The sequence below is a fragment of the Nylanderia fulva genome, unplaced genomic scaffold (genome assembly GCF_048542155.1).
Source record: "Nylanderia fulva isolate GAGA-0341 unplaced genomic scaffold, ASM4854215v1 Scaffold16, whole genome shotgun sequence".
Lineage (NCBI taxonomy): Eukaryota > Metazoa > Arthropoda > Insecta > Hymenoptera > Formicidae > Nylanderia > Nylanderia fulva.
In genome coordinates, this window is record NW_028189835.1 from 3,539,151 (window position 1) to 4,060,613 (window position 521,463).

General features: G+C 36.4%; 25 protein-coding genes and 1 non-coding gene across 52 annotated transcripts; 12 read left to right on the top strand and 14 right to left on the bottom strand.

The window, feature by feature from the left end:
- The first annotated feature begins 7,316 nt into the window (after positions 1-7,316).
- Positions 7,317-63,217, top strand: LOC114940271 (retinal guanylyl cyclase 2). Its single transcript, XM_029314853.2, is given in 24 exon segments — positions 7,317-7,525; positions 21,384-22,966; positions 29,270-29,627; positions 31,294-31,457; positions 36,039-36,165; positions 37,033-37,185; positions 40,050-40,348; positions 40,350-40,432; positions 42,028-42,323; positions 43,586-43,688; positions 44,236-44,338; positions 45,336-45,524; positions 46,971-47,051; positions 47,132-47,308; positions 47,730-47,889; positions 48,504-48,653; positions 49,106-49,277; positions 49,731-49,871; positions 50,070-50,262; positions 51,106-51,277; positions 52,619-52,889; positions 54,011-54,022; positions 54,909-55,510; positions 56,138-63,217. Coding segments are annotated over 22 exon segments (4,161 nt in total). The 5' UTR covers positions 7,317-7,525; positions 21,384-22,966; positions 29,270-29,368; the 3' UTR covers positions 56,392-63,217.
- A 476-nt stretch (positions 63,218-63,693) lies between these two features.
- LOC146723938 (uncharacterized) lies at positions 63,694-65,297 on the bottom strand. The gene is made up of 4 exons (XM_085480934.1): positions 65,168-65,297; positions 64,594-64,820; positions 64,051-64,230; positions 63,694-63,897 (listed from the first exon to the last, which is right to left on the bottom strand). Exons 2-4 carry the CDS (start codon positions 64,818-64,820, stop codon positions 63,888-63,890), a joined length of 417 nt encoding a protein of 138 aa, XP_085337060.1. The 5' UTR covers positions 65,168-65,297; the 3' UTR covers positions 63,694-63,887.
- A 3,303-nt stretch (positions 65,298-68,600) lies between these two features.
- LOC114940376 (uncharacterized) lies at positions 68,601-75,720 on the bottom strand. The gene is made up of 10 exons (XM_029315037.2): positions 75,438-75,720; positions 74,681-74,839; positions 74,281-74,445; positions 73,706-73,876; positions 72,820-72,928; positions 72,426-72,579; positions 72,059-72,185; positions 71,525-71,704; positions 71,025-71,348; positions 68,601-70,351 (listed from the first exon to the last, which is right to left on the bottom strand). Exons 1-10 carry the CDS (start codon positions 75,658-75,660, stop codon positions 70,089-70,091), a joined length of 1,875 nt encoding a protein of 624 aa, XP_029170870.2. The 5' UTR covers positions 75,661-75,720; the 3' UTR covers positions 68,601-70,088.
- A 696-nt stretch (positions 75,721-76,416) lies between these two features.
- TRNAT-CGU (transfer RNA threonine (anticodon CGU)) lies at positions 76,417-76,488 on the bottom strand. The gene has a single exon. It is a non-coding gene; the product is annotated as a tRNA-Thr (tRNA).
- A 400-nt stretch (positions 76,489-76,888) lies between these two features.
- Positions 76,889-81,136, top strand: Parp1 (Poly-(ADP-ribose) polymerase). Its single transcript, XM_085480840.1, has 5 exons — positions 76,889-77,141; positions 77,621-77,762; positions 77,854-78,383; positions 78,512-78,717; positions 78,831-81,136. Exons 1-5 carry the CDS (start codon positions 77,028-77,030, stop codon positions 80,773-80,775), a joined length of 2,937 nt encoding a protein of 978 aa, XP_085336966.1. The 5' UTR covers positions 76,889-77,027; the 3' UTR covers positions 80,776-81,136.
- A 225-nt stretch (positions 81,137-81,361) lies between these two features.
- On the top strand, positions 81,362-84,020 carry LOC114940414 (uncharacterized). The gene is made up of 4 exons (XM_029315096.2): positions 81,362-81,663; positions 81,759-81,857; positions 83,204-83,492; positions 83,726-84,020. The coding sequence occupies exons 1-4, from the start codon at positions 81,556-81,558 to the stop codon at positions 83,920-83,922; spliced, it is 693 nt and encodes a 230-aa protein (XP_029170929.1). The 5' UTR covers positions 81,362-81,555; the 3' UTR covers positions 83,923-84,020.
- Positions 82,807-116,619, bottom strand: zip (myosin heavy chain 10). Of its 6 annotated transcripts, none has more exons than XM_029315090.2 (11): positions 115,545-116,619; positions 99,973-100,129; positions 99,668-99,679; positions 99,235-99,353; positions 93,234-93,257; positions 92,274-92,303; positions 90,943-91,035; positions 90,593-90,755; positions 89,165-90,501; positions 85,551-89,086; positions 82,807-84,590 (listed from the first exon to the last, which is right to left on the bottom strand). In XM_029315090.2, the coding sequence occupies exons 1-11, from the start codon at positions 115,899-115,901 to the stop codon at positions 84,461-84,463; spliced, it is 5,958 nt and encodes a 1,985-aa protein (XP_029170923.1). In that variant the 5' UTR covers positions 115,902-116,619; the 3' UTR covers positions 82,807-84,460. The 6 variants fall into 6 exon arrangements, with proteins under 6 accessions (XP_029170923.1, XP_029170924.1, XP_029170925.1 ...); XM_029315095.2 differs by lacking the exon at positions 82,807-84,590 and adding an exon at positions 84,925-85,373; XM_029315091.2 differs by lacking the exon at positions 99,668-99,679 and having other exon boundaries at positions 115,545-116,618.
- A 1,022-nt stretch (positions 116,620-117,641) lies between these two features.
- On the top strand, positions 117,642-120,150 carry LOC114940189 (uncharacterized). The gene is made up of 4 exons (XM_029314712.2): positions 117,642-117,818; positions 118,358-118,475; positions 118,729-118,812; positions 119,175-120,150. Exons 1-4 carry the CDS (start codon positions 117,765-117,767, stop codon positions 120,059-120,061), a joined length of 1,143 nt encoding a protein of 380 aa, XP_029170545.1. The 5' UTR covers positions 117,642-117,764; the 3' UTR covers positions 120,062-120,150.
- Positions 120,151-120,699: 549 nt separating this feature from the next.
- eIF3d1 (eukaryotic translation initiation factor 3 subunit d1) lies at positions 120,700-123,422 on the bottom strand. The gene is made up of 3 exons (XM_029314711.2): positions 123,112-123,422; positions 122,982-123,027; positions 120,700-122,294 (listed from the first exon to the last, which is right to left on the bottom strand). Exons 1-3 carry the CDS (start codon positions 123,286-123,288, stop codon positions 120,829-120,831), a joined length of 1,689 nt encoding a protein of 562 aa, XP_029170544.1. The 5' UTR covers positions 123,289-123,422; the 3' UTR covers positions 120,700-120,828.
- A 104-nt stretch (positions 123,423-123,526) lies between these two features.
- LOC114940190 (ATP synthase-coupling factor 6, mitochondrial) lies at positions 123,527-124,852 on the top strand. Of its 4 annotated transcripts, none has more exons than XM_029314713.2 (4): positions 123,527-123,609; positions 124,003-124,148; positions 124,426-124,556; positions 124,719-124,852. In XM_029314713.2, the coding sequence occupies exons 2-4, from the start codon at positions 124,009-124,011 to the stop codon at positions 124,751-124,753; spliced, it is 306 nt and encodes a 101-aa protein (XP_029170546.2). In that variant the 5' UTR covers positions 123,527-123,609; positions 124,003-124,008; the 3' UTR covers positions 124,754-124,852. The 4 variants fall into 4 exon arrangements, with proteins under 4 accessions (XP_029170546.2, XP_085336968.1, XP_085336967.1 ...); XM_085480842.1 differs by having other exon boundaries at positions 123,540-123,592; XM_085480841.1 differs by lacking the exon at positions 123,527-123,609 and adding an exon at positions 123,635-123,704.
- Positions 124,578-133,792, bottom strand: DNApol-epsilon255 (DNA polymerase epsilon catalytic subunit 1). The gene is made up of 18 exons (XM_029314710.2): positions 133,286-133,792; positions 133,094-133,214; positions 132,792-133,010; positions 132,457-132,686; positions 132,068-132,308; positions 131,619-131,935; positions 131,295-131,541; positions 130,661-131,213; positions 130,102-130,543; positions 129,740-129,977; positions 127,069-129,669; positions 126,791-126,954; positions 126,416-126,704; positions 126,194-126,277; positions 125,830-126,095; positions 125,609-125,741; positions 125,315-125,526; positions 124,578-125,250 (listed from the first exon to the last, which is right to left on the bottom strand). Exons 1-18 carry the CDS (start codon positions 133,363-133,365, stop codon positions 124,947-124,949), a joined length of 6,741 nt encoding a protein of 2,246 aa, XP_029170543.2. The 5' UTR covers positions 133,366-133,792; the 3' UTR covers positions 124,578-124,946.
- Positions 133,793-133,880: 88 nt separating this feature from the next.
- Positions 133,881-248,133, top strand: pnt (ETS transcription factor pointed). 6 transcript variants are annotated; one of them, XM_029315084.2, is made up of 11 exons: positions 133,881-134,230; positions 140,284-140,396; positions 149,025-149,226; positions 214,731-214,847; positions 218,106-218,312; positions 223,630-223,893; positions 243,449-243,649; positions 244,129-244,431; positions 244,729-245,007; positions 245,277-245,571; positions 245,881-248,133. In XM_029315084.2, the coding sequence occupies exons 2-11, from the start codon at positions 140,289-140,291 to the stop codon at positions 245,942-245,944; spliced, it is 2,040 nt and encodes a 679-aa protein (XP_029170917.1). In that variant the 5' UTR covers positions 133,881-134,230; positions 140,284-140,288; the 3' UTR covers positions 245,945-248,133. The 6 variants fall into 6 exon arrangements, with proteins under 6 accessions (XP_029170917.1, XP_029170916.1, XP_029170919.1 ...); XM_029315083.2 differs by lacking the exon at positions 133,881-134,230 and adding an exon at positions 134,363-134,492; XM_029315086.2 differs by lacking the exons at positions 133,881-134,230; positions 223,630-223,893 and adding an exon at positions 134,366-134,492.
- A 343-nt stretch (positions 248,134-248,476) lies between these two features.
- LOC114940311 (uncharacterized) lies at positions 248,477-252,237 on the top strand. Its single transcript, XM_085480850.1, has 8 exons — positions 248,477-248,728; positions 249,058-249,330; positions 249,521-249,685; positions 249,759-250,887; positions 250,967-251,070; positions 251,149-251,272; positions 251,489-251,824; positions 251,976-252,237. Exons 1-8 carry the CDS (start codon positions 248,648-248,650, stop codon positions 252,161-252,163), a joined length of 2,400 nt encoding a protein of 799 aa, XP_085336976.1. The 5' UTR covers positions 248,477-248,647; the 3' UTR covers positions 252,164-252,237.
- On the bottom strand, positions 252,164-261,778 carry LOC114940412 (uncharacterized). The gene is made up of 6 exons (XM_029315089.2): positions 261,401-261,778; positions 255,257-255,388; positions 254,585-254,761; positions 253,312-254,164; positions 252,795-253,224; positions 252,164-252,722 (listed from the first exon to the last, which is right to left on the bottom strand). The coding sequence occupies exons 1-6, from the start codon at positions 261,462-261,464 to the stop codon at positions 252,483-252,485; spliced, it is 1,896 nt and encodes a 631-aa protein (XP_029170922.1). The 5' UTR covers positions 261,465-261,778; the 3' UTR covers positions 252,164-252,482.
- Positions 261,779-262,141: 363 nt separating this feature from the next.
- LOC114940195 (uncharacterized) lies at positions 262,142-266,437 on the bottom strand. The gene is made up of 8 exons (XM_029314722.2): positions 266,326-266,437; positions 265,766-266,026; positions 265,614-265,688; positions 265,461-265,517; positions 265,102-265,275; positions 263,699-264,821; positions 263,183-263,597; positions 262,142-262,972 (listed from the first exon to the last, which is right to left on the bottom strand). Exons 1-8 carry the CDS (start codon positions 266,375-266,377, stop codon positions 262,739-262,741), a joined length of 2,391 nt encoding a protein of 796 aa, XP_029170555.1. The 5' UTR covers positions 266,378-266,437; the 3' UTR covers positions 262,142-262,738.
- LOC146723939 (uncharacterized) lies at positions 266,385-270,673 on the bottom strand. Of its 4 annotated transcripts, none has more exons than XM_085480846.1 (11): positions 270,291-270,673; positions 269,780-269,929; positions 269,618-269,683; positions 269,456-269,521; positions 269,294-269,359; positions 269,129-269,197; positions 268,967-269,032; positions 267,994-268,870; positions 267,442-267,856; positions 267,153-267,222; positions 266,385-266,504 (listed from the first exon to the last, which is right to left on the bottom strand). In XM_085480846.1, exons 1-11 carry the CDS (start codon positions 270,340-270,342, stop codon positions 266,446-266,448), a joined length of 1,956 nt encoding a protein of 651 aa, XP_085336972.1. In that variant the 5' UTR covers positions 270,343-270,673; the 3' UTR covers positions 266,385-266,445. The 4 variants fall into 4 exon arrangements, with proteins under 4 accessions (XP_085336972.1, XP_085336973.1, XP_029170557.2 ...); XM_085480847.1 differs by lacking the exon at positions 266,385-266,504 and adding an exon at positions 266,514-266,783; XM_029314724.2 differs by lacking the exon at positions 266,385-266,504 and having other exon boundaries at positions 266,895-267,222.
- Positions 270,674-270,743: 70 nt separating this feature from the next.
- On the bottom strand, positions 270,744-272,782 carry LOC114940197 (glyoxalase domain-containing protein 4). The gene is made up of 6 exons (XM_029314725.2): positions 272,423-272,782; positions 272,292-272,341; positions 271,950-272,215; positions 271,554-271,709; positions 271,260-271,435; positions 270,744-271,180 (listed from the first exon to the last, which is right to left on the bottom strand). The coding sequence occupies exons 1-6, from the start codon at positions 272,510-272,512 to the stop codon at positions 271,061-271,063; spliced, it is 858 nt and encodes a 285-aa protein (XP_029170558.1). The 5' UTR covers positions 272,513-272,782; the 3' UTR covers positions 270,744-271,060.
- An 81-nt stretch (positions 272,783-272,863) lies between these two features.
- pigeon (gamma-secretase activating protein pigeon) lies at positions 272,864-278,184 on the top strand. 2 transcript variants are annotated; one of them, XM_029314721.2, is made up of 10 exons: positions 272,866-273,080; positions 273,320-273,456; positions 273,533-273,854; positions 274,059-274,315; positions 274,528-275,693; positions 275,944-276,276; positions 276,602-276,816; positions 276,932-277,141; positions 277,216-277,287; positions 277,377-278,184. In XM_029314721.2, exons 1-10 carry the CDS (start codon positions 273,023-273,025, stop codon positions 277,445-277,447), a joined length of 2,841 nt encoding a protein of 946 aa, XP_029170554.2. In that variant the 5' UTR covers positions 272,866-273,022; the 3' UTR covers positions 277,448-278,184. The 2 variants fall into 2 exon arrangements, with proteins under 2 accessions (XP_085336970.1, XP_029170554.2); XM_085480844.1 differs by lacking the exons at positions 277,216-277,287; positions 277,377-278,184 and having other exon boundaries at positions 272,864-273,080; positions 276,993-277,079.
- A 284-nt stretch (positions 278,185-278,468) lies between these two features.
- On the top strand, positions 278,469-279,243 carry LOC114940390 (uncharacterized). The gene is made up of 2 exons (XM_029315057.2): positions 278,469-278,626; positions 278,734-279,243. Exon 2 carries the CDS (start codon positions 278,754-278,756, stop codon positions 279,057-279,059), a length of 306 nt encoding a protein of 101 aa, XP_029170890.1. The 5' UTR covers positions 278,469-278,626; positions 278,734-278,753; the 3' UTR covers positions 279,060-279,243.
- A 377-nt stretch (positions 279,244-279,620) lies between these two features.
- Positions 279,621-282,335, bottom strand: LOC114940259 (uncharacterized). Its single transcript, XM_029314829.2, has 3 exons — positions 282,192-282,335; positions 281,833-281,999; positions 279,621-281,443 (listed from the first exon to the last, which is right to left on the bottom strand). The coding sequence occupies exon 3, from the start codon at positions 281,267-281,269 to the stop codon at positions 280,301-280,303; it is 969 nt and encodes a 322-aa protein (XP_029170662.1). The 5' UTR covers positions 281,270-281,443; positions 281,833-281,999; positions 282,192-282,335; the 3' UTR covers positions 279,621-280,300.
- A 428-nt stretch (positions 282,336-282,763) lies between these two features.
- Positions 282,764-284,390, top strand: LOC114940202 (calcium load-activated calcium channel). Its single transcript, XM_029314730.2, has 4 exons — positions 282,764-282,988; positions 283,074-283,151; positions 283,316-283,635; positions 283,723-284,390. Exons 1-4 carry the CDS (start codon positions 282,928-282,930, stop codon positions 283,813-283,815), a joined length of 552 nt encoding a protein of 183 aa, XP_029170563.1. The 5' UTR covers positions 282,764-282,927; the 3' UTR covers positions 283,816-284,390.
- PNUTS (Phosphatase 1 nuclear targeting subunit) lies at positions 284,265-302,492 on the bottom strand. 6 transcript variants are annotated; one of them, XM_029314735.2, is made up of 11 exons: positions 302,415-302,492; positions 302,109-302,296; positions 300,985-301,050; positions 299,384-299,568; positions 296,510-298,338; positions 288,675-288,898; positions 288,227-288,374; positions 287,820-287,848; positions 287,525-287,693; positions 286,987-287,146; positions 284,265-286,650 (listed from the first exon to the last, which is right to left on the bottom strand). In XM_029314735.2, the coding sequence occupies exons 3-11, from the start codon at positions 300,985-300,987 to the stop codon at positions 285,822-285,824; spliced, it is 3,576 nt and encodes a 1,191-aa protein (XP_029170568.1). In that variant the 5' UTR covers positions 300,988-301,050; positions 302,109-302,296; positions 302,415-302,492; the 3' UTR covers positions 284,265-285,821. The 6 variants fall into 6 exon arrangements, with proteins under 6 accessions (XP_029170568.1, XP_029170564.1, XP_085336978.1 ...); XM_029314731.2 differs by having other exon boundaries at positions 287,525-287,848; XM_085480852.1 differs by lacking the exons at positions 302,109-302,296; positions 302,415-302,492 and adding an exon at positions 301,849-302,102 and having other exon boundaries at positions 287,525-287,848.
- A 1,008-nt stretch (positions 302,493-303,500) lies between these two features.
- Positions 303,501-313,037, top strand: LOC114940365 (uncharacterized). 4 transcript variants are annotated; one of them, XM_029315012.2, is made up of 12 exons: positions 303,501-303,834; positions 304,546-304,654; positions 304,758-304,882; positions 305,150-305,488; positions 305,575-305,657; positions 305,864-306,052; positions 306,787-306,849; positions 307,964-308,485; positions 309,178-309,289; positions 309,418-309,508; positions 309,689-309,946; positions 310,763-313,037. In XM_029315012.2, exons 1-11 carry the CDS (start codon positions 303,730-303,732, stop codon positions 309,925-309,927), a joined length of 1,977 nt encoding a protein of 658 aa, XP_029170845.2. In that variant the 5' UTR covers positions 303,501-303,729; the 3' UTR covers positions 309,928-309,946; positions 310,763-313,037. The 4 variants fall into 4 exon arrangements, with proteins under 4 accessions (XP_029170845.2, XP_085336980.1, XP_085336981.1 ...); XM_085480854.1 differs by having other exon boundaries at positions 303,508-303,834; positions 309,178-309,283; positions 309,683-309,946; XM_085480853.1 differs by having other exon boundaries at positions 303,509-303,834; positions 309,683-309,946.
- Positions 312,680-314,654, bottom strand: LOC114940254 (uncharacterized). Its single transcript, XM_029314823.2, has 2 exons — positions 314,383-314,654; positions 312,680-314,031 (listed from the first exon to the last, which is right to left on the bottom strand). Exons 1-2 carry the CDS (start codon positions 314,582-314,584, stop codon positions 313,862-313,864), a joined length of 372 nt encoding a protein of 123 aa, XP_029170656.2. The 5' UTR covers positions 314,585-314,654; the 3' UTR covers positions 312,680-313,861.
- Positions 314,655-315,057: 403 nt separating this feature from the next.
- Positions 315,058-402,739, top strand: LOC114940415 (uncharacterized). Of its 2 annotated transcripts, none has more exons than XM_029315097.2 (7): positions 315,058-315,303; positions 316,918-317,097; positions 345,130-345,404; positions 345,558-345,607; positions 375,811-375,847; positions 402,326-402,611; positions 402,701-402,739. In XM_029315097.2, exons 1-5 carry the CDS (start codon positions 315,214-315,216, stop codon positions 375,813-375,815), a joined length of 600 nt encoding a protein of 199 aa, XP_029170930.2. In that variant the 5' UTR covers positions 315,058-315,213; the 3' UTR covers positions 375,816-375,847; positions 402,326-402,611; positions 402,701-402,739. The 2 variants fall into 2 exon arrangements, with proteins under 2 accessions (XP_029170930.2, XP_085336983.1); XM_085480857.1 differs by lacking the exon at positions 315,058-315,303 and adding an exon at positions 315,771-315,917.
- Positions 402,740-478,709: 75,970 nt separating this feature from the next.
- LOC114940322 (toll-like receptor Tollo) lies at positions 478,710-484,337 on the bottom strand. Its single transcript, XM_029314925.2, has one exon. It carries the CDS (start codon positions 483,864-483,866, stop codon positions 479,898-479,900), a length of 3,969 nt encoding a protein of 1,322 aa, XP_029170758.1. The 5' UTR covers positions 483,867-484,337; the 3' UTR covers positions 478,710-479,897.
- Positions 484,338-521,463: the final 37,126 nt, after the last annotated feature.

Genomic DNA, 521,463 nt, shown 5'->3' on the forward strand with positions numbered 1-521,463 from the left:
CGTTGCTGGAGAACAACCTATATATGCTTTTATAAATATAATATTATCCATCTTATAAAAAAGGCATGAAAATCGATTCTCGAATCGCAGTGCACTCGCATGTATCGAAGGCCTCTCGAAAGTCTCAAAGTATATATTGTTGCCTATCTTTTCTGCGATGTCGATTGGTTCTGTCGTTGCGCTTGTTTTCAGCTGCAATCATTGCATATTTTGACAGCTTCTCAGTCAGAAAGGAAAGAAGAAACTTGCAAGGACTATATTTTGTAAAAGAAAACAGTTCTCGTTTAGTTTTAGATATGTATAATTTTCTTTCAAATAGTTCTAATAATTAAAATAATTAGAAAAATTTTAAACAAATATTTTATTTGATAAATTCGCATATTTAAATATAAATGTGACCTTCCGTTTGTATTACGACAGTTCTGCTAATCTCAATACTCGAAAATGCGAGTTTTTTTCGATAAAATATTTATTTATGCCGAAAACTAGACGATAACTTTGATAAAAAGCAGAATTGTCATAATACAACCAGAAAAGCTCACATTTATATTCAAAAATATAATTCTTCGGATGTAATAATTGTTTAAAAATTATTTAATTAAAAAATATGGGAATACGTCTATGAAATAATACTCAGTTTGATAATAAAAAATTTTGAAAAATATATGAGACGGTCAAAATCTAACATAATGATAGATAAATTGGGCCACAAATTTGGAAAAATTAATTATCGCTCTAATTTAATTTATAAGATAATTTATAAGATTTACGTATTAGATGATTATTTATCGGGCTATAATGATTCTTCTACCGGTGTTTGATTTTGTCAGTCTCAAATTTTTCATTTAATCTTATCGATTTGTGATAGTATACTACTTTTGTAAGTTTATGTTAATAACGAGCAGAAACTAATCAAGAGTTTCTTCTTTTTTTTTTGCAGGAACTTTTACGAATATCTCGTTTTCACAGGTATTTCACCGGAACTATTTTATCAGAATTTTGTTACGAAGCCTGGAACGCTTTATCACACGTCTCGTTGCTTCAAAAAATAACTTCCCTCGTGAATAAAACGTTTCTAACCCATTTTACGTCCTAACGGGAAATAAAAAGTCAAATAATCTAAAATTAAATTTAATCCTTGAAGTATAATAAAGGTTAAACGAAAAAGGAGAAGTATAAGCTTGGTATTTGGTTCGTAAAAAGATAAGATTTATAATATAAGGGATTATATCGGTATTGTTACAAGTAGCAACTTTCAAGTAGATTTTCAATGCCATTCTACAAAGAGCCTTCTTTTGTCCGCGTTATCCATTCGGCCCTGATAATGCGCTCGTTTATGAGATAAAAGCAAAAATGAAGGAGCACGATGACGGGGCAGGAAAGCAAAGACATCTATAGTTTTCTGGAGTAAACCGGATGTCTCTGATATATCGATTACGAAGAATAAAATTCTGTTCTGGCTAGATGAAATAGGATTTCTGAAATGTTTCCGAGAATTTCTTGTGCTTTTATATTACACGCAAATATTTAACTTTTAAAATATACATATTAAAATATATTAAAAGCAAAAATAATTCAAAGTATTAATTGTTTATCTATCGAAAAATTTATGTTATATTAAATTGTTTATTTATATTGTTTGTTTAGTTTAGTTAATTTTGTATTATGTATATTTTGAATGTAAATTTAATTTTTAATCCGCAAAAAAGTGATAAAGATTTTTACATAACTTCCAAGCCTTCCTTTTAAAACTCCTTTAAATTGAATCGATAATACAACCATTCGGAGAAATGGTGAGCAATTTCTTATCCCTCGTATTGCCATAAAATCCTTTATCAGCTCAAAGCGGACACGCAGATAAAAGGACTTACACATTGAGGGAGGATTTTTTCATCCTGGAGCTTCAAAAAACATGTATATATGTCAGTGGTCCAATTAATGTTTAAAGAATCTTCCATCGAGAAGCTTGAAAGTTTCTTCCTCTATCTTTTTTCCTTTCCATTTTGCAACTTTCTTTCGTTTACCCTTCACTTAAAACAACGTCGATCTCAATTATTTCACGCTTTATATCTTCCATCTCCCTCCTAAGCTTAAAAGTAATGCAACACGACATTTGCATATCATAAAAAATTTAACGTAGCGTAAAACCATTTCCGACGATTTGTCACCGCAAATAATACGGATAACGAGTTTTATATTATTCTTTCTCTACATTTCTGCCATTTTTTTCGTCTTTTTTCCTTCTTTTATAGTTCTTTCATTCTTAGAGATTCTACTTTCCTTTTCTTTCTTCCTTTCTTACTTTTTCTTTTTTTTTTCTTTTCTCTACATACCTCTTGACATGAAAAACTTTAGTTTGTTTTACTGGCGTATGATTTTGAAAATTCCACTCCATAGATTATAGTACATACACACACGAATGTTTACGTAAACAAATTTACTCAATCTATATGCGGAAGATACACATCAATTCCGTAGATATAATAATTCACTCGCACGTATAGAGTCAAGAAATTAGCGAAATGTCTTGTGTGGAGTATGATTACTTTGTAACTGTGACATATTTCGCGAGCTTAATTCGCCCGACAAGTTTCTACGTGGAAACATAAACTTTCATATACAGGCTATAGTTAACGTATTCCTTGCGCTTTTAATCGCTCTTGTCTTGACAGATCTTAATCTAAATTCTGACATGAAATTGGAATAAAAATTTACCGGCAAGATGAATAACGATTATTCTTCCGCGTACAATAAACAGTCATAAATGTCGTTTATCTTGACGTCTAAACAACGCGCAATTATATGTAAAAGTTTCTAATATACCCGTTCATCCCTCTTTAGAGCTCTGAGATATACGTATGCAAATTCTTGCGCGGACATCCTCGCAAGGGAAATTGCATTACGCGTATACAACCATAATCTACCATGCGCATATGCATGTTCACGACTGAGCATGACGCACCGTTATTGGATATTACGCTTTTGCCCGTGGTAATCGTAGATAAAAGGAGGTAAAACGCGTGCACTATAATGATTAGTTGTAAATCCGATATATAGACTGCGCATAAATGCGTATTCTGTGTGAAAAGTGTGAAAGTCAGATGTAAAATCGATCCTTTGAAAATAAAATTCTCCCTCTCAAAATTGATATCGTTAAAATGCGAATAGATCGTTTTGCTTTTGCGATCGAAAAAGAATTAAGATGTCGACTTTATCGATATTCGAATGTAAATCGCGCTGGAGAGGAGTTAAATATTAAGATGGCCGGTGGCAAAAAATACACAAAGTCATGCTAAAATATATTCTCCGGGATAAAACGACTAGTCGACGACGCAATTCGAGATCTCGCACAATAGACACAGATATAGAACGCATAGTAACGACCTTGACCCGGGTCATGACCGAAATTTCGTACATGGTGAACGCGTAAAAAACTCTCGTTGAAGTATATGTATACAGCAAACAGGCAACTATGGCAATCGTTCGTGGGGAAAATGTATATGCCCCACCGAAGTATCGATGTATTTCAAAAACCGATGAAACTTCAAAATCGCATGTTTACTCTCGCGAGAAGATGGAAATGAGAGCAGCGGAATCATTCGCGCGACACCAGATTGATAAAAAGGAAAAAACGAAATTGCCCATTTCGCCTTTACGTCGACGGTATATCAAATTTTGTGAATTGTTTTATCGGATTAAGGAAATATTGCTCTTTCCTTCAATATTTTCTCTTACCTAATAACGATATTAATTGAGAAAACAATGTATAAATTATTATCGAATTTTTAAATTACATTTTATTGAAGAAATATTTATATGCTGTAAATGTTTTTATATTTTACATCGTTGGCGAGTTTATAATTTCACGGAGACGATAATCAGTTGAAAGTTTGATAATTTGTTTGAAAAACTAAATCTCGTAAAAGTTTTACTCTGTTCTCTTTTCCTGGACACGTTCTAATTCGCACGTTCGACTTGGACTCAATCCGATCGTCAGATTCAATTTCAATTCGCGAAATGCTTCGGTATAGATGAGAGAAATCCAGAGTGAGGGGAGAGAACGGATGAGAGAGATAAGAAGAGGAGAAAAGCCGTATTAAATCCATCTTTGTACATACCATGCTCGTGGACCCGAAAAATTTGTCACGCTAAACTAAGATAAATCGTCCGAGGTCCGAGACTCTTTTCACTCGGGAAAATGTCACATTCTTACCCAGTCATGCCACTTAAGCTTTGAACTTGCCATTTATACTTCAACGGGTTTATATTGCAGAACGATGATTTAATAAGGCGTACTTTCATTTGTTCAGCGAGAGCAATCAACATTTTATTTTACAGCGACGTCGATAAAATCGCGTTTAACGAGAGCGAGTTTGTATTACACTAGCGTTTCAAAAGAGTAATAATAAATTAAGTTAGCTATTTTAACGTAAATAGCGCTTGTCGCAGAGTTGACACCTTAAAATATATGATCACGTTTATAACCACATTACGCGCGGTTCATATAATGCGGTTTGCGCGAATCACGATTTATTAATACCAAGATTCGATATAAAACGAACGAATAAAATAAATAGAAAAATGAGATATTCGAGACAAAAGAAATCTCGCAGAGATGTAAAAATTATTCCGTTAGAATGAAAAAATGTATTTTTTTAATTTTTTCATAAATTATTTTTTTAAAATCATGTTATTTTATTATAAATTATTTTATATTATATTATATTTTTTAAACTAATCAAAAGTATTATTTTATACATAGTAAGATTTTGTTAATATTTTTATACAAAGTGGAAATTTATATCGCACAGTTTTTAGCTGAATAAAAAATATTAAAATACTGCCATGACCGAGCAATAGTACAGACAAGAATTTATGGAAATTAATTAAAAAATACTGAAAAAAAATAATGTACCGACAAAGGTGCAACTGATAGAGTTGTCGACTAAAATTTGATATCGTGATAAAAAAATTAAACTCATATAAAAATTTTATTAAAAATATACCAAGACAAAGCATTCATAAAGAGTAAAAACATGCATATAAAAGTATTGATTTATTATTGATTTATGAAAAAAAATTATTTTAAATAAACAAATTATCAATTATAATCTATAATAATTTTATATTTCTGTATATCCAAATCTTTAAATCTAAAAATCGTAGAGAGCTATCAAAAAATGTTTTAATTCTTAAAATAAATAATTTTCTTTATATATATTATTGCGCAAAATCAAAAATATAGCAAACATACAAAACAAAAAAAATTAATTTTAACTTTCGAAATAACAGAATATGATTGACAGTTGTATATTAAATTTTGGATATAAGCTAGAACGAAGAATTCTTTATAAAAGAGCGAGGCACGCATTTTTCAAATCTTGGAAACCGCTTTCAACGCGATTTATTTAAATGTTATCACTCGCAGAGGTTTTAAAGCCCGCTTCTTGAGATATATTATACGCATCATCGGGATCCGTACATATTTTGTTTCATACGGTCGATGGCACCTAATCAGATTGTTATATTCAATTCCAATTCGCCGGATACTTCTCATAAAAAATGAAGGAACCGCAAACGGAGGATAAAGAGAGAAAAGTAGATACGTGGAGAAGCTTAATTCAATTTCCGGCTGTCTTTGACGAAAAAAACAGTCGCCCTCTTTAAGACATTTATGTAAGTCAAACGAAAGATTAATACATAGTAATTTTATTTTAATATTATTTAGATCAATAATAATTTCTATGTCGATTAAAAATTAATAATTTACAAGCGCTTGGCAGAGAAGATGAAGTTTACGATAGAGTTATAACAAATACTAGAACACTAAAGTATAGCTCAAAAATGTGCTGCCCCTTTTAATTTGCGGACATTAACTAGTTTTGAGTTAGTGCAGCTTAGCGAAGGTACTCCATACTTTCGGCCAAGATTGTTCATAACTTTACTTTGATAAACTCTACCACAAAATCCACAATCTCTCTTCCCTCGCCAAATTTACTCTCATCGTATAATCTAGGTTACTGAGACTATGAAAAGAGTAACCACCTCAATTCTTTCAACATTTTTCATGCTTACGTTAACAGCTGGACTTTCCAACATGTATTGATTTTATATGTTCGAGGACCGATTTATTGGATTTGAAACTTTCGTTTCAATCTACAGCAAATTCGGAAAGTTATATATTGCGGATAAAAATGTAAATAAAAAAATGTCTCTCCCTTTTTCCCCTATTTTTCTCGGTTCTTATATATCTTATACATAAAATCAATAAAATTACATCAGTATATTCAATTTTCGCACGTGCAATAAAATATCCTCGACATATGTCTTTTCATTAAAATTCTAGATCTAAAGTCATTTATCACTTTAATAATTAATTAGTGGAATTTTCTACCATTACAAACTTTAATAATACAAACTTTTTACTTAAAATTTTTTCCGACTAAAAGACAGATTAAATCTATATATTGAGCATCCAAAATTTTTATTACATTTCTTAAAGAAAATTATTAAAGGAAACAAATTTATATTAATATAATGTTATATTATACAATAAAACTAACAATAATATTTTTTATAACAGTCTTTTATTATTTTATTATTTTATTAAAACAAAACACGCGAAAGATAGCATAGAAATATTCGAGATAATAAGATGCGACTTTAAGCATTTATGGGAATATACAAAGCTTGTAGTACGGTCGCGTGATGGTCCATATAATGCGAGTTTATATCACTGGAATGAACGCAAAAGGATCGCGAGATAAACGGGTGCAAACCGTAAAGTGTCTAATTTTATAGGTCAGAAACACGCATACAAATATATTTGACGTTCCTATACAACTCCTCCGTATCGAATCGAATAATCTGCGTATCCCCAAACCTCATAGAAAATTGTTATCCGTCTCCCAGGATACAATTGAACCCGCATAAGGGTCCACTCGACGACAGTCTCGTCTCGAAGAGGCACACGCTGACGGCAGCCAATCAAACCGCAGTCGGGTTTCAATTCCGATCCGCGAAATGTTCTAGTGAATGAGGAGAACTCGAACGAGCGAGAGGGAGAGAAAGAAAGAGAGAGAGAGAGAGAATTCGGATGTAGGACGACGAAGCCAGGGGAAAAGTCTGCGGCGATGAGGAGCCTCTCTCTCTCTCTTGAAACGCAAGGGGTAGGTAGGTAGGTAGGTAGGGATGATCTGGCCTACCCTCTGGTGCTGCTGACGCGCGCGCTGGTGCTTTCGGCTTCCCCGGGACGGACCCGCTCTCTTCTCTTCGCGGCGGCGTCGCGCGTCTCGCCTAGAGTAGGAGTGAGCTGGCCAGAGCTTTGCCGCTGCTCGGAGAGAGCTTTCGCAGTCAGTTCGATACCGAGCGCCGAAGCGTTCGGTACGCTCCGACACGCGCGCGTATCCCTTTCTCTCCGTTTCATCGTCGGCGTGTGCCAGCTTCGCGCGCGCCAACGGGAGAAACCCCCAGAGGGTGGACCGGCGAGGACGACGTCGTCAGGGACAATCGCCTGAGACACGCGGTAAAAAGCATTCAGACATGTGCGCTACGAGGGGTTGGAAAAGCCGCTCGTTAGTTTAGCCGCGACTCTCTTCGCGATCGAGAGAAAGATAATCGAAAGCTTGCGAGGAATTGCGATCGAGAGCTTTTTTTTTTTTTTGACGTTTCCTCCCTTTCGCGAGATTAATCGCTTTGTTATTGTCGGACCGGTGTCGGGACGAGATACCTCGAGCCATGTGTACCATTTGAGAGGCCTCGTCTCTGTCAGCTGGTGAACGAGCCTTTGAACTCCCGAGGTCTTCTCTTTGAGATCGGTTCTCTCTCGTATCCCGAGGGTACGATGGCTTCGAGAGAGGACGTGACTTAAATGTCATTGTCGCCAATCGTGTCCCGTGAGTATACTCAACCACGCACGTTTACATCGCGTGTATACGGCTACTGAAAGCTGCTTTCCTCTCCTCGTGGTTGGACCCTGGTCTGCGCTACTCTATATAAGTACCGGAACATTTTACGGGATCACAACTTTAAGTCAAATTCCCCCGTCAGAATATGACTTACTCCCTCATATATATACAAGTGGAAATTTATTATGAAGCATTACTATAGCGATAAATAATGTTTCTGGCAGCAGCCAAAAAATGGTACCGACGAATATTCCCACCCTCGACATAAATCCCGAGATTGCCTCGACGAAAACATGATTTCTCGGCTAGGAAAAGTCGAATTTCTTAATCGAAACGCGCGCGATGATAAAAGAGCGATTTATTTAATCGCTCGGATGAGAAACGCGCTCGCGGGGGAACGAACAATTTCGGGAGGGAACGGGGTGGAATGCGTTATATAGCGGATAATATGCCACACACGCCGCGCGTAGAATATGCGCGGTCTCTCCTCCGGTTACGTTGTACGGTAAATGGCGGGACGGTTCATAGCGAGCGGGCATATCCCACGCACTTCGCATATCGACCCTCTTCGCGGCTCTCGACCTATTAATTAAGCGGCTAAGCGATGTGATTTCGGATGCCAAAACAGCAGCGTCTCGGAACAGGAAGCGCGATCGAAAATGTTTGCGAGCAAATAGCGGAGGAGATATAGCGACTCCCTGGCCGCTTGTTTACAATATTAGCAGTCTTAAAAGGTCAGTCTACTTTATAGAGGATCCGACCAATTTTTCTCTTGCGCTTTCTGAAAATGGTTTTTGCTTTCTTAAACTATTTTTCAAAAATAAAGTGTGCTTCTTGAATTTTTTTCGAGCAAATTTTAGCGAAAAGTCAACAACTTTGGCAAAATTAAGACATCTTAGTTTAAAATAATAATATTTTCATTCGAAACGTGGGTATGAAAGGGCTTAATAAGAGCGAGACGTAACAATATTATCTTTCAATTCTTTTTTAATTATTTTGAATCGTTCTGTCATTTCTTTTTGTATTAGCCCTTTAATAGTCTTTTCAATTTAATATTTTAATTATTTTCAATTTTTTTTAAAATAAAAATGAAATTTATTGTTTTATTAATAATCTACAGAGTAAAACTAGACCAATAATTTTTACATTTCAAACAATTACACGAAAAGCAGTATCACGTCGTAAAACTTTAAAATACGCGTTACACGTAACAAAAACATATTCAAAATTAATAAATATTGATGTACTGTTAAAATAAAACATTAATATTAAAAACACGTGTAAAATAGCCGAAAAGATTGAGTAACAAAAATTTGTAATCTTTAAAAAGAATTCCTTATAAATTATTAACTTTTTCTGTCTACAAAATTTGAAATAGACTAACTCCTTAAATTAAAAAGACAATAAATGTGCTCGAAAATGTGTTGATGGATTAATATAAAGAAACCGAGAATCTTTTCACTTCTGTCTTCACTTTTAACAACTTTTCGAAAATGAGACAGAATAAGTACTACAGATGAATAATATTTTCAGTCACTTTTGCGTGTCTTATTTTAAAATATAAATATTTAAATATTATATAATGTATAAAATTCTACTAATATAATATCAACCATGCCACATCAAGCAACTTTATATCTAGGCTACGTAGGGATCTCTCTCTCTCTCTCTCTCTCGAGTATTTTCCATTTTTCTCCTTCTTTCAAGTAAATTAAGTCTTTAATCTGTCTTTTATAATTCGCCATCTCAAAGGAACAAAATTCACAATTCAATTTCCATTATTTAAATGCGCAGATTAGTAATTCGCGATAAAAGAGAGAAAATTCTCGCAATTACTACCGCTTTAACTCCGTTTTCTTTCCTCACTCCTACTGACTCTGATATAACGTAATTTAATTTCTTCGTAAATTACTGCAGAATTGCGCGAATCGCCATACAAAGGAATTTCTCGTACATAAACGCACACAGACGACACTCGTACAGGAGACGGCTTACGAGGTATTTGTTAATCGCAGTCCGCTAGGATAACTCCGTCCGCTCTTGTTTCAAACACGTTGAATCGTTGTCAACCGCCGGGTGCGCTGATGGCGAAACTGCAGCATTCTGCTGGCGCGAAACAAAATAATACACATTTGCGAGAGAGAGAATCGCGCTCTTAAAAAACGCGCCGTATAATGCAAGGGAAAAAATTAAATTCTCGGCGTGCGAAAGGGCTGCAGGTTTTATAAAGCGAGATGAATAGCATCGAATTACGGTTCGTATCTCGTTGTCCGAGATTACCGGAAGAAGCGTCGCAAACGAGAGACGGAGTGAGAGAGTCGCGAAAAGAGAAGGAGAGAACATTTATTATGTCGTGAAAATATTTCTCTCCTCATTTCCCTTCGCTCAAAAGATATAATAAGCGACATAATGACAGCGGCAATGTACGTAAACGCATTTTTGCGCTTTGTACGTGAAGAGATTGCTGAATATTTTTGTTCACGCAATACTATCGTCCTCGCGCCAGACGATGAAAATTCACGCGAACGTTTGCCTGGAAAAGTGAGTCCCTTTATGCTTCTGAAAGTTTCAGTAGATAAAGTCCAGGATACAACCCGCAGCCAAAATCGCACGTGGCATCTCTACTAGAGTTCGTGAAAGCGTAAAGAGAGAGAGAAAGGATCTGCAAAAGGGAATCTCGTCAAACTTTTGTCATTAATAAGGGTAGAGTGACCAGATATTTGGCTTCAATTTGTAAAGGATCCGTTTAATACCGTCTAAAACTGACGATTTGACTATCTGGAGGAAAGTGAGACCGGAATAATAAGGCAAGAAAATGCGAAAGAAAAATCGCGCCATATAGACTCTAGGATAGACAGAACTTTTTCCCCTTTTTTTTCTTTTCCGTTCGGTGATTATTGAATATAACGTTCGTCCAAGGTCGGTCTCAGTTTCGATCGCATCCTTTATCAGGATACGTCGTCTGGGGTGTCACGTTGATCCGACATTATCATCCTTCCTGAACGGAATACGAAATGAAAGAAAGTAGCCGGCGGCGATGGAAAATTTGTGCTCCCGCACTTACTTGTAACTCCATTACTAAAAGCGACGATCTAGATTTTCACGACGGACGAAGAATCGCCCGACAATGTGAGGAAAGAAGGAAAGGGAGGGATATTTCGAGAACATAGATTTATGCGATGCGACTTGTGCGAGTGCGCAATTTGATGATTAAGTTGGCAACTTTATTTTCAGCTCGCGCGCGCGCCCTTTTGTTGCGAACTATCGATATTAAAATCTCTCTTCCTCGACAAGTGAATTTTATGTATATATATATATATATAACTTGCGAATGTTTTAATCAGCGTTTTCAAATAAGCGACTACTGCTTTAACGCGGACATTTCTCGCAAGCGAGATGTTTAATAGAATTACATTTTTAAAGCTCGCGTATATTCGCAATAATATACGCAAACGTGATTTTAAGTCCGCAAAATATTCTGAAACACGAAAAAGGTCATATGTGAAAAATTTCGCATATATAGCACTCTCTTTCCGTCCGATGTAAATTTATATACGGATTTTTAACTAAAGTCTGCGGCGCGAAATACTCAAAGTTCACCATGCATATTTCTCTCCCACTTGCATTAAATTCTCTATTATAACACAGAGAAAATATACGGTTTCAACAATTTGATGAAAATAAATTTATATGTCACGGTAGTAGTATAGCACGCGACCGGATCAAAGTCCGGATTATTCATCCTGTAAAATGTGCAATTAAGCCATGTATAAGCATGTATATGCGCGAGCAATACGAGAATATTTAATACACGAAACACGCGTGTTTCATTTCAATCCTTTGATTGAAAAATAACATTTCGTTACGCATTTCCATTATCATCATTTCAACAAACGGGATAACACGCGTTCCCGCTCTCGTACACGAGTAACTTAATCGGTGGATCCTATGTGCGGCCTCCGATATCCCATCAAAGAGAAAGAGAGAGAGAGAGAGAGAGAGAGTTAATTTCTGCGTTTAAAGGCACTTTGTATCGATTAATAAAATCTCTAAATAAAGCACGCCTCTTTCGTCCTCATTGTCGTTTCGTCGGATGATGCAGACCATGACGAGAGGGTAGAAGGAAAGAAGAGAGGGATGTACTTGCACAAGTAACACGCGCCTATAATATTTTTGTTACGACTATCGGAAAATATATTGTGGCGGCGTTTTATATAATGAGCCGGCAATTATCCACGACGAGGAGAGATATTGGAAGAGCCTCGATTGCCGGCGCTATTTTTAGCAGCTCGGGGAGGTACATCCCGACGTGTCGGCAAATATTTACAGTGCAGCATGATGACTAGCAAGAAGAGAGAACTTTGGTTCTCGTTTTTTTTTTTTTTTTTTTTTTTTTTTTTTGTGAACTCCAGACATGCGCGACTCGAAGTAAAAGATTCACATTTTTTAAGGGCTGGTGGTTTACAGCCCCTCGAAACGAACGCGCGTCGACGCGGAATAAAATGCGAAGAGCTTTGTAAGAGAAGGGAGAGGAGAATTTGAACTTTTTCGTTCGATGCCTCTGTATAGAGAATTTAAAAGTTTTTTTCTCTGTATGTGCGATGGTATATATGTATATCGCTCGTGCAGGCCATTTAATTTTATCGATATTGAGATTCTATCTGATATAATAAAGCTGTTATTTTATTGATATTAAACTTTCGCGAATTTATACGCGGCTAATATTTTATCGCTATTAGATTTCGATTAATTCGTGGGAAGTATACGATAGTAAGTACACGTAGTGGAGTTAGAAAAAGCGTGATGTCGAATTTTAATATTGATAGTGTTTGATTAATAACGCGAATCCGTATTTTTTGTCGAAATATATATGGTGAATAAAATCTCGTTTTCTCCTCTGCGTGTATCATTTTGTATCGATTCCAACCAGTCGAATATCACCCGGATTACTTTCTACATCACAGGCTGTCCCTCCAACTTGAAATGGGTCCAAAACTCTATGTTCCAGGCGGTGTCGAAAAGTTGATCCCTAAGCCGGTCCAGATTGAACCTAGGCTGGATTTGTATAGATTCGCTGTCAGAACTTGCGGTCAGTTATTTTCGGTGTGACTAAACATGTTCGTGCGAAATGTTACATGCGACGTTGGATCGAAAACTAATAATTTCCGAGAGAGCACGCGATTATTGCGGCAGCAAAGTCGATTTCGCGGATCTAAATATATACGTACAGCTGACATGTGTGTGTCGCGAAACGAGGAAACAATATCTGCCGAAATGGAAAACCTCGCTGTCGATCGACATTACCCATCTTTATCGCTCTTTAGCTCATCCAACTAGGCCACGATGTCAGAAGAGAGAGAGAGAGAGAGGCATTACAGTTGCTAACTGCAACTGTTACGACCCAACTTTCGTCGCCACGTTTTAAGTTAAGCAGTCTGGTTTGTGCCTGCCAAATATTTGGCCAAAGTCGTTCCCACATTTCGCAGAGCAATCTCGTGAGCCGGAGACAAGGGGGACTCGATGGTGATGAGGCCATTGCATGACTGGGAATGTGGGCGGATGTCTATATATCGCGACCTGAAACTGCTGGATATGTTTCTTTCAACCGCAGAACAAAGACTGAGGAGAGTCGAGCGAAAGAGCCATTTATTTAGTGATGAAAATTAAATAATTCGACGTACAAAGTCATTCGAAAATGTAGGTGTATTATTTAGTTCACTCTATTTGATTTAATCGAAATTTAAAGTTTGTTGTAAATTGAAAACTTGCGACAAGCGATTATAGAAAAAGTTAAATATTATTTTATTGAAAAATATTACGTCAATTAATATTCGGTAGATGTAATTATATTTTATAATCGGTTTCAATATCAATTTCGAGATGATTTTGTCCGTAAAGCTAACAAAATAAATTACAGACATTTGATATAATTTAATGCAATACAATTCATTGAATTTCTAATCTAAATAAATTACAGTTAATCTATGTTTAATTTTGCGTCAGAGAGGAAAGTAGAATCATATTTTAATAGCAATGTGAAATAATAATGTAATATTACTCATTATCTTGATACACAATCAAAGAGATTTGATTGTAATACTAGGGATAGGGAAAGAGGGAATATACAGGTTTTATAATTTAATTTCAGCTAATTGGTTTTTCTGTACACACAATGTAATGATTATCAGGTTCCATTATCAGAAGAAATTGCTTAACAAATACAGCTAAATACAGCTCTTTCGATCGTTAAAAGACGAAGCTTTTAATTAAAAGCAAATGCCAGCACAATTTCATGCTTCCTACGGTAGTGAAATTACAAAGCAGGTAATATGTAGTGTTCCCCCATCAGAATGTCTGGATTAATGAAAAATTCATCCTCGTTCGTGAAAAAAAAAACTAGAAATGGAAATCTTCTACCCCCACGCAATATGCCGAATTAATAATATCAGGTGTTAGAGAGCAATCATTAATCTTGAGAGAGAGAATTCTATATCCTTTTTTCTCCTCCATAAATTGGGAAACACCTTACATTTTACAGTTAAACAATCGCATGGCAGGTATTTTTTGTATCAATAAATCGTAAAATATTTAACTGACATTTTTATTTATGACAAATCGCTGCCATGCGATTGTTTAACTGTAAAATGTTAAGTGTTATCAAACTTGTGAAGGTTACTGTATGCAATAAATAACAAATGTCCATTTATAAGACTGTTTTTTGTTATCACGATTAATAATATTTCAAATAATTTACTGATAAAAAATCCCATTAAGTTATTTTTGCATGTCACGAATATCTAATTAAAGAAGATTTCTTTAGAGAATTCTTCTCTTCAATTAAGAGGATTCTTTTGACAGATCTGTGCAGATTTTTTGTACAAATAAATCATAAAATAAACGTAAAATATTTAAATGACATTTTTATTTATAACAGATCGCTGCCATGCGATTCTTTAACTGCAAAATGGAAGGTGTTTCCAAAATTATGAAGGGTACTGTAAGTAAATAATCTTAACAGATAACGTTAACAAGAAATATTATTTTTTTATTTTTTTTTTTTCACGAGAAAAATGTAACGTAGCATCTGGTTTTGTTTCGAAGCCTCTATTATCCGATTTTATCCTATCTCGACATTTTCTATTTCTAAAGGTATACGCAGGATCTTCAATTTTTCAGAGTGTATTTCATTTATTAGTCGCGATCATATATAAAGCACGATGCAATACGATAATGAAAATAATTTCCTCTCGAATGCATTATCTTCTGAAATTTGCACGTCCAAACGAGTTGCTTCTCGTTGGATTCGCGTCTGCTTAAATAAATAATTTACGAGCTGCGCTATAGGAGATTATATTCGCAATTGCGGTTCTCGCAATGATTTTTCCGCTGCGCGAGAGCGTTCCTCTCCTTAGGGCATGCTCCACTCAATAAGAAATACAATGTCCAGCCGTTCTTATTGCAGATCGTTGCAGTTCCTCCCTCGGGGAACCAATATTTTCCTAGCAGTCGACTACAACGCGGGATTCTCTCTCCTTTCTCTCTCTTTCGCGCGGTGGCTTTGACGCTCGAGTCTTTCGTGAGTGAGGCAAATGATACCACTAATAGGTTGTTACGTTCCGCAAATTGAAATAAATGGTGCTGTTTTTACTCTTCGACACGCAAGTCACTTTCAAGTTACGAACGACTGGATATTAGCGTGGCACATTAGACGAACGAAATTGTTACTCTTGATAAATTCCTGCAAAAAAGGTAGCTCTCATCTAATCGAGTAGATTATCTCGTTCTTATGAGGTGTACAAGCATAGAGAAAGAGCTATTAAGATATTTAAAAAATTGAAATTATTTTTCAAGAATGACCATCGATTAAAATTAATACCTAAAAGTCGACTTCAATTTGAGAAAAAGCGCAATTTCTGATATTGCTATATGATAACAGAAATGTTGAAAATTTACAGGGAAATATCGAGATTAATTAATATCGAATAGCTTTGTTAATTTTATAAATTTCGATTGCAGTTGACAAGATTGAAAATATATTAAACCCCATTGCACAGCCGCCAGGTCCGATTTATTTGATCGCTCGCGAATTTCAATTATTTTGTCTCGAGTATAATAGACATTTTTTTATTCAATCTTTTTTTTCTTAGTGCGTATTTCGATTTCGCGAAACTTATTCACCGCACCGGCTGCTGTTGCTTTGTACAACTGGAACGCTCTCTGTCGTTGGTTATATAAAATGATTGACTTGCACCGGTTGAATAACTGGTCACAATAACGCGGCGAAATCAATAATCATTCATACACGCTCCGTGTTGTCGATAATTTTAAAGCGCTATCCTTTGTATCGGTTATTTGCGCGCGTGTGTCGCAACTGTTACATTACATTTTGGAAATTTAATATCTCGGGAAATAACAAATGTTATGCACAAGAATCTTTCATGTTATTGTGTTCTCGCGTTTCAGATTTTGTGTACAGATATCAAAAAGTTCATTTAACCATACTCATGTGTATGTGTGTTTTTCATTACCTTTATCAAATAAAATTATTTTTCCATTAATAAAAGAGATCGATATATTTTAATAAAAACAAGTAATTATTTTTCGCGATAATAATTGAGATATTTAGGATTGCTTTTTGCCACAAATAAAATCTAACTAAAGGAAGCATTTTCGTCTGAAAGCGCTCTTTTCACTTGCTCGCATCGCATATATATCTATTGTACATCAAGCATTATATTGTCTTTCAAAGATGCTGCAAGTGGTCTTACACAATATCGAACATCAATGAACAAGCGCTAAGACTCTAAAACTCCCATAACATTGCCTTAGAAACTCGCCATCACCCACACGCGAAGCCCACCTGTGCCACCTGACATTTCCACATAGTTACGTCAAAGTTACGCTCCGTGACACGTAAATCACTATTGATCCCGAAGGTACGAACGATCAGGCGGAATAGTTGTACACTGTCACGGGATATAGACGGCAATTAAGCGAGGATTACGCCAAAGCAAAGGGGAGAAATTCGCGTCCTTGGCCCAAACCGCCTTCCAAGACATTGGCTCTCGCTTTCTTAACAAGAAAGTTCCGCTAAATTTCGCCATTTCGAGACATCGAGAAAGAGGGATCGATACTATTTCCCTTGACCGATGCACAAAGTTTCCCGTCGACGACGCGGAGCGGAGGAAAAAAACATTCAGGGAAAACGAATGACATTTCTCGGACACGCGGGATACAAGGAGAGGGATGTAGACTCGCGATGCTCTGCGAAATAATATACAGGATGTATCTAAAGACGTACGTAAAAACAGAAGTAAGGCAAAATTTTACGAGATAATTCTTTGTCAAAAATTTAAATTTCTTATATGTATAATAGAGGTAAACATTAAGTTGCTATTAATATTCTTTTTGTCAGTGGAAAATATCCACCAAGTTTTATTTTTTAATTTGTCTGAAATTTGAGAAAAAAAAATAAAAACTTAATTTTTACTTCCCTCTTGAGGAAAATGTAACTCTTCAGAGGGGAATATAAGAATATATGTTTATATAAGAAACCCCTCCTAAAATTGTTCGCATTTATTTAGATACAAGGCAAAATTCTATATCTTGGATATTAATTAATTAATTAATTTTTCTTGTAATTGAATTTTCTTTTGACTAGCAAACTACTTTTTTATATTATACAAACAACGGCACAAACAATAATTTATTTCACATTCCTACAAACTGTAGACGTAACATTACATTAATACTTTTCACGAAATAAAATTAATTATAAGATAATTAAAAGAGAGAGATAATGAGAGTATATTCGTTAACTGTTATCAGATCCTGAGATCCCAGGCGTGACTAATTAAGAGACACGCTGTAGACAAAGAGAGAGAAGGAGAAACATGATTATAATTATTATTATTATAATCATCTCATTAATTTAACGACGATATTACTGTTAACTTTTAATTATAATAAAAATAAATGTGAAAGACACGAGCGCGCAAACTTTTCACGTGGAACGACTACCAACTCTGTCGCAGTAGTACGTTCAGGCTCTGATAAACGAGCATGAATTTTTTTTCAACGCCTTCGTTAAATGATTACGCCATCGGGGACGTCGCAATGTTCGTAAAGTATGTCCCGCGGTGTTCCGCGGACGATAGACGATATTTTTCTGTCGACGGCGACAGATACAAATGTACTGAATGCGCGACGGCAAGAGAGAGAAAAGAGAGAGCGTTCTGAGATAAACAGACTCCCTTTATTTCCGCCGACTGGAGCTTTACAGTCGCAATGTCTTCGCGCGAAAAAACGCTCCATTCGCTAACGAATTACTGCGACGCAATGTTGGAAATTGGGCGGGAAACCTCGACGGGGCCGAATTTGCCTCGTATGTACTGAGAGATTGAGGGATTATTCCCTGTACAAGCACACGTGATTGACTAATTTTCATTATCTCGATCGATACGAGCGCCGCCGTAATTTCGACGATCCTCGGAGTTGTTTTCGTACAGCAAAAGAAAAACTTTTCTTATTTATTTTGACATAACAAATTTCCGAGTGTTATAAAATTAATTATCGCTTGTAATTAAACTACAATATCGTTGTTGAAACAAATGGTTTCTAGAAGAAAGATATATTTCAATCATTAAAGAGATCATTAATTTTATATAGTGTTCCACAAAATGTAGAAATATTCTTTTAACAGCATCTTTCGATAATTAGAAGTCGATTTTTCTTTAGTGAAAATATCGGATCTATTATTTTGCTCTAATTTTTTTTCATCATATATATATATATACTAAATATATATATATATATATATATATATATATATATATATATATATATAACATAGTTTCAAATTAAAATTCTCTTAAAAGTAAGTCCTACCTGAAATATTAACAGAAAAATATAGTTTTCGTTATACTTTTGTTTTAACCTTTTAACTTTGCAAAGTTCAATTTGCGAAAAGTTCTCCTTTAATCGCTTACAAGTTGGAAATCCTACATAACATAACTCTGTCATTTCTCTTAATTATTACGTAGAATATAATTCAATTCTCTGTAATAACAAAGTTGCGCAATAATATGTACAATATTATTCCATCAAATGATTTAATCCCTAAATCTAATAGAATAATGTTATACAGGTTTCTTATCGAAGGACAAAACTAGAAGATTAAGCGATCTATTTAATCCCTTAGAGAGCTAACTGACTATCGAGTTAAGGGATGGCTTAAGCGTAGACTACGCATAGTTTCTACCCTCTAATCTAATTTATGTTAAGAGACTGATTTAAATGGACTATCGACGTATAGTCCTTTTTTTATAGCGCAATTTATATTCCACGCTCTCTGGTGAGAGAATAAATCGAGAAAAATTTTTTTTTAAAAAGATATCTATTTTTAAAGACTCTCCTTCGCGTATAAAAATACAAATTATACGGATCTTTTGCATTCTCTTACGTCATTCCTCTAAACTTGCATCTGTTTTCGAAGTTTAATAACGGTGTAGTCATTTCGCATTAGAAGAGATAAGTTTACGCGAAAAAATACGCATATTATACGTTTATTAACGATACATTATGCATATGTACATATGCATATATTCATTTTTCATGATGGGAAAAAAGGAGTCGATTATATATTATTACGCTGCGCGATTCTGTGATGGGTGCACACGTCAGATATAATCGAAAAACTTTACTTATTATCACAAACACATTGCGAGATTATCGCATAATCGCATCATTTTATTTGCAAATTTTTCATCCCCTATATTTTTCCGCGGCGGCTCGTTTCATTGAATATAAATCAGCTTATGCATATGAGTTTGTTGGAATAAAACAAATACATTATATCATTCGATAATGTTCTTTAGCGAATTTATATATTTATCTGCGCGATGATTATACAGCTTTTCTTTCTTTAATTTCAACTCTTGAAATATGCATTCCAAAGACAAATACATACAATCGTTTTATTATATTAATGAACGTTAACATTTATGGACATTAAATCTTCCTCTTTCTGCTTAACCGAGAGCAACGTTAAATTAGACGACCTTTTTTTAATATTTATACGATGGATAATTACAATATTTTTGCACAGAACTCGGTCGTGGTACAACTAACTACGTTAAAAAATTAATAGCATTTCGGAGAATCTAGCTGTATGATGTTTAATTTTATTGCAGAGCGCGATATATTACGGATGTGCATCTTTTATAAATTTCATAATTTTATAATTATTCTTCTTTTTAATTTCCTCACAAAATGCCCCAATTATCAGATAATATACTGAAAAAAAATTTGTTTACTTGACTAAACCTTTCAACTAAATATTATTTTGTTAATTAAACGTATAAAAATATTTAAATAAAATGTAACATTAAATCTAACAAAACGTATTTAAACACTGATATAATATGTTCAATTAACAAAATAGTAATTTAGTTGAAAGGTTTAGTCAAGTTAGCAATTTTTTCAATGTATTGTACTTGATTCACTCTCAATTTAGTACTTAATGAAATACTTTGTCCTTGGGGGCTAATTAACTTACCCTCAGTTCATCACACGTAACGAAAACAGAACACAGATAGGATCGAGTCAGGAATTAATCGGAGCTTTCATTAGCTGCTACAGCGGCATGACGCTTTTACATGGCACGTATCGTATCAATCTTTATTCATAGCTCTCACAAAATAGCTACCAACTTTTGTAATAAATTTAACAAGATACATTTTCAGCAGTTTCCGGATAACAGTCAGTTCGATATACGGTATTAAATGAGAAATATCCCATTTTCGATGAACGAATTTTATCCATAACGTAATGTCTCTTGAACTCGCAGGACGCGATATTAATCCTCCGATATATACGATTTGCAACTTTTAAGTATCGGCTATCATCCGCTTTTGCATATATTATTATGATGCTTCCTATTCAAATACCGCAGCACCAATCCTGTTCGTTTCGTTTTCTATATACAGGGTGTATCTAAATAAGGACGAAAAATGTTTAATGATTCTTTATCGAAAATTAAAGGGGCTTTCTTATATAAACAAATCTCTCCCTGAATTTTTTAAAGAGGAAGATCAAATAAAACTTGGTGGATATTTTCCACTAATAAAAAGAATATTTATTAATATTTTAAAAAAATTAGAAACTCTTAATTTATATCTCATAAGAATATATATGTTTATAAGAAACCCTCCTTAATTTTTTTTACCAAACAAATCATCTTCTAAAATGTTTCGCGCTTATTTAGATACACCCCGTATACGTAACTTTCGTGAAATTTCTGACACATTTGATAAATGCTCCCTCAATAAGCATCCAAACAATATTCCATTCGGTCGATGAATATAGGGTTTATTGTTTCCGCGCGTATAACGTAATACCACGGAAAGCCCGGGGGTTCGGGATTAACCCAAAATCATATCGGCAGCTCGCATTACCGGCTTTCATTATCTGTTACAGATGCTGTTACGAGCGTGCACGAGCCCTGCGCCAGTCATCGCTGCCAGTCATCATCGCTGCCGTGCGTCACGTAATCGGTGTTAATTCCCGTCGGTGATTTTCGGTGCTTCCTGCCCCAGATATACACTCTCGAGCGAAAGCGAGTGCTCTTTATCGCGACGTGATGTGAGAACCGGTCCGGATCAGATGTCGCCTCGCGGTGCCGATCTAGCCGGGATGTGGCCGGCATCGGAGCTGGTCCTCGCGACGAGGAATTGGGACGAATAAGTCGCGTCGTGGGAGGGATCGAACCCAACCTCCTTTCTCACCCCCAAAAGCAGCCCCGAAAAACAACGACCTCGATCCTCCGCGACGTTCTCTCTAGCGCCGCCATCGTCGTCTCTCTCTCTCTCTCTGGTCGATACATCCCTCGCGAATAGACGCTTCCGGGAACGGACCCTTATGCATATGTATGGCCGATCGGAGTCAAGGTCGAACCGGCCATCCCGATATTATGGACGGAACATCGTGGCACGGAAATAGCACGCTCGATATCGTCTCGTGGTTGAAACGAGCGTATGTTGCTGATTGGCAGTGATCGGAGCTAAGTGATCTTCTGCCCTAGCCGTCTTGTCTGTTCTGGAAACTTGAAACGGATATATATATATGTATATATCCCGGCGATAACGTATATGGACATTTGGATAACGATATGTTCGTAGAAGAACAGAGCTGTCGGAAATGGGAGAATCCGTACGTGAAGGAACGCAATCGAGGGACGGAATGCTTAATGGTAACCGACTACTCGAAACTGGAACGAAGTGTGAACAGAAGTATGTGTGTGTGTGTTTCTATAAGGATGGAAATATCGGAGACAGAGGCGAATTAATGACTGCAATTTGCGCAGACGGATATAGCTGCAAAACTCGAGATTAGCCCTCCTGCAATGTTCGAGCAAGTTTAACGAACTAGAAGATTGCTGTTCGGCCACAAAGACATTTCTAATCCCCGTTGGATTCGAAAAACTGTAGATTAATGGTCCAAATAGCATGAATAGAACTTGTTTCGAATTTTGAATAGCTGTGACCGATATAGTTTTGTGACCGTATCGTCTGTGAAAGATTAAATTGCGGATATCTAATAAAATCGTCAACGAGACCAGCGGACCTGAAAACAAAAAATACGATAGAAGAATTTGGAAATTATTCGATAAAACCTTGAATAAAAATCGCGAGCATCGCGATGGGAATAATGGCGCAACTGTTGCTGCCATAAATTAGGTCAATGTTTCGCGTTTCCCCTGTCGAATCTGCCCGTGTGCGCTAACGGGACTTTAAATTTTGACCAAACGAAAAACTAGGCATGACGCAGTGTTTTTCCGGCGGCGGCGACGCGGCAAAATGTAGCAAAAACGAAGGCGCGAAGGTGGATCGCGCGATATCCATTTTAAGAGAAGCTGTTTTCATCACTTTGCGCGAAGAAGCGTTTAATTGAGGAAGAGAACGCAACGCACAAACGTGCTCGTCATCATGTAGAAGTGGAAATTCGCGAGATGTCGATCTACAGAAACGAGTTCCCCGTCGTCAACGTGTAGGATTTTTCAGGTATGTGACTTCTCTTTTGATAAAAAACATTCGTCCACCAAAATTCGACTGTTTATCAAAACATGAATTTTTAAAACTAATTATATATGATATAAAAATTACAAAAAAATTGTATATGACAAAATATTTAATATTATAATGTGACATATCAAAGGATTAAAGATTAGTTTTATCTAATGACAATTGTGAGATCTAATGATCATTAAACGAGATTAATTCTTTAACACAAGTATAGGTTTTTCTTATTTTTTCTTTAAATTCTTCGATTTTTTTATATTACACATTCTGGGGAAAAATATATATTTTAAATTTAAGATGTAGTATAACTTCTTAAATATAATATTGACACTGTAGCTGTATGTTCCTATTGTTGTTTTAACAATATATCAATACTGTAATTCTAAAGTTACGTAGAAGCATGTAACAATTGACCTGATTTTTCAACTTGCAATTCATGACCATTAAAAATAATTGGTAAATCTTGTTTCTATTTATCTTATTTGACTACATTTAGTATAATATTATATTAATATTTTAAAAGATTAAAACGATTCTCTTTTCTTTTCTGATGAAACAACTGAACGACGATGTCAGAAAGACAAATAAATAAAATTTGCCTTTTGGAAGAATTACCTTGGCGAAACAAAGAATTAAATATACACGAATTAAATAATGATAATAATTAAAGTGAAAAATATCATAAAATATGTGATAATGAAGAATGTAAAAAAGTAGATTAAATGTTGCAAATATTAAATTTTCTATTTCTTTTTTGCATTTCATTTTTTTATTTGACCTTTTATAATTTATACAAATTGTTTTCAAAAAATTAAAAATGTTAAAAATATTCTTATAATTCATCAAATATAATAACTAATTATCTTACAAAAATTTATAAATTATCCATAAATTTATATAGAAACTATTTGATTTATGCAACTATTTAGTAATTTATGTAATAATGAGAAATTGATATTTAAATAAAAAATTAGATATCATAAAAATACATTAAAATATCTTTTTTAAATAATAATATTTAAAATAATTTGTCTACATTTAAATTTATTATTTAATTCTTTTTAAATCAAAAATTACTCTAATTAAAATTTTATATTTAATAAGTTTTGGTACAAAGAGTACAATGAAATAAATTTCTTTAATTAAATTTTTCCGCAAATGAATTACACGTACAAAATTTTATTTGGAACAGGCAAAATTACGCGTCCAAAGTAAATGAACCGTGCGCTCGCGATGCAGCGATTTATTTCTGAATCACTGGAAAGTCGAGCAACAGCTTTGTCGATGTGAAATTTCTCAAGCCCGCTAATTTATCTTGCTCTATGCCAGGATGAATTCGTCACCTGTTGATCTCATTCTTTCCGCAGTTGACGGGAATTGGACCAGATTCAATGTGCCAACAATGTGTCGTCGGCCTCCGGAATTTACAGTTCTATAGGAATTAAGTGATCGAGTAGTTGCTTTAGGCAGACGCCGCTCGTATAGTTTTCATTAAAAATATAGAAAGTTTTTGATCGTTTGAAGAGAGTTAGCTTGAAAAGAACAAAAATAGTAATAATAAGTAATATATAAATATTATTTGGAAAAATATAATTTTATAATATTTAAATACTTCACATTTTTTGATAAATAATATATTATAAAATATGTATAAAAATATAAAATAAGTTTTGCTTATTTAAAGAGATACAGTTAAAGATATAAAATATAAAATATAAAATTATGCATAATTCTTTTGGTACCAAAATTCCTAAAGATCGAAAAAATGCATTATTCAAATGTATAATTTTCTAGATGCATTATTCAAATGTATAATTTTCTAGAAATTCTAGATAAAGCTTAAACTTACTTGTTGAATTGGATCAAATAATAAGTTAATTGCGCTAAATTTTAGATAAAGCATAATTCAATGTTAGATCAGAATAATAAATTTTAATGATAAGCGAACGACATATTGATCCGAATAAATGGATATAACAAAGATGTAGAAAGAAATAATGGAATTGTGTCTGTGATCTCGCGAAAGTGGCTTATGTAATATTAAGAATCTTCCACTGAGACTTAACAATGAAGAGTCGGACTTAACTCTATAATTGGAGAATCGATTCGCGTATGAATATAATACGATTTCAATGCAGCATCATTACGGAATAATGAGTAACATATTGGATTACGTAAAGTACTGATGCATATCTGATATTATATATTCAGAAAAATTAAAATTGAGAATAATATATACATTTCTAATGTTCTTCGTTATCATTATTTTATTTCGTAGAATTTAATTCTTTAATTTAAGAACATAATTCTTATAAAAAGAATTTGATTCTTTAATCCGCTGAGATCTAATCATTTTAATAAAACATGTTTGACTTGGAAACACATTGCATAAAGATAAAAATAAATCCGGCATTGAAGATTTACCGGGATAAAAATAATCATTTCAGTAGAGTTCTTTTTGCGAATACTCGGGGAAATGTTCTGAAAAACTTGGAATTCTTATCATCATCTATAAAATAGCGGCGAATGTTGACGAGCGCGCGACCACTAAAAAATTCAAGAGAATCACATCATCTTTATTCAACAACGCTCGGGATACCTTCCATATTTTTCCATTATATATCTTTCCACTTCGACGTCACGCGTACACATTTTCAATTTACAATGTCGATTCGCGCAATGATAATCTCGCGCTTTTCGGAAATGCCGGGAAACTTTCTCCCGCCCACCGGAAATTGTACGAATATACATATATATATTCATCAGAAACCGCGATGCGTCTCATCGCGGCGCCAGTTTCTCGAAAATTTGTCTCGGAGCTTTCGTCCCGGAAATCACGGAACACATCGCGAGGGCGTCGAAACGTATTTCTCTGATTAATTTGTCATTACCGATACCGACATTCATACCCCCGCTAACGAGAAGAGAGAGAAAAGCCCAAGTATCGGTCCAGCGATCGTCTTCAATCAGGTGCTGTGTAGGCGATAATAACTCCGGGTTACACGTTCCGTAATTACATCACGGCAATTTTCCCGGCGTAACAAGCTCCTAGTCGATCGTAAATGTCGGCGTAAATTGAGACTAACGCGCCCGGATGCTGTCTGCAACAATTGTGTATATGTGGAGAGTTGGGGCTCGGCCCGGAATATCTCGATCGCGAGAGAGATGAAAAGCTTTCGGACGTGTTTTGCGTGTTCACGCAAGTCTACGAGAGGATTACGTTGAAAATAAATTATTCTCTGCATCCGCGCAAGAGTGACACGTACTTAGGGGAATTCTTAAACAAGCTGAGAGCAGATTTACCGTCTATATACCAATCTTACGCAGCCGGAGATAGAAGCTCCTTGATTTAGACGCGGTTCACAACACAAATGGGCCTCGTGTACGTGAGGCTCAATTTCTTTTTAGAAACAGAAGTTTCGAGAGAAAATAATGTTCCTTCCATTGAAAAAATTTATCTGTCTATTTCCGTCATCGCACGTTCCATCTCCGTGAATTCTCCATCGATATCCGGCCCGAGGACCAATTTAATATTCCGTCACGATGGGATAAAGTGCACTTTACTTTTCTCGAAATGGTATAATGATAGTAATAATCATTGCCGATAGGTATTAATACAACAAACAAATTTTGCGCAAAAAGTTATTATAGATATCGATCAAATCTCTTCTTCAAGAATTTATCAAGAACTTTTTGTTGTCCTTATTTAGAGGAGAATATTACAATAATTATATAGGTTTATAGAGAACATGTAATAGCATAGCGTTTAATATTGTTTACGATTCAAAATTAATTTCGAAAAATGGATCAACGCACTTTAATTTTATTTTAATAATAATATTACCCAATAAACCAGTTAATTAAATAAAAAGTGTCAAATAAAAAATATCAAATTTTGTAATATATTTTATAAAATTGTATTTTAAATTACTATTATTATTTATTGAGTTGAACGTATCGATACTTTCAAACATAATCTGCTACAAGTTATTTGGATATCAATGCATCGTCAATCTTCAATAAGACTCCTTTTTTCAAATTCACGTTCTCTTTTTCTAAAAAAGTACAAAGAAGACAAGTCACGAGCGATATTCAACTATACAACAATAGCTTTAATCCTTCTGTCAACTCTTCCTGTCGCTTTTTAAACTAACATCCCGGATATCCAAAACTCTTTAAAAATGTCACAGCGTTTCTCCGAAACAAAATACAAAGGGCCTTTGTATATTCGAAAACCTAAAATATAATAGAAAAAAATATTCGATGCCCAGCAGCTACTGTAAAAAATATCAAAGTGCAAAAACACGCAGTTGGTACCCAAGTACCCATATATTGATAAAAGGTGAAAAATATGTGCATTAACAGAAAGGTTAATCGGCAAAGTGAGAAATGCGAAACGTCGAATCGCACTTTAGCGAAGCACAACGGGGACCTGGCATTATTCAAGGGACGATAGGTCGCGCATATTGATATATAATCCGATGCGGAATCAAACCAAGTAATGATGCTCGATATAATCACGCGATTAAATGGAAGTGATCCAATAAATATCAGAAGTTCACGTGCGGCCTTTGTAGCGGACAGCACAATTAGCCTTTATCTAGTTATAACCTGTTCTGAAAAGAGTGGCTTTGCAAACAGAATTTGTTTCGATTACAACAACGGTGCAAAAACATATGTATCGTGTACTTTTTGATCGCTCAGTAACGTTGGGGAAAAAATGTATACGCAGTTAGCGCATAGTTTTTTACGACGCGAAAACCAATGTGTTTTTGATGAAAAAAACTAGGATGCAGTTCTCTGTTGTTTTTATCCTTGCGCGCGTTTCACCGAAAAGGTTTTAAAGCTGATGGATTGACCGGGGGCCACGGGAAATCATGACGACGACGACGACGGAAAAACGCCCTTTTTCGGTGATTTTTCGCTTTGGGAGTTTCCACAACATTTTTCGCTGCTTTTCCTCAGTCGCTCTATAAATTTCGTTGCGGCGACAACGTTAACGATATTGCACGTCAATATGAGGGCGCAATGGTTAACGCACCAGCATAAAATAATTATTTTAACATTTATCAAACGACATTTAACCTTCGTAATTGATTATATAATAAATAAAACGTAATTAGAGAGAAATTTTGCATTTTATTGTCACATTTTTATCTGCGACGTCCGTAATCAATCTGAAACTGTCTTCAAAAGTTCTAATATTGTGAATTTATGAAATCAATTGTCTATAACTGCAGACAATTAATTGTAAAAAAAAATACAAAATAATTTGTTTAAGCTAATTGAAGTGGATGAGAGAAGAAAATTAAAACATGTTCATTTTCTTCCCCATTACTCCTTTTACTTTGATAAAAATCCTTCAAAAGATTTACATAGTAGAAAATAATATTTCGTCCATTAATAAATATGAGATGCCCCGATTGCCTGTTGCTCGTCGGAGTTGCGGAAGTTCATATAACTTTGTTCGCAATTTTTCACGTTAGAACATCCGTACATCATCCCCGGACAACAACACATGCTCCCGTAGAAAGCGAGTAGAAAGGGAAAGCAGCCTCTGTAGAGATTCGCGTGAAAAAGCTCACGACTCGTTAGAGAAATTTCACCCCGTGTTGATGGATTCAGCGTGACAAAGAGCTAATTACGCTGTGGGGCTGCATGTTTTTCGCTGCATTACAAGAAAGGAAAACATGCTTGCGTTTTATCACGTATTTTGCAGCAAACAAAGAATTCCTCGCGTTCCCTGGCTCGCAATAATAATATCAACTCGGCACACTTTCTCGCGTACAACAGGAAGTCTTATATATACGTATTTAAACCTGATCTTGATTACGAGAATGAGGGGGAGTAACACGAGATTAATGCATCGGATATTATATTGCAAATTCACTGCTGATTATCCCATTACAAAATAGTAATTATTATTATTGTTCTATAATTGTTATTTACTTTTATCACATTTATTAACATAATTAAGGATCACTGTTATCGTGTGTGTATTATGTTTATTAACAAAAATACATGGAAAAGGAACGTCATAATCTTTATGAAGAAAATTTAATTTAATTAATTAAAATTAATTGTTTGATCTGAATTTTATATATACAATATACGTCAGTCTTAACTGTCACATAAAATAAGCTTACTTGAGCAAACTTATTCCTACAAAAATCGCAAACGCAAAAAGTGAATCTTCTTCTTGTGATTTATTTAGAACATTCTGTCATCTGTCATCGAATCGAGAACCAAACAGTTAAATCGATAAGTCGCTTACGTATTTCGCAGAGAGACAGTCGAAGGTGAAAGGGAGCGAATCGACAGGGCAGGGTGGTCTTTCCCGTCCGTGGTGGCAGTGACGTCGTGATCGGCAGGGTCCAAGGGCCCATGGCCGGGAATTGTTTTCGCCAGTTCCGGTGGTGGCTCCCGATCGCGATCCTATCCGGGTGCTTTCCCCCTTCATCGGCCGACGCCGCTCGTATTTCGTGCACGTCCACCTATTCCACAGAGGTGGCTCGCGGCGGCGACGTGGTGGTCCTCCTGGGCGAGAGATGCGACCGGGAGATCAACGTCACCGAGATACAGGATCACTTAGCCGCGCCGGACGTGGTCGGCGAGCTCTCGATCAGCGTGATGCCGAGATCCCGTGAGTATATACATATTGTTGCTACTTACTCGAGTGAATTTCCCGATACGATTTGCTGTTCGAAAAATATCAAAGAAAATATCAGAGAGAACACGGCCAATTGCTCGGATACAAAACTTTTATGGATGAAAGTTTCATCATGCTTTTATCGTGCGCGATATATAATTTGGAAAATTATATATTGAAGATTACTTTAACAAATTTTATTCATAATATACATTATATATATAAAGATTTCTTTTAGACGATCTATAATTCATAATAAAATTTATTAAGGTATATATATGTATTCTTTTATATGTATAAATGTATTAAGATGTCGAAGCACCTTTCACGTTATAATTTTCTAATATTTAAACGTATTTAATATAAATAATACTTGAAAAGTTATAAGTAATTAATAAATATTATTTTGACATTTAATGATATAAAGAAGGCTTTACAAACGGAAATTAATAATAAGAGCAACATTGTGCAGATTATAATCTCAAATACGTCAATTAATCAAACCAGTAACGCAGCAGTTATTTTTCGCGCAATTAATTAATTATAGTCACTCGCTTGTGTATGTTCACTGCATGTGATAGATACTATATTAGTATTTAATGTAGCATTCGCTTTGTACACACTCAGAATATATATGATGTTACATATATTCATCACATATATATACAGTATATATATATATATATATATATATATATATATATACCATATATATATATATATATACATATATATACAATCTACATACATACATATATACACACACACACACATAATACATACATATAGACGACCATAATATAATCATTCGTGCGTTTCCGTAACACGGTATCAAGCGGCTCTAAATTTACCATGCGCATGAATCATACGGTACCCAATAATCTAATTACGTATTCAAATCTAGACCTGGCCTGCTATGCGTTTGACTGTCAAGTGCCGGGCTTGACAGCGAAGAGGACTCGAACAACTGATACATGTTTCGCGGAAATAACGAAACTTTGCTCAAATAGCGGACGCAAGATGGTTGATCGTCGGCAATGCGCACATCCGGCATATAATACGATCCGAGTGACATAAAACTGATACTCGAGGATGGTCCTTGCCGCGAACCCGAGCTTCCTTCGCGAGAGCACGCGATCACGAAAGTAGATCGGGTTTGCTCCAACCTCAGGTATCAGTACGAGAGATTCATATCCAGGGCGCTTTAATAGCTCTCTCTCTCCGTGTTGTCTACACCATTATATTTTACACAATTGCCGACGATCGCGCAAACATAAACGACATGCATTTATATACAAAGATACATGCGTATGTTTGAATAGAATTTCCCTTCAATACGACGAGAATAGAAAGCAAATTCGATGTTGTTAAGTGTCCATAGCAACGAGTAAAATGCGATAGAAAAGATAGAATTGCCTCGTTATATTATTTGAAATGGAGGAAGATAGCGAGCTTATCAAAATCGAGAAGCAATCCGCGGATCCCCATTGAAAATTGTGTCATACAACCAATATTACGTCACACCCGTTTGCTATACTTTTTTCTTTTTTTCTTTTCTTCTCTTGCGGCGCATTGCGATAACAAGTTCTCAAAGTACGAGAGCGAATTCTCCGATCGTAGGTTTGCGAAGAACTAATAGTTGGGATTAATTAATTTCCAGTGACGTGCGAGACGGAAACTGGGGGCCTTGGTGCACTGATCCACGCTATTGGTGAGAGCAACACGAAGGCGGTAATAGCCGCGCTCGACAGCTCGATCTGCGAAGTGGCCGCTAAACTCGCGCATCTCGGGAATAAACCGTTGCTCACGTGGACCTGTCCGTTGGTGAGTGTTATCACGTTTACTGGCGGTGGTCGTGACAGCGGTGCTTCGTACAATTATCGAAGGCGTCGAACCGACGATAGTTTGCGATTGAGGTACACTTCCGGTAATTTAGAGAAACAAAAAATTCTGCGAAACTTGACATTTCACTAAGGCTATTTCTGTATTGCAATTTCTGTGTTTGAAAAAGCAAAATTGTTAATAATAAAAGTTTCTAAAATTTTATTTTGGAGTATTAAAAAATTCCTTAAAGGCGCGTCTGACTATTATTAATTTGGATCACTAATTTATTCAAATAGTCATTTCTAGATATTTCAATGATTATTATTCGTGATGAAATTTGTTAATAATTTATAAAATAGAGAGAATTCCGAATGGCGAATCGATGTCCGAATGGCATTTATTGATTCATGTTCTATTTTTCTTTTTTATTTATTTCAGAGAGATTAAATTGATGCAAATTGCAGAGAGATTAATTCGTATGCAAAATTCTGTTAAACTCGGCACTTGAATAAGACTATTTCATTGCAATTTCTGTGTTTAAAACAGCGAAATTGTAATAAAAAAGATTTATAAAATATTATGACGAAGTAATGAAAAATTCTCTAAAGGCGCGTCTGATAATTATTGACTTGGATCACTAGTTTATCCAAATAGTTATTTCTAGATATTTCAATAATGATCAATCGTGATGAAATTTGTTAATAATTTAGACAATAGAAAAAATCGCGATGTCCGAATGGCACTTATTTATTTAGTTTTTACTTTCTTATTTTCTTATTTATTTCAGAGATATTAAATCGATGCAAATTGCTTCGCATGCAAAATTCTGTTAAACTCGACACTGGAATAAGACTATTTCATTGCAATTTCTGTGTTTAAAAGAGCGAAATTGTAATAAAAAAGATTTATAAAATATTATGACGGAATAATAAAAAATTCTCTAAAGGCGCGTCTGACATTTATTGACTTGGATCACTAGTTTCTTACGAATAGTAATTTTTACATGTTTCAACGATAATTATTTAGGATGAAACTTGTCAATAATTTAGAAAATAGAGAGAATCAATGCCCGAATGACACTTATTAATATATTTTTTTTACTTCAGAGATATTATATTCATGCAAATTGTTTTGTACGCAGAATTCTATAGAACTTGACACTTAAATACAATTATTTTATTGCAATTTCTATATTAAAAGAGACGAAATTGTAATAAAAATATTTCCAAAATTTTATGTCGGTATAATAAAAAATTTTCTAAAGGCGCGTCTGACAATTATTGACTTAAATCACTAATTTTTAGAAAAAGTCATTTCTAGACATTTCAATAATCGTTATTCGTGATGAAACTATTAATAATGTAGAAAATAAAAAGTATCGATGTCCCAATGACATTTATTAATGTATGTACATTCTGTTTTTTCCTTTTTTTTACTTCAGAAATGCTAAATCGATCAAATTGTTTCGTATGTACAATTCTGTTAAATTTGACATTTAAATAGACTATTTTATTGCAATTTCTGTATTTGAAAAAAACAAAATTGTGATAATAAAAATTTATAATTTTTTTTTATTTTGGAGTAATGAAAAATCCTCTAAAAATGCGTCTGACCATTATTGACTTGGATCACTAGTTTATTCAAAAAAAGCTATTTCTAGACATTTCAACGATCATAATACGTGATGAAACTGTTAATAATTTAGAAAATAGAAAGAATTAATGTTCGAATGGCATTTATTGATTCATGTTCTATTGCATTTTTTTTTAAATTTATTTCGGAGAGATTAAATCGATGCAAATTGCTTTATATGCCAAATTCTGTTAAACTTGACATTTAAATGAAACTATATTATTACAATTTCTGTTTTTAAAAAGGTAAAATTATAATAAAAATATTTACAAAATTTTATGTCTAAAGGCGCGTCTGACAATTATTGACTTGAATTACTAGATTTTCCAAATAATCGTTTCAAGACATTTTGACGATAGTTATTCGTGATGAAATTGTTAAAAATTTAGAAAATAGAGAGAATCGATGTCCAAATGACATTTATTAGTGTATGAATATTCTGTTCTATTTTTTGTTATTTCAGAGTTATTAAATCGATCAAATTGTTTCATATGCAGAATTCTGTTAAATTTGACATTTAAACAGACTATTTTATTATAATTTCTGTGTTTGAAAAAACATAATTGTAATAATAAAGATATCCAAATTTTTTTATTTTGGCGTAATGAAAAATTGTCTAAAGACGCGTCTATTATTGACTTGGATCACTAGTTTCTTCCAAAGCCGTTTCTACATATTTCAACGATTGTTATTCATGATGAAACTGTTAAATCATAGAAAATAGAGACTAATTAATGCTCGAATGACGTTTATTAATATTTTTTTTTTATTTCAGAGATATCCATGCAAATTGTTTTATATGTAGAATTCTATAAAACTTGAATAGGTACTATTATTTTATTGCAATTTTTATATTAAAAAAGGCAAAATTGTAATAAAAATATTTACAAAATTTTATATCGGAGTAATGAAAAATTTTCTAAAGGCGCGTCTGACAATTATTGACTTGAATCACTAGTTTTTCCAAATAATCCGTTTCTAGATATTTTAATGATCGTTATTTGTGATGAAACTCTTAATAATATAGAAAATAGAAAGAATTGATGTTCCAATGAAATTTATTAGTATACGTACATTCTGTTTTTTTTTCTTTTTTTTTTATTTCAGAGATATTAAATCGATCAAATTGTTTTGTATGCACAATTCTGATAAATTTGACATTTGAATAGACTATTTAATTGCAATTTCTGTATTTGAAAAAGCAAAATTGTAATAATAAAGATTTCTAAATTTTTTTATTTGACCATAATGAAAAATTCTCTAAAGGTACGTCTGACCATTATTGACTTGGATCACTAGTTTATTAAAATAGCCGTTTCTAGATATTTCAACGATCATTATTTGTGATAAAACTGTTAATAATTTAGAAGATAGAGAGAATCAATGTCCGAATGACATTTATATTGATATATGTATATATATTCTGTTTTATTTTACTTCAGAGATATTAAATTAATGCAAACTGTTTCGTATACAGAATTTTGTTAAAAAATAAGACTATTTTATTGCAATTTCTGTGTTTAAAAGAGCAAAATTGTAATAATAAAGAATTACAAAATTTTATGTCGGACATTCTGTAAAGGTGTGTCTGACAATTATTGACTTGAATCCCTCATTTTTTCAAATAGTCGTTTCTAGACATCTCGATGATCATTATTCGTGATAAAACTGTTAATAACCTAGAAAATAGAGAAAATTGATGTCGGAATAATAATTATTTATACATTTTGTTATTTTTTATTTTCTAAAGGAATTAAATTAAATTAATTTAAATCAATGCAAATTGTTTTGTCTGTAGAATCCGAATGGATATTTTTCCCAGATTATCGGTGTCGTACTTTGATCCGGTGGCGCTAAATTTATTATTTGCATCGTTGAATAAATATCTCACGCTCCGGTGTCGAATAGAAATGGCGAATGTGGACGGGAAAAAATCAAATGTGCAAATTTCGCAACGCGTTTATTGCGGCCACGTAGCAAGCCGTAAAGTATAGTGTGACGTTATTCGGCAGCCCCTGCTGCACTTTTTTTCGCTGGGAGGGGGCGGAAGTACAAATAATGAAAATTTGTGTGCACGTAAATAATTACGCGAAACGTAATATCCGGGTCGAGATTGGGAAAGCCAGTAAATTTCGCCTCGGTCTCTGCGCGTGCAATTGGTTCTACTGAAAGAGCCAATTTTACTGTCGACTCTTGAGCAGCGAATTTGAGTTGGATTCGTTGAATGTTAATTTTCCGTTATATTCAGTTTTCTAATTGGTATAAGTTACGCAATTATCGAGCGTTTTCAATTCAAACAGCAAACTGACGCGTTATATTCTATCGCGTTTTTATCGGGGGATATCTCTCTCAATATATATATATACAATACTTGGAAAAATTTCCTCTCCGAAATCGGCCGTGAACTTCATTATCAATAAAGTACCTTCTGGCGAAATTGTCACTCTACGAAAAGCTTGCCTTGATCTGCTCATAGATCTTTCACGCGTTTGCTACAGCGACAGTTACGTCCTCGTATCACTGTATCTGACGTATATTTTCAGATATTCGTTGATTCGACTTGGTTGAAAACGGAATTAAATTCCGTAGCGTCCATTCCTATCCGTTACATTTAACCTTTTCAGGAGCAGTTTTTTTAATTAAAAGATAAAAGCAGAGTAAATTTTCCTATCTTTTAGTAAATTAACAATATCTGTTAGTAAATAAAAAAATAATATTGAAGAAAGAAAATATTTCAAATTTTATTTCATCAAGAAGCATGATTTAAAAAAATAAAAGAAAAAAGATAGAGAAAAATTAAAATAAAATCCGATAATTTTTACAAATAGTATTTCTTTGCAAAGAAGACTTTTATTTCTTCAGGTGGCATTGATTTCGAGTAGATTCGCTATAGACTAAAAATAAAGCGTCTCATTAAAGAATCATGAATATTGATAACTTATGTTCCAGAGAGATTTAAAGGAGAAGAATCTATCGTCAATCATTAGGCTTTCTCCGTCATTACCGTCAATGGCTAATGCCGTGGCGGAAATATTTCGGCACTTGCAGTGGAAGACAGCGATCATTATTGGCATAGGTAAATTTTCAAATCATAATTAGCATAAATGTATTATTAAACGGATAGCGAATAAAACGTAGACTTAAATATAAGTAATATAAAGTGACTTATGTGTAATATAAAGTGCTTTTTCATATTACTTTTAATATTTGTATTAATAATGAAATAGAGATTTTTTTCACCAATTTTAATTGCTTTAAAGTTAAAATTTAAAAAAAAATTAAAGTTTTATGAAAAATAATAAAAAGTAATCTGTACGTTATTTTCTAGAAGAAAAATTACCTTTTGAATTATTATTCTTGAGAATATAATTTATGGAAATTGAAGAACTAAGATAAGAAATTCTTGATTTGTAGTATATACGTATCGTTCGCTCTGAAACGTGAAACGTGTCGACAATTCTTTTCTTGCTTTCTTCTTTTCTCCCTCGTTCTTGAAAAAAGAAATTCTCATTAAAAAATTCGCAAATTTAATCTATACTTCCAATAAAAAGTTGGAACTTTATGTCAGTTGATTAAAATTTTCCAGCATTTAATTAACTGGCTATTTAAAAAGAAAATTATGTATTTTACCGTTCGACTCTCCGTCAAACGTACGTACGTGCCGAGAGAAAAAGCTTGTTTATCTCAACGTCTATATTACGGGACAAAATAACGTATATGGTCTCTGAGGTCGCAATTGTATCCGACTGCGGTAAATCGAGGTGAATGAAAAAGTCTGTTAAACGAGCGAACGATACGCAAGCATAAAGGGTCAGGACGATAATAAACCGCGAAAGCGCAACTCGATTTCCCCGCTCTATTAAAATACAACGCGCGCGTATATTGAATATTAATGTCGTGCGATGACGCGTCGAATTAACGAGATTGAATCTTCCTGCCACAGATCGCGAGCCGTGGTCCAGTCTGGACCGCGCTGTAATTAACGCATTTCGAAGGATCGGCGTGATCCTGCGGTATCACTTAATTCTACCCCATCGTGCCACCCTCGAGCAGATCCGCAAGATACTCAGGTCCATGCACAGCGTCTCCCGACGAGGTAAGGCATGCACCGTGCATTTAATCCCATTACGCGAAAACTCGCAAGCATTAGCCGGCACTTGCGTTCGCCGAATGTATCTATCCGAAAGCCAAACTGCCGAAACTAGCAAATTGAATTAAAATTAAATGGCTTTCGTGTCCTGGGAGAGTCTCTTTTGTTCTTTTGCCAGCAATTCGTGATTGAGAACAATTATGTGCGGTTCTAATGCTTCATGATGCGACGCAGTATTTGATGACGATCTGCTTTTCAAGAGTGTATCAAAGGGGATTCAATTCTTTAATTACGTTTCTTTCGTTTCGAATTGCAATCTCACATGGGATGTTATCTGACTTTAATTCAATCAATCTCCGAAAAGCGATTCTTTTCTCCGCTAATATAGATTAAAGTATCAATGGTTTTTCAATTTTTAAATAAAAGAGCAGTCAGTTTAGATTGCAAAGAAATTATTATTCGAAATTATCGATTTCTCATCAAAGAAATCCGTCATTAAAATAATCCCGTGTGCGGGATAATTCTCTGTTCTCTTTCTCTTTTTCTCTCTCTCTCTCTCGATCAAAAACAGGAAAAAGAGTAAATTAATCAGCTTGAAAATTAATATTTATACCCGGGAACAAATAAAGAAGATGTCGAGCGTAACATCGCAATACAGAAGAGCTTATTGCTGTTTACACGCTTTGAGAATTGGATTTCAACGGAAATCTATTTACTGCGCTGTTTATAAATCTTTTATTCTTCCCACGAATATGAGAATTGAGAGAGCGAGCAAAATTCTCGGCAAAAGTACGAGCAATCCGAGAGATTGCGCTTACGCACGGGGTACGTGTTTATAGAGGGTTTAAATTAACGACGTCTTCCTAAATCTTTTCGTACGTGTAAAGACTCCCTGGCTCTCGCTCTCATATAAACCCCCGGATTTAACAGCCACATTTAAAACCTGCCTGCAACCATCTTTGCAATATGTACGTAGGAACAAGGCGGGGAAAACGCTTATACAGGGTGTCCGGTAACTAACGGACCAATGATTAAGGGCGGATTCTCTGGCCAATTTGGAGACGATTTTTCCTTAGCAAAAATGTTGAGAAGTTAATAATTTTCGAGTTATAAGCGATTGAAAAAAATGGGTTTTTTGAAAACTAAACGTTTTGGAGTTAAAAGTCTAACATAATTACATTCTTCAGTTAATTTCAGGTAGAGTTTACTATAATAAAATTTTAATTTGAGGCTTAGTTATAAAGATACATAATGACAAATATTAGACAGTTGTAAAAAATGATGACCTTTTTCGACATTTTCGCTGAGGAAAAATCGTTCCCAAATTGACCAAAGAATCCACTTGTAATCGTTGGTCCGTTAGTTACCGGACACCCTGTATACGAATCACTTAGGGGTTTGCGAATTGAGACTTATTGGTATATTAATTAAAATTTTAAATCGTTAAATCTTCTTGCTCCCGCAGAAAAAAGCGAGGGCGCAACTTGGTTTGCCACAATTTACAGCGTCCAGTATAGTGAATGCTCTTGTGAATGCAAATGAGTCGAGTAATAGAGCGACCTGGCTCCTTGCAGGCACTCGAGCGAATGTGTACCTCGCTCTCTCGGCATGAGAAGCGATGTAATCAGAGAGAACTCGCTTTAATTAATTTCAATCTGATGAATAAACCTCGAGCGACCGTATTGCGCTCGAGTAGGGTAAGTAAGAACCGCGACCTGTCAGAAGGCAATTATTTATCAATCACACCGGATCGCTTATGTAAATATGTGAGGTATTAAAGCCTCAAGGATAATGACTGTCTGCGAAGATCCGACTTAATTGTTGCGCCAGAAATTCGCGTTTCGTTTTAGAACTGCTACGATAACGCAGCATAAAAGAGGAAGTGCCTGTATCTTCGGTTAATCAATATTAATTATCTCGTAACAGTGTGTGCTCTACATCTCCGGTATATTCCGTATAACATTTTAATTAAATTCCCCTGCGGCTTTAATGTTCCTGCGAAAGAGCTTATAAGATTGTATAAGGGTTATATAAGTTTAATGGTCACTTGACTGTGGTCACTCGGTAATTGTTAGCTAATATATATCATTTTCCGTAATTTACCCCTTTTTACTCTTTCTCTACTCCTTATTTCCTTCCTTTTCTCTTCGTTCAAGCACACATACAATACAGCAAGGAATATCGTGCGTTATAGGGATGAAAATACATGATTCCTCGTAAAACTAAAAATGAAATTCTATATTTAGCTAGAATTTTTCCATCGATATTTGTTTCTTGGACATGATTCAATTTCTTTTTTTAACATTAGATGAAAGTCGAGTAATATACACAAAGCACTTCTCAAAATTTAATTTTAGATCAATTAAAGAGATGAATAATAAACTCGTTATTCTCATGATTATAATATCTGCAATAACGTAGTTTATAGGCCAATTTAATCCCTTAATGTCGAGATTTTCGACTAGGCACGGAGAACAAACTTGCGTTAATAAATTAAATTTTATTCATTAACAAGAGCTAACTGCCGTAAAGCTCACTTACTTTGATATAATTTCTAAATAATGTACCTTTAAATAGGTAAAGAACCTTCTCAAAAGAAGACTTAGCTGCGAAGAAATTTAAAGTAATAACAAATAATTAATAATATCATCACATAATGAAAATTTTATATATCCATGTAATATATGTTATTATTTATAATGATTTACTGTTTCGAAAACCTTTAACTTGATTAATTAATTGTCAATAATTGTATCCATATATATAAGTGCGTCCAGAAATTCTGTATGCATCTAATCGTTTATTCATTCTCACATTTTCTACGTCGTCAGCTATCCAAGGAGGCAAATGAAATTCTTTCTTCTCTCCAGCTACGGTACTTTGCCTGCCGCTGCTCGACGAGATGACAAGCCGCGTTCTGATCGAGCTTAACGTCGCGTGGCAAACCCACATCCAGAACTCCGTGATCCTGATGATCCACACGGAGGATATCGACCTCTTTCTTCCGAGAGACGAGAGCCCGCCGTCCGCTTCGCTCCCCATCGATCCGACGACCTTGGCCCAGTCCGCGATTACTCAGTCTTCCAATTTTTCTACCTCGAATGTAACTCGCGCCGGCCCGAACGCGACTGTGGAGAACGACGAGAGAAGAATGCGGAGGCTACAGGAAGGCCCCGAGGAGGTTCTTCCCTCCGACGAATTTCAGCAGCAACACGATGGAGAATCTACTCGCGGTCGCACCGCTCGATCAGAGGTATAATTCATTATTAACGATCGAAAGACAATGGTCGATGTTGCGAGTAAAGACATTTAGGGCCGGTTGTTCCAACTCTTGATAAGTTTTACCCGACAAGTATAGCATATCTTTGTCTCTTTTTTTAGAACTTATCTGAAAAGAGACGAAAATATGCTTCCTATCAGGTAAAACTTGGCGAGAAGTTGGAAAAATCGGCTCTTAACCCTCAATTACCTCTCTGGGTTACGTTAACCCATATCAAAAATGATTTTTTCGAAATTTTAGAAAATCACTTTTCATTTTTTCTCAAATATCTCGTAGAAATCTGATGACATTTGTACCAATATATGCTTTTTTTTAATGTCTGGCGTATCGATTGAAAAAAAATTACTTCAAAATAGCTTCATTAGATCCAGAAATATAAACAAAAGAAGACTCTGGGTTACTCTAACCGATGAGTGGTAAAATAAGGTGGCCAAAAATAAGTGGTAACTGAGGGTTAATAATATATATGTATTCGGACTTGACATAGAATTTCATCGACAAAGACTCGAGACTAAAAAATGTTTTTGTTTGAATTATTGAAACTGTCTCTATTTATTTAAATGTACTTTAAATAGATGCAATTGTTTGCGATGTGAGATGATATAGTTAAATCGCGAGAAACGTTTGCCTATAATTATCTATCACAATTTCTGTGATGTATTCTGATAATATTCATGAATGTATCGTGAAGATTCTGTAGTGTCATCAACAAATTAACGTCAACAATTTAACGCATCTTAAATCGTAATTAATAATGGCAATAAGCGATTAAGTCGTTAAGAAAATTCCTAAATGCAAACAGATTATAACGGATCATGAATAATTTACAGTCGATTTAACGAATTAATTAACGTTCGAAATTACGCAATTAATCACCCGCTGCTTCAGAGTTCAGAATATTTTTGCAGCTTATTTTCTTCGTGGTACTCGATGAGGAAGGATATAAATACTAGAAAATTTATAATAGCAAGAACTTGATGCTGCGTAGAAAATCCTTTTAAGAGAGATTTCTAAAGATCCTTGGAATATTCGCAAAAAAATGTTAGCATGCCGGTAGCCAGTAAACACCGACTTTCATCTTTAAGAATAAATGTCTATAATAAGATTAGACGCGTAGCTTTGAAGTATATATAATCCTGGTATTTATAACCATGGTGTAAAACACGTGTATTGCTAATATCAAACATCTGTGCATTATCTGGAAAAATAACATCACAAGACATTAATTTGATCTAGTCTTGTAAATGATTGAACACAAGCGTTCAATGAACAATTTGGGTGGAATGTCACGTATTATCAGGGAATCTACTAAGCAAAGTCGACCTTAATCGGGTGACTTTCTCCCTCGTTTAATCGAGGCAACAACGCCACGTAATTACGAAGTTCCACCTTCGACGTTCTCGAAATTATAATACAAATCATGCTCGTCGGGTCGGATTAATTGCGGGCGGCGATCCGTATAATTCGCCCCGTGATTAACTCACGGGAAAACGTCTTCGGGGCGACACAGAGGCGTCGCCTCGGGGGAAAAGTCTTTGCACAGGCAAACCGAGAGTTTCTTCACGCAGGTACGACGTGAAGAAGGTCTTCAACGGTACGCAGGATTACGCGGCCCCGTCGTTGCTCGATCGATTGAACGAATCGCTGATCGTGTTGACGCGCGACAACAGCAGCCTCGACGCCCACAACAGCAAAATGTACACATACGCCCTGCTGGACTGGCGTATCGACGCCGGCTGGCAGCCGATTCTCGCGGTGGTCGACGGTCAGCGGCCACCGGTCCAACAGCTGACGCCGATGACGTTTCTCAACATCATCGAGGCGCCAGACTTGCTGTCCTGCGATGACGACGCCGATTGCCCGGGTGAGCCCGCGAGAAATTTATCGACGACAAACAACATTGTACTCTTGTCAGTTCTACAACAACTTTAGCGCGCAATTAACAGCATGAGTCGGCACGGGTATTGGAAAATTGTGCGAATGTTTCTCTTGAAATTGCGATTAGATGTTCAGAGATATGCGCGCTACTAATTAACGTTATTCCGCTATCATTTTTTAGAAGAAATAAATTTCAAAAATGTAAAGGAGATGAGATTTGATTTAAAAAAATCATATTTTATAACAAGTCAATTATTAATTATACTAACGTAAAGATAAGAATTCTGGATTAATTATTTCAGTGTCTTACAGATTAAAACAGAAATATATTTTTGTTTTATTTTGTATATGCAAAAAAATTTGGATCATAAAATAAACTTTGAAAAATAAATTAGCTTAATAATTATGAAAGTAAAGTTACATGGATGGAAATTTGAATATTAATGAAAGAAATTGGAACATCTTATTTATGTTATGCTATAGCAATTTGCTTTTATAAAAGTAAAATTATATTTTTTGAAAATACAATCTTTAAATGAAATAAAAATATTGTTGCACGAATAAATAAATCTACACAATTTTTTTATGAAATACAATTTAAAATGCAATTTTTTTGTATTTGTTACATTTTTCATCACACTTTTCACCACTTTTGATTCACCACAATTTATTCTATTCAATTTTATTTATTCACATTGTCACAATAAAAATAGTTCACACAATAGTTATTAACGTTCTTACATACAGAATATTTTTAAAAACTGTTAAAAATTTGAAACAGATTCCCAAGATTAGAACCAAAAAAATTTGCATACATATATGTTTAGAAATAGTCTATTTCTAAAATATAGCTCTTGAAAAATGTGTTTGAAAAAATACGTAAATTATAAAAGCGTTGAAATTTTTGTCGTCCATATTAAGATATTCCTATAAGTAACTACATATAATTAATAACGTAATAATTAATATGGTATATATATTATGTATGTACAGCTCGTGGAAACAGCTAAAGAACTTACTTACTAATTAATAAATTCCATCTAACACACACAAGGCGATACGGCCATAGAAGGTACTGTCAAAAATAAAACGGGATAAATGCGGAAAGGGAAAAAGGTACGAAGGAGACAAGCTCTCTCCCTTCGTACCTTTCACCGCCGATCGGAATCGATAAACGGCTCCCTCGAGTCCGAAAATATCGTCCGATAATGCCGTAAAGATTAATGCAGTGCATTAATTATTTAACAGATGGCTTGGCCGACATGTCTTTCCGTACCACACATATCGTAGCTATTATTCTGGGGTCGCTGCTGTTCACCTTTGTCGCCATCGCCGTCGGGATTATAGTTCGGTAAGCACAATCACTTTATATACGTTATGCATCATATTATTTATCCACAGTTAAACCGCAGAAAGTAATCATATATTAACCTTTTTACTTCCATTGTCGCAATTGTTGCATATATACATGTAGACATTTTTCTCTTATTTCTGTGTGCGATACAAATATATACATACAACGCTTTCTGATATTAATTGATATTTTAATTATAATTTAAAATTATTTAGCACTATTTGTAACACTCAATAGGGATGATATAAAGGAGAAAAGGCAAATTATATATAAGATATTTTCTTATTTTTTAATAAAAAGTGCGGTATTAATATTTTTAAATATTGAAAATATCTTTAACATGCTAAATAAAGTTTAATGCATACTTCAATTAATTATAATGTAGCTATAAATTTTAGCATTAAAATACAGGAATTTTAAATTAAACTTTAATTCATTTTAAAGCGTTCAGAATTACATACAAGTAATATTCATAAAATATCCAAATTTTTATGTAAATAAAAATTAAAAACTATGTATTAGATATGTTAATACCTTTGTTTAGGAAACGGTTGCTTAAGAAAAGAATGTCCAAGGGCCCATATAAAATCATCCTAACGACGTCGGACTTTGTTTTTCCTCAAGTGCCTCCAGTAGATTCGAGAACGGTGAGTGGAATTTCTTTCGACACGGGAGTTTTTAATCCTTTTAACATCGCTAAAAAGATTAAAGTCGCTAAATCTATACACATGTAAAATTACTAGTAAATTTACTTGACTTTCTCGCCTTTTCATGATTTTCTCTCATTCGATGCCTTTAATCGTTCTTCCGTGAAATATCTCGAGAGAGATGTGGAAAGACTTAAGATCTGTCGCTAAACTGTCAGATAACTTGTGCTGATGCGACAGCAAGTTTACGTTATAAAAGGTCCGTAGTGTTTATTTCTTATTTATTACAAACACCAAAACCTTAATCCAAAACGAAAGCAATTTTTCACAGTTGTTATCAGGTCGGGATCGTGAAATCGTATTAGCACGAACTACGAACGAACTTTTCCTCTTGCGGGAAAAATTCTTCTTAATATGGCGCAGTTTCATGCGAGAAGGGTTGCTGCGATCCTGATATGGACCGTATATTTCACGCGAGACCGGTCGCTACGTGTAAGCTCCTAAATTATCGGTTTACATAGCAAAAAATATCCGATAAAAGCGCTAAATGTCACCGTGACACCAGTTCATTGCACTTAATTGAGCCAGCAAACGAACTTTAATCATTACTCTATACCAGTTAAACGTCAACAATTTTTTATACGTTTATCGTAATTTTCATATTTCAAGAGTAATATGAATCTTCTCTTTAAATATGAATCTCTCATGATTGAAATGCGCCGCATTTTCACAGCAAATTTTTTTCTCTCATTAAGAAAAAACTTCCTTGCGTATATATTTTACGATTAAAATTGCTACAAAAAATATAAAACAAATATAGATAAACTTTATAAAATGTATAAAAATATTCTTTCTTATTCCATCTTCATCATTTCGAGCGTAATCATTTTCACGTTGACTTTTGTATCGATGATCAAATTCGGTGGCTTGATCCTTTCCGGTGTGAAAACATTGGATACAAATCGATCAATCACATTCGACTTGCGCGTGCTCTCAGGTAGACGAGGGCATCGAAGCGATGCTGTGCTGCTGGCTGCAGCAGCTGCAGGAATTCGGTGGACCGGAGGTCGAAAAGCCGGATCTGCTCCAGCTAGGCAGCGTCAATTCCCTGAGACCTTACTTGCAGGCCGGCGGCGGAAATATACCGCGTCACACCTTCTTCAAAGATCCACGTGCTAGGTATAACGTGAGTATACCTAGTCCAGTCAATAATTGCACTCTGGATATACGCGTTTTTTTTTTTTTTTGTTTTTTTGCGTCACCTCGTCAGTAGCTGTCCTTGTGTCTCTCTATTTGTTACCTTCGCTCCACATTTCAATCTGCATTGATCGAGTTTTCATGTTAATGAGTTACAGAGGGAATCCACTTTGGCGGCGAAAAAGATTGATGATTTTTTTTTGAAATTTTTTTAAGGATATTAGAAATCGATTTTTTTGACGTTTTACGTATATTTTTATTGACGTTTTAATAGTACGTCAATATTTTTTACTATTTGATTTCTTTATTATATATGTATATACCTATATGATGAAAAAATCAATCAAATATTAATAAATATTGACGTATTATTAAAACGTCAATAAAATGTAAAACGTCAAAAAGATCAGTTTCTAATATAAATGCACATACCCCCTAAAATTATATAATATCTCTTCAATAGCAAATTTTCTGGTCAATTTGAAAACGTTTTGTTTAACAAACTATCGAGGAATGTCAAAATTTTTTACATCATTTTTTTTACTTTTCCACTATATACATATCTTTGTATAACTAAGCTTTAAATTAAAATTTTATTAAAGTCATTTAAAGGTAACTAAAGAGTGTAGTTTAACCTTTTTTTCAATCGCTTATAATTCGGAAATTACAATAATACTTGATATTAATACTTCAACACTTTTTGTTAAGAAAAAAATTGCTTTATTGGCTCTACATATCAGAGAATTCGTTTTAAGAGGATATTAAATTGTTTTGAAACATTTTACAAAAAATAACAATTTCTCACATTCAATAACAATAACTAATAATTAAAATAATAAAAAAGTGAAATATACATGAATAGATCCGCACGTAAGTAGCGCATGTTTATAAAGAAAAAAGTAAAACGAAAATCGTGCATTGCTTTAGGAAAGCTTATATGAGAATATCCCATATACGTGCTTTCAGGGCATTATCGACGTCCTACATCATATACCTTCGCCCTTGCAAACAATTTCACCCTTGATCACTTCCGAGAATCTTCCGCTTGACATGACGCGCGGTATTATGACACGACGGAACTAAGAATATATATATATATTCCCAGGCACACATCGATATTCATTTTCGCGCATCGCAGACATCCGCGTCTCTTATAGGCGACGCTGATTAATGTCGCAAGTTCCGCAATATGACGGCGACCGATAAGAACCTTACCCGCATAATGAAGATTGATAAGACAGCGTTAAAATGCATTACAATATTAGCCCTAAGTGAATTAATTTCTCGCGGATCTCTCAATCATACTACATATAGTTCCGTGTATCAAAGTCTCTGATCATATACACAAGTCTTGATAAATTACAAGATCTAATAACGGATATGTAATATCGGATACAATGCTCGAGTTAATGATCCGTCCTATGATTTCTGATAGGGTGACTTGGTTCAATTGAAGGAGCTACCCTTTCAAGGTACGTTCGAACTGAAGGGCAAGGCCATGGACGTGCTGGTCACGGTAAAGGCGCACATCCTTTTATTCATACCTTTGAGTTAGATCTGTGATCGAGTTTCTCTCCACTTTCTACTTTTGGGCAGATCCACGGGCTGCGACACGAGAATCTCAATCCCCTGATTGGATGCCTTAACGAACCTACGAGGCCCTGCCTAGTGTCGGAGTACTGCTCTAGGGGCTCCCTGGAGGACGTACTCGTTCAGGATGAGATTAAACTCGACTGGTCCTTTAGATTATCCTTGCTCACCGATCTTGTGCGGGTAAGTAAGATCACGTTATGCGTTACACGAGATGCACAAGGGTTATCGGAAAGATTTTTTTCATTCTAGCAACATTTTTTTTAATATTTTTAATATAGGAATATATTGTATATATATATATATATATATATATATATATATATATATATACATGCATTATTTAATATATTAATACTATATACATTTTATATTATTTTACTTTTAATTAATGTGTCAAAATTGTATAAAGCAAAATAAAACGCTGGATTTTAGTGTTCAAGATTTGAGATGTCAAAATTATTATAAGGTGTCTAAGAATTCTTGCTTCAAATCTTTCAACGAATTTATTAAATATTAAATAATTTATTGGTTAAAATTGAGTTTTTTAAGGATACTTTACAACTATTAATAATTCTACGATAGCTCAATTATTTCTGTTCAGGGTATGAGATACATTCATGGCACACCGATACGCGTTCACGGCTATCTCACGTCGCGAAATTGCGTGATCGACGCAAGATGGGTCTTAAAAGTCACCGATTACGGTCTACCTGCTTTTTACGAGGCGCAGAATATAGTGCCGCCGGTAAAAACGGCTAGAGGTAGGTCTCCTTTGCTTCAATCTCCTACCATTGTCTCATTATAGTTTTTTTTTTCTTTGATGTATTTGATGCGATCTTTTCTGCAACATGAAATTTTTTAATTAAAACTTGAATAAATAAGAACGATATCGCAGAATCATTCTTACATTTTTCTGAAAAATATTGTATGATATTGTAAGAAAATAATGAATTCTTGGTATCACTCTTCAGATTGCACACAAAGTTTCATATTTGTCGAACTTCAATATTCATATCTTGCTCAGAAAAATGTATTTATTTATTTACAAAAAAAGAATCAATGAAACCAAGAGAAATAATGAGATAAGATTATAGGAAAAAGAATCACTTTGGTACCAAATAAAAGTTATGTAATCGCATCGGAAATTCTGTAATACATTTATTAACAAAGTCTTATTGATTACAAAGTTGGACTGTGTGTGTGTCTCGCTAATTAAACATGTTTAAAATGAAACTCGTGGATTTCGCGTGCTTATTATTCTAGAAAACAGGATTATAATGGAGATGAGAATGGGATTAAAATAAGCGAGCGCTCAAGCATTTAATTTCGCTCAGCCATTAATTTCGTTAATAATTGTTGACTTATTGTTGGGTAGATCTATTATGGACCGCGCCGGAACTACTTAGATATCCGAATCTGCGGAAAAAGGGCACCCAGACCGGGGATGTTTACAGTTTCGGAATTATCATGCAGGAAGTCGTTGTTCGCGGTGAACCATTTTGTATGCTCGCCCTGTCTCCGGAAGGTAATGTGTATATGCGATATCCATCTTTCGCCTTTCCTCTAATTTTAATCGCAGATCCGAAATAATTAAATCTATCAAGAAAAGATGAATATTTATCTTTGTGCGTTTACATTTTAATCACTTCTAATCACAAAAATCACGAATGACAATTTAAATATAAATAAACAAGAATCGTAATAAGAAATAAAAACAAAATAATCAGCTGTTTCTTCGTATATCGTATTTTCTTAATAAAATTGTTAGCACAGAATAAAATCGCTATACAGAAATAGGGAGGCAGATTTTATAATTGCAACTTAAATTTCGTATGTATTTGTAAATTTGCATCTGCGTCGATCTATTGGCATCTGCATATATTTATTCAATTATTATTAAAATCCGATATTAAAATCCCAGTTCTAGTATTATATTCGAGAATTAAACGTCAGGTATGTCTCTCGCATATCTCGCAGATATAATTGAGAAAGTAATGAAGCCACCACCCCTCATCAGACCGTCGGTCAGCAAGGGTGCTGCGCCACCGGAAGCTATAAACATCATGCGCCAGTGCTGGGCGGAAACTGCCGAAATGAGGCCCGACTTTGACGACGTGCACGACCTCTTCAAGAAGCTGAATCACGGGAGGTAAAATCATCTGTACCCTTTAATTTTCGAGACACATTGAGCCCTTAGAAAGTTAAATAATACGCTGTTGGATATCTATTTTTCATAGATTTAATTAGAATTGACAAGTTACTTTTTAATATATATATATATATATATATATATATATTAATAAATTAAATAAGTAAAATATATCTTTGAAATTAATAAACTTTTTGCTCCTTTTCTCTCTTGAATATGTAATCAAATGAATTTAATAATTACTTTTTATTTAAACAAATAATGTATTTTTGAAAAATGAAATTTACATAATTAATTTATATAACTATCAATCTAATACAAATACTTTTTGCTTATTTAACTTATCAATATTAATCTTAATCTAATGCGATTTCTCTTTATCTTATCCAACTTGACAATATCTCTTGACGACAATCGAAAGTGCCGCCGCCAGACACCGCGTTTTATTTCCAGAAAGGTAAACTTTGTGGACACAATGTTCCAAATGCTTGAGAAGTACTCAAACAATCTGGAGGAACTCATTCGCGAGCGTACGGAACAGCTTGATATGGAGAAGAAGAAAACCGAGCAATTGTTGAATAGAATGTTACCTAGGTAAAGTTTACAATAGACATAAGATCGCGTTATTTCGCGAGAAGGTAATGCGATCAAAGTTTGCTCGATTAAAAGTTGATATTGCTTGATTGCGATTTTGATCCTTCGCCTCTTCGTTCTATTTAAAAATTTAAAAAAACCTATCAATATACGAAGAAACTTTAAAATAAATCGGCAAACTTGGCTGGATACTTTCAGCACTGTCGCCGAGAAGCTGAAGCTTGGCATGCCCGTCGACCCCGAAGAGTTTAGCGAGGTCACCATTTATTTCTCAGATATTGTCGGTTTCACAACGATATCCGCATGTTCAACGCCTTTTCAGGTGGTTGATCTTCTCAACGATCTCTACACCTGCTTCGACGACACGATTAACGCGTACACGGTCTACAAGGTAATAACTGCAATTTATATTTGCGAGATAAAAATTACAAATCATATGATATTCTATCCTGGGTGTCCGCAGGGATTTTAAAAAAATGAAGCATTTGCTCTTCTTGCGAATAACCACTGGAGTTTATTTGCATATTTAATATTAAAAAAATGAAACTAACCAAATAATAGAAAAATTAAATTTTAAAAATTAATAAAGACCAATAATAAGAAACCACAAAAATTTAATCATGCCTCTCCCTGGAAATTAATTTAATTACTTTTTATTTAAAGGAATAATATATTTAAAAAAATTAAATTTATATAATTAATTTACATAACTATATCAATCTAAAATAAATATTCTTTGCTTATTTAATTGGAAAAATTCTGCGAACGTCCATTCTATATTAATTAACTCGACGTTCTTGGAAAAATACGTGATTTTAAATAAGAAATCAAATGTCAGGAATATTTACAGAAATGAAATATTTCCAAGTATTGAGAGAGAAATGTTATGTTGTTGTAAATTTTACAAAAAAGCGTTAACCTTTCTCTTATTTATCAGATATTTTTGCGTAATAAATTCAATCTTTTTCGAGATAAAATCATTGATTATTCTTTCTACATCTCACGTCTCATTGCGCAATATATCTCTCGAAATATAAATAATTTCTTGATCTTACTAGAAACATTTCTCAACTATATAGCTAGTATTTATAAATGTGAGTTTATGCGATATTAATAGAAAGCATCCGAGCGATATATGCGCTGGATAATGCGTCAAGGACTCTGTTTCTTGTCAGAGAAAGAAAATATGTATTCCCGAGTCTGATATTACAGAATGCATATTCGAATGACATAGGTGGAAACTATCGGAGACGCCTACATGGTCGTAGGCGGTTGTCCTGTGAGAATACCCGATCATGCAACCCAAGTAGCTACCATGGCGCTTGACCTGTTACATCAAAGTGGGAAATTCAAGTTGAAACATCTTCCGGACACGGCACTCAGGCTACGCATCGGCCTTCATACGGGTTAGCTCTTTTCACACATTTTTTAAATCATTTCCACACGATCGAAGCTAAAAAGCTTGAAGCTGTTTCTCGCAAAAAAATACGATAATCCAGAAGAAATTATTTTAAATATTTTTTTTCTTCTGAAAAATGGAGCACAAAATGTATGTAGGTATTTATTATGAAAGCAATCATTAAAAAAACATCGCGTTTTTAATATTTATTTATAATCTACATAAAATATTTAATATAATAAAAATCTATATATAATATATTTAATGTAGCATGTGTATATTTATATTTTGTCTGAAAAAAATCAAAATTGTGCTAAATTGCGCGATCCATTACTTTTTCATAAATCGCGATCTTTAATAATGTTATCGGGTCTTTAACAATACACTATATCTAGTAATCTCGTTTATTTCTTTTATTCTGAGCGCGTCCAATATTCTGTCACGGATGTTTCTATATCGCAACACAAATTTTTAACAACATTACGATTTCCACCATCTTGTTTATTTTCAGAGCGTGTTATCGTCAAGAGACTCCAGAGTATTCTAGAGAGAATTTGCACCACAAGTGTATATATATATATATATATATATTTATTATGGTACAAACTGTCTCTCTAGAATACTCTGAATATTTTGTATAAAATAGTCTCTGGATATTATATATATGTATATAATATACATAATAACTTTAGGAGGGAGATAAATTACCAATTACATGACTTTCTATGTACATGCATATTCTGCATCCTCATATCAATTAATCCCTTAATTACGCAAATGCTGTGTTTACATGTGCGGCTGGGTTTGAAAATCTCGCAACGAAAACAAGCGATAAAATAATTGAGCTTTTCGCTGTTAATTTTTCATCGTACATTGTATATGTACACATATACAGAACGTATCTAATTAAGTGCGAAAAATTGTAGATTTTTTATCGAAAATTAAGGGAGGGTTCTTATATAAACATAAACTCTTATATCTCTCTCTCTCTCTGAGTTATTCTTTTCTAAAGAGGGAGATAAAAATTAAGTTTGAATTTTTTCTCTCAAATGTCAAACAAATTAATTGAATGAAACTTGATAAATATTTTCGTTTCATTTTCTCCCTATTAAGAAAAGTACAACTTCTTAGAAAGAAATATAAGAAAACCCCTTCCGCCTTAATTATCGACAAGGACTTACATCTCCTAAAATTTATCGCATTTTTCAAATACATCCCGTTTAAAGAGATGAAATTCAAATCTAGAATACGCTGTAATTGTACATGTTTCCTTATCGTGAATTCGGGATGAGAACACACTTCTCACGCGTCTGATTCGAAAGGAATTCACGTCTCGCTCATTCCACAGGCCCGTGCTGTGCCGGCGTGGTAGGTTTAACGATGCCGCGTTACTGCTTGTTCGGCGACACGGTGAACACCGCCTCGAGGATGGAGTCGACCGGTGCGCCGTGGCGTATCCATCTGAGCCAGGCGACGATGGATCGATTGACGCAGGTCGGCGGATACCACATCGAATACCGCGGACCCACCGACGTCAAGGGCAAAGGCAAGATGCCGACCTACTGGCTGCTCGGCAAGCAGGGCTTCGACAAGGAACTACCGAAACCGCCGCCCCTCGGGTAAGCTGCCGGTTCGAGCACATTTTCCAAATTCTCTCTTTCCACCTCCTTTCCCCAGCGACGTTCCATTCGCGAGCTTCGGTGATTTAATGTTCGCGCGCATCCAGGCGACATTATTAAGTTCAATTTATGCGACGAGGGTCTTCCAACCCCCTTTTTTCTTTTTTTTTTTTTCTCAATTGATCGCGCTCCGGTATATTCCTTTTCGCTTGGAATGTCACACGACGCGTCAGCTAGCAGCTCCCAAGCGCCCTTTAGCCTAGGAATGGTCGTAGAGAAGAGGGTCCGGATTTTAATCAAGGAAGTTGTATCGCGTTTGATTAAGTGTCAGAAACGAGCCGAGGAACGAGCTCGGGAGTTTTTAATTATGTAACGATTGCACGGCCTCCAACTTGTTTGCGTTAAGTTTATTCCAACAATCTCTCCCGTCTTTTATCCAACCCCTTTCTCTCTCCCTTCCCTTGTCGCCCCTGTACGTATAATTGTACGACGTACTCGAGAAAGTGATATAACGTCCAAGTTTTCTCTCGCACGAGCTATTCTCTTATAATACCCCCGGGCAAAAAGTGACCTACTTGATGGCGTGCGTATATAGGCAGGAAAAAGTATGATAATCTTAAAGTTTGCGTCTTTATATTATGCAGGCTATTTCCGATCTGACGCGCAACCACCCTTCGGCCGCAGATGGCGGAGTCAAATCTAAGAAAAATAGCTACCTCGAAGTCAGTTACGGGAAATTGAACAGTTCACGCGGACAGCGAATGCTGTAACTTTGTTCCGTGTAATTAATTCCGAATAGACTTTAATAGGGAAATTCAATTAGAGTCAAATTACTAAGAAAGATATATGCGTTGTACCTATATCTCAAGTTCTGCTACAAATATATATATATGTATAGATTTATAGCAACATTTCAGATGCAATATATATATAATTAATTATTAGTTCGTACTGTAATAAAAGATATTACGACAATTTGTTAGAATGTATACGTGATACAGAATTTTTTGCAAGAGAAAAAGGCAGTTCAGTTATTTTCGATCTCTACGATTTTTATCCGCACCATTTGCTTTCCAGATATTTAATGCTTTTATCTGTTGCTATTCTGCCGCTGCGCTCAGGGAGAACCATGGGTAAGTAGACTCGCATGTAAATGACTCGATGTTTGAATCGATCATATTACATTTGATAAATCTTCCGTAGATGTCAGATTTATTTCGACAAAAACTTGAATACATTATCTGTCATATCAATATTCCATAATTTCATCTAACATATCTCTATAATACGTCTCGTCTAATATAATTTGAAATTTTTTTTTCTCAAAACGTGTTAGTGACTTTAAAAAATTGTTATGAAAAGAAATTTATTACACAAAGTTGTGTTTCATCAGTCAGCTGCGGAAACGCAACGTAAACTAAAATGAGAATGCAAATACAACGCGTGAATAAACATTCCGGAAACCATCAACATCCAGAACGACGTTTATTGTTAAAATGCCAATTATTCTAAAGTTGCTCTTTCTTCACGTTTTCACTCGAATTTATTTTTCTTCCTCTCGAATAAAATTATTCCCTTTTCCGGTATCAACGTAATAATATCGTTCTTTCGCGTTATGACTATAATCACTTGAAGAACTTTCCTACATCTGCCAGTTTTACAAAGGTCACGAGCCTCATGAATAAACACGCATTAGAACATCTGGCTGGTTCGCCGGCATCGAAATGCCGTTTGCATCGAAACGTCATGCTTATCCCAAAAATTTTCACATTAATGTTCGAACCGGGGCGGAAAATAGTAATATAAGTAAAATAAAACTTCGATATACATCGGTTTTTATGTCTAACAATAAGTTCTTTCGGGGATGATACGGATCCTTAAGAGAATCCGTACAATAAAAATAGAATTTTAAATTTATAGATCTTACATTTTGCGACATACGATTATTTTTCTCCCTCAAAACGCCTACTACTTCAGGCAACAAAAAAATGCATATATGCTTCTCCGAATTTTCCGAAGACTGGACGAAAGTCTACTCGGGGATCTCTCTCAGAGCGGAGTGTCATGCGAGTCGCCGGGTTCTCCACTACCGGTGATACCATCGCAGGACGAAACGCAGGAGGAGTCGATCGAGCCCGCGGAAGTGGTCCAGCTCGATCATCAGGACTCCTTGGACAGCAACGGAGTTGCCAATGGCAGCGTCAGCAGAACCACCTCCTTCGAGGAGGCCACCGGCGTGAGGAAGGTCGCCGTGTCCGTGCACAACGAGCGCACATTGCTGCCGAGCTACTCCCTCAGGACCAGCAACGACTTCATCGAGGTGCTGCAGGGCAAACAGGATACGGCGAAGACGACCGAGGCCGTTCACAGCGGGGTCGTGAGCAAGAGCACGTCCGGCGACACTCAGGCCTCCCTCGGAGTGTCCTCCACGGTTTCGGGCCCCGAGCCGGCGTCGACCGCGGCGACTCTCGGCGCGTCCACCAGCTCGCTCACGTCAATCGCCGGCCCGGTGAGCTATCGACAACCGCCGCCGAGGCATCGCCGCTTCGGCTGCATCGAGGAGAACGATCTCAGCACGCCGTACAATCATTACAGGTGTCTGTCGCCTAACGAACATCACGGTACGTGCCTAGAAACTTGAACGTGGTTAGTGTCCAATTTATGGAGAACCGGAGTTTATTGCTCCGAAATTCAATTCCAGAGTCAGATTAACGAACGTTGTGTGGATTGTCTTCGACATTTATACATAAATTGAGAACTTACAATTAAATTAAGAGCTCCATCCATAATATTTATTTAAATATTCCTTTATACGAAAGGACTTTGAATTTTAAATTTTTTTTAGAAAGAGCAAGGAATTAAAAATTAAATTATAAAAAATTACTTTGACAGATATAAACGTATTAAATTTTAAATTTATAAATGAAAAATATATACGTTTCTAATTATATAAATAATAATTATAATAACAATATTTATTATGATATGTATAAAATTAAATATTTTAAGATTAATCATTTTGTAGGGATTACTTTTTACATATGTATGTACATGGGTGAATAATTTCTACGTGTTTCGAAAGTTCATAAATAAATGTTTTTAAATTGTTAAATATTTTATTAGAAAGATAAAGAAAGAGGAATTTTTATTATTTATTTATTTTTCTAAAATTTAATTCCTCTACTTCTATTAATTTTATATACGTCTACTAAATTACACTATTGGTTTTTTTTTTCTTTCAATTCCAGGGAAAAGCCTCGCCTGCCGAATGCTCCGGAGGCAATTCAGCCTGGACCGCCCGGAGGAATCGGTGTCAATAATCTCGGAACAATCGCAAGCACCGAGATCGACTCCTCGTCTCTATAAACAAAATAGCGCGGGCGCGGCCAACGACTTGGAGCGAATCGAGGAAGTGCCACCGGCAACTCCCAAACCCGCCCTTCAGAATTACCGTCACGCCGCTTCTGTTTCCCTCTCCGTCGAATCTCTGACGTTGCGCTGAGAATCACCGAATTTAATACCGGGACAAAAATACTCCGCATTTATTACGAGCACAAAATCGAACACGGCGCACGCGTGTCGCGTTTGGAGCAGCGAATGATTCAGCAGCAAAAACGCGTATGCATTAATTAAGAAAGATGGTCGTAATTAACGAAACGCGTCTATGAGCCTTTATTAACCGATCACGTCAACGTAAATTAACTTTTATCCTAACTCAACACTTTCGTCTGTTCTTAAGACACTTTCTTCAGAATTGCAATTCTAGTTTTTGTTATAATCATGGATTTATTTCTAGAAAAAAACGCAGTATTGTGTAAGCCAAGATTGAAAGTTAATCCATCGTTGATGAAACTGATTCCTACATTCAGAAAAAATCGGCTCGAAAATCCGATTGCAATAAACGTAAAAATCGGTAGCTTTAAAAACGCGTAAACGTAATAATTACACGCGAATAATTGCTGATATCGTGACTCGTTGCTGCTCCGTTTATATTCTTATCTGAATGTACATTATATTGATGTTTGATAATACCCGCGGGCAGGGAAATGTAATCCGTGATTAGAGATTCAATGGTTCTAGGCGTGTTGTAAATCGTTTATAAATAATCGTTGGGGCAAAAGTTTACATAGGGCGATATCCGCTCTTCGAATTCCCTCCAATGTGTCTGTACCTGTCAATATTTAAACATCTCACGAGCAAATCACTTTTAATGAATGATTATCATTTCATATAACATTATCTACGATTTCCGTGTTAAAATTATCAGTATTCGAAAGAAAAAGAGAGAGACAGTTAAAACGAATAATTTCAGATATATATCGAATATATATTTAATAAATGGCGTGAAATATATAAAAATTTAGATATCGAAAAGAGGATCCATTGAATTTCCAGGCTATAAAGTTTATGCTGTGAAATTCAACTCAATTTCTTTAGTAACATTAAAATGTTGAAAGTTTAAAAAGATATTTCTCATTCTTCAGATTTTTTCACTTTATATATATATATATATATATATATATATATTCCTCATTTTGTTTAATCTAACTATAATTACGCACGCGAAGCAAAGTTATATTATTCTTCGATAATAAAATCTCAAAAATTGCAATGCATGCATAAAAATATTAATCAATTATGTAATGCATAAAAATTCAATATTAAAATCTTTAACAAATAATGAGAACAAGAAAATAGAATTTTCTATAAAAATCTTTCAATCAAAATATCTGCATTAAATTCGCACTCCTTCATACGTTCATCGCGTTGCGCGTTCGCGCGAGACTGATGTCCATCAGTCCACCACTGACAGCAACATTTCGTAGCTGTGTCGCCATCTGACGGCGAAACCCAACATCATGACCAAGAACCGAGCGCGACAAAGCACCTCACTTATATATCTCTGTCTTTCTATCCTTTCCACTAGACACGTGCGTCCCACACGTCCATCACGCTGCTCGTCTCGTGAGAGACTGATCCCCACCACCGACCGCAGACTCTGCACAGTGGTGTCCCCCGCCAACTGACGGAATACATCACCCAGTCCGTCACGCTGCGCGTCTCGCACGAGACTACTGGCTCTTGTTCGAGACATTGCGATTACGAGACTGACGGTCATTGACTAATCGCGCACGAGCCGTGTAGCGTAGCGGACGCGTGGAAACGCGCGAATCTAATGGAGGTGTACAGGTATTTTAATTAAGATTCTTGTAGAAAATTCTATTTCCTTGCTCACATTTTTGTTGAAGCTTTAAACATTTAATTTTTTATGCATAATTAATATTTTTATGCATGCATTGCAAAAATAATTTTTATACATGCGTTGCAATTTTTAAGATTTTATTATCAAAGTGTAATATAACTTTACTTTGCGCGCATAATTATATTCGATTAGATTAAACAAAATGAGAAAAAAATATATGTATAGAATATAATATCGCGCGTAAAATCGTTTTTTATCTTGCTAAGAATTAAAAAAGTTGTTCTCATAATTATCTACTATCTATAATCGTAAACTCTTTCACTAGATGTACGTATCTATATGAAGCGAAAATCTGAAGTCGATATTAATGAATGGAATTTTAATATAATAAAATTGTCTTTAAACACTTGTATCTCTTGAAAGAATTATAGACTTAACAGGGACTTTCACAAAGACGAGATAGAGCAAGATGATACAAAACGAAGAATACTTAAATTAATCTATCACTTGCTATATAATTTCCTGGTGAAAATATGTCCCGAGAAAAATATTATTGCCTGTCCGATGTAAAAAGAAACGCATTAGACGTTGTTCATATATATTTATTGTCTATATATAAAATAAGATTTCGGTTATAAAATCCACGATTAAATCATTTTCTCTCTTTTTCCGATTAATCTATCAATGAAATCAATCGGAAAAAGTTACATATAGAGAATAATTAGCTATCATTTTGCGATTAGAGCAACCGAGAAGTACTTCATCAACAGGTACGTAAATATAAATATGACTATATTGTTGTTATTTTTGGCCTAATGATTTCGTGATGGCCGAAAAGATATTCGATCTTCTATTGCATGCAGGTCTTGTGATAGAAAATAGATCGACATAAAGCTGCTTCTTCTTAAAACATGTGGGCGCTCTGCGCGCGAAAAGTGGATAAACACCTTTAGCCACACACAAATGTAGTAAAGACTTTATCTATCCACCAGTGAATAAGATAGACACAAGCAGATAAAGCGCGATTATATTTTCACAGAGCATATATATATTTTTTTATTTTATTTCAGGAAGATAGCATTTTTTAGAAACTAAAATATATTTTTTTAAATCTATAAAATTGTTGCTATATATTTATTCGATTAAATGTTCTGGAACAAAAATTTGATTCTATTTTTTTATCGTCAAATTGAATTAAATGGAAATTGTATGAGTAATTTTGCTTTTTGACATTTGACATCGGTTATTCTTGTAATCAAATCTCATATCAAAATTCTGTTAAAATAAAGTTAGTTTAAAATTTCGTAAAACACAATATGAGGTTTTTCATTTCTATCGTTTATTTATAATTTAAAAACGATTAATGCATTAAGAATTGAAACAAATTACTATTCATGGTTTGTGATAATGATGTTGGTTTTAAAATATTCTGTAAAAAAGAAAGAGAGAAAAAGCAAGAGAAAGAAAAAGAAATATTGAGCTTACGGTTCAGGCAATCAATTTAATTAAAGTATCTCTAGTGAACTGAATCGAAAGGATTGCGATAAGAGACAAAGTTATTCGACTGGTTTTTTTAATTCGTCGCTTTAGCAAATTTCTTATGGTCGATGAACGAAAATCAATCTTCTGCCGTGTCACGAATGACACAAGAAATGATGGACCGGTTTTGAAAAGAATTCTCTTATATAATACATCTCGAGCGAGAGTGACTCGAGTTCCCGCTTTATGACAGTAAAATCATGTTTGTAACGTCACGTCGAATACACAGATGACAGAGTACGACATAAACATCTGGAGATCGCCAAGTGACCATGATAGATGATGCTTTGATCGGCTTTTCCAAAGTATCGTGGCTGAGGGACGTATTTGATCGTCGAGATGGGAGCGATAACTATTCGATAAAACTTAGTGATCGTTTAGTGAGACTCGAATTGAAAGCGAGATCGCTCTTTTGCTATCGCGCGAAACACATTCAAAATAAAGTTATTTTTATAAAGTGATAGAGAGATCGTGAGATAAATTACATTTGTGTTCGAGAAAAATCTATTATCTATTTACGCGAACGCGTTCGATCTCTTTTTTTAATATAAAAGTTTAATTGTAGAAAAAAATTAATTCGACATTGAACTGTTCGACTTATATGTATAAAACGAGATATTTATTATTGCTTCTTATTTTTAATACTTATCGAGACATGTTGTGTCGATTTTCGCGTGTAATGTAAAACTAGTTTTTTAATATTATTATAGATATTTACGAGTATATAAATCAGAACAAAATTCTCACTTTTTATACTATGAAAGATACATCTTAATAAAAATTTAATTAAAATGTAAATAAAAATTTATGCATAAAATTAAATTAAAATACATTAACGATACGTTAAATCCTCGCTTCTCTTCTACAATATTTGACAATACGTAATTATAGCGGATATTCCTATTCTGTACAATCATTCTATTTAAATATATTCTAAATTTTTTTAATCTTCTGCAGAGTATTTATACTACACTTCATTACGGTAAATTTAACACCGTTAAAAGTGTAAAAATCATCGTGCTAGATTAAACAAAAATAAACGAATAAGAAAATTAACGAGTCCGACGACGATGAATACGATCCTCAGCCAACTGACAACAATGATAGGAGAGACACCCTCTTATCGCGGACGACAATCTCTATTGCGCTAATCTCTCATCTATTTGTGGTATCATTTTCAACAATCGCACTAAAACGCGGATTAGCCTGCTAACTAGTTTCTAAAAAGAGAATTGTAAAAAAAATACTGTATTCAAATTCTCTCGAATAAATCCGAATATTCGAATGATCGATCTGATTCAAATAGAATTCGAAAATCAGGCGAAACGGAATAATACATTGAATTATATTTCGAATGTTCTGCTTTAAATATGCCGTGTCACTCATTTTATCCGTCTTTTTTCAATTTCTTTCCCGAAGTCGATACATTTATTTTTTGTCAGTTTTATTTATACTTTGTTTTAACTTTAGTAATCTTAATTAAATCTTTTAATATTACAGTTTAGTAGTCTCATCTTAAATTTTCACAATAAATTTTTCGAGATTGTCAGTTTGCTTGCTTTCCTAACTTAAGATTCACCTATAACATTATATCAACATCATTATGTCAACATCTTGTTTGACACGGCAATTTTAATTAATTCTGCACTCACGACGATCCAATACGTATACGATGTGCCATCTTGTTAATGATAATGAATACTTTTGGCTGTATCCAATGTACAATAAGCATGTGCGAGGAAAAAAAACGAAAACAGACGTTGTATATTCCTCAGAAATGTTCACGAATGCGTATTATTATTTATCGAGGCGATAAATAAGTAATTATAAAGTGTGTTGTCGATAATAACAAACCACATTCCCGAATCAAAAACGAACTCCTTTAGCGGGAAAGAATTCCCCCTTCGTTTTTATTCACAATTACATGAGTCTCGAATCAAACGTGCTCGTCGAAAACTCTGATTAGTTTTTCTCTCTCGAGCTCTCCTATTGAAACGCGTAGTAGATGAATTATTCGACCTTTCCTAAGTCACAGCCTCTCGACGCGGTCGGTGCTAATCCGGACGACAATCGTTAAGGGATATAATCGCATTTTTTAACTGTAACAATAATTGTAACGATAAATTTCGATGGCTGTCACTCGCGAGAGAACGACGAACTCTGTACGACGTTCTCGCGAGTAAAGAGAAAATCCGTGTGAAAAGTATATTTAAAAAAAACAATAATATATATACGCGGCGAGATCGGGCCAACGTACTCGACGGATATACGTACCTCAATGTAATTCCTGTAGCCACGTAGCCACGCTAATGTTAGCGATATAAAATATAAGTAGCCTTCTCTAAGCGATTCCACGTGACAGGCATCCTGGAATCACGAGCGAGCGACTGTACGAAAACTTTTCGGAAATATTTGATTGACTTTTTTTTTGCAAGTCTGCAAGTTTCGTTCATATTTTCCCCGATGTCCTTTTCCGCAATTTTTTCTTCTTTTACGCTTTTTAAATGGTATTAAAAATGCAATAACGTATCATGGTTTATAATAATATATATATAAGTAATATATACGTTTGTAATATATATTATATATAAGTCCAAATCACACGAAACGTGATAAGAAAGTTAAACAGAGATGTCAAATGAATGAAAGATTAAAAGAGAAATGAATAAGATCTTAATTTAAAGACTCACTTCCATCCACTTCGATTAATTTCACTAACGAATCTAATTAGCAAAGAGCAGGTGCTCTAGCTCGATTATCATATCTCGTTCGAGGCTGAGTTTTTATAACATTACCTGATACATATTTCATTCAATTAAAATTATTCATTTACAATTTAATAAGTTATAATAAAGTAAAATAAAAATGGCAATTATCGAAAAAGAAAACAAACGAAGCAAGAGCTTAAAATGGAAAAGCGCAAAGGGTTAATACGTTTCTCACAAGGGTGCCTGTTAATCAATCTATTGCGAGAAGTCATTTTTATTATCAGTAGCGTAGCGAATATCCATTATGAGAATCCTTTTTGTAGATAATTAAATGAAGATTTAAATGAACACTCGATTTGTCTGCACATTTTTTTATATACTATAAGTACAGCTTATAATATCAGCAATTGATTGTTTAATTAATTGATAGAGCCCTTTATTAAATTGCAGTTCTTACAAATGATTGAAATTGTCAACAGACAAATGGTGCGTTCTCGCATGTTCTGAGATACGTTTCAATATACAATACATAGATTTTCAAACAATCAAGTATCATTCATGGTCCTCTTGAGTATAGCGTTTACTCAAAGTGGCAATATATTCGCAACACTACTGATTATTGTTTCTACTGATTACTGTATCTATATCTGACTGTGAATAGAAGAGAATTTAATTGTACGTATGAGTGTGTTACATGTTAAAAGATGTTATCGAAAGAGGATATCTAAATACATATACGCATAGCATATATAGCGAAATTGATGGCGAGGGTTGGATATTTGTATATTTCAGACGCATCGTGCGATTATATACTCGTTATTAATATTTCAATGTTACTCGGTAACATCTTTGGCAATAAAGATAATCATACGGCCATACGATTGTTCAGTGAAAGTCTTGTCTTTTTACGTAAACCTTCTTGGTAATTTATTATTCTGAAATGATAGCAATCTCTCGGTAGTAATTTTATAACTTATATAAAATAAAATAATAAAAAATCTGCATTGAATTTTCATGAAACAGAGAATATTAAATAGGAATTAATTTAAATATGATCAATATATAATAGATAATATTTAAATATTTTATAAATTATTTATATAAATTAATATTTTAATAGTAATAATTTTTTTTAATTAATATTATTATTAATCAGTATTTGTAATTTTTTTTTTAATTATAAATTAGTCTACAAACAAATTCTGTAAACTAAAAAGTACAATTTATATATATATGTCAAAGGAAAAATTCTAAATTAAAAATAAAAATTTCTCTCTTAAAATACATTTCACGAAATTTTTCAACGGAAATAAGAGAAATAAAGTTTAATGATAAATACGCTTTTGAATATTTACAAACCATGATTTATTAGTTTATAACATTGGTAACAAAAATAACTGTTTCTTTAATTACTATTGCTAAATAACATGCTTATACTTAAAATTAAATGACCGGACTGAGACTCAACACGATGCACGTGCAATTTTTGGCTGTTCCTAAAATCTCGAGGTAAAACAAAGAGATGAGATCGTTAACTGTACTCCAGATTTACCAACCACTGTAAAGAAAATTGAAAAAAATGTTGAGAAATTAACAAACAATAATTCTTCGCGAGAAGACAATACATACCAGCTTCTCAGTAAAATATATATAAAACAATTAATTGCCTTCTTAATTAAGGCAAAACATAAGACAAGCTGGTTTCTCTTACCCGTAGGAAGGATCTGGTTGCGACCAGGCTGGTGCATTATATTCAATATGTGGTTTATAAATAGGTTTTGGAACAAATCTCTCGATGTAAACGGGTTTTTCAACATATTCCACATATTTTACTGGAGGCGAAACGTAAACGTGATGTACTTCTGGTGCGCTATAGTAACCGGCTTTATAACTAAAAAAATGAAATTTAAACAATTAAAAATATATCCGATTATAGAACCCTATATAGACAAGATTTATTTAATTAATTTATCATTGAAATAATTTTAATAATTAAAAAATAAAATAATTAAAACATTTCTATACACAAATAAATTTTAGCGTTCGAAAAATAATAGGATATATATGTATTTTTTTCACATGACTAGAACAATATAAATGATAATTCTATTGACATGTCGCGCCACTCCTTTTGCTAATTTTGAAATCTCTATTAATTATACTTGGTCATATAAAAGCAAGTAATAAAAATAAAAAATAGATAAAAAAAGTGAATTACAATATATCGATTCAAAAGAATGAAAAAAGATATTACCCTTTCGCAACGCCAAGACCAAAACCAACAAGACCAGCCCCGAGCAGCTTCTTCTTTAAAAACAACGTTCTTTTTTCTCTGGGATGTATCATACCGTCATCGATCTGATCTTCGACAGCGACATTTTGGAGGTCCAGCGATTGTTGATTCTGTTGAACGATCTCTTCTGCCGCTGCTCTAAATACAAGAAAACAGCCAACAGCGACGATGGCAATAGTGCAATGCATCTGAAAATACATCATGCAAAATAAATATATACTTTCTATTACTATTACATCTACATGTATCTCCAATTTTTCCATGCAAAACAAATACCTAGAAAAAAATTGCAACAATATAAAAATTTTTTTATTCACTGAACAGCGTTGCAAGTGACGCAAAAGTCCAAGAGACGTTTAGAAAATAGAAGTTGAGTTAATTTGAAGGATGCCTTTTTAACAATTTATAACACGTTCTTCTTCAAATATAATTTCACGAAAAAATCACACAAAACTTAATAACAAACAATGTTAAACATTTCGCCGGGAAGCTGTTTAAGAACGAGAGAGAAATTATAATAATTTCCGACACTTACCTTGCGCCTCAATGCGGTAATCCACGGTAGCGATTATGGTGATGATACACCGCGAAGAGACCAGAATACTATGACTTTTGATCGAGGGATCGTTCGATTTTATACCGACTTGCCTACTGCGCGCCGCTATTTGCGGTTGCTACAAACGCAATTCCGAAGTCGACCCTCTCCCTCCCTTGTCTCCCTTCTACTAAGGCATTATACGAGAATGAACGGCTTAACATCGAGTTTAGGACGATTAAACCTATTGTGACACCCGGGAAGCGTCGTTGCATGCATCACGATAAGAAAGCAGGCTCTCTGCCAAAATTACAGTTCGATCTTGCACGACGTCCACGACGAGACGTCGAATGTGGAAATTTCGTGGGAATCCCGCGAATCTTTTCAAGCGAATTCTCTAAACCAGGAGAAATGAGTTAATATCAATTTACGTATTTTTCCAAGAAAAAAAAAGTTCTCCTTTAAATACAATCGAAGCGTGCAAAAACAATCCTATGCTAATTTTATAATTTTTATTCTGTCGAAGAATGAATTGCAATCAGGAAATGAAAGAACAGGTACACGATTACGAAATTGTGATACCATAAGTCGACCATCAATGTACCTGACTTTGCATGCTAAATGGTTGATTATAATACATTAACATAACATACACACATTATATATTTTTATTACAACATTAAGATCTTCCAGTTTATAGGTCTTAGTATTTTCAAAATTATAAATATTTCTTTCCTCCAAACACATTTGATGTGTTTGCGATTTTTTTGAAAATTTCTTCGATTGAGATTCAGGATTGAAAGGGGATGCAATGGAAAAGTAAGTTCATTACTGTAATGATTATCTTATCTCTATATTATAATAACACACATATTTTTATTGCAACATTAACAAGATCTTCCAGTTCATAGGTCTCAATATTTTCAAATTAATAAATATTTCTCGCCTCAAAACACATTTGATGTGTTTGCGATTTTTTTGAAAATTTCTTCGATTGAGATTCAGGATTGAAAGGGGATGCAATGGAAAAGTAAGTTCATTACTGTAATAATTATCTTATCTCTATATTATAATAACACACACACACACACACACACACACATGCATTATATTTTTATTGCAACATTAACAAGATCTTCCAGTTCAAGTCTCAATATTTTCAAAATTATAAATATTTCTCTCCTCAAAAGCATCACATCTGATATGTATTTGCAATTTTGTTGAAAATTTCTTGAACGAAGATTCAGGGATTATAAAAGGGGACGCAATGGAAAAGTAAGTTCATTACTGTGATAACTATCTTATCTCTGCACCTAATTTAAATAGACAGAACTTGGCAGAGCCATACGAAGTGCGAATACAAGGAAGCGAAAGAAAGCAAGGAGGTAATAGGAACATGACGTTGACGTCGCTTCGATTTATCAACCCCGCGACGTGACAGAGGCGGATAATGCAGGCCATTGTCGGTTGCAACAAGTGGAGCGACGAAGTCGGAGGAAAGAAGAGAGAAGGATACGCGGGAGAAAGTGCGAGATACTGCGCAAGCAAGAGTTCTTTCTTCACTCTTTCTCCGCGCGAGGTGCACGCCACGTGACCCGCCTTTCATAGAGACTTCATATACACGTGCTCCGACCGCACGCAATCGCATCGCGAGCTCATTACGTGCCCGATCAGACATTGTACACGTAATCGTCGATGGCACGCACGCGGCGACGTATGCGCACGCAAAATGCGATCGACGACCAGCGAATGACAATGGGACATTCTGTCAATCCGTGCATACACCGCTACGATTATTATCTGATGATGCACGACGGATGCATCCGGATCATCCGCACAGGTGCATTTGATCTCAAGGAGCTTGTAGAGCAAATCCTGTGCGAATATCATTTTGTAAATACGATAATAAATAATAAAGAATCGTTAATGACTTATCTAAAATAAATGTCAACCATATGTAATATAAGGGTGTAAAAGTTCTTATACTAAAAATAAAAAAGAATAAATTTCTTAATTTTTTTGTAAAAAATATTCTAAAAAATTATATTATTTTATTAAGACTTTAATAATATGATTATGAAATATAATATACACATAACATAATATAATATAATAATATTAACCTTAAATTATAATATATATTATAGTATATAATAATAATAATAGTAAAATAAAAATATTAAATTACAATTAATATTTATAAAATATCATATTATAAATCATTTATATTATATTTTACACAATAAGATTTTATTAATATTTTCATCAGAAATAAAAATGTGCGTCACAGTTTCTAGCTGAAGAAGATATTGAACACCCTGTCATAACCGAGGTAATAACCCAGATGTGAAGCTAATTGAGAAAAAGTATAATTAGAATTATCTATTTACCAAAAAAATATAAATTCTAATTTTAGAAAAGCAATTCTTTGCCTAGAATTCTAAAGCCTAAATTAACTGCTGAACAGATCAGACGACACGCGACAATAATTCGGTAATCGATGTGGAAAGTGTTTGGAGCTTTCGCAAGCAAATGTGAAGCAGGCGCGAAATTTCACCAAGACACGAAGGTCGTCGAAGTGCGACCGACGTATTTCCAATATTTTTTCAACGCCCATAACACAAGGGAGACACCGCGATTCGCCATAGAAGACGTTCTTTCACGTACGAGTCTCTCTCTCTCTTTGAAAACTGACAGGCCATTTGTGCGAGGAGATTAGCATGGAAATGGAAGTTCGGCCCGACTTCTTAATAAGAGACGCTTCCAAGGCTATAGACAGCTTGTCGCGACAGAGTTCAACCCTTTTGTCATCTTTAAAATTGCGTTTCGCGAGACAAATGTTGTTTACTACACAGATGTAATTTCGTTTGCGTCAGTAGGTCAGATGTACAGTCTTAATTTAACATCGATACAAAAAAAAGAGATTAATTGCAGAAGCTAGAAAACGTTTCCTAATAACGTATGTTGGAGAACAAAATTTCTTTGATTAATTTCATTTCTATTTCAATAAAAAAAAAATATTCAATCATTTTTGAAATCAAATATTAATAGGAAAAATTAGCAACTATTATCTGTATTTTATAAATACAAATTTAAAAAAAATTTTACAAATGAACTTCACTTGGAGAAATTTTAATAAAACTTTAAATGTCGAGATATGTAAAATCAGATATATTAATTCGAGCCACGAAATGCTAAAGATACGTAGGATGACAGATGTACAGTCTTAATTCAACATTGATACGAAAAAAGGAGATTAATTGCAAAAGCTAGAAAATATTTTCTGATAACGTATATTGGAGAACAAAATTTCTTTGATTAATTTGATTTCCATTTCAATAAGAAAAATATTCAATAATTTTTGGAATCAAATATATAATAGGAAAAATAAGCAACCATTATCTGTACTTAATAAATATACAAATTAAAAAAATATTTTACAAATGAATTTTACTGAGAAGAAATCTTAATAATTAAGACTCTAGATGTCGAGATTTTTTAAATCACATAGTAATTAGAGACACGAAATGCTATAAAAAGTGATAAAAAATGCGCGGAGACTTGAAAGTAGAGACACGAACATCTACATGTCTTGAATAACTTATCGCCTAATATACTGGCATAAGTCGGTTTATAAAATAAATCATATTTTTCCGAATCACACAAAACTTACACAACACAGACTCGCGCGCATACACAATGTATAATACATCAGTGAAACGCCGCCGAAACTGCGACGTGCAGTAAATCGACCACGCACGTACTAAATTCGATATACACTTCGGCTTTGTATTCTTTTTCAGTACTCTCTCCGGAGAGGAAAGCGGCGTTTCACGACATCCGCAAACTTGTAAGGTTCACCACAAAAATGCCGCGACTACAAAGTGGCTTCATGAATATTTCATTAGATCGATATTAGCGAGACCTTTTATGGCAGGGATATTGTTTAATGAGGCGAACTTTTCAAAGATTTGTCAACTGAGGTCCCCGTAGATGCATGTATGTGTGTCTGTACAAATGCACTTTGGTCCGTACATGGGATACCTATAATACGTAATACTTATCTAAGGTCTAGACAGCTTTGACGTTTGGCCGATCGAGCAACCGGTTGTCTGGCCGAACTATTGAAACTACGTGCCTCGGCATACATATTTCGGCAATGACGTATTTCCAGAGTGAAATCAATCGGCATGCTCGACAATCCCAGCTATACGTGTTGATCTTTCAATAGTATAGAGTTGTGTAATGTCGGTGCCAGTTAATCTCTCGTGTGTGCTACTTTCATCACCAAAATATTAGGTCACGCTGCGTTTCCTCAAAATTATGCCTACGCTTGCAACATTAAAAGCCAGTTTTTTTACAAGTATAGTAATAGTAACACAAAACGAATTAATTAGAGAGAGAAAATTTATATATAAATAATGACAATATTTTTAATTATAGTCCTAATATTGACGATATAGGATAAAAATGAAATTAAAGTACAATTTTTCTCGTGCCAAAGTGTAGAATATTGTAAAATAATTTATTATTCGTATCGAATATCAATTTTTTACTAAACAATACTTATTAAAACGTTAATTCTATTTTCTATATTTAAACAAGTTAAAATTGTAAATGTATAATATTGTACCATAAGTTTTTCTGGAGAATCTTCTTTAATAATGTAATGAGATTTGTAAGACAATATTTATTAATATTTATTAAAGTAAAAGATTTTGTCATAAGTTTCGTTTCTTCAAAGAGCGAAGATTGCCCAAAATAATAAAAAGAATTAGACAATCAATGAAGATTTAAAATGCAGACTACGATTACTTTTACTCACAAAATTCTTTTCGTTCACTCGATTAGAAACTTAATCGGAGAGAATCAATTTAATTTCAATCCAGCCACTTAAAGAAGAAATTTTGATAATGTGAAGCTATATTTCGTCGTTATCCGTGGGTCGGGCTACATTAAAATCGAGAATTTCGTCTGACGTTAAGAAACGAACATCGCTGTCCTCCGAAAGTGCCGAACTGCTCGTTCCCCTTTTGTATGTTTTTCTTCTCCTAATAATGATGATTACCGTAATAGAGAGAACTATGGAAAGGACGATCACAATCGCACCGCTTGTGATGATCAACTCTTTTTCGATGCTTCCACTGTGTTTTTTCTTTTCTGGATTTTCCTCTACGTGCAGATCTGCGAATTTTTCATGTTGTCAGTAATAATATTTTATCCAGCATAATTTCTTGTAACGAAAATTCATTATTTAATTTCAAATGCTTAACATCGACAGTGAATTACTCAGTATTACTCAGATTTAATTATAGTAGTTTAACACGCATATTTAGTAATTAAAAAGATTTTCTCGGAATAATTAATTTATGAAAGAATTGCTTATCGCGTGTTAAAAAATTTGCATTTTCTTTTTTAATGCTTTCTTATATACAATCAGGAGTTATCACTTAATAATATTATATTGGTTTTTTTCAAGAAAAGAAGAATTGAATTTTAAAGAAGAGAGCTAATAAGAGTCTATATATTTCTCAACATTTTGTCTTATTTTAAGTTCTTTTTTAAGATAGTAAATTGAACAATTAAATTGAACTCCAGTACATCTTGTTTAATTAATTAATTTAATATTTGAAAAAATATTTGTCTTGTTTAATTGATTTAATAATAAAAAAAATATTTATCTTGTTTAATTGATTTAATTGATTCGAAAAAAATATTTGTCTTGTTTAATTGATTTAATATTAGAAAAAAATATTTGTCTTGTTTAATTAATTTAATATTAGAAAAAAATATTTGTCTTGTTTAATTGATTTAATATTAGAAAGAATATTTGTTATTTTATATATACAACGTTTACCAAATCGATCCTGAGGCTCTATGTATTTCGTTGTGAGAGTTGTCTTGGGTTCGAAAGGCGTCTCCTTCGTTTCTGTCTGTCCCATTGGCTTAACAGGTGTTGTCGCCCGTGGCAAATTCTTAGTTTGAGCCTTGACCGTAGTTTTCGCGGTCACGAGGGGTCTTCGCGTAATCGTCGACGTCGACGAATTAGATGTACCTGGATCGATATTATCCTTCGGATTCAAAGAGAATCCTGTCAAAGTGGAATTTCTCACTGGTGAAATCGTAGGGTTACTATTCAACGATCTGGTATCATCAGATACTGTCATAGCTGTGCTATATCCTGTAATTGTACAATCGAGAACCATATATACATAGAAATTTTACGCGTCTTAAAATAAATATGATATTAATTATTTTATAAAATTAAAGCGATAATAACAGAATTTTTAATTACGCCAAGTAACTCAGAGATCAACTCCGAAATCACGTCTATTAAGAATAAGATGTGTTAGTTACCTAGGATGCAATATTCAACGTAATCCGGACAACATATAGAACGTTCCGCACAATCGACCGTACAGAGGCAATTTTCCGGCCCGAATGAGCTATTAAGTGATACGGAAGAAACTGGGGTTGTCAAGGAGAAAACGCATCTGTCTCGACAAGTTTGTTGCGCATTGACTATTTCAATTTGATCTGAAACAAATACGGATCTTTTGGAGACGTGCGATACGTATTTTCCTTTATTTAACATACCTATAATTAATATATTCCTTTCTCTTGCTGCAAAATAATTGAAATTTACTCCAGAAGCATTTAAGTAATTGTTGATATAATCTCCAAATATTATATATGAAAATTCTCATTTTAAAAAAGATTAAAGAGAGTATTCAAAATTTAATTTACAGATTATCTTCTACTTCTTTCTAAAATATATATTTTTTAAATTTTCCTATTATAAGTTTTACGATTTTTATTATTATCTTATCACAAGATACATCGATGTATCTTGTTAATTTTAAAATTAATCGATTTAAAATATAAATTTACCGTCATTGCCTACAGTTACGCTGGTAGACTCATTTTTAACGATGCATTCATCTCCCTGTAAAATAGCGATATCGTCTATCGCGATATCGCTCACGTAACTGCTACCTCGCACTCCTTCTATAATAATCTGTAAACAACATTCAAAATAAAAATTTTTGCAAGACCTTAGTTTCTCATAATTTTTCATATTTTATATTTAACTTCTCGTATTTTACTTCTTATATTTTAATATAATAATACTGCATTACTATATGAATAAAAATGTTTTGATTAGAAGTCTAATTTTTATTTTTAATAAAAATTTTTAATAAAAAATTTAAATAAATAATAAAAAGTTATTTAAAAAAAAGATATCGATGACGCATACTTGAAAGCTGATATTAGTTTTCGGTAAGTCGAAGATACCATGAAACCATTGATTCCCTTGATTTCTGCTTATGGTGAACATCAATTGACGCGCAGAATCCTCTTGTTTGAAATAAATATTCAATGAACCAATTGTCGCACCGTACATATGATACCTGTCGAACACAAAAATATATACCAAAAATCCTTAATAAAATACTACAAGAGAAAAATGTAGTCTTTAGAATATTTTATGAGCTGTTTAAAATTCTTTTCTGCTTTATTTTCGTAAATTTACCAATTTAAAAATTTAACTTATATTTAAAATAACATTTAGAATGAAATAGCAAACTCTGGAAAAATTTATACGAGAATTGTGGACAGCGATATTTTGTTGTACATTTCATTATATTTACCAGAACGAGAAACAGCCTGATTCAGTCAATGAAGAATTGTAAAGAGGAGATATAATTCTTGCCGTATCGTTCACCAATCGTCCGGATGCCTCAATATAAAGATAGTGGCCTGAAATCATATCAGATATATATATATATATTAGGGTGGTCGTTAAATTGAACATCATGTTGGATGGTCATAAATCAGCTCCAAATGTAGAAAAAATAATTCTCTAATTTTTTCAGATTTTTATTTTCAGCCTTGAGTCTCCCTGTTTACACGTGTTATGTTATATTCTTATATCAGTTCATTTATTTATTCATTTATATGTTATTTAAATATTATTTATATTATTATATTTTTTATAATTTGAAAAAATACTTAATTTACTTTAGTTCTAGATGGAGTCAGCTGCAAAAGTAGTGAACAAAATTATTTAATTTTTCATAAAAGATAGTCACATAAATATTATATGGGCTATTCCGCTATTTATATTATTTAACTATTTTATATTATTTTATACTATATTTTCGGTATTTTCAAATAGTTTCAACTTTTTTTCACTAAAATTTCAAACTATTTACAACAAAAATTGATGACAGAAGCAGCTGCAGAACTGTGGTATTAATAAAATTATTAATAAAATTACATGCCAACAGGGAGACTCAGGACTCAAAATAAAAATCTGAAAAAATTAGAGATTTTTTTTTCTACATTTAGAGCTGATTTACGACCATCTAACATTAAAATTTTGAAAAAACCTATATAACGACCACCCTAATATATATATTTATATATATATATATATATATTTATTATATATATTTTTTTCTATTTATTTATGCAATTTAACGTTTCTGTGAAACGCCAAAGTCATACAAAGATACATGTACGTATAATACGCACCAGCATTTCCGGCTCCCAGCGTATGATCGTGCGTAGGACCGGTACCGATGTGCAAACTTGGTGTTTCGAAATTGTGACGTTTCCAATCAAAATCGTGCTGCGGGTCCTGTTCCCACCAACAGAGATCTGTGCTCTCGAAATCGCATTTCGTGGGTGCGAGCGCTTTCGTGTCTTATCATGAATGAAACATCAAGATATTGCGTTAACGCGAACAACTGATTTCAAGTGTGACTAACATTAAAAATAACTTTGAAAGAAAAATAATACTCATCGTATTTTAAATCGAATTAAAAAAAGAAAAAACACTAATAAAGATATACTTAATTATAAAAAAAATAAATTAACTATCTATTGTACAAATTGTGAGAGATTACATTGATTAAAGTTTTCAGTAATTTTTAACAAGTTTTCAATAAGTTTTAAAAATTATATTAAGCATCATATAAAAATAATTACTGCCGAAATATTCGCACGTTGTGTTGCAACTTTCTTGGTGACAGAATATTCTATGCAAATTATTGAATAAGAGAAATATAGTTTAAGCAAGGAAAAAACGATAGCAATTATTATAGTACCTCGACAATAAGGAATAGTTCCGTTCCATTTGGCTCCATCACAATATATCTCGGCACTGCCGATCAGGGTATAACCAGGTTCGCAGAAGAACATCAATATCGCGCCGTCCAATTTTTCCATCATAAGTGAATGAGGCGATGGTTGCGGTCGTTGGCATGCCGCATCTGTCAGGTGTAAAGAAATAAATCAAATCTATCGATCTCATACCGTTTCGTATATTCATTCCTTTCACTTCAAGCTATAATATCAATTGCCAGATTTCTTGTCACACGAATCAGTTATTCCTGCATTTTTCCTAATTAAATTAATTTTAAAAAAAATATAACGATAGGAAAAATGAACATCTTGACGAACAATTTCATCTATTTCACACAAACACACACACGTGACTTTACTTACTCACGCACACGGGAGTAGGTGTGTCCCACTGGCCTCGCACGCACGTGGAATACTTGTTACCTACGAGAGTGAATCCGTCGAGACAATTAAATCTTACAATCCGACCTCGAGCTCGAACGCGAATTTTTCCATTATTCAGTCGCATCACGGAACATCGAACTGAAAGGATAATGACACTGTTAATTTATTGATTGATTATGATTAATGATGTGATTCATCTGATTTGATTTATACAACACACTTTATCAAAATAACACTAAATTAATTAAACAATATTAATTATATTCATGTAAAATCATGTAAAACGTAGTAAGATAAACTGGTTTAATTATATACTAGAATAATTATATTGAACTCTGCAAATGTATCGAGTAATTATGTAATGATATTACAATTAAATATTAAATTAGCATAATTAGTATAATTGTTTATCAATCACATTAATTATTTAATTTTTAAATTAATTATTCTCCTTTCATTCTGCACCGCAAGTTTAAATACGCAATAATGCACTCCAACACGATAATCAACTCCGCAGTTGCGGTATTTTGCTGTGATAAAATTAATCATTTTTTTAGATTTATTTGTGTATCTATTTTAAAATGACATTTTATTGTTAATTTTATTATAGCAGAAGATCACGTTATAGAAGAATAGCACGTTACACTCACTGTCGCTCTATCATTTCAAATTATTTTACTCCCGTTTAATCTCATTTTATGCATAATATTATTTTATTTGCATTATTTTTGCTTACTCTGCACCTGCCAAGAGCAAACGATGCATTGGCCAAAAAAAACGAACAGCAATAAGATCATCGAAGGACACTTCATCTTGACGTGAGACTCACATGCACATGTATAAAATGACGTAAGATCTCTTTGTAATTCTACAACCGATTGTGATAGTTGATATGATCGAAAAAAATTAAAATTTCCACGAAAATCGAATTTATACACCATTAAGCGCGATGAGTACATGAATGGAGCTAAAACTCATCCTTTTATTCGGGGCTATAGTTTTTGTAGCCGAGGGCGGGAACACAGTTTCCGCTGGTACGCGAGCGATAGCTGGCTTTTATCATTCTTTCCGGTGCTTTATCTTTGTCAAGCGTCGCCAGGCCTTGAGGAAAATCCCTGGAGATTGCATTTGTCATGCGAAATATGTCAGGCGCCAACTCGATGATCCTGATTCAGGAATTTCCATTCCGATGTCTGAAGTCCGTATGACAATTTATCATCTGGTTCACAATCCAGATTTTAAAAGTTAAAATTCTAAAGAAGTCAAAAATTTGGACAAACATATTGACATATTGGAGATTTTTATTAGAAAAAAAATACCTTCAATTCGATCCAAAAACTCATTTCCAATAAATCTCGATTTTCAAATTTTGATTGCCTCAAAAGATGTAGAGTCTTTCATTTTTATTCTTAAGTCAGGTATTCATATACAAACCTTATGTTAGCTAAAAATTTCAATTATTAATTTTCTTTTACATCTATACAGAATGTTATAAAAGTACCGGAACAGCAGAATAACTCGAAAAATATGAGTCCTAGAAAAAATGTTAAGTACTGGGCTTTTATAATTTTTTCCTGGCTATCTGACGTTCAGATTCAGACGATCATTTATTATTAATATAATTCATATTAATGATTCTCGATTTTTGTATTATTAATAAATTTTTTAAATAAAAAAAAATTATGAGAATATATGAGAACGCAAAAATTCTTAGCTGCCTCCTGTGAGGTTTGAACTCACGACCCCTGGTTTACGAGACCAGTGCTCTACCACTGAGCTAAAGAGGCTTTAGAGTCCTTAATTCTTAGAAAGGTATAAAAGATGTGTCAAAGATTATTTGATAAAATTACATATAAAATTTCAGAAAAATAATTATACATAAATATATTTAATTAATTACATTTTAACAATCTTATTTTATCAATGATTCGTGAATAAAACAATTGCGACCTTTTTTTTAAATATACAAAATAAAAAAATTATTGCGAGAATTTTGTTGCAGAAGTGAAGATTGCATTGTACTCATTTTTTTTACTAATTTATTGGCACATCCTTGTTGTCGATTTCTGTTTACGATATTATTCGAGCTGTCAGATTCAAGAACAAAGGCCAATTGAATTTCACGTGGTTCGAACTAGTTTAATTTATTCGCAAAGGTTGGTAGACGCGGGAAGAGAGAGAAGTGTGAACCATTTTGGCGCCACTATACGACCGCCAAATACACCGGCTATTGTGTAAAACCTGATCTAATGTGACCGCGTTGCGTTGCGTATTATCCGGTCATTGTTTCACAGCATCGTTTCGAAGGCGAAGGATAACCGGCAAGATGAGCGACGACTTGCCGTATCAGGCGGAATACGCGAAAAGCGACCGCTCCAAGTGTCAAGCGTGCCACCAACCTATTACGAAACAGAGCCTGAGACTCGCGGCTATTGTTCAGGTATCGAAACTTCTCGTCCAAGAGATGCCCGTAAATTGCGGAAGAACAGGCACGCGGCATCTAACGTGTCACCTCGCTGTTGTCCCGCGAGAATTTTTATGCCTTCAACTATTACGTGGCGACACGTACAAAGGCGCAATATGTGTATAGATTTAGATTTCATTGGGTGGTCTTGTATATTGTATAATGATAACACGTCTATGATGTCATTCTGATAACATCGTCTACATGATGATAGCAGCGACAATTCATTTGTTTACTTTTATAAAAATATTTCACCCACACATTATGATGAAAATTATTTCTCTATATAAAATACATTTTCTTTTTAACATGTTTAACGATTATCTTTTTCTCTACAATAATGTGCAATTAATATTTCAATCATTAATTGCTGCAAGTTGGTTTTAAACAATAAACTTGAATTTTTTATATCTAAAACGAATCTAATATTGTGGAAATATTGTTTACATTTTTAGAGTCCTGTTCATGATGGAACCATACCCAGGTGGTATCATTTCAAGTGTTTCTTTTTAAAACAAAGACCAAAATCTACCGCTGACATAGGTTGCTTTGATGAAATTCGCAATGATGATCAGGAAAAAATTAAACAAAAAATTGGTATATATTTTGAGCAAAATCTGTAACATTATATTTTATGAGAATCGTTATCTTAACTTTCTTGTATTTTTTTTTTTTTTTATATATATAGAAGAATCTCTTAAGGCACCTCCAGTGTCTGGAAAAGGAAGAAAAAGAACAAAAGCTGCTGGTGGATCTGGTGATTTCCGAGTAGAATATGCCAAGTCTAATAAATCTACCTGTAAAGGATGCGAAGAAAAGATTATAAAAGGTGAAACAAGAATATCAAAGAAGGATTATGACAGCGCGGAAGCTAGAAGGTTTGGTGGCTTAGACAGATGGCATCATGTGGAATGTTTTGTAAAACTGAGAGCAGACTTGGGATATTATGGGGGTGGAGATGAGCTTCCAGGTGCTACTGAACTCTCAAAAGAAGATAGAAACAATCTTAAGACTGCGCTGCCAAAAATGACACAAGGTGAAATGCCACCACCTAAAAAGATGAAAGAGGAACCAGAAGATATAGAAGATGCTAAATTGATAAAAAAGCAAAATGATGAGCTGTATGCTATAAGAGATCAAATAGCATGTCTTGATAAAAATAAATTGGTTGCATTATTGGAAAAAAATCATCAGGAAATTCCAACAGGCACCTCAGGTGTAAGTACTTTGTGATATGTATTCGAGAAATATTGTACAAATTTGAATTATATATTGTAAAAGATTTAGTGTCAAGACTTAGTATCACAGCTTTATTCGTTTTACATAAAATCAAATTTTATTTACAGATAATAAATCTTTTATCTGATATACTGTACTTTGGAGCTCTAGAACCTTGCCCAAAATGTAAAGGACAGCTTTTATATAATTCTGGTATGGGTTATAAATGTACCGGTAATATAACAGAATGGACCAAATGCGAATATGTTACGCAAGATCCAAAGAGAAAGAAATGCGAAATACCTAGTGATATAAAGAAAGGATTTCCAATCAAGTATGTCTTTGTTTTATTAGATTTTAGATAAAAAATATTTAGTATTTTAAACTTTTTTCCATTGAAATATTAATAAATGCAAATATGATTTACAATACTTCTAATCTGCTTAGGTCGTACAAGTCCAAGGTGAAGAAACGAGTGTTTAAGATAACAGCCCCATCATCATCAAGCTCTGTTAAAGATGAAGTAGATGGACCGAAAATACAAGGTAAACCTCGTCCTTTGAAGAACATGCAGTTTGTTATATTAGGTCGTACACAGAAGGATAAAGAAGAATTGAAGAAAGAAATTTTATTATTGGGTGGTACTGTTACTACAAAAATTCATGAAGATTTGGCTGCTGTAATTTCAAATCAGAACGAACTAGATAAAATGAATAAAAGAATGGATGATGTTGAAGCATGCAATATTCAAGTAATAACAGAAGATTTCATAGAAGAAGCGAAAGAATATTCAGATGCTCCTATTATGCTTTTAAAGAAGAAAACCATTTCTAGTTGGGGTGGTGATATAAATGCTAGACTTTCTAATGTCATTGCAAAATCGAATGCCTCTAAAAGTAAAAGTAAATTTGAGAAATCGAGCTCTGGCAAAGTGAAGGTAAAGGTAAAAGGCGGCGGAGCTGTTGATCCTGATAGTGGCTTGGAAAACTGTGCGCACATCTATGAAAAAGGAAAGAATAAATACACTGCAACATTAGGCCTGACAGATATACAGTCAAAGAAGAACAGTTATTACAAGTTGCAAATTTTAAAACATGACAAACACGAAAGGTATCATTTGTTTAGAAGTTGGGGTCGAATCGGTACCACGATTGGCGGTACCAAATTGGAAGAAATGTCTGTGGAAGAATGTGTAGAGCAATTTGAGTCGTTGTACATGGAAAAAACTGGTAATGAGTGGAGGAACAGACAGCACTTTGTTAAGAAACCAAAGTTGATGTATCCAATTGATATAGATCATGGAGATGAGAAGGTTGCTTCTTTAGATTCGGACATTAAGAGTAATTTGCCAGAACAAATTCAGGATCTTATGCGCCTGATTTTTGACGTAGCTGAAATGAAAAAAGTTATGTTAGAGTTTGAAATAGACATGGATAAAATGCCGCTTGGGAAGCTATCTAAAAAACAGATTGAGAAAGCTTACGCAGTTTTAACGGAACTGCAAGAGATATTGAAAAAGAGTAATATAGACCATACCACCCTGATTGATGCTTCCAACAGATTCTATACCTTGATACCTCATAATTTTGGCATTTCCGGTCCGAAAATTCTTGATACACCGGAGGAGATTAAAAACAAATGTGACATGCTGGATGCATTACTCGAAATGGAGATCGCATACAATCTTTTGCATGATAAGATCGACGAGAAACAGAATCCACTCGATAGTCATTACAAACAATTGAAGACAAGTATCGATGTACTGGATAAGAAGAGCGAAGAATTCAAGATGATCGACAAATATGTCCAAAACACTCATGCAGCCACTCATACACAATACAAGCTCGAGATCGAGGAAGTGTTTGTCGTCAAAAGACAAGGAGAGGAACAGAGATTCAAACCCTTCAAGAAATTGCCCAATCGAAAATTGCTCTGGCACGGATCCAGGACTACAAATTTTGCAGGAATATTATCGCAAGGTTTGCGTATCGCGCCACCGGAAGCACCAGTCACTGGTTACATGTTTGGCAAAGGTATCTACTTCGCCGATATGGTGTCGAAATCTGCAAATTATTGTTGCACGCATAGCCAAAGTCCAACTGGTTTATTGCTGCTGTGCGAGGTCGCTCTGGGCAACATGTACGAGAGATACAAAGCGGATTACATCGAGAAGTTACCGAAAGGTAAGCATTCCACGGTAGGTCGTGGTCAAACGCACCCTGATCCTCAAGATGTCTTTAAATTCGACGGCGTTGAAGTGCCATATGGAATGGGAGTATCTGCAACTCACAATAAAAAGTCAGATTTATTATACAACGAGTACATCGTATATGACGTTGCTCAAGTGAAAGTGCGATATTTGCTAAAAATGAATTTCAAATACAAATATTAAAATATGTAACACTGAAATGTGATATATATATATATATATTCATGATACGTTTTCAATTTAATGATATTTTGAAGTCCCTTAATTTTGGGATTATACTTTGATTAATAATGATATGATTACTTGATATTTTTTTAATCGTAAGTATTTTCATTCTCTGATTTTTGTGGAAAAAAATTCCATTGATTTGTGTTACGAGTGTTGAACTTCATAACATTATTTTATTTCAAATAATAATTTTTTTAATTTAAAGGTGTTCTGTTCTGTGTATTTAAATACTACTTGTTCGTTTGCATTTTATATAGTCCGTGCTACCTCGAATATTAACTGTAAGATTATTTACAATAAATATTTCACAGATACATATTTTTTTTTCTTGTTATCCTCGCCAAAGTCTTTCCTTATATGTAAATTACATAAAATAATATAATAAGATTCTTAAATAAAATTGTATACAATTTTCAGATACATATTTATATAATTAAAAAAAAATATTTGCAATATATATTTTTTTTATGCATTTATATATATTCTCTTTTTTAATTTTTTTCACTATTCATCTTATTTCAAATGCAACAAGAGAAAGGGAGAGTGCATCTATAATCTCAGGGCTGCCAACCATCTATTGTCATTTGTCATATGCAAATACAAACAGTGCGACGAAGAACGAGGAAGAAGCATGACAAGTGAATATAAGTGAAATGACATAAACTCTGGACACCTTTTCTATCTGAAACATTCAAAACGCGTTTGTCGTTCGAGGTTGTCAGTCATAATCCGAAGATGATGCAGCAAGAACCCACAGCCTACGATCTGGCGTATCGTGGCAAAACCGCAGCCGTAAAGATCCTGTTGAACGAGAACGAGAAGCTGAAGACACAAACTGACAGCGTACGTACTGTCAAGCTCCTATTGTCGGGTCATCGAGCTGGTTGTCCAGGTGACACGTGACGTATTTAAGGTTATATTTATGTTTCCTTGTATAGAATTGTCGCATGTTAATTCACTGGGCAGCTCTGGGCGGCCACGATGACCTGGTCAGGCATCTGCTGTCTCTCGACGTACCTGTGGATCCTCAGGACGATGTAAGACATCATATAAGTGTGTTTCATTCTCGGAAATATCTAGTTTAAATGGAGCAAAACAATATCATGATTCAAGAGTATTTAAAAAATCCTGATGCTCCATTCCATAATTGCATATCTTTTCTACTTTCCTTTAATTTTTTTTTTTCAAATATATTTCCTTTTTAGTCTGGAAGATGTACAAAAAAAAATATATACATACAAACATTTTATAAATGTTAAATTATTAACATGGTTTTAATTTGCATGCAATTTGTGTGAGAAAATGCAAATGTGAATGTTTTGACGTATTTCATCCAAATTGGCACATGATTTTTCCAATGATTAAATATGAATGGAAAGAAAACCAATGATTAAAATGAGATGTTTAAATATATTGACATGCAAGTGCACTATCTTTATAATACTTTATAAAGATTGCTACAAATAATTCAATGCAATAATTCCACTTTAAAAGTTGTACAAAAATTTCCAGGCACATTAAAGAGACACATTACATAAAAATAATATAAAATATTTAGAATGATAATTCATGGCACGTATCTATTTAAATCAAATTTATTTTCATATTTCAAGACTTCCAAGTACTTTTCAAAAAAAATCATACTGTGCAACTGTTCATACTCTTGTAACTTTAAAAGAATATTACAAGATCATATATACAAACAGATAATATATAATCGTGTACATTTTCTAAAAAAAAATATTTTAAGATATTTTTTACAATCTTAAACAGCCTATAAATGATCCTTAAATTGTTACAAATGTAAAAAAGTTTGAATGCTTCGAATACTTTGATCGAATTAAGACTTAACGCGATTTTTTACAATCTCATCTTGCAGATCTACGGAGGAAAAGGATAGGGGATTAATCTACATAAAACATATTTCCGACAAACTTATATATAATGTATAAAGAAAAGATGGAGCTCTTAATAATATATACACACTTCATGGCATATAATTATATTATAATTTGTTTCCATAGATCATTTATAAGAAAAAAAAAGAACTTATAAGAAAATAAGTATAAAGCGAAAAAATGCGTCTCTTCAAAATGCATCGCGCATTTGCACATTTTTGTTCTCTCTCATTCTAGCGACAGACTATTCGAGAATCGTTTATAATTCGTGAACAGTATAGACGGAAGATCTGTCAAATCGGATTTATATATATGTATATATATACTATTCACGAATCACGCATCGCGAATCGCGAATAGTTTAACGCCAGCCTCATCACGCAATGTCGCATAATCTTTCATTCCGGCTAATATCTCTCCTCGTACGAAATCGAACAGCGGTTTTTTTAAATGACATTTGATCGCACGGTCGAAATGTTTCGCAGACGAACATGACCCCGCTGATCCTGGCGTCATCCGCCGGTCGCGAGAAGGTCGTCAACACGCTGCTGACCGAGGGGGCGAACGTGAACGCGGTGACGGTCGATGGCCATTCGGCGTTGCAGTACGCGGCGTCGAAGAACTGGAAATCCATCTGCATGGAGTTGCTCGAGAGGGACGCCGACGTGAACATCGCGGACAAACGAGGCGCCACGCCGCTGCACAGATCCGCCTCTAAGGGCAACACCGCCATCGTCCAACTCCTTATAGAGTACGGGAAGAAATTGAATATAGGTAGCGGAAGAGTGTCTTACTGAAATAGTTTCTCTCTAACTATCTATCTTTCTTTCGGTTTTACAGTATAATAATATATAAAATATCAAATATAATCTATATATATAATATATATATCTATATATATTTATATATAAATATTTTCGATTAACTTAGAGAAGTACAAAGGTTCGCTCGCTCTCCCTCGAAATATCGATGAGATAATTTTACATGCATTTTTTTTCCTTTTTCAGATCAAAGGGACGCATACGGTAACACGCCATTGCATCTCGCTTGCGAGGAGAACCGCGTAGAAGAGGCAAAGCTGCTGACGGCGCGCGGAGCAGACCTGACGATCACCAACAAGGAGCGGAAGACTCCGTTGGATCTCGCGAGTCCCGGACTGGTCCGACAGCTCGAGGAAATTAAGCGAGTGACTGCGTCAAAATAAAAACGACCTCCCGTTTTTTTCTTTTCGATTTAATTTAATTTATATATGATTCATAAGTTTAAATAAATTCATACCCCAATAAATTCAATCACGATCAAGTTTCCTTCTCCAAAAATTTATTTTACCCCTCACTTCTCTCTATCACACACTATCTTTTTTTTTCTTATATATACGTAAAATGCGGTCAACGTTTTGCGTTCGTATATAAAATGTATCAAAAGTCCTTCGATTATTCTCTTGTTACTTTTCGCATCCTCTTGGCTCTTTCCCTTCAAATTATCGGCACTGTAAATCGGTTAACTAAATGTTCCCCCTAAGGAGAGGGAGATAATCGTTATTTCATCGTGATTAATGTTAAGGCCGGAAAACGCCGCGGTGTACACGTCGAAACGACTTTTGATTTTAATCTCGTGGAGTTAGTCTCATACTCGCGACGCGCCGAATCGAACAAAAAAGCCAACACCCTTTCTCGACGCACGTATATATATATACATAATTCACAGAAGTTCGAGAGCACATTGGATCGACTCCGATATTCTCAATTGGCTGTCTCCTCGCCGTCGATGCTCTCGTCCTGCGTCGTTGAGTCGTCGCCCGAGCCGCCGGTTTGCACGGAACCGCGTTTCAGCCTCGTGGAGCTCAGACTTATCGGAGGACCACCGCCGCGCCTTCAAACAGATTACATTACATTAATTAGACAATGTGTCTAGTCATTATAGGAAAGACCTGTGGAATTAAAAAAAAACATACGCCATCGGTCAATAGCTTAAATGTATACATTGATTTTTTTAATCAGAATCCCCCAAAAAGCTTAATTTTCTACGTAAAAGAACTTATTTTTAACATTAAATAAATAAAAATAATATGATAAAATGTATCTATTCAAGATATTCATAAATGCACTGTAATACTTTAAGGAATAAATATATAGACTAAAATCATTAAAAAATATTTGAATACAGATCATACATAGTTTCAGAGTAATAGAAAATATAGTCAAATTGTATCTGAATAAATTCACATTTAAAGTCCTGTGTGAAAATGCCTGATAATAAATATTAGAAAATACATTTTTTTTCAAACTATTGACCGATAGCATGTACTGCGAAACCAAATAAAAAAGAAAAAACACATTCACAAACAACAGCATTCAAAAATATGTCGGAGATATAGTATGTCGTTATCACACAAGGTAGAGCAGTCCAAGTCGGCGTTATTACTTTCAGGGTTAGCAGTTTCAAATTAACCAAAAGAGCTCGTTTAACTCACTGTAGCACACTGGGGAGACTAATGGGATTGTTTCCTAGCAAAAAACTCTCTCAGGTAGGATACCAATCGTTTTTTCTCTCTTGACACCTACACATGTCAGAAGTTGATCACTTCCTTCAAAGATAAAACACTACTTTAATACTGCCTCATTACGTTCGCCTAAGGTTACAGATACGTATGGCCTAAAAAGCGTAACATAAGAATATATGTATATATAAACATGATAAATCATCCAAAAGAATAATATCCTCTCGCTATTTAATATCCTATAAATATCCTATAAATTCTTTATCTTTCTTTAGCTATTTAAGAAAAATTATCTCTCTTCCATTGTTTAAGAAAAATAGAAATAAAATCACCTTAATTTATTCCTCAGCTGCGTCACTTCTCGAGTGAGCTCCTCATTAGATTCTATCATGTCGTCCATCTCTCTTTGCGTTTTCCGCTTCTGGGTCTTATGCCTACTAATCTCCTCCTCCGCTTCGTCCAATTGTCTTTTCAATGCTTTCATCCTGGCATTGACCTTCTCCGCCTGTTCTTTATACTGATCAGAATTTCGTCTCTCATCCTCCAGTTGCAGACTCAATTCTTTCAACTTCTTCTCCAATTTGCGATTGATCTTTTGCTGGGCGAATCTCTCCTTGGCTTCGGTCTCGAGCTGTTCATCGAGGTTGTTAATTTTCGATTCTAACTGTTGTATCGTAGCCTTGGTCTTGGCACGTTGCGCAGTTTCCAATTCGGTCAACTTGACTTTGAGTTCCTTGTTTTGTCTCTCCAGCAGCATCTTATGCGACTCCAACTTTTGCGTGGTGGATCGCTCGGTCGCCAAATCCGTTGTCAACTGTTCGATCATAATCTGACCCTTTCTGGCACGATCCATCACAATCTCAGCATTCGATTGTTCTTCCTCCAGTTCTTCTTCCAACGTGGCAATTCTCGCCTCCAGCCTACGTTTCTCATCCAACATCAGAGTACCTTTATTGGCGTTGTTATTGACCTCTTCCTGCAACTCGTCCCTCTCGTTCTCGGCGGTTCTTCTAGCGCGTTCGCTGCCGGCAAAGTCCTCGGTCAGTTGCAACAAGTCAGCTTCTAAGCTCTTAACCTTTCTTTCCGTTTCCTTGGAAGCAGCCGCTAGTTCGTCTCTGGCAGCCCTAGCTTCTTCTGTCTCTCTGGTGCAATCCTTGATTTGAGCCTGAAGTTTCTTCAGTTGCTTGAGAGCGTCCTCCTTCACCTTATTATGCATCTCCAATTGTTGTTCGATATCCTTGTAATCCGCTTCCATTTTCTTACGCGCTGCGATAGCCGCAGCACGCTGTTTTCTCTCGTCCTCAAGCTCCGCCTCGAGATCACGCAACTGCTTCACCAGTCCTCGACGTTTCTCTTCCGCTTGCTCTTCCTTGGTCTGAAGATCGCGTTCAAACTGTGCTCGTAATGCCTGCATGTTCACTTCTAACCGCAGTTTAGCGTCTTCAGTGAACTGCAGTTCATCCTCCAATTCTTCTACCTGCGACTTTTGTTCTTGCAACTGCGACTCCAATGAGCGCTTCGCTTTCTCTAATTCGTGAACATTTTTATCAGCCGTACCTTGGTTATTTACCAACTCGTCTAATTCCGATTGCAGACCTCGACGACCCCGTTCTAATTCCTCAACCTTCTCGTTAAGTTCATCCAATTCACGAGTCAATGATAACACTCTTGTCTCCTTCTCACGTGCTTCTCTCTCCGCAGCGTCTCGTTGTTCCGCGTACTGTTCAGACACAGCCTTCTCTTCAGCCAGAACCTTGTCGAAGTTCTTCTGCTTCTTCTCCAATTCAAGTACTTTTGCTCGCTGCGCCTCCAGCTCGATGATACTATCTTCCAGTTCCGCTTGAATCTTCTTCTTCGATTTGTCCAACTTATCATTAGCCGCCTGTAATTCCTCAACTTGCCGCTGAAGAGCTTCGATGTCTTTCATGCAACGTTTTCTGGCCTCTTCGAGAGCAGTGGCCGCTTCCGCTTCCTCCTCGGCGCGTTTCTTGGCCTCTGCCAATTGTATATTTAAACTTAGCACTTGCTTGTCCAAGGCACGTTTCGCTTCTTCTTCCTCTTCAAGTTGATCGTGCAGGCTCTCCTTCTCACTTTCTAACGCGCGCAACTTCGAACTAAGAGCCAATTTCTGCCGGGTTTCTTCTTCCAACTGTTGTTGAAGTTCGGTAAATTGTGACTCGCAAGTGGCCGACGCTTTTAACGCTGCAGATGCTTTCAGTTCGGCAGTTTCTAGTTGCTGCATCACGCTCTCTGCCTCTTGTTGCAGTTTCGTCACTTTCTCGACCAGTTCCTGCTTGTTTCTCTCTACTTCGGCTAGTTTTGCGCTTATTTCCGCCAACTGTTGTTCCGCCTGTTTGCGACGTCGATCGGACTCTTGTCTGCTTGCGCTGACCGATCTTAATTCTGTCGCTAGATCGGCGTTCTCGGCTTCCAAGGAGCCCTTCGCTTTCTCCAAGGCTGCCTTCGTCTTTTTCAACGCGTCCATTTGTTCGTTCAAAGCAGTCAATTCTTGCGTATGCTTGTGACGCATATCAGCGAGTGTAGCTTCATGCGACGAAGTCTCCTCCTCTAAATTCTTTTTCAATGTTGCAAGTTCTTGCTCGCGTTTGCTTCTTAATTCCTGCTGAGCCGCGGTAGTATCCAAAGAATCGAGCAATTCGTTCTTCAGCGCTTCAAGTTCTTCATTCAGATCGCGCTTCTGTTTCTCCGCTTTACCTCTAGCCGCTTTCTCGGCTTCTAAATCTTCCTGAAGCTCGGCTAATTGCGATTCTAATTCTCTGAGCGCTTTCTGGGCTTGAGCTTTAGCAGCTCCTTCTTCGTCCATTTTCGCCATGACTTGATTGAGTTCTTCCTCGCGTTTACCAAGCTGAAGCTGGTATTCCTCAACTTGCGTTTTCCTCTCAGCTAATTGTTCCTTTAAATCCGAAACCTCAGTTTCGACCTTTCTTTTAGATCTATCCACCTCTTGACGTTGCTGATGATCCTTGAGAAGCCTTTCTTCAAGATCGGCGATCGTCGCTTCGTGTTTAGCTTTCAGTTTCGACAAGTGCTTCGCTTTCTCCTCTTCTTCTGCCAAAGTCTGTGAGAGATCATTGGCGCGCTCCTCAAGAATTTTCTTCTCCTTCAACAACTTTTGATTGGTGTCATCCGACAAAGCAAGATCTTCCTCTAATTTCTTGATCTTTGCATCACATTGGACCTTCTCCAATTGCAATTTCTGTCTAGCAGCTTCCTCTTCCTCCAATTGCTCTTCCAGATCACTGATATTCAACTGTAGCTTTTTCTTCTCCTGAGTCAACGCGGCGCTTCTCTCTTCTTCTTCCTCGATACGCGCTTCCAAATCGTGCAAAATTTCCTCGAGCTCCTGCTTTCTTGCGGCCAGTCGAGCTCTCATCTCTTCAGCTTCCGCGCAGAGCTCGACTTCCGCCTGTAGTTGCTCGGCCAGCATAGTTTTCTCTTCAATCGCCTGCTGATATTTACGCTCATACTCCTGAGCAGAGTGTAACTGTAACTCCAGCTTATCGCGAACCTGCTTCAGCTCATCCTCTTTCTGCGTAAGCTTCTCCTCCTGCTTAGTGACTTCCAATAGTGGTTTCACCTTGGTATACAGCCGCCACCATTGCCAATTACGCAGCTTCAAATAGGCCGCACAGTTTCTCTGAATAATACGGATCGCGTTAAGCTGCTGCAGACGCTTCTGATAATTACGCCTAGCCAAGAAACCGCGACAGAAAGCTTGGAAATTGACGATTATGTCCGTGATCTTGTAGTCTCTTTCCTCTTCCAGATGTGCCAACACTCCGGCGCGGAAGAAAATTTTTGATTGTCCAACGCGATAAAGATTTGGATCCAACTCCAGTGCTTGAATCTATAATAAAAAAAAAGAAAAAAGTTTAGTGACGATTCTCCTTATCATGAATCGATACGTGAATATAAAGATACGTACCATCTTTTCGCACGCTTTTTTCCCATCCATAAATCCCTTGGGAATAGCATTCGGAGTAAGTAGTTCATAGCGTTGCCTAAATTCTTGAAACGGAATTCTGTTGGGAAAACCTTGCCGACAGATGCGGATACCCTCCAATACTCCATTGCACCGAAGTTGATCTAGTACGAGTGGCGCGTCTATCTTACCGGCTCTCTTCTCGTGATTTGGAATTATACACCTGACAAAGTTCGGATTCGTATTGCGCAGTGTCACCATCAGCTTGGCCAGCTGTTCTTTGTACAATTGCGAGACCGTTCTGAACATGCCTTTCCTTGTTCTCGCGCCAAACTGCGTGTCCGTGAGTGCCTGCTGCGCCATACCGACGATCTCGGCGTCTTTCCAGATGTGACACACGAATGGATCCTGCGAGGCTTGCAGAAGACTGACAACGTTCTCGTTCAACGGGTCCATGTTCTTCATCAGCCATTTGGCGGCCGAATAGTCCACCTTACCAGCGTAGTGGATGATCGCGAAGTCGGCCACACCGCGGAAATCGGTTTTCATGAACTTCGGATGGACGCTATGAGCGCCAACCAGCTTTTCCACAAACGTCTTATCCGTGGCTTTGGGGAACCAACACTCTTCGTCCAAGAGCGCCATAATACCCATCGGTTTGTCGATCAGATCGATCGTTGGCTGCAAATCTAATCCGAAGTCAATAAACTTCCATTCGATTCCTTCACGTTGGTACTCCTCCTGCTCCAGAATGAACATCGTATGATTGAACAACTGTTGTAACTTCTCGTTCGTGTAATTGATACACAGTTGTTCGAAGGAGTTCAACTCGAATATCTCGAAACCAGCCATATCCAGTATACCGATGAAGCTGGCACCTTGTCGCTTCGTTCTGTCCAGAGACCTGTTGATTCTGTTCACCAGCCAACGGAACATCCTCTCGTAGCAGGCCTTCGAGATCGCTTCCACGGCGAACTCCACTTGCTCCTTTGTCTGCGCCTTCGTCACGAAATCACGGCCAACCTTGATGCGCGGCTTCAAGAAAGCCTTCGTCATCTCGGTAACGCTCAGACCCAACAGATGCGAGATTTTCTGCGCCACAGTGTTGTCGGGCAACGTCGCCTGATCGGAATTTCGTTCTTGACGGAATTGCATCGAGCCAAACAACATCACGGCGGAAACGATACGGAAGATGGAGGAAAAGTCCTCGTTGGTCATGCCCATGATGTGCATCGACTTTACTGTGGAGAAGAACTCAGCGGAATCGTCGACCCCTGGCACTGGTAGAGCTCCGTTCGACAGGAAGGGATAATGTTTCGGGTCTTCCAATATAAATTCCTCTGAAAAAAAAGTCGAACCATAAGTTATTGAACGTAATTAACGATAAAAAATAATATGTATTAAAGTGTTCTCGTTTTTCTTGTGACTTACTCTTCTGTTCCGGCGAGGCACCTGCCAATAGTTGATAAAATATGTGGAAAGTTCTTTCATCTTTCGCTTGTCGAATGGCCCTCGATTTTTCCAAAAGATATGTCTCGATATTTGCACCGGCTATATAACCGGACGCGTCAAAGTTTATTCTTATAAATTTACCCTGCAACAACATGTGCATTGCATACGACGTCACAATTACAGTAATTACATGGAAAGATGAATGAAAAAGATAGTAACATGCTGACGATAAAACATGTAATTGAAATAAAATTATATACGCATTTTGATATGCAACTACTTTAATTTCATTGGTAAAGCTAAAGCAAAAAATTATTTATACAACTTACAAAACGAGACGAGTTATCGTTTTTCACGGTCTTCGCATTGCCAAACGCCTCCAAAATTGGATTTGCTTGAAGAAGCTGTTGCTCGAGCTCGCCCTATGATAAAAAAAATTCAACAATCAATAAAGAACATTGCTAGGAATATATTCATTTCTCGAGACTGATAAAAAGAACACAAAGAAATAACGTAAATGGCTTATCGTGTACACTGAAAAATAATGCAATAAAATTACTTGCCGTTCTTTTCTATGTAAAGCAAATAAAAATTACTTTCATTTTAATGAATTTTCTAAAATTTATCATATAAAAATACTTGGAAAAAAATTATTATGAAAAACAGCAAAAATTGTGCATAGAAAACAAATAGGTATTCAGAAAATCATTTATGCAGTAATTTCAACTTATTTAAAAATATTGAAAGCATTATATCTTTAATTTATAAATATATGCATTACCAGCGATATTAAATAAATATAGAGAGTATATATTTTAAATTATTATATACTACTATACTATTAATATATATTTAAAAAATTAAATTCTATAATACTAATTAATTAACAAAAAGTATCAAATAAAATAGAATACGCGCATAAAATTGTGATCCCAAATATTTTGCCAAAAATATAAAATAGCACATATTCGTAACATCAAATATATATATATATATACAATGGCATTAAATATGTATATGTACAAACTAATTAGAAAATAGCGAGATACGTAACGATTATAATTGCTATTTCAAAGCGGAGACATAAAGGAGTAAAAGGACATCGAAACTAAACCGGTTGTTTCGAAACATCAATCATTTACATATGAAAAGTAGAGTCGGTCCACTTATCTTAAATAAACATAATTGGCGTGAAAATTTTCGTCTAAAAGAATTTCGGTGTTAAATTATTGTGAGCCTTATTATAGAAAATAAGCAATTTTATAATGTTAAAGAGAAAGTTCTATGTACAAATATAAAATTATATTTATTATTTAATTTTCAAGCGGCAGAATATTATTTTTAAAAACATAACATTTTTTTAACGAAATCATAGATATAATTTTAAGCGAAAGTTTAACGAAATTTTTCACGTGTGTCTTCTTGCTTGATAACATATCATGATCACAAAAGCATATTACACTATCAAGCATCGAAGATTGATTTTTAATTCTGGCGACTTGTTAAACTGTAGTGCATTGAAAGGGTAAAAATAAAATTAGTTTAAATGGCGATAACCGACGACAAAGCAAGCTATTAGGACAAAACACTTATCACGACACCACACCAGTGTTAATATTGTTTCCTCCCACATTTTCTCTCCCTGTCTCACGTTAATTACCGCAAACTTTTCCGTGACACTCCCAGATCCCTGGATCCGCAAGCAGCAGAAAAAAAGAAGTATGGGAAATCTTTGTTAGCCACGAGAGCTGTGACAATATCGCGACAATTAGTTTCTCAAGAGGGTAATGAGCGAAATGGTACAATTACACATATTTAGACGCGAGAATTGTGCAGGTACCGAGAGAAGTTATCCTATTATATCATTATCATATTAGGTTCATTGAAATGTGTTTCATCTTAATCCACATTCCTTCTCCAAAAGAACTATGCGAGACGCATTTCCATTATTTTTAATTAAAGCCAGACAAATATTGAAAGAGTACACAATTAGAATAAAAATAATGTATACAAATATATATAAAATCCAATCAAACAAAATATTAATTTTATTCTTCTCGGAAATAATATAAATTTGTTGCAAATACATTTCGCAATTATCTAACAAATTTTTATTCTTTATTATTATATATTTTTTTGCATTAATTTGTTTTGTTGTAATTTTCTACAGAATAGCCATTAAAATTTTTCCTGCACCGAGAGAAAAGTGTGTTTGATATTTGTCACTATAATAAAATAATTATAATTGAGTCTCTTATTTTTATAATTATTACTACTGTTCGTAGCAATAATTCCTTATACTCCTTATATAGAGTTGGCATTAAAAACAACTATTTTTTCTCTCAGTGTAATATAAATATATCCACGCATCTCCTACACGTTTTATTTATAAATCTATGTAATTCGCATCATGTTTTTTTAGGATACACTCTCGAGAAAGAGTGCGTGACGGTTTTGCGGCAATATATCCTGATCTCTCTCTCTCTCTCTCTCTCTCGGTACATGCGTCACTGGAGATGAATCGAAAATCAAAAGCGTCTGTTAGTAGAGGGATGGATAAGCGGGAAAATAATACGAAGCCGCCTGAGCTGGGGCCTCTCTGTTTCTTTCGTTGACTTACTATGATTAATGCCGGGCTCGGAGTCTAGGTGGACGGCCGCCAAAAGTCAGCACCGAAAATAAAAGAATTTTCAGCATTAGATCACAGAATCGACTGTGGCGTGTCTTTCGAGTCGCGCGCGATCGTCTCTCTTGTCCTTGATCCGTGAGATTTTTTTTACGCTCCTATACCGAACGGCAGGTAAACGCGAAAAGCCGATCGAAGGATGCGTAAAAAATGAAATCGGATTTACAGTGGAAAAAATCGATATATTGTTCAGATTTGTTTTATAATTTTAAATTTAATTTTGAGAGACCAGGTGGAATTGTAGATCAAATTTTTTTAACGCGCCAAATTTGCATAATGTGCCTTTAATATTAATATTAGATGTGTAATATAGTCGCGTTTATTAACTATTTTTTTTAATTACAATTATTGATAAATTGATAGAAAAATCGATCTTGTATTAATTATATCGAAAATTAAGAAATTTTAGCAGGGAATTAAATTCCATTTTCTTAGCAGTTAGTTTCATCATATAAATTTTGTGCTGAGATCGAGAAATTTAATCTGAGGAGCTTAATTCTGATTCTACTTAACATCGGAAAAAAAGAAATTGTGCAATGTACGTGAGACTTTTATGAAATTTTCGCCAAGAAATAATTGAGTTTTACCAACTCATCAAAGTATTAAAAATGTTGAAAAAAAATAATAACAGCTGCGGAACATTCTATACATTCGGGAAGCAACGTCCCGATCGGAATGGTTTGAAATGTCCATAGTGGCGAGTCGGCGAAACAAGCGAGCTTATTTTCTCTTGTGCATGCGAAACGATCAGGAATGTGCTGGCTGTGAACAAAAGTAAGACGATAATGCAGTCGATGCGATAGCATGCAGTCGTACCGTAGGCGAGTGTTCTCGTTTTATAGATATTTTTTTGATACTTATAAACGTCAAGAAATCTGATACTTCGAAAAAGATCAGATCTCGAGATTCATGCATGCACCGAGCCGACTGTTTCTCGACCGATCGTTACATAATTTTTTAAAAGACTTGTTTAACATTAAACTACCAATTATTTAATTTTAATTTTAAATTGACATTAGCGACCGATTTTATGAATTAATTAAATTTTTTAACCGCACTCTTTATTTTTCTAGAAAAGACTCTGATAAATCAAGATTCTTAAAATAAAATAGCTCGTCTTTATACATATTTATTAATTTATTCAAAAGCTAAGAGCCTACGCCTCATTCAATATTAAATTATTCTCTAGAGTCAGGTTTCTATTTACATTTTCTCTCTATAAAGAAAACCACCCTCAATTCATCAAAGAATACATCCCCTATCACCATTTCATTGACCATCTTCCATGTTATTTACGCACTACAATTGTAATTCGATCCAAATTTACTGTACAAAGTATTAGATACGTGCCTTATATGCGTATACTTATTACATATATCTACAAGCTATGTACAAGTAAATGTGTAACAACTCGATCTAATAGATCTAATAGACCGTTGAAAAATCAAACAGATAACACGAGAACTCAATTGCGTCGATTGCGAAGTTCTCTATTCGATCTGCAAGAATTAGTTTGTAGCAATTGCGACCGCGACAAAACGCGATAATGACCGTTGATCACAAAGTGCCGCGATGAGATTGATTCAATTCTTCGAAATGTTTTAGGATTATACGATATCTTTATGCAGAATGTAGCGTCGAAATCTCATCTTTCTGGGTTAGGTCTATGATTACCATCCGACCTTTATTTTAGAGGACAGTCCTTTGTTTCAGGTAACTGTCCTTAAGATTTTCCTTTCATTTTTTTCAAAACTCAGTTTTGTCCTTTATTTAAAAAATGTTGTCCTTTATATTACAATTTTGTCCGAAAATTTTCACATTAAGCATTTTAAATATTTAATGTCGTAATATTAAATAATCAAGCATTTGTTTTAACATATACAGAGAGAATTTTCTCTTAGAATTTACCCTGAAAATCATGGTAATCATGATAAGACAATATGATATTGAAAGAATTTTATAAGAGTTTTTCTAATTAATATTTACCACAATAAAAATATTAATATCTATCACAATAAAATCAAAAATATGTTCGATTAATTTTATTATGTACATAGTAAAATTTGCTATATTTTTTATTGTGGTAAATATTAATCAGAGAAACTCAAAATTCTTCCAATATATATATTGTCCCACGAGTACTATGATTTTTATAAATTCTAAGAGAAAATTCTCTCTGTGTAGTTAAATCAGTTTCAAACTACAAGAGTATGTAGACTTCTAATAATCGCAGAATTATTTTTTTTTTGCTCATCGATCTCCACGTTGGTTGCAAACTGAGTTGGAAACAAGTTGAAACAAGGCCTTAAAATTTTCAGATTTGTCTTTTATTATGTTTCAGAAAATATGATCATCGCGCTGGAAAAAAAATGTGTTGCATTAACAAAAATTCTGTTCGAAAATGAACGAAATATAGAATTACTGGTTGAATCTACCAGAATTCCTTTTAATGCAACAAGTATCTTGTTTGCACAATAAAAGGAATTCCGGTAAATTCAACCAGTTTCTGTTTCGTCCATTTTCGAACAGAATTTTTGTTAATGCAACAAGATTTCTTTTCCAGTGCGTATCCAGGATCAAATTGTCACTAAACAAGGTGTCGCTCCAAAACTTGAAGATTTTCAGCTGGAGAAAAGACGTGACAGCTTCGCAAAGACAGGAAGAGAGGGAGCGAGGAGGAAGATATCTAATAAAAAATCTGATGTTTTTTTGATTCAGGGTACGTGCTTAGATTCTGCGCTCGTGGGATGAGTCACGCGCGGGCAAGTCGGCTCGCGTGACTCAAGAGAATCAGAAAGGAGACTCGGTCCGATAAGTGGATCGTTTGTCTGGAAAAGGAGAGGTCCTCTTCGTGCGCGCGTGTCTCTCCGATTCTGTCCTCCTCCTTCTACATCCCGGAGCTGTCGCGAGAGCAACGTGTACGGTATGAACGACGCAATACGGATCGATTAGGCTTAATCGACGTATAAACAAGCGTCCGTCTTCTCTCTCTCTTTCGAGAAAGAGTGAAACATAAGAGCGACTTATGGCAATCGAAAATGTATTAAGGTTCTCCCGCGACCGACCTTCGATTGAGATGGAAAGAGGTAGCTTCGATTCATGTGTGAATCTTCGAAAGAAGTGAGAAGGTTTCGCTCGATTTGTCTCTGTCCTCCTTTCCTTGCAGCAATTCTTTTTACGTGTTTTCGAGTCTATAAATCGGAGTAACATATCCCATTTAAAGTTCCTCTTTTCTTTATTTTTGTCAAAATTATGACTTTTTCTATTTATTGTCTAATTATAATATAAAACAGTTAAATTTCTAAAAATTATTATTTTTTACTTATTTCTCGAGTGACGAATTCAACATTAACAGCATAAAATATGTAACTTTTTTTTAAGCGCGAGACTGCTTGTATATATCCTGTACATAGGTACTATTTTTTGCTAATCCCCGACAATCTGTCTCAAATACTTGCGGGAGACTGAATTACTGTTTACGTTCAACATATGGTCTCTCACGGTTATTTCTTCTGAAATTTTGATCCGTTTCGCGAGCCATATGACTTACAAAAATTTACAAAAACGAGACTCGCGGAGCAGTAAAGATGTGAGGTAAACATGCAGGAATGAGAAATGGATGTTATCAAATGGAGCTTATAGAGCTACATTCTTTTTACATATTTGCCTTCTATCCAAACCACGGCATAATTTGCGACTCATAAAAAAACAGCTCGCTCCTTGCATCTTTTTTCCATTTATTAATAACGTTGCGCTTCGCGCGATGGTTTGGATTATATTTCTTCAAGTATCCCGGCGAGAACAAAGGAGCCACTGTACACGAACCTGTATGGCAGAGGCTCTCAACAATCTTATATATATATATGTATACGTGTATATACGCGAGCTCGATCCTTAATAAATATTTAAAAAATTCTCAAGCATTCCTTGCGTCTCTAAACGATGTTAATTCATCGCTTAAATGAGAATTAGATGTTTAGAATTAATTAATTTTTTTTTAAATACAACACTTGCATCTTTCTTAAAAAAATAATTACAATCCACACGACGGATGACATTTGACGAGTGTCGTCTTAAAGTCCAAAATTAATGGTATTAATGACAGAAGATAAAACATCGTGTTGAACATCGACAGCGCAAAGAATCTTAATGAACTCGCACAAATCGCTCATTTTTCACCGCAGGTCGAGAGGAAATTCGTCCATAACGAATATGGAATTTGCGATATCGCGTGGTAAGGACGTCACAACTCGGATATTGAGGTTACACTTCCGGCGTCAACGACAGCGAGATTTTTCCGAGCCTCGGAAAGGCTGACGCGATGCACGGTGAGCGAACAGCGATGACTCGATCACGTGAAATTTCGATGCTTTCAAGCGCTGATGATTTGTATTCTAATCGCGCATGACGAGCGAATGTGATCATCCGGTTATAAAGTCTATATAACATATAAACACTTTACGCTCTTATCGAAGTTGACTCAACGATCTATGACAGTCCGCCTCCAAGTTGCATATTACAAACTTTTTCTTTAAAACAACTGCGTTTTCTTTACAATTGATTCATCTCATTATTTTGCGAATAAAAGTATTGAGTAAAATCATCGAAAATGAAATATTTTACGAGATACGTATTTCTATAGTTTGTGTAAAAAATTGGGTCAATTTATAAAGTACAAAATATCTCGTAACTATTTATTTTTTATCACTCTACTCTTTTATGTCGAATATTGTGAGGAATCGATTAATATAAAAAAAAATTAGTGGTTCGATTTAAAAAAAAATTTAAAAGATTTTAAATACAAATTATGCATGTCTTTCTCGAAATTCTACAACTTCTATCTAGTATATTTTTATCTAAAACCTTACTTTCCAGATATCTGTCTGTTAAGATTAAAATAAATCACTCTGAATTAAGAAAGCCATATCTTTGAGATATTCTCGGTAAGAAAAATAAAGATTGCTATGTGTTAAATAAATGTTAAAAATATTAAGGTTAAAATGTCGAGCTTGTTTACCCACATTTCTTGGGTTAAAAATATGCATTTGTACATTGATCGTATTAGCCATATATAAGCTGAGCTTTCACTTCAAATAAGGAAATAAATGTTTCATGAGACGTATCGATTAAAAAAAATGAATAAAGAACGCACCAAATAATTGGCTAAACACGTTCATGGTCGAGCATTGTAATCGTACATAATCACGATCGTTCCGGTAACACGCCCCTGTGATTAAATCTATTCACCGTATAGTAGCGGGTCATTTGTGGTGGTTTCTTGTTGATATTGTCTGCTATTGGTCATTAACCTTGACAACTGTTGCAAGCAGATGTTTATATGTAAACATAATTGCGTAGAATAACTGCAATCTTTCACGATTATTATCATTTTAAGATGAAAAAAATGGAAAAAGACGCGATATTGTGAAACAGGACGGTATTTATTAAAGAAATTAAGTTAATAAATATCATATTGCTCCAACTACACCTGTTTTAAATTATAGTCATCGCATTACATCCTGTACTGCCTTTCCATAAAAACAACGTCCTGTTAGTCCATACGTGTCAAATATTTTCACCGATTTAAATATTAAAAAAATATATCGTCGAAAAGAATCAGCAGAAGCTTCAAAAGCTCGACATCGCTATATTTTATTAATAAAATACTTCGCTTTTAATCACATTCTAAAATAGGAGTGTTTCCGAGAATGAAGAGCGTCTGCGTCTCTTCGCAAAATTCAAGATGAACGTTCTTCACGCAAGTTTGAGTTCTCTATAGTCTATCTCGAGGAGCTAATGTGATTTTCCTCTCGTGCGTAAACCGCGATGCGGCTCAATTCATCTCGTGCGCGTATCTCTTCGGCGAGTTAACGCGGGTGTGTGAAATACAATGAATTCGCGAGCGTCAAACGACGAGCATGCAATTGTGACTTACCGCGTTAGACTTGGGTTTCGACGCGGCCACATAGGCCAAGTACTGAATCACTTTCTTCGTGTTCTCGGTCTTGCCGGCGCCAGACTCGCCGGTGCACAAAATCGACTGGTCCTCGCGATCTGTAACAAATACGAAATAACAATTTAATTGCATATATGTACTCTCTCTCTCTCTCTCTGTTTTCTATTCATAATATTTAACTATGATATTTAAATATAACAGAAAATATTATACATATATAACAGAAAATATTTAAATGCACTAGATTATATAGATTCACTTTATAGTGTAATGCATATATATTGCACATGAAACAATATATCAAGCTGAAAAATAATAATTATGTATATGACAAAGCAAGACTATGTCAAAATATCGTTGATGAGATGGTTTGGAAAAGATCAGGCAGAAAGCAACTATTTGACGATTATACCTTTTGTTCCTTCTTGTTATGCAACAAGATTAAAATAATCGAGAATTAAACTTCGTGTAAATAAGTTAAGCGAGAGAAAACATATTTAGATATTTTATTTATATATTTAAAATAATTAATTTTTAAAAATATATTTAATTACATATTATATATTGACGCAATTTATACTCAAATACAAGCTGCATTTTGTCGGCTTCAAATTATTTTCTCGAATTTTAAATATGTATTTTAATATACCGACTATATAAAACAATATAACACACGTTACGGCTTTTGATAAGCAGTTCATAGAAAGTTCTAATTACCTTGTAACATAGAGCGATAAGCCGTATCTGTAATGGCAAAGACGTGAGGCGGCACTTCGTGTCTCTTGATGCCTTTGTACCTTTCCATGATTTTCTCTGTGTATATCGGCAGTCTCTTGTAAGGGTTTACTACGACACAAAAGAGGCCAGAGTATGTCTGTAAAAAAAAAAATTACAATTTAGATCGATATCAGAACACATTTCATATCGCTAATGTTTATAAAATCTATAAATTGGTACAAGTTTTTAGCTTTTATAGATTCTTCATCCTTTTATCGAAGCAAATTTTTTCCTGGGATAAATTTAAGCAAAAACTCCGGCTCTTTCATTTCATTAATTAATGAACTAAATTCGATCTCTACCTTCGATTCATATCTTTCGAAGCGCGAACGAATAGAAACAAAAGTATATTTCAGGTTCATCTTCTTCGACAATTATCGAGCAGCAGTTTGAATCGCTCTTTTATTCATATCTCTCGAATCTAAATAAAAGCGAAAGCATTCACTTTCCGTTCTATTCATGCGACCTAATTGTTTCGGAGAGCATTGTTTCCGCTGACACGGAGGAGCATTCCACGAATTCTTTCGCGATAGCGCGAGAAGGAGTACGAACGGCACGTGAAGCTCGATGGAATGTCCGATCGATGACGTCACGTTCTCTATGCCGTGCCGATGCGCGAGCAAAACGGAGAAACGAGAAGAGTAAGAGAAAGAGATCGATATATGTATACATGTAGATAGACACACAAACACAACGCACAATTTTCTGCTGTTCGCCGTTCACTGGCGTCTTCTACCTTCACGCTCTCCCTTTCTCGCTCGGCCTCTTGACGTTTCTCTCCGCACGCATGCGGGCTGGCTAACGTTATTGCGACGGTGGTCCTGAAACCGAGAGCCTTGACTCTCGCTCGCAAAACGAGCCGTTGCCGTTTCCGAGAAATCGAATCGACAAAAATATTTTCGGGACCCCAAGGATAAATCCTGCGCGTAAAAATTCTGCGCATGTGTGTGTGTCTCCGACTATTAGATAATTCCAGGATCATCGAGGATGCGTGAATTGAATTGTGAAGGATTGCCGAGGCGAGAAAATGCAACGATCGCGCGTTACATTTTTTTTAATTCTCGATTTCGAGATAAAGAATTGCTTGCGAGATAAACACGTGTTACTTCGATACATTCTCTATTATGTTTGTGCGATTTTATCCTTTTAGAGAGACATTCTTAATCTTAATCTAATCTAAAAATCCAGGAATTTAAGAGCAATAAAGTACAATCGGTTGACAGACATTACTTAAACGCGAATTATTGCATGACACTGATCGGACTTCGTTCATTTAATATTTGTTTTAATCCCCGGCAGTATAAATCTTTAATTAAGATATTATAAATGATATATATTATATATTATGACTATCTGATTAGATTTAATAAGATTTTTAATGCATCAGAATGTTACGTGGAATAATAATTATTGTTATCTTATTGTGAATTTTTCTTCTTTGAGATAATTCACTTATAAAATACAAACTATTGTTTTAAGATGCTTCCTGTAATTTTGCGATAAGATAGAATCTTATCTATCGGTTGTACATTATTCTGATAAAAAATTACACTTAATTTAAATTATGAAATTAAATCGAGATCGAATCAATCATATTATGTATTTAGTCCTATTATGTAAAAGCTAAAATAAATTTAAATAATATGCTTTATGCATTATATATATTGTGTATATGTAACCAATTTTTTATTTTTAATTTTAACAATTTTTTTTAATTAAAAAAATTAAAAATAAATAATTAAATTTTTTTTTAAACAGTCTATTAAATTAAAACAATATTACGACACGAAGAATGTTTTACGTCACTGCTATAAGAATATATTAACGAGCAAATATATGATGTCTCAGCGACAGACAGACCGCCCCTATATGTCGAGACTAACGAAGGGACGCGTAATCTGTCGAGCGCGCGCTATCAAAACGGAGCAAAGTTATTTAACCTTTTATCAATATGAACGCAAGTGCATGCAAATGGCACCATCCACAATTGTCTCGTAAGCTGTAAAATGATGTTTACATATTTCTCCTCCCTGGGTACGATATAGCAGCATTGTTCCTTCTCATCGTGACGTGAACTTTCTCTCGCATAAATTGCAAACTATGTAAGCCGTGGATAGAAAGAAACTTACTCTTTATTACAGAATTTTATATTATACATAAAAAATAAATTATCGTATTTTTTTTAAATTATGAGAAAAATTTAACAACTTTGTCTCTGTTAATATAATTGGGCATTTCTGCCCGCAATAGAGTAAAGCAATTTCTTTATACAGAGTGTATCTAATTGTAAGTGCGAAAAATTTTAAGAGATGATTTTTGGTCGAAAATTAAGGGGATCTCTTATATACATATAAACACATTCTCTTATATCCCTCTCTGAGGAGTTGAGAAAAAAATTGAGTTTCTTTTTCTCAAATTTCAGACAAATTAAAAAAATAAAACTTGGTGGATATATTTTCTGTTTCATTTTTTTAATTTGTCTGAAATTTGAGACAAAAATAAAAACTTAATGTTTACCTCCCTCTTTAGACAAATGTGACTGTTTATATTCGAAACTCCCCTTAATTTTCAACAAAGAATCATCTCCTAAAATTGTTCACACTTATTTACGTACACCCTAAGAAATGAACTCGATAATATTAATTTGCATTATTTATATATACATCTTACGTACATACACTTTATGCAGTACAAGACACCGCCTACGTCTAAACGTGAATTATCTCTGTTTACGCGCAAAAACGTTCAACATCGATTATATTCGTCGCAACAGTTGTAAGCGATACTCATCGATCCAGCGAAGCGAGTAGGTGTTGATATAAACGCGACACTCTCCGCTTTTATCCGCCTTCCATCAAACGCTGGCGCTTAATTGCGCGACTCTACTCAAATTGTTCGCATCATCATTAAGGACAACCGGACAATTACTCAGAGAGATCGTTAGCCGTGCCTATACATTGCATATATACATATATATATATAAATATGGTATCGGAGATATGGCAGGCTATATATATATATCCGGATCTGTATGGCATTTCTGGCCTACCATATCTCCGATACCACATTTTTTGTTCGATCCATCTCGTCACTCTCGATATTCCCACAGCGTGTACACGTATAAACCGACTTTCAAAGGTCGTGACGAATCATCATCATCACCGATCGCCATCAGAACTGCCTACGGAACCGTGATTCACGCACACGTTTCGCTTTCCCCCGGTCCGGATTCTCGCGCTACTCGCGTCATCCTTCGTGGAAGAAGCCACCCGGAACCGGCGTACAACACGCACCGGGTTTATTTATTCTCTACGGTGTGATTTCCACGTTAATTTACTGCTTTCGTACTTTCGTAACTTTTCCCATTATGGACTGGTAAACGGTGGTCGTCGCAGTTAATCGAGAAACCATCTCATTCCTCCGTCTAATTCCATATGCGGGATGAGATGGAAGAACGAGAGAGCTCTAAGTTAACTTCAATTTAATGTTTATGGAAATACGAAGAGCCGTTCGTTTTAAAACGTAGCGCGCTGTTTTCTCATATGATCTGTCAGCAACGGACATTGTTGCTCCAACCTTCTACGCAACACGTGATCCATCGATAAAATGAATCAAATAAAATGGATCAAATAATAGTTTGAACTGTTCATATTGCCATCTAATGATTCTGTCTTACTTCCTGTCGATATGACATTTCATAAGTTCCTCAATGCACTTTTAGCAGCGTATCATTTAATTGAGTTTAAAGATAAATCACACATGAGTTTTTACAAATATTTTAATATTTATTATATTATATATTATATATAATATTATATGTTATATACAGAGAGAATTTTCTCTTAAAATTTACCCTGAAAATCATGGTAATCGTGGGACAATATTATTGTGGTAAATATTAATCAGAGAAACTCATAAAATTCTTCCAATACCATATTAAAAGGTCTTATGATTATCATAATTTTCAGGAGAAATAAAAGAAAATTCTCTCTGTATATATACATTTAAAATCTTTCTATTTTATATACATCTACGCTGCAAAAGAAGTGAAGTTTTTCGTTGATTCAATATTTCTTTACAGCTATTCGAGAAATAAATGCTTTGAGGAATCTCGACTAGAAACGACGATTGGCCTCCCGCATATATATGTCCTAGAAAAATTCATAAGCTTCATCCTCCTTGACATCATTACGAAGAAGCGTCGAAGAAGTGCTCGCCCGCGTTAACGGAACTGATTAAGCAATATATTACACGATTCGCGGCTAAAATCGCGCATCGATCGCGGGTTTTCGAAGCGGGCGCGAGGGTTTTCACGAAATTTCATCGCGAATCGCGAACACACGAAATGGAAACGCCTTTGTCCCCCTTTTTCCGAGGCAGGACTGCGCTCGGAGGTCCTCGAAAACCGGTCTCGGGTACTCTCGGGTGTCATCGACCCTGCCCAACATTCCTGTTTATGCCTCGCCGACGCGCGACGTGACGGGAGCCTCTTCTAAGCAAATCGGCAGCCAGATCGCGACATGCGTTACATCTCACGAAACTGACATCTTTCGTTTGCAAGGAGGCTGTAGCAGTAATCCCCAAATGTACGCAGAAGCGTACTGTCAATACAATTTACAAGGTCCAGAGGAGCGAAGAGAGATAAGTGGATGGTGTCGGAACTGGCGAAAAGTGGATGTGCACAAAACGTCATTCTTTCAAATATATATTTAGAGAAAGACTCATTTATTTCTTGTAAATTATAATACCCGAAAGAAAATATTATAAATCATATATAATATCTTTGATACATTATCAATTATAATATTATTAATTAACGACATAAAGCACAGTAATGTCAATATAAATACTAAATTAGTCGGTGTAAATAATAAATCAATATCTTCACAGAAACATATTCAACATACATTTTAAAAAAGATACTCGATTATTTTGATACGAAAAATCAATTCTACGCGAAGAGAATTTTCTCTTAAAATTCACCCTGAAAATAATGATAATCGTGGGATAATACTGGAAGAATTTTATAAAGATTTTGTTTTCTCCGATTAATATTTTCTCAATCATAGTAAAATTAATCGAGCATATTTTATCTCCTATTATGATAAATATTAATATTTTTTTATCATTGTAAAAATATTAATCAGAAAGAAACTCATAAAAATATTATCCTACGATTTACCACGATTTTCAGGGTAAATTCTGAAGACAATTCGCTCTCTGTGTATCTATCTCGGTCACATGAATTTTCAATTTATAGTTATAAATTCTTTTGATGATAACTCAGGGATTTATATGCAATGACCCTCGAATATGTGCGTACTATATCAAAATCGTGCCTTATCTTGTGTGAATCACCTTCCATGGCAATCAAACCTAACGATGCGTCACACGCACTTATGCGGCGTTTAGTTAGTTGTTGCCTCGCCTCGTATTTTCTATTATAGGACATCGCTGAGATTTTTTTTTAAACGACATCCCTCCCGGGTGTTTCGACAGAATTTTCTTTCGGGTCCCGTCGTAACGAACACACGACGACCGTAAAAGGCATTGGACTCGATACGTTACGATCGTACCGAGATGGTTTCGCGTCTTTAAGGCACCGGCGCGCGAGAGTAAGCGGGTTAAGGACGCTCGTCCTTATAAGGACTCGTCTTTGCCTTTTTTTTCCTTTTTGTTGCGCGCGTCTTCTCCCTCTCGCTCGCGCCTCTTTTTTCGCCCGCGGCGCGATCGTCCTCGATCGAGACAAGATCGAAAGTCTCGATCCCAACGAGCTCGCTCGCTCGCGCGTGATCAAGTGCAATTTGTAACGAACGGTAAAAGCGTGATTGGAAGCGGTATGCTCTTTATTATTGCGGGTCAGAGTTGCGGCCTCGCGGAACAAGATCGTAAACCTCACGACAGAACCGCGAACGCTCCCAAAGCTATTTGCGAAATTAGCGTAAGTTCGTTATTATAGCGTATTATAATATATATGTCTCGTCCGATTTATCGAAATTTCTCCGTCATTAAGTGACGGATATCCTTTTCACGAATTTTATTTAATATTTATTTTAGTTAGTTTAATTTTATTATTATCAATTAATTTTTAAACCCGCAACGATCTCTTATCATTTTACGAATTAATTGTTTATATGTACGTGTTTGTTAATTTCTGTTCTGAAGAACCGTGAACCCATTTCTCTTTCTCTCGTTATCATAAGTCAAAATTATCGTCCGCGATATAAGTTCATAAATCTCACGGCAAAAGAGTCACATTTAAAGTCATTTACTAAATTTAGCATCGAGCATGTAAACGCAGCACGTTCCTCGATTATGATTAAGCGATCCTTATCACATACTATTGACAAGATATCAAAGAGTTTAATGTCGTTCTTCTTTTAGAAATAGCCCGTTGACCAAAACTTATAGATGAAAAAATTACCATATGAAAATAAGACTGATGCCTCGTTATGCAATTTAAAGAACGCATATACAACCGGCTTTAAAAGGACGAAATTTTTCGCCTCCCGAGTCGCGACTTTCTAAAAATGGTACCGTCGCGTGCTGCAATAATTCTCCGGAACACAGAAACGTTCGTTTAAGCCGGGGCTCTAAGGTAATGCATTAACGTGTCAAATATTCGCGTGCAGCTGTAACGCAAGAAAGATGAGCGCATACAATTTCGACATATTATCGCGTCGTCGTCGTATTATCTCACATCGTTCCGAAATGACAATTTTATACTTTGGCGAATACTTATTTATTTAGAGGATGCCTTCGGTCTCAGAACGCACTCGCCAAATTTCCAACACCTTTCGAAATGCATTTGCGCGACGAATTTTTAACGATGATATACCATATAACGCGCGATGCGTTCACTCGGCAAATATTTATATCAATGCAATACAGATATATGTCCGCCGCATGCGGATGAGGTAACGCTCACGTCAATATGACAGCATTGCAATTTTACGCATACACGATATTGCTGCAATTTTATGTACGCCGATAATTCGGTACGATAATATTCTATCGCGTAAATGCACATTTTATTTCGTCGTCGAATTCCATAAAAGTTAACATACTGCACTGACTATCGGCATTACGTCATGACATGTCGATGATGCGATATTTATCTTTGGTTCGGCAAATAATTGGCCAGTGAACGGTCTACTTGAACGTTGTTTGAAACCCGCTTAAAAGCCGTGTCGTATTACATATTGGAGATTGTGATTGCACGACGATTGCGTATCGGAGATCGATAGTCGCCAATGAAGACAAGAATGAAGACGAAGCGAACGATGATTGAGTTTAAAGATTCATATTTTTTTTTCTTTTTATTCAGAGGCCTATTTGTGTCCAATCTTCAATTGTCACACACGATCGTAACATCCATGAAATTCCAATTAATAAAATCCGAAGCGGAAAACTTGAATACTATCATGTTCTACATATTTTTTTTTTTTGAACAGAGGATCCAATATATAATTTTTTTTATAAAAATATATAAATTTTAAAATTAAATCTTTATATATATGTTGATAGATTTTATTTATTTTCTTATATATACCCAATATTTGTTTATATCTTTATACAAAAAACTTTTATATATGAAACATATAATGTAAAATTTACGGTTTCATATAAAATTAATTTTATGTGCAGGAAAAATATACAAGATACGAGATATATGTATATACATATATACATGTATATCTCAAAAACACAGAAAAAGAATTAAGGCACAATGGATTTTCACGCGGATGTTTACGATGCGCGTGATAGATAATTGAGTTTGCGTGAACATAATGAGAAGCGCATAGGAGATGAGTAAGACATAAGTACGTAAGAGTAAAGTAAACCACGGTAGTTGTCGAACCGTTATAGTCCAGATGCGGTCCATATACGGTATGCGCGGATAAAATCAATCGGATTCGCACCATATACGGGACGGGTGTAACGATAATGTAATGTGTGCGCGAGCATTACGCAAGAGTGACGTTCTTTACGGCGTTACCGCCTGGCAACGAAATTACAAAAAAGAAAAAAAACTGCTGACAAGAACGCGCGAATTGTGCATCTTGACCTCACGAAAAATCGCGCCCATCATCATTCGCGTCCGAGCTTGCAATGATGTTCCCAGAGAGGCGTCGCTAAATTGTTGACGTGAATAAAGAAGATGATAAGTGCGGATAAAAAATAGGAAAAAATAGCAAAATTAAATATTGCACGATTGTTTGCATTTTGAACTTGAATGCTCAGATTTAGCACACGATGTTTAACTGAAATAGCGAATATAAAATAAACGTTTGTACGTTTAAATACAAAATATACATAGCGCACAATTATCTCCCCACAATGACTGAATTTTTTTTATCGAATTAAAGTTGATCTAGTTTAAGAAAATATTAAAAAATTTAATATTAAAACAATATAAGTGTTATAATGAATAAAATTCACAAATCATTCTTAATTTTGAAAAAATCCTCACCTTTTTATTTCACAATCTTCTATATGTGATCATTGTACTCATTATAAATGCTCTCATAATAATGAGATGTCACTTTTCTATTAATATGTTCTATCTATTAATATGCCATATATTTATAGACATGACAAATATAGCACTATGTTAATCAAATTTAAATACACAGAGAGAATTTCCTCTTAGAATTTACTCTGCGAAAATCATGGTAATGGTGGGACAATATATAATTGGAAGAATTTTATAAGAGTTTCTCTGATTAATATTTCTTATCATGATAAATATTAATTTTTCAGGCTAAATTCTAAAAGAAAATTCTCTCCGTGCATTAAGATATGCAAGTGCAATTTAATATTTTCTGCAATATTCAAGTACCATTTAACATTTTCTGCAAATCGTATGGGGATAACGCGGTAAGATGCATTTTAGCAATATGTTACTATGCATGGTATTTCTATTGATTAAATTTTCAAATTCCTTCACTTATTCTCTCACATATACGGTTGCATGTATCTCGAAAGCGAATGTTGTAATGATCGCATGTCGATCACTGCTAGTCGAACGGCGGCCCTGAGACGGCCGAGGCGAGAATTCCGCGTAAATTCCGAAATGTTTCTGCTTTTTCTCGCGCGCGGTATATCCGCAAAAGAAATTCCGCGTGCGGCCGCTACATGTAATCGCGCCGCGAATACTAATCGCGCATACTAATCGGGCTAAAGCCGGAGGCATAGCACGGTCGTGCTACCTTCTTGTGGCACTGCGAATTCTAATTCCGACGAGAGCAGTCGGCTAAAGGAAAAAAATTACCGTACAGTATCCGATCTGCCGCCAGTTTCAAATCAAAGACAGATAAAATATGACAATGGAAGATTGTTTTAAAAGACTAAGTACCTGCATTTATTTTTTTACTTGGCCGATTGAATTTATTTAATCCAAAGTCGATATCTCTTCTCACCGTCAGTGAAAATATCAAAGAATTCACGATTTTCAGCTAATTAACGCATAATTATAGCGATTTCTGTCAAAGTTTCCATCGAATTTACGGGAGAGAAAGTATATAATAAAATTATATTCTTTATTCAATTTCAAGTAGGTGCTGCTTTAATATAACTTTGACTTGAGATTTTGCACCAGAGATATATAGATATAAAAGTTGAAATATAATTTTTCTTAGAGATATTTGGGATGATTAACAGAAAACATTTTAAAGAATAAGAAGCATAAATGATGCTAAAAAATGTTGAATATCTAATCATTCAGTGATTTAGTAAATCATAAAAATTATCATTCTTGTAATATTTTAAAAAGCATCTTTTAAATATTTTAAAAAGCATCTTTTTAAAATATCTATATACATATATATCTTTCTATATCTCTATACTGATATTCTTTCGAGATATTAATATAATAAAAATATAATAAAAATATTTATTTTCGACCATATTATTGGTTGAATTTGGCGGACAGGAAACTCTCAGATTTGCAACGGTAAGCCACATTTCGCCAAGGTGACTCTGTCAAACCACCAAGATGGCGTCTCAAGATCGGCCTCCGTTCAGTTCTCCGGTACGACCTCCCAACGAATATCCCAACCTTCCTCCGTTACTCTCCCTTTCCCCGTACTCTCTGTCACTTTACCTCTCCCGCGTGCTGACGCTTTCTCACCTTCTCCAGAGACGGAGATCGTCATCGGACTCTATCTGCCTTCAAGAGTCCGCGTTTACCGAATCAGTCACGCGTGAGTCACGACGACGAGCATCGGCTCTCATTCCTCGAGACTAGGTGAAAAAAAAAAAGGAACGAAAAAAAGAGAGGGAGAGTCTAAAATATTGTCGGGGATAACCTGTTTTGCATTATTCGAGATTGTATCACGTTCAGAGTAATTAATTAAAAATATATTCGATATATAAGAGTGAATCTATATAGAAAGAATCTCGTTTTTATAAATATCACGTAATTCGCGATTTTGTTTAATATAGTCTATGTCAACATTTTAATTTCAAATATCGACAATTTCTCGCAGATATAGCACATCGCGATTTAATACGGTCTGGTACACCGAAATAGAAGGCGCGATCGGCATTTAAAATCTTAATCACACGAGTTTACTCCGAGCAAACAATTAGGCCGCAGCATTTTCTTCTTTTTCTGTATCGTGCAATTTTCCTTCGACGCGATAACTCGAGTAACATCGGCAGAGAATGTCGGCGCGAATACTCGCTTTGAAATTCCAAGTATCTCTTCTCCAAACAATGTATATACATATACGTACGCGCTCGCGCAATTAAACCGACCGGGAGTTATGACGAAGCTCGTATGGAATTTCTGACGCAAATTTCAGTCAAATTCCTAACACGCATCCGTCCGGTTACGGCACGACAAATTCATTAAGAAAGACCTTAATAGTGCAAACGACGACGTAAACAGGCGCTTCTCAATCGACGCGATGAAAAGAAGAAATTTTTTCCTCGCACAATCATATTTTAATCCAGTCTTCTGGCATTCGACAATGCCATATGGCAACGTAAAATTATACGTATACAGGATCATCCGATTGTATTTTCTCAAACAAAGATATTGAACTGTCATCGAAAAATGTGTAAATATTGATTAATTGATGTAGACAATGTAAAATGATTAATTAATCGAGATAATAATTTGAACAATAGCCTAGCTTGGTTTTATAAGCTGTATTAATGAAACGCAATCGACTTTTCACTTTGGAAACAAAGACATTCGCATCTATCATTTCGCTAAGCAAAGATGCCTGTTTTTTAAAGATGCGAGATATAAAGTACATTTCTCATTCAGCTATGTGTGAGAACAGCTGCGCGATTTGCTATCTTATCGAACATGACTATCATCGAATACATTCTTGACAACGGGGAGGAACCACGAAAATTGTCACAAAAAATGTACGGCAAGAAAACATAGAGACTCGTGTTTCTTTTTTTAATGCACCGATAATCGATGTGTTCGAAATATTTATTTCGCGTACAGTTATGACTTTACGATGATAATGAGTATAATTGATAAACATCGCTTAATACTTGAGACATGAGCTTTAATTTCTTATGACGCTTTGAAGGAAGCACAAGCAAAAAATTCCATTATGATAAGTCATTCTTCAATTTTATAATTTAAAATTTAAAGAATGCACAAATATATAATTTCTTCATGTATACATAGCTTCGAGACAAGACCATCTGTATATATTTACTTGTGATCAATGAAAGATTTTTGTTTAATCGTTCCTCCCATACACTTTTTGCCTCGGCTAAAAATAACGTTGGAATTTTATACACCCCTCTCTTTAAGAATCTCTTAATTGACTACATTGCGACAAATACATCAGCGTAGATAATGAAATCTAATGCGAACGTAAATACGACGATCTACATCTAGAAATCTACATGCTTATCAATTCACAACGATTAAATAAAATTATGACAGCTGATTATTTTATTCTCTATCTCACTCTGCAATACCTTCAATATAATAGCATATAAAATATAAAATATAATAGCAATTAGACTTCGAGGAATGAGCAAAAAGGCAAACATTTCTGAGCAAAAAACCAACATCTGTGTCTCCAAGTGATAAAATCCAAGTCAAGTGATCGACAAACCCATTCAAAATTTCATATGTGGTCAAAATTAGCGTGGGTGAGTCATGCATATTCACCGGAGCAAGGCGGGACGAGGCTCTTATCACCCAACGATAAGCGGAAACGTCAAGGAAACGCGGTACATGTACATATATACATATACATATATACTTATATATACGTATAGTCGTCTCTCGACGACTCGGTTCGTAGAACTCGACGACCATCGGATGTCGTCCATTTTTTTTTGTCGTCACACCCTCAAATACCTGAAAACCTACGCAAGATGATCCGTCCTTGACCCTACGAGACGAGCAAAAAATAATCTTTTTTTAATTGGAATTTACCATCGTTCCCCCGAGGTTACTACAAAAGGACACCGACTCGTGGAAAAATTTGAGAGATTTATCTCCAATTATATATCCCCCTAAATTGATATTCAATAATATCGCGCGTACGTGACAGTATTTAATATTGAGAGCTTATATTAATTAACCCTGCACCGGTACTCGGACCTGTGGCGCGAGATTATACGCGAGAATTTTTGCATCCAACACTGCAATTATCCCTTGCAAAACAACTTTCTTTACGGTATTTTCATATGATAGTTCGTTACCTTATCTGCACTTTGCATCACAACCACGTGTATATTTTTATATACGCGTTTTTTTCTCCTAATAATAAAAAATCGGATATCTCGTAATACATAATAAGTACATTCCAAAGACGTGTTTACGATACAGAAGAAATAGTATTTTTTCGTGAAACCTATATATACACTTTATATGGTATATATGAAATACATATAATATATATATTAAAAATGATAGAAAAAATATAATTTCTATTCATTTACTTTCTATTCATATTAAAATAACATAAATAATAAAATATATAAAAATATATATGACACTTGGCTTTTTATGCATAATCGCGAAATTTCAAAAGACAAGGAGCACAAATAAGGCTCAGAAAAAAATTACAAGAATAAAAAGGTGCTTGAAAAATGACGAATTCGGTTAATTGGCTTCGTTATTGGGAGAGATGCAAATATTCGACGTATATTTAAATCGTCGCCACCGACCGGTCGTCTTTTCTCGATCATATCTCGTATACACACCTTTCTCTCTCATTCTCTCTTTCCTCCCGCACCTTCGCCCCTTCCCTCTCGCACTCTCACTCTTTCTCTCTCTCTCTCTCTCTTTCTCGCCGTCTCTCTTTCGGTCTCCCGACATTTCCGATATATCTCGCGCGCGGATTAATTCCAGACGAGGACGAGCAAGAGCCGTAGTGAACCGAGAGCTATCTTTAGTCCGCCTTGCGAGCAAAAGAGAGTCGTACGGTCTCTCTCACTTCGGTCGGAATAAGACAGCGAATTTCTCGATTTCTCGACGAGGCCGGGATCCTCTTTTTCAAAACGTGAATGGCCAGCCTCCCCACGAGAGTCGATAATCGAGAAAAAAAATGTAACACTCGAGAAATATATAGATATATATGTGTGCGACTCCGGATCTCTCGATATTAATAGATTCTTATAGCGGCCGTAAGGCAAAACTGTCATCATCAATTTCTGGTTTCGACACATGCAGTTGCACACAATAACACACACATTTCTGTAATTGCCCGATATTATCCGGAATACAAATGCTTCTAGAAAATTTCAAACGCATTTAAGTGTCTGAGATATAGGTCGATATTGAAATTAAAGTACAATCATTAAGAATAAATATGTCTTCATTCAGCTAATCTTATCTCGATGCAAGGAGATTATAAAAATCACTTGCATAGCTGATTCTTAATTTTTTTCCCAATATAACTTTTAGGATTATTACAATTAATATCATATACAATTAATATCCTCGATATAATGAATATAAAATTGAAGACCGAATGAGAAACGAGAAGAATGTTGTTTACTACAGAAAAATGTCTCCTCTCTCTCCCAAGCTATAAACGCAAGTAATACTATTGATTTATAATATCCTCCGCATCCCTCTTCGTCTTCGGTTGATAAAAACAGAGAAAGAAAAAGAGAAAGGAAAACGAATGCTTCCAAATAACCCAGCATTCAATACGCGTGACAAACCGATTTAGCAGCTGACAAGGAAAAAAAATAAACCATTTTTTTGCATCTCGCGTTCGTATCGCAGCTTCGTAAATATTTTGAAGCCGGCGTCGCCATAATAACCACGCTAAATTCCACGTAATTTTGCCAGATCCGGATGGTTAATTTACACGCCGTGCCGTCGAATTAATAAACTAGCCGACTCGAATTCGAAGTCAAGCTCGCGAAGACGCGTTTGATGACTCACCGACATCACGACAAACATTTAATCCCGCAACGTCTAGCCCTGGGGAAAAGAAACGTTTTCCGCTACGTCATCTCGAATATCAACTGAAAAATTTCCGAGTCAAAATATAGAGCTTAATAGTGAATTAGCGTTAATTGCGTTTCATTTTTTCCTATCCTATTCTCTCTTCTCTTTCCAAATTTTTTTTATTTATTTGCATCCTTAATCTCAGATTATTGGATGAATACGAAAATTTTAATTTAATTTCTCGTCCGGAAATTCCAATATAAAGAATATTTAAAGATTTTTTTCATTATAATTAGTTTCTCACATTGCGACCGATAATTTAGCTTACTGTTAGATGAATGTCTTCCTTGAGGTTTCCCTAATTTATTTTTTTGAAAAAGATACGAAGGCACGCAGTTTGAATCGAGGTTAACCGACGTTAGAGAAACCGGCCCTAGGGGATTCTTTCGCACGAAAGGGCCGGTACGCATCTGGCACTTGCACCTGCATTACACCGGTCATTAATTCTTATTACCATTAAACAATAATGTTAAATGCACGATGGATTATTCTACTTAGAGATGTACAAAAATGTTCAATCTTTCCACGCTTCCCTCATTTTCTCCAAAATGGGAAGCCAATCAATAATAATAATTATCAAATTGTCTACAATGAGTCTCTCTTCATCCTTGATTCTCACAAATATCTAAAGTAATAAAATCTACCTAAAATATCTTGAAATATTGATTACTTTAGATACATAAGATATGAAAGTTTTCTATTTCAATTTACGAGTTTTTGCGTCTCAAACGTAGACTATAAATTACCTAGAATATACATGTATAATACACTGTAAAAAAATATGTAATATATTACACAAAAATATGTAAAATTACATAAATAATAAGTGTAAAATTACACGATAAATAATAGAAATGATTACCTTTTCATTATTTATCATGTAATTTTACATTTATTATTTATGTAATTTTACATATTTTTAATGTAATTTTACAAAATTTTTTTACAGTGTAGAGAGGGAAAATGAAAAATAAAAGAGCCGGGAGCAGGTTGAAACAAGCCGCAGAGATGCTCGCGAATCCTGAATGCTAAAGGCGCACGAGAGCGTAAAATAACTCACGTAAATCAGTCCGGAGTAGTATCGGTCCTTGAGGTTATGCAGGACGGAGGCCTCGTTGAGACAGGTAAGCTCCGCCATGTCCTCGACCTTGTCGAACTTGGGCGGATTCATCTTCTGTATGTCGTCCTTCGCGACGAGCACGCGCTTGCCGGTCTCCGCGATCTCCACCTCGACCTCGTCGCCGCGCTCGCCCTTGATGCCGGCGGCGACGAAGCCCTGGGTCTCGTGCGGCACCCACACCAGCTTCTTCTGCGTCCATTCCGCCTGGGTGGCCGGGTCGTTGAAGTTGTTCCTGTCCACCGACAGGAAACGCAGCTCCGGATCGGACCGGTCTACCCTCGAGTCCACGTCCGCCATCTTTGTTTAGCGAGCGCGCACAAGACGCGGCAAGGCTGTCTCCTTGTTCTCTCTTTCTCTACCTCCTCGTCTCTCGGCCACTGCTATTCACCGATACTCGCGTCCTCGGGGATCAGCGTGACTCGCATACGCGGACACGGTCGACTCGGGGGGCCAGGATTCTAACCGAGTCGAAACGACGATGACGGCGGCTGCCGTTACTTGCTAGCTGTCGCCACGATGCGCAACCGACAACGAGTGTGCGGCGACGGCGGCACCGCACCGAATACCACCCCACCACTGCTGCCACACTACCGCACTACTACCACTACCACTACTACCACCACTACTACCACCACCACCGCTACCACCACCGCGACGTTAACGGACGGGACTCGCCCTCCTCGAGCGAGCGTCTCGAGCCTCTTCCGAGAAGATCGGTATCGCGCCGGCGATATGCGAGAGACGATCGCGCATGTACGAGAATTTCGCGGCCGAAATACGTAGTACGCGCGGAATCACGAGGGAAGGGCAAAGCTTCGATCGCCCCGCTTTCTCGCCTTCTCTCGTTCCTTCCTTTTTAACGCACGGCTCGAACGCGCCGATCACAACTCGCAACTGTCGCCGACCGTCATCGAGCACCTGCGAAAGATTCTCCGATTCTCCCTTCCCTCTACGCGACTGTCACTGTCCCGCTCGCACGCGCAGCTGATCCGCGCGGTTCCTCTCGCTCGCCTCGACTGTCGCCGGATACTAGGGACATGCGAGTCGAGTCGAGTCGAGCGCCACTCGAGATATATCGACGTTCGACCTATCGATATATCTCGAGGTTCGACTTATCGATATGGTTAGAGAAACTCGATTATTTGAAATCCTTTTTTTCTTCGACGTCAATATTTTGATATTATTTTCGAAATTCATTTAGGCTACTGAAAATAAAAATACGTAAACAAATTTTGATTGTTAAGGAAGGATAAATTGGCTATTGCAATTGGTCGATTTGCTTACAAAGTTTCACGTCTTTCGTTTCCGGCATTTCTGAATCGAACACATCATCTCTACATATGTACGTGCTTTATGATGTTTAGTTCGTTGCATCTGAGTTTATCATCTCGAAGTATTTGCTGTGTGTGATAGATTTTTTAATATATATATATAAAGATTATATAATATTATCTTATCTAAAAATATGTAGTTTTTTTATCAATAATCATGCGTGATTCTCTCACGAATGTTTCATCTATAGCATTTTGTTTCATACAGTTTATGTTATCTTTTCAACATTTTCAGTGATCATAATATACACGCTTTTTTATATCAAGAATAACAATATAACAAAGAGATAACTTATCATATTTGTTTTAATTATCTGGAATAATTGATAATAATATCCAGTGATGTATTAATAACCTGAAATACACCTTAAATCTTCCAAAATATATTGTATCATATATATGAATTATAATTTCATATAACGAATAAAAAATTATATTTTCCAAGACATCTATTAATAGAATTAATGTAAAAAATATTAATGTGCGTATCTTTTATTTTTTTTGTTATTTTCTCAAAAATTTGCAAAGAAAATTTCTGTATTTTACAGTATCTACAGTTAATATAACTTTATGCACGTTGCATTTGATAATTTTCTTGTTATCTTTCCATCAATATTTAAAAAGTGTTATATAACGCGCAAACAATTTTATTTGAATTTTTTTTCCATCTTTGCGATAACACTTCGTCATATATATACATGTATTTTGTCCGTATGAAGCTGCGGGATTATATAAACTGTTTTCAAACCAATCACTGTCAGTCAGTCAAGTAAGCTTGAAGCTTGAAGTACATTGTACGTATAAATATATATATATATATATCAGCGACATGTCCTACGGTGCAGTAAATAAGAGCATTTATAATTATGCAAAGGAAAAAAATGTAAGTAAAAGATTTGATAATCAAGATTTTTGTAAAGTTTGATATTAATCTTATTTTATATAAATTTTCTGTCTCAAATATTTCAATGCATGTGTTGTCTCATAATTTAATATTTTCAAATAATGCAAAATTATACTAAAAATATTTATACCCCGAACTGCCTTCTAAGAATATATTATTGGATATTATTACGTAATATAATACAATTTTTCTACTTAATTAGTTCATTATTTCACGATGTTTAATTCAATCGTCATCAATCATAATAAAATCAAACACAACAGTGTTAATAATTATTATTGTATCTCCTATAATCTAATATCATAGGCGTAAAGCGCACGCAATTAATAAATTAACTTGCCATCTTCATTTTGTTTTTAATGTTTTACTAATAGAAGTGAAAATATATAATAAAAATATTATGTAGTTCCTTCCTTTTCTAAAAAATTTCTCTACGGACAGAGAAGCAGTTAAATTTCAATGAAATTTAAGTATCATTTTGTGAGAACCTCTTAAATGAATTAATATGATAACACTAGGCTATTATCGTTGATTTACGGAGCGACACGCTCACGAAGCCAACCGCGGCAATGAGGAGGGCTATGTTTGAAGCGGAAGTGGGGGATGACGTTTTCGAAGAAGATCCTACGGTAATAGGTAATAAAAAATGCATATTGCTTGAAACATGACATAAAAAACTATACACGGTCCGATTCAAATTTTTTCAGAGATATCTGTATTCTTCGAAATAATTATAAAAAAGTTAATAAATTATTATATTTTAATAATTATCAAAATCATTCTTCTCTCTGTTCAGTGAACGAATGTAATTTTAAGTGCATATTGAATTTAAAGCGCGATATTTTAACAATATATAATTCATTAATTGAATATTTATATAATTTTCTAGAATTACAGAAAAAAGCAGCATCATTGCTGGGAAAAGAAGATGCACTCTTTGTTAGTTCTGGTACAATGGGAAATTTGATTGCTGGTAAGAACCGATAAAAGACTTTTGTACATCTCTTCACGCTTTTCTTATAAATCAATGTTTAAAGATTAATAAAAATTATTTTTATATATTTAATATTAAGTATATAATAGTTTAATATATCAAGAGAAGCACAAATTAGAGAAACATTTTGTTTTACAAATCGATAATGATTTGCCCTAAAAAAATTAAATTCTTAATTTCTACTCATATTGGTCTCTCATTAAAATTATATGTATATGAGTTAATTGAAATCTTAACTTTTTAAATGAATCTTGCATTCCCATCATTTTCATGTATTTTTTCTCCTTTTTTTCAAGCATTTCATTTAAAGAAAAATATACTCACCTCTTCTCTTCTTTCAGTTATAAATCATTGCAATGTACGCGGTAGCGAAGCTTACTGCGGAAACGAATCGCACGTGTTTCTTCATGAACAGGGTGCTGCGGCGCAAATAGCCGGTGTAAGCCTTTCTACGCTGCAGAACAACGACGACGGTACGTTCGATGTGAAGAAACTCGAGAGCATGATCCGCACGGATCGCATACACGAACCGATCTCGAAGTTGGTCCTCGTCGAGAACACGATCAATGGTAAAATTATACCCCAATCGTGGGTCGAGGAACTGATGGTAGTGGTAAAGAAGCATGATCTCAGGACGCATTTGGATGGAGCGCGACTGTGGAATGCCTCGGTCGCGTCGGGAATCTCGGCGAAGGAACTAGCCGCTCCGTTCGACTCTGTTACCTTTTGCCTGAGTAAAGGATTAGGTGCTCCTGTGGGATCCGTACTTTGTGGTAGCAGGAGTTTCATCGCTGATGCGAGGAGGAGGCGGAAGGTGCTGGGTGGCGCGATGAGACAGGTCGGCGTAATCGCCGCAGCCGGGCTCGTCGCTCTGGAAGAAACGGTACCGAGATTAGTAGAGGATCACAGAAGAGCATTAGCGGTCGCACAGGCAATCAATCAATTGAATTCTAAAATATTTAGCGTAAACATGAAAACCATGCACACTAATATGATATTTATAAATGTAAATTTTGAGAGAGGTGTATCCGCCGTGACTTTCATGGAAAGACTTCATCAAGTTAAGGATTTCGATGAAGATGACAGGATCATAGTTAGATGCATGGCTTTAACGAAAACTTTGGTCAGAGTGGTACTTCATTATGACATCGATGATTCGATGATGGATGCTGCCATACGTAAAATAAGATATGTCATCAAGCAATTGGATCCTCAAGTAGAGATTTGAATTTCTTCACAATGTCTTCCTTAAAAAATGCCAATAAATACTCTAAACATGTGTAATAATTAATAAATAAAAGTATGTATATATTTAAATATGCATAAATATTTGAATAATAAACTATTTGTGCATCATAATCTAATGACTATAAAAATTAATGAAAATACATGAAAAAATAGATAACTTCGTTTAATTTTATAAAAACCTATGCTATTTAAAGACTTATGTTACTTAAATATTTTGATTATTGCCAAATAGAAATAATTATATTTCAATAATATTATTCCAAATTTTTTATCAAATTTCTTTCAATAAAAGTTTGTCATTACGTCATTAGAATTATATATTTTTTCTTGGCATCAGTAGCACGCACATTTTTTAAAAAAATTCGACAAATGCAAAATTAATACAAAATTTTCTTTAAGAATTTTAAAGCCTTTTTGTATAGCAGTATTACATATATAAACTTACATGTCGAATAAATATCAATCAATTGAATTTTTAAATATACATTCCTGAAAATTCTATGAATTCTCTTGATGTATATCTGTTGAACAAATATCCTGCATTAAGAAGTTTTCTGTTAATTAATTAGAATTTGAATAATAAAGCAAGCTCCGCAACATCAAACATATATATTAGTATATGTTTAAATTTCATTTATTTTCTTTGTAAGAATACTCTTCCCGTGTCTTTACAAAGATTCAGATAAAATCGTCGATCAATCGCACGATTATCAATTAACGATGAGTGTGTAATTAGCGTTGTTGCTGTTAACTCTGAAACGCGTCATTAACAGGCTCATCGTCGTCCTCATCCTCTTCACCCTCGCTCTCGAAAGTATTATCAGGAATATCGTATAAACGAATCATAGGCTTATTCGGATCCTTCATTATCAAATACTTGCCGTCCTTCTGCTTCATGCAAATATCAATGATACATCTCAAGATACCCCACGCGTTGTCCATGTTAAGATTGATCTGCGTCGCAAACTCGTTCGGTTTGTACTGCTGCGTGCCGAGAATCACATGCTTGCTAGAATCTCGTACAATAGCACGTGAGACGTATCCGAATTTCAGTTGATCTGAGCCAGCGAGCAACGCCTGAACCGTCCACTTGGCGAGTTTGCAGGCGTTATTACGTAATTCGTTAGCCAAAACTGCGCCACGTTGCGTGTCCAGCTTCTGACGCCACTCGACTCCATTAGCCAGCTTCGAGTCCCACTCGTTCAACGCCTTGATAGTGAGAAATTGATTCTCGTTGTTTGGGCCTTGCATCACGGCATCGTGCTCGCATCGAGCGACGAGTACGATGCCGTTATTGAGGTCCCATTTGCGATAACGATAAGCCACGCTGGCCACATCGCTCTCCTCTTCCTCCGAGATAAAGGGGTTGCCCTCCTCGAACTTGTAGCGCGGCTCGTTCGACTTGAGCACTTGCTGTGAGAAATTGTGATTGATGAAAGTCGCCTCGAGGGCGAGGTTTCTCGGTGAGTTCAGCGAGTTACCGTCATCCTGCGGCGGCTCGACACTCGTCTCGTTCACGGTCAACAGGTCAAACTCGGTGTTGTCGCGCTTGTCGAAGAACAGTTTGTCGCCGATCTTCTCGATGACGATGTCCCACGAATAGTTGCTGCGCGTGCAACACATGATGGTGGCCAAGATCGCGTCGGTGGCATAAACGTTGCCCTCGGTCTTCGACAGCTTACGGACAATCGGATCGTCGGTGGTCGTCACCGTGTGGAAGATACGATCGATTCTCTGCAGCGGCTTCTCGCTCTTGACATTCACGCGGTCATACGTCTTGTCATAATACTCGAGCGAGCCGCAGCATAGTATATCCTCGCCATCTTTCACGCCCGGCAACGAGAGTTTAGCCAATCGCGGGAAGTCCATCTCCTCGATGGTGAGCCAGTCAGGTCGTACCGTTACGGAAGCATCTCGAATCTTAATGGGCGGTTGATTCTTGTGATTACGCAGACCTTGTTGTCTACCCCAGCGCTTTGCTTGTCCCTTACGCTCTCGTTCTCGCAACTTGAGCTTCCCTAGCTGCTGCATTTGACTCAACCCACCGCGTTGTCCGCCACGACCGCGTAAGTTGCGTTGATTGTGACGGAAACGGCCACGTTGATACGGCGGTTTCTGTACGCGGGTTGTGTCCACCAGGTGGAAAGTGGTCTCGTCTTCATCGTGATAATAAGCATACTGACTGCCAGAACCAAATTGTGATGTATATTTGTCTGGAAAGATGTCATTTATACATACGTGCAATCATAATACATCATCATATATTAATTCTTTGTATGGTATAAAGCAATACTTTGATTGTTACATACAACTTTTGTGAATAAACCATATTAAATTACATTATATTAAGTCGCTATACATTTTGCTCAAGAAAAGATCATTACATATTCTTTTATCATTTTTCAATGCAATAGAATACCAATAAAATAGAAAATTACAAAAATACTTATCTTCAAGTAAAACAAAAATGGACTCAGTGCAGCCATTAAAAATGTATGACTACTGCGACAACATATTCTATTGATATCTTGAATATAATTTAAAAGATTAAATTATAATATTCTAATACATTTATCAAATTGTTACACTATACATCACTATCCAATCATATACATATCTCACATACTTTATAAAATTCAATATTTAACTAAGACGTAAAAAAATTGTAACAATTTAGAATCTGACATACATCAAGTATGTACATCAAGTATGATGCACATCTGTCAAACCTTTCGAAAACCAGAATTCACAATCTTGTTCAAATTTAATCACACAAGAACTTTTGATCGTCAATCAAATACAACATATGCAATGCAAAAATGCCAATAAAACTGCTTCCCAAATCCTTGAGAGCGCCAGATCTTTAAGGTTAAACCGAGTCAGAGTGACGCGATACGTACTTGGAAACTTTTTATCCTGGAAGGCCGGTGTCGTCCAGTCGGAGATCTACGACAACGGGAGTATAATGATATATTAACATTTTACACTGAAAGAGAGAAAGACGTAAACACGCCTCGAAAACATGCTTACCTTGCCCAACCTGTCGCCTTTCGAAAATGGCTGGTAAGGAATGTCCTTAAATTGATCCGGCAGCTCGCACGGGCCCCAGCCGTCCGGATTGTGCTGGATAGCCGGCGCCAGGAAGTGCGCCACCTCCTCCTTCGGGACGACGGGATCGTCCAACACCACTACGTCCACTTCCGTCATACCGATATTCGATGGAATTTGTCGCGCATCGACTCAATTCTCCTCAGTCACCCAACACGATATTCCGTATCGACAAATCTTCCGCTACCGGAAATCCTGTCAGCGACATCTTGCCGGACCGACACAGTGCTGCCAATTCTTCCTTTAAAAAGATCCCAGCAAATATCGAGATTTTTATTGGACAATTCGCTCGCGAATTGACCAGTCAGCTGATCAGCTGACTAGTTGTTCTGCTAATAGGGCCTTTACGTTTTCTAGTTTCCTTTGCAATAATTTTGCAGTCGAATAGAAAATTCGGAGAATTGTAGGTGCTAAAAAAAAGTAATTATTTATTGACACATACTGTTGATATATATACAGTATGAAATTTTTATATTATATTATTGCATAATATTGATTTATTTGCGAGTTTATTGGTTTGTATTTAATTGATGTATTTAAATGAAATCCATTCTAAATGAATCTAACCTTAACAAATGTCATTGCATTTATTACGTAAGATTCAATAAACGATTGATTTTTTTATCAGTATTTTAATTAAATTCGGTTTATAGTAGAATACACGATTTAAAAACGCTTTTCTTGATATACATGAAACATTATTTCAATAATTTGTACTTGTGTAAGGAACAAAAATTACTTGTTGACAATTGAAAAAAAATATCTATATATAAATTCTATATTAAAAAGAATCGTGATTTTTTTTTTTTTTAGGCAACCATGCTGAGATCACGACTTGTTAGTTTGCCAAAAACTGTAAAACGTAGTATTAGTACTAATATTCCTGCGCTGCAAAAAGCAAGTGATCCTATACAACAACTCTTCCTTGACAAACTCAGAGAGTACAAGTCGAAAAGCGGGTAAGTACATTCTTTAAATTATAACTATTATATAACTTTAAACTTATAACTATTATATATGGTAATTTTTTCAATAAAATTAAAAATTAAATATATAAGAAACATTTTGTACAGCTAAAAATTAATAAATTAGACATATTAATTCAAATAATATAAATGAAGCTTTTTTTGTATATTACCTATTGTTACATATTACATTATATCTATTGGAAAGAATTGATTAAAATAAAAAATTATACATATGTTTCATATCGTAAAAAAATCTTTTTAATTTAAGAAATGGAAAATTAGTTGATCCCAGTCCAGAAATAGTAAATGAACGAAAGTCTGAACTAGATAAACTGAATTTACAATACGGTGGTGATAAAGGAGTGGACATGACACAATTTCCTCAGTTCAAATTTGATGGTATGCAATTTTGACTCATAGTTTAAGTTTATCAAACAGATATCTGTTACTTTTATATTCAAGAATTACTACAAAAATTGTATTTTTATGTAACTATTATAAAAACATATTTACATATAGTTAAAATGATGTAAAAATGATGCATTACACTTTGTGTTTTAGAGCCAGCTGTGGATACTGGGCTTGATAAAAAGTAAAAATATATTAATATGTATTATAGAACATTCATGTACTGATGGGCAAACCATTAAATATTAAATAATTTATCGTTAAAAATAAACACTACTATAGTTGAATTATTCTTTTTTTTTACCTGAATAATCCACAACAAATAAAAAATTAATTTAGTCGTGTAAAAACATAAAAACTTGTATTTTTTATTTTATTTTTTTACCCAGTAAATAATTTTGTGTTATCTACTATCTCTGCTAAAATATTCATTTTACATTTGCTGGCTACAGATTTGCATATATTTACAAGCATTTTAACTTCATCACGTGGAATTAAATTATCGTATTCACCTGAACAAGAGCACAGCATGTTCATATTTTCTCTCTTGATTTCCTTACATTTTCGACATTGTAGATCTTGCAATACGTAACCCATACTTTTACGGTTTAATTTATCAATTAGTAAAAATTCGATTTCTGTATTATCGTAAGAAGTATCACAGATAGGACATTTCCACATGTGTCTGTAATAATAATTCAAAGTTATCTTCATCTTAATAATTATATCATTTATATTATCTGACATACCTATTATTTTCAGTTGTAAAATGTTCATCTCTACAAAGATCAATATCTCTCGTATGATTACATGCTTTGCATATAATTTCTGGTAGAATAAGAGAAATACATGGTTCTTTCCATTCAACATTATCGCTGTAACTGCCGACTCCGATCAATCGTAATAGATTAGCCCTCAAGTTATAAACTTCGTGTTCCATTTCTTTGTCCAAAGATAAAACCTGAAGTAGATAAAGAGTTTTAGTTTTTTGAATAATTATTAATTATCTTAATTGATCGAAAAAGTTTAATAACTATATTTACCTTGCATACTGCTTTGATTAATTCGAGGGCAGGATTAATCTTTATACTTTCTTTTCCATTCATGTCCAGATTAGGATATTCTTTGAAAGTTAAACTTTTCTCAGGCAAATTACGATGTATCTTTTGCGTTATTCTGAAAATAGTAAATTAAAATAATTAAAACTTTTAGTCTACTTTCAATTTTATGAGAAATATTGTGTAAAATATATAAATATACATACTTGAATAATCTTTGAGATATTTCGCCTGATATCAATTTTTTCGCGAATTCGGCTGTATTTTCCAATGCACCTAAACCAAGTGGTGTTATAAAGGACTGACTTTGACTGAATCTTCTTCTAGGTCTTCCAGTATTATTGCTTTCATTTTCAATCATATATCGATATATCATGTTTATATATCCTGCTATTACAGCATTGAAACTTGCTTGACAGCCTGATTCCTTAGGCAAGCATTCCACTAAGCTCCAACTCATGGCTATTTCAGGCTAATAAACAATAATTCAATTACAAATTAATAGTTTGATAATAGAATTTCACTATAAAATAAAAAATATATAAAGGTGTAATTTATAAAGATATTTACCATATCATCATTATCATTTTCAGAACTCTCATTGTCTCTCGAATCATCTTTTGATAGTTGTCCTTTAATACCAGCATGATTGTGCTATTTAATTAATTAGATATGCTTTATTATTATGAATTACGATAAGTAATTAATATGGTTGAAAAAAATAGACAGAAACGTAATTTAAATAAATTTTAAAATAATATTAATATTAATTTTATGCAAGTAGCAGCATACCAAGTCAAGCCATATCAGATATTCCCAGCATTGATCGTATGTAATTTCTATACCATGGAATAACTCCTTGTTTCTTATGGTTTGAACAACAAATTCCATATAGCCTAAAGCATCGGCCACGGATCTCTTCTTCGTGCACACGATAATTTTGTTAAAGTTTGCAAATACTATAATACATCCCAATGTCTTGAATTGTGCTATTAATTGTATGTATAATTTTTTCATATAGGTGTGTAAAGTACGCCGTAAAGCAGGATCATAAAGTAAAGCACTTGAAGATCTTAGCCATCTGAAATCGCATAAATGTGTTTATATATATTATACAGAAAATAGTTACACACATAATTAATAAAATATCAAATAGCGCAAACGTACCGATAAAAGTGAATCAGCTGATAGTCTGCAAATACATTCTTATAAACAGAGACTTCGATCAACCATGCGTTTACCATGCTTCGCAACGTCTTGAACGCCGGATTGCAAAGAGTGATTTCATCGTAACTGGGAATAATCGCAGCAGCATCACCTGTTGCCATATCCTGTGAAATGTCCAAATATAGTTACAACATTGTGAATGAGAGAGAAGAAAGTATTGCATTTCTCGAAAAATTGTATCATTATTTAATTGAAAAACATAACGAGTTGTCGCTAACCTGAACGGACGGACGTTGCTGATTGTGGAACGCCACAAACGTACTGGTTCCGTCTATGTCATGAATATGATGGTACTGCAGCAACGCGTTGACCGCCAGACTTTCCACATCCAGTTGGACGCAAACGCTGGAGTAGGTGCCCGGATTGTTCGCGGCGCAACTCGAGCTTTCCTCGAAATCCGTCAGTAATCTGTTGTCGTCGTTCTCGCTGCCGCCTAAATCAGGTTTCTCTGTGGGTGAGCACCATAAGACAAAATTGTTTCTGTGCAAATGTCTGGCGTAGAATAGATCCGCGCCGAAAAGAGTAGGATCCGCGGATATGTTGCCGATAGGTGCGTGAAAGAAACGACATTGTTCCGCCATTAATTCAACGATCTGCTGGCTCTTCAAGTAATGCCTGACCATCATCTTCGCGCCTATCTTCTGCCATTCTAAAGTACCGTAAAGATTCTCTACGTCACGCACGTGCGTGCTGACGAGAGGAAAGTCATTGAGCAGCGGCATCTCGGTAGTTAACGTCGTTCTGTCGAGGGCGGTTTGACTGATGATGATCGTCGCGCCGTGACCTTCGTTTTTATACGTCGTCAGAGCCGCTTGCAATGTACGGCACACTTGTTGAAAGTTTGTCTCAACCTGGATCACGAATTGCATAGTTTTAGGGAGTCTGTTTACGTTGGCCTCGCCAATCTTTTCCAACGTTGCTTTGCGTTCCTGCGTGTACAATGTATTCATGTTCGGTAGCTGATTAGGAGCAGCAACCGAATCTAAGACGAATATGTGACCTCGCTTGCTGGCGCTTAAAAACAAACCCCACAATGCTCTCTGATGGTTCGAGCTCCAATGATGATACAGAAATACATAGTTAATTAATTCGGTTTGCTTGAGGTAAGGCTGCAAAGCGATGCTCTTGAATTCTAAATGATCCAGTGTGAAAGTGTCGGCTCCGTCTGCCATTTTACGGGCGGCACGTGGATCGACCATGCACACGCATCCCAACTGCAATATAGCCCGAAACTCTAACGACATTTGTGTCTCGTAAATCCCTTCAATTTCTGGTTTACTCAAGTCCTCCAGGAGCTCCCGACTGTGCTCCTGAAACAGAGATTCCGGCAGGGAATATCGATACAAGTTGTACACCGGACGAGAACGTGGCAACGATTTGAAGCTCTTCTTCCAGAGTTCGTTTGGTCCTGGATCCGGTCTTGCTTTGCGGGTGTTTACGTAAAATACGCGGGGTACCACAAGACGCACTTGATGCAGTTGCTTGTCGACCAGTATCCACAATCGAAACATGCCAGGTTCGCCTGTCTCCGATAACTGAATGATTTGCCAAGGAGTTTCCAACAATTTTCTTTGAGCGCGTCTTAAGAAGCCGGTCATAGTAGATGTATTCGTATTTCGTATAACTCCCCAGGTGATTCTGTCGTTCTCATCAGTCTTGCTTTTCTTGTGCTGATGCTGATGCCTCTGTTTAGCCTGATAGGCCCATTTTTTCTTGTGGAATTCCAACCATTTGATCCTCTCTTCTTTTGTTTGTCCCCTAGGAGGAGGTGAACCCAAAGCTTCTTTCCAACTTCTGGCCCTGATCACTTCATCCTCCTCTACATGCGGTCGTTTCCTTTTATTAACAACCGAGATTGACAAATTTTTGGAGCTAGTTGACGGTCTTGCGAGATCTTCGATATCACGAGGTTCTTCGATACTATCGGCAGTCTGTTGAGAAGTTGCAGGCTTAGCTGCTACAGTAAATATGTCCGTAATCTTTTTCTGACGATGAGACATACTCTTCTCCGATACTTTCTTGTGTAACCAAGGTGGATGTTGAACTCGCGGGACTGGATTAGATAAACCTTGCATTGCCGCTGGTATAGTGATTATTTTTTGAATAGCGCTCCCGAGTCGTTCGATGTAATAATTCCAGTCTAAAATGTCTCTTATATCGTCGCTATACAAAGTGGGATCTTTCAACCATTTTTTCAGATAATGTCTACGAACAGCTGGTTCCGATTGAAAGATAGCCAACGGTATCGCGCGCTCGGTAACCGGTGCGCTTTGCGGTTTATTTGCTATGATATATCGACAAGCTAAACCTGCATCTTTAACCATCTCGTCTCCCAAGAATTCGGCTAGTCTTTTCGCTGTAGAAATTGACGTGGACTTTTGCGCACCGTATTCTTCCAGTTTACGCGACATAGACTTATTCTCGGATATAAGTTCAAATAATTCAGAATCGGGCATATTCGCACATTTACTATAAAGTAAATCGAGCCAATAATCCGCGTCCTTCGCAACCGAGGCGTAACATTCTTCCAAGGTATTACCCTTTAAAAAAGACTCGAAAACGGAAGCTTGAAAAATTTTAATCAGTTGCAATTCGCCTCTCCTCTTCACCTCAAATCCTTTCAGTTCGGCCAACGAACCATCGAAATTAAAAACTGCGTATCGTTTCTTCAATTTTTTTCCTTCTTCCTTGGCAGCGGGCAATACCATGGCTAGATATGGACCATCGACTTCAAAAAATATCGAATTCTCATTTCTGATTTCGTATGTTAAATTATCTTTATCCACAAGGTCGTGGTATACTTCATTGGTAAATTGATCCTGTATAAAAAATCAACACATTAATTAAATTGGAAAAAATATCATAACTTCTATATTCAGTTATACCTACTTTCACCATGAAATTGAGAACTGCATTCGGATAAGAGATTGTCAATTTCGACTTCTTTTCGTGTGTAGTGTGGACTACAATGGAGTCAGGGAAAGATGCAGGTAATATGCACCATATACCATCAGTATCTAGTTCCAATGGACGACCAATCTGTTCTATAATTTCTCTAGCTTTCCTGATAATATGGGCTCCTGTGTAACATACAATGCCACCCATTTCCATGCTATGCCATCGTGCCCTGTAATATAATTTTAAAGTAATTAAAGTGTTAGCTTGATTAAAAAAAAAATAAATTTGACAAGAATATAATAAAATTGATAAAAAACATAACATTAGTATATATTTTTTCTCTTCATTCTTACCCCTTTCGCATAACGTAGCCATAGAAGGAATTTAGGATACATTTATGAGCGAGTTGAAGAGAATCGTATAAAACTTCTCTATTTTTGGCAGATTTTATATCAGCTGCATCTCCTTTCGCTATTGCTGTTGCTACTTGTCGCTTAGCAACTTTAGTTAGCGCTTTATATTCATATCTTCTATCTCTGAATGCTCTCACAGTGTCTACATAAAACGAATTCTCTTTCTGACAAATTGTCTGCGTTCTCTCTTCCATTCTGGTAATTTTTACTTTTTTATAAGCCTTCTTGCAATATTCAGTAAGCCTATTTTTTTGAAACGTGGCTTGTTCTTTCATGGTTAATTCGTGAAAAGCTCTTTTAGCACCACCAGGAAATTGTGGTGGAAATCTTTCAGTCTCTAGCTGTTGTTTTATTCTTTGATATTCACCCAAGCTTGCAGCCACTAAAATTTGTTAATTACAAATAGTAATCGAAGTACATGTTTCTCAAGTTTTTACAAAAGAAAAATAATTTTGAAAATAATAACATATATAGAACAATGTTTTATACTTAAACTTACAATATTCGCCTCTCCACATCCATTTCATCTTTCTTTGACAAAGAGCGTCAGGTTTGTTGTAGTCGCACACTGCGCAATCCATTTCGTTTACTATTGCAGAGGGTTGCAATCTGTTAGTCAAAATAATATTCGGATACATAGCGCCTACATCTAAGTGATAAATTACAGGATTTTCTAATCTCAAAGGTTGATCTCGAAGTTCTCCCAATTTTCCCTTAACTTCCTCTACTATTTCATCAAAATTCGTAACCATTTCAATAGGTACTTTCTCTTCTTCTTGTATCGTATGTTTCAAAGCATTTTCTACTCCATTGATTAATTCATTTACAGCACTTGGAATAATTTTGAACCGGCAAGGAATATCAGCTCTAAAGACACCAGACTCCAAAGCTTCCACGTGTCCACCCACATAAGTTTCTTGATCCAATAAATGACCATCCTTTGTCAGTTTATTTAGTTCGGTTTCTTGTTTATTAGGAAATATAATGTTAGCATGAAAAGCCTGTACCATGAGAAGTGATTCGCACAATGTACCAGATCCTTTTCTAAGCACCTAGAGATAAATCGAAATATCGAGATTATTTTTTTCGTAAAAACATATGCACATAAATTGCAATATATTAATGTATTTTACTTCATCAGGTTCCATAGGAATAATAGTACATAATGCAAATATGAATGGATGAATGTATTTTTGATAAAGATAAAATGTTGCCACAGCATCAGAAACAGAATAATTTGCAAGTATTTCTGGTTCTTCTGATGCTAATCTGCACATATCTTCTGGGTCAAGTTCTACTGGATCGTATCTTAACTTAGCTTTAGCAACAGCTTTTAAATTCTGAGAACCCACTGGCAGATAAGAATCACGTCTTACCCAACTATAGACAGAAAATTATTCACTAAAATATTTCCAATAATACATTGTATATAATCGTACATGTTTTAGAATATTTACCACAAGCAATCCATATGCATAGCAGCTCTATTGACGTAAACTCCATCTCGATTTTGAGAGAAACCAATTCTCTCTTTCATATCCATATTATGTATAGCTGCTCGTGCTTCAACAAATGGCCAGTCAAAGAAATCACCATTGTATGTTACAAATATATGCGGTCTTATTTCATTAATATGATCGAAAAATCTTGTTATTGTTGCTTTCTCATTAGGTTCATTGAATACTGTAAAAGGACCTTCAAATTCTGGCTTTGGTGTATACTCGAAATTTCTTATATCTGTTGACACTAATTCTCTATTTGTTATCAAGTATCCCTAAAATAAACATATTTCATACAAACTACTTTTAAAAGTGATAGAATAATAATTTATGCAATTTCTTTTTGATTAAAAAAAAAGATTGAATAATTGATAAGCATTATTTATTTTGTTTACATAATATATTACCTGTCCGTCAATCATATAAGATATCATCATAATCTGATCAAAACTGGCATCTGGAAACTTTAGTGGTAATTTTGTAGTTTCAATATCATATGCCAACACAATTGGTTCAGGTGGTTCAATCATATCCTCTTTTTGCACAATTATAGGTGGATCACTTCCTCTGGTTTTTACAGAGTACCAAGTTCCACAAAAAATGTTACAATCTATAGATACTCGAACGTGATGAGGTACATCATATTCTCTATAGAAAGAATCAAATTTACATTATTAACATAATAGTAAGAATTTTTCAAAATAATTTAGAAATTCAAAAAATATCAAGAGACTAAAAAATAAATAAGAATAATTGAAAAAGAAAAAAGAATAGAAAAAATATATATTGTAGCTACCTAATATCAAGAATATTGTCCATATGATCTAAAGTTTGCTTATTATTATCCTCTTTATCACTTGGCTGCAATGTAGTTGCTAGCATGTCTGTATAGTAAGTATTACTTTTTTCTCTCTCTTTATTAACTTTAACAACACGCATAATATCCCGCTTAACTTTTGTTAAATCAACAGTATTTGCAAAAGAAAGCTTTAAGTATTTTTGTTTCAAACCAATCAAATGATTAGCCTAAAATTAAAAAAAGAGAAACAAATAAAAACACAAATTAATTTTTCCAAATAAAAAGAAATAGTATCCCTCTAAAATTATATATTGATTAAATATGCATCTTACTAAATCAAGATCTTCTTTGTAAGTTGATTCAATTTTTGTTAAAAGACCCATGTACTTTTTAGACAGAAAGGTTGACACTTCTTCGAATGTATCCTTACGACATAAGATGTAAAAATATGGAGAATATGGCAATGACACTTTAAATCTGGTAGCATCTTCTTCTATAAAATAGTAATCTACGCCACTCAGCAAACGCTTATCATCTTCTACAATTTCAGTCTGTACAGAAAAATACCAAAATAAATATCATATCCTAATTAGATACAAGAATTATATATCATATTTTTTTCAAATTTCTTTACTGCGTGCATATTAAGAAGAAATCCTATTCTCTCTTTAGAATCAGTAACTCTACGAAATCCATATGCAGCATCAATTTTAATGTCCTCTTTGATCTCAAGCAATCTTCCCAATGCATTTTCCCTGAAACATCAGAGTTTAAACATCAGAGGAAAATGTTAATTAAATAGATACAATTTAAATATTTATCATACCCCGAATTGGCTTCCTGATTTGGATTTTTATTATTTGCTTTAGGAGGTCTAAAAGCTCCTGTGTTTTGCAAAGGTTCCATTGCAAAGATACACAATAGAAGCGATATTTATTTAACGATACCCTGAATAAATAGCAATAATCAAATACAATAACATCGAGAAAATCTCAGGAACTATAAACAGCGTGTTTGTACAAATAATTATTATTGCAGTCTGACATTGTTGTTCGCAGCCCGCCTTTTTCTACATGATCCGATATACATCGACAGTCCTCAATAAAAAACTTCTCTTCTGATTGGTGGATTCTAATAGATAGCTGTCAATGAAAACAATTCCTAACAAGCTCGCATTTCTCGATCCAAATAGAATTCTAGATAAAAATAAAAATAAGACAAAAATTAGTGTATGCCTCAAAAATATTTGCACAATTTTATATATATATATTTTACTCGACGAGAAATAAATAAATAAATATCAGTTCGCGACGCAGATAGCCGATTGAGTGGGGCGTCTATGTCGCACCGTAGTTCATGACAGTCCGCCTAGCAGCCACCTATCGGAATCACCGAGGGACTCGTCGACGAATCACACGACGCCAGCCAAGTTCATGGCGCTCACGTATACGTGATCATTCGCGAGCCATTGGCCGCGGGGGCCGAAATTACGACGCGAGGTTAGTAGCGCGCTCAGTTTCATTCATGAAACGTCGACCGCGGAACGCGGCCATAATACTTTTGTAATCTGTATTGTGTATACGAGTCTCTGTACGCCGCGGACGCGTTGCGTTAGTGCTGCTGCCGATGTGCGTGCGCCTCGTACCTGTACACGTGATTCCCGCTTTGTGTCGCGTTTTTGCATGGTGTTTCCTGACGAGCGCGATCGGACCGGCTGGAAATTATCGCCGATAAACCTCTGGGACGTCGGTTGGCGACGGGACCGCAGCAGGTGAGTGGAAAAGAGCGCGAGAAAATTCGACCTTCGGGTCGCCCACTGTTTTTTTTTTCTCTTCTTTTGCGTACCCTATCGTACCGCTGCGATCAGCCGAGCTCCCGCAGCTAACGTCAGACTGGTCGGACGATCAGTATGGTCAGTGCTGTCACTCGCTTGACGTTTGCTCGCTATTTCTTAACGTTTATTTGAATTCGGAACTTGGCTTATGAATGGATTATGAAGAGTGGAATTTTTCCTACGATTATCCGAAGAGGCGGTGAGTTTTAATTCCACTCCGGCTAAAGCTCTGCAGCTTATTTCTTCACGCTGCTTCGCGCGTTATTGCGCTTCGCATAAAGAGAAAAAAAGGCAATTCGTTCCGTGAATATATCGCGCGATGGAAAAGAAGTTTATACGGGAATATATAGATCGCGCATGACAGTATTTTAACGAAGCTCTCCTCAAATATAGAACTTTCTTTTTCAAATAACCGCCGTATTTTATATGTATGTGTGTGCGCGCGCGCGCGATTATACATATGAAGAAATTGTGAGTAAATTGGGAAGATAAGGATTCATATTATTTGTCATCAACGAACATATCTTCTGAATTTTAACTAGATAGAAAGATGTGTTTACACTCTCGTGCACTTCGTAAAATAAAAAGAAAAGTAATTGAAACGAATAATTTTAGTTTTGACAAGTTGTTTTGCTATAGATATCTATATAAAATTATTGAGAAATAATTACGCTCGAAACAACTGTCATTGAAATAATTTTGTTTCAATTTTTTTACATGCCACATAACAAAGCAATTGAAATAATACATTTAACTCTTGTCTGACATCACTTCTTAGAAAAACGTACATATTTTATTTCTCGATCGACATGTGTAATGTTTATTAACCCGCGTAAAGGTTATTATTTTATTTGTTTCTCGCGACTGCTAAATGAGAAAAAATGCTGAAATAACCTTATCACAAAATAACAATGTAACCGATTTTGATAACAGAAAAACAATATGATGTTACTTCGCCCTGCGAAGTTATTAATTTATGTGCAAAGGGTCAATTTATAAAATAGATAAGAATAATAGGAAAAATATTTTTATTATTTTTTATTTTTATTATTATTTGGAGGGAATCACGTCAAATAAATCATAATAAATTAAATTTTACAAATTAAATTTTACAAAATCATAAATTTTACAAAAATATCTCCAAACCTTTAATGAAAGACTTGCTCCAATATTCTTAATTTTTTTCCACGAAATGAATTTATGTTGTCAATACAAATTCTATTAGTTAAATTTAATTGAGATTTCGACCAATTTCATGATCTTCCCAGACTATTCCTACTTTTAAAAACTTTAGTTTACTGTAATCATTATAATTAATGCCTATTACATGTAGAAGTGAACTTGTACCACCGTTTAAAAGCACCAACTTTTTATTGCGGGCGAAAAAATGATTTAAAATAAACCGAAACCTTGGAAATGAGAAAAAGAAAAGAAAGAGAAGTGGAATGGTCTGCATGAGAGAGTTGGTCGAAGGTTTTTTGCACAATTTCTTGGGGCTCTCAGACCGCAACTCGGCAACGTTGCGACCTGTATATAATCTGTCTCCTTTTATCTCATCATTTCTCTCTTTCTTCCCCATTTGCCTCCTTTTCTTTTCCCCTTTCCATGTTTCTGTCCTTTTTCTTACCGTTTGCCAAAGATGACGAACGGTGACAAAGGGGAGACCGCGCTCCGCAAGAAATGACACGATGCTTGACTGGCCCGAAAGAACAAGAGCGACGATCAGTGGTTGCTCGATGAAAGATCCGAGAGTTCAGGCTTTTCTTAAAAAAATTTATACAAACAAATGTTTGAACGTTTTGCAATATTTTGCAAATTTATATGAAAATGTCGGTATAATGATAATTCAACACATTGTTCTCCAAATATTTAAAGCGAATAATTTATAGTTGACAAAAATTAAATTTTCGTTAAATACCTACACAGAGAGAATTTTCTCTTAGAATTTACCCTAAAAATCATGGATAATATAGTATATTGGAAAAATTTTATAAGAATTCTCTGATTAATATTTATCACATAATAAAAATATTAATATCTACCACAATAAGATATAAAATATGTTCGATTAATTTTATTATATACATAGTAAAATTTACTATGTACATATTAATATTTTTTATTGTGGCAAATAATCAGAGAAATTTTTATAAAATACTTCTAGTATAATATTGTTCCATGATTATCATGATTTTCAGGGTAAATTCTAAGAGAAAATTGTCTTCGTGTATATATTTCAAATAACAAAAATTATTTCAAAGGGACATGTGATTTAAATAATTAGTATTAAAATTGAAACAGAATTCTTTTAATATACATAGTTCATCAGTTCTTTAAATTCTTAATGCTCTGGGACCTATATATTAATGCTTAGACCTATTTGCCGAAATTAATTTTGGACCGCAGAAGGTTAATTTGCGAGTGAGTGATATAGAGCTTATTTGCGATTCGTCCAAAGTCAACGATGATTCACGATTTTTTTCTTCCCGAGCCATCAGCAATGTTGAGTTTGGCATACGGGTTCGTACGCACCCAGATACGACTTGGAAAGTTTGTAGCCTGCCCGCATCTGGAAACCCAATAACAGCCCCCTCAAGAGAGATATTACGTTGCTTTCATTAAGCTTAAGACAATAGACACTCCACTTTTGCGATAGACAGACTACACGTTGAACGATATTAATATAATTTGTTATCTTGTTATTTGAACTTTTTTTTTCTTCAAAAATATTTAGCGTCATTAGCAGAATCTATAATTTTACAAAATAATTAATGTATATTATATATATAATAATTTATTATACATAATGTATAATGTCAATGTATAATTTGTTATACATCATGTATAATAAATTATATAATACAATATATAACGTATTGTATAATACTATATAGCATTTTAATAATTAAAAATAGAGTACACAGGCGATAATTCGACTTGTGTCAGTAAATCAATCCAAGATCAAGTACTGTGAAAAGACTTTTTTAGATATTACACGAGATATACATATTTTTTCGTGAACAAAGGTTTTTACTTGGGTTTTTAGAATTCAGCGTGAATGATGAACCACTTAGCACCCTGGGTTATGCTTTATCGAAAACTCACAAAGTTTGAAAAAATGTCAGGTCACGTTTCTTCATCCTTTTTGGAAACGATAATCGTCCTTTTCAAATACAGGTAGACGGTATACTGCAGTCATAGGATAACAGACATTCCTAAGCATCTCACTATAATGGATACTTAGAGAACAATGACGAATTTCAGATTTACAACATTCTTCATTATATCTATAATATCGTTCAATTTTTACTTGTATAATTTTCAGTTAAAAAAAGACCCGATAAAAAATATGTTATTCAACGAACCGGTACATTCACGTAATTACTGGTTTTGAATGTGCTTTTGAGCTCTGATTATCTATCTCAACACTTAAGTTTTTGGATAACAAGCAAATAAAATCAATAGATTGTCAATAACGTGCGCAAGTGGAGAAAGCACTGATAAATAATAAATAAATAAGTTTATCATGCAGAAGCTAAAATTAAATGTGTCCTATACATAAAATTATAAAATTTATATGTGATAAAATATATAATTATTCTATAATATAATCATATATAATACATTTTTTATTATAAAGGTATATATAATATTATGATAAATATATAATATTTATTATTAAAATAAACACGCAATAATAAATTTATCTGATTATTCAGATATGACCGTTCAAACCATTTCAATATTGATAATTTAAATATCCTCTTTTGCAGTATATTATTATACATAATAAAATAATTGATAGTTAATTATTGACAGTTAATGAAATACTTTCGCTTCATTTGCATGCGATTTCAGCTCGTTTGAATTTATTCGCATAATCCTTTTTACTTACGATTAAAAGTAACAAGAATTATCGATGATCCATATCGTGTTTTTAATTTATGCAACTTAATGAATTTTCACTGGAAATTTATATGAAATCAATTTTTTTACGCGGCGCAGATAAGCATCTGAATGATTAATAAAAAATACCCAACAAATTGTAAGCTTCATCAAATAGTAGTTGATATCAAATGTGAAACGTGATTATAGGCGCAATCGAGAAATCATCGATGCTATCTTAACTTTTTGATGCTTTTCCGGTAACATTCGCGGAATTGTCAGGATTCTAAAACATTGATGATTTATTATTCTTTTTTTATTTAGCACGATAGGTGATTACATTATTTTCGAAATTATGATTTCGTCAAAAGACGTTATCTTTCATGAAAATATCAATCATTGTCGCGCGTTGTCAAAGATAATCATGAAAGATCTTTCACTTTATGTACACAAAATTGAGTTACTCTGCTTTAATTAACTTTCGTTATCGTTCGTCAAATATCGCGGCAGGGGTGCTGATAATTTGCGAGATAAACTTCATCGGTTCGTTAAGTTTATTTTATGTTTAGTTGAGTGCGTATCATTGCATAGTGTATGAGCTGTCGAGTGTCACGCATAAATCACACCTACTTATTCACATAAATTTACATATAAATTTATATAGTCGATTTTATATATATAATCTTTTGTTATATATATATATATATATATATAATCTTTTGATTTTATATATATAATTAATATTTTTTCTAAAATTCTAAATTTTCTACGTAAATTTACTACAAATTTTAACTATCAAATATTATTAGCAAAATAAAGCTTATAAGCTATGATATAATATAAGGTATAAAAAGACATTAAGTGCTAATTATATCGAACAATTTCTTACATACATTGTACTTGCAAATAACATCATTTCTCAGAATGATAAACGAGGCAGTTTTTAGACGATAAATAAATTCTGAACAATTTAATATATTCGATATCGCGGCAAGTGCTCGCGCTTCGAAGAAGCTTCGTTTTCTACCGTTCCGAAACTTGTTTGTAGACTATCTCAGAATTTCTGAGAGAGAACCGCGTGTAAAGGGTCGTGAGAGTAACCGAACAGTTTTCCACCTACCATCTGGCGACTGAGGTTCCAGCCGGAGTAACCTGATCCCTCGTCACGATAGAGATTCAAATAACCTCCTGCGCTCCATCCAGCGTAAAACAATGGGTTCCCCTTCCCCAATTAATACAAAATTTAATTTGCATCTATGATATTAAACAGTGACAAATAAAAATTTAATTAATAATTAGCGAGGATCTGTTTGAATAATAAATTCAACTAATTAGTAATAATATATCGGTTTTTTAAAATATTTCGGAATATAAAAGCAATTGACAAAAATAATAAAAAGAAAAATTTACGCACAGGTTTCAGTATTTAAAAAGTAATTAAAATTGTAGCTATACCTATATATTGAAAATTATTGCACCATGCAACTTCACATTATTCGTTAAATTATGACGTAAATATAATAAAAATACAATGAAATTACAAATGATGACAATGAAATTAAATATAACATTAAATATTGAAAAAATGAAATGAGTAATAATTGTTGACAAAATCAGATCCTAAATCAGATTTTAGAATCGTCTAAAAATCAGTTTGTTAAAGTTAAGTTTAGAGAACCCGTAACATTCCACACGCACTGCATCATCGAAACAATTGTACGAGTTATATAACCATTCAGTGTGTTATAGGACGCTTGCTTCGCTTATATTATTACGCACCGTCCTTTGCCGAAACGATATCGATCGCGTATCTAAAAGCGGACTATTTAACGGTTGATAAATAAATGTATCCCCCACGAACCAGAATATCGTGCCAAGCCGGTGAAGCTGGTATAAAATTATAATTGGGACATCGTGTCAAGTGATCTCTCTAAGCGCGAAGAAAATCATATAATTACCAAAATCCTTACCCCATGTTTCCCCTCTTTCATTTTACGTATATTTATCCATCCGATAACTTTAACATTTTTACTTGCGTAAACTCTGGCATTTACTATTTTTTAATATTTTGCGATTAAATTATTAATAAATAATTTTTTATACAGACAAAATGGACATGGAATCCCTATATGACTACGGTGAGGATGATCAAGATTTTTACGAAGAAACTCCTGCAACCAGAAAGGGCGGCTATCCCATCGATCACAGATCCATAAAAGTAAGTGGATACATAATAATAAGTAGAAAAAAATTTAAAGTTTCGTTGCATACTTTTTTTTGAAAACGAATGGACGATTTTTTAAAAATGAACGAAGCGACAAGTGCTATTAAAAATCGATACAATAAAAAAATATTACGTTTCATTAAAATCGATTTTATGTCACATATTTTTTTTCTGACATTTACAATAATAATCTACTAGGTATAATTTTGTAATATAAATTAAATTAAAATTATTATAAAAAGTATACAAGTAAAATTATATAATTAAAGTTAATCGAAAATTATATTAAGTTATTATTATATCTTGCGGAAGTATAATATCAGAGGTTTTAATCAGAAATATTTGTTTTTAACATATTAATGGAAACTTTTACTTCGATTTTTTCTACTGCTATAATATGTTATTATTCTGAAAACAATCTTCAGCAAATAATTTAGAACACATTTTGGTATATTTTAATATACCTTTGAAAAGAGAATTCGCGAGTGTGTGTTGTGCGATTTTTAATTATCATTTTCATTACTGCCATAATTTTATTTATGAAACAGTTTAATATAATTTAGAACATTTTCAAAATATTAATAAATACATAGTACTTAAATTTTATTATGTACATAGTGAAATTAATCGAACATATTTTATATCTTGTAATCAGAGAAACTTATAAAATTCTTCCAAAACCATATATTGTCCCTCGATTATCATAATTTTTAGGATAAATTCTAAGAGAAAATTCTGTCTGCGTATACCTATATTTTCAATATATTTTTACTTGTAAAAGTCAAGAGAGAAGTCGCTATATAGGGTACATGTTTACAATTAGCTATTTTTATTAACCCTATATAAGAGAGGAAGAATCAAGTTTTGTCGAGTAGGGTAATATCGTGTTCAAGTAAAGGCGAGTCTGTGAATGAGAAGCGCTACAGATATTCTTCGCTCTCGACGACGCGAGCGCGTTGGCCGAGCCGGTGATTGTGCGAGTGCCACTAACAATTCGTTCCTTGTCGCTCTCCGCCTTCGTTTTATGAATGAACGTAGAACCGGCACTCGGCCACCCTCCTTCCCCTTTGCTCTCATCCGCTTCCCTGCCGCAGCCTTCCACGCGCCTTCAACCTCTAGCCTCTCTGTCACCGACTGACCCTCGTCCGTCTCGCTTCTACTCCTCGTCACCGTCATCTCTTTCGCTCTCTTTCTCTCGTCTCGTCTCTCCCGCTCTGTCTATCGCTCAGCGAAGCCGAACGCGTTTGGTCATCGTTGATTCTCTGTAAAACATCGAACAACAATTCCGTCGACTTTTGGTTCCTTTGGTCGATCAAGCCTCTTCAAAAGGCTCGCGATGCTGTGAAACACGTAGTAGCGTCTCTGTATATTCCGCTGTGATTATTTAATTAAATTCTTACTTGCATTCGGATAAATTAATTTGAAAATGTTTTAGAGAAATATATTTTATTTTTTTTTTCAAAAAAATATTTTATGTATACTTATATAGAGAGAGTGTTGTGTGTTATAACACTTTATAAATATGTATATGAAATCTATATAAAAGATCTACATATAAGATTATAAAGAGTCGAGCCTTTTTATCGATATACGAGTAATCAGATAAGGAATATATTTGCGATTTTATTTAATTCACACCAAGATAAAGCAAATGTGTGAAACTTATGAAATCTTATTTTATCAAATCAGTTTGAAAAATAATACTAGTTCTCTTTGATATCATTTTATATAATAAATGTCTTGTAAATTAAAACACGTGCTATTTATAGATTGCACTTTTTGATACTTTTTCACATTTTGATTTGAAACGCATGTTTATCATTATGTTATATAATGAAATATTTTCACTAATAACATTCAATCTAGCTTGTGACATTTAGCAAATGTTAAATACAAGTATAAAATTATCATCACTTTTTTGTCTCTTTTTTTTTTCAGTCGCGACTCATTCAATTACACTAAATTTAATTGTAAATTTTTAGTTGTAACATTTTTTTCGTACGTTCCGATTGTAATTGTTTTCGACACAAAAGTGTCGACTAATAAATATTCTATCGAATTTAATTACGTAAAAATCAATACCAAATTTTTAACAAAATCTGACGCAGCAAAAATTGAAAATAAAAAGTATAGTCTCGTATTTCATTAAAAAATGAAATCGTAACATTGGAATATTTTTTACAAATCTTTTCTAGAATTTATACAAACACTAACCGTTTGCAAGATAAACATTAAATTGGTTATAGTATTTTTTTTATTAATTTACGCTCGAGCAGTTAAAAAACTTGTTTAAATTAAATCAACTTAACAAACGTTTATTAAAACGTACATGGATGAAGTGGAAGATATAAAATTAAAGGGAAAAAAGGGCAAATATAGCACGATATATTCGTGAAATTTGAATGAACCACAACGGCCTGACTCAATCGTAGAAATCCATGTGTGCCAGTTAAGAGTGAAACAAGACATGGAAAAGGCACGGGAGTAAATGTGACGCGAATATACAAGGGAGGAGAGAGAGAGAGAAAGGGAAACCTAAGCCGCCAGAAATAACATCCCTTCCCGCATCATATGCGGCCAGACCTTCTTGCATGCGTCTCTCTGATCGTTCTAGTCGTATGCACCGTTGACTGCGTTGCCTACGTCATACATTTGCCTGTTGCAGCGACGTCGACGACGACGACGACGACGACGGTGCAGCAACACTTCGTCGTCCTACACGCCATTCTCGTTCTTTGATTTTTTTTTCTTCCACATATTTTCCCCATGTGATGGCAAAAGCAATACAGCTTCTATCGCGTCGTCCACTCTTGTTTGTGTACATATATTTTTGAGTATATTATATTTTTATTAGCATAAAAAAACAAAAAGCATGACTAGACACACGCAGATCCAGCTCTATATATGTATATACATTCTATATCGCAATATCTTGCGCGAATTCCATTTTTTCCTCGTTATTAAACATTGAGCGCTATTATTACATCGCCTTTCATCGTTCGTTATAATATTTTTGTTACCGACTACCCACGTAATGCACATGCGCTTCGCAGCTAGTGCACTCACATCCCACGCCTTCCATTCTTGGCCTTCTATCCGTTCTTTGCTTTCTGTGTGCACGGCAGCAAAGACATATAAAAGGACAATGTAATTTTAGTTTCATTTAATACATTATTTATTCAAAATGCTGCAATATCATATACCTTCTTAAATCACGTTCTTAAGTCTTTTTATTGCTTTTTCGACATACTTGATCGCAGTATTCGTTGCACACTTGACTTCATCTGTGCAGTGTCCTTTTATAACTTTTTCAACATCACCGTTTTCATTCATCGCCGAACAGGCGATATTAAAAGACGTGTCAAACTGTATGTTTCAATAATAATGATATGTACATTTGTAATTATATCATTAGGTATTGCTTTTTTATTTATATCGGGGAATTTTCAGAGAATTTTTCACAACACTTATTTGATTGTGGAATACATATTACGAGATTCGTGATTTATATAAAATTTATTTGTCTTATTACAGTTCATGAAATTATCAATTATCGGATTATCGACAAGAACCATCAATAATTTTTTAATATTTAATATATTTTAGTACGTAACTTTATATTTTGTAATTAAAATTTTTTCAATAAAATTGAATTTTATAATACATTCAATAACACATATGCACAATCAGAGCTTGATTATAATCATTTTTATCTTTCGCCACTAATAGTAGGTTGTCCAGTTGATTTAATGACTGAAAACTTGGCTATCGATCTCAAATTAAGCGTTATGGGCGCGGTCTATCCGCTTCCTTCGTTATAAGCACGATATATTTCCGCCAATATTATTATACATTCTCTTATATCATTCAATTCTATATGTGTGTCGATACGTATCTCAAACTTACGCAAAACGCGTCCAATCATAAAATACACATATCATTTATTTGATTGTATGGAGTGTATATTACGAGAGATTCGGGATTTTTGTAAAGTTTATTTTCCTTATCACTGCCCGTGGCATTATCAGTTTATTGACAAGAACCATGAATGAATGCGCTAGTAATGTATGGAAAAATATGCTAAAGTAGAAATAATGATTATTTATCCCACAATGGAAACATACAATGTATTATTCCATCGTTGATGGAAATTTTATAAGCAAATTAATTACCCAGAACGAAAATATTTATCAGGGTTTTATAAACAATGCAGTTATTATTTTTTCATGAAATAAAATAAGCTTATAGCGCCGATTCGTTTATAAACGAAGGAAATGTTCCGCGGCATTGATTTTTGTGATAAGTTATTAATGCGAATCGCGTGAATGGACTGCTCGCTAAATTAATTTCGTCCGCATTTGAAGTGGATATAATCGTAGCCACGTCTGACCGATTAATTAATCAGCGTAATCGATAAGATATCGAGGTCGGCAAATGCAATGCAAGAATAAAGTTGGTTTCATATGATTTCATAATGTTGTGGCAATTATCTGTATGTATATGTATGATTTATTTGACTGTTATTTTTTTTTAATTAATATAGTATATTGCACAACAGAGGGCTTATGTCTTCTCGTCCAAGTAATTTGACAATATTCATATCTGTCACGTTAATGGAATTAACATGCAATATATTGTGTAATGTTTTTCTTCTCTGTTATGTATTATCAGAATTTTCATTATAAAACACATCCTATCAATTGTACAGAAATATTCTATAAAATAATTAAAATTAATTACGCGAATATATATATATATATCTTTGTGATCCTATGCGTAGGTATATAAAAGAAGGACGAAGAATCGCTCAGGCTCCGATTGACTTTAATTAATATTAATATTAATATTCACAGATCAAAGATAATTTCGTAGGAAAATATACGTGCATGTGCAATAAAGAGAAAGAGAGATAGCGCGCTTATACGCAATTAAACATCTGTCAACTTAATTATTGGATTCCAAACATCAAACATTTAATTATTGGATTGGATGCGCGATAGACTAAAAGTTTAGTAATTTATACAGTCGTATAACAGTTATAGAACAGTAGAAGAACTGTCATGCTAATTATTAGTGAGTTTGATATACTCGGGCAATTGATCGAAAAATCTACCAGTATGCGCGTCGTCATTTTCTCGAATATATACATATCACTTGGGCGCGTATCGATAAGCTATATCTTATTTTTAAATGTGCACACATACATATGCACGTAGTATCCCGAAATAATAAAAAAAACATCAATATTCCGCTTCGTCCAGTTTTCCGCTTCGCGTGAAGTTTTTTCCATCTGTCAGGTGATCAGCTGATCGACTATGCTCGCGTTTTGCACATTGATTCATTCCAAATCGTCCATGCCGATTTAATTTCCATACAGTTAACAACTATATGATTTTTCGACGCTTGTTGGAACGGCTTTGACAAAACAAGTCTCGTTAGTTAATTATATTTATCACATGATCGGAGATAACATGTCGCGTAAGCCTGTTTCGCGATATTGTTGTCGTTGCATTTGTAAATGTTATGTAACGCGAATGAGTTTTGACGGCGAGATACAGTCAATTGGAATGTCAAATTATACCTTGTTCGTGCTTTTTACACGAGTACACACATACGTAATTAACACGTTTTTGACGCAGACATTAACATAAATTATACTCGGCGTAGCATTATTTCGATCGTGACAACAAATCGAGTATTATCGAATATCGATGGAGCAAATTGAGACAGACGATTTTATCTCGAAATAAATTGTAAAAGATAAACTGTAATCTCGCAAAAAAAAGACCCGAAAAAAATCCACACTTTCTATACATAACTCGATTTTCATCGATTCACGTCTATTGATTTATATTTTCCCTATCGCTTTTCTTAGTCAATTTTTTTATTTTATCGGGCAACGTATATTTAAAAAAAAAACGAGAGATGAGCGACAAACAACTTGCTCGATATTTCGCATCTGTGATGTCGACGCAAAATTTATCTTATCGCTTAATGGCTCGAATGTCGTGCACGATCGAACGGATCGACATTCGCGCTAAAGTGATCCGATCTATTACCACACTCATCGATAGAATTGGCTGTTGAAATATTATGCACGCGTGTGGTCTCCTTACTTAGAAGATCCCTTACAGAGAATTCACTGTCGTCCATAAATGAAAATGCTTTTGAAAGAAATGTGTTTATGAAATGTTCGCAAACACGCGATAATTCTCCTTCCATATGTATATCGCTTTATCGATAATTTTGTAAAGAAAAAAAATTAGATGTTGATAAAGTGCACGATCTTGGTGACGAAATGAAAATCTTATCCATTTATCATAAACATAAGACTTTTGAGCGCTCATCTTTTTATTTCTAACTTTTTTTACAACTAAACGGCGAGCAATATTTAGACTCGCTTGAAAAGAACATGATGTTTTTTACGACGATAATGCAAATCCCGCTTCGGTATCTTGATAAAAATATATTCCCACGATAACTTCGGCCACTTCATGACTTTCCGTCAATCAATGTCTGTTTTTTTTTTTTTACTCATTTTGTCATATAAGCGAAGTATATAAGTTTTTAAATACAAGTCTTTAAATACATGTTATCATGTTGAAAATATTCGGGAAGAGTTCACATCCGTTAGGTCATGTATGTGCGGTGTCCGACATGAATTGAAGATCCTCCAAACACATTCACACGCGCGCGCGCGTATACGCCGAGGGTCAAAATAAAATTACGCAAAGTTCACGCGCTCGAAATGCGACTAAACGATAACGCTTATTCATGAATGAATCGATCCAGTCTCTCAATCGTGTTCGACGAACGACGTAACTTATCTCGGGATATATTCTCGGATTCGCCGTGGCGTCGCGCTCGTTGATTCGCTCTTCCTCCTCGTCGCCGACGTCGTTGTGTATATCGCTGCGCGAATAGATTTACATGTCTGAAAAGACTATTACCGAGAACGAAACGCGCGCCTGAAAGTCTGCTTCTGCCATCGGCGAAAAACAATTGCGATTCCGCGAGATGTCCAAAGTCACTAAAGTAACGTGACAAATATTCGATTGCGTTAAATATGATACAGAGAGAGAGACATGTCTTTTTTTCTCAATTCTTGCTTCTGACTTGAGAATAGTCACTCGAAAGAATTTCATTCAATCTCGACTCCCTCTTACAGACTCGTGTGCGCGACGCGTGTGTTTGTGGGAGGCTTTTGTACTCGAGATAACCGATATTTATCGCTTCCCCAAGTATCAAGAACTTATATACCGTCTGAGATAAAAATTTGCGTAAAATTTGCGAGCAAGGTCACGGTCAATGTTGATGAACAAACAGTGCGACTACAAATTCTATAAACATCAGCATTCGGCCATCTTATCGTGCATAACCACCGGAATTTTACTCGCTCTGGCAGATAACGTCGTTGTATGCGATGTCTCGGTTGCATATTATATTGATGAATGCGTCAATTGGATAGATCTTCGGTCAGCATTGTATATCGATGACGAAAGAGGAAGAGATGGAGAAATAAATTGAAGTATATATAGAAAAAGATCATATGAGGAAAGATGCAGAGGAATAGAATATATGTGTCAGAATTTGATTGCTTTTCTATTTATCTGTAGATATGTTATATATATTCTCACATCGGTGAGGATAAACAAAAATTATCAGTATCGTAGATTGTAGTATCGGCAGAAAGTGTTAACGAATTCGATCATTCACTATTAACGTGACACATTTTTCCCTTTCTCTTCTATCAATTGATTTAAATAAATGGTACACTATTGATAAAAGAATTTTTATAAAATATTTGAATAAATTTATTTAAATCTTATATTATTTTATTTAAATCTAATACGAAAAATTATTTTTCAGTGTTTTTTTGTGTGTATATATAAGAAAATTATATAATAAATCTTATAAAATTTTGAATCATGATTATAGCGAGATAATATATTTCGAAATTTTGAAGTTTTATTTAATGACATTATCAAACTGGATAACATCATTTATATCTTTTCATTAGATCGAAAGAATTGTTTCAAGTCGAGCAGACAGACATGTTTACGCATGTCGAGATTCGAAATCTAAATTTCTTCCGTACGAGTCACGTTCATTGATTCCTCGTAGTACTAGATCACGACACGCGCGCGTTACATGTCGTTACGTCACTCGCAACGTTTCATTCAACTCGAAGTCTTTCATATATGAAGGTCAAGCGAGTCGTGACTATCGCCGGCACGAGCACACACTCTCCATTCTTTTTCCACTTCGAGTTGTCCCCCTCTTTTCTTTATTCCCTTCTTCCTCGACAAGCAACGTACACTGCTTCCTCCTTGTCGAGAGCAATCAATCGTTATCCCTTAATCTGCCTCTCTCATTGTTCAACGTATTACTTTATTCTGTAAAATTTGTCAACTTGTTCTTTTTACATCAACAAATATTTAAACATACTCGGAACAATTTTGAATAAGGATGTTGAACGATATCCACGATAAAAATCATCCTGTTGATGCGTATTACCGTAAAAAGAATACGCAGTATTTATCGTAGCAGTTTTTTTTAAATAAATAAAAAATGAGCGGTGTATATCAACTCGAGTTAATAACATGTATTTTTATTTATTAGCGCGACGTTCGAAACATGGGCAGCTTTCTGATCAACGGTACTGATGGTAACGATAGGCTGACGATCATGACGAAGTTGTTTAAACAAGAGCTGTCCTCCGATGCTGAAGAAGAGAGTCTGGTGTCGACCCTCCTCGGCAGAGACACCTCCATGCAAAAGGTACCTTCTGTCTCGGACCTCTCCGACCCGGAAAGCTCCTTAGGTGAGTCTTTACACTCAGCGTCTCAGTATTTCAAATGTCCTTTCAGTCAAAACATAACTTTTCAAAAGCACAGTTTTACACGTAACTAATTAAGAATGTATTATAATAGCTTCTGTAATAATATCCAGTTTATTATTAAATTTACATAAATATATGTATATATTATTTAAATTAATAAAAAAAAATTGAATTATTAAATACTTTAATTGTTTATTTATGGAAATTTTTATTTAAAATTTACTTGAAATATTTAATAAACAGTTTTCTAAAACACGTGGCTCTGTAATATTTTTGCATTGTTAATGCAAATATTCCTACTTTTTCAAAAAGTTATGTTTTGTGGATCAATCTTGAAGTATTTAGCAGCTTTTAATAGGACATTTTCCTTGATTGCATAATGTGATAATTTCTTAGGCTTTTAATTCTCGTTGCATATTTTATCACGTTGCTAATAGCACGTGCCAATGGCGTGAGAAAATTTTACGAGACTATTTGTCCAGACAGTGTAATAATCGTCCGCGGTTTAATATTCCCATTGAGCGGTCGCTCACGGACATAAAATGATTTTTTGCCAAGTTAAAAGCTATTTTTCACCTAAAAGCGCAAACTATATATCATGTACGTAGATACTTTTATTTTTAATAAAAAATTTATTTTAAATGTCAATTTGCGCGCAAAAACTGCAAATGTACCAGTGAAAAGTATCTTTATATTTCTTCTATATAAAGATATATATATAAACGCAGTTTCTCGGAATGATAAAGGGACAAAATGATAATGCGAAGAAAAGTGAATTCAGCTCTTTCGAAGTCGCCTCTTGAAATACGAGAGCGACTATGATTCCGATATAGTGTTATGTTAACGTCGGATCCCGACACTAAAGGTACACTTACATCCGATGACGCTTGCATAATGCGAGCTGCACTTACACATATATACGATTTGTTCAATTAGATCGCGCGAGTTGTATCGTGCGCTAAATGAAACGAGATATATGTATGTGATCATCGATATTTATTGTACTTTTAATATAAAAAATGAATTTTTGTAAACTATTTTGTAATATATATTTTAATAATTTTTCAAAAATATTCTTACATGTTGACCTCAACTTGCGAATAAAAATGTCATTTTTCTCCTCGATAATTAAAAGATTGTGTTACTCATATTGGAAGTTATATAATATCGAATATTGCATGTACGAGTATGTGTACATATTTACGTCACTATAACATCCAAGATAGGTTTCTGTTTTTAGTTTATATCATTTTTCTATATAAATATTTTTATTAAATATAAATATACATTTTATACACCTACATATTATATATAGGAAATTGAGAAGAAAAAAAATATATAATATTTCAATATTATGTATGTTTTTTGAAGAACGAATGCATTTTTCTCTTCAAAATAATATCGACCAAGTATTTTACACGCATTTCATATACAATTTATAAATATTAAGATAGAAGAAGCGCTACCATAAAATTAATATCTTTTTAATTACCGAGAAGAAAAACACTGCAAATATTCGCAAATGAGAGACGCGTGACAAAAATGTCAATATTATTTTTCGCAAGACTGTAATAGACTATTCTACTTATCCATTATTTCGAGAAGGTCTTTAAATAACACGCGACACGCGTTTAACCTTCAATAAAACAGAGAGAAGTGAATTTTATCACGTTGGAAATCGGAATTTTCTAGGACGATTGTATCGTGTCGAGTGGCAGTGCGAGTCATCCTTGTTACTCGCGGCTCGTCGTGCACGATCAAAATGTAGCGAGAATTTACGAATTGGATAATCAGCAGCATCCTCATTAAAGCCCCCCCACTAAACGCCCCCGCCTTCCATTCTCTTTCGGATACGTGTATATATATATATATATATATATATAAGGCTGCACGTACGCGTCGGACGCGTCGCCCCCACCCACTTATCCGCTCTTATTCGACTTCGAGGGGGTATGGGAATTTTTATGAGAATTTTTCACTAATTCTGCACTTTTTTCCTAACAACTCACGCAACCGAACCGAGTTGTATGTATGAATAATTTTCATAAATTTTATATCTACAAACACGCAGATGCAGATGATAAACTTCGTTCTCTAAATAGTTGCGCGATAAGGAGACGTCAACAACATTTGTTGATAATTAATTTTGTATGTATCAGCGTTATTAAACGATAAACTTGAACATTTTATAGAGAAATAAGCGTGAAAGAGACATTAAGCAGATATTTATAGAAAAGAGTACGTGGCATATTTGAATAATCTAAAAACATTCTGCACTGCCATTGATATTTTTTTTAACATTTTTACGTTTTTCAAGAGGATGATGTTAGTTTTGTAAATATAAAAGGAATGTTGAGAAAATTTTTTCTTGAGGTATACACTTAAATTATATATACCTATCTGAGTTTTTTTTATCAGTTTCTCTTGCGCGTCTGATTGAAAACTATTACGAGAAGGATGTTTTAATCTTCTCAAATAATTTTTTTATTATACGTCAAAATAATCTTCAGTCATCGTGTTCACATAATCATAATTTTAACATTTTGCAATACAATGAAATACATTGTATTTTCGCGCTCGTATGTTAAATAAATATATATATATATATCTTCGACAGATCTTGAAAACATTTTCTGGATTTTTAGCATATTTATGCAATCACCATTTGTGCTGTACGCAACGTTTGAAATTGAAAAATCTTTTTGCTTGAATCTTTTCCACTGTTACTTTAAATGGAAAAGTACCGATGTCGCTCAAGAATATTACAGGCGTTTAAAGAAAAAAATCTATAAGTTGGAAACGTATCCCACACACTTAGGCAATTAGAACGTAAGCAACGCTGTGTAAATACGAGCGTGGGGTTTCAATTGGATAGTACAGAGAGATTATACCGTAATAACGACCATGTAATAACGCAACTTAAGCGGATAAATCGCGTATAATTAACCGGACCGATTTATTACACGTGTTATTTAACTTTCGGCGCTCCGTGAATCCATATATCGCCTGTCATGTCGTTTATCGGCGAGAGACCCGTTTATATACGCAGCCAATAATTGCCCGAAATGGATTCAATGTCACTCACATGCCAATATCTTCATCTGTATCGTATCTGTATCTCACGCACGTCAAATCATCTAATTTCAGAGCAGTGAGCTATTTATTGGCACAAAAGTCTTCGTCACACTCGTTAAGCTACGAATATTAATTTTGATACAGGAATAATACATGACGTAATTTGGTTCGCAAAGCACATAATTAAAAAAACAAAACAGGCGGTTCTTAATTGACAATACTTATGTATTGGAATATTCATTTATCGATATTTGATGTTGAAAATTCTTTTGTAAATTTACCAATCCCAAGTTTTTTTTAAAGCTGCTTTTTTTTCAATATAAATATTACTAAACTGATATATATAGGTTTTTTATGTAATATTAGGCATGCACACAAGAGCATGTACACAGAGAGAATTTTCTCTTAGAATTTACAAAATCATGGTAATTGTAAGACAATATGATATTGGAAGAATTATACAAGAGTTTCTCTGATTAATATTTACCAAAAATATTAATATGTACCTAGTAAAATTAAATCGAACATATTTTTTACCTCTTATTGTGATAGGTGTTAATATTTTAATCAGAGAAACCCTTGTAAAATTCTCCCAATATATTGTTCCACTATTACCAGGATTTTCAGGATAAATTCTGAGAAAATTCTCTCTGTGTACTCTCATCTCTACATCCCGTATATTTATATCTCAAATATATCAACTATTGCCGCGATCGTTCTATGAATATCCCATTATTTACGCGGCTATAATCTATACTTTCTACTCACTTTTTTCATAATAATTCCCAACACTATTGTCCGACAATCGAACGTTCGATCCTTGCTTACAACACGCTGCCATAGATGACAGACGGTAGGTAGGTAATGTTTTATGCAAATAGCCATTGTCTATCTTGACATTGACGCGATGGTAAGATTTGTTTTGCGCTTCTTATGTGGCCGTTCGTCGTTGCACACCCGTAACGCATCCGTGTCACGAATGCAACACTGATAAATTCCGGCTCTCGCGCGCGTGCTCGTAAAGATATGTCGTCTCATAAATATGAATTCGAATTCCGTGGCAAACGCCGTATGTTGAGTATGTGTTGGGCCAAGAGGAACTTCGAGGAAAGTTTTGTCACACCACGGGATATGTCCTTAACAATACTCAAATAACAAGAGACGTCGCCTATTTAAAGATATTGCTCAATGTACTAAAATATACAAATCTTTCTGCACACGCACATATCATTCAAACGCTAGCGTTCATTTTATTTGCATTGATATTTTACATTAAGTATGTAAATTGCTTTGTATCTTAATTGCGTTTTAATTGGCGTCTTAATGTCTCGTATATATGTTATTTTTCTCTCTTCGTATTATTTAAAACATAATCTTGTCATTAACGTATTTCTTAAGACAAAAATATTATTATTAGATATAAAATAGCTAATTGGGGATAAATTAAATTGATAAAAATATTAAGATTTATTTCAAGATTCTCGTTAATACTGATGTCTCTCGTTACGAAAACTTTACGATATTAAAATTTATCTCTCATATATATATTGTTTTTTTTATCTATTTTTTACGTATTACATGTATTTATTGTGTAACATTGTTATAAGCTTTAATGCTTCTTTAAAAAAATCTGTCGTCGGTCCCGAGAGTACGCGAGTCAACGTGTCTTTCCTATTTATTCCACAATCGACACCGGATGATCGAAGCTCGTTAAATTACGTGCTCCGACTTTCTGAAAGGTCCCGCCCTGCGTACGTCCTTATCTTTTTGTCTCGTGCCTCTGTGCATTAATCGACATCACCACATATACAATATCTCCAAGTCAAACAGAGAAAATTTACATAAATTTTTATGCGAGGCATTTGAGAGAATAAACAAATAAAACCTCTCTCTCTCTCTCTCTCTCTCTCTCTCTCTGAATTTTTTTCCTATAATATTCAATCTTTTATAAATATTCTCTCTTTACACGTATATTAATTTAAACAAATACATGTGAAAAATTCATCTCGAAATTACGTGATTTGAAATCTCTCGCACAAATTTTTTCTTCCGTTATAATGACTCCCACGCCGACTTTATGATTGTTGTCATCCTAGCCAGTTCGTCAAATTCAATCAATAAATACTCCGAGAGATCTTCGAAGAGGGGTGGGACGGTGAGAAGGGATTGAAAAAATAAAGTTGTGACGTGCGAGTTCAATGTTCAAATCTGAATTCGTTTGGCGTTGTCAGGGAAAAAGAGAGTCGAATGAGGCAGAGGGATGTAGAAAGGAGAGATACTTTGCCAGCGTGAAACCTTGCACCTGTATTGGAAATATACGTAAGATGGTGAATGGGAGACTTCTTTCGATAAAAGAGCGAAGGAAGAACGAGAAAAGTCACCGGCTAGTCGATATACATTAGGCGCCACAAATGATTTATTTCGTGTATCTTTCTCCGAACGCGTATATCTTTATAAATAGACCGCCCGAGGTAAAATTCCACTTGCGAAAGACAGCATTTAATATCTTTATCTCTCTTCTCGTTAATCTATTATAAATGTATTGTATATAAAATATATAATAAACATGTATATACACAGAGAGAATTTTCTCTTAAAATTCACTCTGAAAATCATGGTAACCACAATAAGATATAAAATATGTTTGATTAATTTTATTACGTACGTATTAATATTTTTAAATATTCAGAGAAATTCTTATTAAATTATTTTATAAAATTCTTCCAATACCATATACTGTTCTATAATTATCTTGATTTTCAGGGTAAATTCTAAGAGAAAATTCTCTGCGCACGTGTATAATATGAAATAATTTTTTTTTTTTTCAATCGATTATTCAATTCAATTTTAAACAATGCAACGCAGTTTCTCTCTCTCATATACAAAAGAAATCGCTAGCTGTCAAATGATTTCTTCGCGCGCGTGTTAACTCCATCATTTTTTCTTACTTTTTTTATATAAATATTTAAATAGAAGAGAAGCATTTATGACACTTTTATGGTATACATAGTAAAATTTATTACGTACGTATTAATATTTTTTATTGTGGTAAATATTCCGAGAAATTCTTATTAAACTACTTTATAAAATTCTTCCAATACCATATATTGTTCTGCGATTACTATGATTTTCAAGATAAATTCTAATTGTAAGAATTCTAATAATAAGAGAAAATTCTCTCCGTGTATAATATGAAATAATTCATATTTTCAATTAAATTTTAAACAATGCATCGCAGGTTTCTTTTCATATATATATAAAAGAAATTGGTAGCTGTCAAATGAGTTCTCCGCGCGCGTGTTAACTCCATCATTTTTTATGACTTTTTTATATAAATATCTAAATAGAAATGTCCAATTTTCGCCGCGGAGAAGCATTTATGACACTTTTGTACATAGTAAAATTTATTACGTACGTATTAATATTTTTTATTGTGGTAAATACTCCGAGAAATTCTTATATTGAATTATTTTATAAAATTCTTCCAATACCATATATTGTCCTGCGATTACCATGATTTTCAAGATAAATTCTAATTGTAAGAGAAAATTCTCTCCGTGTATAATATGAAATAATTCATATTTTCAATTAAATTTTAAACAATGCATCGCAGGTTTCTCTTCGTATATATATATATAAAAGAAATTATCAGCTGTCAAATGAGTTCTCCGCGCGCGTGTTAACTCCATCATTTTTTATGACTTTTTTATATAAATATCTAAATAGAAATGTCCAATTTTCGCCGCGGAGAAGCATTTATGACACTTAGTGTACATCGCGCGAAATGCGTAACCGCAGCTGTGCGTGCGGTCGAGCTTCTCTCCTTCTCTCGCTACGTCTTCGTGCCATCGGCTTCTTCCCTCTTTCTCTCTTCGCTTTGGTTATACCTACCTACCAACCGAGAGACCAGACGCAGATACGGTTCTCACGTCCTCGATCGTCGGCGATGGCGATTTTCAGTTTGAAACAAACCCTCCCTTTCTGGATGGACCGACCGAACGTCGACTGCCTGGCCTTTCTTTTGTAACAGATGCTGCGGTCCTCAAAGGCAATCTTGAGAACGACCGGTCGGTCCTTTCGACGAAAATGTCTCGAGAGATTTCCACCGCGTTTTTCCCCGAATATAAATTCCTGTCAAATGCTTCGGTATTCAACGAACACACAGAAAAATATATACTACCTGCAAATAAATATTATTCTATATATATATTTATAGATCTTAGCAAGTTTAGTACTTCAAACAAGAGTATTCAATTGATACAAAAATTCGGTATTCTTATCATATAGAATCTATGGAAGCTTTGCTTTAATGAAGTTTTATAATGTTCTTGAAAAAAGAATAGATTCTTCTTTTGAATACAAGATGCTGAGCTTTTTTAATACTTATGGCAAGAATATTTTAAAACTATTATTGAGAAAATATTCTTTGTCAAAGAAAACTATTCCTTAAACAAAGTAAAATAAAATAAGTAATTTGTTTTCTTGGATGTAGAATGATATTTTTCTGTGTGAAAAGACGGAATTTATATATAGAATTATTTATTCATTTTATGTTATATTTGCTGCAAAATGTATTTGTATATTCTTTATCATTTTTCACGCATGAATGCATGTTTCCTATCATCTCAAAAATGTCTCGAGAGGTTTTCACCGCGTTTTTCCCCGAATATAAATTTCTGTCGAATGCTTTGTATGCTGCGAGGAAACGGAATTTATTTATTTAAAATTATTTATTCATTTCATATTATATTTGCTGCGAAATATATTTGTAAATTCTTTATCATTTTTCACACCTGAGTGGATGTTTCTATACCATCGTACACTGTTTTTTTTTTATTTACGAGAAAAGAACCTATTTATACGATAAATCATGAAGAGTCTCAAGAAAAGACTCGATTATAAACTTTATTATGCCTTCTCTCTCTTATCTTTCTATTTTTACGTGAATTTAAACGGTTAAATACCAATTGAACCAATAAACGCGCTGTCTTGAGCGCGAAGAGCGAATGATAAAAATATAATAACGATTTAAACGAGATTCTCGTCTGTTTCTCTCGTTCGATATTGTCCGTTGTTTGTACGAATCGATGTTGACCTCACGATTGAAATGGCTTTCGTTTTATCTTTTCTCCGACAACAACCGATACAACGTGTATATTGATCTTGTTGTTGTCGAGAGAAAATCCGATAGCTTCTCGCAAAATAATGTCATTAATTGAGAACGTCAATGGCACTTAACGCGATTCAATTGCATAAAAAAAAGACAGCGCATAGACATAATTCAGACTATCCCCTAAATATTCTCCGTGAACTTTTGATTGCAAAATTAGAAAAGTTATCTGATTATCAGGTTCTATTTCTATATATATTTCTGTCATATATTGAGTCGGATTAATTGGATCGGAAAAAGTTTTATTTACTCTTTATTTTTTTTATCTCTCTTCAAAGAATTACTCGAGATCGCGCAAATTTAATTATAATATTAATATAATATGGATTATTATTATTTAATATAACATGAATTATTATATTTAATATAATATGAATTATTATATTTACTATAATATAGATTATTTTTTTCTACATTGATAAATATCTGTTTTATGAATTTAATATAAAAAAGACGTCTCTCGCTTTACGTCGCACTGTCTCGAAACGGCGCTTAGTTTATAATTGAACTGGTGGGACTCGCGAGATGGTTGTGTATCGAGCGAGATTAAAGATAATATCGTGAAAAAATAAAAAGCGCTGCCATTGATGCGTCGCATGAATAAGAGTGAATGAGGACCGACTCGAGTACGGGTGTCTACCTCTATCGGCCTGCGTTTACCGGATGACGTCATCTCGACTTCGATGAATTACCGATAGGTAGAGCCACGTGGGATACAATTCGCGCGATTTAACTGCCGTGGATAAAGTAGGATACTTCTCGGGTGCGACGAAAGTTTTGGGTCGATTATTCCTCAGAGTGTCGTAAACAAGTTATCGTTTTTGTAGCAATAATTTTAATATTTTAATATTTTTCGCCAAACAGACGATTATAAAAGTCAATTTCACGAAGTGCAGTTAAACGAACCGCCATGCGCCAGTTAAACTTTTAGCAGGGTGACCAATGACGTGAAAATTCACGGCACGAATGCTTTGTTTTGGCTACTCTGTCTTTAACCGCCGGTTCATCTGGAAGACTTGTTGAATTTGGCTCCGAAGTTTTATCGGGTTTACGATATAAATTAAGCAGTGAACAGTGTTTTTGGTGTCGTTTTTCGATACGTTATCGCGATATTCGCGGGAACGCTGACAAAACTGACGAATCGAAGCTCTCTTGTGTCGTTCTCGCGATTGTGTCGGAAAGATGATTTTGATTTATGAACGCAAGTGCCATCTTCCGTGCGTGACTCGGGAGAAGCAACATCCGCGCGCGTCCACGGAAAGGTTAAAGGAGGGAGAGCGATAGCAGAGAAGGACAGTGGATGGCAACAGGTTGTGACGTCACGAGGCGCCACGCGACTCCCGGCTTCATTCACGAGAAGCCGGGAGAGCGAAAGAGGGTGGACCAGGAACTCGTAATCGAGGCGAGATGCCTCCTTGCCTTTCCTGTTTTCTCACGTGATTCGACAAGCTGGTTTATCTCGATCGACTCTCGACGGCAACGATCTGGTATCGGCAATTATTGGCTCGTAACGGTTCCGAGTCGAAGCAGCGAGGTTACCGAAATGGCTTCCCGAATTGATAAATCGGCGTTAGATTCAAGGTAAAGGTTATATTAGATATTTGACTCGATGTCAGACTCGTATTTTGTCTGATGGATAATCGAAACTCTCGTAGAGTTGAAGTTGCAACCATGACTACTTTGAAACTCGAAACGGGAAATTTATATTTGTCGTGGATGGAAAGTATTTCATTTGAATACTTTATATTATTTCCTATGTGAAATGTTGCGAATTTAAAAGCATATTATATATGTATATTGACGATACTGATGAGTCAATTTCTCTCTCATACATTTGATTGACTCTGTATTTATCTTTTGACACTATTATTTGTATTCTCTTTAAATGAGAATATAAGACATAATTTTGTTTATATATAATGTGTATATAAAATTAATGTTTATGCATATATTTTTCTCTTAGGATTTACTCTGAAAATCATAGTAATCGGGACAATATGATATTGAAAGAATTTTATAAAACTTTCTGATAAAAACATTTATACCACAATAAAAATATTAATATCTACCACAATAAGATATAAAATATATTCGATTAATTTTGTACGTATTAATATTTTTACTGTGGTAAATATTAATCAGAGAAACTCATAAAATTCTTACAATACCATACTGTCTCACGATTACCATGATTTTCAGGGTAAATTCTAAGAGCAAATTCTGTGTGTATAAATATTTGATTTTTAAAATGCTGATCATTTGTGTTAATATACATATTTCTATGAACGCAATTTTTCTCTTAAAATTTACCCTCAAAATCATAGTAATCGTGGGACAATGTGATATTGGAAGAATTTTATTAGAGTTTTTCTAATTAATATTTACCACAATAAAATATTATCTACCATAATAAAATATAAAATATGTTCGATTAATTTTATTAAGTACATATTAATATTTTTATTGTGGTAAATATTAATCAGAAAAACTCATAAAATTCTTCCAGTATTATATTGTCCCACGATTATTATGATTTTCAGAGTAAATTCTAAGAGAAAATTCTTTTCGTGTAGAAATATTTGATTTTTAAAATGCTGACCATTTGTGTTAATATACATGTTTCTATGAACGCAATTTTTCTCTTAAAATTTGCCCTCAAAATCATAGTAATCGTGGGACAATGTGATATTGGAAGAATTTTATTAGAGTTTCTCTAATTAATATTTACCACAATAAAATATTATCTACCATAATAAAATATAATATATGTTCGATTAATTTTATTAAGTACATATTAATATTTTTATTGTGGTAAATATTAATCAGAAAAACTCTTATAAAATTCTTCCAGTATTATATTGTCCCACGATTATTATGATTTTCAGAGTAAATTCTAAGAGAAAATTCTTTTCGTGTAGAAATATTTGATTTTTAAAATGCTGACCATTTGTGTTAATATACATGTTTCTATGAACGCAATTTTTCTCTTAAAATTTACCTTCAAAATCAGTAATCGTGAAATAATGTGGTATTGAAAGAATTTTATAAGTTTCTCTGGTTAATATTTATACCTCACAATAAAATATAAAATACGTTGGATTAATTTTCCTATCTGCATATTAATATTTTTATTATGCTATAAATATTCATCAAAGAAACTTATAAAATTCCTCCAATACCATATTGTCTCACGATTATCATAATTTTCGGAGTAAATTCTAAGGGAAAATTTCCTCCGTGTACAAAAATATTTTACAAAAAACTGCCCATATGTATCAATACATCTCTCTTGACGTAATTATGAATATGTCTTTTGTAAATTCATACAATTCGATATTTATTAAAAATCGAATTTTTAAACACGTTCCATTTTTTTTTCTTGTTCAACCGACATCGATTCTCGTTCGATTCGGGGTTCTTCACCCCGCGACATTGCAACGTTCGAAATTCAGTTCTCATTGGCTCTGTTCTCTCGTCGTCCACATCGCCCTCGTCTCTTTCGCTGCAGCAAGACGGCGAGCAGAAGGATGAAAGACGACGGCGAGGCAAGGTGAGCGCGTACCCCACCACGGAGGCGAGTAGCCACGCGAGTTCATTCATGAGATCGTGGGAACGTGCCTCACGGTGGGTCCGTTCTACCCCACCGTTCTTTCCCCATCCCCTCCCCCTCGCACCCCTCGCCGTTCTCCTGGCACATGTTAGCCGGTCGGTTTATCTTTTCTTGTCCGGTCTCTCTCGGTCTCTCTCGTGTACGCGACGTCTCTCTCTCTCTCTCTCTCGCTCCTTCGGGTCTCTCTAGCACCTGTTTCTACCTCCTCTTCTTCCGCTCCCGCAATTCCTCACTCTAGGCCTCAGCTCTCTCTCTCTCTCTCTCTTCTTTTACTCTCTTTTCCCTAATCGTTCCTCCTTCTTGTTGTACCGCATGCACTCATTTCTCTGTACTTAACTTCCCTCTCGCTTCTCCTTCCGCTCTTCCCCATCTCGCCCTCTTACACACTTCTCTCTCTCTCTCTTTTTTTCTTCATCAGGGTCCTCTCGTTCCCTCTCTCCCTGTAATTCCACCGTATACTTGTTTATCCGTCTATCTTCATGATCCTATTCCATCCCGTAATTTCTCCGTCCGGCGATTCTCTGTTTTGTTGTCAAAATTCCACGTAGCTTTCTCTCACTTCGTGATCAACATCATGTGCGCCAACCTCCGTGTCTCTCTCGCTTATTTTTTTTTTTTTATTCCGGTTCAATGTATTTTTTTTCCGCGATCGGGTACTCTCCTCCTTCTTTCTCTCTCGTACCATCTTTACGTAGCAGTTCTTCCCTTTCTTCGCCATCTGCTCGTCTCCCTGCAGGTCTGTTCCTCACGTTGCTTCGTTTTACCTGCTCGCGGCCACTCTCTCTCTCTCTCTCTTTTCTCTTTCCCCGACCCTTTCCCGGGATCTACGTTCGGTACAGTGGCTGCTACAAGCTCTGCTGTCATTTTATCGGTGAAAAATACCGAAAGAGCGATGTTTGTCCGGAGATGGAGGAACATTGGTCAACGCGAACCTCCGAAAATGTTTTTGTAGATGTAAATCTCCCGATAACACCACATGTTTTGCCCGAGATCTCTTGGATTATACAGGGTGTCCGGTAACTGACGGACGGTAACGATTACAAATGGATTCTTTGGTCAATTTGGGAACGATTTTTCCTCAGCGAAAAAGGTCATCATTTTTTACAACTTTTCCAATATTTGTCATTATGTATATCTTTATAACTAAGCCTCAAATTAAAATTTTATTATAGTAAACTCAACTTGAAATTAACTGAAGAATGTAATTATGTTAGACTTTTAACTCGAAAATTATTGACTTCTCAACATTTTTGCTAAGGAAAAATCGTCTCCAAATTGGCCAGAGAATCCGTCCTTAATCATTGGTCCGTTAGTTACCGGACACCCTGTATATATAAGGAAATGAAATATGAAGAAAATTTATAAACCCTCGTAACATGTAACGTTAATGTTTTTCACGTTTAAAACGATCGTGTTTATTTTGTCAGAAAACTGTAAATCAAATGCATAGAAACATAGGCGGGTAAATCGAATCAGATTGTGGGAAAGAAACTTCCGTCTCCCAGGGTATCGTGATTAAGCATAAGATCAACTACTTCCTGTCGACTAGACGGGAGGAATTAATAGCGTAAGATGAAGTGAGAGGAAGTGTGAATCATACAGTGCGCGACTTTTTAACATCCTCTCTCTTTCTCTCTTGCGCACTCTTCTCAAACTCTTAAAATTTCATAAGCATTGTATAATAAGAACAAGTCCAATACACATATATGTATTTAACAGATTTTTTCTGTCTATATTCTAAAATACTGTAATGTTTTTACATTCTTGAAAAAGAGACGCGAGGAAACCTTCCTTCATCATCGTGAAAAATATTTTAATTGTTGAAAAATAGATGCCTCTTAATTAATTCTAACGCAGAGAGAATTTTCTCTTATGTAGAATTTACCCTGAAAATCGTGATAAATCATGAAAAGAATTTTATAAGAGTTTCTCTGATTAAATATTTACCACAATTAAGATAGAAAATATATTGGATTAATTTTACTATGTATTAATTTTGTTATTGTGGCAAATATTAATCAGAGAGACATCATCATGAAAAATATTTAAATTGTTGAAAAATAGATGCCTCTTAATTAATTCTAACGCAGAGAGAATTTTCTCTTATGTAGAATTTACCCTGAAAATCATGATAAATCATGAAAAGAATTTTATAAGAGTTTCTCTGATTAAATATTTATCACAATAGGATATAAATTATATTGGATTAATTTTACTATGTATTAATTTTGTTATTGTGGCAAATATTAATCAGAGAGACTTATAAAATTCTTCCAGTACCATATTGTCTCACGAATACTATGATTTTCGGGGTAAGTTCGAGGAAACCTTCCTTCATCATCGTGAAAAATATTTAAATTGTTGAAAAATAGATGCCTCTTAATTAATTCTAACGCAGAGAGAATTTTCTCTTATATGTAGAATTTACTCTGAAAAGAATTTTATAAGAGTTTCTCTGATTAAATATTTACCACAATAGGATATAAAATATATTGGATTAATTTTACTACGTATTAATTTTGTTATTGTGGCAAATATTAATCAGAGAGACTTATAAAATTCTTCCAGTACCATATTGTCTCGCGAATACTATGATTTTCGGGGTAAGTTCCAAGAGAAAATTCTCTCTGTGTAATGTAGACAAAAAAATGAGCAAATGATTTTGGAGATCGTCCAAGAAACTTTCGTGATCTACTGTACCCGACGACCTCTACGTGGCCGGCAGCCGGCGGAGACATAATTGCGGCTCGTAATCATGCTGCCGAGCCCGAGGGTATTCCTCGTCCCTTCCCCTTTCTCCTCCTGCTCTTCTCTTTAGCCCTCGTAGCTCGTTTCTACTTCGTCTTCGTTTCGTTCTATCGTACCATCTCCTCTTACGTCTCTCACATGCGTCTGTTCCCCTTTATCTTTGCTCTTTGCGTTTCTCTAATTTGAAACGAATAAAATATGATAATGTTGCATCCGTTGAAGGTCCGAGTATAGGAAGTTCGTAAGAGACGAAATTGTGAATAGACATTGAGTAGAAACATGTAAGAAATTTAAGGACTCTTTTAGTCGAATGAAACGCGAATGCAAAAAAAAATGAACGATGCGTAGAAATATATAAAAATGTAAATAAGTAAAATAAAATAATTAATTTTCTCTAATTTGAAACGAACAAAATATGATAATGTTGCATCCGTTGAAGGTCCGTAGTATAGGAAGTTCGTATAAGAGACGAAATTGTGAATAGACATTGAGTAGAAACATGTAAGAAATTTAAGGACTCTTTTAGTCGAATGAAACGCGAATGCAGAAAAAAATGAACGATGCGTAGAAATATATAAAAATGTAAAGAAAGTAAAATAAAATAATTAATTTTCTCTAATTTGAAACGAACAAAATATGATAATGTTGCATCCGTTGAAGGTCCGAGTATAGGAAGTTCGTAAGAGACGAAATTGTGAATAGACATTGAGTAGAAACATGTAAGAAATTTAAGGACTCTTTTAGTCGAATGAAACGCGAATGCAGAAAAAAAATGAACGATGCGTAGAAATATATAAAAATGTAAAGAAAGTAAAATAATTAATTTTCTCTAATTTGAAACGAATAAAATATGATAATGTTGCATCCGTTGAAGGTCCGTAGTATAGGAAGTTCGTAAGAGACGAAATTGTGAATAGACATTGAGTAGAAACATGTAAGAAATTTAAGGACTCTTTTAGTCGAATGAAACGCGAATGCAAAAAAAAATGAACGATGCGTAGAAATATATAAAAATGTAAAGAAAGTAAAATAAAATAATTAATTTTCTCTAATTTGAAACGAATAAATATGATAATGTTGCATCCGTTGAAGGTCCGAGTATAGGAAGTTCGTATAAGAGACGAAATTGTGAATAGACATTGAGTAGAAACATGTAAGAAATTTAAGGACTCTTTTAGTCGAATGAAACGCGAATGCAGAAAAAAATGAACGATGCGTAGAAATATATAAAAATGTAAAGAAAGTAAAATAAAATAATTAATTTTCTCTAATTTGAAACGAACAAAATATGATAATGTTGCATCCGTTGAAGGTCCGAGTATAGGAAGTTCGTAAGAGACGAAATTGTGAATAGACATTGAGTAGAAACATGTAAGAAATTTAAGGACTCTTTTAGTCGAATGAAACGCGAATGCAGAAAAAAAATGAACGATGCGTAGAAATATATAAAAATGTAAAGAAAGTAAAATAAAATAATTAATTTTCTCTAATTTGAAACGAACAAAATATGATAATGTTGCATCCGTTGAAGGTCCGAGTATAGGAAGTTCGTAAGAGACGAAATTGTGAATAGACATTGAGTAGACGGTAAAAACATGTAAGAAATTTAAGGACTCTTTTAATAAAATAATTAACGCCACAATTAAAATCGACGACTACCGCAAAACTATAAGAAATAACAATCGTACGTCTGTTTTCGATATATTTTTGTTGCTGTATGAAAAAATAATGAAATAGAATCTATTGTCTGTTACTGCTCACATAGTTAGATCTAATTTTATTATCGCGGGAAAAAAAGCAGAGAGACTCCGACGCGGACAAAAGAGTTTAGCGCTCGATTATATAGCGCGGCGCGTTTTCCATTCCGTATAATAACAGCATATATTTCGCAGCTGTACTCGGTAGCTCCGCTACATCGCTCGGATACACGGCTATATTATCGCGAGAAACGCGAGACCGGGAAAGAGAGGCTGCAGGTAGGGAAGGTAGACAGAGGAACGGTCAAGACTACACGCGCGTTCGTTGCGTATCACACGCGCTATTACCCCTTAGAAGATACGGCTCACCGCGCCGGTCGTTTTACGATCGAACATTTATTCGCCATTTCGAGCCTCTTAACGTCCGCCGCGGAATATCCAGCTTAATATATCGGGACGTGAACTCTCGTTTCTCCGTCCTTTTTCTTTTACACCCTCCTTGTTCCTCGTATTATTATGTTTGCCGATGTACTATCGAAAGAGAGAGGGAATTGAGAAAGTTGCAATGGGATGCGAGAAATCTTGAAAATCCTTCCTCCGTGATTTGGGATACAACAAAATGTGCGCTGATCGAATCGCGTTCTTTTATATACGATTAAAGTAGGTATACATTCTCTGCATCGAGATTCAATCTTTACGATCGTACAATTTTTTAATGAGATCATAATCAGATAAGTATGTTTAATAATTGTATTCTGTGTCGCTTGATTTTTTTTCCCTTCGCTTAAATAGAGCGATATTTTACCTTGAGTCTTTAATTTATACAGAATAGTGACAGGTATACGATATTTTTAGACATGTAAGACATGCGATTAAGAACACTATACAATTTGCAGAAACAATTTAATTTACAGCGAGAATTTTATACGTACGGTGGCGATTATCCTTAAATAAGTAATCCGGGATGCTACAGCATCCCAAGCGTTACTTGATGTTTCAATTTAAAATTCCCACCATCAATTTAATAAAATACTGTTCCATTTCCCTGGACATTTTCCTTAAACATTTGGAATGATCTTGAAGGACAAAAAATCCTGAATACCATATCGAAGCGCGGAAAAATGAGATCGAGATCGTTCGAATGTATCTCGTTCTTCGGAAAAAGCACAAGAGGGCGGAGATCTCTTCCTTACGATCGGGCGTAGCCGATTAGGGGGATGCTATTAAATATACGCGCGCGCGGTTGCAACAGGTACACGACCTGAAACGGGCAACAGCCGGCCGATGTTATTGCTCTCGGGAAGACGGTAGCCGGGGTAATTGATTATCTTGCGCCCTTTATACGTTACGAGCTTGCCCTACCTCTTAAATCCAGCCTGCGCGCGATCTCTAAGAGAGCCTGCGCTCGCTCTCTCCTTCGCATTTTCTATACCCGCAAATTATACGGCAGAATCGACGTTTAGTTTCAGGAGGAAAAAGAGGGAAAAAAAAAAAGAGTTAAACCGAACGAAAGTGGAGCCTACTCTGCCGTATGATGAGGGATCGCGGCATATGTAAAAGAAAAACAGTGTAAAAGTCGACGAACATATCCATAAAAAATTTATTACACACTAAAAAAGCAATATATAATTGATATTAAATAATGAGTATATTTTAATAATTTATTAGGCTTCGCGAATTTTGAAACGGAGTAAAATGTAAATGAAATCAAAACGATTACATGAAAATGGAGAATTCTATTTTTTTCTCTTACACGGAGACAATTTTCTCTTAGAATTTAGCCTGAAAATTATGGTAATCGTGGGACAAAATGGTATTTTGGAAGAATTTATAAGAACAAATATATTTAGATTAGGCAATTTTGTAAGAGTTTCTCTTAATATTTACCACAATAAAAAATATTACAATTAATTGAACATATTTTATATATCTCATTGTGGATATTAATATTTTTTATTGTGGTGTAAATATTAATTAGAGAAATTCTAATAAAATTTTTCCAATACCATATTGTCTCATGATTATCATGATTTTCAGGGTAAATTCTAAGAGAAAATTCTCTCTACGTACATGCACTTAATTATTCATCTATTTTGATATTATATCAATATATGTTTAAATGTCAAAAATACAATCAAAAATATATCAAGTATAAGATATATCGTACACAGATGTGTTGGATATATTTGCTAGGCAGATAAAAATATATTTCTGTAGAACACTCGAGTCTTTACTCAATCTTAACTCAACGAGTTGTGGCGTACTTTTAATAATATACATGAATCATGCATCGATAGCACGTTGCAATTGTATACTTATATTATTACTAACATCAATATGCATAATAATTCAAACAGTTACCTTTTTATTAACATTCAAATTTAAACTCACTTATTAAACTCATATGTTAAAGATTAAAATTTCCAAGAGAGACTTCATTTATCATAGAAAAAAGTACTATTATTAAAAAAATCTTTCGCAGCATACACACACATTTTATTGTGCGTAATTGCGCGTGAGTGACGAGCCTCGGATGAAAGGGTAATTAAATAAATCGGCTAAATCGTTAATCCAGCAGTAGTATCGCGCGTTACCGTGGTAGATACCAAAGTCCGGGGTAATAAATTACGAATTAATTGCAGAGCGCGATCCTCTCTCTCTTATAATACGTCTTCCAAAGTGGCGAACGCAACTCTGTCGGGACTCTCGGTAGAGAGAGAAGAGGAAGCGCGCGATGCACGCGCGTGCACTTCCGAGGCGTGCGTTTCTTCCCGGGTTTTATTACGTGCCGTATCTTGCATTATAGAATCCTCTTCTTTCTATGCCGCATTATGGTCGAAGAGCTCCGAAGCCCGGAGGCTGCTGCTCGCCTTCCATTCGACCGCAACTTCTGGTCTCTCGGCAAGAAAGAGAGAGAGAGAAAGAGAAAGATTGCGGAGATAATGGAGACTGAGTAGCAGCAGCGCGTTTCTCGGTCCTCGCGCTCCTAACAAATTGCTGGGTTCATTCATCCTCTCTCCGACGATACACTCCGGGAAAAACTAGCCGCGCTAGCTCGGCTACTATATACTCGCGGCTACTAGATACATGCGTGTGACTCGCCCTTTCTCGCGTGGCCATCCTTTACGAGGGGATATCACTGATGTAAACCGATGTTTCTTCTCTCTTCCTCTCGAGGAGCGTCGATTTTCTCAACGGCGCGGATACTGGAAACGCGCACTTCCCCGACCCATGTCATTCACACGCTTGTAAATTAATAATCGGGAATTTCCCCATAAAGGCCTCGAAATGAAACCTCTTAATCGAACGTAACGACTTAATCCCGGAAGGAGCAAATGTCTCGCTTCCCGCGTATCGTGCGACTTTTGCGAGAGTTCTGTCGCGTTAATTATAGATATTCCATGGTCTTGTCATTCATCATCATTGTTAATATACAAACGCCTCATTCGTGTTAGATAAATAATTCGAAACGAAGTCGTGGAAGTCGCGAATCTTTATTTATGATTATTTAAATATTAGTTTCCTATTTCGTTTATTCCGTATTAAACATTATTACGGTTTGTGTTGACATGTTAAACACTGGCATATTTATGTGTACACACATACATATTTATGTCTTGTGCTATATATGTGTTCGTTATCTCATTGACAAACGTAATTCACGTTCTACTGATTGCGATAATTACCATATTATTCAGTGATTAATGTGTGTTTAGAACAGCAAACGAGATTTTCCTTTCTTAAAAACCCGTTCTATTCCCGGTGATTCTGATCTATCGATTGTATCTCTACTTTTACGTTGCAGAATTCATTTTCCTTGCAATCCGCTCTATTTATTCTCAATAATGACTGTATTTCCTTTTACCACTTTTTCACAATTATGTGTTAATTCTTGAATGTTTTGTGGGAAGATATCTTAATCTCTCTTATTCTTTATCTATAAGATTTTGAAGAAATATTCAAATAAAAATCTAATATTGGCTTAAATTTTTCCTAACTTTCCAGCTGTTAGATATTTATATTCTCGCAGTATTATTTTCCCAGTCGATTCTCTTTTCCACAGAAATTTGTACTATACGAGATAAATGCCTCGAGATATGTAAATCACCGCGATATTCTTACGCGTCATTTATCGCGAGAGACAATCAATTGTTCAGAGTGGTAATCGTTAATAGTAACAGTTGTAGGGAATAATAATCGTCTTTTTCCCCTTTGTACCGTTATAGCTTACCTTCTATCAAAACGATCGCTTCTCTAGGAATAACGCGACGACGACGCGAGAAGCATCGCTCGAATCTCACCGCGTGAATGACAACGAGGCAACCGCGTATATATGATGACACAATAGCCCGTAAAATTCAATGTTTGTTTTTTGCGGCGTCTAGCGCGCCCGTTGTTTACACGCGGTCGTCTTGTTGTCATTCGCGCGAGTTCGAGCGTTCACACCATGTGTCATCGCGTTGCTCTCTTCAAAAAACTCGCTTATTAAACACTGTGTTTTCTGCCTCGACTCGATTAAATCTCTCTCGGTATGTAACATATTTTTTTCTCATTTCACTAATCTTCCTCTAAATATACGTATAGTTAATGCTTGGAATATTCGTGTCACACGTAACATACACTCGCACACATTTAATAAAATATTGATCTTTCAAGTGAATTTCGTACGATCGTAGTTTTTTTACGACGAGATTATGAACGATGCAGATTATCCTCGCACGACATTTGCTGAATAAATTATCCACTTTTAGCAGCTAAATCTAAACTCGCGTTGCTCGATAATTTTTTTTTCTCCCAACCGGTTTAACCAACGTAAGCCCTTTTTTGCTCCGATTGACTCGAACAACCGTGTCGTGCGACGAGTCTTCGATAAGAGCAGCGCGTGGGCACTAGACCTGATACGCCAGCTCTTGGGGAGAGAAGCGCCGATAAGACGAGTAGATATACACGTTGACATGTTCGCACTGATCCCATAAATCGATAATGAAGTCGATATTCGATTTGCATAAATTAATATATACGAGTTGTGCGGCAGGCTGAGTGCACGCTGCGCTGGCGCACAGTTAAATACTTATACAAAGTATCCGCAATGAGAAATCTACGAGAAAAACATTTTAACAGGATCTAAAAGATCCTGTAACGCATTTGCATTTTTTAAAAATCAATTATCATCTTAAACATTCATGCACATTTTCTGAATTATTTCGATTTGGAATTCTAGATTTTATCAAACATTTATATAGCACTTGGGCTTTGTTATTTTAAATTTTAAAACGCCTGGAAAAATGTGCTATTTATTTTGTTTCTATCTACATAATTTGTATGATATAAAAAGACGATCTTTTAATTGAAATGAACATTTTCTTAAAACTTAAAAAAAAACCATTTTCTTTATAATTAATTCAGTTATTACGTATTTAAAAGCTTCGATAATATCTTCTGCTTGGATTGGCAAAATCATCGATTTTTGAGATGGTTATCTTTATATCATTTCTATTTATCTACCTAAAAATCGGACGAGTTTTATGTGCACATTTTTAATTGCAGCATTAAAATTGTTCTCAAAATTATTTGATATTTTAAGCATTTTACTGTTTTTAACTATCATGCTTAATTATCATGTGGCATATTTCTCAAGTAGTTTTACAATATATATGGTCCTCTCTTTTAATCTCGGTTTTGTTATCATATCCGTCTAAAATATGACGCATTTTTATGCACACCATTTTTCGCGATTGTAAGGATTAAGGATTTAACCGCTAGTTTTAGTTGGTAGATCGGTAAAAAAAGATTCGTGCATCGGTGTAAAACGTCTGTTATTTCAAGAGTTTGCGCAAATTAAAAAAATTTACTTACGTGTTTGCTCATTACGTACTTATTATGTGACTTGAGAAATATGTTCTCTGTATGTTAACATAGTATGTATAATTAAAATTATATGTGTGCAAATTATAAAATATGTGTGAGAATAACCTTTAGAGTTGACGGAAACGTAAATAAAGATCGTTCGAATCTTTTCTTTTATTGTAGGTAGATAATTAAAAACATAAATACAAGGTGAGTACCGCTTTAAAAATTGTTGAAGAAAATAAAATAATAGAGATTTCTTTATATATGTTTTTTTTATTAATATGATGACATTTGCTCATAGTAATTTTGCAAATGGCATCTGTTGGAGAACAGATTTCGAGAAGGCGCAATCAAATATATTTTTAGATAGATGTAATTTTCTAAAATTTTATCGTGTATGGATAATATTTTTATATCGAAATATTACAAAGATTTTCATATCGACCGTGATGATTTCCGCGCAAATCCTGCGTGTCGTCGAACAATTGATTCGCGGATTTGCATGTGCCGATACCGATGTTCGTGTTCGAACGGACATGCAGCATCTTACGTAAGAGATGCGGTTTCGCGGTGATCGTCCCAACAGCTGATGCGTAGGAGTGGCCGAGTGAACCAGTTGACAGCGCTTTGACTACCATCCGTCCGTTTTCCCGTCTCTCTCTCTTCCTTCCCTCCTCGCATCTTTTTCCTCTTATCCCTCCTCTTTCGTACGACTTGTTCGCCACACGACCGGCACGCACCAGTCAGCCATCTCTTACACTTGCAACTGAAATGCATGAGCTAGCACAGCTATATCTTCGTCTTTTTCTCCTGCATTCTCGATCCTGCATCGATGCATCTATCTTTTCTGAATCGTTTTTAAATTTTTCACTCGTAGGTTTTTAAATTTGTTTTTTTTTCTGATACTGTATTTTTTACAATCAAATGCTAAAATTTTTAATCACAATGATTAGATATTCATGAAATGATATCTTTGTGTTTCGACTTAAAACAGTTAAAAGAACAAGTTGATACATAGAGAATTTTCTCTTAGAATTTACCTTGAAAATCATGGTAATCGTAGGACAATATTGGAAGAATTTTATAAGAATTTCTCTGATTAATATAATATTTGCCACAATAAGATAAAAAATATATTCGATTCATTTTACTATGTATATATTAATATTTCCTCTTCGTGTATCGATGACTTTAATCTAACAATTTTTCTTTAAACTTTATTGCTAAACGCTACGTGTAACAATAATTACAGAATGCAATTTATTCATTTGCTCACATTGATTTGAATTTCTGTTCTCTATCTTTTTACTGAATGCCATCTTCGTTCATTCATCCGAACGTAACAGCTGGTACTCAAAGAATATCTGGCACTTATAGGTTCTTCCGCGATGAAAGCTATGCTTCTTTCACCATTTGCTCGCTCGACTCTACCTCTTACATTTGCCATCCTTAGACCAGTTCCTACTCCGTTTTTTTCCTCCTCTTCATCTTCATCCTCTGTTTCTTCGCTGCTCTCTCTCTCTCTCTCTCTTTCTTTCTCCGGTTTCCTTTTTCTCGGCGGATCTCGAGTGGCGTCTCATCTAACGCGAGAGAGTTTTCGTTCACATTTCGTACGTCGCGTAAGATCGTTAAGACATCCTAGATTAAAGTTTTTCTTAGCATTATATCTGTCCGTTAGACGTCTCTTTGGTACCTATAACTGTTGTTTATAATAGATCGTGTGAAACGTCGCGCGTTATAAGCGACCGCTTTGCATTACCGTTACATAAATAATAAGTATATATATATCATTATCGTTGATAAAGTATATGAATTCGTAATGCGAACATTTATCTCGAGCGGGTATAGTTTTGACACGCGCGCCGCGTATATGCAAATTAAAGAATAAATGAATTACAAACCGTGGACATTTCTCACGCAGGGACTGGTCCTTCGAACGGACATTAATCGCGACTAATTTGAATCGTCCTGCAACATGGTTTCTCAATTAGAGACGAATTTGTTACAAAACCGTGTCGGCGCTTACAACGATCGATATACTTTGTCCTGCGCTCCGGTTTTCAAGTTCTAGATATATATATCGATGATCCACGGACACGTCGGCGCCTTGATATCGGATAAACAAATAAAATAACGAAATGTATAATTGATTCCGTCTTGAGAGAGAAGGAGAGAGAAATCGCCTCGGATGGAAAAGCGCGAAGAGGGAAGCCGAACAGGTTTCTGCCGGAGTTGGAACGGACTGGTGTAAAAGATGATCGTGGAACGAAGAGGGACGCTCCTAGAAAACGCTCTTGATGCAAACCTTCGTGAGGAAGAGGGTTACACTTACCGCGGCAAACGAGTTTTCCCGGCGATCCGTTTGCAATCGAAAATAATGATGATGATTGTACTTACCGAGCATTCATCCGTTCTTAATATCGAGTCTCTCAAGTCGTTTCAGAATTCATTATCGGTTATGAAGATCTTATGGCTTTCAATTTATTTATTCCGTAGCTCTCCGCGAAAGTTCCTTCACGTGCATATCCATTTATTACCGTCGCAGATACCTAATCTCTGTATTTTGACTATTTCAGAAAATTCACTCGACTCAAAGCGCGATAGATAAATATATACTCTCTTAAATTGAATCGATAAAAATATTTTATGTAAAATGGTGACATACAATTTTATCGAAGAGTGTTTTTTTGATTTTTAGTGAAAACACTCACACTCTACTCTCTTTCTCTTATATATTTCACTGATTAATGACAGTAAGAGTTTGCTTAAAAATCAGTAATAATAACTATACATATCTATATGTGAGAAAAATCTCCACATGTACCTAGACTGAAAACACATATAATTAGTAATCAAATTCAAGTAATTCTTTAACAGAATATCCTGCTATAAATATATCTCGTACATAATATAAGACACTTAAAAATATTACTGATTGAAACTGCCACCACTTGTAATTAATTTCTTCAATTAGATATGATTCATTTGCAGCGACTGGCTTGATAATGCATTTTCATTTAATTCAAGAGATTAATTAATAACATCGACGCATTATACTTATTTAATCGCGAAGCTCGCAGATCGTTTATGCAAGTACTATATAATGTCGAGAGTATCCGCAGCAAATTCGATCAGAGATATCCGGGACATCTTCGTCAAGTCTATCGCAATTCGCTGATCCGAAGGAAACATTAGATCGGCAATAATAGTCGTATATCGTGTAGCTAATAGGTTCGTTAATTACACGTTAATTGACGAGACAGGAAAGCGTTATCGAGACGATTCGCTCGTATATATGTACATACATACATACATACATGCGCTCGGTAGCAGGCGAGTTTTCAGGTGAAATCGAGCGAGGTGGAAGCGCGGAAGAAGTTGTTGTGGCAGGAGAACCGGGATGCTGCGCGCGAGCTAGGTGGGGAGAAGAGCCACGCGATCGAGATTTATTTATAAGTCAGCGAGAGCGCGCGGAGTTTGCTCTCGCGCGCATCCCCCTTTCCCTCCCCTCTCTCTTCCACCCCTTCTTCATCCGGGCTCCACCTGCTCTCTCGCGCGAGAGATCTCTTCCTACGTTTCTCTCTTTCTCCACGCGACTTCTTGCCGCCGAACCCCATCGCATGTTGCCGGTGTAAGATCGAGAATTTCTTCCGCAGTTGTTCCTCTCGGATTTCTATAATACGTATATTGATTAATTATTTTTCTCATCGCCAGACTAAGATAAAAAAATCGTAAATTATATTAATTTCAGTTTTTTTTTTTATATACGCGTGGGATGCTGTATGTCGCGAATATTTAAAAGTAGTATTTTGCGCTAACTTGGAATACGTTGATTCGAAAAATTACGCTTACGTATCAGTTGCGTCAAGATACTGAGATAATTGCGAAAGTGAGAAGTTGTAAGGTGGGAAAAGAGGCAAAGCGGGTTCCGAGCGGCTGTCGAGAATGTTGTCGATTTTTTTTTTTTTCTACTTAACTCATTTACAACTATGTGACTCAGCATTCGGTAATTGCATACCCTTGAACAAGAGGAATGCAACTTGCATTCGAAACTGTAATACAGTGTGTCAAGATTTAATAGCACGAGTGTGATAGCTTTCTGTAGAAAAAAGTGCACACATGTAAACGTTATAATCTTTTAAAAATTTAATGAATTCAGAATCAAATAGATTTTCTTTTTAATGATAAATCTTCGTTATATTTTTATTCAGTTTAATAATTAATACGTTTGTATGAAATTGCACTTTATATAGCCATCTAAATACTGCTGCAACCTGTTCTGATAATATAACTCAAGACATAAACACTTTGAAATAATTATCGTCTCAAGAGCGTTGTAAATACAATTATTTACTATTAATATATATTTCATTTTACTGCATTTTCTCGATATATTTTATATATAACATTTACGCGACTGAAAGGGAGAGAGAGAAATAACTTTTATCGCGAAATATCGAGATATCCGGGCATCAATCGCGCGCGCGCGCACACAACAACAAGTTTTTCTCCTCTTTTACATTTAATTTCGCCGATCGTTAACGAGAATGTGAGTGGAAGGTAATGGGCGGTTAATTAAACACGAAATAAATGTTAAAGACAGCGTCCGTTTACGACGTGCCCCGGAGCCAGGGCAAATGCGTGCGTAAGGTGCGTTCGCGTGTCTATCTGCGTTTGGCCACGACTCGCTTTCGCGAGAAGCTAATTAAAAGTCGAGGATTGGTGAACAGAGTACTTTCGGTACTTCGGCTCTCATCAACGATTCGTCACTCCGCTCGAATGGTTACTCGCGTTCCCTTTGCTGGGTAATTAGGGTGGAGCCAGGAAAGAGATACCGGGGTCTCTCTTTCTCTCAAAATCGGCCGATTTTTTTTTCGAGATTATCGGTTCAATCAACTTCTAATGATCAAGAAATTAGTGCGGACTTTATCATTTTAGATGCAAATTTTAAATAGCGTAATGGTACAAAAACAATTTTATTTCTTTTGAAATTTGATATAGATATATTAATATATATCAGATCTCGTGTGGTACATGTTAAGATTTCCTTCTCTCGTTAGTTTTACTTTATAATATTAAAATTATTCTATATTGAGAGAAATAAAAGTATGACTAAAATAAAGGTAAAATAAAAAAAAAAATAAAAATCTGATGGGAGGGGAGGATAATTATGGAGTCTTAATACGCATGAAAATTACGTAAGTCGAGGGAACTCGTGCGTGTAACAAGGGTTTTCGCGCTGTGCATCCGCGAGCGATGCTACGAGAAGTCTCGACGCGTATCTAGATACCGAGAGCGCGCAACAGGTAGAAGCACACACACTCATGGAACAGGTTCGAAGTTACTCGGGAACTGGTCAAGCGGCGAATAGGAACAACAAGAGATACTACCGATTGTACGGCCGATTGCCGGCGGGCATGTATAACGGTACCGATCGTGTCACCGACACGAGCTTTTAAAGTTCGACATCTGCACTCGCTCTAAGCTCGCGTAGAGATTTTCTTACGCGATTTCAATAAACATCTCGTCCAGCGATCTTTTATTTTTCTATTTTTTATTAAACAAGGTGTCTAGCGGTCAGGGAAAATCGGACATTGTCAGGGAATTTTATAAATCTGGAGTTGTCAGTGAAAAAAGTCAGGAAATTTTACTATTTATCTGGATTTTTTCACATTATTCTATATTTGTCTCAATAATTTGAAACTTTTTATTAAATAAATATAAACTTTTCCTTGACTCCCAGCACGCTAATTTTCTGTGTTAAAAATCGATTCATCTACTGCGTGTTCGTTAATTTATATTTTCATCGTCGTGTTATTTTATTTCGATATGTTTGATAGAGACAAAACTAAAAAACTTTGATATAATATAAATAAAAAGGTGATTATTTAAATAGTTTATATATGTTTTGTTTCGATTATCGTACATAATGCAGATTGTATAATTGATTTAAATTTTTGGTTTAACTTCGGAACCTTTTCTCATTGTTGAAAAATATCTCAAGGATTTTATGATTTAACATTTAATTGATTTATTATATAGATATATGCAAATTATATATTTGGAAAAAATAATACAAAGTCAGGGAAAAAAATTAATTTCTGGTCTTGAAAAATCTGAAAAAGTCTGGGAATTTTTTTCATTGAGTCTGCTGGGCCTTATTGAAAATAGATAATTCAGGCGTGAATTATATTAAACAGGAATATCTGAACAGAGACCAGTCAAGTTTCTTGAAATAAATGAAAAATAGAAGTGCATTAAAGACTGAGAGATCTGTAAAAACTATAATCGATTTTCTTTACATCTCTTTCGAAGCAGAAATCTTCCCGCCACGATCGCTTATTTTTTATTCGCCCTTTCAATCGTTCCGAGTAATAGAAATGTTTTGTTAGCGATATTACCGTAATATCTTAATCAACCACCGTACGATACATCAGAAGCTGTAATATCAGAATTGAACGATCACGATCGGCAGAGATTCAAATCACATAATTGGACTTTGCGGCATGTACCATTTAAAACGCGCGCGATAAGTGCAATTCAATGCGATGCAATGCAAAATGCGATTGCGCATCATCGTCCACCCCACTAACGTCGTCGGTTTGTGCAACTCTCCGTCAGAGACGGGTTGGCCGGGATGAGGTCATGGTTGCCGTCGCTCGGAGATGGATGATGTGACGGAGAAGTGTATGTATATATGTGGAGAACTCCGCATCTCGCTTCCTCTCCCTTTGCAACGACCGCGTTTTCGTTCTTGCTGGCTCTTGCATAACCCGCGACGAGCGATGTTGGTGAATCAATGCGTGGGTGCAGGTTGGGACGCAGATAACGCGGGAGGAGTCTCATTTGTCCAATCCTCGATGATCCTCCTCTCGTTCTGTCTGTGGAGGACTTACCGATCGGGAGGGATGTCATGCGTTGAATCGGAGGTCAACTCTGCGCGCTCTCATATATATCTTACCTGAACAACGTGCAAAGAACGTTTACTTAAAGATGTTAATTGTTTTTTACGTTGCCTGAGAAAAGTTTTAAATTTTTGTCTTTGTGTTTGAACATAAATTCAAGTCAATATTTTATAAAAAAATCCAAAGTCTAATTGCACTTAAATGACATCACGAAATTCCAACAATAAAATATCTAAGAGACTCATTGCAAAGATCAATAATTTTTTTATATATTTTTTGTCAAAGCTTATTTGATTGGATGAGGGTATCCGAGTGATTTAGAGTAGGAGTGGATTCTATAATTTATAGAACCAACTTTGTTCCATTCAACTTACTTTGCTTTTCACGTGAACTCATTTCGGACATCCTGTCGGCTCGTGCTGCCACCTAACGAAAATGATCCAAGAAATTATAGCTTCCTCAAGGTTCCTTATAACCAGTATTTTCGAATATTTTCGCAAATAATCGCGCATTTGAAAGTAAACTCATCTACGACGTTTGGTCCCGCGCGATCTTTCAATTTTAGAATCTGTAATTTTTTGTACACGAATCTATTGAATAGCCCAAGTCATTTTATTCGTATTTTTAAACTCTTGCCTGTTCTTTCCGTAATTTTTCAATAAAAACACGTTGAATTATCTTTAAAGATACATTGAACGCAGCATATAGTCGACGATAAATCTTGCCGTTATCGCGAGCTGCGCCGATTAATAAATTAAATATTCAATGCTGGCGTATAATCACGAGACTGTTGCGAGAATCTATTTTTCTTCAATGATCGCAGTGGCGAACAACGTGCGACGTTGTGGTACCAGGGGACCAATGACGTCACCGTGTCACGCCTCGGCGGGCACCTGTTCCGTCATTAACATTAACCTGGGTGTTATCTACGAGTAGTATAGACCCGAAGGGAACACACTTTCAACCAAACATGAGAAGGCAATTGTCTTCAGCCGCTGGACACGATAGTCCTAGAAAGAGAAGGAAAGGGAGAGAGAAAGACATTTCGGCATATGCTGCTGGGCACGGTCTGCCTTCGTCATGCTTTGTTGAATCCTGGCTTACCTTTGTTCCTCCTGTGTCAGGACAAACGCCAATTATTTTTCGGTCCCGGCCTTATCCAGTCTCCTTAATTTTGGTATTCCTGATGATGTAGTTTCTAAATTGACTTTTCTTTCCATCTCTTTTATACACGGAGAGAATTTTCTCTTAGAATTTACCCTGATAAATCAAAATATTAACAAAAATATTAATATGTACATAGCGAAAATTAATCGAACATATTTTATACTTTATGGTGGTAGATATTAATATTGATTAGAGGAACTCTAATAAAATTCTTCCACTATTATATTGTCTCACGATTATTATGATGTTTAGGGTAAATTGTAAGAGAAAAATTGCGTCAATAAAAATGAACACAAATGAACAGCATTTTTAAATAAAATATTTGTACACCGAGAGAATTTTCTTTTAAAAATTACCTTGAAAATCATGGTAATCGTATAAGGACAATATGAAATTTTATAAGAGTTTCTCTGATTAATATTTACCATAATAAAAAATATTAATATATACATAGCAAAAATTAATCGAACATATTTTATATTTTTTTACGGTGGTAGATATTAATATTTTTATTGCGGTAAATATTAATCAGAGAAACTCTTATAAAATTCTTCCAATACCATATTGTTTCACGATTATCATAATTAAATTTTAAGAGAAAATCATGTTGAGAAGAAATTAGCTGACCTATTGCGAGAGCTATATATTTTTCTAATGTCTAAAATTGCTTAGCGATAAAAGATATTTTAATCGATAAAGTGGTAAACGAAAACATATCGCACGAGAACGCGGGTATTTCGATCCCGAGAACTTGTTTCAATAACAATGCGACCGGTATGTTAATTGTCGCGGCCGTATAATTAGCGTCCGAGTGTAGCACCCCTCTTTTTGGAATTCATCGGAGCGCGATCCGTTATTGAACGGGCACGGCCTGTGTGGGAAATTGGAAACGTCGAGGCGGTCGCGAAAGGGACAGGACACGGGGTTACAGGTGTTCGAGTGATGCACACGCGCGGGAATGTGTCACAGGTGCTGCTCGTTCACCCGACTTCTCTTTATTATCGCTTCGCGTCGTAAATGCCTATTATCGGTAAAAGGGGATATAGTTTCGAGAATCGAGGGTGAGCGGGCTCTTTCCTTTCGTATATGTAATTCTGTCTTGTTGCCGACTGTGTGTATTTCTACATATCGAGACAGGTTCACACATCAATAGATATGTCAAAAACGTGACACGGGAATTAATTATATACGCTCACAGAACAAGATAGCGCAGTCGAGTGACTTTTTATCTCTTTTTTTTTTCCTCCAAGTTCTGCTTTTTTAATAAGAGACGGAAAATCGATTAAATCTCAGCGAGCTGACATTTATGGAAACAGTTCACGTAATTGCAAAATACTTTCGATTTTTTTTAAATTTAGAAATAAACTGGAGCTTTTATTAAAGAAATGAAACGTTTCTTATACATGTATATAAAAGATACAATTTATTCGTGTAAGTGACGTATGGCGAGCATATAAACCTGCATGGCAACGAAGATCGTTGTTCGGCGAAGCAATCGCCAGAGGAGAAACCGTCATTGCGGCAGAACTGCCACTAATAAAAGCGAATTCGCAACGCAATATTCGTTTCTTATTCCGTGGAAATTAATTATCCTACCGGTTTACCAGCTCGCCGTACCAGTGGAATTTCGCACGCGAAAGAAGCAGACGCCGCGTTAATAATATTACATGTATATCACGGATTAAATTAATTTCATTCACCCATATTCTTTCACATCGAGCGTGTCCGATTTTTAAACACGTTTAATAAATTATTCGACCGTTCAGCCGCTACGATAGAAATACATCTTGAAACCAAAAATGTCGAGTCTCAACTTATTTATCAAATAATATCTATACTTTAACAACAAATCTCTTCGCAATTTCTCTTTCGCGAACTCGTAGTTTCATAACACTCTATATCTAAAAAAAATCTAAAAATTTCTTTCTTAACACAATAATTCACCTCTATACTAATTACAAGATAAAATATAATAAAAACGATGAGGTAAAAAATGGATAAATATACGGAGAAAATTTCTCCGAAGGTAGGTCGTCGTTCGTCGATGGGCACTCGCAAAATTACACGTCGCAGAGTTCTACCGATGTTACGATGAGAACCCTTGTAGCAGTTTTAGCGGCGGGCCGGTCTACCGAGCGTTCGGACAAAAACCGGCGTGGGAGCGAGCGCACGCAGGCTCCCACGAGCGTGCATTGTGCGTGATACACATCTATATACGTCATTTACCTACCCACCTATACCTGCCTTACCCTACCTACCCGCCTAACCGACTACCTTCATTTTTCAGCGCGCGGTGAAACCGTCTGCGCGAATATTCGCTCGGGACAGCATTCTAATTGACCACCATCCGTGAAAAATCAAACGAGTCAAAACACTCGAGCTCCCGGTACCGTAAACTTGAAACTATATTCGCACGTTTATCCATGCTTATTCTTGTATATATTTGCAAGTATGAAATTATTTCTTTGTTGTATACATTGTAATTATATATATTTTGTTTAAATATGGAGCGGAAGCTTTTTACTCTCGTTTTCGCAAAACAGCTCTCGTCAATTTTCCAAAGGCAGAGAGCGAAAAATTAAAGAAACTTTCTCTCCGAAATAACTTGCAACAAAATTTGTTTCTATAGAAAAAAAATATTAGCTACTATGCCTAAATTTGAATTACAGCTATCTAATATATCTTAGTAGAAAATTCTCCGTGAAATTATAATTAAAAATATTACGTTCCACAGAGCTAAAATTTAGACGTGTGGTAACTAAAGTCTCGAGGTGTAATATAGGGATACTTAAAAGTTAGCTATGACAGCTAACTTTTTTTCCGCGCAACTATTGGCAAATGAAATCACGTTCTTAGACACATAGTCGTATCTTTTTCGTTCGGCGCGCCTAGAATGCGTCCACACATGCGTGTGATGTCGGTAGAGCGTGATCGAGCATCGAAGGGATGAAAGCAAGGACTAATGATGGCTCCGGGCTACGGTTATCGCCTCTTTGCCGATCTCGAAGTACGCGACGCTCTCGATGCCTCGTGGCGACGAGTCGTCTGAAGGCTTATTTGCCGCGATTTAATTAATTGCCCTTCGGCTTAATCTCCCTTCGCTCCTATATAGTGTCGCAGAGAAACTAATCTCTTACGCGTTTAACGTTTCGGGGATCCCGGCTTCTCTCGTAATCCGCGCGTCAAACATTCTAGAGGCAAGGGAAAAAAAATCATGTAGCGCAGCGAAATATCGAAACGGTATATCACAAACACCGGGATGTAAATTGAAATATATGAACGTGACCTGAAGGGTCAAATAAAAATATTTTACGTAAATGTCAAACTTAGAAAGTCTAATTTTCTTCATTATGTGAAATATGAAATATTCATGGATACAATTTATATCACATCATCAATAAGCCTGTGGTGAATTTGATTGCTACTATATATACACACGCGGAATACATTACACGATAGATTCTTAAATTATCTGCCTATATATAGCATCGGCACATTAATACATTGCCTTATGCCATTATTCACTTGTGTCATCGCGTTCGGTCAACACATCGAGAATCTTTCTTCGCGGATCTAACATTAGGATTTTACATTAATCCAACGGAAACGTACAACGTTCACTGTAGCTAAAAAGTGCTAATACGTTTGTACACGGCGAATTGAATCTTTTTCTGGGGAAAAGAAGCAAACGGCGGCGGTGAATGAAATCACGTATGCGATTACGCAAGGTATGTTCGCGCATAAAACCGGAATTCTCAGATAAGATTGAGATATTTAAGAGTGTAAGAAATTAATGGGGCAATTTATATATGTGTGCGAGCGTTTTTATTCCCTTTTTTTCTTTTTCTTTCTATTGAGCATTGCCAAGCAATGACGGCAACAAGGTTCGATTTCATCGTTCACGTTCAACGAACTGTATTTAAATTGACGATTCAAAGTTTAAAGAAAGGAGGATATAAAGTAATTATATCGTTGACATTTCCTCGTCTCGAAATTAAAATATTTATTTATTAACGAATGCAAAACTGCGATAGTTGTATAATTGCATTGAAAAGCGATTAGAATTTCTTAAATGTATTTTATGTATTGTACAATTATGTCAGCCTCAGAAGAAATATTCGAATATGCTTATTTCGAGAAACGTAAAAACGTGCGACGGTATTCATGCAACTCTATACAAAGGCACGTTATTACCATTTCGTTCTATTATAGTCTCAACCAATGACTGGGATAGAGTCTTTTCTATTGTCTGTAAAAGTGTCAACTATAATAGAACGGCGTGAAAACGGTGCGTTTTCGATTTTTTTTTTTTTTTTTTTTAAAGTAAAATTCGTAAAAATGAATGGATACACACATTCACACACAATTGCAAATGCGAAGCCGTGCATTCATTTATTATTTCGTGGAAATATCAAGCGGGAGAGGAAGCGAAACGATACATTAACATTTGAAACGATTACGGGCATAAAAAAGTTGGTTCTCGTATCTCAAAAAATTCTGCGCACAACGCGCAACCGAGGGGAAAAGAGGCGCAATCGCGCGAGATAACGGGCGAGTAGATGGAAATGATTTCTACGTCGTTGGAATATCCAATGATCGTTAATTAAACCGCACAAGGAGGAGTTTCTCTCACGAGGTGGGCGAGCAGAATGGCGCCTGCAACGTGCAGAGGGGGAAGAAGACAATGCCAGATAAACGTGGCGTGGGTACGTTTGTGTCGCGCGCGTGTTCTCTACGTGGGGCGTCCTCACGAAGAGATTACGCGTTAAGCATCCCTTCTCTCGTGTTTTCTGCCCCGCTTTTGCCAACGATTCTCTTCATTCCTCTCAATTTTTCCAATTTTAGTGCCAATAAAAATTCCCTCACTGGCTGACCTTATTCAGAAAATTAATAAAGAAAAAATTATTTATATAATTTTCACGAGATTGTCAAATATATATGTGTGCAAAATTTCTTTCTAAAATATCTAGCAAGAGTTATATTAAAAAATATACACAAAGAGAATTGTCTCTTACTGAAAATCAAAAACTAATAAAAATTCTTCTCTCCATACCATATTTTCCAACTTTTACCACTGGTTCATCTAAATTTTTCCAATTTTAGTGCCAATAAAAATTCCCTCACTGGCTGACCTTATTCAGGAAATTAATAAAGAAAAAATTCATATTTATATAATTTTCACGAGATTGTCAAATATACATGTGTGCAAAATTTCTTTCTAAAATATCTAGCAAGAGTTATATTAAAAAATATACACAAAGAGAATTGTCTCTTACTGAAAATCAAAGAAACTAATAAAATTCTTCTCTCTATACCATATTTTCCAACTTTTATCACTGGTTCATCTAAATTTTTCCAATTTTAGTGTCAATAAAAATTCCCTCACTGGCTGACCTTATTCAGGAAATTAATAAAGAAAAAATTCATATTTATATCATTTTCACGAGATTGTCAAATATATATGTGTGCAAAATTTCTTTCTAAAATATCTAGCAAGAGTTATATTAAAAAATATACACAAAGAGAATTGTCTCTTACTGAAAATCAAAAACTAATAAAATTCTTCTCTCCATACCATATTTCCCAACTTTTACCACTGGTTCATCTAAATTTTTCCAATTTTAGTGCCAATAAAAATTCCCTCACTGGCTGACCTTATTGCCAATTCAAAAAATTAATAAAGAAAAAATTCATATTTATATCATTTTCATACGAGATTGTCAAATATACATGTATGCAAAATTTCTTTCTAAAATATCGAACAAAAGTTATATTAAAAAATATACACAAAGAGAATTGTCTCTTACTGAAAATCAAAAACTATTATAATAAAATTCTTCTCTCTATACCATATTTTCCAACTTTTATCACTGGTTCATCTAAATTTTTCCAATTTTAGTGTCAATAAAAATTCCCTCACTGGGACTGACCTTATTCAGAAAATTAATAAAGAAAAAATTCATATTTATATAATTTTCACGAGATTGTCAAATATACATGTGTGCAAAATTTCTTTCTAAAATATCTAGCAAGAGTTATATTAAAAAATATACACAAAGAGAATTGTCTCTTACTGAAAATCAAAAACTAATAAAATTCTTCTCTCCATACCATATTTCCCAACTTTTACCACTGGTTCATCTAAATTTTTCCAATTTTAGTGCAAATAAAAATTCCTTTACTAGGCTGATCTTATTGACAATTAAAAAATTAATAAAGAAAAAATTCATATTTATATAATTTTCACGAGATTGTCAAATATACATGTGTGCAAAATTTCTTTCTAAAATATCTAGCAAGAGTTATATTAAAAAATATACACAAAGAGAATTGTCTCTTACTGAAAATCAAAAACTAATAAAATTCTTCTCTCCATACCATATTTCCCAACTTTTACCACTGGTTCATCTAAATTTTTCCAATTTTAGTGCAAATAAAAATTCTTTTACTAGTTGATCTTATTGACAATTAAAAAATTTAATAAATAAAAAATTCATATTTATATAACTTTCACCAGATTGTCAAATATATATATATATATATGTATGTAAAATTTCTCTCTTCGATATTAAGCAAGAGTTATATTAAAAAAAATATATAAAATATTAACATGTACATAGTAAAATTACTCGAACACATTTTATATCTTATTGTGGTAAATATTAATCAGAGGAACTCTTATAAAATTTATCCAATACCATATTGTCCTACGATCGCCATGATTTTCAGCATAAATTCTAAGAGACAATTTTCTCCGTGTATTTTGTATATATAATATAAAACTCAAATTTGTATTAAAATAAAAGTATCGCCTAAAACTGGGTGGAAATAATGAAAAAAATGTTCAAGTTCCCGAAGAGACTTGATTTTCCGAGCGCCGAGAGCATTTTAGCGAAGGAGTCCCATTTCCAATTCCAAGGCTGCGGCCGTTTCGAGCCCGATAATATACTCTCGCGAGCGGCTACTCGCTCGGCTCGGCCTCTGTCGAGAGTTACGATCCGACTCGTCGCACTCCGTCAGGTGCACCGAAGCGTAGTTCCACCTCTCGCTGCCTCCTCCGCCGCCGCCTGCCCTCTTCGTGCTCGTCGCCGCTGACCTCTGTGCTTCGAAAACGATCCAACGCGCCGCGCGCAACTTGTTCCACATCGCTCTCCGCGCTGCGAGATACATACGTATAGTATACCTACGTCGTTAACGTAACCGGGCGGCGATGACGAAACGCCTCGATCTCGAGGAACGCTCGCCGAAATTAGATGTCGGTGCGCGGCTAACTGCCAGCCAGCCACCGCGATTTACTCTCTCACGGCTTTTACTGCTGTTGCTACCGTTGCTGCTGCTAGTTTCGCGCATTCCCATTTATTAACAGCCTTTTCGATCTCGAGCCACGCTCGAGCGCCCCGAATCTTGTATGAAATTCCGATAAGTAGTGTCACGGACGATATAGGCACATTTCGGCATTCGCACCCACACTCACGCACTCATGAGACTCTGAATTCTGAAGGAATTTGTCTAGTTAAGACAAATTTAGGACATTAAATATACAGCGTCTAGACGACTGATTATACGTATTATATTACATATATAGGATTAAATATTCTAAATTCTATATCTTATAGGCTATATAAAATATAAAATATAGCATATAAGATACTGTATATATATGACATAAATTACATTTAAAATTTATACATAAAAATATAAAAATGTGAGATATCTTCAAGCATCACATCGGCTAAACTAGATATACGTCAAAATAATGAATTATGCTAATAATTCTGAGCCAAGCTAATGTATTTTGACGACGAGATTCCCGCATATTCCGGTTTTAAATGTTTTCATACAGTAATTATGTACAAGATACATCAAATATTATCTTTTCTACATTCTAAAGCCACTGAAACCGAGATCATAATACAATTTCTTGCTACATCTTCAGAAACAAAAAAAGAAGCTCAGATTCTTATATATTTATTTTATACTGACATTTTTATCAAATATAAATAAAATAATAAGAGAGCAGGATCTGTAAGTCGCGTTAAACGATCATTGATTATTTATCAATAGAATTATTACACTCAAACTAGATTCTGCGATACAGATGCACAGCAAAAATAGACCACAGATCGAGTCGCAGAATTAAATTGCCGTGAAAATTAATCTCCTCTCCGCTTTGCCAATTCACTTTGGCAGCAAACTCATACATACCGGTAATGATTCTATTTCAAATGTTACACACGTATACGTGAAAGAACAGTGCGTTCTCTTTAAACGATTTGTTTCTCCTTCAACACCAGTTGGATCAATTATACATAGTTGTCCAGCAGAAAGAGATGAATGATATCGGAATGAAACGCTCATTTATTTATTAATATATATCGCCGTAATTATCCCGGCAAATATTTTCAACAATATTTCTACACATCTCGTATATAAAATTATCGCAATAATTATAATAATATGTCTTTTCTTTGTGTGTTCCAGGTAAGACATGCTACATATCACAGACTGTATCGCGCTTCGGTATCGCAGATACGGTAAGTCCTAGAATTATAATAGAATCGAAACGAAGCATCTCGGCCGCTCAAAATACGATATGGCGGCGTGAATTTTTTTCCTAGCAAGAAAAAAAAAAGGGAGGGATGGAAAAGAATGAGACGCGTTTTATAAACACGGCCGTACAATGCCGGCCGACTCTCTCTCTCTCTCTCGCTACATGCGACGAGGTTTGGTTAGGTACGTTTGAGGTGTGCTCATGTAGATAAGCTCCGATAATGACCGGACGTGTGCTCACCCAGCCAGAACTCTGCGAACTCCCTCTGCGAGTGTCCTGCTCCTCTTCCCCTCGTTTCTCTCCTCGTATGTAGTCGTACCCTTTCCTCGCCGTCTGTGTTTCTCCTCTTTCCTCGAAGAGGAGTCCTTCGGTACACCTATCCGTGACTCTCGTGTGACGCGTACGCGTCAGATTCGCACAGCAATGTTTTTCTCTCTCTCTCGAGTTTTTTTCTCTCTTTTTTTTTTTTTTTTTTTTTAAGGGAGATCCAAAGACGAGAACAAAGGTATCGCGCCACGATAGAGTCGGTACACTTTCAAAGTGCATATATATACAGATACAGATACATAGACGTATATATTCTCTAGGCGGCTAGGTAAAGAGAAGAACTTACTCTAGTGAAGCTACGAACGATCGCACGAGGGTGCGACAACTTTGAAAGTGTCGTAGATGACTTGCACAGAGTCGATTTTCTGTATAACATAATGTAGAAAATAATATGATCCTCGAGAAAAATTGAAAGGGGTGCAATCTCGCTTCTCCGTTCTCAGTAAAAAGAGTATTCTTTGAAATTAAAATGAAAAATGATTTTTATCTTTACCAGGTACCAAGATATTTAAATAAAAATTCATAGGTATGAAAAGGGCTAGTTTCCTTTATAATATTTTGAATTTATTTGGATAAATGGAGGAATTGAAAAATAATTTTGTTGCACCAATTTCATATACCCAAGTTTGTAATGTTATAAAAGCCTTTTCGTTTTATTATTCGAGATCTATTCAAGTAAGAATTTGGGGTAAAAGTTTGTCGACTATAGCAACTAATATTGTTTAGCTATAGTTTAAGGGAGAATGCTATAGCTAAAAAATTGTATCTATTATAATAGTTAATTTTGTCCGTATTCGTGTCGAAAAAAAAAAAAATCTTGAAGGGACGAGAAAAATTTGTAGAATCAAACGACTTCGATTCTAACAAAGCGACCGATATATAAAGCGATCTATTGAAACCGACTCGCCGTTGAATAATTCTTCCGCTGCTGCGAGAGAATATACGCGTAAACTCGGCAGCCTCGGCGGAAGCGATCTGTTAAAAGTACACGAGACACGAAAGGCAAAACGCTCTCCTCGCATCAGGTGCGAGGCCGTGTAACTTGCACTGTGTAATGCCTCGAGTTTCGTTAGTCGTGCGAAAAGCAGCTTTTACATAAGCGCGATTGGCTTCTATAAACCGGGTATATATTTTCAAAGTCGTTGTTCTTCGAATATGCCCTTCGTATACAGGGTGTCCGGTAACTAACGATTACAAATGGATTCTTTGGTCAATTTGGGAACGATTTTTCCTCAGCGAAAATGTCATCATTTTTTTTACAACTTTTCAATATTTGTCATTATGTATATCTTTATAACTAAGCCTCAAATTAAAATTTTATTATAGTAAACTCAACCTGAAATTAACTGAAGAATGTAATTATGTTAGACTTTTAACTCGAAAATTATTGACTTCTCAACATTTTTGCTAAGGAAAAATCGTCTCCAAATTGGCCAGAGAATCCGCCCTTAATCATTGGTCCGTTAATTACGTGGACACCCTGTATAACATCTTGCAAGAATTTCTCGCGAGAATGCATTTCGACTTTATTAGAGAGCTCCCAGCTACGATTTCATCTTACACTTGACGGCTTCGCGCGCCGTCCGTACTTTCTTTGTGTTCTCTCCGGGCGACTTCTGGTGCGCAAATGTCGTTTGCATAATACGAGTGCAACACGACCGCTTGCACAACACGGCCCCGGGAATCGACGATCGCCCTTTTATAAGAAACGATTTTGCGATTTTATTCAATGTACCGTACGATGCACATGCGGAAGTATCGGGATATCCATATAACATCTCAATAGACTCTCCTTACATTGAACGTGTCCTCTCAGTGCATATACTCTCGTAAATCGTGGATATTTAAATCTAATTTCAGATATAACAAGAAAATATCATATATTTTTTTTAATACAAAGATTACACCAAATTTTTCAAACTTTGCTTTATTCTCGTAAGAAATTATCTCTGATGCTGCACAATCTGATTTTCTCTTTTCATTCTAACTACAATATATATATATATATATATAAAATGTATTTTAATTAATTATTGATACCGTGCATTTTTAAATATTAGATCCTTAACGAAATATTAAATATATTTTTAAAATAATCTTCACGATTAAGCATTAACAATAAGTTTTTCGTCGCAAAATGTTCAAGCGATTCATTCATCCTGGAACTTTGAACATCGCCGCGAATATTATTTCGAAATAATTCTTTCAGAAAAGTACTAATACTCATTGAGAAACTTACAAGTTCATTAGTAAGACTTAGTCGCGCGGTCTTGAGATTTTTCAGACTTTTAAAAACGGCTGATTTGAATATCGCCTTCGCAAGTGATGGGGAGCTATCGTTAATAGTGATTCCAGGCGCTTGTTAGAAACCGTCAGCGCTCATAAAGCAACGCAGCTACAACGCACCGGCGGACGAGTGTGCGTTGTTGCATTCTGATTTCGATACACGTACCAAAATAACTCTTCTCCCGTGTCCTCCCTTTCCTCCTCTCTCTTTCTCTCTCTCTCTCAGCAGATGTGCTTCTAACCGTATCCTATGCATACGTGCGCGCTACTGCTTCAGCTTCGACTCTTCGGCCTCTCTCTCTCTCTCTCACTCTAATTCTACCTCTTTCTCTCTGCATTTTCCATCTCGTACTCTCCTCTATCTCTCTTCTTGTCGCGCTCACCTTCATTCACCAGTTCCCTCTCGACCATCGTCGTCTCGCTCCCACCCACCTCTATCTGTTTCTTTTGCAGTCATTCATTACTAACCCTCTCCATCTCTTTCTCTCGACGTCCTTTTCCGTTCGATGGGTTCCGCGTCACTTTGTCGTTTCCAAGCCCGCTTCCATAGATAGTCCTCGACGGCTTATCTTCTCTCGCTTGTTCGGACAACGGTTTTTTTTCGGTTGACATTGTTTGGTTGTCGTGGTACACGTAATGCAGATTACGCGTGTGGCTCTCCCCGTCAATGGAATAATACTCTCTTTTGTATTACGATGTCAGTCTATAAATTCTATATTGGAAAGATTTTTCTTTGAAATAATGTATATATATGAAACATTTGATTTTGTTAATAATATACATTTATTATTGATATATTTTCTTATGTCATATCTATATTAATTTTTTCTATCATTTATCTACACGGAGAGAATTTTATAGTAATCGTAGGACAATATGATATTCGAAGAATTTTATAAGTTTGTCCGATTAATATTTATCACAATAAAAAATATTAATATGTACGTGTTGAAATTAATTCAATATATTTTACATCTTATAATACCATATATTATTCCACGATTACCAAGATTTTCAGGATAAATTCTAAGAGAAATTTTATACATATTTTAATACTTTTATACAGGGTGTCTGACATAAAGTGTCACGCCGAAAATATACAAGTAGATCTCGTTATTTGGAGATGATTTTTCCTCAGCAAAAATGTCGAGGAAGCCATCATTTTTGGGATGTTCCCAATTTTTACCATCAAGTATCTATAACTGAACCTTAAATTAAAATTTTATTAAAATAAACTCTACTTGAATTAATTGGAGAATATGGTTTTGTTAATATTTTATTTCGACAAAGTTTAGTTTGCGAAAAATCCTTTATTTTCAATCGCTTATAACTCGAAAATTATATTAATGCCTCTATATTTTTGCTGAGGAAAAATTGTCTCCAAATAACAAGATTTACTTGTATATTTTCGGTGTAACACCTTATGTCAGACATCCTGTTATAATTTGATACAAAAAATATATATTAATAATTAAATATCGTTTAGAAAAATTTTAAAAAGGAGCAAAAGATCGATGTTTGGAATATTTATTCATAAAAAAATTAAGTGCAATTCTATATCTGAGGTCTTTAAAACTGAAAGAAAACAGGAATGTGCATATGTAAAAGATTAAATAGTCCGCGATGTAATGTTCGAAAATTAGAATGATTCTTCATAAAAGAGGAAAAAGTAGAGAGAAGTAATTTTAAATGAATTTAGAATAAAAGGGTCATCTCTTGTGATAGTCGACTTCCGGCCGTATCTGACTACATTTACTATACGCGATGCCGTCTCTTATTCCACCTTTTCGACCTCTTCCCGCTTTTGTCCCCGCTTATTTTCACAATCCTTTGTCCGTCTGAATAGTCGACTTGCTAAAAGAAAGGCGGAAACTCGTACATCGTTAATTTTACTAATTAATCAACTAAATCTATTCGTTTCATTATTTACTTTTCTTTGTGTACGCCAATGATTAATTATTATTTTACAATATAAATTAGCCGATGATTGCGCGACACGTCTCGTGTTTCTGCAACAATTTCCGGAAATTTAGCAGACGATGCCGTCCGATAAACGTATTAAAAACGGTATTTAGCAAACGTGCATTGTCGATCGCCGAAAGATCGCAGATTTTGATAGATAAGAGCAAACCTTCCGTAAATTAGTGTACGTTGTAAACACAAGGACCGCATTAATCGCGCGTCATAGACAGCGCTGATAAAGTCGATCAATCATGCCAGTTTGTGTCAATCCGATTAGATCGTAATTAATCGATAGACCGAGAGAGTTAATTGGATGTGGCATTTGCATCATCTTTCGCTATTCTTTTCCTCTCGCGAATGTCTGGTTTGTCCTAAATTTCTAACTTGCGACGATTCACGTGTCTGAAACGCGCGACTCGCATAGGTATGCAGAATGTTACATAAGTATAGAGAATCGTCCTGTCAATGATGTAACGCTGTAAATTGATAAAAAATATACATTTTAAGCCTCCGCGAGTACTTGCACGGGTTACTTAACATTTATTGCGTGACTGGATGGATTATAATATCAACGCGATAAGTACAAATATAAGAGACGGAGTAAGAAAAAAGTAAAGAGAGACATCGATGATGTTTTGGTAGCGATTCGCAGAGATCGTCGACATGCCCGGTATACATAATAAGCTGTAAATCGAGCTCTCCAGCGTATACTTATCGTTATCCAAGTGCTTCTTATGCCGCACCTGCCTCAAGGTAATTGCATGCGTGGGAGTTAAACCCGAGAACTTGTTTCGAGGATAATCCGCTTCCATACGTATATCTTCTATTTGCAGACTACGTGTCTTGCATGGTGTTAGATTCTTCGTCGTTCCACTCATCGCAGACAATCGTTTTACCGCGCATCGCGTGTTAATAGCACGGAATAATGAAGAAGAAAACAGATTCGATCTTCGCAATTTTCCTCCTTCGAGAAATGGAAGATTATATCGAAATCAAATATAAAATATATTAATCCTTTATTAGTACCATAAATGCGATTTTTATGGACGCGCTGAAATCATTTTACATATGTTAACAAATTTATCAAATATATCGTTTGCTTAACGAAAGCATTTTTCACTTTAATTTTGCTTATCGCTGTCATATTTTTTATTCGATATCATCTTATATCTGATCGCATATTAATTCGAATGTCGACGGAGATAGATCCGTTATCTCGAGAACCGACTACTAATTAGTATACATCGATTCATCGAACCTTATGGGTGATATATATCGCGTTCTTTATGCAGATTTTTCTAAAGCATCTCGAATATGCTGGGATATATGCCGAAGATAAAAATAGGCGACATCGTTGGGTTCGACGTGGTGTTCAAAGAGAGAAAGAGAGAGACCGGAAATTGTCGCCTCTTCCCTCTCTGCTTCCTCCCTTCCCTTCCTCTCTTCTGCCACGGCAACCGGCGGACTTTCACGCGACAACGATCCGCGGCGCGTTCCGATGTGCCGCAATAATCATGTATTGCGAGAGAAAACTGTCGTTGTGGGACAATCGCCTTTCGAATGGCCGTCGGCCGCACAACAAACGCAAAGTTTGGCGGGAAAGTAGCGACGGTTATTTAACGCGAGTAGCGTGGTAAATCACGATGCGTCTCGCGCCGAAGTTACGCAACCTTCGAGAGATTCGTCTCGTCGTGTTCTGTCAGTCTTGTCGTCTGTCAAATATTTTTCAGAACAACCTCGAGCGTCGTCCAGCTTTTGCGCAACACACGATTCCGCAGTTTAATCACTCGAACGATTAATGCGGCGATCTCTCATTATTTATTTTTTTTTTTCTTCTTTTTTAGCTGACAATTTAGCTGAGATAAGTTCGAGATGCAATTCTATTCAGAGATGTAAAAGTGCGCAATTAACTGCATTTGCTCGCGGAAAAAATATTAGTCGCCCTAGCTCAATTTCAACTATAATAACTAACATTTTTTAATCTATATAATTCCACTAAATTATGATTACAAATATTAATTAATCTTTTTTTCCTCCGTTGTAATCATCGTCGGAAGGTATATCGCGGCGTGTTTAATTAATTAATATTTCGGCCGTTCACCAAATTGCGATCCGAAATAAAGGTATATCGAGGAGGATTGCACTTGAAAGTTTGCAAAATCAGGCAGAAAAGGGGAGCGGAAACGTCAACGAGAGAGAGAGAGAGAGAGAAAGAAAGAGAGAAGTCACAGTTACGTGGCCGCGGGCCATACGTGCGCGCTCGTCCGGGTTACCGGAAGTCGAGTGACCGTAGCGCGGCCCAGGTGAGCTGAATCACTCGATTGGTTAGAGATGAAGGGGATGGAGGTAGCAGCGGCTCTTCTTGCTGCCGTGCACGCGAGGGCTACGAGGTGAAGTAAAGACTCTCTTTGTCGTACGCGCTTCCTGCGTAAACGCGAGTTCCCGGGAGGAAATGGAGTATTAAAGCATCTCCCTATCTCTCGCGAGTATGTATATATATGCATTTTATATATGCGTTTTATCAGGGAAACTCTTTTGCATATAATATTATAAACTAACGTGTTTTTAATAGGAAATTAGGACGATGATCCCTCCTTCATCTCGTGCACTTGTGAATGAAACGATACCAATTGCATTTTATATATATGCGTTTTATCAGGGAAAAACTCTCTTGCATCTAATATAGGAAATTAGGGCGATGATCCCTCTTCGTGCACTTGTGAATGAAACGATATACCAATTGCATTTTACATATGCGTTTTTTATATAAGCGTTTATCAGGGAAACTCTCTTGCATATAATATTATAAATTAACGTGTTTTTAATAGGAAATTAGGACGATGATCCCTCCTTCATCTCGTGCACTTGTGAATGAAACGATACCAATTGCATTTTATATATATGCGTTTTATCAGGGAAAAACTCTCTTGCATCTAATATAGGAAATTAGGGCGATGATCCCTCTTCGTGCACTTGTGAATGAAACGATATACCAATTGCATTTTACATATGCGTTTTTTATATAAGCGTTTATCAGGGAAACTCTCTTGCATCTAATATTAAACTAACGTGTTTTTAATAGGAAATTAGGACGATGATCCCTCCTTCATCTCGTGCACTTGTGAATGAAACGATACCAATTGCATTTTATATATGTGCGTTTTATCAGAGAAAAACTCTCTTGCATCTAATATAGGAAATTAGGGCGATGATCCCTCTTCGTGCATTTGTGAATGAAACGATATACCAATTGCATTTTACATATGCGTTTTTTATATAAGCGTTTATCAGGGAAACTCTCTTGCATATAATATTATAAATTAACGTGTTTTTAATAGGAAATTAGGACGATGATCCCTCCTTCATCTCGTGCACTTGTGAATGAAACGATACCAATTGCATTTTATATATGCGTTTTATCAGGGAAAAACTCTCTTGCACCTAATATTAAACTAACGCGTTTTAATATAGGAAATTAGGGCGATGATCTCTCTTCGTGCACTTGTGAATGAAACGATATACCAATTGCATTTTACATATGCGTTTTTTATATAAGCGTTTATCAGGGAAACTCTCTTGCATCTAATATTAAACTAACGTGTTTTTAATAGGAAATTAGGACGATGATCCCTCCTTCTCTCCTATACTTGTGAATGAAACCACATCAATGTTTAAAAAAAAAGTTGAATATTCGATGCGTTGCGAAATTCCTTTTTAAAAGTTGCATCATAGATAAGTACATAGAGAGAATTTTCTCTTAGAATTTACCCAGAAAATCATGATAAATCATGAAAAGAATTTTGTAAGAGTTTCTCTGATTAAATATTTACCCGCAATGAGATATAAAATACATTAGAGTAATTTTACTATGTACATATTAATATTTTTTATTGCGGTAAATATTAATCAGACAAACTCTTGTAAAATTCTTCCAATACCATAACGTTCCACGATTACTATGATTTTCAGGGTAAGTTCTAACAACGAGAGAAAACTCTCTCCGTGTATCGAAAGAATTCTATAAAAATTTCTCTCTGATCAATATATTTACCGCAATAAAAGTACTAATATCTCCCACAATAAGATGTTAATATTTTTATTACGGTAAATATATTTATCAGATCAACTCTTATATAAAATTCTTTCAATACCATATTATTGTCCCACGATTGCCATGATTTTCAGGATAAATTCAAAGAGAAACTTTTCTCTGTGTGTATATCTATTGCCGCGTATGCAAAAACTGTTAATGCATTATAGGCCAGAAGAAACGTTAATAGCGTCATATATCATGTAAAATCGCAGCTTTGTATAATAGAAGGTTCTGTTCTTTGCTCATTCGCTCTCTTTGCTAACGAGTGTCAAATGAAATAAATTCGCGACTACCGGCGAGAGCCCGACTTTGCAGCGCATTATTTTCTCCTCGAGTATGTTCAAGGCGACATGAGAAAAGGGATACGCGAGAGAAGAGAGCAAGAGAAAGAGAAAGAACTTATTGCCTCGCGGAGGAAGTGACGTTGACGCGCGTGTGTCTTTCTGACGTACATAAGAATCCGTCAGTACCACCATCGCCAGCACAACCATCATCACCTTTTCCAACACCGTGGAAAAGAGCGTAGCGATATATCTCCCTCCCTTTCGTACCTTACAACTTTACGCGTTCTCACGCTCTCCATCCCACTTCTCTCCATCTCTCTCTCTCTCTCTTTCTCTCTCCGCTACATCTTGCCTCTTTCAACGGTGAGCGTACGTCCCGATAAATGTTCCACACACGCACGCCTCATGCATATGTATGTGTGTGTGTCTATACGCGCGCAAGCGAACATACTCCGATCGAGATTACGAGGTAGGGCTTCGGGGAGAGAAGCACATCAGCTTCCTAGTTATAATAAACGTCGCAAAAAATGTGGCAAAAACCTGCTCAGCCTTCGGCAAGTGTATACCGCGTCCAACGCCAGGTCCGGCTTCTGCTCTCTCACTCTCTCACTCTCTCTCTATCGCTATCTGCTATTCGCGTTCCTTTTGTCTTCCTGCATCCTCCTCTTCCTCCCTCGGCCACCGTCGTGCATCTTTTTTCCCTTCTCGTCCTGTTGAACGCTCTTCTCTTCCTCCTCCTTCTCTCTCTCTTCTTTGATCACCGTAGGTGTTGCCAGACAACAACCTGTACACCGGGGCCAGGCCAACTTCCTTCCTGCGGTCATCCTTTTCCGTCCATCCCTCTCTCTCTCTCACTCCGGGTTAAGTCGCCCCCTTCAGCGCGTAACCTTCCCTCGCTCTCCTTATCCTCGTGCCGTTATCTATCTTTTCTTCGCGTCTTTCCCTTTTCTTCTTTTCTTCTCGACACCCGGCGGCGCATCCTCCAGCTCCTCACGGCTGTCCGTCACGTTCCTCTACAACGGTTCCCACAATGTTGCATTGTTATTATTTCCACGGCTATATCGTAGCCAACCCCTTCCTGCCTACCGATCATACGAACGCGCTTTATCAATTTCCGCAACGCTAATCGACGATAATGATTCTCTCGCGCCGCGACTTCCGCGGACTTTCTTATGCCGCTTCTCATCTCCCGATCTCGCGAATCTTCACGTTCGTCGAACTTGTGAATGAAGATCGATAACGCGACTCGCGTGTAATCATTAATTATACGATTAATGTCACATAGTCGACTAATTTATGCATCGCGTCACGCCGCAGCTGATTCATTCAACTTTGATTGTGTGTGCTTTATGATAGCTGAACATTTATCATCATTATTTATTAATTTTAATGACGTTTGAAAAAAGCATTTTATATAAATTGCCAGAAAGCAAATCGAATTTTTTCCAAGTAATGTAATAATGTATGTAATGTCGTTGATAGAGATAACGATTCAAACATTTTTGAACAATTTTTTTTTTTGAAATATTTAATACCATTAAGATAATTTTTTTCCAACTAATACGATAATATTGTGAAATGTCGCTGATAAAGAGATGATGACTCAAAAACTTAAAAAAACATATTTTTAGGAATATTTGATAAGATTATTATATTAAAGCGCGCACTCATTATATATCAGTAGCTGAAAAACATTTCTATATATAACATATTTTTCGAAAATAGATATATAATTTTCAAGATATCTGTCACATTAGTTCTAGATTAAGTAATTCAATTGTATCTCTAGTTTCCATCGGTTTAATGTTTATATCGAAGTCAATTTGCATTCGATAACATCCGTCAGTCAGATTAGAAGCAAAAGCTCATTCTAGAATACCCGCTAAAGAATCGGGGCGATTCATTTCCCAGTTTAATTTATCGAAACAAATGCAGCGTAACCGGTTGCGAAAGAAAGAGAGATACATCCGCGGAGAGAAGAGGAGGAAAAAAAGGAAGATGAGTATAGGATTCCGGATATCGCGTTCGTATACAGTTATATACGTGAATGTATACGAGGGAAACGGCGTAAAATATAGCTCGCAGAATCGCGAAGATCCCTCGAGAGAAAGAGAGAGAAAGAGAAAACGTATCCTCTCATTGCGTTTGAGCTTATGAATGGTCCTCCGGACTTACCGGAAGTCGCCGGTGTTGGAGGAAATTTTTAGCCTCCTGCCCGCGAGCGACGAGTTTTTCATCAATCAGACGCACGACATCCTCGTCCGACGAGACACCGTGCGACCGAGGAAAATTGCTAAAAAAGCATGCGTTAGATAACGTGTAATTACACCACGTTGTATGCTTATTTCTTATTTTCTTTTTATCGTCGATTACTCCGAAGGGGCTGTAAAGTGCGCGCGATGCATCCGCCGTTTTCTCTCTCTCTCTACGTCGCTAAAAACCTCAACTGGTCGTCGCATTTGTTTATGCATTGGCGCTATTAAAACACTCGTTATCGCGTATAATCAAACGCAGATCGAAGGGCTATCCTCGTTACGTTTATTTGCATAGATGCTCTAATTGAATGAGTCATCTTTTTCTAGAGAGGCTCCACGCAAATCCTGCGTGATTTGCAAACTAAATCCCAACTGCTATTCATTATTCTTGAATTAACACACGACTTCCATTAATGTTAATGCATGTATAGACATTTTATTAGCATTTTATTAGCATTTTATTTTATTAATAATACTTTAATAGAATAATAAACTAATGACTGCAATAGAATGTTCTTTTACAAATGCAAACATATATTTGTATTAAAAGAGAATATATGTATACCTTCATTTATTTTTCAGTTTTAACAAATTATAGCATAGAAACTATGATTTATTATTTATGATACAAATATCGCCGCGATCAGATGAATTAATAATTCAAATCCATATATACTCACACGCATTAAGGGTATATAATTACATACAATTTAAATAATTATACATAATTGATGCAATTAGTTTAAAGATTATTGCGCAGAAAGTATCGATGATTCTATATTTCACATCATAGAGAATCGTATTTTGTTATTTAAAATTATCTTGGTATAACACACAAAGCTTGAGAAACAACAATTTACTTTCTCAAAAGCTGCATCGTAATTTTCGTACGCTCTTTATATACGCTGGCGCGAAGGTCATCATAATTCCACCCTTACTATATCCGGTCGTCGATGAAAGAAGGTCACGCGAGGGACTGCAGAGAACTCATTCTCGGCAAATGTCGACTCGTTTCTTCATCTAGCGTGACGTCAACGTCCCGACGACGACGACGTCGAACGGATGGACGGACAGAAAAAGAGATCTGATCTAAACGCGACGCGGCGAAGAAGGAGGTGGAAGTCTCTCCTATTTCTCTCTCTCTCTCTCTCTCTCTCTCTTTCTCGAAACGGTCGAGGTGAGCTACCAGTTAAAGCGTGCGGCTCGGGCATGAATGAACGAACCGGCAAAACCGAATGAAGGAAGGAACGGACGGCGGGATCTGCGCGCCCGTGTATTAGCCAACTCTCGGTATTTATTCCGCGTGCGCACGTGTGCGCGCGTACACACGCACACGTCCGACGCACACCAGCGCTCGGCTTCGACTGCGCGCGCGCGCGCGCGCAGTTGACAGATAGAGGGAGGGTGGGGAGGGGGAGAGATCGCGCGCGCGGTGTGCGCCGACGCGTCAGTGTTAGTCCGCCGCGTGACGGGAGAGCATTCATTCATAAAACTCGGCGAGAGGGTCTGCGCTGTCGCAGTCGCGCTGGTGGGGGTCGAGTGTTTTTCGTCTCCCTCTCGCTCGCGCGTACATTCAGAGTTCTCTCCTTTTATTAATTTCACCTGGGTATCCTCTCTTGCCTCCGCGAATGATCCGCGCTTTACGTAGGTATCTCTTGGATTTTCCCGCTTTTTATCTCCTCTCGAGGCAATTCGGTCGAATCGTATTTTCGGAGTCTACATTCCTATTCGCGTCGCTCCAACGCGCTCTGTCTCTCTTCCCTTCTCTCCTTCTCGGTTTCATTCAGCTGAAAATATCGTCGCTCTTTTACGCGTCTCTTCTCTCTAGTCTACGTACATTAAAAACCTGCGCGTCTTTTCTCCAAGTCGCTATATATGTATAGTAAACCGATGTATCTTGTTGCTCGTCTCTTTCTATCCTTCATCCATATATAAACCTGCGATCTAGCCATCCGTGACACGACTTCGTCTTTTTAATTCCTCGCGCGTAGCGTGCAAGAGGACCCTTCTCGCAGCGCTTTATCCATCTCACCGCATCGCACTTTTGCGGCTCCTTTATACAAATACATATACGGTTCCCCGCAAAATCGCGGATAATATTCGTCCGGGCCGTGTGAAACATCTCGGATAGGGAGTCCCTCGCGAGATCAAGCCGCCCGTGAAAACCCTGAATCGCGAGAACATATATATACATACACACGCGTCTCTTGCTTTCCCTCTCCGAGAGACTTCGCGATCCCCTTCTTCTCGCGGCCACCTCCATCCATCCCGACGTCTTCCTCTACTTTTCCTCCCGTTCCACCTTTGCTCTCCTCTTCTGGGTCTCTCTTTCTCGATCCACCTATCTATCCATCTCTACTTATCTCTCGCCATCTATTTATCTAGCCATCTCTCTTTCGCGGTATACGCACTTACCTGCGAAACGCGGTCGTACGACGGTGGCGCTTCGACTTAACGAACTCCGGTGGCGCCGAAGGAAAGATCGTTTCGTGGTCGGGGATCTCTACCTCGATCCAACCAGCGCGATACACAACACACCGTCCGGAGAACGAGGAGCGTCCGCTCGCTCTCCTCTCTCGTTCAGTGTCTCGCGGGTGTGTGCGTGTGCGTGTGTGTGCGCGGGTGTAGACACGTATGTACGCGCGAGAAGAAGTGCGCGTCCGAACATTGTGGCGAAATAGGGGCGAATCCCTCGAATAGGAGACAGAAGGAGAGAGGGAGAGAAGCAGGGCATATCTGACGCGGCCGGTTCATATTTTCGGATATACCCACCACTCCGATTTTCGGTTCCTCCTTTAACTTCTCTCCCCTTCATCGTCTCGGCGAGCTCTTCTCGGAGCAGCGGGCGATTGCGCAAGCAGGTATTCGGAAATAACCCGTGTGGCTCGCAGTTATGAATTGATAGCAAACACATGGTGGACACGCCGCGTGTGTTCCGTTCAGCCGGGGCTCCTCCTCGAGATCTCGACTTCCTCGTAACGTGACTGGCCTCCTCGACTCGCTGACAGGTCGTGACTTTGTGCGTAAACTCGCGACTCTCCGATGGCACGGGACGATTATTCGTCGCTTGGTCGAGTGACGCGTCATCATCCTCGGGTCGTCGAAAGTGTAGTTTTTACCTCGACGTGATTTTTCTTCGTTTTTTCCTTCTCCTTTTCGGCGATTCGCCCGCGAATCGAGACGAATCGAGACGACTCGTTCGCATTATGGGATAAACGGAGTAAGACCGAAATCGGTGAACCTCTCTTAATGACGGATCGACATGTGATTATCTCGATATCGTGCGTGATCAAGTTTAAATACGCGAGTTAAATTGCGACGAGACGTCGTCCTTGACGGGTGCATCTTTAATTTGAATGCGTTCGCCGCGGACTCTCGCTCGTGTTCTGAAGAGAAGGAAGAAGAGAGACGAGAATCTCTCTCGGAACAGCGAAATTACGCGAGGCGGAGTAATCGGACGAATGAAGCTGATGATCCTGGGCTACGTACATGTGCAGTGATTACACAAGATCGGCACTCATGTACGTTGATTACGGCGGCGACACTTATGCCGGAATGGGAATCAAGGCTATGAAGTCCTTTGGCAGGCCCAGAGGTAGGAATTTCAAGGATACAGTTGGAGCTGCATGTATAGTTATTTGCACTTCGTCTCGTAGCGATGTGCAATGAGGCGTAAAACATTTAACGTAATCATTTTATAAGGATTGGAGCTGATATTTATTATAAAGCCGTAAAAAAAGTTGTCATAAAATATTGCGCGATTCCAAGTCATTATATATAAATGATACTTTCTTTTTTTTTTTTTTAATCGGACTGCGATATGAGATTGACGTGACGTGATTTGTATAATAATGCAAATGTGGAAATGACAACGATTGGTGATATCGTTATAAATAACTCACGTCATTTGTGCCGAAATGAAAACCGCAATATTTATTGTATGATCTAAGAATTTTGCGGTTTTTAGACGTATTAATTTGAACTTGCTGTTTTATTAGTTTGAATTGATTGTATCATTTGGTTTCTTCACGATTCGTGCACTGAAAACAAATGTATTGAATTCGAATAAATATATTTAGTTCAATACTGCCTAATAAGTAATTTATTTGAAACTAATAATATTGATTTGATGTGAAAAATATATTTACCTTTTATTTATCAAATAATATTATATCTAATAATAATATATAATTGCAAAATTCCTGAATTATACAATAAACATTGCCGTTTGCAATCCCGTTTATTTTGACACAAATGACACGATGAATTATTTATGCAATATCGTCAATCATTATCATTAATAATTATATAATATTAATATTATTAACTTAACTATTATAATTATAAATGGCGCATTGTATCGCTGTGAATTGAATCCTTAAGAAATGAATATTATAAATTAAAATTAATAGCATATTCTAAACACGTAGGAAAATACAAGAATCATCTGCAGAGAATCTGTAAAAGAAAAAAATTTGAGATACAAATTTCACGTCGCGTCTTGTACCGTCTGCGATCGTAATTAGGGGATAATACATAAATTCGAGCCGAACGCGCGCGTGCGCGCGTCTCACTTCCGGAGATGAAAACTAACCCTGACTTTGACATTGGAGACACACCGTAATCGTGCCAACGTGATTAACGCACAAACGTGACTTAGTTTCCGACAGATTGTAACAGATGTCATCGACGTCGCTCGTGCGTGAGCTTAATCCACGTTCCGGCGTATATATTACTCGTGTGCACTTCCTGCAGTTGCAGGAAAACTTACTGCTGCAACCAGTTCGTCTCTCGATTTACCGCAACTACGAGCAAACATTTGGGGATGAGAACGGAAAGCTTGGTTAAATAATTTAAAAGTCATATAATATTTAAAATTAATTTAACTCATTAATATATTGATCGTACCGTCCTCATGTATGATCAAGTATATATAATAATTAACATCCTGACGCAGCATCTTTTAGCTGCAAGGATCGAGATACTTGCAATAAAAGCAAATATACTTTTATGTAAGGATCCAATGGGATGATTTTTTCGCAGTTAATAATTTATTGTTATTTTATGCTGATTATACATGCACACGATATATATTATTATATATTTTTATTTTCTAATTGGCATAAAATAGCGATAAATTATTATATACACAATATACATAAATATATGCACGACTGTTACATTTCTGTCCTAATTATGAAAAGATTTCTCTCACAATCAGCTATAGTTGCAGTTTCTTCGTATACTGCAACTAGACTCAATAAAGAATGTAATAATTATATGAAATATGAAATACAATAATAGATATAACAATTATATCGCGTAAAAATAATGTTTTATTGATATACGAAACATGAATATAGGGAAGGGTTAATATTTGGGAAGAATCGGCTCATTAGGTTTCTAAAATATGGACAAATCTCGGAGAATTCTACTCGCGCGGTGAGGTTCATCTACAAGTCCGCAGTCGTACAGTTCCCTCCCGTGTGCGATCCTTAAGTAGGGGATCTGTCGAGCGAGTAGCCGCTGCTATTCGACGATACTTCCTGGCAACCGGTTTCGAGGCGACTGCTTGATCCGTTTTCTTCGTTGCAGATATCGTTGCAAGTAGAGGTCTTACTATTCAGAGTATTTCTGGTATTCGTATACATTGAATTAATATTGACGATGTACTCGGAAAACGATCGCGACCGCGCGCGGATAATTCATAACGTTGGAAAACGCGCGATTCGATCGAGTTAACCAGGAAGATGTACAACATTGTAATAAATATATGCGTGTAAGAGGGAATTAAATCGCGCGATCGCAAAAAAAAAACGAGATCACACTCCTTTTATTTGACGGAGGGCAACAACTTTGCTAGAGAACAAGATAGGATCGTCCGGAGCAAATCGGATTTTTTTTCTCTCAATGACTTACGTAATCTTCGAGTTGCAAGAGCGCGGAAGAAAAAACTGTAACATTTAAAGTTTGAAATGTTAATGTTTCCCTTATTAATGATCGCGTCCTTTCACTTCCATTCGATATGTCTTAACTCGAGGTCCACGTTTTCTTCCAATCGACTCGACATTTGGTTTGCGCGTGAACAATTCGGGGATACATTTTACTCGTACTTTTTAAAAGGGATCCGTAATTGACTGTCATTTTCTGCATCGATCGACATTTACGCGTTGCTTTTTATTGCGCTCGATCCATAAACTTTGCGGCATTAAATAGTTGTGAGTAGAACTGCTACTGATATTTTCCTGTTGCAGAATATATCGCGGCAATATCCGCGGTAACACTTTTTCTATGCTGGCGAACACGACTTTAACGAAAGTCGTTTCTATAATGTTTAAATTTAATGACGAAGGGAAGACTCGTCCGTTAAAGCGATCTTGAAACGATATTCCGAGAACTCAATTGCTATTAAGTCAAATACGTTTCCGCGTTTTAATTTCAAAGAGCTTCGAAGAATTTGGCAAGCTTTTCGTTGCAAAGTGCCAGATATTTTTTGCTTCAAGATTTACATTTGTAAATTAGATTAAATATTCCAAGAAAATCGCTTGAAGATTTACATTTGTGAATCAGATTAGATATTCCAAGAAAATCGCAAGCACGTGCACATTTTAAATTCCTTTCCTATTTCGATAGCGGAATAAATTGATATAAAATATGAACTTATTTTGAGAACGATATCGAATATTAGATAACAGATGTTACTTCGCGATTTACTTAAATAGAGAGATAGAAATTTAAAATTATAATTATCCGTAATATCGTGCCTATTTTTACACAGAGAGAGATGAGCATAAAAATCAAGCAAATAATATGATAATTTTGAATGCCGTAAAGTTTGTGATTAAGCAGCAAGAACACTACCGCCATACGCTAAATGAGTTTACTAATAATTGCGCGAAATGAGAAAGCAGGGGACATTTGATGGCACGTCATAGTGCGACGCACCGAGGCATAATGGCGTCGCAACGTAGTATTTCAATAATTCATTTCGTGGAAGAGTATAGTAGGAGATTACACGAACGCCATAGGCGGTGATTCTAACTTTCATTGTCAGTGCAATGACATAAGCATTGCATCGCGATGCGCCGTCACTACTTTCGACTGATACGCATTCGAGACTGCACATTAGACATTAGAAAACAAATCATTTGACGTTTCGATATTACATCACGTGTATATATGTCAATAGAAAAATGGAAAAAAATTGCGATATTTCTCGTTAAAAATTAAGGGAATTATTTCGAAGCGTTTCTTCAAAGATTAACGTGAAATTACTCGTATATCTTTATCGATTCTCTCTGCTTGCAAAATCATATTGTTCAGATTTTTAATGCTCATTTTTGAATAGGGAGCAAACGAGCGACATTTAATCACGCTCTTCCTGTACATTCTGAGAGAACACGCGAATAATAATCAGACTAATTTATTTCTTTTCATTGATTCTGCCTGATTTATCCGAATTATGCAACCACGCAACGAAAAACCATCGCAATAGCACCTCGAAACAAAACGCATTTGCGGTGTATGTCGAGCTAAAAACGCGAAACCATAAAACGACATATTACACATCCCAACACGTTCTTCTATTAATATCTGCACGTATTTCAAAGTCAGTCAATCATATCCGAACTGATTACCTCGAGCAATTTCGTATCGATCCAATTGCGCGATTGTTGTTGACGCTATTCGTGGCGTTTCCAATTTTGCGATTCGTACGAGAATTGCTTTTGCCGAGGTAGACTGAAACACGTGAAGTAAGTAGTCCAACTGATTATATTCCAGTTCTTTTTTTATATGAGCCTCTGTCCCCTTTAATATATAAAATACACGTTCTTGTTTTACATCTTTAAAGTGTATACAGAATTTGTCACGATTTTCGCCATTTAAATGTGACTTTGTCATACAACAGGCATTTCCTACGATAAAGTAATTTTTATGAAAAAATTATCAATTAATTTTATCTTTTTTTTTTTACTGAAAGAATAACTTTTATATATTAACGAAATATTTTTATTAAAAAATATTTTCGAAAAAATTAAAATATGGCGCGAACATTATTCTGACCCAATTGTATAGCTATATATATATATATATATACATATATATATATATATATGTATGTATGTATGTATGTATGTATGTATATATGTATGTATATTTAAAAGACTGCATCTGGGGAAGATGTGCTGTGTACAACTGCGGAGCGTTATCTCGGTTCCGGTTTCAAAATGACAGCTGTTTAGCTCCCTCAAACACTCATAAAATCCGATATGCATAGAGTGCATGCAAAGTGGCGCACTTTCTCTCGCTCGCGGACAACTAATAGATAGTAGACAAGACTATATAAGAAGAATGTATTTGTTTCAATATCGAGATGCATCTGATTTAATGAATTTTTATGAGATTTAAGTGATTCTCTCTCTCTCTCTCTCTCTCTCTCTCTCTTGAAAGCCGGAAACGATAGCGATCTACAATTGTTCGCAAGCAACTGGATTCTGATTTTTTTACACGTTACAAACTGACTAGATCGCTAAACAGCACACATACGCATACGCGCACACGCACATGCACTTGCACGCATCTACATCTGAGACGGAATGTGAATATAACAAATTCAGGCCAACTCAAATGCCGTAGAGCAACTTCCGCACAATATTAGTTTTATGTTGCTTTTATATTAGTTACACAACGTAAAATCATATGGTCTTTATGTCGGTTTTATATTGATTTCACAGTGCAATTGATTTTCTATTGCTTTTGTACGACTTTCACACATAATCGGAATCACATACTCGGGTAGTTATTATGTCGACTACGTCGATCACGTCTTTGACGACGATGCGAGTGCAAATAGCAGCGGTGTAGTAACAACAGCCTGGTATTAAGGGCGGGTCGGTTCGGTTTTTCCTGAGAAAAAGGCCACGGCAAAACAAAATAGCCGGTGCTTACGGAACCGCGGTAGCTGAAGCGCGCGTTATCTGATAGCGCGAGAGTGGTTAATCAACCGCTACACGATAATTGGTTCACGACTCTGATTTGCGCGCGCGCTCGCAGACTATTAACTTTTTGTAATCATCGTACGTCCGTGTGTATATGTTAATCAATCTGTCGCCAGCGTATTGGTCGCGTCCCAGGAAGTCGGCAAGGCGTGCGTCGCCATTATCGCGGACCATTATCACTCCCGTATCCTATCTCGGCGAAACACGCGGCTCTGCGATAATTGGAGTCCAACAATGGTGATGGTGCTACCGTAGACAACGGTCTCTCTTTCTCTCTCTCTCTCGTTTGATCAAAAAAGAGAGAGAGGATAAATGAGAAATCTCTGTTGTCAAAATAACACGAAAGTCTCAAAGGCAATCTTTGACATGTGAAAAATTAGCCTGTCTTTCAAGTCTTTAACGACGTACTTTGAACTTCGTTTATATTCGTCCGACGTTTATATTCGCTTCTAGCCTCTGTCTCGTTTTTTTTCCACACAACAACTTTATTTCAACTTGTGAATTCCTATAGAACATTATTATAGATAATCATAGTAATAGAGAATAATTTTTTTCGCAAATTAAATTTATCAAATTTCTTAAATTAATGAGATGTAGAATATTATTAACATTATTGCAGATAATCAAAATAATAGAGAATACATTTTTTTGCAATTTAAATGTATCAAATGTCTTAAATTAATGAGATATGGAACATTACAAGAAGTAATAGAGAATAATTTTTTTTGCGAATTAAATTTATCAAATTCCTCAAATCAATGAGATTAAAATTTCACAGAATTTGTTGTACGAATATATGTGCAGGCGAAACAAAAATTTCCGAGTAAACGATACGCGTTCCTTGCGTTAAATCGTTTCGCGAGAAACGACGGAGAACGAGGCGTTGAGAAGCTGAATTAATTGGCACGGACAGCGATGGCAAATTGCGCGGAGATTACTTATGGCTAATTATGGAATGTGCTCCTGTTATCTCGGCGAAACATACGCGGTTTCGCGATAATCGTCGGTTAACAATGACGCTACCGCTCGTTAACATCGCTCGGCTATCAAACCGCTGCGCGCAACAAAAGGACTCCTTCCCTCTCTCTCTCTCCTGATTCTAACTCGCGGCGATTTATCAGCGACCAAGCGTTTCGCGATTGCGATATCCCCCGTCGGGGGATTACCATCGCGGTGAGCTCTCTACTACCAAACTTCTTTTAATTTTTCAGAGTCCCAATGAGCTGATAATCTCTCTCTGTCTCTTCGCCACCGCGCGTGTGATAATTCGTGGTTATGATAACGCACCCTGAATCATTAACGCGACTATCAAACCGAGATACAAAGCATTCCGTTTTTCAACGCGTTTGCCAGCTACACGTTGTAAAACCTAACACAAATAATTAATTGTTCATACGCATCGACGGTAGTCAAATTTTGGTATACATATAGTTTGAGCTTTATTTAATGTATTTATGTTTCAAAGAGAAATTTTAGAGATCTCCTATTTTACATACACGATAAATGTTGCAAAATTATAAAAATATATTAAGATCTTATTTTTAATCACGAAATCAAATAGAGATTATGCAAATATTTCTAAACTTTCACTCATTCGTTCGACGATGCCTAGAACTAATTTTTTATAGGATGGTCAGCTCTCGGACAGACTTCCTATTAAAATACTTAATTTTTTTTTATGTAGTAGTGAATGTAATTTAGTCACCACGTGTCGAGTAACATGCCTGTTCGATTCGCTCGTATTACATTTATACGCTTTAAGGAGAATAGTTCTCTTCTTACTTTCCCGAGGGCTTCTTATACATATACGGGATGAATGGCCTTATAGCCTAGTCGATGCGATGCGATGCGATGGATGAAACCAAACGGGAGAGCCACCGACCGAAGCAACAGGTGTACACCACATAAAGGCGAGCCGGTGGCACTCTCTAGTACACGTACTTGTAGTTATACACCGGTGCATAATTCGGTTTCGTGAAATGCACAACGGAAAAAACGCGTCATCCTTTTCGACCAACGAATTCGTCCCGCGCGATCATTTCTGTTAATTTCATTCTTATTTCTATCAATTGCAGTCGATACAAATTGAAACAAAATTCTCGTCAAATGTGAAGGACTATCTTGATAAAGGTTCGATTCTATTTATTTCAAAACATTAAGAAAGTATTAAGAAAATGTATATACCTATATATACATATATTTCTTTTTTTATTAATGTTGATGGTAACGAGCAAATTAAAAATGATGCAACTACATATAATTGATACTTAATGAACAGGCATTTTATTTTACTGACAATTTTATTATACGGACATATGGGTAAATAATAATTTTCTGCTGTTACAGTCGATATTGAAAATAGATAAAAGTTATATATATTTGTGCTATTCTGAAGTAGAGAAAGTTTAATAGCGCGATAAAAAATTACGACGAAGACGAATTTGGAGACGCGTTTCTCTTGGTCGCAGTTTGCTCAGAACAGCTGCCGCAGTTGTTTGGTTGCCGAGTATTCTCGAGGTGTCGAGGAAAGAGGGATAAGTCCAAAGACGTTGGTAGCACGTGCCGGTTATGCTCGTGAAGGTTACACACTCACCCCGTCGTATTCCAGATGGACGAGAGAAAAAAATCTCCTTATAAACAACTGCGGAGAACTTGGTTTCGTAGTGCTTTCCACGTGCCATAGCTTACTCATTCGTCTCGATTATGTTTCCTCGGAAACCGTCGACCTCTCATAATAATTATTATTTTATCGATTATTAAATATTTTTTTCTATATTATATATTTCGATATAAAATAGTAAATAAAATATTTACTAGAATTAATATATAAATTATTATTTATATATTTTTGGTATGCATGTTGTTTTTATAAATAAATAATCCATTATTATACATTGAAATCTAATGAAAAATATTATATTACACGCTTAATGATTTTACTGATAAGAAAGGATGATTAATGAGGAATAATTAAGAACAACCGAGTGAAAAGATTTAAAAACGTCGATAAAGAAGATATACTGCCAATAAAGTAAAAGAACTTTAATTGAAGAATACCAAATATTCCAAGCAATTATCGCGTTTCGTAAGTAGAAAAATTAGTAGTCGTGAAAACAGAAAAATTAACTGCGTATTTTTACAAATTTAGTACATTTTGTAACTTGCAGAATCGTGAATATTAATTTATATGAATTTATATTTATATTACATCAAATATTCTATTGAAAAAATAATTACCCATCTCGTGATAATAAATCGATCTTATTATATTTTTAATAGAAGAGAATGTTTGCATATTTTAAAACCAACAGAGAGAGAGAGTAAGAGAAAATCACCGTTTTATTAGGATTTGAAGAAATCCGTATTAAAATTTTGTAATCTTGACAAATAATATACATACATTTTAAAAACCCTGTATTGTTAAAATTATGAACAAATTCGACTGAAAAAGAAACGTATTATTTCTTGATACAGTCAAGATTCTTTTTTTTTTTTTTTTTTTTTGTATACATTGTATCGTAGTGTCGCAGAGGTGTGCCTAATTATTCTCGATTTTAAATGCGTATTTCAGCTCCCCTATCTCTAAGATTATCGGATAAAGAAAATATTTTTTACCGGCCAACATTAATTGATCGAAAAGTATATACCTGGTTATCACGCCAATCGCTCGCAAATAACGCAAGTTATGCAAATTTATGTTGAACATGTCAGGTCAAATGCCATCTGAGTCGAGGGCCTCGGGTGTTTTGAATTTCCATTCGATTAAGTAACGATCGCGCTCCGTCTAGCTTCGATCGATTTGATCGTTTAACCGAATGCTTTTATTTTGTAGAAAAAAAGAGAAAAAGGAAAACTCGTTAATCCGCGATGCAACACCTGCCAGCGGAGGTATCTCGAGGCGATATCTCGATCTCTCCGTTATATTCAGAGTACAAATGATACATTACGGATACGAGCGAGTTCTGATTTATAACGCAATATAACCAAATAAAGCTCGCTGTACAGATTGTACCTCAGCGATAATAGACGATACCTAGAGATTCGATAAATGTACATAGGTTTCACATTTATTTTTTTCAATTTTTAAAATTATTTTACGATTATTTTAATTATTAAGTAAGATAACCACAGAAAAAGTGACAATATTGCTCCGATTTGAGATTTTACTGTAGGATTAATTCTATAGAGCCAGCTTCATGATTTAATAATTCTTAATTAGATTTATAAGCATCTTCATGTTTGTTACATCACTCTCATATATATATTTTATTATTTTATGTAATATAATTATATTTAATATTATAATATTTTCTTTGAGAATTATCCTTATATTTTTAAAGCAAGACAAATTTTATTTTAATAATTATTAAGTAAAAAAAATCAAACCTCCCTCTCTTTTTGTATGTTTTTTTCTGATGACCGAAGAAATCTTTTTTGTTTGCGATGGGTCGGGTTAAAATGGAAAAATTCTAAGCGTGCTGCGTATAACGTCGTCATGAATCGCAAGGTCGATTATACGTGGCATCCGTACGAGCGCGTAAGAACCACCACAGACGTCATTCCTGCGAAACTGTGTCTCTTTGAAATTCCAATCGCGTAGCGCATTGGCACGTGAATTTTCAATAGATCGTTTCGCGCCGCTCGTTCGTCTCGCAACGATAAAGCGGGGGGATATTTTTCTTTGGACTATCGAGATACGCGGCCGAGTGTAATTTCGAAGCATCTTGCGTTCTGCGATATTCAAAAAAATATATGTTCCTTCTATAAGAATTTCATACAAAACGTGATACATTGGACGTCTCAAAAGTCCGATGAAATAACGTGAATTTCAAATTACTGTCGTAGCGATGTGAGAAATATTGATAATTCATATTGGAAGGTAACAAAAGACATTTTTTTGCAAAATTTTTATGTACATAATTTTGTCAGAATATATTATTTACATGCTCTTTATCGATTTTCATTAATTCTTTTCATTAATTCTTATTCATACATTCTGTTAAGATTATTTTCATTTTTGGTTTGTTATCTTCCAAATAATTCTTACGTCGTTATGAAAATAATTTGAAACTGCTCTCTTATTTTTTATCATTCATATTTTTTAACTTACTCGAAATCATCGTTATTTAAATCTACTTGCAAAATTGTATAAGACGAATCATTACCTAATAGACGTAAACAGCATTTTTATTATCCAAAAATTCTGTATTATGCTGACGCGGACCAAATATCTCTGTGCTATTGCAAAATTGACGAATTTGCGTAGGAAAAAGTGGACGATAGCGATGGCAGCGAAAGCATAGCGGCAGTAAAGTAACGTCCCTTGTTCGCCACAGCATAAACACCATAGAATAAGCGAAGTGACGACGACGATGCACCTGCCTGCTCTCCGCCGGCAGTTGCACCCCTCTTTATGACGATGCTATCTAAGATAGCTATGCGTGCCCCTCGGTCGCTTCGCTTTTGCTCGCTTCGTGCTGGTAGCCGCGCGACACCTGACGCACGCTCGTGCACACGTGCAGCGTGCACGCGCGAGCGCGCACCTCTTCGCCTGCGCTTGTGAGAAGCAACATTAATCTGCCTTCTCACACATGGACAGGCTCGAACCTCTTCTCTGGTCTATCTTTTCTCGTTACTGCTCTTACTCTCGTTCCGCCGCGAATCGCGGTTTGATTTCGACGTCTCTATTTTAGAAGTCGAAATTCTCGTTGAGAATAGGCGAGGGTGTAGCTTTCCTGTTGCGAAATCATAACGCAGAATACTTGCAGAAAATTCAGTTTATTATTTTTTATTTTATTTTTTCAGTTTATTCTTTGCGCGTTATATATGAGATTTTGTAGAATTTTATATGTCGCACACACGTTAATTATGATGTTAATTTTGACATGTCTTGTCGAGGTAATGATTCAGTGCAATTTTAGCTGTCGCTCATTTATTATTTATTCAACTATTTTTAACAAATAAAATCGATGCAAACGAGTAATAGATGTGATAATTTGAGTTTCACATGAATTCTATATTAGTTGGATATTTGCATATTTAAATAAATTTGTGAAGGGGATTCGATCCCTCTCTCTGCACTTCCACCCCGAAAAAAGTCTAATCTAACTCAAACCTAATTTTAATTTTAAATAAGAAGTAGATTAAGGAATTAAGTTAATCTTTTCTCACATGAGTGCAGGGTGAGAAATTTAGCCTCCTTGTCACTTATGCATTTACCTTGCCCCAAACAATATTAATATGCAAACAGTATATATAAATATCTTATTTAGGAATGAAGTCTCTAACAATAAGCATATATTATGATAAAAGTTATTAGAAAATGATTAGGCGTCGTGAAAGTTATTATAAAGAATTATAATATATTACTTACACAATCGAAAATGCATACGCCTTTCTAAGTTTTTTAATAATTCTTTAAAAAATACCATTAATCTTCAAGTCTATTATTAAATAGAATCTGCGGATGTAATCTGCGCTATTAAAATGTATTTACGCTTTTTCTAGATATACCGGCGCAAGTGCCGCCGTTAACACCTGGGACCAACAAGAAGATGACCGAGGCTTTGGAGGCCATTTTCGCGAATTGGGAAAAGGAACGACTCCGCCTGAATATAACTAAAGGTCAGATATTTATACTTAATTTATCTTCCCATCGTAAAATTGCGTAACGTCACGTAATGCACGTCTTTAGATCCATTGAATGCGTTGAACGCAGACATTGCGAGATATAAATTACACGCCTTCACCATAAAATTATACACATATACCTGTACAATCTTTAGACTTTCGCAAAGTTAATCGAAAATTCACTTGGTGGTTTTTTTTCTATTCATAAATAAATCAATTCTCGATATATTTGTTTGAAATTTTCACAAGAAATTTTAGCGCGAATTTAATTAATTTTTCTCGTCCAACTTTATGACTGCGATTAATACAAGATTCGGAATTTACGAAACTCGTGCCGCGCAAGTTGTTAAAAAATCGCTGCACAGAAAATGAGAGAATGCGCGCGCACGTGCACCAACACACGTTCATGCCTCATGCATGCGTGCGTGCGTCTCTTGCCCACGCACGCACGCACGCACGCAAGAGACGCGCGTAGATATACGGAGACGCGGGTGCGCGCGATGTGACGCGATGTGCGACGAGCCGGCCGGCGATGTGCAGGAATTGTGAATGTGATGTTGATGGTTCTGATGGGGAGCCGATGCCACACATCCGGTATGCGCATTCAGAGCCACGCGGGTGTGACGTTGCTTCCGGTCTACATGCCCCGGGTTCGTACCCTCCAGGCCAGATCACCTACAGTCTGACCTCCGTGAACCTAACGAACAAACCTCCTCCACCTCTTGCCATTTCACTTCGAGCCCGGCCTGAGACCGCTGTCCTTTTTTTTATTTGTCTACGTTTTTATTCTCATTCTTCTCTTAATTCCCTGAATCCCAATTTTCGGAAACATCGATCAACATTAATCTAGTCACCCGAATATTAATATATATTTTTAATTATTTCAAAATCTCTATATCTGAAGACATGATAGTATACATATGTTATAATTAATAAAACATTTAGAAAATTAAAATTAAAATGATATAAAAATTTTCTTTTATTCATAATTAATTTAAAAATCAATCTGGCTCTGCAAATTTATATAAATATTATTAAAATTACACATATTGAAGATCTTCAGTATGTATTGTTACGTTTCGTCGAAGGGTGTACATATGAAAATGTATACGCTTACTATATGGAAGACGTATCGTGCATTCACAATTACGTTTCGACGAGACAGTCATATCGCAGTTGCTATTATGACTTATTCAGAATCTATCTCTTTTGAATAATAAATACAAGTATGAGATCCTTCGGCGTATGAAGATGAGAGAATGCTTCTGCGAATTCGCGTGAGTTTCGTTACGGTCTCGTCTATTTTAAGAGGCACCTGTTATAATAGAGTTATATTTAAATTCACCAATCGTTATCTCTCGATCGTGACCGTAACTTTGGATTTTAAGGGATTTTAAGGTGGCACCTGTTCATTATCTATGTTTGAGAATCAATGACGAACTTGATTACTTGATATTTTTATCATTTAACACTCTTCAAACACCTTTATCATTATGGTAAATATTAGACGTCCTCTTGACAGATGTCGAAATATGTAAATTATCTCTCTTTTGACAGCAATTTTATCTGGACGATAGAAAAAGAAAGAATAAGAAGTAAATACAAAATTAATATAATGAAGAGATCATGAAGAGCGATCGAGACTAGCAAGAGGAGTGTATACACGTGCGCACGCGTGAGCGTGGATTTGTGTTCAAATGCGAAGCGAGAAAGAGAGTGTAAAGTCTGCTAACAACGCTGACAAGAAATAAGTTGGGCAAATATCGGTACGATCCTCAAACAGAGGCGGTCGCTTTGAACGTGCCGTGCCGTTAGACACTCTCGTTGCTTCGCTCACCTCTTTCTTTTCCCTTTTTTTTTATATTTATATCCTATTCTGGACGTGCAAGAAAAAATCAATTTAATTTGTATACTCTATCGATTCTGAGAATTACGTAACCCATCGTGCTATTTACCGAATTTGCATTTTTTTTTGCCGCATATTAAAATCGTTTAATATGTAGATATGGATATCAGAAACGACTATTATTGAATTTATTATCTGTGCAATTTGAATTGTATAGCTGGAAAATTTTTTCCATTCGAAAGAGAGAAAATTAATTTTCACCAAAACAGAAAAATTATTTCTATAAAAGAATTGATCGATTATACATATATCGATTTTCGAATACGCCATGCGAAATTATTTTCGCGCCTGTCATTCTCTAAATTCGAATGCAACTTTTAATTGATAAATGTATTTCTCTGGCATTAAGATTTGTAAAAGTGTTAATTTAATTTATTAATTTTTTTTATTTTCGCGTGTTCTCATTTAATAGCGTAGAGTAATAGTGTATGCTTTTATGGAACATCAAGGTTCTTTCTCTTTTTTTTTTAATAATGATTTTCCCGATGACAATCACGTAAAAATACGTATACAGCATCTCGAGAAAAGTATAAGGAAAATATTTATATCACAATTTTGCGAATAATAATGTGTTATCGAGGCACTCTATATTTCGATCTTTTGTGAAGATCTTTACGAGAATAGATTTCGAATCGTTCGACCATCCTGTTCACGTCGTCAGTGTTAAAGGACGGTTACGAGATTGTGAGAGCAAAGCTGTATACATTAGCAAGTCGCTACGTTGGTAACTTCTGTTTGCATTATGAGCCGAACTGTACTTTTACGCAGCGAGATACCACGAAACAATGCAAGACACGCGTGCAAATATGGGCGCGCACCTCAAATGGGACATTCCGATGTTTCTCGGTATTGCTTCGACCAAAGATGGCCGGCTGGGCCTGACTAATGTCGTTACGACTATGTCGTATAATGTTCGTCTCTTCGATGACTCTCGGTTGGTCTTAACGAGCCGCTCTCAGATGACCGCCATCTGCGAGAATCCAAATTAGAGAGAAACTTTAAACCTATCGTCCTAATCGTCCGTCTCGAAAGTATAAATGTAGCAAGTAATCTCCAAAACTCGACTGCGTCTTACGAATTCGAAAAGTATCAAAATTTACGTTATCGCTAAGTATTTTCTCAAACGCCCACATACGATAAGCCTCGTCTTTTGTTCGAGATAAACATAAAGATCGAAATCGTTCGGATCTTTCGGTATCCTTCGATCGATAGAGAGACGAGAAAAGGTCCTTCCTTATCGTCGGGATCGCAAAACCCCCGGCGATAAGGGGTCGGGAAACGAAGATAGAATTCATCTAGGAGGTGTAGCTACTAAAAAACAATCCGGCTCTTGTTTTCTTTTACAGACCCGAGGCAATGGTCGGAAGCAGCTGTTGCCCACTGGTTGCAGTGGGCTATCGGAGAATTCTCCCTGGAGGGTACGGCGATGCAGCCGTGGCAGCACATGACTGGGAAACAGATTTGTGCCATGGGGAAGGAATCCTTTCTAGCACGTGCCCCCACCACCTTCATGGGCGACATCCTATGGGAGCATCTCGAGATCCTGCAGAAAGGTGCGTGTCTCCTGCTTACATCTCGTACAGTCGAGTTTGTCAAGATACCTCGAAATCAATGCAAGTCTGAACGATGAATCCTTGAATCCTTAAATATATTGTTTTGTTTAGATTTTGACATATAATAAGGTTAAAAAACGCAATTTTTAGAGGTAGCTTGATAAAATCAATCAATCGCAAAATTCACGATCTTACCCTTCGACTGAACTCGATGCATCTTAAGATACACGTAATTATAATTGATGTTTTTTACTAACTATTAGTAACATAAAATATTAGTAATATTACATATTACTACTTGTCTCTTATGCCCGTGAGACAATCCCTGTAAATTATCTACGAAAGGCGCAAATATTTTTAGCTATCTGAAGCTCTGGATTATCACGATAAAATTTAAATATAAAGTGAAAACCGAAATGAAATTGATATCTGCGTATTTGCAGTAATATAAAACAAAGAATCCTTAAATCCTTAAATATATTGTTTCGTTTAGATTTTTACATATAGTAAGGTCGAGAAACGCAATTTTTAGAGGTAGCTTGATGAAATCAATCAATCGCAAAATTCATGATCTTACCCTTCGACTGAACTCGATGCATCTTAAGATACACGTAATTATAATTGATGTTTTTTACTAACTATTAGTAACATAAAATATTAGTAATATTACATATTACTACTTGTCTCTTATGCCCGTGAGACAATCCCTGTAAATTATCTACGAAAGGCGCAAATATTTTTAGCTATCTTAAGCTCTGGATTATCACGATAAAATTTAAATATAAAGTGAAAACCGAAATGAAATTGATATCTGCGCATTTGCAGTAATATAAAACAAAGAATCCTTAAATCCTTAAATATATTGTTTCGTTTAGATTTTGACATATAATAAGGTTAAAAAACGCAATTTTTAGAGGTAGCTTGATAAAATCAATCAATCGCAAAATTCACGATCTCACCCTTCGACTGAACTCGATGCATCTTAAGATACACGTAATTATAATTGATGTTTTTTACTAACTATTAGTAACATAAAATATTAGTAATATTACATATTACTACTTGTCTCTTATGCCCGTGAGACAATCCCTGTAAATTATCTACGAAAAGCGCAAATATTTTTAGCTACCTTAAGCTCTGGATTATCACGGTAAAATTTAAATATAAAGTGAAAACCGAAATGAAATTGATATCTGCGTATTTGCAGTAATATAAAACAAAGAATCCTTAAATCCTTAAATATATTGTTTCGTTTAGATTTTGACATATAATAAGGTTAAAAAACGCAATTTTTAGAGGTAGCTTGATAAAATCAATCAATCGCAAAATTCATGATCTTACCCTTCGACTGAACTCGATGCATCTTAAGATACACGTAATTATAATTGATGTTTTTTACTAACTATTAGTAACATAAAATATTAGTAATATTACATATTACTACTTGTCTCTTATGCCCGTGAGACAATCCCTGTAAATTATCTACGAAAGGCGCAAATATTTTTAGCTATCTTAAGCTCTGGATTATCACGATAAAATTTAAATATAAAGTGAAAACCGAAATGAAATTGATATCTGCGCATTTGCAGTAATATAAAACAAAGAATCCTTAAATCCTTAAATATATTGTTTCGTTTAGATTTTGACATATAATAAGGTTAAAAAACGCAATTTTTAGAGGTAGCTTGATAAAATCAATCAATCGCAAAATTCATGATCTTACCCTTCGACTGAACTCGATGCATCTTAAGATACACGTAATTATAATTGATGTTTTTTACTAACTATTAGTAACATAAAATATTAGTAATATTACATATTACTACTTGTCTCTTATGCCCGTGAGACAATCCCTGTAAATTATCTACGAAAGGCGCAAATATTTTTAGCTACCTTAAGCTCTGGATTATCACGGTAAAATTTAAATATAAAATGAAAACCGAAATGAAATTGATATCTGCGTATTTGCAGTAATATAAAACAAAGAATTCTTTGCATATTTGCCGGTGATCCTGCGTTACTAACGCGAGGCTAATCGTAAAAGCACGCACTGCGCGCGCTACGCTCTTTTTGCGGGACACCTTCCGTCATCGTCGACAAAACCGATCGAATTTCCGTAAAATCGCGATGTTACGTCTTGACGTACAAGCAAAAAGACTCCGGCGGACAATAACAATAGCGACAGGGGGTGGCTCTCATCCCCCTCTTTCTCCCAGATATATCTCGCGTTTCGTACAGCGTTGAATCAGGGCCCTCCTCGTTTTTACCTTCGTACGGAGAATGAGAGGCGTAGGAGAAGAAAGACGGAGCACCATAGAAAGCTTCCATCCCGGATATCCGCCGAGATGGTGCAGCAGCGTTATTGCCAGCGCGGCCACTTAGACGCTTTTCGGAGATGGTGCTCGCGTGCACCAAAGAATTCACTCGAATTTCGATCTCGCGACCGTGTACCGTCAATGGTCGAGATTCAGAGCTTCGCTCGGTCCCTTTTATTTAAATCCCCTCCCTCTCGCCCCCCTCGTGTCCCCTTTTTGTGGTACGTGCGCGCTCAAAACAGCAAGTCAAGTTCACCGTAAACGCACGTTCGAGATTTAACAAAGCAGAGAAAATTCAAAGGGAAAATATCCTCCCACATGGAGGATGGATCTCGGATGAGGAAAACGACGCAAGTGCAAAAAGAAAAGTCGTATCAATTTTACAACAATCGTCTTTCTTTATATTCGTGTTGCTCGATTTAGCGTCTATATTTGAATTAATCGAAACATATTTTTGGAAGATCAAATAATATTAATAAATATTTTCTATAGCTTAAAAATGGACCTTATAGCAACGTTTTTGTTTATATCAGCTTTTATGCAAATATATATTGAATTTGATCATACATTGTGATATCTTATCGTAAATATAAATATAAAAATGTATCTCTTGCATATTTTTATTCGTATTATTAAATTTGCGACGATGCTATTGATGTACGATCAAAATCAATGCCTTGTGAATTACTTTGATATATAATAAAATCATACTATGCAACAACAATAAATATACAAAAGAAAAAATTGGTATTATAAAGAACAAGAAAAAACAGGATTTATAAGAGGAGCAGGGATATGAGGAAGAAAGAAGGGAGAGTTGAGAAGAGAGAGGAATACTGATGGAGGAAGATGGAAAGCTAAAGAGATAGAGATGCAGATCATACGAAATGACGAGGCAGGAAGCGAAGATATTCGCCCGTGATTTAACTCCCGTTAAGTAAAACCCCATACTTCCTTATCGATTATTCACGTCGCCTCATCATCGGCGCTGAAACCTCGGCTTAATCGTCTAGCGCGATCTAAGGACGACTACTAACGGTATCTCTCCACAAAACTCAAGATTCGTCTCGAATACATAATCTGTCCCGTGCCAAAAGGGAGCGTATAAGATAAGTGCGAGCGAGGAATAGAATATTTGACTTTTGAAGATTAAGTCGTGTACGTCATTCATCCACATAATTGACTTACTTTTTTTTTAATAAAATACAAATCAAATAAATAAGCACTATATGCGTAATGCAATGATTTGAACGTTCTCAAAAGTTGTAAAAATCTCCAGAGAGTTAAAAATAAATGTTAATTTCCACGAACTTTTAATCATCGTTTACAGCCTGCGTATACGATTGATCGAAATTGACGGAAAGTCTCAATGAGTTTTCTGAACGGAGGCTGGAACGGGGCTGAATAAAAACATGAATTTTCGCTTTCCACGTTCCAGCCGTGCAATTTGAAATTGATTATTGTGTTAGGATTGTGAACAAGGTAGAATCGGCCGTGCCACGTGATTCCCTCCGACCGAGAGGCGATGGTAATTTAACTGAAGCCTAGCGTGCACCCATCTGCGAGCGCGCAGCCGCGACACGACGTGGGTAATCGCTTTGATTCCGCGAATGAGAACGGATGTTAGGAAACGCTCTTGCGTTGTATAAAAAAGTAGAAACTAAAAAGTTGTATCTTCCGGCGATACCGATCGGATTCACGGTGAAATTCATTAAAGCGACGCGTTTCGCCACCGCCGAAACGAATGATTGATCTCTTTTTTTCTCGGTTTTACATGCGTTATCGAAAACGGAAACTTTAAAATCGAATTTTTCTCTTTTAATCTTGTCTCGTGATAATCGCGTTGTATAAGATATCATTTTAGTAAATGTGCGTCATTTTTTGACATTATCTTGTCAAAACATGTAATCTTTCTTTGCTTCTTAGATTATTAATTGGTGCAGATCTAAGACTTAAAAAAATAAACTATACGAGAAATTATATGAATCATGAACTATACATCTTAAATAATTTTCTCTAATATATAAATTAATTCTGATGATAATTCGATCGAAATTATTTGAAGAAAATCTCGTCCGACGTAGGTTTATTTCCATTACCAACTTTGCTGCAAATTAATAGTCGAGAGTATATCGATTCAAGAATGAGGAAAAAACTGTGCTTTTGGGAGGAGTACAGAAAATATGATTTGCATCATTAAAGGCAGAAAAATGTACCAAAGTGTGAAACACGTTCTCGGCACGTGCTTCGCGTGCGCACGTTTTGCATTTCTAGTCTACAATTGTTGGCAGAAGAATTCCTAGAAACGTAGAAACGCCGACGATGAATCACACACGGCAACAGCAGCAGCGTCTCCTTCGCAATACACGATGATGACAGTGCTACTCGAGATCGTTAATCACGATATTGCGCTCGCGATGCGCGCAACGATCGCACACAATCACCGTAGGGGAATAACTTAATGACAACGGTGCAACATTTTATTCCTGTCGTAATCGACAGCGCGCGCTGAAAAACTGTACGATGATGATTCGAGTACCGCACGTGCCGCATGCGATAACTCTATTATCGTATTGCACGCAGATAAGATTCAATTATTACGATTAATGTATATACGCGCTATCAACGAGGCACATATATAACCGTTTACATGTATACATTTAATTGACTTGTAAACATGTTAATTTACTTTTTTTAATCTCGTTAACATTCTTGTATCGATTCGACAGATCAATTAAAATTATAGGAATAATTTATAGAATGATTGATTATTGATTAAAAATAAAAACCATAAAATATTGTTATAAATTAAATATTTGCGATCGAGAAAATAATTATGTAAAACGATGGCAGCGCGTCCGCAATTATTAGACGCGGATTAAATAAATCCGGTATATAGGAGCAGAGACGGCGCGACTTAATTACACACGCGAAGATATAAGAAAAAAAAACAGAACAGAGGTTGCAACTCGGTTGAGGATTTATCTCCGTTTTACATTCAGATGTCGACGCAGCGAAGGCCTCTCTGGAGAACGTGCCGGCGAACTTGTATGAAAGCGTATGCGTGCCAGATTTAGGTGATTTTGTGGGATACCAGGGTGGCGGCCATCAGGTGGCAACACCAGAACATAAAAATCCGCCGACGCCCGCCAATTCGGCCACCTCCAACTCCTCCGGTCCTCCTCAGAGCGGTACGCAACAACAACCCTCGATACAACCCTCTTCGGCCGCGGTGTCCCTGCCATCGAGACAGTATCATAACGATGGTAAGTCCACTTTTTCTATTCCTCCGTCTTCCTCCGTCGTGAAGGATCGCTCTCGACTGCTGTAGAAATTCTCTGCAGCGATATTTTTCTCGCGCCACTAGATCGAACCGTGAATTTTTCTCCGACAGTCGGAAATTTTCGCAGGCTTTTTTTATACAATACTCTCACAAGCGTCCCTCTAAAAGATATTTAATAATCAAATAAATGAGAAATTTATTGAATTTTTCTCTACTCTGAAGATATAAAAAATTGTCATGGACGAAAGGAATTAGAAATTATTTTGTTCAACAGTCGGAAATTTTCGGGGTCTTTTTATACAGTACTCTTACAAGCATCCCAGCGACTGTTCCTCTAAAAAATATTTAATAATAAAATAAATGAGAAATTGTGTAATTTTTCTCTACTCTGAAGATATAAAAAATTGTCAAGGACGAAAGGAATTTTAAATTACCTCTCTCCAACTATAAAGTTGAATAAACGTGCGCGTAAAAAATAGGAAAAAAACCGTAAACGAGGATGACGAATAATTGCAACGACACCCACATTCCCTGTACACAATCCTCCTTTTTTTCGATACCGATAATCCGGTCGCGTGCATACGACGCACGCAAAGAGCCGCTAAATTACGCGACAAGCGGTTTTTTTTTTTTTTTTATTTATTTATTTCCCCCGATTGCAAGTGCAAACGAAAGCGTGGAGGAGTTTCTCATTGTTACGTCAGGGTGGCTGATAACATCTCTCGGGTTGGCGCGTTTGCACGTGTTGCAAACGCAAACCTCTCATTATCGTCACTGTTCGTTTCTCATTTAACGTTTCTTCGTCATCATCGTATAGCCAGCGACAGGTCGCGATTTCACCGACGCGACGTCTAGAAATCGACCGTCAAATATCTAGTCTCTCTCTCTCTCTCTCAAAGTGGATTACAACATATGTCTCGTTATTAGCTTACGACAGGCAAGGTAGGGCGAATTGTTTCGCAGTGAAATCCAATCGAGAAGATTTAATCTTCAAGATACCGTGAGTTGGATCATTTTCAATTTTTGTACTTTGCTTCGTTCGTCGTCGAAAATTATAAACGAATCTGAAGAATTTACGCCGTATCGCGATTCGCACTCTTGAAATCTTGGAGAATACAGTGCTACATAATATCTGAATAACAAATGAATGAGCTATCCCACATGATAGTTTAGAGATAAGATCGGTGATGACGTAAGCTATTCGCGCGCGGCACATTCAAACTCATTTTTTCCACTTTTTGTGGAATAGCTCGTGGAATAATTCTCTCACTAAGCTATTCTATTCATTCACAGAAGTTTTCAGAACGGTATCTCTTGAATCGCGGCTTCTCTATTGCGATTCACGAAAGACGAGAAGATTGCCAAAGATTTCGCGTCAAGTTTTGTAAAACCGAGCTTCGATTGAATCAAGCACCCAGCGAAAAAAAATTGGTTACATAATTAAATTTTGTTACGACGTAAACAATTGAAATTTCGCATTCCAAAGAATAACATTGTTCGAATGACGAATCTGATTTTAATTTCATTATAAAGCGCGGAGAATGAGTTACCAAGTGAAAATATCAACGCTAACGCTGGCGTAACCCACGTGTAAAATTTCCCTCTTGCGTTTTCTTGCTACGTGAAAATTTTTGCACAAAGTGCACGATACGCGCTATATAACTGACCCAATTTCATTTGACCATTCGATCATCTATCTGGCTTTGACCGAGTTACTTTCGTCATATATGCTTATCCGTTGTAAGATCGCATTTATCATTATATGATGAATCAGCTTTCCCCGAGTTTTTTTCTTTTTACACAATATATCAATGCCCTGCTGTCGAAAGAGATCGAAATCTGCCAGTGCATTTATGGATTATAATACCTCGATATTTGATATATCGCAGAATTCAAGAGCTACAAGAATTGAAGAAATATTTTTTTATAGGATGAGCTGATCAATTTTTTGAGACGATTTTTTTTCTCGAAAATTGTTTCTCATATCAGTAATTTTTTAAGCAATAAACGATTGAGAAAAAAGGACTTTTCATAAACTAAATAGAGTCAAATATCATTATAATTAAACTTCAAGTTTTAATGGACTATTTCAATCGTTTATTACTTGAAAATTATTGATTAGAAATTACACGGAGAGAATTTTCTCTTAGAATTAACCCTGAAAATCATGGTAATGTAAAAAATATTAATATGCACATAGCAAAATTAATCGAATATATTTCATATCTTATTATTGTGGTAGATATGAATATTTTTTATTTTGTGGTAAATATTTAATTAAAGAAACTTGTAAAATTCTTAATTCCAATACTATAGTGCCCTACGATTACCGTGATTTTGAGGATAAATTCCGAGACAATTCTTTCTATATGTAGACGTGCGACTACAGAGTATAATTGAAACCATATGATTTCGCGAAAGCAGGCCTTTATCAATGGCTGATAATCCATTCCGTAATCCGTACTACACGCGTGCAATTGAGTGCGTTGATGGCATCGGAGGCACGCGCAATAGAACGACGATGGACGAAATAGAATAGAATGAAACCGAGCCGAGCCGAGCGGATCGGAGCGGAGGAGAGCATTATAGCGAGGGGCCTTACGTCATTGCAGCAGTGACCGTGGGTGAACGAGGGAAAGTCGGGCTCTCTACACGCTCCGCCGCGGACAATGGAGACGATTCGCTCGCTCACGCCCGCTCCGTATGTCCGTCTCGATCTGTGTACACACACGTGTATACGCACGTTAATGAATGCGCTCGCGTTAGATCCCTCGTCTCTATTCTGATTTCAATCGCGTTCCGTCTACGTGGAAAATAGAATGAAATCAGCATTAAAACTCTAATTGAAATCTAGCTTCTTCTGGAGATTCTCTCGCGTAAGTATTATTTACGAGAGAAATATTATTCGATAGAGCAATCTCTCAACTCGAGCCAAAAATTGACAGAAAAGGAATCAATTGAATGAGCGAGGAATTCAATCTTCAATTGACGAGCTAAATTAAATTTGGCTTACATACCAACGAGGTGTCCTGAGAGACACAAGTTTTAATATATAGTGATTGAAATGTTTTTTTTTTTTTTTTTTAATTAATACCACTTTAATTATATTGACATCTTAAAAGAATTAATCATTTGATAAAGACCTAAACCACAGGTCGAAACGTCATGAATTAAATAAATGAAGAAAAATTTTTGTAGTCCAGTATTGGTCGTTTTTTTTCACGAATTTAATTTAATTCTTACTGGCGACTAATGAATTAACAAAGACATCAAAGTATTTAAATTAAATATCGCTGGGACTTTCGCTGAGATTTTAGGCGTGAATAAAAAAAAAATATCAAAAGAGACGGCAAAGTCGTCAACATTCGTAGATGTCAAAGACAGGTTTCGGGCTAGGAAAGTTTGACAACCGCTGACTGATATTCGCTCATGCAATTCACCGAAGTTCCTCGAAGACCCAGCTGGTACCGTATATACGGACGCGTCGTTACAAAGCGACCAACACAGACATCCGTATAATAGACTCATTATTTCTGCTTGCTAAAGCACTGTTACGTTATGTATCACAGCTCTTCGAGGTCTCTAGTTCGACTCTCGCTTATCCTCGCTTTCGACCTCCTCGTGTCGGAACCGACGTGTCGCGTTATTTGGGAATCATATAGTCGAATTCCAATTTTTTGCTTTCAAATATCCCATGCAACATTAAATTCAAATAACCATTGCTTGGAAATTGCCCCTCAAATTATTTTTCACATATAAATACCCGTATAATAATAAATTGATTGAGTGATACTGTAGCGTAGATTAATATTTCGTAAGGGTGGGATATCAATTTTTTTTATCGAACACTTATATTAGGGGATCTTTTTCGGTGCGCGTTGTTCACGAAGGCAACTCACCGCTTCGCGTCACGTATATCGCGTCTCTGTGTGCGCGTGCATAAATTAACGACATCGAGACGAGCGCGAAGACGAAAACGAGCGACGCGAGAGAGCGCAAAAGCCGTTCCGTTCTTCTCTGTCTGCGCGGTTTACTGACCACACGCGACCAAAAAAGGAGCGCTATCTGCGTGACGTCCATTTAATATGGACGTTTATGGAAGAGGAGAGGTCGGCTAATTCGCGCCGCGGCGAATACAATGATTATTTGTTAAGCAACCCTCGCGTTATAACTAACGGCGACGAATATGCGGCATTCTGATCGGCTTCTGTCTCTGTCTCTCCCCGGCTCTAACGTCCAGCTCTTTGATGCGTCGATTCGATAAGCGACTTTGAATTTATTCGAAATTCTCTACACGTAGAAAATTTTAATAAAAAAGTAATGGGAGGAAGGGGCGCAATCTGCGCTCTTGGCTTTGTTTGTCTAATGAAGACAGATGCTTTCGTTTATTAAAAAATTTCTTTTAAATATATATATATGTAATAAATTAGTAAAAAATTATAACGCTCTTATATATTAAAATAAAATTGTAAAATTAATGTAAGAACAGGCCAACTCAATATATATATATTCTTCGTATTCAACATCCGCGCGTAACTCATTTTTCATTCGTTATCACGTAACAAATCACCTCAATTTCACGCTACGCTTTTTCCACGAGCGCTGGAAAGCACACCGGAGCATTCTGCAAATTGTAACTAATTTTTCAAATCAGTATACTTAATACATATATAACTATAGTTACGCGAGGCTTAATATTCGCGCGATAATAAAACCGCAATAACACGTTTTCTCGGATAGAACTTGAAGGCGCGAACGAGGCGAAGCCACGCAATTTCCTGCGTCGCGAGTCGCGAAGAGATATGCAATACCACGATGTCGTGTACGAATATACACATATACATACACGTGCATCGGCGTCGATCATATTGTGCTGCCGCAGATCGCGATATATAAAGATATATATAAAGAACGATCGGTATAGGGCTAGAAGTGCTGAGAGACTCGCTTGTAGGGATGAAGCGAACAGAAAAAGAAGAAAGGGGCGCGTCGGAGAGACGAAAGGGAGGGAGGGGTGGTTGGCACAGGTTGTATTCATTCACTCGTTCATTCATAGTTCGTACACCGCCTCGAGGGTCTACAAAGCCTCTTGCTCATTCAGAACTCGCGACACGACCGTGTGGCGTACGTATGCGCGCGCGCGCGCGCTTGTGTGCGTTTATATATATATACGTGTATATGTGCTTTTTTTTTCGTCCTTTCTTTCCTGTTCGTGCGTATCGTCCTCCTTCTCGTCATCGTCATCGTCGTGGTTATCGTCAAGGTTTTCGTACGCATACGCCATCATGAACGGCGTAAGGTAAATATACGAACGGCCGGAAATAGAAAAGTATACTTCTTCCACAAATGGTATATAACTGTTTCGAAGCACGAAAAATATTCCAGGATCTGCTGGACGTGTTTATACGACTACCGAAAATGATATTAGCATGCAAATTTATATTAATGTTTGTGCGCGCGTATGTGTGAGAACGGTTGAAATTAGTGTCTCAACGCCTTATTATTAACACTTTTAATTGCGCGAATGAAAATGGAGGAAATTAAATGAATGAATTTTTCACATGGAAGAATGAAAAGAATTAATTCTCAGTTAATTATCCCTGAAGATATAACTCGCTTTGCAATTTATCGCGTTAACACGTTTCCGCGAAAATTTTCACAGCCAAGATAAAGATATCTAATGGATCTCCGAAATTAAATAAAATACACGAACGTAAAAAAAAAATGTCCTCTTTTCTGTATATAATATTGATTCAAATTGCAATCACAAAACAGCTATTTCGAAGCTTCTACATTAATACTCGTATACATTGAGAAAATATTTTTCTTCGACGAGTGATTGCGAAATACATCCGATATTGGTACGTTTAACCATAATTATGGAGGTAAAAAAATGGTGAACAAGGAACGACTCGAGGAACGAGGGTAACAGCCCGAGTCGAGGAGGGAAGAGAGAAAAAAAAAAGCAGAAGCGATATTCGGAGCTCACGTTACAACCGGAAGTCGCTGGGCAGGGCTGGCTGGTAGTAAAAGGAAAGGGGAGGGAGACCTACCCCAATACGGGACGGCAAGATAGTTTTATAATGTCCTCGAGTACTCCTCCCTTAATGCACTCGTAAATGCACCCTCCTTGGAAACCGCTTCGCCGCGGCATTGTTGCTCACTTCGAGAGTGTGTTTCGATTGAGAGGAAGAATCGCACAGATGTGGAGGAGAGAACCAGATCGTCTTGCGTGACTAGTTTCGTTCGAATATACGTTATAATAAGCGATTCCCCTTCCAGCGGATTTCTACTAGATTTTATATGAACAAAAAATATGTACGCGTTTTTTCTACAAAATATCTCCAAGGGTTAATTAAAATATGCATTTGTGCTCTCTTCGATCATTGATCAATTCGACATATAAAATTTCGATATCTCTTAATCATTTTTATATTATTGGTTTATTTCAATGCATTGGAAATGTATATAATAAAAAATGTAAATTAGTTCAATTAAAAATATAACTCGATAAGATTCAATTGCACTGATAATTCGATAATAGAAAATTGAGTGTTAATGGTAAATACATAGAGTTGACGTTTCTATTGATAAATAATTCATTTATTATATATATTCATTTATTGAAAATAAGTACACACTACGTTTCGACCCACATTGTGGTCCTTTTCAAGTGCTAGAATACAAAAATACATAATTTGGCAAGCGAAATTAACATTACATTAATACTTATTTTCAATAAATGAATAGCCAGTTTTTGGTCGAATTTTAAATTGCGTCTTATTATTTGTGAAAATTTCATCAACAATTAATTGTGAAGAGTTTCCATTCACATTTTTGCCGATAAAATCCAATATAAAAGTCTGCTATTATTTCAAAATACGAAAACGATATTTAATATTGATTATCTTCCAAGAAAATCTGGCCTGTTTTCAATCCCCTTCCACACCAACCGCAGGAAGGGGTATACTAAATTGCGATCAATTAGACGCACAAATAGAAAATAGAAAACAGCGGATCACGCGCCTCTCTATGTTCGGATATAGGCCCGGAACGGTAAAAGCCCGCGCGTTCTTATTGTGCCGGCCCTCGTAAGTCCCATTGCTATTGCCGGTCGGACTATACGAACCAAGAGAGAGAGAGAGGCACGAGGCGTAGGGGAGTGAGCACTTCCGGTCCCCTCTGCATCACGTGCGAGCCCGCCGCCGAACAGAGAAACCCTCGCCTCAACATCCGGTCCGCCTCCTTCATCTCCCTCCCTCCCCTTTGCAAGCAGCCCCCTCTCGAAAAATAGGCTAGGTCCTTCTCTCGACGAACGTGCGCGCGTTTACTATACACGAGGAGACGATCTAAATGATCTAGCGTGACGAAACACGTACGATCGAGGGGTCGAGACAGTTTTTGTCTCTTCTAAGTATGTAAGCGACACAGGCGTGTCAGAAAAAAAATTAAATTGTATTTAATATTAAATCAATTTTTTAATTTCTTTTATTTCTTTCTATATAAAAATGCCGGTGAAAAAATGTATGGGAGGGATATTATTTAATTTCTAATAATAATTAAATTTACTTTTGTTAATCCATCATACTCTTAATTGATCGATTATTAATTCGTATTATTCGCTGTTTTCTTAAATCACGCACTTCTAATGTATACAATTAAATTTATAAGATATATATATATAGAACTCAAATAAAATTTATTAGCACTATTCCGAGCGAATAAAATTTAATTTCATATCGCTCTTTATGGAAGGTATTCCATTTTATACGAAATAATAGACAAACCATTATAAGAAGATCAAATCATATGATAATTTTATAATTTATAATAATTTTTTAATAAGATTTACATATATATATATTTATCGTGGGAAAAAACAAAATATCCTAAGAACTAATTTTTAAATAATTATCCACCCACCCACGATTCTATCCATCGAAAATTAGCGTTCCAATCAACAAGTTACACTTATCAGAAGACGAAGAGGTAGCTTGAAAAAAATCCGAAAGAGAAGCAAATATCAGGTATACAAATTGATATATTCCATATACACCTATTTATACATAGAGCACTCAACGACGCAACGAGACGAGAGAGAGAAAGAGAGAGAGACGGCACCGGTGGCAGCAGGTGGTTGAGAAGCTTCGAGGGGGCGTTTTGCGATCTCCCTTCCTCTCCCTGCCATCGTTCCCCTCGCTCCCTCTTCGGCGAAACTGGCGGCTAGCGAGTAAAGTGAGTTCCCTATCTCGTTCCCCTCCACGCGGCGGATCAAAGCCCCACTTCGCCGGTCTCGTGAACTCCCATCTTCCACCTCCATCGCGCGGCACCAATGCGACAAGGGGATAGTCTCGTACGAGATGTTGTGCCCCCCTGGCGGAGGGGCAGGGAAATGCGATGGAGGATGAAAGGGAGTTCTCGAGTGCGCGCGCGCGCGCGGCAGAGACACGGAGGACCGGAGAGCGGAAACGGTACGGCGCTTCGTCACAGTGACACGCGCGCTCGCGTCAAGTGGAGGAGAGTGTGAGGAGCGCACGCGAGAGCACTCTCCCGTTCTTCTGTGTGTACAGTAGCCGCGCGCGTCTGTTCTCTTCTCTTCTCGACGCGTTACTCTTCTCTATTGAGTGCGCCCGCGAACGTTTCTTCAAAGTGACAGTATCATTCGCGGTGATATCCGTCGTTCGAAGTTGCATGTCTCGTGACGTGGATTAAGGATACTCTATTGTCAGAGCGAATCAATTTCACTCCCGGGAAATTCAATCCCGATTATATACGGAACTGAGAGTGCGCGGGAGGAATTTTATTCGATTGTGTGGGACCCGCGAACGTAGTGAGTAATTAGTGGATTTAATTGAATTATGGATATATATATAATATGAGACTGAAATGGAAAGTGAATAATCAAGGAGTATGTATACCTGGGAAATTAATTTTAATTCTAATTGAGATATAGAACTCCGAGTGTGTACAGTAAAAATAATTAAGAAGGGATATCTTGAAAATTATAAATTCGACTTTGATTTACGAGGGGGACCGAGCGACTCCAAACTGGAGTGTTTAATTTTCCTTCGGGATGGAATTGAGCAAGGACAGGATACCTGAGAACTGCTGAGAACAGCGTGCAGCTGAGTCAACGAAAATCGAAGAGGATTGACGCGGCCAGCCGAGGAGACACCTGTTGCTCTCTCTCGCAGCTGAGTGCAAAATTTCCCGATCGCGGAGACTCGAGTTTTTCCTCTATCGGAGAATACAAGGCGATCAAATCGGTTTACAAAAAAAATTAGTTTCGAAAGAAATCCATGCCTTCCGCGGAACTCGCGAGAGAGGGACCGAACTCGCATCGTGATCGCAGCTGGTCGAGCCATGCACAACACGTTGACAGCGTCCGAATAATTCGGATGGCTCGCGGACTCGCGCTGTCGCTCGAGGAGTGAACCAACAACATCGTCGTCGTCGCGTAGGACAATCGAAGACGTCACGGCGGGCGTCGTGAGCGTCGAGACGTCGCGGCCTTCGGGGCAGGCGCCGGTGATAATAATTGACGCGTACGCGGCGAATATCGGGACGTTAACGAGCGGCGGTGGCAGCAACAGCAACAGCAACAGCAGCAGCAGCAGTAGCGGCGTTAACGCGGTCGCGTCTTCGGAAATGGTGCTCCAGATGCTGGACACGCTGATGACAGGCCACGAACCGTTCTTCGCCGATTATCCCGCGTACCAGGAGGCGGAGCCTCTCACCAGCCATCATCCGCATCATCAGCATTCGCATCAGCACACGATCACGCGCAGCAACACCAGCGTGGTGCCGCCGGTCTCGCTGGACGCGACCACCCACACGCCAGGTACCTTACGATTTTCATGCCCGAGTCGCGTATCGCGACGACAAAATTCGGACATTGTTAGGTTCAAGAGAATACACCCCCCGAAACGAAAACAGAAATCTAAATATATACGTACTCCTGAAAAAAATCTTCAATTTCTGAGAGTCTGCGAGATCATCGCGTAAAAGGAGCAGGATGTCACACGCTGAAAACAATTTATTGACTTCGAAGAAATATTTATTTTCAGTACTGCCTGATCATTTATGCGAAACTAATAATATTGATTTGATGTGAAAAATATTGGTCTTTTCGAATAAATGATTTGTTAGGCAGCATTGAAATCAATATTTATTAATTTAATAATTTTTTTTCAGTGCAGGTTTCAATTTCGAATCGATATATTGGGTGCTTTCCATTTAGCAACACGCAAGCGTTTCTATATCCTTGTTCTACATTCTAAGAATAAAAATAGAATAATTGTGTCGACTTGTGTTGCTAAATGAAAAGCATTTTCAATAGAATATTACAGAGAGGAAATCGAGAAAATTATTATTGACGATCTCTCAAAAATAGGACTGATTACAAGGGATTAAGAGGAAGATGATTTCTTAATAAGAGGTTCGCTTTCTTTTTGTAGGCATTAATTTTGAGACATGATTATTTTTATATCATACATTTTCACGATGTATGTATCTTTGACGATTCTTATTTAAATTCTCTCCTGGATCTTCCGAATCCAAGTAAAATTCAACGTTTAATGACAAAATATCAACATCCTGTACAAAAATGATCACGCTTTACATTTGTACATCATAACGCAATCCAGCCGAATTAATATTTATTGTTCAAGCGACATTATAATTTCTAATTCTAGTCTGCTGATATCGAACGATTGTCTTTATCGTGTGAGAAGTCAAGTGTCAGAGATCCCGTATATAAGGCACAGAATTATTTACTGCAATTACGTGATAATCCAGAGAATAGGGAATTTTTTTAATTCAAATCTTTTTAATAACAAAATATATTGAATTTTTATTTTTAAGGGATTGAATAATAAAGTATTACAAGGGTAGAATAAATTTTTATATCTTTTATATACCTAATTTTTACTGCTATTTTCCAATCTATTTATTAATGCTATAATTACTTGTAATACCAAGACATTTTTAATATCTTTTTATGTTTAATTTTAAATTTTTAATACAATTAGAAATCTGTGAAAATGTAAATCTATAAAAATATTTTCTTGATATTCTCTTGATAGGAAACAATAAATATTGTTTTTACTATCGTTATGTGACAATTATAAAATTGAGAAACTGATCGGATAGCAATAAGCATAACATTTCTAGGCCACTTCAATATAATTTTTGATGATAACATATTCATAAATTATAAGCATGAAGAGGGCAATCTAATTTGAATTAAATCAAGGTTGCGCGCGGTCGTATATGCTAGTTTGAAATTTATTACTGACATATATAACAAGAGAGAATACATTTTTCTATCTAACTTATTATTTATATAAAATATTAATCAAAGTTAATTATGAGAATTGTAATTCAAACAATTCTTTATTTTTAAAAACAAAACTATATAATCTTAATTCATGTATCTCTAAGAGAGAGAAAGAGAGTTTCTGTTTAACAAACCAACAATAAGCTCTTCGAGTATTTCGACAGAAACGATTTCGTAAAATTGATCTCATTTTCGTCGCGCGATTGGACGACTCGTTCCATGAAGGGCAGATACATCACAATTATAACATTCGACTATCTGCATAATGGCCCGTAACTATAGTATTATTTTTAACGTCAGCATCTTTTGTTCGCGATACGTCCCTCGTTCCTCTCGGTTAAGGTGTGGCCCTTGTTAAGCCGGCAATAAAGCGTATCGCGCAAGGTCTCAGTTGTTGTACACACTTGGGAGTTAGGGTTACACGGTTCGGATGCTTCGGAATTGCAGCTGGTTTAGAGATAAAAATTCTATCAATGTTGTAATACGTCGTAAATGAAGATATCTCGATATCTTTAATCAGAACATTCCTTAATAAAAATATCTCTCAATATTGTGATTATGTAAAGCGGTTTAATCAAAATTCAAAACTCGAAACATAAGAGATTATAATCAATCATATTCGATTTTATTCTTCTCATATTTAACTGTGATTGTTTGTAATTTCTTATATCTTACGTGTTGAATGCTTATGTTAGATACTGCTTAATATTACTCAAATCTTCCTATATCGTTTATTTCTTAAATTCGTAGATTTTGAAATATTTATCTTATCAGCATAAAGTATATATTATCCATATATCGATTTAATCGTGGGAAAGAATAATATAAAAATCGATTGAATCATATTCAAGGGATGTTAAAATCCAAGTACACATCCATGCAGAAATTAATACGTCTAATTTGTTATTATTCATCAGTATGTTCGCACATCCACATCATTATATATGTATATATATATATAATTTCTTAGATCATTAAATACTGACAATGTTGATGAGGAAGAATAATTCTTTTCTTTTACATAAATTTTTTCCTAAATAAAATTCCCTCGTAAGAAATTAATAATTAATACTTGTTAAAATGTATACAAGTCATTTATTTATTTAACTCTTTTTTAGTTATTTTACGCAGATGATTAATAACTGATTTTCTTTATAGACAACTCGCGCGAATTTTTATGCAGAAAGACGTTTCATCTGGCGTCGAGGGCGTGCAATGCGCGTTTCACGTGTATACCCAGACATATTCATGGGATAGGTAGAGTGTGGGAGAGTTCGCAGGTCACCGGTCTAACGAACAATGCGTGATTTCGTTGTGCCGCCGTCGTCGTCGTCGTCGTGGACGACTTTTTTACGAGCCGCGCTCATCGCGCGTCTCTCCCGTGTATTCTACGTGCTTGTATGACACTTCGCGCACATCTATATGTGTGTGTGTTGTATATGCGTGTGCTTGAGTAAAAGGAGCGATTCACGACCGCGGCAGGTATAAAATCCGGAATGGCGAAGGAAAGAGTAACGTCGTTTCGTCCCCCTCTTTCATAATCTTTTTATTGTATATTCCTAGGCGATAGATAGTAGGCGAACAGAGTCGTTACTTTCGTCCTGATGCGCGATTGTGCGGATTTATTAATGTTTGAATTTATTAGCTTTTATCTGACACAATATTATACATTTTTATTTTTTATTACTTTATATTTTTATTAAAAAAAAGTATTTAGAAAAAGAATTAATAATATTAATTGGATGAATAGTAAAGTGATATAAATGGGATTAATTAAGTTTCTTCATATTAGACTACATACATGAAGAGACTTGAAACGCTTAAAGAAAAATTGCAATCTACGCTTCTTTTTTCCCTCGGAAATTTATTCTGCGATTTTGCTTTTTTGCTAACTTTAATATAATACATTATCCAAGTTTATATATGCATGCCGTTTGTTAAGTGGGATACATGTCTGTTGAATTTTGCGTGTGTCATTGTTTAACTCGTCATCTCATACATTATTACTCGCGCAAATCGGAATAATGAATAAAATTCACCTTTATTTACAGTTCTGTTACGACTTAATGTCAACAAATGCATTTCTTTATATGCGCGTTTAAGAGAGTATGCATTTTTTCTTTTTAATCGAAAAGACATTTTTTATTCGATACCTACATTCGTAAAACGCGCATTATCTCGTAGTTCATCGAAAAATATTCCTATTGTCGAGTATACTAAATTTGTCATCCAAAGAAAAATCCATGGAGGGCTGGAAAAATATCTCAAAAGATTAACGACTTGCTCAAGAGAAGTTAGACGAGTCTTTCAATTATCTAAGAACTGTATCGGCAATTTCGAAAACAAGAGCCAAAGTGCAAGGTTTAAAGTAACGAATGTCGATTTCTAAAGGGAGGATCGTGTTGGATCCTGATGTGGGCCGCAGCCGTAGATTCTTCGGTCAAAGATATAATGACCTTCCGGCGCGGCGAGTCGGGAACATTCGTGAGGCAGGTTTTAATTTTCAAGAGGCCCGACTGCATCGGTTGTTTTCTCTCTTTCTCGGCAGACAGCAGCTGTGCAGGCCGACCGGGCCGTTTCATTCGATTTGGCACGTGCCACGACGAGGCTGCCCCATCGCTGCTCCTGTTACTGGCCGCCGCCGCCTTCATTGCTCACCGTTACTGCCGCCTAAACGGCGGTTCTCCGACAGTCCTCGGCACCTGTTTCACAGCTGATATGCGGCTGTTACTTGTGCCCGCCCGATATACCGCGCGTTCCCTTCTTTGCGCGCGGCGCAACTTTCCCCCGACTTTCCGAGATGCACTCGAAGAGAGCTTCGTGGCTACTGAAAAATCCCTCATCTGCTTGGACGATTTAATTAACGAACGTTCGGCATGTCCCGTTCGAAAAAGGACTAGAAGATATATGGGAGAAAAAGATTTCCAAATTGTTCCTTTGAAATTCTTCCGCTCGTTTATTCATATACATTTATACACATGTTGAAGAAAATATATTTGTGAAGATTTTCTATAGCTATTAATTTTTTTTTTATCTGCAAGATATATTTTAATCAGTAGGAAAGGTTTCGAAAATTTATAAGAGCTAGAATTTTCTGGAAAGAATATCTTTTTATCGGCTTTATCTAGTCTAGAATAGATAATGAGTATAGATAATGAATAGAATTTTCAAAATCAGACATAAATGTACGACTGTACATTTATAGTTGCAAGTTAGATTAAAAAAAAATGAGGTGAGCGAACTGGGATTTCTTTAGCGATGCGCCAAGTCGTACGGAAAAGAAGTCGCATTTTTAGGCGACCGCGAAGCGCCAGAAAACCTAAAACGATGACTGGCTTCGGTGAAGGAAAGAAAGAGAGCCACGCGTCTGTGTGTGCAGCGTGAGGGCCGGCTCCAAGCTGCACTCCCACGCTCATCGTCCATGAAACACGGGGTGCGAGGTGCAGCTACTACACGCGAGTCTCGCAGGTGTACTTGGAATATGCAGGGTCTCTGTCCCTACAGCCCTATTAACGACGCCACGGTCGCCACATGGACACGGGAGTATGGGAAAGCGCGCAAGAGAGGCCCTCGCGAAATAATTATTCCTGCGGGAAAGAAGCTCGCTTTGATGTAATGATGCCCATCGGGCGATATCTTCGTATCTTTTAGGCGGCGCGAGATTCAATGCTGATGAAACTGTTCAGCATAGGTATAATTTCAGGACATCTTTAATCGCCTGGCGTGAAAATAGTAGCTAATATATGAACTTTGAAATATAAGAGATATAGTATCATTTCCTTGTCGATTCTCTTAATTTTCATTTTCTTAGGATTTTAATAGTTTAACAAAATATATATTTTTTGAAAATTTTAAGATAGATTGGCAATTGGTTCATTATTATTTATTGTTAATTCAGTTGAACTTATTTATACAATTTTTTTTCTCAAGGAACTACGTACTAAAACCTGATCTTCGAAGCTGATTTCGCATTTCATAATTATGTCTAATTAAAAATAACTGAAATTGAAGCTATCTGACCGCTAGGATATTTTTGTGCGGCGAGACCACCTGTTTTTTTCCTTCGTTAATAAAATATAAGTGTGGGAATGTGGGGTAGTGGCACGTCACATGCGTGATAATGCTGTCGTTTCGCCGTAAAGATCGGTGAATTATGGTAATTCCTCAAAGTCACCCGCATTTCATCGCGCTACGTATTATTAAAGAAAAAACTAACTCTGGCAACTATGCTAATCGTCCGACTAACTAAGCTGTTTAGAGTAGCTGTAAAAGAAAGAAAGAACAAATGAGAGAGAAAGAGTGTGTGTGAGAAAGAGTGAGAGAGATAATGATCCTGGCAAGCCACCTGGTTTTGCCTTAACAGATACAACGTACTCGATATCACCTGCTTCTCGTTGACCCTCTACAAACTCTAGCTAGCCTCGAATTAATGATTCGCGTTCTCCCCTTTTAAACCGCAGTGCTGCTTATAATAAGGAATTTTAGCAACGTCATAAATTTAATATACTGGCGGCGGATGAATGAGATCGCAGTATAGATTTTAAATTAAAAACCGATTTCAATTGATTCACAGTTTTTCTTTTCACTCGTCTCGGATTTATTCCTCTCGTGCATATCGATGAATCGTTCTTCAAGTGCAATTTTTATATATTCTGATTGGAAAGAGATAAGCTCTTAATTGTAATGGAATTTATTTGCTCGTAATTATTATGTTGATCAAATATATTATAAAAATTATGTAACAAATATTTATCTTAAGAATATTTCGGACAAAGTGACAGCGAATTTAATTAGCATCTACTATTATTTCTAATTTTATGTAAATATAAATCTAAATCAAGTCTTGGTGTACCCCACCAAGCTTTTAAAAATTGAAATAATCTCTTACTTGAGATTTAATTTCAAAAACCCCTTGCGGAAATAATTAAATAAATGCAAGAGAAAAATATAGATCCGAAAGTCGCTGAATCGGGAATCGAACCCCTGAATAATTTTATGTATTTTTGTGTTTTTATTACAACTTACTGCGCGCTTAGCAAAAGCGTCAGTGATTAATATAACATTTCACATTTTAAGCTGAAACATAATCTTTGAGATAAGATTAGATGTACCACGGAATTGTGTATATGACGATCGAAAAAAATAATATATTAATACCAAGTTTTTCTTATCTTATTTTGATTTGATAAAAACATATCAACGCAAAAGAAACACACATAATAAGGCCAAAAAACGAGCACCAAATTAATTATAAATACATAAATTGTATAGATTTTAGGTATGTAATTATAATTAATTTGGTGCTCGTTTTCTGGCCTTATTATGTGTGTTTCTTTTACGTTTTGTATTACATAAGAAAATATCTGAAAGCTCAAGTGTCAAACTATGCAGTAAGCTGTAATAATTTAATACGTGCCAAAGCTATAATGCACATCTCAATTCATCGATTCTTCGATTTTCTTAAGTTCAGTATATTGTATTCTTAAATTCAGTATATCACTGCATAGCAATAGTTTCTCTCACTTGTAAAGAGTAAATAATCGTTGCTTTCCATCTACATCAAAGCTCAGATAAATCACTTTTGTTTTTCTTTAACATGGATGTTGAAGAAAGACAAAAATGAAATTTATCTGAGTTTTGATGTAAATGGAGAGCAACTAATATTATATTACAAACAGTGAAATCTCATTGAAAAGAGAATCGGTGATGACTGATTTTTTAATGAAATTAAAAATTCTCGTTGTAACAATTAACGAAACAAGATATTAAAGAAGCAAGTTTTGGCCATTAATTTTCCGTGAAATATCGCTGTTTTTATAAGTGATATTTTCATTAATATACTGTTTAAGAGAGGATAGTATTGTTTTCCCATTAAGTATGTGTTATAAAAAAAAACAAATCAAACTGATAAGAACTCGAATAAGGAAGAAAGAACATGATAATGTGCTGCATCTGTCTCTTCGTCTAGACCCCCGCCCAGTGATTCAAACGCTGCTCGTTTATCGAACTGACAACAATGAAGCGCCGCGCAGCTTCGGCGCGATGGATCTCTCCGCGCGGCTTGGGTCCTCTCTCGCGATCGTAGAACGTAGAACGGAAGTCGAGGATAGGCGGAGTTGGTTTGGACCAATCGAGATACGCGCCTCCCACAGCATATATCAGCTGTTCTTCCCCGCGGAGTGTCGCGCGTCGGCGTAGAGACCGGTGCAACATCGTCCTTTCATCCTCACCCGCCAGTCCGATTTAACATAATGACGTCTGTAAACGTCGTTGCTACTCTCCTATCACAGCACTCAATCGCCAACTTTTTCATTTTCTAGTACTTTTGACGCTGATAATAATAATAATAACGTCAACAATGTATACGTTCCGCTCTTTCTTATTTGGAATTTAAATCAGTTTAAAACAAAATGTAAATTTCTCATTTATATAATTTGTTTACGACGTTTCAATATAATTATGATTTTTTTTCATGAATACAGATTGGAGAGAAATCATGTAGAATAAATAAAAAGAAAATATTTAATTCAAATATAATGAAATAACAAGAAATATTTATTGTTAATTGTATATGTATAAATATTTTTATTTTTATTATTTCGTTTTTAACCGAATATAATTACGCGCGCGAAACGAAATTCATCATTCTTTGATAATAAAATCTCAAAAATTGCAACGCGTAAAAATTATTGCAATGCATGCATAAAAATATATATTTATTAATTATGCAATGCATAAATATTAAAATCTTTAACAAAGAATTCATACAAAAAATAGCATTTTGTACAAGAATCTTTCAAATATATCTATGCTTCCACATACGAGTATACGTATCATCCGCACAAACATATTCACAGAGAATTTTCTCTTCGAATTTATCTTGAAAATTATGGCAATTGTGAGACAATATGGTAATAAGGTTTATAAGAGTTTCTCTGATTAATATTTACCACAATAAAATTAATACCACAAAAGATATAAAATATGTTCGATTAATTTTACTATGTACATAGTAAAATTTACTATGTACATATTAATATTTTTATTGTAAATATTAATCAGATAAGCTCATAAAATATTCTTCCAATATCATATTGTCCCACGATTACCATGATTTTCAGGATAAATTCTAAGAAAAAATTCCGTGTATACATATCATAAGAAAATTCATTGATCCATAAACGTATGCATAATAATAAAATAAACCAATCAAATTTCTTATGCATACCAATCAAATTTCTTATGCGCGACCACAAGACCACTGATCTTTACAGTCAAGAGAGAAGTGGACTTACTGGATTCGACGAAAGCATCTCACCTTCCATCCTTTTCCTTAGACGTGTGCGTCCCATACGTCCACCACGTTGCACGTCTGGCGAGAAACTGATCCCCACCACTGATCCCCAGACTGGGCACAGTGGTGTCGCTAACTGACGGCTAATTCGACAGCAAAGATGAACCGGGCACGACGAGAACATATGTCTCTTTCTATCTTTCCCATTCAACGCATCTCACTCCACACATCCGTCAAGCTGCGCAGCTGATTCTCGTTTGAGACGTTACAATTGTGTGTGTGAATGGAATCTAATGAAAATATTTTAATCGAAAGATTCTTATAGACAAATCTATGTTTTGTTCTCTGTTAAAAATTTATATATTAAATTTTTATGCATGCATCGCAACAATAATTTTTATGCATGCGTTGCATTTTTGAGATTTTTATTATCAAAGAATAATATCACTTCACTTCGCGCGTAATTATATTTAAATTAAACGAAATGAGAAAATAAAAATATTTATTACAGTGTATTTCAGAAGAAAAGATTAGTGCAGTTTTAGAATATTAACCATTATTCCTAAAACATCCTGTTTATCTCATACATATGTATACATGATTTATCTATCTTATCCTTATTATATTTATCTATGTTATATACATATGTATTTATCTCTACTTTATAAATATACATTCTGATATGTATTATATTATATACGCACAATTTTTTATTCATATAATATTATCTATTTTTATTATTTAAATATAATATGAAAAATAAATAGAAAACGTTCTTTACAATGCAAATAAATTCAATTTTTTGACTCTTACAAAAACCAGAATAATATTTTCTGATTTTCTTTTTTCCTTTTTATGTGCAGCAAAGCGTACAATAAATAAACTGATGTCCTTTTTAATTTGCAGGTGGCTACAATCATCTTCGCAGTCCTGTGTGCCAAGACGAAAGTCAAAAAGACGAAACGTCGCCACCACCTCACAGCCATAGCACCCAACCGCCAACCTCTCACTCTAGCACTCCTAACAGTAATAACAACAATAACAACAATAACAATGCCAACAATGCGTACATTCATCTACGGAATTTAAATCAGCTCAAAACGGAATGTAAGTCTCCCACTTATATACAAAGTAATCAAAAATTCTATAGATTTTATTTATCCATATACATCTTATATCGATATTATTTTTACAATAATATGCGTTTTCGTTAGTTCTCTTTTATATGGTCCTAAAAAATTACATGTTGCCTTATTAGGGCATTTAATATTTTAAACATTGTTGGTTCATTTTTAAGCTATAAAATTATGTTACTTTTTAAGGTCGATTTTGCGGTTTTTAAAAAAGTTTGTAATTTATTGTGGTTTTAAGAACAGAGCACTTGATAAGGACCGAAACCCACGGCCGAAACGTTGTGAAATTTAATAGAATTACTTTTTTGCCAGAGTTGGTCGATTAAATCATTACCATTTTTTGCCTAATATTCTTATCTAAATATTTATAAAATGTTAATTGTACGGCTAAAAAAATTATTGAATGTGTAATCTTTTTATGAAAGAAATATAATTCGAAAAAAAATTTTATAGCGAACTACAGTAATCACCACATAACGGAGCATCTCCAGAGTGGCGGCCTGGGCAGCGGGGGCGACCTCGGGGGTACAGGAAGCAACGAGAACGACTTGAGAGTCGGCGCGAACGCCACGGAGAGTTACATGACGCCGGCACATTATTCCGGATACGACGAGACTTCCGAGTATCACAGCTTACCGCCGGATCACCAGGCACCGCATCCATACAATTTGGATAGTTCGCCGGACTTTTACGGCACCAGCGCGATTCACATCGAACCCAAATATCAGCCGTCATCGTTCAAAAACTATCCTCGAGGTTCGTGACTGTGACTGAAATCAGACATGAATTAAAAAGCAAAAGATGTAATCTCTTTCGAACAATTAACATATTAATTTATTTTTTCATATTTTGTATATCTAATTAAAACTTCTTTGTATCTAAATAGAGATATAAAAATTATAATTTTATATTTAGATATAATAAAATGTAGGTATATAATAGATATATAAAATTTAATTTTTATCTAATTAAAACTCTTTAATTAATAAATTCATAAGATTCATATAGATTTATATTATATATACAGTGTTAATAATCACTTACTCCTTACAGGAGGACGCTTCCATGAGGGTTACAGCGAGAGCGGTGGATACGGACAGTACGATGCAACGCCGTTCCAAACGGTTCCCGGAAGCGGGAGCGGTGCTGGAGGCGGCGGCGTCGGTGGTGACCAATGGGGTGTCGGACTTGGAGATCACTTGTCTCATCACCCCGCGTTTCTTGCGGGACTCGGACCACGGGACTCCTCCAATCCCCATCATCCCACATCTATAACTAATAATGCGGACCAAAAACCCTTACTGCAAAATCCGATGCTCGCCAGTTACGCAGGTAGCTTTCCCTATTCAATTGTATTACACACAATTTCGTAATTCTTTTCAAACAAATTGTCGAATAATCTTTTCAATCTCTAATTAACGCAAATTGGTTCTTTCCCTTTTTATGAATATTTAAAAAAATTATTTAATTATTTATGATTAGCATAGAGAAATTAAAAATACAATAATATTGCGAATTTTCTATCTAAATATTTTAATAATTGTTTCATAACTTAACATTTTAATATTAAATACTAATCAAATGTATAAAATGTCATGTAGGCGGACCATGTTTTACCGGATCAGGTCCAATTCAGCTCTGGCAATTTCTGTTGGAGCTGTTAACTGATAAATCGTGTCAGGGTTTCATCTCGTGGACCGGCGATGGCTGGGAATTCAAACTAACCGATCCGGACGAAGTTGCGCGCCGTTGGGGTGTCCGCAAAAATAAACCCAAGATGAATTACGAGAAGCTGAGCCGAGGCTTACGCTACTATTATGACAAAAACATTATACACAAAACTGCTGGCAAACGATACGTATATCGCTTTGTTTGCGACTTACAAAGTCTACTAGGGTAAGTTTAGTATACATAATGTAATTATTTAAATGTTATATGTATAAATTACACATGTACAAATACACACATATCATATACATGTACAAATTTACAGATATTACAATATATACATATACAAATACACATATTACATAATATATTGACAAGTTGATTAGTTACAATTTTTTTACTGAGATACTTCCATATAACAAGAAATTTACATATTTTATATACATTTTTACCATTTGGAAATTTCATATAAATATTATAAATAAAATTGGAATAAAATATAAATCATTGTGTTATTTTCCTTTTCGATATTTACAGATACAGTCCTGAAGAGTTACATGCAATGGTAGACTTGAAACCTGAGAAAAAGGAAGAAGACTGAGTTTTTGTTAATGAGAGCATGCTTTAGAGGATTGTGTCACACTTATAAATGAAATGTAATAATACAAATTCTCTTTCTATCTCTCTCTTTCTCTCTCTTTCTTTTTTTGCATTAGCATGCAAAAATAAGAAAAATGAGAGGACAAAAAAGTATCTATACAATGAAATCACTATGAAATAACTATATTCAAATACAGAAGACTGTGATAGTACGTCTTCTTTGTTCAGATATAAACAAAATCGAATCGGGGTCGTATGTACTAAAGACAGGGTCTGCATACCATTGGTGCCTAAAGTTGAAGAAATCGCGAATTTGTTTCTAAGTGATTGATTTGTCAGCAGGTTTTAGAGAATATTTATAGGAATAACTCGTCAATTTATACATATATATATATATATAGATATATTTTTAATGTTATATGATTTTCAACGCTACTAGCGTCAAGATACTTGATGATGCCGCTAAATTATTTATGTCTCATCATTTTAACATGTGTGTTATATCTCGTTGATAGATGACGATATGTGATTGTTATTACCATAATTTTACAATAAACTCATTATATAATGTACTATGTAGCGAGCTTTTCAATTCGATATTTTCACATATGCTTTTTTTTCTATGTATAGATTAATTTAGATTATAATTCTAAACTGTACTTTTCTTTCAAGAGCTCGCTTCTCCAAAAGAAAATAGACATATATATATATATATTTTATATTATTTCTTAATTATTAAATATATATTCTGATATGTACGCTCGCGATATATTAAATATATTTAATATTTTTAATCGCGCAATAAAAAAAACTGTTATACATGTAATCCGAAAAAAACGTTGCTAATGAAAAGAGTATGCTGTTAATTTAATGTTAATATTTTTCATAAAAATAACATTTGCTGAATTTGACTTGTTTGTAAAATATTCTCATCGAGAAATTGTACATCCATGACTTTGAAGACGTTGCAAATGAACATTTATAGAAAGGAAGAAAAGAAGGGCCATGTGCAACCAGTGTTCCATGTATTTATTACAAACATAAAGAAAGCACTTCACGCATTCCGCATTTCTTTTGAAATTAGTTATATACATTATATATAAGAAAAAGGTGACGATTAAATCTTACATTTGTAACATTCTAATAAATTTAATACAAAATTTATATTTTTTATATTCACATTTATTATTTTAGACATATTTAACAAATATATTGGATTTAGAGAGATCTCATCTTAATTTTTTCTTCTTTTTTCGATTCATGGAACACTGGCTAATGCAATTGTATCAAATATGTATACATATATATGTGTAACTATTTTATAATTTACTATGTATAAATTATATTAATGTTTTTCTATCAGAGAGAAAATATTACATTGAATAAATAATACGCAAGATATATTAATGGCATAAAACTTGACAAATTAAAGTACGAGCAACGTATTTTGTATTTTCCACGTGTCTTATATCTAGAGCTGCATCTCAAAATGTCACCCAAATGCATTCCTTCTCTTTCTATATTACTCAGTCTGAGTGAGTATAGAGAATGAGGGAATGCACATCTGGATGACGTTTTGAAACGCAACCTAGAAATATATATGCATACGTATATAAATATATTTTTATATTTATATATATGTACGTATATGATTTAAACTATTTTTGTATTCGCTGTGTTTGTTAAGTTTCCACATACCAAAATAATTTAACGCTACAAATGAAAGAGAAACAGCGTAGTACACATTATCTATATACGTAATTAACAGTATACTAATTTCAAATAATCGTTTGGAAATTTATTACGTTGACGAGGGTTGTTAAGGAGAAATGTAAAATCGGTGGCGATTTTTACTAAGGTCTCTTGTTAAAAAAACTACCAAGATTATCCTTTTAGCGCGATAATCGTTATAATTAAAATTTCTTCTAGTTGTGTCGACCGGATGTTATAAATAAATTATATTAAATACTCTTAGAGAGAATCCCTGAAAATATGGGACGAAAGAATACGATGTATAAAGCTACTCGAATGTTAATATTAAGTTATACACGGTCTTGGCACTTGTTATATTAAAAGAGAGAGCCATACTTCTTTCCCAGGATTATATATAGCATTTTGAAAGAGATGTGAATGCAGAAACTTTTTAGTAGATGCAATAAAAAAAAAAGAATAAAGAGATTTTTATAAATATTTTCGATTGATCGTTATTTATTTACTCGGTTCTGTTACATACACCACTATACTTTGATGAAAATCATAATAATAGATACGTTTGTCCTAATTGCATTTTTTACTTTGTTTTTCATTTGCCATCTAATGTTTAAATGGATATTTTTCTTTTGAATGCAATTGTAAAATACGTGCAGATCTGATCTGTGCATAGATATATTTGTGATCAAATAGATCCTGATTTTGTATGCTATTTGCACTTTTATATTTCGGATTTTTTGTTTTCTCTCTCTTTCTAAAACTCTGGTTCCATTTTAATGCAAAAATTTTGGGGAATTTTAATTTTATGTTGCATATCCTTTCTACACTCTCACATATATATTTGTACTATCTTTTTATATATTATCTCTCATGTATGTTATTTACAGATGTGTCTACATATGTGTTTTTATCATACATTTTTAAAAAGAAAGACCGAATAGTGCGAATTTATTGTGTTCAGTTGTTTTAATTTCGTTACAAAATTTATGCAACAATGCAAAACAATGTGGGATTAAATGCAGAAACATTAACGGGATCAAATGTTACATCTTTTGTACAATGTGTCACAGAATTGGTACGTCATTAATATATAAATACAATCTTCATAATTTTATGAGAAATTTGCATGTCGTTATAGTTAACAATAAATGTCTCATTTTCATATCGTATTATATACGATAATAAAAATCAGAAACGCAATTATTGAGATTCCAACACGATCGCGCAATTTAATAGTTCTAATTAATTAATTATCATGTCAATCAATTAATTAATCTCTCATATGTATTACAACTTTATATTTTAATACACATTTAATACACATGTTATAAAATATGTCAAGTATAGATTCGTCAGTTTGCTATATATATATAACATTTAATCGAGCAAAGACTGCACTTACAGATAGTAAATTCTTTGATTGCACACGCTAAAGCGATCGCAATAAGAATTCACGCGGGGAAACGCGAAATTCAAGTCATCGATAATGGCATTGGAATATCAAAAAATATGCTGCAACATGTTGCGGAATATGATGACATAAAAACTGTAAGCAATCAGCAACGAATGTACAAACTGATTCAATCGAACGATCGTACGCTGACGAATATTCGTTATCTATCTGATGGTCTCGCCATTGCTTCAAGGCATCAATATTCAATGGATACATATATGAAGGTATATATACATATCGTAATCATTAATTTATTATATAATGCATTTAATAATAAAATACAAATTAATTAAAAAATTAATTCTATAAAAAAATATGCATTTCTCTATTTTTTTGAAATGTGTACATTTTTTAATATTTTAAAACAGATATATCGACACAATATTTTATATATATGTATATTTTTTATCAAAGATATTCAAAAATGGTTCAGCACCTAATTTAGCGCAAATAGAACAGAGACCTTCGCGTGGCACAACTGTATCTGTATATGGTTTCCATGAAGCATCATTGGATGAAAAATGGGATATATCCACTGTTTGCCTTTTTATTGCAGCTATAGCTGTTAAAAAATTAGAAGTATGACTTGATTTATTTTAATCAATAAAATTATTTCTTCGTAGATATAGTAATTTTTTATTAATGTAATTAGGTATCGTTCTCGATTAGAGACGATGAACGAAAGAAGATCGTCTTGAGAATTGCAAAATCGCATAGTCCAATTGAAGTGTTAAGAACATTTTTCGGAAAAAATTTATCATTAAATAATTTATGGCTAATACAATACAGATCGGAATTAAATAGCGCGAATTATCAAGGTTACATAGGATTATCTGATAGAAACATGACACAATGGATATTTTTAAATCACAAACCAATCCATTGTTCTCTCATCTTGAAGCTAATTAAAATTGCCTTCGAAGAAAGGTGCGGCTTATCTTCTAACTGGGGATTCAATATGCAAGATTTACGCAACAAAGATATGTTTATCATACTCTTTTTTAAATTGTCGCCGACAGAATTTGCATTTGTTAATGAAAATGGAAAAAGACACGTTATATTTTACGATATGCAGAAGATATTAAACGACATTAGCAATTGTGTCTTTAAATGTCTCACAGAAGAAACTAAAATCTGTGCTGCTGCTATCTCTAATTTACACGTAACACAGCCATCGAAACATTTAAAATTCGAAGAATCCATTTTCAACAAGATGAATGGATATAATAAAAATTTGAAAGGAAATAAAGTTATTACGATTGGTCTTAAAAGAAAAAAGATTACATCAACAATTGCAACTAATAATAAACGGCCAAATAAAGAAAATGATAATATGAAAATCACTGATTGTGCAGCAGAAGGAAACATAAATAATCAAATAGATATTGCTTCTACAAATTTGTGCGAAGGTAAAATTACAAAGAAAATACACAATAATGTTAATAGAACGCCAGCAAGTTTCATTAATTTTGCGGCAACAAATGATTGCATCGAATCTCGTAAAACTTGCAATTATCATGATAATGACAATGATTCTGAAAACATGATTTCTCCTCTTTCCGAATGGTCCAACTGGAGTTATTACACAAATAATAGACAACGCGATTCTGCGAGAAATATATCCGATAAAATTTTTCAAAAGGATATACATTTTCCACGATTTCTTAATTACATTGATCAATTTGATTTTCTACCACGAAAATTGCACGGTCTTTTACGCCATCGTCATGTTAAATTAACAAATGTGAAAAGCTTTGACAGTCCTAATAATACGATTTCGCGTAAGTAATTCTTTACATATAATAATTAGTTATATATAATTAATTTAGGAATAATTTTACATTAATGAATGTTCTACAGCTGCAGAGAACTGGCAGCACCAGCAAATAGCGGTGCATCCTTGTAATTTGAAACGAAAACTATGTGAATTTAGATTGTCACGTGTCTCATTAAAGCGCATAAAGGTACGTATGTAAGTTCTCGACGCAATAAATCATTCCAAATGATGGAGAGCTATTTTAGCAAATATGTTTCCCTTGTAGATCATTAATCAAGTTAATGACGAATTTATCGCTGCGTGGATGATGTACGATGAAATGAAAATTCTATTAATGATGGATCAACACGCCGTCCACGAAAGAATACGTTACGAAAATTTACTTCTTAGTGAGTAATTATAATAATTTTCTAATAAAAACATATTTATTTTTAAAGTGATTGAATAAACTTTGCGATATTATAAATTACTGAATTATATATAAATAAATTATTGCTTTAAAAATTAACTATAATAAATACGAAAATATATGCGAACTCTTTTTTAGTCTTATTCTCTCTATTAGATATTTTTAATTATAATAATAAATTATTATATATTTTTAGAATACAAAATAGAGAACGAGGATGAATTGCTCTCCATTAATTTGCGTGATCCTCTGGTCGTGGAATTTTCTACAAAGACACGCAATTTGCTTTTATGCCATAAAATGTTACTGAAAAAATACGGAATAAATTTAGGATCGTTAAAGGAAAATACAAAATTACTAATACGCACGATACCGCAGTGTTTGATTACGAATAATGATCATCGCAATAGCGAAAAAATATTGCCGAAAATTTATAGTTTATTAAATGACATATTAAAAAATCATAGCACAAGTCGTCCAAATACATTGCCATTAACTATTCATAATGCTATAGCATCGGAAGCTTGTCATGGTACGTATTAGGCAGATAATAAAACTTGCATAATTACTGATGTTAATTGCCATTATCAATATTATTGCCAGTATTATATTTCGAAGCACTGTAAAGAATTTATTTGCAATTAATTTAAAGACTCTGCCATCATTTTTCGAACTTTCTTCAGGTGCCATAAAATTTGGTGATAAACTAACTCTGGAACAGTGTAAGGATCTTATAAAATTGCTGAAATTTACAAAGTTTCCTAATCGATGCGCACATGGACGACCAACTATAATACCTGTGATGGAACTTTCGGAATTAGAAAAAAGGGGCGTCAGGATGTCCGAGGTATGTATAATATTTTATATGTGATTGCACTTTTTTCCAATTTTTATTACAAAGATAGGTGATTCGAGATTACGTCGCCTTTTTAGAATTTTAATTCGTACATAGATAAAAACATGTGAAAGGCGCTTTCTATAATATATCATGACAGATACATGTATAGATGCAATTAAATTAAACTAAAAGCAGTATATAGGTATCTCTACGATATAAATATTTCAATCTATGAGTTGTTTCGCGATAAAAATGAAAATCATCCGAATGCTTCGATCTTTAGCGTGTCTACTTAAATTTTGGATCTTATGCAAACTTATCTAAAATAACAGCAATTTCTAAATTCTGAGTTTTATCCCGCAATAAAGCCGGCGATCAAAATATCTTTGCCGAAGTAATTGAATCTCGTAGAAACTAAATTAATGTCCTTACCACTTAACGAGATCGGACAGACGTCGTTCGGACGAACGTAGAAGCATACTGTATAAAGAGCCATCTCCAACTCGGGTGAGAGACCCACGAGAAGAGTCGAGATTGCATGTTTCGTGTCCGGTATATTAAACGCCGAACGTATCTTGATGGCCTCCCCCTTCTGCGAATCGAAAAACGAATCAGCACATACGTAACAAATTAAATCGAATAAGCGAACTCCGCGTTTACTTACGTCTCCTAGTTTCACATCCTTTATGTAGCCGCGATAATCGAGCTTCTTCTGCGCCTCTTGTTTGGCGAAGTAGATCCAATTCTGCGGCCCGATCATAAAGGAATCGAGTTTTTCCGCCAAAAATACGGCCTCGAAGCCGGAACTGGACGGTTCTCCCTCGACACGCTGGAACTGCGAGAACCAGATGCGTCTCAGGGTGTCCCTGAACTCATACTCGTCATTTGGAATAAATTCCTTGTCGACCAGGAACTTCATCGCCGTTTTAAACACGTCAGTTTCCAAGAACTTGTCGAGCAGCTCGGACTCCTCCTTTCGTTCCTCGGGCGTGACGGTCTCCTTCGTCTTCACATCCATCTCGTAATTATCGTGCAACGCCAGCACGCTTTTAATCGTCGGAATTTCATACGCTTCGGGTTTCACGTCCAGTAGGCTGAAATGATATTTTAACAATAAAATCTGAGAAATATTTCATTCAAAGATATAAGGACGAACCCAGGAGTCACTGAAGCCTACTCACGGCAAAGAAGCGTCATCCGTGGTACCATCTTCCTTCGTCTCACCCTGCAGATTCACCGTAATGTACTGGTACGCGTTGTTCTTGTCCATCGAGAGGAGATTCTCCGTCAGCTTCTTCACCTCGTCGTTGGAAATCGGATAATTCGGCTGGCTCGGACCATTGTTCTGAGAATTAATAGGTGGTGCGGCATTGCTGGACGCGGTCTCTTTCTTCTCAGCCTCCGCGGTCGGCGCCGATTGAGCCGGTGCCGATTGAGCCGGTGCCGTCTGAGCCGGTGCCGTTTGACCCGGCGCCGACAAGGCAGGTGCACTAGGAGGCGCGCCGTTATTATTGGCAGGTGCTTCCCCGTTGGCCGGCGCCGACTGATTGTAATAGTAATTGTTGTACGTGACCTCGGTGTGACTACCGCCGCCACTGCTTCCCGGACTTCTGCCGTAGATTCCTCCCGGCAACAGCCTATTCACGGCCGCGCTCACCCCGGCGCTCACACTAGAGTAGACCAGGGCTTCCTTGGCCAATTGACCGATTCCGGGTCGACTCGGTTGTAGGACGGTGAGGGCTGGCGCTTGCGAGATGGCCGGTTGAACGAACGATGGTTGAGCGTAGGACGGTTGACCGTAGGAGGGTTGACCGTAGGAAGGTTGACCGTAGGAGGGTTGACCGAAACCACCGCCATGCCCGCCATAAGGAGTGTAGGCTGGCGGCGCGTTATGGTGCATAGACGGATTGTAAGCTTGACCATAGGGCGAATGACCTCCCGGATACGACGGATTTATATTGGGAGACGGATATCCTTGGTTGTAACCACTCGAGCCGCTGTAAGGGTTGTTGGCTGGCTGTCGAGGATATCCACCTGGAAACGATTTTACAAAGGGGTGATTAACAGCGTGAATTTCAATCTCCTCATAGCTCTTACACTGCATGTATATTCAAAAGACATTCTGATAATATCTTATTACCTAAAGATATCTTCGGGATACCTTTGAACATCTTTCATTTTGTATGCTGTGTGGGCTATTATCGTGAAATTAGGAAAGAAGATTGAGCCTTCTAGATTTCTAAGTTACATTTCGAGAGCTTGGAATTGGTATATAATTTCTGGCTAATTCGATGTTACAAATGCAGAGAAATTGATCCTCAAGCGTTGCGGTTCCATCGTCATGAACAAAGGTAGAAATCTCGCTTTCGCGTTCCAACATCGAAATCTCTTGCAGTTTCAATGCCCTTCTTTCTCTACTTCACGTAACATGAGAAAAATTAATTTATTAAATACCCGATGGACTGTACGCTGGCGGGCTTCCTGACGGATATCCTGATTGTACATTCGTCGCGCTGGTCTTGGAAGCTTGCTCAGACACCGGAGCCGATGGTTTGGCATTGCTCGATGTACCGGTTGCTTTATTATTAGTGTTCGGGGGTACATTCCATCCTACTTTACTCTGGGGTGCACCTGCAAGTATAACGAGATTTTATAGTATTATTAGAGGCAAATGAAATCCGACTGTGTGAAACGTGTGAAGCCATAGATGGTCATTATCTGTATATAGAGGAGTGTGACTCATTGAATTCACCAGAGATCTGACGCGTAGATACATAAATATTTGCAAACTACGGCGCAATTCACATTTAATGTAGGATGATCATGAAAACGTTTGATCTGATGCATCACACACGTGGGATTTTCCTTCCACTTCATTACAACATATATGAATAATATAAAATATGATGCAATAATAAAATATATAGTGGAAAAAGAATATATATATATATATATATATATATATATATATATATATATATGATGATAATTATATCTAAAGACACGTGTGGCTATAACAAAATAAGAGTAACAGGATATAAATAAAAATATATGAATATGATAAATATACATATATGTAAAAATATAAAAATGAACACACATAAACGAATATAATATTTTACATGCCTGTCTGTGTCCGAGGTCGTTGTGTTGTTACTCTTTGACCGCCACCACCTCGCCGAGAACTGCTACCATATCCTGCTGATCCTGATGAGCTACCGCTTCTTCGTCCGCTTGTTTTACGACCATCTGTATCTGCTGCATAAATTATATAAGCAAACCGTTATGTATAATATATAGCTTCACAGATGCATAATCTGAGGCAGAATAAATGTGTCTTTTTGAATTTGTGAACATATATCTCAGTTAATAGAACTTTTTATCACTATATATAAATTATCTAATTATCATTTCATGAAAAAAGCTCTTGTAAATATTATATTGAGAAGAGACGAGCTACTTATAATTTTAAAGATAAAAAATGATCAAATTTAATCCAAAATTTATATAGATGCACAGAAAATTCTTTTTAAGCATTGTTGCAAGAAAAATTAAAAATATTTTGATTTTTTGTTGAAATTAGAATTGTATTATGTTAAAATGAATGGAGGTGTCGCAATTTGTCATCCTGATGATGCTTTATATCAATTATCTCGATTAAATAACTCTCAAGCTATTTATTTAAACCAGGGTCTTCTTTTATTTCTCGCGATTCGACAAGGGTACAGATTATCATGCTTATTGTTCTTCAACAGATTATTATATAATTTAGTGACAATTGTCTATTCACGTGATACTATGATATCGCGCTGAATATGTAACATATTATTGTTGCATCCCACGGAAGATGCAGATATATTCAAAGTCGATTTTACGTATATTTTAAATCGTCATTCTAAAATATATATTATTTACAATATGCTATATATATATATATATATATGATTTTATAATAAAAATAAAAACACATACTAAAGCTTCCTAACGTGCTAAGTAAAATATAAAAAAATAACGATACAGTATAATATTACAATCCATGCGTGATGAGCCGTGTAGAGGCTTTACGTAATTACGTTCGAGACCAATAATACACATAATATCAACAATTGAAATAGTGATTTTGGTTATAATTTTTTAATTTTTCTGAGGATTTATACTGCGTTTGTGTATCTTTTACTTAAAAATAAATTTCTTAATCGTTATCAGAATTTGATAATTCGTTCTAATTAGTATTCTTAATATGTAATTTCTTCGATAAAATTAGTTACAAACTAACTATAACGTTAAAAAACAATTATATAATGTGTGAATAATCGTGACGGAATCAATGTCGGAATATGTTGGAGTAACAAGACATTTGCTCCATATTCACGTTAAGACTCTAAGATGATTAGTCGTTACAGTTGCCATAAGTGTTGGGAATTTTTCATTTAAAATCTTATCTTAAAATTTTCAATTGCTCGATTTATGTTATGACGTTTTTATAGTGTAATTATTGTTTGTAGCAAATATTCTCTATCCTGTCGTGTTATTTTTTCGTTAAAATCTGTTACATCGATTCTTTGTATTTAACATTGAAAACGAAAGACTTAATACTCTGTGAATACGTGAATCAATAGTCTGTAAACTGTTTATGATTAGACATTTTATTATTTCAATAAATTACATTATGTTAAACAAATACAGACATACATAAGCAAAGGAATTTTAGGGATAAACGACTTTAAAAATCAATTTCTGGATACAGTTTTTTATAATTAGTATCGGAAAAAATTATCTCGATATTGAAAACCCTATAAATTACATCAGTTTTGATACATGATGAAATGAATCCAGAAACAAGCTTCCACGATGATGACTAGTTTAAATTTCACTAATTGTTACATAAGTTGCTAAACAAATTTTAATTAAAAAAGCAGTTTCATATTGTCGATTTGGATATGATGAAAACATTATGAAACAAAAAAATCGTCTTAAATCAAATTCAAAATTTTGTAGGTTTATCTGAATCATTGGCAGATGGCACGGCAATTCACAATCAGTTTACATGTCTTTAATTAAAATATATAATTATACATATCCCAACTTTAAAATGATAAATTACCGAAAATAATTATAGGTCATTCACCGGTAGTCCTGTTCTGATTCTATTCTAGTCGTAATTCGCTTGTTCACGAATGACGGTGTCACTTAAAATCAACAACCAGATCTGGGCACTTGTCCACAAATCAGTGAACTCGACTAAACGTACACGCGTAAACGTCCGAACGAATGATTTCGTAGGCTTTCTCTACCCATGTTTAAAATTTAGCTGATATAAAAATTTATTTAATCAATTAGTTTTTTGACGTCTATCACGTAAAATCAATGTTTAAAAAAGTAATTATAAATGAAAATATTTAAGTTTTAACCAAGATTCGGGAAAGTTTAATAACATTTTCACTGACTTTTAATAAATTTCTCTTGTCTAAATTACAATACTTTTTAATACAATTAAGGGATACCATTAAATTCATTGATATTATTGGTTGTATTCGAAGAAGGTTTTGAAATATTCATTGAAAACAAAAGTTGTTTCTACATTTTTTATCTGTACAATATTTCCATGGTGAATTGTTCCAATTGGAACTTTGATCTGAAGAACCTTGAGTAAAGCCAAACTGTTTAATTAAGATTTACTGTTCTAAATGCACAATGATATACATAATACGTATCTTTCTCAATGGTTTCATATGAGTTGAAATCGTTCGACTTGCCTAAAATATGTTAGATTCTACAAGATAATTGATCATATGTGAGATTCTTTAAAATAATTAAATTTCTTTTTCAGAGTTTGAAGATAAAGCCCATCATTTTAATAATAGATGAACACGATTCGACAGCTGCAGTAAATTTATCATGTGTAAATTTGGAGATGTAAGATAATTTTCTGTACGACTTCCACCTGATTGTATTTGTTCTTCCCATCGCCTTAACTGACGTTCAGATGAAACTCTTCTAAATTTATTTTGTACTACTCTTAGAGGACGATTCCTTTTTCTGTCATTACTGTTTTCATCAGTGTCCCGAAATCGCCAATACTCAACAGCTCGTCTTTTATAAGAACTATCAAAATTTGTATCATCATTTGAACAATGAGGATGAGAATTTAAACTATCTTCATGCCATGCTTCTTCGTCATCTTCAATTATTTCAAAACTATGTAATTTATAAGGTTCTTCATAATCGAGATATATTTCTTCCGTTACTTCCACCCCATTATAATGAAAAACGCTATCCAGTAATATTTTTTTAATGTTTTCCTTTAATTCCACTTCTGCTTCAGTTACTGGCGTTTCTGTTAAATATATTGAATTTATTGACACCAATAAAAGTCTAACAACGTTAAGCGGATTGATAATCATATTCAAAGATGTTATATTTTGCTTTCTATTGCAATAAAAGAACAGTTTACACAGATATTATTACAACGAAAAGACTACACCGACTGTGAGAATTATGCTGCTACATGAACAATTTATATTAACTTATCAGAAATACGTCATCACATAATCTTATTTTATTATTTATTTTAACGTATTAAAGATTTTATTGTAAAAATTATAACTTATCTGGAACACGTACACATAATCTTATCTTATGATTCATTTAACGTAAGATATAAAATTTGTTTATGCCAAATATTGCGACATTGGTATTCGCAAGATTCAATTAAAAAATAATTTTATTATAAAATATAATTGTTTTTAATTTTTATAGAAGAAATTAAATATTAAAGAAATAATAAGAAAGCAGGGGGTATATTTAAAAAATTCTTATTAATTATATTTAAAAATTTTTTTTTAAATCTAAATATACACAATACGCAGTTATAAATACATAGAAAACATAAATAAGAATTATACAAAACATTTTTTATATATTTTATTGTTCGACGGTAATTACTTACGCACATAGCACGGATGAGCGTATATACGGGAGCGTTTATAATTAATTTTCGAAAATGATATTTCGTAACATAACTTTATTACACATGGTTGAATTTGGAAAAAAATAAGCTTTAAATTAGGTAAAACAAAATTTTTAATTTTGAAAAAAAAAATTAGGTGGTGAGGGTTTTTAAAAAAAAAAAAAAAAAAAAAAAATTTTTGTTCATATAACTTTAAAGTACTCTTCAAGCCATTAAAATTTGTTGTACGTTTTTTCTTTATATCTCTTATAGTTTAGCAGATATTTGATCCTAAAGAAAAATACCGTTATTCTTTAAAGGGGTGTTTCACCCCTTAAAACTCAAATTGCGCACGTATAAAAAAATACGTGTCTTTTAGATTTGTGTATTTAACAACATATTTCAAGGAGAATCAAATCGGTTCCGGACAGTTGTGACATGTCCCTTGTTAGATATATATACATCATAATTTTCTATAAATATATTAAAGTGAACCATATGTGTGTGAACACTTTTAAGCTAATTATAACTTTCATTACATCAATTTACATCAATTTTTATTAGATCCAGCTTTTTAAAAATAATTACGAATAATGTTAAGTACATTCTATTAATCGAGTAATCTACGAGTAGTTTTAATCATGTTATTAAGTACACTCTATTAATCGTATAATCTACAAAATTAGAAGACTTAGAGAATTAGTTTAATTTTACTACAAAAGGATACTTTATATATATAATATATATAATATAAATGTATCCATACCCTGTCCAAAGAACCATATAGAATTTTAAATTTTCAAATAACAAAAATGGACTACATAATAGACTAAATAAATTTTAAAATCCCACTTAAGTCCCTCATCTTTTTATAAAAGCGCTATCGAGATAAGTTAATGTCAGATTCAATTTCTTTTGATGCATTTATAATGTAAAGTGATTACTGTGCGTGATGATGCCGTGATGAGAGAGCAATTTTCGTTAATAACTTCCGAGACGCACATATATATATACACATAAAGTATCATCGATACAACTTTGTAACTATACGTGATTTTTAGTGAATTATAATTTTTTAATTTTTTTCGAGAGAATGTATATTTATTTACTTTTACGATATCTTTTTCTCTTAAAATCAATATTCTCTTAATCGTTATCGAAACTTTGACTAATTCATTCTAAATTAAAGTAATTCTTATATATGTAATTTTCTCTCGATGAGAAACTTCAGTTTATCAAGTGTACTTAACATGATAAACGTAATAACACAATTATAATAAATGCTGACAAGTGAATAATATCGTACAGAGAATATATGTTCGTGATATGACGTCTGAGTAACGTGGAAGAGCAATTTGCTCCAGTGATTTCACTTATTACGCGCTCTATATTTGTTAGTCGATTTATCAGTACTGACCATAAGTGTGTGGGAATTTTTGTCATTTTAAAATTTATTTAAAATTTTCCCAATTTGCTCGCTATTTTATTGCTTTATTAAGAACATTTTTATATCGTTGTAATTTCTTTTTAGAAAATACTTCTCTATTTTCCTGTCGTGTTATTTTTATTCATTAAAAATCTGCATTCCATCATTCGATTCTTATGTATTTTAACATGTCGAAAATTTCGAAAGATCTTTAAATAGCTTGAGAATAACGTGAATAAATTATGAATCTGAATAAACTTTGATTTAAAAATATATATATATATACATATATATATATATATATATATATATATATATATATATATACATGTATGTTAAAACTTTTTTAAATATGTTACAGACATATCTATTTATTAATAAAAAGCATCTTTAGTGCGAGTGCAAACGACTTCTCTAAAAATTCACATTTGTTCTTTATACAGTAAAATTTTATAATTAGTATGCGAAACAAATTATTTTCTTCAATAAAATTACCACAATAATACTCGAGCTATAAATTAACATCAGTAATTCTAGAGTTACATGATCGAAAGTGAATGGGTTCCTAGAAAACTAAGCTTCCACGTATGTGCTACTAATATGTAACACATTTTCACTAAATTTTACATAAGTTTTGCTTAAACAAAATTTTAATTAAAAAACGCAGTTATCAAAATTATTTTCATAATTTATGTATATATAAGAAAACAACATTTATCAAAATCTTTACAAAAATATAGATCTTAAATTCAAATTCAAGAATTTTTTGTGTTTATCTGATATTGTGCAGATGCACGTGCATATTTCACTAATCAATTTATTACATGTCTTTTAATTTTATAATCTATATAATTATACAATATCGAACTTTTAAAGAATGTATGAATAAAATTACCGAAAATAAATAAGAGCACAATCACGACGAGCAGGCTCGTTCTGATTCTCATATCTGTCGTCATTCGCTTCGTTTCTATCGAATTGACGCGTTGGTCACTTAAAACTTCAAACAACCGTCTGACACGCACTGTTTGCTCACACAGAGTCGACGTGGTACTACTGGTCGACCTTTAGCTCTACACGCCGGTGACCATCGTCCGTAACATTGAATGATTCATCGTAGGCTTTCTCTTCCCGCTGTTCCTCAGCGCGCAATCTCAGCTGAATCCCATCAACGGCACAATTTTCGATTTGACATAACAATATTGACAGCATTGCGTTTTGAGTCTTCACGTACACCTTCATGTTCTAAACAAACATCAAACCTTATAATATCTAAATATTTAAGTATTTAAACTCAGAGAACATTCGTGAAAGTTTATATCAGATTTCACAGATTTCTTATACTTTCTCATTGAATCTAAATCTACAAATACTTTAGTTAATTACGATTAGGAGCTATATCTCATTTTAAATTCATTTATAATTTTTTTTGTAATTAACAAGCAATTTTGAAATTATTTTCATTAAAAAAACAAAAGTTTGTTTTCTACAATTTTTCATATCTGACGAATATTTTAATGGCTATAATTCTGTTTCAGAAAAAATTGAACTTTGCATCCTTGAAGAGACCTGTGAAGTAAAGGGCGCAATTATACTGATCAATGTAAAATTATACATCATTCTTAAATGCGACAAATGATATCACTATTAATACTGTATTTAATTCTCAAATGGTACATATGAGTCTCCGGAAATCCGTTTCGATCTGCGCTAAATAATATGTTAGATTCTACAAAAGATAAAATTGACATATTGAGTTCTTCTAGAAATATTAAATTTTTTTTCAGAAGTAGAAAAGGATATATAGCCACACAAATTTTAGATAATAGAGGAGAACAGAAATATTTGTGGACATTAATGATTGCAAATTTAATATTTGGCAATTAAATTAAAAATTAATATATTGTATTATTTTCATTTACGCAGAAGAAGTATTATTTTGTTTATACGTATATAGGGCGCTGCAAAAATTATTAATTAAGATTAATTAAGATAAATTCTAATATTATTATAATAAAACATTTCTATATTATCACATTATAAAAAATAAGTATTATTAAAAATTTACATTCTTATTTATATATATTACAACAATTCTTTCATTAATATATCTTCTATTATAAAATTATCTACATATACCCATATATAAGAACCCCTATATATACATATAATAATATGTATATAGTTCGATGATAATTTATATTATTACGATGGCACATATATTTATAAAGAATTAGAAAATTGGAAGCGCTAAATCTATGAGGTCTTTTCCGTAATATCTAAACGAATGAGTAAAAATATTAAACTTAGCTCCGCCAAGAGAAACGGGACATAAATTATTTGTTCTGGCGTAAAAGCATATAGTGTATAAAGACATTTCGAGCTCCGGAAGCGTACCCACAAATATTGTCGCGTTTGGTCTAATAACATCATCCATTTTAAAGTTCAACTTCAATAACGAGGCTCTCTGAAAAGAGTAAATGCAATGTAATGTAACATATTATAATAAACACATAACTAATTACAACAAACATTACGCATTTTTTCATTCTTGCTGTATATGCCATTAAAACTCATCACCCAATATATTGCATTTAAGTTTATATAAATTATACGTGTATAGTTTTTTTTATGTATTATGTCATCTACTTATTATATATTATATGATAAAACTTACATCGCCGAGTTTCAAAGTGTCAACGTATCCCAAATAATCAATACGTCTCTTCGATTCTTGATAATCAAAATAGATCCAGTCTTGTACACCAAGAAGATCCGCGCCATATCTTTCAGATGTAAACACTCGTTCGAAACCTGAAGTAGCGCCGTCGAATTGAGTAAACCAAATGTGCCGCAGAATATCCTTTTTCTCGAAGTCATCTGGATCGATGAAACCTCGATCTGATAGCCATTGCATAGCTCTGGTCATTACATTTGTATTCAAAAACACGTCCAACAGAAGATCCTCTTTCTTCCGCTTTTCAAGCGTTCGATTCTCCTTCACGGTGGAATTGTGTTCATAATTGTCATAGAGCGCGCGAATAACTTGAATCGTCGGATAATCGTAGACCTCTTGTTGCGTGTAAAGTAATCTAAAAATGAAAAAAAATGCGTAGCAAAGGTTTGAAAACGTATAATATAATAGTACAATAAAGTGAATAATCATTTAATCTGATTTAAGAGTAAAACTTACGGTCCTTTAGCTTCATCGGTAATATTCTCGGATTTACTCTGAACATGTATTGTCAAATATTTGGATATATTGACTTCTTGTTTCGCGAACAATTCTTCAGTCAACATCATTAATTCATTGTCCGATATCATATGTTGAGGAGAATAAACAATTGTTCCCTCATCAGGTGAGTTTTTATTATTTACTGTGTTGCCAGTGGAAATTTCGGCAGAAGGTGCAACTGGAGGACCTCCCATATTGTTGGTCATACGCACTGCATTCATGGAAGCGTCATTACTAACTGGATATGTTACGCTACTGTTGTTTCCGACTGTGATAGGACTTGATACACCCGGAGTAATAGCTGGATTGTTTACCGAACTTGGATAATTAACTGGATACGTGAGTGGAACATTTCCCTGACCCTGAGATACATTCGGCAAAGCCGGTATCGAAGGAGCATTGTTCGGAGCAGTGTTAAAATAATAATTATTATGAGTTTCATGCGTTTCGCTTGTAGAACTCACTGGCCTGCCATAATCAGATGCATAATGATGATGCGGATTTATTAGCCTATTCACGCCAGCATTGATAGTGGAAAACACGAGGGCTTCTTTCACCATCTGACCAAAGCCTCTACCGCTATCTTGTTGACCAGCCATTATGATTGTTTGTCCAGGTATATATGGCTGCGCCGCTGGTTGTGCCAAGACGTGTTGTTGAGGATAACTATGTCCGGCTGGACTGTATGTTCCGCCAACCGGATGCGTAGAATAAGGATTTCCGAACGTACCTGGTACAGGTGGTGGAATATGCGCCGGGTAATTGGAGGAATGTCCGAATGTTTGACTGGGATTATATGTAGAATGGGGTTGATTCATGGAATGACCGAAAGCTTGATTTGAATATGGAGGAGGATATGGATTAGAACCGGAGACAGGATAAGATGTTCGTGGAGGCTGGACGGGGTACGAAGGAACTGGCATTGCAGTTGGGCGTAGATGTTCTTTGAATCCGATATTAGTAGACGTTGGATAAGGCGGCGGTTGGTTCGGATTGAAGTGTGGATTGCTCCACGAAGGATTATTATTTACAGTGTGGGACGGATTGTAGGGCGTGTTTGGTTGGCCAAAAGAAGTCGGTGCTGCAACAAAAATTATAATATCATATTCATATTAATTTTATTTATTGTTATATATTTCATTACTATAATTTATTATTTTAATTTATACTAATTTTATATTATGTTTACTCTATATTTATTATTATAATATAGTTAATAATTAGATTACTTATAAAATTTTTATATAAATTCATTACATTCATTACAAGTTCTCAAAGGTTATTATTTAGTTTAATTTTTATCTTCTCTTTGAAAATCAAATTCTCATGCTAACGGTAAAGAAAATAAAAGATATAAATACCATGACTTTGTGAAGGTACAGTAACTTTTGATAAATGATCAGCCGACGGAGCTGATGGATTATATGGTGCAGATGGATTATGTGGCGCAAAATGTGGCGCCGATGGATATGGTGCAGAATTTTGTTTATTCTCTGGAACACTTGGTTTTCCTACTTGACTCCCAGGATAAGTTCCTGATAAAATATAGTACAAACAAATATATTATCTTTTATACATAACAGAAAAAAGGAAACATAAAAACTCGTATGAAAACAAACATAAAATAAAAATTAATTTTTTTAGCATATATACTTATAAATAATAAACATATATATATATATATATATATATATATGTATATGTATATATACACACACACCTGCATGGCCATATGGTGTCGATGATTGACTAGATGGTTGTGCGGAATTGGTTTGAGCTTTGTACAAATAAAAAATGTTTATATCACACATTATTCAACGAAAAATAAACATTTTACAATTGCTACATATATTTTTGCTGTCACTGCACTTACAGGGTCTACCAGCGCCTCGTTCAGAGTGTAAGATAGATGCTGACATGTCTTTATTCTGCTGATGCGAAGTGTGGCCTGCAATTTTTAATATCACATATATAACGCATCATCATTCTATCTCTTATTTTGTTATATATTCATTATATACTCACTCGATAAAGTTCCAGTCGAACTTGTTCCTGTCGTTTGTCCGCTCGATGAACTTCCATATCTAGTGGAAGAGCTAGATGGACTTCCATATCTAGTGGAAGAGCTTGATGGAGTTCCATATCTAGTAGAGCTTGAACTAGATCCAAATGAAGTTGGAACATGCCTACTCGAAGAATGCGATGACGAACCTCGCGACGAGGAATACGAACCCCCTCGTGATGACGAGATTCGAGAGGATCCAAATTTCCCTGCGTTTACATCATCTGAAAATAAAATATGTTCAGGTCTACAATAAATTTATGTATACATGATTACTATTGACAATAAAAAGCTAAGATATATTAAAAAGAAGCTAAGATATACTGAATTATAAAAAAATATAAAAATTTATTTAAGATAATGTGTACTGACAATGAGATTATCATTGATATAATAAACTATTATTTGTAAAAGTTTAATCTATTAGAAGGAGAGTCCTTAATGAATAAAAATACTTATTTGCTTTGACTCATATATAATAATACATGAAATTATTTATAAAAATATATACTTTTGTACTCACTTTTGATAAGAAGAGTGAAAAGAAAGATAAACAGTAAAATTCGAATTTCCATTGCTATATATGGGAGCGACGATACTTTGATGAACGGTCTGATGAAACTGTTGTGCTTAGTATAAAATGTTAAATATATACGTTGTTCTGGCGTTTATCAATCCTTCTTCTTGGAATGTGTATTGCGTCTGTTTCAGAACGATATAACACGTTACGCTGTTGACCTTTTGACCATCCATCAATACAACTAAACACTCTCAGTATAATCAAAGCTGATAAACGCTGATATCGTATACAAACTGGTTTCATATTAAATATCAACACTATTTCTACAAAAGTTTTTAAAAAAAAACATCTTCTAATCATAGGACTTTCCATTCCTATTAAATTGAACTCCAATAGTAGATTTTTGCTTTATTTTCGTTTAAACAAAAGAAGTATTATTTTATTTATACGTATATAGAGCGCTGCAAAAATTATTAATTAAGATTAATTAAGATAAATTCTAATAATATTATAATAAAATATTTCTATATTATCACATTATAAAAAATAAGTATTAATAAAAATTTACACTCTTATATATATATATATATATATTTCAACAATTCTTTCATATATGTATATAGTTCAATGATAATTTGTATTAATACGGCGCATATTTATATAGAGTTAGAAAATTGGAAGTGCTAAATCTATGAGGTCTTTTCCGTAATATCTAAACGAATGCGTAAAAATATTAAACTTAGCTCCGCCAAGAGAAACGGGACATAAATTATTCGTTCTGGCGTAAAAGCATATAGTGTATAAGGACATTTCGAGTTCGGGAAGCGTACCTACGAATATTGTCGCGTTTGGTCTAATAACATCATCCATTTTAAAGTTCAACTTCAATAACGAACCTCTCTGAAAAGAATAAATGCAGTTATAACATATTATAATAAACATATAACAAATTACAATAAATATTACACATTTTTTCATTCTTGCTATATATGGCATTAACACTCATCACCTAATATATCGCATTTAAGTTTATATATAAATTATACAATGTGTATGGTTTCTATATTATGTCATCTATTTATTATATATATATATATATATATATATGATAAAACTTACATTGCCGAGTTTCAAGATGTCGACATATCCCAAGTACTCAATACGTCTCTTCGATTCTTGATAATCAAAATAGATCCAGTCTTGCACACCAAGAAGATCCGCGCCATATCTTTCAGATGTAAACACTCGTTCAAAACCTGAAGTAGCGCCGTCGAATTGATTAAACCAAATGTGCCGCAGAGTATCCTTTTTCTCGAAGTCATCTGGATCGATAAAATCTCGATCTGATAGCCATTGCATAGCTCTGGTCATTACATTTGTGTTCAAAAACATGGCCAACAGAAGATCCTCTTTTTTTCGCTTTTCATACGTTCGAGTCTCCTTCACGGTGGAATTGTGTTCGTAATTATCATAGAGCGCGCGAATAACTTGAATCGTCGGATAATCGTAGACCTCTTGTTGCGCGTAAATTAATCTAAAATAAAAAAAAAATTTGTGAAAAAGATTTGGAAACGCGCGCGCGCGCGCGCGCGTATAATAGTATATAATACAATTAATAAATTGAATAATCAATCTGATTGAATAATATCTAATTTAAAGCGTAAAACTTACGGTCGTTTAGCTTCATCAGTTACATTCTCGGATTTATTCTGAATATCTAATGTCAAATATTTGGATATATTGACTTCTTGTTTCGCGAACAATTCTTCAGTCAACATCATTAATTCATTGTCCGATATCATATGTTGAGGAGAATAAACAATTGTTCCCTCATCAGGTGAGTTTTTATTATTTACTGTGTTGCCAGTGGAAATTTCGGCAGAAGGTGCAACTGGAGGACCTCCCATATTGTTGGTCATACGCACTGCATTCATGGAAGCGTCATTACTAACTGGATATGTTACGCTACTATTATTTCCGACAATCATAAGGCTTGATACACTCGGAGTAATAGCTGAATTGTTCAGACTTGAATAATTAGCCGCATATGTGAGTGGGACATTTCCCTGACCCTGAGGTACATTCGCCGAAACCGGTACCGAAGAAGTATTGCCCGAAGTAGTGTTAAAATAATAATTATTATAAGTTGTATGCGTTTCGCTCGTAGAGCTCACTGGCCTGCCATAATCAGATGTATAATGATCATGATGCGAATTTATTAGCCTATTCACGCCAGCATTGATAGTGGAAAACACGAGGGCCTCTTTCACCATCTGACCAAAACCTCTACCGTTATCTTGCTGATCAGGAACCATTATGACTGTTTGTCCAGGTATATATGGCTGCGACGCTGGCTGTGCCAGGACGTGTTGTTGAGGATAGTAACTATGTCCAGCTGGACTGTATGTTCCGCCAACCGGATGCGTAGAATAACGATTTCCGAACGTACTTGGTACAGGTGATGGAATATGCGCCGGGTGACTGGGATGTCCGATTGTTTGACTGGGATTGTATGTAGAATGAGGTTGATTCGCGGAATTAGTTGGAGCTTTGTACAAATAAAAGATGTTCATATCACACATTGGTCAATGAAAAATAAATATTTTACAATTGCTACACATATTTTTGCTGTCAGTACACTTACGGGGTCTACCAGCGCCTGATCCTTCATGGCCATATGATGTCGATGGTGCGGAATTGATTGAATCAACTTTGCACAAATAAAAAATGTTTATATCACACTATGTTCAATGAAAAATAAACATTTTACAATTGCTACACATATTTTTGCTGTCACTACACTTACGGGGTGGTCTACCAGCGCCTGATTGTTTATAGCCATATGGTGTTGATGGTGCGGAATTGATTGAAGCAGCTTTGTACAAATAAAAGGTGTTCATATCACACATTGGTCAATAAAAAATAAATATTTTACAATTGCTACACATATTTTTGCTGTCAGTACACTTACGAGATCTAACAGCACCTGATCCTTCATGGCCATTTGATGTCGATGGTGCGGAATTGATTGAATCAGCTTTGCACAAATAAAAAATGTTTATATCACACTATGTTCAATGAAAAATAAACATTTTACAATTGCTACACATATTTTTGCTGTCAGTACACTTACGGGGTCTACCAGCGCCTGATTGTTTATAGCCATATGGTGTTGATGGTGCGGAATTGATTGAAGCAGCTTTGTACAAATAAAAGATGTTCATATCACACATTGGTCAATGAAAAATAAATAGTTTACAATTGCTACACATATTTTTGCTGTCAGTACACTTACAGGGTCTACCAGCGCCTGATCCTTCATGGCCATATGATGTTGATGGTGCGGAATTGATTGAAGCAGCTTTGTACAAATAAAAGATGTTCATATCACATTGTGTTCAATGAAAAATATATATTTTACAATTGCTACACATATTTTTGCTGTCACTACACTTACGGGATCTACCAGCGCCTGATAGTGCAGGATTTCTATATCTAGTGGAGATTGAACTAGATCCAAATGAAGTTGGAGCACGCCCAAATGAAGTTGGAGCACGCCCAATCGACGAGCTTCCAGAGAATCCAAATTTCCCTGCGTTTACATCATCTGAAAATAAAATATGTTCAGCTCTACAATAAATTCATGTATACATTATTACTAATGACAATAAAAAGTTAAGATATATTAAAAAGAAGCTAAGATATACTGAATTATAAAAAAATATAAAAATTTATTTAAGATAATGTGTACTGACAATGAGATTATCATTGATATGATAGGCTATTATTTGGAAAAGTTTAATCTATTAGGAAGAGTCTTTTTTTTTAATGAATAAAAATACTTATAGGTTTGTACTTTGACTTATATATAAAAAAATACATGGAATTATTTAAATAAAATAATTCCATATTATTTTATTTAAATAATTCCATATATTATATATAAAAATATATGCTTTTGTACTCACTTTTGATAAGAAAAGTTAAAAGAAAGATGAACAGCAAAATTTGAATTTCCATCTCTATATATGGGAGCGACGATACTTTGATAAACGATCTGATGAAACTGTCGTGCTTAGCACAAAATGATAAATATATACGTTTTTCTCGCGTTTTTCAGCTCTTCTTCTTGAAATGTGTATTACGTCTGTTTCAGAACTACAGCACATTATGCTGTTGATCTTTGACTCAATACAACTATTCAGTAAATATAGTTTGTAGCAGTTATATAACATTTTCATGTTCCAAGTAACAATTAACATGATAAATACTCTCAGTATAATCAAAGCTAATAAATCTGATATTGTGGGAACTGGTTTTATATAAAATATCAACACAAATATTTCTGTGAAAGTTTTTTATGAAAACATTTTCTAGTCATAGGATTTTCCAGTCTTATTAAATTGAACTCCAATAGTAGATTTTTGTGTAGTTAAATTTAATTTAACATGATAATATAAGTATAAATATATACATGTAAGCACTTAATATTTCACATTTTATATAATCTTATAAAAAATAAAATTTGCACAACAAAATAAATGTCTTATTTGCATATTTAAATTTTTTTATAAATATTCTGCATCAAAATGCTTGAATATAAATCGCTTAGTTTTATAAACATCCCACCACCACTAATGTTTCAGATCTTTGTGATTCATATTTTAATGTTTCAATATCTGTTTAATCTTCATGCTAACAGTACTATAATATGGAAAAGTAAATAATTATTTGTATCTTATCTTGTAGCAGATGCTTCTTTCTGGATATATCTATCTAAAATTTCTTCACTAGGATAATCTGGCACTGATAGTTGTCTAAATCCTTCATCATCTACAAAGCAGATCTCATGTCCATCCTGAAAATATAGTTATCAGATAAAATACAGATAGATTCATAAAATACATTATAATCAACAATACATTATAAGTACTTACAGGATCAGCAAGAATAATAACTCTTACTGAAGCTTTTCCCGGTGTATCTAAAGTTATTAGATCAGTCAAGATTTTGTTTTCACTTTCTTTGATGATTTTTTGAATTATTGGTTGTTCCGACAATGGTACAGAGAAAGCAATACGTCCATACGCTTTTGCATGGTTAACTTCAGTACCTAATAATACAAAATTGATTGCATGTAATAACAATAATAATAATACTAATTGTAAGCTCCATAAAAAGTTAAAATAAATGAATTACATATCATTGTATAATAACCAATTTATACTTACCAATATCTTCAAATTCGAGCTTGGTTTGGTCCTCGCTATAGCCCAACAATACACTTTTATCTTTTTTATCAAATATCTTTAATCCTAAAATATCTTTCCAATAGGCAATGGTATGTTCAAGATTGGAACTGGATAAAGTAACTTTCTCTACTGGATCTATTCAAGATGAGAGCATAGATTAAAACAAAATATATATAATTATGAAAAAAATATATATATAATAATTATGTTGATAATATAATGTAAAATTATAATTATATATTCTTTGATCACAATAATTTTATATAACTTTGTAGATCTTAAATACTCTATTGTTAGTTATTTATATGTATACTAACAAGGAAAATCATTTTACATTGTATTTTTGAGAAAAAATATGAAGAATACATATTTTACCACTATTAGTAAAAGATTGCTCATCAATTATATGATATTTATATCCACCAGGTGCTTGCATCACAAATTTTCCATTTTCTTCGTGCATTGGCCAATTATTGGCACGTGCTCTTTCGATTACATCTTTTGAACGAATAGTGATAGCTTTAAAATCATTTCCAGTTTCATATTCCTTGATTCCATAATTATATGTCAATTCAATGACAAAATGTGTATCCTCTGGACCATATCCTATCATTGTTTTACTCCAACGATTTGCATATGGTCTACACAAAAAGAAAGATAAATGTAGAAATTACTATCTGTCATATGGCTAATGACATATTACATTACATTACTCACCCATTACAGGCAGCTTCACATCCGTCTGAAAATTCCTCGTGTCTCAGTACCTATGAAACAATCCGATAAATTTGTAATCAATCAAATTGAATTATTCTAAAAAGAAAGGAAAGTGAAACAAGAAATCTCACCTTCATCCCAAGAATTTCGCGATAAAATTTCGCTGTTAATCTACGATCGGGTATTTTAAATACAAAATGTAACGCTCGTCCAGTAACCATTTTTCCTATTCCTCTTTTTTTTTCCTTAATGTATTTATTCTTATTCAAGATATCACGATTTTCAATAAATTTCGTAATTCTAATTTGATCTTGGCATTTGGTTAGAAGCTGGAATTTTCTTGAAGTTTTATCTGTATCAAGATATGAATAAACACGCGATAATTAGCAACTCATTAGAAATCTTTGAAGGCGCCTTTTCATAAATTCCGACAATCACGTCACAAAATAATCACTTAAATAATATCACATGACTAAAACAAAGATGCCAATTCGTTGATTTTAGTCACATGACGCCTTTAACGCTAAAAATGAAAAGGCGCTTTGACGAATCGCGTGAATTGAAAACGTCATAGCTATAGCTATACAAACCTGACAGCAGCAGACGACAAGAAACACAGAGGAGGCAGAATTGTCCAAAGTACCATACATACTTGATGATAGTGAACTGTCAATCAAAAGAAAGCAGTTTTGGAATATAAATATTATTTACAAATAATTTCTTTAATAGATATGATAGAGAATCTCGCAGCAAAATTATGTTTACTTCTGTCGGAAAGTGCCAATGCAGGTGATTACATGAATTATGATTTTATTAAAAACAGAAAGTGAAAGAATGTATAAATTTTTGGAAAATATTGATATATATTGCAGTTTATTCTTATATATATTTATAAAACATATATATATAGAATATTGAGTAGAACATCTAAAATAAGAAAGTATTTACAATCCAAAATGATGAATCATATAATAAAGAGACTGAAAACTATTTATTAGGAAAAGAGATAATGTTCTTTGTCTTTTCAGCCGAACAATGGAAGCTACTGGGACAGGAAAAGGATGGTTCGATACTCATTGGTTGGGTAGAAGAATCGGAAAAGAACACTGTACATACATTGTGTACTGTACTCGGTCGTTACGACCAGATTAACAATAAATTACAGGTAAGAGAATTATCAAGAAATGTTTATTTATATTACATAGAGGATATTTTTAATATCACTTTGATTATATATTTAGATATTACACCGTTTTCCGGAGGTATTGAATATTGTTCAAGCTACAGTCAACCAAAGTCATAGTTTATTAGGATATGTTACAAAACAAAAGGATTACTCGGAGACAGCACATTCCTGTGAAAATCACTGTTCAGACAACATAAATGCAACTGATGAACATTACAGAGAATTATACAGAGTGTTTATTGTTGAATTGATGACTGATAATGCCAAAATACATAATCTAGAGATAGAGAGGTCTAAACAAGTGAGGATACAATTTCTGTATAGAGAGAAAGAACAACCTGATGTAGACAAGTTTTTAGTGCTAATACATCACGAATGTAAGTAAATTTTATTTAAAAGTATGTATCTTAAATAGATGCTATAATATTGCACTTATATACATTTATATAGCTTGATCAAGCACTGCAATTATAAAAATAGAAAACTAGAATTTGAAATATATAAGTCAATAATCTGCTTCATTTATTATATTAATTATCTGATGTTTTTATAATTTACATCATATATATATCTCTTCAAAGGTGTCATGATATATACTGTTCAATTCGATACATCTGTAAGTGAATTAAAACCAATAAAAGAATTAAAATCTGAAATTCTTGTAAAAACATTCATATGGGCGCAATGGGACATGATTAATCAAGTTCTTTATCATATACATCATCGACGAATACCTGCGAGTGTAGTTACCGAGAATGACGATGAAAATAATTCTAAATCTTCGAAACCTACACTTAGTGGTCTTCAATTTCATGATGATTTGCCCCATGAGACAGTGGTGAGTACTTTCCGATAACAAGAATTTCAATTATAAATTTATCACTGTTGCAATACTAGCATATATAATTGCTAATATAAAAGAATTAATATAATATGCTTATTAATAATGCTAATAAATTTAGTATCTAACACGTATGGTTGCTAAATTAAACTTTGAAATCTGCATGATGTATATCATCTATTAGTATAACATTTGTTGTATCTTTTTAGCTGAATATCCCATTAAATTTACCACTACTGTCACCGTCCTCTAATTGCGGCACTTATGAGGACGACGTAATACCTCTACGAGTTCACGATTGTTCCCTAGATCTCATAGTAGTGTCGGACACCAAGGGGATGGTCTGCGTTTGTCATTACTACCTCTATCGGCCTGTCCAGCCGCCGCAGCATGTACTTAACTCCTTGAACGAATCCAACACGGTGCACTTCGCATACTCGGTGACGCTGCTGCATCACAGCTGCGTGATCCATTGCGTTATACCGGGTATAACGTGGTCGCGCGCCAAGCTGATGAGACCAACGTTCGCAATTTATGAGAGTCATCATATGATAGTGTTCGTACCGGGACTGTTTACCCATCTTCTTGAGATCGGTGTAAATCACGAGCCATGCTGCCACATACTATGCGGCCCACCGCCGTCGATTCCGTCTCGCGTTTCCTACCTGGTACCATTATTGGATTTGGAAAATATCAACAAAGGAACGAGAAAGAATTCCTATAGTTCAGACAGCAAAACCATCGGTTGTTCGGATGGGAACAGTTCGCTTACGAATTTCAGCAGTATACTGACGATAGACTTGCCTACTTTGGATCTCGTGCCGTTGACGATTCCTCCGGACTTTCTCGTTGAAGTCTTTCGCAAAGAGATCTCGGTCGAAATTCGCTTGGGAATACTCCATTATTTTCTCTGTCATAAGAATGACATGGAAGTCATCGCGGAATTAATGTCTATCGTGGCGGAAAAACCACGCTCACTGGACATCACGCGCTTCATGCAAGAGATTCTTATAGGTGGTTCTTACGCATTAGTGCAAAAGAATCTCCTCGCGGATACCATTCCGTTGCTTTCTCTATTACCCGTCACCACGATCGGAGATTACATGACGGTCGACATTAAAATGAATGATTTGGATATCACGCTGAGCCACGAGAAACTCTGGAATACATCGGTGATGTTGCTCTCGCCGCAGCAAAGACTTGTTCCCTATCGTAGCGATCTATGGACTAGACTGTGGGATCAATTGAGTAAAAATGGTGGCGATAAATTAAGATTCAAACCTAGCCATATCGCGGAGAAGTTATTAGTCTCCTTAGCTTGTTATCAACCAGAAGCATTATCCAGATGCAGCACTCCAATGTCCCCAAGCGGAGGGTAACACAATTGCCTTGTACTTTAATTCTATGCACAACTAATTGCATGCATGTTATGTAGTGCAAATTCTTAACTGTGCTATCTGCTTGTTGCTATTTTTCTACAATTAGATTATTATATATCAGAATATATATATATATATTTTTTTTATTTGCATAATTAAAAAATGTTTATATAAATAAAAATAAAATGTCTTATTTGTTTGAGAAATGCGTTTTTTGCAATATGTAATAAACGATGATGTAAATAGATTTGTTGCAGTACCGCTTGGAGACTTTATGGGTAATCGGAACATCAAATTGGATTCAGGTTTACCATTTAATGAGACTGAAAGTTGCACCGCTTCGAAGCAGGAACATATCGTCTCCGTAAACTTACGTGAACTCTCCATGTATCTTCTGAAAAATGGGACGCGCACATCAACTATGCACCCGCGAGGCTCTTGCACCCCGTTACACGTTCATGCCATGGCTACGAGATACGTGGCTGCGCAATTGGAAGCTTCGCGTATATTATGTCAAATACTTTGCAAGGCGGCCGGCGTTGATCCTAGAATCGAACAAGAACGTGGCTTTAATCTTGTGTAAGATGCACAATTTCTATTTTAGATATATTACTCTATTTTAAAAATAGATAATAAAATAATGATAATAAAATATCATCTTTATTTTAGATATATTATTTTAAAAATATATCTTTAAATATATCTTAAAAACATATCTAAAAATATTTTTAAAATACATGTAATTTTAAATTAATTCTTCAATTTCGATTTGATGTAAAAATAATGTAAATTTTTTATGGGATTTATATTTAAAAATTTTCTTTTATCAAGTAAAAATTGTTGAGCGTTTATATAGTTCATTATTATATTGAATGTTCTTATTTCATGTTACTTTTTATTACAGAGATCAATTGGATGAGGCAAGACGATGGTTACTGTTTATGCTCTTGCAACGATACAGACATGCAGTAGAGAACATCGCATTCCCAGTGCCACAAGGATTCGCATCGTTTTTTACTTATCTTGGCTACCGCACTCTCAAGTACTCGATGTTTCTGCAATATGTCGAACGTTCGGTGTTTGAACTCCAAGTTGATGTTACCAAGATTATTTTAGCTGGTATATATATAAGCAAAAATTGCTATATTTATAACTAACATTTCTCCAAACATAATTCAAGTAAAAGATTATACTCACAGAAACATTTGTCATAAATTGATGATCTTCTGTTTAGATATCAGTGATACAAAAGAGAATGTTATTCAGAAATTGAAGTTGTTATCCTTTTTGCCAAGATCTCGTGCAAAGAGGCTCTTGAATCAATGGCTGCATCCAGTTAGCTTAATGCTCCGAGCCAGAGAACACGCCGCTAATATTTTGTGCGGTGAAGTATCTCAGAGTCGAACTGGAAGTCGAACTTTACAACATCGTAATCATCATAACAGTAAGTTACAGAGTTTAGAAAGAAATGATATTTCAATAAATACAATCTAACTGATATTTGTAAATTGTTGTCAGGTTTGGCAGCATTTCCTTCTGCAGATCGTTTATCACCATTGGATACCTTTTTGGATTTACTTACTGCAAAAGGTACAAATTAATTCACAACGATATTTTTATTTAATATACTTTCTTGTTCCAAAAATATATCAACATACTATTTTTATTTTATTTTGCAGCTAGTCTTACGGAATTGGATTTTGGATTATTGATAGAAGCAACAGTAACATCTACGGAGGACTTTCTCTAATGGAAATCAAGTTTAGTTATAATTAAAAAATATTAAGTGCAACAATTAATTTAACGATCACTAAATGATCAATTAAATAATACTTTAAACTTTTGAGATTCAGAAATCTTCTATATTCATTAAAATAATTATTAAATTATTTATTAAATTAAATAATTAAATTTTTTATTAAAATAATTATTTAATTAAAGCAATAAAATATAAAAAAGAAACAATTAGAGATATATTTACAGTCACAAATAATAATTATTTTAATAATTTCCAAAGTTTTATTATTAATGATATACAAGATTTAATGTCGATAAGTAATAGTAATAATACAAATTTAATTATTTAACAAGTATTTTTTATAAGTTTATTAAGTATTTAATTAAGTATTACATATTGCAATTATGCATAATTATATTTTGAATGTTGTTGCTCATGAAAATAATTCTCAGTCATCAGTAATTGAAATGAGAAATGACAACAGATCAATTTGTAAACATTACATTATTAAAAAGCATCTGTACTATATTAATGTTTCATGTTTTTCAGGTTTTTATCGATATTTATGTGTATGCATATTGCATAGATATATTAATATATCTATGGCATATTATGTATATTTTAGAATGTAAAGCAAAGACGAATATATAAGAAAGTCATAATATTAAGTAACATCAATATCTCTTTATATCAATATGCACAACTTATATAATTTGTGACATGTAGTGAATGTTAAAAACTTGTGATATAATAAATTGAAATTTACAATTAATAATGTCTTCCATGATATACGTACATATTTATTAAATATATATGTTTAATAATATAATTCGTTTTCGTTGCTATGCTTGTAAATTGTACAGTTTCTTTTTCTCTACTTTGAGTTATTAATTATTCATAAAAATCGAGAATTTCAGAACAGTTAATTTATCCCGCCCTTTTTTATATCAGCCTCTTGCTAAAGTGATCCCCGATTAACCAATCAGAACAAAACAAGCAAAGATTCCTTTATTCTGATTGGTTAACGCAATGCTCCGAAACATCTGTGCGATCTCTGAAGAATATAACCTGCATTTCGTTTCATGTAAGAAATATTTACAAATATTTACACACAATGAAGAGATAGAACATTAGAAAATATAATAAAAGAAATTTAGACCATGCAAATGTGGAATTAATGTTCATCTAACTGTAAGTTCTTTTATGACAATTTTCTGGCGCATGTATGCGTTATTTACATCTTTATTATTAATTATTTTTCTACTATAAAATTAATTTTCTACTATAATTAATTACAGGTTCTTGATAAAATCAAATTATGGCAGATATAGCTTTGACGAGCGAGCAAACGAAATTTTTGGAAGAGTGTGAAGAAGAATTTGAAAATCGTTTCACAGAAGAGGACAGTGAATTTATAAAGATGAAAATGCAAGAGCCAAAGAAACCGCCTATTGTCGATCCTTGGTATAATAAACCGCGTAGACACGACTGGTCGCGTCAGCATCAACAACAAAATCATGGTAGACGTAATCATAATTGGGATCGTCGTAATAATGAGAGAAATGAAAAGTGGGAACGTCATGCTGGTAAACACTTCATGCAGCATCGACAGAAGATGTATTAAAATATAGTGAGACAGATGCAAGCATGAGGACTTGATTGACACATGAAAATTGAACCTCTAATTATTATTGTTTCTACATATTTTTTTTTATCGATGAGTGATAAAGCATTTTTATTTCTTTTTGAAGTTTGTATAAGAAGAAATAAATTTTATATCAATGCATTTTTTTATTGATAACAAGTAATTTTATATTTTATTTTTATTATTTGTTGTCCAAAGTAACTATTAATTCTACTAACATTATTATAGGCATTTAAAATTTGCTTAAGAATACATTTTTTCAAAGTAGAAAATATTTTGCGATATTTATATCAAGTAAATAAAAAAAACTTGATATTACATAGTGGACTTTATTACAGTAAAAAAATACGAATATTTATATATGTAATATTTATGTTCAATGTTTTAAAAAATGTAATTTCAAAAAATCTCAATTATAAGTTATAAATAAATAGAAGACAAATATAAGAAAACTAACACTGAGTCAAATGTTACATGTATGTTTTAGAATATGAATGTGAAGACAGGTGTTTTCTAATATAATATTTTCTTTAGATAATCTAAGATTATACATTGCGTTTTTACTTTTATTGTATTTTTTTTCTACAAAATTAATATACGTTCAAGCATTTTAGAAAAAGAAGAGAATTCAAACATAGTAAATTTTAAGACTATTGAAAACAAACACTTTTAAATATATTTTAATATTTTAATTTTCATTCTTCTAATGATAGATACAAAATGTTCGACTGTCTTTTATTTGCCTTTTCACTGCAATGTGATCTCGATGTGTGGCAAATAAAAGTAAATAATTAGAAAATAATACAAAGGAAAAATCCTATTGTAAAAAAGAACAGCTGGTTTAGAATAAAAAAATTTTTTTTTTAAATTGACTAGAATATTATAATAATATAATCTCTAATATATACATATATATATATATATATATACTCTATAATATATAATTTCACGACAAAATAATCGCCTAATAATCAGATTTGAATTTGATCCTAATAAAATTTTATGTCTTTGATTAGATGGAATTACGTATCAGATAAAGTTTACAAATTTAGAAAGCAAAAAATAAAACAAAAAAGACATATTTAAAAGAATAAAAATGTAAAAATTAGATTGTGCCAAATAATACGGTGCTCTAGTCCTTTCAAAAAAAGAACTATCGTTTTTTTTTTCATTTAGTTACATCTTTTTACAATTCCTACATAACAAAATGAAAGATATTCTCAGTCTTTGGAAGGAGGAGGAGCAGAAGAAAAGGAAGAAGGTACAATTGGATTCTTTTTAATAATAGTGACTTTCTTCTTTAAAGCGTGGTTTGTAATGAATCCAAATCCTCTTCGACCATGTTGGGTAATTGCTTCCACTGGTTCTGTACGACCTTGATCATTTTTTCCAAGACCTTTTCCTGGCTTATATCCCATTTTCTTCATCATATTTTGAATCTTCCGTGTATGTAATTCATTGTTTTTGTTTTCATCAATATTTATATTGTTTGCGCTCTCAATTTCTTGTGTGCATTCTTCTTCCTTTATATTTTCAATTGTGTCTGCATTATTCAACTTTTTTCTCTTACAATTAGTCTTGTGTGTGTAATGTCCAAATCCTCTTCTGCCATGCTGAATAATAGTTTCCACTGGTTCTACACGACCTTGGTCATTTTTTCCAAGACCTTTCCCTGGCTTGTATCCCATTTTCTTCATCATATTTTGAATTTTTGATGCATGTAATACATTATTTTTATTTTCATCAATATGTGCATTGTTTGTCTTCTCAACTTCTTGTCTGTATTCTTCTTTCTTCATATTTTCAATTGCGTCTCCATTATTCAACATTTTTCTCTTAGTCTTGTGAATATAATGTCCAAGTCCTCTTCGACCATGCTGAATAATAGTTTCCACCGGTTCTATACGACCTTGATTATTTTTTCCAAGACCTTTTCCTGGCTTGTATCCCATTTTCTTCATCATATTTTGAATTTTTGATGCATGTAATACATTGTTCTTGTTTTCATCAATACATGTATTGTCATTGCCTGCTATCTCAATTTCTTGAGTATACGTTTTCTCAGTGTCAATTGTATCTCCAATATTTAGTTTATTTTCCTTAATATTTTTGCATTTACTTATATTTTCATCACGAGTCTTATTGCTCATTTCGCTGTATTTTAATGAATTATTTTTTATCAATATCATTTTCAAAACAGCTGAACCATTCAGATGTCTTCCTTTAATGATTTGAATAACTGTACAACAATCATTGTTATCATAAGCTGAAACATGTTATCTTGAAGTAATGGGCATTTTTTAAATAATTATTAAATAAATCTCTCAGTTTAATATCCTCGCTACTAGAAACATCATCTGTACCTAGAAGAAAAATTAATTAATTTAAAAGAAAATTATAAAAATTATAAAGAAAAATAGATAAGAGTAATTTCTAGTCCATATCTAGTCCATATCTTTTGTATTGTCAATTCTTTATTAATGTAAGTAAATTATCTAATCTATGAAAATAGAGTTGATAATAGAATTTTGTTGAAAAAATTCAAAGATAATTTATAAGAAAAGATTAATAGAAAAATATTTAATTTCAGCAAAATTTAATGGAATAAAATAAAATTTGTAAAATATTTTTTTTGAGATATATTATATATATAGATATAGATAAAAAACAATTATAAATTTTTAGAGCTTATAATATTCATTTAAATTAGAGTCTTAATAAATACAGATTTCTTAAGATTATTAATGCTTACTGAGGAATTATAATAGAGATGAGGTCTATCACAATCGCAGTGTGCTATTTAGCACTACTTTACTGACTCAAAGTGTATCCTTTTTATAAACATTTTTCTGTTTTAAAACATTTGTAATCCACGCAGTGTCCTGACAAACAACATCTTGCAAAGAATCAAAGTAAAAGCTGAAAAATAGCAATAACAGTAATTGCCTTTATTCAAGAGTGTTCGTAAAAAATTTTACGGATCTAATAAATAAAGAGTAAATGTGTGTTAAGAGATGCAGTATCTCTCTTCCACATTTATAATACAGCTAAAATTGCGAGACAAAAAAGGGAGAAATGTAACACACAGAGTCACAATACTGTAATACATACGCAACAGTATGCAACAAAATCCCTCTATTTTGAATCTCGGTGTTCTGAATAGAGAAGCTCTTCTGTAAACTAGAATCTCCTTTTGCATTATTTTTCTACTATATATATTTGTCATATAATCATGTAACTCTAAAGAGAGCGAATAAAAGCAAGATTATTACTATTTTGTATATTAATTGCCGTGTAAATAAAATAGAAATTAAAGATTAAAGAATATGATATATTCCAAAATAATGGAAAAGCTTGGTTTTGATTTCAGAATAGAGGAATTCGACGCCAGCTGTCAAATCAGATGGATCATGTAATTAATGTAATAAGAAAATAATTAAAGAGAAAAATAAAATCTAAATTTAAATTCAAGGGAGAATGTCCTCAATGAAAGAAAATATCATCTAAGGTGCGTTCAAAAATCCTACTCGTGGGATGAAGTAACTCCTAATTGACCAATCAGAACAAAAATTTCTCTTTGTCCTGATTGGCCAATTTTACATCATTTTACCTTATGAGCAGAATTTTCGAACGAACGAAAAGGAGTGAAAAGCTGGCTTTGAAATAAGAGAAAAATTTAGAATAGAGATTTTTAGAATAAAGAAAAGGAAATCGAAAGTACTTCTAATGACGTGAAATTTGATAGTGAACATGTTTAATTCTTGATCAGGATAATTTTTTATTAAAAAGATTGACTATTGAATTATATGAGCTATAATAACAAATAAAAATATTTATTTTTGCTAGAATGTGGGCTGACACTATTCTAATTGTATTTATCAGCATATGTACGGCGTTATTAGGCGAAGGTAAAACGATACAAATTTCTTTATATATAAAAAAACGTGTAAAATTTTGTTTTAATACATTTATTTTGATGCACATTGTTTTTAGGATTGACATGGTTAATGGTGTATAGAACTGAAAAATATCAAAAATTAAAGGCTGAAGTTGAAAAGCAGAGTAAAAAACGTGAGTTTATAAGATATTTTTGCTATACACTCAAGAATATATACCAATTTATATATAACATATTTAATTACATATTTAAATACATATTTAATTATATAATAATTACGTCTATATATATATATGCCTAACAAAAATTGTCTATATAATTTTGTTTCATTTATTAGTGGAAAAACGAAAAGAAGCACATGGCGATTCTTTAGACAAACAGCAGAAAAAAAAGATTGAACGAGAAGAGGAAAGACTAAAGAATAACAATCGTGATTTATCTCTTGTAAAGATGAAATCTATGTTTGCAATTGGATTTGCATTTACAGCGCTTTTAAGTATGTTTAACAATATATTTGATGGACGAGTTGTTGCCAGATTACCATTTGTTCCAATTAGTTGGATACAGGGTTTATCACACAGAAATCTTCCGGGTGATGATTATACAGAATGCTCTTTTATATTTTTGTACATATTATGTACGATGAGTATCAGACAGGTAAATTTTATTTTAAATATATATATATATATATATACATGCATACTAATTTATATGTAACATTTTTTTATACATCTTTATTTTTAGAACATCCAGAAGATGCTTGGTTTTGCACCATCCAGGACTGCAAGTAAGCAGAGCGGCAGTATCTTTGGACCTCCACCTCAACAATTCAAATAAATTCATATTTGTAGCAGAAAGTGTTATTGATGATTATAGAGATTTTTGTACATTCTATTGCTCAATTCTAGACATTTACTCTTATGTCCAACTAATCTTTATAACATCAATTTTTTGTTTTATATATCACAAAAATTATATTTAAATGTTTTCAAAAACTGTTCTTGCTTTTTCTTAACACTTTAAAATATAAATAAAGAATAATTATTGTATTATTGGTACATAGATGTTATTAATTAAAAAATAAATTTAACATATTAAAGTTAAATTTAATTATATTTAAATTTAATACTTAAGCAAGAAGAGATAAAAGGATAAATTGGATGAAATATGAACTACAGTTTAGTACTTATTAGTATAAGATATTGAGAGAGATTTATATGAGAAATACGTGATTAAGGATTTTGTAATGCATTCATAAAATTATTGGGTCATTTTTTAAAAAATAATTGTGATGGGTATATTTTCATTAAGCGACGCTTTTATACAACACGTTATATACAAACATAATGATCAATCATATACAAAAAGATGTAATCAATATTATCTTACATAATAAAAAATTTGCAATGTAATATTACAGTAACAGGTTGAATTATAAAGAATCGTGTTATCTGATTCTATACATATCTTGGAAAAATTGATTCGAATAATATCAGATCGATTATAATTTTTTCTATTCTTAAAGGACATGTACGATTTCTATTAAATACTATTGTTCTCATTTTTATCATCATATATCAACTAAATCTAACAGTCTGTCATTATTAGAATTATTGTTTTTTTATACATATATATATTGCAAACATATTTACAAGTATAATTCACACATAGAAATTATTGTAATAAATTTAATAAAAAGTACGAGTTTATCTTATTGAAACTTTTGGTGTTCCATTATATATAGCATTATATCGAATATTAATCATTATCAATATTATTTTTTTATATTTCAGAAAGCTATTGTTTTAAGCGCAAAGAGCAGTGATGATACTGCAGATAATGTAATTTTAAAATCATATGTGATGCTTAATACAGTCACACAGATATAATTCATTTTTTCTGTGATTATCTTCCAGTAGCATGACTCTTAAAAAAATATATAGAACCGTAATCTCGGCAGTGGCCACGTATGGAAAATACAAACAAAGACACGCTAGACAAACAAAAAGAAAGTCTTGTATACAGTAATACAAGTGTGGAGGTCATTATAATTAATTTGAAAACCAAAAATAAAATTATATTAGAAAAATCTATATTTTCGAGATGTTACCTAGAGATTGTTCTTGTGCTGTCCAGCAGCCGAACCTAGCATGGTCATATCCGATTTTACAACGCATTTATATTTGACGATGTCGCATAGTGCTGTCAATACAAACCATACATGAATGTTCATTATCTAAAATCATGGATTTTAGAATATCTGCAATTATTTAATACATAATATTAATAATGTGTGTATGTGCTTTTTTCAGATAATAAAAGTAATCATTTTAATGTGAAAACATTTAATACTAAATTTGATGTCAAATTACAAATTATTATTAATTATTAATAATTTTATTAATTATTTAATTAATAATATTGACAGCACTCGCAATATTACGACAAGTCTCTATAAAATACTTATATTGAGAAATGCCATTTATATTTACAAAACTTTTAAGCGCATCAAGTATTAAATAGAGAAATTCTATCCATATATTCATGCAATGGATTTTTACAAAACAAAAAAAGGAAAAAGAAAATTGCACATTATCACTTTTCTTATATTATGCGCAGTAGTTGCACGTATGTTTTTGTATCTGCTTTCCAAGCAAATCGTCATCGAATATCCTGGAGAAAGATCATTAGATAAATCAGTCTATCAATGTAACGCTGACAGTTGATCCCATTCTTTCTCTCTATCTTTTTTTCTCGCGGATATCTATCCTAATCGAAGACACTCTTCTAATCGCATATCAATGATCAGTTTAATTATATAAATATCACTCTCAATTTCACTTTTAAAATGGCGGACAGTTCACACCAGGATGAAGATACTGACATTTATCACCGACTCGACAAAAGCCATTTTTCGAAAATTGTCTGCATACTGGTGGCTGTTTACCGTTTCCTCGCCAGCCACCACCACCACCTCGCCAACCACCCCTTGGGGGTCCAGCTCCGCGATATCCCCAACCAGGGCCTCCCCTACCTCTGGTGTGCATAGGGGCGCCTCTAGGTCCTGGAAAATTAGGTCCTGGACCGTACATTGGTCCGGGCGGTCCCTGAAAATTAGGATTCATATTGTTGAATCCCATATCTTCCGGACACATCATGCCGTAGCCTTCTTGCTGTTGATTGTACATAGGTGGTGGTCCCATCATTCCTGGCGGAACCATAGGGGCCCCTTCCATTCCCTGATTGAAATTACCCGGCATATTCGCCATCGGATTCATTCCAACATCAGGTACAAGAACTTTTCCATCACCCGTTCTCCAACCACCACCCCCACTGCCTGGCATCGTTGGTGCCGGCATCTCCTGGGTCATCGGAGCTATATGAGACGGGGGCATCATTTGCTGAGGCATCTGTGGCATCGGACCCATCGTCGTTTGAGGACCCATAGGCGTCATCATAGTTTGTTGATTATGAGAGAATGTCGTGGGATAATGAAACGTTGTCACGGTTGGTGGTTGCGGCGTCAACTGTGGTTTAGGTTCTGGCCACGGTACTGATGTGAAATCCTTTTCGCTTTCCTTATTGCCCGTAAGATCATCCAACGGTATTATTTTAGGATCGGTCATCACATGATGCCGTTCTTCGTCGGGTTCAGCCGCGGAGTCTGGAATCCTGCGATTCAAACAAACGATCAGAATTAAAAATTGTTGATTAATTTGAAGATTTACACACAACAATGCATTCTATAATATGATAGCAGATTTTTTACTTTGCTTTTATCTCTAATATTTAAAATTAATTTTTAAAAACTCACATAACACAAATATATTTTATATTACATTTTTATATATAGTATTCTTATATTTGTTTGAACATAATATACAGAATAAAAGTTTCATTTTATTATAGTAAAATATAAGTAGTTTAGGTTTAAACGAGCACGTTCATCGATAAAGTTGATAATTCGATATACTATTATATTGACTATAAAACTTGACGTATACTTACATGCTTCGATTAAAGTAAAGCGCTTGAAGGATGCCTTTTTCACGAGCATATTGAATATCTTTCTCTTTACTATCCTTGCCAGGCTCTACTAATGGAGGCGGTTGATCAATAGGAATCAGAGGCTTCCACCTTGTTCTCTCTTCCATTAAATCTTCGTTATCTATAATAAACAATAATTGTTATATATATTATATATATATATATATATATATATATATATATTTTTATTTGATAAAATTTAAAAAAGTTCACATTGATCCATAAACATTTTCAATCCTTCATAACCATTTTTCTAAGGAACTATGAAGATATAATTATTTTTTAATTCTCTTTTATTAATTTTTTCGAATTAAGAATTCTTTCATAATAAAATTATTCGATAAAATAAAAAAATTATATCATTTTTTAAATCTTTAATAGTTCCTTAGAATATTTGAAACAAATATAATTTGCAAGTATATATATTGATAGATATATTTTCATAATACAATTATCAGTATAAAATAAATTATAATTATATAATTTCATATATACGTACTTAATTTTCTGGCCATTTGGAATGCTTCTCTTTCGTTTTGCTTTTCCATCTGTTTCATATCAGTGAATGTTTTTGTTACATTAACTCTTTCTGTTTCATCCAATTCAAAGTAACGTATGGATTCTAAATCTGTTTTCCACCTTAAAACTTTCTTCGGTCCTTTACGTTTCTGAAGTAATAAAACACTTTTAAGTCCATCTACATATCGTATTTCGGGATAAGGACTAATGTTATCCTTCTTCAATGAATTTGAAATCACGGAACATGCATCTTCTGGTGAGTCTGAATCTTTTACCTCTTCCACATCTTCCTCAGGTGTGGGTGCTTTGAAAAAGATAAATAAATAAAAATATTTAAATATATTATTACAAATTATTATAATTAATCATTTAATAACTTATTGAATATCTTATTATAAATATACTATGTAGAAAAAATTAATTTTACTTCAACATGATAATATAAAATTAATTTTACTTTAACATGATAATATAAAATTAATTTTACTTCAACATGATATATATGCATAAAAATTTATAATATAAAATTGTATTAATAATAATATTAAAACATTATATAAATAAAATAAACAAATAAAAAATATTTGAGAATTTATAATTATTTATATGCTCTGTATAATTTTTTTTAGAGTCCATTTTAAAAAGCAAATTAGTTTATCTCTCTTGTTTCCTTGATACTTACTGTTACTTCTGCTATCATCATCATCTCTATTATCTTTTTCATCATCAAACATCTTCAAATCATCTTTATCTTTTTTCAAGTCTTCTTCACTATTTTCTTTTTCTCTTTGATCTTTGTCTTCTTCAATTTCGAGCGTATCTTGATAGAACTATAAAAAATAAATTTTACAATATTAATTAATTATTAATTATATTTTACATATGAGAAATATATTTTTAATTAAAATAAAATTAAGTCGATTCTCTCTGCTTTAGTTTATTTTTAAATTAAAGCTTAGAGTTTAAAATAATATAAAAATTCTCTCATCAATCACTCATCAAAATTTAATGCGATTAGAATATTTTGTCTTCTAAAATACGCTAAAATAGATTTTAAATTAGAATAACACTGATCAATTTGATTTTTTTTCAGTGACATCCTAAGCATATATTGTACTTGATATATTTACCTTGAAATTAGGTTTAAGGGCTACTGAAGATTTCTCTTCGACATTCGTGGGCGAAGGTGGTGGTGTACTTTCGCGATTATCAGTGTTAGCAATTTCTTGTTTCTTCGCTTCCGAAGATCCATCCTTCGTGATAGAAGTCCTACGCTTACGCTTCCTCGGTTCTTTACTCTTGGTAGACGCAGTAAGGGCGTCCATGAACATGTCACTTTCTTGTAGCATCATTGCTAAGAACAAAAATTTCGAGCATTATTCACGGATAATTCAATAGTAATAATCGAGTTAAAAATACATTAAAACAATTTTCACAAATAATATTTCAAGATATGCTGCATTATATATAGACACATTTTATATTATTTAAAAAAGAAATATATGTATGTTAGTAAGATTGCTTAAATGTATTTTTATAACATTAAAATTGAATAAATTAAAATTGTAGAAAAATCTAAATAAAGATAGCAGATTTGATAGAAATCCTCAAAAAAGATTCCGGAGAAAATGATGAATTTCTGGAAAACAATATGTTTTATCACATCCTAGATATTTATAAATAAAATATTTTTTTCAATATAGACATAACTTTACAAATGAATTCAGCGCACGAAAATAATAAAAATTGACATACATATGTCATTAAATAATAAGTCAATTACGTGATTGACTTTTTGTTTAATTTCTAAATTACACTCATTCTTGTCATTAAGTAATAAATAATAATAAATAATAAATTCTTATACTTTTTGATGAAATTTTAACAATAATTTTTCAATAATATATTCCTATAAACTATTTTTACATTATATTTGTGCGCTGAATTTATTCCTAAAATGTATGCTCAGGAATTAGAAAACATGCTCTATATGTATAATTGTTAAATATTTATGTAAGGTTTATGTTATATTTATAAATAATAATCTCGTTTCGCACTTTCGATCCGTTCTGTAAATAAACAAATAAACAATACAAATGACTTAAATAGATATTGTCACATAAAGATTATTAATAATAGCAATCATAAGATATCGTTGATTATTGGTAATTAGTATATATCTGAAAAACATCTGAAAAATGTCTTTTATTTTCCAGTAGCTGCAAGTAAAAATGTTATATATAAAAAAGCTTCTTACAGCAGTAAAGGACATCTTCCATAATAATTCGATAATTCATCTGCCAATATTAACTCAGCGTTAATTTTATGTTCAATGTATCCTGTAATAAAAAAATTTAAGCTAATAAATTTTAAAAAAGTTTACTATATTGTTTTACCCTGTAAACTATAGCATATAAATTTAAAAATAATTAAGGACTAATACAATAATACAAACTAAAATATTTGTTTATAATGATGCTAATGTTATTTCAATATTTTAATAATAGTTCACATAAGCTGCGAGAAAGATAATATATAAGTGTGACATAAATGTAAATAAATATGTATATAATAGTTTAGAAATGAAAGTAATTGTACATAAATTCATTAATTGATATAATATATACAATTAATTATTAATACTATGCATTAAGTTTATATCTTTTTAGAAGCAATAAATTATTGATTAAAAAAGTATTCTTCTTTAATATTTAATACTTATTTGTAAAAAAAGTGAATGTGTTTTTCTGGAGACAGCAAATTTTAATTTTATTATACTTTGAATAATGTATTCAAAATTACTTTTATGTTATATATAATAATAAAATAATAGAATAAAGAAGCAAATAATATTAATTATATAGGAACGAATATTTTCAATATATCAAATAAATGAGCAATGTACTAAAATGTCATAAATACGTAAGTTTAAATTATAAATTTCTGTAAGCTAATTTAACATATTACGATATACATATAAAACATTTAAAAATTAAGATTATATTGTATTTTTTGCATACAAATATATTTCTATAATTAATATCGAGATGTATATAAAATAAATATTATAGGTATTATTTTAAATATTTAAAAAAAAATATATATATATATGAGTGTGTATGTGTATATAATCTTTAGATTTAGTTTATTATTATATAAAAATTATATGAAATAGATAACAAAATTGTAATTGTTGTATATTTTTTTAAAGAAAAAATATATATGAGTGTGTATGTGTATATAATCTTTAGATTTAGTTTATTATTATATGAAAATTATATGAAATAGATAACAAAATTATAATTGTTGTATAAAATTTTTTTGTATAAAATAATTACAGGGCCAAAAAATAAAAATAATTATAGCCTAAAAAATAGAAATCATTTATAATTATATATAAATGTATACAAATTGTGTTGTAAGACAAATGTATATAAACTATACATTTATTATTTGTTATGCAAACAAAAAATAGATTCAAATTATTTTAATGACAAATGAAATTTTGATGATCTTTATTGTATTAGTGAGTACTTTTATATGAGAATGCAGTGCGCGCGAGAAAAAATAGAAAGAGAGAAAAATATATAATTTAAATATAACAACTCAAAAAATATCGCCATTCCTTAAAATGCGCGACTTAACACAATGAATGGTTAAAAAAATTTACAAATTCTATTTAATAATCAAATAGAAAATTTATCGTCCATCGTGTCCCTTATCATATAGAACTGCAGTCCCACCCTAAAATAATACGGAAATATTTTAATTCATAACAGACTATAAACAAAATATAATTCGTACTACAAATAGTTATTTTTCAAGCTTAAAGAATATTATATAAAAAAGAATATTGTCAATATTTGAATACAAAGTATCCGACTTACATCTATAAATCCGAATAATAATATTCTAATATTAAAAACTGTTTAAGTTATATTCCGACAACGTTGACGTAATAAATTTGATAGAAATTAAATAAATTTTTAAAAGTTGAGGAAGAATATATGGGTTCCATTATTCATTGTTTTATTTCTACAGAGAAATAATCTACGATAAGAAAAAAATGACGTCTATTCTCAGAATAAATAATTTTTTGCGACTTTTAATAATATAGCGCATCAAATTGTCCTTGATGTGTTCTTCATTCTTAATTTTTAATGCATATTTATATCCGAAATTATTTAACGATACAACATTGATTTCATAAGAATTTGAATTTAGCAAGTAAATTTATATGCAATTTCGTGTTAATGACAAATTTACAAAACTACTGTGACTTGCTGACAAAATTATTGACTTATATGTACACATGTATACATATGTATACAATATAATATGTAACGAGTATAAACTATTATCTTCTGAAAAAAATTGGCGAGATTTTCATGTATATATAATAATACATATACATATTATAAATAAGTTACTATTCTTTTAAGTTACTACTACTTAACTATTACTCTTTTTCTCATATATAAATATATATATATATATATATATATATATATATATATACATATATATGAGAAAAAATGTTATATATATACATATACACACACATTATATAATTAACTTAATAATAAAATGTACAAACACTTAACATCTTATTCATTCAATAATTACAATTCATAAAAATGTATATGTATATAGATACACATAACAATACAAAATAAATTTATTTTAATAAGTTACGATTAACATATTCTAAAAATAATCTGTTTACCAATTATATCAGATTGCAATCGCACACGCGATGAAAGTTTGTAGCATTTAAAAATAAATTCGAAAGTATACTCGAAACAATATTATTTGTATGGATGCACGAAAGAGAAGAATAAATAATATATTTTATTAAATAACAGCGCAAATAATATTATAAAAATAGTTTATCATGAAAGTTTTTGATTGATAGAATTATATTTCAAAAATAAATTTAAATGTGCATTTCGAATGGTAACTTTAGATTTTCTATGAATGTATGAAATCTTGAATATATTATCAATTGATATATGTTAAATAAGACAACCGTTTTGAAATATATTTATTATTAGATAATTTATTATTCATGTGTCATTGTTTGTTCATTAATGCTAAATCACATTATAATTCACAATACGAAATGTATTCAAATGTAAAAAGATAACAATATTCTACCTGATTATATACAAATATTTTGTGTTTTAGAATTGTTTAAGTAGATTAATTTGAAATTTGTCAGGATATTTAATTAGAAAAATAAAATATAAATAATTTCGAGCATGTACTTTAACACAAAAATATTTTTTGTATTAAATAATTTTACTGTTCTGATAAATTATGTGAATAAATTTTATTAATATAATTTTAATCATAAATTTAATAATTTTATACAATTTAAAAACATTCAACATTTTAATTCAACGTATATTAGAATAATTTTTAAAATTTTTAATACACTTGCTTCTTATAATTATTTAAAACAATTTATGCACTCCAAGCTTTCAAATGTAAAAAAGAAAATCAATATTAAATTAATCTATCCGAGAATTATCCAAGTTTCTTTTGTATTATAAATTTAATTAATTATATTATAAAATATATCTGTGTATATGTAAGAAGTTTGCATATATGTATCTTTCAGTTATGTTCTTTTGGTGCACGGCTTGGAGTCATATAAAAACCGTGATAATCGTGAAATCAATGTAATTAAATATGACGCGTATATATTTGCATTCATTCAGATAGTATATTTTTCATTTTCGTAAAAATATTGGGTATAAATTTCGCGACATGAATGCCGCGTAAAATAGACATAAAGTGTGTGTGTTGTGTCGCGGGTTGATGTGCGTTGAACGGTTAATAGTGTCGGTAGAAGCGCGCTACGCTGACTGCGACAATCATATGGGCAACGGAACACGTGCGCAGACGTAAAACAGTCGCAAAAACATCGGCCCCTGCATGTGTCGCGCGACTTGCAATTCTCTCCTGTTGCACGTGTCGGATTCGGACACATCGAAAATTAATTCGATTTACAGATTTTCTTCCTATTCTTTTTTTTCTTTTTTATCTAAATTTCTGTTGTGCAAATCTTATGTAATTTTCGAAGATTTTCTTTAAATACACGAGATTATTCGTATTGAGACTCTGTTGCACCAAAATTTCTCTAGCAAGAGCACAGAAATTACGAATGTAATTTGTTCCCGATTCACTTGGGATCAATCAAATTTTGAATTTTGATATTATTCGAGTATTAATTATATACATATGTATATAAAATACATATATATACATACATATAAATACACACATGCAAAATATTTTTTCTTCTTCCAATACCATTATTGTTAATAACGTTACGCTAATTTTATTGCTATTTAAAATTTTTCAATAATTAATATTTTGACAATTTTACATATTGTAATACATTTTACATTTGTAATAAAATTGAAAAAAAAATATTTAATTGCGCTCAAGCTTCAAAAAGTTTGGCACAACTAGTCTCTTCTTTCCTATTCTTTTTTTCTATCCTAGCCAGCAATTTTCTAGTTCCTAGCTTTTTCTTTATCTGTCTCACGTTTCAATTATCTAACATATTTGGCAAGGAAGAAGGGTCTCTTCACCAAGCCGACGAAACTCGTTGTAAAGGGGGCCTGCTGTGGTCCTAAAGGCCTTCTTGCTCGAAGATGTCGGATATGCAGCTTCAGAATTCGTGCACTTTCAGTGCTACTTTCGATCCGTAGAATCTCCACGCATCGTTCAGAATATACGTATTCTCACAATATTTTCTCTAATTTGTTTGGTTGATCTTTTCTTTTTTTTAACTATTCCTTTCACCCTCTCTCTTTCTCTCCCTCTCGTTCGCTCTCTCCCTTTCTCTCTCTTTTTTTCTATTAAAGGTGATGGAATAATTTGCCCCACACAAATTTCAATTCTCTCTGATAAATATGCAAACATTTCATGTACGTACGAAAAGTCATGTAATGAATGAAAAATCCATTTTATCTATAGGCCTTGAATGTGTATTCGTATTTTATTGGCAACAAATTTTTGAGTCGATGTCATATTAGTGCGATTGTTTTAATGTAAATAAAAAAATATTACACACAAGTTTTCTATCCTCATTTAAACTCAACTTTGAAGAGTGAAGCGAATTTCAGAATTACTGAAATTAATTAATCAATTTGCACATTGTACATGTTTCAATATCAAAAATCGTCGAGAGGATGGAAATCTGGATGGGCTCACGATATATATACGATATTATTTTGTCTTAAAAGCATTTAACAGCGAGCAAGATATGTAGTATAGCAGAAACCCAAGAGTTAAGTATTCCAGATTTCTGATAAATTTATTTAAATGTTTAAATAGGATATATACATGTACAAGGGAAAAAGAGTATGAATAGACAAGACTTTGTTGCCTTACCTAGTTAGAGATTAGAACTATTCCTGTATGATGGCTTCATAATCGTTGTATCACTAATATCGAAGATTAAGAACACGTGCCCGCTATTATAGAAATATCGATAGAAACACTTTTTGACACGTTTCGACTATGTTCGTTCAATAAAAAACTATGCGTTTTTTTACTTTGAAATAATTAACTATATATATGTATATATATAATTTTGTCGAATATCGAAAAAATCACGATCTACTCGTTGTAATGAATACTTTATCGAAGATTACCTGCTATCGAAGATTCTTAATATACGAAAAAGTTCGTGGTTGATTGCAGATCCTAATGACTTCGTTCTTCTAACGAGAGATGTTAATTTTCATAGAAGGATGATCCGTATACATGAGCTGCTAATTCTCCATGCAGCACGATGAATAAATCGTTACACGGCTTATTATATCTTCTATAAGACGCTAATAATAATTTTTTGGGGGAAATAGGGAGGATGTACTATTAAGAGGTATTATACTACGGGATATTGCCTGGAAGAAGCAATAAGTTTAAAGTACATAGACAAAAATAAATGTTTGATGTGACAATACCAAAAAGTCATTGAGACTATCGATAATATTCGCGATACATAAAGATATCGCATTAAATATTGGATCAGCTTGTACATCCTCCGGTAACATCCATCTGCAAACTCAATATTACAGAGTTAGTAATATGCCATATACATATAATGCAGCATGCCAATGTACAAAGTTTAAGCAGTCATTTGTTTAGTCATTATTCCACCAAAAAATAAGATTTAGAGTTTGTATAGAAAAATAATATAGAACAGAAAAACCATATTGCATATTATAAAAAATAGAAAATAGATAATATATAATATAAAATATATAAATAATAATAATAATAACAACAAGAATAATAATGCACGATAATAATAATAATGCATCTATGTATACTAAAGACAAAATAAAGAAAAAATGAAAGTATTACAAAACATGTTCATGTTTCATTTAAATATTAATAGTTATTTAAATTTAAGTGAGAATATATTTTACAAATAAAAACAATTATATATGTATATGTATGTGTTTGTTCTATTAACTGGAAGAAAATACAAATGTATACACGTGTTTAAAATATATATATATATATATATATATATATATATATATTCTAAGTTTCAAAATGTATTAATTTATTAATTATAAATTTAAAGTATTTCTTTTTGTTAGAATATTTATATTCTCTTTTTATAAACTTAACTTTATGTTAATTTAATGTTCTTTGCATTTACATTAATATAAAGATATAATATAAAGATGTGTCCAAAATTTTAATTTTTCTCAATATTATGTTTAAAATTTTATCATGTAAATAATTTGATTAACTTAGTCTTAATACACATAGCATAATTTTTTATTGAAATTATAGACTGCTTTAATCTAAGGACATTAGCGTAAAGTTTATATCTAGATTAAAAAAGTATTAGCAAAAGAAAATTAAATATAAGAGAGATCATGTATTAATAATAAAGAAATTTTGTATATAATTTGTAATAAAATATACTTACGTTTTGGTTTTGGTGGTATCAGTTTAATCCCTCCCTTCTTTTCATCGCTTGGTGGTGTTGTTGGCGAGTCTAGTGATAGTTTCACCCGTTTTTCCACTATCGGAATGGTTTCTCTTATTGGCGATGGCCTCTTCAAGGGAAATTTCGGAGGTAGAACCTTCTTATCAACGGCAGGATTTGGTTTCTTCGATCTCGGTGGTGGTGGTTTTACTTCTTCCTCTAGTCCCGTGGATCTAAACTTTGAATTATATGTCTTCACCGTTTTCGGCCGTGTCGTAGAGTCTTGACTATTTTTCCTATTCTCAATAGAAATGGATATATTTTTCTTCTCGGTAGTTAGCTTTGTAACAGTATCTTTTTTACTACTATCTACTTTCTCTTTATTTTCCTTCGTGCCATCTCGCGACTCAGTTGAAGACTTTCTTCCGTTTGTATCGTCCTCCGTTCGTTTCTTCGGTATTTTGCCCAACTTGGAACTCAACGCTTGACCTTGCACTTTTTCCAAAGTCGCTTTATCCTTCTCCGCTTGATCTTTCTTCTGCTTTTCTTTGTCTCGTTCCTTGTCACGTTCAGATTTATTCTTACTTGAACTGTGCTTACTGGATGAGCTAGAGTGATGTTTATCTTTTTCCTTGGAAGACTTATCTTTGCTAGAGTTGGAGCTTTTACTACTGGAACTAGAACGATGACTACTCGATTTGTGGGATGTTGAGCTGCTACGATGTGTACTGGAACTCGTGCTGTGCTTAGAAGAACTTTTAGACGATGAAGACGAACTGTGATGATGAGTACTGCTTTTCTTGTCAGAACTAGATTTCTTATCATCTTTTTTATGAGAGTCTCTATTTTCCTTGTCACTAGATTTACCGCTATCACTATTAATAATAATAATATCCTTAGAGTCTTTATTATCTTTACTTTTAGCACCTTCAATATCTTGAATGTCTTTAGAACTAACTATAGTCTGTTTCACATCACTAGAAACATGTCCTGAATTGTCTGATAGTCCAATGTCTACTGTTTCATCTTGACCACTAGTCACACTACCACTTTGTCCTGTCTCCTCTACCTCCTCTGTTTCTTGCCTTGCTTCTTGTGAAGCAGGAAGCGCAGCATCCACAGTGTTTATAACTACTTCTGCATTTGTACCAGATTTGCTTAAAACACTATTTATATTCGTGACATCCGTCTCCACCTTAGCGAGAACTTGATTACCATCGCGAATGGTAATCTTGTACACAGGAACTGATTGTGAAGACGTTGTTACAACAACAAAAGATTGTTTTTTAGTTTGTTGTTGCGTCGCTTGCTGGCCTTTACCAACTTGTATCGTTTGTGACTGTAATCTTTCTTGTTGCTGCTTCTCTTGATCTTGCTGAATCTGATTTACTGTAGTACTAGTGGTAGATGATTGCACAAGCTTGAAGTCTTGAACATGAACAGTTTCAGCAATGTCAAGAGTTTGTTGAGAATTTAATAAATAATGTTGCTGCGACGAAGGAATAACTGCAATTTGTCCTGCAGTAGTATTAGATTGCACTGGAACCGTCATGATTTGGGCTGGTACTGAATTCGGCGCCGCTTCTCCTTTGACAATTTTTAGCCACTGCTCCACAAGTCGAGTGGCTAATGTTCGTACACCCTGATGACTGCCTTCTTTTGACAAGCCTTTAATCAGCTTTGGACAATTGTTACTCTTTAATCTTTCAATATCTACTGGACAGAGTAGGAGAAGTTCTAGGAGTTCTTGAATAAGAGCCCAATTCTTGGCAAGAATGCCATCAGTAAGCCATGTGTGAATAAGATTCCATCCTCCAGCACTCATAAATCTACAAAAATAGGAATTATAAAATGTAAAATTTTTTTATTATTATAAGGAATAATAAAAGATAAGATAGCATAATTATATTATTGTGAATAATAAAATAATTATACTATCTTTTATTATTCTATTTTTAATTTCAATTTCTATCATAAAATGCTATATAATGTATGTATTTTAAAGCGAATAATCTGTAATAATCAAGCATTAAAATTATTTCTATATAGATAAATATTTGACAGATATTAAATATTGTAATAATTAATATAAATATTAATTAAATAATAAAGTATTTGTATATATTTTTAAATATATATATATATATATATATATATATATATATATATATTGCATATAAATTTCAAGTATTTTGCTTTATAAAATTATATATAAAATTATTCTTAATATTATATATAATATATAAATATAATATAATATATAATATAATATATAATATATAATATTATATATAAAATTATTAAAAAAATTTAACAATTATGAAGAAAATCTAAATAACAAAATTGTACAACTCTTGACTGTCTCTATAACTATGATCTGTTTCGTATCATTAAAAACATGAATTGTCAAAAGTTCTTCCATCTTGTTTTAGTCGTATTTAGTTTGTTCAGTTTCCTCTATCTCTTTTATTTTTTGCTTTATTTTCTAATTTACTACAGAAAGCATAACTTTTATATCATATATAACTACTTTCATACTTGTACAAGTTTTAGAAAAAAAAAATAAAGATGTAAGGTTCGTATCAGTAAAAATGGCACATTAAAATATACCATCTAATGGTTCTGAACCTTTTATTATTTACTCTTGCATGTTATTTGTGTTCTTTACATACAAATGTACAAATTACTATATACATGTATGTCTCAACATGCGAAATGACAAATTTCTTTTATAAAACTGCTTTTATAAAAATGTATTAATATCATAAAGAGCAATTGAATAAAATGTTTGTGAAAAGAATAAATACTCTATTTAATAACTATAAAGAGTAAAATAATCATTTTAATATTATTTGAATAAACTGAAGTACTTACTGGCTAAGCAAATCCGTATTAGTAGTTTTCAATATTTGTATATAAATGCATTTTGAGACAAGTTTTTTAGAAAACTTTGTCATTAAATTAGCTAAGCGATGAACTTCTTCTTTACTCTTAATGCCTCCTGTTGGACCCAACAACACGCTGAGGCATTTAAGTAAGGATAATGGGTCTATACGTGGCTGAAAATATAATTTAAGAATAAAAGCATTATAACGCAAAATCATCACATAAAACATAAATTATGCTCATAAATACGAAATTTAATAACACGAAAATTAAACAATTAAACAAAATACAAAAATATATGTTTAAATTTTCTTGAAAAAAATTTCTTATGTATTTTCTGATTTTTTGGGGCTTTTTTATTAAAATTTTCAAGAAACTTTTTTTATATTTAGATAAATATAAAAATTAAATTTAAAAAAAAATTTAATAAATTATTTTATTGAAATTTCATAAATTTTTTAACAATTAAGTTCTTTGACTTGTCACTTTGTGAGATTTTTAGTTATTTGTTCATAGATTACAAAGAAAAAATTAAAACAAGTTTTAAAGTTTGTTTGAACAAAAAATATTAAAAAGAACTGAAGAATTTTTTAGAGAAAAAATATTTTAAATATATAATTTTTTCCCTCCTATTTTTCAAAAATATAAAATATAAAACAAAGATTGCATAGCATATTTATTCAAACATTATTGATATTTAATATAAAAAGAGATATGTAGTAAATATATTTTAAGTATAAAATTCAGCCTTTATCACTCAATTTTTTTCTCACCAAGTACAATTCTGAACAAAAATTCTTGAAGTTCTTCAGATGGAAACAATTTTATGAGGAATTTGTTTTCAAATAAAAAGTATTATATATACTATTGCTCATCATATAATTGATTATATTAATAATTTAAATTATTGATATACTAGATATACATAAAAATTATAAGTAAATATTAGTAAATAAAAAATGCCAAGATTAGAATATTTAGAATATATCTGAGTAACTAGATACTCGACTATTAATCATCACTAATAATAGTAAAGTATATGAATTCTTTGAATATTATACAGACAACCAGACAAGATCATATAAATAAATTTGAATATCTCTACATATAGAAATTATTAAAAGAACATTAACAAGATATTAATGTTTCAACATTTAATTAACATTAAAAGAATTAATTAAATTCTATATTTTTTTAAAATTATCTTCTACATATTAATTATTAAATATATAAATTTTTTTACATACACAAAATTCATAACTTTTCTTTTGTTATCTGCTTTTATCTATAATTTTTTTTTTTTTTTTTTTTTTTATTTATATTTACCAATCATATTTAATTACGAAAATTCATAGAACAATATGTACATGCAATAACGGTGAACTGAATAATCTCATACATTGTAATTATACGGATACGTGACAACGAAAATAGAATACGAGGTCACACACACACAAAAGGAGCAAAGGTTATTGATCTCTCGTAATCGCCAAATCGACCAGGTGGCGCCATCGTAACTCATAATATTCGCTTGTAATTTATATATACATATATATATAAAATTATATTTAAAAAAATATATTACTCACCATTTTGCTGGGATTTTAGACGTTTCAGAGCATCTTCGGGACCAGACATACGTTCATCGTGCCTATCTGCAATGAGATATAAAATACTTGATGACTATACGAACGATTCGGATAACCGACGCACTCTTCACGCCATATTGTCAGATTCTCACAGACTCGCACGAATTTACAGGACAGACGATGGCAAATCGGAAACAAAACGGCTGATCTATTTTCTGATCGAATATCGAGAATTAATGCGTGCAATTGATCAGTTCTCCATAATTAAACCCTCCCAAATTCCTCGCTTACGACATATGGTACGCAACTCTTATTGAGCCGTTTAATGTAATCTGAGAGGAGCCGAAGTGAGCGATTACGCGAAAGAATTTCCGCGCTTATATAGCGTCCTACGTGAATTATGACTGCGTAATTACAATTATCTCGTAATGTTTCGCTAGAAATGCTGTTGCTCGAGGCGAAAATCGTTCGCTCAAAAAGTGTTCAAAAAATGTAGGCGCAGATACGAGTCCTTGTACGGGACGAACGGTTCTTCTCGGACTAGCCCCGAATATCCGCCGCGCAGCCGCGGTGCGCATGCCCCTCCCAAGCAACCGTCCAATCCGAGCCGCGAAAGTCGCTCCCACCCTGTTGCGCGGCCAATAACGGCTCTCGTCCGTCCTCGCCCTATGACGTAGCTCCGTTCTATTTATGTAACACGATAGGAAATCCTGAAACGTATTTTTTTTTTTTTTTTTTTTTTCCGCAGACTCGTATCCGTGCCTACGAGAACTGACACTTTTTTTCTGCACTTTTGTAATACGAACTTTTTCTCATATTAGCCCTCTATTTCTTCGGGTTAGATCGACACTTATACGCGCTTACTTTTCCGAGATTTTTGTAGCGCGAGATATATCTTCAAGTCCACGTACATATATAATATATGATTACGTCATCACTACTCTCGACATGATTCACCTCGAAGTCGGACTTAACGATTAATTACGCAACGAAACCGTGAAATAAAGATAATTTTTCAGGACTTTTCGACGAAAGTTATGCTACTTTCAATCTTTTATCGCGTTTTTCTCTCTGATTGCTGTAAACTCTTTTTTTGTTTATTGGAAAATAGGAAGGCCACTCACATTTGAGAAAAATTAAATCCGTTTTATGGTAAATAAATGTTCACGTTGTATGTGATGCATAAGAAATGGAACATTTCCTATGATAATGAGTATGATTCTCGCTCGTTCTATGAAATCTTGCTGTGCATCGAGGAATGCTACGAGACCCTCAATCGCAATCCGTATATATTTCGCCGTCTATTTGCCATCTGCAATCAAATATCATTTAGAATCTATTGTTATTACCACTAAATCTGTTCTGATTCAATATTTCGCGTCTTGTTGCCGTATAAATATTTCTATCAACTTATATCAAACGATCCTCACCTGACTGCGTAAAATGTCTGTCCTTCTCGACAAACCGGAAGTGCCTTATATACAGCTATAACCTATCTCCACTACGTTAGTCAAGTATAATACATACTAAATTCATATAAATTTGCAAGTGACATTAATATATTTCTCGGTGAAAATATATAATCTGACTTGATAAATAATATTAAAGTTAAATAAATTGCGCTTACTATGTTATACTTAAGATGCAGTGTCATATAAATGCACAATGTTCTATTTAAAGCTTCTATTGATTTGCTTCTGGTATTTAAGGTGTGTTCTCAATTCAATCTCTCGCTTTTATGGACGAGCTCCAAACTGATTGGCTCTCACGTTGTGTCCTGTTTTTATGTGCGAGTCCATAGCCTAAAGCCCCTTGCACAATGCCAGGAAACAGGCAATAGGAATAAAAAATAGATATCCATCAAGAGGAGCAGAGAATAATAATAATAATCTGTCTTTTTCCGATTGGTTAATATTTTTTATTTCTTATTCCTATTGCCTGTCGCCTAGCATTGTGCAAAAGGCTTTAATCTTTGATCATATAGATACAGATAGTAACACAATAAATCATAGAACTTATATATAGAAATACTTTCTGTACTGATAATATATAGAAATACTCCTATATCTTTTTTGTTTTTTTTGTGTGACAGAAATAGAAGGATAAAGCGGGGAGCACTCTTGCATAATTTTTTTTATGTATACGTTTATAGACCAATCAAGATTCTTATGCTTACGCTTATGCGCTTATGCAAAAGTGTGTGCTCCTCGCTTAATTGTTTTCTTTGTAATAAAAATAATAATGATAAGAGTAATAACAATAATAATAATAATAATAATAATAATAATAATAATAAGAGAAGGATAATTATTTTCTCTATAGCTTTCTTTTTATGACAATTATTTAAATGTAGAAAAGTGTAGAATAGTGTAAAATAATGTGGAATAGTGTAGAAAACAGGAAATAGAAAATCTCCACCAATAGGAATAGAAAAATAGATATTATCCTTATTTAACAATTCCTTATTTAACAATTTCATATTGCGTCATATTGCGATGCAGTAAATGGCAAGATTTGGACATCCGGTTGAACGGCAACCAATAGGAAGGTCGCAAATTTCATCAGTATGCGCTCGTCCTCCGCACTTCACTTCACTTGCGTATGCGTATGCTTGTCAGCAGAATAATATCGTCAGCGGTCGGCCATTGTCGTCAGCGGAGATGCGAGATATTTTGATGTAATTTCTCATCGGCAAAAACTGTAGGACACCACTCGCGTGTAATCGAGTTTCATACCTCGTCTAGGATGCACACGGTCGCGGAATTGGGTGCCGGTGTACCGGCTTTCCTTGCCAAGTTGTGGAGGCTCGTCGAGGATCCAGAGACCGACAACCTAATTTGCTGGTCACCTGTAAGTACACCTTTATTTATTTACCTGTTCACACGCGAGTTGCTCGACGAGCGACCGCTTGTCTCGCGCTGTCAAGCGGAGCGAGTAACGCGATCACGAAATAATGTCACTCGAAATAATGTCAGTCGTTGCACTACTGTCTAGAGCTCGACTCTTCGTCGCGAATAATTGCAACCACATGCGCGATGCATATAAGGCTTGACAACGATTTTCGATTTTCAATGATGCATATTTTTCTGCGTTTTACATAACATTTTGTATCACGTGCATAAATTACTGCGATTATTTATCAATTGTGTCTTGTGATCGCTTCGTTGCATCGTTTTTCTTTCGCATGCTAACTTTGTGAATTATTTATTTTTGGAATAAATGTTTATGATGCTATGTGAAACATATATAATTAAATTATTAACAGTTAAATATAAATTATAATATTATTGACTTATTTTCGTGTTGATGTTACATAAATCGGATTGATTTAATAAGCTTTCAATATAAACTGATGTAATTTATGTAGATGTATATAATAATTATTACATATTGTATATAATACATATATAATATGTAATAATTATACATACATACATTTATATGTGTATATTTAATATATTAATTAGAGATAGATATAATATTTTAAAATTATGGTAAATAATATATATTTTATTACAGTTTACAAAAACAAATAATCTTATATATTTAATATTTTTTTAGAGTGGAAAAAGTTTTTTTATCAAAAATCAAGCAAAGTTTGCAAGAGAATTATTGCCACATTATTATAAACATAACAATATGGCTAGTTTTGTACGGCAGCTAAATATGTGTAAGTTGTTATGCATCATATTAATTATCTTGAAAATATAGATAAAAAAATAGAAATTAAGAAAAAAGAATAAAAATATTGATTAAAATTTTTTATATTTAAGATGGATTTCACAAGAAGGTTTCGGTCGAACTGGGTGGCCTAAAGTGCGATAAAGATGAAATGGAATTTGCACATCAGTTTTTCCATAAAGGACAACCATATTTAGTTGAACATATTAAAAGAAAAGTGAGTACATTTAGACATGCTGCAATAGTACAATAATTTGAATTTAAAGAATAATTACAAGAATAAAGCTTGAAGTCAATTCTGAGATTTTTGAAATAAATACACTGATTTAGTTCTTTTACATATTTTGAAAGATGCAATAATATTTTTTAAGAAATCTTAAGACTGCATAAAAGATGCAGTTCTAAATAAGAATCTAAATTGTTAAACACATAAATATTACATTAATATTTTATTATAATAAATAAAATATTATCTTTCTATTAGATTGCATCTAGCAAGAGTCAAGATGTAGCTCATTCTTCTATGAAACCAGAAATAATGACTAAAGTATTAGCAGAAGTAAGAAATATGAGGGGTCGTCAAGAGAGTTTGGATAATAAATTAGGTGCAATGAAACATGAAAATGAGGCATTGTGGAGAGAAATAGCAATGCTAAGACAAAAACACTTGAAACAACAACAAATTGTTAACAAGCTTATTCAGTTTCTTGTTACTCTTGTACAACCATCATCAAGAGGAGGTGGATTATCTGTCAAGAGGCGATATCCATTAATGATAGATGATTCAAATCGTACACGTAAACAAAGTGCAAAGTTGTCAAAGGTAATATTATTGTTATTACAATGTTTTTTATGTTTTCTTTTCTTTTATATACATTTATGCTATATTAATAAATATTTATTTTATAGTCACAAGCATCTCCTACAGGACCAATAATTCATGAACTTGATGCATCGGAACCTGAGTTGGATTCAGACTATATTGTTGCTGAGTAAGTGAATAGATTTATACACACACACATGCATATATAAATAAATAAAAATATATATATATATATTTTTATTTATTTATATATGCATGTGTGTGTGTATAAATCTATTCACTTATATACATATAATGCATATGCTTATATGTTATGTATTGTGTGTAAAAATATGTTAAGATATTAATATATATCTTAATAATATCTTAATTTAGGATGTTAGAGACGGCAGCTCCAGTTATCCATAGCCCAGGAGAGCATAGTGAAGCATCAATAGATGATGAAAATATGGAAAATGTTCATTCATCTGAGAATCCTGTGACGATTTTGCTAGAAAATGATACCGAAGTTAGTTCATACGAACCTGATACGAAAAGAAAACGTCTTTGCAAGGGCAAAAAAAAGTATGTACAATTTATATTTTCTGCTTTATATATAATATATACACATGCATGCATATTAATATGTGGAAAGTTAACACAGCTATATTACATTATTTTTAACAAAATTTGGAGTTGATTTATTAAAAAAAGATATTAAGATAATAATAATTTTTATTTCTTGAGACATTAATTTTTATTTTGTGAGAGAGAAAGAGAAGAAGAAATGAATGTGTTTGCTTTCTATCAATTCAGTAAGATATATCATAAAGATATAAAAAGAAATAGAATATTTATTCTATCAAATTTTAGGAATACATATTCTATTAAATTTTATAGATTCTAATTAACATACAACAGATTTCATATATAATGACTGATATTAAATACTCTATATAAAAAGATACTATCTATAGACATGATATGTGTGTTTAATAATAAATAATAAGGAAATTAATGATTAGTTCGACCATACTGGCTCTTATTAATATTATTCGTCTTTATTAGATACGAAGTACACTACGTTTCGACCTTAAATTTAGGTCCTTTTCAAGTGCTAAAATTATAAAATATCAATAGTTAGCGAAACTAAAACTAAATACAAGTCAATTCATGCAAGGAGAGACAACAATTTACTTACTTAAAACAATTCTAATAAGCCACATTATTTGTTAATAAGCCACAATATTCATTATTTGAAAATGTCAAATTTTTTTACATATATTATACTTATTCAAATGACATTTAAATATTACCAGGAGGAAAAACAAGATGCCTGTCAAAATTTTGATCTCCTCATTGGAAAATGGAGGAAAACCAAGGTTAACATTTTTTTCACTTGGTGTTGGTATTCTGAGATATATTTGTAGCTATTTGTTATGTTGAAGACTATGAACATAAGCTATTATTTTGCATGAAACATCAGATTTAAATGATTATAAAAAACATTAAGATTTTGAAACTATTTCTTATCAGTTTCTAAATGATCATATAAAACATATATGAAGAGAAAAATTATGTAATAGTCAAAGCAATTCCTAAAATTAAATATTATAAATATAAATAGTTCAGAGAATATATTTGATAATCTAAGAAGTAAATTCTCATAATTTTTATTATTTTTTAGAGACCATGTTAATTTTTCAGGATTTTTAATAAGCCTTAGTTCTTTCATATAATACAATTTTATACATTCATGCAATTTTACTATCTTATATATCTATATATTACTAATTCATATTGTTTTATCATTTTTATATATTATATAATCAATTATATTTTTTATCATATTTATATGTTTATATTGTTTTATTTGTTTATTAAAACATTTTTTTATTTTATTATAATAATTTTATTAGATCTTTTAGTTTTTGTCAGAAATTATTTGATTTACACATACAATATTTTTTCTCTAAATGAAATAAATTATTTTAAAACATCTATATTACAAATGTATATAATAGTTGATTTTGAACATTAATATATATAATTTTAGCATCTCGATTTATATAATTAAAAAGGAACTAAATTTAAATTATAAATTTATCAATTAATAATTTATAAATTTGTTATATATGTATTAGTAAAAATGTTCTTTATACATTATTGAAAATTTATATATAATATTTTGCTTGGACATTATTTTGCTGTTACAAAAGAATTTATTTTGTATATATCTGCATAATGTATTAGTGATAGCTTTTTTGTATTGCGATATTCTATCACTCATTGATATAATATGTTGAAAATAATTGCATGTATGTGAGTTCTCTCTTATGTTGCTTTAAAACAGTACTAAGTTTTTCCATGTTTCCATTATATTATTGAGATAAATATAGCATACAGTAGTTGAATATAGATAAGAGAAAAAATCTGATTGTGAGCAGCATTATAAAATGAAAATGAAGATTAATAATATCTTATCTTTGTTTATAGGGAAGAATTGCATATGCTTCAAATGCCCAATGAGGAAACTTTCGCTTTACTCAATAAAGAATCTGTCGGATCTAAACCTATACCTGCGGCTACTGTGCGAAGTTCTAAACTGAAAGCGATGGTGGCAAATATTAATGAATCTCAAGATGTTGAGCAAGATATTGAAAATTCAGCTGATGTGGAAGATGATATTGAAGCCTCGGACAACGATGCCTCCATGATCAAGCTAGAAGATATCCTAATTGTTCCAGAAATAATCAACAACAGTAACATTCAAAATATTATTGAGAATAAGGAAAGTGATATCAAAGGACCTAATCAAGCAAATGAGGGATTTGATCAACAGAATGATTACACAGTTGCTTTAACAAGTGATGCCGAACAGCATAACAAAAATGGAACATCAATATTTTTGCAGAAGGAAAATAATAATTCCAACACAGCAAGCACGAGTTCATCAAAAGATGAATTATCTTTGAGTTGCGTCAATTCTTCTGAAGCTAATTACAGGTTAAAACCGACGTAAGTTCAGTACAGACCATGAGTCACAAGGTTGCATTCAGTAACAATAATGTTCATTCGTGTGGAAATTATTAATAAGAGATGAAAACGTATTATTTTTTATATTTTATTTTGAATATTTATTATTGAAATAATTTTACTGAATAAAACTACATTTGTTTTCTATATTTTTTTTCTTGAAACATATAGTTCTCTTATCAATTTCCACAATGATTTTTAAAATAATTTATTTGTAGTATATATAACGATATTTATTGATTCTAACTACTTAAAAAATAGTGAGCTTATTTAATGCTTAATGACAAAATATAAAAAATATACTTCTCTTTATACATTATTGTATAGTATTATTGTATTATATTATTGGATTAGATTAACTTTGATTTTGCGAAATTTTAATTTTGATTTTTTTATGGATTTGTGTATAATATTTAGTTTTATTAGTATTGATATTAATATAATATTTTGATTGCTTTATATTTTTATGATTGATTATACTCGTTGGAATACAATGTTAGAATGTTTATTGTAAAGGAAAAAGGTATTTCTCATGAAAATTGTTATTGCATTTTATCATATTAATGATTATTTTTCAGACTTTATTTAAAGTTAAAAACTATATATCATCTTGACATTTTGTATACAATATTTGTTATTTATATAATACTAAAACTTTCTAATATTATATATAGGGAAGAAATGGATAATCATCTGGAAACAATACAAACAGATTTGGACAATCTGCGTGAAATTCTGCGTGGTGAAAGTTATAGTATTGATGCTAACACTCTTCTAGGGGTAAATGTAATATTAAAATTTTTGTTTTAAATTTTAAAAAATTACAATAAGAAGGACAATCTTTCTATTGTAAAAGAAAGTATATACATTTATGAGGAAATTTTATATTAATATTTTTTTCTTTTTTTTACCAGCTGTTTGGTGCAGATGATCCAATGACATTCGGATTACCAATTAACCCAGAATTAAACCCAAATTGTGGAAAAGATGATGATAATACTACAAGTAAGTTTTTGCAATTTTTAATGGTCAAATACCTTTATTTCTCAATGTAAAAAGCACATAAAGAATTTTTTTTTTTTTTACATTTCTAAAAATTTCTTCATTGTTGAATAAAATACAAATAATAAAAGTAATGAAATTAAATCAAAACAATTAAAAATGTTTAATTATATACAGTTGCAGATTCTATGAATGGATCTGTTGGTGGAGAACTTATGACATATAATCGTACGCCCAATCTACTAGATTTTGACGATGATATGTTATTGGAAAATGACACATCTTTACCAACAGCATCATCAGATTTACTTACAAACAATCTATATACTTCAGATCTTTTAGATCCCTCAGATTCTTTAGACGATAAAGCTTTGCTTTACGATTCACTAGTAAAACTCTCTAGTAAGAATCTAAAATCGTAAATACTATTATTTATATGTGGTAAGTTTCTCTTTTTTATTTCTGATAGATTTTTAAGATTCCATCTTTTTTTCTCTTTTCCTATTTAAAAAAATGTACAGATTTAATATGTATCAATTTAGCTTGTTTTGTCATAATGAATATTATCAAAATTTTGATTTTCAGTAAATTTTATTCTAAATGAATCTCATGCAATACTTTTAATAATAAGAAAAAATATTAAAAATAAATAAAATAAAAAATTCAGAGTATTTAGCAATCATAGAGATTCTATTAATTTTTAAAGCATACTATAATTAGTCTATACATATCTATATCATATAAAGTCCATTGAATTTGCTATCATATAACATAATATTTAATTATAATCAGATAAATACTTTCTGCTTAACAAAAATTATATTCTCTTATTAATTACAAAAAATTATAAATATGTTTATTACAACATTACTTATTTTCTTATAGTTTAGTTAAAATTTATTGATAACAATCACTAAACTTTCTATTTTATATTGATAATTTATAATTTGTAAATGCATGTATAACATTCAAATTTTTACATTTTTATATATTATGTACCATATTCTAAATGTTTATATAATGAATTGAGATTGTAATTATTATTTAATTTAAATACTATATTTTGGATTAATTATTAATTAAAACCATAATTAATAAAAATAATTAAAATCATAATTAACCTAAAATAATTAATTAAAATTAATTATTTTAGATTAATTATGATTTTTGCAATTACACACACAAGCATACACATACATATTTACTTTTTTCTTTATTATATACAGTATAACTTATTTTAGTCTATTTTTCTTTTAGCTTTTTACTGGAAACTCTACTTCAGGATTATTAATTATCTAGAAAAAATGGTAATGTAAAAAATAGGATAAAGTAATCTATTACAAATATTGCAGCATTTACTATCATATAAAATAAGGATAGTACTTGCGGCAACCGAATACCTTGCTTTCGATTACGAAATGGCACGATAAAACAAACATAATGAAAAGTATAAAGGAGCAATTTTAAATATATCACGAAAGAGAAAAAATTAAATATCGAAATGATTAGTTTTCCGCGATCTTACAAATGAACAAATAGGAGAATTATATTAATAAAACTTTTGTTCTTATACTTGTATATAATTGCAAACGGTTTTTTTTGCAAAATATCTTGCAACTAACTTTATAAAGAGAAGTAAACATAAAATAATAACAGTTTTTTATGTAATGTATGAAGTATTAGATTATAAAAAAGTTTAGATTGTGATAAATCTGTGCATACATGTGTTAAAAAGAAACTGTTTTTGCTTATAAACATATTTTTTTTATTTCTTCACAGTTGTTAATTATCTCAAATAGATAATATTAATTGTAAGGTAATGAAATGTAAAAAGTGATAGTGCAAATCAAGATTTCAGTGTTTTATATGTAATAGAAACATTCTTGAATCTGTAAAGTAACATGGATAATTTTATGTATCTTGTGAATCTTTTGCAACTTTGGATATGCACCCCTTTGAATTAGAGTAACTTTTATTCTGCATAGAACTTTCTTATTTCTCATATACACAATTTAGAATCCTAATATTCTGATATTATGTCTATAATGTGCGGTTTAATAGATGTGTACATGTATAACAATAATGAGATTGTATTATACTGTACTTATGTGTGTATAACTAATGCTGATATAACTGATGTGAGAAAATTGCATCAATTTTTTCAACAAAGATTATTATCCTAGTCAGTAGACTAGTTTTTATCGAACATGTCTAAGTTTATCAAAAAACTCTGAATTGTTTAAAACACTGAAATCTTAATCTTGAACCTCTACTAAAATAAGTTTACGTGTTGCGTTATTGTAAGAGTGTGTTTATCCATCCAATATGCAGATGCACGAAATTATTTGATTTGATTTTTATGCATCTGCAATAAATGAATTATAAATCACTCGAATTGTATAGTAGAAATATAATTATATATATCTATAATTATAGATAATTGCATATAATTATATTTTATTATATATATATATATATATATATATATATATATTTATTATAATTAAATATTACTATAATTATTGCTTTATCATGTTAATATTCTATCTGATTTAGAGATAATTAGCTTTTTATATTTGCTACAAAAGCAAAATTAGGCATTATTATTATTTTCAGATTAGTCTGTAAAATTTGTTATGTAATTTTTATGTACAGTGAAGTGTCAGCCATATACATATACATTTTCCATTCATAAAGATTTAAACGTTAGTATTTGCAATTAAATTTCATTTAAAGAGTTAAGTTTTTTTTGAGTGTATAGATTTATTTCAAAAGAATCATTAATATGTGTGACAAGTATTTATTAATTACACTAAAATAATTAGTCATTGTATTGTTTGTGTATTTGTGTACCTGTGAGATGTGAGTATCTACTAATACCAAGTTATATTAATGTTAAATTTGTTAAAAAATATTAAATATTTTCACTTGACAACTAAAAATATGTACGTATTTAAGGTATGTCATATGTCAATGTGTGTTGATACTGCACTGTTTAAAATATCAAATTCTAACATTTAAAAGATTGGTAGAAAATGTAAATTGAGAAGATTATCAAAGATATTGAATTTTATCCAATGTCGCCTTTTATGGTGTAAATTATTTTCTTAAACTTAATATATAATAAAAAAAACAATTGTTTTGAGATATAAGTAGGGGCCAACAGCAGATAAGTTAGCTTGTCAAGTTGACACTTTTATTCTTTTATCAGCCTATAAATAGGATATACTATGTTTTGTTACATAGAGTATCAAGACATACATCCAAACTACTTAATTAATTAAGAATGCTATTCACACAGGATCTTACTTTGCAGATCTAAAATATATAAAGCTCTCATATCAGTTTTTTGATTTGTACATCTATTAGTAACAATTTATTGTTACTAATAACAATTACTACTTAACAATTTATTGTTAGGTCTGTTATATAAGTGTAATTAAAAAATTAGCATAATAAAAATACTTTTACTACCACCGACAATTATGTTAAATCTGTTTGTTTACACTTAAATAAAACTTACATAACTGTTCATGTGCATTTATTTTTTTTTTGGGGGGGGGTATTCTTTTCTATTTACCTTATATAGAATACTATATCCATAATCGAGATGCTACAAGTCTTAAGTTAATTATGAAAATACTAATAATTATAAGATCTCATTAATTTCTTATTGTTAAAAAAATATTTCTAAGAATAGATTCAAGATATACATATATTAAGACTTCACTTTTAAGAATATATTTTTGTATTTTATTCTTAATCAAAATATATATCAATGGGTATAACGTGTGTGTAAATTACATATGGAAAAAATATACAATATTCTCCAAATAAAAGATTTACTAGAGTTTAATAAATAATAATATATATATATATATATATATATATATATATATATATATATTTCTTAGGATGTGATATATCATTTCGATAAAAATTTAATCTAATTGATATCATTATATATAAAATAAAAGATTTATTAATATTTTCTCAAATATATACATGTATGTCTACTACATGTTAATTTGCATAACTATTTGTTATAATTACTAAATACTAAGTAACAATAATATAACATCAATGTTATATTACTGGTACTTATTGTTAGTGTTTAGTAATTAGTGAGAATTGAATTTTTCTTATCACCAGAAATGCTATCAAAGTTTGTATATTCAAATACTGATAAACACAATTTGTTTTTTGCTTAGAGAGTAGATTAAATCTCTCAATTCTAACAGATATATGAAATATTTTAATTTGCAATATTATATGCAACATAATAGAATGATAGTCCTAGATATTAAATTAACAAAGTACATATGGATTTTCTAATATATATATACATAATAATTATCACTGTGATTGTTGATTTTCAATTTGCAGTGATTCTTGAAATTGTTTCCTAGCTTCACGATTAGAATGCAACAATTCAATCAATTCTGCATGTATATCATCATTTTTCTTTTCCAAATGATCCAGAGCAGTTTCCAAATGGTTCAACTCATCTTCTAATGCTTTGATACCTGTAGGAAAGTACAAATAATTTTTCCAATCATGCGTGTGCAATATTACAAAAATATTAATTTTAATATTGAGATTTTTTCTTCTTATTTGCAATGTCATTCTATAAATGTACTTCATATTAGTATATCTTTAATCACTAATAAAGATTATTCATCAAACAATTTAAATGCTCGTTTCCAAAATTATTTTTATGCATTTAAATATGCATTAGATATGTCATACTTTTAATTTCCTGTGTATTTATAAATTTTACAGCATTGTGTCTTAAGCATAGACACATTCTTTAAACTGTTGCAAATAGACTTACACTTTTGCGAATAAAAATAAAGATCTGTTTAATATATATTTACCGATATCAGAATATACATCTTCCTCCAGACATCTATTAATATCATTGGCATGTTCTTCCTCTTCGGTACATTCCATTTCCTCGTTGACATTATCCAGGTTATTTTCTTCCGGTTGTATCATTTCCTCTATATCTTCCTCTTTTTTTTCCTCCTCCGGAACTGGATATTCCTCTCTGACCATTTCTTTTTCTGCCACTTGCATTTGAGAATCAGGATCAGCTAGAATCAGCTGACTTTACATGATTAAAGGTGTGTGTATGTACATATATATATAAGTCACATGGTATAATATCTTGTGACGTGTTCTGACCAACAATCGATAAAATTTCAAAAATTTACTCGCTTATATATATAATAATTCGTATACATTATTTATTATACTTATAATGCTATCATAAATTCGTATATATATATGTGTATACATATAAACGAGTGCATATATATATCCAACCAAATTTATTTTAATACTGTTAAATATATTAGAGATTATGCAAGAAAAAGAAAATTCATTGTTTATGCTATATTTGCGAAATATACGAGTGAGTGAATTATAAAAAATTATTTATTAAATATTTCAAAAATATATTTCCTCGAGAATTGACCACGGCGTTAGTTCACCGTTCGACATGTTGGTGTCGCTCTCGTAGATTTCGGTTCGCGCGCGAGCAGGAGCAGGCACAGAAAGTATCGGCTCGTGGAATTTTACTCGAATCTCTCCGTATTTTGCCATTATTACCGTACAAAAGTGAATCTCGTGCGTGCACAAGTATCTTTTGAGTGTCATAACGTAAAAACGTATGGTATCGCGCACAATTCGTCTTTATATTCGCGATGCCGCAATTTCGCTTCATCCGCGAGACGAAATCCTGCTCGCGCATTCCAGGCGCCATTTTCCCGCCAAATATCACGGTCCGTAATCAGGTATATATCTTCACGAAAATTATTTTTCTATATAATTTTACTTTTTTTTCTGTATCAATATTATATTTTATATCTAATAAACAATACAAACATGAGCAGATATATTTTTTTATATCTCTGTGTCTCGAATTAATTTCTTGTCTTCGTATCCCGGAGATAATATATATGCATGAAAAGCGTACTTTAGCTGTATCCTGAAAGTTACTGCTAGTACTGGAAATTTACGTATATTAATAGATTTCCAATACTTGCAGTGAAATTCGAAACATAGCCTTTATGTATCTAAATCCGATATTTCGTATTTATGTGATTATTTTGAGTGAATGCATATATTATATATACTTTCTACATTACCGACCATCATCTTGTTTGTATTACCATATTATTATACCGACGCCACCACCAGATGGCGATAGCATGTTTGAATGTAAGGTGCTTTAACGGTTGGATGAGATTATGATTATAATTTCGTAAAGTAGTAATGCGGGCGATTATAATTTCAATGTATCGAGTGATATATTTATTATACGACAGCTTCGTTATAACGAGAAATATGGAACGTGAAGAAAAATACAGGGAATATGAATGATACCATGTAGTGAGAAATAATAATGGTTTGATATTCTTTTTTTACGCACTTCTTATCGCAAAACTTGATTTTTACACATAACCTGAGATTTTTTTGTAATGTTACGCTTGTATTTTCTATATATTCTGTATATATATGCATGTTTGTGTGTACCACACACAGATACACACATTCAAACACCACACACACATCCATACACATGTACATAACATACACATATATGTACATATACATACAATGTTACACTTATATTCTGTATGCATACTATGTGTATGTACTCTCTAAATTTCTTGGAGTGAAAACCGAACAATCTCATTCCAAAAGAGTGGAATTTTACTCCAAAAAAGTGAGATTCCACTCTTTTGGAGTAAAATTCCACTCTTTTGGAATGAGATTGTTCAGTTTTCACTCCAAGAAATTTAGAGAGTACATATGTGTACAACACAGTATACACACACACTATACACATATACATATACATATCATACACACAATGTTACACTATATTTTGTAGATAGCATGTGTGTGTCTACCACACAGCACACTACATACATATACAATATTTATTCTTACAAAATAATGCGTAAACATTGCTTACATTTGAAGATGTATTGTACTTTATTATTATTAAATATATATTGTTATCTTACACGTTTTCTACATTTTTTTAAAGAAAGATGTAAGATATAATATAAAAGAATATACTGTACGTTTTTTTATATCTATGAAAAAACATACATTTACATTTATGAACTGAGAACTTGAAATTGACTTTATTTTTTAACACAATTTTTTGTTGTTGAAATTTATATGTTCAAACATATATAAAGTTTATACGATAATAATATTTTATATAATATAATATAATTTTATATAATATAATAGCATATATAGCATGTTTTATTGTAATTTCTTATTATTATTTGTTCCTTTGTGTACTGTATGTGTGTATATTGATATTTTCTTTGATATTTGTGTTTTTTCATGCATTACACAAGTATTAATAGAATGAAATCTGATTCTAGGAACGAAGAGGTCGCTTAGGCTTCGAACATGAACATCGTCCCCGGATTTCTCTCTCCAATACTCGCCTAGTGTTCTTAATTAGGGGGATCTGCGTTAAGAGAACGGGAGCTTTTCGAGACGTCCGTTATTGCCTCGTTAAAGAGAATTGGACGGAATGCAAACTTCTACGCCCTTCATATGTAAGTCACGTTATACCACATAATTCAGTACAAGTAGTATGAATAGAAACTGTTTAATTAAATCGACCCGATATTCCTTTTATTTTTATTCGTTACCTTGATCAAAGTTGTTGTTTATCTTCTTTCATATGACAATGTATATTATTATATTGTCATAAATGAATAACGTTATCAATTGCTTTGATAATAAATATTATTATTCTCAATTTCGTAATAATGACTTGGCGCAGAGATGGCTTAATTTCTATTCTGAGAATTTATATAAAACGAGAACGTCATACATATCTTTTTATAACAAGTTACGTTATGTTAAATATCAATTTTCAATTTTTATGCGCCAAAAATGTCTTCGATCTATTAATATTTAATGGAAAATGATAATATATAGAATTAATCCATTTTATATAATTTGTTGAACTTATTACTCTATTTTAAAAGATTATTTTATCATATTTATTATATTGGTAAATTGACAAAGATTATTCTTTTAAAGTTTGAATAAATTACTTAATAAATTGATATATTAAATTTATTATTGTAAAATAAATAAAAAAAAATTTATTATTTTGATATGAGAATACATCACGAAAAGTACAAATTAATTAAAGCTAAAATTAGTTCTAGAAAATAGAATAGTTCTAGATTCAGTATTCATTAGAATTTCATTTCAATTAGTAATACTTTCATTATAGTACGTCTATAAAATATATGAAATAAATTCAAAGAACGGTCGAAAAATTTTTTATATTTATTCGCATCATTTTCTTACCAACCGAAGCTGTATATTATTTATACAAATTTTTTATATTACATCTTGCTATTTTAAGTATCACAGCTTAAACGATCGATGATTCAGATCTCGAAATATTAAGCTTGCGATGCGCTATGAATCAATAATTTAATATATATGATATCAATTATATAATTATCAATAAATATAATGCGATATAATTTAAAACAATGCGCTGTTCTAGATTATGATATATATAGTTTCTGTTACACATTAAGAAAAAAATTGTTAACTTGATTAAATCGTTCAACTAAATTACTATTTTGTTAATGAAACATATATATTAGCATTTCAGTCAAATATATATGTTTTGTGTTAGATTTAATATATTATATTTAATATAAATAATTCTATATATATATGTTCAATTAACAAAATAGTATTTAATTAAACGATTTAGTCAAGTTAACTTTTTTTTCAGTACACAAAGAAAAATACTGACTGAGATAATATCTGAAATTGTTGTCTTGATCTGTGGCATTTTGTCGCAATGATTCTCTCATGTTCCGAAAAAGAGGCTCGTGTGTGCAATACTCTGTATGTATATATCATTCAGAAAGACCGACCACTGCGTGCGCGCGGTATTTTGTCAGACTTGATTACAAGCATGCAATATGCATCTTTCGACTCGTGGCGGCTCCCCTGCGAAGGGTCACTCTCCCTTCTCATCCCTCTTATAAAACGCCGTTAATTCCGAGCTGCGGGGGTTTCGAGTTCTCCCCATTTCGTTCGCGTTCTAGTGGCGGGAGTCAATAAATTAGGGCGCGTTAATCCTATCCGGGGCGTAGTACGTTTTTAACGTAAGCTAAGTTGTTGTGGTTGATTCCTTCGAGGGTGCAAAAAGGAGGAAGTCCGCAGATTAGCCATATTTGGAGAGCACGTTTAATGAAAGTAAAGAGGGAGAAGGAGATTAAATGCTAGGAATGTAAAACTAGCATGATAAAGAATAAACGACATTGAGCAAGAATGGTGCAATATATTTTGAAAATGAATTATTGATGAGAAAAAAATTATATATTAATTAAATGTGTATAAATTAAATGTCTTTTATATAATGTATGAATAAGTCAGGAATTACTTAATCGCGACGTGCGCGTAATTAAATATATTTTAATTATTATCTTTTTTATATACATCTCTTTTAAATTTAAGTCGCACATTGATCTCTATAGATTTCCTTTATGATGCTTCTCATTATCGTGTCGACGATAAATCTTTTCTGAATTTATGCGATCGACTTTCGAACTAGGTCAATCGGAGAATGTTGCATGCGCGTTTCTGTCATTGCTATCAAGGTGCTTAACTGAATCAGATTATGCACTGATACGGGTCGCCTGAGGAGAATACCGCGAATTCAGAGCAAGCTAATCGATTGTTTTCCATCACGGGATTCTCCTTCACGGAACCACTCAAACCTTATGCAATTGCATTATAATATCTTTCATAAATAGATTATTGAATTGCATTTGATTGGATTTTTTTAGATTATTAAAGTAGATTTTTTAAAATATATTTTCACGTAGATGAAACGAGAACTTATCAACTATTTTTTTCTCATTTTTAAAACTTGATTACTATATTGCTATATTTAGCAATATTTTGCTGTTGATAAATTGAAAAATAACCTTAGAAAAAGAAAATTATATGTTATATAACTAGGAATGTCGGATAAAATTTGTATAAGCACGACTTAATATATCATTTCCACATTCTTCACATGTATACTCTTTCCAAGTATAGTTCAAATATATCAAAGATGACAGTTGCATTTTGCGCTTGGTTGGTACAAAGATGTATCAGCGTAGATTCAACCATGGAGAGATGCAAACCAATCAGTCTAATAGAATCTCCCCAGTTGCCTATCGAATGATTCATAGTACGTCGCTTGGGAAGCAAATTTATTAATAAGACCAACCAGACAAAGCTCGGCACCGAACTGATTCGTCATTATGACGTATATCCTGTCTCATAGATATTTAATGTTTAAACCTTATTATCTTTTCTTCCAATATCTATATATAAATAGATAGGAATGTTAAGAATTTATAAGAATACAAATTTATCGATGCAAAATATTACTACAAAATGTTGATAATCGGGAGATAAATCTATATGTCACAAATTTAATTAAAGACTTTTATAATAATCTTAAAATTATATATAATTCATTATTAGCTTTTAATATTAACAGCAGGGTATGGAAAAGGAGGATGGTAAGTTTGAATTTTATTGATCCTGCCAAAATTGAGGGAGCGAACATGTTTTATTTAAACAAGAAGAGATAACTTGTCTCTCTATTTTGTTAGTACACAAACGCGCTTCTGCGCTTTTTAATATTACACCGGACGCAAATATAAGGCCATGAAGGGCGCACGTTACTCCGCACATTATATTCCCCGCAACCATTACTATAAAAAAATAAAGCCATCCCACATTTCACGTGTAAAAAGAAGAGTCGCGTGACACATCCCTCTCTCTCGTTCCCTTGCTTTTAGCTTTTTCTCTCGTTCTCTCTCTCTTTGGCAAAATTTTATTCGTTATGCTTAAATCGCTCTACATATGGGACGTTTCTTTCTCATATTCGACATCGTTTGGCGGCGCGATGAAATAAATTCGCCATCATTCTTCGTTTCTTTTTCTCCCTCTCTCTTTCTTCCCCTCGAAAGGGATCGGTTCGGAATTCCTTCGTCGACGAAGAAGCTTCGTGTTCACGTCCGGGCATCGGCTTACGTCAGGTTTGCATAACCGCGCGAGATACGCAGAAACATATCGCGAATTAAAGCGGCTTCGTGTAACCCGTACCTCGTCTCTGCGAAAGAAGAGAACCTTATACCGAGCGCATTGGAAGTGCGACTTCTTGCGCAAGAGAGAAACTGCTCCGCAGTGATTCATCATTGTTACGGGGAATATTGGGATATATATCGGCGACGCGGTCCCTCGCGGGCTGAAAGCACACACAAATGGAGAGTAGACAGGGGTCTATACTCTCCATCTACTTAAATGCCCCTACATCCTAGGCAATAGAGGGTAGTTGGATACTTGTCCCCCGCGAGTTTTCCCTGCAGTTTTCTGATTAAACTACGCCGAGATAGAAGAGGGTCGCACTTTTACGCCACGCTCCGCAATCGCTTTTATGATTCGTTCCCGCGCGCAAGCCTTTCGCGATGCAATTTGTTGTGATGACAGTTTACGTCACGATGTATTATTACACTAGGTTATCGAAAAGAGTGGTTATATAATTCACATTGTCGCCGTAATAAATATACTTGCGTTGTCTTTCTTTCCAATGATAGAGTTATAAAAGAGAATATAATAATTATATACGAAGAGAATTTGTTCTTAGAGTTTTTTTTATCCTGAAAATCATGGTAATTATGAGACAATATGGTATTGGAAAATCATTTTATATAACAGTTTCTCTGAGTAATATATTGGGCACAACTAAAAATATACATAAGAAATTTTACTATTTTACTGTGGTAAATATCAGATAGAGAAACTCTTATAAAATTCTTCCAATACCACATTATCTTACGATTACCATGATTTTCAGGACAAATTCTGAAAGAAAATTCTCTCTGTGTATATGCAATAAAAATAATAAATGCAATTTGCCTATTATAAAAAAATATGATATTTTTGTAATGCCTCGACCATTTTTTCATATTACGATCGTATATGATCAGGTTACAGTATTATAAATTATTGCACGCGCGTATGTGCCAGATATTCAAGTCTGGTCTGAGAAGAAAAAATCTGTTAGCTCGTTGAAAATTTCAACATTCACTTTGGCTCGATCGGGTGCAGGTGCATCTCGCGAGTCAACCGGCAATCTGTCCGGGTGCACATTCCTCCCGGGTGCTCCTTCCTCCAGTTACCGAATTTCATCTATCACGAGGTGTATAAAAATAAACGGTATATACAAAGCGTATATATATACGCGAGTAGGGAAATAGTACCATGTGCGAAGCGCCATGTGGCAGAGGGTCAACAATGTCACCGACCGGGAGGAGCATCTTCCCCTCGTATCTCGAGACGAGAAGCACACATCGTGTGGAAAAGAGGTGCTATACGTCGGGTAGACGAGCACCTGCCTCGCCTCGAGGTGAAAGCTCTCCGCGTACTCACCGTGCTCGCACAAAAGGGATTATCCGTTTCTTCGTATATATCGGCGGTTGGCCACACAGTGTAACGCGGCGCGATGTAAAGCAGTGTAAAGCGCGCATCTTCCGCGACTCCGCTCGTTTCGATCGCGCGAGAAAGAAGCGATTCTTTCTCGCCCGAGGCATTTTTTAGAAAAAAAAGAGAAAGAGAGAAAACTCTGACAAAAGTGTTATACACACAATGAGCGGCTGTGCGCGTTAGTAGGTACCAAGGGTTGGCCTGGTTCCCGAGGCGATTTTACATTCGGCGCTGAAAATATCTTTTTCGATCAAAGAAAGAATGTATCCTACATCATTTTTGCGTTACAGATACCCGCTAATGAAATGCGCGCCTCGCGTTATATATGGTAGGTCGAATCACAATTTTCTCGCGGCTTAAAATAATTTTTTCTTTTCAAGAACATTAAATAAATGAAAATTGTGTCACGGAAAAAATTAGTTATTATAACTAAATTTTAGCTGTTACTATATATTATAAATGAAATTTAGTTATCATGCCTTAACTAATATTTTTTGGCTATATAATTAAACTATAACTAAAAAATATTAGTTGTTATAGCTAATTTAGGCATGATAACTAAATTTTAGGTTTTAATATATAGGACAGCTAAAATTTAATTATATGTTGGCTCTTTTTCCGTGTACAGAATACAAATAGCGCATATAAGCTATAGTTATACATTTGTTACGTCGATAAACTTAGATTTTCCAAACACATATACTTTATTAAATTCATGGATTATTAAATTTAGATATTTTGGAATCGAAACAATATATCGTTGAAACGTATTTCAAAATCGAAATTCGCGAATATTGTTATATAAAGACCATAGCGTTATAATTTGAAATATTCTCTCGTAATCTAAGGCAAGAAAGAACGAATCTTCGAGAGGAACAACGTGTAAGAGAGTACTCTTCTCCGTACTCGAAAAGAGATTATCCGGTCTCGATTCTCTATCGATGATTCTTGGCGTAACGCGACGATCAAAGTTCGCTCTGTGCGTCGTCTCGACCTACATAAGGTCTCTTTCGTGCGCGGAATCATGAGGATATTGCTGCCTCTATGCGACGCACACGAATTAACTAACCGGGACTGAATCTTGTTATTAGTTATCGCATTAATATCCGGCGATGATGACGACGCACGTGTATGTGCATATAGATGTATACGCGGATGTTATGCATCGTGCACGCTGTAACAAGTCTATTACATCGACTCTCTCAGACATGCGCAATCGTATTTTCATAATTCTTGGGATCGATTAAGATGAAATTTGCATATATGCGTTTCAAAAGTTATACCATAACGAAATCTCGTTCTTAATATCATAATTATTTCCGAATATGTCGTTTTTTTGTCGAACCTCGCGAAGGAATCCTTCAATCAAATTTTATCGTTCTGCGCGAAAAAAAAGATTATGAAATTTTTGGAAAATTTCACTGTAAAACTTTCGACTTTTCTCGTTTCCATCTCCGTTGGAGAAAATTACACGATCAACTTTCCGATGAAGTACTCCGGCTGCAGAGAAAATCAATTACTTTTCCAAACATCTTTTTTTTTAATGAATTGAATGAGAAACGTAATCACGAATGACTTTGATAGATTTTATCGATCTTCCTGTGGAAAGTTAACATCGTTTCAAACGTAGTAAATCAATGACTTCTTCTTAAATTCTAATGGAAGTAAAATATACACAGTAATAGCTTCAATATTCGGGAGGGAAAAAAAGAGAGATTCAAGATTGACTTAAGACAATAAAGAGAAATGTGACTGCAAATAATAATTACAGCAGCGACTCGCCAAAATTTTATAAAGTTACCGCGTAACAAATTATTAAATTTGTATTTCGAGTTTAATATATCATCGTTCGAGGATTTTAGGACGAGTGTATATCCGGTAATATTCTTTTCCAGTAGCGAGATATTATTTGCTAAGGCCAATATTTTCGATCTGGTTCAAACTGATTGTGAGCCATTAGTAAAACAGGATCGGTCCGATGTAGAGGCGTCCTGTGCAAACACTCTGGTCGGTAGGAATTTGATCCTTTAACGGCGGAGGAGGATCTCTTCTCTTGCCGCATCTTGGGAAGTCGGAGTCGACGAGTCGGGCTCGTCACGGCGAGAAACCTTGATATATACTTCGTAGATATTCTCCGCAGAAGTATAGAGCGATAAACTTCCTGGGACGTGTCGTAAAGCGGGTCCGAGAAGAGGAAAGTGCTTTTTCTCACGGATCACGCGATTCCGAGACGTTGGATCGTTGATTACACCGTCTTTCGCGATCGTCGTGTCGCGTCGGTTCTGGAATTTATTTCACGAATCTCATAAGGTTAGCGGCCGATAATATAAGTCAATCATGCGATCATAATTAAATTAACTCGTTCGATTAAATTAACTCGACCGAAATTGTAATTCGGTAGCGATTAACAATTAGTGCAATTAATGATTTTGTTGCAAGAATAAACTATGAGAGAGCAACTTTTGCGATGATTTTCATGATTATTACGTTTCATTGCGTGTAATTTCCAGGGAAATAACTTTTTAAGCGAGATTTTCTTTGATTATTAATTTTCAAAATTATTATAATAGATATTCGTCCAATTCATTGCAGTAAAATTTGCGACAATATTAGGTACGTTAAAATATTGTGCCATGAGATATGATTTTATAAGGGAGCAATCTTGTCAAAGGTTATTTGAGACTATTAAGAAATTACATTTTTCAAGAAAATGAAAATTAAAGCACTTATTAAGAATTATCTAAAATTATGCCAAATTATACATTTGCGATTATATAAGTACTTCGAGTAAATTGATCCTTTGCGTCCTCTTTCTTTCTCTTTTTCTCTCTCCCTTGAACAGTATTATAATTCATGTATCGTAATACCATAATTAATATACATATACAAATATATGTATATATATCTAACATAATCTCTATTCTTTTTTAGCTTTCTTCGCCAATCATTAATCAATAGAAAGATTTTTGTAATCGTTTAAACCTCATAAATTATTGGTATTCTCGTTAAACAAAAAATTTTATTATAATTTTTGACAACTTATCGAGCAAACGTCGCGTCGACGATTCAATAGAAGGGATAATATAAGAAAAGTGTCGAGAATCGATGTTGAACTATTGAAAGTCGTCGACACTTCGTCGAAGGATTCATTCTATAAATCGTGACAAAGTATCGCGAGCTGGCAAGTGTCAAAATGTCGTCGCGATGCATGTCTCATCGCTGCGAAAAAATATTGATGACGGTGTAAGAGTCCGACGAGAGTTTTTCGAGAAGTTACAGCTGCCTTCGCGCCTCTGCGCTCCTTTTATTGACCGGAAACATCGTGCGCAACGCAGTATGTTCAATGTCAAGGACAGCTGTTCCGCTGTCTGCGCCGGCCGTTTTGGGGGATATGATCCCGATTTTTTTTCTTAAACGCGGTCCTTAAGCCGAAGCGGATGAAGCACGTTACAGTCGTAATCGTTTCTCAGGAAGTCATAATCTATCCTGGAGGACTTGGGAAATTTTAGGGGAGACTCGCAGTTAAACAAGAGAAAAAGCTTCTCGATAATTTTATAGATTGATTTAAATATAAATTTTATATTATTTTTTTACGTATAATTATGCACATTATTAAATACTCTACATAATTTTCACATTATGATTAAGAATAATATCGAAGAATAGTAATTTGCTTATACACTGATTTTCATTTATATATGTAGGTGTATTGTATGTGCCTTTCATTATATAAAATTATAAAATATTATTTCTCTTTTATCCTTATAAAAATACATGTTCTAAAAATACGTTTATTTAATTAAGAATTGCAAACATTATTATTCGTATTTTTCATATAACCTGTATAAATCCATTAACTCGTAAAATTTTTCCATTTGAATTATTTTAAGTATGTAGAATTTATATTGCACATTTTTGCAATGTTATATTTTATTCATATTTTATAAAAGAAGAGCAAATACTAAAGTAGCAGTTACGCAATATAGAATTACATTGTGTTTTAATTAAACAATTAAATTTTCAAAAACGGATTGACTAATTTTAAGAGAGAAAGAGAGGAAAGGGAGACATATGATGCAAGAATATAATTGATTAATAATATATAGGTATATCACAGAGAGATAAGACAGATTATTCATCAGAATAATTACTTTTCAACTATAATTAATTGCGGAGATGTAATATCTATCCATATTGCGTGCGGTTCTTCTCTCTTCTCTTGACATTCCGACAAAGCTTGTGAGATTTGCAAAATTAGTGAACGCTAATAATTAGCATTTCCCTTTGTACGAATGCTTCATAAAGCGTCTTTTGTGAAGAGTCTCCATAGAGATCGTACACGATCCATTGTCCTTTGCAGCGAGTATCCTTTGATCCGATGCTCGCGAATGGTTAATGTTCGCCAACGTTGTCGATAAGTCGACAACGAGAAATTATCGTTTATTGATATTTCATAAACAAATTTATTTAGTTGCGTGGAAACTTATAAAGGCTTGAAGATACCAAATACAACGCGTCAAACAGCATTTTATCGATAAATACATCGCTCGCGGTAATGTGCCAAATGTAAATATTTTCCTGACCTATTTTAACCTTTTACGCGACTTCATGCATTTCGTTTAATTTACTGTTTAGTTTAATATTATTTATCGTTTGTGCATACATTAACAAATGACACGAAATGTTTCAGTATGAAGCGACGATTTTTTAAAATCTTTTAATATTTACTCCCCCTTGTTGTCAATTCCGCGTAATAATGCAGAGTGCAAAAAATCGCGAGGTAAAATATAATAATAGCCAGAAAGAGAGAGTTTATGAAAAAAGCAATACAATATTTGAGATTTTTATTCTATGCAATAGTTTTTCAGATATAAGGACTTAAAGCTCCAATCACAAGATATGCATAGAAATTGTGATTAACCAGCTGTAAATCCTTAGATTTCAAAAATTATTGCTTTAAATAAAAAATCGCAAATACTTTTGTTATTTAATTGTTGTCGAAAACTTTTTTGCTACAATAATTTTTAAATTTTGGGCATCGTACATACAAACATATATATATATATATAATAATTCTCGTAAGTCTATTACATTTAAATTATTAAATAAAAAATTATTTAATTTTTATTTAATTAAAATTTTTACTATAAAAACATTAATTTAATGTGAAGTTGATCAGCATTATTATTTGTAAAATACAAATATATCCAAATTATATATCGTATATATCAAACATATGAAAAATAATGAATATTTTTGGAATTTATTATTACACATTATTTAAATTTTTATCAAGTCTGTAAATAGATATTTAATAAAAAAATTATTGCACAAGTTAGGAAAAAACATTATTTTTAAATATATTTTTTAAAATAATATACTTAAAAAAAAAAGATATTAATAAAATCTTTTTTATAAACATAATTTATACGATATCTTAAACACAATGTTTTAAATATTTTACATATATTTATAATAAATTAATTAATTGATATAAATATTTTATTTATAAATTAAATTTAAATATTTTGAAATAAAATGTAGTAATTTCCTATATTATACTACAATGTAATTTAAAATGAACTGTTACCGCAAAGACAAACGAGCAATTAATTTCACAAGTAATAATAATGAATTAAATAAATTATAAATTACTCACTTCGCGGTGGTTGCCCGATGTTTCCTCGGGTTTCCTCTTTCTCTCTCGTTCATCCTTCACTTTGCTTCGTGGCATTCACTGAAAACGTAGTTAATTACGATTGCACACGGACTATAATCTGCGGAATGTGGCGTTTGCGCGGCATTTTGCACAACACTTCTGTTATTCATTGTACTGTTGTGACTTTACCATATTTTAAAAGAACAAATGTGTATAAAAACTGTGATTCGCTTGTCGCTCGAAAATTACACGGTCAAATTCATCTATCACTTGTCGTAGTAATGCTACGTCTATTGTTAATAAAATAGTGTACACTCGCATTTTTGGATATTTTTATTATTTCGCGTAATTTCAGTGAACCGAAATATACAAGTTAACATTAAAGATAAATATCAGCAGCTTATATTTGAAAATATAATTAGATTTGTTGACTGTTCGCATGACAGATTTCGATTGAATAAATTTTGTGAAATACACGTTTCGATGAATGTAACAACATACAAATATCGAATTTATGATATGCAGTTGATAAATTTTAAAAGAAATTAATAACAATCATACTTATTAATTTTATAAATTGTTCGATGCGAAGTCGATTCTTTTTATACTTGCGACATTTTGTTAATAATCAAAATGACATATTTACTTCGACATTGCAATTACTACATTAATCATTAGTTTAAAACACGATTGAAAGAATGAATTGAAACAAATATAGTCTGTTGGCTGCAATTGGCACATCATTTTTAAATATTGGATCGCATTTGTTTTTTCATCGCAATATAATAGTGCGCGTCACGTGTGATTAATGTCAGAAGTGCCGTCTGATCGTAATTAATAATGTTTTCGCAAATGAGTATCGTGAAAAAACAATGGAAACAAAAAAGGGAGAAGAGACTCCGAGCAAAATTACTATGTAATAAACAATTTATTCAATTAGTTATTCTTTACTTGTAAAATTGATTGTTTATTTATCTTCGCGATTCATTTTAAACTGCTGTATAATACAGATGCAGGTATAAAAAGTATAGATTTTATTTTGAAATATTTATATAATAAAATATTTCTATTAATCAATTTTACAAGTAAAGACTATTTCTTTTTATATGGATATAAAATATTTAAAACATGTCTAATTGTAAGATTTAAAGTTTAAATAAATGTATTATTTATACACATATATACGATTTTGATATGTTTTGAAAAACAACGTCCATCGATTTCGCTGTTGCGCTTCGTAGCAGTGAACATTAAATTATTTTTAAATTTATAATCTAGAAATAACTAAATGTACGATATTTGCGTTACATTTATATACAGAGTGTACTAGAATTCGCGAAAAACAAAATTAGGTTTAATAAAATATTTGTGATTTTGTTTTATTTCAAACAATGGCATTATTTGAGACATAAATGTTTAAAATTGCAATCGTAGATTTACGTTTAAATACTTGTCTAATTTTAAACTCTTAAGAATTGATTTTTGAAATAAAAAATTGTAAATACTTTCATGATTTTACTTTCATGATATTACATTTTTTTCAATTATTTTTATAATATCATTAATATATGTATAATATTTTGTTTCGCAAATTGTTTTAGAACACTCTGTACATCATTTACATGCTATCAAAATTCATCTATACAGTCGACAAGTCTCTTACGATTAAATATCAAAGCGAAACGAATTCACCGATCCATCTATTTTTATTCGTTAGCTTGAAATCGCTTCGATGAAATTGAAAGCTTCAGTGCTTTTTGCGATGGGAACGATATGAGATTTATCCGATTTCCAAACGATGTTCGTTCGTCGTACCGTTTGTTACAACCGCAGTGAAATAGTTGCTTTTACGCATTGCTTTTAGTCGGCAGGTGATCTCGTGCATGCTAAAAGTATCATGTGAGTATATCCTAAAATATTTTATATTGCAAAGAATTACAAGTATAACGAGATAAAGAAAATCTGTGAATGAATTAATGCGATTAAAAAATATTTTTAAATTAGCTCAATGTTTTTGCTTACTGACAAAAATCTCGATGTAACGTCAATTACTCATACGCGATTGATGTCTGTGTTTATTAGCGACGATTGGTATATATGTCTCCATTCATTTTTCGATTCATCGAGAAACGTACGAAAATTGGAGCGGTTTCAAGTTTCAAACTCTGATTATCGGACAACCTGTCATCCTCATCGTTCTAATTAAATCATAATTCTATGCGATAATATCACCGCGAAAAAGCGTACCGGTCACCGATTCGTCGCGAGGGCTATAAGCGTCGCAAATAAAGGGATGGAAGGGGGCGTAATGTCCGTATAAACCTATTACCCAGCGGATCCAACCCTCGAAGTTCGTGACATTCTGGAAATTAGCGCGCAATAACAATTATCGTCCGAACGGTTCGCTGGGCTGACAAACGGTGGCTCACAAAGCGATATTTCGCGACGCCGCCGGGATATGGTCCATGAAAATCGTCCCACGTGGACCCGCGGGAGGTAAAAGAGAGAGAGAGAGAGAGAGAGAAAGAGAAAAAGTAAAAGAAAGGCAGACACAGACAGAGAAAGAACAGGACATTGTCCTGGTGGGCCGCACAAGCCGGCGGGTGGGCGCGAACGTTGTCGGAGCGTACGGTCCACCGCTTTTGTGCTCAGTTAAATGAAAAGTCATCTCGAATCTATTACTGTTGAGTTTTGCCACCGGCCAGTGTAAATATTTGGGGTGCTGCACGGAGAAAGGAAAGGGAGACGACGTAGGCAGATATAAACGCCTTCTCTCTCTCTCTTTCTCTTTCTCTATTGTTGTTCATCTCGATAATTTATGATCCTCGTACACCCTCGCCTTGTTACTATAGGATACCACATATCCTTTCCGCCTTCGTCTTCTTTCCATGGCTTTTTGTTATACCTCCGCCTTTCAACACGATATTCCTATATCCAGCTGATGTTTCGTCCTGTGCATGCCGCACGATACTCCCCTGCCGCGATAATTGCAATTGAACAACATTCGAGAATCTGAGTTTTTCGCACTTTTCGCAACGATCTTGCCGCGCTACGGTGGAATAGCAGCAACGACTTTGCTGATTGTGTCGATTGTTCGACATCCGATTCGGTTCCCCTCTGCTAACTCTGGCTATTATTCGTGACAGTATTAACCATATATTCCGGTTTACACGGCGGCTGCTGTCGTTAAATCCGTTAAACGTTGGCGAATAGGACTCTAATGAGAGATAAATAATATAGAATACGTGACTTTTTTTTCTATCACGCGTAACACGGTTTTTCACGGATTGTTTCGCGTCGCATCGGTTGTTTACCGAGGAATATATATATTTTTTTTTGAAGGAGTGCTTTTCAAACGATGACGGAAGAGTGATCGGTGCATATACGACTTGTTGTTTTAGATTCATTTGTTGTTTTAGATTGTATACTACCACTATCGTATATGGCGTCAACCATATATGCTTTTTGTACAAATGTCATTATCTTGTTTTACACCATTCTCGGATTTCTCTTCTCTTTCGACCGTATTTTGGCTTTGAAACATTACTAGTTATTACTATACAATACATACATATGTTACTTTTATTTTTTATATTGTTTAAATAAAATTAATTAGAAATTATTACTGTTAACTTATTCTCGCGATTTCATTACTTTTGCATACATTTAAAATTATTTCACATATGGCATTTAAAGACTCAATTTATTAACTCAACGCAATGTTATTTGTAAATAAAGATTTATTTGTTTAAGCTTGATTTTAATATAATCTAATGCTTTTCATTAAACGTGTAAAATATTTCAGATCAATATCACAAGATATATAAATGATCCTTTAATATTATCAATTTCAATAAATAAATTTTAATTATTGAGTAAAGTTTTAGGAAAAAGTGTATCAATTTCCATCAATTTTAAAATTATTTTTTCATATTCTAATCCGCTACATTGTTAATTCTATAGGGGATTTAAAGTTTGTATCGCGCGGTGCAAATGTCGTCTGATTTAAATGTTAAAATATAGCTTGTACGCGACATCCGGACAGCACATATCGTGGCCATATGGTGTTAATAATTATTCCGCTTAAGCAGGTCTCTCTTCCTGCAAGCTTTATATATGAGCATCGGCGTAACGACGACGCGTACATACGACAGAGATTAGTAAAATCTATCTGCATAAACAAGTAAGACAGATTGCGCGATAACCCAGGGGACCACCGGCGCGTCAACGAGGTCAACGAAAGTTACGTTCGAGAGTATCGGTCTGTGGATCCGGCGGACCCCCAAAATTCTCGTCGTATGGAAATGCGTACCTTAAATTAACGATACCGCGGGGAAGGAGAAGACAGAGAGAGAGAGAGCAGAAACAGCTCATAGACAAACAATAGAAACAATGGACGAAGGTCCGTCCGTCCGATGCCAGGTCGTTCGTAGACCATACCTGAGTACACAATAGGGACTACAAGGTTTTTCAAATAAAAAAGTCTTGGTCGCAACGCGCGCGCGCGCGCCTGCGCGTGTGTGTCTCGAGATGTTAAAATCGCTTCGCGGCCCGCGGCAAATATTTGATCAGAAAAGTAAATCCTCTCGACGCCGCGACGAGAGCTCTTCAAACAATCATTCCATGTATCGACGTGCGTACATAATTCCGAAAGACACGCACGGTTACACTGTCCCTGCTCGCTCTCTCTCTCGTTGTCTTAATCGTTATTACGTATATCTCACTTCGTTGTGTAGAATTACCATATTTCTGAGGCCGCTGCTTGATTTTATTTGCATGCTTATTCCTCGTACTTATTCAAGTATCCTCCGACAAGCGCTTGGAATCTTTACTATGGCATCTCGTGTGGAGAGGGAATCTCTGCGTTAATTATCTTGTTCAAAATCTGAGAGAATATATATGAATGTTATATATATTTAGATCAATAATTTTTCGATATTATTATTGAGTTTTTTTTATATTGCAATTCTGTTAATAAGTACGAAATTTAATTATTTTGTTTGGAATTTTTTTCTGCAAACAATTCCTATAGAAAATTCAAAAACAGAGTTTCATGTTATATAGATATTTTTATTTAAACTGATATATACGACGCGTGAAAAGATTGTTTCCAACTATATGTGAAGAGAAATGCTTAAAAAAATATATGGTCGTTTCTGGAAATCTATTGCTTGAATGAAAGCTTCACTGAAATAATAATAAATATAATTGCTCATATATAACTCTATATATAATTTTTACCCTGTTCTTTTCAATAATCTTACGATTTATTCAACCGCGTTCTGTTAACATAATATTATAAATATAATTTATTCTTTTTTGGGGTTCCTATATCGACTGACATGTGTAGCAAAGGGCGCCAGCGCGCTTATTTTTCTCTCTCATATCCGCTCTAATATTTCTTTCCAAGTCGCAACGACGAAAGTAAACTTTTCCCGGCTTTCTTTCGCGAAGATCGTAAGCTTATAACAATAAAAAATAGCGCGACGCGCATTTCGTTCCTATATAGATTCTATATTTGTAGCTGTTATTGTACGCGCGCCGCTTCTCTCCCCGAACTTTTCGACTCGGTTTATGCAGGTAAAGTTACAGTGAAAGAGTAGGCACAGAGAGAGAAGGAGAGGTGTACAGTGAGAGGACCAGCCACTGCACCGCGCTGTTGTTGCAGCTGTTAGACGGAATTTTGGTGAGAAAACAAAGTTCTCCGGAAAGTAAAGCGCCTTCGGGCCATATTCGAGGCGCCTTGGGCGTGATTCTATACCTACCTGCCTACCTTCGAACTTACTATTTCGTCGGAGAATTTATCCTATATTCGCCAAACTGTCGGGGGTAGCGATGGTACATAACGTTGACTTTAAAATTAACAAACTGCATTATTATGCAATTACCTTTACAACTCGTGCCGTGATACGAAGGTGAACAATTGCCAACGGAAAGTAAGACCGGAAGGTATAGGGATGGAGAAAGGAAAAACGAGAGAGAGAGAGATCTTCGTCTTGCTCGATCTGTAATCGAGTAATTAGCGTGAACGCGTTAATGCCACGAGACGACCTAGCGAATAAAGTTGCGTTTATACAAGACGTGATCGGAAACGAGGAAGGGATAATCGTCGTGGCCGAGGCTCTTCCGGCTCGTTACGGCTTGTCCGACCTGCGGCACGCCGCGATTTAGTACGTAATCGATGCGTAACGCACCTCGTTGACTCTCCCTGTCGAGTAAGACGAGACGAGTGGTAGTGTAGTATAGAGTATAGGTATATATATGTATATATAAGACTAGGCCCCTGGACGCGTAAACGAAAAACGAGCACGCAGGCAGCTGCGGCAATTCGCCGCAGACACAAAAGTTCCAGAAGTGACTCCTATACATATTTGTTAGTCATTTGTTCGTGCGGCGGCGGTATATCCTTTCCTGGACAAGGAATTCCTCAAATATTATTTCAGGAGGGCTCCTTTATTCCCTACGGGGCGCGTTTTGTTCCGTGAAAAGTGTCAGCCTTCTTCTTGCTCCTTTCCTCTTATTTTCATCTCCGTCTTCCCTTTCTCGTTTTTCTCGGATAGGGATCAGCCTTCTTCGAGATCAAGAACTGTTCCAAGATTCTTTTCCCTCGCGAGTTATTAATAATTGCTATTACAAACGTTGCGGAAATTCGGGGCGAGTCCTCCTTCTCCGGAAATTGTTATTATGGATGATCGTTCGTAGCGACGACTCCGATCGCAGCGTTCTGGTTCCCTAAGCGAGGGTGCGCCTACGCCACGCAAAAAAAAAAAGGGAAAAAATTTTTAGACGCGCGCAGCGAGAAAAGACCGGCCTTAAATTACTTGACTCTTCGAAAGGGTCGTCGTCTTTCGCTTAAGTGAAACCCAAGATGTCCTCAAGCTGCGCTCTTTATTCAGAGCAGATGGCTTCGATCGCTGCAGAAATTTATTTATGTCGACGGCCAGCTTGCTTATTAATTTTTGCGCCGCGCTTCTTTTTTCTCTCTCGCTACTTTGTAAGGTAGACGTCGTACATACGTATGTGTATGTACGTACGCGATTGCCACATGACGTTGTCGTGAGTGTGCAACGAATAAACCCGTATGCCCAGCCACGTGCCTTCAAATTTCGTCGTTCACGCGCCGGTGCACCCTGTACGATAGTTAACGACAATTTTGCCCGATTCCTCGACGAGTCCTTTATCTTATCCCTTACCTGAAACCTTCCACGACCCGAGCTACAACTCCATCCAAACTGTTCCTAAATGTAACAGGATGTTTTACCTGTAGTACCTTTTCCTAGATTAGAGATAACTAAACTAAACTGAGAAAAGTACAGCATTTATTTGAAAGTCGAAACAAATGACGTTGGATTATAACGTTGGAAATTATGCAGTCTTGACGACGGGTAAAATTAAATTTTATTATTTATTTGCATGTAAAATTAAGTTTAATGTTGCAATGTATTTGAATTGTTTAGTCTAAATTTTTAATATCAGAAATTATAAATTTATAAAAGAGAGAAGTTTCTTTTTGTAAAATATGTATAGTGTTTGACCAAATTTTTGTTAAAAAATATATATTATATGTTTCGATAAACATTAAATATATATTTTATATATGAAATACATCAAACAAATATATTAAATACATATATACAATATATTAAAAATGTATAATTAGCTTTTAATTCATAATTAGCTCTTTTATAATTAGCTCAGATAAGCGATAGAATATCTCATACGATAATTATCATATATTTATCAAGAGATAACTAGGAGAATGAAACATATGAGATACCTAATGACATACTTGAAGTATAAATGCAGCTGTCATTTTTCATTCGAGAATATTACGCATATTCTCTTCCAGTTAACTTAATTCTTTATGCTCTCAGATTTATCTTGGTCATCGCAATCGATACAATTCCGGTAGAAGAAATCTCGATCTCTTATAGACTCGAATATCCGTTTACTCTCTCTTTTTCTCTCCCTTGTTACGTCGGAATATAATCCCGCGGGATACGTACTTGCTGTACATACCTTCATACAGAATAACTTTCTAGTTTGTATAGTAGCGGGGCTCTACTTCCTGTGCACCCTATTGATCCCCCTTTATACAGAAGCTTCTAGTCACGACGTCGCCAAGAGGCACAGCCTCGTAGTCAAGAGGGCGATGTTTAATTCAAGTTCAAGCACAATGCTTCTCAAGAAGAGACTCTTCTCCCCTTCCACTCTCTCTCTTTCTCTCTCTTGCACATATACACGTTACTATATAAATTATTCCGCGGTCTCGCATTCAAAGCCACCGCCCACCTCGCCACCGCATCGCGCGGAGGAATGTGACGCCGAAACGAGCCCGCGAAAAAAATCTGCGCCTCTCGTGAATAGGGCTCGTGGTCCCTTCGGAATTCCTGTAAGCGATGAAAAATTGAAGAAGCAGTCTCCACGCGCATCTCGCACTTTACTCGACGAAGATTCGGAGAGCGTTTCCGTGCGGCGCGAATGGTTAGGTATATTAAGCTAGCTAAGCCAAATCATCAAAACGCAATGAATTATATATCGAATTTTTTTGCTATTTTTTGCTGTAAAAAACAATTTTTTTGCTCAAACAATTAAAAAGTTACGAAAGGTTAGATAGCTTAATATTTTCTCTCAACATATTCAAGTCCTGAATTTTTTGCACGCAAAATAAATTTGAAAATTTGTTTTATTCATTATACAATAAGTTAAATGTTAATTTCTTTAACTTATTTCGCCAGCAAAAAATTCGGAACCTAGATATCTTGAGAGCAAATAATTCAAAAAACATTCTAATGCTATATAATAATGTGAGCAACTAATTTTTTTAATGCACTTTCCTTTTGAGCACCGCGATTTATTATTGGTATTGTCTTAAAAACTGGAGCAAAAAAATATTTTGGGCAATAAATAAATAGCAAATAAATAGCAAAAAAATTTTAGTATTATTAATTTTTTTTCTCTGATTTATGCATCTGCTATTTTTACAATGGCTAGATAGCTTAAGCTATCTAACCCTTCGTAACTTTTTAATTGTTTGGATGATTTAATTTCTTTTGGATGAATCGCGGGTCCTGAATCGCGTCGCGAGAGACAAACAGCTGTGCGGACAGTTATGCTTAACCGTAAGCGGCGAAGTTGCGGCACAAAGTGATTGCCGGTAGTCGAGACGCCGATTAAAGTTTCACGCTACATCAAAAGTTGTAGAGAATATTTATAATCGTCTAGGATTAAAAAAAAAGATATTAAAATACTTTGTAGCGATTTTATTTCGCTCGCAAGCGCGGCAAATATTTTTCCAACAGCGTCCATCGATCTCCGGTTTATCGAGAGCATTTAAAAGCCTCCCTATATACGATAAACAACTGCGCGAATGCTCTTCGATAAATGGATGTCGTCCAGATGTCGACGGTTCGCGTCGCTGATCGCGCTTATACCGGAAATTCGTTTTACACGTCACTAACGGTTGTACACGAGAGTTCGTTTGCCGAGCTATCGCCCAGCTAGTTTCTTCAACTGTCGAGGCTTCGACCGCACGAATCTCTCTCTCACTCTCTCTCTCTCTTGGGGGAACCTTATTTACTTATACCCAATTCGATAAGTGCGTCCACGGTTAACGGAATTTCAAGCGTCTCCCCTTTTCCTTTCCCTTCTCGGAGGAAACGAGACGAGGAACGCGAGGCTTTCCGTCGAATTCTCCACGAGGAGGATCGCCCCTTTTTATCCGGACGCCGATCAATCTCTCTCGAAAATACGGACAGTTATCCCGTTCTCTCGAGCGCACGAAATCCTCTCTCGAGCGACTGGACATTAGTCGCGAGGCATGTCGTATCGCGCGTCCCGAGATAAGATGTCCGATTTAAGTTTGCGAAAAGGGAAGCGCGAGATGCGGATTAAAGGTCAGAGGAAAAGGAGCGATGGAAGCTTTTGGGACTGTCGACCGATTTAATTGGCTTTCTCGTAGCGGACTGGTGAGCACAACAACGAGTCTTGATTCTTCTCTGAGACAAGTCCAATAAATCCTATGGGCTCACCCGCTTCTCACTCCCTCTCATCCGCGGTTAAGCGATGGTGACAAACTAAACCGAGGTTCCTTCTACCACCGACTCTTCCCACTCCGTCTTTTTATCTGATCGTGCGGCGAAGGATACACAAGAAACACAAACCAGCGCACGGGGTTGGAAAGAGGGACGAGGTGTAGTAGATGCTACGTAGCGATACCAGTTGGATTGGTTGGAGAGAAACAGCGAGAGCCAGGAACGCGCGAGTCGTGGATCGGAAAAAGGGTTGGTGCGACACTGGCGGACGATCCCGTCCGAGGTGTAGGAGAGAACGGTGATGGTAATGGTGGTGAGAGAGGCGTAAAGGATACGACGACGAGGACGAGGAGTCCTGGTAGCGGCGATGTCCTCACATTAAGAACTCGTTCTCTTATCGCCGATGATTTATAGCGGCATTCAATTTTTAGACCCTCGTCGAAAGGGAATCGCCGAAATAAATATGGCCACCGCTACGTTTTACCGATCCCTCGGACACGGTTCACGCGAGGAGGAAAGAGGCAAGGGGGAGAGGAAGGGGACAGATGTTTTCACCGATCGCGCGCGTTCATGGTAGCCCAGGCTCGGCTCCAGATGTCGTAGAGCGATTTCTGGCGCCTACTTGAGTTTCCACGACTCGGCCGTTTTTCTGTCGACGTCTCGGAGAGGTACTTTACAATTTATCGCGACCTCCTGTTTCTCGTTTATGGGTGTGATTAAACGCCCGGGTATGAGATATACACTGACGGGAGGCCTCCGTTTAAATCCCGCAGTTTAAATCCCGCGTAGATCACCATCGTGTGCGTCATAGTTTCGTGTAGTTGAAGGAAGACGCGGCTCGTTTTACGAGAATTATTTTCGTGAGAAACGTGTGTCGAAAGATGTGAGAGCGAGAAAGAGAGGACCGTAAAGTACACCCCTTTTTCAAGATTAAGCTTAAATCGGATTTTTTTATCGAACGTCAACTGAGAATCACTGGATCGCTCAGTCACATCAAGTGGAATGTATTCATCCATCGAGTTAACTCACGCTCAATTTGTCCGAGACTTGTCAAGCGAAAAAGGATACCTTAATAAATTGTTGCCATGTTGCCCGCGTCCGAGTATTTCGTCTTTTTTAGGGGAGACACGTTCGAGACACCCTGTTTCGACTTTTTGCGAGATGTCATTGTCTCACACTTGCGCCGTTACTTCTTTTCGAAACTTTGTAAAACTTTGTACCTTTATTCGTCCTTTTTTTATTTCAGAGATGGAAAAGTATAGGTTGCTTACGGAAATGATATAAATTCCAATTTGTCAACTTTTAACTTGATTTTCTTCGGAATTATCTTATTCATTTTTAATATTATGTGAATCTAATCTCTCTTACTAACAATAAGTAATGATTAATAAAAATTTTAAAAAGCAATCCGTGCTAAACAATTTTATAAATAATCGATATACAAGAGATCGATTTAAAAAAATTATTATTCAATCTTAATCGATGTGCCAGAGTATTTATTTTGTGCAAAAGTATTGGCAAATGAATTTTCCATAAACGTTCAAATTGATAATCAAATTGGAGCAATCGCATTACGATATTTCTTCGAGACGGACGTATAAGTGTCAAATTAATTGCATTCTATTCTCGTCTGCCTTTATATGTGCATAATCATTCTGCCCTCTTTTTTCCACGAGAAAAATATACTTATATATTTCATAAGAGTTTATGTATAGAAAGAGTCGTCGCGAAAAGCCGCGCCGCAGAATCAATTTCATTTTTCAATTTCATCCGGTCGTAGAAGGAAAAACTATTTCGACGAAGGAAACGTACCATTTTGCGTCTTACGTGTATACGCGCTGGTAGGAGGATCAGGAGCTTTGCTCTCTATGATTACCGTGTGCGCTAGTTTTGAGCCGGACAGACAATAACGCAGCCCGACTTCTGACCTAACCCAAATAACTTCATCTTGCCCAATAATACCTGCCTCCGTGTGTATATAATACATATGTGCATACGTGTGTGTGTGTGTGTATGTCTGATATTTTTACCGCCCTGAGGTCGCAATCTTCCGAGATCTATATACCGGTAGCGAGATGTACGTCGCGTCGAAAATGAGATTTTCATCTGGATCACGCGTAACGTCGTCGTTTTCTCTTCGAAAAGAAAGACGAGTCTCGGCAAAAACACCGGCGCCAACGAGCAGCCACTTTCCGCCGTTCGCATATAATTGTTTCTTCAATTATTTACGGAGGTTAACGACGCTCGGCCCGAAGACGAAGTCGCAGTTGCTGCACGCGCCAGTTTTTCTAGGGCACGCGTAAATTTCGTTTTAATTATCCCGGGCAATTCACGACGGGGCGCGTAAGACACTCTGGTCTTTTTTTTCGCCCCTTCTCTCTCTCTCTCTCTATTTCTTGCTTCCGGAAAATCATAATTTCCAAGGGACTATAAACGGAATAAATATAAAGCGGCAATCTTTTTATCGTATATTCCATATTACGTCTCGCGATCGCGCACCGTAAAAGCGGTCATAATTTCTCCTTTCCGTTTTACGTAATCAACGTTCCCGCGCTCGCTGAATTATAAAACTAGGCCTGTTGTTAGTGTAATAAACGAGAGTTAATTGCGTCGTCGCGACACAGCGCGACGGAACACAGCCGGCGCGCGATATCGTCGTGAAGATGCCGTTCGATTTTTCGGTCTGAGAACGGGACGACGACCGTGTCTGAGAAGAAGGGGGCCAGAATCTCGTGAAACAGCGAGTATACTGGTCGTAAAAATTTACGACCCCGAACGAGAACCAGGCAGGCCTTATCTTTTCTTTCACACCCTAAATGACCGACACATCAGCCTCTCTCTCTATCCTATACTATATATGTATGTCGGAGGACTTCAGACAATTTTTGTCGGCGATCCTCTTCCTCCTCCGCCATCCCGTTCGTCCTTATGCGCCGGTTCCTCGCTTCATTGCCGCACATCCTGCGTCGTCTTCGTATTCTTCCCCTTAATCGTCGTTGTTTGTCGTCTCATTTTTTTCGCCGCGTCTAGAACCGTTACGATCTCCACCGAGGAGAGGAAAGACCAGCGGATTCGACCTCGACGTCTGGAATGTCGACAACATACGACGGGAGACGAATCCAACGTTTATTAGGCATGACCGAAACGCATATCCACCACGATCTCCCAGACGACGACTTTGCGTGTCGCGAGAAAAATTCGTGCGCGTGCGCCAGTGCTTGTCATCTCGCGGACGATGGAAACTCGATGTCCTTCAACACACACACACACACACACGCGATATGTGCATCTCGGGAAAATTTGACGGCGCGTTTACACGCACGAGCGAGATTCCTACGGTCCGTGCGACGATAGGGCGAGCCGGTCATATTATAAATTTCATCTATTCTGTATTTCGCGCGCGAGCGATATTTTCCGGAGAAATAATTCTACCGCGCATTTATCGTTAATTCTAAACTCGACAAAACTACAAGTGTCAATTTTACCGAAATTAACTTTGTTCCTGTTGACAGTTCATATGTTTTACACGGATAAGTAAAACATTCAAAACTTTTAGAATACATATTGACAATACTTTTTATAAAAAAAAATTATAATATTTAATTATAATCTACAAAATTATTATTGAGTTAGTACGTCAATATTTTAACCCCAGTAATTATTTTATGATTTGGCATTGATGACTTTAATAAAAGCGATAATATGTGAAAGAAACATGTAATCTATTAAAGTTTGATGCATCCAGCAAAATCATTAAAAGTGAATTGCTACTTGCATGATGATTGTTTTCGTGCTCTTCCGATTAATAAAGTGTCTCTCTTTGCATTTTTCGGGATGCATGACTAATTAACACCCTAACTAGCAACTCGTTCTATAATCGTGCCGGATTGAAGAAACCTGTTAAAGATCAATTTATGAACTTCTCCATGAGACAGAGTTAAAAAAAATAATTGATATTCTCAGATAACCATATCATTATGAAATACACGTTTCTCTGAAGTGATATATCGAGACTTCTCATATTTCCGTGAAGTTGAATGCATTCATCTTGCTTTCACTTTTTTATCAATGACAAAATTTGGCTTGTCTCAAATAATTTTTAAAACTGTTATTGCATAAAAATATTATTTTATATTGCCATAATTTGTTGAAATAAAGTACCGTGCTATATATTATCTTCTTTCAATTACAATGTTAGACAAATATTGCAGTTAGTATATGCTGCTATTTGAAATTTACGATTAACTCGTACTTTATCAAAAAATGGTGAACGAAAACGGAAACATTGAAAGTTTCCTGGTTTTATGAAAAAGAGTGTTTTTATGTTTTATTTTATATTTATTTGATGAATATTTTTGGCAACAGATTGCCAAAAACATATTCATGATTGCGAACGTACATACATGCAATAATTTCTTGTAAGCGTCTGTGTGCGTTTTTCCTTTTTTTCATACTCTCTATATTAAATATTCGTATAAAATGATATATATAATGTACTAGAGATTAACCACACGTCACCGGATCATTTTACATTTAACTGCTTTTCTTGACATAGAATTAAATCTTTCATTGCTCTGACGAATTTTCCAACAGTAAGTAAAATCTAAATATTTTTATAATTTTATTTATAAATTTTTTATTTCTTTGTTGAACATTTTTAGACCGACCTGTTTCTTTTACATCTTATCTTGTTATATTACAATCCTCTTATCTGAAATCGGTAGTTATTAATTATCGAAAGATTAAAAGGGAGTGAGAGAAAGAGAGACCTTTTTTATAATAAACTTAATTTTACAGTGCAATATGTAAATTGTTTAACTGCAAACGCAAAATTAATTTTGTATGTGAAATATGGAAACGTGATTTGTCAGTGGATTTCCCTTCATCGATTCTGCTATATGTGCCATGAATTTCGAGTATCAAACTCATCGACTCCATTCCAATCGATGCGTATTTATTCGTGTATTTTTAAATGCTAAGTCAAACGAAAATTTACGCGGTTGTGAGCCATTCCTCTTTGATGGGTACTCTTTCGAATGTTCACAGCAGCGATTTATGCGTACGGGCGACGCGGTAAAAGCGATGTTGCGTTCTGGATGGACAGCTATCCACCAGTGGGCACGATATTTCGATATTTATGAACAACTGCCGTTTTGTCGAGCTTTATCGCGGTAATAATGGAGATAAATATATGCTCAATCATAAAAGAATAGATTCATCCGTACCCAATTATTAACACAAGGGGTTGATTCATTTCTCTCTGTCTCTAATTCATTACTTTTTTAAAATATGCAATCAATGTGAAAAAAAATTTATTATTTAAAAAATATATTGTTATTTCAGTAAATAAAACTGTCATCTTTTCAATCTCTGTTTTCTAGGAGAATGAATTTTGATCGAAAAGTTAAACAATTGTATGTATTATTCTCTATGTCTATATTATAAAAATTGTACTATAATTGTGCTGTAACTCATTATATACTTCTGAAAAATTTGAATAAGAATATACATATATGTTAATAAAAAAATTATTAAAAATAAAATTATAAGATAACTGCGCAAAGAGAAATAAAGAGAAGCGCAGTACAATTTAATAAAAAGTTTAATACTTTTTTACAAAGTTTCCGCGAATAAAACGAAACAATTTTCAGAATTTTTTTCTGTTTAAGAGTAACATTATTACAAAAAAAAGTGTGCAAACTCATTATCGCACATTCAACAACGCACACGCGCGAGAATGCAGAGTCTCATTTCCTAACTGCTGGTTGTGTCCCATGTTTACGTCGTTTCTCAACAAAATTAGTTAACAAAGAATTTTGCTTTAAACCGAATTCAGAATTCTGTCGAGCAATAAAGTTGGTCAACACTTGTTAGCTGTTGAGAACTCGTTTACATTACCGATATTTGTTGCGTAACACGATTAGCCAACAAAGTTAGATAAGAAAATTGTCAATGTAAACGTTCTTTTGCAGTAAATAATGTTATTGCCTCGTAAAAAGGATATATAAATTCTTTATTACGGTCGAAATTAAGGAAGCGAGAGATCTCTCGTCCTGTTTCCATCGACTTCCGTATTACGGAGACCCGATTTTTTAAACGTATAAAAGATTAACAGCATCGCGAGCATTCTTCGTCAGAGTATTAGACTTACTACAAGCACTTGGCTTTATTTTATTAATGACGCGTATCCAATTAGCGGCTTCATGCCTTGCGGCCACGTCACTGTTTTCCATTTGTCATCCGTTGGATCTAAGCGCCGATGAAAGCCATATATTCCGTCTGAACTTTCTTCATTCACGGCTGTCCTCGATCACGATGACACGCGGCGAACGTGCACGGTCATCGCGACGGAATAGATCATCATTTAGTGATGCCTCATGGCACGAACCACCCCTCAAAAGACTTGACGTCTTCGTAAGAACGACTCTTCTCACTCTTCTCTCTTCTTTCTTCTCCTCCGTCTCTTTAAAATGATTCATATGGTGTTATCAAAACACTCGAGGACGTGAACAGTGAAAAATCGAATTATGAACACGTTGTTGTTTTATCTACGGAATACGAAAGAGAAGAGATTGTTCAGTTAAAACAATAAAGTTCACGATGATGTGTGTCTGGCGTCTCATTTCATGGAAACTCATAAATAATTAAGAATTCTGGTTTTATTTTCAATAGTTTTAGAATTCTTCGGCATTTTACTCATCAGTAATTATCAGGATTAAAAAGATTTATAATTCTACATAACTTTCAAAAAGACTTCTGCTTTTTAAAGGCAAAAAATATTAATTAAGTTATTATAAATATTAAAAAGACAACTGAATTTCTATAAATATCCAGATGAAACGCCAGTCGATTTTCGAAAATTATACTAATAAAGTTATATCTTTTCAAATCTTCCTCGGATTTTAACTAGTTAAATATTAAATCATGTATAGTAATCGCGCGCGCTATTAGAATGAAGTTGCCGCTGTTTGTAGAATAGCGAATAGCTTCGGTCATTACCGAAACGCCGCGCGACCCAGATAGTTCGAGCTGCATCTCGCTGTGATTAATTAGTAAGCATAATCGTTTCCAATCTTTGTATTCTATTATTTATCAATCGCATATTATAATTTCAACGTTCATATATAATGAGAGTTGTTGGAAACGCATATTTCGCGAGAAATTCGATGCAAAATCTCTCGCCAACGATCAACGCATAACCTAATCTATTTTCGGGAATATGTTGCGACTCGTAGATACATCTATTTTTAATTCTAACTTACATATTTCTCTATTTTTAATTCTAACTTACATATTTCTCTCATGTATGCTATAGCGCGAAATAATTAAATTGCTCTAATATATATAATGTATTTTATTTGTTACAGGTAAGCATTGCTGATAAGCTGTGCGCGAGATTTCGAGATATCGAACGGGTAATCGTTGCTTCGCGCGATTATAGTTTTCGCATCATGCTACGTACGCGAAATACGCGTGTGATTCACGCGTCGCGTCGGGAGTGCCGTGTAAAGTTTCGCGCGTCGGGAGTGCCGTGCAAAGTGTCGGGCGATCGTAATTATTCGTGTTTTCGCGAGTGTCGCGAGTGCTACCAAGAGAGGAGGAGGCCCGGGGAGGCATCGGGCGACGTCAGGGCAGCTGTAAGGTATGCAAAATAAATATATATAATTTATAACATACTCAATTTATCAAAAAAATTTGCGCACATTAATTACTTTGAAATAATCATTATTGTACATTAATAAGCATTTCCCTATAGTATATACATGTATACATAATTTGAATATTTTGTTTTCAGATCGCAACGTGTTGTGTACATATACTACAACTCCGCTATTGCAGGTATCGGTAAGTGAGAAATTGTTTATTTTACATCATTTCTATATAGCGGTAATAGGGAGCAATGTGTGTGAAGCTGCAATAATTGAGAGTTCTTGTTTTATTTTTCATTCTAGAGTTCTTGATAGTTTGAACAAATAGTTCCGAACCACGAACTTAAAGCAACGAAAATGGCACGGCATTTTTCTTATTAGTAATTATTTATCAGAATTGAAAAAATTTATAGTTTTATATGAGTTCCAACTTGACACACATTATACGATGACTTATATAAAAAAATGTTTAGTTTAAACTTGAGGAACGTTTTGCAAGAGTTTATGTATAGTATTAATGTTAGAGTTAATATTTTCTCTCGAAAGCTTAAATCGATAATCACAAAACTTTTTAACGTTGAAGATTTCAAATTGTTCGCCAATTAAGTACGAGAAGTGTAAACAGATAATAGAATTCAACTCATTAATTAACTTTGATACTCATTAATTAACTTAGCATAGATATTTTTTAAATGGACCAACTTGATAATTTTAAATTTACCGCATTGCCGGAGTCTAAATATTAAAAAATAAAAAACTACATTTTATCGAATATAAATGTGTGTCGAAAAAATGTTTTCTCTTGTATGTACGATTAATTTCCAATTTACGTAGAAATGAGAAATAATATAAGCGAAAAATCTTCTCTTAACGTATAAAAAAAATGAGAACATATATCACACGATGTCGAGTGTGGGGATTTCTCGCGAGGACACCTGTTGGTTATTACACGTGCTTTGTTACCGCCAGCAAACTTGTTTAACTGCAGTTTTGATTGCCTTGACAAGAAAGGGCACGGCTTACCCCGTTTGTACAATCGCTACAAAACGCCCCCACGTGCTCCCTCTTCCTGTCACCATTAGACACTCCCCGAGACGCATTACGGCCGAGGAATGTACAAAAATAACCGTCATCCTCTCGCTCTCGTTCTCACGGCTGAAGAAGCGCCGACAAATCGAGCGCGACGCGCTGTTAATCGCGCAAGAGCGAGGAGGGTCCGGGAAAATTTAGGAGCCGCCTAAAAATACGTCCGCGCGCCCGTCTTTCTTCTTCATCGTGGCAGGAAATCGACTTAATTGTTCGTCGTGGCGAGGAATGCGCCGTAATTAAGAAAAGGTGTCGCGTCGCGACACGATCCGATGCAGAGTCGCGGAGTTGGCCTGGAAAATTGCCGGGAAACGACCAACGGGGACGGCGTCTTACGACGAAGATGGCTGATTCTATTATTAAGAGGCGGCCTTCCGCGAAGACCCGGAGGGGATTTTCGAGGGACGCGCACACATGCGTCACTTCCCTTACGGCTTTTTAATTAGCCCTTTCCTCGAAGGCTAACGAGCGCGTTACCCGGTAAGCTAGCTAGCTGGCCTCTTCGCAGGATCTTCGGGATATCATCACGGGTAGAATGACGGAAGGTAGCGCGAGCGAGAGAAACACAGAGGCTCATCGTCGAGAACTATTTTTGAGGGAGCTTTGCTTCGCGCGCGAGAGATACGGCCTATTTATTCTGCCTCTAAAAGTAGTCACCGTCAAGAAGTCACGTCCGCCGTATCCTGGCCCTCTCTCATCTCTCTCTCTCTCTAAGTTCAAGGTAATCGAGTACGAGAGTATTTACACTCCTCTGCGGCACCAAGAGTAATTTATCGGTCCGTACTTTTCGAGATGGAGAAACACGCTCCTCTTCTACGTCGATTCTCGAGAACTCGCGCGTGGCGTCGTCTTAATAACGACGAGAGAGAGACGAGACCCTTTGATGTTCAAATATATATTGCGGGTCGATTCGGCTGCGACTGGCACGCGAATCGAAACGCGGTGTACATATTCCGGGGAATGTATATTTATTCTTTGTTTATAATTTGAAATCTATTTATCTTTGCATCTCTTCTCGTAATTACGCGCTCTATTGGCGATTCCTTTACTACGGGAGTGCGTGAGAAAGGAGAGTCGAATGAACTAGGTTAAATGGAAGAATTTAATTAGAAAATGAAAAATACCACGTTAATGTTAATTTCATTCTTGTTTGTGCCGTTGTTATTAAAATTGGAATTTATTGATTATTCCCGAGTTTCCTCTCATCGTAAATATCATATTCTTGAAATTAGAAAAACACATAGTTGCAATTTTTTTACGAGTTAAAAATAAGATTTCTTTTTAAAATTGATGAAGGATTTCCAGCAAGGACATCAAGCCTTCTTTATACAATACATTTTTCGATATTTGTTATTGTCGGAATATATTTTGTAGCAACATGTCATTATAAAAACGCTTCGCGGTGATCCTTGGGGCGGGTAAAAAAAAAAAAAAAGATCAAAATCATTATACTGTGAATCTTTGCCTTCGCACATTCTTATAAAATATATTGTTTGCTATTTCTTTCTCTCTGTCTCCCTTTCCCATGTCGAAGTTTTTTGACATTACTTTAAAAACCGTTGATGGATAATGATTATCGCGAGAAGGATCCTCGATCGTTCCCCTCGAAATTCCGATTCGGTTGGATAAATCCCGGAAAAAGAAGTGGCGAAAGACGCGAGCGGCTCGCGAGCAGAGAGACAGAGAAGGAGGAGAGGGACAAGAAAGTAGCGGGGTATAAGAAATTCAATTGCTTCGTATAATATCTCGCGAGAGAGGGTCAGAGAAGCAATCAGAAAAAGCCCGGGGCGATGGCTAAACGGTCTGTGCAACGAGTTTATCCATTTGAGACACGGCTCTTCTCTCACTTGGGCTCCGTTAACTTCCTTCGTGCTCTTGTTTCCCGTAATATTCGCGCCGTCTCTCCTTGCTCCCGCCCTCGTCGTCGTCGCGTTTTTGCATTATTACACTCGGCTACTTCGACTCTGGAGCACTCTCTCTCTCTCTTTCTCTCTCACCACGCGATCTCCCGTCGTATATGTAAATTATTACACGAGCCCCTAGCGTAAATTTCCATTCGCGATATCACGCGGCCTATTTACGCGTTGTTTCAAACGGTTCCCGGACTTGATCATTACGGCATTGATGGGGTCCAATAAAACTCTCCGAGAGTCTCATGACAGTAACTTAATAATAATCATCAACCTGCGTTTCGAATGCCGCGAGAATCGAGATGGGCGCTCATCAGGAACGTTGACCGGATCTCGTTTAGGTGGCACCGATGCAGGTTTCGTGCACACGATTGCCGAAAACGAAATTTCGACGTAAACCAGGATCAAAGTGGGCGTGATTTTGCTTTAGCGAAAAAATTAATGATGAGAAATTACAATTTTTTAAAAATCTCTTCGACATAATTTAACAGCACAGTCCCTAATTGATATATAATATTTATTGCAATTATTACTCTCGAAAAATATCACGGATACCTAAAACATTTTTTTACACAACAAGTTTTAAATCTCTATAATTTTGAATTTAATTGTATACCAAACCTTAAATTTTTGTATATAATCCTTGTATATAATAAAAATTCATTTATATATAGGTCCCAGATATTAATAGGACTAAAAATCGACTTGGATCGAAATCTGACTTGAAAGTCGTTCAACGCAACAAAAAAAGGGACGCGAAGGCAATCTCGCGAGAGTCGTCGTTTCTTTTCGCCGTGTCGATAGAACTATACATATATATACCCATTTAACAAAATCGTGCAAAAAAGGAAGCCGAACGGGCGAGGCCAGTCTTCGCAGTATCGCATTAGCTCGATCGTATCTTCGTCTCGAGTATCTCGAGTTGTCAGCGAGGTCTATCCCCGATGAATGTTTAATGCGAATTTAAGGCTCCGTCGCGCGTTGTTTCCTCCCTCCTTCGGCCTCTTCTTCGAGAGATACCCTCTCGAGAAGTCGTCAGCGTCCGCGTAGGTCGTTGTCACGTTTTCGTAGCCGCGATATAAATTCGACTGCCCGGACTGCTGCGGTCATAGTCACGCGAACAGTGGCGTGGACGACGTTTTGTGCAGAAGTACACCCTCAGCCTCACCCGCGGGGAGCTCGGGGGTGTACTTCTAAATTTACATTCAGCATGGGAAAATTATGCGGCTGCAAAAAGCACCGCATCGTCCGGTTGCCTCCTTTCGGCCTGTCGCGAACCGGCCGGTTGTAAAAAGCGGCGGTGTTTGCTTTTCGAAGAAAAGAGTCGCGTTACTTCCAGGCGGCTTAAAATATTTGCATTTCGACCCGTTTCGCCGGAGAACTTCGCCCGGGTGACACTTAGCCCTCGCGACGACGTTTCGGCGCCGCGCGTGTTTGGGATATATCTCAGTCAGTCAGCTGATTACGAGCACGTGAAATAATATCAGCGTCGTGCGCGGATAAGAAAATGATGACACGCTTCGCCCAGGCGAGCGAACGAGGGAGAGGACACATGTGCGTGAGCGACGACATAAATTATCCATGCAATATGGATCAAACCGGCGGGGATAAGCGGCTGTTGAGCGACGACAATTAATCATTTATCGCATTTAATCGGCCGAGAATTCCACGCGCGCCCGCGGATCTCGGACTGAATTATACACCGGGGGTCTCTCGTGGCGACGCGACGGCTCGGTTAATCGATCGCTGATTAAACCCGATCGCCTATCGATGCTATCGCGCAGCCTCGATACCTTCCGACACGTGATTCACAGCTTCCGCACAATCGCGATGTATATAAATAGGGACGCTCCAAGATTATTCTCTCTCTCGGCTTCTTCGTTATCTGTTTCATTATAGTAATATCTCGCGGACGCCAATCAATCTGCCATTTCTTTCATTTATATATACTTAGATAAGTTAATTACGTTTAAATGACATTTATTTTTGTATCCATTACTTTCAAATTTGTCGAAATCTAAATTGAATCGAACGGTTTATTGCTAAGTAATTGTGTGATGATTAAATTGCACCAATTAACTATGGATTTAAGTATCTTATCGTTAATTTAATGAACACGTTAGTCATTCTTATAGAGGGGACATATATTGGGGATAACATTAGCCAGACTCTGTCTTGTGTCACTAGATATAATTAATGAGCATCCATTCAGAAATAACGGCAAAATAATTAGAATTCTCATAAACAATAACTTTAACTGTTCTTTCATTATCACAAGTATATAAAATTTATAAGTACCGTATATATATATATATCTTTGGTTATATAAAATTAAAAGCACGCGTCTGCAAGCAAACAATTACGCAACAATTATAACGTTTCAGTATAAATTAATGCTAGAAATAAATAATAATTTTTTTAACATAAAAGCCAGTCGCGGCGAGATTTTACAGACCGTGGCATTGATCGGGTTTGAATATAATATATTCGTGCATGTCGGGCGTTGCTTTTAACGACGTTTAGCGTTGAAAGGCAAGCGGTGAAAGAGATAAGCATCGTCCCGACACCTATCCCTCGAACGCAATTGGCGCAAGTCGCGATATTAATTTTGCGCCGTGTAAGTCGCGCCGGCGGGCAATAACTCAGCCGGTCGTTCATCATCGGACAATAACGCGCGCTATTTGTGTAAGAGATGTCGATTGTATATACGTACACTAGACGAAGGTATAGCGCGCGCACAGATGCAGCGTCTCTCGTAAATATACGTACGCGGAAACAATTCGTACGCGTGTGTCTGTGTGCCGCGTGTAAAGAGCGGTATAAATTATCCGCGTAATGCGGACAGGGGGAGCGTAATAATAACATTGTCGGGCAGCACACGAGTGAGAATACACCGCCGGATTCCTCTCTCCGTCAGCCCCTCGCGTTTCCATTCCGCGCCGCGACTCCTAGTTGTCTCGAGGGATTAACTCGCCTCCTTTCGCGATGCTATACGTCTCGAGTTTCCGCGCCGCTGGTGTCTCAAGAAGTCAACCTCGAAAGGTTCCGCTCGGAGACGGCTCTCGGGTGTGGTACGGGTGAACGTATCGGGCACCCGCACACGAGTTAGCATTATCCGTGCGGCTCACTGTCTGCTTCCTAGCCGAAAGATGCATTTACCGCGCAGAAACTTTGCCTTTTTTTTTTTGTAGTAACTTTTATTATTACAATTGTCGAGGATTACACTTGTTGCGCGCTCTTCGGGAAATTTAATTTCCCTCTTGTTCGTTCACTTAAAATCCGGATTTGGCAATTTTTGTTGTGATCAGGATATCGTATATAAGGAAATTTTAAATTAATTATTTGCGGATATTTTTTAATCGACAATAATTGACGAATCATCGGATGCGATGCAAAAGTTCACGAATGCACAAAAGAGAATTTTTTTTCCCACGATTTTCTCAAATATCTTTGATTAAATAGAGGAATCTCGAGACTGGTTTTGAAATGATTAGAACCAGTTGTCTGTTAGTTAGATTTTTGCAAGCTTGTTAAAATATCTGTACCTTTTATAAATGATTATACACGGGGTTGAAAATCCGTCCATTTAAATAATCTTTGCGTTCGAAGTCGCTCCCGTGCTCTTTTCGAATCTCGCATTTGATCGTCGGTGCGGTCGATTTTATATGCGACACGGCATCTAATCGCCATCAGTTGCCTTTCACGAATTCCTTTCCTCCTTTTAGCGCGTCCGATCGAATAGACTTTATGCATCGATTGACAGGAATGTAACTGTTCTCTATAGGCGACGATATTATGTCGAAGGCCAGGAACGCGCTTGTACGCGTATACGCTTTTGCGTGTGACAGCGTTATTTGCATGCAGCGGGCTCTGGCCACGCAGGGCTAAGTAATTCGTTGTAATTTCCGCCGACCCAATTTTACAGACGCGTAACGCGTTTCTGATAGCGCAACAATTATTACACGCATGTTCAGCTCGACCGCGCTGATTTATCGGCAGCTGCAGCGTATATAAGCGGCTTGCGCAATCACTTACACGCCGCTATTTCGTGCGCCCGATCAAAGTAATTAAAATTCCGTTTATTCGATATGCCCGGCTGTGTTGTGTATATGTCCGAAACAAATGACGCATTTGGCTAATGGCGTCGCTTCGAATTCTCCTTTCGATCCGACGATTTATACCCAGCTGTTTGGTGCTTGTCGAATGTGTGCGCTTAATTAAAGCGCGATAATACATATTTCTAAATTATATATCATTCTCTATCTCGCAGATACGCGGGAAATTATAGTTTAAATTAATCGACATCGCGCGTCGTATCGTTGTTTGCTTCGCGTTTTATTGTACGACGGATCGATTTCACGAAGCGTTTAACCAATTTGTCGCGATTTGCCTGTCAGATACGGCCGCGCTTCTTATAGCGTGGATTACAAAAGATGATACGACGGGCTCTGTTGACATGTCAAATATGTTTATTTTTCGCGGCTTACTCTCTCTCGCGCGCGACGAGAACGACAAGGACGATCCCTTTCACGATCGACGAAGAGGCTTCATTGACGAACGGAGCTATTCAACGTATAACGGCGGCGCGGCATGATTTCGTTTGAGTAAACATTTTGGTCGAGAAAATACCCCGGCGTTTCTCGTCTGACGTCGATTTAGAAAGAGGACGATCAAAGAGAATCATCGAGAGAATGGTTCATAATCGCGTTGAATTTTCTATTAATAAACGATTTCGTATTAGAAATATGAGACGGCGTCCTCTCCTTGGCGGCTCTCCGAGTTTAGAATCTTTCCAGAGTCGACTCGAGCAGAGCAACGATATCCTCGTCAGCTGAGGTTTAATATTCTTTTTATCACTATGTTTAAATGCCGTAAAAATTCCAGTGCCGTAAAATTCTCTCTCAAAAGTGTAATTGAGACTTGCGAGACGAGTATCGAGCCACGACACGTACATAGGTGATGGGACGCAAATAAAAGATTCCGGGCCCTCATTTTTCATTTACATTAACGGAAATTACTGGCCGACGATATATTTCTTAAATTCTCCGGTTAATTTACTGTATTCCCTTTTACTCCGACCCACCGCGCGAGGAAATAAATTTTATTAGGCGTCGCACCTCCGTTCGAGAATGCGCCCGTCCGTTCTTTATTATTCAGTCCGAAATATATGATATTATACATTCTGTAGGAGATTGTTTGATGGCAGCGACTCGAGGGGAGCGACTTGGGAGCGCGCGTAATAGTATTTCAAGTTGCGCGTCGCGTGGTCACCGCAGCCACGTGGCATTACTGCTTAATGTCACGTACCGATTCCCTTACCAACGTGTGACTAGAAACGAGTCGTCGAGTGTTCTAAAAATCCTTCGACGGCCACGGCATACGAATCGCCATTATTCCCTGTGAGCTGTATCATGTGCGCGCGCGTCGCGTGCTGAGATCTTTTTCAAAGGTATACCGGAAACATTTTATGCTCCGTGTGTGCAATGTGCACTCACTGCGCTCGGGGAATGGCCGACCTGCGATTTCTGCTACATACACAGAAATATAATTCTAATGGCAGATATTTTCGCGTCGTAGACGCAGTTTGCGACGATTTAACTGCTAATCATAGTACAGAAGGTAGTGGTTGTCATTAACCGAATTATTGTTGGAATAATTGAAGCGTTCTGTTTTTCGTTTTCTAGAACAAAATTAAACGTTGAATATTAGAAGACACTCGCTAAATTTTTTATCTCGTATCATTTTAGCAGATGCTATATGCTACATTTGAATTAATCAGTGTTGGATTAGCATTAAATAAATTTTATATTAACTTGGAGTTTGCGTTTCTAGAATCCTCGAAAAGTTTTATTTATTATGCTTTCCGTTTTGCTCAGTTTTAACCCTATAATAATGCACGAATAAAATTTATTAGTAATGTATTAATTTATGTACTAATTTTAATTTATGAACAAATTATATACATATTTGTCCACAAACAGTGAAAATAGAAATCGACTTTATAATTTGTACATATACGATTCTTGTTGAGACATCTAACGACAGAATTTTTTAAATGTCACATCATAGCAGGTTGAGGGGGAGCAGGTACTATTAAAAACTCATTTGTTATATATAGCAAGTGAGTTTTTAATATCGTGATTTCTTATATATAGTTCATAAAAATTGTCCTATTTTCATTATTTTATTTTCAGCGATTCCGAAATCTATAAGAGGTTGACAGCTCTAATTATATATGTATATTAACATCTGAATCGAATCATATTTATATAACTACACAGAATATAGAATGCTCGAAATATTCAATGTGCTCGATCAGGATTATTTATATATAATAAAACGACAAAATGTAAATTGAAATTTAAAATTGTACTTTTATTCTGAAATAGTATATTAGTATATTAGCATATACGACCCATTCTCTAGCGACCTCAATCATATCTATAATCACGGAAGACTCGAACCAAGTGTTCGATGCAATGTCGAAAGATCAGGCAAGGATACAGAGTATAACTGCGAGGGTCAGATGAAATGACATTGCGGCCTCGTAAAAGATCGCGTCACGAAGAAGATTCGCGCAGAGTGCGTGTCGGGACGTTCGACGGGTGACGGAGGGCAGGAAGAAAGAGATTGGGAAGACGGCAGAAAAGAAGGAGAGGATATATGATTACGGGGAGACTGTGTGTATTCAGTTCGGGCGGTTGTCGTTTCAGACACGAGACACGTAGCGTATTATCATCGTTATGCGGCTCGAGGAGACCGTTCGTTGATACAACTTCGCTACACGGCCATCATCATAGCTCTACATCCCCGTCTTCCATCAGTTATACCAGCCGGCGTCCCATGGCAACTCATGAATAAGGCAAACTCCGGTGTTATGTCTCCATTTCGAAACGCCCTCTCCAAACTTTTCGATGGTCTCTCTCTTCCTCTTTGCACCCCTCTGTCTCTTCGCGAGTTACTAAACCGCGTCGTGCTCTAACAATGGGCTATCAAAATGCATTGCCGTTCGGGATGAGCTCGATGGTTGAGAAATTTGTGAATTTACGAGCCGTATACTTTTTACGCACCGCGATATCCGATTTCGTCGATACTACATGGTGATTATAGATACGTCGAGATTTTAAACGAATTGAATTTTTGTCTGTGCCATTTTGCGCAGATTAATTTCAAATAGATATTTTATTTATACCGTAAGAAATTGCATATCTTGAGAAAACAAAGAGTGAGAAAGAGATAATTTTTTGTAACGATATAAAACTACAGTCATTAGATATTAAAACTAACGCAAATTAAAATCATTCTATAAACGTTTCGACCGCACGCGGTCTTCTTCAGTATAATTCTTGAAATATAAATTCATACAACTTTACATAATATCGGAATTTAATTATAATTATTCAGAATCGAGAGTCTTTGAGCAATTAACACGTGTTCTAATTCGTCATGTCCAACAATGTTCGCCTCGATATGATCTCTGATTTTTCTTAGATTTCGGATAGTTTCTCGGAGGTTTTTTTGTTATGTGTCATCCTTAATAACTGTTAATAAGTAGCAAAATTGTCAAGAAGGACGATGATAGCGCCTACGGAACGGGTTAATTTCTCGCATATTAACGATGAAACTATCCGAGATCTAAGAAAAATCAGAGATCATATCGAGGCGAACATTGTTGGACATGACGAATTAGAACACGTGTTAATTGCTCAAAGACTCTCGATTCTGAATAATTATAATTAAATTCCGATATTATGTGATATTAAATTAATAGGTACAAATGTATTCTTTCTATTTTTTTTGTATACATCCAAGAGTAAGATTTTCTGTGATGCGCCCTTTCCATCCATTTCTCCCTATTGGAATCAAATTTATCGCAAAGGAGATCAAATATACCGGCGAGAAAATTGAGTTCAGTGATGTCGCGCGTAAAAATATTTAAATTAATACAGTTAATATCCCCTCCTATTTTGTTTTTGTCCAACAGTCTCGATCACCCCAAAGCGAATACTGTCTGCGAGTCGCGGGCGGATCCCCTTGTTTACGCGGCCAACTTCCGCCTTTTATCTCCTTGTTTACGTTTCAAAAAGTCCAGGCTCGGGCGGAAAGTGAATGCCGGATCACAGTCGATCTTATATTGTACAGGGAGATTACTCGCGAGAGTACGAGGGAGAAAAAGGGGAAAGTGCGACGTATTTATAGTTCTTGTGATTCATCGACACCCATTGCAAGTATAAAGTAAGATCGTATAGGTGCAACGAATGCATCCACGACTTTATGTTAGATTTGTGTTTCTGTTGTTCGCGTTATTTCGATCATGCGATAGGGATTTTATACAATAAAATACAAGGAAATGGCATTTCTTTGAATGGAATGCGATACAGTGATCCGGATTCGTATAACTGTTGCAGCGATGGGCTAAAATCAAATCAAAAGTAGTTTGCAATTGATTAGAAGCGTTTAATTTAATATAATCTATCGTCAATGAATTTTCCAAACTGTCAAGATCGATTTTTTTCTGAATTATCAAAAATACAGTTTGTTGTTGATTAATTGAGTTAAATAAATAATTTAATTCAAAATAAAGTATATAGCGCGTAAAATGGAGAATAGGATGTGGAGAAAAAGGAGGCGCTAAAACGTAGAAAAACAGAGAACATACCCAACACCGGGCGTGTAGAATTTAAAATTAAATTTAAATTTTAAAATTAGCACGAGAATAAACTCATATTAACATTTGCGAAAAAAATGCGTGTACGGGCGAAAATATTTTAATATTTTTGGAAGATATAATATCCCATATACATATATAGGTAATCTTTCTCTCTCTCTTTCATTTTAAAGAAAAAAATAGTCCCGTAAATTTAATCTTTTCGTTAACAAAGCGTGATTTATGTTTATATCTTTCCACGTTAATCAGCCACCGAGAGTACATGTGTACTTTATATCTCGGTTTGTTAACAAAACGGGCGCGTTATACATTAATCGTTATCTCTCGGCATGATTATTAGCGCGACCATACGCGCCGTCCATTATCTTAATGCCGGTTATCCATAACGACATTACTTTAGTCTAATGCGAGAAATTGCCAGAGAGAGTGGAGCTAGAAGACGCGCGTATACACACATTGAAACTCCTCCCAAAGAGCAAAACTATTTTGCAACATTTCCTCAGGTGGATACGCGCGCGAGTATAGGTATATACGACGGATAATTTCGATGCAAAACAGAGGCGGCGGCGTGTTTTCTTGCCGGGTGTTTCGTAGCGTAGCGCGGAAGCGGCCAGTTGTTTTGTCTGTATTTAACCGAATGGCCTCGTTATATATGCATATCGGAGTATCGGGCGACGTAGAGCCGGCGCTCCTAACACGCTCTTCAATTAGAAACCTTACAGGAGATACGATGGGGTCTCCTTGATAAATCCCTATATATATTCCCCCGGCACCGTACTATGTACAGACTTATACGAGGAAAAGGGCCGAAGACAGAGAGGTAGGAGAGGAAAGCGGAGAATGCACCGTGATGGATTGGCCGACGTTCTCCATCTGACGTTTCTATCTCTGACACTGCGCATCGCGCAGCGAGCGTTAAAAGCCCGGGCTCTTTCGTAGAATGGCTTTTGTAATTAACGCGGAAACTGTCCGCTTCATGCCCGGGATATCGGGTCGAGTGCTGTTATTGAATTATCGTATCAGGGATGGGAAAAGGGAGCAGCGATACACTTGACCATAAGCGAAGTATAAGGTTTGGTTAGTCATTCTCTGTTGATATCGTTACGAATCTCGATAATGGACGACGCTGATCTATGTTAATAAGCGGTCCGGAAAAAGAAAAATATAAACGCTTCGTTCCTCATCGGGGTTGTCTTATATTGTATTCCGCGTTCACAGGTTTACACACGTTCCGTAAAATTGAGAGCGATCGCTCTTTCTCTCTTCTCGTCGGAGATTCCGGACCGTATATAATGACGACGGTCGGCGATAATAGCACACGCTGGACCTAAAATCGGTCGACCATCCGTTGCAATATCTGTGCTCGTGATCGAATAGAATCGTTCGGGAAGAGAGACGAAAAAAAAAAGGGATTGCTTCGTGCGAGTCGTTTGCATGAAATCACGTCGAGAGAGAAAGAGAGAGATGGATGAAAAGAATTTCGTCGCTGTATTTACGAGGGCAAGCGCGATAGTTTGCTATATCCGAGCTGAACGAGAGATCGACTCGTTATCCCTCTTTCGTCGGATAATTAACGCGCCATTGTTGCGTAAACGGATTGATTTGAGGATACATTTTGCTTTTATCGAAGCTGCCTGTGTATCTGCTGCGAGGTCCGCAATATGCAAATCGATTCGATCTCGTTTCTGATCGCGCTACGCGAAGAAGTCATCCGTCAAACTTCTCTTTGCCCGTCCGTCGATCGGGAACGTATTTGGTGGTCGATCGATACGTATCGTTGCCGGCTCGTTCCCGGAAGTAATTAAGTATCCGACGAAATCACTGTGCCGCGGGCGGGATGGCTCAGAGCAATTCCAAAAGCACCCTCCGGGCAAGCATAATTCGAATCGCGTTTGAGTGGTACAAAGTGGCCATATTCGGCCACTTTTTCCTAACGCGCGGCTCCGCCAAACCGGTTTTCACATTAATCATTATCGTATCTGCCTCCAATAACGAATGTAACTCGCCCGGTGTCAGCAGGAGCTTTGGAGTAAGTGGTAAATAAATTGCCCCTGACTGCATTAATTTTAATGTCAATTAGATCGTTCCGCTCATAATGACTTACACTGCAATTTCCGCGCACTGTTCGCAATGTAACATTGTTGTCGTTCGTTGCACGAATAAAGAATAATTTGCGGTTCGTTCACTCGTCGTTCGAACGTTCGTTTGATCGATTTAGTAAAAACTGTCGCGGTCGCGATTAAAAATACCGCGACATTTAACTCTCGGATACATATATATATATATATATGTATATATATTCGGAAAATCAAATTAATCCTTAATATAGACATATCGTATACAGTATTATTATTATTGCATGCATATTTTTTAAAACATTTTATTTTCTATTCGCAATATATATTCACGTTGCATTAATAATATAAACATAGTGTAGTTATTATAAATTACTTCATGCATACATGAGTCAATCAATACAATTTTCCTCTTCAATAACCAATGAAATGCAAAATTTTTATTTTTTTTTATATAATTTCCCATATAATATCAGGAATAAAAAAAAATTACGCTTTTTTCATATACATTTTTAAATTATTTATAACATTTTTGTATATATGTGTACATACATATTATCAGTAATATCAATTTAATCTCGTATATATCAAAGAGAAGCGAATATACCTATAACATAACATACATAAGAGATTGTCTCTCATTTAGGAATGTGCATCTCAATGACATGAAACATTCACGGACATGCGAGACTCATATTCGCCGATTGCGCTTGATTTATTTTACAACTGACGAATTTTCCATATAATATCAAGAATAAAAAAAAATTTACGCTTTTTTCATATACATTTTTAAATTATTTATAACATTTTTGTATATATGTGTACATACATATTATCAGTAATATTAATTTAATCTCGTATATATCAAAGAGAAGCGAATATACCTACTATAACATACACGTAAGAGATTGTCTCTCATTTAGGAATGCGCATCTCAATGACATGAAACATTCACGGACATGCGAGACTCATATTCGCCGATTGCGCTTGATTTATTTTACGACTGACACGATTCCGCGGACAAAGCCAATAAAAGCGAGCGACGCGTGCTCCGAGTATTACCGGGGGTGATATTTATTTTCTTTCCGTGGGGGAACGTCACGCCAATCTGTTCCAATTTAAACGAGTTTCGTGGACGGCCGTCGTCGGTTAATACGTAAACGCAAAGTGGCATCAGGCAAGCCACGCATTCCTCTCTAAAGTGAGGTCAATTCCGCGGTCAGTAGCCGCGACTATATGGGCTCGTTGGTCCCTCATTGTCGGACGGCCGACTTTATATTGACAGCGAAAAAAAGAATCGAGGTAAAAGCCGTTGCCCCGGCGCGTTTATCAACGCTAATAACGTTTTGTATTATGGTTACGAGTATGTAACGTCACGCGTTGCGTCGCCAATCATTCGTTCTGACGATCGTTCTTTTATATTTATATAACTCTGGTTTATATCACTTTTTTTTTTTTATTCACGAGATAATAGAGTAATAAATCGAGACGATATAATCGATAAGGTATTGATAATTTTTATTAAAAAAGAATTAACGATGAGATATTATCCGATTTAGTCGATGAAAATTTGAAGATCTCTCTTTCTTTCCCTGAATTTTTTACGACTTAAAAATCGATTTTACCTTGTACTATATGGATAAAGGGTCGTTTTTAATTAAACCTCTCATGATCGAATTTGTGAGAGATTACGGCGCATGTGTATGCAGGGAAGAGTAAACTCGATCAACGAGATCTATATAAGCTTGTACATATTAAGCCCGGCATTAAGGCTAAGATTTCGATGGGGTTAGCGCATATTGTTCTCGAGGCCAAAGAGGAGTTAGTCTCTCTAGTATCGGTATCCGACGTATCCTAAATTATTGCGCGAGACTTGACTTTCTCTCTCTCTCTCTCTCTCACCCTTAGAACTATGTCGGTACTTTGTGGTAATGGCGTGGCCAGAGAGATGCCGATAACTGACCTACTATCTTTACCTCGCAATCGGCGTACTCGCACGTATAGAGCGTATATAGGTGCGATATTTCGCCGTGTGTGTATCTGACGTGAGCGTTCTAATACTGTCTTAATACAACGCCGATTTTATCGTCACGATATTTCGGGCAATATACATGAAAAGGCAGACTCGGCGCAAAAACTTGAAAATATAGAGTATCGTGATATATAGTAGATATATATATAAATTTTTAAATATTAATGAAAATTAATTATAACATTTATTAATAATGACAAGTAAATTTACTCACAGATAGGAAAGACGGTTTTTTAAAATAAAAAAATCAATATTGCTTCCAATATTTATATATTTTTACAACCCCGCTCACGAAATTGATAATAATGAGAATAACGTCGTGACACAATTTTGATGAAATATGTAATAAGCAGACAGCTATGAATGAATACTTTATATGCATTAGCGTCACCGCTCTATTTTAAGAGGCAATTTCGGTTTGGCTGAGTTAATTTACGTCGGGGAACTATCGGGGCGCTAAACTACCCCGGCAGTTACAGAGAGAAACAGAGAGAGAGAGAGAGGTCGGATGGCGCGCCGGTGTCAATAACCGTCCCGCGAACTTCATCGACAACTTGTGTGTGTGTATCGAACTCCCCGGAATCGAAACGCGAATTATCCGAGGTGGACGTAGCGCGCCGCGCTGGGCTCTCTCTATTCCATTGGCATATCGTCGTGTATATATACATATATACAGCCCGTTCTCCAACTTTATTGCGCGTCGCTTAATTGGATGTAAAGGGAAGTTGGAGTTTGACGACGGTTACCAATGGACTGCCGGCTGTACATAATATCGCACCGACGGTAATCACCGGGTTACTTCCGGGACCCTTTGGTGAACGCGCGCGATTTTTCGTTGACGTTTCTTCCCACGTGTGCGTACGCATGTGTTCCTCGACTCCCTCATCCTCGCTCGTTCGTCGCCGAGGACGTTCGCGAGAAGGGAATTTCATCGCTCGGCGAAATTTCCGAGTCGGTATAAATTCCGGCGCGCCTTCGTAATTCGAAGTCGTCGTATACATTGTTGTACGTTTCGAGCCGGGGGCGACTGAGGGAGGACGAAAGGAAAAGGACCAGCACACGGGCGCCCCATCGGTGTTCGGTATAGCCTAAGTTATTGCGCGGGACTTAATTGGATGCAAAAGGAGTTACAAACTTCGGTAGGGGCCATGGCCCTCTCTCGAACACGATCTCGTGGCTCCCACAGCAGCCGTCTTCGCTCTCGCTCGTTTTTCTCCCATCCTGTCTCTCTCTCTCTTTCTTCTTCTCGCGAAATCCGGCTTATGATCTTTTTCTTCTCTCTCTTTCTCGCTCCATCTAATCTCCCGACCACGATATCGCGTACAAACAACGTATACGAGTGTGTATACACACACACACGTTGCACATGCGCAATCAGCGAGGCAAAATCAGCGAAGACGAGAAAGAGAGACGAGGGAAGAATAGAGAGAGATAGGAGCCAATCTGGAGAATGGTTGTTGTTGGCCCGATGATTCGCGCGAAGGAAGGACAGGGACGAGAGTATCAAAGTGTCAGACAAGGAAGGAGCGCGCGTGTAGCTGGTAACCCGCCTCTGTCCACTTATTAGCCGCTTAATGGGCCGCGATGTACGGACCACGGATGTGTGCTGTCTTTCTGCGGGGTCATCAAAAGAGGCGGGCGCGTCCCGTTTATTTAGCAAACACGCCAAACCGCAAACCCCATTTATTCTTCGGGCGGTATAAAGGGTTCGAAAAAAAATGAGGGAGAAAAATCGAAAAATACTGAGAGGCGTCCACGATTCGCTAATAGCTCGCGAGGGTAGCGAGATATGGAAAATAAGAGAGAGAGAGAGGCAGGGCTCGATTATCGCCGCGGAAATCGATAGATCTCGCGAGTTAACGGGACGTAATTAAAAGCGCGAGAAAATTTGTGGCCGCGCGCTCTTTCTTCTCTCAGTCTTCGACCTCGCCATTATCGTTGATCTTTATTTCGCGGTCCGCTTTTGCCTGCGATCCGATATATGCAAGTGGATTAACGGTAAATGCTCTCTTGTTTCGGCGGATCATATATAATTATCCGCGGTTTCCATTTTTTTGCGGCACTTACGGTATTATTTAGAATATTCATGGGTATTTCAATATTTTTTGTTCACATTGCGAGCGTAGCTTTACATTGTATTTACATACGTGTATGCTTCATTATGGAATATCGGGAAATATAATCGATATTAATCTTATCATTCAACTATTAATAGGACGACTTTTGTATATGAAAGAATATCTTCTTTGTCAAAAATTATAACTCTTTTAGTGTGAAAAAAACTCTGTTACCTAATAGTTTATTTATAACGAATAACGATTAAAAATTTAACTATGTTAGCACTTCAATACAGATATATGATTTTTATTAATATACCGATTCAGTGTCATCTATATTAATTAATATTATGAAGGAATAAAATAATTCCAAAAACTTTCAATTCATCAGTATCTTTTCCAAATAAAATGACTGTATTTAAAATTCCCTGCTCCGAAATGATCAAATAAGGATCAAGAGAATTACTAATTAATTATCTCTCCAAGTAAACGATTTCAGGGTTTCGGACCCTGATCTCAATCATTTCCTTCTCGATCGACGATGTCATTCGTTTTCCGACGAGAGCGGCATCGAATTCGAAGAACGCGCGCTACGAAAAGACTCTCGACGACCAATGCGGTATTAATTTCCTCACCGTTCGATCATCCATCAGCTTCTTCCTGACAGAGACAGATTCGAAATATGCGCTTGCGACGTATATTCCGCGGCTGCCACGCGCGGCTAAGAATTCGAAACAAATCCCGTTCGGCAACGTAACGCGTCGGTTTCGGCTCGTCAAGAGCCGTACGTCTCTCGTGTACGAGAATCCGCTATCGGCAGACATCGTTCGATCCGTGAAGGAAGGCAAATAAATAACGAACGCGAAGGGAGAGCCGCGAAAGAATCTCACCTACGCGGAGGCGGCTTCGTGGCAGCTGTCGATCGAGCAACGCTCAACCTCCGACCCGAGCGATGCTGCGCTCTTCCTCTTCTCCGTCGTAGGTCGCTCGATGAAGCCGCGGCCGATAAGCATCATCTCCGAGGCGAAGCGAGCGAGCGGAGAGAGTGTAATTCGGTCTTCTTCACAGAAAAAAAGGAAGCCTTGATTCGAGTATAATTTTATTCTCGAACGCTATTTGATTGATTTAAGCATACAATGCTCTTTGTAATCACAAATTTTTATTTGCCTTAATAATAAATAAGTTTGGGTGAAATATATTTTATCCTTAAGATATATTCTTGTTTGAAAAATCGCATATGGTAAAAACAAACTTAGTCACATTTGAACTAAGACTTATTTGACATTTGAACTTCAACCAAGAATATTTGGCACTTTGTTTTAAGGATAAACTATCCTTCATCCAAAATTATTTATATTTGGCGCTATTATAAGGATAAAATATACTTGAATCGAGGCATATTTGCATTCTCTCAAGGATACTGTTTTTTCTGTGTTCTTCTTCTTCTCCTTCATCTCTGGGCTTCGTGATCGGTCCAGCGTAATCCCTGAAAACAAGTTGCAGGAGAGTCGATGAATCGTGGAGCGCGCCTCGTTCGTTCAAAGTTACAGAAGCGGAGTTAATTAGGGGGAAAGGAATGATGACTACCATCGGCGAACGCGCGCCCGATTAAATTCTCTCATTTCGAGCGATTTAAAAGATCCCAAAATCCATTTGGTCGAAAGTATCCCCTAAATATATCGAACCTACGATTCGCCGAATTTTCCGAAATCGGAAGGGTCCCAAAACAGGACGGACGTAGAAGAAGAGTAGGTGGCCGCAGCGCGATGCAGGCAGGATGCAGCGCAGTGCAGCGACGGAGGAGGGTTGCACGCCCCGGCATTCGGTTAGGTTAAATTTACTGACACGCTTCCACAGGCCGCGCTGGCAGCCCCGAGGCCGTCCTCCTCCCCCATCTCCCTCTTCTCATCGTGGCTTTATGATTACCTCCGCCAGGTCCGTCCGTCCAACCCTTCACCGTGGAATCTCGGCTGGCATCTAGTTAACCGGGAACGACGCCGACACAGTCCCTTCTGCACGAACTTCGGACTTCCCGCTGCGAGCGAGAGAGGCCAAACACCATCTTCACCATACCACGGGGCCCCCTTGGACACCGTGTTCAATCTCTCTCTCTCTCTCTTTCTCTATAGCTCTCTTTCGTTTCTTTTAATTCACGAGAGCGCGAGATAGCTCGCGCCTCTTTTCTTTCAGCGCGCGCCAGATCGATTATGGCTCCTCGCCTCCTTAGCCAAGTAACTCTTTCCTCGTTTCTCTTCTCTCTCTCTCCTTCTTTCTTTCTTTCGTAATTTCCTCTTCGTTTTCCTCCTGCTTTTCGTTTTTCACCCTCCTTATAATATCGTTTGCGTCCCGTCGTGAATTTACGAGACCGTTCTTTCCTTAATCCGCGCGAAACTTTGACTAGATTCTCGATTCGGCTCGATGTCGAGAAAAAAACGAGAGAGAGAGAGAGATCGACCTTGGAGAGTTATTTATCTCGCGGCTCCAAAAATGCAATATATATTCCATACATACACAGGCGTATTCCCTTATATATATATATACGAGATCCTCGCAAAACACACCTCGTTTCTCCGGCGTCAGTTTCGTGTCCAATTTACATTTTGTTGCTTATACCAACGATAAGACGCGTCGCTCCTTCGCATTAGCAGCGAATGCATTTTCGTTTTCGCGCGTTATGTCACCGCGCGCGATATATTTCCGGAAACCGCGTACATCCGGGGTGTAAAACTCAGATTCGCGATTGCCTTTGTGCAATTTTCTGGACCCGGTTCTCTTAACATGTGTAAGTAAGACGGACTACCCGCTGAGAGAGCGGGAACCATGCTGGATCCTTGGGCGAGATAGCTCGCGCCTCTTTTCAACATCCACCGGATTGATTATGGCTCCGCCGTGTGCCTGAGAAATGTTGCCTCGCCTCATCCTCTTCCCACCGGCTCTCGCTCCTTTCGCGTTCGTTCGGAGCCGACCGGACAGGATCAGGACGATCCTCTTATCTCCTCTATCGACCGGCCGGACATTCGAATTTGTTTTCGTGAGCGGAATGTCCGCCGAGGCGTTCCCGCTGTCGACTCTCTCTCTCTCTCTATCTTCTAGCCAGCCGGCTCTTTTTTAATAAGCCGTAAATAAACGACGTGCCGATCACGCCGCAGGAAGAGCGGCATATAGCGAGTCTCGCTTCACCTCTTGAGATGATGCTCTTGAGACGCGATTTTTCGGCTGGCCCAAATATACGTTGTTGTTTACTCGCGTCCCTCGAGCGACATAAAATATGATACCGTTTTCTCGCGTTTTATCCCGACGCGGGAAGTTCGCCTACCCTCTTTGAGTAATGTCGCTCGAGCTTGGTGTACAGGGTGTTCATTGCGTCGGCTGTCAATGACAGAAGTTCCTCGAATTCGCGGGCATTTTTTTTTTTTTTTCGATTTTAACAGACGCGTACTGCCTGTCAAAAGTTATCGCGCTGTCGAATTTTTAAGTCTTCAATATGATGAAATATTAAGCAAATTATACACATGTTATGTATGAATATAGGTGCAGGTAATTAATAAAATCTATATTAGATTACGTTAATTGCATTTGTCAAAAATCCAACGAAATTTAAGATGAACAAAACTCAAATTTGTTGATATTGAATGTCTGCTATAATTTTAAATTTCTTGAATCTTTTGTAAATAAACTTTACATAAAGTTGTTGCAAATTTTTCAAGAATCTGTCATAACAGACGATAAACGATCCGGATGTGTGTATATCTCCGTGCAAAAGTGTTCGGGCCGCTTTTCAGCATCCAGCTGATCGATTATGGTTGCTCGACGAGAAGAGATGCTCGCTATATACCTTATTCGCGCGAGTGCTATTCGGTGAATCTGGTGATGCGTCGTGGATGCGAACGTCGCGGGATGCAAATCTTCGCGAAAACCTGCGTTGACAATACCATCCTTTTGGATGGATGCGACGTGGTGTTAAATTATTTATGATTATATCCCCGACTCGACCGTAAATAAATCCATTTTCCATTCCGTAACGCATCCGCCTGCTAAGCGATCCGGCAGTTTACTTTATACCGTGCACTTTAAAAATTAGGGCTCCACAGGATATTTCGAAAGTCGAGATAAATTGCAAATAATGCATCCTGTTTTCCTTGTTGCGCGGAATATTAATCGAGCTATTAACGTGGAAGGTGGAAGCCGTATACTGTATATAATGCTCTAAAACCTGTCTCTTTTATATAGATCCAGAATATAGTCTCGGTGTAAAGAAAAAAAAAATTCATGTCGATTAAAGTTACTTTATGTATTTTGACTTTAAACACGTTGTCTACATATAAATCATTTCTACGAAAAGATGTAGAAACAGAAATGCTACTTTTAATTGTTTCCTCTTGCACGCAAATCAAGATAAATATTTTAATTATTTTTAAAATGCAAAAGGAAAGAAAGAAAGAGATTTCTCTCCTGTCCCCTTGATTTACGTGATTACACATTTATATACGAAAAGCTGGTAAAATACAAAACGGTACAAAATTGAAAGAAGATTAAACAGATTTTATAATACATATCTCACCGTCTATATCTGTTGAAATTTAATGTATCGGATTAAAAGAAATCCACACAATCAATTGGAGCATTTTAATCTGTGGTAATGCCAATATCCGATGTAATCCGATAGAAATGATACGGAATATCCGGACCACACGTGAATTCAGATACTTGATGTACCAACGATATATACAGCGCGGTTATCATAGGAGCATGAGAGAGGTATTTTCAGCGTATTAGTGTTGGTGCATCAAAGAGCGCGAGAGGAAGAGACGCGTAGCGGTGGAAAATTACGTCTGGCCCGCGCAGTCGGTTACTTAAGTTGGAGTTTAATTAATGCGCGAGCAAAAATACGCGGCACTTCTCTCTCTCTCTCACTCTGCCACGTCCTGTGAACACTCAGCGTGAGTGTATAGGTGCGCAAGGTTCTCATTGCACGATATTTCTCTCATGACGTAAAAGCATAAATATCGTTGCGCGAGAGGGATGTTTGTGACCCGGTAAAGGGGTGAAGAGGGTGGAAGAGAGGAGAGGTGTTGTTTTTATTCAAGATAAAAAAGAAGGGAAAAATATACGAGAGAGAGAGAGGGAAAATGCGCGCGAGGAAAAAAAATGCGGATTTATCAAGGGCGCGAGATAGGTGGAGGATGGGGGATGAAAGGGGTAGAGGGATGAAGACGGCGGTGGACCGTCTCGAGAATGCATCGTGCCGCCGCTGCGACGTGCTCTCTACTTTGCATAATACCGCTCTAGTCGTTAACTCGATGACATTCGAACAAAATGCCGCCGTTTCGCCTTACGACGGAGCGCGTCGCGTCGGAGGACAATTCTTCCTTATACGCTTTTATATATCTTTCTTCCTCTCTCTCTCTCTCTCGCGCCCTTTCTATTGTCCCGACTCACTCCCGAGCATATTTAAGTGGCGCAGTTACGCGAAACGAATTGCGTTGCTTCAGCGCGACGATAAACATCGATGGTAAATTCACCCGTGTCGCAAATACAACGGATAATAATAGCTCTACCTACTGCCAGATATTCGTCTAATCTGTTCCGCCGAGGTGGAGGTCGCGATTCGATCGCGTGATTCGAGCCGGAGACCGCCAATTTGCACGTTCGGGATAAATTGAAGGCTTGACATAAAAAAAGAGTGTAAGTGTTATGCTTCGAGGAAATATCTTTTTGTTGAGGTAGGCTGGGTGCCAAGACTATAATAGCAATTTGCAAAAGACACCCGCGTGCTTACATGAATATTTATAAGATATGAACAATCTTAAGTGTGTATAGAGCTTTTCATCTACCATTTTCATAAATAAGATAATTTTATTAAAGCACTCTTTAAGCACCACTTTTTCGATTTAATTAACAAAGGTTAATTTATGTAATATTATTACAATAAGACATCATAATAATATAACGTGGAAAATCAAAAGATTGCGTACAATTTATATAATAAAAGTTATTTTATCACGTACAAGAAATTTAAAATCAAATATTGTTGTACCTCTCCCAAATGTGCAACTGGCTCAATTTGCGAAATCTTAACCACAGACCATTTAATCTAGAGCTATTCGCAAAATCGAGTTTTGAGTTATTGCATACACTGGGCGATTGATATAAATATATATATATATATATATATGAAAACGTTAAGCGTTAAATTACACGCAAAAAGCGATATTGAGTTTATCAATTTTTTATCTACTTTCTTACTTTTATTACATACTCTCTACTTTTTATTATATACGAATCTCCAGAATCAGCTGTTCTTTTTAGTCGCGATAAGATAATAATTATTTGATTCCAACCAAAAATTGGCCGCTTAATTAATGACATATACTCGCAGCATCATTTCGGGATCTGAAGTATATCGCGTAACACACTCGATTTATATGCCGGGCTTGCGCAAGCAAATATAGCCGCGATACGTATACAATCGCGCAAGACTTCTGAACGAATGCCCGCGTCCGCCAGGTGCTACATATTCAATTTCATCCGTGATTACGAGCGAGAGAACGCTGTCGTACAACGGCGGTTGCCGCGCAATTAGTTTGATTTCACCCATGGCTCGCGCATCGCGATGATGATCGGGCCGGTCCACATTTCGCATTCGACCGCAGTTTGACCGATATCCCCGAACAATTACAAATTGTAACGTGATTGACGCCGGCGGCAGCTGTTTCTCTCGCGTCTGTCGTCGCGATTTGTCCTCGCGGTCTCAATTACCAATCGAGATGGGAAATAGAGGGAAGGGTTGCTCGCACGAATTAATGACTTCTAATCTGACTAATTATCAATCGCTCATTCGTATCGCCGCGGGTGGTCTCGTAATAAAATTGACACTATCGAAGAGAGAACGGTATCTAGTTGCGATTAAACAAACCCGCGTCGTTTTACGGGATATAGATACATTTCTTCACCATCGGGGCGCATTCCGAGGGGATATAAAGCGCGCGAAATTTCCTGCCGCGCAATCAGAATCGAGATTTTATTGCGGGAAAGAGCGATAAGATTCACGAAGATATTTTTCAACGAGATTTTAATGACTCGATTTTTCTTGTTTTCCTTCGGAAATGGAATTAATCGGGCTATGTATATGTGTTCAAATTAAAAATGCTTTTTTATCGCAGATTCGAAGACGTAACGTTTTAATTGAGATGTTAACTTAAAATTAACATGGTTTCGAAACGACGTGTGTTTGGAAACAAAGAAAGGAGGAAATTGTTAAACTTGTGCGCGCTAAGAAATTACACGGTTGAGTAAGGATAATTGTTAGAGAAGAGTAAACCCGCAGCAACGACAGTTGCGGCAACTAAATTCTCGTACACAATGTCGGATTAGAGGGGATATATATGCTGTCAAGTAATCGATAAGGCATAAATACCGTGTCTCTGTTATATGTGTACCATATACACAAGGCCGAAGTGTTGTTTATCGACGCGACTTCGGTTTCGTCGGATTGCCGAGATTGTCCCCGAGTGTGTCGACGTCTCTCGTTTCGTTACATTAACCTGAGGTAGTGATCATACTCGCGGAATGAACAAGCGTATGGTGCGATGCCTCTAACCTGATTATCGCCGATTAATCCGGTTATGTAGAGGCGCGAAATTGGCCGAATTACTATTAATGGTCCCGCATCGCGATCGATGAAAGTTTCCAGAGAGATAGAGAGAGAGAAAATTTGCGAGGAGCGACTAGTGTCAATTTTACAGCTAATTATCATCTGTTAAGCGTTCCTTCACGCGATTGTAAAATATAGCTTTCGATTTTATATTCCTATGATCGAATATAATTACAGGGGAGTACAAGCTGGAATTGGTTTCCAATGCATGGAAACTTCCATTCATTGATCATCATATTGACCTCGTGACTTGATTACATTTGAAACGGTTGTGCGTGACCATAATAGCCACTATAATCCGCTTAATTATTAGTTACGTTTAAATTGCTATAAATGCTATAAATCGCGCTTGTACAAATCCGCGTAATGTCTGTCCGGATTGATACCGTTTAATAGAGCGCGTTATCATGACATATAATCCTCACAAATACACACAAGTATACTTTTATACTAATACTTTTATACAGATATACCCGTACATTTATACACATATGCATGGGGGCATTATTTAATAAAAAAAAAATTATTTAAATGAAAAAAATGAAGAATAAAAAAATTGTAATCCTGCTTCCTCATCCCTGAAAAAAGAAAATCCTGCGGACGCCCATACACTTACACTTCTCCGCTTCGTTTGCATCGGCGAAACAAACTTTGACAATCCCGAGGGTATAAGAATCCATGTAGAGATTCAGAGGAAATCCATTTGACGCATTATCCCGGGGAAAACGGCTGGCAATTATACGAAAGCGAGGCGCGATCGCCATTATATATTAGTACGGTCCTCGGACCGAAAGAACAAAGTCCTCCGCGACACTCAGGCACGACTAATTAGGAGACCTGTTCCGCCCAAGGGATAATCGATTCGGCAGCTTTGTCGCCGTGGCATTCGCGATTAATTCTCTCGGTCGCGACCCCAGCTTCCGTTCTCTCCCCTATATTGCTCGTTTCAATAAGAAACGAGCAGAGTGGCCTCGACGAAGCCAGAGACCAAGGGGTCGAATAAGGGAGAGGGCAAATTCATAACGCGCGCGAGGAAAATCGCGGATGTGCGCCACGCGAGCGTCTCGAATTCCCCGTAGCGCGATGCATACGTAATGCGATTCACGACGGGACGCATGCGAGATCTCTGCATCCGGCTCTCTTCTGGAGAGGAGATCTCTCTTGTCCCACGTCTCCTCTTCGGCTCCTCCCTTCGGAATCTCTCTCTCTCTCTCTTGCTCTCCTCGACTCGGAGATCCTGCCGGATCTTTTCTGCGTATAGGTATAGGTTGCCTTTCCCGGGTCCTCGGATTACCGGGAGATTCTCTCGCATGGCAATCAACGCGCGACCTCGCTCCTCTCGCGCGTCCTATTGAACTTTTGCCTCGCGCGCGTTCCATCTGCTCTCTCGACCTTCTCTCTCCCGAAGGCGAAACGCGACGACGTGTGCTCGCGCGTTTATCGTATCGTCGTTTTACAGAGGTGTCGACGTAGCTTCGAGGCACAGACCTTTAAGTTTTCATAGGCTACGCGACTTTTCACACGTCTGCGAGAATTTACGAAGGAATGTGTTACACGAATCCTTTCTTCTCTCATATATAGGTAGAGAAGCTTTTTTGTTCCCCGTTAATTCATTGCTTCCGAATGGAGACACGAGTTCTTGGAATATATATATGATGCGTGAAAGAAGGAATTTAAAAATTAATTCAATTTAAAATACAAGAAATTTAAAATACCGGAATGAATCAAAAGCAGAGCTTTATGTTAATATCATTGTGTTGTATAATGCAGGAGCTATGGTATGACTATGCATTCATAATATTTGTATGCAAACAATATTACAATTATATGTTATAATTCAAATAACATTCTTTCATAATAATTATGATAATCAAATTAATTATTAGTTTGATATCTCTAAAATATTGATTACGATATGACTACACTGTGTAGTAATATTGATAGCTATAATACGCATTACAATTTAAATGATCTTTTCCAAATATAAATTATTTTACACTTTGGTATATATTATTGACATATTTACTTTATATTACTTATTAATTATAAATATGGTAACGTAGATACATATCATAATTAATATTTTAAACATATGTATTAAGTACGCATAAGTTATCGCGCATACATAGGAATAAATCAAATTTGTATCTGTATTTTTTTAATAATAGCAATATTCTAAAAGAGCATGTATATTATAAAATTAATAACACCATACATAAATAATTATTAGTCCAATATCTCTCTCATATAAAATTATTAATTCAATATAATTTCTAATAATATATACAATATATATATATATAATGGACATTCTCTACATCGCATCCCTCTATAATCTCTGCATTGCTGCATCGCCTCGAGATGATTCGCAAGCTCGGCCAGTAGAATACTCGAACGTAATAGCTCTGTAAATTCTGCGAGCAAACGCGCGCCACGGTTCGCGTACCTAATTTTACTCACGAAAATGATCATTAAACGGGTTAGATACGCCCTACAAAGCAAGAAGCTGAATATATTTCGGCTAAAACATGAACACGCGCGATGTTTACATTCGCATTCGCGAGTCGCGCGACTCGCGATCCTTAATGCTACATTTGACAGACGAATTGATACGCGAAGCGTAACTCCGATAGAGAGACAACTCGCAAGACAAAAGCACGCGAAATAATATGCGACTCTACGAATATTATCAATGCGACGACTTGGAAAGAGTTGTTGAATTTTGAAATATTAATCTTCATATTTTCCGGATAAAAATTAATTATATATAATCAAATTAGTCGAATGACAAATTTTTGAATTTAATAATTTTTATGATTGATCTATATGCATATTATTTGCTGTTACTTCGGATTTTTATATCATCGACAGAGGATAAAATTTGGAAAATCTTAAAATTTTCCAATTATACGGACTTGAAATATGCCTTAGATGTAACTTTTACATTTATCTCCTTGTATTCAACAATTTTATTGCGTTCCCTACGTCATCATTGTACACGTGCGAGTTCCGATTCGACTCGGTTACAGCTGCCGATCCTTTTGACGGGCACGCATATCAAACGGCTTAAACGATTAAATTGAGAGTCGCGAATCTGCTTGAATCGGCGAATTGATTCTTTTTATACGAGCGACGTGCACGCGTCGAATGTTCCGAAAAAATTTGCTACACATACCAAGCTAATGTGATCTGATCTGTTTATTCCTGCGTCACGCGAAGATCACTCTGTAAAAAATTAATTATAGTGGATGATTGTTACATAGAAGTTTTGGGCAAGCTCCAACTAATATCAGGCATTAATTTGCATAATTATTATAATTGAAATATTTTCCATACTCTGGAGGAGACTAGATTTTGCAATATATAATTTATTAACTTCATTGTAATATTAAATTGATATAAATACACGGCACGGAAATATTATTAGTTTCATTGAATATGAATTAACATATGGATTTTTATTTTATAATATATACAATGGTTTAATTACCATATTATAAATTAAGATTTTAAAAAAATTAAGATTTTGTACTTTTCAGCAAATATCATCAAAGTTACAATTTAATTTCAACATTAAAATCTATTTGTGTAAAATGTATATCAAGTATATTTGAGCTTTATTGTATATGCACGAAATGCATTATGCATCTTTTACTGTAATTTTCATGGTCAATAAATTTAATTTTTAATGGATGCAATCAAATAGAATATGTGGATGATACGACGTGACTATAATTACATATTAATTAATGTTTTATTTAATATAAAAGTTAAATGTAAACGCGGGAAGAGGAGAAGGGATAAATTAAACATTAGTATTTTTTAATCACGAAAAAACGGAAAAAATATAGTAAGTACTATTAAAATATCGTTTTTTAATTTATTCCAATTTATTCCAATTTTTTTTATTTTAAATTCAATTAATTTTTAATTTTCTTCTTTTGATATTCAACTGATAAATATATTACACATTTTAAAGAATTTATTTAATGAATTAATAATTACTAGTTTTAAATCTAATTCTTCTCTTAATTTATCATTTCATCCATACTTATTGGATATCTTAATTTTATTTTATTGGAAACAAATTAAAACGACATGAAATTATTATAATCTTTTTATTCGTGGATTAGAAAAATATTATATATATATATATTATTTTATTAATTTTATTAATTATATAAAATATTTGATATTTTATGAGAATTAAATAATTCTTGATAAATTTTAATAAATCTCGCGGTAAATCGCGTCGAAATCGAATAATTTTACTAATGGAAAATCGTTGTATATACCTATCCGTTTATTATTAATTAATCAGAAATGGAAAGAATGTTCAACGTAAAATTATTCCATAAAACATCACATATATATTTGGCATAAAGAAATACTTCGAAGCGACAGCACGGCCTTGGTGTTTGTTTATGTCGTGTATCTGTGCTGCAGCGCGATACTCTCTAGCCGACAGGTAGTAGGAGGCGAGTTATTTCGTATCAGTGTTGTCCTTCGAGAAGCAATCGCGACAAGATCTAAGAGAGAATGCTCTCGCTATTAACTATTCATAAGCGTATCAAAGCAACGGCTATTCATCTATTATAATATAAGCAGATGAGTACGTCGTGCGACTTATTCATTCAAAGTAGGAATAAAAACGAAATAATAGAGGAAGATTAATTTATGGCAATTTTAATTTATCGTATCTCGTAATATTTACAGACGGCAATTATTTTTTAATCATTATCATTTCATAATTAAAAGAATAGATAGATATAAAAATAGGTTAAGTAACGGAAAAGAATTGATGTATAAACGCATGAAATAATACACGAATCGTTGGATAAATTACTTAACGCTAACGGATACTCAATACATATTTTTGAGATAATAATTATAACAATTTTTGTTTGTTTGTTACAGATTAACGTAGTCAACTTCCTGTTACACATGGCGACCGGTGAGTCATAATTTTTATTTTATGGTGAATAAAAATATATTCACGCGATGCCGTTTCTGCGTTACATTATGCGATATCGCAAATTATCAAGTATTTCGGAATTCGCGTATAGTACACGAATGATCGCGGCAAGATAAAGGCCGTGCCAAAAGGGCAGATTTAATTTCGATTCGTGTCGCCGTGTTTATTTCACCACAATATATACGTGCATATCACGGGGTCCTGATCACATTCGTAATTGCACGTTTATAAATAATGCACGCGGCATCGCGTAAAGCGTGCAGGCATGTATGCGCTCGTCGCGATTCTGGGATCGCATAGGCTAGAAATCTTTAAAAGACACTAGGAATAATATATACCATTAATATTAAAATGTTAAATATATTTCTTAAAAAAAAGCTTTGAGAGTTTCATATAATTTTATTTTCAGTTATATAGAATAAAACTAATGAAAATCGACATTCTCACGTCGCCTCTCCCGCGCTATAATATTATATAAGAAAAAATAATATTACAAGAGAATAGGAATTGTTTTCGTTGAGAAAAATAAAGAAAGTATTTTGTAGCGGACAATTTGTCTCTTTATTACCATCATTTACGTCGAATCGTTGCGTCGACCGACACGGAATGAATAAATAACGGGGCACATCGGCACTCTATCAAATTCAATTGATTCCTACGCGCGCGCGCGCGAAGATAAAGCGATGACGAAACGAGGAACCGAAACCGCACGTCAAGTACGTACTTGAAACTGGCCGCGAATACTTTCGTCGCTGGTGGCACGTGAAAAGCACCGTTGTTCCGGCAACCGCCGACGGGGTAATAAACCGCGTATAGGTGAAATTCATGACGGCGAAACGTCTACCACTCTTCGAGACGAAACGCCGCCCCGGTTGGTGTCGGCTCGTGTAAAGTCGTCGATATCCGGTCCCGGACTGGTTTGATGTTCTCGCATAAACCCGACCGCGATCGTACCGTTCTGCTCGTACGTCGGACGTTAGGAGGAAGTGGGTGGAGGAGAAAGGACCGGAAGACATCGATCTCTTTCCTACGGCCGCGTCTCGAAGGAGGAAGAAAAACTTTGCGTTGTATCCCTCACTCGTTTCGCGCGGTCTCCCCTGAATAATCTAGTCATTCGTAAATTTGAAAATGACTCGCGAGAGACATACGGTGGTTTCCGGAATGTGTCGCACTACGAACTTCTCCGGGTTCTCCGGAAAAGAATGAAAAAAATAGGAAAAAAGAAAAACCGTCGAGAGTTAAGTGTGCGCTTGAAAGTGCACGAAACTTCTTTAGAGAGAATCGTGCTTACATCGGCACATACAGGTAAGTGTGCGTATACGTATTGACGACGCTTATTTATACCGATCGTTATTTTACAGTTCTAAAAAGGATTTTACTTCGTCAGCGTGTATATTGGTTTTCTTGTCACACAATAATAAGTTACTCGAAAAATAATGAATAAGATCAATGAAGACGATCTACACTCCATTCCTCTCAGCCATAGAGCCACACGCGATGTTATTGCGATAATTAAGAAAGAAATTTTGGAAACTAAGGAATTTGTAAACACAAATCTCTATGGCTGAGAGGAATGGAGTGTAGATCGTGTTTTTAAAATAAAAAATTAAAAAATTAAAAAAAAATTAAGGAGCCGACTTAATATTCTTTATTATTTCTTAAGATCAATGAAATTTATCCTCGATATTAATTCGATATATTAATTCGTGTCGCTAACTCGAATCATGGATATTTTTCTGGCGAAATTAAAGAGTATATACGAGAAGTATCTTGGAATTTGAAGTAAAAGGGGTAAGATCCTAATTAAGTGAATTCTTGCATTCCGCAGTAATATACGTGCATTTAATCGAATGAAAAGTCGCGTTCCGTTAATTGCGGGTAAAGTTCAGTGGATGATCGGCCAGAATTGTGGCCAGCATCGTTCCGACTTCCTGGCGGAAGAAACACGGAAGACGCGCGGTGATAGACGAGAAAAACAGACGGTAATCAGGAAAACCGGTCGTTCGCCGAGAGAAAGATAACCGGGGAAGAAGGAGAAGCAGGAGAGAAAGAGAGGGAATGGGCGCGAGAGAGACTCGAAACGAGGTAAAAATTGATTCGGCAGGTGAAACCTCCGGCTCTGTTCTCTGTTGATTTAAGCAACGTACCGGCTGCCTCGTGCTCTATAATCATGGCGAGCAGTCCATTATTACTCCACCGCCAGTGCCTATCTCAACTCGGTCCTTCTCCACTTCACGTCCTCGCCATATCGCTCCTCATCCTCCGGCTTCGTCTTATTGTTTTCTCTTTCTCTTTCGTCCTTCCACAACTCTCGCTTATATCCCGCTGCTCTCCTCCTTGCCGTGTGCTCGTACGTATATATACGGACACGAGAACCAAACTCCACCTTCCTTCTTTCCTCGCTGGATAGTAACGAGGATAACGAGAGGATCGTCCCAAAGACCGCAAATAATAAATACTTTTCTGCGCGCTCCGTAAAATTTCTCGGCCGATTTTATACCGCGACGCGCGCGGCTTTCCCAGAGAATCGTAAGTTTGAGGAAGCTGTAGCATTACTCTCTCGTGTTTCACAATTGCGGGGATTGCGCCGCAAATAGCCGCGCGGCTATAATTGACCGGTAGAATTTCGCTCGCGGAAACTTCGACCGAGTAGATGGATCGAAAATTAGTAAGTACCGGTACTGAGAAATTTTAGAAGTCGCCCGACAAATTTCTCTTTCTCTTTATCCCCTTATGTATCAACCATATGCCTAATTAAAAAGAAATATCCATATGTTTCTACGTTTGTTTCTCATTAAGTTCGATAGATAAGTGTATCGTGGGATAATTATGCGAATTTTTAGTAGCCAATACCGCATACAAATTTGCGCACGATAACATCGGCATTATATATTCCCCGGCGTGTTTGGTTAGGAATTATATTCTGCAAAGAATATATTTAATAAAGAGATATCTTTCTTTATTAAATAGAGTAAAAAACAGAACAATATATGATAAAGCACACAAACCGTTTTTCAGCATCCGAATATATCTACCCTTAAAAAGTGTATATGTTGTAATAAAATGTTGGGTATAATATTCTAGTAAATGAGTATCTCGATGTATTTATATCGTAAAAAAATATCAATATGCGCGCATATAGAATAAACAACAAGCAAATTTTTATTACGAACGAATACGCTTTTTATTACGAACGAATATCGATAGATGAATGTGATCGGCGTTCAAAAATCCAAAATGTTAGAAAGCGACGATTTAGAATCCATTATCCAGAAAATTCATTCCTCTTATCTTCGTTTTTCTCCTCTTCTTTTTCTCTCCCGTACCTACAGCCTCTTTTTGCTCCTGTAATTTCGATCCTCTCGGAGGATCTCTTGGATTCGGATCCAATTCGATCGGCTTTGGCGCGACTCTTTGGATATAGAAGAATGGAATTTCTGAAATGAATTATTTGCACTCGCGCTGTTTACGACGTGAGAGATAAAAAAGATCGATGAGTGAAATGATCAATACGCCTATTTATATTATCTCACGACGGAAATATGTTATTCCGAAACTAAATATTGCTCGTGTATCTCTGACGTTCTACACACACGCTTTTTCGTTTATATCGTATAATCTTTTACAAGCCTTTCTCTAGTTGTCAGCCAGTTACGTCGGCGTCATTTTTTTTCTCCGTATCCTTCCTGTCGCGCGGTATGTTTATTCAAATGAGAGGCTTGTAATTCGGCAATTCACCCAACCCGATCGCATGACGTTTCGTGTTATGCGTCGAGACATTCCATCCTAGAATTCTTCTTCATCAATATTCACTCTATAACGACGAAAAAAAAATCACAAAGGCGTGTCCTCTGGGGAATCTTTGGAATTAATACATTTTTCAAACTGGTTTTTAATTTGATATTTTTGTGAAAATTTCCGGCAGTGTAATAGTAGCGGATCCTTTGCAAGTTTTTAAATTTTGATATTGAATATTTTCATTGACAAGTTCTCCATGTCTACGCTCACCCTGTCGTTGCCATCCGCGTCCAATCTCTCGCCTCCGTATATACCTACCCGTGAATTTAGTGCCCCATTTTCTCATCGTAGATGCGAATTTTTCTTTAACGAAAAACTCTCGGACGTTTCCCTCGGCATCTAAATTTTTAATTTCACAGTCCCTAGTACGCGATCCTTCCCGCGGGATTGATTTTCTCGGCACCGGCGACGACGACGGACGGCTGACTTTACGGCTTCGCGAATAAATCGCGCGCTAGCTTTTTCGTTTGTTAAGTTCGTTTTCGGTCGACGATACGGATAAACGCGTTACGATTTATTCCGCGAGTGAAGAAGATCCTGCTCTCGGCGCCGTTTGCGCTTATGCGAGTTAAATTGCGCCATGGCGTTATGGCGGTCATGAGTTATCGCACTATGAAGCGCAAAAATAAACGTCCCTTGGCTTAGTTACTTGCCAGCTGACTGTGCCAAGCGAAATATTCAAAGCAAACTGCCAAGGTATTTAGTTGTAGCATATATTATTACCACACGCTAGATTCTTTGTTACAATATTGATTTGACTATTCTAATATATATACATATATAAATGTACTTCACATATTAATTACGTTTCATTAAATCCTGCCATTTTTTTATTCACGCGCGCAAAGTATTGTATAGGTGAGATATTGCATAAAAAATGTTTCGTTTGATTTGAGATTCTCCTTTGACTCTGCTTTATTTCAACTCAACACTCTTTTTCGCTTTTATACATATCAAACGAATATTTAATTCGACGAATGTTGATGATGGAAAGCTTTTTTTTTTACAACGATTTGCGATATTTATCGAGTTTCATTTTTTTCCCAAGTAATTAGTATTATTCTCGAGTATACTTGAGAAAAGAGCCGGAGGTTTGTTGAATTAACACATTTTTTTTTAAGTACGCGTTCGGTTAGCGTATAAAATATTTAAATTTTGCCGTCGGTTTCGTGACTACCGTGGCACTCTCGAGCCGGAACTACAGCCGAAAGTAGGTCGAAGTAGACCGCAAAGTGAACGAGGTGGAAGTCTTAACAGAAACCGTCAAGATGATGTAGGGCTTCAACGAAGTTTGTCCTACCCATTTCGCTAAATTTCAGTTGCAGTTGGCATTGATATTGTCAGCCGATGGATATTGCTTACATTAGCCAGCTTGCATAACTTTGTAGATAATAAGACCATGATCCGCAACTTGTCTTATTGTTAAGTCACTTGTGATAGAATCACGAAAATATTTACGACTAATCAGTATATATGTACATTTAGGTACATATACATATATATATTTTTTTCTTTTTTTCAATGTTAAAAGATGCAAGCTGACAAATATGGGAATATAAGTGGATAACGCTTGATAAAAATTTCAAGTCGATTATATAATTTTTTATGTTTTACACAGATTCATACAAATGGTAATAATAAATTGCTTTCTATTGTCAAACAATGAAAACATTCAATTATTTATTGTATTTTACATTTTATAAATGGAAAACATCTGCATTTTACGTGAAATACGTAATGTAATTATTGAAAAACAAAACCGTCCAGATGCTACCTATATAATGTTGATTAAAATTGAAATCTGCTGTCTTTTAAAATTGCCAGCTGTTACGCCTTTTAAATTATGTCACTGCAGCGAATAACAATTTATTGACAGTGAGTGAGAAAAAATTTCGCGACATATACATATAAAGTACGAAATTAACACGTTATCCGGAATCGCGCGGGATCGGGAATATATAACGATGAAAACGTGCGGAATTATTTGTCAATGTAAAAGTAATTATCGAGTCTGCGACACATGTGTATACGACATTGTCGCCAATCCGGTTTTCATAATCGCAGCACGCTTCCTCGTAAATTTACCGGCACTATACATCATCAGAAAATATCGCTCCCCTGCTACGTGGTGTTCGGTGGGAGAGTGAATGCTTTTTTAAATTTTACGATGGAGAACGACGTCGGGTAGGATCGACACACGCGTCGAGAGCCCAAAGAAATCAAGCGAGAAAATGTAGCGCGCGGGAATAGAGTGCTCGAAAAGGAAAACAGTACCCGGGAAAAAGCCATCAAAAGTTTCACTTTGTAATTACGAACGTGGCAAGCAAGCCGAATCACGGATCGCTCGGACTCTCTATTTTCTGCTGGATGTTGCTTTTATCGTCTGCTATACATGTGTATAGAATATTTGTATATACACTGAAAAAAATATTTATGTAAAATTACATGATTAAGCTAGGTTTTTTTCCGACTCAGCATAATCATGCAATATTGATATAGATTGTATGTAATTTTATATGAAATATATTCTTACATATTTTCAAGATTAAAAATATTTCATTGAACATGTAATTACACATAGGAAATGTTAGGAATGTATAAATGCTATAAAATAGTGTTATAAAGAAAATAGATAAATACTTATAAAATAAAATTCTAATAAAGTAAAAATAGTAAATTTAAAATTACATAGTAATTTTACCCATATTTTACATGTATTTTTACATTAATATGTATTTTCACTTTAAAACAAATAAAAAAAAAATTACAGTGATAAGCAAGTAACTTTTCCAGTTCTGAACTAGTAATTTCCATATAAAAGTACATGGATTTTTTTCAGTGTAGAATCGCGCGAGAGATTGTTCGCTCAATGTTCTTGCAATTAATTCCTCGACATTTGCGATATAAGAGATCGTTTGTAAAATAATAATCATATTACATCTCCAACAAATAAACTTCATCTGTCTCGATTGCTACCAAGTGGTATACCGAGTTTATTTTTTCATAATTTGAGTGGAACCAAATAAGACTGACTAAAAAATAAGGTAATATTGAGAAAAAATTCCGCGAAGCATCTCATATAATGAGGGAAGGTCTGGTGCACGTGATAGAGTTTTTTTTTTAATTTTATTGACAAATTATTGAGCTATATAATTCACAGCATCAACTCTTATCTTGGCAATTTTAATTACATGTGGATTAATATCTCGCATGTGGAATTAAAGTACGGATTATTAAATAACTAAAGTAGATAAATTTTGAATCTTATACACAGCTAAAATCGTAGACTTTAAGACTATCAACTTAAATTTGAATGATAATGATTTTGTTGACAAATATAAAGATAATTTTCTTAATTAAGATTTTTCAGTCATTAACCAATCTAAATTGAAAACTGAATAACTAAAATTTATCTAATCTAATAAATATTATATCCATCTAGATAATTTGTAATTCGCACACACATGTGTGCATGATTTTTTTACCTTAAAATTTCAAACGTTAAATAGAAAAACTTTCAAGTTTAGCTACGAAGAATCTATTTCTAGGATCATCTGATGCTTTTAAGAGACATAGTTTTCATACAACTCGATGAAATACAATTCAAACCGATCGACGCGCATCGAAGGTGGGGCACATCGTCGTCGAAGGAGACGTAAAGAAGAGTAGCGGGTGGCATCTCTCTCCGGGAGAGCAAGAGAGAGAAAGAAAGAGAGGCAGTTTGGCCCTGTAATTACGGACAAACAGGGGGGAAGGGAGGGTGGTGGGGAACCCTATAATCTTGGCGGGACCGCCCCTTGTTTGCTTGTATAATTACCCCATGGCCCTCCTTCGATGGGGCCCCGATGCCGGGGCCTGGTTCGAATCCGTTCGTCATTTCGTTCGTTCCGTGCCCGGCCATAATGCCGATATCATTACCTAATGCATCGCGCATGCATTCGTGCTGCATGTTGGTTGCTCGTGGCTGCTCTCTCGCTCTCTCGACGATTTCTCAGGATTGACGTAATTGGCTTATTTGCATTGTTCCGTCTGCGCGTCTCTCCCCTGTAATGCGCGCGATGGATCATTCGCGAGCGAATCAGGGGAGCAACAATGCTGCCCTCTACAGTCGGCGTATAGAAAAGTGCGGGTTCCGCGAAAAGGTGTACCATTTCATGTGCAAGCGTGCTGTCGCAGCGGTCTGTTGCTATTGGTGAAGGTTAATTGAACGAACAGCAAAGGCAGCAAAGTAGAAGAACACGCAACTAGTTGATTCTAATTATTATTATTATATATAGTTTCGATCCTGAGAAGGACCCAAGTTTCAGGCTCGAAACGTAGCTGGAAAAATAAAATTATCATTAACCAGTTGAGCGTTTAAAAGATATATCAACCTTGATTGTTATATTAGTTAATTAATGGATTTTAAGAATAAAATAGATGAGTATGAGAATATAAAAAGTAAAAATCGTAATTTTAACTTTGACATAATAAGAGAACAAAGAAATCACTCTAATAAATTTTGATCACGTGACTGATTTGCTGCTGTAACATGCTGCGTATGCAAGGGCACCTAAATGGATGGATAATTGAAAATCCTGAAAGCGCGTAACGTTTTGACGAGAGAGTTATATATCTATCGAGGATACTTCCGGGATTTCTTTGCATGGCCACGAGCGTATATCCGAAAGGGTCGTTTTTGGCGGAAAAAATTGGAGTTTTGCAAAGGTTTCTCGCGAATCCACTTACGTCCGGGTACAAATAGCTGTCCATTGTCGGTATTCATTGCCGGGAATTTAAGGCAAACATTAAGTTTGACAAATTGTGATGTTTCTGCGAAATATTTACGTATAGACGTGACATGGTCGAAGTAACAAGGATTACTCTGCGAATTACGTGCGGATGTCTATCGTTTTATGCGCCCTCGGTGCAACGCCGAAATTGTGGGAGACCGTTTATCTCTCGGTCGTGAAATTTTTACGAGAACGTGTGTGTTCCCAGGCCGCTGTCTGTTACCCCCGCGAAAGTTTCGCCGGTGTAAATATTTCGCTAAGATAATAAGAAAATACGACGAGGTAATATTCCGGCTCGATGCAAGAGAAAGAGGGTCGAGTAATTCTTTTTATTTTTTTTTCTTTTTGTTTTTCGTTCGGCAAAGTCCTCTCCCGTCCTCTCGAAGTAGGCGCATCCCGTTCAATCCCGCGATAATTTCAACGCAAGCTATCCCGTCGAATTTATGGGCCGAGAGGCTAGCCAAGACGATATTAAAATAAACCATTACTCCGGGAATGAATATGAACGAACGACTAAATTATTTCTTAAAAGCCTTCTCTCCCGAACCGACCGCGCACTGAGTCGATTACATTAAATCAAATTAAGGTTCTCCTGCATTTTCATTCGCATCCCTCTCGACCCGCCCTACCTTTCTCTATTCTCCTTACTCTTTCGGCAGTCTGCTCTACCTACGGACCCGTGTAACCCATTAGCAAAATAGGATAATATTTTGGTCCCTGTTTCGCCGATTCGCGCGTCCTTCCTTCGTGGAATAAAGAACTGGCTGTCCGATTATAACATCGGCGGTTGAAACGAGAAAATTATCGGTTCGTGCCAGTCCCTGCTTTCATAAAACCTGCCGAAAACGGAAAAACGTATATATAGAAAATACGCCTCGCAGTTTGCGACCATTTAAATATTTGATATTAAGGAGAAACCTTATTTTTCTCCCCATCTTGATTCATTATTTATTTTATTTCTGCGATAAATATAAATTTCGAGTTACAACAAAGGGAAGAATCGTGACGACATTTTCGTTCGAACCGTGAGAAAATAGATGACATTTTATATGTGTTCTGAAATATTGCATTATATTAAAATAATTTTACAATAAATTATTCAACTATAGGGAACCGCGTTGAATTTTATTTATGATTTATTTTAATGAAGATTTCTAACAAAGATAAATTTTACTTAACACACTTACAGTTCGTTGACCCGTATGAAAGCGGTTCCGATTCCGGGAGTCGCCTCTCTGTGAACATTCAAGTGGAATCAACACTTGTAGAAGCGCACAGTGTACGCGTTAAATTACAGAGGGCGAAGAATCGGGTTCGAAATTCTTGCCGCGAGGCACTCGGATGCACCTAAAATTGCCGCCGGCGTGCCGCTAATTGGGCTGCGCGCTTTCGCTAATTGAGATTCGCGGAACTGCGGCCGCCCAGGGCATCGCAAAATTCGACACTGTCGCGAGTTGAGGTATCGAGACGCGTCGGCGCCGAGAATCCGCGCGATCGTTCACTGTCGCGAAGACGTGCTCTCGAGCTTTTCTTTTTTTTTCCCCCTTGTTTTCGCTCCTCTTCTCTGCTCCAAGAACGGACAAGCTGTCCGTATGTAGGTCGGCCCTCTTCGTGCACGGCCAAATGTTGATCGTCGCTCGCTCAAAGCGACGTCGCGTTAACGCGCGACTCTGCAATGTACCTGAACGACGCGACGCTGACGCGTCGCTCGGGGGTTGTAATTCACGAGGTGCGAGCTGACATTCGCGGGACAGCTCGCGAAAACACCCCGCGGAAATACGCGGATTCCCGTTTTCCTCTCCCCTCTCTTCTTTTCTCTCTCTCTCTCTCGCGCGCGTTTGGTATGCTTTTGATGTCGGAACACACCCCAGTCGTTCCTCTGACGACTCCTGTTTTATGCCCTCTTACGGCGGAGATGTCAGGGTGAGCTTTGCTTCTCGACGCAAAGAGCCTCCCGTCTTTGATGTCAGTCGCGAACGCGTAATTCAGACTCGGGCTGATTTTTAAAAGAGCGAATATATGTAAGAGATCCTTGGCTAATATGAGTTTTTCTTTATCTACTTTCCAATTACTTTATCGGACAAATTTGTTTATCTACGTTCGATATGTTTGATATGCTACTCTAGATATTCATTTAATGTACATATATATAGAATGTTTTCCTTGTATGATATAAAATTTATTTTGTTACTCTATTTTAGTTTCTCTGTACGTACACATTATTAAAAATATTATACATTAAATGGATTACTATTAATGTAAATAATTACGAAAGAAAATTATCAAAAATTCATGGAAATTAATAAAATTTTTTATTCCAAAAACACTTGAAATAAAACTCGTTATCTTATATTTCTCGACAAATATTAAATCAAGCAAGAAGTAATAATTTATATATAAAATTGAAATTTTGATAATTTTTAGTTTAAATATAGTATATATATATATATATATATATATATATATATATCGAAAGACTGCATTGTATAAATATGTCGAAGCAACGAAAGAAATATTCTCTGGTCCATTTATTAAAATATCTAATAATTTATCTATTAAATCTATCTCTAATCACATTTATAGAAATAGATCCATCGATGAGAAACGTCGAGTATATTGTGAGTCAGATGCGTTCAATCGCCAAATGAATTTTTAGCTGTTAAAACGATTACTTTCGTTACCAGATATGATTGGGAGTAGGAATGAATTATATTTTCAAAGGGTCCACCCTCTTCGCGCATGCATCACAATTACACAGAGGAAGGTTTTATTTATGACGTCTCGATCTCCCTCGCAATTACCCTAACATATTAGAAATATAATTGTGCAATCGTTCGGAAAATGCTTACGGATCTATATTGTCGCTCTTGATATATCACATGTTGGCGAGATCGCGTCCTTGAATCGCGTTGACGAAGAGGAGATCAATAGGTTCCTGGTCCGTGAATGAGCGCTCGGTCTAAAAAAAAAAAGAAAATAAATTTTTAGAGAGAATAACAAATATACTATGCGCAGAATGCGTTCGTGTCAAAGTTGACGCAAGAACCGTAAAACGCAAGAACGTCATCTTCTCTTCCCAGGCGGCGGTCTCCTTAATCTTTTGGATTATCTCCATGTGCCAGTTGCTAGCTTCCGAAGGGTATTCGCGGCTCTTCTCTCCTCACTCTTACGTCCCTATGGCATAAATTACTACTCCTTAATCCACCGGCAAGAAAGCGTTCGCGTTAAACCGTAAAAAATCATTCCGCCGATGTGCACTTCTTCAGATCCCCAGATTAGCATGGCGACGTTGTTCTTCGTTCCCAGCGTATTTTCTCGGGTTCGTCGGACATCACGATAAAGTGTTCCCGGTGTGCGGCAGCTTTGTTTCATTTGACAAATCGAGGAACAGACACAAGTATTTTTTATCGAGTGTTAAGCGGAGAAAAAAACAATATATATGTATATATATTTATATATAGAAACTCGTCCCCTTGACAAGTTCTTGTCTCGATAAAGAGAATACGAGATTTACGAAAAGAATTGTTCTCTTCCCTACCATTCTCCCTTGTAATTTTAGCTCTTGAATGTCCTGCGCGCAAGTCTGGAAATGCACGCAATCCACCCCATTATATTTAGTGAACCGGAAGTCATAAAGCGTGCTGCTGTTTCGTTGAGAGAGATTATTTTAATCTTCTTAAATCGCATGCTAGCTGAAACATTTAGAAGCTGATTCACTGCTTCCCATGTTTAAGTGATGTTCATTGTAATTCTCATCCATGATTTTCAATTGTATCAGAAAGCAAAACAATATAAGGAAAACGTTATTGTCGTAACTTGAAAGGATTATATATACATATACATATATATATATACAATATATAGTTTTATCAACAACTAATTCAATCGCTTCTAATTTTGTATGTTTTATTTCCGTCAAGACCAAAAATTCTTGCAAAAATAACTATCAATTGTAATATTTTTATTCATCTTAATATTCTACACGTTTCAAAGTTTTGCGAAAATAAGGAAAAAATGATATAACGTATATAACGTAACGTGGAAAGAAGCCGGACGCGCGCAGGAAATGGAGAAACACGGTAAAGAAAGAAAGAAAGGGGCGAAAAGCGAAGGAAAGAATTACTCTCTCCCGTTTTCTCCCCCTATCACGTCTGTCTGGATATCCGTGGGGATTAGTGTGGCGACGTTGTTCTACGTTCGGGACATGTTTGGACGACGGGTGGCGCAAGGGAGGAAAGAATGCGTGGGCGTATGGCGGAAAGCCAGCGCCAGACAGCCACTTCGTTTTCTCTCCCGATGCCACCAGACAAATCGGAGTGTGTATGCGCGACCGTTCCTCGCGCACTCACGCACTCACGCGCGCTCGCGTATTCGCACGCGTCGGTCGCATTCGAGGGATATGTAAGATTCCTACCGCCCACGTCACGACAAATTGTTGCTCAGCTGATCGGTCGACCCACCGGCGAAACTTTCAATCTTCCTTCTTTTCTTTCTTCGTTTCTTTCTCTCTCTCTCTCTCTCTTTCATCTCCGTTTTTGTCGAATGCGCGACAAGCCGATACACATTCGAGTCGTCGCAAAAAAAGAAAAATGAAAAAAATGAAGGAGAACGAGAACCGTGCGCGAATGATTCATACTTTCGTGCGGCGGATGTAATGACAGTCCCGGTGGCAAATTGCCGGGACCCGGCAGCACTCCTCGTCAGAATGATTTATCAAGCATCGCGCAAGCACTCGTGCGCCGCGACCCTTCGCGAAGTTATGATTAGTACGCGCGTAATGACAGCCGAATTAATCAATCCCGACGAGAAAGGGCACGATCTGGTCTCTCGATGGATAGGAGGGTCGTGTCGTCGCTCGTTGACCCCGTGTTCGTTTCCCCGGCTCGCATACACCAGGTTGTTGACCGATTTCCGTGGGAGAGACGAACGACTCGAATCGACACTCGCCATCGACGCGCGTCGACATCGACCGGAGGAAATCTCTGTTCCCGAGAATCCCATCCGACAGGAGAGCGGAAGTAAGAGGGCTCCGCGCTGCCGTTTTCGCTCTCTCGATCCCGTCTCACTTATCTATCCGCGTTTGCTGTTCCGGTTTCTTGGGATGTCGACCCGAGTCGAATGCGCGACTGAGGCTGTCCGTCTTCATTCGTATCCCTTTCTCCGCTCGCGCGGTTCTGCGATTTTTCTCCACTCTTTCTTTCCTCATCTATATATATATATATATCTCCTCCTCTTTACCTTTCAACCAGAAGGCAGGCAATCACCGAATGGGACGCAACTGTATCCGACGAGCGGTCTCGATTCATAAAGGGCAGTCGATACGAATAGAACGTCGCGTATCGCGCGAACGCGCAAAAACGTCTTTTGAAGTTTCTTCGCCGCAAAGGGGTCCCGGTGGGAGCCGTCCGTTGATTTAATGGGTGCACGCGGTTTAAATGCCACATCAAACCTTCTTGCCTCCGCTTTCTCTCCCTTGCGCTCCCCGCATCGTCCCTATCGTCGCAAACTTCGAATCGGAGTTCATCCTACAAATGACCCTTACGCGCGCCCTATCGTTCCTCCGCGAGCGCTATCGCTCTGCCACTCGGTCCCTCATAAGGACTCATTCCTCTCTCGAAAACCACGTCAAAGTTTTAAGCGAGGCGTCGAGGCCGAGATATCTTTGCGTCCGCCGACGCAGATGCCTTTCTCTCTCTCTCTCTCTCTCTCTGTTCCTCTTTTTCTCTGTAGGGTGCTCTTTGCGCTACTGCATTGCACATTGTTATCTCCATTAGTCGAATCATGAGTTACGAGGTCGTAAATTCTTTTATCAAGATGCTCCTTCAATTGGTGACCATTGAAGCTAGTTGTTAGAATTTCCGATTGGAAACGATTAGTCGTGCATGCAAGGTGTCTTTATTATATAGTATATATGTTATTGAGGGCTTCATCGAGAGTTGAAAAAAATATCTTTATTTATATATATATAATTATATGATTTCTGTTCACGATTATTTATTTATCGCAAAATTGTAATTCTATAAAAATAATTCTCCATATACTAGCATATTCGTCTCGATGAACAAATTATAGAATGAAAAATTATAGATTACATATATATATATATATAAATATATAATGTATATATAAAATAAATTACATTTTGAAACGTTACAAGGAATATGAATGTTTGCGTAATAATTGCACATTTTAATTAATTTTAAAACAAATTTTTGCTGAAAAAAACAGCACGTTCAAACCTAATGAATACGAATGAATTAATGCACAACATGGAAGTTCAAAAGATATTACATGAAACTGGTTAAAGTAAAAAAACAAAAAATATAATATAACACGGTTTTATCCATTTAATAACTTCCTTTGCGCATATATTCGTCTATCAAATACAAAAATAGCGGTATTTTTATATAAAAGCAATTTAGACAAAAGCCCCCAAAATTGTTTATGACAATAAAACTGTGGATTTACCTGATTTTTAGCAAATTTATATTTTACTAAACTCTGACCTCTCTTTCTGTTAATTAAATTTGCGTTTCAGAGAAGCTGTATGTTCCTCATTATTTCGTATATGACGCCGCTTGTAGGTGCACAATTATCGATTAACGAGATACGTGTATATATATATATACAATATATATATGTGTGTGTGTGTATATACCAGAGACATACGTCTACGCTACGTTTGCGAAATAACAAGTTACATTTACAACAAGTTACGTTCGTTTAAAATATTCCTCTCTCTCTCTCATTCTCTCTTTTTTTTAACGCGAAGCTATCTAAGCGCAGCTTGCATTCAACGATAATGTGGAAACGCGTTATCGTGGCCTCCGTGAACACAGAACGGCAATTACAATTAAGCCGGGACCGGCTGATAAGCCTTCCATGAATGCGTGACACGCTCGATATAGCTGTTGACATTTTTTCCGCGCACGCGGACGCGAACGGATGAGACACGATGACGCACGTGAGAGGCTCTCGGACGTGCTTTCCATGAATTCGTGCTTTCCGTGAATTCACGAAGGGAGACACCGGTTTTGCGGCGAATGAAATAAGCCCGGATAACCTCGGCGTCTAATTAGCAAAGTGAGCCATTAATATCGTTACCTGGATATGTATCGTGCGACTGAAGGTCCAGCCCATCGGCGGAAATTTCATCCGATAAATGGAAGAAATAAATGTCGATCGTTACATAACAGACGTTTTTACTCGAGCATCCCCCATTGAACGGTTTTGAAATCGGTCGCTCGATAATTTTTCATCAAACAATGGACACCTCTCGGGCGAGCCCGGCTCAAACGTACGTCACGACCAAGTGAAAACATAATTTATCGTCGATTGTGTATAACTCATGAATTTATTCAACGCGGTGTCGCACGACGTTTCGGTAGGTTAGCAATTCCGATAAAACGTATCCGCACGTATCTCATTTTGATCGAATTATCTTCTTCGCATTGAAATGCGGTGATATATCAAGCTCGCGGGGTCGCATTCGTACGATGCGTTTGAAGGCCATGTACTGTTTTCAATTTAAAACAGTCCTACTCGTTGTAGAAATCTCTTGGATCGTACGAACGAGTCAGAATCTCTCGCGTCTTCAACGAAAAATGCAGCTCGATTAATGTCATTAATATGTAAAGTATTTTGGATTTTGTCGAAAAGATATTTCGAGTATTTTTCCACAAATTCCACTCTAGTTTTCTGTGACTCTGGAGATATTTTTGTTAAGGATAAAGCTCTGTATTTCTTGTTATTTCTTGCTCTTCTTGTTAGCTTCTCAAAAACGAAATATAAATGAATAACGTTATTTGTCAGTTTATACGATTTTACTTTAAAAATATTTTTAATCTAATATTTCAAATTTATCAAAATCGGAAAGATCCATTTATAAAATATATATTTTTCGGTAAATTTTCTGAAATAAAATATCCTATACCGCGCTCATAATATAAATTATTGCGCAATATAATATCAGCCTTCGTGGCAGATAAACGTGTTGAGAAATGGTAGAAATAACGGAGCGGTTCTGATGGGAGAGAGAGAGAGTTCTGATGCTGGTATCGCGAATCGCACCGCTTTTGCGCTACAGTTACACCGGTTACATAAGAAGAATCTTGCACAAACAACGGACGGTTTGAAACTCTCTCTTCTTCTCTCTCTCCCAGATTGTAGCGCGCGCGAGAAAGTCGAGATCCATTTACACAGGTCGGAGGTCAAGGATGCTGGGTATCGCGTTTTCGCTCTTTCTTGTTCCGAATTTCGACTGTGGCGGAAAAAATGCAAACAGATACCTCGCGTCGTAAGTCCTCCGTTTATACGATGACGCGATGGTCGAGGCAGAACCAACAAACCGATAAAGACTCAATGTAGGTATCCAGCGCTTGCGATCGCTTAGAGAGTAAATTTTGTCCGGCCGTAGTCATTATGCCCGAGAGGTTGAACGCGATGGTCAAAGGTTCGTCGTATCTTCGTGTACGCCCGTCCATTTTTTTCCCTCGCCTGTGTTAAGCTCGAGCTACCCCCGCTCGTTCCAATCAAAGACACGTCAAGGATCTTAACAAAGGGTAAGCATAATTCACCGCGCATATTGGTAGCCCGATCTTCGAGAGAAGAGACGAGAAAAAAAGAATTAGAAGAGGAGTGAGAAAGGATGAGAGAAAGGGAGAGAAAGACAGTGCACTGCAAGATAACAAACCAGGAGAGCTCTCGCAGGCCCACCAAACTCGTGAAATATGCTCCCATATATCAATGGCACGCATATCAATTGCCACTACTGCCAACTGCCATGACTATAAAGCCAAACCAACTATGCCGATGATGGCGAATGCCGCGAAATCGAATGGTCGTGGAGAAGGGGATGTCTACCTGCTGGTCCAGGGGCCTGTTACCCGATCGGCCTTTATTGGCCATAAATTTGATATGATATGCGCGGAATATGATAATGGCCATCAACCTTGCAAAATTGCCGAAAGTCCCCTTCCACCGGATTTCGCCTCTCTCGCTTGTGTATTTTAATATAAAAGTGCATATTCTATTTTGAAAGATGAACCAGAGCATTTTTATATAAAGATATTATGTAGTAGAAATTAGAGCTGCTGTTACGTACGCAAATTGTTGTTTCGCTCGCTTTCTTTGAACCGCTCGACTTTCAGTTTCTCTTTGCGCGCGAATAAATTTTTTAGAAATAATTTCAAGTTAAAAATATATATAATTGTGAAAAATTATACGTCGAGTGTTCTTAGAATATTTTTGAAAATCTGTTTAGACGATTTTTGAAAAAGATTTTAGCATCTCTCTACGTGGAAACGCTTGTGCCTTTTGATGTTACGTTATTCACGAAGCAAAAAGAAAAAACGGATTAGATACATGACATGAAATGGGATTGTCGTAAACCATTTTCTACCCAAAGCACTTCTATTCTAATTTGCTTTCCCCTATTTTCGCAGAGGCGTTAAGTAAATTTAGCAACGCGCCGCGACGTCGCGCTCTCTGATTTGCGCGCAGATTTCTTCGAACACATATGTCGCTTGGCGCATAAATTACGGCTCCTTAACCCTTTCGCCGCTGCAACAACAATATGTGTTTTAGGGGGATTTGGATTCCAAAGAACTAAAATAAACATTTTAATTTTCTTGTTTATTATTTTAAACTTGCATTCCAAATTTCACATTTAAATAATTTAATATTTGATTTAATTGTAATTTTTTTGCAAACGTAAAATTGTGCTCTTATCTCGAAAGTTTTCATCCGCATTGATTGCGGAGTCATAAAAATTTATCTCTTATATCCTCATATATTAAGGCGCACTGCTTTTTTCAAACATTAGTTATAAACTCGAGTAGCGTCCTTCATCCTTATTTACCGGATATTGCAAAGCGGAGTCGCTCTTAATATACCGAGCTGCTATTGACGGTTAGTCAACTTTTGAGTGGCCGTTTAATTAGCGTCAACACGATTTGCGAATGAGAACGGTTCTTCATAAGACTGAAAATAAATTTACGCGACTCGGAGCGAAAAAACCGAAAATGTAATGTTCTCAAATTATTTCAGTTTTCTCTCATATATGAAATCTTGCATCAAACAGATTGTGAAACACTTTGATCTTAACAAAAATGTCAAAAAGACAATAATTTTTCTGTTTTGTAATTAATTGGAGATCACTTTAATATTTTAATTTTTATTATACACATATGTATATATATATATATATTTCTTTGCAAATAAATATATACCTATTATACACATTCCATTTAATCTCAGACTTAAAATTACTTTAATGTAATTTTAATTTGCATGTTATTTATAGAGAGTTTTAAAGGCAAATATATTAGAAAATTGCGTCAGGAATAACGTTCAATCAAATTTCTACTTGATAAGATTGGCTTTAAATTGATGAAAGAATTCGTATAAAAGAGAAAAAATGTATGATGTTTCTAGGTCTTCTAGACATCTTCTCATCGTATTTTCGCACAGAAAAAAGGATAAAAAAGATAGGCATTTCTAAGAAAAAAATAACGATTCGCATTATTATCTCCTTGAAATTAATGATATATTTTATAAATGCGATAAAATGCATATAATTGTGGCAATCAATTTTTTCCGAAATTTATTAGCGAATATTTTTGCTCGTATATATACTTTTTTATTTTTCATATTAAGCATTCATCGTTTCCCTTTGGCATAATCAAACTAATTCAATTTCCATGCAATTTACAGTGCAAAAATAAATATTAACGTAATAGAGTAACGAATCGATATTTATATATCCATCAAAATGTTTTTTTTAGTGCAAATTTTATTTACTTTACCCAAATTACTTTGATATTCTGATAAAAATGCGAGTCGTGAAATAGAGAATTAATGATTTGGAAAGAGCAATTAAACGACAAATGCCACAACGTACACAGTTCTCTATCGGAGATATCGCAGCTTTATCGATGTATATACAGTCTGGTCTCGAAGAGGCTCGCACGCGATTCGTCCTTCGCAAGATAATCTGCGCGACTCGAGGATACTTCCTCTTCCATACGGGCCCCTTGGGGATCGTGCCGACGGAAAACGAAGAGAGCGAGATGCACGCGAGGAAGGCTGCTAGGCCCGACGAAGCTAATGTTATTTTTTTATACTAAAGGGAGTTGGCAGCCAGTTTGCTTTGCTCGCCTGCCTCGACGACCCTCCGCCTTCGTAGTGGGCGGAGGTTCGACTGTGCAAAATGACTTAATGAACGGTATCTTCCACTCGGGCTCTCTAATCATTCCGGGCACTTACTTCTTGCCGTCAGCCATTTACTTTCGCAACTAGCGCTTCTTGCCGCACCCCACTCCGCCATTGCTCTTTTTTTCCCCTTTGGTCGAGCTCCTCTCTCCCCGACGAGATTCGATAATTACGGGAAAATCCGGCGGGAGAACCACCTACGTGGAGAGAGAGAGAGAGAGAGAGATCTCCGGAACGGAGATCGCGTGCGCAGCTGCCTTTTTCCAGCTCCGACCGGAGGCTCCGCGCCTCTTTCGATAGGGTTGATCTCAGAGGGGATCTCTACCTCCGCTGTGCCGTGCCGTGCTGTGCACCTCGTTGACTGGACTGAAACTGCAGACTCGCTGAGTGGCGATCGCGAGCGGTTTTCAAACAGGATTTGCATATCCGCGCGCGTTTCGATTTGGCTCCGGGCCGATACTTTGTTTTACTCACAAGAAGAGAAAAGCGCTGACAGAGCGTTATTTAAAAAGTTTTTCTCTCTCTCTTTCATAATGTTACATTATCTTTAGTGACGTGGAAAATTAATTTTTTAGAATCTTGTTCAAATTAACGTTCATCGTATTTGATTATGTTAACTGGAGCGAGAACAAAATTATCCGAATAAAAAGATGTTCATTTTCTTCTTAACATGTGCGTATAGTAATTATTTGATGTATCAAAGCGTTATTAAATAATGGGCCGAAAAGGAAAGCGATATGATTAGAACCAATAAATTTTGTTCTAATTGGAGCGCTCTTCTCTGTATTCTTCCTCCATTATCTTTTGGTATCCCTCAATTAAGTACAGAATATAGGGATCGATTTCGACCTAATATTCTTCCTGGAAAGAGAGAAGTTATGAAAATAGTCGCGCTTGTGTTTTATCTCGTCGATTACGATACTTTCATAAATGTGATAGAAAATAATACCCAAGATATGTGTATACACTATCTTGCTAGACAATCATATTTCTCAATCATCTTGATCCCAATCTCGATAAGTGCGATCGACTCGAATAAATCAGAAATAATGTCTAATCGCTACATAAATATAATTTCACAATTAATATTGTCTCTCGTATACCACATTTGTTCTCCATAAAAAGAAAGCAAGTAAAGACGTGTTATTAAATACAACACTCTTATCAACAACTCCGACAATTGCTGAGTAAATGCCGAGCTCGAATAAACATCTCCGAAGAAAAAATAGGCTCGAACGTTATTAACGCGACTCGCACCTCGAGAACGGGCTAAATTACGAGCATCCGACGTATCATCTCTCTTTCTCCTTCTCTCTCTCTCTCTCTCTCTCTCTCTCATGTAAAAACTGATTGGAACGGGCGAGCTTTCGCCTGTCGGTTGGTGCGGCTGCCTCGTTACTGCGAGGCAACGACTCGTAGCGCAGGATACAGTTGCAAATTGAAACTCGGATAGAGGGAGAAGGAAGAGCGAAGAGAGAGAGAAAGAAAGAGCGCGACCCTCTCGATGGGTTGGGAGGCAGGAAAAAAAATGCGGAGGGACAATCGTCGGCCCCGGACAGACTCATAACTTATAAATTAGATTCATGTCGTCGGCGGGAAGAGTACGCGCTTGTGTGTCGACGTGTCGACGTATAGCCCGAGGTCCACTCGCGGGCCCCACAAATATATATTATGACGCCGCATTCTTCGCGAAATGCAATAGCACTTCTTCGCGCGCTCTCTTTCTCACTCTTTCTTTGTAAAAGCGTGCGCACGCACCTGCACATGCTGCTGTCTCTCCCTATCTCTTTCTCGCTCGTTGTATGTAGTAGGTGGCTGTAAACGCAGCGAATGGGGGAAAGGGAAGTATTAATATTGCATTCGGGACCATCTGGCGACACGGCGGGTTATTAAAATGTAAACTTCATTATCATTCCCCGCTGTAATTACATTTTTTTCACCTTCACCCGCCTTTCGCGACCATCCTCCCTCGCTCTGTCGCGTCTCGGAACATCGCGGGAGTTGCGCATCAACGGGGATCTCTCATTTCGATGGAAAAGAGGCGAAAGGGATGGACAGAGAGAGAGAGAGAGAGAGAGAAAGAACCTCTTTTCTCTCGCTCGCTCGAATTCCGAATCTCCCGGTTCGATTTCGACGTTTCGATTTTGCCCGGCCAGCGAGGGCTGATTTCTTGAGAGCTTCCGGTCCCGGGGTTCTCCCTTGTGCCCTTCCTGCATTTGCTTTGGGATTCGATGGAGAGTTTTCAAATTATCCAGTCGGCGTAATTCGCCGGATTCGTTGTCGAGTGGGCGTTGTCGAGAGGTTGCACGATATCGCTGATTAAATTGCCGGCATCGGGTATATACGCGTTCGAATTGCCGTTTCACGTCTGCCGTTCCTTTCCTGCGATCCCGTATTGAGAAAGATTGAAAATCTTATGCATATATGTACATGTATAAGACGCGTACACGTGTTCTAGAAGACGCTCTTAATTACGCGAGTGGAATTTTTTCTAAAACGACCTGCTCGAAATTATTTGAGCCGAAAAGAGTTAAATTGTAGGAGTACAAAGTTATCTAGTATTTGATAAAAATTGAGAAAATTACATTCAATTAAATGTTGCATATATTAATCAAGAATTGATGCATCAAGAATCCACGAATAAAAGTATATGCGATATCTGACATAACTATATACATGTCAAAATTTGACGCAAAGCCTGCTCAATTAGGAAATTATTTGAGCCGAAAAGAGTTAAATTGTAGGAGTACAAAGTTATCTAGTATTTGATAAAAATTGAGAAAATTACATTCAATTAAATGTTGCATATATTAATCAAGAATTGATGCATCAAGATGCGATATCTGACATAACTACATGTCAAAATTTGACGCAAAGTTATTTCGAATTATTTTCGTCGAGTTTTTCTCTCGCGGAGAGAATTTTTGCTTGGAAATATCTAGTCATTAATTGTATGCAACTATATATATATATATATCTGCGACATTTTGATTCGTTTATCTCTCACTCGAAGGATTAGACGGTCGGATGTTTAATCTCGGAGCGCGTTGTTGCGTCTTTTACGTGCAAAACGTAAAAGGGCGTCACGCTATAACTAGAATTATAGTGCTCTTCACGAGTGATAATTGCGCTTCCGACGGAAATAACGTACCTTCCACGGGCGCAATTTTCCGAGATTAACGTCGATCTGCGACGTTAAATATCGTAAAGCGGCGCGAGATTTCGCTTAATGCTCCGATAACGATTGCTCGGCGCTGAACACAAACATCCATCGCACACGGGGATCATTACTCAAATGTTCTTTTATTAATATTCCAATTTCCAATTATAATACACATCGCTCATATAATACAACCTTCCTTATTCGACAAGCGATACGTGGGCTCGACTGACTCATCGTCGACTCTGCGGCTTATCCGCGACAGTCGCACGGTTCAATTCGCGGGCGGATAATTGCTCGCAAATTGGCTTTTACGATCTCGCGCCGATCTTTCGCCGAGATAATCGCGGCGCGATTTTATTCCGGTCGATAAATCGCGAATCGTAATTGATAGCGGACGGTTCGCACAATGCGACAATATGCTCGGAACAAGAGAGAGAGAGAGCGAGAACGGTCGGTCGAAACCGAAGGACCGCAGGAAGTCTCTGTATATACGTGTATATACAGACGTACGCGGAAACAACAAGGACGCGGTTTCGGGATTGACTGTTCTGCGAGAGCGGAACAACAATGGCCGTCGCCGTCTGTAACAATGCCTCTGCCTCGTCGGAGCCACTTTGGTTAATTAATTACCCGTCTCTCTTTGTTGACGAGCGCGCGCAGGCCGATCCCCATATTCGGCGGCTTTCCGTCTGAATTAATTAATGGCGCGATCCGCCGGCGAACGGGATAAAATCTCTAATTTCGAGAAAGGGGAGGGAAAACAGAGGAAGAGAGCGCGCGAACGAGATAAAAGGCACGTCGAATCAGACTGATTAAATTCATTATACCAGAATACGTTTGTGGAATTACTCTTTCAATTTGAATGTCGAGATATTTTTCTTTTTTTTTTTTTTTTTTTTTTTTCCTATTTTTATTTTATTTTCTGTTTTTAGGGGAATACAACGCATAAATTCTTGAAATACGCCGCGTTAAATAATAAACCGATGAATCCTGTATACGATAATTGCGGAACGCTGCCGACCTCGCTTCCGATGGAAATGTGCGTAATGCGCTTGTTTGCTCTCCTCGGCGATGGATAACTGCATATCGATAACGAATGATCGAATCGCGTTACGACCGCGAATCGCGATGTTACTGCGAGCATGAAATTTTGCGCGGGCAAAAAAAAAAAAACGGTTGCTATCGAGAGCGATATTTCTCGGTCGATCATTTATATAAAAGAGAGAGTCTACATAGTACATAGTAATAATAATAACAGCTAGGGATAATTTATCCGGAAAATTTTTCATAGAGCACACCGGGGGAGAGGCGGTTGAATAAATTTTTCCGCATTACGTTCTTCCGCAAAGACGGTTCCATGCACGCAAAACTGCGCATTTATTCGCTCGAGACAGAGATCATAGACGGGGCTATACGAGATGTAATTGTATGCGCCAAAACGCAGCTAAACGCGTCGGGGACAAATGCGCGGTGCATTTTGGAATCGTTGAATATTTGACGAGCGTGTGCGAGAACGCAACGTTGGCTGCTGCGCTGGGTTTCGAGAGGGCTAAAGAGAGAAAAAGGGCGAAAGAGAACGAGAGAGAAATGCGGTATAATGCGGGCGCGCAACGTCTACCTAGACTTTATAAACAACGCTCGTCCACTCCTTCGAATTGCATAGCGAAAAGTGCATCCCTTGAGCGAGCAAGAATATGGAAACTCAGTTTCAGAACTACCTCGGGGTTAACTTCGAACATGCTCTTATCCTCGAGACGAGAGAACTCCGGACACAGTTAAAATCAAATTGCGTGAGGAATAGTGCTGTTTATCGCGCACTGAGCGAAGTAGCGTAAACATTTTCCCTTCGGTTACATCGCTGAACTTTGGAGCCGATGATACCACGTCAAATTCGTCACGTTTCATATATGCATCAATCTCGTTTAATACGTCAGCCCTTCGCGATGTATGACGGCTGCATCGTGCATATCATAATGATTCGCTACACGCGAAACTTTTGTGTCATGTAATTTTGTATGTTAGTTTTTTTTTTTTTTTTTTTTTTTATCCTCTCTGTACCGCCTGAAGTATGCACCTACGTTGTGTGTGCTAACACCAAATTTTACGTGATATAACATATTTTAATTTTATACTACAGAATTTTATTGGGATTTATATATAATCCGGTAATATATTTCGGATACATATATAAATGGCTCTTTAATCGCAAATTATCGTAAAGGGATTAAAATATAAATCGCGAAAACAGGTATGGATTATATATATATATATGTGTATGTATATATGTCTATTCTGCTAATATTTTTATTTCGCACAAAATTATATAGTATATTATATATATTCGTACGATCGGTATAAAAGAAATTGATGAAAATATATACAAACCTATTTATTTAATATTTTAGCGAATAAAATTATCGACGATAATTTTATTATTTAATGAGAACCGATAAATATTCGTTAGACAATGAGAGAAGTGGAAACATGTTACGGGTTGCTCGCAAAAATAAATAAAAATCGATCGAAACACCAACAAAATTTTGAATAAGCCGAATGTATCGGTACTCTTTCCGTTGCCTGTATTCCCAGATTTCTGGTCTCCAATTGCGTGTACGCGATTGGGCAATAAATAATTTCTTTTGCACCCTTCATATTGCGCACAATAAATAATGAAGTGTATACTAACACGTCGAAACGACCGAAATACGCGTTTGTAGCAGAAACGCATATCTAAAAAAATATGAAGTTTGCGCTATTAATAACCTCAGAACTAAATATATATTGTACGGCGGATTTATGGATTTTGTCTCAAGTTCCGCTAAAAAAATACGTATAAAAAAAGCCGTATAGTCCAAAGTTTTTGCAAAATTTGTACTCGATTAATATTAATCGATCAGATAATATTTTCCATTAATATATTGTCAAAATAATATTTCTTTTGCATACGATATTAAAATGTATTTGTCAAATTAAATTTAAAAACTAAAATCTGTAAAATTGTGCGGAATTATTCAAAAGCAAAAATATCGTATAATTAAAGTGTATCCACTGTCCGGAATATTAAAAAAAAAAATAAAATAAAAAAAAGATTTTACAGAATAGGATAATTTAAAATAATATTTTGATCTCTGCGCAAAGACTTTGTGTGTGTAAAACTAGCACATAACTTAATAGAAGATCATAAATAATTGAGTTCTGACTTTATTTTTAATACTCGAGTTCTTGATAGAGTTTATAGACGAATAGTTCTGGCGATTAAATCAAAGAAAATACCTAAGGACAAATTGATTGTCAACTAAATGCAGCATATTATTGTATTTCGTCTTATTTCTCTTATCAATAATTATCAGGATTAAAAAAAATTATAATTTTTGAAAGTGAAAATAAAAATTAAGTAAAAATAAAAAGACAACCGGACACTTAATATATCTGTAGATATTGAGATGAGGTCCCAGTCGATTTTCGAAAATTATATATTTTTTCTAATATATGTATGTATTTTATTTGTTACAGGTAGTTTTGTTGATAAGCCGCGCGCGAGTTTGTGAGATTCTGGAGTGCCGAACAAATCATTGCTTCGCGCGATTATAGTTTTCGCATCGTTTTTTCGCATTATGCCACACGCGTGCGATTCACGCGTCGGGAGTGCCGTGTAAAGTTCCGCGCGTCGGGAGTGCCGTGCAGAGTGTCGGGCGATCTTAATTATTCGTGTTTTCGCGAGTGTCGCGAGTGCTACGAAAGACCCAGAGAGGAGGAGGAGACCTGGACAGGCATCGGGCGACAGCGGGGCAACTGTGAGGTATGCAAAATAAAAATTTAAAAAAATATACATATACATACACGTGCACACATGTATATGCATACATAATTTGAATATTTTGTTTTCAGAACAATATGCTGTGTACTACTCCGCTATTGCAGGTATCGGTGAGTGAGAAATTGTTTGTTTTCTAACATTTCTATAGGTGTAATAAGGGTGTGTGGAACATTTCATCTCGCGGAAATATATAAATAATTAAGTGTTGTTGCTTTATTTCCAATAATTCTAGCCAAAACTCTAAAACTATTGAAAATAAAGTCAAAACTCTCAATTATTTATGATCTTCTACGAATCAATATGTTAGCTTCACACACACACACACAAATATTTCTTAATAGCAAATAGATTAACTTTTTATCGGACGTATGTCTCAAACCGTTCGATACGGAAGAATGTCTATGAAAGCGTCAAGTCAACGTCCACATAATGTTATTGTCAACATAATATAGATACCTTTAGGATGACTAAGCGCGATTATCGCCGCATATTTTGACGCCCCTTTTATCACACACACGAATTGCCCGGGTTAGGAGGATACACGTTGGTCCACAATTTAAGCTGGAGAGAATTCGGTTCTCTAGCCGACATACAAGCGTAATCAACGTGAATGGCCCTGCAATAACAAAGATCGCATTCATGGGATTAGAAAAGCCTTCGTCTGCTTGCCAAGTGAAGTATAAGTCTGAGCGATAGGAAACGCGATGCTATTTTGTTTTAATTATGTACTTTGTTCCGTTATCTACGATTGCAACGCATTGAAACGAAGCGAAATGCGAAGAATCAGTCTCGCTATCTTTTAAGCTTAAGCACAGTAATTATGATTCATTTAATAGCTACGAAGTAGACTGCGCGCTAATTGATTCCGCTGATTTTGCATTCTCGAAATATATCGATGTTGAGCATCTCAGAAATTAACATTGATTTTTTTAATTACATAAGTTATTAATATTTATCTTGTTATAGACTGGCAAATATAAAATGGAATACAAATAATTGATATAAGTATGCTGTCTTCTAAGCTGGGCAATAGAGCCAAGGAAACGAAACGAAAAATTAATTAAACGGAACTATATCTCAATTTGAGATCCCAAAGTTCCACATATAAATTAATTTCGAAACTTACATATGGAGAAATAAGCGAGAAAAATATAGGTCCGAAAAGTCGCTGAAGCGGGAATCGAACCCGCGTCTTTCACTTTCCGGGCGACTGCTCTTACCACTAAGCTATTCAGACCCTTTCGATCCTATATTTTTCATTTGCCTTTTTAGTAGATGTTAGTAAATACCGCCGTGATTAGCCCAAGGCGTGAATAAACTCAGAAATAAATATTTTTATCGGCTCTCAATATAAATAATATAAGTATGCTGTCTTCTAAGCTGGGCAATAGAGCCAAGGAAACGAAACAAATAATTGACCCTATTTTATATAAACTTATTTCTCGAAGATGAAAATTTTGATTTTCAATTGATAATATACGATGACTATGATGTAGATATAGAAGCAATTTATATACAATCAAACAACTGAGGCTTAGCCTCAAAAAGTTTTTATTTTCGCATCGGCTCACAAAGGGAGAACGTTAATTTACCTCGTTAGAATTATAAATGGGATCAAAATCGCAATATGCACACGCGTCTGCGGGTCGTTAACGATACCAAAATCCGAGTCCTAATTGCAACGTCAGATATCGGGGGGTCAAACAACATTCGATTACAATGTCCGAATCCGACATAATCGTCATCGACGCACGATTAACGCGTTATCGAGCGCTGATTTGCCGAACAGAGAGATACTGGTTCACAGAACGCGCGCGTGCGTATCCGTATCTTGAATGGCAGGGAACAACAATGACTACATTCATCGTATCAAACGCGCGCAGTCAGCATCAACCCGTCGCTCCTCTGTTGCTCCGCCGCGAGCATTTGGTGGAGAGTGATTCTCTCTGACATATACACGCTCGCTCGCGCGCTCGGAGAGCTGTTGAAAATCGTCAACCGTTCATTGAGCCCGCCCCGGGAACTTTAAATGCGCCGACTCATCCACGACCAGCTGTCTCCCTTCTCAACTTTTTTTTTTTTTTTTTTTCAAATTACACTACGTAAGCGAGCGTATTATATTTCTCTCAGATAACAGTGTTTGTTGAAACAATAATCGCTGTTTTCTTTTTCGCTTAACACTTGGAAAAAATCCGTCCACCCCCGTGATTATGTCTCGCAAAAATATACCGCACGCAAAAGAAGTATTATAAACGAAATATAATATTGAAATTTTTTTTAGATAATTCGTAGCAAACTGTGGATATTAAGATGAAAATGCGGCAAGTTATCTATATAAATTAAATATTCATTTTAGGATATTGAAATATGTGTCGAGATAACAAGTTAAATGAATAGATGTTGTTTTACAAGATAAATCGCGTATATGTCATTCGCGTGAAAATTAGTTATATCCGATGCTTATCTCTCAATTTCTTTCGAAATAATTAAGCGATTTGTCGCTCGATCGAAACACGACAATTAGAATCGTAGGCGCGAGATCGACATTAGGAGGACGTCGCGTATTTAAATTAAAATTTACGAGCCCCTCGTGTGATAAATTACGGCGCAGCCAGCCGGCGCGAAAATAACATTTTTTTTCGACTCACATTCTATTAGCGGCGCGTCGTGTTTCGTCCGTGCGCGTTAACGAGGATACATAAATTACAGTATATACAAATACATATATTAAGTATCATTTGTCAGGTGCCTACTTGGCACCAATTATAATACCACGACGCGCGATTTACGATTCCGTAGTAGAGGAACGCAACCGCGCGTCGATTATATTCACGACATGTGTGTGCATCGTGAGACTCGACTGTTGATTTGACCTAACCGCGGCCGACGATGGCTATCTTTCTTCCTTAGTAACCTCATCGATATTCGAAAATACCTCTCCACCTATACCTACCTCGATACAGTTTCTATCGGTTACTTTGTTCGCTCCGAGATCTCTTTTATACGAGCCAAAGACGTACTCTGTTATCCGTTCAGAAGGGCGTTCAGTACCTTTCCATCGTTTATCCGAACTGGTTTCATTGTTCGCAACGATAATGCTCACCGGAGCGTGCGACGGCCGCTATAAATACACGAGTGGTCTTACGCAGAACATGCAAGTGCAGAAATCACGAACGATCGATCGCGTTCTATCAAGCGTGCGATTCTAATTGCGGCTTGCGCAATAATTAGCGGTGTCGATAGTTAATTAAACTCGCGCGCGCAATACACTGTATATCGCGCAACCGCGACTCAATGCGATAAATCGTTTAAAAGGGGCGCGAATATAACTCATGTTTTTGCCCCTGCTGGCCCCTCTTCTCGTCGACATTTTCGTACAATAATTTTGCGAAGAATAAAACATTCTCTTTCACTCCGACAAGCCGGATTTATTTCGATGCTTTTTCAGTTAATGCATGATTTACGGCTCTTAAAATCTAAAAATTCGGCAACGATATACTTTTCATATACTCTACACTAGCTTAATTCAGAAAAAGTATTTTATTCTATATATATATATAATATATAATGCATAGGTTGCCTATTTCTCTTTTATGCGAACGCATATTACTATAGTACGTACCTGCGAGATGAGTAGCGTGCAGCCTGAATGGTCCCCATGCCGTACTTGCAAACGAAAAAGTTTTTATAATCGACTGAATAACGATACATATATACATATATCAACTGGGTAAAAAAGTTTTTATTAAGTTCACTCTGCTTTAAAATGTTTAAAATGTTTGTGTGAAAAATATTTCATACTGTATAATTTTCCTACGTATAGTTTTCGATTTTTCATGTGCAGCATAGACTGCATATATTATATATTGCCATTAAATTGACTTGATCAATAACTTTCGTTATATTATTAACGCGCGTTTCTACAATAATTAATTTTTAAAATTTATATATATAACAATTTCTTTAATGTTTATATTATTGTTCCAATATACATATATAATTAATAAGATCGTTATATGAATAAACGTGTCTGTAAGAAATATTAAATACAAAGATGCTTAAAATAGAAGATTTACACTTCTCGATCAATTTGAAATTAATCCTAAAAAAAAACTGTTAATTTAACTCTTTTGAAGAGTATCAATTTTTATATAAATCAATATAAGAGCGATTGAATATGAAAGCTTTTTCTTTCTTTTAGAGAAAATTAAAAGTTGCGCTTTCTCTCTCTCTCTCTCTCTCCCTATCTTTATCTTTCTTTCTCAAGCACATTCACGAAACTTTATTCTCCGTGTAATTTCAAGTGTGATTCTAGCGAATATTTAATTTGAAACTCGCGCTTACCCCGTGGAAGGTATCTAATCTTGAAAATTAGTAAGTTGCTCCACTTTATTGGCCAAATAGTCTGTCGTTAATATTTTACTCCAAGTCCTATCTCTTGCACCTCCCGTATAATTTATATCTTTTGTTTCTTCTACATTTTTAAACGCAAGCTCAAGCCACGTTAAATTATTGATTTTGCGTTACTTTGTGTGTCGCGCGTACTTGAACTCTTTCTCTCGCTCGCATCTCTATCCGGTTGAAAACAATACGTAATTGTCTTGTGTCATTTTATAATCGTCACGACGCCCCTATCTACAGAGCCTTGTAGTCGGGGCTCTTAATCGACCGACAAAAAAATAGCGGGCAGATACGACGAAAGAGGAGGGCATCGCATTAATACGAACCATCCAAGGCGTCGTTCATCGTTACAGCGACGTTAAATTTTTTGCCGCGCCGTTAACCTTGGTCGAAAGCCTTGCAGACTTTCAATTTCGATAGTAGGTGACTGCGTACGTGTCTTATGTCGTTTTGTCACGGAACCGGATAATAGCGTATGGCGTGAAGAGAATGGCCGACATATACGCAACGAAACAGAGGTTCTCAAAATCTCGAATCAATTTTCATCGCATGCGGACGCAAGTTTCCTCGTAATCTCGTCAATTATTTTCTAGCGTTTAAACAATTGCTTTTGTAACGTATGTATAATGATTATCGATAACTACATGATATAACGTTCGAGAGAACACGTAATTTCAAAAGTTACGTCATAGACTCGACGAATAATATTATTTAAACGACGAGGGAATATTTGACGAAGCTCGAAGTATAAAAAACGTTTCAATACGAAACTTTTGCACGGTTTCATAATGGCGTAGTTGACTTTATGGAAGCGGAATAACGATCATTCGGATAATCGATGGCATAAAGTTCATTTCCGTGTATCGCGCTGAAAATTCGCTTTGCCGGGAAATCAGGCCGATCGGGAGAGATGTGTGCGAGGGTTGGCTTGGGATGGCTGGGGTATAACGTCTGGCGGTGGGTGGCGAAAACGGAGATACGAGCAAAAAAGGAGATTATTTGCTGCATGCCGCCCGGTGCAACAACGGTGGCCGGCTGCGATATTAAACCCGCTCGTGATTTACAAACGTGAAATTTGATTCGGCCAGCGAGAAAACAACGACCGATAATCAATTTCTCTTAGCGACGAAAGATACGACGATTTGTTAGAGATTGACGATGGCACAGTGGCGGAGTAAAGCGAGGGAGAGAAGTAGCGCGTGTATGTGTGTATGTGTCACATCTGACAGAAAACACTCACGTCACTTACCGAGACGAGAGGAGTGCTTGCGTTACTCTTCAGTGTTTTATAGATGAGCAACTTAATTTAACTCTTAATTGGTTTGATTAATGGAATTTAGCAAACCTCGGAGAGCAAAAACGTCATTTTTACATATTACAGAGTGTCCAATTATCTCTGTCTAGACAAAAATACTTTTGATCCAATCACTTTTCTAATGAAATATATTGAAAAGAATATATATCTCATTTAATTCCAATTTTAATTTCAAAATATTTTATCCATCGATTATAATTGGACACTGATATATGTAGAAAGTTTGTTGTTGCGAAACTCGTATTTAATATGAGTGCATAAAATATTAATATCAGCTATATATTATTACAAAATATAATTTTGATGAAACACCTTATATTTGATTTTAACTGAAAAAGATTTATTTAATTTTCAGGTTTAATTTACTCTTCAATATTCATATGTTTTAAGATTCGCAAACTTTTTGGAATCGTTTCGTCATTTTTCGCGGATCTTGGCGAAAAATATACCGTTACGCTAAAAAATCAATCAAAGACGTACTCGATCGTAGACGATACTTGTAAATTCTCCTGGCGGGAGAAATGAATTTTGTATTCTCAACGCGCGCGACTCCGCGCGAACCATGCGGCCACAAATATTTCCATAATAAACCGCAGTCATGATTCGCAGGTAAATTAAAGTTGAATAACATCGAATGTAATATTAATCGACAGCCGGCGCGTCGTGAAAGTAACGCGAGAACGGCGCATCATAAATACGGTTTCGCTCTATTAATTACGCTTTGCACTTTTTAATTAAATTTCTACGTCGCACGCCAAGGAAACGCGCGGCATAAATTAGCAGCACCACGGCTTGCCAGCCGTTGCCCGCAAGAGATGCGCCAACCCGTAGGAAACCCGTGTTAAGGGACGTAAAATGACCCGCGGTCGAGTCTCTTCTCCGAGATATATGTACAACCAGCGAGACGTTCGTTAAAATCTGACACGGTATCGAGGTTCAAACGCACGTAGCAGTATCGGGTTGAATTCGCGGTCTCCCGAAATATTAGCGCAACAGGTATCGGTCGAACGGACACACGAGCGCGGTCGATTATCGTTTCGCGCAGACAGAATGCAGGACGAGAGCAAAGAGAGGGAGAGATCATTACACGTGGTTCGAGACGGGATCGTTTCGTTTCCTAGCTGGGGGGTTCTCTTGGAACGTCACCGTTTCATCGTTACAGCTCCTTCGTTATGGGGTCGCGGTTATCAGGCTCGTATACTTTATGGAAGCGTTAACACTTGTTTCGAAACGAGGTGCTACAATTGGATGCTGTTATTTCGTCTCGGCGACGCTCTTGTAATTGGACGCGTCAATTTTTCGGGAATATAATACATTCCTAAGGCGAACGCGTTGTCGCTTTGAGATAATTTCTGGAAAAAAAAAAATAACGAATAAATGAGATTTCAATTGCGTGATCGCAGAATTAATTTACACGTCATTTAGAAAAATAAAAATTAATAATAAAATAAAAATAAGAATAAATTGAATATAAGAAATTCAGACATATTTCTATCTTTTAATTTAAAAATTATAATATTTCTAAATTACAATTTTTAAATTACAAGTCTTGTAATAACCACTATGTATAATATATAATTTTTTCGAACGTTTCTTTCCTCTAGTTCTTTTTGTACATATATAAAGTATGTAAGGAAAAAATATATAGCAGAGCCGAAGAAATTATCCAAACGACCCGATACAAAAACTGTCGTACAAAACTTTCTTCTATTGAGAATAATTGACGATTCTCCAAAACGTGTTTATTGGTTCAGCTATACATTTTGTGTTTACATTGAAAAGGCCTCTCGTTTCGAGATAATTCATATACCTGTAACTTAACAAACGCAAATGGGCGCGGAGTGAATTACTGCCGCGAGAAATAAAAGAAAAGAGTGACAAAAAAAGGGGTACAATCTAGTTGAAAAAGAGCGCGTTGGAAATACCCACTAATCTCTCACAGAAACGACTTTTTCACAAATACACGGCGCATAAAGATAGGTCGAAAGGGATCCCTTCGAGATGACGTACGCCCGAGAAATGCAACGAGAATTAAGATTTACAACTGGTCGTATAACCATTGTATAGCCCAGCTAACCGTCGTCGTAGAACGTTCAAATATGTAACTACGTAACTACGAGTCGGGAATGGTCTTCAAGGTGGGCGCTTCTTTCCGACTTGAACTAAACATAATATACGTTATTGGTCTTTATAGTATATCGCGCGCGGTTATAAATATATTTATCGACGAGAAATAGGGGTTGGGAGGAAAGGGGTTACGTAGCAGCAAGAACGTTTTATTTACTCCGCATGCGGTCTCTCGCAGGCGTGTCTCGATTTACGGCTGTACGCGCTATAAATAAGCGCCCGGTCACTCTGGTTGTCCGTTTGGATTCCTCTTGCGCGAATTCCGATGTAACCAAGTCCATCGAACGGCGCGATTCCGTCGAGAAGAGGAATCCGCGGATACTCGATTAAACTCTCCTTCCGTCACGCCAAGTATTCCGCGATCGCGCTCATAACGGCGCTCGTAAAAATTCCGAAATCGCGGATTTCACGACTCGGCCGAAATATACGTAGGAAGAAGGATATACGGCTCGCCTCCCTAAAAATCGGAACGTCCCCATGAAAACATCAATGCCGCGTGAGAAAGAGAGAGAAAGAGTGTGTATACGGAAAAAGAAATAATTTCCCGAGGTTGTGCTCTTTCGGCAAATTGGGGTGGGTCTTCTACACTCATCCCCATAACGTTCGGTAGGCTCTTAAAAACAGGCGCTTATTGATTTATTTTACGAGGATCGTAAACTCGATCGCGCGGGTCCTCTCGAGTTCCGTTCGTCACCCGCTTATCCTTCTTTCTCTCTGGTCGGCGAAGAAAATGAGGAAAGAGAGGAGAGAAAAAAAAAAAAAAAAAAGAACAGTAGCGGGAGAGAAAGGAGTAAAGTGCACCCTTTATCTTTCTCTCTCTCCCTCGTATATACACATGCATGCCCGGGAGATATATTGTCGCGCGTATATATATTTACGAGAAGCGGGAGTTATAAATCACGGGTTCGTCTGCTTATATATACGCGCGAGTCCGGCCTGGGACGGACACACATGCACATGCACACGTGCGCTAGGCGACCGCGTGTATACCGTTAGCACTCGGCCGACGTAATGGTTTTTCGATAATTGTGTAACTGTTTCACATCGCTGCCCGTTGAAACACGGCGCCGTAAACGCTTTTAGAGCCTTTAACGACCGGGGGTCCAAGCGGTCGCGAGAGAAACCCCTTTCTTTCTTTATTCCCTCGGTGGCCCCGATGGATCTCTATCTCCGTCTCTCTTATATTCTTTCCGTAACGCGCCAAGATTTGCCCGTTTCTTCTCTTGCATTGCGAATAGTGACGCGTGCGCGGAATAAGAAGCCGGGCGACGTCTTTCTTTACATCAGCAGAGGAATATCTCTCTATCTACCATATATGTATCTCTTCGAGATTAGTCCGCCTTCGGCGAGCTATAGGGATGCGCGATTCGTAATTATGGTTCAAAGTTTGTGCTATCGGTAACGATCGAATATGCGCTCGGCTAATGCGAGTTGCCGCAGTTTCGCGTTTATGCAATTTACTCGTAATCGATTTATTCGCGTAGAAGCGCATCGCGGGTCTCGTATTCGTAATCATTTCAGCATCCGTTCTCAATATCCCTGTGCAAACGGTATATAAATGCGATAGTCGAGAGAAAAATCGCCATCTCTCAAGAGGGTTGTGCGCGCGCGTGTGCTGTATATAGGTAATATGTCTTTCTTAAAATTAACTTAACGAAATAATTTGCGTGACTTTAACGCGTAATAAAATATAATGAATAACGTCATTTTTATGTAGGTGCGCGTATATAAAAAAAAAAAAAACGCTCGATGAAAAATTATTATATACAACATTAATTTTATTTTACGCGGATATTATATGCCGCATAATAAATTCTTTTATGCTTAAATTTGATTTATTTTACTATAACGTATAATTTTTATGCCGATGTATAAAATCCGCTAAATAAAATTGCATGTAATATTAACTTTATTTTACCAGCTATTATATATATATATAGCTGTATAATATATATATTCTTTCATATTATAGAATTGAATTCGATTTTTGTTCGACTATTATTATTAAATAACATATCAAACGCAATCGCCGAAAGCGCTCGATGCGATCATGCGAAATGCGTGGGAGAGAATAGTTAAAGGATGCTGCAAACAAAATTAATTTAATTGCGCATCGGGATGACGGGTTTTCGGGAGCTGGAGAGCAACGCGGCGGAATATGTATTCACGTGAAAGAATCATTTGGCAAGTGGAGAATATCTCTCTATCTTTCTCTATCTCTTTGAAGATGACCGTGGACCATCGAGATCAAAAGGCACGACGGTCAGAAGTACATGTTTTATCTCTACGTTGTACCATCTTAACTTCTCTTCACGTTCTCGAGAAGCGCGCGCGGCACTTTACGACTCCCGTGGACGTTCCGGGCGGTTCAAGGACTTTCCCGACCAGCCAGAAGTATCCTACATGCTGACTCTGGTTTTTCGAAAAGACCCTCGCGTCGTGAGATTCCGCGATTTCTCTCACCCTCTTTCGCCTTTTGAAGTCGTTTCGGTTAGACGTCGCGCGCTGGGTAAAGCAAAATGGAAGTTATTGAATCGGCAGATTGCATCGAGTTTCTTTCGCGTTTAACCCTTTCAGCCTCCCCGTCTGTAAAAATATACGCCGCGGAGTATCTCTTGGAAGTGAACATTTTCGAAGAACCGAGGGAGTTTTTTTTTTTTTTTTTTTTTTTTTTGCAACGTAGAGATCATTTTTGCATGATTGTTACTTCAACGAAATGTGTCATTACATATTTTTTACAATACAATTTCGTGATATATTTTTATGCAACGAGTTATTAATGATTCTCTATAATAATTTCATGAACAATGCACGGCGTATATGTTTCTATAAAGTAATAACGAAATTAAATGCGGCAAATATTAATTTAATCAGTACGATTTTATTATTTTATAAAAGGACGGAAACTAGGTGGGGCGGCTAACAAAATCTTTTCTACAGTTTTTCAACAATACAATCATGAACGCGTACTACCCTGGTATAATAAAAGTGGAAGTTAATTAATTTTGAGCGCAGCCCTTGGTCATGTTCCAAACTTTTTTTCGCCTTTGTTAATGAAGAAGGAATGATTTATTAACAATGTTGTGTACCTTGAGTTTTTTTTCGAAAGAGCACTAAAGCGTACTTTATACTACGCTTTCATTGGCGACTAACATGCCCGCGTGCCTAGCGGCTGATAAATTATTTATTTTCGATCCCGTGCTAACACACACACACACACACACACATACCATCTAGAATTTTTTTCAACCGTAATTATTTTTTATAATTAACGAATACGGATTATATCTCGAAAAATATGCTGCATTTGAATAAAAGGACACGAATAAACCGAAAAGAGAGGATCAAACGTCGGGTGTTCACTCGATCGAGCATCTCTGCAACGATTCGTCTACCACGCGATATTGCTGTCTCAACTTTTAGTTTCTGATATGATTCCGCGCGCGAATTCCGCACACGGATTTCCATTTCGCCGCTGTAGCGCTCGCGATGCGTGATGGGAATAAGGAAGACTGACATGGTTATATGGCCGCAAATGGCGCGGTTGCCTGATGGATCGGGAATCAAACGGTCAATTTGCTACTTTTACCCGTCTCGCTTTCGCACCGACATCGTATAACTTTCCCCTAGCAAAGGGCGGTGCTTTCATCACGTCGCGTTACACGACGCGATGGAGAGCAAAGTTCGGGGAAAAGTATACGAGTATCTCGCTTAAATATTCGTCGCACGCGAATAAAGTCGTTGACGGATATTTATGTGTTTTTCTACATTGCCAAAGAAACGAGAGAGATTTGTGTTTTCGAGCTTCTCTTTGACAATCCCGAATATATCTCGCGAAACTAACGACGATCGTATTATTCCGATACTCTCTTTATTGAAAGTGCTCTCTCGCGTATTAGTCGAACCCTTGATTTATTCGTGCTTCTTCAAGATTCACAATTTTCTGGAAATAATGTAAATCGAAAGTTCGAAACAGAAATCTTTTTAGAAATGTAAATCAACAATTCGTACTTTGCAAAAATGTCGAGACGGAATTCTATTTGTAATTTTATGAGTCGTGTAATATAAGGTGTTTGAAAAAAATATACGTTGAAAAAAGTAAAAAAAAATACAGATTACATTCTTGTAAAAATTTCAAATACATTTCTGAAAATCTTTTATTTAAAAGGACGCAAATTAGAAACTATTTCAAGCGAGTTTCATTCTCTAATTTATTTATTTGATTAAAAAAAAATAAAAAAATGCAATATAAATAACGTAAATATACATGAAAAATATTTCCTGATAAAATTATAAATTGTCATCATGTCGTAAAAATCGATCATGTTGTGAGCTTTATGTTTCGTCGTTGCGACGAATATTCCGCACGACGGAGCATTTCGAGATAGAAATAAGAAACGTCCCGTCGATTATAATCGCAAGTGGCGTGTCTGGTCTCTCCGGGAGGATCGATAAAAGGGGTGATTGTGCGGATTATCTCGGAGTTTATTGGACCTCGTTGCCGAGAACGAGAGAAAAAACGGAGTATCTCTCGCGACAAACCAATTTCTTGTCTTTATCTACATCGGTTTTTATTAATGGCGTCCCATTGAGGGAGAGATGAATAGTGCGAGATATTTCTCAAAAACAATTCGCGCCAATGAACGCCGTCGTTTGTCCGTAATAAAGCTCTCGTCCCGGCGACAATCCGTGAAATAACATGTCGCATGCTCGACTTTCTGCGCTGCGGAAATAGCCCGCGTCATATGCCTCATAAATAAGGAATTTCCACGGTAGGGATGGTACCGTTTAATCCGTCGTGTACACTCATAGAAGACAATATTGCGCGAGCATCGTATATATACACTTTTACTTACAAGCGCGTATATCCTCTCCAGTATTACGTCTCATTTAAAATCGTTAGTGTCGGCCAATAAAACGCGATATCGCATCCCCTATATGGTTCGTTCCATATATCGCTTTAATCTCTTTTACCCTTATCAGAGTCGCATACTTAATGCACTTAGAGAAACCTAGGTCTCGTATTCATAACTCGCTGTTAGCGCTGATAATAATATTCGCGCACAGGCCGTGTAAAAAAGCATTATATAGGAAGTCGAGAGCGAGGTATTAAAAGAGTGAGTTTTTTTTTATTTTCGAATTTGCGTGTGCGGATATAAGAAAATGCGTATTGTACCGTGCGTATTAGCAAAACACGATGTACGATACGGCAGTATACGTATACAGATTTGTGAGAGAAAAATATAAACGACATATTTATTGCGATACTAGGAGTAATAACTTTACGGCTGGTTATGTTTACGAAAATATAAACGCGCGGCTAAACTTTGAGTTGGAACTCAATAAGAGAGCTTATGACTAGCGTGCACTGCATATAAAATCCTGAGCAATGATGAAAAGTAATTTAGGCAGTTAGTGTTTGCGATATGTCGAGAAAGAAAAAGCTTATTATACATGTATAGATAATTATTCGAGACTTCATTGAAACGCTTTACAAATTTTACAAGTTTTAGTGGAGAAATTAAAAAATGGAAAAAAAAGACGTATGTGTAAAAAGAAGTTATATTATTTATTAGAACAATGTAATCTGTTTTGTTTAAATTGAGATATTGTTCTAAACAATCTTTGAAACTTTTTCGAAACAATCTTTCTTAATCGTCATATGTATAATGCATCTGTCACAATAAATAATATTATTTTTTTAAATTCTATATTTGTGCTTAAGATTCTTCAAAACTATATCTAAAAATATTTCGAGTTTCTTGGCAGAAATATATTACTGAAAAATTCGAGATTTGTTGTAAACAAATAAATAATGTCGATCGCTCCTTTCCAAAATATATTTGAATAAGGAAAATATGAGAAAAATAAGAGGCGCAAGATAATCTGACAAAAATGAGATAACAGGTAACTCGATACGGGAGGGTAAGAAGACGGCTTTGCTTTCCGATACTTTCCATTATCATCGATGAGAATATCGTCTCTCGTAGATGGGCGATGTGTCCGTAACCGAAAGATCGGAGGCTGCTATGGGGGCGAACGGCAAAGTTCAAAGTTGTCGAAGTTTCCGAATTCAGTAGCCGCGTGCCTGTCGCGATATTATATACGGAATTATGTTCAAGGGGGTAGAAAGCCGAGGGATGAGAGAGAGAAAGATATTGATCCGCGAGCGATGTCTCTCGGACTTTCGGAATAAAACGACACACGTCTTCGAGTAGACTCTTCTCGGGTAGTCTCTTCCGCCAAAAACTTGGCAAACCCGAACGACCGTCTAATATCTGACGCACGGTCAACTTAAAACCGATAGAACCGTATCTCGCGCGGATAGAGAAGCCGTCCTCGCGTAATGTCGCGCGAGCACGAGGAGGAAAATCGCGTTCCCGCCCTCATCGTTACCACATTTTGTACTTAACTGTATCTGGAGTCGTGCTCGCGCGGCCCCGATTCTAAGCTCGAGCTACCCCTTCGCAAGCGGTAGCTATATATATATATATATATATATATATATATATATAGGGGTAGCTTTAGCTCGCTCGCTCGCTTTCGCGTGTCTCGACGGTGTTCCAGAAAAAGAGGAAGGAGGTTGGAAACGCGCGGAAAGAAGATAAAGCCCACGCTAATCGATTTGTTGCACTTAAGCCGCGGCAGTCGGCCGCATAAATAAGGCCTTCTCGCTTTCCCACCTTCCCTCCGCATCTCGCGCCGCAATATTATCTGAAAGTTAACTCCGGCCCTTTTTTTTTCCTTCTCTTTTTTTCGAGACTCGCCGCACGCGTGTATGTATACGCGGCCCGACGGAATAAAAAGATTGCGGCCCGCAGTATAATAAACGAAAACTTCATATCCGACAATATCAATTTCCAAGTTGGCGAACTTCGTCGCTGCATCTCTCCGCCTCGAGACTTAAAACTGATAGCTTCATATCCCCGTTGGATGCGATAAGAAAGGGCTGCGAAATGGTTCGCGGCCGCCGCCTTTAAACGCTCGATATTAATGCTCGTTTCCACGACTTGCCGCGGCGACTTGTATATTTCGCCGACCATAGAGCGGACCATAATAATTTCGTAAAATTGCCCGCCACGTTTTATAATGCGCGGCGACACGTAACCCGTGTGTCCGCGAATGTATCTTTAAGGTTTCGCGTATCGTGTGTAAATTTTATGACGATTGAAAAGGTGACGATTTGATACGGCGCAACCCCTATAATGGCTCCTGAATAATTACGCGAATAATCGCGGAAGTCACGTGCTCTTTCGCGGACGCGTTTCGCGAGCTTTATTGCTTTTATCGCTTCTGTCTCTTATATATGCGGCAATATGTATGTATCTCCGCGAACGTGCTATCGGCAAATATTCGTGGATCCATTGTGCCTCGCATGCATAAAAGATGCACGAAATGATTATATGCATACGAGATGTCCTGTAACTTTACACGACGCAACGACATCGAATTATGCAATCAACATCGATATCTGAGATTTATTGCGGCGATCAAAAGCCATATAAGCGTCTTAGGTAATTTGATTTTGATTAATCGTGCAATTATATATGCAATGTAATTTTACAAACACGTGTCTGTGCGCGCGCGCATATAAGGTGTTCGATTTGTATTAATTTAAATTTTATTAATTACATTTAGATGTTTTTTTGCATCGAGTGAGAATTCCATTCTCGTAATTATGCATTTGACTCATCGCTTGCTCCAGAAATTATATTCCCAAAGTTTGTGTATAAAGTTGCAAAAGCCCCTCGTATAATATAAATATTACATGATAAGCCAGATTGAGCTAAAACAGGTTTAATGAATGGATTAAACTAAATAAGCATAATTTATTGACAATTTATTCAGATCCTCCGTGTAGTTATTTCGATATTAATTTTGATCGAAAGCGATAGAAAATATCTCGCGCAATTTGCATAATATTTTTAATTTATTGCCAAGTTGTGAACTTATCAAAATGTTTACACAAGTAAAAAACATAGACATTAAAATTATATTGTAAATACCAAGATATTGTGCTAGATCTTTGAAAAAATTTACAAAGACTGTATATAAATTATCTTTGTTAAATTAATTTTGTGGGTTTATTTTAATTTGCCGGAGACTCTGTCTATTTTTTAAAAGAATAGTTTTGTTTTAAGTACGATATATAAATTTCCGCATATATATATATATATATATATATATATTTTAATATAACACAACACAAAGATATAATAGAAATTTAATCTCATAAAATGCATGTATAGTCAAATTTAAGGATTAAGCTGATGGGCAGTCTTGCATGATAAATAATGAAGAGAATAATGGCGATAATGCAGCTCGTACGTACATTACTGGACACGGTGATGTTACTCTTAAACCAAGCAAATTGCATTTTACAAGTTTGTGAGTTCGGACGCGTCTCGAATTTAAGGTGAGCTAGGCGATATTCACGGTTCGAGAGCCGAGACAATAGCGTCGGAAATTTAATCTGAAGTTTGTGACTAACGCGTTAAACGAAATACGTCAAATGTAATTTAATTTACGAAATGCTTCTGGCCGACGATAACAAATTTGTTTCTGGAACAGAGAGGACACTCGTAACTTTAATATCAGTGTCAACGCCAACCCCCGCATTGATGAAAACGTCATATGGAGCAATAAACGCGTGTGTTAACCATGTCTGTTTATTGTTTTACATAAATTTGTCATTCGTAATTGAAACCGCAAACATAACTATAAGTACAACAAATCTAGTTAATTTCGTAAAAATCGATAAAACCTCTGTATAATTTCTATCCTTTTCTTTTCTTTCCTTTTTTTTAAGAAATGTGACATTCTACATTGTTATTACAGTCACTAAATTTGCATAATTTTCTTCTAGATTATTAAGTGCAACTTAACTCTAGTATCTTGCATGAAATAGATTTTTAAGTGTGATTTGTGTTGCCGCAGAGTTCATTACTCATTTCCATAAGCTTGAAATGGTAATTGTTGATTTAAGAAAGGATACAAACATGCATTGCTGCTCGATACAAAATGTAATGTAAAAATTCTAAAAAAAGAAACTTTAAATTCTTTAAATAAAGATGAATATATATATATAGGCTCGCGTGTAAAATTATAATGTAGAAAATCTCATTGATTCGCGTCAAAATAGGTTGTTCAAACATAATCTTGTCGAGTTTACACGAAAATCTCGTTTGTCGCTTCTGAAAGAAAAATGATGGAACCTCCGATAAAAGAATGGAGGGATAATGATGTTAATCGAGCGCGGAAACGCGTCGGCGGAATCGAGCGAAATGAGAAAATCGCGTATATAGGAGCTCTCGAAATCCTCCGCAACACGGAGAGATCTTACGTCGCGAATAAATATTTCAGCCCGACGCTCTCTTCCTCTTCCACCCGTTTCCGTCAGCACGAGCAAAGAGCAAAGAGAAATAAAGCCTCGCAACATTCTTCCGTCTCTTCTTAGACGCTCGGCGTCTCTAACGAAAAAGTAAGTTTTAGGGCGCACTGGTTACGTACATTTTTAACGAGACCGGCGCCCAACTCCCCGATGACGGATGACTCCTTCTCCTATATCCTCTAGAACTTTCAAGCCGCTCACGTCTCTGAACCGGTTAGATCACACGGCTAAGATCTCGAGGTGGCCTCTTTTTCGCGGTTGCTGCACCTGAAGTATGCATCGCCATTATCATCGATGCCGCAGTTCAATTTCGGACGTCCGGCGATCCGCGAAGGTGGTTCATCTCTCTCTCTCTTTCTCTCTTGATCGGCTCTTTCCTGCTTTTTCCTTTCGCGCAAAGTAAGGGGTGGTCCGTGTGGTTAGGGTGTGACGAACGGGTGTACGTGTCAGCACTGCAAACCACCCTCATTTAATTTGCTGAGAGCTGCTGTATATTACCCTCTCCTATCCCGCTTCCATCGCGAGCGAGGAAAACTTAAGTCACGGGTTTCCTTCGCCGCCGATCGCGACAAAGACGCTACCTGCGTTTCTTGCCTTTTGTTAGAAAAAAAATCTGATCGCTTTTTTCGGTGGGCCGAAAATAAAAAATAAAATTTCACAAATTACTCTCTCGATGGGCTTTAATGGCGAGGCGGAATTGAATTTCCAATTTCTCGCCGTTATTATTATTATTTCCCGTAGCGCGGATAAAGCCGCGATTATATCGCGATACACGCGAACATTGACTGTAAAAAAAAAAGTTTCCCGTTATTCGTCGATGAAACATCTCTTACGTTTTCAGCGTTAAACGATGCGATTCATTCGCGCGCTTGTTAAATGCGCGCCGATTCGCGGGATCGTTATATTCGCGAATGAGTATCGCGATGTTATATATATACAACGTAAACGCAATTCGCGGAATGTACGGATGTCGGATATTTCGAAAGGATCGATGACGAATAGTTTGCCGTTCTACTTCGTCTACCGATTTCCGGTTACAAGCTCGGGTCGCGCTCGCTCGTTTATGTATCTAATGAGTAATGCTTGTCCCGCGTCTCGCTATCTAAACTATTAGGTCATTAGTCAGCTACGCGAGAAATGTTTCGGGCCGGCGGGCAAGTTGGTAGTTGCTAGACGACAATGATAACGACGTTGGAACAAGTGATAAGACACGCTCGTGCGCTATATATGTAATTTCGCTCCACCTCGCTCCAAGACGTCGCGGTTTCTTCTTCTTTTTTTTTTTTTCCCTCCTGCATTCGAGACACAAGCACGTGTGGTTATAGTTCAATAAAATATTGTAATTGGGCCACGCCAGAACCGGATCAATACTCGCCTCGACTCGTTACTGCCCTTTCGCACAGCACTTTGCTGAAAAATTGTTATTTACGGAGACTTTGGCGCGCGACGCAAATCATTTTATTGTTACGCGAGAATTAGCGTCACGCACATGTAAACACGACTGCAATTAAAATCGTCAACAACTATTAATTTCGCACACAACCGACAAATAAAATTGCGAAATCACGTACAATTCGCTCGGCGTGTCCCATTAAATGAACGTTACGCATTATTAACGCGACGCGCGCTTTAAAAGTTACGAAATGTCGTCTGCGCGTGGTTTTTCGTAAAATTCGTAATTTCCTTGAACGACGGGCATTTTCCGTCCACTTATTTCGTATATATAACGCGATACTGTTTCGGGGCAAAAGGGATCTCGCATAAAGGCTGTCTTCCGAATTTTTATTTCCGCAAATTCCGAGAAAAGTAAACGGCATAAGTTTTCATTTGAAAACTACTAAAGCGAATATTGCGATGCAACAAGGAGAAATTAAATTGCACAGAAAATGCCAGAGTTTCCATATACATATATATTGCACTCACACACACACACACACATATATAGAGTTTTATCCAGCATGTACATACACAACTATCTATTAATATTACGTATATAATCATTCCGTTTAATCGCGAACAAGTGAACACAAAATTAATACTAATAGTTTCACGTTACATTAAATTATTTGATTTTTTTAATACGCGTACGCAAAGAAATCTTTTCTATGCAAAATTGATAAAAATAGAATTGAACATTTTCAAAGATTACGCGGATATATACGCATTTGAAAAGTATGCGGAATAAAAATCAAATAAAGTTTAAAGTACACAAAAATGCTTCCTAATAAATTATTACATGTTGTATAACAAAACTCTTAAAAAAATACAGTATATTTAGTCTCTTTGACGTAAATATTTTTTTTTTTTTTTTTTTTTTTTTTTTTTTTTTTTTTTTTTAAAGCAGAGATATATTCGTAAAATATTTTCGATCCAAAAGCAGTGAAAATAAATCTCATTCATATGTAAAACCGAGATTTAAAGTATATAGATGAAGTTAATTAAAGCGTCAAACGAATACGCGCGACACCGGAGGACTTTGTCACATGATGCAGTTACAGATACAGTAATGACGTAGTTGCCTCGATGCAGCTACAAAATCAAGCATGTAATGCTTCTTGTAAATGGAGCGCAGTTAATGCTTGCTTAAGGCGGATCCACGCCGTTTAAATCGACGAACGAATATTAAGACATATATAAAACTGAGAAGAAACGTTCACTCTGAGATGTTCGCATTAGATATATAGGAAAAAAACCGACAGCTGTATAATTTGATTCATATCAGCCAAATTTTTTTATCCTTTTATTAAGACTCGTATGAGTGCGCGAGTGAATCTCCTAGTTTTGAGCTTAGATTCTACCGCCGTTCCTCTTAATAAATTAGTTGACGCAGTATAAAAGTCTCCAACTTTTATTACCGGGAAACTCTTCAAATTCTTATCCCACGAGCTAAACGACCGTACGTGAGCCATATATGCATTACGAAAGTCTTAACTCGTCTGTTTGTCTCGCTCGGAGCAGAGAGATAACGCTTAGTAGAACGCTTATTCAATTCTGTAACGTGAATCATCGCGAAACGTTTGTGATAATATTATAACTATGATTGTTCTATATATAGATGCATGTGTGTGTGTGTGCGTCAACGGGACGAATGTTTCAAACTCGACGATTTATTTATATAGAATGATGCTCGATATACAGTTACGGTATATATATATATATATATATAAGTTATATATATTATATATATATATATAATATATATATAAGTTGCGACAACGTTAAAAATATCGATATCGAAGTTTCGAATAATACATTTAGAAACTTTTGATAACTCGTTACTATTTTTATTTCCACTCTTTCAAAGCATTCGCATATTTTTGTATTTTTGCATTTTTTTTGCGTCATGTTTCGTTTATATATTCGAAAAAACAAACAATTCAGAGTGCGGCAAAATGCTGCAGTTTCGAAAAGGTTCGTCGCGTTGGCGAAATTCGGGAAGGTAGAACGGACCGTGTGTGTGTGTGTGTATATATATATATATATATATATATATATATATGTTATATAGACTAAACAAAACCCATCAATAATCCCATCACGGGCGAAACGCGAACCGGATCGGACGCGTTCGCATGAGACAAATCGATGGCGGTTTCACATTCGACCGAGCGCCGAGAGTCAGGTTGTAGGTAGGTTGATTAAAGTCGTTAGTACGGAAAACGGGAAGAGGCAGATCTAGGGAGCGCAAGTTCTCCCTCTCTCTCTCTCTCTCGCGCGTGCACTCTCTTTCTCGAGAGGGCAATCGTGTGTTAACTGGATCTAAATTATGTGAATATCAGGACCCTTTCTCGGTTCTTCCCTTCCGTCTGTAAGCAAGCGAGAAAGCTTAAAAGCCTCCGACTATACGGTTAATGGCACAAGTCCTTAAACTCCGCCATAGTTAGGTTCAGGGGGCTAGATATTGGTTGGGGTAATAACCTGTGCCATGCAGAAGTCTTAACCCGTGTGTTTGGCAGTCCGCGACGGCGATATCGTTTATTAAATTCTTAAGTACACAGGAGGAGGCAAGTTTCGAAGAGAGGAGAGAGTTCTCTATTAGGTAAGGTTGCATGCTCTATAAGGGTAGTGCATACGCGCTCTACGTTCGAGCGTAGAGAATTTTATTCGAGTCACAACGCGCCTTTCGGAAACGCAGCTATATTATTATCGATGTAACGATTCGCGTCTGCTTTTCTTTCCCCTTACTTATTTTCCTCCCTCGCAAAATGCATTATAAGCAATAAGCGAAAAGCTGAAAACTTGGTAACTCGGTGGCGTGCCAGGATCATAAAAGGCAGAGGAAAGTTGCCGAGGGAGATCGATATACCTTAGGATTTAATCGACGAAATAATCGGTCGCTCGTAGAGCTGGCTCGGTGAAGCTCGACGTGCACCCTGATTAAAGTCTCAGACTCCTGGGAGCCAATTTGGTAAGGATTCACGGTTCGATGCTCCCGACGGCGCAGGATCGACGGAAAATTAGTTGTACGAATGTTTCCTCCTTCGCGATGCGCGCGATTTCTAACGATTTTCATGTCGCGTAAGCCGCTTTTGGATATACAATTCGCGTCATTGTTAAACAAACAAAATTACGCCGAAATAACACGCGTGCGAGGGGATGCTTGTTTGTAATGCGTGAAGCAGTGTCAAAATCCTTTATTGCGTTATATCGCCGTGCTAGTTTACAATGTTCCATGCCCTTATTGAGTTCAGCGCAGCGTGAAATTGCCTCTACTTTCATCCCTCTGAGTATAATGTTTAATCAAAGTACTCGAATTATCGGAGCTTCTTCTTAAATGCTATTCTACAAAATCAACGAATTTATCTCTCTCTGCACGAGAGAGATTTCATATTAATCGACAATTATACTTTGATATACTAGGGAATCATTTATATAGACCGAATATTTTTGTGAGTCTATTTTAGAAAATGTCACACTATATTTAATAAAATAATTTTATGTTACAATTTAAAGTACATATATAAAATAATAATTATCCTTATCTTGATGCACATATAAATTCGTATTTCTGAATCGTTCGTAGCGAAAATATAGCAATATTATTTTATGGTATAGAATTAAATTATCAAATAGATGAATGTTTCATATTACCATATACGAGTATAAATTTAGCAATTTAGACTTATCATGTACTATTTGAAACTTTTGCAATAAATGTAGTAAAAAATGATTTCTTTTTTATAACAGGAAAACATTTTTTTTTTAATTTTAAGGATTGTTTTATGTATAGAATGTCTATTTAGAATGTCATTTAAATTCGATTTTTGACAAAATATATGAATATATATGCATGTAATATTCCCTTTTTCCGATTTTCAAAATTAGAACTCACAGAATTCTTGTTCGGAAATGTTTTATTTGCCAGCCTCTATATTTTACAATTTCACACAAAAAATAATGCATTTCTGTTATTCAAATGAGGGTAAATAATTCTATAAAGAACCATTTCAATTTAAACAACATATTTTTCCATATTTAAGTTTGCATATACAGAGAAGAGATTATGTATAGAGATAATCAACAATCATTAGTTCGCGAATACATATATATGTGAGGAGAGAAAGAGCGAAAGAGAGAAAGGCTGAATATTTTATACGGGAAAAACGTTTGACTCATTGTCGCACGACAGACGTGCGTTGACAGTCCATTATTTCTAATGAAGTAGAAATTTTATTAAAGCCACGTATCTCGACCAGGGAGTCGAAAAACGTGGGATTAACTGCTCTCACGGTGATGACAAACGGCCTATCGCGTACGAAAGCGAGTCGTGCTCGAAATGTGCAACTCGGCGCGCGTTATAATGTCAATGTGTGGTAAAGGCGCTAGAGAAAGGCAACTTATATATATACAAATATATATATATGTAATATATTGTACAGACACAAATACACACACGTACGTACGTACGTACGTACACACACACTCTGCCATGCACATTCTCGGGGTAACAATGAAGCAACAGGTTGCCGTTTCCTCCTCTTCTCCTCTTCCTACCAAACTTCTATGACAGATTGTGCAACCTTGATGGTCCGTGTAACCCTCCCTTTCAGCCCTTCGCCAACTGGCCACTTTACGGCGGCCGGAGAACGCGAGCAGTTGCCTTTTACGACTCTTTTTTTTATTTTTTTAGGAACAAATAGAAAATCACTTGGCCGCGATCGTAAACTGTTCCTCGAAGTAACCCCACGCTGCTATCAGGGATATAAGATCGTTATTCCTGACACGGCTTATCTTATCATGATCAATTGGTGTTATACACATTTCAGAGTCACAATGAATAAGAAACTGACAACTTGATATGAATAATTTTCTTGGAAAAAAAATATATTCATCTATTGAAGAAAATAACTCGCTATTATTTTAACACGCAATAATACATCAGTTTTAACGTAGCAGCAACTTTTATCAGTGCTCAATTTATCATTCCATTATCTTAAATCTGGAATTGACAGACGTGACTCTGGAAACTATGTATATTCTTTGTAGGATTTTTTCGAAAATTAGAAAGAGATTGAACCAACTCTCAATAATCATTTTATAATTTCAATGCGAGAATATTAAATCGTGCGAGTCATTCAATGACTTTTATATAAAAAAATGACAAAAAAATAAATAATTTGCTTCTTCGAAAATCCAAGAGTTATCTCTGGCAGTCTCGAATTCTCTCACCGAGCACGAGATCGTGGAAGCGCGTGACACGAAACCGGTCTATCGGGCTTGAATGATCTACACGCCGCTGGGGACCACGGGCCAAGGTGCATCCACCGTCACCTTCCGGCGCTGCATCTCTCGATGGCTCGTTTCTCCGCGAGAGCAACTAAATAATATCAATTATGCGCGCGAGAAATGGTGATGCGAGAGCGAGAGAGAGGAGAAGCTGACCGCGCGGGTATACTTGGCCTCCCCATTGGCCATTGAGGTGTCCACCGGTGAGTAATGCTATAATAAATTATCTGGCCGTTCTATGGTGCTACCGCACTTGCGCGGCTACTCCGTCTCTCTTTCTCGCCCATCCATATCCGCGCCACCTTTCTCCTTCACTCGCGGCTTATTCCACCTTTATCTCCTCGTGTTCGGGGTCTCGTCTTCCTTCCCGTTCCTCTATCGTGCTCCACCTCGGATCTGTGCGCTGCTCTTCGCGGCAGCCAGATCTCGGTTAACGCGCGCGGATCCAATCCGTGTCAAGGGAAGAGAGGGCAAGCTTTCGTTGGGATTTACTCGCACTTTCGCGCGTTGATTGTCGAGCGACTATTTTTATACTCGACGACTCGGATTACCTCATCGGCATTGACACACCGCTCTGCTCGTCGATATGACATTACGCGCGCTTTGCGTTCTCCCGTCTGTCAGGTGTTGAATGTCTTCCTTGGAAATCGTTGGGTGATGATATCATGTTGAGCGAGAATTCTAAAAGAAAATGTGAGAAATGTATATCCATTAATTTAATTCTATAAATGACATAATTATTTGAGTTTGCATGTATGATTCCATTGTTCGTCGATAAACAATCGAGGGTTTATTTTTCTCTCGATTCTCGATAGAAATTACAATGCGTCTCTTTTATGTTCACATGATTATTGACATGGAATTGTGTTGTTCGTCGATTCAGATAGATATTTATTTGAGATATCAATTATAAGCGGCATAATTAGGCTGTCAAGCTGCCAGTAATATTGCCAGAATAATAACGCAAGTATTGTATAATATAATATATTAATATCGTTCACATTTGAATACATATAAAAAAAGCTTTTATTTTACCGTGAGATATCGAGATTAATTGCTAAAAGATCAGAAATAATTGTGTTATTGTATTTTAATTGACGTAAATTTCTTAAATGCAATTATGTAATTAAGTATTACGCAAATTTTAACATAGCAAGTTATTATTAAAACCAAGTAATTTATAAAATTAGCTTTCTCATCAAGAGCTATTAGTTGAAATGATTTCAAATTGAATGTCTTTTAAGACGGTTTATTTTAGAAATATTTCTATAAAAGATTCAAACGTCATACTTCATCGAATATCTGTCGCAATCAAATTTGCAAGACAGTGTTTTAATAATTCATCAGTCATCAAGTAGACCATTCCAAATGATATATAGATAATTCGCTATTTAAATTGAAATTAAAATAGTTCACGTGTCGTGCAAGAGTTATTCTTCGAGAAATTCGATTCTCAATTTCGACCAGTTGTTTGCTCGGATTCTCTTTATAAAAGAGTCAGGTAGATCGATTATAGTCCAATAACAAGTGCCGTGTATACGTGTCGATGAAAAGTTTCAGTAGCCCCTCGCATAAAAAAAAAGCGTTAAAAACTTGATCGCGAGTCTGAGCGATGCGCCGGCAACACTATAGGGGTCGTCGAGCTATTAATCTGAACCCGTATATCTAAACTTCCGGTGATCGAACACGGTGGCGCAGGCGCATTGCGCGAGTACGGATATTGTCGATTTCCCGACGTTTCCCTCGAAACAAAGGGGCCGTTCTCCGCGCGCAACCGGGGAACCGTCCTCCTGACCCCCGTTATCAATTATATCGGAGAAAGCCCCTCGTAGTATATCCGCAATCGCGCACGCAGACTCTCTCTCTCGCGCGCGCGCGCGCGCGAGAGTTGCCGGAGGACGCGGACTTGCATACAACGCGCGTTCGGGTCCAATCAAATTCCAACAATTACCTGGCCGGGTTTACCTCCTCGGGGCGAAAACCGGCTCGAACGGGGCTCTCTCCGTTCACCCCCGGGTCGTCGTCCCCGCTGCCGTAAACCCAAATTGCATTATTAAAATCTAATCTACCTTCGGCCGAGAGTGTACGTGTGTGCCAGCGCGGCCATCGGAAATCTGATACACCTAGCCGACCGAAGGAGAAACAGACGCATAGGTGGTGCGCGTTGGTAGAGTAGACGCAGATGGAGATAGATGTGGGAAGAGCGAGAGAGAAGCCTCTCTCTAAATAAGCCTGAACGTAAACGAAAGGAGAGATTCGTACGTAGATTAGGCAAGATTTGAGGGATACGCCTATTTGCGTTCCTCGTGAAAGTTTAATTAGGCACTCCCGCCACGGGTGATTTCGATTGATATCGTTGCGTCGCGATACAACCCGTGTCGATTGCGCCCCCGTTAAAGTCAAAATTTGTCAGGGGGAATGGTGATCCCTCGAAAATTGCGGTGGTTGACAAAAGAGATACGCTTTATTAGCAGCCACTGTTGAATAAACCGATGTGACGGACCGATAAATATCATCAGGCGTGTATTCTAGCGTGTATATGTGTGATTATATATGTGAGAAATAAAAAAGGTAGCGCGAGCTATATAGATTGATCGTATTTTAAGGAGAGAAAAATACGCGTGTATTCTCTCGATATATATTATCTCGATACATATTTAATATTATAATATACGAATGAATTGTATACATTAAATATTATATATATATATATATTTAATATTATAATTTAATTATTCTAGAAAAAGTAGATCAAAATAATGAACCTTTAGTTTTCGACATTAAAGAAGAATATATTACAAATTAATTTAGCAGGATTATATTACGTTTAAATTAATTAGCATGCTTTTCAAACACAATATATAATACACCCTATACTCAATTGTATTATGTATATCCCATAATATATAACATAACGATTATTGCATCTTCGAAAGATCGACGCTAGACAGGCTATTTCTCCGTTGTGCGTGCCGCGATACGTTAATTTCCATTTTTTTTTTTTTTTTTTTTTTTTTTTTTCAGAGGCTTTTCCTTCCGACATATACGTCAGAGAATAAAGTATACGGGCGCGCGACAGACGCGATGGTTATCTTCGTACTTTATAGGACTGGATGAATCGTCATGTATAACGGAGCGCAATATATTTATTCCTTTGCAACAGGTGAGAAGCGTGCTCGCCTGCCCGACGCAATTAACGAAAAATGGATGGACGTAGGCGAACGCGACGGTCGGCAGGCTACTTAGCGAGCGAGTCCCTCTCTTACTAGATTATACTTTAAACGTAGACCGCAGTTTAGGTAGACGGGATATTTAGGAATAACGCGGGTCTCTAGGCGGGGCGGAATAATATTTTTAAGTGCCTTTTCGGGCCTCGGTCTGTCTGCTCTACTAACGCGACCACCACCCTTATATAACGTGAAAGCCGCGAATCTCGTTTGCCGACAAACCATTCATTAATAACGCGCACAATTACGCCAGATGCGGAATTTTTTTTTTTTTTTTTCTTCGAGAGAGAGAGAGAAATAGAGAAAGAGAGACACCTTCTAATTAACATTTCGATCGTCCAAGAGAAAAAGAAATTTAATCGAGTACTTGCATTAAGCTGGTCGGCTTGTTTTATCGTTCGCGAATTAACGTTTCGAAAGTGGATCGATGTAAAAGAGATTAAAGGCATACGGGTGGTTGAAAGAGGAAGGGGATGGGGGAGAAGATTCTCTCGCGATGTTTGATGTAGCCAGTCCGAATTAACGCCGATGAATAATTAATGCGAAAAATTTTTAAGCGGCGAAGTGAGAATAATAAATAGAAGTGGGGTATTTAAAAGCAGCGAGAAAAGTTGCGAGACGACTCGGCGCGGCCCGTTTAAAAGTACGTTTAATAGGAGCTAAAAGGATAATAATTTGAGGGAAATTCGCCCTCGGTCGCGGGACGTATCTTTAAATATTCATGCGATTCAATATCGTCGGCAGCTCATCCAATAAAGTCATGCAAACGAATCACATTTCAAAGGAATTTTATTTCGCGGATGGGGAGAAGCGTCCGGGTAATTCCACGTGTACGTAATAGCGGATCGAAGATGCGATAAATATTCGTGGGACTTTAAGAGAAACACGCCGACCGCATCGAAAAATCGATAGACTTTCTCACCTGAGCGTGCTGCAACAGTTCCGGGAATACTCTGGAGAAATACATTTATTCGCATTTAATTACTACACTCCCGCGTTATATAATCCCGAGATCTGAGATGAGCTTCCGAGATACAACGACGCTTTCTACACTGTATTTCCAATTTATTTTTGAATATTTCTACATAGTATATCGCACAATCTGCCAACGAGCAGCTGTATTTTCGGACCGAGGGATTCCTAAAATACGTCCGGCGGCAAATGAGAAAGCGCGTCGTTGGCGGAGAAATTTCTACCATACCCGTCCGACGTTTGATCTCAAAACGCTATACCTAGATCTGGACCAAATTGCAGAGCGCAGGAACGACGGAGGGAAACGCATTACAACGCGCAGGAAGCGCGTAGTTTTCCTTTATGCACATCCATCTTTCTCTTCTTTTTTTTTTTTTTAAATATACGTAGTCCGAAGAGTTGCGTCAGAAGAGACAACTCGGAAATTAAGTGGCGCCCAGAATCTGTAATTTTTGTTTCTTCCTGGCAGAAGCCACCCTCGACGGGGCGCATCGACGGGTCAAAGAAAAACGCGGCGGTCTGTAATTAGAAACGCTGGCCGAGTGGGTGGAGAGAAAAAAGAGAGAGAGTGAGGGAAAAAGAATGAGAGAGCAGGAGTCCCTCCAGCCAGTTGTAGAAATGACAGCGGCTCGAAGGAGGAATAAGTTAGGCGTGGCAGACCGTACGACCCTATATATATTTCTTGCCCTTAAGCGGGGAATATAGACGAAATATCCGTTCGTATTGTTAGGCAAATTTATATACACCGCTCATTCGCTCGTTTCGCGTTCTTTTTTCCCTCGAATGCACGTACAGATAGAGCGCACATACGCGACGTGTTTTGTTTCACGATGAAAAAAAAAAAAGAACGAATTCCACGGGAACGAGGGCGGATGGCGCGTTGAAGGGACGAAAGAGGGAGAGAGAAAAAAAAAAGAAAAAGAGAACGTGTAAATCATCTCGAGCTCGTTCGAAGCCGAGGCGAAGGCTTTACGAGCGGCGAGCTGTCGAACGTTCGATAATGAAAATACCTGTACATCTATCGTGTGTTGCGAGCCGATCGCACCTCGCACCGCCAGGCGTTGTACTAAATCCAATTATCGCGACGTAACGTATAGACGGCACTAAATTCCGGATATTTGCCATTAATACGCGAGATTTCGCGTAGACGATGAGGCGCGTAATGCCTCGCATTCCCGTTCCTAAGTAAGACCGTCGAAGCCTCGGATGATTTAAAGGACTTCTTTCACGCGCGCGCGAGAGAGAGAGAAGCCTTTGGACGGCAGATAGTGGAAGAAGGCTTTTCAGCCTTCTACGTGGGCAGCATTATTCGAGCCGAGCGATATCGGTATTCAACGCACGAACGAAAAACGTAATTAGCGTTTAAGCGTGTCGGTCAAGGTCCCGTCGCTCGAGAAACCGTCGTGTCAGGACTATCTCACGGAGAGAAGATACTTTACTTCTCTCGCGTCCGCGGCTAACAATAAGTCTTTCGAACAATATCTTTATCCTCGTCCGTCGGCGGTCTTACAATCGCGTTGCCTACAGCCGCAACTTCTCTCGAAGAAAGAGCGATAAGTAGCTATACTTACAAAAAAAAAAAATAGAAAGAAAGAGAGAAGGAAAATTAGCTGTCGCTGTAAACGATGAAAGAATAGAAATCTCTTTCATGAATTTATATCCCGTTATGAATTTATCGCCGCAGTGTTTTTGCGCGCGATTATATTTATCCCGTATATATTTTGTGAAACAACGTCGAAAATTAATTACACAGAGGGGTGTTTCAATCCCTACGATAAATTCTTATCTTTCATCCGTTTCCATTCACACACACACACACACACACACACACCGGGCCCTTTGCCGCGCGAAATTCACACTCTCCCGAAATTGATTTATTTCTGTTTTCTCTCTCTCTCTGCTGCCTAGTAATGTTACTCGATTCGTCTGTATCTCAACATCTCCCGCGTACGCTTCGCAGGTTCCTCCAATGCACCATCACTTTCAATTGCCACTTTTTTCCGGCTCTCGTTTCGGTGTCGCTATTTTTTATCGTAAAACCTTGGAACAAAATACGCGCAAGGCGGGACTAATACATTCGCTACTCCTCTCTTTAATTACATGCAGCGAAACGCCATCAACCTTTTCCCTTACACACACAACGGCTACTCGATTGCAAACAGATAATCCCGAGTCGCGGGTCACGCCCGTGAAATTTATGTCGGAAACTATTATTTCTCTCTCTCTCTCTCTCTCGCGGCGCGAACTCCATCACGGAACCGAAGGGTCACATGCGCGCGTCTTGGTATCGGAGAGGAAGAGGTGGAATAAAGGGAGTCGCTAACGAGATTGGTTTCATTGCGTATCGGGCAAGAGGGAAGATGGACCTTCGGGGATGGAGGAGGTCGATCGGTATTCGTGGCTCGGTCGGCGAGATAAAATTCGTCGGAGAGATGCCCGCCAGCGATTTTTCTCAAAGGCCTCGATTTATCCTCGCTGCGTCGAATGGGCCGCTCGATATCGAGAAACGGGGAAAAACGTAGGTATACCCCGAATATATAGATTCTCTCTGAAACGCGTTTTCAGGCGTCAGCTGATCGGACGGCACGTCGCAGTTGACATCCGCCCATTTTGCGAAGGAAGGAATATCCACTGCATTCTGCATCGCGCGGGAACGCATGCTGCGAGATAGTGCCGCAATCTTTCTCCCCGTGAGTTTCTCTCCGACGTGTCGCAGGGATGTAAAGTCTCCGAGGTAGACAGCGCGTAGCTAAGTGCGTTTTTTTTTTTTATCCTTATGGAGAGGCATCTCTTTCGCTCCCTCTTTCTCCCGAGGTAGCCGACGCGTCGCTTTAACGGCGCAGTAAAACGCCTTGCCAAAGAGATAAAGGGAGTCCCGAGGTGTACGATTTGTCCAGAAACCTCCCATCTCGTTTCTGCGATTGCGATTTTTCTCCTTCTCTCTCTCTCTCTCTCTCCGTTTCTCATTATGATCGTACGATCGGTTTAATCTTCTCAGCTTGATTTTTTTTAATTACACGGCATTAAGAGGAAATATCGTATAGATTTATTCTTAAGGAAGCACCTTCCTTTCGCTCTGTACTACATTCTATTTTAATTGATATTTAATCTAGAGAGCCTAAATCACCTTTAGAAAACTGTCGAAAGTTTAGAAATATTTTCTATAATCGTACGATCGGTTTAATCTTCTCAGCTTGATTTTCTTTTAATTACACGGCATTAAGAGGAAATATCGTATAGATTTATTCTTAAGGAAGCACCTTCTTTTCGCTCTGAACTACATTCTATTTTAATTGATATTTAATCTAGAGAGCCTAAATCACCTTTAGAAAACTGTCTACAAATTTAGAAATATTTTCCATTTGTTTTATCGAGATATCGATCATTTATGACTGCGTCCCCCGAGGAAGAGATGTATCTAGATTTGTACCTATCAGTCAAGGGAATTGTATCGGTCTTGCTGGGTGACACGTGCTACACGGCCATAATTTTCCGCAGGCGATCGCCGTACGGGATATCTGCGGCTTTTACAGCGAATGTCGAAAGAAGGGGAGAAAGAGAGAGAGAGCTATATGGCATGGACGAAGCATTTATCTCCGTATCGTTTCGCCGATCGAGTCAATTTTCGACGAAGCTGTTTCTCTTCCCGCAACGGTTCGACGAAAGCGCGCAAAAAGAAAGCCGGCCCGGTCGGTCCCTCGGTTTCCCGTAAATCACAGCTGGTCACATTCCGTGGAACACCATTTAATGCGTTTATCTGTACAGTAGGCGACACGTTACTAGAGGTGCCCCGGTGGATCAGATAGCAAGGGTGACCCATTGATTCCCGCCGGAAAACCAGTTTCGGCTCGACCGCCTCGCTCGCTCATTCGCAGATTCGCGCGTACCTATATATAGTAGTACATATATATATATATATAGAGAGAGAGAGAGAGGCTGCATCTGCATGCGCGAACACGTGTCGAGGTCACGGTGACGCGTTTCACAGAGTCGGAAATGTATACGAGTGTAACGCACGTAAAAGCACGGAAAAACGCAGAGCGACGATGAGGGAGGAAAACGATAGGGGATGATAGAAGGGAGCAATTTTCACGTAAATATTGTGACGTCGCTCGATTAAACGTTCTCGTCCGCGCTCGCTTTGTTTCCGGAGTCTTTTGTCCCCGTTTATCGATGTCCCTCGAGCGACGGCGGCCTTCGTTACTCTTGCGTTTCGCAAAGTTTGCGTTTCGAGACACCCTCTTTATTCTCTCTTCTCCCGTATCGATTATTTAGAAACGTCGTCGCCGGCGCGCTCGTTCGAGTTCCGCATTTCCGATCGGCAATATCGCGTATCTTTTACAAGCCCGAGCGAGGGTAGACACGAACCGTTACCGGTTTCTCGTTCCCGGCGACGACGATCGGCAGCTAATTTCCGTTGGGAAAAAAAAAAAATGTCAGCGTCGTCGCTCGACCGCGAAAAGAGAGACAGAGCTGCACGTACGCGGCTTCGCTTCGCGGGCAGAAAAGCCCCGTGTGTGCGCACGTGTTGTAACAGTCGGGATAATGAGAGAAGGTATAGAGGGATATCGCGGAGGAATTGCTCGAGGTTAACGAGTATAAAGAAAGACGGTCGCGCACGATTCGAGGCCACGCTCGAGAAATCGCTCATGCGCCCGGCATTATCCGGTACACAATTAACTTTTGTGCGGCCCGTTTATCGATTACTCCGCGTGCCCTTCCGTCCTTTATACGTCCGAGAGAGGCCCGCGTCCTTGTTATCGCTTCGCGTCTCTCTCTCTCTCTTTCTCTCTAAAACGCCATTCGCGAAGCGCGAACCGAGATCGCGAGATCGATTCTCCCGCTCGACTCTCTCGGTCGAGAAATTTATCGTCGGTAAATTACAGTGTTTCGACAATTTCTTGCCACGCCGCTCCTCGACTCGACGTACCCGTGATTGCGATCGTAAAGAGCACGCGTTAACGCAAATTTTACGTCGGCTTAAACAAAGATTCGGATTATTTGCGACTACGCCGGGCTAAACTCCGCTCGGAAATCGAGGAAGGTGCTTCCTATATATACGAGGAGAGAAGACTACACGATCGCGGAAATTCGTATTAATCTTCTTCCAAATGTGTATGACCATATTCTATATTCTTAAAATATTTATTATTAAATAATGGTAATAATTCAATCGACCAATTCTGGCAAATAATTAAATTTATTGAATTTTTACAACGTTTCGGCCCTTATCAAGTGCTACGTTCTTAAATCAAAGTAAATCACAACTTTTTTAAAAAACAAAAATTCGATTTTAAAATATGACATCATATAATAACGTGATAGTATAAAACGAAATAACTATATTTATTATTATATCATCCTTTTTGATTATATCACTCTGCTGTATAATACTTTCTCTATATTTCATAAAAACTTTTCAATTTTCAGCGAGACAAACGATCGAAAAAATAATTAAAAACTCGGGGAACTCGAATCGCTCGTTTAATAATCGAATTATTTAATTATAATTATTCCGACGTTACCTCGCGTCATTCTGAAAATACGTAAAAATTGCGAATATCTGGGATATTTTTTTCTCGCCCGGCGACAGTTTTCTCCGTCACTAACAAGCTCTAGTAACAAACGGCGTGTCACGGAATAATCGTCTAGAGCCGAGCATGGAGTGGACGAGGGCGTTATGATGCACTTACCAAGTCCCGCGAAAGTGTACCGTAAATTCATCCCTCTCGTCCCCCCTTCAACCCCCATCGTAATAACTTCCGTAATAACGAATATTGTACGCGACCGGTGTCGCGCTGCCGCTCCACGGATCTTTAAAGTTTCGATGAAGCCGGAAAAAAAGTTGGACCCCTTAAGTCTTAAAGTCGCCCTTTTTCCTCCTCCGTCCTTTCTTCTCTCTCGCAACTTGGTAAATGCGAGCCAACGCTTTCATCCACCTGCCCCCTTCAATTATGTCCCCCGGTATGTATTTCGCTACGCCCGTCCAGTTTCAATTACGGCCATTCGGCAATCCCCGCGAAACTTATCCGTTATTAATTAAGGGCGCTCGATCGCTCTGCCTTAATTAAGATCGCATTGGGAAAATTTAATAATCCGCCCCCATCCCCACCACGCCTCTTCTCACCCCCCAATCTCGAATTAAAAGTTACACGCGAAATTATTCGTCTATTCGATGCGCGATATGCTAATAAAATTTAATAAATGGCTCGTTCGTCTCTTATTCCGCGCGATTCCGCATTATTCCGAGCTGTCATGAAATTTTGCATGCCAGGCGTTGTCGGATTATCTACCTTTTTTCCCACATACGGGAAAAACCGTATTATTCGGTTATTCCCATTTTGCGATCATTATTGTTAAATTATGATGCAGTTATATGCTCGATTACGAGGTAAAATTCTCTTCTAATAATGTCGCATATACAGGGTGTTCAGTAACTAACGGATCAACGATTACAAATGGATTCTTTGGTCAATTTGGGAACGATTTTTCCTCAGCGAAAATGTCGAAAAAGGTCATTATTTTTTACAACTTTCCAATATTTGTCATTATGTATCTTTATAACTAAGCCTCAAATTCAAATTTTATTATAGTAAACTCTACCTGAAATTACCGGAAGAATGTAATTATGTTAGACTTTTAACTCGAAAATTATTGACTTCTCAACATTTTTGCTAAGGAAAAATCGTCTCCAAATTCATTGGTCCGTTAGTTACCGGACACCCTGTATAACGCTTTAATAACGTTGCGGACGCAATCTCGCGTCTCCCGACCACTGAAATATTCGACGATACTGCATTGTAAAACCGGGGAGTCCGCTTTAACTATCGAAAGAATACATAGCCTGTCTTCCCAGCCATCGTAGTAAAATTCGAGGAAATCGTATATCGGTTGACGTCATCTTAAAGTGACGCCCGTTTCCGCGCGAGGATCGTCCGACAAAAGGAAACAGAAAAAACATACGAATCGCATAAAAGCCTTCTCTCTTTCTCATCCAGAAGCATCCTCAGCTGGTCTCGAGCAAACCCAAAGAAGAAGAGAAGAAGAAAAACGCTTTACAATAGGTGTCTCTCTCTCTCTCTCTCTCAATGACAACTCGACCCATTATTTATTAAAGATCCATTCTTTTTATCGGGGGATAGTTTCTACCTCTGTCCTTCCCTTCGCCGGAAAACTTTGCGGAATCTAGGGAGGGAGAAAAAAAGACCGCGCGGACAGGATCGCGTGCAAGAAGAAGCGATGCAGCTGGTGGTAGCCGGGAAAGAAGATCTCGATAAGGCCTCTCTCATTGTCGTCGGGGACCTTTAAGGAGAGACGCGGGTCGATCGCATCGCGGAAACAGCGAAACGATTAAATTCCCGTTAATAATAACGACAACGTTCGTTTTTGCGCGCTCGTAGAGACGTTATATCCTCGAAACATCCCGTTTCCCGTCAAACGGGAATATCGCGCGTACAGCAGACGAGTGCAGCTCGTCTAAAGCAAACTTTCCGCGACGTTGAATAAGACGTTAACTCCCGCGAGTCTGCGAATGTATTTATACCGATTTCGGGATCTTGGTTTTCTCAGCGAGATTCCCGTTTCTATCCGTGAAACGGAGAAGAAGCGAGCGAACTCGAGATCCTCCCGTCTTACGGTACGGTTTTAAACGTTTTATATAACGAGGAGACGCTATATGTATATACGTATACAAATGCGGTTCTGGAGCAGCTGCTCGAGCTCTCTCCGAGGAACGGAAGGAGAGCGAGAAGAAGAAACATACCGGCCCGATAAGGATCTCATTGTCGTCCGCACCACCGGTGCGGAGGAACCTTTACGGTCGTGCACGAAGGGAAGCGAGAGAGAGAGGGAGGAGCCAACCGCATCGAGCAAATTGCAACTCTGTCGAAACTATCGGGGCGAGCGGATCGTCCGCGGAGAAGAATGCGCGACACGATTGTTAGGGCCCGGTTAGTTGCCCGGGCACCTTTTCATCGCTTACGTCCCTGCGGTGGTATAACCCTCCTCCGCAAGTTGATAACATCTCTCTGCGACCCAGGCTGCGACATCTCTCCTCTCTTCTTTTCGCTTCTATATACGTATACTATGTCTATTCCATCTTTCTCTCCTTCGGTTTTCCTCTATCGGCTCTCTATTCGCTCTCCCTCGACCGGGGCTAAATTGTCATTCGATGCCCTGAGAATTCGATTTCCAGTTGAGTTTGTGGTGACAAGGGTTCGAAGTGCCTTCCCCCTGTCTCGTACGGACCCGGGGACCGACAATATTGTGAAACGTCCTGTATCGCGTGTTCCTCCTCTCCATCTCGCGATCGAGATCAGATCTTTCTCTCTCATTCTCTGGATGGAAATTGGAAAACAGGTAGAGGAAAGTATACTCGTTCGGCCGTTTGGAAATCGCGCTTCGCCGGTCGTGGCGAATTTTTCTTTCGTCGAACGAGACTAACGAAATATACTATATAGCTAAAGCTTCCACCGAATCGATCCACGTCTCGTTAATCGTTAAATAGCATTTATTTAGGAAAATTAAAATCCCAGGTTACAATAATATTCCGGCAAATAGGTGCGAGAAAAAGTATATTCCTAATGCACATACCCTTTCTGTCGGTTTGAAGAGGAATATCAGTCGGAAGAATTTTCTTTTACCGTGGGACAATATTGGAAGAATTTTCTAAGAATTTCTCCAATTAATGTTTATCACAATAAATTAATCGTACATATTTTATATCTTATTGTGATAGATATTAATATTTTTTTATTGATAAATATATATACATTAATCAGAGAAGCTCGTATAAAATTCTTCCAATACCATATTGACTTATTCGATTTTCAGGATAAATATTAAAAGAAAATTCTCTCTGTGTAATAAAAAAAATTTGCCAACGATAAGATTGCTCAAAGTATATAAAAAGCAACGACGATCGTATAGATGTACAAATAATACGACACAATTCTTCGACGTGATTTGTTTTTTAATTTTGTACCATGTATCTTGCGCATAAAATTATGTACAAATTTATATATTTTTGGCATTTAATATATATTATACCTATATAAAAATAATACAGTGCGCGTGACGGCCGACGTCAAGTTCGTGCAACGCATAGTTCTTTTCTCTTTTTTTCTTTTCGAACATTAGCATATTATGAGCCGTTAACGTATACTGACATATCGCGCGGAAAGTTAGCGATCGCTCGCTAAGTTATTCGAGGCGTATAATCCAAATGAAACTTTTCGCAGTCGAGACGCGACTGAAATCTTGGTATCGCGATTTACTGCAGTTTTTTTTTTTTTTTTGCACAACGTCGCCGTTATTATTTCTCTCCGATTGTTTTAAGAGAGGAGACCGGAATCTATTAAATCCAACAATTGGATTTGCGTTCGCGACGCGATTAAATATTTCTTTCTTAAAAGATTTCCGTATTCCATTCTGGGGATCGCGCGGGATATATTCCGAAAGACTTCGATTCTGAGAAAATCTGTGGTAATTCGATGTCCTATAACACACGGGCGACGAGGGATTTCCGTTCGAAATGACACATTCCGAGCGTATAATTCATGCTCATAAAAAGCTTCGGCTCTTCTTCCCGTGTTACAGGAATCTTACGGCTTCGACCAACATTTTAGAACTCCGATTTACATGAAAGTTTTGCGCGTTTTACGGTTTGTGTGTTTGGGGAAAATAATAGGAAGAATGGACATGAATATCAAAATATGACGGTATAAAAGATGTTATTTCGAAATGACATGCGATGTGGAAAAAAATTGTGCGTGAGAAATATTAAAATTAGATGGTTCTGTATTGCGCGCAAAGGTTATCGAGTTAATTAACTAATTATGCGGTAAACAATGCGCAAATTATTATTTCCCGCGTTAATCATTGTTTACTTTGTCCACGCGCTTCACAAGATTTATTTCGTCTGTATTTGACAGTTGTTGATGATGGGAAATTAGAACCGAAATGCACGAGATAAACAATAATTAACAAGCAAGAATAATTTGCGCGCTGTTTATTACGCGCCTGGCTCTTAATTAACCCGTCATCACTCGCTTGTGAAAAATATTAAATGACGTACTTACGTTCCATGTACATTATTGCATAAGGAAAGTTGGATGGTGGAATTATAATTTTTTTTCTCTTAATATAGTTCGCACGCGCTTAAATATCGTACGTCGCGGCGAAGAGTAATTATTTGCTTGAAATAAGTTTTGCGGGGGCTTAGATTTAATCGCGAAGGTTCGACGGAACGCGTCTACGTGAGGCCACTCCAAATCGCGCACCATAATTCCTCTCTTGCAGGGTATCGGCTTTGCGAAACTGTCTCGAACTCATCTCTCTCTCTCTCTGTCGCTCTCCTTCGATTCCCGACAGTCTGGAAAGTTCCGGAATTACAGCTGCTATTTTTCTTTTTACGGATAGCCGGCGTGCACCACTATATGTGCGCTCTCGCTCCGCGAGGGATTAAAACCCGCCGAATGACCGACTGCGGGGCCGGCAAAGTCGTCGCGTTTTATAGACGTCGAAAAGTAAGTGCATTTGACGCAACGGTGAATCTCTGCGCAACGCAACGGTGATTATACAGTCGGATTACATCCCCCATAGAGGTTTCCTACTTTCTCGACGTACATTCGCGACGGTCAAAGTGGTAAAATGCAAAATTGAAACGGTAATGAACTCTCTCTCTCTCTCTCTATCTATCTTTTTCTTTCTCTCGCTGGATTTTAAAACGCGATTAATGGATACGTCACCCGCATGTGATTACATTAACATAGATATCGGTGGGAATCCGATAACCTCGATGGAACGTACGATCGATTATTACGCTGAATTAAAAACAGGCGATGCGAAAATATCGGACGAAAAAATGTAAAATCGCGGGACCGTTCAGAGAAATAGATGCACTATAGATGCGCTTTATGCATATATACGCGTGCGCGCGCGTCCTCAGAATTTATGAAAATGCGTGGGAACCCGAGCATCGAAATTTTATATTCCTCCACTGGATTTTGTTTACGATAAAATTCACGGGTTATCGGGCTTTCGCCCGCGATAATCCCTTGTTGCCCGACAAACTGGACGTTTATCACAAACGACAGTCGTTTAACAAACGGACGCTTTTGTTACACGTTATTACGTAATGCCCGCTGCTGAAACTCGAATACGAGGCATTAATCCGACAGAGGAATGCGCGGACGCGTTCGGATTACGGCTGATCAAAAGGACCAAGGTTCGTTTGACTCCAACATCTGCCCTTTTATACATGTCTCGGTTTCGGCCCTTGTTTTCCGTAGCCGTCATTTACGCGTTCCGTTAATTACGAGGAACGAAAATCATACTAGACTTTTTTCTATTATTTTTTCGTCTCCCTTTCGGAGATACGAGCTTAACTCGAGACCTTATTCGTCGAAACTTATCTTCGCGCGTCGTTGACGCGAGATGGACCGTGTGACGGCGCGAGATATAAGATAGCTGACATCGCGAAAATATCTTTGTTCGGGGAATCGGGGACCGCCGTCCGATGAAAACTTTGGCGGGGCTTGTCGCTATTTCTCGCCACCAGCTGCTGTAAAATTTAAAAGCGTACGTTAAAATAATTTCCGGAGGGACAGTTTCATCGCGCGGGTGCAATTTGCCGCATTTAGTTTATATGCGAATTCTCGCGGGGATATTCCTCATTGAGGGAGAGGGAACGTTGCGCATTTTCAAGTGTTTCTCTTTCGCGTATATACGCTAATCAAAATAATAAGTTGAAATTGAATGCGCGCTAACGAAGAATCGGTGCGTCAAAGTTCCGCGACAAGTGCAGGGTGCGTCCAGCGGTCAGGGAAAACTGGAAGACCATAGGCATTGTCAGGGACAAGTCAGGAAACTTTACTATTTATCTGGACTTTTCACATTATTCTACATTTGTCTCAATAATTTGAATTTTTTTTTTAACTTTTCCTTCACTCCCACGCTAATTTTCTGTGTTGTTAAAAATCAATTCATCTACAGCGTGTTTGTTAATCTCTATATTTTCGTGTTATTTTATTTCAATGCGTTTAATGGAGACAAAACTTGGATATAATATAAATAAAAAAGGTGATTATTTAAATAGGGACATGTTTGTTTCGATTATCGTACATAATGCAGATTGTATAATTGATATTTGGAGAAAATAATATACTAAAAAGTCAGGGAAAAAATTAATTTCTGGTCTTGGAAAATCTGACAAAGTCGGGGAATTTTTTCATTGAGTTTGCCGGACACCCTGAAGTGACTTTTCACAATAAGGGGACACGTAAATATTTCTATTCTCTTTCAAACGATATCTCTTCCCTTATTTCTCACGTGAATTTCAAATCACAGCTTTAGTCTCGCTTTTTACCCAAAGCGATTTCCACTTGGCGTACATTATTGCGTAGAATAATGTACGCAATAATGGCGTAGTTGAGTACAAGGCGAAGGAATCGTTGCCAGACAGGAAGCATATCTTGTGGAAGACAAGGGAGAAGAGGTTGAACGTAGTCCCCGTACAACTTGTTGTTTGGCTAGCAAAGCTTATCGTGATCTACCGAGTGAAAAAGGGTTCGCCTCTCTCAATTAGCGAGAGAAGAAAAAAATGGCCGGTCGTTGTTCTTCACCGGGGCTTGCGTAAACTGTTAGACGCCGCCGTCCTGATTTCAGGGAGATTTTCCGCGAGACATTTCTAAGCCGCGGGAAAGATTCGCATTGAAGAGTCGTAATCGCTTCCCGGAGTACGTCGCAGTTAAGGTCACTCGGAGAATGGTCGCTCGGAGAACGCGCTGACGTCGCAGATTCTCATCCGCGAACCACGAATGCAACGTCGAATCGTCCAAACGTTGCCGAGATTCCCAAACACGAGTTCGCGTTAATAGCCGACTCTTGCAAGCTTTCGCGGTCCGAAAATGGGAACTGCTTCCTCCTATTGTTAAACGGAACATTATTTGTGCTCTCCTAGATTTTTGCGTGCTCCGCAACGATCATTAACGCAACCTTCATTATAAAATGAAAGATCGCAGAACAGCTTTTTTCCTCTCTTTTTCTGGAATGTAAATCTTTCTTGTAAATATTGTTTTTTTCAAATTAAAAGTTTAAGAGGTCTCTTGCGAACTTTATATCCTTGTTTTTAGGAATATTATATTACTCTAGAAATATATAGTCTTTCTCTATTAATTATACATTATCTACTGTGTATATTTTCAAATATATGGATATCTCATAATATTGTAATTTTAATAGAGCGAAGAGGAATGTCAATTCGATAAAAGTACATACAAAATCAATCATCAATAAAATTAATCCTGGACCGTTTGTGCAATATTATAAATTTATTAAAGACGATATATTTGAATGTATTACGTAACTTTACTGAATCAACCAAAAGAAAGCAAGTGAAACAACGGCGCGCAATTTAAACATTTTCTATGTAAGATCGAGAGTTAAAAAAAATCTTGTAGAAAAATCACACAGAGTGCACATAAGCGAGGAGCATCGATCCCTTTCTCACATGTAGCTCACCTTAAGCGCAGGTTTACATTTTAACCGTGTATACCTTATCGCTGCATAAGCGCGTCCACGTATCGCTCCTTTCGACGAGGTAGCGACAGTCTGCGATATCACGCCGGCGGCGTGTAAAAAAGCTCTCTCTCTCTCTCTCTCGCGCGCGCGCGAAGGAAAGCCGTGCGTGAGAGGGCGTGAGGAATCTATGCGGGCGGGTGAGAGGGAGAAAGAGAGAGGCCAAGGGCGATAATTAAGACGGACATTGATTTCGCGATAGCGAGGACCTCATACTTGCCCTCCCTCATAAGTACGGGACATAACTGTACCCCATACCAGGTCCCTTCTTTTTTCTCTCTCTCTCTCTCCGAAGTGCTCTCTGGTAGCTACCAGGAGAATGATGGGGAGGAAGTCATGGTTTACGTAGCGGGACAGAGAGGATACACACACACACACATACACACAGCATCGCAGCATCCAAGAGAAGGGCGGGATGACTCCGAGCGAGGTGCGCGCCAAGATTTATCGGCCTCTTACCGATACTGAGCCATGCTCAAAATGCTGCAAAACACACCGTGGTTGTGCAGGTGCGTACGTGTGCACATATACATATCCTATATATATATGTTAGTATATACGAAAGAGAGAGAGAGAGAGTCCCGAGCCGGATAACGAGGCGCTACCGCCACGGTAAATAGCCCCCGGTCATTTATTAGCTGAATTTATCTTGCCACGCGTCGAACAAAGGGATATACGGACTACGCGCCGTGGTCGTTGTCTTCCCCCGATTCAACCCTCAACCCCTTTCCCCGACGGTCCGCCACCCACAACTTAGGCGCGTCGTTGAACCCCTGCCGGGTTCAATTCCGCCGTGGCTCGTTTCACCGCGCTCGGCCAACAGGGATCACCTCGGGCACCTGTATCGAGCTCGAGCTATCTGCGTGAGACTATCTAGACCTGGGGATTCTCGGCGAATTCGAAAAATGACGGCACACCCGAGATCGGTCGAGGATTGGCTCTCGACGCGTTGCTTAATTAGTTCGAGACAAATGACGCAATGCGGGCGCGTGAGAATTTCGTGGCTCCAAATTGTATCAAAAATTAACTACGTGCATATATATATATATATACGTTTCACGTTTGACAGTAGACGTCACGGACACGTGTTCCTGCACAATTGGATAAATTAATTGAAGAAATGGGTTTTTTTCTTTTATACCACACCCTCTGCTGTATATTTTTTCTGAAGAAATATATAGCGTTTTATATTACAGGGATAATTTTCATTACCGCTTAGAAGTTTATAAAGATCATCATCTCGTAGCTTAAGCGATTCATATATATTGCAAGGTTCTTGTAAAAGAAAATCAAGTACCGAATCTTTATAGGATGACGTTTAAAAAAAATCTTTTACAAAAAAAGAACTGAATTTTAAAAGATGTACGTTATATGATTATCATCATTCTGATAATTTTTTGATAACTGCATTATTGTCATCAAAATTTAATTAAATGCGATATATTTTTGAATTAATTTTCTTCTTAATTTTGATGCAATCTTTTTTTCATATACTCTTCTCTTTATTTTTATATTTCGTTGGGTGAATACCGCAGCCATACTGTCTGAAATGTATAGCTAATAGCGACTTAAAACAGATGCTGCTTTAAAGCTCGTTTAATAAAAAAATAGTTCCATCTATCTATCTACGCACGATGTTGAATTTGTTGACGATGATTAGACGCGACTTTAGAAAGACACCTTTATCCTTTCCTTCCTTCGCGCTTTCGCGACGTCGAATTAATCATCCTAGCCGTTACCTTGTAACGACTATAATTAATGAGCCATTTAATAATGTCGCGAGTCAAAAGAATCGCTAAGATATACTTTGGTATCAGATTCATCGCATCTTCTTTGTATAGAAGACTCCAAAAGCTAAAGTAAAAAGAACCGTTTTTTTTCTTTGATGTCGGAAGGTCAAAGATGTTCGAGATACAAGCGACGAAGAATTAAGCTGGAAAAATATGAATGAACAGTGCAAGTGGATTTTTCAATATATCTCTCGAGAAATCCAATAACTTTCAGGTTAAAATAATAACAAAAAATTCGCAAGTATATATATATATATTCAAGAATTATAACGATCGCGAACAAAAATGAGAAACTCAGAAATAAATATTTTTATCGGCTCTCAATATAAATAATATAAGTATGCTGTCTTCTAAGCTGGGCAATAGAGCCAAGGAAACGAAACGAAAAATTAATTAAACGGAACTGTATCTCAATTTGAGATCCCAAAGTTCCACATATAAATTAATTTCGAAACTTACATATGGAGAAATAAGCGAGAAAAATATAGGTCCGAAAAGTCGCTGAAGCGGGAAAAAAAAATGAGAAAAATTTTACTTTTCATTTAAGTTTGATATTCTACTTTTCTAATAAAAGAATTAGCAGCACACAAAAAGTGGTATAATAATAAAATAGTTGATTTCATCCAGCAAAATATATCGCGATTGATGCGAGAATAATTTGCATGAATCTCAGCTCTCGCTCTCTCGATCGCGAGTAAGGATACGCATGATCGTTCGGGACGAGTCGGTGGAGAATGCACGATGCGGCGCACCGGAAACCGGTGACCGGAGGCGTGTTCGATATCGCGGTCGGTTAACCGGGGACACGTCGCGTCTCTCTCGTCACGTCATTAAGCGCCAGGTGAGCCAGCCACGTTGCCGCAGCATCGTTGTGCAGCAACTTTAGCCCTTCCCTCGTCGTGGGTTTCTCGGCGCGGCGACGGATTTATCGCTTTTATGGACCGTCGATCGAAACCGCCTTAGCGAGTCTAAGGTCGCGCATTCTCTCCCACCTTCTCGGATTCTCTCTCTCTCTCTCTCGGGCTGTCGCGCGCTCGCGCCCCTGGGGTTAAGTGGCATTCCTCGGGAAGTTTTTATAATTATTTCCACGGAGGTGAGATCGTTAATCAGTATAATTGGACGAGCGGTTCTCACAGGGGAAATAAGGAAAGGGGAGGAGAATTGGTCGAGCCTCTATTACTATGTTGTTAAGAGAATTCGAGAGGATTTTCCGTCTCTCTGTCTCTTCTCTCACGAGAGATCCTTATATACACTTCCACGTAACGGTGTACTTGCTAAACGGCGCTTTTTATGCTCGCTTTTTACGGTCGGACTTTTTTTGCGGAAAAAACGGCTTTATTACGCGCGCTTTACCATGTCGCGATGCCTTTCCGCGACTCTTCTCGATTCGCGAGAACCATCTTCGGACTCGTCCCCTCTTTCGACGATTCGCGATAGGTAAACTAATATAGTTTTCCTTTAATATCGGGCACAAGGCGGACGACGCATAACCATGGAGTATATACTCCGTCGGGAATCGAGCTAAAGTTTGTTTCCTTTGTTATCCCGCCACTTGCATTTCACCCAGTTGTATAGCACGGAACAGAAATATACAAACTGCGCTAGAGGCACGGATACGTCAATATTCCACGGATGACTGACTCTACACGTTGTTTTTCCGCGCGTAGCCAGCCGTGATTGACTTGTCAAGAGTCGGAAGGGAAGAAAGATGGTAACCTCGAGAAGAGAGAAAGTCACGCTCTCGCGAGGTCCCGGAGGGCGCGATAATAGCGCTTAACGTATCGCTCTTGCTAATCGGTATTAACGCACCTGCCGAGCGAGCGAGTTATTCGAGAATTATCCGATAAACGATTGCGTCGGTCGACGATAAAGCACTGATTACGAGAGAAAGACCGGTGGAAAGGTGGGAGATGGAGAGAAGGGAAAACGCGAACGTAATAATTTCTTCGGCGCAGCCCCGCGGGCGAAATCCATTCGAGAAGCCGCGCCTCGGGCGTGAAAATTTGATTCGGTCAAACCGAGGGCGAACATTTACGCGACCCGACGAGAGGGCACAAGTGGCATAATCAGCGCCGCCTCACGTACCGTACGCGATATTTAATCTCGCGCGGATATAATGATAAAATCGCGAGGAGGAAACGAGAAAACGGGGAGTTCGAAGAGCGAGAGGTATATCTCTCCCGCGAAGCTTAATTGCGAGAGAAATAATTACGCGACAATTACGAAAATGGCAAATCCCTTTATCGCGAGACTCTTCAATTACGCGCGGAGGACCATCAGGTCCTCTTTGGATGAAGACAGAGAGAGAGACCCCGGGTTTGCGTTTTGAGCGCCCGTTCTTTGACCCCCTCGTCGTTCGACGACTCTAAAGAATCGTCGATCCGTTAAATTCCGACTTTGACTCCCTTCCAGATATTTTCTCGTTCCTCTTACGTTAGAGTTATTCTATCCCCGAGCGACGATCACGATAATTCGACAACGACTATGTCAATGAGTGATTATGCTACCTGAAAAAAACGCACTCCGTCGTCTTCGTCGTAATAACACCTGCGTGATGCAATGTTTTCACGAGAACGAGGGCCCGATATTTTGGCGAGCGGGCCTCTCGACGTCACGCACGCGTATGTTGTTAACCGCTTCAATTTGCGCTCGCGCCTGCGAGGATCTGACGAGCGTTACCACCCTGGAGTATATCAATGGGAGGATAACGGTCGGTGAATAATCAATGGAAAGGAGCTGCGCGATGATTTGGCTATTCTCTCTAAGCAAATTGTCTCTCACAATATCTCACTGGTGATTAACTCGTCTCACGAAATGTATTTTGCACATTGATATTCCGACTCTAATGTTATTCAAATATCGAGGACAGCGTGTTGAAAATATTTCACGAATAACAGTTCTATTTAATAAAATGTGGAGAGCTTGAATTACGAGCGACCGAAGCCGTAATATGTTCACGTTTTTTCAAACATTTTTATTTATTTAATCTATTTATTATTCATGTATTCCTATTATTTATTTCATTATATTATATATATATATATATATATATATATATATTATTTGATATTATCTCACATTACATCATCATTATATTTTTAAACGATTTATTTGTCTGCCAAAATAAATTCTACGATTTTTTAAAATTACACAACGTACGAGTCTCGATCTCACATGTGTACATTGATCTTCATTAATTTATTTCACGGTGTTTTTTTTTATATATATATTATTATCAACGATGCTACAAAATATCGATCCCTTTGAACAAAATAACCGAGTGTTATTGATACTCGTGGTATTATACGAGATTGGTATTATCGAGCCTCTATTAAAATGAAGCGTCCCCGGATTGAAGCAAGTAACCAACGTCGTCGTCGTCGTCGTCGTCGTCGTCGACGACGACAAGAACGACACGACGTCGAACAAGCGCTTACTATAATTACGTAAGGGACCGCGGATTGATAATTATGCGGTCGATGGGAAATGACCAGGGATAATCTCGACTATCGATTCTCTCTGGAACGAGCGATGGGAGTCCCCGTCCGGAAGTCGTGCCATTACGACGCGACAAGACGAGAAACGTGTTCGCGTAAGAAAATGTAGTACGAACTCACGTATTTTTTACTCGCTCCGCCTGATCGCGGATATATATTGGCGAAGAGGGCCGAAGGCACGCACGGTGGTCTCGCCTCGTGTGGTCCTTAGGTCGAGAGGAGTCCGCTGATAGCATTCTCACACACTCTCTCGCGAGGCTCGTTCTCCCTCTCCTCCTTTCGCTGCTCTTCTCTCACCTCTCTCCGTTCTCGTCCGCCTCTTTGCTCGTTTTCTCTCCCGACCATCACGAGAGAGACTTCTGCCGTCCGTACCCGAATGAGCCGCGATTTTTCGCAAGCTCTCCCCAAGCTCGTCCCTTCTCCCTCTCTCCAGCCAGGACGTATAACATACAATTACCTGAAGACCAGATTACACGGGGCATGGGAGAGGCTCTCCACGCTCGTTATGCCATCGCAAAGCCGCGTTCACATTGGCCCACTTGAGACCAGCTTCTCTCCGAGAGACCCGAAGCAGGAGAGATGCCGATGTGCTCTCGGTGGGAGACGAAGGAAGCGGGAAGAGAGAGAGAGAGGGAAGCTGCCTTATCGTTTCCTTCTCCGTCGGAATCGGTGCTCCGCAAGCCGCCGCCTACTCTTCTCCATCTTTTCGGTAACGACCGGCTCGATCGATCGCATTGGTCTATCGGCTATCGGACGAATGTCGAGAAGGGTCACTTCCTTTCAGGAATGTTGGAAAAATGTCGATCGAGCTCGCGTCCATCCTTTGTACGTGTCACGTACACATGGCTCGAGGAAAATTTCCGACGCGGAGTTAACCAGACGCATCGAGAGATCTTTTTCCTCGATACGGAATCATTTTAACCCCTTCGCACACACGGCCGGATGTTGCCGTATATGGACCATCATCGCGGGCTACTGCTTCCCCGAGTCGAGCCGGTGCCGTATATAGGGAACGTGTAACCTTTCTTTTTCTATTGTGTGTGTGTGTGTGTGTTTGTGTGTGCATGCGCTTCTTTTTCTTTTACTCGGCAACCAAGTGCGTGCACGCTTCCGATTTATAATGAACACTTGTTGTACGCCGTAAAGGAGAGAAAACCACCACCCGCAAGATTCGCGTAATTTATAGAGAGAAATGTACACACACGCGAGCGCGCCACTGGGATACGTGTAGGAAAAATCTTAAATAAGGTAATTTAATGGGCGTTTAACATTTTTATAATTTTATGACATTGCAGAGAAACTCTGGGATTTCAGAAACGTTGGTTAATTATACCGAGACGCTTTTATTATGAAAATGCGAATGAACGAAATTGGCTGAAATGTCAAGAGTGTGGTTTTACGAAACTTATCGATCATTTGCGCGCACTTTTTTTATTTATTAAGATACATAATATCTTTGTTTTATTTCAAGACAGTTGTACATTTCCAAAAAAATATTAGCATCGAATATACATGTACAAAAGATCCAAATCTTCTTTGCAAGATCTACTTGATCTATATTTTTTTAATCACAGGAGACAGACGACTTTGAATTATCTTTCGATACTGCAGTTTGTAAAATGAATATATTATTAAATAAAATTTGGTATAAAACATTTTCTACAACAAAGTGTCCAGCATATATCTTTCGATATATGTACCACAATTGTTTTTCTATAAATATACTTGTAAAGGAGAATCTCCAAAAGAGCATTGATCAATTCATTTATTATTCGACGTGTACAATATTTTTCGATACTGTATCTTGGCTCGGGTTATCTCGACGCATCTCGCGACTTTGAGATTTCGAAAGTTTTCGAGTTTCCTCGAACTCGCGTCGCGTTCACCACTCTGTCATCGTCCGTCGCGTTAACAAGTTCGCGTCGATTTGAAAGCGCCGCTGACTGATCTGCCTACGATCGTCATCCTCCTTCGCTCGTCTCTCGTACTTTACCCTCGAGTAGCTGCCACCAGAGACAACTTTCCACGATTAAGCCGGGTAACTTAATCTCGTACCACATTTCCAAGTCTCGACGCAACGCGTTAAGCGCATTCGACACCTCGCTAACGCGACACTCCGACAATTACGGGCGCGAATATCTGTAGAATACGAATTCGAATTATAATCGCGCGCCAAAGCGGAGAAGATAAATCGCCGATGTCTTAAGGAACGTGGCAACGCTAATTAACTTCCCCGGAGATGCGAGCAGAGAAAGAGAAAGAGAGAGTATATATATATATATATACATTCTGTGTCAATAAACACTATCTTTACGATCACCGACGCAATAATACAGTGCGTGACACACTCGACTCCGGTGTCTGCACGCGCACACGTGAGCCACAGCCATTTTATTATTTGATCATTATTTTATTACAACTCTGTCCGCCATTTTTACGACTGACGTATGCCATTTTTGTAGGCGGCACCTATAGAAAATCTCTCGTCGGCAGCGAAATGAATTTTAAGGCCGTTTATTATGCCTCTTTATGGGACGCTTGTATCTAGTTAACTACGCTGTCTAACGTTTGTGAAGTCTAAATATACGATTCGTCCGTAATTCTCTCGGGGGCTTTCGTTTCCGGAAATAGCTAACTAAGAAGAGACGTATGGAGATCCCTCGCAAAGGTCCCCATGCCTTCGCCCTAAACAAGCAATAAGTATGCTGTCAGTCTGCAAGGTCGACAGTGTAAATTTCTTCATTGTTCGCATTATTACTCTGGGAATTTGACTTTAGAAAACTTGTTGACGGAAAAAATCATTGACGAGGGTTTATCGACGAGGTCTGGTAACGTCTAATTTTTTTTACCCGTACCTGCCCCCTCGGATGACAACCACCCGGAGATTTTCAAACGTCGGGGATTGATTTGTGGCGGAGATTTATTGGCAGTGCGCGCAAGATGGTTGTTTCGTGCAGAAAAAAAGGAAATGTCATGCATTCTCTTGCCCGGGCATTCTCTTCGGTAGGACGCTATTAATTTGCTCTCGCCGCAGGACGCATGAAGGACACGTCGCTCACCGTTAACAAACTAATGCGGAGGAAGCGAGGAGGAGGGACCCGCCAGATCTCTCTCGGAATGAAATATTAGGGTCGACGATGTAAGAAGCTACCGCGAATCGCCGATAACTATCTCAAGGAGCGCCGCGGCGTTTCAAACGTTAATAAATATTAATTATCCATCGCTCGCCCTCTTTGGATTTAATAATTATATTTTCGCGAATCTCTCTCCGCGCGCGTTCTCATGCAAAACCACGCGCAAATTACAAGCAACACCGTCGGAGGATATAACGGAGAACTTTGACGGGTTAATCTCTCGGGCGCTTTACAGCTCTCTTTCCGGCCCTCTCGTCGATTTACGAGTCCGCTGTCCCACGAAAGCGCTTTCCGCCTAACGATAATTATTATAATCGGCTGTCAGTAGCTCGTTAGCCGTGCCACGCGAAGACGCGGATGCGTTAAATTAAATTTAAATCCCCGATGTCGCGGGTGGAGAACGCGGGTCGAGCGCGCGGAAAAAAGGGATATACGATCGTAGGGACGTCGCCAAAAAAAAAAAAAAAAAAAAAAACGAAAACGCGCGCTCGCGCACTTTTTTAAGTAGCCAACTCGGAAGAATTATATATTCTAGAGTCCCGGTGGTCCTACGGAGATTGGACGATAATTACCACGTGCTGTACCGCGCGCAAGATAAGTAGTATTAATGCTGCCCGTGGAAACGATCCCTGGACCCCGCTATTATTATATACGCCAGCCCCGGTCTATAGCGGCCCGCCGCTGCGTGAGACAGCTCTACCTAGCTTGTTAACCTCGGAAATATGATAGAAAAAAAAGATGAGGGATGAGGAAGAAGGAGCGAGAGGATCGCGCATAGTTTCGTCGTCGCGATAAATTGAGATCGGTAAATAAGTTTATTATACCAGGGAGTCTTCTTCTTATAATTGCGTATTATTAATAAAAATCACTTTCATTCCGTATCATTGTATATATATATGCGATTAAAAGTCGTGCTTTTGATTAACGAATATATACGTGTTTTCTCGTTTAAATTTGTTTTTCATATTTTTAAAAATAAAAATCTCCGGATGAAAAATATTTTTAGCTGTTTAATTTCACGATAAAAACAAAGAATTTTCTGCGTATATTTTTTATTTCTGCATAATAATTTAATAAAATTTCTAGAGTCTCAAAAGATCTGAAAAATGTCTAGACTCGTGATTCCAATATTGCATTTCTGTCTCTTGCATATATAAATTCAGTTTTTCAAATACAATATTTAACTGTTTTAAAGATAAACTGATTTCATTTACTTTAATCGATTGATTATTAATCTAATTGACTTTTGTCGGAATTTTTAAACGAGAGTATTATTAACGTTCAACGAGAACGATTAATTCCAGTGACGCTGTCTGCAATGAAAAGAAATATTTAATGTTAAAACCATTCACACACACACATAATATATATATATATATATATATATATATATATATATGTATAATCGCACTATCATCGCATCAATTTTATTTTTTCGAGCTTGAATGTATTTCGCCGCCAAATTTCACTCTTCATCACAGTATCTTTCATCAATGTCTGTAACTAATCCGTTAACGACTCTCAAATTTCGCGATCCTAAAACCCCGCGATATTCCCGTTAAGTACGCAAGATGATGGATGGATGCATTGGTTGCATATACCCGCTATAACGGCGGGTTAAAGTTAAAACGCACGTTTCCAGAGAAAGTGTAGCGTATATAAGCGAGCGTAGGAATAACTACTTCCTAGCGATCACGAGGGCTAATGGAGCAATCTGACGTGAGTGAAAGTGAATCCGCGAACGACTTGTCAATTTTTATTTCACTTTACTGCATCTCGATCTTTTCACCACATTTTGACATATTATATCAAAAACTCAACATTTTATAATAAAATATGCGCGCGATAAAAATGTAACAAAATTGAAGATCGATCAGCTGAGAAATTGACATTTTACTCTATCGGATGAATTATATTTATTTAGAAAAAAAAAAATCGTTAGAATCGACAGCCAATTATATAATATCTAAGTAAATCACTTGAAAGTTTATCAAGTAGCGAACTTGGACGCGAGCTGATACATAGCTTTGAACATAATCGACTGAATTATTGCGCATCACCCAGGTGGGATATTTTACGTATTCCACGTTCATTAATAATAATCACGGCTATGAGAAGGATGTATCGCTTCTCGGAACGGAACACTTCGTTTCCTTCTCTTCTGCACACGTCCTCTTCTCCCATCATCCATCGCGAATAGCATATATCTATTTCGAGCCAACCTGTTAACCTCCGCCAGGTATTCTTCAGTCTGAACGTCGTCGCGCGTTATACGTCTCTTCATCATCGTTCAGCGCTCGTTTAATAGACTGAAACCTAATCCGACGGGAATTATACACGTAAGGCGATATCGGCGCTCGATTTCGCAAGACAATTTTTTATTTTTTTTTTAAAAGTCCGATAAAGCGGAAGAGATCGCGTTGGCAGAAGCTATATCTGCATAAGCGACCTTGAACGAGATTCGCGGATGCGACGTCAGAATTTAATCCCGCCGTCTTCTACGCGGGAGGCTCGTAGGTTGTAAACGATCTCGCATACGATCATAAAACAGAATTAGGAAGAGAAACCCCGGGACTGTTTATTTTTCTTTCTTATTTTTTTCGGACCACGTCCGACGCAACGGAAGCACCTGCTGTGTTTCACGGATAGCTCGCTTATAAATCCGGCACGCCATCTCAGGGTCACGGGCGTCATGGTTAGGTGCTTAGTGGTTTTCGAAGCGAACGATCGTGGGGAAGAAAAAGAGAGATGTAGAGTGAGAATTCGCCGTGCGCTGGAAGAGAAGAAGACCTTAGAGAAACGGGTTATTACCGTCTTGTTAAGAAGGCAGCTGCTGTTCTCCATTTAAGTCCGAACAATTAAATTGTCCGATTCCGCGCGCATCCAACCCCACGTTTCTCTCGGCCTTATACCTACTCATCTGCCTCGTTACCTCCTGCTTAACGCGACGACAGTTCGGGGCAGCAAGCGCAGAGATGATGATGATGATGATGCGTGAGTTTTCGTGCGTTCGCGGCGAATCGAGTGGTCCGTCGCAATTAGTCCGGTCGACGGGAAGGGAAGAGTCTTCTTCGGGATCGTCCGAGACCCGCCTCGATATTATCGGAAACATCGGCGATAGCATCGAGGAGAGACGTTCTTCATCTCTCCGAAGAAGGAGAGAGAGAGACAAAAGCGTTGATTATCGTTCTAGAACAAGTCCTCTAAGAACATATTGACATCTTGAAACAGAGAGAGAGAGACGTACGTCTCGTAACTTTATCATCGCTTCGCGACGCGTTCGGGAAGACAAAAATCGTCGAGGCGTGACAGAGGGCGAGGACGACCGGATGCGGACGGTTTCGGACGCGGCACGTTAACGCGTAACGACGAGACGCGCCCAGAAGATGAAATTATTATTTTCTTTTCCGACGCGCGCGCGAGATTTTTTATTCCGCGCCCCCGGGGGCTATTAAACGAGCCGCGCGATTTCGCCGCGATCGAGCGATGGGTGCGGCGGCCGACAACCTGTGACAGACAGACAGGGCGCGCTTCCTCTCTCTCTCTCTCTCGCTCGCTGCTCCGTCCTCCGTTAAAAGCTTCTTAAAAGCCGAGCGGCGCTCGAACGTTCTTCTACTCGTTGTCGACTTCGCGGACCAATTAGAGGCGCTATAGAGGAATCGCAATATAAAGATGAATATATAAATGTCAATCGATCGCGGCGGAAGACTAAGCAAGCGAACTTCCAAGTATCGGATCACAAAGTACACTTTTTAACTGTCGAGCTGGTCCCCCATTTCTCCAAAATATAAAAACTAATAGCGCATAATGATGAGCTTTTCCCGCAAATTAGAAATTTCGTCGAGATTGAATCAATCTTTTAGCTATACTTATGAGCTTTCAAACTGATATAGTTTCGATTTTTGAGTTTATCCCCTAAATTCCCAAGCAACCCTTAATTCATGCAATTCACGAGATACGTTAATCAAGTCCGAAATCCTGCCAGACGGAACGAGCACGTAAGTCAATAATTTAGATATCTTAACATCAATTAACAAGTATTTTGATACCAATAAACGTCGAGGTTCTAATTATGCGCTATTAATTTCTTAATTTTGAAAAATAGGGCCCAGCTCGACGGGGGTGCTTTTAACCCTATACTGCCCCCCAGTTGAGCCTGCATCAGCTGCAAGCGCACGCATATTTCGTGGACGCGATGATCGGCCCGGCAGTTTACCGTCCGATCGCTTTCGGACAAATCGCCGCATCCGATCGCCGCCATAAATTTGCGCTGGCGCATCTAGAGATGTACTTACGTGCCGCACGTACGGCCCGTAAATTTCGCGACCGCTTCTGGGTGATCCAGCAGGGAGAGGCGGCTTTTGCCCCTTTCCTCTGCCCGCGGTTCCCTTCCCCAATTTCGCGACATTGATTCGCCCATTATTCATCCCTGACGTTCCCGATGATGGATCGCCGATGGCGTCGGTCGAATGATGAAAACGCTTTGCACGCGTATTTCGCGTATATAGATGGGTACAATACGTATACGAATGATGTCCCGTCTCGTTTGTCCGTCATTTTTTTTTTTATTTTAACGAAGCGATCGAGAGAGTCCCGCGACTAGTGAAAACGTGTTGGGTAGGACAGGTTCAGGACGAAAAGCTTGTTTCATAAAATCATTCTAAAGCGAGAACAAGTCTCTCGATTAATAATCGTTTTGAGAGTATGTTTGCTTTTTGAAATATAGAAAATAAAAAACACTACTATTTTTTAAATTTATTATTAACAGCGTCATATTCTGACGCTTCAGAAAAAAAGATGATTAACGATTAGAAAAATTTTGTGCAGAAGGATAGAGGATTTTTAACACAATGACACATTCTTCGTCGGATTTGGCAGCTCATAATGAAGAACTGTTACAGGTTTCAGAAAGGGTTCTGGATTCTGCTAATGACTTTTTCTAGGATTCTCACAGGTCATAAAGAAAAGGGTAAATAATAAAACGTCTCCATTTTCCGTGCTATACAAATGAAGAAAAACTGACAAATATTTCGAGAAAAAATCATTCTACCAAAGACCCTTCGACTTATCCTTGAATCTTAAAAGATTTGTCAGTTCTCTTATATAGATCTTCTCCAGCCTTTGAAAGGACGAAATTCTATGGAAAGAGGAGAATAACGAAATAAAGTGGAAAAGCGAGTCGAGGACGCTGCATCATGCAGATCCTCGTGCGCGAGTATCCATGTATAATGACGGATTACCGTGGCATTAATTCCTTGTTTAACCAACAAACAGTTGCCCCCTTCCTCGACGTGGCGTTTAAGTAATAAAATACGGCGGTTGTGCCCCGAAGCGACCAGCGTGTCTGTCGTCTCCCTCTCTCTTTTAACATATTCTTTCGTTGTACCTGGACATTGCGAGATGTGCCTCGCATTCCGCATCCGCCATCTTTGATCGGTCGTAATTTCTGTCTCTCTCTCTCTCTCTCTCTGTCTCCGTAATTTCTCTCTTTGCGGCTTTAATGCTCGTTCCTGAAATCCGTTCGATAATTCTGAATAGACGTGTACTTTCGCTAGTCGAGACTCGAATGTTCTCTCGGTCCTCTTTCTACGCTTTTACGCGGATTTATCTCCCAAACGATTCATTTGCAGCAAAAAACAGCGCTCTCGGACAGGTAAACGTGTCGCGTGAACAACGCATATCGCGTTAACGGAGTTTTTTTTTCTCGAGTAATACATTCCGGGGAGACCGTCACGGTATAATGAAAAAAAAAGAATAAGAGACAAAAAAAGCGTATAACGGAGATCGCTGAGGCGGAGAGAAAATGACCAGTGATCACCATCTTTCCTTCCAAGTACCGACGATCCTCGAGCATTATCCCTCGCCTTCAGTTTCAGTCAGAGAGCTAAGCCTTCAGTCGAGCATTCGGTTCTTAACGGAAGTGAACGAGACGACGCGACGCTCGAAAGAGAAAACGAAAGTACAAACGGCGAGTCGAAAAAGATCGATTCGAATCCTGGCTGGATTCGTCCTCGTCATCGATCGCGCGAGTAATTAAAGCGAGACCGTCTCGGTAAACGAATTCGAGTCGCAGCTTCGGCAGGAGTTCGACGAATAACTTTTCTCTCGACAGGTCTCGACTCATCGTCCGATTCCTTCCGCTTTAAATCACTCGCTCGCTCGCGGAGCAATATAGATACGTATAGGTAGGCAAAGCTCACTTCGAGAGCCGCAGCTGCAGTTTGCCCTCTCGGCGACAGAGAGCAAAGAGTGAGGTTCCGTTGAAAGCGAACACGCTCCAGGGGTTTCAAAGAGTGTTAATTAATTTTCTTTGCGCCTCGCGCCGTGGACTTCGACGTGCCGCGAGGTTTTTTCCCTTCGACGGTTCGCCGGCGCAGCGCGGCATTTGCGACCCTTCATATTCGCAATTTAAGTTGCTCGCCAAAGAAAGATACCATTGTTACGGAACAATCCGCCCAGGAATAGAATATCAGAATATCTCTGCGGGTCTCTTACGACCGGGAAAACCTCAAGGAAAATGTGTTTCGATGGCTACAAAGGGAACGTGACGTAAAAGAGTTCTTCCTACGGTTTGATTATCAAAGCTGGCTCTGCGATTTTGTTTAAATTCAGAATTTAGAAAAATATGTACATACATATTACTTATATATACAATAATATATTTGTATTACACGTGCAGGCAAAGTGGCACTTTGTGTGCGTGTTTTCTGTGCGGAAAGTGGCCGATTTCCCACGCCGCCGCAAGATGGCGGCGTGCGATCGGCCACCTCGCGCACAAAGCCACTTTACCTGCACTTGTAATACAAAATAGTATGTGTATCAAGTACGGAAAGTTGACAATTGTTCACTCGTGTGGGGTGGTCGCACTCATGACCAATTGTCAATTTTCCCCACTTGATACACAATATACTATTATATGTTTAGATCGTTGTTGTATATAAATATCGCATTTTTCACGAGCATACAAATTTGAATATTTTATATTTGCAAATAACTATAGCTTTACTAATTTTTTAGCTAGTGTACGGCACAATTTTTTTGTCGCGAAAGAAGATTGACATTCGTCGTGGTTAAGGACACACGTATATAGACTCCTATTTAGCCGGCTTATGAACCACGCGGCTTTCCAAAAAGGAAACTCGGGAAAAGCATCATTATGCACTAATCCGCTTTCCAATTGTAAGCGGCGACGGCGACACGGAAGGGTCCTTCTTCCTGGGAAAGGGCTCTTTGTGGTTAATGTCTTCTCGACTCTTACCGCGGACCTTCTCTTTCCCCGTTGAGGAGCATCCGTTCTCCTCGCAAGTCGCTCCTTTGACTACGTGGACGTGACAGGCTTAGATATTTTCCCCTTCGATCCTAATTATTCCGCGTCGCTGTGCGCACGCGCGCGCCATCGCAACCCCTTCGGAAGTCTCGACCACGTAATCAAAATTTATCACGCCACCGCTCCGCTACTTGTTTAAATCTTAACAAAGGACGACGGTGGAGGTCTCGGATGGAGGTCCTCTCTCCTCGTACTTCCACAAAACTTTCTCCTACTATCGGGAATACTAACGAGATTAACGCGGTTTGTTCGTATTGGGAGAAGGGACGAATGTGAAAATAAAAAGAGAGAAAGTGAGAGAGAATCGCTCGCGTGCGTGTTTGTGCGGGGAAAAAAAATCGTCGTTGAAATTTGCCGCGCAAAAATATGTCCCTGTCGTTCGGAAACGCTGAACGACTAGACGGCCGCCCCCGAGAGTATATCGCGGGAATGAAATATGATTACTGGATTTGTCAAAAACAGCTGTGCCATGGACATTTGTTGGCCCGGGCGTGAAATTAAACCCACGAAACTGTAACGTTCGGAATTATTCGAAAAACGATCTTACGTCACACTCTTTAATCGCAGATGGAGGTCGAAATGTGCGTACGTATAATAAAAAAAAAAATAGCAGGCAATATCAGCCCGGCTGTGACATTTTGGAAAAAATATCAAGTGGATTTCCTCTTTAAAAATGCAATTTTACAACTTATAATTATATAAATCACGTAATTGTTTTAATTGATTCTTTCCCGCGTGTTAAGCGAAGGACAAAGAGTCCTCCTTATATGCAGCTTGTTGCAACGCGCAGACGTCTCATTTCGCATGAAATTATACGAAACATTTTTCGGCGTTCTCCCTTCCTCAGCAGCAATTTTTTGCAAATGTGGCAGAGGCGGAAAGGTACCGTCCATTTGTAAAGTCGGGCCGACTCATAAATCCAGTGGCGGGTTTAATTCGCAGGTTGCAAAAGGGAGGCATAGTGGGCCGCCGAGACCGGGTGACGAAGGAAACGCTCTCGCTCTTTTTCGAGGAAGAGGAAGGAGGAAAACGAAGGGGGGAGATAGGGGTGGAGAAGGTGAGAGAAGGCAAAAGAAAAGAAGGTGACGCAAGTTGCGTGCGGGTGGTCCCCTGCGGCATAGGTAGATCGCAGGTACGTCACGCGTTTTTACTCCGTTCGTAGGATGCCTTCTTTACTGGCTCTCCTCCGGCTTGGCTCTCGGCGTATAGAAGACGCTGCGGAATTCGCGTCGAGTGCGAAGAGCAGGAACGGACATCAGGGGAAAAAGCATTGAAGCGCACGGTAGCGCCGAGATGTCGTCGCTTCGGGGGACGAGGATTATCTTATCGCAAAGAAAGCACTTCCTTCTTTCGCATTTTTCATTTCTTCGACATTCTTCAGAAATCTCTATCAGGACGTTCGAAACATTTTTTCATATCAAATAAAAATAGTAATTAGCTCTATTAAACTTAATGTTTGTGAACAAAGAAGGGCTGTAAGAGCTATATTAAACAAATTGCAGTTGTCAGATAATCTTAATAAAATTCATTTAAAACGAGAAAATAAATACATAAGAAATAAACATTTATGTGTAGATGATATTAATAAAATGTATTTTAAAATGAGAAAATAAATATATAAGAAATAAAACAATTATGCGAACGTTTCGGCTGACATTTCAAGCCTTCTTCAGCGCAATACAAATATTTTAATTATAAATTAGAACGTGATATTAAACATTAAAGACGGTAGTTAACATAGTCAAGATAATAAATATGTGAAATCAGTTATTGTCTCAATACATATGTTGTTGAACAAGTCATCGTGTACGACAACCATCGTTTCCGATACATACTTTGTTCGAGAGAACGCACCATGCAATCACCCATGAGAATAGACTTCCTGATTTATTGGTCAAAGGAGATATCTTGATTGAAATCCTCCCGATGAAATGTTGTTAAACATTAAATCAAGATTCAAACAAATCGGTGATAATTTTACAAAAGTTCCACGTATCAGATCCGACATCCCTTTAAACAAAGTTTTTTGCAGAGAACAAAACAGAATGTTAAACCATCACAACTCTCAGATCGCAAATGCCAAATTTTTCATATCGTTCTGAGATATTTAACAGAGTTATTTAGAACCATTATTCCCTCGATGTCATCATAGGCTAGAATTTTGAATTATATATAACTGTTGTGCTATTATTTTAATATTTCGTCAAATAGATTCTTTATTTTTGGTACATATATATATGGAAAAAGGCGAAGTAATTAGAAAATATTAAAAGAATAAATTTGCTTGTTATTTATCAAAGTAAGTTTTCTCGCTGTTATATCTCAAAGAGACAGTCTAGTGAAAAAAGTGGACACTTTGTGTAATGTTAAATAATATGATATTTTTTTAAAACACATAATTCTTCAAGTGAAATGCAAATATTATTATATATATATATATATGAAAGCTATCTAAACTTCCTCTGCATATATATAAAATCTGTCACTTTTATTTTTAACAATCTTTATATAATTTTGTCTCTATATCATCATAAATAATAACATATATATTAACTTAGATATCTTCCACTTTTTAGTAATCTAAGATTACGTATATTCGTATTTATTTTATTTTACACTTTCACGCATCTAATTGAGATATACTTCCTCTTTTCTTAAAATAGAGAAAATACGATGCATTATTTTGCGTATAAATACCGTATAAATAAACTTGCAAATAAGCAATTTGTTTATATATAGAGATTCGTATATGCAGCGGGTAGATTTCATAAATAAAATACTAAACCGCGAGAAAGAGAAAGAGCGCGCGGGAGCTAATTTATTTTTCAGCGAAACAATATGTCACTTTATTGCGACACGACGACCTTCTTTTAGCTCTTTCGACACAATCAAGTCGCGCGCGGCAAGATCCTCGGAATCCCCGGTTAAGATTTCATCCTTTCTTTCTCGTCTTCGCCCGCTCGCTCGAGTACCGGATCCACCTACGCCTCGCATCTGAGTCACGACGGCGTCGCGTCGTCCTGGGAACGTCCCGGCGTTGTTTCTGCGCGCCAGAGCGCTTTTTGCCGGATCGCGTCGTGGCTGTCGTTCCTCAAATCGGAGAGCAGCTCACCGAGACTTCCCAGAGCGCGCGACTCCGTTTTGCGAGTTTCGGGCTGAGTGAGGTCCGTGTTTCCTCCGTCAGGTCGACTCGCGCTTTTTTGTTCATCCTTTCCCCTTTCGATTCCGCTCGATCCCAGCTGCGTGGCGTCACGCTTCCGTAACGTAGCGAACCTCACTTCGTTCCCCATCAGCGCGAATCTGCTTCGTTCAATCTCCCGCACCTTCGCCGACGAATTAATTCGCTTTAGATAGCGGCTCGTCGGATAATCTCTGTTTGTCCTGCCGTTCTTTTTGCTTCTCGCCAGGTTAGAGAGAATCGGGTATACGCCTCTCAGATACATTCTACTGCGATTCACACACCCTAGGAATTTTTATAATTTTTTTTTGTTTTGTTGCAAATAACTCGATAATCACAAGAGATTCCTCATCGGCTTTGTCGTTTGACGCGGCATCCCCGTCGAGTCTTCTTAAACCGTTATGTATGTTTAGTGTCGTCAACCGCAGCTTGCTCCTTTTTCGGTTTCTCTCCCTTTCCGGAGACCTGTTGGGAATTCTTAATCGGTAGGGCTTTGAGGTGCCTACACTAGGCTGTGATTTGCTTCGCATAACACCGTCGGACGTCTCTTAAATTTTCCGACGATGATTTTGCCAACCAAACCTTTGTGTTAAACCTCAATTCTTTCTGCGGGTAGTATCCATTTTTCATATTTTCCAAAAGTTATGAAAAGACATTTAATTTTGCCACACAATTGACGAATATGATTTATTTGATAAAATATTTGACAGAGGATTTGTAATTTTGAATTGTGAAAAGGAGAATAAGCGGGTCATTCTTTTTGCTCTCTGCAAATTTTTCATATTACAAGATAGAAAGGTATATATTATTAAATTGCGTATATTATTAATTGCGTATATTAATGCAATACTAAATGAATAAATATCTTAAAATTTATATAACATTGTATTTATATTATCGTGAAAAATATTGTTTATTAATAATTTGTAGGATTTAATTTAATAAGAGTTGAATGTATGACGCAGAATTGTGCTGGAATAATTTTACTAATTGAATAATTATTAATTGAATAATTATTAATTGGATTAATATGATACTAGATGCATTATATTCTCAGAGAGTTTATATATAACATTGCATTTTTATTATCAGGAAATACAAAAATTATCAAATTCTATCTTACGTAACATATATAAATCAATTAATTTAATGCTATTTAAGGCATTGTGAGATACAGGATAAATTGCTTGAAATATTTTGAATAATAATGCATCTGCTATCACATTCTGCAGGTTTTGTTCATACATATAATTACTGTCAAAGTATTATAAATCGTTGTTTTGTATGAATCAGGCTTGTCGTCAAATTTTATATATTTTATCATCGTTAAGAGGAATGTTTTTCATCATTTTATAATTTATTACTAGTAACGACCAGATTGTAATAAATCATCTGATGTGAAAATCAACATTAGCAGTAGTGATTTAATCGATGACGAGACTTACGATTTATGTATACGTCGGTCAAATGTACTATGACTAAAACCTGTTAACTGTTTTTCAACGGAGCACACATGATTGGCTTGACCCAGAATACTTTATTGTCAAATCGATTTATTGTCGTTGAATCAGCTGACAGTTACAATTAGAATGCGATTTCTTGGAACGCGAGATTTCTCGAGTTGTTTATGGAGTCTATGTTTTATTAGTATATGACTCACGGTTCTCTTGATGATCAAACAGAGTCGAAATTTTTCTTCTATTTCCGATCCTAATTTTCAATCTGACATTTTTATTTTAATATGTTAAGCAGTCGAATCATTTTCTTTTAAATTTAATCTACAGTTTTGCCGTGAAAATTTCTCTTTGAAGTCTCTCAGTGAGAAACTTTACTTATTACCAATTTAAGATATAAAATGAAAGTTCAATTTTTATATAAATTAAATCTATATAAATAGAAGTTTTCTAGAATCTATAAAAGTGAGCAAATTGAAAATCGGAGCAAAATTTCGATTCGAGAAACAACGACACAAAGAAGAACACGAAGAAGCAAGGTGCGATGCGTCTTGTTTGTCACGTATTTCTTTTTTTTTTTTTATCATGCTGTAGCTCTTTTAATCCGTGCGACACTTCTGACTTTGCAATTACGTTTATCGAAATCACGATGGCGAAAGAACACAGAGAAAGAGAAAGAGAAAGAGACGCAGAAAGCGCGACAAAGAATTCTCCTGCGCGATCCAGCTTGAATCGCAGGAAAGGAGGCGACACCACGGGCCATACGTCATAATTAAACAAAGTCCTGCGACAGGACCACCCAGTTGGCGGATCCACCCCTATCCATTAGCCTCTATTAAATCAAAGCCGGCGACGCAATAGTGGCTTGAGCGCGCGCTTATAAAATCAAAGTTTATGGCCCGGCACTATCAAGAGAGGCGAATATATACGTACATCACGTACCCGTGGAAGTAATTCCAGTACACGCACAGAAGCCGCTTATTTCTCACGCTCTCTGCGATCTCGTGCGTGCGATTATTTCAACGCTCGCGCACGTCAGTCATCGTCCCGAAGATAACATTGTCTGTATCGAGAGAGGAGAGAGAAGCCGTCGTTTGGAATCCATTATACACTTCGCGGTAACGCGCGTTTAATGTTTAATGTTTTTAAAAAAACTCGCGGGTTAGTTTTCATAAAGGAATGTTAGACAGAAGATAAAATACGTATACGTTGTTTCCATAAAACATTAGCGCAGCCGAGCTATCTGCTACACGTCATTGTGTGTATATATGTGCGTGTGCACGACTTTTTAGAATATATTTTTAAATAATCGATACGCGCTCATATATATAACGGAGATGTCTCGCAGTCATTTCATTCAAAGAACCTATATAAGGAGAACGCATATTTACCTATACAACGAAAAATATAATCTATAAAGTATCTCAAATTAAAATACCATTAAGATTCGTTTTCTAGAAATTAACCACCGAACAGAGATCAACGAAACATTTGTTATTAACGATATTTTGCTTAAAGAAAAAAAATAATTTGAAAAGAAATGTGGACAAATGCACATTGAACAGAAAGGAAAGCCGACGAAAGAAACGCCGTAAAGTCACGGTAGACGAATTTCGAAGCGATTTTCTCGTCCGCGTGGATCTCGCTGACAATGATCCAGATGGACGCGTGCATTTGACGTTTCTCGGTTCGGCTGGTAGAGGGTGGTTCATAGAAGACGGTCCCGCGGTATCCGGTTAAATTGGTCACGGACCGGAACACGTGTTGGCCGGTATCCCTGACGAATCGCGCCACGTTTTTCCCACACACATAGAGGAGATCTCTTCGATCTCTCCGACGACGCGGAAGTCGCACGTGGACTTTGGATTCGCCGCCGGGTTTCCTCGCGTTTCGACGAATTAAGTAAGCCGAGTAAATATGCCACGTTGGCCAAATATTTTATACAGGTATAAAGAAAGATCTTACGCCACTCTCTTTCTCTTTCTCTCTAAAAGAAGGTCGAAAGGTTTGTGCTCGTGCTAACACGAACGGTGCTTGAAACGTTTCTCGAGCGTTCTCTTGTTTGCTCTTGGAATTTTTTGACAGTGAGTCGATTATTCGGACCGTTCGTAAGACGCTTTTCACGCCCCTGTCGAGAATATTGCCGGATGGTCGCGGTTCTACGTGTATGTTCGTATGTGTGTGTGTGTGTGTGAACGCGCGCCAAGATGTTTGCACTCTTATCCTCTCAGGTGGTTATCGATCGCTTGTCCGAGCACCGTGCCGATGACAAAATTCATTTGCGCGCTCAGCTGACTCGTTTCTTTTTCTCATTAGCGATATTGGAGATAAAGAAGCTTGACGTTAAGTACATCAAGAGGGTGGAAAGGGAATATTACGTACGTTGAAACGCTCGTTCAAGCGTCATCTTGCAAGAGAGCTCGTCAGGTGGTATCAGAGAAAGCGCGGGAACGTGCCGCGGAATAAATTTTGGCGGAGAGGATTCGTTTTATAAGCGAACAACGTTATCCAGATGCCGCACACCTCTTTTACACCGAGCCGTTATAAAAAGCCGGCCGAGAATTAATTAATCGATAGCTCTTCTGGAATTAACGAAAGAGAGGAGAGAAGCTAATTTTATTATGAAATCGGATATAATATTCTAGTTGAATTAAAATATCCTCGAGATATTAATATTTTAATGTTACTGTTTTTCGTATAATATATACAGAAAAACATAATATTATCTATTTTAAATGTTGAACCGACATGTAAAATTTTGATTTCCTCTAATCGCCTGATTATTCTTTTTTATTTGCATAAGAACACTCGTATTGTAACTTTAACAGTACTTTAGGATTTTAACGTTAATATCTAACTTTAGCACACGTAGAGAGTTAAAAGGGGAATTTATATTTACGTTAGTACTCTGCTCGATGACAAAAAGATTAATTATATCTCCTTATAGAGAGCTCCTTGGACGTTCAAATAATTAAAGAAAAATATCGAAGAACAAATATATCGTCCCGGTAGACGATAAGATCCGCCATCAGTTTTGATTACTCGAGCGCGTCGGAACATCTCTCGATGGATCATCAATGAAATCAGCAGCTGCTGCTGCTTTTTGTCGGCGGCGTGATTTCTCAGAACGCTCTCTCGGTGTAAGGAATCGGCGATCGCGTCGGGGAATCGATCGACCGAGCCGGTACATCTACGGATCCGCGACCGATGGACCCGGCGATCCCAGCGATCCGAGATGAGGCAGGCAAGAGGACAAGCTTCATGGGAGATGCCCCGTGAGCGGGCGAAACGAACGTGGATTAGACACGGGCTATGGGGGATTGCGCGCCACCCGGCTTTTCGGCCTGGCCTGGCCTGGGATTCTATTCGAGTGCCTGCACCGGCCGATTTTTCTATCGAGAGGCCGTTTTCTGAATAGATCTAATTTCGTGAGGCCCTCCCGTTTTCCGCGAGCGGAAAATGCGAAACTGCGAAGAACCGAAACGACGGTAATCTTCCCTTTCTTCGCGTTTACACTTATTATTGTTGTAATATTAAAAAAGATATAGGGTCTTTCGAATTTTTTAAATTTTCAAACACGATAGTTGCACTCGCGAGGTATAAGTTGCGGAAATTAAATGTATAACAAGAGCAACGAGATTAATAAAATAATTAAAACGTATATGTTGAAAAGTTGATAAAGATGACAATAAATTAGATTTTTTTATAAGATTAAAGAATTATTATCGCACGAGTTGTTTAATTTAACATTGTTTAATTAATTGATTAATTTTATAATAATTCTTCATTATTTTATATTAATTTTGTCTCATACTTTATCTCTCTTTCTCTTTCACGCGCGCGCGCGCGGCTAAACGATCTATATATGACGGAAATGAAAGACACGTGTTCAGTCGCGAGGGTGGTCCAGATACCACCCAGCTTCCCTTTTATTATTAGGTCAGGGCTTTTCAGGATGATCAGAAGAGCGTTCCCTTCGCGCGCGTGCTTTTCAGCGAGAGATTCATTTTACTCGTGAGAAATCCAGAATTTATCAAGCGGGATTCTCATATGAGAACGCTAACTACTTTAATTTAGCTTCAATCTTACACTCGCTAAAAAATATCGCGATAAAAGAATTTTCATCTTTTTATGGACGGAACAAATTGAATGTCATGATTCGTTTAAAATTGCGGACCATTCACAGATTTTTCAACTCGCTTGAAATCGAATCGCTTCTCTTTCTCTCTCTCTCTCCCTCTCTTGTTCTCTTTTCTTTTCTCTGCAGAACAAAATACGTAGAAAACCTGTGTAGTGCACAAAAACGACTACAAAAATGTTTTATTATCCAACGCACAATACTCGATGTTGACGGTTATTTTTTTTTAAGTCGTGGTACTTTTTTTGTGCGTTCTCGTCACTCATAAAATGTTTGATTGAACCGGTAAAAAGTAGTAGCGATTTCGATATTCAACCAATTGTTAATATGCGATTGAGGTCATCAAATTTATATGACAGTTATATAAAAAAACACAAGTTATAAATGTCCGCATTCTGTATGCACTATACTTTATTTGCGTAATCTGTATTCAAGATCGAAATCTTGTTCCATTGCATACGTGCATTATCAATAAAGCACTTTAATCGAAGACCTGAGGTGACCTAGACTTCCTGTCACATACTCGTTCATTTAACAATACGATCAATATACTTGTAACAAACTGACGATAATACTCCCGTGATTTCTACTTGATATATCTGCAACAGCTTGGGACTCTAAATCATTATTAACAATATTTTTTTTAAATAGGCTCTTCAAGAATCTTATTAAAGCATTCTTTGTTATATAATATTAATTAGGTAATTAATTTATTATTAAATATTAATAATTAATTATTAATTTATTATTAAATATTAATAATTAATTATTGTCGCAATCCAAAATATAATAATCGGTTGATTTCAATAAATGCGTTACGAAAATAAGATTTTAATTAAAAAGATTGATTAATGTATATAAAGTATCTGAAATCTAATGTTTAAATGAAAATTTTTAAAGAGAAATAGAACCATACATGCATGAAATTACCCGTAAATAAATTCGTAAATAAGTTTGAAATATGCATGTTTAACAAAAACAATTTCGCACAAGCAGCGGTTATAAGGGCACAATATTTATTATGCAAACGAAAATTGCATAGTTAAGCAAGATTTTTTAGCATAATACATGTGCAAGTCAGATAATATGAATTTATGATACTTACCAATTTTATTTTTTTCTTCAGCACAAAATTCCAAAAATTTTCGAATCATCTGAAGATAAATAAATATTGTATAAATAATATAAAATAATAATCAAATTTGAGAAGTGTCAGAATTTGTAGACTAATTTTATTCTTTTCTTCAGCAGAAAATTCCAAACATTTTCGAATCGTCTGAAGATAAATAAATATTGTATAAATAATATCAAATGATAATCAAATTTGAGAAGTGTCAGAATTTGTAGACTCTGTACAACTTGGTCCAGAGAGAGATACGGATTTAAGGTACAGAGTTGACAACGTTAACTCTATGTCCTGTATTAGACACGTCCAAATCCCGGGAATGAAATTTGTCGTGTCGCGAGTAATTTCGAAGAATGTACATGCCGTCGGTAATATTTCTTGAATAAGTCGAGACTGTCTGCAATAACACAACTGCGGGCACAGAGCCGTAAGCCTCGAAAGTAAGTTTCGCTACGTTCCACAACTCTGCCCCTGTCTCCTTCTCTCTACATCTCTCTCTTCATTTCTCCCTCGTGGACGAAAGAGGGCTCTTGCATATTTACCCTTGGCCCGTGCCCTTGCCCTTAGCTCTTGTCAAATGGACCGTTTTATTCAACGCGGACATTTCGCGTCATTCCTTCATCTTCCGATTCACCCTTTGCGCTCTTTTGTCTTTCACAATTGACGCGATATCTCCTCCTCGCGACGATGCTCTTCGAAGCATGCTCGACTCGAATACGTCTAGACACGACAGATAAGAGACGTTCTTCGGACGAATTAAACGTCACATTCCGTTGTGCGAGGCGAGAGAAGCCTTTGCACGGTCTCGCAAAATTACACTTTAATTCACGACACACGTGACACTCTCGGCTGTCTTTCGTCGACTTTCCGACATTCTGCCCAAACTATAACAATCGATACGTAGATATTCGGAGAGGAATATCTATATTACAGTATATACGTTATTCTCCCGCAAATTGGCAAGCCGCGGCAAAAATTGCCTGTGTTTGTGCATATAATTAAATTACGAGTATATCGATGAAATATTCGCATCAAACGACAACTTTTAGAATTTATCAAGCCCGCGGTGCACAATTTTCGATTAAACGTCACGCCTGATGTTCGGGCCGCTGTTAGTTAACTGTTTATAAATTTTCCACCGGAAAAGAGTGAATGACACCGCACTCGCGTCGAGGAAAATTCGTCGGTTGTTACTGGTTTTCCTCCCGACATACTGTACATTTTAACGACAGCAAGTGCAATAACCGCGAAAGCATGCCGTAATAATAAAGCACTCGGAACACTCGGTTTGATATCAATGCCCGTGTAAACGTTGCTCGCGCGCACACGCCATTAGCGTCCTTTATCTCCGACGAGTAAATTCCCCGAGACATTTATTGTCAGTGCTTACGGTTAACGCACTCGTATATGGCCGGTACAAAGGTATATCTCTTAAGCTAATACTAATTAAGCGTCGTCGCGTTCATCTTTATTAGGGTATAGATACCACCCTACTTACGTCGCCCCGACACATGTGTCCTGACGTATAATTATATCCCACTCGTGGTGCATCTAATCAGCTGATCTCTTAAGCCGGTCGAATTTCAGGAATTACCACAAAAATGCGATATCATATTTTTGCCGCGACAGAAATGTCACGCTCAAATTGTTTACATCCGCAGCTTTGATTATACGTTCACGTAAAAAATAAAAAGAAACGTGACACTTGTTATGCACATGAAGAACATACTAATTTGCGTATAGCCAGTTGGTTTTATTACGAAGGGCATTTCTACCGTTGGCAGGCACGACTGACTTCCGGAACGATTCATATTTATCGCTTGTTTATCCTTCAATGTTGATTTTCCGCATCAATCATCGTTTCCCATTACGAGGAACATTTTCGTGAGGGTCGCCCTGTACCTTTTATGACCTTTGCGCCCCTTATATTTCCACGAATCCGAGCTGCACTCGTAATAATCTACGTACCAAGCGAAAACGTATTAGATGAATGCATTGTGCGATTTAATTCGAGCAATCGATGATTTAACGTATGCAGATTGTAATCGCCGAAATTAAATATCGCGCAAAATAATGCTCTTTTTAGGCGGCGCATCGTTTATTTGGAGGAAATTAGAAAATAATTGCATTTATACAATTGGCTTTGTATTTTATAAATGTTCTCGTAAATGTAGCGTCATTATTATTATCATCATTATTTTTTTGGAAACACATGAGGTATTTATATACCTACAACACGAGTTTTCAAAAAAATTGTACTCGCATGGTCGATCCTCTTCGAATCGCTCGACGTATCGTGGATGATCTACAGACTTTACATCGTGTGCATAACAAGAGAGAAACTTTTCTACCTGCTACGTCAGAGGTATTACGTCGTAATATTATCGGTGCTATCAATAATTGTAGAAAATTTCAAAGTTTCGCCGCAGGGCAATTCTCGTGGTACACGCGTTACGACACACACGAAAGAAACGTTACGTTAACCCGCCCCATTCTCCGGAGAAAACACGACGTCGCGCGATAAGATCCTCTTTTTGGCGGCCGTCGTACAATGTGTACGTAACCCTTCTTCGTCCTGTCGGGATTTGGAAATGACTTGGAGTCGTGCATGCGCTCTCTCTCTCTCTCTCTCTCTCTCTCTTTCTCTGTCGGTGCTTGATGGCCCGTTGTGGTGCAATCAACCCGAATAAGGTAGGAAGAGAGAGAGAGAGAATGCGCGATGTGGGAGGAAGAACGAGGGTCATAGAATGGGCGCTTAATACGGAATAACTCGTGTGATTCCACGGCGTGATGCGACGATGACTGTCGAAAATCGACACGGAGAGAGATCTCCCGGCGGTGTAATTGCCACAGAAATTGACACAGGGTCGGCCGCGCGCGGACGGGCTCGTTTATACTTTTTAATCAAAGCGGAGGCTCTGTTGTGCATTCGCGACAAGACGATTATTATTTATTTTTTGCTCGTTATCGTCCATCGATGTTATTTAGCGTTGCGTGTACCTTTAACGAGCACGATGACTTTCTCTCTCTCTCTCTCTCTCTCTTTCTTTCCTTCTCTACCTCCTTCCTCTTTCTCTTTCGCGCCGTTATAAATCATCGAATATTATCTATGCGAACAGTTCGTAGCCGGCTGGGCTTATGGCTGCCAAAAAGTATCGCAAGAACGTAATAGAGTTTCGGAACAAGAAGCCGATTTGCCCGCGATTGTCACGTCGCCGGCGCCGTAATTAATCCCGAAACGACGACCGCGTTCTGCGAAACTTGTTTGTTTGATCACTCGAATTCATTAATTTAGACCGAGAAATTTTACGTACAGGTGCTCGGATAATTTAATCTGTAAAAAGTGTGTATCATACACGCGTTTATTCGATCTCTTTCTCTCTCTCTCTCTCTCTTCGCTTTATCAATCTACACGTCCTTTGAGAGCAATTTCGATCCTTATTAAAATATATAGTCCGCGATTTGATCGCGCATCAAAGTGTTCCTTTTAGGTGATCGAGACGCTCCGTAAAACGCAGCCGCTATCTAAGAAATTACTTATCGCGCCGCGAGATATCCCCTAGTGAATTTATTCTAGAATCACACTAACTGTCAAGGAAAGTCGTTCCGTGCGTTAGAGGCTGGGCGATTTGCTCGTTTTATCTCGCTCGGCGAGTTCCTTCGTTTTCGATCGCGGCCGAGACGGGGTGAGCCGAAGGAAAACTACTCACTTAAGATAGAGTATCTCTGCCTTCCTTCGTACACAACCGAATCGACTCGGACGGGCTCCTATCGCGACTGAGCGTTACACGGTGCGCATCGCCATCGTCCTCGTGAGCGAGCACGTCATCGTTCTAATTAATTCCAACGCCCCACGTTCGATTGATCAAGATATAGCGGACGATGCAATTAGCGGCTCTTCCATCGTCGGGGCTGATTGATGCACCGGCGCCTCCGCTTGTTCCATCGACGTGACGCAAAAAGGCGAAACCGATAAGGCGCGTACTGACTTGTGCATTTTTGCGCCAGCGTTCTTAAACCGACGTCAGAAAAGCAACCAAATGTCATGTATGTCAAGTTTATATATGAAAAAGAAGAAAAAAAAGATTGAGAGAAAGATATATATGTGCGTGCAATGGTCGAAATAATTTACTTCGAAAGCAGAGGAAAGAAGATCTTTGAAAGAACAGACCTTTGCAAAGAAAGACTCTCTTGCGAAGAAAAGACCTTTCAGCTTTCCAGGTCAATCGATCGTCATCGGCAAAAACTGCTCCGGAAAGATTAGCCGCGAAGACTGCATTGTTTCCGGAATTACAAGCATGCGCGTCCTTTCATCTCGATAATTAATGGACGTCACATACGCGGGGTCATTTATTTTTCGCGCGCGAGACAAACGGGCAGCGGGAGAAACGCGGCCTCGTTCACACGGGGAACTGCTTAGCACACAAATCTTTTTGATAAACCGACAAGTGGCGGATCATGTTCTTGCGTGCTCAGACGCGAAGCTGCCTTCCTGCGTTAAGTCGCGCATACCAAAATGACTAGAGCGTTTCTGTGCGCGAGAGAACCACTCGTGTGTGCGCGAAAATATCCGATTCAGCACATGAATACATACGTCAAAGAGATGAGTGGAGAGAGAGAGAGAGAGAGAAAAAAAAATCAGATATTTCTTACTTTAGCAACAAAAGTACCGGTACTTGAGCGACCACGCGGGATTCTAGCATACACATTGAATTGTAAGTTAATTTTCAATTGATCAAAAAAAAAAAGTAAACGAGAATTATTCGGTGTGATTCTAAGAACGTCAAAAGGATAGAGACGAATGGCAAACGAGTATTCTTTTTTTTTTTCTACGCGGAGATCCATAGATTTTAACGAAGATATATATGACAAAAGAGAGAAGGAGATTAATTTCGTAGCAATTTAAAATTTTCGATGCTGCAAGCATGTCGAGCTTATTATTGTAGCTGAACACAGCTTCTCTAAGGCGTGGTCCGGTTGCATTCGTAATCCGATAAAGATTTCCAAAGCACGTTTCCGAACCTAATGAATCCATGTTATATGTTAATAAGTAACTGGCTTTAGATGGACGTTAAAGGATTTAGCCATAATTAAATTGATTTACACGAGTTAAACTCCCTGTCGCATTTTGCTCAACGTCATCCCTGAGCATCGTCCATTGTAATCCTTCGTAGCTTTAATTTATCTTTCGAACGCATTCTTCTGGCATCGATCCCGTCGTAGACTCTCGAATCAACTCGCTTTGCAATTGGAATTATTTTTGGCGCATGAACAACATCGGCGATTTGTCGCAGGTGTGCCTCGCGTTTCGACGCGCACATGGCGTTTCTCTTAATTCAAGCTCGCATTAAAAAAGCTCGATTAAAAAAGGATCGCGAACGTGACATGCTTATAAATAAAACGAAAAACTCGTCGTATAGAGAGATCGATGAAATACATTTCGAGATAATCGAGAAGTAATCGCTAAAAATTAATATCCTTTAACAAATTTTAGCATGATCCGTGCGGCTCCTTCCCTCTTTCCAGAGATTTTCGATAACGACGCGGATTCTAATTCCGTGAAAAATTGGCGGACCCGTCGAATGGCAAGGAAAAATCGATAGAGCTTAAATTATCTTCTCCACTTGGCGCGCCGAGTACTTTAATTATCAAACGCATCTACGCGCGCCGCGTAATTTCATTCGATATCAGCGAATCGTATTATTACACCATTCGCTTATACCGGTACGGTGGTATCCTCGACTGGTGGTATCTGGCGAAATGTAATTTGCCGGAGAGCGTCCCAAAGTCGTAACGTCATTAGCCACGGTACGGCTCTTTTCTGGTATTCGTGGCCCACGGGCGCGATCCAAATATCTGAATCTTGTATATAGCGCGTGCGTGCACCCTTTTACTTTTCCGAAAGTTTGGGATGCGTTTCGCTCTATATGATATTGCAACGATCGTCGCATGCATCTCCGATAACGCTATTTAGACGGCGCGAAGGAGACACGTGAATAAACTCGGTCCCCTTTTTTTTAAGAGGCAATTTGCTCCCGACAGCGAAGCTCTAACTTATGTCACCTAGTTGCGTTTAAGCGCGTGACCTGGAACGGTAATGCGAAAACTGGGAGAGGAAATCTCGGAGCACTTTTTTCCCCAGCCACGCAGGAAAGCGATAATATTCGGCGGAGACGCTGTTAATATTTTCTCTCGCCGAGAGAGTATATTTATGCTCCCTTTTTCTCGATGCCGTTTCGTCCCGGGGAGGAGACAGTCGTCGCTATCGTTATCACGACTGCCTGCGCGGTTGGTGGACCGCCGTGATGAAGGTGTTCTCGCCGCACGTACGCACTGTATTTAACGCACGGCGATGCCTGTTCCAGATATCTTAATTTACGACGGAGAAGTGAGAAGGAATACGCGATCAATTGTTGCAACTGGCGTATCCGTTCTTGCGTAGTTCTTTATCGTTTTAGTCTCTTACGATGCAGATTTTTTAAACACGTTACGTTATATAAATGCGTAAGATAATTCGAGATATCGCGCACGTGTTGCATTTGTTAGATAGGATGTTGCAGAAATTAAGAGCATATTTTCTCATCGTAAGAATGAAAAAAAAGGATAAATTATATTAATTATAAAAAATGTTTCTAACTGAGAAAAAATATTAGAATATGCTTTTAAACATCCTATATTATTACACATTTAAATCGACAAAATAGCATTCGGGCATTTTACTTTTAATTATTGATTGTATTTAATTTGAAGGATCTAAATTCGTTTCTTTCTTCTTTCACTTTTGCTGCCTCTCTCTATCTCTCTCTCTCAGCTATCAAAAATTTAAATTGCATAACATTTGCGTTCCCGTTTTCCATGCGATAGGAATTACACGGTAAATTATTCCGCGTATCTTTTCGCGTTTCCTTCCCTCTTTCTTTTGTCTTCCTCTCGAGTTGCCGTCATCGTTACTTAACACCCATGCGACCGCAATCGCAAATCTGAGAAAATAATCAGAAGGCGCAGCGAAGCACGTTCTTTTTTTCTTTTTACCGGCGACAAAAGAATTGCTCCTCTCTTATTTTTTCTTCGGGAAAAATAAACTAAAATCACGAGCGATAATCGCGGTAGCCATAGCAGCAGCACAAGAACGCAAAGTCGGATCAATGTAAAAAAGAATTCAAGAGAGATGTCGAACGCGCACATTTTTTTTCTTTTTGCCTTAATATCGTCGGCATATACGTATATTATAGCTGAATTTCATATCTACTCTACATGCATGCGTATAATGTAGATTCGACTATCGTCGAATGTGCTATCGATCACGGCAAAAAACGACCGTATAAATTTGCGAGATGCATTACTTCTTTATGTCAACAGACGAAAGAAAATTTTTCGCTAATATCCGATATTGGAGTAATATCGAGACCAAATATACATGGGAAGCGGAAAAATCTCCATGTTAATATTAATTCTCTGTCGCGTTTATTGATGCCTGACAGCGTGACGTTTGTAATTTTACAATCGGAATCGGGAATTTTGTCGGGGTTTGTGATTGAGGACGATAACTCTTTTTCTTCTTTTTTTTTTTATAAAACAAACGTGTTTATTTTCATGGTTCTTTGCTGAAATGGAAAGTTGCAATTAATTTAATACGTATTTAACAGATTGTGAATATATAATGCGCGTGATTCCGATGTGAGCGTATTTACAACAATACAATATTAATTAGAATTATACACTCCTAAACGCGCGATTATAGCTGAGACTTATTCACGACCAGTAACGTTACGCAGTGCTGGTCTTCGGGATGTGTGTATGTGTGTGTGTGTGTGTGTGTGTTTATGTGTATATGTATGTAAATGTGTACTCGGAAATGTGCACGAGTATTTACAAAATTAGATACAATATTTACAAAGAGTTCACTTACGGACTAATAAGCGTTATGCGCGACCGTTACTTTATCAAGACAGTCGTGAATCTTTTTTAGGAACAAACTCTCACGAGGCGTCTGTCTGTTTTCTCGCTGTCATTTGACACTTGACGATATTTCGCTGTCAATCCCAATCGCGAACGATTGACGAACAAACGACGAAAGTTTGGATATTATATAAGGATGATGCGCCTCGGAACGGTTCCAAAAAAGGTGTCGGAGTGTGCGCGAGGAACTTTATCGTAAAATTTTGAGTCCTATATATAGTATGAGAGAAAATATAGTATTTTCGTAACACACGCGTGCGCTGCTATATCTTCACACATTTTAACCGTTGAAAATTATTATATTCGACAATATGTTTCGGGTACGTTTTACGTTTCGAAATCTACCATGTAAACATGATTTCCTTGATATTTCGATGCCCGTTTAAAAACCAAATGGATGACCCGAAGGGCAAAAAATACAATACTCGTACATATTGTACGTATCGCTTCTCTCTCGCGTGTAATGTTATTCGAGCATCGAAAAAAAAAAAATACAAATAAATATTCGCAATTAAGTTGTCAAACGCATATAATACGGTTATATCGCTAATAAAGTAATACTACAAGGTATCACGTGTAGGATATAAAATAAATGCGTCCGTTCAAGCGTATTTGAAATAAATATTTATATATAAAGGAAACATTTTTCAATCTCCCTTCCCCTTTATCCTTTGTAATATCGTATATTGTAAATCGGTTATTGTTGTTGCAATCGCTTCGCTTGCATTCGAACATTGAAAAAGATGCTTTACGAAACCAAAAGAAAATAATTAATATCCGCAAAATGATCGCGTTGCGCGCATCAGCTGCCGATTACATTCAGTTACCATCATTATCATCGTTATTCGGGTATATATGTACACGCAAATTTATGAGTATTTGTGCAAGCCACAACAAATAATCCTATTGATGGCTTTACTGACAGTTATGCCAATTAATGCAAATCGAAGCGGCACGATTCCAAACGAAATAACTCGCTTGCGAAAGGGAGATCGAATGGTAAAACGTTTAAATCAGAAATACATCGATCTCGCGATGAAACAACGGTTAAAATTCTCTCGATCGCGACCCACTTTCCGGGAGCTCTCGACGATTTGTCATGATTCGACGAAATAAATTAATCAACGAAGAGGAGAATAGCGCGGCGAAGAGGATTCGCCGGAAAGTATCGGAGAGATAGAGACAGATATACATATGTACACAAGTAAATTAATAGTCGAGTCTTAATTATATATATATATATATATATATATATATATATATATACGCGCGATGTCCCGCTCGTACATAAGTTAAAGGAAAAGAGAAGAAAAAAAGTGTATAGAATCTAGATTCTCACTGATATCGCGTCATTATTTACAAAACTTAAACGAGAGAAAAGCAAACCGCGTCGTCGGAACTTACATTTTCCGAGTAAGTTCGAAACGTGGTAAGTATTTGATCGTGACTTGGAAGAACGTTTGCGCAACGAGATATGAAAAAGTAGATACCGCGCGAGAATGGAATGAAGAGCGAGACCTCGTCGCGGATGTGTCTTGCGTCTCTCGTCTTTCGAAAAGAAAAGGTCACAAGCGTATTAAGTCTAGTTCGTCGTACATCGATAATAAGCGCGCAAGGCATCGAATCGATTTCGTTTTTACGTATATAATGCTACATCGCGCGTTCGGATCACCCTCGTTTGATCCCGGGAAACTTGATTTTTTTTTTCTTCGCCGTTGTCAGAGTAACCGGAAATACGCTGTACAAGTTCGACCAACTCTCTCTTCTCGCGCAAGAAGAAGGAGAAGAAAACTCGCGACACGGCCGGGCGATCGCGCACCTCAGCAGGATTACCGGAAACGAATAGAAGAGACCGAAAGATAGTATGGGAGAGAAAGAGAATCGGTCTATCTCCTGCTGGATCGGAGCACGATCGCCGCCCTTCTGCGCTAGACGAAGTAAGTACGCGGATTGCCTGGATGCGCCGGGGCGAGGGCCTCTCCTGGCGGCGCGGTCGGCACCACCGGTGGCTCCGGGATGGTGCTGTAGAGATGGCTGCTCCTGGAGAAGAGGCTGGCCGGCCTGCCGTTGCCGGCGTGCAGCGTGCTGTAGCCGTGCTGATGATGCGGGTGGTGATGCTGATGCTGATGGTGCTCCGCGCCGCTGTCCTCGTCCTCGGTGCGGCTCGACGCCGAGCTGACGTAGGTGGACTGCGTGGGAGTCGGCGTGGGCGCGTGATGCACCGGTGCGACCAGGACGCCGTTCGGCTTGGTCCACACGTCCACGGCGACGGACGGCGCCGCGGTGTATCGCGTCGGCGTGCGATTACGGTCGTTGACCTTCTTGCTGTCGCGCTGCCGCTTGTCGACCGAGTCCGGCATGGCGAATCTAAGCTTCTCCCAGAACCTCTTCTCGCCCCAGACCACGACGGTGCACGTCTGTAGCAGCAGCTGCAGCTCCGGGTCCCGAGTCGGCGTCTCGGTCGCCAGCAGGAGGAGAACGCGACGTTTCCGCGAGGCCGGCCTGATGTTCTCCAACACGGTGCGCAAGGCGGCGCGAAACTCGACGTGCTGCCACTCGTTCGCCAGGAAGACCGGCGAGAAGATGATGACGATGCGCCTAGCGGCCGCCGCGGCCGGTGGCAGCGCTTCCTGCGGTCTGGCCGGTGGCAGGTCGCGCCAGTGAAGGCAGAGCGCTAGGCCTGCCTGCTCGAGCTCGGCCGCGAGGAATCTGGAGACAAAGTCCTCGTCGCGCTCGCTGTAGATGAAGTATCCGTCGTACAGTCGGTCCCTCTCCTCGTCGGGCGGCGCCGCCATCTTGCCGAGTCGTAAACCGTAACGCGCGTGGGCCCAGAGACGTACGTCCTGACGAAAGACGAAGGCCAGGGCGATGAATAGGCAAATGGCGATCACGGCTACCAGCGCGCCAGCCAGCAACGGCACAAAGTTGCTGCCCAACAGCGGGATCTCCTGGATACCTCGACTTACGGCCTCCGTCGAGGGATCGCCGCATCGCACCATGGCCTGGGCGAGGGTCTCGACGCCGTCGCGACAGTACATCTTCTCCGGGTCGCCGCGATGCTCCGCGAGCCAGACGCGTAATCGGGCCGCGTTCCCGCACTCGCAGCTCCAGGCGTTGCCTTCGAGCGCGATCCTGGTGCCGCCGCCGACGCTCGGTAGGGCTTCCCACGGTCGGAAATCGACGATACGATTGCCGTCGAGTCGTAGCACCACGAGGTTATGCATCTTCTTAAAGGTAGTGTTGCCCACAGTGGCGATGGCGTTGTGATCCAGATACAATTCCGACATGTGATCGAGCTGGTCGAACTCAAAGCCACGTAGTTCCCGTAACGCGTTGTCCTCGAGGTGAAGAACGCGCAGTTGTTCGACGCCGTTGAACGTACGATTGTGTATCGCCGCGATACCGCTGTTGTTAAGATACAGTACCTCCAGACGACGTTTCCCGATGAATACATGGCTGCCGAGATCGCCGAGCTCGTTACCGTCCAGATAAATCTCCGTCGCGTCCATGGGTAATCGTTCGGGCACGTGTTTGTATCCGGCGTTGGAGCAATCGACGACGTTGCTAGACCAGCTATGATCGTGATAGCAGGAACAATTATCCGGACAGGTCATCTCGCAGTCGCACGCGTCGAAGTCGCAGCAATGGCAGAGGGCGAAGCAGTGCGCGTCGTATCGGCAGAGAAGATCCTTGGGCTTCAGGGAAAGCAGCGGACGTCGCGGAGTGGCGCGTGCGTGCACCATCTCGCACGTGACAGCGTCCAGGTCCATGACGCGCGGATGCTGACGCGGCCGGGTCATCTCGTTGATCCGCGGCAACCATTCCATGCTGCAGTCGCAGAGGATGGGATTGTTGCCGATGTAGAACGCGGGTAGTTCCTGCTCGTCCGGCACCGTTTGCAGAGTGAGGGCGCCAATCTCCAGTCTCCTGATCTCGTTCCCGTACAGAACCACCTTCTCTAGATTCGGTTTCTGCTGAAACGTCCCGGGCGCGACGCTCTTTATACGGTTGTCGTTCAGGAACAGCGTCTCCACGCTGTCGGGCACGTTCGCCTCCGTGATGGCGGTGATGCGATTGTAGCTCGCGTCCAGCATTTTTATTCGCATGGTGTTGCGCAACACGTAGAAATCCCCTAGCTCCTTTATCTCATTGGCGTGTATATCCAGCCACTCTATGCTGGTAGGTAGTTGACTGTAGTCGAACCACATCAAGTTATTATCGGACACGTTCAGCCAGACGAGAGTCGAGAGACTCGTGAAGACGCCGCGGATATCCGTCAATTTGTTCCCGTCGAGTCTTATCGCCCGCAACACCGGATTAGCCGAGAAAGCGCTCTGTTCCACGTGACGGATAACATTGTTCGCCAGATTGAGCACTTGCAATGCCGGTAAAGACGCGAACGCCTCCCGCGACACATTCTCCAGCTTGTTGTCCACCAATCGCAATCCGTAGAGTTCGTTCAAGCCGGCAAACGAGTCATTGTCTATCCTCAACACCTGATTGTTGCCGAGATCGAGGGTCTTGAGCGATCTGAGCACGCGAACCGCGTAGGGAATCTCCGCCAAAGCGTTCCCGCTCAGAGAGAGATCCTGAAGATCCGTGAGATTAGCGAACACATGTCTGTGCAGGCCGCGCAGCCTGTTGCTGTCCAGGAAGAGTTGTTGAAGCGCGCCGAGACCGAGCGTGTGCACCGGTTCGAATCTGATGATCTTGTTGTGAGACAACGTCAGGGTATGCAAGTTGACGAGCGAGGCGAAGCAGCCGTCGAGCAGCGTATCGATATTGTTGTGCTCGAGCTTGAGAATCTGCAGATTGGTCAGATGTCTGAAGACGTTCAGATCGATCCTCGTGAGGGCGTTGAACGACAAGTCGAGATTCACGAGACGAATCAATCGCGAGAAGGTCTCCCGATTCACCCAGTGGCTGGTCAGCTCGTTTCCGCTGAGGTCCAAATCGTGAAGCTGCTCGAGGCTGTCCAGCAAGCCGGGCGCCAGTAACGTGAGAGAGTTATTACTGAGAATCAGTTCCCTCAGCTCCTTCGTTTTCGCGAACAATTCCGGTGGCAGGGCGACGAGTCGGTTGCTGGACATGTTGAGGACCCGGAGGGACGCGAGACCGTGAAGAGCGTGATCGCCCACGGAGGCGATCGCGTTATCCTGTATCCTCAGGACGCTCAGGCTACGCAGGCCGCTGAACGCGTGATCGGGCAAGGCACTGAGGTCGTTATTACCGATGTCGAGGATCTCGAGATTGAAGGTGCAGGATCGATCGGAGATGCCCAGGGACTTGACGTCCTGTAACTTGTTGCGCGTTAGATTCAGCCTCGCGAGACTCTGCTGGACCGGGCAGAATAGCTCCGACGGCAGCGTCCACAGATTATTGTCGGCGAGATCGAGATGCTGCAGGCTCGTCAGACCGCGGAGCGCATCCCGATGCAGATCCAACGTCGACAGGTCGCCATTGCGCGTCAACCGCAGAGATAGACCGCGGAGATTGTGCACCGACGCGAACACGCCGCCCGGCAGATACCGGATGTTGCAGTAATCGACGCGCAGCCTCGCGAGACGCGGCAACGACGGCAGGAAGCCGTCCGGTTGGTCCTCGTCGAGCTGACCCTCCAAGTACGACTCGTCGCTGCATTCTAATCCCAGGGACGTGATCGAGTCCGCTTGGATCGCCGAGAGATTGCCGATGAGACCGGCCACATCCGCGATCGTTCTTACTCGACAGGTCAGATCCTGCTCCCCGTCCTCGCCGTCGTCCTTTCTCCACTCGCAGCCGCTTGGCGCCTCGAGGCTCGTGATGCTGCGTCCGTGTACCGTGCGACGATCCAGCAACGTGCACAGGACGACGACGATGACGATCGTCGTCGACGTTACAACGCGACGGCTATCCATCCCGAATCGCGCACCTGTGGCCGCTGTGGGAGATAGTCGCTCTAGTACGTAGACCCTCGTATCGTCACGCACTCATAGCCCACTAGTCACTCTGTACTATAGACTTGAACCGTCGTTTTTGCACTTCGGTCGTAGATAAAGAACCAAAAATTCAAAACACTACCGTTCACACCGTTGACACTGACGACGCGACGATCCGCGACTTTGTCGTCCGCTCGCGCGAATCGATCAGACACCGATCGCTCATTCCTTAACGCGAGCGATCCGCCACAATAAACGATGAACAAAGATCAAACTCGATGGATTAATCCTATATAGCGTGTCGTTTACCAACGATGCGAATTTTACGCGCGACGACCCGGGCGACGACGGCGACGACGACGACGACGACGATTGCTACAGCCCGGGGAGAACGACATTCCACCGCGGCGGTCGGAGTGCAACTGAGTTGGAGCCGTTCTATCGACGATCACGGAGTACCCCGCATAACTAGCGGCATGCGGCTCCCCACCATCATCCCTTTGCTCCCACTATTCGCAACCCCCACACGCTTCTTCTCTTCAATCGGCACCGAGAGACCATAGAGACAGAGACGGCGGCGCTTCTCTCGGCGAACGTTGCATGCCACAGGCGGCTGCCTGACCCGAAGATGCAACAAACCAGCTGACTGACAACGCTACTTACTAGGTAAACATTAAACTAGTTCCTAGACGCACCGCCACGCATTTATCAAGCCGCCTCTCTCTCTCTCTCTCTTCTATCCCCGAAGAACGAGTATTCATTCCTCCCCAGGCGAGGATGATTCGACCCTCGAGCGAGCACTGTCCTCATCCTCCGTCTAATAGGCAACCCTGCAGTCCCACGGCAACTGTCGGCCAACTTTTTACAGAATAAACACTCGCTCTTCCCGCGAGTGATGATTCGTTATTTTTTTATTTTATTTTATTTTTTTTTCTTTCTTTCTTTACCGTTCCGTGGGTTGAATCTTCAACAGACTCGCTTTCGCAGCGATCCCGTGAGCATTCAAGATCGCTGCGCGACGTTGTTGCATGGGAGAGAAGGATTTGTTGCGAGCCTTGTTGCGCGAACGTGAGCGGGTTACTTTCCGCAAGAAAGTTTCGCAACAGATATATACGGGTATTTTTTGGAGCAAGTTTGCAGCTTTGGACACGCGTGAGCACACTTGCTTACGCATACACCGCTCGTGATTACATTCGCTCCGCGAATGGATCGATAATATCGGCGACCGAATCCGCGACTAATATCGAAACTTGCTTTACAAGTTATTAATTAGTACATTCGCGATGGATGAGTTGGATGGATCGATATCGGCCAACGAGTTTCAGAACTAACGTTTCATAATTGCTACATTTTCCCTCATTAAAGTTTAGCCGAAGCTATTTTAAACATAATAGCCTTGCAACTTTTATGCTGTATTCGAAAAAAGAGAAAAGAAAATTAGTTGCATACTTATACATATATATGGAAACACGGTCCCTATCAAAGGCTACCTTCAAAAGTGAGTGAGACTTTTGCCGCCATCTGCGTTTTAGCTAGTGAACTGAAACAAGGTGGCTTTCAGCTAATGAATAGTACTTTTACCTACGCTTTGCGCGTTTTAAAGATTAGATGTGTATACGATAGCGAGAGAAAGAGAAAATTCTCAAGCAACTTTATGTCTTGTATTAATTTGTACAACATATTTTTTGAATATTCTATTACTTTGATGTGAATCTAATATATTCACAAATATAAAAATGTGTAAATATAAATTTATTTATTTATTAATAAACTTTGAGAAAAAATATATTATATTTTTCAATATAGTAAATGCTTTAAAATGTAATTTCTTTTGAATCTTATTCTTTCTTTTGTTTCTATACATTTTTTATAATTCCTAGGGTTTTTACAATTTTAATTTCTCAAATTTTCAATCTCAATATTTAACCCATTAGATTTTAAATTTAATATATTTGGATTTTTAAATATGTATGGCCGCGCGAGAGTAGTAAAACAACAAAAAAAACTGGTATATTTTTTAAAATAATACTTATAACAGCAGTAGGAGATGTGGTATGAATATTAATTCTCTAAATAATAGTAACAACATATATTTCCCTTTTTCATAAAAGAAAACTATTAATTTATGAATCCCAATAACAGTGTTTTATCTGGATTAAAAATCCAGTGCGCCTGCGGATTAAAAAAAAATAGTTAATTAAAGGATTAATATTCACGTGCGAGAGCGTGATACTAATTGCATATTCCTGAACGCGTCCAACTTTTCCTTCAACTTATATCCTGAGCGACGGCTCTTCATCTGTCGCGGCTGTAAGAGTGTATGAGATGATGAATCACGCGGGTATATACTAGATGCGAACGTATACGGGATTATAAATTCGAAGTCGTACACTGGTGCGCGCGCGTATATACTCCGCGATGACGGATGGAAGCATTCATGGATTTAAACATACGGGGTTTCCACACTTCATTATGTATTTACGGCTTGTCAGCGTGATATCATTCCCTCGTCACTCCTACGGAGGACTAAAACCGCGCACCTCGCATCGCAATTGGAATACTTTATCAGTGTGACTAAGCGTGTACTCTAACGGGGTTTCTTTTTCTCTCTCTCCAATTTCTCCACTACGTGCTACTATTTTCGTTTAGCGTGATTCAGGTATGAGCGGTTTCTTTGACTCACTCGAGTCTTTATATCGATTTCTATGTGAAACTCACTTTGCAAGATTAGAGGTTTTTTTTTCTCTTTCTCCGAATGTGAAGCAGCAATATTCATGTACATTAAAAGCGTATTACGTTAAACAAAATAAAACTCGTGTAGCAATGCGAGAAAAAAATCATAGTAAATGCCGCGTAAATGAATTTCTCTCTTTCCCTTCTCGTGGAAATATCGGAGAAATAATTTAGACGATAGATGACAGAGTCTTTGAGTTATCCGCGAAAGAATGAAAGATCTAAATAACCACGTAGAGAGAATTCGGGAGAGAAGTCTTTCTTCTCGTTTCACAGCAACGTGCGTACTATCTGTTGAAATTTATGCTCGCATTAGTTCTCCACGTGCACGGCCGGATCTTTGAATGGGCTGTGTTCTCTTATTTGAATGAGCGTTTTTTTTTCTCTCGCGAGAATCCATTTCGCAGGAATGTCGGCATCGCTCTTGAATGACCGAAAAGTCGATATTTTCGGCGGAAAAATCCAGCGGCCTCTGCGGTGAACCCTATTAAACAATACATAAATTATTACCTTTTATCACTCTTGCCGAGATGAAAAATATATTGTATATTATACAATGTAATACAATGTAGGTCAACGTAAGCGAATTAACTTTGCACGGAAAAAAAAAACCAGTCGCGCGTTTGCGTAATTTATTTAATACGTAGGAAATTGGGGTCGAGAGAAGAACTTCCTCTTTGAAAGTATTTCGCTTTGATCGTCCGAACGTTCAAACAGTAGAGATGTACGGCCTATTCACGAAATATCTCCAGTTTTCCTCGACAAAGGCTTTTTCCAAAAACTCCCTTGAAAGAGCGGAGGAGAAGAAAATTTCCCTTCATCTGCGCGAGAACAACCGGAAGCACTTAAAGCCGATAATCGAATCCGCGAAGAAGGGTATATTTAAAAATGCAAAGAGCTTAGAAAAAAGTCTGTTTCGGGTGGCATCGATCCGGACGTCGCGTCGCCCACACTTTCACTCGTGGAGGTCAGCTGAGAGGTTAACGACGAAAAGTGTATCGCGTCACGTCACGAGACGCATTAGCATATATATACTCGCAACGCGAAGGGCGCGTCGGAGAAGGCCAGCAGCGCTCTCGGACGAACACAGGTATGACCGGACGTACATGTATACGAAACGGACGGTGAGGGAGAGGTGCCTCTCTCGAAGAAGTTGACGTTTCTCGTGCATGCATCGTAGGCCGGTTGTTTCGCAGGCGGAGCTTTTGAGCTGGAAAGACCGCCTGCAGACCGCCCCTGTGTGCGTTTCGTTTCATCGTCGTAAATGTGGCGTGCAGGAGAGTCTGCGAATAAACGCTCCTCTGTATGTATGTGTGTGTGTGTGTGTATGCATGGATGGCAGTTGTGTGACGATATGCCGGAGACGCAGCATCCGCCCGGTTGCGGCAAAAGTCGATGCCGATTTCTCGATCTCTTTTTCGCGAGCAAAGTGCGACAGATTATTTCCTAAAACGCGTTGGGGTGAATCACGAGAATGGCAGGAAATATTGGTGCGCGATTGGTAACGCGATATAGATCCCGCGCGAGTTCGAGTCGCGAAACTCTCTGGCGTGACTCCAAGAATACCAATGCTCCGAGACATTGGGATATCCCGCGAAAAGCGGTCGGTTAAAAATATTGCAGCTTAGGAAGAAGGTGTATATGGATGTAGACCATTGTCGAGCGAGTGTCGGGAAAATACGATTCTACAGAAAAGATATAGAAGCGTTTAATTCCGTTGATTAAGTCTTCGCGGAAATTCCAATATCCTTCGGTTACATTATAATTTCATTCTGAAAATATTGATTCTTGTATCCGTTCTTTTAATTCAATTAATTATATCGAAAGTGTAGTCGTTACGTTTTCTATATTTTATATATTTACTTGAATTGTTCGCATTAAATTATCTACATAAATTATTCGTCGCACAAAGAGACGTGGAATTTTAAATTCAAGTAACGTTTATAATTAGTTTATGAATTAAATTATTATACATAATATATATATATATATATATATATATATATTATATAATAATTTAATTCATAAACTAATTATAAACGTTACATAATATATATATATATATATATATATATATATATGGAAAGATGTAATATATATGGAATGGATGAAAGCAGAGAGAGAGAAAAAGAGATAAATTGTTTTTGATAATTACCATTATCATAACTATAATTGTATTCTTGATTTATGAACTTCATAATCAATCAATCAATCATGTCACGCGAAAATCAATGTAAATGCATCGCGCGTGACGTATGAAATATTTTTTACCTTAAGGCGAGAGTCGCCTAAACCATTTTTCAGAGCCGGCGCTCATTTCATTGCATAATCCATCGTTCTAGACGTTATCTCGATGAAGTTCTCGTGTCTGCTTCTACACTCCATGTTCTTTCTCGTCCAATCTTATTATGACATTCGAAACACAATGTAGTCTTACGCAATGCGAAATATCGGCAACCGAGACATTGGAATGTTCGATTGGGAAACCAGCTGCAAATATAAGATCTCTCTTCGGGGCAAACGCGAAGTTGTAGTCGGATATTGGTAACTGAATCTTCTCCAACGCTAGGTATATAATGAGATCACGGCCACAGAACGCGAAGGCATCTCGAAGGTATTATGAATTGATTTTCAAGACCGCCCACGGCGACTTTCCGCCAATCGATTGCAAGATTCGCCGCGAGTTTCGGAATGTTCCGGGATATTTGAAAATTTCAGATAATCTTGGAAATTCCTGGCGTGCTCGATAAATAAATTTCCTATCGCGGATAGTCGCCAGTAGCTATCCCGGAGAATATTCGACAGCTTGTAGCTGACAAATTCAAGGACATCGGAATATCTTTCTTTTTTAGTATTCGTCAAATAAGGTCGCAGGTCGTTTGAGAAATAATAATCTTCAATCATTTGAAGAACGTAAAATATATCCGAAAACATACATTTTTATCGAACCAAATCGCTTTCCCTTTCATATATATAATACTATATGCGCTGAATAATTATTTTTATTTCATCTCTCCCACCGTTCATGTTGCTCGAATAAATATATATATATATATATATATATATATATCGTGCACGTGCTCCATTTTAGATATCTCCGAGATAGCTTAATACCAATTTCTGCGAACGCGCCAGACCCTCGCAAGATATTCAAAGATACCATAACCATTTGACAAGCTACGAGTCGATCAGATATCCCGACGACCTCAAAGCCATATCGTGGACACTCACCTCGGTACGATCGATCTACATCGATATATATATATATGCGAACTGGATTGGAATGTAATCGCGAGCCCCCGGAATAGGCGTTTTCATGATTGGGATTTCGGGAAAGCGAGAGGGAGACCCTTTAACGGCATCCCTTTTCCGTGTCGCACAATGTGCGGTTGAATCCTCTCCGTAGATTTGTAGGTACACGCGCGCGGATCTCGAGGGGGTATCGCGAATCACGATTCACGAACGCACGGTGCCCTCGGAATCGAAATTGGGGGCTGCTCTCGCGTCCCCTCGAGATAATTCACGAGGTGCTGCTGCGAAACGATCGCACACCCCACGTCGACGAGCCATTAATCCGACACCCGGTATGGCGTTCTCGCGATCCTCGATTCGCGTATCTCCTTCGGACATGACGTTGTTTTCGGCAGCTATGCGAGACGTCCGAGGAATTTCACTGAATTTCTCCGCGAGATGCAGAAAAAAGTATCGTTCACTCCTTATTCTTTCATTCTTTTGCGAGAAATGATCATTAAGAGCGACACAGAAAAAAAATATTAGTCATCATGGTTGACCTCTATATTTATCAAATCTAAATTTTCGTTTTGTAGTTTCAACTCTATAATTTGGCTAGTATTTTTTTCTATAATGTCACATTAATTGCAAATTCAGCAGGACGTGATTCTGCGCGATTATGTAGATCGATGCTCCGCGTAACACTTCGGAAGGATGCAGATGAGATCGATAGCTCGTGTCGGACGGCGTTCCGTAAATCGCGCGTAAATGTTGCCTGGAAAATGCAAATTTCTCGATGACAGCCGCCGAGCGTGAGCGCGGAATTATATTCGCGAGCAAGCGCGCGCACGTTTGCTATATATATATCTATATATATATATATATATATATATATATATACGATAATTAAAGCGAATGATTATGAAAATAATTGTGACGATCCCGCGCGCGGTGAGATTTTAATTAAGCTTAATCCGCAAATTTGCATTACAATGACAAAGGCTTGTTAGTGGTCGCCTATAAAATGTATTAACGAGCTAATAATACACCCGCGAATAGGCCGCGCGCGCGGTCGTATAATTAAGATAAAAAGCCCTAAATGCAGCGTAATCGATAGCGTATCACGATATTTTCCATCAAATATGTTATCCGCCCGTGTATAATAATAATGGCCGCGAGCGTGCCACGATACGGGCACTACCCCTACAAGATGCGGTCCATTATACAAATTAAGTTTTACGATCGTCCGAGCGATCGCTCTATCATCGTGAATTCGCTCGCGGTAGTTTCAGACACGAGGAGGGGAGAACATTTTACGAACACATCGTCCGCGGCAATTTCAGATAATTTAATTAATAAAACTGTTGGCACGGATATACCGTTTTCAACAACAGCACACTTAACTTTTTCAACAAAATTTTAGCAATTTATTTTAAATCCGGCCTAATTAATTACTTGTTAACTTGTAATGAGAAATTTATAAGCATATATTTTCAACTCTCAGCCAGTCTCCATTTATGCTTTAAATATGAATTAATTACAAACTCGCATTATATTATATTCGGCGCTTGTTTCTCGCTCGAAAAAATTATTGCATCTGTTCGAGCGTTGCGGCTAATTTGCAGCGATCGCAACATATTTATAAGATAACAATTTTTTTAAAAATTATATACACCCGATCCATCAAGAAACGTCGAAATCGGAAGGAATCGTATACAGGGTGTCCCAGACTTACCGTGTCACACGTTAACGGGAAATTCCTGAGGCGATTTGGAGACGATTTTTCCTCAGCAAAAATGTCGAGAAAGGTCATCATCTTTTTGATGTTTTCAATTCTTGAAATCATGTATCTTTGTAACTAAGCTTTAAATTAAAATTCTATTAAAGTAAACTTTACCTGAAATTAACTAAGACATGCAGTTTTGTTAATAATTTATTTTTACAAGATAGTTTACAAAACTTTTATTTTCAATCGTTTGTAACTCAAAAATGATTGGTGCCTGGACATTTTCGCTGAGGAAAAATCATCTCCAAATCACCTCAGGGAGCATTTGCCCCCTTCGAATCAGTAAAACAATTAAGCATTTACTCTCCTTTTGAATAAACACTGGAATTTATTTACATATTTAATATAAAAAAAGTAAAAATAAAAAAATTAAGAAAGAAAAAAAAATTAATTATGCCTTCTCTTGAAAAAAAATCCTGCGCCCATGGTGATACGGTAAGTCTGGGACACCCTATAGACATAGACGCAGCGGTTTTTTGAAGTGTTCCGAAAGTGTTTCGGTCTAAAGAGAAAGAGAGAAAGCGAAAAGAAAGCCAGTGTTGTACGCCGCGGGGAAGGTACAACATCGACATCCCGCAGTTCTTTAAGGCGAGAGACCCGACAAGTGACGACCGCGGCGCGGGAAACGTGTCAAAGTAGGTGCAGGACTCGCCCTCGTCGCGTCTCGTCGTTCTTTCCGCCCCAGAGTCCTCTCGACGAGTGCCCTCCAAGTGTCGTTCCCCTTTCGGGGATGCGGCGGCTTTTCCTTCACGGGGTGTCCCACTTTAATGCACCGCACGTGTGCAGATAGATGCAAAGAGAGAAAGGGGGCGTTCTCTATTGCATTTTCTCGAATACATTACCATCTTTTTTATCGCATCGCCGGAATATTGCAATTTGGACGTCGGGATATATGAGCTCACACACGTGTTTACCTGGCGGATCGATCCTCCCCAGGCTCGTACAGTTATAAACTCCCGGAATCCGACTATTTTCGGCAACTATTGACAGCGGCCAAAGACCGGCTGTTGCGCGCGTGGAAAATGCACTCTCGCCCCCGGAGATGTGGGCCACCGAACTATCACCCTGGTCTCTTCTCGCGCAGTCCCTTCAGGAATACATTACCATTTTTTCTCCCCGGAAAATCGTATCGGCGCTTAATCGATTCCCGGCAACCGCGATATCATCCGACCCGTAAAAATCGAGCTCCTCTCCGAGGAAGCAAATCGTACGTGTTTTAAAAATAAACAGCGGTTGCATTTCATTATCTGTACGATTTCAATCGCACGGATATTTAATTTCAAGCGCGTGATCGGGGAAGGCAAAAAAAAAATGCGAACAAAAAAATATAAATGGAGAAAAGATATACTCTACTCGAAATATAAATATTTATGACGCTATATCATTAATTTGATTTATAACGAATGATGAAGCGTCGTGTTTTTTTACAATTTCGAGTCTTGTACCGCTTCGGGACTGCGTGCCAAGAGAAGTCGCCTCGTAGACGTTTATACGGGAACGTGTATCTAGCATCGCAGCATTCCGAAACTACGTTTCATGAAAGTTAATGGTCGTAATGGAGGACGCGCGCGATTGTGAAATAAATTTTCTTTTTTTTTTTGTTTTTACGACCGCACACCATGTCGTGTATACCATTGTCATAATAAAGAATCCCGACGGTGACTGATCGATACACGACAATGGCGCAATGACCGGTAGTCGAAATGATCGATCTGTGGATTTTACAGACGCTATAATGAAAACTTGGACAATCGACGCGAGATATAAAAGTCGGTTTTTCCCGCAAGTATCGCGTTCGATCGATTCGCGATAAAATTTTCTCCATCGCCATGAATTTATACATCTCTCCCGGAAATATCCTCAGTGTTTTCCGTGTGTAATAAAAGCGGAAGCGAGAGTAGAGGACGCACAGTTTATGGACGAATTATCGTCGGCGCAGTTTTTTTTTCTTTTACTTACAGCGGAGTAACATCTTTATAGAGGTCTGCGTTTCATCGATCACGATCAAGTTATAGGCGGGCTACTCCTTCACGTAAAAATCCAGCGTAAACTCATTACTCCGATCGGAAACGCCGGAATATGATTAAAGGATATAGCTTTACCTGAGGCGTTCGGGAAGACAAATCGAATTCAATCGACCGGCGGTCGATAGTCGTTAATCATCGAAAAAACTGCCACAGTCATCTCCGTCATTATCACCGGACGCTGCCCATCCTCGAATGGACCTCGATATAATATATAGACGTCGAATTTCGAACACTATGCGTTCTCTGCCGAATTCAATATTCGGCCGTGAGTTCAATCAAGGCCGTTCATTAAAGCGCTCGTCAAGATTTCCGTCATTATGCGTCTTATTCAGCATCGCCGAGATTTTGAATACTCAATGATCTCAGTGAATGAGAATTTGAAAATAATCCGCCCAACCCGAATCTCGCAATCACTTAGCCGGCTATCGCTATTATCTTTTATTAAAACTGTGAGTTTTCCTTCAGATTGGAATGCGTTCTGGAAATCTCCGATATTTTTTTTCCCCTTTAAACAAATTGAAAGAGAAATCTATTGTCGCTCGCAAACACGCGATAAAGATGCAACACGATTGCAAAGATTCTCACAAATTCCTCGAGTGATCGATTTATTGTCAGGTGGTTCTTATACAGTTTACTTTTGCCTCGCGCTTTAATTACCTAAAGGAAAACGTCTCTTCGAATTAAGTAAGACGGGAAACGCAAGAGGGACGGGCAATTTAAATATGCGGCGCATTTATTTCCCGGAAATTTCTGGGACACAGCGAAAATCCATTATCGAAGTGAGGCAAGTTTTATCGAAGTGCCTAGCACTTCGCTGAGAGTTCCGCGCCCTACTTTTGCGCGCGAAGGGCGTCGGAAGAATCCCTCTGGCTGGCTGCCAAAACGACGATAGTTTTGAGATGACACGGACAAGAAGGAGGAGGGAGGGGGAAGAAAGTGTGTGAAATCCTCGGGATGTGTAGACACGTACGTACGTACATGTGCCAAGAAAACGATCAAATTTTCTCCTACCGCCGAGGATTGGATTATATTCGCACGCAACAAGGGGATAATTTATATCATTCCCATTTTATACATTTACATACGTATACTTATCATGGGCGTCCGCAGGATTTTCTCCAAGGGAAGACATTTATTTTCAAAATTTATATTTTTTGTATACACGTGCAGGCAAAGTGGCACTTTGTGTGCGTGTTTTCTGTGCGGAAAGCGACCGATTTCCCACGCCGTCATCTAGCCGCGACGCGGTGAGTGAATAAGCCGCATTCAAAGCCATTGCCCACGGCTGAGCCGCGTTCAAAGTCATTGTCCACGGCTGAAGCCGTGGGCAATGACTTTGAACGCGGTTATTCCCGTACCGTGCCGTCGCAAGATGGCGGCGTGCCATCTCGCGCACAGAAAACGCGCACAAAGCCACTATGCCTGCACTTGTAATACAAAATAGTATGTGTATCACGTGCGAATTGACAATTGTTCACTCGTGTGGGGTGGTCGCACTCGTGACCAATTGTCAACTTTCCGCACTTGATACACAATATACTATTATTTTTTTCTTAATTTCTTAAAATTTAATTTAATTTTCATTTTTTGATATATGTTAAATATGCAGATAAATTTCAGTGTTTATTCAAAAGTAAATGCTGAATTTTTGTACCGATTCCAAGGGGGTACCTACACATTTACATTACGTTATCGGCTAGCGCCGATTAGAAGGATGAGACGAAAGGGCCGTCGCGGAATTTCCGAGCCGACGACTCCGAATGCGGGTCGTGTAACAAATGACAATAACCCGGCACCGACGAAGAAGGGGCACGTGTGTGCGAGTGCATATGGCGGGTCTCTCCGTGTTTATTCTCGCGATGGTGATAGCTCAGTGTAGTGTAGAGAAAAAAAATGCGAACGAAGAGACGACGAAACGATCCGCATTCACAGTGCGCGCGTCATATCTGTGTTGTGTGTGTCGTTAATAATATCTCCAGCGTCCTACAATGGCCACCATGTGGCAGGTTGTTTCGCGGTAGACTGAATGAAGCTGATTAAATTGAAGGGTCGAGGGAAAAAAAGGGAACCGGGGGGATGGGGTGAAGAGGGGCGGACGAAGGGTTGATACTTGTTTAATGTTGCGTGTGCACCGCATGTGGCCAAGAGCGACCTTATGCCGCGATACGGAAATTAGCCGAACATTTGTCCGCTCTTTGCATATTCATATCGCATCGCATTAAAATATCTAATCGACGAGCGATGGACCGAATTGTTCCCCATTCCATTAGCTCGATTATCGTCATCAACGCTCGTATATAATTTCTAAAATATTTGCGCAAATTTCTATTATTCTATATATGTGATTAGTGTATAGATATATGTTATATATATATAATTAAATCACACGTAATTCCAATAAGCGAATGCACAGTATAATCCGCGGTTCGCATAAATCGCGATATATAATGCATACACGTGCGTTTATTATTTATCCGTCATTACAACAATCATTATTACAATACCGGCGCTCATTAACTCGTCTCTGGCATTTATCTCCCTCGTAAAATTTGCAAGAATCTCGCGTACGCGTTGCACAATATGCAAATATCCCGCGGACAAGTCCAGGGCACGTGATAGGAGCTATCTTGGTGACAGGTCGCGGGAGTCATTACTCTTTCGTTATACCCCGAGATTAACTGCAACACTGTCATCCGCGCCCGTCACCGTGTTACATCATCCGGCTGCATCTTTTCGGGACAAAGGACACCCGCAGTTCCGTACTACGGGGACGAATCGTTAAAGTCGCCGCGATAATTCATTATCGCGTGTGTCTTTTTGATAAGTAGACCGAGTGATTCAGCGACTCGCACGTATACATATATATGCATTGATGCGAGAACATCTCAAAGATAAAGGCTGGTCCCGCGACGTGCCCATTGTGAATGTTCTTTTGAGAAGAGAGGAGGGCCCGTCACGATTCGTTTGCCACGAATATGTCGCCCAAATGTTCCTGCGTGACAAAACGCGTAGACTTTCTCGAGTCCGCGCGCGTTTTGTCACGCTTCATACGTATCTTCCATGAACAAAAGGAGACCGCGGAATACGCCATGTGTGTTGGTGTGGCGACTTTTATCGAGGAAATACTTTTACGTTCGTCACACACCGGTCTGTGCCTGAATAAAGGGTGGGATCTCTTGTCGGAGAGATAGAGAGAGAGAGAGAGAAAGGGAGGACACAAATATTTTTTAGCTTATTTCAAACTGATTTTCCGGTCGGCTCTACGGATCCCCTAAAAGTAGGACGATGTTTCACATTTTTCGACCGCGCCAGAATTTTAAACGACGTTCCTTCTTGCGCTTATATTCAATAAGCGAAGAATACGGAGCTAAGTACCCGGGATTTCCACTTGCGACATAAACGCGGGATGCTGGGTTCGTCACAGAAATTTAAAGGGCAGGAATAAAGGGCGGCAGATGGTGGTCGCTTATGAGTCCACCGTATGTCAGATGAGAGAGAAGGAGCCACTTTTAATTCAACCGATACTCTTCAACCATGAACGCCCGCGAGATTTTTTTCAGGATGGGGCATAATTAAATTTTTTTATTTTTCGTTCCTTCTTAATTTTTAAAAATTTTATTTTTTATGAAATCAAATGCTTAATTTTTGTACCGATTCGATAGAATCGTATCAAAGTGTTTCAAAGAGAGGATAGTCGCCGCGATACCGAAGGCGGTTGACTCTTCCAAAGCCAATTAAACGGTTCGCTGCTCATTAATATCTCGGGTTTGGTGGTGGTGAGATCGTGAGATCGGCCGAGCCGCGGGAGTCCGCAAAAACGGACGATCCGACGCGACTGACTGCGCCGCGATCGGAAATATAATTTCATGATTATTAAATCCGAACCGCGTGGCGCCGCGAGCCGCGAGGCAGCCGGAGCGAGATTACCTTTCATAATTAAGACGTTTCGCACAGGCGGTCGCTTCTCGTCCCGGTGGGTAGGAGCCGGCTCGACGCTTCCGAGACGTCGTCAGGGGCTTCCGAAATTTCTGGAGAGGGAGGCACGCGCAAAGTCGTACTAAAAACAGGTTTGTATATCCTCTTGAGGGAACTCTGGCCGGTGAATCTTGCATGATACGTAATACAGGGTTGCTTCGCCCCTTTGTAGGATGAGTAAGCTTCGCAGCGCTTATTTGACGTAATGAGATGGCACGTGTTTTGGTTTTAACCGAAAAAAATTGAGGAAACAATTCTTGTACATATTATATGCATTGTTTTTCACTCCTGAGCTTCCAAGAAAATTATGTCGAGACACGAACGAGATTATTTGACAGGAGAGAAGACTCTAAAATTACTACATCCCCAAATTGATTCTGTATCAAATTTTTTTATTTTAAACACACTCGAATCAGTTTTTAATTCCGCTCTATTTGTGAAGCAGGAGGATTTTTAAATGACACATGTTACGCGGTGTCTATTGCGAATCGTTTCACACATGTCCGCGAAATTTGCGAATGCCGGATTTAGATTAAATGATGAAACAATATGAATTTTTTTCACTCGTGAGCTTCCGAGAAAATTATTTCGAAACACGATTGAGATGATTTGACAGAAGAGAAAACTCTAAAGTTACTACATCCCCAAATTGATTCTGTATCAGATTTTTTTATTTTAAACACACTCGAATCCAGTTTTTAATTCCGCTCTATTTGTGAAGCAGGAGGATTTTTAAATGACACATGTTACGCGGTGTCTATTGCGAATCGTTTCACACATGTCCGCGAAATTTGCGAATTCCGGATTTAGATTAAATAATGAAACAATATGAATTTTTTTCATTCGTGAATTTCCAAGAAAATTATTTCGAAACACGATTGAGATGATTTGACAGAAGGGAAGACTCTAAAGTTACATCCCTAAATTGATTCTATATACAATATTATAGATTTTTTAAATTTTAAACACACTCGAATCGGCTTTTAATTCTGTTCTATTTGCAGTAGGAAAACTTTTGAATGACACACGTTACGCGGTTTCTATTGCGAATCATTTCACATGTACACGCGAAATTCGCACACAGAATGGGGAAATACGAGATAATCTCTCGCCGAGGGACGTGGCATACATTGCAGATACTTTTGCAATGAATATCCGTTAAAAGCGATGAGTTAGGTCCGTATGCGTAAAAAGTGGGAGATAACTCGCAGATAAAGCGGCCGTCCAATTTTCGTCATAAATCGTTCGCCGCCGCAGATGGGCATCATAATTCGCAGAGTAATTGATGCGCGTGATTATCCCGCGTATACGCTCGAGGAATGCCTATTCTAGATAGAGTACATAGGCTCTCTCGCTCTCTCTTCGACTTCTTTCGTCGACGAGAGCGGTTTTTTTGAAAACCGTTCTTATAACCGCGTCGCGGTTAGATTACGGCCGGTAGTTTGCGGTTTGCCGGAGGACGTTTCGCTCAACGATCGACGGGATAAGCGATTCTACGCTTCCTCTTTTAACGTGAAGCGACGCCGCGCCGGCTCGTCTCTTCGAATCCTTGGGAATCGCGATGTAACCAAATCAATAAGTGATGAGAATCAATGCGTTTTTCGATCGGTTTAAAAGAAAGTATCGTATATATCAATGTATATTGTGCGCGTCGCGTAAGATTTTTATTTTAATTCTAGTTTTAGATTTGCGCCGGAATCTTTTATATAGTTTTGTTGTTATTAATTTTTATTTAAATTCTTTATTTTTTTCTTTTTTATATATAAAATTACTAAAATTAAAGTATAATGTAAAATTTTTATACGAGAAGATTTTTTTATTTATTAAAGTACACGAGAGAATATCTGATATATTTTTTATCCGTTTACATTATATTGTTAAATAATTTGCAGATAATTGGAGAAAAAGTTTTACCTACAGTTTTAAGCTTATTTCAAAAAATTGATTTCCGCGCATATTATCTCATAAATGTGCCAAATATTAAATGTGCTGAAACTTTAATTGTTATGATTACTATAAAGAATTTTACCGCGTTTTACTCATTATTTAGTTGTGTATGAGAGAGAGAGAGAGAGAGAGAGAGAGAGAGAGAGAGAGAAATATATTTCAAAGTACTTATTTAATATGTTTTTTTATATTGATATTTTTATTCCACTTTGCATCGGAATTCTTTTTTTACTTTTATATATATATATATATTTTTTTTTTACGAATTAATCGAAAGCTACATTTGCAGTAGCATGTATCTAGCATATGTAGGTGTTAAATAAATATATTGTACGTTTATGATTGATAAATCTATTTCTGTGGTGAGATAAAATCCGTCGGTCAATAAAACGGGAATATTTGCAATACACATCAAAGCTTTTGGAAGCGCATATTGATGATTATCTTGATCGTAAAAGCAACGACACCGCGTTGACGGAGTAAAAATTTTGTAAATACTAGCATATTCAATATTTGCATATATTGATTCAGCACATTCAGGTTGATAGTTCACCTTGTGTTGTAAATTCCGAGATCTGTGTTGTTTTACGAATTTATTTGTATTACTTTTTTTTTTATTTTGATCTCTATATTTTCTATGTGTACACGTAGTAGATTTTTTTCAAACAGAATATATTTCGAATTTTGCTTATTTAAGGAAAAATATGTTTTTTCTCTATTATGTTCTCCACACAATAGAATCCGAATCGAAAAACTTGAGTAAATACGATTCCGGTTGCGCTATAGTGATTTAACAAAATTGAACAGAATTTAATATTGCCCTTTAAATATCATTTCGGGAATTATACGATATAAACCTACCAATTGTACGAAACTATATATACGTAGAAAAAAAATATTTTTCGTGCAATGAGAGAAAAGAAATTGATATTTCGAGAAAACCATCTGCACAATTGCAACGCGCATGAGTATAGGTATATATATGCGCGCAAGATTATAACATGCAATTCTTTTCCTCCTATACACTCGCAGTCTCATATTCTCCGCAATATTGGGCGCGGACGGAAACGCTCGTAATCGCCGTGTACGTGTTTGTATCGCGAGCGAACAACAGTGTCTCGAGTTACCGGGGCTGTAAGGTCGCGCATCGACGATCCTCTCCTCGAGAGATGAAGGAGTCACGTGCCCCCGGCTACGCAATGCGGTAGGAAGATACATATACCGGTAGACCGCAGACCGCGCGTGAGCTGCCGGTCCCGTAGGAAGATCCTCGGAAAATTGCGGACGGGTCTGTCCCTTCCCCTTTTTCTTCGCGGCTTTGGAAAAAAGTCAGCCCGGGGGCTGACAAAATCGGGGGGAGGGAGGGGGAGAAAAAGGGGGTTGGACAATGGACCGCGCGATTCGATCGCCGCCAATATTTTGACAATGCATTGACTGGGGTGCCGCGGGTATATATATATACGATAGATATAGAGAAGATCCTCCCGAGGGGCACGAGGCCCCCTTGGGTAATGGGATGCCCTTGTTGAAGGGAAAACGGTTGTGTCGTCGATCTACGATCGAATGAAAGCAACCGCGGAGAATCGACCGCCAACGACAACGCGTCGGTGTGTTGGTAGCGATTTTATTGTCCGAAATCCACAAAGTATCAGCTCAATACGGGATGCAATCTGGCGAATGTCTCCTGGCCAACTGCACCTCCGGCACCTAAGGCGACCACTGTCTTCTCTTTCTCTCTCTCTCTCTCTCTTGGTTCCTCTACCTACCTATCTAACTTTCTACCCACCTATACCTACCTACCTATCTACCTGGCCACAATACCTTGTTGCCGTTGTTTATGTAATCCTATTATTCCGTATTGTGCTGCTCAAGAAACATTCCCAGGGATGCTCATTCTAGCGGTGAAACGACGAGCGGCTTTTCCTTGAAAATGTACTTGGCAACGAAATCGGCGTACTCGCATCATATTAATGCGTTTTTGGAAATTTAATTCGGATGTACTTATAAATTGAAACTAAAAGGCCATTCGAAGGCAATTTAAACTGGGATTAAAAGTAATTTTGAATGACGAGATATTATTTTACGCGTAAACTTGGTATTTCGAAATAATATTGAAAAACTTGATGCATTAATCATTATTATATTATGATTGATTTATTAATTTTTAGAAAATAATTTTGCGCGTAAGATATATTTCTCTCTCTCTCTCTCTCGCTCTTTCTTTCTGAAAGATATAAAACTTCAACACACGTCGAATTTTTGCCTTAAAATGATTTCCCTAATGCACACATCCGTTGGCAACGAAATCGCGATATTTTATACAGTCCGGGTTCCGTTGTAAAGATGCATCTTCGCGTTTCGTGAAATATGTACGTAGAGAGAGAGTTATGGGTTTTCTCACCAGTCGAGTGGTGATTTGAGCTTGAGAAACTCTGACCGCATCGAGTCAGGTATGTTAGGAAAATATATAAATGGGGCTTCCCCACAAAACGGAGAAGTCTGGCGGTTGACAGGCAGCGGGGCGCACGATACTTCATTGTTAGCTCATTGTTGGCGATTCCTTCTCCTTTATGCACTCGTATCGTGGCTATCTCTTCTCCGTCTCTTCGAATCGCTATGGACGTCGTGGCACGACGTTGAATTTAGCATTCATTGTGAACGGAGCTCTCTGCCCGACACCCCCACTGCGATGGAAATACTCGCGACGTGAAAAAAACCACGTAAAGGTAGGAGAAACGCGACCTCAAAAAAAAAAGAGAGAAAACCCTTACCGGTTGAATCTACCATCTAATGTAGCAAGCATCTTGTTTCCACAAACAACTGATTTGTTGTGCAAACAAGATGCTTGTTGCGTTAGATGGTAGATTCAACCACGATTAAAAACGTACCCTTAATGTCGAATTGATTGTATCGCAAAATTGGAAGATTTAATTATAAATCCGGATCGTACACTATAGAAAAAAAAATGTTATTGCAATAATAAAAATTCTGTTCGAAAATGAAGGAAAAAGAATTACCGGTTGAATCTACCATCTAATGCAACAAGCATCTTGTTTCCACAAACAACTGATTTGTTGTGCAAACAAGATGCTTGTTGCGTTAGATGGAGATTCAACCACGATTAAAAACGTACCCTTAATGTCGAATTGATTGTATCGCAAAATTGGAAGATTTAATTATAAATCCGGATCGTACACTATAGAAAAAAAATGTTATTGCAATAACAAAAATTCTGTTCGAAAATGAAGGAAAAAGAATTACTGGTTGAATCTATATGGTGAAGATTCAACCACGATTAAAACGTACCCTTAATGTCGAATTGATTGTATCGCAAAATTGGAAGATTTAATTATAAATCCGGATCGTACACTATAGAAAAAAAATGTTATTGCAATAATAAAAATTCTGTTCGAAAATAAGGAAAAAGAATTACCGGTTGAATCTACCATCTAATGTAGCAAGCATCTTGTTTCCACAAACAACTGATTTGTTGTGCAAACAAGATGCTTGTTGCGTTAGATGGTAGATTCAACCACGATTAAAAACGTACCCTTAATGTCGAATTGATTGTATCGCAAAATTGGAAGATTTAATTATAAATCCGGATCGTACACTATAGAAAAAAAATGTTATTGCAATAACAAAAATTCTGTTCGAAAATGAAGGAAAAAGAATTACTGGTTGAATCTACCATCTAATGCAACAAGCATCTTGTTTCCACAAACAACTGATTTGTTGTGCAAACAAGATGCTTGTTGCGTTAGATGGTAGATTCAACCACGATTAAAAACGTACCCTTAATGTCGAATTGATTGTATCGCAAAATTGGAAGATTTAATTATAAATCCGGATCGTACACTATAGAAAAAAAATGTTATTGCAATAACAAAAATTCTGTTCGAAAATGAAGGAAAAAGAATTACTGGTTGAATCTACCATCTAATGCAACAAGCATCTTGTTTCCACAAACAACTGATTTGTTGTGCAAACAAGATGCTTGTTGCATTAGATGGTAGATTCAACCACGATTAAAAACGTACCCTTAATGTCGAATTGATTGTATCGCAAAATTGGAAGATTTAATTATAAATCCGGATCGTACATTATAGAAAAAAAAATGTTATTGCAATAACAAAAATTCTGTTCGACAATGAAGGAAAAAGAATTACCGGTTGAATCTACCATCTAATGCAACAAGCATCTTGTTTCCACACACAACTGATTTGTTGTGCAAACAAGATGCTTGTTGCATTAAATGGTAGATTCAACCACGATTAAAAACGTACCTTTAATGTCGAATTGATTGTATCGCAAAATTGGAAGATTTAATTATAAATCCGGATCGTACACTATAGAAAAAAAATGTTATTGCAATAACAAAAATTCTGTTCGAAAATGAAGGAAAAAGAATTACTGGTTGAATCTACCATCTAATGCAACAAGCATCTTGTTTCCACAAACAACTGATTTGTTGTGCAAACAAGATGCTTGTTGCATTAGATGGTAGATTCAACCATGATTAAAAACGTACCCTTAATGTCGAATTGATTGTATCGCAAAATTAGAAGATTTAATTATAAATCCGGATTGTACACTATAGAAAAAAAATGTTATTGCAATAACAAAAATTCTGTTCGAAAATGAAGGAAAAAGAATTACTGGTTGAATCTATCATCTAATGCAACAAGCATCTTGTTTCCACAAACAACTGATTTGTTGTGCAAACAAGATGCTTGTTGCATTAGATGGTAGATTCAACCACGATTAAAAACGTACCCTTAATGTCGAATTGATTGTATCGCAAAATTAGACGATTTAATTATAAATCCGGATTGTACACTATAGAAAAAAAATGTTATTGCAATAACAAAAATTCTGTTCGAAAATGAAGAAAAAAGAATTACTGGTTGAATCTATCATCTAATGCAGCAAGCATCTTGTTTGCATAACAAATTAGTTGTTTGTGGAAACAAGATGCTTGTTGCATTAAAAAAAGAATTCTGGTAGATTCAACCAGTAATTCTGTTTCGTCCATTTTCGAACAGAATTTTTGTTAATGCAACAAGATTTTCCCAGTGTACATATCGATTCATCAAATTGTACCTATCGATAAAAGAATCAAGATGACCCGCAAACGTTCTTAATTTAAATTCAAGAGTCTTATAAGTGTTTCTCAAATTCTGACATAAACAAGTGACCTTTCAACGACCTTATTTCATAATAAAATCGATTTTGCCAATTTATTTTCCGACAAAATGCATACTACAAAAAGCGTTATGTATATAAAAGATGCACCGACGCATACACAAAATTCATCTTTTCATTCTCAGTGGAATAACCGTTTATTCGCCGACTTATTTCGGCAACAACTTCATCGATATTAAATTTTCTTATTATTACAATTATACATTTTTAATAAGAAAATTTAATATCGATGAAGTTGTTGCCGAAATGAGTCGGCGTGGAATAAACGGTTATTCCACTGAGAACGAGAAGATGAATTTAATCTTCCGAGAGAGTCTCTCTCTGGAAAGGAATGAGAGATTCCCCGATCGCGGAAGGATATCTCTCGCGATAAAAAATCCGCGATTATTCGATAATTTATCCGCGGCGGATTCAGCCGCAAGTGCTCATTACGGTATCTACGGGTTACGATGCGTCTCGAGCTTTCGCGATAAAGCTCGGGTCTCGCGCGCGCGGCATCGCGTGTGCAATTTCGACGTACAAGCGAGGCTAAGTAATACGTCGCTGATTACAGGCTGCCACGCGTCTCTTAGCTCTGTCTCTCGATCGGATGTAAATAATAACGAGCGCTTCCCACGGGAGAGAGAATATGTATGTATGTATGTATGTAGCTCGAATCTCTAACCCGCGCGCGGTCGGAATTTGAATTTCATAAAAGCCAAAGCCGCCGTCCAAAGCGACGATGATGTTCCGAGATATTTCGCGATCTCCCTAATCGACGGACCGTATCTCGACACGAAGAGTCTCGCTAATCCGTTATAATGTCCTTGCGAAATCTCTCGAGATTATTCTTCTCCGTTGCAATGTCAATATTTTGTGCATATATTTATTCTGCATCCACTCAGTCGCTTGTATATTTATTTATTTATTTATGTAATAATTGAACGATGAAATGTTTGACTGAGAGTCGCGTTTATTAAAACAATACATTTTTCGAGAAAAAATATTTTAAACGGTTTTTAAATTCGAGCCATTTTAAACTTCTGAGTCGCCAGACAAATAAAAGTAACGTGAGAAAGAGAGATTATATATATATATATACATATATTTATTTATTTATTTATTTAATAATTGAACAACGAAATGTTTGACTGAGAGTCGCGTTTATTAAAACAATACATTTTTCGAGAAAAAATATATGAAAAAGTGTTTAAATTCCACCCATGTTAAATTTCTATGTCTCGACGTCGGCCGATAAATAATAACACGAGAAAGAGAGATATGGATGCGAAGTTAAAATTGTAAAAATCGACTCGTAACGCGCTTCCGAAGTCACCGATCGAATTGAAAGTGTATTTCGTTTTGTCGACGAATAAGAGGGTCCGACGAGCGGAAGCGTCTATTCGACTTTACGAGATCTCGGGGCCCGGCGTTCAAAGGCCCTCTCGATGACGGCACACGTTCGCGGCTACACACAATGCTCCCCGTGGCATTCCTGCCACCACGTATATCCGTATAGGGCCACCCAAGGGGTTTCGGAGGTGCTCGTTTAGGCAAAGGCCCGTCGTTTCTGTGACAGCCGGGCTACGGTCGGATGATTGTTACTTAAGACGCGGACGTGCACGGAGTAAACAAAATATCCGAGCTTAGAAAGATCCTGCCTGTCAATGTCGGACTTTAACAAGACCGATTTTTAAATACGCGATAATAATGGCTCGACGAGCGTGACGAAAGAGAGATACGAATGACGAAACTAGGATAGAGAAGAGTATCGACGCGTGTCGAAGATGTTAAACCCTTAATTAAGTTCCTGTCCTTCTCGCGAATGAGAGAGAGAGAGAGGGATAAAAAATTCAACCAGATATATGTATACCTAACGTTATGATCGATACGCCAGATCGCGAAGTCACGTCAGGTTACGGAGGTTAATTACCCGACAGATACTCTCGGAGAGGTGGACCGTCAATACCGGTATCCTCCGAAATCTTCTTCTCTCTCTCTCTCTGCGGCTCCGACGATAAAACGGATAAAACGGATTTCCATGCGAATGGATTGTTAAGGATTGCCGTTACGCGTCTCGATAAAAACCGGTTCCCTCCGGAATCGCGAAATCTAACCGGATTTCTCGCGGCAAACGTGACTCGCCGGTGTTACTCGTCGATTCGGCCTCGAAATCGCCTCGCTTTATCCGCCGTCCGATCTGACGTTTCTTCTCGCAAACCCGTTTTGTATATAGCGTATATAGCGGGAGAAGAGACCGAAAATTTGGGCGCGCGGGACTTCGCGATCGTAATAAACATTTCATTTTCCCAAGCGAAAGGTTATCGTCTAGGCTTGTTAATTTTAAGGCGCCTTAATTTATTCTCACGGCCGTCTCTTAAGCGCCGACGCGAAATAAAATACCCAGCTCTCGCGCGCTCGCCAGGCGTAAATTATCCTCTATTGGGCTCTTAACGCCAACGCCAATTTATACAACTCGTCTCTATCTTGGCGCATAATTAAGGACTTAGTCCGGATAACCGACGTTACGTCTTTATTTATAAACAATGAATTTGTAAGCGCCCGTTTGCGTCATTATTTATAACTTTGCCGCCGTGTCTCGCGGCGCAAAAAGAAATTTTAATTCGTCAAACCACGTTCGTGAAGGTGGGCGCGTGTAGACACGGTTTGAGATTTGTAATTCTTATTTGGAAAAATTGCGTATGGAAATGAATGTGTAGAGTCGCGTAATGAAAAATGTAAGGGAGAATTAAAGAACTATTTGCAATCGTTTACTCAACAGTGCTGTTTTGTTGGCTTTATTTTAAATTCAAATTTCGTTTGCAGATGCTCCCTTTCTCTTTCTGTCCCGATGTGCTTGTATTAATTATGCTACCAGCGGCATCATGAATAATAAGCTTTACGAAATTCGCGCGACTATTAAAGCGGACCTATAAAATTCTATCGACCAGCTCCGCGAATCCTTTCCCACTCGATGATATATAGCGGAATGTGGAATCGGGCCCCGGGTTAATTTAGGCCTACGAGAGAGGGACCGGGAATCGTTTAAAAAGCAACGCGATCGATCGGGAAAAGGTATCCACGTAAAAGGAATTCGAAGTAAATTCGCAGACACATATCAGGTAAACGAGGGCAAACACGGGTACGAAAATATTTTCATGGCAATTTATTCGCGGCACGTTATTCCGTAATGCACCTTTTTACTCGATAAACATTGGATCGGTATATAAACGCCCGGGCGTTTGAAATGAAACATACCATTTCGACAAATCTCCGCCGTTAAACGAGACGCCGACCGTATTTTTCCGCAGGTTCTGGGAGAAAGAGGGGATGAGAGAATGTTATACGTATAAACTGCATGTATAATAGTCGCGGCGCGCGTATACATACGCCGTGTAACCGCAGAAATGTCGAATATGCATATATAACGTGTGAGAGAAGAGAGTCCCGGTTCAAAGCTCGCATATTCAAGTAATGTATGACGTATTCGCATACGCGCTCTCTCCAAACTGCATATAGAATATGCATATTCGCCCGCGCAATTTCGAGCTATATTACGCGCATATTTTTTTGTTGTTTTTTCTTTTTCTTTCTTTTTTCGATTTTTTCTTTTCTTTTTTTTTATCTTTTTTTTTAGTAAACTTAACCGAGACGATGTATGTGTGACCTGCAAATATTCATACACCCTTGTTCGCAGTTTGCTTGATGAACTACCTTCATATTGCGTTTGACGCGTTTAAATGACATCGCATCAGTCATTTCTTGAGTAAAATAATTTACTCCCGAATTATCTCGAGAAGTTAACAAAATTGCTAGAGAAGAGATAAACGTGTTCAGGTTATTAATTGAAGGTAGATTTAAGAAACGTAACGCGAGCACGTCATGTAAAAATCCATATTTTTATCTCAATATTGTATACGATTGCTCAGAAATAGGTTACAAGTACCTATAGTATTTAAAGTGATGGAATATAAAATATTTTTCACGTCATCTGTATCTGAATTATATAAATATCACTAACGTGAGATATATAAACAATTTAATTATACGTACTAATTAAAGTTCTATTTATTGTGAAATATTTAATTAATTTTATACAAATCAAAAATAAATATGTAATTTTCCGTAATCAATCGAAAGAATTCTTTCTCTCTTCATTAAATGGACAATAAAATATTTTAATACTACTATTTCACGAGAATTTGTATATTTATTCTAATAAATAAATATGCGTTTTAAGTATTTCTCTTTGTAATATTTTTTACTTCTCATCACCACAGACTTGTATGTATAGAAGTCTGATCATCACGGAAGAAAAAGATTATATCCGTTGATATTTACCGAAAAATAGCGCCAAGAGGATCCTCTTAATTTAAGATGATATTCTTAATTTATTCTTATTTTCAGAAAAAAATATACTAAAATTTAGAGAAATTTCTTAAATTAAGAGGATCTTCTTGACGCTGAGAATACAATTTTTTCGATTCCTTTCGTTATATTCGTAGCTTATTTCCGAGTGTATACCCAGCAAACACCGATACATAATTGTTACATTGCTATAATAAAACGGAATATAACATGTACGTTACATGTAACATCCATGTTAGTTGTAATTTCCCACTCATAGATGTAACATTTTAATATAACATATATTACATTGTAGTTATATTGTAATTATATACCAAATAGCACATTGACGTATTGATAAGTCAGTGCTATCTTGGGATATAATGACAATACAACTACAATGTAATATATATAATATTAAAAATGTTACATATCTATGAGTGGGAATTTACAACTAACATATACGTTACATGTAACATGCTTAAGTATATAACATTTAAAATTAATTAATGAAAGGCACGTATAAATTAACAAAATTAAAAAAAGTAAATATTGTAGGCCAACTAAACGAGCGAAATTAAATAAGATCTAAAGATTTATTAATAATTAAATTCTCATTCCGTTAGAGAAACAATATAAAGCGTAAACGTTTCGACTGCACTACAGTCTTCAATACATAAAAATCAAATATTAAAATACAAAGTTAACGATTCTTCGCTGATGACTAATAGAAGAGTAAGACGATTGGTCTGAGATTCCAGGTTTTGCGACATTTAATCATGATTATCGTTTTAACAAGTTCTCAAAATTTCAAATGTGTGTTGCGAAGTCTAAATAACAAATGTCCCAATTTTATATAACATTTATATACTGCGTTTGCTGGGTAGCTTTAAGCGATCAATTCGGCACAGATCGACACTCGTGGCGTATCGCCTGTTCGCCTCGGGAAGAAAGATCGCGAAGTATAAAATCGGCAGCTAGTAGTAGCCCGGGTAAATATTCCGCACCCCGGGAATTAACTATCGGTGGATGGGTTTAGGGGAGGTCATGACGGCCGCTATAGCTGTTTGCTCTGCCTGGGAAATGACAGCTGACCCGCAATCCCAGTCCTCGGAACCGTTCCAGCGAGAAAGACTGGCGGAGAGAGAGAGAGAGAAAGGGATTCTCTCCGAGTCAATATAGCGAGACGCAGAGTTTCTTTTGCCTACGTCTAGAATCGCAGAGAATGACTCGCCTTTTCGCTCGACAAAAGAGCGTATTTCCGAGAGTCGCGAAGAGCCGCCGGGTGGACGTTTTAAGATCTACAAAGATTTCTTCTGCCCTCTCCGTGGAAAACATTCCTCGATACTCTCTGCGGTATGTATCTATACATCCGCGTGCGCGTGGGAAAGATTAATATTGACAATTTCGAAATTTTTATAAACCGGGAATCTGAAATACTTCTCGTGGGAGGATTGAAGGGGATTCGGAAAGTAAAATTGCGTATACGTTGTCTCGAGAAATTTTCCATGCTATTCTTCCACAATAATGCAGTTTTGCGCAATATCCGCACAATGCGCCGACCGCAATTTTAAGATCACATATAGGGTGCAAATGGGCCGTTTCTACTGAACATGCGGACGATGTTGCACTCTTGCATTCTTGCGTTTAAGCTTTGTCTCCGGATTTTCGACGGCATCCGCGGTTATCAAAACTCTCATTTTATTCATATTCCGAAGAAAGATCATTTATTTCCGAAAATTTCATAAATCAATATATCTTTGTTATAATTAATCGCAAAATGTGTTCTCCCATTTTTAAACACGCATCTCTCTTTATCGAAGCATTAATAATCTCGCGAGTTCGCTGCTCGCACAATTATTCGCCATTAAACGATAAACGGTGTATCTAAATCGGAGGCGTCGACGACGATAAAAAAAAAATAAAAAAAAAAAACGTCATTTTGGCGAAACCCCGAGCCGGACAGGGGACTCGTTACGGACGAGTTATCGACAAAAATCGAAGTTATTCGACACGGTTACACGGGAAGGATCCAATTAGGTACACGGCGCGGATTTATTTACCGCCGCATAAATCTCGACAGTTGTAATATTTCGCAACGCCTCGTTTTTTCTCTCTCTCTCTCTCTCTCATTCTCTTCCGAATATTCTTGTCGACTACGTTATACGACGGCATCCCGGTGACTTCCCTCGAGCGCGATTTTTTCCTCCTCTCGTTGCGCGATGCGCCACATATTGCACATAAATTTCGCACGCTTCGCTCATAAAAGGTCCACCGTAGTGTCACTGTACATTATATCGTCATAACGGTGACCGGGTCTCGTGTTTCTCTCGCTTTTCCCTCCTATCGGCCGGAAAATAAGATTCATTTTTTCTCTCGCGAGAGAGGTAGAAACGAAGGACGTGAACAAGCGCGGTTGCGTCTCCGTAATTTTTTTATTCGCGTTCTCAATTTTACTCGGTCACCAGGCGCCCTGATAATGACCGATCGCGTCCTTGGGCCGACATTCATTTGCGGCGGGAAGAGGTTTGAACGATAATAAATATGCGCGCATTCACTGCTCGATTGACGCGGAAGGTATCGATCCAAAGTCGAGAGAGAGAGAGAGAGGTACGCTGGAATAATAATAATGCGGGCACGCGTATAATATATGTATGTGTGTGTGTATGTCTGTGTAGGAAGACGCAAATATTTGATAACGCGCATATAGGCACGGGAAACCGCGAAGAACGTGACAATTTTAGCGCGACGAAATTTCAACTATATAATTAAATGTGCACGACGGTCGTGTCTAAATGTATGCTAGTCTCGTCGGAAATTGCTTTAATTCAGTCGCGCGATACTGACTTGGAAACAAGTTCCTTCGAATAGAGAAGGTTTTTCACTGTAAACATAATTTAGATATATACCAATGTAAAGTTATTTATATAAAGCTGAAGAGCGAAGTAATAAAGTTATTACATTATTAATTGACAGTAAGTGCGACAGTATGAAGGATAATAATAATACGGTCATTATGAATTTCACTTGACTTGATTTGCATATGTTCGTCAAATTTTTACGAGCGCTCGAAATGTTCATTAACTAGATAACTTGACGTTTCCGTTTCAACAACGTGACAATTTAACGATCTGCAGACGTATATAAAGTGGGTGCCTTTTCTAAATTTTTACGAGTCACGCAAACTGCTGTTATAAAATACCGAAACTTCCGTCAATTTTATCAAAACCCAGATAAGCGTTAGATAAGCATAAAGAGACGGAAGGTCGGATCGATGACTGCGGCACGAAACTGTTCATTTGGAAGGTCGCTTAAACTCGCGAGAGACGTATCGATAATCGGACGGGGAAACGTATACAGCGGAAGAGAGAAGGATAGATGAGGAAGTGACGCGCGTTTTAAGTGCGTGTGGTCGAGCACGTTTACACACATTCAGCCGTATAATAAAATTGGAGTCCGTTTTATTTACGATGCTTGGAAGTATCGCTTTCCTCTTCCTTTCCACATCGATCCGATCGATAGCCGGGTATTTGGAAGATCAGACCGATCGATAATCGATGCCAGCTTTTCCTTCGAGGGATTTCCTTGCACATATATATACATATATGTATATAGAGGGATCGCGTATGTAGAACCGTTCTAGAATTTTTTTAGAGATGACTCTTAAGCGGAATCGAGATGAGAGAATCGTTTGGACGCGCGATTGGTCCAGCAAGATTGCACCTTCCTAAATGAACAACCTCGCGTGTTTCGGATTGCGTGAACCCCTCTTTCGACCTTTTACTTTTTTTTTTTTTTTTTTTTTTTTTTTAGGGAACAGATGCCGCCGGATTTTCTAGATCGTAAGCTGATAAGGTAATAAAGGCGAATGGAAAACGAGCTTCGTCTGCGTGAGACCGCTGAATTTTATAATTAGCCGGCTGGGAGGATTTCCGGCATTTGCGTTATAATATTTGGAAACTAATCTTGCATCTTTCTCTTTGTGTCTATTAATTTTGTGATTCGAAAATATGAACTATCTGGTTTACTGCATCTAGTAATGTGCTCTCTGATTAAATAACGTATCTTTTATCACGAGGTTCCTATCACGTTCTCTCTCCTATTGCCCGGAAATTTTGCAATATCCTCAGGAATTTATATTTTGTATATAAGAGCGTTTTAATCTGTCGCATGACGATGTCAGAGGCTTTGCGTATCATCGGACACGTCATTGTGCTGTTGTGAGGTTACAGTATATTGACAAGCAATTACGTGGGCGGTTAACGTGGCTTTACAGATTCTTCGGACATTCTTCGGCGAGGAATATTTTGTATACGCGAGAAAGAACCTTTATACATTAAATATTAAAAATTCTTATTCAATAATATATATAACCACACGCGTTAACAGAGGATAAAAAAAACAAGCTCTCTGGACAATAGAAGAATAGAATATTACACGTCTGGATCTCGTTATAAAATCGATATTTTATATAGGATTTTCTTCGACAAATTTCGTTTCCTCCACGTGACAATTTTTATGACACGCGTTTAGCATTAAATATCAACATTCAGGATACGATTATAAAAATAGTCTGCATGCTACTAAAGGTATATATTTTAAGAGACCATTACATATATATATATAAATTATTATATTTAATATCCATATAAATTGTTTTATAATATTATATATATATATAAATTATATTATTAATGAAGACAAATTATATATATAAAAATCTCAATTTGTCCGCGTAGATTACGGCGAAATATATTTAAACGCGGTAAATTGCGCTGCAAATAAATTGGTTGCCGCTTCTATGAAATTCGCGAGACATCGCGACAATATGGCCGTAATCAACTACTCGTTTGTCTCGTGTCAGACTATAATAAATGCTTTCTCTATCTCCCTCTCATCCGCCGCTTTCTCTCTCTTCCCTGGGTGGTCGCCGCAAACTTTTGTCGGACAATAAATACCCCGAGCCACCGTAAACATGCAAATGAAAAGATTCGCGCCGGCTTTCGGTTAGATCCCGCGTTAGGCTGCGACTAATGGGTCCCCCACTTCGTCATCCGTATGAATTTATATCTGCCTCGGGAATATAAGCCAACGCTGATATCCTTCCTATACGTATATATATGCATATACATATAGGAAGGAGTGCAAGCCGACGACGATGGTTAAGCGGCACTGCAAAGTTCGCTCTTTCCCGGGAGAAATGAAACGGGACCCTTAATGTCTCGCGAAACTTTGTAAAAATTCTATTTATGGGCCCCATAGATGCTGTTTAAAATTTCATCGGGATATCCCTATCGAAAAGATATCCTAACGAGATTTGTAGTAATTTTGCGACGAACAATATATGTTGCCTTATTTTTATTTTTAAGAAAAAAACCGAATATATCCTTTCTTTAAAAAAGACATGTTTATTTATTAAATGAATTTAATTTTAATCGAAGTATTGAGGCCTCTTTTCCGCGATGCTGCGGTTGGTTGTCTCGAAGATTTTGCTTCGAGACTTGAATCACAGTCGTTTGACAGTTTTACAGTTTGCGGTTAAATTTTATATTATTTCAATTTACTGAGTTTCTATTATGCACATAATTTTATGTGTATTGAAATTTAGTGCGGTATCGCTAGTAGAAAATTTTAATTTTAATTTATTTAGTTGACCAAAACTGACGTCACTTTATTGTAAAATTACATAACATTTCAACCACCGCTTGTGGTCCTTATCAAATGTAAATAGAATCAAATCATTGGTGATTGTAAATTTAACATAGATTATATATTTTTCATGTCGGTGAACTTGACAGACGAAACGAACAATACTGATTGTGAATATTCATTTTGACACAACAATTGTTCGTTTCGTCTGTCAAATTAACCGACATGAAAAATATATAATCTATGTTAAATTTGCAATCACTAACGATTTGATTTTATCTACATTTGATAAGGACCAGAAGCGATGGTTGAAACGTTATGTAATTTTTCATACAATAAAGTGATGCCATTTTTTGATCAACTAAATAAATTAAAACATAATTTTATGTTTATGTCATCGAATTTCTATTATGTATATAATTTTAATTCAGTGAATTATTATTATGTGCATAATTTTAATTTGCCGTATTTCTTTTATATAAATAACTTTAATTCGCTGAATTTCTATTATGTACATAATTTTATTGTATACATAATTTATTCTTGAATTTTTATTATGTACTTAATTTTAATTCTTGAATTTCTATTATATATTTATAATTTTAATTCACCAAATTGCTGCAGTGACTTCTCTTTTTTCAATTAACTAATATTAAAAACTAATATTAGGAAAAATAAAATTAACCTGAGAAAAAATAATACTAATAAGTATTCGGAAAAATAAAACTAATCCGAGGAAAAATAATACTAATATTAGGAAAAATGTATTTTTGGCAAGTTCTGAAAGTATTAAAAGCATGTGCTTTCGTTGTTCTAATATATTATACATTTTGCGAGAAAAGTTATTCAATTTTTTTTTAATAAACAAGATTGAAAATATTCGTAGAAATAAAATGGTTATTCACTTTTCACATATCTATGGATAATTAATTTCATTTGTAATGTTAATCTGATGGATTTTATTTAACGAAAAATAAATGATATATGAATTGTTATGCGATAACCGTAAAAAATTCAAGACTAAAAGACTTCATTGTGGATTGTGTAGGGAAAATGTATGTAAATTCCACAGAGAATGAGAAACTGACCAGAACGGTATAATGCGAAGCGGAGGAATTTTAAGATGCGAGTTCTCTCTTCAGAGACCGACACGAATATCTGCTCGTTAGAAAATAGAACGTTTGTAATTTATGTCGAATCATCTCGATTCGATTTATTGTCCGATAAGGTATAAGGTTTTCCCGAGAACGAAGAGACATGGCATTGTTCGACTATTGGTGTTTCTTTTTTAGAGAGTTTGAAACGCTTCCTTTTGAGATGCATATAAAATGCATTATCGAGGCAGACGAGTAGATGTAGATTGTTTCTCTCTGTTCCCTTTCAATTTGTATTTTACAGACAAAATATAATAATGTGTCATGCGAATTTCCATATTTTTATAATCAAAAATTCTAATAAAAATTCTAATAGAAATTGTCTTTGAGGAATGCACCGATAAATTAAATTGTCACCGCATAAATATATTCCACATTTATACGAGATATCGTAAAACTATTTCATTTGCTTTTAAACTTTGTATAAATTTCATTTGGAATCGGCTTGTTTTTTCACGAAATTATTTCTCGACGATAAAACATTTTACCAACCAAAGCTGTGATCGGTTCTAAAAATAAAATTGGATAATTTAAAATTAATAAAAAATGTATTTAAACCATTTTTTTAATTTTACATATTTATTATTCGAATCTATCGTTCCTTCATAATACATCACCACATTTTTTTCGCTATTCAATTATCTCCCATTAAATGCAATCGGAATAGCTGAAGCATCTCTCATTACTAAAACGATTACTAAAATTGCAATTTCGCGACAAGGATGCTTCGAGGCGATCGCACAATGATTGGAAGAATCCGTTGCTCGGTTTCCTCGAGATCGCGGGGTTGAAACCACCCCCGGTTTGCGGAGATCCATTCTCCTGAAATGAGCTCGCGTGCGATCTTTCGACGCGGCCGATTACTCTCGTTTCAGATTCCGGATAAATAATGCATCGTTCGATCCGCACGGTCCTGCGGTTTCCGCGCGTGAAAGCGGGTGGAAAAGCTCGTCGCGGACATGTATCATCGAGAAGTCGGGGTGTATAAAAGGGGCGGCGACCTCATCTTGCGGGTTGAGAGAGAAAAAGAGAGACGAAGCAGAAAACTGCCATTAGAAATAAATGACGCTCTCGGTACGAAGGGCTCGACAATGCGTTCTGTGTTATTATTGTTATTATTCCAGGGGTCGATCGCGTTCTCATTTCGCGGCCGCGAAACACCCCTACCAAGTCGTTCTATTAACACTCTCGATGGGTTTCCTATATATTTCTTTTCCCTTCCCCCTTTTTTACCTTCCTCGATATTGTGACTTTTAAGCTTTCTATTCCGCACTCCTATATCTGAATATAACATGAACTGTGTTTAAACAACTCTTTGATTTTTTCATAATTTATTCTGTAGCAATTTTTCCATATCAAACCTGATATTTGTATATAAAAATTTATCTTTCATATCGAGAATATTATTTTCATTATTTTACATTACATAAAAAAAATATATATAGCGGGAGTTACGAAATTTCATTTTACTTTGTAATGAACGACATAATATATATATATATATATATATATATATATATATATATATATATAATAAAATAGAGAATTTAAACATAATATTCCCCTATATTATTTTTGCCGGCGTACAAAAATATATTACCTTTGCCATCGCTTTGTATTAAAATCGTTTTCCTTTCCTTCTTCTTTTTTTTGTTTTCAACTCGTTGATAAATAATAAGCCGCAACTTCTCGTCGCGTGTAATATCGTCGCCCCTATCGAGAAAGGGTGGTCGGCCTTTCAAGATTTTTGCCCGGGTACGGAAATTTTCGCACGCAAGGGGATTGAGTTTCCGAGCTATCTTATCCCTTTACCGTTTCCGTCTCGTCGCGAGAGAGATCTTCGACGATCGCGTGACTCACGCCGCGAAGGACAGGAGAGGGTGTTTGCGCCCCCTTTGGAACGCGCTACTTCGACGCCCGATATTTCGACTCTCTATCTGCGCCGCCCCACGAGATGGGGGTTGCGTGGGATTAGAAATACCCTCACGCGGCCCCGGTCGGCATGCATTATAGATGCTCGCGCCTTAGATTAGGGAGGGGTAGGAGGGCGGGGGTGGGTCGGGGCAATGTGGCGCCCGGCAAAAATAGTCCACTCGTAAAGGCAATAGCTTTTACGTTCCACGGCTCTGTGTATTTCAAGCGGACCGATGCGATGCATGCGATGGGATAGCGCCGATGATTCGTTCGCGAGACTTTACGAAATTATTAGGAAATAAATGATATAAACTCTATGAAGTCACCAAATGATAATTAAAAAATGGTAGTAATTCAATCGACCAATTCTGGCAAATAATTAAATTTATTGTATTTTCACAACGTTTCGGCCCTTATCAAGTGCTATAATATAATATTAATTATTAGAAAAATAAATATAAAAATAATAGAATATATATAAAAACATTCACACGTTAATACGCAACCATACCCATGTTCTTAAATCAGAGTAAATCACAACTCTTCCAAAAAACAAAAATATGACACTACATAATAACCTGATAGTATAAAACGAAATAACTATTAGGAAATTATTAGGAAATATTGGTATGACGTATATATATCAAATTTATTATTATTTTACACTAAAATGGGGAGAAGAATCGTCTCTGTTTAGCTTATCGATATTGTACTTTTGATATCTTATCGACATCTCTTTTATATTATCTGTTAACTTCTCTTTGGTCCCCCATACCACCATCGTTAAACAAAGTTGCATCTAATTCAATTAATTTAGTGCTAATTATGTACCAAGTTGTTGCTGCTGTAATCCGGTTTATTGTTCGAACTGTTTAGCAGGAGTTTACATTCAAAGTGGAGAGAGGAGAGTTTGCTTGATTAAACCAGTTCTATTATAATAAAAAGAAATATATACAGTGCTCGAATGAAAAATCAATTATGTGATTAATTAAAAATGCTCTAACGCTACAATCAGCTACATCGAGAATATTATATATATGTTGATTTAAAAAAATTTTAAAATATATATATTAGTCCGACGCACGCGTTGCACACATGTTAAAAATCTGTTTCATCAGCGTTCGTTAACGCTATCGCATAATGAGCTAAATTTTCTACTTATATTATAATATAACCGTAAAGAGATTAGAGAGGAACTACAGTTAGCTGCACGGGCTTTTGATGCAATTGACCCTGAGGCATTACTGTTACGCGAACGGTTGAATACCGGCGCATTACTTTCGTGTATATAACATGGGTTTCAATGACCGAAGGTATCTACTCGAATCTCAAATTTCTATAACCACTAGAAACTTTCATCAAAATAATTCGCAGCTCTTTTTCGCGTATACGTTCTATTTACAGGTATATCTCGACGAATATCGGGGTGTCAAGCCGATCAGGGAAATCTCGAAAACCAGGCATTGTCAGAGAATTTTCACATTATTCTACATTTGTCTCAATAATTGAAATTTTTTATTAAATAAATATAAACTTTTCCTTGATCTCCCAACATGCTAATTTTCTGTGTTGTTAATAATCGATTCAACAAAACTAAAAAATTTGATATATAAATAAAAAAGGTGATTATTGAAATAGTTTTAGTGACATGTTTGTTTCGATTATCGTACATAATGCAGATTCTATAATTGATTTAAATTTTTGTTTTTTTAACTTTCGAACTTCTTCATTGTTGACAAAAATATCTCAAGAATTTCATGATTTAATATTTAATTGATTTATTATATAGATATATGCAAATTATATATTTGGGAGAAATAATACTAAAAAGTCAGGGAAAAAATTAATTCTTGGACTTGGAAAATCTGAAAAAATCAGGAAATTTTTTTCATTGAGTCTGGACACCCTGAATACGCGATGAAACTATATCTATATAACGTTGTTATTGGAATTGGTTCTTTAATTTAACATTTAATTGATTTATCATATAGATATATGCAAATTATATATTTGGGAGAAATAATACTAAAAAGTCAGGGAAAAAATTAATTCTTGGAAAATCTGAAAAAGTCAGGAAATTTTTTTCATTGAGTCTGGACACTCCGAATACGCGATGAAACTATACCTATATAACGTTGTTATTGGAATTGGTTCTTTAAGGGAACATCTGCAAACTTGTGCAAATAAACAAATGTTAAAACACACGCTATCTAGAATCGCGAGAGAGAAGATATTTAGAGAGTGTATCGAAGAGATGGCTATTTGCACATCGCGGTTATTAAGACGTTGCAGCCGGAACGGCGAATAGACGTATATAACATTAATAGCCATCCATTTGCGGCGAGCAATTATAAAGATGTGGCGTCTAACGGGGCGTCTACGGAAGGAAGAATAAGGGAAAAAAAGAACGAAGGAAGAGGCTCGTTAAACACTTTGAGTCCATATCATCGCTATATGGTGCGCGTATAGAGCGTGAAATACTAACAAGCGGTCATCATCAAACAATAGAAACTGGAACGAAGAGAGAACACCAGTACTGGCGATCAAAGCTTCTTAACTTCAATATCGCAGTAAGCTAGTCGAATATTTTCTGTGTTTTTTAGCATATGGAAATTTGCCTACTACAAAGGACGACCGAAATAATAGAAGCAGCGAAAATAATTTTACGCTTTTGTATTTTGTTATCGAACTTTTAAATTATTGATGAAAAAAAAAATATTTTTTTGTGTGTATAAAAATGTGATTATCCTACAAACATAAACGTTTCACGTAAAACCAAGTTGCTATTTTCTCTCGAAATAATAAAAGCCATTCACGGGAGAAAAATGCACGGTGAAAAAAAAAGAGATTAAAATTTTTTAATTATAATCTCATTTGAAAATATATAATCAAAATATAATTAATATAATAATTTGATTATCATGTCGAAGCCGTTGTAAAGTAAATTTGCCGGATACGGATCTGAAATGTTACGTAACGACGATGCATATTTTAAGAGTGCGAAAGTATAAGAAGAGAAATTTTATGTTAACAGAAATGGAACGAGAGAGAGAAGCCGCTATATACGCGATAAGTTCCGCTGTAAGTGCCATTAAAAATTCTAACCGCGACGAACAGAAATTCTCATTTCGCGCGACGATAAGGCGGAGAAGCACTTTCTAAATCCCGCGTCCTGTCTCCGTGCCCGACGCTGATAATAACAATAATGGATGCCCTCATCTGCAATTACAATAAGCAGTTAGCGGGCAATAAATCACAAGAAGCGAAGTCCGCCCGCGATGAAATCTTTCTTTTCGCACATCTCGCGAGATAAGGAAACTTCGTTCCCGACAATTCCGGTGCACGTCCTCCGGAAGTTAACGTGACGAGGAAGAGGAAGGTTGTGCAACCCGAAGACCGACTATTTAATTAGTATCTTCGAGAAACGCGAATAAAGAATCTCTATCGCCAGATGACAATTCACCTTTTCGAGTTAATACACAAGACGAATCTCGATAATTAGTTTTTATAAGAAGCGACCAGACCCTCTCTCGAGAGCTTGGAAGGAAATAGGAAGTCGTCCACTCTTTGCGAAACTTTAGTATACGGTTGTTGCCGGTCGCGGTTGCGGCGAATGTTATAATTTGATA

Coding starts and splice junctions, on each gene's coding strand:
- LOC114940190 (XM_029314713.2), top strand. CDS start 124,009: ATGCTGAGATCACGACTTGTTAGTTTGCCAAAAACTGTAAAACGTAGT. Junction 124,149..124,425: donor GAGTACAAGTCGAAAAGCGG/GTAAGTACATTC, acceptor TTTTAATTTAAG/AAATGGAAAATTAGTTGATC. Junction 124,557..124,718: donor TCCTCAGTTCAAATTTGATG/GTATGCAATTTT, acceptor TTTGTGTTTTAG/AGCCAGCTGTGGATACTGGG.
- PNUTS (XM_029314731.2), bottom strand. Junction 287,849..288,226: donor TGATGATAGCAGAAGTAACA/GTAAGTATCAAG, acceptor TCTTTTTCAAAG/CACCCACACCTGAGGAAGAT. Junction 286,651..286,986: donor CTTTACTTTAATCGAAGCAT/GTAAGTATACGT, acceptor TTTGAATCGCAG/GATTCCAGACTCCGCGGCTG.
- LOC114940415 (XM_029315097.2), top strand. CDS start 315,214: ATGCCGCAATTTCGCTTCATCCGCGAGACGAAATCCTGCTCGCGCATT. Junction 315,304..316,917: donor ATATCACGGTCCGTAATCAG/GTATATATCTTC, acceptor ATCTGATTCTAG/GAACGAAGAGGTCGCTTAGG. Junction 345,405..345,557: donor GACGTCAGGGCAGCTGTAAG/GTATGCAAAATA, acceptor TTTTGTTTTCAG/ATCGCAACGTGTTGTGTACA.
- LOC114940390 (XM_029315057.2), top strand. CDS start 278,754: ATGGCAGATATAGCTTTGACGAGCGAGCAAACGAAATTTTTGGAAGAG.
- LOC114940376 (XM_029315037.2), bottom strand. CDS start 75,660: ATGTACTCATCGCGCTTAATGGTGTATAAATTCGATTTTCGTGGAAAT. Junction 74,446..74,680: donor ACCTACTCCCGTGTGCGTGA/GTAAGTAAAGTC, acceptor TACACCTGACAG/ATGCGGCATGCCAACGACCG. Junction 72,580..72,819: donor TCAGGCTGTTTCTCGTTCTG/GTAAATATAATG, acceptor TGTGTTCGACAG/GTATCATATGTACGGTGCGA.
- Parp1 (XM_085480840.1), top strand. CDS start 77,028: ATGAGCGACGACTTGCCGTATCAGGCGGAATACGCGAAAAGCGACCGC. Junction 78,384..78,511: donor TTCCAACAGGCACCTCAGGT/GTAAGTACTTTG, acceptor TTTTATTTACAG/ATAATAAATCTTTTATCTGA. Junction 78,718..78,830: donor AAGAAAGGATTTCCAATCAA/GTATGTCTTTGT, acceptor TAATCTGCTTAG/GTCGTACAAGTCCAAGGTGA.
- LOC114940197 (XM_029314725.2), bottom strand. CDS start 272,512: ATGGTTACTGGACGAGCGTTACATTTTGTATTTAAAATACCCGATCGT. Junction 272,216..272,291: donor TGTGAAGCTGCCTGTAATGG/GTGAGTAATGTA, acceptor CTTTTTGTGTAG/ACCATATGCAAATCGTTGGA. Junction 271,436..271,553: donor GCTCGAATTTGAAGATATTG/GTAAGTATAAAT, acceptor TTGTATTATTAG/GTACTGAAGTTAACCATGCA.
- zip (XM_029315090.2), bottom strand. CDS start 115,901: ATGGCGGACGTGGACTCGAGGGTAGACCGGTCCGATCCGGAGCTGCGT. Junction 90,756..90,942: donor ACGATAACTCGTCTCGTTTT/GTAAGTTGTATA, acceptor ATGTTGTTGCAG/GGTAAATTTATAAGAATAAA. Junction 84,591..85,550: donor CAGCTGAGGAATAAATTAAG/GTGATTTTATTT, acceptor ATCTGTTTGAAG/GCGCGGCGGTGGTCCTCCGA.
- LOC114940311 (XM_085480850.1), top strand. CDS start 248,648: ATGCAAAACAATGTGGGATTAAATGCAGAAACATTAACGGGATCAAAT. Junction 248,729..249,057: donor TACAATGTGTCACAGAATTG/GTACGTCATTAA, acceptor CTGCACTTACAG/ATAGTAAATTCTTTGATTGC. Junction 251,071..251,148: donor TCTCATTAAAGCGCATAAAG/GTACGTATGTAA, acceptor TTTCCCTTGTAG/ATCATTAATCAAGTTAATGA.
- LOC114940322 (XM_029314925.2), bottom strand. CDS start 483,866: ATGGATAGCCGTCGCGTTGTAACGTCGACGACGATCGTCATCGTCGTC.
- LOC114940254 (XM_029314823.2), bottom strand. CDS start 314,584: ATGCAAGTGGCAGAAAAAGAAATGGTCAGAGAGGAATATCCAGTTCCG. Junction 314,032..314,382: donor AGATGTATATTCTGATATCG/GTAAATATATAT, acceptor ACTTTCCTACAG/GTATCAAAGCATTAGAAGAT.
- pnt (XM_029315083.2), top strand. CDS start 134,453: ATGAAGAGTGGAATTTTTCCTACGATTATCCGAAGAGGCG. Junction 218,313..223,629: donor TCTCGAGATCCTGCAGAAAG/GTGCGTGTCTCC, acceptor TTTTACATTCAG/ATGTCGACGCAGCGAAGGCC. Junction 223,894..243,448: donor GAGACAGTATCATAACGATG/GTAAGTCCACTT, acceptor TTTAATTTGCAG/GTGGCTACAATCATCTTCGC.
- pigeon (XM_029314721.2), top strand. CDS start 273,023: ATGATAGAGAATCTCGCAGCAAAATTATGTTTACTTCTGTCGGAAAGT. Junction 273,457..273,532: donor AGATTAACAATAAATTACAG/GTAAGAGAATTA, acceptor TTATATATTTAG/ATATTACACCGTTTTCCGGA. Junction 275,694..275,943: donor CCAATGTCCCCAAGCGGAGG/GTAACACAATTG, acceptor TGATGTAAATAG/ATTTGTTGCAGTACCGCTTG.
- LOC114940195 (XM_029314722.2), bottom strand. CDS start 266,377: ATGGAAATTCGAATTTTACTGTTTATCTTTCTTTTCACTCTTCTTATC. Junction 266,027..266,325: donor TTTCACTCTTCTTATCAAAA/GTGAGTACAAAA, acceptor TTTTATTTTCAG/ATGATGTAAACGCAGGGAAA. Junction 264,822..265,101: donor TGTACCTTCACAAAGTCATG/GTATTTATATCT, acceptor TTTTTGTTGCAG/CACCGACTTCTTTTGGCCAA.
- LOC114940412 (XM_029315089.2), bottom strand. CDS start 261,464: ATGACGACAGATATGAGAATCAGAACGAGCCTGCTCGTCGTGATTGTG. Junction 255,389..261,400: donor TGTGCTCTTATTTATTTTCG/GTAATTTTATTC, acceptor TAATTTATGCAG/CAGATACAGATGGTCGTAAA. Junction 252,723..252,794: donor AGGATGTGAAACTAGGAGAC/GTAAGTAAACGC, acceptor TTCGATTCGCAG/AAGGGGGAGGCCATCAAGAT.
- LOC114940414 (XM_029315096.2), top strand. CDS start 81,556: ATGATGCAGCAAGAACCCACAGCCTACGATCTGGCGTATCGTGGCAAA. Junction 81,664..81,758: donor TGAAGACACAAACTGACAGC/GTACGTACTGTC, acceptor TTCCTTGTATAG/AATTGTCGCATGTTAATTCA. Junction 81,858..83,203: donor CTGTGGATCCTCAGGACGAT/GTAAGACATCAT, acceptor AATGTTTCGCAG/ACGAACATGACCCCGCTGAT.
- eIF3d1 (XM_029314711.2), bottom strand. CDS start 123,288: ATGACGGAAGTGGACGTAGTGGTGTTGGACGATCCCGTCGTCCCGAAG. Junction 123,028..123,111: donor AAGGCGACAGGTTGGGCAAG/GTAAGCATGTTT, acceptor CCGTTGTCGTAG/ATCTCCGACTGGACGACACC. Junction 122,295..122,981: donor CCAGGATAAAAAGTTTCCAA/GTACGTATCGCG, acceptor ACATCTTTCCAG/ACAAATATACATCACAATTT.
- LOC114940259 (XM_029314829.2), bottom strand. CDS start 281,269: ATGATATTGATAAAAAATAATTCATTAAAATACAGCGAAATGAGCAAT.
- LOC146723938 (XM_085480934.1), bottom strand. CDS start 64,820: ATGCATTGCACTATTGCCATCGTCGCTGTTGGCTGTTTTCTTGTATTT. Junction 64,231..64,593: donor GGTCTTGGCGTTGCGAAAGG/GTAATATCTTTT, acceptor TCATTTTTTTAG/TTATAAAGCCGGTTACTATA.
- LOC114940365 (XM_085480853.1), top strand. CDS start 303,730: ATGCACACGGTCGCGGAATTGGGTGCCGGTGTACCGGCTTTCCTTGCC. Junction 303,835..304,545: donor ACCTAATTTGCTGGTCACCT/GTAAGTACACCT, acceptor ATATTTTTTTAG/AGTGGAAAAAGTTTTTTTAT. Junction 305,658..305,863: donor TCAGACTATATTGTTGCTGA/GTAAGTGAATAG, acceptor ATCTTAATTTAG/GATGTTAGAGACGGCAGCTC.
- LOC114940202 (XM_029314730.2), top strand. CDS start 282,928: ATGTGGGCTGACACTATTCTAATTGTATTTATCAGCATATGTACGGCG. Junction 282,989..283,073: donor TACGGCGTTATTAGGCGAAG/GTAAAACGATAC, acceptor CATTGTTTTTAG/GATTGACATGGTTAATGGTG. Junction 283,152..283,315: donor TGAAAAGCAGAGTAAAAAAC/GTGAGTTTATAA, acceptor TTCATTTATTAG/TGGAAAAACGAAAAGAAGCA.
- DNApol-epsilon255 (XM_029314710.2), bottom strand. CDS start 133,365: ATGGAACCTTTGCAAAACACAGGAGCTTTTAGACCTCCTAAAGCAAAT. Junction 129,670..129,739: donor TTCTCAATTTCATGGTGAAA/GTAGGTATAACT, acceptor TTTTTTATACAG/GATCAATTTACCAATGAAGT. Junction 125,742..125,829: donor ATATCTCAAAGATTATTCAA/GTATGTATATTT, acceptor TACTATTTTCAG/AATAACGCAAAAGATACATC.
- LOC146723939 (XM_029314724.2), bottom strand. CDS start 270,342: ATGGAAATTCAAATTTTGCTGTTCATCTTTCTTTTAACTTTTCTTATC. Junction 269,684..269,779: donor ATCAGGCGCTGGTAGATCCC/GTAAGTGTAGTG, acceptor ATTTGTACAAAG/CTGCTTCAATCAATTCCGCA. Junction 268,871..268,966: donor ATCAGGCGCTGGTAGACCCC/GTAAGTGTACTG, acceptor ATTTGTACAAAG/CTCCAACTAATTCCGCGAAT.
- LOC114940189 (XM_029314712.2), top strand. CDS start 117,765: ATGTCCTACGGTGCAGTAAATAAGAGCATTTATAATTATGCAAAGGAA. Junction 118,476..118,728: donor AGAAGATCCTACGGTAATAG/GTAATAAAAAAT, acceptor ATAATTTTCTAG/AATTACAGAAAAAAGCAGCA. Junction 118,813..119,174: donor AATGGGAAATTTGATTGCTG/GTAAGAACCGAT, acceptor CTCTTCTTTCAG/TTATAAATCATTGCAATGTA.